Source organism: Netta rufina, assembly GCF_964035555.1.
Source record: "Netta rufina genome assembly, chromosome: 20".
NCBI lineage: Eukaryota > Metazoa > Chordata > Aves > Anseriformes > Anatidae > Netta > Netta rufina.
Genome location: NC_140144.1, coordinates 1,224,451 through 1,791,747, shown reverse-complemented (window position 1 = coordinate 1,791,747; position 567,297 = coordinate 1,224,451). Strand labels below are relative to the sequence as shown.

The 567,297-nt window shown below is 49.6% G+C and overlaps 18 protein-coding genes across 27 annotated transcripts; 11 read left to right on the top strand and 7 right to left on the bottom strand.

Annotated features, from left to right (window-relative positions):
- Positions 1–9,489: 9,489 nt before the first annotated feature.
- On the top strand, positions 9,490–42,670 carry GRIN1 (glutamate ionotropic receptor NMDA type subunit 1; the record flags this gene model as incomplete). Of its 4 annotated transcripts, XM_084299253.1 has the most annotated exons (21): positions 9,490–9,747; positions 12,681–12,815; positions 18,637–18,813; positions 23,137–23,199; positions 23,988–24,088; positions 24,623–24,744; positions 25,197–25,371; positions 26,864–27,008; positions 27,102–27,185; positions 27,773–27,908; positions 28,662–28,789; positions 28,922–29,086; positions 29,187–29,305; positions 29,639–29,751; positions 30,188–30,336; positions 31,125–31,282; positions 31,709–31,870; positions 32,857–32,966; positions 34,016–34,161; positions 36,843–36,953; positions 42,602–42,670. In XM_084299253.1, 21 exons carry the CDS (start codon positions 9,490–9,492, stop codon positions 42,668–42,670), a joined length of 2,826 nt encoding a protein of 941 aa, XP_084155379.1. The 4 variants fall into 4 exon arrangements, with proteins under 4 accessions (XP_084155379.1, XP_084155380.1, XP_084155378.1 ...); XM_084299254.1 differs by lacking the exon at positions 36,843–36,953; XM_084299252.1 differs by lacking the exons at positions 23,137–23,199; positions 42,602–42,670 and adding an exon at positions 39,484–39,687.
- On the bottom strand, positions 38,852–57,583 carry LOC311217298 (uncharacterized protein). Its single transcript, XM_084299256.1, has 3 exons — positions 57,531–57,583; positions 55,694–57,104; positions 38,852–38,923 (listed from the first exon to the last, which is right to left on the bottom strand). Exon 2 carries the CDS (start codon positions 57,063–57,065, stop codon positions 56,679–56,681), a length of 387 nt encoding a protein of 128 aa, XP_084155382.1. The 5' UTR covers positions 57,066–57,104; positions 57,531–57,583; the 3' UTR covers positions 38,852–38,923; positions 55,694–56,678.
- Positions 45,257–47,021, bottom strand: LRRC26 (leucine rich repeat containing 26; the record flags this gene model as incomplete). Its single annotated transcript, XM_084299257.1, has 2 exons — positions 46,357–47,021; positions 45,257–45,516 (listed from the first exon to the last, which is right to left on the bottom strand). Exons 1-2 carry the CDS (start codon positions 46,898–46,900, stop codon positions 45,257–45,259), a joined length of 804 nt encoding a protein of 267 aa, XP_084155383.1. The 5' UTR covers positions 46,901–47,021.
- RNF224 (ring finger protein 224) lies at positions 50,385–50,891 on the bottom strand (the record flags this gene model as incomplete). Its single annotated transcript, XM_084298953.1, has 1 exon — positions 50,385–50,891. The coding sequence occupies one exon, from the start codon at positions 50,889–50,891 to the stop codon at positions 50,385–50,387; it is 507 nt and encodes a 168-aa protein (XP_084155079.1).
- An 18,749-nt stretch (positions 57,584–76,332) lies between the features above and the next one.
- Positions 76,333–77,440, top strand: RNF208 (ring finger protein 208). The gene has a single exon (XM_084298876.1). The coding sequence runs from the start codon at positions 76,524–76,526 to the stop codon at positions 77,343–77,345; it is 822 nt and encodes a 273-aa protein (XP_084155002.1). The 5' UTR covers positions 76,333–76,523; the 3' UTR covers positions 77,346–77,440.
- Positions 77,441–83,787: 6,347 nt separating this feature from the next.
- On the bottom strand, positions 83,788–84,759 carry LOC311217060 (ring finger protein-like; the record flags this gene model as incomplete). The annotated part of the gene is made up of 1 exon (XM_084298797.1): positions 83,788–84,759. The coding sequence occupies one exon, from the start codon at positions 84,757–84,759 to the stop codon at positions 83,788–83,790; it is 972 nt and encodes a 323-aa protein (XP_084154923.1).
- Positions 84,760–87,061: 2,302 nt separating this feature from the next.
- On the bottom strand, positions 87,062–102,005 carry NDOR1 (NADPH dependent diflavin oxidoreductase 1). Of its 4 annotated transcripts, none has more exons than XM_084299222.1 (16): positions 101,906–102,005; positions 101,291–101,425; positions 100,753–100,830; positions 100,140–100,237; positions 99,344–99,442; positions 98,773–98,874; positions 98,043–98,249; positions 97,821–97,955; positions 97,557–97,678; positions 95,414–95,634; positions 94,931–95,038; positions 94,185–94,299; positions 93,124–93,270; positions 92,447–92,565; positions 89,730–89,824; positions 87,062–87,249 (listed from the first exon to the last, which is right to left on the bottom strand). In XM_084299222.1, the coding sequence occupies exons 2-16, from the start codon at positions 101,423–101,425 to the stop codon at positions 87,105–87,107; spliced, it is 1,926 nt and encodes a 641-aa protein (XP_084155348.1). In that variant the 5' UTR covers positions 101,906–102,005; the 3' UTR covers positions 87,062–87,104. The 4 variants fall into 4 exon arrangements, with proteins under 4 accessions (XP_084155348.1, XP_084155349.1, XP_084155351.1 ...); XM_084299223.1 differs by having other exon boundaries at positions 101,923–101,961; XM_084299225.1 differs by lacking the exon at positions 101,906–102,005 and adding an exon at positions 101,631–101,875.
- A 139-nt stretch (positions 102,006–102,144) lies between these two features.
- Positions 102,145–104,008, top strand: TMEM203 (transmembrane protein 203). Its single transcript, XM_084299301.1, has one exon. It carries the CDS (start codon positions 102,238–102,240, stop codon positions 102,646–102,648), a length of 411 nt encoding a protein of 136 aa, XP_084155427.1. The 5' UTR covers positions 102,145–102,237; the 3' UTR covers positions 102,649–104,008.
- A 13,034-nt stretch (positions 104,009–117,042) lies between these two features.
- On the top strand, positions 117,043–124,668 carry LOC311217059 (ectonucleoside triphosphate diphosphohydrolase 8-like; the record flags this gene model as incomplete). The annotated part of the gene is made up of 9 exons (XM_084298796.1): positions 117,043–117,165; positions 118,098–118,215; positions 118,713–118,863; positions 120,712–120,871; positions 121,614–121,847; positions 122,826–123,098; positions 123,542–123,652; positions 124,272–124,409; positions 124,486–124,668. The coding sequence occupies 9 exons, from the start codon at positions 117,043–117,045 to the stop codon at positions 124,666–124,668; spliced, it is 1,491 nt and encodes a 496-aa protein (XP_084154922.1).
- A 2,726-nt stretch (positions 124,669–127,394) lies between these two features.
- Positions 127,395–132,636, bottom strand: LOC311217058 (ectonucleoside triphosphate diphosphohydrolase 8-like; the record flags this gene model as incomplete). Its single annotated transcript, XM_084298795.1, has 9 exons — positions 127,395–127,644; positions 127,836–127,973; positions 128,231–128,341; positions 128,705–128,968; positions 129,979–130,209; positions 130,527–130,686; positions 130,939–131,089; positions 131,749–131,866; positions 132,502–132,636. 9 exons carry the CDS (start codon positions 132,634–132,636, stop codon positions 127,435–127,437), a joined length of 1,518 nt encoding a protein of 505 aa, XP_084154921.1. The 3' UTR covers positions 127,395–127,434.
- Positions 132,637–136,911: 4,275 nt separating this feature from the next.
- On the top strand, positions 136,912–143,523 carry ENTPD8 (ectonucleoside triphosphate diphosphohydrolase 8; the record flags this gene model as incomplete). The annotated part of the gene is made up of 9 exons (XM_084298766.1): positions 136,912–137,031; positions 137,465–137,582; positions 138,464–138,614; positions 139,516–139,675; positions 140,128–140,358; positions 141,479–141,742; positions 142,315–142,425; positions 142,568–142,699; positions 143,332–143,523. The coding sequence occupies 9 exons, from the start codon at positions 136,912–136,914 to the stop codon at positions 143,521–143,523; spliced, it is 1,479 nt and encodes a 492-aa protein (XP_084154892.1).
- Positions 143,524–145,156: 1,633 nt separating this feature from the next.
- NOXA1 (NADPH oxidase activator 1) lies at positions 145,157–158,274 on the bottom strand (the record flags this gene model as incomplete). The annotated part of the gene is made up of 15 exons (XM_084299300.1): positions 145,157–145,254; positions 145,498–145,621; positions 145,704–145,809; positions 146,622–146,791; positions 147,651–147,709; positions 147,869–147,941; positions 148,890–148,943; positions 150,302–150,443; positions 150,950–150,987; positions 151,216–151,275; positions 151,996–152,103; positions 153,192–153,326; positions 155,519–155,627; positions 156,661–156,743; positions 158,101–158,274. The coding sequence occupies 15 exons, from the start codon at positions 158,272–158,274 to the stop codon at positions 145,157–145,159; spliced, it is 1,533 nt and encodes a 510-aa protein (XP_084155426.1).
- Positions 158,275–158,887: 613 nt separating this feature from the next.
- EXD3 (exonuclease 3'-5' domain containing 3) lies at positions 158,888–454,806 on the top strand. Of its 3 annotated transcripts, none has more exons than XM_084299220.1 (22): positions 158,888–158,939; positions 167,150–167,216; positions 223,975–224,089; positions 251,305–251,369; positions 255,516–255,683; positions 257,002–257,169; positions 268,564–268,617; positions 269,201–269,340; positions 270,159–270,259; positions 277,567–277,640; positions 280,370–280,408; positions 298,185–298,351; positions 303,988–304,126; positions 304,495–304,708; positions 305,217–305,326; positions 306,406–306,601; positions 307,880–308,046; positions 310,419–310,589; positions 317,033–317,086; positions 318,803–318,934; positions 445,846–445,939; positions 454,347–454,806. In XM_084299220.1, exons 3-22 carry the CDS (start codon positions 224,053–224,055, stop codon positions 454,658–454,660), a joined length of 2,604 nt encoding a protein of 867 aa, XP_084155346.1. In that variant the 5' UTR covers positions 158,888–158,939; positions 167,150–167,216; positions 223,975–224,052; the 3' UTR covers positions 454,661–454,806. The 3 variants fall into 3 exon arrangements, with proteins under 3 accessions (XP_084155346.1, XP_084155345.1, XP_084155347.1); XM_084299219.1 differs by having other exon boundaries at positions 255,513–255,683; XM_084299221.1 differs by lacking the exons at positions 445,846–445,939; positions 454,347–454,806 and adding an exon at positions 387,993–388,116 and having other exon boundaries at positions 255,513–255,683.
- Positions 454,807–465,875: 11,069 nt separating this feature from the next.
- NRARP (NOTCH regulated ankyrin repeat protein) lies at positions 465,876–466,333 on the top strand (the record flags this gene model as incomplete). The annotated part of the gene is made up of 1 exon (XM_084298980.1): positions 465,876–466,333. The coding sequence occupies exon 1, from the start codon at positions 465,989–465,991 to the stop codon at positions 466,331–466,333; it is 345 nt and encodes a 114-aa protein (XP_084155106.1). The 5' UTR covers positions 465,876–465,988.
- A 17,426-nt stretch (positions 466,334–483,759) lies between these two features.
- AMBP (alpha-1-microglobulin/bikunin precursor) lies at positions 483,760–488,709 on the top strand (the record flags this gene model as incomplete). The annotated part of the gene is made up of 10 exons (XM_084299329.1): positions 483,760–483,867; positions 484,766–484,908; positions 485,049–485,125; positions 485,648–485,761; positions 486,214–486,315; positions 486,523–486,560; positions 487,213–487,291; positions 487,372–487,539; positions 487,695–487,871; positions 488,678–488,709. The coding sequence occupies 10 exons, from the start codon at positions 483,760–483,762 to the stop codon at positions 488,707–488,709; spliced, it is 1,038 nt and encodes a 345-aa protein (XP_084155455.1).
- Positions 488,710–489,705: 996 nt separating this feature from the next.
- RABL6 (RAB, member RAS oncogene family like 6) lies at positions 489,706–546,811 on the top strand. The gene is made up of 15 exons (XM_084299101.1): positions 489,706–490,250; positions 497,027–497,161; positions 503,433–503,480; positions 510,171–510,223; positions 511,776–511,867; positions 512,734–512,874; positions 514,001–514,106; positions 519,262–519,365; positions 528,742–529,100; positions 531,293–531,455; positions 538,167–538,379; positions 539,142–539,487; positions 541,295–541,466; positions 543,497–543,546; positions 544,492–546,811. The coding sequence occupies exons 1-15, from the start codon at positions 490,121–490,123 to the stop codon at positions 544,684–544,686; spliced, it is 2,307 nt and encodes a 768-aa protein (XP_084155227.1). The 5' UTR covers positions 489,706–490,120; the 3' UTR covers positions 544,687–546,811.
- A 14,058-nt stretch (positions 546,812–560,869) lies between these two features.
- AJM1 (apical junction component 1 homolog) lies at positions 560,870–564,115 on the top strand (the record flags this gene model as incomplete). Its single annotated transcript, XM_084299327.1, has 1 exon — positions 560,870–564,115. The coding sequence occupies one exon, from the start codon at positions 560,870–560,872 to the stop codon at positions 564,113–564,115; it is 3,246 nt and encodes a 1,081-aa protein (XP_084155453.1).
- A 640-nt stretch (positions 564,116–564,755) lies between these two features.
- Positions 564,756–566,458, top strand: PHPT1 (phosphohistidine phosphatase 1). 2 transcript variants are annotated; one of them, XM_084299306.1, is made up of 3 exons: positions 564,756–564,866; positions 565,154–565,278; positions 566,008–566,458. In XM_084299306.1, exons 1-3 carry the CDS (start codon positions 564,793–564,795, stop codon positions 566,103–566,105), a joined length of 297 nt encoding a protein of 98 aa, XP_084155432.1. In that variant the 5' UTR covers positions 564,756–564,792; the 3' UTR covers positions 566,106–566,458. The 2 variants fall into 2 exon arrangements, with proteins under 2 accessions (XP_084155432.1, XP_084155431.1); XM_084299305.1 differs by having other exon boundaries at positions 564,758–564,958.
- The last annotated feature ends 839 nt before the right edge of the window (positions 566,459–567,297 follow it).

The window sequence follows — 567,297 nt, the reverse complement described above, 5'->3', positions numbered from 1 at the left end:
ATGTACAAAACCCTGATTCTGCATGCATGCTCCTGAGTTTGTTGAGTTACCTATCCAAGACTGAAATCTGTCAATCCCTACGTTTGATACATAAATGAGCAGTGGTTATGGTACAGAGGATTCCTTTGTTTCCAGAGACAGAAAACATTAAGTTTAGCTCTATCAATCAATCAATAAATAAATAGTAAAGGAAGAATGTGGTGTTTGGCTGACATTAGAAATCTTTGTATTGGCTTGGACTTTCTAGCAGGTTTCTGCATTAGAGCAGAGCTGGGTCTTGATGTGGTGATCAAAATCAGAAAAAAAAAGGCAATTCATGGGATTGCAGGAGGGGAATGAAGCCTTGGAGAAGGGGGTTGTTGGTCACAAAGTATCTCAGTGACATTTTTCATCAGATAAGGGTTCTACCTGTGTGTTCATCTTTCCAGGAAGGCTACCTCAAGACTGTGCTTCTTGCTTTCCAGATGCACTATGCAGTGCGTGTATTATGTGAGTGCACCTTAAGGGAAGGAGATAAGGAAAGAAATGTTTTCTTCAAATCCAACATGGCTTATCCTAGTCTCATCATGTTTTTCTTTATTTTTAGGCTTGTTTCATAATCAAACAAAACTTGTGCAATCAGTCCTCAATGTGTCCTTAGGAACAAGGTTTTGATCTCCTTGCAAATATCAATCACTCATGACAGGAGGGCACAGCCCTCCAGAGGGGCATGTCAGTTGTCACATTCCTGTGCTCTGGATTTTGTGTTTGAGCCCTAACCCACCAATTATCTGTTCTGGCACGCGGAGGAGCACACCCGGGATCCAGCTCCAGCCTGCCAGCTGGCTCTGGGGTGAGGCACATCAAGTGCAGTAAAAAGCCTGGTGCCACACGGCTTCTGCCCCTGCTTGCCATACTGACACAACTGGGCCAGCTCTGGCGTCGTCAGGCTTGCTCAGCATCCTCCAGAGCTATTCCTGAGGCTGTATGCCTCACACTCATTATGCCTGGTGTCTTTAAAAAAGCCACATAGGGCAGGTTGGAAAGCAGTCCCCTATTTTTTCTGTTCTCCCTGGGTAAGGAGCATTCACATGGGAGTTGCACGGGGTGGGAAGCCCCTGGAGCGAGTTAAACATTCACAGTGATGTGAACATTTCCCAGCAATAGCATGAAGCCAAGAGAACTGAGGCGTCCTAGGCAGACCCATGCCATAGAATCACAGAATCAGAGAATGGTTTGGGTTGGAAGGGAGCTTTTTGAAGGTGATCTGGTCCCTTCCAGGGACACCTCCCACTAGATCGGGTGCTCAAAGCCCTGTCCATCCTGACTTTGAACTCTTCCAGTGATGAGGCATCCACAGCTTCTCCAGGCTTGTTCCAGTGTCTCACTGCCCTCATCATAAAAAAATGTCTTCCTTATGTCTAACTTAAATCTACCCTCTTTCACACTTAAAACCATTACCCCTTGTCCTGTCACTACAGCCCTTGGTAAAAAGTCTTTCTCCACCTTTCTTATTAAGCCCCCAACTCTTCCAGCCTTTCTTCACAGGCAGGGTGTGGGGGCATCACAGAGCAGGGCTGCACGAGGTGAGGAGAGCTCTCAGTACTGTGACGAGCTCCTGGGAGGGAACTGGAAGGCTCAGGGATGCACATGAAGGGGCTCTGCCGAGGAGATGTGTGCTGCTTTACCCCAAAAGCAGGCTTCAGGGGTGCAGAGGTGGGAACCATTGCACATTTCTGCACCCATCACTGTGAAGATAATGTCCTGCTTTGAGGACAGTTGGCTCTGGAGGGGTTACAATTTCTGGAGTGCCACTTTGTCCATTGGCACACTTTTCCTTCCCTGTTCTCAGCTTCATCCCACCCTGAAGAGGCTGGGCATGCCCCGAGGTCTCACTCTCCATTTGACAACCTCTGCCTACAAGGAGCCTGTCACTACCTGCAGTCACACCTGCCTGGAGAACCTTGTACAGTCCTTGTAGGGAATTTTGGCCCTCCAACATGCCTCCAGCTCCTTCAGAAGGTCAGGCCATCTCATGCGGGTAAGGTGCTGCACAGACACACTGCTGAGTCTCGCGATGAGCAGGAATGGTGCAACAGCAGCCTCTGGTGTCTTGGTGTCTCCATAGGGTCCCTGCAGACAAAAAAAACAAATGTGACAGCCCCAGGTGACAGCACTACCTCGTCAAGCAGGGCAGCCACATCCTGATGCAGCTTTATCACAGGCACCTAGGCTGTTGGACTGAGCTTCTCAGCAGCCATGCTGATGGCCCTGAAATGGGCTTCTGTGCGTCCCATCCAGCTCGCTGGCAGCAAGGGCAGGTGCTTGGGAAGGGCAGCGTGGCTGAGTCATGAGTTTAGAGAGGAGAGCAAGGGGCTGTCTGAGTTGAACCCCCTTATAGAGAGGCAGTGGAGGTGCTCACAGAGCACATAGAGGGTGGGTATGTGTTATGGCTGGGGCTCCCCCATGTGCTCTGTGCCCAGACACTTGCCACTGTGTTAACTGTGGTGACTGTCACAGCATTACCTGAGCCCAGGCCCCAGCATCCTTCATGGTGAAAATGTGCAGGAAGCACCCAGCAGTGACAGCTCTGCCCAGCAGCCCCAGGGAGCTGGGTGTCCCTGGGGAAGGCTGTCCTACTCCCCATACACGGCGTACAGGCAGCTGCAGCCCAGCCACTTCATGGCTTTTTTTTTCCATCAGAAAATGGGGATTTTGTCAAAATGAAATTTTCCCTACAGAGTATTTCAGATTTGTGAATGCTGCTTTTCCCTTAGAAAATTATTACAATGAAAATTTCTACCTGCTCCTACAGTCCATTTGACTGTGCATATCCACGCATTCAGTCCCTTCTCAATTCCTCAACACTGTTCTTGTATTTCTGTTGTGGTTCCGCTTGAGTGGGTAGCCGAGCTCCACCATAGCCGCTCTCTCACTCCCCCTCCTCAAAGAGGAATGGGGAGAAAATATGTGAAAAGGGCTCAAGGGTTGAGACAAGGATGAGAAAATCACTCAGTAATTATTGTAACGGGCAAAACAGACTCGGCATAAGGAGATAGTAAGATTTATTGCCTATTACTAACAAGCGAGAGAAGTGAGAAAACAAAGGAAAAAGCAAACCAAAAGCACCTTCCCCCCCCCCATCCACCCTCTTCCACCTCCTCCCCCCCGAGCGGCGCAGGGGAATGGGGGAATGGGGGTTATGGTCAGTCTACAGCACTTCTTCTCTGCCGCTCCTTCTCGGTCACTCTTGTCCCCTGTGCTGTGGGGTCCCACCCACGGGATGCAGTCCTTGATGAACTGATCCGGCGTGGGCTTCCCACAGGCAGCAGCTCTTCCAGAACTGCTCCAGATATGGGTCCGTACCATGGGGTCCATCCCTCGGGAGAAAACTGCTCCAACCTGGCTCCCCCATGGGCAGCAGCTCCTGCCAGGTCACCTGCTCCTGCGTGGGCTCCTCTCCACAAGCTACAGGTCCGGCCCGGAATCTGCTCCGGCAGGGGTCTTCCACAGGTGGCAGCCTCCGTTGGTGCAGGGCCACCTGCTCCACCGTGGTCTCCTCCACGGGCTGCAGCGGGGGACCCTGCTCCACCGTGGTACTCCGTGGGCTGCAGGGGGACATCCTGCTTCACCATGGTCCTCACCACAGGCCGCAGGGGACTTCTGCTCCGGCGCCTGGAGCACCTCTCCCCCTCCCTCTACACTGACCTTGGCACCTGCAAGGCTGTTCTCTCACTCCCGGCTGCTGTCTGGCGCAGCGTTTTTTTCCCTGTCTTAAATATGCTCTCACAGAGGCACAAAACAACATCGCTTATTGGCTCAGATCTGGAAAACAATGGGGCCCTTCCCAAACATGGGGCAGCTTCTAGATCTTTCTCACAGAAACCACCCCTATGGCTCCCTGCTACCAAAACCTTGCCACGTAAACCCACTACAGTTTCTCACCATCTTTTCCTCTGGCAAATGGTGTTTCATGTCCCATCCTCCCCCCAGTCTCTCCTTGCCTGTTCAGAAAACTGCAGCTTCTTCACATGATGACAGGACTGTAGAGGTGATACATGCTGTGCTCAGGAGGGTGGCAAAGGTTTCCACAGCCCTAGGTCTTGTGTCCTGCAGGGAGAGCTGAGCGAAGCCAACAAGGATGAGCACTACAAACAGGGCAGCTGCTGCTTGGCAGCTCCACCAAATTGCAGAAAAGGCTGAGCTGGGGCCCTCTTGTCTGAGAAAGCATGTAGGGAGAGCACAAGACCTGCTCAGTGACTGCAGTCCATCCAGGACACCAACTGGAAGAGAGGTGGAGACAGAGGCAGAATGTACAACACCAACAGCTCAACCCAAAGGGCTGCTCTGGCACTTTCACCTCAGTCTCCATCCCGGTGCTCCCTGCAGCCCCCACCACAGAAACAACTCCTGTGGGCATGCTACTGCCTGCCAGCCTGGCTGGATGGCCAGTGACGAGAAAGTCCTCCCGTTGCATCCCTGCTGCTCGCCCAAATCCCATTCCCAAGCAGGCTGCCTGGATAGGATACTGCGCCAGCCTCAGGCAGGTATCGAGGTGCTAAAAGTGGCCCCTGCAGCCCTTCCTTGCCCATCGCCCCTGCCCACTGCCTGCCTGTACGGGGAGGGTCACTGCTGTTCTCCTGCCCCAGCCCCAGCCATCCATGCCTGCAAGGTTCCCAGGGCATGGGATTCCCCAGTGAGCAGTAGGAACAGGCTCCAACCATGGAATGGAGGCTGTGCAAGGAGGCTGGGTTGGGCACCAGAAAAGCCATGTTGCACATTCACCATCCTGCCTGCCCCATGTGTGTTCCAGAGCCTGGAGACAGCTCCTCCAGCATGGAGAGCCCTGGGGAAAGCACCAGGTAGCGGTCTGTCATTGCTCAGGTAGGCAGTGTCTGACACCGCAGGCAACATGCTTTGTCTTCAGCCACTGCACCTCTTCTATAGCATGAGGAGTTCATCCTCCAAATAGCCTCTGGGAACCTTTTTTCCAGTTTTTCAGCCTCTGTAAATAATGTAGTCTCCACATCCGTGGGCAGTATTCCCATTGGGGTCCTCCCGTGCTTTATGCAGAGATTCAAGCCATCACCTGCTGCTGCTCTGACCACTCAGGAGCTCATCCAAGGACAACACTAACTCTTCTGGGCTTTGAAACTCATGTGCAGTGATCCCCGGTCAGTACTGGAGGCCGTCTTTCCAGCCAGTGTTAGTCCTGTCCCAAGGGCAGGACCAATAATACCTGCTTCTATTTTCTCAGCTTTGTGCTGTCTTAAAATGTTTCAGTGTGCTCAGTTTATGAAACAATCCAACTGTATGCTATTTCACAAATTTATCAGCAGTGATTACTTCCAGAGCAGTGGCAAAAACAATGAAGTGCCAGCCACCTCTCAGATCCAGTCATGCCTGTAGGAACGCCTGCCGCCACTTACAGTTCTTTGCTAATCTTCGTCCATCAGCTTAACCACTCCTGTGTTGTGCAGCTGTACACAGAAGGCGTTACCACAGCCTGTGTTACAGCCTTGCAGTTACCAATTACATTTTAACTTTCTCAAAAGAGGAATTTAGTTTGTTTGGCAGCTCCATGATGACTGGCAAGACTTGCATATTCCTAATGCTTCATTTCCTCATTTATGAAATTTCATATTATCTTTTCCCTCATTGGGACTGATGCCTGTCATGGTTCCGCTCGAGTGGGCAGCCGAGCTCTACCACAGCCGCTCTCTCACTCCCCCTCCTTAAAGAGGAATGGGGAGAAAATATGATGAAAAGGGATCAAAGGTTGAGATAAGGACGAGAAGATCACACAGTAATTATTGTAACGGGCAAAACAGACTCGGCATAGGGAGATAGTAAGATTTATTGCCTATTACTAACAAGCGAGAGAAGTGAGAAAACAAAGGAAAGAAACCAAAAGCACCTTCCCCCCCCATTCACTCTCTTCCACCTCCTCCCCCCGTGCGGCGCAGGGGAATGGGGGAATGGGGGTTATGGTCAGTCTACAGCACTTCTTCTCTGCCGCTCCTTCTCGGTCACTCTTGTCCCCTGTGCTGTGGGGTCCCACCCACGGGATGCAGTCCTTGACGAACTGATCCGGCGTGGGCTTCCCACAGGCAGCAGCTCTTCCAGAACTGCTCCAGATATGGGTCCGTACCACGGGGTCCATCCCTCGGGAGAAAACTGCTCCAACCTGGCTCCCCCATGGGCAGCAGCTCCTGCCAGGTCACCTGCTCCTGTGTAGTCTCCTCTCCACAAGCTACAGGTCCGGCCCGGAATCTGCTCCGGCAGGGGTCTTCCACAGGTGGCAGCCTCCGTTGGTGCAGGGCCACCTGCTCCACCGTGGTCTCCTCCACGGGCTGCAGCGTGGAACCCTGCTCCACCGTGGTACTCCGTGGGCTGCAGGGGGACATCCTGCTTCACCATGGTCCTCACCACAGGCCGCAGGGGACTTCTGCTCTGGCGCCTGGAGCACCTCTCCCCCTCCTTCTTCACTGACCTTGGTGCCTGCAAGGCTGTTCCTCACTCCTCTCACTCTCCCAGCTGCTGTGTGGTGCAGCGTTTTCTTCCCTGTCTTAAATATGCTGTCACAGAGGTGCAAAACAACATCGCTTATTGGCTCAGCTCGGGTCAGCAGTGGGGCCCTTCCCAAACATGGGGCAGCTTCTAGATCCTTCTCACAGAAACCACCCCTATGGCCCCCTGCTACCAAAACCTTGCCACATAAACCCACTACAATGCCTTACTCCAAGGCAGATGAAATTCCAGCTGGGTTCAGTGCTGCTCCTGTGCAGACTTTCAGTTGACGGGGACTCACCCTGGCCTGGGAGGATTTGCACCATTCACAAGCACAGACACCACACAGAGGTTGGTCTCATGCTCTTGCCCAAATACCCTGCATCCAGAAGGTGCCAGGCATAAAGAGAAGGATCATGCTATGCATATGCTAATTGCTAACAGGCAACTGTTAATTTCTTGCACCAAACCATGGCTAAGAAGGTTGCCATGACGTGCCAGGAGGAAGCCACAGGAAGAGCAAAGACCACTGCTTGCTACAGAGTCCACATGTGGATCAGCCGGTGGGTGTAGTTGTACCTGCCATTTACACAGCTTCCACCCTGTGAAAACCCTGTGTGCACCCATTGCCTTCCGATGATCAAAGAGCCTGAGGACACAGCAAGAGTGGAAGTCGTGCAGTGACAACGTCTGCGCTGGCTGCAGCTTGCTGCTGGAGCTTGTGATCTGGGCTGTTCCTGGTGCCAGGACAACACGGCCCGGTGGGAGGCATGGCCTGAGAGAGACGCAGGCGTTTCCCCGTGCTCTGTGGTGGTGCCAGGAACAGCAGTCTCTGGAAGAAATGGCGACATGGTGGTTAGAACCTGGCTCCTGAGTACGACCACCCTAGGCTCATGGGCTCAGGAGGGGCTCAGCAGCTGTGCTAGTTTTTCTTCCTACAGGAAAGTCCAGACGATAAGGAGGGAAGACCTTTTGCACTGCAATGTGAGCAATCCAAAAAGTTTCATACGCCGTTTTTTTTTCTGTTGTCTTTTCTGCCAAGTCCCCTGCTGTGGCCAAGGGGGCTGTGTTACTCTGCTGCCATCATACCAACCAGGGCAAGGTAGAGCCTGTGCCTGCTTCCCAAACAACCTTCAGTAAACGTGCCTGGTAAGCAGAGAAGGGAAAAAAGCCAAATGTGTGCAATCCATCGGTGTGGATGCACCTCCACTTACCTGCTTGTGTGGGCCCCTAGGAGTGGGCAGAGCCACGCGAGCACTGTGAGGAGCAGAACAGCACGGTGGCACTGAACTGGGCAAAGCCTGCAAGTCTCGCTGAGTGCACAGCAGGATCAGTGTGGAGTGCCACATGAAGCACTGCAAGAGTTAAGATGAGGTGGGGTCATTTTCCTTCTCACCCTGAGCACATCACGACTGCCATGGGTTTCACTGCTTTCCCAGGCAATCGGGGCTTTTCTGAGAGGGTCCCTGGGAGGGACGGCGCCGTGCGGCTCTGTGGCCCCTCACACACGGCAGCCCCACGGCGTTACACAACGGCCATTTTGCTTCTGCCGCTTCTTGCGAGAGCATGTGGGCAACGTGGGACACAGGCAAAATGGTTTCCATGGCAACTTGCACTTCAGAGATGCCAGTGAGAAAATTTGCGTTGGGGGAGAAAATTCTGCTTCAACTCACGTTGCAAGGAAGCACAGAGGTGGGCTGCGGCAATATCCTAGAAATGGCTGATGTAAAAATATCTCCGGTGATTTTTCTTCTGCAGGCTGCTCTCTCGGCTGGCACACAGTGGGCTGGCTGATGGCATTTGTCCCACGCAGTTACAAAGCAACACCATGTTGCTCTCTGCAGCCCCTTTGTGTTTTTTTCCAAAAGGACTAGGTTGGCAGCTCTGGAGTGCAACGTTCTGTTCTTGGAAATGGAGAGAGGTGGTCCAGGAGTGGAACACAGTCCCTTTCAGCCATGGAGATGGATTGTCCTCCAGATGTTGCCCACTAGCTGCTGTGGCTCCCTTTCCTTTGGGAGAGGCTAATGGTAGCCATAGGGCAGAGGGATGAAGAGAAACCCCAGAAGTCTCATCATCAGACAAATCTTTAAATAATAGCTCAGACGTAATGGGGTGAATTTAATGGAAAAAGTTGCCCTGTGAGGTAATGCCTGGAAGAGTGATGGCTCTGTCTGGAGGGACAGAGTAAAGCCAGGAACCAGGTGAGTGTCTGCTAAACCTCTCTGCCCCAGAGGTGTGTTGGCCAAGGGAGGGTTCTCCAACTCTAGAGTGAATACAGACCTTGATGACATTCGTGTCCTGGGCTAGGAAAGTATGCCAGAGGTACTGTGTAACTAGGAGAACAAACTCAGAAGACCTCGTTTTACCCAAAATGTAGTGTGCTTATGCCTCTCAAATTAATGGGGATACCCACACCCTGAACGGACAGCCCAGCAACAAAGATGAAAAAGAAGGAGCCAGACCCCAGAAGGAGCTCTCCAGCAGCAGCCCGGAGCTCAGCCCCACCGGGCTCTGGCCCCAGCACCGCACCCCACCTCCCTCCCCCAACGCAGGAGCCCTCCCGCGGGGTGCAGGAGCAGGACCCTGGCCCAGGAGTCCCCAGGGCTCCTGCAGACCCCCGGGGCCGGCTCCCCCCGTCTCCCCCGGGCACGCGGGTGGGACCCGGGGTCGGGGAGGGGAGCTCCCGGCACCCCGCACGGAGCGGCGCTGCCGCAGCGACCGGGCCCTGTCGGGGTCCCTCCCGCCGCCCGCGGGGGCCGGGGGCGGGCCGGGGGTGGGCGCTGCGGCAGCGCGGGGCCGCGGAGCGGGAGGAGCCGGCGGCGGGGAGCGGGGCGGCGCGGAGCGGAGCGGGCGCTTCAGCACCAGGGAGAGCGCCCCGTGCCGAGCCGAGCCGAGCCGAGCCGGGCCGGGCCGGGCCGGGCCGCATGGGGCCGAGCTGAGCGGGAGGGCGCGGGCGGCGGGGAGCGGGCGGGGGCCCGGCGGGCTCCGGGCCGGCCGTGGATGAGCACCATGCGGCTGCTGCTGCTCGCCCTACTCTTCTCCTCCTCCTTCGCCCGCGCCGGCTGCGACCCCAAGATCGTCAACATCGGCGCGGTGCTGAGCACCAAGAAGCACGAGCAGATCTTCCGCGAGGCGGTGAACCAGGCCAACAAGCGGCATGGCACCTGGAAGCTGCAGCTCAACGCCACCTCGGTCACGCACAAGCCCAACGCCATCCAGATGGCCCTCTCCGTCTGCGAGGACCTCATCTCCAGCCAGGTACCCCGGGCCGGCGTCCACCCCCCGCCCCCGCCGCCGCCGCCGGAGCCCCCCCAACCCCGTCCCCAGAGGGCGCCGAGCCCCGCTGCCCCCCGCTTCCCCCCGCTGCCCCCCTCTGGCCCCCAGCCCCCTGCCCCCGCACACGCCGCAGCTCCGCGGCGTCCCCCGGCCGCCGCCGGGGGCTCGGGGCGCACAGAGCCGCGGAGCGGGGTCGTGCCCCCCCGGCCCGGGGCGCCGCTGCCCGCATTGCAGCCTTTATGTAAGCGCGGGCGGGCTGCGCGCTCCACCGCGCGGGCACACGCACGCCCCCCGGGGCACACGCGGGCTCACGCGCCCGGAGAGCGGGTGTGCAGGCACGCAGCCACCGACACGCGTGCACGCACTGCCCGCACGCACGCCCCAACACGCGTGCACACGGGCACCCGAGGCAGCACGCAGAGCCGCGGGCACGCGCTGGGTGCACGCATGGCATACACGCAGCAGGTGTGGGCATGGGGAGCACCACGCGTGCACACGCATCGTGTGCGCTCACATATGGAGTGCCCATGGGCTGTGCTGCGTGCACACACACATGCCCTGTGCACACATGCATCATTATGCAAACGTGGGCACACACACAGAACATGGCATGTCTACACTCATGTCAGTGTGCCAATTCAGACGCTGTGCCACACGCACATCCATGAGCACGCACTGCACCGGGTGCACATACACGCTTACTGTCACGCAAACACATCCCACTCCATGCATTGCAAGCACACGCGCACAAAGTACTGCCTGTACACACCCACCTGCACACACCCACAGGCCATACACTTGAAGGTCTGCGCACCGCAGCTGCACCCCCATCACACGCAGCACCACTCTTCCCCCCAACACCGCACCACACATGAAGCAGACACAAGCACACCCGTTACTACACACACATGCATGAGAAACATGAGCACACTGGGGATCATAGATACACAAAGAACACACATGCAACTTGCAGCCACACTGGAGGTGCACACACACACATACATGCACACACACACTCCCCTTAAGTGTGCTCTGGGGGCTGAGCCCACCGTTCACCCCACTTGGGGTGGTGGATGGGCAGACAGGCACCTAAAAACTACCCCCATCTCAAATGCACTCATGAGCATGCAGAGCTGTGCTTAGGTGCACAGGCATGCACACAAAGTGTGTGAACACCTGCACCACAAAGACCCATGCACACGGACATGCATAAACACGGGCACGCCCCAGCACACAGAAGGGAAGTGCTGGCGGAGCAGTGCTGGCAGGGTCACAGCGCAGCTCCCCAGGGATGCAGGATGTCTGCAGACGTCCCCAGGGGTGCCAGCAGCACTGGGCAGGGAGCACAGCACAGGCTGTCCCTCACCAGCAACAGGGAAAGGGCTCAGTCAGGTCCCTCCCTGGCAGGAGACTCCATTTCAGTGACCCAGCTGAGGGATGCCCATGTCCAGGCCACCTCTAAGCCTCGTCCCCAAGGCAAACCCTGCAGGCAGGGGCAGCTGCGACGCTGCAATGCAGAGGGGGCTGTGGGTGCTCACATCAGGATGCTGGGGTGGCCACACCATCCCAATGGTCCAACTGCTCCTGGCCCCTCAGCCCCAGCACGGCACACAGCCGCTCCTGTCCTGGCTGGCTGGCGCTGCGTCCGAGCAGGGAGCTGCAAGGCAGGGGAGGGGCTGGGGACCCGCCCCACAAAATGGGTCCTCTTAGCCAGCTGCCGTGTGGCATGGAGCAGCCCTTGCCTCCCTGCCTCTCCTCCCCATGCCTGGTGCTGCCCAAAGACCCATCCCCAAGCCCGTGTCCCACACCTGCCAGCACAACCCCCTCACCCACCCCTGGTGTTGGCTGGGCAGCAGACACCCCCTCTCCTGCCTCCCCATACCCTGTGTGTTCTTCCCAGCCCCTTTCCCATAAATCCCTCCTATTGTAGGGTCTCCAAACCCTGACCCAACTCTCTCTGCACCCTCAGCCTACTCCCCTCCAGCACCAAGCAGGATCTACCCTCATCCCACCCAGTCCCCAGGCCCTTCCCTGGACATGCTTCATCCTCCTCTCCCATCCTACCTAACCAGCCTGGGTGCACAGAACATCCGGGGGCTTGGGCAGATGTTTGGAGGAGGGAAGAGGGGCTATCTGTTCCTGGACATCAGTCCTTGCATCGATTCACCCTAGCAGGAGACCTGTCACCAGCTGGGGATATTCCTGGTGCAGTGAAAGTGCATTATTATAACAAAGGGTCCCCTAGGGATTACACAGCTCCTTTCCCCTTGGTTTGACACCGAGCACGATCTTGCTGGAGACTGAAATCCCAGCCCACTAGAACAGCAGGATGTTGCTGACATCCTCCCTCCCCATTTCGGCACAACCCCATCCCTGCACCCCATTGCCCATGCTCTGGGCAGATCCCTTGTCAGCACCCGAGAGCCAATGCCCCCATGCCGGCTCTCTGGTTTCTCGGGGCCAGATGGCTGATCTGTGCCGTGGCTCTGCGCTCTTCCTCCGGCTCTGAGTCCCAGCTGACCACTTTGTTCATAATAGTCCTCGGAGGGGAATTACAACCGAGTATTAAATGTGTGGTTAAAGAAATCGCATTACACAGTGTGACTGTAAGGGAGATGCTTCCCTTTAATCTGTAATCCATGAAAGTTATTAGTTTAGCCGAGCAGCTCGTCACGGCGTTTCCATCAAGACACAGCCCTGAGCAGACCCGTCCCCTCTGAGCCGCGGCAGGCTCACTGCACCCCTGCACCGCGCCCTCGCTCCCAGGCGCAGTCATGGCTTTGCTGATGGTGATTACTTGAATGCCGCTGTTGTGCTAACGTGGGGCTGTTTAACGTTGCAGAAAAGGAAAATCACACTCGATGGCAGATGTGCTCCTGTGAAATAATGTTTGTGTCATGTATCCTGTCCTGCAGGTCTATGCAATATTAGTTAGTCACCCTCCTGCTCCCAACGATCACCTAACACCAACACCCGTATCATACACAGCTGGCTTCTACAGGATCCCTGTCATTGGTCTGACAACACGCATGTCTATATATTCTGATAAGGTAACTGATGCATGTTTCTAGTCTAGTACCTCATACGTATGGTGTAAATCGAGAGTGCCTCAGGAGGGTTAATGATGTTAAATACTTCCTATGTGTCTGTCTGTCCATCCATCCTCTCTGGTTAAACCCGCAGGTCCCTCCCTCTCTTGCATCCCCAGTACATCATTTTTTTGCAGCTGCCAGTGTTGACCTACATAGTGTGGGATGATTTCTGCAGCGTTTCTCTGCCAGGCTGCTGGCCTCGCTGCTCTTCAGCCAAGCCAAATGCTTGCACTTGCTCTTGCCCTGCTCGCTAGAGGCAGCCAGGGGGTCCTGGGTGCTCCCCAGGTGCGGGGGGACCTGCGGATAGGCAAGAGGTTTTATGTGATATTGGCAAAGGAGATAATAGAATTGCCTAATAAGTTATCCTGAGGCTAATTCCCCTTCCCTGGCTGTGGCGAAGGCCAGGATGGATGGGGCTGTGGGCAGCCTGGGGTGGTGGGAGGGGTACCTGCTCCATTCCCTATTGGAACCAGATGGGCTTTAGGGCCCCTTCCAACACAAACCATCCCATGGCTCAGGCTGAGCAGCACTCAAGAAAGATTCAGATTCCAGTCAAACCACCCTCTGCTTTCCCCGTGGAAACACATCGATCTTGACACTGGATGTGCTCCTGCTGTGCAGGATCTGGGGCCATGCCCTGGCGTGTGCTCTGAGATGCTCTGGTGCTGCATACTCTCAGCTCACAGCCCTTCTGCAAAACCACGGCGTGGCCAGCAAGAGCAGAAGCAGCAGCTGAGCAGGGCCAGGCTGTCCAGGTGCCATCACAGCCCTGGACCAAGGCAGCCTTGTGGAGGGCTTTGTTCAGCTGCATGAGCTTAGTGCGTGACAGCAGGCCTGCTCCAAAGCACGAATCATAGGCCTTTGCTTGGAAATTTTGAATATTCACAAATGCAAATGTTCAGTGCAAAAATAGTCACTCTGCCCACATGCTAAATGAAGCCAAATTTCAGGAGAGGAGGAGCAGAAGCTCCCAGAAACCCAGCTGGCAGCGATGCTCAGCAGAAGCAGCAGCAGGGCTTGGTAAAACCACAGCAGGGTAGTCAGCAAACCAGGGCCATGGCAGTGGCAGGGCTGGGGACCTGCTGGGGTCCTTCCAGGCACTGCGGGAAGGGGAGGGGGCAGGGCAAAGGGTGATACCAGAGCTGGCTGACCAGAGGAGCAGGCAGCTGGGACGTGTAGGGGGATTTGCTTCGTGCTGATATGGGGTGGGGGAGGGCTGGACCTGTAATGCCAGCAGATCAGCTGCCACTTCCAGAGGGTGACCTTGTGCTGAATTCTCCAGCTCACCCTGAGAGGGTGGGAGCTTCCCATGCAGACATCCCCAACCATCTTTCCCTATTTAAAAAATATTATCCGCAAAAAAATTGCTGATAAACACCACGCGGTTCCCCTCAGAGCCAGAGGGGGGACCCATGGCGGTGGCAGGGGCGATGCACTGGGGTCACTGGGCAGGTGCAGGGCCACAGGTGCCCTCACAAGCAGGGACTGGTGCCCTTCCCTGGCACCTCTCGAGCATTCCTGCAGGGCTGGTCCCCGCTCAGCTGCCTTTCTGCAGAGAGGGGTGATGCCTGCAGGAGCTTGGGCATGGGCAAAGAATGGATGGAGAGAAGAGCAAGGAGGCTGCGCATTTGGCTGGCAGGCGCTCAGGGGCACAGAAGAGTGAAGGAAAAAGGAAAAAGGTGAAGGCATGGGAGAGGGTTGTGCAAAGCTCTGCCCACCCTGTTCAGGGCAGGCTGGTGCAGCACTGGGACATTCAGCTGCTTCCCTTTTTGGTTTCCAGTGATCAGCTTGCTATTTTGTTTTAATTCAGGAAATTATATCTTTTGGTTTAGTTTCTATGGAAACAAGCTTGCAAGATCACTTCATGTGCATGCTCCTGATTGGTTTTGAAGGCATCAGCCAATTTTAGCTAAATTTCACAGGGGGTTGAAGTCTCAGAGTTAATTATGGTCCTCCCAAGGTTAAACTGCCTGAGAGAGGAGGCGTGGGCCTCAGCAAGACAGATTTGCCCAGTTCTTTTTGATGCTTTCGGAGCATCTCCAGTGAAGTGCAGCGCTCCACAAGCTGCAGCCAGTCCTTGGTATTGATACCTGAGGGAAGCAAGCTTTTACTGCTCCCAGTATTCAAATAACTGTTTGCTGCAGAAATGGGATTGCAGCCGGCAGTCCTACTGACTGGGACATTCACATCTCCTTTATGCCTCACCCAGAAAAATGAAATGCTGTTGACACCTGGACCCTGACATTTTTCTGGAGAGGCAGTGGGGCAGGGGATCAGAGGCAGCTCTGGACTGAGACCTGCTCTGCTGCTGGAAGAGATGAAAATTGGAGCTTATGCAGGCTGCACTGGGAGAGGCACGTTAATGTCCAGCACCCAGTCCTGGTGATTGAGATGAGGTCTGCCTGTCTCTCCAGCCCGGGTCTGGGGACAGCTTTTCCCTCTGGTTTCTCATCTCACTCCATGCTCTCTCAGGGGGTTATTGCTCACTGAGAGAGGGGATTTGGTTGTTTGTTTGTTTTCTTTTTAAATTATTATTATTGTTTTTATTACTTGCCTCACTGTTAAGTGATACTCAGCAGCAACAGTGTGAATCAAGGCAAGAAACTGCACTGCAAATGGGGACAAAACCAATTCCCCCCAACCTCGGCTGAGGTGTCAGGGTCAGGACTTGAACAAGAAGTGATGTGAGAGGCAGGAGGGGGGCTCCCAGCCTCCTCCCAGCAGCGCAGCCATCAGCAGGAGCAGCTGCAGCCGGTGACGGGCTCTGGGAGCAGCAGCCAGTGCTGCTGGCAGTGGTGGAGCCCACCCACCCCAGCCCAGCAGAGCTTTCCACAGCCTCTGACGGAAGCTGCAGGGGACCAGAGCAACCCCATTGCTCCCAAAGGACACCCCATCCGTGCATCAGAGGAGGTGAGGATGGTGCATTTGCACCCGAGCTCCCCACACATCTGCCCCCACCGAAACCCCTCCCAGCACACATCTGAGCTCTTGCAGAGTCATTTCAGCTTCCTCCCACGCCTGCAGCTTCCAGGAGGGGTCTCAGCGGGGTGGGCAGGCTGAGCGGAGCAGGCAGTGCAGTAGCCCAAGACACTTCCACAAAGGCACTGGACAAGGCTTTTTAGTACCCAGCTGATTGATTTGGCATAATTGGTACCTTTCTATATTGGGATTTCTGTCAGTCTCCTTGAAATTGCCCAATGGCTCCGTTTTGGGGTGTGTTGCTGGGAACGGGACTGACCACATGATGCCCACAGGTTTTCAAAGCAGAGCATGTTGTTTCCTGCAGCCTGTAGGTAAAACGACTGTCCCAGCAATGGACAGGGAGCTGCAATGAGTCCTTAGGCTGATAGAGATAAAGAAGACAGCAACCCTTTCACTCACGGACCTGTACGTGTTCCTTATGTGAACACACGTGTAGTACCCAGTGGCCCCACGTGCAGCCACGTACACCTGCATCTCCTGAACCTCAGCTCTCTTCACACGTGCCCGTGTCAACAAAGTCAGCAGCACTAAAACCCTACCGTTCCTAGGGCTCTGGCCCCAGCCTCGTAACCACAATCACTTCCAGTATGTTTGGGTTTCCACCAGGGTGATCCTGCTTTGAAGCCTGGATTCAATCGCAGATGTTTTTCCCCAGAAGCAGAGCTCAGCGAGGGGGTGCAGGACTCAGCTCCCACATTTCGGCAGGGGACGGGAGGGTGCTGCAGGGAGCTGCTCCTGGGCTTGCTGCAGGCAATTCCCACGCGCCCATCCCAGCCACCCTGTGCCCGGCAGGCATAGAGGGGAGTACATGTTGTGAATCCTGCAAAATGACTTGCAAGGAGAGTTGCTGGTTGGTAATGAGTAGCGTTTTCGCTGTGTGCCCAATCTGAGGGGAAAAGCAGTGGGTAGTCAGGGTGTATGCTGTGGTAGAGGTTATCAAAGCACCAAAACATGATCCCCAATGGCCTCTGCACATCATGAGCTGGACTTGTTAACCTTCGGGAGAATTTACTCTCATTTTTCCACTGACCTTTGGGCCCTGCAGAGAAGCTTAGGAGTCCCAGGTTCTTCAAAAGCAGGGTACAAAGATGGGATTGTTCATCTTGAAATCCAGACTCAGCACTTGCAATTAGCTTTTCTTCAATATCCTGCTTAAAAATGACAGTTTGGAATCCAAGAGCTGAGATACCCTCATAGCAAGACCATGACCTTTTTGACACTGCCTCAGAAAGTAAATATGCCCGAACCTACAGCAAGTAATGGGTGCCTCTGGCCTGAGGTATGGAACTGGACCTGGAAATGCCTGGAAGTGTCCACCAAAGAGAGCTCAGATGCCATGCTTGCATGGAGACCACATTTCTTGTCGGACTTTGTCCCTCTTGGGCTTCTTCCTGATCCCATTTTTCAGTGCTGGGCTTACAGGGTGAGCTGTATTTCTCATGCTCTGCACGTGGTTGGGAATGTTTATGCTAGTCATACAAAGCTGCACCTCTGTAGCACTTATTATGGCTCTCCTCGTTCCTTTTCTCTTTTAGTTAAAAAGCCACAGCTCTTCCCTGTCCTTCCATAATTAGGAAGCGCTTCCAGGCTTTGTTATCTTGCTGCTGCCTCCATCATTTCCATGCTTTGGGCCAGGGCAGCCAAGCAGCCCCATTGTCCCAGAGATGTCCCAGTGCATGGAGATGTGGCCGGGACAGGAGCTATGCACTGCTTTTTGTGCTTGCATGCTTTGGTTGGACTTCATCACTGTGCCGTGCATGAGGAAAAGGCACTGGCTGGTCTGCCTGCTCCTCCTGCCTGGGTCCGTGATATACACAATGCCTTTTCCCTCCCAGCCTGAGCTGCCATGGCAGAGTTAGGACATTTGTGACCCATCTGGGTCAGCTCCCTAGATGAGCAGCTCTGGACAAGCCCTGGTGGGTCCAGGGGGCCATCTCAGCCTAAAAAAGGAAATACTGTGATGCTCTCTTTTCTGTCCCCTCCTGCTTTAGACCTCTGCTTCCCTCCTGTGCAGAGCTGGTTTGCTGAGTTGCATCCATGCTGAGTGTAAGCACTTCCATTTTCTAATATCTGACTCTAGGGCCTTTTGGAGAAGCTGCATTTTTTGAAACCTCTCTGTCAGCTGCAGCTTTTGGTGCAATTGCTCCCCAAAGAGTGCTGTAGTTAATTAGGCTGGAATTGCTATTGCTCAATCATCCAACCATAATGATGTCTTCAACCAAATCAGATAGGTTAGCTGGGGCAGGAGTCCAGCACTGACTCCTCCTGCATGTTGCTGCAGAACAAGCTGACCTAGAAACAATCCAACAGCGTATTATAAAACTGCTTTTCTGAGCTTTTCTCCTGACCAGTGCCTGCTACATACCTGCATATATAGCAGGCATCTGCAGCTGCTCCTTACCATGCTCTGAAGGCAATTTGTTTTCTTTGTGATGCCCATAGCTCTGTAATATTTTTGGACAGAGCAAAGAGCAAAGGCTATATTTGCACTGAATATTTTTGACAGTTCATTCCTGGACAGGTTTTTTTTCACCAAGCATTTATGGGCCACAAAGCAAAAACCCTCTCTCCCATGCACTGGATAGACCACAGCAAAGCATGAAATTGTAGCCAGGGTTTTCTTCTCAGCCAAAAGAAAGGAGCGCAGGAACCAGCTGAAGGTGTGCAACCCCCAGGACAACCCAAAATTGCTGCTTTGCCTCTTTGGCCTTGTGTTCTCAGCCCTGCCCGGTCCCCCAGACGCACCCTGGCAGATGACCCACACCAGTCTATGTTTAGCTCTTGTTCTTCCTTGCAGAGCATCCACCTGTCCTTTTTGCGCACGGTCCCACCATACTCTCACCAGGCCAACGTCTGGTTTGAGATGATGAGAGTCTTCAACTGGAATCACGTCATTCTGATAGTCAGTGACGACCACGAAGGTCGTGCTGCACAGAAGAAGCTGGAGACCCTCTTGGAGGAGAGAGAGTCCAAGGTCAGTTCCTGAACATTGTCTTGTAGCTTTGTTTAAGCAACAACAACAAAACTAGAAGTCTCGGGCTGTTGTATGTATGTAGATTTCTGTATGTAAAACACCTTTTCTTTCCATTGTAACATGGCTAACATGCTTAAAGCATCAACAGTGTCTGACTAGTACCTGACAGAACTTTGTACTTTATTCATTTCACTTGCTTTGCCATGGTCAAAATCTCCTACATGTAAATCAACTACAAAATGAAGGGAAGGATAACCTGGAGCTCTGCAAATGCCTCGCCCAAGAGTCCTACCTAAGGAGAGGACCAGTCACTCAGCTTAGGGAAGCACCTGCCCCACTTACAGCCACCCAGGGGCCCACCCAGACCCAGCAGTGCCAAATCAACCCAGAAAGCAGCTTCTGAATTGGCTAACTGGAGCTCATCTTAGTGGCTTAGGAGGGGCGAGGGCGGCCGGCGCATTGCTGCACAGAGGTGTAACACAACCTCTCTGTGCAGCTGTCAGCTCCAAGGTGTTAGGCTGATGCCCCTGTTCCCATCTCCATTGAAGCACATGCTAAATGCCGCTTTCCTGGCGCCTCATGCTGTCACCAGTGCGGCTGAGGCTGGCAGGAGCAGCTTTACCAAGGAGGTGTGCGGCATCTGCATGCAGGGAAGCAGGGAGGGAGGCAGGGGAGGTCCCCTGAGCCTGCTAGAAATTTGGCAGGACAGCCACAGACCTACTGCCATCGAGTAACGGGACTGAGCAAGCATTCAGGCCAAGCAGAGGAGGACAACACAGGGAGTTGGTTGTCTACAGCGGCTCAAAGGCAGACACCTACCTGGAGAGCAAGGAGCCTCCTGCCCCATGGAGCAAAGTCCCAGCACGCCCTCTCACTCTGGGCAGCACTAGGTCTTCCGGGGGAACAGAGCCTGAGCCCACCACTGGGTCTGCAGCAGTGCATCCCTTCCTGCTCCCTCCTGGCTCATGGCCACAATCTGATCTTCACTTGCCCCAGCCGTGGCCTCTTGACATTTGGCAGTCGACTGCTGAGAAGTGCTGATAGGCATCTCTCGTGCTTGGAGCTGGCATCTGAGCTGTGACCAGCCAGAGAAGCCTGCGGCTGCTCTTCCTCATCTCTTGTCAAACCACCAAAGGAAACGCTGGTGCAGAGACATGGGCTGGCACAAACTGAGCTGACCGGCAGGCTTTTGGTTTTGGCACCGGGCTCCAAGACGTTCCTCCCTTGCTGCAGCCTGGGCCATTGTGAGGCTCCAGTGTGCCACTGACCACGCTGGGATCCTCCTGCCTCCAAAGGCATCCCTGTTGGATCACGGCAGGACCGTGTTCATCCCCACAGCCTCTTTCCAGCACAGTGTCTCTCACCCAGGGAGCACTGTGGTTGTTCCCGCTGTCAGTCCATCATCCCTTATCTTTCATCTTTTGGTTTCCACCTTCTGTTTTCCTGCAGCTCCTGTGCATCCTCTCTTGCTGCTCCCTCTCACGCCTCCGCTCTACCTGCTCTGTGAAATGCTCCTGGGCACAGGGTGTATTTCTTCTTTGCTTGTCCATTGAACAGAAAAGCCACTGAGACCTTGGGTTTGAAAGGCAGGGGAGAGCAGATCTGTCCTCAGATCTGTCCTGCATTTGAGCTGAATCTATGACATCTCTTGGTATCTCCTGGCAGCTGCAGGGCTACTCTGGATGCCCTGGCCATCCCCAGAATGGAGCTTGTGCTCTGTGGTGGTACGTCATGGTGTCTTTCCTTTGGGGTCTGCCACAAGCTCTTGATTCTCTTTCCCTTGAGCTTGCTTTGGTCAAACTGGCTGGATTGTCTGGTCTGGAAGGTGGTAGCTGCTCCTCTCAGGGCTTTCCTCTCTTCCTCATTTCTTCTGCTAATTGCCCTTCTAATCACTACTGTGCCAACTCTTCACAATGTGAAGGGGTGCCCCAGCCCCCTCCCAACTTTCTCCAGGGTATCCTGAGGAGGCAACAGACAGGAGAGCTGATCTTGAACTCCTCACTGCTTGGATCACAGACCCTGAGGACCTGGGAGACCTGTAGTGAGTGAGAGGCTCACCTGGCCCTAGCATGGCTTGTCTCTGGGGTCTGCACTAGCCCTGGCTGTTCCTCAGGCATGGACATGTACTTCAAGCAGGTGCTTGGAGCCCAGCACTTGACCAACCCAGCCCTGCTCAGAACTGGCACACCCATATGCAAGTCTTGACTGAGGTGTCTGCAGTCTTCACCAGGGGCTGCTGCTTGGTCCCTGGCTGAGCAGCACAGCTCTGCTGTGCCCACTAACCACCAGCACTGATTGGGCTCAGGGAGGTACCAGATGCTGTGAAGTTCAGAGCTTGTCCAAGTCAGGGGTGGAAGGTCCCTGGGGTGCCAGCTCCCTTCTTCTGGGACGGTGGTGTTCATGCAAGTGGTAATTTTTAAGCAAATGCTGGAGAACCTGGTGGAAAGTGAATTTTGAATTTGTGGGTCCCTGAGTGAAACATGGGATGAAGAGCAGGGAAGTGCTTTGGGACCACACAGAAAAAGTGAAAAGAGAGGCAACATTTCTGGTGATTGCAATAGGGATGGAGGCAGGGAGAGGCAGAGGTGATCAGATACCATCAGGTCCAGCTGTGGTGGACCCAAGACTCCGCTTCGCTTTGCTGACCAGCTTTAGTCTAGGTGCCAGCACATCCCAGGCACATGAGGGCAACCGTGTCTGAAGGCTGCAGAATGGATGACCAAGTTTCCAGCTAAATTGATGGTGCCTGAGGGAAAGTGGGCAGTCTCTCTTCATTGGAGAGCATTTGTGCCGTCCTACTGCTGCAGCTCTGCTCTCCTCCAAGGCTGTGGAGGAGACTGGCAATTGGAGCAGACTCAAAGAAGCAGTTGCAGAAAATCCCACTGTGAATGCCATCAGAAGTGAAGGCAGAGCCTGGCTTGGAGTGGATTTTCCTCCTCAGATTCTTTTCCTTGCAAGAACCCAGCTTCTTAGAGCAGTGAAAAGTCTGCCAGACTGTGCCCATGGAGAAGAGAGGGCAGATCACACAGCTGCACAGATGGGACACCTGGCAGAGCACCTTGTCAAAGCCCGGCCCAAGAGCTCAGGAAGAAGCATACAGTTTAGTTTGGAAAGAGAGACACAGAGGTTAAACCTGGCTGCCTGAGGAACAACCTGGGAAATGGAACCCTTATGTTACGGGAGTGCAAAGGGTCAGGTTCCCAGCAGGAATCAGTTGCCATAAGATACTGAAAAATGGAGGTGGAATAGAGCCGTGTCCTGCATCCCACACAGACAGGTCAGGGATGCCCAGCTGGGTTGGGAAGGGGCCAAGAAGAAGGGGTCAGACTGTCCCACCAAGGCTGCCTGGCACTGCCCTGCAGACCCCATCAGACTGGCACTGGGAGGACCACAGGGCCTGGGGTGTCGTGTGGGGGTCTGTGTGTGCTGCTGGGGTCACAGCCCCAGGAGCTGGCACCAACAGCCTGCAGCACGCTGCTGGAGGAGAAGAACCTCCAGAAGCAGGTTTCATGCCCCTGGTCCCTGGGGGCCACGCAGTGGGAGCTGCTCAGGCAGGAGGCAGGGGAGAGGCAGGCTCCCTGCTCCGCTCCCCACAGGACCAAGCACCCCAGCAGTCCCACGGGCACCCTGCCTCCAGCAGAGCCACCAAGTGCCCCCCAGCACCAGGTAAAAGCTGCAGTGTCATCCCATGATCACCATTGCTTCATACTGCCATGCTTTGAGCTAACACAGGACATAGCAAGCTTTTTTCTTTCTCTTTTGGATGACAACAGAGCTCCAAAAAGCTGCTCCCTCCTTGCAGGAGGTGAGAAGTTCCGCTGAGGCTCCTCACATGCTGCAAACTCTCTTAGGGAGAACAGGAGTGTAATGGTAATAGTAACGGTAGTGATGCTAACACTTTGATAGTAACAGTTTGTGTTTATCCAGCACTTTCCGTACACAACATTTTGTCCTTTACTTCCACAGTAATTCCATGGAATTCCTACCACTTAGGCCCTTAGAGATGCGTAGATTGTTTCTGAGCTTAAGATAAAAATTTCTTGCTGAAGAATTCCCCAGTCCCACAAGGGAAATGCAACTGCACCGCGACAGCTGTGGCACTCAGGCTTGCTCTAACCAGTACGGCTTTGCACCCTGACGCTCCCGCGAGAGCTGAGGCACTCTCTCCTGATAGTGGTTTTTGCGAGCTCCAGCGTTATAGAGACCCTTTAGCAAACAGTGGAGGAGGAGGTGGATGTTGGATTGCTTTACTACACGTCATTTTCAACTGTTTATAATATTCTTCTGTGTCTACATATTTTCTCTGTGCACATTATTCATCAGAGTAAAAAAAGGAACTATGAAAACCTCGACCAACTTTCCTATGACAACAAGCGAGGACCCAAGGTATATATGCATGGAAATGCACGCCGCCCACCAACCTAACTAGCAAATGAAAAATAGCCACAGCCACCAGAAAAGATAAAAATAAAAAAATAAAATAAAAAAGAAAAAGAGAAAGAGAAAAAAGAAAAGAGAAAGAAAGAAAAAAAAATAAAAAAGTTCCATGACTATGTTTCTTGGTAGCACGTTTTTATGTTGAGATAGTTTGGTTTGGACTTGAGAATGGAAACCTAGCCAGCTGACCCTGGAAGGATTTCTTTTTGAGACATGCATGTGAACCAGTAATTAACTTGCAAGTTTTTTTTTTTTTTGGAAAGTTGAACCAACCCCTTTTCCTCCCCAAAGGAAACAGTTCCTTGGTGTAAGTTGCTCACTTTTATTCCCAAAGGTTAACCCTGTGCAATATGTTTTTTTTCATTTCCCATGTTTTTGAAAAACAACACTTGTTTGAGTTTTCAATTGCATTTCAAAGCCTTTTTCTCTTTCCTGTACAATGCACGCCTCTTTTTGGGTCTTGATTGACTTCAGTTTGCATGCACAGTGCAAAAAAAAAAAAAAAAAAAAAAAAATCAAACCAAAAAAACAAAACTTTAAAAGAGAAAGGAAGGAAGGAAAGAAAGAAAAGAAAGAAAAGAAAATAAAAGAAAAAGAAAAAAATATCTGTAACCAATCTTATTTAGCAGACTTTTGTGCAGTTTAATGAATTTTCTTGACCCTTTTCTAGATAGCATGGCTCTCACAAACAGTCCTCAGTCTCCTGCACTAACCAGCTTTGCTCACACTAACCACAGGCTGAGAAAGTGCTTCAGTTTGACCCCGGGACCAAAAATGTGACGTCGCTGCTGCTGGAGGCTAAGGAGCTGGAGGCTCGTGTCATCATCCTCTCTGCCAGGTGAGACCCGCACAGCCCTCCCTCCTCTCCCCTGCTCCAAATCCCCTGCTCCCCCTTGCAACACTGCCCAGCCCTGGAGTCCATGCAGATTTGGGGCACGCCGCTCTTTTTGAGGAGAATGGGAGAAAATCCATTTGAAACCCCACATCCCAGTTATTGCACGGGGTGCACTGCCATTCAGAGACCTTGCAGTCATGGCCACAGTGGAGGTGCCTGGATGTCCTGCAAGGCACTGGCATCTGTGGGTGCAGTGGTAGTACCAGTGATGTATCCTGAGCCCCCTGTAAAAGTGTGAGCCCTGTTGGTTTTTAAATGGTGAGTGATAAGGAGCAGGCCAGATTTTTTGGGTATTGTGGGATTAGGTGATGCTGGGAAAGAGGTTCCCATTGCATCAAGCAATTACTCATTGCCCAGAAGAACCAGTGGCCAGAGGGGATCAGAGGAGGCTGCCTGGGGCTCCCAGGGGTGCAAAGCAGGGTGAAGGGGGCCATCAGCACCTGGAGCCACAGTGCTGTTCCCTTCTTCTCATTGCAGCGAGGATGATGCGGCAACGGTGTACAGATCAGCAGCCATGCTCAATATGACGGGCTCCGGCTACGTGTGGCTGGTGGGAGAACGGGAGATCTCAGGCAATGCCCTGCGCTATGCCCCTGATGGTAGGCACCCACCGGAGGCACCTACCCCCTGTTGGCCAGGCCTGCTGGAGGAGCCTGCTTGGGGCTGGGATGAGTGATCCGGAGAAACACAATGTCGTGGTGGTCCTGAGTGAGTGGTGGGTCCCACACAATGCTCTCCCTTGCCCGCATGTGGAGGCAGAAGCCTGAGGGCTTTGGCCACGCTGCCCTGCCCCACATCCAGCTGGCTGGGGCCCTGCAAGATGAACGCCACGTGGGAGAAAGGCTCTGTGTCCTTGTTGTCCCCTGTTCTGCCGTGGCATGCAGGTTGGTGCCAGCCCAGCACCACTGCAGCCACCTGCCCCTGCCCAGAGCTCAGACAGGCATCCAAGGGGACCTCAGCCCCATAACTGTGTGCTTGCTGTCTGCAAACCCTGCCTGTAGGAGCGACAGTGGTGCCCAGTGGGGCTGACCTGCTCCTCTACTCATGGCAGGAGTCATCGGTTTGCAGCTCATCAACGGGAAGAATGAATCAGCCCACATCAGTGACGCTGTTGCAGTGGTGGCCCAGGCTGTGCACGACCTGTTTGAAAAGGAGAACATCACCGACCCACCGCGGGGCTGCGTGGGCAACACCAACATTTGGAAAACAGGGCCCCTTTTCAAGAGGTATCTTGGGAAGGATACATTCTGCATCCCCAGGGGAAGGGTCCTTCTAGGGGAAGGAGCTGGAAAAGGTGGGAGCATGTGGAAAAGGTGCAGGAGGGAAGCATGGTCGCTTTGTGCAGAGCATCTGTCAGTACAGCACATGGCACAGGACTGTTTGCACTCTCCTGCATAATGCAATATGAGAGCTACATCTGTCCTAGAAGAGTAGCCAAGACACGGGCTCAGGCTCTGGCCCCAGTTTGTCCAGGCTGTTCGGGCACCATCCTGGTGCCTGGCACTGGTTCAGTCCCTGCCACCCCATGCTGCCCTGAGCAATGCTAGGACAGCTGGGATCAGCTGGGGACAGCTCCCCAGAGGACAGCTCTGGGGACATGAAAGGATGGAAATTAATGTGGGTGGGAGAGGGGAAAATGGGGTTTTCTGCAAAATCAGGGTGGGGGGAGGTGTCTGCCAGTGCTGCAGGCGCATTTCTTGCTGGATATTTCTGGACTGCTGGCAGGGCTTGGGGACAGGAGATCTCCATGCATGGGGCAGACTGTTCTCTGCTGTAGCAAACCCTGGTGCCATGTTTTCAGGTAGTGTGGTCTCAGCAAACCAAGGCATGTGGTGCAGGATCAGAGCATGTGTGTGTTGATCTCACTGCTGTGGGTGGTGTGATGGGCAGATGCTGCATATGGTCCCTGGGACTTGATCTTCTTTCTTCATGGTGTTTTGTGCTGCATCTCTGCAGATGCTGGAGCCACAAGAGCCTCTTCTGCAGGCGGGATCTAGCTAAGGCAGCAGTTCCCTCCCTGTGCAGGAGGGCAGCCTGGCCCCTTGTTTCAGCAGTGGGGTCCTGTGCTGGGGGTTGCTCCCTGCAGACATAATCATGATGTCCTGCAGGATGCTCCTTCTGTATATCTGGGTCCTGTTGAGCGTGGGACCTGCAGAGTGTGAAGCTTTCTTTAGAAAAGCAGTGACACGATCTTTGGCACGAGCCATGTGATGTTCTCTGTGGTGCACCACAAGGGGCCCAGTCAATTCTGTGTTTTCTCTGTCATCTTTCAAGGGCTCAGAGAGGTTGGTTCTCCCCTTGGTGGCGCATGTGCCTGCTGGGGTGTTACTGAGGTTGTGATGGGCTGCTGCTGCTGGCAGAAGCAGCAGGAACTGTGGCATGCATGCAGCTCCCAAGAGACCCCTAGAAGAAGGTCTCCTTGGGTGCTGTGGGCCAAGTCATTCCATAGGGGACTGGGACTGATCCGATGGAAAAGAGGGGACAATGACAGCAGGTAGGGTAGTGCAGCATTTGGGAAATATGGCTCCTCAGACTGCATCCACCAGGAGCAGATGCCCACCAAGCTATGAACCAGTCATAGGTGGCCTTGACTGGACTTCTGTAGGGTAATGGCCATACCAGGCAACTGAGAAAGCATTTGCCTTCTGAACCCTTCTTAGATCTCCCAGTGGCCACCACAGGTTTTCTGTGTTGGCCCCACTGTGTTTCTCTTCACAGGGTGTTGATGTCCTCCAAGTACTCAGAGGGCGTCACTGGCCGGGTAGAATTCAATGAGGATGGGGACAGGAAGTTTGCCAACTACAGCATCATGAACCTGCAGAACCGCAAACTGGTCCAGGTTGGGATTTACAACGGCAGCCACGTACGTACAGCCCTGGGCAGCCTGGGCGGGAGGGGAGTGCTAGTGTGTCTGCCCACAGGCTCACGTCTGTCTCCTTCCTCGGGCTGATCACAGGTCTTGACCAATGACCGGAAGATTATCTGGCCAGGGGGAGAAACTGAGAAACCTCAAGGCTATCAGATGTCGACCAAATTGAAGGTAACAGCACATGGCAGCAGGGGTTGTGACTTCATCCACCCCCCACTTCTGCTGCTGCCCCTGCAGCTTCCAGCACCTGCTGTCTCAGAGTGGTTACAGCAGAGCAACTCCGACAAGGTGCTGGAAGGTGCTCGGAGCTGCAGCACAACTTCCAGCTGGGGACAAACCACCAGGGTAGAACCCTTTGGTTTGGGAGGAGACAGATGGAAAGGGGATATGAGAGAGCAACAGAGAAGGGGCGGAGGGGAAGGTGGTCATTGTTCCTCATGGCTTGGGAGCCAGAAGGCACACAGCAACGGTTTGCAACAAATAGAAAAATGGGATCCTTTGACCAACATGTGGTTCAGTTCTGGAGCCCTTTGCTGCTGAACGATGCAGAGGGCAGAAGGAAATGTGTTCAAAAGGAGGTTAAACAAGCTAATGCAGCGTAGGTGGGCTGAGAGCTGCAGTGCTGGGCTCAGGAAATCCCTGAACAGCTGATGGCCAGAAGCAGGAGGTAACACTGGGAGAAGGTCCCTCTCCCCACCTGGGAGGAGATAGCTCTGGAGTGGGATGGAGACAAGTGTACACTTGTGCTTCCCCTGCAGATTGTGACGATCCACCAAGAGCCCTTTGTGTATGTGAAGCCCACGCAAGCAGATGGGACGTGCAGGGAGGAGTTCACCATCAACGGTGACCCTGTCAAAAAGGTCTTCTGCACGGGGCCCAACGAGACCATCCCAGGTAACACCATCAGGCAGGGAGCGCAGCAGCCTCTGTAGCCCACACGGCCCATGCTGTGACCCCAGCAGATGGCTTTTCCTCTGTCTCACTTCCGTGTGGGCTCCAAGGCTGTTTTGAGGGACTGCACCCCATGATTGTGTCTCCTGACAAACCCCCACTCCCTTTGCCTTGATCTGAAGCAGAAGCACCCCCGAGGCACCCACTGCACTGGCGTTAACACCAGTCTCAAACCATTGTGCTGGGGAAAGCCTGCTTCAGGATTAGGAGTGAGCACCTGGTTGGGGGTGCGAGCCATGCAGCAGAGCCGGGCCTGCCCCAATCCCCCTGAGTGGATGCACCCCCAGTCCCTTGGCCCATCACAACATCCTCTGCACAGCTCCCCTCAGCCCTGAGCCGCGTGCAGGACATGTCCAACCCAACGGGGATGTGTTGGCTTCCTCCCAGACATCCAGTCCCCTCCGTCCCCCGCTGAGGGTCAGCAGCAGCTCAGCCCACCTTCCTGCAGCATGTCCCCTTGGAGCCCCACTGTCCCCACCTTACCTCCTCCCACACTGCTCCTTCCCTCACACCCCAGGCGATGGAGGTGGTGGGAAAGGTGCCCCAGGCAGGCAGCACTATGTAACACGGTTGCACCGCACATGACGCCAAAGCCGTGCAAGTGGCCACTCTCCCCTGAGGACAAACATGGGTGCTGCAGAGGGTCCCTGGCAGAGGGCTGCCTCCACTCATCCCCCCTTTTCATCTCACGCACAGGCCGCCCCACCGTGGCACTGTGTTGTTACGGCTTCTGCATTGACCTGCTCATTCGCCTGGCGGGGGTGATGAACTTCACCTATGAGGTTCACCTGGTGGCTGATGGTAAATTTGGTACCCAAGAGCGGGTGAGTCTGGGCAGCCTGGGGTACCTCTTTGCCCGTATCTTGTGTCAGAACATGGCCAAGCCATTCGGGCAGAGCTGGCCAGTGGGGTGGGTGCTGGGGTGAGGGGCTGACCCCTCGCTGGCTCTGCGGTAGGTGAACAACAGCAACAAGAAGGAGTGGAACGGGATGATGGGTGAGCTGTTGAGCGGGCAGGCGGACATGATTGTGGCTCCCCTCACCATCAACAACGAGCGGGCACAGTACATCGAGTTCTCCAAGCCCTTCAAGTACCAGGGTCTGACCATCCTCGTGAAGAAGGTATGGGCTGGGCTGGGTGGGCTGGCTGGAGGAGATTCTGGGTGGGCAGGGTGCTGGCTCAGTGGGTGCCAACATTGTTCTTCTTTCTCCCTTGTGCTAGGAAATCCCCCGCAGCACACTGGACTCATTCATGCAGCCCTTCCAGAGCACACTTTGGCTGCTGGTGGGGCTGTCTGTGCACGTGGTTGCGGTGATGTTGTACCTCTTAGACCGATTCAGGTGAGTGTGCTGTGGGCCACCCAAGGGTGGGTCACCGAGGGAGGCAGGGGATGGGCAGGGGTCTCCCAGGGCTCTCTGTGGAGTGGTACCAGCATGAGGCAGGCAGGGCTACAGGTTGGCAGTGTCAGGGACACGAGGGCTGTGCAGCCAGGCAGGGAGGCAGGGTGAAGGGCCGCCTGGGGCAGAGCGTAGTCTGTAAGGATCAGTGCTGGAGGATCAGTGCTGGAGGGCTCCCAGTGTAAGGATCAGTGCTGGAGGGCTCCCAGGGCATGGGGAAGAGTCTAGAGAACCAGGCTAAGGGACATCAGATGAGCTCTTTGTCTTGTTTACCAGCCCATTTGGCCGCTTCAAAGTGAACAGCGAGGAGGAGGAGGAAGATGCCCTAACACTCTCCTCGGCCATGTGGTTCTCCTGGGGAGTCCTACTGAACTCTGGCATCGGAGAAGGTGCGCCAAGGCAGGCAGCTGTGCTGCCCTCTGCTGCAGCCCTGGCTGGGAGAGAGCCCGTGCCCCCTCCCACATCCTTCTGTCTGTGCTCTGTCTGTGCCCATGCCCTCATCCCCCCCCCCCAAGCCTTCCCTGCAGGGGGATTTGGTGATGCTGGAGTGGCATGCTCATGGCACTGCTCATGCAGACAGTCCTGCCACCCCTCACCCTCAGTGATGGGAAGCCCTGCCTGGGCTGCTTCTATTTCCTGGGGTTATCCCTCCATCAGGGTGCAGTGAATCCTGCACAGGAGCTGACTTTTTCTTGGTTTGGGCAATCACAGCTGTCGAACAGTGCAAAACTGCAGCTGTCATCCACCTTGTATGGGGTGTGCACAGCTTTGGTGACTAAGTCAAGCCCTTGTTGTGCCAGTCTGAGCTCTCCTCTCTCCCTCCAGGTGCTCCCCGGAGTTTCTCTGCCCGTATTCTTGGCATGGTGTGGGCTGGCTTTGCTATGATTATTGTGGCTTCCTACACTGCCAACCTGGCTGCTTTCCTGGTGTTGGACCGACCTGAGGAGAGAATTACAGGCATCAACGACCCCCGGGTAATGACCCCTTGCTTCATTTCCCCTTCTCTGCCCACCTCTGGGAAGAGACACAGATGCCTGCAGTGGGCACCTCCTGGTCCCTGTAATGTGGCTGGCAGCACCCGGGGCCTGCTTAACGTGGCTATGGGGCCGTGCCCGGGGGCTGTGCCTGGGGCTGAGCCCCTGTGGTGTGTGGGGATGGGCAGACACAGGCAGGGATCAGCAGGGAAAAACATTGTCCAGAAACAGCACAAGCCCAGCCAAACTGCCTGGCAGTTCCTGGAGAGCCTACACTAAACAACGAGGAAACGATTCATTATGGATGAGTTATAGCTAATGAAAATGTCCCTGCGGTGCAGTCAATACTCTCAGCAGATACCAGCATGCTTCATACCCATTTCCTACTCTGGCAAGGACACAGCCACAGCCTATCAATCTGGGAAGCAGGAAGGCACCCCACAGAAGTGCCAGCCCACAGCATCCCATGCCCCACTGCATCCTCTGCCCACAGCACTGTCAGCCCCATGGCATCCATGAGTCTCCTGCATCTTCAGCACTGTGATGTCCCTGTCCCATAGCATCCCCTGCCCACCACTGTGGTCTCAGAGCATCCCTAGCTCCACAGCATCCTGAGCCCTACAGCATCCACTGCCCCATGGCACCTTCAGCTCCACTGAGGAGATCAAGGTGTTATCTGAGAAACAGGTCCCTAAAGGGGATGGAAAATCAGGAAACACAGCTCTGGGGGTGAGCTGGTTTTGTTGATGTAGGACAGAAGAAATAGAAGCCCTGCCCTTGCCTTTCAGCTGCGCAACCCCTCCGATAAGTTCATTTATGCCACGGTGAAGCAGAGCTCGGTGGACATCTACTTCCGACGGCAGGTGGAGCTGAGCACCATGTACCGGCACATGGAGAAGCACAATTATGAGAGCGCTGCTGAAGCCATCCAGGCTGTGCGGGACAAGTGAGTGGGACCAGCTCCCTGCCTGGCCATGCTGGGGTGGGCCTGGGGGGGCAGGGGCCTGGGGAAGTGAGCACAAGCCCCAGGGGAGCTGCTGCTGAAGCGCGACTGGGTGGGAGCTGCACAGACCCAGCACGTGCCAGGTCTCTGGGTGGAGGGCACAAGGGCTATGTGGGACAGGTGTGTTCAATGCCCTGTCCCTGTCTTCCCTTTCTGGCCTCTGTGCCAGACTGGGTGGCTTCAAACTTCATTTCAACCCCTCATGCTCCTCAGAAATATTTCCGATCCTTTGCCAGGAGTGGGATGCTGATCCCCATGCACAGGGCTTGAGTTAGGGCCCCCTTGGGAGCCCACTTGCTGCTCCCACAGTAGCTGCAGACAAGGTGGGCTGCCCACCCTTACCTGTGTCACACCTCTCTTGGTTTCCAGCAAGCTCCATGCCTTCATCTGGGACTCAGCGGTGCTGGAGTTCGAAGCCTCCCAGAAGTGCGACCTGGTGACGACGGGGGAGCTTTTCTTCCGCTCCGGCTTTGGGATTGGGATGCGCAAGGACAGCCCGTGGAAGCAGAATGTCTCCCTGGCCATCCTCAAGTCCGTACATGGCTCTCAGCCCCCAAACCCTGCATGTGCTAGCACGCAAGTAGCCCCACACCAGGCAGTGCCACCCCCCTCTGTGAGGACACCTCCCTGTGAGCTCAGCCAGGCCAACAGCACCGTGCTGCCTGGCTCCATCTCCCCAGGGTTATTCTCTCCACTATATTTCTGTTAGGCAGAGATGCTTCGGGTCCCCTCCCAACTCCAAACAAGGCTCTTATATCAGCGTTAGCCTGCAGTATGGAGTGCCACAAAGTATCTGGTATCACAGATAAAAAGGGATTTCTCTGTGTTGGTTTGGAAATGCCATGTTCATTGTGGAGAGTGGAATGTGGTGATGGAGGAAAGGCAGCTGGGAACCAGCTGTGGAGGGAGGGGAAGAAGCAAGATTAATTGTAGAGGGTCAGGAGCTAGCAGGGTACTGGCCAAAAACCACCCACAGGAACCCAGGGTAACCTAGGGAGGCCCTGGACCCCAGCTTTGGGGCAGCTGTGCCAAAGAGCTGGGTGGCAGCAGGATGGGTGGGATTTGGGGCTGCAGAGCCTGGAGAGGCACTAGGAGCCCTTGGGGCCCTTCTGGGAGAAAACGGAGAGGCCCAGGTCTGCAGGTGGCCCAGGACGGCAGTGAGGTGTGGGGATGTGCCAGGAACAGGAGGCAGGGATGTGCAGGAGCCCCGTGGTGGATGTGTGCCCTGTGCCCATCCCCATCCCTGCGCTGTAACACTGGGTGGGTCCAGCCCTCACAGCAGTGATCTGCCCCCTGGCACCAAAGCTGTACATGTACACACGTGTGCACACAAACACACCCTGCCAGGCATACACATACAGTGCACACACACACACAGCACCCATAGACATGCCCATAGGCTGCGGCCAAGGGCAGAGCCCAAGGACAGTGGGCTGCAGAGAACATGAAACCAGCCCCTGTGTCCCAGATGCCTGCGCCTGGTCTCCTGTGACCGTCCTGTCTCCTTGTGCTTTCAGGTCCCATGAGAACGGCTTCATGGAGGATTTGGACAAGACTTGGGTGAGGTATCAGGAGTGTGATTCCCGTAGCAATGCCCCAGCAACACTCACCTTTGAAAATATGGCAGGTTTGTTCTGCAAACCTCTTTCTTCCTCTTCGCTGGGTAGCCTGCTTTCGCTCAAGACATTCTCCTCTCCTGAGCTCTCCTCCCGGGCCAAAGCTCTGCTTCTTCTGGGTTTGTGCTTTCCTAGCGGTGGGAGGCTGCTGTGGTGGGTTCCCACCCCACCTTGTCTGAAACAGCTCCACGAAGCTTCCTCCACCTTCCCTGGGGTGGCTTCCTCATCGGCGGGGGCAGCTGCCATGCCCATCACTCCTGTCCCTCCACTCTGGCCCAGCCACGGCTGTCGGGGTGCAATTGGTGCAGAGGGAGGGAGGGAGGCATCATCCTGGGAAGGGGCAAGTGGTGCAGGGGTGAGCAGGGACTCTGCTGCAGGAGGGAGCTGGCAAAGGGCAGCCCCGAGGAGTGTGTGCTGGACCTGAGCAGGGGAAGAGGGCAGGGGGATGATGACTGATGCAGAGTTTTTTTCTCCTTGGCCTCTCTTTGCAAAGATTAATTTCTCCCAGGTGGGTTCTCTTCCCCCAGTCAGTGTGGCAACACAGGGTTAGTGGTGTCTGAGGGGACCCCACACATGCTGGCATCAGCGAGAATGAGGTGGAGCCTTTTGCTCCATTCCCTGGGATGCAGGGCACTGTGCCACCTCCCCATCCCCAAGTACCAGCCCCAAGAGTCACAGCCAGCTGAGGACAGCATAGAGAGCTCAGCACATGGTGTGCTTCCCTATGCACCAAACAGCAGCACCAGAGCTGGGTCTTTCTGCTGCAAACAGCCCTGGGAACAGGGTCTGCCCTGGTGCGTGGTGCAGCACCCAGCACCCCATGCCTGCCCTGAGCATCCTTGCAGTAGCACCGGTGCCCAGCCAAAAGGAGCTCACACAGATGCTCCGAACCTACCACCTCCCTGCCTGTCACCATGGGTGCCCCTCTGGGACTGTGGGGGGTGGCAGGGGCCGGGGGGCCGGGGTTGGCCAATGCTGCTGGTGCTGAGCGTGATGCAGAGGAAATGAAGTGTCGTGGTGCGATTCCCACTGCCCCATGTAACTTTCCTGCTTATTTCAGGTGTGTTTATGCTGGTGGCTGGAGGTATTGTTGCCGGGATATTTTTAATATTCATAGAAATAGCTTACAAAAGGCATAAGGACGCGCGGAGGAAGCAGATGCAGCTGGCGTTTGCGGCCGTTAATGTGTGGAGGAAAAACCTGCAGGTAGGACAAACCGTTTTTAGAGCAAATCTCCAACAGGTGCGTTTTCCATTCCTTCACCAAATCAGTGAATGCAGAGCTGTGGGCTAGCATGGGCCCCCCTGTCCCCCGCCCCGCACCCAGTGACTCTACCAGGCGTTACAGCACTGCTAGTGAGCTGTAGGGCCCTGCTTATCCCCAGGGCTACCCCTGGCCATTGCCACCTCCCATGGGAGGTGTCATTCCCAGCTCTGTCCTGGAGAGAGACCTGGCTTAAATGCCTTGGTTTGTCCTTGGTGGTGCTGGGGACAGGGACCTTGCTCTGCTGGGGACCATGTGCCAGAGCCACATCTTGTCACAGCTGAATCAGCAGTGCCAGCAGCAACTTTTGTAGGCTCTCTGACCTGCTCCAGCCACGCTCACCAGCAGAGGAGGGGAGGGTTCACGTGCAGCCACCAAGCATCCCTGCCCTGTGGTCCTGACCATCCCTGCCCCGTGGTCCTGACCATCCTTGCCCCATGGTCCTGAGCAGCCCTGCCCCAATCGTTCTGAGCATCCCTTCCCCGAAGCCCCCCAGCATCCCTGCCTTGGGCCCCCAAGCACCCCTGCCCTGCAGTCCTGTGAAGAATTGCTCCGGGTTTCTCGATGGTTTCCAGTGCCTGCCCCTCCTGCCCCCCTCCCGGGACTGTGGTTCTCCTGCCGCACCCCAGCCAGTTCCATAAGTGCTCTTGTCACTTGGGGATAAGGACATCTCCCCCCAGCATCTCCCATCCCTGAAGCACCCGGGTGAGGGGAGCCCGGGGGAGTGGTGGTACCTGATGGTGACACAGCCCCAGGCACATCCCCAAGCCTCCCCCCACCCTCGCCGCGCTGCGCCCCCCCAGCTCAGGGACCGCTTGGGTGCTCTCTGCAAACCATCCGGGCTGCGTCCCACCCTTGGGGAAGCAAACCGGCACTCAGAGAGCCAGGCATCTGTCAGGGGACTCAGGGATGCCGCCGCTTGCAGGGCCACTGCCCAAGGGATAGAGCCCCCCGACGGCTGGCCGAGCGCAGTGCGGGGTCCCCGCGGAGCGGTGGGGGCGTGGGGGGTGCTTGGGGGACACCACCTTCCCGAGAGCAGCGAGGGGAACATGAGGCCGGGCTGCTACATCCTGAGAGCTCGCTGGGTTCAGTTCACTGATACGAGTTTCGGAAAAGCCATTTCTTCTTTTTTATTATTATTTATTATTATTATTTTTTTTCCTTTGCTTCCAAAAAGCAGCAGCACCGACGGGGTTAAGGCTGCTGGGACAGAGCACACTAGTCGCACTGCCATTTTTCACTTGCCAACCTTCTAGAAAATACTGCACTGGGTCCTTGGGCAGAGTCTGTGGGACTGTGAGCAAAGCATGCTGCCCTGTGGGGATAAACAGCCTCATGGTAAAGAGCCGTTTGACATTGTAAGACTTTTCCACAGGAGGAAACGTCAGAGCACTAGTATCTGGTACATTGCTAGAAGGTAGGCAAGTGGAAAGATTTATTTGTTAAAACAAACAAACAAAAATAATGTTTTTTGGGATCACAGTTTTGCCATGGCTATTTCCTGAGATGCCATGGAAGAAAAAGACATTTCATTCCATTCATCTTGCTTTCCTTTCCGTTTGTGCATGTCCGCAAAAGAGAGAACTGAGAAGGAGGAGCAAATGTATCCCCGAGCATGCTCTACGCACCAGCGGGATACATTTTGGTTACCCCCGTGCGGTAGCAGAGCCAGACCTGGTCACTCCGTCCCCCGTCGGCAAGGTCACACTCATTGGCACGAAAGCAATTGGGGAGGAATCGTTGTCAGCGCCCGCCGCCGAGCGCGGCCGGTCCCCACGGCTCGCTGCCCCCGCACCGTGGCGGCTGGTGCTCCCAGCCTGCGCCAACCAGGTCCGACTCGCTAACACCAATGGCTACATTTTTCAGTTCTGTTTCTCTTTGAGTTCATCCTGACCCTGATGACATCATAGCGCTAACGCTTTGCTTCCTCCCTTTCTTTTCCTTTTCTTTTTGTTTTGTTTTCTTTTATTTACTTTTATTTTTTCTTCCAGTTTCCTTTTTTCTTTAAAAAAAAAAAAAAAAAAAAAACGGTTTTACTTTGGAAAAAAAAAAAACAACAACAACAACAAACAACACAACACCACAAACACCAACAACCACGTTCGGCTTTGCACAAACGCATCATTTAAATTTTGGAATACCTTTTTTATGGAATATTCATACAATGACTTCTCTTTCAATGCAGTCCTCTCTCTCTCTTGTGGCACTAGGATTCAGCCTCAGAAAAGGCCCTGAGCAATTTTTTTTTAGTGGTAGGTGCAGCATCTCACCTCTCGGTCTAGGCAGGCTGGCGGTGGAAGCAAGGGACAGGGACAGGCAGAGCACCCCCAGGTGCTCCTGAGGAAGCAAGGTCAGCGCTGCAGGCTGCCGGCAGACACCCAGGAGACGCAGGGCTGCTCCCCAGAGGGGTTCCAGCGCTCCCGACGCGAGGCCGGCCCCGTAGCCATAGCAGTGTGGAGGCCGCGCTGTGCCTGTGGGTCACAGAGGCCCTTGGAGGACTGGGAATGACATCTCCAGTAGCTTTCTCACCCAAATGAAGGACATGACACGGGGCAGTATTCAAGTAGATTTAGCGTTTCCAACAGCACACTAGAGATCTAATCGCTTATACATATTCATTTTAGGATAGAAAAAGTGGTAGAGCAGAACCTGACCCTAAAAAGAAAGCCACTTTTAGGTCCATCACCTCCACCCTGGCCTCCAGCTTCAAGAGACGTAGGTCCTCCAAGGATACGGTAAGAGGAAGAAGAACAATTCTGCCCTCTCTCTTTCTCTCTCTTTCTCTCTTCTGCCATCCCATCGACTGCCACACACCCATCCCGAAGCTGCCAGTGTACATGCATAGCTCATGTTCGTCACCAGTCAGTCAGTCAGTCAGTCAGTCATCCCGTGTTCCTGAAAGGATGCTGGGATCCTGGAGGGCAGGCAGGAGGTGCTTTGGAGTCCTGTGATGAGTTGGGAGATGCAACCGAGTTTTTGTTTTGTTTCCGTTTTCTTTTTGCCTGGATGATTTCTGATGTTCCTCTCTGTGCTTTGCTCACCGTACCGGTGCTGACCTCTTGAAACTGATGACATTTTTATTTTCTTTTTCTGTTCCTGAGTGTTCCTGTACCTGTTTGTCATTGTATGCCTAAAAACAATCACCCCAATTTAATTTGGGCACTGTCTCACCTCACCAAGAGCCATATGTGTCACATTCTCTACATGTGATTTTTGTTTGTGACTTAGCATTCGGGACATAGCCCTCGGCACAGGAGGGACAGCTCTCTCTGGTTATCGTCAGCAGCGAAGCCTCTAGAAGAGGCACCATGGCTTGAAAGAGGAGGTTGTTAAAGACCCAGCCTGCTTCAAACCTGGGTTTTCCACCTCGCAGTATCGCTGCTCACATGTAACCAGAGAACGTTTCCAAATAGCTGCCTCTAAAGCCAGCTGTTTCCCCATGTGCAAACGTGTCTGCTCGTGCTGGAGCTTCAGACACGCCAGCGTCAGGGTGGGCTGTTGGTCTGTCGGACTGAGCTGGTGTCCCTCTGCATGTTGCCGTCTGTCGTACGACACTCTGCACTGTGGCTACTCTGTTGTCTCATGTGGATGCGGGCGCTGCGCTGCCCGAACCTCTTGCAGCGGGCTCCCCGCCACAGGCGCGATGCACGGCGGGGACGGGGAGACGCGGTGGGGCGGCCAGTCCCTGGCTGCAGGAACGCGGGGGGGAGCGGCGTGCGATGTCGCAGGGGGTCTCCAGCCACAGCTCTGCGTGGAGGCGGCTGCGTTTGGCACCAGGGCAGGCTCCAACCCCAGCACCCCTGGGACGTGGCCCCGGGGACAGCTGAGCCCTCCACCGGGCCCGGCTGCCACCATCTCGCACAAAGTGCTCCCCCGGCTGTCAAGGGTTTTCCCACATTCTCCTCGCTTGTCCCTGTGCCCAATGGGGAGGACAAGCATCCCTGTCACCTCCTGCACTGCCCCCTGAACCACCTTGTCCTGGTTGTGCCCCAACATCAGGGATGCCCCCGCCCCGCTGCCCCAGGGACCAGACCCCTGAGCTTGAGGGAGGCTCGGAGGAGGGTCTGTGTGGCCAGACCCCAACCAGGGGAGAGGAGGAGAGGTGGAGTGGATGGGGTGGCGAGGAGAAAGTGGGGAGTGAGAAGAACCATGACAAGGAGGAACTGGTGGGGAGAAAAATCTGCAGGGAGAGCTGTCAAGGGAACCCTCAGCCTGGCCAGAGTAGACCCCATGTTTTTGTCTCCAAAATTTAGCAAACCAAGGGGAGCTGGCCTAGGAGAGTAGGAGCATCACAGCAAAGTGGGCACCAGAGAAGACACATGCCTACCACAGACACGTGAGCAGTGCCAGGAGAGGGGACCCCATGGCTATGGCCATGCCCTCTCCTGGGTACCTGCTCGCTCCCCCAGGAGCAATGGGGCACCCCAGTACCACCTCCAACACCCTGCTCCCTCCCCAGGGATGCATCCTGGGTCTGATCCTGCTTCTTGGTGCAGCACCCATGACCTCATGCCACCCCACCACCCAGGGCTAGGAGCTGGCCAGGTCCAGGGACCATCTACACCAGAGGCTCCAGAAGATGGCATCCCACTCTGGTGGCAGCTGCAGCTGTGGGGCAGCTATGGGCAATGATGCCCCACTGTCTAGGAGTCTGTTGCAGTCTTCTGCGTGCCATGAGGTGGCATGGCTGGCCCCAGCATGTGTTCTGAAGGGGGGACAGGCTAGTTGGGCCAAGAACAGGCCAGCAGGACCAAGATCCAAGCCAACGGGGCCAAGACTGAGGCTAGCAGGTCCAAGACCTGCCTATTGCAGAAGGCCCACAGTGGAGCAAGCTTTGTGGTGATGTTGGGCAGGCCCGCTGGTTGCTCCATGGGGTGAGTGACCAACGGGAGGGTGCTGTTACCAGTTCACATCACAGCCTGCCTTTTGGTGCCCCCAGCTTCAATGCAGCAGCCCTGGCTCAGAGACCCCAATGCCCTCCTGCTGTGGAAGGCCCCATGAGTACATAGCATGCGGGGACACATTGCCTGGGGTCCTTGTAAAGGCGAGAAAGCAGTGAGGTGCTCTGTTTTGTGATGCTTGGCAGAGCCGCAGGCCCACACCAGGTCTCAGTTGGGCAAGGCTTGAGAGCCCATGGGGCTGGAAGGCCAGGCTGACCCCGGCCCCATGGGCTCTCCTGGCTAGCAAGCAAAAGATACAAACCTGGTGGCCTTGCTTCTTCCCTTTTCGTTGTCGGGAGTTTTAAAAATGGATTCTGCTCTGCAGCCCTGCAGAATGGTCCCTCAGGAGTGCCAGAGAGACAGGCTGGCACCATGGAGCCAAGACAGCCCTGGGAAGCTGCCACCCCACTCTGAACGTCCTAGCGCCCACCATCACCCGAGCTGCACAGCCTCTCCGCGGCACATCATCCCCACCGCCCCAGGAGGAGATGCATGTGTTCCCCATAGGCAGCTCCTGCAACTCGAATAGCACTCGCAGAGCTGACGTACTGCCATCCATCGCAGCCACCCACGCTACTGCAACCCCACAGAAGCCATGTGAGACGCATAAACCACACAGACACCTTCCGAGCCGGCACATTTCGTACAGACACGTAACGAGACGCACAGATCCCTTAGCCCCCACTGCAGATGTCATCAGCCCCCGCAGCCCCACTGCCAGCCCGCGGGCCCCCAGACACAGCACGACACACGTCCCATGTCACCGCCAAGCGAGGGCCCCGCCAGCATGGGGACGATGCCAGAGCTGGTCGAGAATCGAGGGGGTTCATGGAAAAGGTCACCTTTTCAGTGAAAGATCAGCCATTCCAAAACCAAGTGCTTTTTGGCTGAAAAAGAACCTAGTTTTTGGCCCCAAACGAACAAATGTAGGCCAAAGACAACAATATTTTTTTTTAAAGGAAAGTTGACATTTTCTACAGCAAGATTGCATTTAGCTGGAATCCTAATACTTAATTGAACAAAAAAAAAAAAAAAAAAAAAAAAAAGAAACCCAAAATTCTTCCAGAAAATCTTCCACCAGCCAGGGACTACAATATGAGCCCAGAAGCCCAGATTAGGTTGAAGTCATTTTTAAAGACATATTAAGTTCTTGTCTATATTTTCTTCCTGGTGTCATTTAAAGTTTTTGGTGCCTTCACTTCACTTCCATACCTTAACATGTTTGAGTCTCTTCTACGGTTAATATTGATTAATTTCTTGGCTTTATAATGTTTGGTTTGGGGATAATTGCACCATCCCTGTAACATCATTTACCCTAAATTACTGATATGTGCTTCTAGCATTAGTTCTACTTTAACATAATTTTGATATGACAGTTTTCTTGTTTTTTTTTTTCTTCCTTTTTTTTTCCTTTTTTTAATATTAAAAACTGCATGCATGAACTCTACACAAAAAAAAAAAAAAAAAGTAAATGCGAATGTTACCCTGTGATAACTGTGATTGGAGGAGATATGCTTTCAAACCCAAAGCCATGCTCTTGTATTGCAATTTTCCTGGCCAGCCCCCCCCAGATCACTTGGTGGTGTCAGTGTCTCCCAAAGCTGTGCAGAGAGGCCAGAGCACCCCCGCCCCCCTGTCAGACCTCCCCCTGCCACCCCACAGCCACGTGTACTGAGACACATGCACCCACACGCACACACGGCTTTTTTCCTGGTTGCGTCAGGCCGGTAGCACAGGGTATTTAACAAAGGACCTTTTCTTCTGCCCGTATGTGGGTTTTTTTTGTTACTTTTTTTTTCTTTTCATTTTTTCTCTGGAGCTCGTCCTTCAGCAGAGGCTGGCACCATCTCCTCTGGGTACCCGCCCAGCCTCTTCCCTCTCCAAGTCGTCTCCTCCCCATGGGGCTCCAGCCCCATCCCATGAGCTTCACTGTGGCAGCCAAGATTTTGGCAAAGAGGGGTGGCTGCACCCCTGTAGGAAGAGGCATGCTTTTAGTGGACCAGCAAAATGCAAGAAAAAGCTCCCCAGTGTGACAGAGCAATTTGTCTGAGCAAAATCACCAGGAGATGGCCAAGGTGTTGCCACTCAGCGAAGCAATGAGGAATTTCATATCGGCTCCATTTTGATAGTAGTTGGTCCCCTACATGAATGAGCAATCCCAAGAGTTGTTCCTTCAGTAGCAGTGTGTCTTCACCACGTGCACTGCAGGGATGGGACTGTGCTGGCTCCAGCCCCTGCCCCAGCAGCTCCCTGTTAAGGTGCTGGGGTCATTGTGAAGCAAAAAACCATGCAGATGAGCCCCGAGGAGCCCACGCCATGCTTCGGGGGCCACTAGACCTCCCTGCACAGGCTGTAAGGCCACACAGGGTAGCCACAGTGCTAGAGCCACCAGCAGCAGTGCAAGGGCCACAGTTGCTACCAGGAAGCAGAGGATGGGTTAAATCCTGTGAAATCCTAAAAACCAAGGAGTCTCTGGAAACCCAGCAAACCAGCAGCCCTCCTAGGTGCACGGCCAAGCCAATATAGAGGAGAGGATCCATGTAGCAGCAGGAGACCCACCGAGTCCTCCTGCCCAAGTTAGGTTCCCAAAGTGGTGGCAGATGCATTTGTGTCACCCATTTAGGGCTTGGAGCTAGGAGAGGGAGAGGAAGGACATATGGAAGAAGATAGGGAGGAAATAACTGCCCAGCTATAAGCCCCTGCCTGAGGAGGAAGGGCTTTTTTTTCCTTTTTTTTTTTTTTTCTTTTTTCTCTTTTTTTTTTCCTTTTTTTTCCTTTTTTTTTTTTTTTTTTCTGGATGGTTGAGGGGTTTTTCTGCTCTCCCTGCTTGCTTGCTGGTGGGACCGCTGCTGGGGAGGTCTTTCCCGGGGGTGTTGGCCGGGCCCCACTGCGAGGAGCGCAGAACCCCAGATCCAGGCCACGTCTCCAGCACAGGCTGCATTCTCACATTAGCTAGTGATGCTACAGCTAGTCACAAATCACCCGCACGGCACAGCTCCTCACCTGCATAGAAGGATAGTGAGAGCAGGGGCACTCGAGCAAGGAGGTGCAACACCCTGGCCTCAAAGCACAGCTTGAGCTGGCACCAGCCAGACCCTCCAGCCATGGGCGTGGCTGTGGGCTAGGCTGGGGGTTCACTGCTTTTCTCCTGTAGCCGTCCCCATGTAGGGACAGGATGGCTCCGCAGGCGACACGGCCGCCGTGCACTGTGCCCTGCTCCTGGGTGTCCTTCCCATAGGCCGCAGGGTGCTTGGAGAGCGTCTGCAAGGACCTCTGCACGAGCCCACACTGGGCAGGGGGCCTCAGCCAGCACCAGGTCTGGAGCCATTGCATCCACCCCAGAGACATCCCGTAGGGACACAGGGGGTGCAAGGAGGCGTGGGGGCGAGTGCCATGACTGCCTAACACTTCTCTCTCCTTGTCTGTGTATTTGTGTGTTACAGCAATACCATCCCACCGACATCACCGGCCAGCTCAACCTCTCCGACCCCTCCGTCAGCACTGTGGTGTGACCTGCTCCCCGGGGGCCATCAGCCCTTGCCCAACACAGTGGAAAGGCACAGCCAGGACTGCCTGTCAAGGGACACTGATGGGTTCTTCTGGGTGAGACGGGAGGAAAGCATCCTTCATCCATACACAGTGACTTCATTGTATATCTCCCTCCCTCCCTAGGCCTGCTGCCATATTCATGCCCCAAAATGCACGGCAGAACCAGGACAGGGTTTGGACTTCTCTGTACAGAGATAATCACTTCCAACCAGTGCTGTTGTTGATCAGTATTGCCACTGGCCAGCTACGTGCAAGGGGAAAGGACTTCAAAGGGACATGGTGCCTGCTCTCCCACAGTAGCAGGGAAAAGCTGGTGCCAGACTGCAAACCCGTGCTTCACCTCACTGGCTGCGTGTTCTCCGCAGGTGCATAGCTCCCGGAGCACCCAGAGCTGTGCTGGTGGAGCAGCCCATGTAGTTCGGCAGCCCAGGGACGTGCTTCTGCCGTGCCATGCTCCACCACCACCACAGCAGGGCTGGGAGATATGCGCTCTGCTCCTGGCCAAGGGATGAGCCCCCCGGTCCTCCTCTCCATCAGCCCCTGCTCAAAGCCTATGGTACAACTGAACGTGGTGCTCTGGAGCTCACAGCACGCTGTCATACAAGATCCTGGCTCCCCACATCTCTGCACACCAGCCATCCCCACGGCCTGGCCACAGCCAGCACGTAGCTCCCACACTACAGCCATCCTGGCCAGGAGACATGGCAAAACAGGTCCTGGCTCAAGAGGAGGTGACCAAACAAGACTGCCTGGAGCCCTCCTCCTGTGGGCACTGTGCCCACATGCCAGCCCCCCAGTCTCCCTCCAGGCAGGCACCACAAGTGGCTGTGGACACCCCAGGGCTGGGGAGCAGAAATCCCACCTGCAATTTGGTACCAAGCCCCAGCGTCGAGAACCACCTTCTCCTTGCTGCAGCCAAGCAGATGGGGCAGATGGGGCCAGCAGGATTTTTGGAGGGCAGCTGGGGTCTGTGAGCATCGTCCCACTGGCTGCAGTGGTTCCATCAAGTTCATCTTGCTCCAGCTGAGAAATCGAGTCCATTCGACTTTATACGTCAGTGTAACATTAATACCAAGTTTTTGCAAGAGCTCAGTAAAGTCTAGACTGGATCACGGGCTGGTTTTATTGCCTCTGTCTGTCTCTGCCTGCCGGCGGAGCTGGCTGGGAGCCCTGCGCTGAATCAGGGCCTCACCCAGCATTGCTGCAGGGCGCGCGAGCAGAAAAGGTGGAGGGATGGGGAGGGACGGAGCAGGGGAGACAGGAGCTGCAGGGAGGACTGGAACAGGATGTTGCTATTCGGGGCTGGCCAGCATGGGGCCAGACCTGGGCTGAAACCACCTAAATGCCAGCCCCTTGCAGCCTGGTTCTCACCCTCTGTCCAGAGGAAAACTGGGGTGAGGCCGCTGAGGACATGTTTCCCTGGCCACCCCTGGGTGGTGGCAGCAGCCATCTCCTCGCTGTGCCACCGGCTCCTGCAGGACCCCCCCTGCACCCACGTGCTCCGTGTGTGGACGAGCAGAGTGATGGGCACAGCAGCATCCCCAGTGCCCATCCCCATCCCCTCCAAGGCTTTTTCTTTGTGATGCCCAGTCTGTGGCCACGATGGCTTCTTCAGCTTTGAGCCCTCGGGCAGGACAACTGTCCCCCTGGGAGGAGCAGGCAGGGGCAGCAGGGCTCAGGGGATGACGGAGGATGACAGGCAAGGCCCTGGCTCCACATGGGAAGCCCAGGCCTTCTTGAGCAGGCCCACATGCACACTGGGCTGTTCTCTGTCTTGGAAATAAAGATGAGAGCAAGTCACAACATTTGATTTATTCTCTTATTTAACCTCCACTGAGAGCTTGCCAACAGACACATTGACCACATCTCTGGCCTGTACCACAGCTCTTGCACAGGCATGAGATCATTTCTATGCCGCAGGAGCTAACGGGGAGGTTGACACTCATGGCTGTCTCATTATGGCTCTTACTGCCTCGTGGTGGGTAGGAACTTGTGCCAGAAGGGACTGTTGGGGGTTGACCTCTTCAACCCAGCTTGTACTTTCCTTTGCTGCATGGAAGCTCTGGAGTTCCCTCAAAGCACCCAGAGATCCTCAATTGCACAAACAGGCCTATGGAGAGCTTTGTGACACAACAAAAGTCCTTCTGGAGACACAGAAAAGGCACTGAGAGGCTTTGGGGCACCAGAAGGCACCCAGAGACTCATGGAGTTCACCAAAAGGCACAGGGAGGTAAACGGTGCACCCTGAAATGCACTCAAGAGCCTTGGGGAGCAAAGGGGCAGGAGAGGGTGAGCCAGAGGAAAAGGATCAGCAGCCCCCCTTGGGAAGGGGCTGTGCAGGTCTGGGGGTGACCTGAGGGAGCCTCCTGAGGCGGGGAGCAGTGCTGCAGCGGGGCCGAACTGGAGGTGGTGGGGCAGAGCTCAGGGATTCCTCAGGGCCCCAGGGAGGAGCAGGAGCACTCTGCAGGAGCAGGGAATCCGTTCACTGCTCCACAGGGAAACCTTCACAATAGCTGGGTGCAGGCCCTGCCCAGGGCTGGTGGTCCTGCTCAGTGCCCCCTGCAGAGAAGGGGTCTTCTACAGAAGCGGGGTTCCTTGCGCAAGTGCTGGTAAATGACCACGATGCAGCCCATCAGGGTGCAGAAGATGATGCTGGCCAGGAAGGAGGACAGCCCGAGGAGCAGGAAGGTGGCATAGTGCTGGGCAGACAGTGGGGTCTCCTGGCACTGCCAGAAGGACTCATTCCTGAAGGCCATGATCGGGTATGTGCTCAGCTGCTCCGGGAACATGCACTGGAGCGAACTCTCCTCTGGAAGAGAAAAGCAGTGGTGGTGGGCACAGGGGGCAGCTGGGTGCCAGGGACAGGAGGACATGGGGCAGGTCTGTATGGGACAGAGCGGGCCAGGGCAGGAGGACAGGGACTGTGGTGCCACATTGGCCGAGATAGCCCAGGGCAGGGCACAAAGGGCACAGTGAGGGTCCAGGACTCGCATATGTCCTGCGCCTCGGGGAGTGGGATGGGACAGGGAGCTGGGCGCAGTGCTGGGCAGGACATGACAGGGCAGGAGAGGAAGGGGCAGGCAAGGCAGTGGGGTTGGCTCCCTGGGGACAGGCATGGGCAGCAGTGAGCAGCCAGCCTGGAGATGCCACAGAAAGCCGCCCCAGTGCAGGCAAGAGGCACGGGAGTGGGTGGCAGCAGAGGGAGAGACCCCCGCTGGCAGAACTGCTTCTCGCCAAGGCTCACAGAGGAAGAAATGCAGGATCAGACCCATTCTCCTGATGGCACTGGGGAAGGGGCTGGAGGAACTGAGTCCTGGCCAAGTCAGGGGTGATGCCCACCCCTCAGGTGCCCATTGCCCGTCACCCCTTGCCCTCCCTGCGGCAGGACTGGTGCCTCTGCTGGGGACAGCGCTGTGTGCCGTTACCCAGTCTGCCTCTGCAGGAAATCCCTGCTGGTGACCAGAAACCAGCCACCAGCCACTGGAGGGTGGCACCAGGAACCAGACCCAGGGAAAAATCCACCCAAGTGGGGCTGGCTTCTGGGAAACCTTGCTGCACCCACAGGGACCCCATCCCCACAGACCCATGGCCTGGCAGCAGTTGGGGATGACGAGCAAGGATGGAGCAGGTGGGGGCTCGGAGCACTCACCTGGCACTTTGTCCCTGTTGTGACCAAGCCAGCGCCAGAGGGGCAGGATGCTGCAGGAGCACACCCAAGGGTTCCCATGCAGGAAGAGCTCTTGGAGCTGGGGCAAGGCACTCAGCACCCCAGCCCCCAGCTCCTCCAGCCTGTTGTGGCCCAGGTTGAGCGTGGCCAGGCTGCCGAGAGGCAGGAAGCTCTCGGGGCTCAGCGTGGCCAGGTAGTTGTTGCTTAGATCCAGCTCCTGCAGCGCCCCGAGCCCCACCAGCGCCTGCCTGTGGATCATCCCCAGTTGGTTATGGGGCAGGCTGAGCCGCAGCAGCACCGGCAGGGAGGGGAAGGAGCGTGCCCTGAGCACAGCGATGAAGTTGTAGCCAAGCAATAGGGTGCTGGTGTTGGTGGGCAGGCGCGGCGGCACCTCGTGCAGGGCGTGCTGGCGGCAGTCCACGTCCCCTGCCAAGCAGCGGCAGGCGGGGGGGCACGCAGGTGCGGGCAGCGGGCACAGGAGGAGCAGGAGGGCCAGCACGGTGCTGGGGCCCCTCCACACGCCCATGGCTTCCCACCCACGCAGAGAGGGCTCCCCGTCCTCCAGTATCAGGGTTCCCCCGGGGACAGGGTGCCCAGCACCCCTCGCCTTGCCCAGCTGCTCGATCCTGCCCGGCACCCTTGGGTGCGGTGAGCGGGTGGACACACACAGCTCCCGGTAGCTCTGTGCATTCCCCACCGTGTGCTGTGCGGGGTGGAGCTGCGCTTCTCTTAGGAAATATTTTTGCAGTGATGCCTGCCCTGGCAAGGTGTGGCTGTGCCCTCGTCCCTCCCCCCTCCAGGCATCGCTCCAGCCAGGTAAGCAGCCAGCTCCGTCCAGCCCGCAGTTAGCTGCTTGTGGGCACCGCAGCCTGGGGAGGTGGAAAAAAACAAACACCTCCTGGCCTTCATCCTCCCCACGGGGCAACCTGCCATGCACAGAGGACCCAGGGCCGCGTAGCTGGCTGGGATGGGACAAAGCTTCAATCATACTGTTGGCAAGTCTAATGCTGTCCCTGCCATGCCCAGAGGTTCTTGGTGGGGAGCCCTTGGCCAGGTTCTCTTTGCCCCTAGCAGGAGACCACAAGTGAGAAGGGTTGGGATGTGACCCCCACCCAAGAAGGCATGACGAAGGTAACTGTGCCGGGCTGCTGCCACCTGAAACTTGCTCGGCCTGGCCTTGGCGTGGCAGTGCCGGCACTGGAGGGCTCAAAGTCTGCCTCCACCCTGTTTACACCTGCTCCTGTTTGAAAGCCCCGCAGCAGGAGCTGCAGAGGGGAGGTGCCAGCCCTCCCTGTCAGGGCTCCAGGGACCCCAGGGGACCAGAGGACCTCATCCCACCCTGCCCAGTGATGGAACAGGGGTGCTCTTGTGGCTCCTTTGCCTCTTGGGACTTGGGGCACCCCTGCCCCATGGCAAAGAGGCTGAGAGGCAGCAAAGCAGCGTGTGCCTGTGCCCCCAGCCAGATCCCGGATGTTCCCAGACCCAGGAGCAGGCAGACCGGTTTATTAATAGCCTCCAGAGGAGCTTTGGTTTGTTTATCTACCCTGCGGCAAACTCAGTTTGCTGCATTAATCCCCATCTGGAAATAATTCAGAGGAATCCTCCAGTCCAGCCCAGCCCCACAGGGCTGTGCAGCTCCAGCTCACCCGCAGCACCCCAGGCTGTATGGGGACACAAATTCTCAGGGTCCCAGTGCACTCAGAGGTACTTTGTCCACTGTCGTTTTCGTCATTTTTGAAGTGCAAAAATTGCCAAGGAAAAAAAAAAATGCTGTGAAAAACAAGGTCATTTACAGATTTTGTGCTCAGAGAACCCAGGAGGCTGTGAAGCAACCCAGCACCCTTCTCTCACTGCCACTCTGCTGCACACCCCGTTGGCACATGGCAGAAGAGGGTGGCGGGGTCCTGCAACCCAGCAGACCCAGTGTCCCCACCACTGTCCCTTCTCTTGCCCCACGAAGTTCTCTGCAGGGTACCAGGCTCCTGGCACCCCCAGCAGCTCAGCCCTTTGAGGCCCTGTCAGTGCCCTCTTCTCTGGGCAAGGGACACAGCACCTGCAGGTCTCCGTCCCCATGCACTTCTCCCCGTGGCGATGCCTCCCCGGAGGAGGTTTGGGGCTCCACAGCCCAGCACAGCCCCAGGGCCAGCACCGGCCCTCAGCATCCCCTGACCTAGCGGGGGCTGCCAGAGCAGTCCCCATGGCACGGGCAGGGGGAGGGAGTCAGGGTGCCCAGCCATCGTGCTGTGACCATTCCCAAATGCAGAGGCAGAAAAACTCCGGAGCTCGGCCACTGACTGCTCATAGCACAGCTCTCCAGCTTGCTCCTGGCGCTGAAGGGTTCCAGGGTGGTGGCAGAGACCAGGAGCTGTGGCTGGGGAGCCGTGGGTCCTTGCTGCCTTCCACCACCAAAGGGCTGGAGCCAGGTGCTGGGGTGAGCACAGAGCCTCGCCAGCAGGATCCTGGCAGGATGGGACCCATCTCCTCCTGGGGGCACCAGCACCGGCGTGGTGAGACTGCAGCTCTTTCAGAAGCAGCACACTCGGTGCCTCCAGGGCTTTGCAATCTCTGCTGGGGACACCTTGCTGGGGGGTGGGCTCAGCTCCCACACAGCCCCTAGCATCATCCTCACCACCACAGTTCCCTCAGGGTCCCTGTTCCCAGGGATTGTCCCTCACAGGAGCACAGCACAGCCTCTGCTCAGGCAGGTCTCCATGCCCAAACCTGCGACAGGGACGGTGAGCCCCTGGGCAGCATGAAGATGGAGGGGAAGGCACCTTAGGACTCCAGGACAGCTTTTTTCACATCCTTGAATATTTTAAGTTATTGCATTTTTCCACATAATTAGAGATCTGAGGCTGGCAGGTGCCAGCACCATGGCAGGAAGGAGTCCCCACAGCACACCATGCTCATGCCAGCCCCCTGGGCACCCCTGCCTCTGCCCTGGGGCATCCCTGGAGCCTGCTCTGCTTGGGCACAGCTCAGGGCTCTGACTTTTTTACGGCATGTGACACCAAGTGGCAGAACTGTGAACGGGCGCTGTGCACAGCGTGGGCACTGTGCACGGCAAGGGGACAGCTGAGCACCAGCACACAGGGTCGTGAAATCACCGCGGTGCCTGACACGGGGATGTTGTAAGAGCTCATGAATTGCACGGAAAATGGATGCAGAAGCTGGACTCTGAGGAAGGATGGACTCTGCAACCCCTCTCCTCCCAACCCAAGAACTGTATTAACATTACCCTCGTGCACCCCTGCCTCCCCCCCCCCCCTCCATTTTGCCTCTGCTAACCCCATATGGTGCTGGAGTAAAACAGCTGGAGGCCAGATCAATTCAAAGAGCTGGAGCCATGAGCTGTGGTCCCCAGTGACCCTGTCATCCTCAGTTTTAACTATTCCCCTGCCCCACAAAGCCCAAGTTTCTCATGCAAATGGCCAGTAGAGCAAACACTTAAAGAAAAACAATTGGACAAAGCAGGTCACTTCTCCCTGCTCTGGGGGCAGGGCTTTCCCTGGGCTAGCATGAGGCTGACTTAACAAATACAACCAACAGGTGCAGCACAGCAGGTGTTTAATAGATGTGTTGGATACTCCCCAGAGCATCTCTGCATTGCTGCGCTGTGCCAGGCTCCTGCACCCCCTGCCTTGGTGAAGGTGTCCCCATCACATATCTGCATGCACAGGAAAAGCTGGGCACCAGCAAGCCCTGGGTCAGGCACCAGAGGACACCCGTGATGGTTGTACCAGGTTTTGGAGTTGTCAGGATGAAGGGTGGAAATATCCTCATCCCCTCCTATTGCACCCTAAATCCCAGCAGGATAGAGAGCAAACCCCGAAAAAGCTGAATCCCTTCCTAGGCTACGGGGACAGCCCCACCACAACCGTCCACACATGGGCCTGGGGCATGGCATGGCATGGGGTCCCCAAATCGTGAGACCCTGGCAGCTCAGTATGTGATGATCCACTGAGCCATGCCAAGCCTGCCCACATGCTGCTGTCCCCATGTCCCACAACTCAGCTCTCAAAATCTGCCGTCACCCCGCAGCAGATGCATGGCCGGCAGCAGCCGCAGCGTGGGAAGGGGGCCTGGGGCACCGCATCTTGGCACAGCCCCGACGGCTGCTGCGTGATTGCTGGCTCCTTGCACGAGCCCTTGGTGGCCGTGTCTGGCAGGGACCGTCCAGCCACCCGGGGCTGCTCCTTGTCAGCCTTGACGGCGAGGAAGGTGGCCAGGTCGAGGTCAAGCATGGTGACGCCGCCGCGTGGTGTGGGCGTATTTTGGCGGCACTGCGGGCAGGGGATCCAGCGCTGCTCGTTGGCGACAGCATCCAGGCGCTTGAGGCAGGTCTGGCAGAACGTGTGGCCGCAGTACAGCCGGCGTGGCAGCCGGCTGCACAGGTCGTAGGAGGAGTAGCAGATGATGCACTCGACCCTCTGGCTGCCCTGGCTCGGCGTGCACGAGTTCGCCTCAGTGCGTGGCCCCATGTCCTCGGCCCTGGGGCTGCCACCAGCCTGGGACATGCTGGGAGGGGAGGGGAGGGCAGGAGGAGATGTCAGCCCCATGGCTGGGGCAGGGAGCAGGGTGTGGGGTGCTACCTCCACGTGCAAATTTCAAGGGAGATGGGGACCAGTCACACGCCGTGGGGGCAGTAGTGGGTTGCTGGAGGTATCAGGGTTCCTGCCCAACAGCCCTGCGTGCCCTGCAGCCAGCCCTGCCCCTCTGGGGTGAACCCCATCCAGGGGGATTCCTTATCCCAGCGCCACCCTACATGGCTCTGCTGAATGCCCCTTCCCTCCCACAGGGGCTGGGGGCGGCCAGGCCTCACCTGCCTGCCCAGGGCTGTGGGGGCTCTGGGCCAGTGGGCATCATGGGGTGGGAAGAAGGTAGGAGCAGCAACCTGAGGGCCAGGCCATGCAACCTTCGTGCCAGCCTTGGGCACCAGCCCGTGGATGTCAGCAGCAGGGGGCAAGCATGCAGGCTGGTGGGAAGGAGTCCAGTGACATCTCAGGGTACCCTCCAGCATGTCTGCAACCCTCTCCAAGGGGCCACCAGGACCCCACACCTTCCCCACTGGTGACCTTGAGCAATTTGGTTGGTGTGGGCACCCACTTCTCCCCCCAACCCTGTTCCCAATCCCTACCTGGGTTGCTGTCCTCCCCAGGACCTCAGGGGAGATGGCAGAGGGGCTGCAGCATCCCAAGGGGCCGTGGCAATCCTGGGAGCAGCATCAGGCTCCCAAGCAGCTCCCTGCCAGGTCCCAGCAGCCGCGGGTGGCTGCACGGTGGGAAGGGGCTCACCTTTCAGGGGCAGGCACGCTATCGGATCTGCTGCTGGGAAGCCAAGCCTGGGAGATTGAGTTACAAGTGCCTGGATAACAAAGACCTCCGAAATTGAAGCCCTGCCTCCCTCCCTGGGAGTGTTCATTAGCCACCCGCTCTGCCTCATTAGCAGAAGGCTCTGTCCCTGCAAGGTCGGGCGTCACCGTGTGTGGACATCAGCTGTGCCCGGGCAGCAGCGGCGGAGACCTCCCTGTTTTGGCCACCACGTTTGGGCAGATGTCGGCCAGCAGAAGCCTGACCACTCTGCAGACTCCCTGGGACATGCACAGCCAGCACATCCCCAGGTGGCCCGGGCTGCGGGGACGGCTGTGACCCATGGGTGAGGACACAGCAAGGGTCCAGGCTCGGGGGAGCTGGAGCTGGCAGGGGGGCACCAAGGCTGCAGCCTGTCGCGTGGCTCCAAGGGGGCAGCACCCACGTGTGGGGCGGTGCAGGGGGACGGGGACCCTGTTCTGTGCCTGGGGGTGACAGCTGCGAGGGAAACCAGCTGGGGTGTGAGGGGGGCTGGAGCTGGGAGAGGTGGGGGAAGGAGTAGGGCACCCAAGCTGTCCTCGACCTCCAGTGCCTTGCTGACCGTGGAGACGGGGGTAAAGACCACAGCACAGCACAGCGCAGCACAGCTCTTTGCTGGTGGCAGCAGCTCAGAGGGGCTTGGTGCCTGCAGGCTGACCGGGATCAGGGTGACACTGCGGCTCAGCTTCTCCAAGAAAGCCACCAAATCCATGTCCATGCCCTGTTCCTGCTCTTCCTCCTGGGGCTGCAGAATCTGGCATTGAGGTCCTCGGCTCTGCTGGGGACGATGCTCATCAGCAGGTAATGCTGGGGAGATCCCGGCACCCCCCGGTGACACCCACAAGGTCTGTGCTGATGCATGACCCAGGGGTGGCGGCAGGCAGTCCCCGCAGCACCAGCCCCTGCACGACCCTGGGGCCAGCAGCGATGTCACAGCCCCAGCAGGGAGGGTGCTCAGAGCAGGGAAAGAGGCTTTGGGGGACGAAGCCAGGATCCTGGAGGACAAATGCCTGGGCCGGAGCGCGCAGCACTTCTGCCTGCGAGCAGGAGAGGGCAGCAGGCAGCAGAGCAGGCAGGAGCGGGGTGCCACGCTGTCCCCACGCTGTCCCCACGCTGTCCCCACGCTGCTGGAGCTCCTTGGCAGAAAGAGGCAGTGGTTTGTGGCCGGACACCGAGTGCCTCACCGGGACTCTGCGGAAAAGCTCAACCCTGACCCTGTGCAGGGCAGCAGAGCTGGCAGCACAGCAGCTTCGGGCTCGCTATCTCGACATGCTCCATCACAAGTGTCCCAGGCAGCACCCGGCAGGTGGGACCCCACTGCCAGGGACCAGGGGCAGGACATGGGGTGGCACAAGGTACCCAGGGGACCCTGCAGGCTGGCAGCATCTGTCCCCATGTGTGCTGGGGCAGGGCTGGGCACACAGATGGCACTGTGACTTCCATCCAAGTCCGATGTGTCCAGGGATGTCCACGCATCCGGATGCCTCTGGATGTCCCACATGTCCCAGAGCTGGCAATAAGTCATTCTCCTGTCCAAAGCACCATCATGGCCCAGCTCACTGGCCATGCAGTAATGTGTGCAACCCAACAGGCATCATTTGGGGCATATGAAGTTAAACCCAAAACCACTACACACGTGGGGGTGGGCTTGTTTGTGTGCACACCCAGGGTACCCATGGCACTGCCTGGTGAGGAGGGGTAAGAAGGGGCAGAGTCATGGACCTGGCACAGGAACCTCCTGAGGTTCCCCAGGGAGAGAGGTGCAGAGTCCTTCCCCCCGGGAAGGAAAAAACACGGCCCCAGGACGTGCTGGGGGCACCCAGCTGAAAGCAGCCTGGCCAGAAGGGCCCTGCTGGGCACCAAGCTGACCCTGAGGCAGCAACCGGCCCTCCCTCGGGACAAAGAAGGCAGGGAATGGTGCCCTGGGCTGCATTAGGGAAAATAATACCCACAGGTGGGGGGAGGTGATCCTTCCCCTCTTTCAGCACTGCTGAGTCCACCCCCTGAGGGCTGGGTCCCACTCAGGACTCCCCAGAACAAGAGACCTGGAGCAAGTCCCCCAAAGGGCTATGGAAATAAGCAAAGACCTGGAACCCCTCTGCTGTGAGGAGAGGCCGAGAGAGCTGGGACTGCTCAGCCTGGGGAAGGGGAGGCTCAGGGGGGAACTCATCAGTGCCTAGAAATGTTTGGAGGGAGCCCGCTCTCATCAGTGGTGCCCAATGCCAGGACAAGAGGCAGTGGGCACAAACTGGAGCACAGGAGGCTCCCTCTGAACACCAGGCAGCCCTTCTATGCTGTGCAGGTGACAGGGCACTGTCACCAGCTGCCCAGAGAGGTTGTGGAGTCCCCTCCTTGGAGATCTTCAGGGCCCTGCTGTTGGGCACCCTGCTCCGGGAGGCCCTGCTGGGGCAGGGCTTGGACCAGAGGGACCCAGAGGTGCCTCCAGCCTCAGCCGTGCTGTGATTTTATGAAACCAGGACACATGGGACCAGCAGGCAGGGCTAGATTCGGGTAGGGGAAGCCCTTGCGTGGCATGGGCACACCAAGTAGCATTGCTGCCTGAAACCTGCTTGGCTCCACCTGCCCTGCAGAAACAGGTGAATCTGGACATAGGGGAAGGCGTAGCTGCAATCAGCAACAACAAGAGGGTGGGAAAAGTGTTTTTCTGTTCCCAGGGCTTGGCTACAACCCTGGGACCTGCAGGAACCTTTGGTACAGCAGGGCAGGGAGAGGCACCATAAGGAGAGTGCAAAGGTCCGGTCCCGATGAGCCAGCGCTGTGCATCACCACCGACACCCCACCCGCAGGAGACAGCAGCCACCCCGCACCGCCCTGCACACATGGGCAGTGCCCGTGGGACCCTGCACGAGCATCACCCAGAGCCCAGCGTGTCCCTTCTGGGGTCTGCCCCCCCTGTGCCCTCCCTGTCCCCCTGCTCCCAGCCTTGCCGCTGCCTCCGGTTTAATCATTGCCCGGGGGCTGGCAAGGAGCGCTGTTTGCTGCCTTCCCAAGGTTATGCAGAGCGAAGGGCGGTGGTGACACCGGGTGCTGCCAGCGGGTGCTGTGCCCTGCCCAGCACATCTCCACGTCACACCCACGGGCACCAGTTTCAGCCAGGGCCATGTGCCACCGCCTTGCTACCACGTCCCTGCCCAGCCCGCGCTGAGGGTGGGCTCTGAAATGAGGAAGGGCTGGCATCTGGGACAAGGAGCCCACAAAAGCAAACACGGGGTGAATCAGCTTGTCTCTGTGTCAGCACTGACAGCGCTCCAGGCAGGGCAGACAAGAGAGCTCCTTGTGCAGCACAGGCTGCATTGGGGCTGCGTCCCTGCCAGCGTCCCCCTGCCAGAGGCAACCCCCCCTCCCTGCCAGCCGCCAGCACGGGACCTGGGCCAGGTGGAGGAGCCGAACTCCTGCACCTCTGCCAAGCCTCTGCCTCCCTGGCCCAGAAAATCTCAGGGGCTGTGGGAACCCCAAGGGGTGGTGGAAACCCCAAGGGATGGGTGGGCTCCTGGTGCTGGTGGGTTCCCAGTGCTGGTGGGATCCCCAGGGGTCACAGGCAGCCCAGGCAGTGCCACAAAGCCCCCCCAGCACCCAACTGCCCCATCCAGGAGCCCACCCCTTCCCCAGCATCCCGCAAAGCCAGGCACTCTCCTTCCAAAGGACGGGAGGGACAGCATCCAGCTTGGCAGGGTCAGGCCAAGCCCCAGCCCCCGTCCCCAGGCTGGCAGCACCGTGCCATACTGGCAATGCCTGGGTGAGGGGATGCTGGAGGGGGCTGGCAGCAGCAAGATGGGGAGCTCGAGGCCCCTGCTGCTGCTGCAGTCAGCAGTGGAGGAGTTAAGCCCGGTATTGGGGAAGAGAACGCCTCGTGCACCCCCCCACAGCACAATACAATGCACAGCCCTGCTGAAGAGGCAAGAAGTAACTCAGGAATCCCGGAAAACCCGGGCCAGAGGGAAGAGGCATACCTTGGCAGGGCAGGAGAGGGCAGTAACTTTATTTGTGGCACGCTGAAGTCATCGGATCACACCCGCGCTCTTTCCAAGCCCCTGCAGATGAGGCCGTTCCTGCAGCCGCCGCGGTTGCTTACGCAGCTGTCACTTGGCAGCACGACGGCCGGGGAACGCCAGCACAACGGCCGGCTTGTTCCAGCCCCGCCGCGCCAGTCCCAGCCCAAAACCGAGTCCAGAGCCACCCCAGATTGCTGCAAAGAGGCCAGCGGGCTCCACGCTCGCTTTTCTCACTGCCAGGGGGTTGCAGAAGGCCGAGGATGGGGATCCGCAGTGGGCGCTTCAATGGCACGGGTGGGCCTGCACACCCTGACCGCGAGGAAGGCACGGGACTGGAGGGGGTCCTGGCATCCTGACAGCAGGCCCCTGAACGCCACACCATCAGGTGCTGCCCTGGAGTTCTGCCTGGCACCCTGCCACACTTTGTCCTTCCTGTCTCCTTCCCTCCGTCTGGCGGGCAACGTGGTGAAGAGGAGCAGCCACGCACCCAGAGCTTGGCGCAGGGCGTGCAGCAGCCCCATGACACTGCATGGGGGCACTGCTCGAGGAGGGGAGGGGTCCCCGTCCCAGCCGGGGACATGTCCCTGACCCTTCTCCATGGGTTTTCCAGCAAGGGTGGACTAGCCAGCTCAGTGTGGAGGCTCGCAGACTGCTCCAGTCCCAATGTAGGCACTCCTCGGTGGCATCTGTGTTGGCACACATCATCCCCAGGATCCCTGGGCCTCCATGGAGTGGGGGGGACCCATCCTTCTCCCCCACACCCCACTCTGGGCTCCAAGGAGCCAGCAGGTGCCCATCACCAGTGTAGCTGGCGGCAGAGCTCATGGGTGAAAACCAGAGGTGAGTCCAACCGGTGCCACCTCCCAGCTGCCAGAGCAGGTGATGGGGCAGCTCCCTGGGGTGCCTGGGCTGGGTGCCCCCCCAGCACGTCCCACACGTCCCCTTAGGAGATGATACAGCAACACTTTCTGCAGCAGGGGCAGAACTTGCGGCAGCAGTTCCCCCCACCAGACTCGTGGCCTTTGGGTGGTTTGTCCAGGGTGACAGTGTAGAAGGAGTCAGGTGAATCCCCATTGGGCATCTTCATGCTAGCATAGGGGTTGTAGGGCCGGGACCACGACTTCCCCGTGGAAATGGTCTGGTTGTCACAGCTGCTGGCATGGTCTGCCTGCTCCTCTGCGCTGTACACAGGCACGACGGCGGGGTTGGCGATCACAGTGGGCGAAGCAGGCTCTTCCTTCAGGTAATGAGTGATGAAACTCTGCTGGAACTGGGACCGCGGGATGTTCACGCTGGCATAGGGGTTCTCCAGGGTGACACCGCGATCCATGTCCCCGTCCCTGCTGGCTGGCAGTGCTCTCCCCACCTCCTGTGAGAGACAGAGATGAAGCTAAGGCATGGGGGGACCATGGGGTGGCCCCACTAGTTTGGGAGCAGGGTGCTGAGCTGTGCTCACCCCTCCCTGGCAGCCCCAACAAGCGACCCGTATGTGTGGCCCTGCAAGCAGGGGCAGCAGAGACAGGCAGGGGCCAGGGGCAGGCAGGGTGCTGGGGCTGTGGGTAGTGCAGGAGCTTCTGGGGGGAGCAAGCCTGGGACGAAGGGGGGCACTGGAGGGAGGGGAGCGGGGGAAGGACAAGAGGCAGGGGGGAGAGCGAGGGAAACGGACGGGGGGGGGGAAGCGAGAACCGGGGCGGGGAGACTGGGACAGGGGACGGGGGGTGGCACCGCGGGGCGCGAGGACGGGGAGGGGGCGGCGGGGCAGGGGCAGGGGCTGCGGGGGGCTCCCGGCACTCACCGAGCCGCGCGGCTCCGGCCGGCTGCGGGGCGGCTCTGCCCCGGCTGCGCTTCCTTCTGCGGCGGCGGGGCTCGGCTCGGCTCGGCTCGGCACGGCCCGCCCCGGCCCGCCCCGCCCGGCCCCGGGCAGGGACAGGGACAGGGGCAGGGGCAGTGCCGGGGGGGCACCGCACTCCCTGTGCCCTGCGGGGGGCACCGGGCGCCGGGCACCGGGCACTGCTTGGGCAGCGGGAAGGGGACACGGCGCACCTGCACCCCCCGGCACCCCCGGCCCACCCCCCGCCAGGCTCCCGCTGCCCCCAAGCCCTCCCCCAGACACCCAAGTCCCTGCAGCCCAGGGGTCCCGCAGCCCCTGCCTGGCTGCGTCCCGCCTGCCCAGCGCAGACCCAGCCCCTGACACCCCGATGCCAGATCCCCAGCGGGATCCCCCCCCTGCCTGGACCCCCGGCATCGATAGCAGCACAAACCAGGGGGGCTGGACCAGAGCCCCCAGCCTGGGCCTGTGTGTCAGCTGGGGACACCGCAGCTCTGCAGTGTGATGTTGGCTGTTGTGGGAGTCCGGACCAAGAGTGAAGATGCGGATTTGGGGCATCCTCCACCTGAGAGCAGGCAGGGGAGCCCCCGTGCGAGCCCCAGCCCCAGCCCTGCTCTAGGGTGAGAGTTTTCAGAAGACGCCATCTGAAAACCCAGCCCAGAAGCCAAGCGCCGTTGCCTTAGGGCTCTGCTCCTGCCGTATTCTCACTGCCACAAAGCCCGTGTCCCTGTCCCCCCGGACACCCGCTGTGCCCTCTGAGGGACTGCAGGCAGGGCAGCGCTGCCCCCAGACCCCGGGGCTCCTTGTGTCCCAGCAGCAGCACCAGCGTGGGACATGTCACGGGGATGTGGCACCACCACAGCTCCCCTGCTGTGCCTGGCACACCGTGTCCCTGCTGCCAGGTGCTTGTGGCAGGGGGGGTCCGCGGGGTACCCTGCCTGTCCCCAGGCGAGGGGCGCAGGTCCCGGCCCGCAGCCGGGTGGTGGCCGAGCACCCGTGGGGTGGGACGGGGACACCGGGGGTCCCCAGCTCCGTGTCCCTGCTGCGTGATGTTGCTGTGGCCACCGTGGGGACCCGCGCCCTTCCTGCCACCCAAACGGCCCGTGCCGAGCCCCGGCCTCCTCCCACGGTGCTGGATGGGGCCGTGCCCGTGGGGCTGGGGGACGAGCCCCCCCTCCCCCCCTACTGCTGCTGAACCCTCGGGGACACGAACTACGTTTCCCACAGCACTTTGCAAGGGGAGCCGCCCCCTCCCGCGGCTCCGCGGGACCAGACTGCGCTTCCCAGCCGGCTCCGCCGGGGAGAGCCGCCCAGGAGAGCCCCGCAGCGAGGGGCTGGGGTCGCCCGGCCCGGCCCGAGCCGCTGGTCCCGGGTGAGTGGGGGCGCGGGGCCGGCGGGGGGAGACGGGGCCGACAGTGGCAGCGCGGTCCCCAGGGGTGCGGGGTCTGGGATCGGCTTCGGCAGAGCCTCCCCCGGCCGGCTCCGTGCCTCAGTTTCCCCAAGCCCGAGCACCGGGAGGAGCGCGCCCCGCGCACCCGGCCCTCGGGCCCCGGGGGGGGGGAATCGCACTCCCGTGGCAGGAGGGCAAGAGCTGCCGGACCCCCCCACGGCCCCTCCGACCCCGGCTGCCAGTCCCGGCTTGAGCTGTGTCCCCAGAGAAAAACGACTGGATTTTGATTTTTATTTTTTTTCACATAGAAGGAGGCTTTAAAAATAAAATATAATAAGAAGAAAAAGGCAGCGCCCCCGGAAGAAAAGCCCGGCCCGACCCGCGTGTCGCTGCCCGCCCGGGCGGTGTCGCTGCGGCTCCTCCGCAGTGGCGGGGCCCGGCCCACGCGCGGCCGCGCTCACGGGTGGGCTCCGCTGCCGGCACCCGCTGCCCGGGCCCCTCCGTCCTTCCTCGCCCAGAGGGTCTCAAAAGCGCAGCTCCTGCTGCAGGCGCCTCGGAGGTTAGGGGGCAGGGTTCCGGGGAGGTTTTGTGGTGGGTTTGGACGCCGCCACCCCGCTGTGCCGCCGTGGCCCCCACGGCACCCGGGGGGACCCGGCCCCACACATCTCGCTGTGTGCAGCCTCCGGCACCTGCTGTGGCCTCGTCTCTGGAAGCCCCTTCCTGCCCTGGCTGCTGCTCTCCTCCTCCAGAACTTTGCCTTTCCAGCCTCCATTTACTGACAGCCAGTTTGATCTTGTGCCAATGGTGTCTTCATTAACTGCAGGCCAAGCTGGAAGGGTCCCCAGCAAGACGAGGGCTTCAGGCTTCTGCAGAAAGTGGGGGGCGAGGCTGGGGCATGCTGGCCCCAGGAGGGACTAATATCCCCCAGTTCATCCCCACTGCTGTTGGCCCCGGGAAGCTGAGCCCCCTTGGCTGCATAGAGATGGGCAGGGGCTGCGTCCTCAGCCCCGGGAGCTTTCCCAGAACATCCCCATGCTTTGCCCTGGTCACACCACCTCCAAAATCCTTGCGCGCTCTTGTGCACAGACATGTCCACAATGGTAGTATAGCTCCAGGATGGGTTGGTTGGGATTTGGGTTAATCTGAGTCCTGTTGCAGGGAAAAGGAACAGGAGCAGCTACAACATCTGTGGACCCAACAGGATCCATACTAGACCAAGGTGGCCACCAAGGCAACTCTCTTCTGCTTGTGAGTACTTGGTCTGCTGCCTAAAGCCAAAGCATCCCAGAGCTTGATGGATTCAGGGTCACAGCAGCATCCCCCCTTGCTCCCCAAAGCTTTCCAGCCCCATGCCATCTTCAGGAGCTTCAGCCCCCTTCTGCCACATCTCAAGCACTGCGGCTGGGGAGCCCTGGCACAGCCTCAGCACAGGGCTGGAGGCACCAAGGAGGGCTGGGCTGGGCAGGGTGTGTGCAGACCCAGTGCTCCAGGTTGATGCGTTTTATGAGAGATACTTGGGTGTGAAAAACTCCCTCAAAGGGACGTGGGGATGAACAGAAAGGCTCCCCACGGTGCCCCTTCTGTGGTGGAAGACCATGGGCCACTGTAGGGCGCAGACGTGCTCAGTGGTGAAGCATCTGCTGTGCCAGTTTCTCCTTGTTTTCAGCACAGGGAAGATTACAAAGGCGTGGGGTTTGTCCCTGCCGTGATAACACAGCCTGGTGCTGCACTGGTGTTTGCCTGTGGGATGTTTGTGCTTCACTGCGAGGTCAGATAGGGACTGGAGGGGATGGTTCTTCCTCCCCTGTGCTCTTCTGACTCGTGCCATTTCAGGCTGCTGTCCCCAGCTCTTAAATATTAAACCTGTCCTCGTGGCGTTGGGACCGAGGTGTACCTTGTGATAAGACATGGAGCACTCTGTGCTGCCTTTGCCCCTCTCTGGGGCTCTGTTCAGGGTGCAGGGTGAAGGCAGGGGCTTAGACCATTTCCAAGCGACCTGAGGATTTTACTCCTCAACACCTCCCTTATTTACCCCATTTCTGTATCCATGTCATGGGGCTGTGCTCCCCCATGAGGTTGCTGCTACCTGGAAGCAGCAGGGCTGAAGTCCTGAGCCATCCCAGGGCTTGCTCATCCTCTCAGAGGCTTTTTGTCCCATCTCTGCCCCAGGGACTTCACCCTGTCCCGGTGGGTCTGGGGGGTCCATAGGAGGAGTTACAGCTGCTCTTGCTTTCTTCTGGCAGATGCTGGGGACCTGGCAGAGGAGGAGGTAGAGGCTGCGGTGCACCGGGGGACCACATGGACATACGGCTGGGGACAGAGCAAGGTGACAGTGACAACCCCTTGCCACCGTGGGACCTCAGGGGCCGTGAAGAGAGCTCTTATCCCTGAAGCATTCCCATGGCAGAGAGCCCTATAAATGCCAAGGCACAGGAGGGGCTTTGTGCCCCACACCAGCTCAGACACTGCGGACCCCCACGGGTCAGTGCCCCAGCTGGACCCTCCTCTGGCACCGGAGAAATCGGGCACCTCGGGAACGGGGGTTTATGTGCAACGGGGTGGGGACAGGGGATACACGTGGGAGAGGGAGGTTGGCATCACAGGCAGTCATCAGCACTTGCTAAGGTTAAACTGACGGGACCACTTGCCCTGGGTGCTCGTGCTGTGCCCTGGGACCTCCTCCCGTCCCCATCCATCACTGGGAGCATCATGGCATTGCTCACACCTGTGCTCAGGGCCGGCGGGGTGGACAGGACAGACAGCCCTGCACCAGGCAGGCACGCTGCCCCCACTGCATCCTGATGGCAGGAGGGGGCTCGGGGCTCACCTGTCCCCTGGCAGGGGACGACGGGCACCGGCCCCAGGAGAACTGCACTGACCCTGGTGGAAGCAAACCAGTCCTTCAGCCACAGTGTATTCCCTGGGAGGGCACTACAGGGGGGTGAAGGCCTGAATCTGTTCTGTGTAGCTTTCAACTGCAACATTCCCTTCTCCTGTTCCCAAAATTGGTCCATCCTGCAGCAGCCACAGGCCGTGGCAGAGTCCTTCAGCATTTGTCCGGCCAGCGCCGGGCATAGGGCAGACACAAAGCCGGGTGAGCCGCCACTGGCCCTGGAGCTGCAGCCATGTCTGGAGTCTGGTGTTCAAATATTTAATTTGTTCACAGGATACAACTCTGAACTGAGCTAGGAGAGCCATGTCTGGGTTCCTTGGTGGCAGATAAGCCAGACTGAGGTTGTGGCTGGGCTGGCAGCTGGTGGTTGCTTAGGAACTGCACTTGCAGCAAGCAAATGAGTGAGGCAAAATAACACCTAGCTGTTTGTCACTTCAAAGCAGCGTTGTTTCCCACAGTTGTCTGTGGGGAAAAGAATTTCAGCAGAAAAATGCAACTGGAAGTTAGGAACTACCCAAGACGTGGCCTGTTCGGGGTGAGGTGATGGGGAGAGAAGTCCCCTAACGGTGTCACAGCACTCACAAAGATGCACCAGCTCCATGCATGCTTTCTCCAGTATGCAAGGATACAGCAAGCAGTTTGAGGGGAGAAAAAGCCACAGCTAGCAGAGCCAAAGTACAAAAACTTGGGGCTGCACAAAATGAGGAAGCTCAAGTGCAACCCAAACAAGAAGGCAGAGCCGTGGAAGGGGGCCATGCACCGTGTTCCCAGCAGGGTCTTGATGTCCCCATCATGGGCAGCCAACAACTGGTCTGGAGCCTGCAGGTGCTGCAAGGACAGAAGTGTTCCCGGCCATGGGACATGCAGGGCATGGCTCCACCGACAGCCACCCACCGCCTGCAAGCCCCGGTGGGTGCAGCATGGGGTCTGGCTCCGCACGCCACCTTTTATGCCACCGTTCTGCCCATGTCACAAAGTGCTGGTCTCAGCATCTCCCGCAGTTCCAGCCCCAAAAAGGTTTCAGTGGCCATGGCAGAGCACCCGCAGTGCCCAGTCCTGTGTTACCAACCGTGAGCCTGACAGGATTTTTTGACTGATAGCAGCGATCTCAGAGGATGCCTCAACTTGAGCCTCAAGGACCTTCACACAAGATTTATTTTGTTAGCCCCGGAAGGTCCCACCGCAGGGACAGACATTTCTGACCCAAGGCTCTCCAAGACCCAATGCAACACCAACAGCCATACCTGTCAAGTGTTTCCCTCCTGCTCCCGGGGCCATGCAGTGCCACGGCATGGACACAGCAGGGTGACTGAGCTCCTCTCAGCCCACCCATAGCAAAGGATGATAATAAGGGGGGAAAAACACTTTGAAATCAGCAATGTGCTGGGAGACAAGAAGCACACCAAGGAGTTCCCTTGCAAATGGTGACTTCTTGCCACTGATTGGTGGACTGGAGACTTTTTGGAAGCTAAAGAAAGATTGAGGGTGGCCCAGGGGGTGGGAGTGGGGTGCACTGGGGGGGTGGCAACTGCAAAGGGGTTGGTGCTGGTGGGGGTCAGTGGGGTGTCCAGTGAGCCGGGAGGTGCTGGGGAGAGGACTGGTGGTGCAGCAGGGAGACACAGAGAGCACAAACCAGTACACAGGGACAGAGCTGCCAGGGAAATGGGATGTGGGGGCTCATGGTGGCTGCAGGGGCTCTTGGTATGTCTAAAGAAGAGCCCTCAGATGCACTTGTGTCTCCTCAAGGATGGGGCAAGCATCACCCACAAGCATCAGCCACACCACCAGGCTGCAAAGCCCCAGCACAACTGTGGCCCCTCGCACCTATCAGCAACACCAGCGTCCTGGTGGAAAAGAGCAGCAAGGTGCAAAATCCAGATCCCCTGACACAAGGCCCAGTGTCCCTACAGCCATGCCACATAGCTCAGGTGCCGTTTGCGTGTGTGCAGCTGCAGCCCCGAGTTGCTTTGCTCCATGTGTGATTCCCATGGCAATCCGTGAGTTTTCTCACAAACCGGGCTTGCCCTGCAGCAGCAGCACATCCCCAGAAAGGGCTGACAGCTCCCCAGAGCACACAAGATCCCTCAGCAGCTCTATCCTGCTGATGTGACATCTGAGCCACCCCACCAACCTGGGAGTGGGGGACAGGGACACTGGGGCATGCAAAATGTTCCGTGCAGATGTACGTCCAGGGTACTGTGCTCTGTGCCTGTACAGCAGGGGCCGGTGCTGGGCACTCCCGCAGCTCCCCAGCTGTAGCCGTGTGCCTGCAAGAGGCAGCCACGGCCTTGCAGCAGTGTCCCTGGGACTGCAAGTGTGCAAATTCACAGCTCCTGGTGCACTCGGTGTCCTGCAGGCTGTGTGTTGTGTGCACAGGGATGCTCATGCCATGGCTGCACAGCCCAAAGCTTGTGTAGATCAAGCCCTGCTCTGCCCAGCCAGGGGATGCTTGTGCTCCTCGAGGATGATGATTCAGACAATCCTCTGGCACAGCTGCAGTCGGCGTCACAGGGGTCAGCTGTGCCTGGGTGGCTGCCGGGGTGTCCCCGAGCTCATGCCGGCCGCAGGGACCAGGCAAGGAGCCGGCTCCCTTATCGCCCTCCTGCACTCGCCCGCCGCCGCTCTCCCCCATGGCTCCTGGCCCAGCTCATGCAGGGGCTTGGCAGCAATGGGAGGGAAGCTCACATTGTGGCTGCCCACTGCGGCCGGGCTGCAGGAGAAAGCAAGGATTTCCTGGCCTGGAGCAAGTCCTTCCCGTCCCCTCCCTGCTGCAGGGGCTGGGGACGGGCTGCTCCTGCTGGGCTCTGCGCAGGGAACCAGTGGCTGCCCCTGCACGGAGGCAGCAGGGATGGAGCTGGGATTTTGCTGACACTACCCTCCAGTGCCAAAATCGTGTCCCACCAGCTCTGTTCTACCACATGCACAAAATCTCTGCTCCAAGAGGAGATCCTGGGGTTGGGGTTGGTGTGGGGTGGCCTCACAGCATTGCACAGGGTAAAAAGCTTAGGAAACAAAAAGCTTGGACAAAAGTTAGGAAGGGTGATTCTGGTGGCAACCTCAGCACGGTGCAGGCTGGATTTGGGTCCCCTGGTCTGTGGCTACTGCTCCCTGCTCAGAGCCAGGAGCAGCCCAGTATGTCTTCCAAGGCTGAACATTCACTCACGCACAGAGACACAGAAAATGGCCCTACAAGCCCCAGCTGGGGACACCTGGCTCAGCAGCTCACATGCACAGCCACCAGCTTCCCTCCTCAAATTTCATTTCTCCTCCCAGGTGAGAAAGCGCTTCCTGTGGACAGGGGGCCAGGCTGGGATGCTGCAAGCTGCTAGCACCCACACTGCTGCAGGTCCCCTGCACAACCCACTTTCGGTTTCGCTGCAAGTAGCCATGCGTGGTGATGCTGTGGCAGCCTGCTTCTGCCATGCCACAGCCACAGGGAGATGTCAGAGGTTTGCTGCACCTGGAGATGTTTTTTAGGTTGTTTTCCTGTTATTTTTCCATGATTGGGAATCACAAGGCCTTGGCAGGAGGGGAAGGGGTGTCACCTGTTGTCCTGACCTAGGGCACCCCCAGCATTTTGCCATTGTCCCACTAGTCCCCAGCCTACGGACAGCTCGAGGACATCACCATCCTGTCCCCAGCAAAGGTTCAGGCTGAAGCAGAGACACGGTCCCCATGGGAAGCAGCGGACCCTGCGCAGCACCCAGCTCCCAGCCAAACCCTTGGCTCCGGCTCCCTCCCCGCGGAGGTCTGTTTTCTGTCCTGCCGTCTGCTTGTCCTCCCCCAGCTCAAACAGTCCCCGTTTGTTTGGCTTTTGCTGCCGGCTGGAGCCAGGGCCGCGTGCCGGGGCTGCCCGTGCACAAGGGCCCCTTGTTCACCGCCGCTCGCTGGCCTTCCTCCCTCCTCACTCGCCTCTCGCCTGCTTTAGCAATTATCCCAATTAGCGGTGCCCCCTCCCTGCTGCCTGGCTCCAGCATGGCCCTCGTCCCTCCTGCTCTGTGTTGGTGGCAGCCGCCCTGCCGTGCACACAGGGCCACTGGCCATGGGGATGTGGGCACCTGGGAGATGGCTGCCTGCCCCCAGGCTGGTAAGCAGGGGGATTTTGCAAAATTCAGGCACCTAGAGGCCCGTGGAGGACACCAGGACTTCCTGCAGGCTCTGGATGGAGCACGAGCATGGTTGTGCTCAGCCCTGCAGCCGCCAGCCCTGCAGCATCGGCACCTCCACGTCACCTTCGTGGTGGTTTCCCATCCTGCCCCAACCTCAGGGTGACACCACGGGGCCGCGGAGCGTGGGTTCAGCCCGGTGGCTTCCTGCACACTGTGACCCGCACGGCACTGCTGACACCTTCCTCCCACAGACAGTGGCTTCACAAGAGCCTAGGGCAGGTGCTGGAAGTTTCCACTCGCCAACACAGGCTGGGGCCGTGGCTTCCTGCAGCAGTTCCCAGCAGGGCCCTGTGCTGGGGCCACCTTCCCCTACAGAGCCCCAGGGAGCCATGCAGAAGCACCCCCAGCAATGCACATCCCCTGTGCATCAGGGCAGGCAAAAAACCCACACCCCGTCCCTGTGACACAGTCCCGAGCCACAAGGGGAACAGACCAGCACCAGCTGTGGCCACGACAGTGCAGTGGCAGTGTGGGCAAGCTCCTGCCAAAAGGACTGTGCCGTGGTCATGCCAGGACATGGCTTCTTGGTGGGGGCAGCAGGCGGGGCAAGCGATGCAGTGCCTGCCAGGATGGCTGCGAGCACCCCATCTCGTGCTGACAGCAGCCCCGGGCACCCAGGGTTTGAGCTCTGCAGCTCGAGCCAGCCTGTCCGCTCCCATTTACATCTGCTGTGTTTGCAAGCTCCGGGTTCACGCAGCCTGGCAGCACCGCGCTGCTGCAGAGCCTCCTCCGCAGCTCTGCCAGCCCCAGTGCTACGTGTGTGCGTCAGGGTCCTCCCATGACCCCGTCACACGTCTGCAGAGCCTGTTCTGCCCTAGGAGGATGGCAATCATCCTTGAGCATGCACCCAGAGCAGCACCTTCTTCCCCAGCCGTAGGACCATGGCTGCTCCAGAGCACCCTGCAGGCTGTGTGGGTGCCTGGTGCTCAGCAGCACTTACAGCCCTACCACCCACAGCTGCCCCCAAAATCCACGCATGCATCTGGCAGACAGGGATGTGGCTCATGGTGGTGTGGGTCTGTGGATATCCCTGTTCTGCTCCCAGGGCGAGCGCTTTGGTGGCTCCCCCGGCACTCTGGGCATCCCTGTCCACTTCCAGGTCGGATCACCAGCTTTCTGGTCTTCACATCCCCATGACACTAGGCATGGGGCTGGCTCTGGTGGGATGGCTTGCTCCCCGCAGCCTGCATGGAGCACTGGCCTGTGGCTCCTCAAGGTCCCCAGGGCCCCTATCCACCAGGGCAGGGGAAGAGAGTGGCTGCAGGGGGTTGGGCAGGGAGATGCTTGTGCCTCTTAACCCCTGCCTCCGAGCCTTGTGAGCACTCTTGAAGCCCAGGACAAGCAGGCTCTTCTGGCTGGGCCCTGCCCATTCTTCCTGGTCCCATGCAGGAGCTGCCCATCCTCCTGCAGCATCCCAGTACAACTCCTGACACCATATATTTTGGCCAGATCCTTGGAGAATGGAATAAACTGGGGAGAGGAAAGAGGTGGTAGAAACTCTAAGGCCGTATGGTGCCCATCAGCCCTGGAGCCCCCTCCTGTGAAGTCAGGCTCTCATCCAAAGCGATGCTGGGGAATTCCTGGAGGCTCCAGCCCTACACCTCCGACTCCCCCAGGCACCAACCCCTCCCCAGCTCTGTGAGCCGCCACGCTTCCTCCAGCCAGCCCTGTGCTGCAGCTCTCGCCAATGCACGCTCACTCGGCTCGGCTCAGCTCAGCCCCGCTCAAACCACAGTAAAGGTACAGGCACCCCGGGGGGCCCGCACACCCCTTCCCACAGTGCTGGGTGTGTGGGAAGGAGCAGCTGCAGGAGCAGCTCCCGGCTGCACACCCACACCGCTCCCACGGGGGGGAAAGCAAGATCCTCCGGTTCAAACTCACCCAAACTTAGCTAGAAATGCAACCATGGTACTCTGTGTCAGCACATCGGTTGCTCAAGCTAAGCAGATGCGATAGCAGGAGACCTGGGGATTCCTGCAGGAGATGCAGGAGATGCAGGTGCAGGTGAAGGAAGGGGAGCAGGCTGTGCCCCCAGGCCCTGCGGGGGATGCCAGGAAAGTCACACTGGGGCAGCAGGATCACACTGCCCACAAGTGTGGCTGCAGCCACTGTGTGCAGGGCTGCATTCAGAGCAGAGGGCTGCAGCAGCACTGCCCAGATACAGGGACCTGCCCAGGTCCCATCTAGCGCATCTGGGGATGTTTTCCTGAAAAAAAAGCCCAAATTCCACTGCAAAAACAAATTGCTACTTCAGTGCTCAGCTGCTTGCTCTTTGGAGCTGTTCCCCAGCCAATGCAGAGCACAGTCCTGCAGTCTGGGGCAGGATGAGCTTGGGGACAGACTCCTGCACGGGCGCCAGGACCTCGTGTGAGGCTCAGGCGCACCAGAAGCGACGTGAGGTCCCTGCTGAGCTGCTGGCAACATCTTGGGTGCGCAAGCGGCCGCCGCACCGCCTCCTTCCCCATGACCCAGTTTGCGTCCTCGCCGCTGCATCCCGCCGCGCCACACTGTCAGGTTACCAGTGCTGGGCTCTCCCAGGGAGCCAGCCGAGCAAGCGCTGAATGTCACTGCAATTACACGGCATCTGCCTCAAGCCCAGCATCCCTGGCACCAGCGCTGCTCCACCAGCTCCCAGCAAAAGAGCCGGAAAGAGCTGCTGTGTCCCTGCTCTGATACACGCTCCTAAGCCCCAAACCCCTCAGGCATTATTAAACCCAGCTTTAGCTGGGCTGAAAGGGCAGCGGGAAGATTTCTGCAGAGCTGCCATTTCTATTTCTGATCAGTCTGTTCCGTTTCTCTTAGGCATAAGGTGTTTTCTAAAGGACATGGGTCTGTCTTGCACCAATTGCCCTAAATCCCTGCTCTGTGTCCTTGAGGCTGCGCTCCCTCACCAGGAGCCCCAGGAGGCTCTGGGTTTCCCTGTCAGCCCCTAAATCACAGCAGAAGGGAAGGGGAGGGGGAGTTCATAAAGTGACAGTATTCCTGCTGGGTCAGTCTGGACAGTCCCATTCCAAATCAGAATCCAAAAATAGCCAATGTGCTGCTCAGTGGGGTTTTGGCTGTCTCCAAGGCCAGAGGTCCCAACACATCTCTGCCCTTGCTCACAGTTTGACCTTCATGGTGAAGATGCTTTTTGCTGTGTAGATACAGTGAAATAAAGTTGGAGTCTTCTGTGTTGCCAGCTAAGGGCTGTTGCCTCTTGTCCTTTCACTGTGCACCTCTGGGAAGAGCCTGGCTCTGCCCTCTCCCTCCTCCCATGAGACAGCTGTGGAAAGCAATGCATTTTCCATGAGACTTCTCTGACGGCTGAACATCCATGGGGCTGCAGGCAGGGAGCTGGCAGGGAGGGGATTGAAGGTCACCACACCCAGGGGAGAGGAGACAGCCTGTCTGGCCCTGCTGCCTTGATTTCCTCTCTTCCCCTCTCCACCTGTTCTGTCCTGCCATCCGAGGACACCTCGGGGTGCTCCCTGCTGCAGGGAGGGCCACCTGCAAGGTGGGCGCCTGGTGCTCAGCAGGGGCTCTAGGAGTGGCCACAGTATTAAACACTAAAATGATTTAATAGTAAAAATAATGGGCTTTAGGAACATCCATAACCTTCAGGTTATGGCCATAAAACCACACGTACATGTCTCTTCTGCCACGGAGTTTATTGTTCCCACGATCTCCAAGTCTGCCTATGGTGGCATGGGGATGAGGCGTGGGCTTTAGAACACTTTGCAAATATATCCTGAGCACCATGTTTCTTACACTGGAGTTTGTGTAAAGGCTGGATGCCTAGAAATGACCATTTCCAACCCCCCGCAGATGCAATCAAACAGTACTGCAAGTGCATAAGTGGTCAGGTCCTGACTGCCACCAACCCACAGGATTTTGCTGCTGCAAACAGCAACCAGAGCAGAAATAGCTGGCTCGCAGTAAGAATTTCTCCTGCTTTCTTGGCAGATGTTTTAACAGCATTCCTCCATCAAAACTGTGTTTGCTCAGCTTGGGCAGGCGCCCATCCGTGGGAGCTGAGCGGCTGCCCCGCTCTGCACAGCAGCACACTGCTGGCTGCCACCCCCGTGCCACTGTGTGCTGATACCACCTCGTCCAGTTCTGGAGGGATGCAGCCCTGGGGGGTGGTGATCGTGGCTCCTGGGATCATGTCTTAATCCTTCCTTGCATGTTGGTGCTCTACACTGCACATCAGCGTGCAGGGAAGGAGAGAGTCCTGAGGGGATAGAGCACGGAGAGCACAGAGCGTGAGCAGCAGACTCACCCCTTGGCCAGCTGCAAGGCAGAGCACCCAGCTGGTGCCACGGCCCACTAGGGACCTGCTGATCACAGCTGCCCTCTGGAAAGCTGAAGGTGAGCTCATTTTTGTGGATGAATTATCTGTGTAATGAGTGATTCGCCAGTGCAAAACAAGCCCATTGTGAGAAGCAGGTTGGATTTTGGAAAGAGTTGTTGATGTGTACCTGACCTGGTCAAACAAAGTGCGTAAGGAGAGCACCAAGCAGTGGATAGAAGAGGCATGAGTCAGTGTAAAAGCAGCCCAGGTGCTGAAGGCAGATGCAAGGACAGCAAAGAGCAATGCCCAGATGTGCACACGGGGCAGAGGGGCCCTGCACATCAGGCTGGTGAGCATGGCGCTGGCTTCCCCTGGCTCCAGTGAAAAGCTAAGCCACGGGCAGTCACAGTGCGGGGCTGGCGCCAGGAGAGGAGGAAGCCATCCTGCTAGAGCAGGTCACTCCCAGCACACATCATTAAGCCGAAGTGCAACAAAATCCCAAGTGTGCAGTTGGACAAAGCTGATTTTGGCTGATGGAAATGAAGAGGAGGAAATTTAAGGTCAAGTTATCTTCTGGCACAACCATTCATCTCAGTGTGGTTGCGCCAGCAGTGCCACGCCACTTGATACATCTGTAAAGCAAAGTTTGGAAACAATTGATTTGTGACACTGGAAACCAAGGAGTTCACAGAGAAGCTGTGGTGGCAGGCAGGGCAGTCCCAGCAGTCACACCATTCGAATACAAAAAGCAGAACTTTGTTCAGCTGGGTGGCAGGAAATGAACCCACTGGCAAAGCCGCTCTTGTGTCTGCCCAAGGAGAACCCAGCCCTGCACGCCAAGAACTGCAGAGCAGACCCAGGGCATGCTTGGTCTGCTGGAAAGGACACAGAAAATGGGAAAATAATTTACCAATGTTTGTAATACCCAGAAACATCAGCACAGAGCTCAAAAACACACAGAATGTCCCCATGAAACATAAAGACATACATTTACAATAACACACAATAAGAAATATGTTTATGAAAGATAGTAAGTACAGCAGCTGGAGTTGTATATGTGACCGATTTGGACAGTATAACCAGGGGCCATGCAGCAGGAATAAGGGTTTGGCCAGGCCCAAAGGTTCGAGCCTCTCACAGGGCTGGGATTTGCTCTGGATCTCACTTGAGTGTGGCTGGCAGGGAGATGTCCGTGCTTTGGAAGACGAGCTTCTTTTCAGCTTGGGATGGAAACCAGAGGTCTTGGTGGGACCAACTCAGTGCAGGAAAAGGGCAAACTCTGCACCTCCAACTGCTATTTCAGGCAGTGTTTATTTATGTGACTCTCATGGGGGCTGTTCTAATGCTGGAGAAATGAGAAGAATCCTGCACCTGCCCTGCAGCCAGGTCCAGGTACCCCTCCATGAGCTGAGGCAAAATCCAGCCAAGAGAAGCCTGGGACAGCCCAGCCAGCCTTGTTGAGCCCTCCGATGTTGAGATGAAAACAGAAAGCATCCATTGTTGGAAACAGGAAAAAAACCTCCCTTGCACTAGACCTAACAAGTGGCCAAGGACCCTGTCAAGCCCTACACAAGTTCTAGGAGAAAAAGCAGTGCCAGCCTTGGCTTGGGCTGCAGATGTCTCCAGGAGTGTGTGCACAGGTGTAGGAGAGAAGCTGCTGCACTGGGATGGGGATGACCCAGTACACGTCCAACAAGTGCAGGAAGCCATCAGGGCAACACGAGGATCCCCAGCACCTTGGCACAAATACACTCTTATTCAGCAGGAAGGATCCCTGATATCATTTATGATTATTTTTAAATAGAGCTGTTGCTTAACTCACTGAATAGCAGAATAATAACACTGTGTGGCTGGGTCAGCATGGGGATGCCACATGAATTAATAACAGAAAATGGCTCACCATCACTCACTTCCTGCAATTTCCTTTGCTCTGTGACTTCAAGCATAATACATCAGTTCTTCGTATCTGTATCCAAAAGTACTAGCAGGAAAGTAAGAAAAAAAAAAAAGGAAAAAAAAAAAAAAAAAGATGACATGAAGAGGACAGGGAAGATTAAGGGAATCCCTGTTTAGCACTGTTAGGGTGCTAGACAGCAACAGCCTCACTCTGCTTTCGGCAGGTGATCAGATCAAAGCACTACGCTTAGCGGACTAGAGGCAGAGCCGCTGTAAAAACCTTCGTGCAGCACAGAACGGGCAGGTTACAGGCACAGCTGCCAGCACTGCCGAGAGGGGCATACGGGGTGCTGGTGGCAGGGGCAGGTGGAGCTGCAATGCCCAGCGGGATGCCGCGCTCTCAGGTGGGCCTGGCTGAGGGACGCAGCAGGGTCCAGGCACCATGGGGTTTTGTTGTCTTCTCTGGGCCAGGCACCTGGGTGGGAGTTCATTGCCTGGAGCTCACCTGGCTTGAGCTGCGAGCAGCTGCTGGGATGTGTAAGGCCTGGTGGAGCTGAGCTTTCCCCAAGGCTGACAGTGGGGACACAAACTGCTCAGTGAGTACATGAGCTCTTGTATCCGTCCTGGGGATAGACGGGAAAGTGATGGTGTGAAGGCATGATGTAGGTTTGCTGTCCCAGTGCAGCTCCAGACGCCACAGCTCAAGGGCTTCACTGCAGCAAGGGCTGGGGTCGGCCAGCTGGGTCGTGGTGTGGAAACCTTTGCTGGCTGGAAACGTGTGCTGCAGCAAGGCAGGGGGAAGGATATCAAAATCCAGGCAAAATCCTGAGGCCGATGGACCAGAGGGAAGGAATACAAAAAGCAAGACAGTTGCAGAGGGTGGCACGAGCAGCAAAACCCCCACAGCACCCAAAGGATCCCAGGGAGCCTGATCCCAAGGGTTGGTGTCTGCCTGTGCCAGTGAAGGGGGGCAAAGCAGCAAGACCAGCCCCACATGCTGCTTCCCAGTGCTCTGCAGGGCCCTGGGGGCGTTATGGGTACCCAGTGGTGCGTGACCCCTGCTCACTCACTGTGCTGAGCCCGCCAAATCCCTCATGGACCAGGGAGACCCCGTGCCCTGCTGCCCCCTCCCTTGAGCTCCTGGGGGTTCAGGATGCTTGGCTGGGTTTTGCCCTCAGCCCTCAAGGCTGGCTGTGGGTCTGGAAGTGGGGATGGGGCCATGCAGTGCAGGTGGGGAGGCCGGGGCCAGCCCAGCATCAGGGCCAGGTGGGAAGCGTGTTCCCACCGCTAAGGCCATTCCCCAGCCCCAAATCCCACGCGGGCTTCCCGCGGGGAGCCCTTTGCCCCCTATACCACCACCCCCCCCCACCCCTGGTGGGGCCCCAGCCCTCGTCCCCCGCACCCCATCAGAGGAGCCCCCCGCGCGGCAGCGCTCGCAGCAGCGCCGGCTGCTGAGTCACTGCAGCCCCCCCCGGAGCTCCGCGCTGGGTCCCGGCCGGGGGTGGGCAGCGGCGGCGGGGGGCGGCGGGGCCGGGGCAGGAAGGAAGGAGCGGGGCGGCCCCGCGGCGGGCGGAGGGGGCGGGTGGGGGGCGGAGGGCGCTGCGGCCGCGGGCCCCGTGCTGCTGCTGCTGCTGCGAGGGAGAGAGAGAGAGAGAGAGAGAGAGCGAGAGAAATGTGAGCCGGCTGCACCACTGCAGCGGCACTGCGGGCGCCGGGAGCGCGCAGGGAGCGCCTCCGCGCAGCGCCCGCGCCGCCGGCAGCGCCGAGCCCCGGGGGACGGCGGGGAGGGAAGCGCCGGGAGCCCAGCGCCGGGGCTCGGCCGGGAGCCCTGCACCTGCCGAGCGGAGCGGAGCGGCGAGCGGGGGGCCGGGGCCGGCCGGCGGCCCCCCAGCCCTGCACCGGCTCGGTTGCATCAGCCCTCTCCGGGGCGCTGCGCGGCCGGGGCTGCGGGGGCTGCCTCCTCCCCCGGCGGAGCTACCGGAGGCAGCGGGGCCGCCGGCAGCCCCGGCCTTTGCGGGAGGCCGCCCGGGGATCGCCCCCCCACACCCCCCCCAGCCCCGCCGAGGCCGGGCGGGCTGCCCGAGGCGGCGGCGGGGCCGTGGGAAGCCGGGCGCGGCGGGCGCGCAGCCGGCAGCATCCCCGCGGAGCCCGCGTCCCCCCGCCTGCCTTTCAGATAACCTTTAGCCGCCCGGGCCTCCCCGCCTCGGCCGCGGGGCCGCAGCGGGGCTCTGGAGGCTGAAAGCAGGACGCGGCCGCAGCGGGACCCCGCATCCGAAGCGTCGCCCCCGGGGCTGCAGCCACGCAGGTAACGAGCCGCAGGCACCGGGGCTCTCGGCCGGCCTGGCCGGGAGCATCGCCCCGCGGGCGCGCAGGCGCGGGTGTGAGTGTGCGCGGGTGTGCACATGTGTGTGTGTGTTCGTGTGTGTGTGCACATGTGTGTGTGTGTTCGTGTGTGTGTGCACATGTGTGTGTGTGTTCGTGTGTGTGTGTGTGCACCGCCGGGCTGTGCGCAGCGCGAGGCAGGGGTTTCATGCCCGCAGCTTGCTGCGGGGGACAGATGTTGGGGGCCGCGGGGCCCCGGGGGCTGGTGTTGGTGCGAGGCACCGCGGGGTGCTGCGAGGGCTCTGCCTGAAGGGGTGTGACGGCGCGAGTGCGGCGGCCGCTGTCCGAATCGGCGTGCCCATCGTGCTGCGGGTGAGTCTGCGTGAGCCCTGCGGGCAGCTGGCCCCGGGGCTGCTGCTGGGCGCGGGGGGAGCCTGGGCTGCCTGCAGGTCGTGGGGTGCGGGACGTGGGGTGCGGGATGCGGACCGTGATGCGGGATGCGAGGCCGCTTTCCCCGGGGCAGGTGTTGCAGGATGCTCCCGGGATCCGGTGCAGCCAGGGCATGCCCCCCTCCCCCCCCGGACATCCCTCCTGGGGTCAGGCAGGGATCCAGCCCCCGCAACTCTTTGGCATCTAGGGCTGAAGCCCCCTGACCCATCAGTGCCCCCTCCTCAGCCAGATGGCCCCCCGGGTCCCCTCTGTCGTGCCTGGCGGGGCTCGGTGGGAGCAGGCATCCTGCTAGCAGGATTTGCAGTGTGATGGAGGAGAAGTGCCTTCGCCCTTCCAGGAGAGGCAGGCTGTCGCTGGGTCTGCCCAAGGGAGAAAATGGCCTCGGGCTGGCTGCCTGTACCCCATTGCCTGTCCCCAAACATGGCCCGACATCCCCAGCAGCTCTGGGACAAGGGCAGGGAGCCGTGGAGGGGGAGAGATGATAGCAGGGACAGATCAGGAGCGCGCGATAGAGGTAAAAATAGATCCACAGAGCAGAGGAGGGGCTAAACGTGAGCGAAAGCCCTGAGCACAGGCAGGCCGGGGGGGAGCCCCCCCCAGAGGGCTCTGCACACCCAGTGGGGCATGCAGGGACCCCCACACTGCCCGGGCATGGTCCCCAGGGCAGGGGGGCCCCAGGGCCTTTCCCAGCCATGGAGGAGATGCCCGGGGGGAAATACCTTCCAGCTCCCACATCCACCAGCCCAAAGCATGGAGGGCAGATGGACAGGACCGGTAGGGCCGGTGCTGCGGGCAGCAGAGAGCCAAATTGACAGGATGGAGGCAGGCATGCATCTGCAGGGAGCACTGTCCGGCAGAGCTCCAGCGAGCCCAGGAGCCAACCTCCTCTTGCTTTTCCTTTCCAGTGAGCACGAAGCTGAGCTGGGGACAGAGGTGCTGGCCACAGTGGGGAGAAAGCATGTAGCAGCCCCGGCGCCGGGCAAGGTGAGCGCCCGCCCGGGCGGGATGCGCCCCGTGCCCTGCGGGAGCTGCCGGTGACAGCAAGTGGGAGAGCCGGGAAGTCAGAGCAAAGGAATTTGCAAACATTCTTCAGAGCCACGAGGAACCCAAGGCGGTAAACAGGAATAAAGGCTGGGTGGAGGCGGGGGCTGCCCCCCGCGGCACTGCCCACGTTTCTGCCACAGCACCCCCCCCAAGCTGCCTGTTCAAGCATCGCCCGGCACCGCAGGCATCCATTTGCCATTTCTGACTGCAGCCTGTCCGGTGTGGAAGTGCCAGTGAGGGCAAAGGGGGGAGCTGCCGAGTGGCAGGCGATGTCACATTAACGTCCCGTGAGGCACCACGGGGAGCAGACGCTTTGATCGCCTGCCCGAGAGCGTCCTCAAAGGCGGGCGCGGGCAGGATGCGGCCGTGAGCGCCGCTTTCCCCTGCACGCCTCCGGCACCCCGGGGTGGCCGGAGAAGAGGGTCGCAGGGCCCGCACGTCCCCCATGTCCCCAGGATGTCCTGTGCCGGCAGCTGCCCCCCTTGCTCCTGCTTCATGGCCAGAACGAGATTGAAAGCGCTGCATGCTGCCGGCATGTTTTAGCCTCATGCAGGCGTCCCTTGGAGAACCCAGAGCAGTGGACAGTAATGTGAAAACCATACTCATGTCGTGTCTGAAAGGGCAACAGGTCATCATTAAAATGGAGGCGATGAAAATCATCCACCCGGAGAAGTTTTCAGAGCTGCAAGCATCGCAGCCACGCTACGCACCGGCCCCACGCCGTGAGCCGCCCCTCGTGGCCAAGCGTGCGTGGCCCTCCGAGTCCGAGATCATCGTCAACCAGGCGTGCGGGGACATCCCGGCACTGGATGCCACCCCCGGTCCCCTGCCGCTGCCCCGGACTCCCCCCCTGCCGCGGCGCGAGCGCGGGTACCAGGGGCAGCGGAAAGGCAGCTCAGAGGTGTGCTACCACCGGCAGCCACCGTCGGACGAGGTGATCGTCAACCAGTACGTGCTGCACCCCTCAACACCCTGCGAGCCCCTCGAGTGCCCCACCTGCGGCCACATGTACAACTTCACCAACAAGCGGCCCCGCATCCTCTCCTGCCTGCACTCGGTGTGCGAGGAGTGCCTGCAGATCCTCTACGAGTCCTGCCCCAAGTACAAGTTCATCTCCTGCCCCACCTGCAAGCGGGAGACCGTGCTCTTCACCGACTATGGGCTGGCGGCACTGGCTGTCAACACCAGTATCCTCAACAGACTGCCGGCCGAGGCCCTGGCCGCCAACCCTGTGCAGTGGAGCAGCGACACCGACCGCAGCTGCTACCAGACCTTTCGCCAGTACTGTGGGGCCGCCTGCACCTGCCACATCCGAAATCCGCTGTCTTCCTGCACCATCATGTGAGGCCCACGCCCGCGCCCTGCCCCGGCCCAGCCCCATCGGGGAGAGGACAGAGGATGGTGCTGCACCCCGCCAGCCCCCAGCTCCAGGCGATCCAGCTGTGCATGGAGGGGGCAGTGCTGATCCTTCGTACAGCCACGGACATGGGCTCACTCCCACTCTGGGCTCACCAGCGCTGGTGGTGGGGATGCTGCGCTCTGGGACATGGCGGGGATCTGGTGGCAGCCCCCCACGTGCCAGTGGTGCTCAGGGAGAGGGACATCAGGATCAGGGTCTTGGCACACCCCTGGGCATCTGTGGCAGCCCCACTGCGACCAGCATCGAGCATCCCAGGGGCTTCTCCCTCCTCTCCCAAGAACGGACGCTCAGTCCCACCGGTGACACCCTACCCATCGCCCCGCAGCTGGTGGTAACGGCACGAGGGGCCCCAGAGCGGCATGGTGCCCAGCATGGGACAGGAGCAGGTGTGAGAACAGGCCCCCATCACCCCCCCCCCCTTCTCTGTAAGTTATTTGCCAAAGCTTTCATCTCAGCGGCCAAGCTGCCGTGCGTCTGAGTTGCCGAAGCCACGCCAAGCCACCACACCGGTGCGAGCAGACACGCGGCCTGTTTCCTCCGCAGGCCCCTGAGGAAAGCTCCTGTTTGTCCTCGTTTTGGAGGATTCTTGTTTTTCCCTGTCTGTCCCAGGCCGCTGTGTGTTCACCAAGGCATTGCTCTGTGCCTGTTCTCTGTGGCTCCATCCACCCAAGGCTGCGAGGGACCCTGTGCCCTACACTGATGCCCTGTGGGGCAGCAGCCTCCTGCGCACTGTCTTGCTTTCTCCAGGGCATCTGGAGGGAGAAGTTTGCTGCCAAAAAAAAAAAAAAAGCAAAAAACAAACAAACAAACAAAGTAAAAAAGAAAAAGCCATAATTTGCAGGTGCTCCGATGGGGCTGAGCACTGCAGCACCAGGGCAGGAGGCAGAGCCCCAGCACAGCCCCCAGGACATCGAGGCTGGGGAAGATGGGGGGGGCCCATGGAACTGCCCCCTCCCACTCTGCTCCCAGGCACTTCAGGAGCAAGGAGCAGCCCCGGCACCAGCTGGAGCCCAGCAACCACCCAGGCAGAAGGACCAGGCCTCCATCACCCGCCCTGAGGAGCAGTTGCCGCCGCCAGCGAAGCCCTGGCACCACCCTGCTGCCCAGGGTTGGGGGGGCGCGGAGAACGGGGGCCGATACCAATTCTGTTCTGCTCTGCCAATGCCTCCCGCTGCTGGTTGTGACAATGATCATGTTTTATACCCGGCCTTGTTCAACCCCAATCAGTCTCCCCAATAAAGATTATATTGGAACGAAGAGCAAGTGAGGATGTTGGGGGTGTGATGCTGCGGGGGGAGCGGAGCTGTGCACCAGTGGGGTGTGCCCAGGACACCACTCTGTCCTCACGTGGTTCATGGGGTTTGTGGTGGTGGTAGGATACCCCAAGGATGGGCTTTCCTGGGGAGCAGGGGCTGCCACATCCCCCTCTGGTTGTGTGTTTTTGTCTCCTCCCTGCGTAGACCCCAGCCCCACAGCTGGGCACTGTGGGGTGCCCCGTGGCAGGACGCTGCCCCATCCACACCCTGCGATCTTGAATAGCCAGGAGATCTGATCCTCCCCAAGAGATGAAGTACATGGGGGGAGGAAAATTTGCCAGCCTGGTGGCACCCACAGGCAAAGGGACATGGGCAGGGATGGGGCAGGGGCGGGCTCCCTCTGCAACCCCCCTGGCTGCAGGGCCGGTGTGGGTCCTCCTGCAACACAGCCCACACAGGGCATCCCGGTGGTACAGTGAGGCACGGGGCAGCCCCACAGGCATGGGGCAGGCACTGCTGCAGGACCAGGGGCAGGCTGTGGTTTGGACAAGGGAGGATGTTCTACAGGGCCCAGATCTGCACAAACCTGGGCAGTGAGATCCAGCTGCACCCTGTGCATGACAGCGCAGGCAAAGAGCATCTGCAGCGAGCACCCAGTGCTTTCTCCAAGGGACAACTGGGGTTGCTGCAATGGGAAATCTCTGGCTAGGACAAGCAGCAATTTCCAGGGTCGAGCTCCCCGGGGTGTCAGCAGCTCCTTTCTGTTGGAGCCACAAGCGAGGACAGAACAACGCAGTGCTGAGCACACCTGAGGATACCTCCGTGTGTGTACGTGCATGCAGGGGCTTTTTGTGCACACACAGCCCCAGTCGCCTGGTGCTGGGCCCCAAATTTCCTGTCTCTGAGTTGCTGCTGCCTCTGCACTCTGCACCCTGTGGTGGGCCAGGCATTCCCCGCCAGGCACGCAGCGAATGCAGCACCCTCCCAGTGTCCGTGGCTGTGCAGGAGCACACACTGTGCAGTGCTCGGGGGAATTTCTGCCCATGAAAACGAAACCATTTCACAGCCCATTGGTGCTGAATTACAGCATCAATAATGCAGCCGGTGCCATCCCTGGCCCTGCACACGCTGCGGCCGTGACCCATCTCCGCAGCCCTGCACCTGCATCCTCCAGCGGATGTGGGGCACGCATGCAGCGCCGGGCGCTTTGTGGGTTGGGTGACGTCTCCTGACCTCTTGCCCCAAAGGCCACAACACCGCTTGGAGCAGGTAGCCTGGCCCCAGGGCGGGAGCCAAGGCTCCCGGTAACCACTGCCTCCTCCCGTGATCCTGGCGGTGCTCAGGGAGGCTGGGGCGGCCCCAAGCCCTTTCCAGCAGGAGCAGCTCCATCACCCCAACCAGTTCTGAGATCCTTGGCCCCAGGGAAACTCCTCCAGCAGTTCCTCAGAGTCCGAAGCACAGATCTGGAGACGGTTTTGCTCTCAAAGCAGGGATTTGCTCTTTTTATTACATAAGGACGAAGGGTACAGCATGTCCTCCAAACTCCACGGTACCTCTTGGGCACAGAGTAAATTTAAAGCTGCTAATTTGATTTTGAGTCACAACTAAGGAAGAAACAGGGCCTTTCAGGAACAAGTGTTGGGTGACAGCCCACTTCTCCAGCCCTATTTATCTCAAACAAGCGCACGCTGGAAGAAGGGCCCAGGCACAATGCTGGGAGGACAGGACCAGGGTGCCAGTGTTCAAGCCCCAGCTGCAGGTGAGCTAAAACATCTCCTGAAGTCACTGCAGCACCCCAAGCCCAGAAACACTCCAGCAGACTCGATGGCCAGGCTGAGCTTTGTGCCTCCGAGGTGAATTTTCAAAGAGCACCGAGTTCCACCAGCTGCTCAAACACAACAGACATCGCTGGGGAGAGGTCCCTGAGCACTGCCCCATCCTGTGTGGGTTGCACAATGCTGGTGGTGACCAGTTCCCCTCTGCACAGAGCTGGGGAGGATCTGGCCATGGTGTGGCCAAGGGGTGAGGGCTGCACGAGTCTACGGGAGGGCATGACGTGCTCGGTTCCTGCAGGTTGGCGGGGAAAAAGCTGAGCACCACAACTGGGCCCACCTCAGGGAAGAACATCATGCGTGGCAAACTTCAATGTGGGGCAGCCACACACCCGAAACGGCTGTTAGAGGAGAGAGGAAGCTGCTTGCAACAGCTTCTTTCAGTGCCAGGCTTGCACAATGACACACAACCCTGAGACACAAAGCTAACGGGTTGCGGCAAGGAGCCCGCGTGGCTGGGACAGGTCCCAGGGCAGCGCCGGCCCCACGGGCAGGAAGCAGCTGGGACCTGGTGTTTCCCTGTGGACGAGGCCGGGGAGAGCTGCGGGCAGCCCTGGGTGCCAGCGCCACCATCAAGGTGCAGGAGATGCTCCCGGTGCTTTCGTGCCATCCCCACGGGTGGCAGCACTCTGGCCCCTCTCGCTCAGGTTGGGGATGGAGGCATGGGGCAGGGCTGAGAGGGGAAGGGGCCATGCTGCTGCCAGTTGTGGTGCCAAAGCAATCAGATGCCTCTGGAGCTGGATGGAGACCCCAAAACCCTAGCCCTGCCTGAGAACTGTCAGGCTCCGTGTGTGCCCCCAGCTGTGTGACACTCGAGGACACCCCAGTGCGACCCTTCCCCACAGGCACCTGTGCACTGCTGGGGACCTGGGCGGGGGGACACGCTGGGCTTTAGAGAGATGTCTGCAGGGCTGGGGACAGCCACCTCGCTGGTCTGAGGACATGGGGTGCCCCCCCAGTGCCACCAGCAGGGAGAGGCAGTGAAGCATTCGGGGTGCAATGGGATGTCAGGGCTGGTGAGAGGACATGCTGAGGGGGATGGGGGGTGATGGGGTGGGTTAGGGGCACCGTGATGAAGTGGGGGGGGGGGGGCGGGAGAGGGGCTGGGGGCTGCAAGGGAGCAAGTAAGAAGGTGGAGGATGGCTGCAGGGGTGTGTGCATGGGGAGACGGGGGCATTGGTGCATACCAGAGCACAAGGGCCACTGTGCATATGAGAGCAGCTTGGGGGAGGGGGGGCTGTGCACGGGGACAGTGCCCCCCACCCCACCACAGCCTCCCCGAGCTTTCAGCACACCACCCCAGCCCCTGCTCGGCGTGCCTGCGGCGCTGCCTGCCGCTATCTCAGCACGCTAAATATAACCGAGTCCTTGTGAGCGGACATTGCAGCCGAATTCCTGCGGGCCAGCCCTTCCTGCACGCCGGGGCTGGCCGCCCGCGCTCGCGATGCCACCGCCCTGAGGCTGGTCCCACACCGCGGCCCCCCAGGACCCTATCCCTTGGGGGATTTTGAGGCTGTTCTCTGGTTTCAAGCCCCCAGACAGCTCAGAGAGAGCAGCATGGATGTGCTGGAGGATGGCATTGAGCATCATGCTCCAGTGCCGGTCCCCATGGGGACAGCTGTGGCCTGGTTTGCCCAAAAAGTCCCCCCTCCCCCAACAATGTAATGAGCAGGGACATGTGCCAGGTGTCCCACACGGTGACTTCGCCCCCCCTTCCCCCCCCCCCCCGCATGAGCCCTCCCCTCCCCGCAGGCCCAGCATAGCCAAAAAACACCCCCAGCCAGGCCAAGCTTCCAGTTCTCCTGATGGAGCTGCTCCACTTTGTATAAATAATTACTCCTCGGTGTAATGGGGCAGGTGGGGTGGAGGGGGCCCTGCCAGTCTCTGCCTGACCCATTTTGGGGTGCTCCTCTCCTTTTTCTGCCTCCTACACCATCCTGCAGCCTGAGGCAGTGGCAGCAGCATGACAGTGCCCTCAGCACCTTTGCCAGAGCTGAGGCAATCCAAACAGGTTGGGGGGATGCAGCCCCCTGGGTGGGATCTGGGGGAGTAAAAGAGTAAAACTTTGAGTTGTTTCTGTTGATGTTGCTCATGGTCAAAAGAAGAGTGCTTCGGGTGCAAAGAAGCATTCAGGGTCAGTGCAGGGGGCTTTTTCCCAGAGCAAAGCCAATTGCCCCCGTGGAGGTGGCCTCAGCTGCTGCCCCAGGGGTGCAGGTATCCCCAAGAAGCTGCCAGCCCAATGTCATGCAGCACGGCTGGGAGCACTGTCGTGGGCTGGGCATCCCTGCAGGGGGACCTGGGGAGCACTGCATTGTGCCCCCAGCAAGGCTGGCTGCCAAGCAAGGAGGAACATTGCTGCTGAGGTGTTCCCAGTGCAGGCAGGCAGCCGGTGGTCCCAAGAACAGGCTGGCACAGCCCTGGTGCCACAGGCTCCCCTGCCTGCCCTTGTGGGCCCGGCGCTGTGAGCTGGGGCCCTGTGGGTCCTGCTCGGCACTGCCTGTGCAGAGCCTTCAGCAGCAGAGCAGTGTTTGCTCTCTTATCTCCACACACGGGGAGGTGAGCAGCTGTGAGAAAGGCACAAGCACGGGCTGGCACCGCGTGGCTGGGGCTGGGAGGCTGTGGGAGCCTGGGCACTGGGGGCGGGGGGGGCAGGCGACCTCTTCCAGGGGGCTGGGGACCACTGGCAGTCCCCGTCCCCTCCTCAAGCCACTGCTTGGCCCTGAGGTGCGATGTATGCAGTGCCTGCCTTGGTGTTCCTTCTTGGGGTGATGCATGGCAGGGCTGGCCCCAGGGACATGCTCAGCACCCCCCGCTGTCCTCGTCTCCATCCAGTGCAGCATCACGCTGCCCCGCCAGACACCAAACTCAGACAGACACTGCCGTGGTACAAATGCAATTTGTATTTTCAGTCCGTGCTGGGAAAACCCCCATCCATCAGTATTGGGAGTGGGCAGCAGATCCCACAGCTCAGTCCTGCTCCACCAGCAGAGCCCCTCCAGCTCCCAGCCCCAGGGACATGCCCCCAGCGTGGGCAGGCAGAACCCTGCTCCTGCCCTATCCGTCCCTTTGGGGCCATGGCATAGTGACACGCGGTGCCCCATGGGACACAGGCGATGCCCAGCTCCAGGCTTGCCTCCCTTGGGCACTGCCCCAGCTCCTGCGCTGCCTCACCTGCTCAGGGCTCACCAGCAGCGCCAGGGCTGCCCGGCTTCCCAGGCTCGCTCCCAAGCTGGCATCTCTACCCTGCACTGCAGAGCACCTGGGGGCACAAACCCAGAACTATTTATCGAGGATGAGGAAGAGCAGCACCATCAGGACGATGGGGAGGAAGATGAGGAGCAGGCTGAACAGCTCGGCTACCAGCAGCAGGGCCAGCAGCAGGAGGTAGCAGCAGCGGCAGCGGCGCTCCAGCCGCCCCAGCCCGCGGATGAGGCAGGGCGGGTAGCGCACACAGGGCAGGCACCCGAACATGCGGCTGGTATGGAAGCGCACCTGGAAGTGATGCTCGAGGGCACCGGTGAGGCCCGGGCGCCGGGGTGGCAGCACAGGGGGCCGGGGAACTGCCAGGGCGGAGGTGGGGCTGGGCTGGGCGTGCAGCAACAGCAGCTCCTCCTGCAGCTTGCAGATCTCCCACTCCAGCATGGGGGTCTTCTGGCGGCAGATGGGGCAGCGCACGCGGCCGAACTCAGCGCCGGCTGCTGTGTCCATGATGGCACGCAGACAGGCACGGCACAGCCCGTGGTTGCAGTTGAGCAGGGCTGGTTTGTGCCGCTGGTCGTCATAGGGCTCCGTGCAGATGGGGCACTCATCCTCACCGCCCACCGGTGTGTGGCACGGCTCTGGCACTGTCGTCTCGCTGTTCGATGTCTCCCCATCCTCGGCAGAGAGGCTCAGGATGGAGCTGGAGGCACTTCCCAGGCTGGGAGACCCCTCTGGGGGCACCGGGGTCTCCTCGTGGGGCAGGATGGGGATGGTGGCAGTGGGGGAGTCCTGCCTCTCTGTCAGGACAGCACCATGGGTGGGCAGCTTGTGGCACCCGTTCAGGAGCGGCTCGATCGTGTCCTCTGCCACTGCTGGGCTCCAGCCAGCCCAGGCCACAGCGGGTGCCTCTCCGCAGAGCGGGGACAGCTCCATGGGGTCCCCCGGCCCTTCAGGCTCGCTCTCGCCCCGCTGCCCAGCCTGGCCCTCCCCGCCGGTTGCCTGCGTGGGCCGGGAGCCAGGCCCCAGCTCCTCACCCACCACCAGCTCCATGGGGGCAGCTGTGGGGCAGCCGCCCCCCTCACCCACCACCCACCGAGTCCCCTCCGGGCCGGGTGTGGGACACAGGTGCTGCTCCAGGGCTGGGGGTGTCCTTCAGCTCCACTGCCAGGAGGGTTTAAGGGCGGCAGCAGTGTGGGGTCCCGTCATCCCTCGGTCACGGCCTGGGGCCACCTGCCAGGCCGAGGGGTCAGGAGCCCCCAAAGCGCGGTGCGTTCCCATTGCCCCCAGTTCCAGACCACCCCAAAAGGGGCATCGCCAGGAGCATCCAGCAACCGCTTCCTCCTCCTCCCCAGTGCCAAGGCAGTACTGACCCACCGCAGTCCAGACGAAGACAATGAGCCGGGCAATGCGAGGTGCTCTGGCAAGGGCCGCTGCCGTGCGGGGCTGGGGCTGGCCCAGCTCTCACCAGGCTGGTTTGTCGGCTTCTGGAAGCGGCTCAAATGCAGGCAGCCCGGGGCAGGCAGCCATGGCCGCGCCAATCAGCTCCCGTGGGAGCCGGGGAGGAGCTGGGCCCGCGGCCGCCTCTTCCCCTCGCCCCGGACGCTCCACACCCCGGGAGCCAACATGGAGCGGAGCCCTGCGGCCATCATGCCCCACAACTGCAGGGACATGGGCACGGCACTGCCCCGGGGCAGCCCGCAGCTCAGCCCTAGCACTGCTCCCAGCTGAGGTCCCAGTACAGCCCACCAGTATAGGCCCAGCATTGCCTCAGTACAGCCCCCAGCTCAGCCCCCACTATGGCAAACCAGTATAGACCCAGTACGGCTCCCAGCACAGCCCCACTAGCACTGCCCACCAGTATGGGCCCAGCACTGTCCCCACTGAGGTCCCAGCAGTCTCCAGCACAGCCCCAGTATGGGACACCAGTATGGGCCCAGCGCTGCCCCAGCACACAACACTGGTGCACACCCCACACCGCTCTCCCTCTGTGTGACCGCCCTGGTCTGTGTCCCCTGTGCTGTGTCCCCGCCACCCCTCGCTGCCTGCAGATGGTCTGGGTGGGTTTTGCCACCAGAAGAGCCCAGCTCATCCCTGTCCCCCTGGCTGGTCCCTGCACTGGGACACTTCTCCATGCCGTGTCTCCTACAGCCTGACGGCGATAGTGGCTTGCAGCCATTGGAGGGGTGGAGGGGTGAGCGCAGCCCAGACAGTGTCCCACACAGGGGGGGGATGCTGACATGCAGCAGCTCCCTGCTGGCTCTCTGGGGACGCCCAGCTCTGCCCTGGCAGCTGCTCTCAGCAAGGCAGCACAGGACAGCAGGGTGGGGAGACCCCAGAAATGTCCCATTTCCTCTTGCTGCTGCAGGGCAGAGCGGATCTGCAGCTCCAGCAATGCCCTGGAGCACCGCTCACCTACACAAGACCCTGGTGATCTGGAGTGTGGGATGGGGGCTGGGTCACTGGCGCAGTGTGGCAGCCCTGTCCCTTCCTGTCCCAGCCTACTCCCAGGGACTGTCCCTGACTCACAGCCTGGACCCTAATTGCTATTTACACTGTGGCATGGAGTTCGCTGAACTGGGCTAGAAAGGTGGTGGCACTGGTCCCAGCGGGGCAGGAGCAGGGCTGGCAGCACCAGGGATGCCAGGGAAAAGGCTGGAGACTGGCAGCTCACTCGGCTCTGGCTGGAGTCAGCTCCCAGCCTGGGGCAGGGGATGGGTCCAGCAGAGCAGCAGCTCAAGGAATGGGAAAACTCAATGGAAACCACCACTGGTGCTCCAAGAGCTCAGGCCTCAGTGTTGAGCAGGCTCAGGAAGATGAACCAGTAGCAGAGACAGAGGGATGGAAGCTTCCTCCCGTGCCTGTCCCCACTGGCCTTGGCCACCAGAGACAGGGGGAACAGGTCTGTCAAGGCAGCCTCCTACAGCAAGGCTGTTGCTGCTGACTAATGCCGGGTGGGGAGACTCCCATGCAACAGCTCACTTCCTTTAGGTCCTACCACAAACAACGGCCACCCCAAAGCCATAGCTCTAGCAATGCCCACGGGTGCTGCTCATCCAGTACGGGGGCCCTGGGAGCTGGAAGTCCCAGGACAGCAGCTCGGACCCCCACAGGAGCCAGCCAGCAGCATCCCAGCACAGAGAGCTCTCACCTCTGCCCCAGCAGGGAGCAGACACGGGGAGCCAGGCTTCACCCACACCCCCAGGAGAGGGATCCCCCTGCCCGCTGTGGCCCTGCTGCCATTAGGGAAGGGCAGGCTGGGTAAATCCAACCCCTCCACCAGACCCCTGCCCTGGGTGGGAGAATCTCAGCCCAAGGATGATGCCAGAGGCAGTTTGTTTTGCTGGTTCCTTTATTCAGGCACAGCTCACAGGGAAGGGGGAGGCAGGGAGCCACGCTTACGACCAGGTTTCAGACTGGAAGCGCTGGGTCTGTTCCAGGGCTGTTAAATACTTCTCTGCTTCGGAGGGCGACAGGCCACCTTCCAGCTGCAACACTGACTGCAAGGCTTCAGCCACCGCTGCTGGCATCTGCTTGGCATTCCTGGAAGAGAGAGCAGGTGACGTGATGGGCAAGCAGGAAAACCAGGGGCACATCCACATTCCCTGTGCTCCAATGAGGCAGCAAGTCCCTGCAGCTGGCCCATCACAAGCCTGGCCATACAGGCTGACACCGAGCTGGGCTGGTGGGAACCTGCCTCACCCTGCAACACGGGCTCCCTGGCACAGAATAAATGACAGGCTTCAGGTGGCAGCTGGTACTGCTCCCTAGAAAGCAGCGCTGTTATCCATGCAGGGCTTTTAAGCACTGTCACTTGCAAGCAAGGATGTGGCCTCAGTACCTAGTCCCTCGCTGAGGAGCATCACAGCTGAGTGCCCTCAGCTCTGGACCCTGTACCATTTCATTTCCCATCAGCATCATTAGAGGGGCATAGGGAACAGGCATGAGTTATAATTTATTAGCACAAGGTCAGGAAATGATTCTTTCATCTCAGGGGAGACACTCAATGCAAAACGTGTCTGATCGTGAGCTGGGCAGAGGAGACTGAACACAGCCACTTCAGTCCACCCACTGTCTCCTTGCAATAAATCTAAAATGATTGTTTTGATGGTGACAATTGTAATGAAAGTCAGAACCTCAAAGTAAGAGAAATGATGAAGTAAACATGAGCTTCTGTGTAAAAAATACCCAAATAGGATTCAACGTTTCCAAGTGCAGTTATTTCTTATGGGAAATAAGAAATTCAGACTTTTTCCTGGAGAGTTTCATTTGATGAACTGTGCTACTAAAAACATCTAATAAAAAAAAAAATTCCCAGACAGCTCCAATTGGCATGAGCATCTGGCAATGTCCTCGCTGTTTCTAAAGAATGAGGCAGAATTTTGATTTGCATTTGAAGCTGATTAATGTCCCAAAATACACAGAAAGGAGGTCTTCTGTTTTTGGAAGACTTGTATTATTTCTGAGTCAGGCATTGATATGCAAGTGCAAGATAATGTAGCCGTGTCTGTGATGGAAAACATGTCAAATATCTATCTCCTGCAGAAGCAAGAGGCTCTCACCATGTTGGCCCCTGGGCTAGATAAGCAAGGCACAGTTAGTGAGAAGATACAGCCTTGGCTCCCAGCTGCCTGCTCGGGGCTGAGAGCCACCCCTGTGCCAGGGACGGACCATGGGACAATGACTGGCCATGGAGGCAGGTCTCAGAAAAACCCTGACGTCCCAAACACCAGCACCCATCTTCATGGCCCCTCCAAAATCCTGCAGTGGTGAGAGCCATGCAAGCTCTGCTCTTTCCAAGGCGTACAGCTTGAGGGAGCCAAACCAAACCCGAGCCCCATGTCTGTGAGTAGGAATCACCACTTTGGGGTGAGGGTCCCAGGAAGCCCTGCAATGCGGGGAGGCACGATGGAAGAGGCGGCAGTGCCAGCACAGGAGTGATGGGGTGGCCAGCAGCCTGGCCCACGCTTCCTGGGTAGTCAGCAAAATTCTCCTTCTCCCGGGAATGCAGCGAGGCTGGTCTCACTCTGCAAGGCACCGGGAAGTTCCTGCTCTCGTGAGGACAGGCAGGAAAGAGCCTCCTGTAATTGCTGCTTGTGTCGACAGCAAGGCACAGGAGCAGGGCTTGTGCTGTGCTTTCTAGGTCACAGGGTTTGCAGGACAAACACCACCACTTCCCTCTCATCAGCTCAAAGAGCCCATTGCATTTCATAACACTTGCCCAGGCAGCAGGCGAGCAGCCTCCTCCCTGCCATACAGGCAGCACCAAGGGCAGGTGGGTGAAGTGGTTTGCCCAGGAAAAGAGTCACAGAGCTAGGAACAGAGCTGCACATGCTCTGCCTCCAAATGCTCCCAACCCCCAATTTTTGGACACCACTTGGAGATTTCCAACCAGCCCAGGCTCAGCAGCTGGCAAATGGCTGAGCTGTCACAGGAGGCAAGCCACAGTGCAACGCGGCCCATCCCTGCCCCTGGGAGGCAGACTCGGGTGCAAAGAGCCAGCCAGGATGTGCCAAAGGTCCCAAAAGCCACTGCTTCAGAAGACTCCTGCCCACCCGAGCAGCTGCAGGACCTGCTCAAGTATTTTGGCACAGTTTGAACAAGCCCCGCTGGAGGAGAGATTTGTGAAGAGAGGCTCTCCCACACATGGACTTGCCATGGGTCAGAGGCCAGGCAGCCCCTGCTGGGAGGTGACACCAGCCACAGGCACTGGCAGGTGGAGGGACGGACGGGCACACAGGGTCAGCTGAAGCAGCTTTACCATGGTGTCAGCTCTGCCCCTCCTAACCAGAGTGCAGGGTAGGTGAGAAATGGCCCTCTCAGCCCAGGGCTCACCAAGCAGGACGCAAAGGGAGGAGGAACCATACAGGCAGTCCTTCTGCAGCAGCCACTCTAGGCCCCTAAGACATGCTGGGGTGCAAGCACTACTCTGGAGGCTGGGCAGTGGAAAAGCCTCCAGGGAGCTGGAGAAGCAACCATATGTGACCCTATTCCCCTGGCCCCTGTAGGGAGACCTCACTCACCCAGCCAGGTAGACATGAGCACTCCTGCTGGTCAGCAGCTCCCACACCAGCCTTCGGTTCTCCTGGATGCGGTGCTGAACATACACCTTCTCCTCCTGCAGGGAAACACAGCGCTGAGCCTGCCAGTAGCCCCAGCACTCATGGCCCTTGGGATTTCTCCCAGGGGCTGTTCACAAGAGCCCAAAGCAGCACAGCCCCTTTGGAAAGTGGGGGGCACCGGTAGCTTGGCAAAGCAGTGGGACCAACTCTTGCACAGGGAAGGGGAATCCCACACCCAGACCGCTGCAATCAGGCAGGGTCAGTGGGAGGTGGGTGCAGGAGCTGGGTGGGGAAAGCCCCCCAAATAGCCCCCAGACTCCTTGGCTGCTCCCCGCCTGCTGTCAGCTCCAGAGAACAGCCAAGGGTGCAGAGCTGTGAACCAGGGTACCCCCCGAGGGCTCCCTCCTCTCCCTGCATGGGCAGAGGAGGCTCCACAGCCCCTTGTGCCAGGGTTGCTGCTGCGCAGAGACCCTTTCTCGTACCGTTGGTTGCTGGTGCCTGTCCTGTCACCAGCTGAAGGACTGGGACAGAACAAAAGGGCAGGAAGCCAGCAGGGCTGGCATCAGTCCCACTCCCTGCCCCTCCACTGCACTGAGAGACCGGGTACGTCTGGCTCTTGGCACAGCACAGACCGGCTGAGCAGAGCTTCCAAAGGGTTAAGCCACAAGACTTCAAGCATCCTGCCTACGGCCCTGGCACCCGCCCAAGAGGAACTCCATGGCCAACGTGCTTGAATTCACTGCCGGCCCAGACAGCTCCTCCGTGACAAAGGTGACACTGTGATGCAGGCCAGGCCCTCTGCTGCATGTCCCACCACGCCAGGCTCTGCAAAGGGGTGAGGTGAGCTGCAGACGCAGCCTCCTCCCTGCGTCGCCCCACCTCCCATCCAGCCCCACGGGCATCAAGGCTCTTGCTGCATCCCAGGCTCGCGCTGCCCGCAGTCTGGAGGTGTGCGTGGGAACACCCCACACAGCACTGGCTGTCCCCAGGGCTGTCACCGTACAGCCAGCTGGTCCCACGGGGCCCCTGCAGTTCCAGTGCACAGAGGCAGGTCGTCCCTGGGCCCAGCTCCACAGCCCCAGCCCAGCCGTGTGAGTTGCAGGAGGTAAGCAAGCCTGTTGCAAACACCAACCCAGCCAGCCAGTAGCTCAGCTTCAGCATAATTAACGTTAATCAGCTAAGTGCTGACAGAGGCTCGACCAGCAAGGCCAGGGCTCTGAGCAGGTCACTTAAGGACCTGAAGCTACCTAGAAACCAGAGCACCCAAGTGACAAACTCAGGTCATGACGTCTCGGCTCAACCCCAGGGCATCCTGCTGAGAATTAGCGACAGGGGCATTAGGCAGGGATCAGTCTGCTCTGCAGGGCAGACACGGTGTGACAGAAGGTCACTGCAAAGGGCACCTCAGAGAGAAGAGGGAAATCCTTCTCAGCTGTGGAGCATCCCAGCTCAAAGAGACTGCCAGGCTCTTTGAAAATAGATTTCTGACAAGTTAACATCTGCTAGAACTCCAGGTACAATGTCCTGATGCAGCACATCCCACCTGGCTCTGCTGCCACTTGCTTACCTGTGAAAAAAACTGCAAGGATGAGGCAGAAGACCCTTATGACAACCTGCTTTGTTCCGTGAAGTCAGCAAAGATGAGAGGCTGGGAGGCACATGCTGAAGCCAGACCTGTCCCTACAGAGTCTGGAGGGCAGGAGGAGGCTCTGGGGCTGCTCCCCAGATTTGGGGAGCTGCATATTTCCCCTCCACTGTGTGAGCCATCAGTGAAAAGTCAGAGTAGCCATCCAAAAAAAAACTCTGCAGAGCCGCTCCCGTTAATCAAAGGCTTGGAAAACCTTCACAGAGCATTCAACTCGTGCTTTACAAGTGACCAGATGAAAGATGCTGGCTTAGTGTCAGTGCATACACACAGCCAGAAGAAAAGGACTGGTGCAGTTGAGCTACCCAGGAATACCAGTCCTCACTGACCCTTTTTATCAGATCTCTATTTCAAAGCCAGGCTGAGCTTTTGATGCCGTCAAGGGACTGGGCAACGCAGTCAGAGTCCCAGCTCGCCCAGCCACTCCTGCAATTTTAAAAAAACAAACCCTGCAGCCCAGAGGGGGGCTGAGGAAGAGCTGCCCACCAAGGACACTGCCTGGGAAACTTGGGAGCAAAATGAAGGGCTGAGGAGTGGGGTGCTCTTCCCTCTGGGAAGCCTCCGCCTCTGCAGCTGAGGCTCTGGGGAGGTGGCATGGAGGTACCATGAAACAGGGCAGGAGGCCAAAGCTCCTCAGCTTCAGCCAGTGATCAAGCGACACAGTGGGGAGGGTGGCATTCAACCAAGAAAAGTTATTGCCTGGTGACCCCTCTGAGGGGCCTGGGAGCCTTTTATCACTCACGTGGTCCAGCCAAACAAAGCTGGCTAACACCTTATCTGCTCTGGCACTCGCCAGTCCCGTCCTAGTGACCTTTCCAGCTCAGCTCAGCCAGTTGTGTCCCAGCCAGGCAGCAGCACTGTGCTGCCAGTGGCAATCCTGGCCAGCACTCAGGTGATGCAGGGGAGCGAGGTGACCACTGTGCCACCCCACCAGGCCCTTCACAGACCATGCCAACAGGCATAGGGGCCAGAAACACTAGCAGGCCCCCATCAGTGCTGCCTGAGATGCTCCTCTCCTCCTCCAAGAACTAACCTGGTCCCTGGAGAAGGCCGTGAAGAGTGTCAGGAAGCCCTTTGTCACCAGCTCTTCCCACTCTGCCTGGCAGTAGAAGTCCTTGGATTTCTGGCGGCAGCCAAAGAACAAGCAGTTCCCTGCAGAGAGCAGACCATGAGGGCTGGGTGGAACAAACACCCTGCAATGGCTGGGGACAACTGGCACCCACAAATCTCAGGAGTTGTGTGAGCCTGACCGCAGGTGACCTGTGGCAACCAGAGGTCCTTGTGTGCTGGGAACGCAGGAGGTTGGCAGGTAGGGCAGGGAGAGCCCCAGGTGCTGTTTCCCTCCACCAGCCCATTTGCAGCTTCCCGCTGAAAGTGAGGGCAATGCGGATGGAACAAGGACAGAGGCACAACTCCTTGCACAGCAGAAGACGAACTCAGCAACCCAACTCCACTTACAGGGAGATGACAGTGAGCCGCTGCAGAGCCCTGCCCTGCCCCACGGGGCAACCTGGCAGCACAGCCTGTGAATAATCACACAGGCTGCACACACCAACTCTGGTGCTGACTCCTCCAGAGCCCAGCTTGCTTCCACCCAACCACAGCGACGCTGAGGCCTGTCCAAACCCTCCAGAGCTCCCAGTCCTTCCTTCCCCTGTGCTGAACACAGACCTGCCTGCACCCCGAGTTCCCCTGACGACTGCCCCTCACCTTTCCATCCTTGTGCTACCCGCTCCTGTATTGCTGCTCTGAAAGGTGCCACCCCTGTGCCAGGGCCAATCATGATCACAGGGGTGTCAGGGCCAGCTGGGAACTTCATTCCTCCTTTCTTCACCCAAAGAGGGACTCGCACATCACCTGCCAAACAAACAGACTAACCAGCATCACTCCACACCACTGCACCCACAATACTGGACCCAGCATCCAGCCCTTCCACAGTGCTCCAGAGATGCATACTGTGCCTGGCTGACCGCCACCCAGCATCGTGGTACCAAAAGAACAGAGTGTGTGTGTGTGTAAAAAGCCCTTCAGCTGTCTCAGGACTGTATCTGCAAGGACTTGAGTCAACCCCAGAACAAAGCAAGAGCCCCCCAGCACAAGGGCACTGGGACAGCCTCCTCCTCACACAGCTGGTGCCTGGATAAAGACAGCAGTGGAAATCTCTACCTGGCTACCCTGTAAAGGAGAGCAAAGCCTGCCTCCTCTGGGAGCCAAAGGAGCAGTGTGAAGATCCCCATCCTGTCCTGGAGCAATCCCCCACCATCCTTCTGCAAGGAGAACTTGTACGTTTGTCACATTTGCATGGGGACCCAGCTGGAGAGGTTTTGTGGTTAAAGCAGAAGAGCAGCACACACAAGTCTCGCAGGACAGGATGCCTATGCTCATAGGAAGGACAATCCTTCCAAGAGCTGATGTAACGAGGCTAGAGGTGTCCAGCAGTCAGAGCAATATGAGCTCCAGGATGCCAGGAGCAGCCCCCTGTGGGGAGTGGGGCACAATGGCACTAGGAGCAGGAGGGTTGAATGACAGAGAAAATGAGGAGCTCACAGTGCTGAGGGTAAGCTAAGGGAGCACACCATGCTCTGAAGAGGACGGGAGCAGCAAAGAAGGGCAGCTACCATGCATTCAGCCTGTTCTCCTGACAGTGGTGTTCCACCAAAGGTCGAGACAATTCCAGCACGTGGCTTGCACACACCACCACAGTCCCATGGGATGACCACTGTGCTTTGTGGCAAGCACCCAAGGTCCTCACACTGTGCATGTAAAGTTACCTTGCTCTGGGTTGAGGGAAGCCAACCAGGTAGAGCACAGACCACGGCGGGGTTTGCTGAGCCGCGTCTTGTACCGCACCACTGCCACGAGGATCTGGATCCGGTCGGGGTGAGCCTGTGTGCAGACAGAAGCCATGAGAAACGAGATGCCTGGCTCAGCTCTGCAGGAAGCACCCAATGCCTCCTCCAGGGACAGAGTCCATGCCCAGCTCCTGCCAGGGGATCTGCAATGCACATCCCAGCCTGGAACAGCCATTTGGGCACAGAACAGAGCAATCCTTGCCCCAAACTTTCTCAGCTATGGAAGGTTTTCCCAGAGCAGCACTGCCATGAGAATGCTCTGTGTAGCTGAAAACAGTGACAGATTCAGTCCAACCCTGGTCCATGCCACCAGTGCTTGGGCTGATGCCTGCCAGGCCGCCCAGGCCGGGTCCCACCGCCACCTCCCGGCAGCAGCAGGAGCAGCACTACCCCTTTGCCGCGGCCAGGGGCCTCCCAGCCTCTGTGGCACCACATTCCACAGCTCCCTGTGACAAGAGCAGCACAGCTCTGCACTGCGTCAACCCTAGCACTTGCAGGGCTGCAGGAGAACAAATGCCCTTATCTGCAGAAGGGTCTCGGGTAGGCTATGGGTGCTCACAGGATCAGGGACTACAGGTTGAAGGTCTGTGGTGTGCACAGCACCAGCAGTGCCCTGGCGCTCAGCTCAGAGCCCATCATAAGGCCAAGAAGGACTGAGCTCTTACCAGCAGAGAGGAGGCGATGGAGAAGGCACGGGGTCTGATGCGAGGGATGAGGTCCAGCAGGTATTCAGGGGGAATGGCAGATGTCGTGTGAGGGAAATCCCAAAGGGCCTGTAAAGCCACAGAGAGGTGAGACCTGGTGCACCCCATATCTGCTTTTTGGGGGCAGCAGAAGCTCACCCATAATGCTGTCCCACACTGCCCTTGGCTGAAGGTACCACAGCACGTATCTCTGAGCATCAATCTCCCTGTCCCACTGCCCTGCCCTCATCCCCAGTCTGTGGCACAGAAACCATGAGAGCCTTGAGAATTTAGAGCAGGTCCTGGCCTGCTTAATCCAAGGACACTTCAGAAAATGGGTGAAGTAAATTAAATTCCTCAAGAAAGTCAAGAAAATACTCTTCCATCAACTGCCTCCTCTGCTTTGGGTGCTTTATGCAATGGCACAGCCCTCACGGATGGTCCCACTGTACTCCCCAGGCGTACCTCAAGAGTGGTCCTGCGGGGCCGGTTGCAGTAGCTGTACAGCTCCTCCTGGCCCTGCGCAGAGCTGAACTCCTGCAGCTTCTCCCGCTCCAGCTCATTCGTTGAGAAGTAGGACAAGAGCTCGAAGAAGGAGCGCCGTGGCACGCAGGAGATGTCCAGGTAGTGGGTGACCAGGTGCCGGATGGTGCAGGGCTGTGGCAAGAGGGCAGGGAGGGCTGTGCCTGCAAGTGTGGCACAAGGGCGAGCTTAGGGCTAGCTCTGGCACTCCCCAGACATCCAAACAAGGGTAACCATGCTGCCTGGGGGCATCCACACACTACACGAAGGCGCTAGTGGAACTGGCTTTAGCCACCACCTTTGCTGCTCCCCCTGATATGCTCCCACTCCCTCCTGCTCTCCCTAACTTGCTTTGCAAGCACACAGGCTTGCAACAGAGAAAGTCAGTGGTGCTGAGCATTCCCTTAATTGTTTTTAGGTGTTTTTGGACACGGCCATACATGTATGCATCCCACCTTGCCCACACACCATAGTGGAAACAAACAGCAGTATTCTATGTGCTGGGCCTGTCCTTGTCTCCTCCTTCCCTCCCAAGGGTGTGAGAAGCATCCTGAGTCTTGGGTTTGCCTGCCAGGCAAAAATCACAGCACTGAGGGACAGTCAAAGAGGAGGAGAGGGGAAGACAGGAAATATAGTCTCAATGGAGCAGTTACTGGCTAAAGAGCAGGTGCCTGCTGTAACCTCTGTGGATGCTGAGAACATTTCCTTGTGCAGCAGCAGGTGGGGTGAAAGAAAGGATGAAAATAGTCCTGACCACTGCTACCTAAAAAAAGGACCACAGAATTTCTCTGCAAAATCTGACATCTGATCAATCAAGCCAAACTGACAGCAATGTGTTTTACAGCCTGACAGACTCCTGAAAGGATGGGGATGCTCACATGCTGATCTGCAGGTGCATGGGTCAGGGTCTTCATGAGAGAGATTCTTCATGAGAGGCAGATCCCTGCAGGTGGACTGAAATGCCAGGGATTGATGCTGGGACAGATCGGGAACAAGAGTACTCAGAGACGGTGGGGATGGAGCTGTGGCATCTTGGAGACAGAACAGCTCTTCCCTATCACAGTGGCTTGGACGCTTCCTGGGCCGCAGAAGCCCATCGGAGGGTCCTCACAGCACTGTCTAGCTTCAGCTGGCAGCAAGCAGAGGGGCTGGCAACTGCTCTGCATCCTTTGAAAGGTCCAGAACTTCTCCTTTCCTAGTGCAGACCACACCAGGAAGGTTGTAGAGGAGGCTATCAAGGGATTCATGTGCTCTCCCTGTATGGGCAAAAAGAGTGTGATGCTGAAGATGTCTGTGTTCCTTCACTCCCAGACACAATCAGGAAAGAAGGGAACAAATGAAAACACAGGTCAGAGCCTCATAAATTGAGGCACAGGAAGGTCTTGGGGTGAGTTTTCCAGTAGTTCTCAAATCTCAAAGTTACTTCCTATCTTCAATTCCTTGTGATCTCTGTGGGATCCTGTTTCACTGTCAGTGTGGAGTGTGCTCTGCTCAGGGAGGAGCTGGGCACACCAGAGAGAGAACAGAAAAAGAGAGAATAGAAAACTCTCCCAGTGCCATGAAGACTGCAGAGCTACGTCAGTGCCTAGCTGTGGATACCTGTGGGGTATCCACAGTGCCTAGGCTGTGGATACCTGTGGGGGTTCTTTCTAGTTGTTGGTGCCAATGTATTGCTGCTGAAGCACCTGCATTAGGATGCTGGGGTGCAGGCAAAGCAGGGGGACCTGTGTACCCCAGCAAGGAATCAGAGATGGATGGGGGTAGAACTGCGAGCAATCTGATTTGGGTCTTGGGCTGGGGAGTGTGTAGGATCCTTCACACTCAGGGCTGGCAAAGACAAAAAGGCACAGGTGCAGCCCGGGTACCACTGGGCCCCTCTCTACATTAGCCCTACTATCGGACCCACATGCACAGAGCTGGGAGGGAAGGAGAGCCCCAGCACTGCAAGGCAGGCAGATGTTATGTATGCATCAGCCACTCTCAATGCCTTATTTACTGGGTCTAAAGCAAAGGAAAAGCAGAGCTCCAGGCTCAGTGGGCTTCCCTGTCCCAGCAGAGAGGGAAAGGAGAAGCCAGCAGGACCTACCAGGCTCCGTGGGCTTCAGCAAGAAGCTTCTGTCTGGATCCAGGCGCAGCAGCTGGCAGAACTGCTGCACGTCTTCAGGGCAGTTCTGAGGCTGGATCATCACCACGTCTCCTGCACTGAACCTGCAGATGCAGCAGGACCTGCTGAGCACAGCTAAGGGGCAGGCCTGCAGGCACTGCACCACAACCCCAACCAGCACCCAGAGCAGGGGAGAGGCCACAACGCAGCCAAATTCTCAGTGTCACTAACATTGCGCTCCCTAACCTTACAAGGCAAAGAGCTGCTCCACGAGCAGAACCCACACTGCCACACATCCCTCCACGCCCTGGCTTTCTCATGGAATGGTACAATACAGCCAGGACCACATTTGTAGGAAACAAGTTGCAATCTCCAGTGTTACTGAAGAAGGGAAGAGGAAGAAAAAGAAAGGTTATGGGACACCTGATCCTGCACAGAAAAGGTAGGGAGAGTCGAAAAAATGCTCACGTGATCCCTGATCCCACAATATCGAACTCAATGAGCCGGACATCCTGGAAATGGGATTCTGCTGTGACACGCTGGTTGGACACCATCCGGGCAGCAAAGGGATGTAGCTCAGAGGGAACAGCCCTGGCTGCTGTAGGCTGGAGCAGGTCACCATCAGGGTGCATGGAGTCCTCAGACAGGTAGTGCAGGGTGTATTTTGGGGGCAGACTGTGGGAACGAGAGCAATGCAGTCAGTGCAGTTACCTCCATGTCACAGCTTTTCTGGTACCTTAGCTCTAGAAGCTGGAGATAGGGAGAGGCCCTGAAGTCTCCCAAAATATTCAACTCCCTTTGTTCCTGTACCTTGGAGCTGGTTTGTGGAAAGGGATCACAACACAGCCAGTCTGCTAGAAGGAGATCCCAAAGGTGGCAGGGCAGGCAAAGTGAGGCTGGCTAGGCACATGGCTCAGCAGGGCAGCCAAGGGCAGAGAGGCACTGGGACAGGGAAATGGGCAGAACCCTGCCAGGGCAGCTGATAATCCAACATGCACAGCCAGGGGACAAGAGGACATCCCATCTAGTGGGAGAAGTTAGGCCACCCACGGCCAAAGTACAAGGAATGCTTGGGATTCTGGGAGCTGTGCAGGGAGGCTTCCTGGTCAAAGCAGGGCATGTGGGCATGTGTCCACCCCAGAGAACAGCCATGGAAGCCATTTCATGCCAGCCGGTCCCAGCAGCCCTCTGCGCTTACCGTACATCAGGACTGATGATCTCAAGGCCAGGAGGAAGAGGATACAAGGCAAGGATCTTGTCCCATAACGCCAGGAGCCAAGGATCAATCACTGCATCTGGCCTGCAAGGAGGAGATTCAGACAGCTGTGACTCTGTCACCATCATTTCAGGCCCCAGAGATGCCACACCAGCAGAATACACTGCTGCCACAGAAGAGGAATGCTGCAGTGCCACGAACAACTGTTTTTTGCTCTCTTGGTGGGCCTGATGCTGCACCTGGACAATGCTGCACCAGCCCTGGGACACCACCTCTGTTGCCCTTTCGCAGCACAGGCAGTCACTCCTTGCAGTTCTGCAAGACCTTGGCACATGCTGGGGGTCACAGGACATCCCAGGAAAGGAAATCAACCCAGCCCTGGCACAGGAGAGGTCTGAGCAGACACCACCATGCTCACACAGAGCAGGAAGAGGCCACTGACCACATCTGGAGTGCAGGAGTAGAGCATACACAGCCCTGCCATCAGCCCAAGGACAAAATCATAGTGCAATTCAGGGCCTCCCCTCCTGCCACCCCTCCACCGGGCACTTACCCCAAGTCATGCTGGTCGTCTCCCAGTGCCACTGGCAGCAGGGGATTGCCCCCAAGCTGTAGTACCCGTTTGTGCAGCTTCTTGGCAACAAAATTAAACCTAGGCAGAGAATAATCACAGCCGTGGAGGGCAGGGCTCCTCCAACACGACACACAAGCCAGCACACGCTGCCGGAGCTACCAGAGCAGCACAAGGGCAGGTCCAGCCCGACCCAACACACACACACACGCCCAGCCCATGGCTCTGCTGTGGGACAGCTCGGAGACTCAAAGGGGTCCAGATTTCCTTCAGGACAGCCTGTGACCCAGAGAGAGAAATGCTTCCTTCCCTCTGGTCCCTCAGCGCCCTACAGCGCCCCGTCACACTCCCCTCCTGCCCCACTACAGCTCTGTTGGGGACATGGGAACAACCTTCTGGAAGAGAACTGAGACCAATAGGGCTGGCTGCCACCTAAAATTATGTTCGATGCCTCCTGTTAGCCTTGCCCACTGACATTTCTGTGGTGCAGGCTTTCCTGTAATTCAGAAAAGAGCACGTCTGTAAAAATTGACTGGGAGACAGCGTCTGAGACACTGCAAAGCATCTATTTGAGAAGGCCAGGAGGAAAGAAATGGGCAGAAGCCCAATTCTTGGGTTTTGGAGGCACATTGGGCTGGTAGAGAAAGGATTTTGAAGGCTGGTAGGAATTATGTTTTGTCCGAGCTGCTGCTCTAGAGCCAAGTTTTGCCTCTGTTTGCCCCCTCTATTGCCCAACCACTGTCTCATCTGAGCCACAAGGAGCACCAGAGCTACTTACTTGGGATAGGAGGAATCACCAAGACCCAGCACAGCATAGTCCATCTGGCAGAGGGAAGAAGGTGGCAGGTTCTTCCGGAACAGAAACCTCCAGAACATCTACGAAGGACAGGGCCAGGAGTCACGTTGCTGTGCACAGACATCTACCCTGGCTGCTGGCTCCCCCCTCGCACACCCTCAGGACCCCTTCTGCCTGAGTCCTGACAGAGTGGGGAGCACGGCTTTCTACAAAGGTGGCACCTGAAAGCAGCTACCACTGACAATGGGAGGAAAACAAAGCTCTGTGAGCCCTCCACAAACCCAAGGACCTTGCTACTGCGGGGTCCATCTCAGCTGTTAAAGCTGCTGAAATCTCACCAGCTCATGTCCCATCAGTGACAGAAGTTTCTCAGCCCCAAACAAGATTGGCAGTAGCAGACTACCACTGAAGGCAAGCCCCAAAAGGCTGCTCTGAGTGAGCAAACATCCATTTCACACCATCGTGCAGGATGACATGTGCTACCCCAAAACACCCCCTTCCAAAAAAAAAAACAAACATCACTCAAGTTGCTCTAGGGAATAAATCAGGTCACAGGCCAGGTACATAAAAGCCATGTACACAGAACATGTCCTACCTTCATGTTGTCAGGTGGGTCACCCTGGCCAGTGGTTGCGCACACAAATACCACCAACAGCTCGTTGATGAGGTTTGCCTGCAGGCACAAACAAGCATGAGAAAGCACCTTCAGGCCAGCAGCCTACAAAGATATGCCCCAGCTGTCTGGACCCAGCCACTCTAATTGCATTGAGCTTGAGGACAGACCCCATTTAGCTTAAAACTCACAGCCCCGTCTGACACAGCCTCCTCTACAGGCACTGCAGCATCTGCTGCCCCCCGCATCAGCTCCTTGGTGCTCCCCGCCTTGCAGAAACGCAAGACATGGCTGATCATGTGCCAGCTAACACTGCCTCTATCCCAAGAGTCATTGCTCAGTTTTCACATTTTCAGCTGAATTAAGCATAAGCTGCTCTCGGGAAGGGGAAAGAGCTGGGATGTGGTGAAACACAGGAGGTCACAGCATGGGTGGAGGATGCCTGAGTCCCAGAAATGGGTTTGCTGGAGGTGAAACAAGACCATAACTGTCTGGAGCAGCCCTCTACACAGCCACTCACCACGTCATAGCTGTCCAGTGCTTCTACTCTGCACTGGAAGTGCCGGCGCTTGGCTTCTCTGCCTATTCTCTCAGCTGTATCTTCAGCTGTCCCAGTTTGGCTGCCATAAAGAATGAGGAGTCTCCGCTCTGCCATCTGCAAGAGACAAAACCAGAGAAATCACCAGGAGCCAAGACAGAGTCGGACCTGCTCGGGGCTGGGCATCACACCAACACCCTACTCTGGCTTCAAAGGAGCGCTGGCAGCTCTGGGTTCAGGTGAAATTTGAGGGCTTGACACTGCAAGCAGCAAGCACGAGGATAGCTGAACAGTTTGGTGACAGTGGCACAATTCAGGGCACCTGGGCTCTCTTTTCCAACCTGATCGAGCGGGTGGCATCCCAGCTCATGGCAGGGGGTTGGAACCAGACGGCCTTCAAGGTCCCTTCCAACCCGAGCCGTTCCATGACCCCGATTCCAGCCCGGGCGGCGCTGAGCGAGTGACACCCGCCTGGTCCCAGCACCCTGTCCCGCAGGGGCCCCACGGGCTCTGCTGCAGCCCCGTCCCCGCTTCCAAGGCACAGAGGAGGGTCCAGGGGCACCGCACCGCGCCCAGGCTCCTTTCACCCGCCCTCACCGCCGCTCTCCGCACACCCCCAGCACCAGCCGCGCCCTGCTGCCGATTTCAGCGCCGTCCCCCCGGGCGCCCCCGGCCCCGCGCAGGGAGCCGCGTCCCGGCCCCACCGCCCCGGCCCTGCCCGCCCAGCCCCGGGGGGAGCCGCGGCCGCCGGGCCCCGCCGCCAGCCCGGGCCCGGCCCCGGACCCACCGCGCGCCGCTTCCGCCGCCGTCATCGCGCGGCGCCGCCGCAGCTCCGAGCCCCGCGGGGCGGCCGGGGCGGGGCCCTCCCGGTGCGCCCGGAGCGGCGGCCCCCGAGCGCCCGGGCCGGGGCTGGGGCCGGGTCCGGGACGATGCTGTTCTCGCTGCGGGAGCTGGTGCAGTGGCTGGGCTTCGCCACCTTCGAGATCTTCCTGCACGGCCTGGCCCTGCTGGTGTTCTCCGTGCTCCTGGTGCTCAAGGTGGACAGCGAGGCCTCGGCGCTGTCCTGGTGGGTCGTCTTCGTCCCCTTCTTCGCCGCCGACGGCCTCAGCACCTACTTCACCGCCATCGTCTCGGTGCGGCTGTTCCAGGACGGCGAGAAGCGGCTGGCCGTGCTGCGGCTCTTCTGGATCCTCACCATCCTCAGCCTCAAGTTCGTCTTCGAGATGCTGCTGTGCCAGAAGCTGGTGGAGCACACGCGGGAGCTGTGGTACGGGCTCATCATGTCGCCCGTCTTCATCCTCCTCCAGCTGCTCATGATCCGGGCCTGCCGCGTGAACTGAGCCCGCAGCCCCGCGCCAGCCCTGGCTGGCACACCCGGCTCTGCGGGGACCCCAGCGCCGCCCGGGGGCTTTCTGCTATCCTGGGTTCTGGACGGAGGTTTTGGGTGCAGGTGCAGTGCTGTGAGAGGCAGGGCTTGCGACAGCATGCCGTCACCTTGTACATAGCTGTGTACATATCTCTCTTCAGAAGATCCTTTTGCAGCGTCATTATTTCAGGTTCATGTAGTCCTTGGTGTTAGTCTTAAAATATCGCAATGTGCAGGCACTGTCTGGTATGCCGGTTATTTTATTTTAAAATAAAAGTGTATGGAAGGATTGATTTTATTTATTATTTTTTACTAGAAAGCATTTGTACCTAAAACTGCTGCTGGGACAACAGGAGTCCCGTGGAGGCTGGTTGTTTGCTGTAGGCACCTCGCACACCTCAGGCTGCCGCTGGCCAGAAGCACCGTAGCTGCTGCATCGCCTGCGCCACCCTGTCCGAGACCACAATCATATCGATCTGTTGTCACCAACAGCAACGCTAACTTATTTCCAACTTTCCCCTGAGTGGTACTTGGTGCCTTCAGTGTATTGATGAGATTTTATGGGGCTGTGCTCTGAGACAGAGAGAACTGATGTGTGTGTTTTTGAACAGAAATGTAATTTTTTTTCTTTGTATTGCAGATCCATTTCCTACATAAAGCTGTGGGGGTACTGGGAGGGCAAGGCAAGGGGTAGCTCAGCCAGATGTACAGATCGAAGTGTTAAATGTCCATGTTGTGGGGAGCTCCCAGCACCAAAGACATACCTCTGTGTCACCTGTCACAGTGTCACAGCCACCACAAGGGTGCTGAGAACCTGGGTCTGCCCCTGACCCTGAGATGTTGCATGTTACTTTGGTGCCCAGCCCCAGACGACGGTTCTCCTTTGGAAAATTAATTGTCAAGCCCTCTCTGCAATGATGGTGGCAACAAAACACCTCCTGGGCTTCCTGTTGAGCCTCAACTGCTCCCTCACCCATCTGTGTCTGCCTCATCCACCCCACTGGTACCACCCTGTGCTCTCTGCGCTCTCAGGATCTGTTTCATGGAGATAAGGTCTTGAAATGGAAAACTGCTGCATAAAGGGCTCTCAAATTCAGGAGAAGAGGTGGGATGTAGCTGGCAGAGCATGCAATAAAAAAGAGCTGAGAATTGCTGCAGAGTGGGACTTCGTTGTAATCTTAGAAATTAGGATGCATCTCAGGTTGCATAAAAGAGACTTTTTCAGATTCATACCTGGGTTCTAGAAAATCTGTAATTACCTAGCCTGTTGTGTAACTTCTGTTTGCTTTTAGACTTCAGAGGCATGCAGGAAATAAACAACCAATTTCTATTTTTTTATTTTATTTTATTTTTTTGGTGTGCTAATTGTATAAACTTGTGGTGCAAATTCAGAGCAGATCTCACAGGATATTCCCTTTCAAAAAAGCTTTCTTTAGCAAGGTGCCTGATGCTTCATCCTGGAAAAAGTTCATTACAAATTCTGAGGCCTGCACAAGGAGTGCACAAATATTACTGTGATGATTAAGGGCAGGAGCTGAAGGCTTCAAGGAGAGAATTTGCATAGAATAGGACTTGAAAGAGAGGTCAAGGGCTGCTCTTGCCCAGGAGTAGGAGTAGGGGGACCTGTGCAGTCCCTGTGAGCAGGTGTAGACACACAGGCTGGGAAGTGTGGCCCAGGATAGCAAGTATAAGCAAAGAGCGTAAATTCCAATAATTAATTGCAATAATCCAGTAATTCAGTAAAGCACTAGGAGCTCCCAATGATTCTCTTGCTTTTCAGCCATGGTCACTGGAGATAATAGATAATAGATAACCGTTGTTAGGTAATAGATAATAGATACTGAATCTAGACAAATACTAGTAAATGTGCTGGAGATGTGAGGCCACTTGTCCTCACAACAATTACTCATTTATGATGAGATTTATGATGACTCCACCCCCAGTGACCTGGTGCTCTAGAGCTGCCCAGGGAGGAGGGAGCCTCCTCTCTCTTCCCTATGGCTGGCAGGCTGTCTTGTTCTCAGGACACAAGCAGATGCTTCCTTGACCTTAGCAGATGAACTCCCCAGGAAAGGTTCGTAAAGAAGAGATCACTTTTCATCATTCAGCTTTATCTTAAATGCACTTCTGACTGAAAAGTGAATCAGTTCATTTCCCATTGTTAACTCTGAGTAGATGGCAAGGAAACTAAGAAGTTAAGGGGAAAAAAAAATCACCAGGCTGGCTCCAAACAATCCATCTGAGGGCAGCAGAGCTCAAGTGGCTGGGTTCCCCTGAGCTAAAGCACCGCTGAGGTAGACGTGAAAAGCCACCTCGTGGAGTCATTGCTGCTGATGTCCCCAGGATGCAAGTCCTGAGCCACCACAGCAGCGCAGCCCTGCATGGTCCACCTGGAGCTGCTGAGGACGTGCGGACAAGGCAGCCTACGCGTGCAGAGGTGTGGACAGACGGCACCAGCCAGACGCATGGCACGGCTGAGACCGGAGGCTGCGTCTGCATGGCGTGATGAGCAGCTACAGAGCACACAGGAGTTGTGCCTGTCTATGCCCACGGGTTCCCAGGATGAGAGAAGGAGGTTGCTTCTGTACAGAAGGGAGTGGTTAGCATGGGCTTTGGCTGCTCTTCACACGTTACTCATGCAGCCAGGCCTGCTGGTGCTGAGTGGGCCCTGGCTGAGCAGGGCATGGGGCTCCGTACCATGAGGTCCATCTGTCAGGAGAAAACTGTTCCACCACAAGTCCCCTTTCGGGGGCTCTCCCAAGATCTACCTTCTCCACCAGGGCCTCTCCACAGGCCGCAGGGGAACTTCTGCTTCAGTGCCTGCAGCACCTCCTGCCCTCCTGCTGCACTGACCCGAGGGGCTGCAGGGCTGGTTCCTATTCCTCTCTCCCACCTGCTGTAGCACAATGTTGTGTTTTTGTTTGTTTGTTTGTTTGTTTGTTTTCCCTTCCTAAAATCTGTTCTCCTAGAGGCCCAACCAGCTTCACTCATGGCTCAGTTCTGTCCAGCAGTGGGTCCCTTTTGGAGCCATCTGGATCTGGCTCTGATCTGACCTGTGGCAGCTGCTGGGCTCTGCTCACAGAGGCCACCCCTGCAGCCCCCCCCCCCACTACCAAACCCTTGCTACATAAATCCAACACAGTGATGAAGGCTGTTCTTTCATGCTGCCTCATCCAAGTCGTCATGGAAAAGTAGGGGGAGAGCCAGTGTCTGGCCCAGCAGGATCCCTCGGCTGACACCAGCTTACCCAGCTGGGCCATGCTGGCGCTTAGCCCCTGGTGTGTGGTGTGCCCTGCTCCCCACCAGCCTCCGGTCAGGTGGCACCTGGATTGATGTCCCCAGTGACTCTCAATGGCCCATGCTAAGCTGGCATTAGGATCCAGCACTGAAAGCACAGGAGAGGAGCACCCATTTTGCTCACTCCTTTCAAACCCTTAGGTGGCGCCAGGACTCGAGCACAGGGACCAGTTTCCTCCACTCCTGTGTCACCTTGTGATGTGGTTTTCCAGGGCTCTGTGCCAGCCAGGTGCAGCCACAATGTCCCCAAGCACGCCTCTGGTCCTTTTGCTCGGAGCCGGCCATGGCTCACTCGTGTCAAGCTATGGCACACCAAGGTCACGTCACCTGGGAGGAAGCAGGCGGCTGCTTCTGGTCCTCTTCCAACTCATGCTGCTGGGTTCACCCCCATGCTCTGTGTCCCCAAATTGTGGCTGTGTCCACAATGTGACAAGTCATTCTGAGTGCACGGGCCACAGGCACTGTGTCACCTGCAGCCACAGGGTCACTCGCATGGGTCTAGGGCGGATGAGGGCCAGGGGTGATGGTGTAAGGATGGGGGAGTGAGGCTGGGGCAGGCGGTGGCATTGCTGGTGTCTGCTGAAGGATGCCAAGGGCTAGTGCTGAACAGGATGGAGGCCATGGTGGGACATGGAGGGGCAGGGAGCAGGAGGAGGCTTTGAGTCAGGAGAGGGCACTCACTGCATCCCCCTGGGGATGGGAGGCTGCCTTTGGGCTCCTAGGGCTCTCCCAGCTAATTAACCTGAGGAAGGGGCACACCAATAAAGATCAGACAAGTGACTGCATCCCGCAGCCTCGCTGTAACGCTGTGCAGAGGAGCAGGGCAGCTTCCTGCTGCTGCCCAGTGGTGGGGCTCGCCCAGGCCCGTCAGACCCAAGCTAGCCATGTCACCAGGGCGTGGTGTGTGACATGGGGGACAATGCCACGTCCACCTGCATGCCTCTGAGCTCACCTGCAAGCAGCTTGTCCTGCATTTTGCACATCCCCCAGCCCTGCTCTCCGAGGCCAGGCGAGCTCCCAGGTACATTTGGGGACACAGGGGTGGCACAGGGCTGAGCCATGGCGTGTGGGTGCTGCCCTCAGTGGGGGTGTGAGTGCTCCCTGTGAAGTGGGGGGTAGTGGACTTCACCTGGCAGCCTGGACCAGACAGTTTGTTTCCCAGGACTTGATCCTTGCCCTGAGATGTCACACTCTGCCCAGGGGCACCAAGTCCTGCAGCAAAACTTCTCAGGGTTTCATGTCCCTGTGGCCAGGGTGATGTGGACCAGCAGTGAAAGCTTCTGGGAGCATCCCCCATGAAGTCCTGGTGCATCCAGAATGGGCTGGAGGGGCAGCTCCTGGCACCTCTCCCAGCTTGGGGCAGGAGTCCTGGCTCAGGGAGGAGGGCTGACAGGCTCTTTCAGCATGCTGGGATATGCTCTGGCAAAGATAATAATCTAACCCCTGGGTTTATTTTTGTTGCTGCAGCTGCAGGTTGTTGCCAGCTGGGCCATTCCCAAAGCAAATGAAGCTCCTGGGTGGAAAGCCCATGCTGGGGGGTGCCCCCGGTTTGGTCCTGCAGATGCAGCACCATGCACCTGAGGGTGTGGGGAAGGAGCCCCCAGCAGCCCAGGCACCTCCTGGCCCTGTGGGGGAGCTGTGGGAGGGACAGCACCAGCCCTGGCTGCCCCCCTCCATGTGGGGATGACCACATGGGAGGGAGACGTGGCTGGGGCTGTCATGCCCATATGGCATCTCCAGAGCAGAGCCCAGCCTGGGACACCTCAGTTGGGCTTCACACACAGCGGGGGTGAATGTCCAACATGACCTGAGGTACTGCAGGGACAAGAGGGGTCCCAAATGAGACAGCTGGGAATAGGTGGTGCCAGAGACCTCCATCTCCACCTGCATTTTGATGCAGGAAGCACCTGGAAACTTTTCGGTATGGTTGTGGCTTTAACATCACAATGCGTTGGGTGGCTCCCAGTCAGAAGCTGTGAGCTGCATCCCTGGCAGGATGCCTGTGTTGTGGCTTGGGCAGCGTCCTGCCTTGCCCAGGGCTGGTGGGAGCAGAAGCCACTGCCCGAGGGCAAGGCTGTGAGATGAGCAGCCACACATTCTGGGGTGTATGAGTAGGATGGTGTGGGAGAATGAGCAAAGGACATGGCTGAGGACTGCTGTTGGCTTGGCACAGACAAACTGGGAGATGTGGAGTACCCTCAGTGCTGTGGCCACAGCTTGAGGACTGAGCCCTGTGTCCATGAGGCGGGCTGTGTCCTCCAGAGTGGTTCTGCCATGCGCAGGTGGCTGGAGCTGCCCTAGAAATAAGCCCAAGTCTTGACACAAACTGGGAGCAGTTGCTAACCGCCCCAAGGGCAGTGTGGAAAGGTCAAGGGAACAGGGAATGAAGATGCCATTAGTCAGCCTGTTCCCACCTCCAGTTCTCACAGGGACAAAACCCCAATAACCTAGGTAAGATGCACCAGGGCCATGAGGGAGAACTATCCAGCACTGCCCAGCCACCCAGCAACCCCCACCACCACCCTCACCTCTACCAGGTTCCAGCAGTCCTGCAGCTCTGCTGCTGTCTGTCCGTCCAGCCCTCGCATCAGGAACAACGACATCTGCCAAGAAGGCTTGGGCTGGACCCTTGCTGTGTTTCCTGAGGGCAAGGGGAACAAAAGGCCTAACTTCATTTGGGCTTTGAGGCTGAGCATGACTATCTCAAATATCTCCATTCATCTCCTGTAAGCATGCCCTTGTGAGGTCCTGCGGCTCCTGGCCAGGCTGCAGCAGTGGTGCCAAGTCGTGTACCTGGGGCTCCCAGCAGCTCCTGCCTGGGGCTGCCTCACCTCTTTCACCCCAGAGATTGGGGTTTGTGGGTGGAACAAAGCCTTTGTAAAGCATCTCCATCAGATGCTCTCTGTGCTTGAAACTATCCAGCCTTTTGCAATGCTCTTTGCAGAGGATTAGCAATCCTGGCGGCAAGCCTGGATGATTTATTTCTTTCAACCATTCATTTTCACATGTGCCAGCAAAAGACAGCTTAAGCAAAACCATCAGTTGCTCAGAAAGAAGCCCTTAACTGGAGTGCTTCCCTTTCCAGCTGACCCTGGCCAGTCTCACCGACTCTTGTCCCACACTGCCCATACCAGATGTTGTCTGTAGGTTGTCATCTTGGATGATGAATCCTTGGTTGTCAATCCTTGGATGACTGGATGATTGTCTGACATTGTCGTTTAATCCTTGGATACTTATGACCAGAACAGAGGGCAAGTTCACCCCTTGGTGCTCAGGGGTTGGTTAGATGCCTCCCTTCCCACTGTCAAAGGATGTACACCCCACTCACCAGTCTGTGCCTGCATCTTTGCTGTGAATGATGGGGGACTGTGGCCAAGACATGCATGGAAGGAAACCAGGGGTGGTGGAGCAGCTTTCAGATGTTTGTAGAGTCAGGAGTGAGGCACCAAGATCAGGAAGGATCATCCTGCTTTACCACGTGTGTGGGAGGTATAGACAATACATGGTTGCCAGGAGTGGGAATTACATGTTTTCCTGGCTAGTGGCTGACTTTGGCAAGCCCAGAACATATCATTAACCTGGCGGCCTTCCCTGGGATGAGCTGAGCTGCAGGGACCCAGCAGCTGCTGGTTGCGGGCAGGGGCTGGGGCTGCCCAGGCTGGGTGCACCCCAAGCACCCATGCATGGCTGCTGGCCATGGGCTGGGCAGGTGCCACTCAGCGAAGAAAGGTTCTGATGTACATCTCCAGCAGTGCGTTCATTCAGGTTTTTCTCGTGGCTTTGGTAACTTTCACATGCTGAAAGGATTCGCAGCCAAAACATTAACTCCATATCCAGCTCTCATCCATGCATATCTTTAAGGAAATGTCGATTCATGCAAGTGCAGCTTAGATTTTTATTGCTATATTATCTGAAACATGTTTCAAATCACCATGGCCTGGGAGCCTTCTCTGTGCTGTCTCTGATGCTTGGATCACTCCAGAGGTTTGCACAGTGCCTTGTTGTGCAGGAGTTTCTTCCAAGGGCAAGTCACAGCTGGGGCAGGATCAGCCCCTCTGCAACCCCACCGCTACTGCTGCTGGTGCTGGGGGCTTCTGTGGGCTGCTTGGCACAGCTGGAGGCTGCAGCCTGAGCAGCCATTTCAGTGGGGAGAGACACTGAAAGCAGAGCAGAGCTGGAAGCCCCCCTGCTGCAGGCTGCTCAGCAGTGTCCTGGCCCTCTAACCAGGGCTCTGTGAGCAGCATCTGTGCTTTGCAGGAGAAATCTCCACGGGTTCTCCTCTGCCCCTGGAGCTGCCTGGAACACGCTGACCACCTCCACTGCTGGTGTGGTTCCCACGCCATCCTGTGCTCTCAGTCTGTTTTCTACTTTCCTCCCTTTTTATTTAAGGCCTTCAAACATTAAAGGGAAGTCTGGTGCCACCCGGCATATCACAGCTGGAGCATCCCTGCATCCTGGGAGAGCCAGGATGGCAGTTTAGGGTGGCAAAGACAGTGTTTGCAGCAGGACAGGTCCTCTGGTCTCTTCCTCCACCAGCAGGACCTGGTCCATGTGGTGAGAGCCCAGCACCAAATCATGGTCTGGGATGTGGTACCAGTGTGGTCAGCTATCTCGCATATTCCCTGTACCACGATAAGAGGCTTGGCACCAGCTCTGTCCTACCAGGAAAACAAGAGAAACAGCACAGCCCTGCCAGAAGCAACCACAGAGCTCTGCCTGCAGGCTCCCTCATGGCTCCCACCTGCTGCCATCCAGCTTCCTACCTCTTTCTGAATCCCCATAAATTAGCTTTGTTTTGTTTTCAATAAGCTCCTGTGTTTGGGATATGTTTTACCTCCACATAGGAAATGGCAGATTGCAGCCCTGGTGGCTCAGCTTTGAACTGCTGGGAGTACTGGGACAGGCAGTCAAAAAGTTATTGGAGTGTCCCGAGAAAACAAAGAGAGAAGTAGTGTTTCATCTCGGTTTGTCAAGAAACCATGCAAATCCAATGTGGCATCCTTCTCTTATGAGTGACACCCCCTCAGGAAATAAAAGAGTCCTGTAGCTTCATTTTTATTAGATTTTTTGCTCTTTTGGGTTGTAACTGTAAGAAAAATAGTCACAAGGAGCCTGCACAGCTGTTTTCAGTGGTTTGTACAAGTGAGTGGGGCTGCCTGGAGCTCAAACAAGGCAGCCTTGCAGCAGTGTTTATAACTGTGATCTGGCCAAAGGGATGAAGAGGATGCACAGGGATGTGCTGGTGGCTCCCTGCTGGGAGAGGATGATCGTGTCCTTGGGGCCATCTTTCAGATTTCAGAAGGTCCTAACAAACAGGAGAAGGTATCCAGGAAAGGAAAAAAACAATGGATTATTCACCCTTTGGGATCATGGGATGCAGAGGTGGATTGGGGTGTCCTTGTCCAATATGGGCAAAAGCAAAATGTCACCCTGTGAGCACACAGCACCAAGGTCTTTGTCCTGACATGGGTGCTCTGAGCTGCTGCAATCCCCAGGTTCATGACTGACAATCCTAGGTCTCCACCTATGATTTTATAGAATAATTTAAAGCAGGCAAAGTTCTGGTTGAAAGCATAGGTCCATTTTGCATTACCAGTCTTGGAATGATGTGATGAGAAGTGTGCAGCGAGGGCTGACAGTGCAGAGGGGAGCAGCTGGGATGGGGTGGCACAGGGAGGAGGAGAGGTTTGTACGGGAGGTTGCAGAAATGGTGCCCTCCCTGCAGCAGCTCAGAAGCTTTGCTGAGACTCTGCAGAGAGCAAGGTGCTGCAGCAGCACCGCCTGGTGATGTGGGACCACCAAGCAGGGGAGGAGGGATGTGGACCATGACAGGGGAGCGGCTCCATCATAGCTCAGCTGCCCTTGTCCAAACCAGTTTGGCAGCTGGAGGGAGACCTCCCAGGGCCCAAGAGATTCCTGGTCTCCCACAGATAGCCTACGGCCATGCTGAGGGAAACCTCCACTACATCATCGTTCCACCTTCTGGCTTGTTTCCTTATGGCCCTGTTGAATGTTGAATGAAGGAAATCAAACCCTGCCAGATCAGCTCACCTCAGCCTCCTTCCATGCTGTCTCCAAGCACTTGTGACACAGGTGAAAGGGAAAATCCTGCCCTAAGGGTGCTTCAGCCTCATTTCTCTGTTCTCAGGAAAGAAAAAGCTTCAGGACACCCAGGGCCAGAGGAGAGCCTGTGGCTGGGGCTCTGGTGAGCCAGATCCTAGACACCCAACCTCATCCTGCTCTCACCTCCTGGCAAGGCAGCCGTGAGCAGGGAGCAGTCCCAACCTCTGGGAGCATCCTTCAACACGGTTCACAGCCCATTCCTCTGCTCCACAGCACAGCTCCCAGCCCATCACCACAGCACTGGTGCTAAAGCAGCTGCCCCCTCGGTATCAAAGTCCTGGTATTTTCACGGATAGCATCAGTCTCAGGATGCAGGTGTTGTTGCACTGAGCCCCATCCCAGTGCCACAGGATGCTCAGCACCAGGGCCAGCCCACACACAGGGCAGGTGCCCCAGCTCAGCGCCCGGCAGAAATTCAAGTGTTTAGCTGGAAGATGGGACTTTTGGGAAGCAGCATGCAGCAGGGGGGTGGGAAGGTTTCCCGTGCAGCTAACCACACTGGGGTCTAGGGAGGTTCCGTGATTATTACAACCAATAACTGCTGACAGATTAAACAGATACCCCTCCCCTCCTCTCCCTAATTTTAGCAGCAGTTTATTCATAAGGAAATACCCTGGATGGTACCTAGCCTGGATGCCTCCTTCCTGCCTGATCTCTGATCTCACCCATCACCAGGAGCAGCAGCTCACAGTGCTGTGATCAGGGGTAATGCTGCAGCCCCGGGCACGTCCCCCAGCAGCAGCTCTGAGACAGGAGCAACAGCTCTGCTTGTGTGTGGCTGCTGCAGGCACCCATGAACACTGCAAGGGCACCTCAATGTTAGGATGCTCTTGTGTGGCTTTTGTTAATTCAGGGGCTTGTGCAGAGATGGAAAAAAGCAGTGGCTGGTGGGAGGGACACCTGGAGGGCAGGACTTTGTTGGTGAGCTGCTCTGCTGGCTCTACAGGGGTCCGTGCAGCTCAATGAGGTCTGCGAGCATGCAGGGAGAGTGGCACCAGGGGAACCAACCGTGCCAGGCCCCCCAGACTCATGTGAGCCGGAGCAGATCCGTGCCTCCGGATGGATTTTCCCCCACCAAGGACACAGCAGCAGGGAGGGGGAACAGCCTGGGGTGCCCACAGTGCCCGGGGTGGCACAGTGCCCGGCTCCAGGTGCCCATCCCCAGCCCAGAGCTTCTGAACCCACAGCTGAGAGGTGGCTCCAAGACAGGCACAGTTGTGGCAATCAGGGCATGTTTATTAATTATACACTCAGGGAAAGATGGCAGGTAGGAAGGAAAGGTCTGATCAGCTGTCTGCCAGAAACAGCAGGGATGAGGGGTGTGTGTCCCATAGGCAGCTGCAAATGTCCCTGGATCCACCAGTCCAGATGGAGTCATATGGGGAGGGATGGCTGGAGCTGTTCCCCCTTAGGATGGGTCATGGTGAGGCCTGGGAGCCTCTGGGAGGGGAAAGAGGAGCTAAAGTGAGCGGAGCAGCTCAGCCAGGCACAAGGCACCAGCACTTGCTGTGGCCAGAGCTGGGGTGGCCACTGGTGCAGGAATTGCCTGGCGGGGAAATGAGAGGATCTCCTTCCTCCAGGATCCTGTCATTTAGGAAGGCCCAGGGGAGATGTTAGTACCCGAGGGGATCTCACTTCACAAAGAGCAGCTGTGCCAGCTGCTGGCAGTCATGGATGGGCTTTGAACCATGCTGAGCCTCCAGCAGTTCAGCAACTTCCTTCTGGGTCTCAAAGAGTCACCTGGAGGGCTGGGGAAAACGACAAAGACATGCATGTCAATAGGTGTGTGCGTGTTCTCTTTCAATACCTCCCAACAACAGATCTGTCAGCCTGCAGCAAGAAGAATGTGACCTTTAGGTCACGTCTCCAGTTATGAGCAAACAGCACATTCAGCTCTCCTCACAGCACATCCCTGAAGGCAAACAAGGCTGGGGCTCAGCAGCACCAGGAAAGAGCACTCGAGGGTGTGCAGGCAGCCCTAGCCCGTGCTTTCCCAGGCAGACACCCTTTCAAGTGGCATCACCCAGTGACTCTCTGGTGTGAAGATAGGGCTGTTGTCACCTTGGCAGAGCCTGGCCAGGACAGCGACACCCATGAGAAGAAGCAATGTGCTGCACGTGGGGCAAGCACAGATGGGAGGGGAACCAGCCTTGTGCCTCCTGGGGAGTAAGGGGGAAGAAAATGGGCCAGTGCCCAGCCCAAAGGAGGTAAAAGCTGAGGTAATTACCCGATTTGTTCATGCAGGCTGAAAGTGAACCCACCAAGGGAGCAGGCACGAGTGCATCATGTGTGATGCATGCTGGGGACACGATGCAGGTTTGGGAAGGGGTCTGCAGCAAGCCTTCACTTGGCCCCAGTTGGGTTCTGCACCTTCCTCTGTTCCCTGAGGTTTCTGCAGGGAGAGTTTTGTCAATAAATTTCCTCGTGACTTGGCTCAGGATTATTTAATGTAAGCAATTGGATCTTTTAACTGAGCTATTTAAAGACAGCATTGCCTCTCCCAGCAAAGCTCCTGTCCTGCCCTGTGCCCACCTGCCCAGAGCCTGTGCTGACAGCTGCCCACTCCCCAGCTGCAGCCTGACCGAGCCCTGCCGGCCCCAGCACTCACACGGGCTCTTTGCTCAGGGAAAGTGCCAGGGAACGGGTTCTCCTGCCTTCGCTCGTGCTCATTTCCTCCCAGGACTCATCCACTTCTCCTTCCAAGAGGAAGGTGAATGACTGGGTGAAGTAGGTGAAGGGGAATGTGTCCTGGCCGCACTCATGGGTGCAAGGTGCTGGGTTCCTCTGGGGAGGTTGCTCCAAGGCCCCGTTGGAGTGACCATGGCTCCTGGAGGGACCGGGACCAGATTCCTGTGCTGAAGACAATGGGTGGGACCACGGGACCACACGCCCCTCCAGTGGCACACATCCCACTTACTTGAATGTGTAGTCCTGCTCACCACATTCACAAGGTGTCCTCTGCTCTCACAAGCTGTGCTGGTGGACATGACAACACCGCAATGCTCTGCGCCTGGAGTGTGGCCCCAGCTGCGTCCCAGCTCCCTGCTGGGACGTGCACCAGGCTGGGTGCAGATGTGGGGCACTCCCATCCATCCCTGCTCCCCACAGCCCAGGGTGCCCTGCCGTGCACCACAGTCATGCACCGCTGCCTCAGTGTGGGCCCACGAGGTGTGTCCTTCACTGCCCTTGTGCCCACATGGGTATTGTTATGTGACCTCTGGAACTTTGTATTTCCTACTGATCGACTAGGAAAAGCAGGCTGAGGAGTCACTCAGCCCTGCTCAGGGGCAGGAGATGGAGGGTCTGGTGTGTGTGGGTGCAGAGCACTGCATGGAGGAGCTGGGGTCAGTGCCTCTCTGTCCTGCCTGGGGATGAGTCCCCTCTGCTCAGGAAAGCCCTGTCTGGAGGCTGTGCAGACAGCAGGGGATTTCAGACCCAGGAAGGAAGCAGACACTCAATCACCCTCTTCCAGAGAAGCTGCCTGAGTCCAAAGGGTGTGTGGTAGGTGGAGATAGGAGCAGAGGAGTAGTGGCACCATTTGGGCTCAACGCAGCCCACGAGCAGCATGTACCAGTGCAAAGGAGGCTGCCAAAGAGTGACTGACCTGAAGGTCAGAATTGCAGAAGCAGAGAAGCCAGGGGATGGCCAAGCTTCCCGTTTTGTAGGGTGCTGCTTCGGCTTCAGTGCACACAGCAGGCCCTCCAAAACCACCATCCCTCCAGCCACAGGGAAGGGTGCTCTGGGAAAGTTGTATCATGCACCGACAGCTCCCCCGTCCTGGCAACTCTCTGCTTGACTCAGCTGAGATAAGGCAGCTGGGAACTGAGTCCTGCTGCAATCAGTCTTGTGATAGCCGAGTCACACATGAGGAAGGGGTGACCACAGCCCCAGACAGGCTAAGCAGACTTCCTCCTTCCTGGGCTCTTGTGTCTCCTTTGGCAAAGCTCACCGAATGCTGCTGAGATCCCTGGCAGGGCCCCCCTCCTCTTCCAGTGTGATAATCCTTCTCATCTTAATAAAACTTCTAATCAAGTCACCTTCCACTTTGTGTGTGGTTGCAGAGCATTGGATACTGGAAACATCACTCTCACCTCTTAAAGACCTTGTAGAGACTTGTAATGGAAGGATTAAGAATGGTCAGAGCAAGGAGAGAACAGAAATGTGTGTGTAAAAGCACCAGAGGAGCAGGGGAATAAGGGTTAAACGGGTTAAAAGACAGGCATGAGCCAACAGCCGCAGGACTCCTATGTGTGATTTCATTCAAATGAGGAGGAGGAACTACCTGGGCAAGGATAAGTTGTCAGGAAGATGCAGAAGGAGGCTGAGCCATAAATACACGCATAAATCAAACATGAGTTTTGCTTAAGGCTGATGAGGTTTGAGGCAAAATGAGGTTGAGAAGACCTTCAACCTGTGTCCACTTCCAAAGGATATAAAAGGTGAGCTCAAGCTGGGTTTGGTGCCAGCAGTGGAGGAGCCCACAGCCACAGTGAGGACTCACAAGCCAGCTCCTGAACTAACAGGTGAGCTGAAATTTATTGTAAAATAAAATCACTTTTCCCTTCTACAACATCTTACAGTGGGGTCTGTTGGAATTTCCCATGTCCTTCTCTGTTTGGTGCAGTGTTTCTTTTCTTCTTCCTGGACCTGATCCTTCCCACATCAGTGAGCTGGGCTGGAGGGGCTGTGGGACCTGGAGGACCATTGTGAACCCCCATGGTTGTGCCAGGCTTCTGGGGACAGGCTCCTTTATCCTCAGCTCCACCGTTGTTTTCCTAATATTGCTGCTCTCAAGGAAAGACCTGACTATGCACCAGGACTTTTGAGTTTGAGATAGTGTCATCCCCAGGAGAACTTTTGTGGGTGCTCTCCTCAGTTCTTGCTGACCAGGTGGACGTGTCCAACCACCTTTCTCCTCTGTGTTTGTGCTTGCAGGCGCCTTCCCACAATGTTTGCTAACAAAAAGCTCTTCACCACATCCCTCCTCGGGGTCCTGGTCACACTCTCCGTCATCGCCCTTGTTCTCAGCCTGGTGAAGATTGAAGATGTTGCCCTGCCACCCACGGTCAAGGTGAGGCCATAAGAGGGTCCCTCAGCAGCCACCCTGGGGAGGTGAGCAGAGACAACGGCTAGTCTTCGGGGTTAGGAGTGAAGATGGTGGTGGCACCTGTTGTGTATCAGCTGGGTGGGCATTTTACTTTCATTCTCAGCTGCAGTCAGAAGAAATACAGCCTGGGCATATGGGAGTCAGGTCACTGCATGCTGGGCTGCCTCTGGCTGGCTCCTGCCCTTCATCTGAGGCTGCGTCTCCATGCCCTGCCTGCGGGGCAGCAAGCACAGCCATATCATGGCTCCTGCATGGCGTTAAGAGCTTGCGAGCAGTGAGAAACAACTGACAGCAGGCTGGGGCCGGACTCCTTGCCAGGCAGCAGAGGGATGCCTTCTCTGGAACCTGCTGCATGCTTGATGTGTTATGAAGAAGCGGGTGGGTAGGGCAGGGTCCCTCCATGTGGCCTTTGTCCCCTGGCAGCCTGGCATCTTGTTGAGGCTGCTGGAAGAGGGGTGCAGGGTCCCAGTGGAGCCAGAGTGCTTTTTGGGGAGGGTGATGTGGCTGGGTGTTCAGGGACAGGTGTGGCTCTGTGGGGCTGGGTGCAGCAGGGGGGAACAGGGGGATGGGGAGCTGCTGGCCCCGAGGTGGGGCAGGGCAGATACAAAAGGCATTTAACAGAAAAAGAAAATAAGAAAGCATGAGGAAATCACCAAGAGAATGCTTGTGTGAGCTGGCATTGTTGAACAGAGCTCAGCAGAGGCAATTAAAAGCCCCTCAGGGAGAGATGCCATGCCATGCGCTGGCAGATGTGTCCTCCACTGCTGCGCTCTGTCTGGGGTACATTCACCGCCTTGCAGTGGTGCTTTCGGGGCATCCTCAGGGCTGAGCACCCTGGCAGGGCCAGGGGCAGGCTGCTCCTCCCTCCAGCATGACATCTTGGTTGTTCCTTCCAGTACGGGATGGTGTTCGATGCAGGCTCATCCCACACCTCTCTGTTTGTCTACGAGTGGGACTCAGACAAGGAGAATGACACCGGTGTGGTCAGCCAGACCTTGTCCTGCGACGTCCAGGGTCAGTATCCCCTGGGCATGGGCTCACAGGGCAGGCGGGGTGACCTGCTCTCCTGCTCTTTGCCCAAGCCGGGCACCCCCTCTGCAGGCTGTCACTGCCGGCACGGTGTCACCTGGCTGCAGGCAGGGGGTCCATAACTCCACTGTGGCTTCACTCATGGCTGGGGGGCCCTCAGCACAAGGTAGTGCCCAAACACTTGGTGGGACTGAAGTGTCTTGAAGCTCCTCTGGAGTTTCATCCTCCGCCTGGGACCCAGTAACAAAACATTGTCAAGTGTTAAATGCCCACTCGGGGCTTGGCTGGGAGCACAGGTGCAGTGGGCCAGCACTCAGAGGTGGAGGAGCATAAGAGGAGACCTGGGTGAGCCAGGTCCTGCAGGACCAGGGGACCCTGACAAAACACCTGTTGTTCCAAGAGGTGACAGATGACACTGCCCTATATCCTCCTGTTCCTTCAACTCTTTCCTATCAGCTTGTCCCAGCCTGACTCTCTTCCAGGGCCAGGCATATCAAGCTATGCCAACAATCCCCCAAAAGCCGGTGATTCCCTAAGGGAGTGCCTGGATAAAGCCCTGAAGGTCGTTCCTGCTGAGAAGCAGAGAGATGTCCCAGCTTACCTTGGAGCAACGGCAGGCATGAGGCTACTGAGGTACTGCTGTGGGGTACGGGGCTGACGGGGCAGAGGCACAGCATCGCCTCCTGCTCTCAGCTCTCCTGCTGCCTTGAGCCAGGCCATGAGGAGTGGGAGGTGCCAGACCAGTGGGGACACACAGGTGGCTGAGCTGTCCTGGGTGTTTGGTCTGGAGAGGCTGCTCAGAGATGCCCGTTGGCAGCCTGGGACCCCACAGCCCAGGAGGGTTCTGCATCTGCCCAGATGAGCCTAGATGGATCGGTGCTGGTGAGAAACAGGGCAGAGGCAGGAGGCAAAGGGGTTTGTGGGTCCTGACCTTTCCCCATCCAGTATTAGCTCTCTTCAAACATCAACCTTCATTTCACAGTTTTTGCTTTTACAGTTGCACATTTCTAAAATTATTTCTGTGCCCTGGTAATCTGATCCCGTTCCAGGGAAGGAGCTGGGTCATAGCCTGAAGCTTACTCGCTTCAGAGAGCGAGCACAAACCCACAGTCCCAGGACACCTGCCCCACTCAGAGGTCTGAATCCAGCCTGGAACCTTCCCGACAGACCCCTGAGCTCAGCAGCCAGCTCTGGCTTTGGCAGGGGGTCAGTGGGTGGTCATATGTGACCCTCAGCAAGTAGCAAGTGACAGTGATCTGAGTGGTGCAGTGGACACACTGGAGGGAAAGGATGTCACCCAGAGGGAGCTGGACAAGCTCAAGAGGTGGTCCCATGTGTACAACATGCAGTTCAACAAGGCCAAATGCAAGGTTGTGCACCTGGGTTGGGGCAGTCCCAAGCACAAATACAGGCTGGGTGATGAGTGGATTGAGAGCAGCCCTTTGGAGGAGCGGGGGTACAGGTGGATGAAAAGCTAAACATGAGCCAGTAGTGTGAGCTTGTAGCCCAGAAAGCCAACTGTGTCCTGGGCTGCTACAACAGCAGCGTGGCCAGCAGGGCAAGGGAGGTGATTGCCCCCCTGCTCTGCTCTTGTGAGACCCCACCTGGAGCCCTGCGTTCAGCTCTGGGGCCCCCAGCACTAGAAGGACATGGACCTGCTGGAGTCCAGAGGAAGACATTAAGATGGTCAAGGGTCTGGAGCACCTCTCCTACAGAGACAGGCTGAGAGAGTTGGGGTTGTTCAGCCTGGAGAAGAGAAGGCTCCAGGGTGACTTTATAGAGGCCTTCCAGTGCCTAAAGGGGGCTGCAGAAAAGCTGGGGAGGGACTCTTTGTCAAGGAGTGGAGGGCAAGAGGGAATGGCTTTAAACTAAAAAGGGTAGGTCTACATTAGATATAAGGAAGAAATTCTGTGCAATGAGGGTGATGAGGCTCTGGCCCAGGCTGCCCAGAAGAGCTGTGGGTGCCCCATCCCTGGCTGTGCCTTGGGCCAGGCTGGATGGGGCTGAAGCCTGGTGGGAGGGGTCCCTGCCCATGGCAGGTGTTGGAACTGGATGGTCCTTTAAGGTCCTTTCCAACCTAAACCCTTCTATAGTACTATAATTGCATGATTTTCTGATGTCCTATGTTATGTATCACATTAGATGAGCTTGTTCTGAAGGTCCCCTCTGGCCTTCAACACCATGAAGATACTCGAGTAGCAAAGGGTGGCAAACCACTATGTGACTGGGATCAAGCTGCACTGGAAGGAAGAGGTCAATACGACTCTTAGATTTGTGATTCTGAGCCTAGATGGTGGGACAGCTAGGATTTAGGCAGCAGAAGCTGTGTGAACTGCTCCCACAAGTTATGTAGCAGGAAACAGCATTTCACACAATCTGCCTGTTGCAAAAAGCTCAAGTGAAAAGGCAAACTGTTTCTTGTGTTTCCTCTGCAGTACTGATGTAGTTGGGTATGGGTCCTGACCTTTGAATCCTTCTTAGGCTACGGAACAGCTCAGCTGCAGACCAGATCCTGGCCGAAATCACTAAAACCATGCAAGAGTACCCTGTGGCTTTCCGTGGGGCTCGGATCATTACAGGAGAAGAGGAGGGAGCTTATGGCTGGATCACCATCAATTACCTGCTGGAGTCCTTCACCAAGGTGGGAGACAGGCAAAACACCCACTCTTTTGATAGCACAGAAGGAAGGGTCTGAGTTAATGGCTTTCAGCAGTGGTCTGGAGGCAGCAGCCAGTTATCCTCTGACTTGCCCCCAGTGAAAGAGGCAAGAAATCAGGAATGGGGGTGTTCCTGGTAAAAACTGTGGGCACCATGTAGACATGGGGTCTCTTAGGGGTCATACAGCCCAACAGAGACAGTTTGCTCCTGACGAGATTTTCCCTCGATGTCCCAGGAAGGTGGCACTGGGAGGTCTGTGCTTGGGTTCCACATGTCACTCTGAAGGAGGCTGGAGCCAAACTTGCTTCCTGCCGTCCTCGCTCCCCGCACTGCCACAACTGCACACAGTGCCGGCTAACGGAGCCTTTCTGTCCTTCCCCTGGCTCTGATAGCCCACAGCCATCTCTCCAGAAGAGCAGAGGTCCACCCCCTCCAAGTCAGGTCCCCTGCAGCCCCCCGTGGGGCACAAGCGACCTTGAGCCCACTGAGTCCATGTCTTGACCATCAGACAGTTCAACCTCTGTTTTCTCCTGGCTCTGAAAAATGTCCAGGCTGGTTGAGCTGGGAAGGCAGTGGGACTTCATGCACAGAAAGAGACAGCTAAGACACCACTCCCATCACATTTAGTAACAAAACCCCACTGACTTAAATGGATGACAATTTTGCTCAGGGCAAGTAATTACAGCCATATCCCACTCCTCTTCCTTTCCTGTTTGTCTTGGCAGTACTCCCCCAAAGCACACACATGGGTCCGTCCAGAAGCAGCCAACATTTTGGGGGCACTGGATCTTGGAGGAGCATCAACTCAGATCAGCTTTATCCCCAAAGGTTCAGTTATAAACTGGAATGAAACCTCCAGGTTTATGCTGTACGGGTATAACTACAACATCTACACACACAGCTACCTCTGCTACGGGCAGAACGAGATGGTGAAGCGCCTGGCAAAGGAGTTAATTCTGGTGAGAGGGGAACAGGGGGGTAATCAAACTACTCTTGGGATACCAAGCACAGGCTTGTTAACATATAAAAAAAGAAAAGATGATGCTTTTTCAGAGAGGCATCAGCAGGGACTGAGAGCAGGTACAGAAATGGGTAGGCAGGCGTGGGGAGGAGCATGTGAAGCACCAGAAGGGGAGGCTCAGGAAAAATCATCTGCCTGTATGCATCTGCCTTGCAGGAGGGTGCAGCAAAGGCAGGATCAGACTCTTCTCAGAGGTGCAAAGTGACATTGCCGCAAGCTGGAACGTGGGAGCTTCTGACCAGATGCAGAACTTTTTCACCCAAAAGGGTAGCCAAATATTGGAATAGGACCCAGAAATGCTGTGGAGTCACCACCCTTGGAGACATTCAAAACTTGTTGGGGCAAGGCTGTGACCAACCTGGTCTGGTTGGTGATGCTTTAAGGAGGGGGCTGGCACAGAGTCCGATAGCTGCCCCCTAGCCCCAACTACTCTGTGAATGTGTGGGCCTGAGAAAAGACAACCAGAGACATTGCTCAGGACACTTTTGGAAGGTCAGAGGGGGAGAGGGTCTTCATGGAGTTGCACCTTGCCTGAGGTTTGTTCATGCTGCATAGCCAGGAAGGTCCTATGTGGTGTCCCTTGATGGGACTGGAGCTGGAGTAAGAGCTGGGGTAGAGAGGGTCTGTGTGTCCCAGACCATAGGGCAGCTCGCTGGGTCTGTGACATCTGTCTGCCTCCGTGGGAGGAGGGTATCATGCAGATTGGAGCTTCATAAAGCAGGGGGAAGAACTAGTGCTAAGCTCAGGCTGGGACTGCAGGCAGACAAGACCAGGATTAAACAGCGTGAGGGTCATTCCCTGCTGTGGAGGTGGGATATGCCTGCACCATGGTCCTGGAGGGAAGCCACCCGGCATGCCCACCAAGAGGTTTGGAGGAGGCTGAAGCCTTCAAATCACAGAATTTTGCTGTTCCCAGGAGTCATCCTCCAGCACAAGAGTCGAACATCCTTGCTACCCCAAAGACTACAGTGAAACCATCTCGCTGTCTTCCTTCCACACCAGCCCCTGCACCAATGCGAGTGACCCACGCCTGTCCCCCAGTGACAGAAATGTGACCCTGGAGGGCAGGGGCAATGCCAGCGGGTGCCTGGTTGCCATCAGGAAGCTCTTCAACTTCTCCGCGTGTGGCCAGAGCCAGGACTGCACCTTTGATGGCGTCTACCAGCCCCCCATCAGCGGGCAGTTCTTTGTAAGGCAAACCCTGTCCCCCCACCTGCCCAGCTACACGTGTTCCCCGGGCACTACAGTATCAGGCTGTGCCTCGTGCCACTGTCACCTTCCCACAGCAACCACAGCAAGAAGCACCCACATTGCTGGTGCCTCAGGGCACACCAGGGCTTGCTGCTGGTGGGTTTTCCAGCCAGAGCTCCACGTGGGACCATTTTAATAAGACGGGAGCTTAGTCAAAAATAAGTTTTCAGTAAAAAAAAAAAAAAAAAAAGAGCAGGCACACAGAGCCCCAGCCATCATCTCTGCTGGGACAGGGACAGCGATGCTTAGGGCTGTGCAAGGGTGGGACAGACCTGGTGAAGCCACCCCTACAGGCAGTTGTGCTCTGAGGGAGACAGGGCAGCTCCCCCTGGGGGGTTCTCTCATGGTAACACATCAGCAATTGTACCTCTTGCCTTTCAGGCCTTTTCTGCTTTTTACTATAACTTCAAGTTTCTCAACCTGACCGAGGGGCAGTCGCTGGCTACTGTCAGGGAGACCATCGAGCGTTTCTGCACAAGGAGCTGGGAGGACGTATGTTCCTCATGATCGGAGCTGCTCTGGGGCAGCTGCACAAGAAAATGAGTGGGGGGACTGCCCCAGGAAGAGGCTTCCTGATTGCTGAGCTGTGCCCTACACAGTGGAGCCATCCCTGGGCTCTGGGTGGGAGCCAGGACCATCCTGAAGCTACCTTCAGGGGCCCTTTTTGCCCATATAACATGGGGAAAGGGGCAGGTCAAAGCAGCATCATGTCCCCATCATCATGGGAGCTGGGATGGAGGTGGGGATGGAGACTTGGAGGAGGGTGAGAGGATTCAGCTGCTGGGGAGGCGTCAAATGGGGATGAGTAAGGTCAAAAGGTGCGGTGGGACCACCACAGGGCAGAGAGCAGGAGCCCCTTGCACAAGGAGGCTGAAATGGGAGAATTTGGACTGAGAGAAACTCCATTCAGTATGTCTCTGTACTTTCATGTGAGGATTAAAACCTCCTCAAAGGAGTTGCCCTCTGTGGACAAAACCAAAACACCTGTATAGCCCTGAAGTCTCTCTGCATGCTGGTGGTTGTGGAGCTATTGCCCCTTGATCAGGGCATTGTCCCTGAATGGAAATGACTTGCAAATAACTTCCCTTACTCTCTAAACATCCCCTCCCAGCTTTCTTCTAGCTACCCTGAAGAGAACCCTGAGAGGCTGCCCAAATACTGCGCCAATGCCAACTACATCCTCACACTCCTCCTTGATGCCTACAAGTTCAACGAGAGCAGCTGGAACAACATCGTCTTCCAGATGAAGGTGAATGGCGAACCTGGCCAGTGGGTGGGGACAGGGGCAGCGCAATGCTAACTCAGCGTCCCCTCTCCTCGTGCAGGCAGGGAGCGCCGATGTGGGCTGGACGCTGGGCTACATGCTGAACCTCACCAACATGATCCCAGCAGAGGCTCCGGGGCTGCTAAAGGGGCAGGCTCCCTCCCTGTGGGCTGCAGCCGTCGCCTTTATCACCCTCACACTGGCCTTGGGGCTCGTTGCCCTGCTCCTGCTCTTGCGCGTGTAGGAACAGTAACCTCCAGGGCACAGAAGAACCAGTGGCTGCCCCATGGGACTGGCCCCAAACATGAGGAGAGGCACTGCAGGAGGTTTTCAGATCAGCCTACACGCCGCAGCCAAGCCAATCTGCCTCCTCGCACCACCACGCCTGTTACAGGTCCGACCTGCACCCACCAGCCGGAGCGTGGGGCCGGGCAGAGCGAGCCGGGCCATGGAGGACCTGGGTGCCAGACCGTCATCCTGAGGCCACAGGCATGTGGCCGGGTGCTTCCTCCAGTGCTGGGTCTGACCATGGTCACCAATAGCCAGGACGGTCCCTGCCAGGTCTGCCAGCCCGGGGGCATGCAAGGCTCTGTGGTGTCCCACCTGGCTCTCCTAAATACCTATTGTCTGGGCTCAGCTGATGGCCTTGGAGATGAAAGGCAAATTGAGCAATCCAGAGCCAAAAGGGTGGTCCATGCCTCTCCACGGGGTCCATCTCCTTTCCTCTCCCCTCCTCATCCCTCTCTTCCCTTCCATAATGGGATAAAGGGATCACCGTTCCCAAGTGCCTTCCCAGACACCAGGCTGTCCCACCAGCACAAGTCCTGTGCACTCTGGGTGTCAGGCTGTGACTCCAGCAGGCTGCAAATTCTGCCTTGACCTGCACAGGGCACTGAACTGGGTCCTGCCCACAGCTGTGTCCTTGCCTTTGCCTTTGGTCCTGCTCACTCCTTATCTGCCCTGTGCATGATTCATTGTGTTATTTGCCGGCAGCACATTTGCTTCCCAGCAGCACAGAGCTGACATTTGCTGTTTCTGCAGAGAGGCAAGCACCCAACCACTCCTGTTATCCAGAAATAAACATTGGAAAAGGCAGCAAAGACGGAAATGCTTGTTGTATTGCTCCTGAGCCGATAAGATTTTATGGCTTCCATGTCCCAGGTAAGGGCTGGTTATGATGACAACAGGAACTCAGGGGAAAGGGGACAGAATGATTGCCCCAGCCACAGGAAGCAAAATCCATCCCCACAGCACTGCCCAGTGCTGCAGGGAGCAGGGTGCTCGCCCCACGCAGTGCCCACCAGACCTTGGGGGGGCACCAGGACAAGGACATCCTCCAAGAGCTGGGGTTCCCAAATCGCCTGGGTGCTGGAAAGGGCAAGATAGCTGCCTGGCACAGACACAGGGCACAAATGACAAAAGATGGACCTTGTGTGGGAAAACAGGGGGGGCTGCTCCCATCTATTGTCACTCCAGACTTCAGTAAGGCCTTTGGCACTGTCCCCCATAAGATCCTCATAGAAGCTGTTGAAGTATGGGCTGGATGGGCAGACTGAGGTGGATTGAACAACCACACCCCTGGAGGGTCATTAGCAGTGTGCCCCAGGGGTCAGCTCTGGATCCAAACGTGTTTAACAACTTCATTAATGATCTAGATGAAGGGGCAGAGCATACCTTCAGCGGGTGTACAGCCGGCACAAAATGGGGTGGCATTGCTGATGCACCAGAGGGCCCTGCTGCCAACCAGCGGGACCTCAACAGGCTGGAGAAATGGGCTGGTGGGATCCACCTGAGGCTCCCCAGGGAGAGAGGTGCAGAGTCCTTCCCCCCGGGAAGGAAAAAACACGGCCCCAGGACGTGCTGGGGGCACCCAGCTGGAAGCAGCCTGGCCAGAAGGGCCCTGCTGGGCACCAAGCTGACCCTGAGGCAGCAACCGGCCCTCCCTCGGGACAAAGAAGGCAGGGAATGGTGCCCTGGGCTGCATTAGGGAAAATAATACCCACAGGTGGGGGAAGGTGATCCTTCCCCTCTTTCAGCACTACTGAGTCCACCCCCTGAGGGCTGGGTCCCACTCAGGACTCCCCAGAACAAGAAACCTGGAGCAAGTCCCCCAAAGAGCTATGGAAATAAGCAAAGACCTGGAGCCCCTCTGCTGTGAGGAGAGGCCGAGAGAGCTGGGACTGCTCAGCCTGGGGAAGGGGAGGCTCAGGGGGATCTCATCAGTGCCTAGAAATGCTTGGAGGGAGGCTGCAAAGTACAGAGGCAGGCTCTCGCCAGTGGTGCTCAGTGCCAGGACAAGAGGCAATGAGCACAAACTGGAGCACAAGAGGCTCCCTCTGAGCACCAGGCAGCCCTTCTGTGCCGTGCGGATGGTGGGACACTGTCACAGGCTGCCCAGAGAGGTTGTGGAGTCTCCAAAACTGCATGGACATGGTGCTGGGAAAGGAGGAGGCCTGCTGGAGCAGGGGTTGGATCAGAGGGACCCAGAGGTGCCTCCAGCCTCAGCCGTGCTGTGATTCTATTACTCCCCACCTCACACAGCTTCCCAGACCTGGGCAGAGCCCAGGCCAACTTTCCCCCATGGCCCCAACATCCCTCTAGGTGGCACCTCTGTCCCACCTGGGGTATCTGCTGTAGGTGGCAACCAGCCCTGCGATGATCCTGTTGCTGCCAGACACCCCTTCTCTCTTCCTGGCCGCTCTGGTCATAGCTGCCCCTCATCACTACTGTTGCCAAGCCCCCAGTGCTGAGCCCTGCCCCACACAGCCATGCCCTTTCTCCTAGAGGTTTCTTCAACCAGCAGCAAGGGGAAAGAGAAACCACACAGCACACAGTTACAGGGTGTTGGTTTTTTTTAAGACCTGTTCTGCTTTCAGTTCACCAGGCCATGACACAGGTGCCCCACAAGTTCGCAGCCCTGGGACATGGGGCCCATTCCCCCACTGGCAGCTCCTTGCACAAGCTTGGCAGCAGGACCAGGTGGCTGCAACAGCCTCTGCAGCCAGCACTGCTAGAGGCTCTCATAACCGGAGTAGTTCTTCTGGTAGCACATAGCCACAAGCAGGCAGAAGGTGAGAACCAGCATGATGGCCAGCAAGATTGTGGCTACTATCCAGTTGCTTCTTGGGAGCCCTATGACATTCTGGGGGATCTCCGGGGGAATCATGTTGGTGAGATTGAGCATATAGCCCAGAGTCCAGCCCACATCTACATTTGAGACCTGTGCAGACAGAGAAGGAAGAGGGATGTGAAGGGCTGCAAAGTATCAGGCAAGCCTGGATGTGGGTGGTGGACTATGCCAACCAATCATCCCCAGTTCCCGCATTCAAGTGTGGCAGAGCAGGGTGGGCACAAGCGTGCAAGCTTAGTGAAGCAGCTGCGAGGTAAGGTGGCAGCCAGGCCCTTTCCCACCTGCTGGCAGAAGTGGATGTTGTGCCACGTCTTCTGGTTGAATTTGTAGCCTTGCAGCAGGAGGGTGAGGGTGTAGGAGCTGGCGGCGCAGGAGTCACGAAGGTGGGTCCTGTTTGCAGTGGGGAACTCCTTCTGCAGCTGTAGATGTGGAAGAGCAAAGGGAGGCAGCCAGTGGGGAAGGGCCCTGCAGTGCAATCAGGAGCAGCAGCTGTGAGGCTGCAGGCTGCACTCCCACGTCTCTCCCTGCCCAGAGATCTCTGTGCTCTTTCCAGCTCCCTCCAACTGCCCTTTTGTGCAGCAGGGGACAGACAGGCTGTGGCAGGCCCTCAAGCTGCCCAGTGTCCAGGCTGGGTGAAATACAGGCAGGGGCCAGCAGCAGCTAGGCAGGACCTTACCTTCTTCCAATTGCTGGTGCAGAATTTCCAGAGAGTGTCATTGGCTGAGCTCAGGGACTGCTCTCCAGTCAGGTTCAGAAAGTGAAGGCTGTAATAAAACCCTGAAAACGCCTGTGGGTGTTTATGACCAAAAGGAGCAGGTTAGTGAAGGGCCCAGGTTTTCCTGCCACCCTCCACTCTCACTCTGGGTGCTCTGTCGGTGTCCGTGGGGCAGACCACATAGGGTGCTGCCTGCTGACCAGCTTGAAGAGAGCCCGGAAGACTCTGGAAATACAGAATATGGTAGTCTGTTTGGCACACCAGTGAGCACCCTGCATGTCTCCATGCATCAGGAACACCCCAGCTTTCAAGGCATCCATTGTCACTGGCACTATTCACTTTCCTCCCACAACAGGCTTCCCAGAGCCTTGGCCAGCCTCTGGTGCCCCAAAGTCCCACACCCACACCACCACCGTGGGGCCAGAGGCTCCTTACAAAGAACTGTCCCCGCACAGGCGGCTGATAAACCCCGTTGAACCCGCACGTCCTGTTGGTCCCACAGCTGAAGTTGAAGAGTTTCTGCATGGCAGCACTGCACGCCGCCGGGTCCCCTGTCCCCGTTACCATGAGGACCTGTGTGGGGCTGGGTGTGCTCGGTGTGGGGACACAGGGACTGTTGTAGAGCTCTGCCATGGTGATGTTCTCCTGGTATCCCCTGGGGTAGCAGGGGTGCGATATGTGCTGGGAAGATAGGTTGACCTGGAGAGAGAGAGAGGCATTAGCATCACTCTGGCACTGAGGATGAGGATGGAGAGAAGCAGGCCACAGACAGTGCCTGTTTCCACACCCAGACGCAGGCACCCTGCCATCATGCAGGCCCCACTGCTCATGAGGTCTCATCTAACACCATGCTATGAGGTGCAGGCACAGTGCTGTAGGCACAGCCAGAGTGTGCCATGTCCCAGTCAGGGATCAGCTACAGCAACAGCTGCATGCCCAGGGCCTTGGGGTTTTGTGCCCTGTGCTGAGTGTGCACCCATTTTGTCCCCATTCTTCCTTTGTAGTGTCACCAGACTCAGAGGCAGAGCCAAAGCTGAGAAACCACTTAATCAGAAATGCAATGCATGTTGATTTCTGTGTGCTAACATGCTCTGAATGTTGCCTTTTGCCCATTCTTGTTCCAAGCATCATGAACTGGCATTGAGACCTTGTCCCTCAGCCATGCTACAGACACGAGGGTTACCCTGAGCAGCAATGACACCTCCCTCCACTCTCCCAGCACCTGCCTCTGAAGACCAGCCTATTCAGACTCCTTCTCATAAACCCAAGTTATTCCCTACCAGACATATGCTAAAAAATCCCACTGTGTCTTCCCCAGCCTCGTGGCACCTAGTGGGTTCCCTCCTCCAGGACTCAAGTCCTTCTAGCAGCTGTGACTGAGGCTGAGCTGGCACAGCCCCACCATCAGGACAGGGAAGGAGAGCGGGTGGGCAAAATGGCCCTGGGACAGGACCCCGGGCACCAGCTGCCTTGGCAGTGCCTGTGGTCAGGCACCAGGTGTCTGACTCCATCTGTTTCATTCCTGCCCTGATGTTGGGACACGCCTGAGGTGGCTCCTGCGAAGGTGGCCCCATTGCATCCGCTATCCTGACTGCTGCTTGCACAAAGGCACTGAGCCCCCTGGTCATAACACCCAGCACATGTTGCCTGCCCAGCTCAGTGAGATCAGGGCTTTGGCTGCAGAAGAACACAAGGCAGGAGGCAATTACCTGGTGTAAAGATGCCATCAGCCTCTTCAGGGCTTGCATTTGTCCATAGCAGAGGTAGCTGTGGGTGTAAATGGAGTAGTTGGTCCCGTACAGTCGGAGGAGAGCTCTTGTGTTGCTGTCATCTGTGGTGGTCCCAGGAAGAAATGTGATCTGGGTGGAAGCCCCACCAAGGTCCAGAGCTCCAACGGTATCCTCCACTGGTGGGTGGATCCACTTGCCTGTGAAGGAATGCTGCCCCAAACCAAGACTCACTTACAGGGTGCACAGATCCAGTGCAGGGTGAGCGCAGGAGTATTGGCTTCCCAGCCCAAACTACAGCATGGCAGGGAGAGGGAACCCACAGTTCACTGGCCTCACAGCCTTTAGGGCTCTTCCAGACACTGTAGGGGCTGATGCAGCTCCAGATTTCCCCGTTTCACCTTCAAACAAGGACCGACCCCAGGGGACCCTGACCCTGGTGCCCAGAAATACTGAGGATGCTCCATCAAAGCAGGATCTCCCAGCACAGTGAGACCTTCCCTCCCCTCTGCCCTCTCACCATCCCACACCTTGATGAGTGTCTCCAGCAGGTAGTTAACGGTGATCCATCCAAAGGTGCCCTCGTCATTCCCTGTGAGGATCTGAGCTCCACGGAAGTCCACAGGGTACTCTCGAATGGCCTTGGTGACCTCAGCGAAGACCTGCTCAGCTTTTGTGCTGTTTTGCTCCCTGCCAAGGGAAGGAGGGAGAGCACGGTATGGGCAGAAAATGTGTAACAACAGGGTCACTGTTTCCCCACCACAAATGGGTCCACCAGAGATGCCAGCCAGGAGGGCAAAGTGTCCCTTCAACCCTGCAACATAACCCCTGAGCCCTTCCCATCACTATTAGCCCTGTCCCATTGCTGCTTTCACTGGAGAGCAGGCTTTGAGGGTTTGGGGCAGGGCTGTGGAGGTGCGTAGCCCCAGGCAGCGCCAGTACCTCAGCAGCCGCATGCCCGCTGTGGCCCCCAGGTAGACAGGGGTGTCCCGCTGCTGCTCTGCAGGGATGATCGTCATGGCCTTGTCCAGGCAGGGCTTCAGGCTGGCTCCAGCCCCAGCGGGGTCATCTGCGTAGCTGGAGATGCCAGATCCTGCAAGAGAGCACCCCCTGACGGAGCCAGCCCAGGAGGGATGAGATAGCAGGGGACACGTCCACCCATCCTACTAGCCTAGGGAGCTCTCAGCCTCCCTGGCAATACTCAGAAGTCTCAGTCACTGCCCAAAACTCTGTGTTTTGGGCATACCTAAAAGACAGGTACTGACCCAAAGAGCAGCTGGGAAACACAAGCAGAAACTCAGCAGAGATACAGTAACATTTATCTGAAGAGCTCTTAGGAGGCCTTGTGGAAACATGTAGACACACTTTAAGTCATGAAAGAAACTGTAAAGAGATGTTATGGGAAGAGCTAAAGAATTGGTTGCACTGAAGAAGATTCCAGCTCTACACATCCAACACCCAAGGCCACAAGATGAAGCATAACACCTGGCTGCAAGACAAGACTGGTTCCACGAGCTGTGCTAACTGGGGGCCCAATTTCTTCCCCACCTCTGGGCAGCCTCTGAGCACCTCACGCTGATACTCTAGGGCTCCCTAAACCACAGCCTCTCCCCCACAACAGTTTAGTTTGGTTCTTCTGGGCCATCTCCTCCTGGCACAGGACAGGCTGTAAGACTCAGGTCGCCCACCATGCTGCAGGAGTTATGGACAGCAACCTGGGGCAGAGGGGCAGACCTGTTCTGGCACACTCACCATTCACGGTGCAGGTTTCCACCTGGCTGACAATGCCTGTGCCATTCTCCTTGTTCGCAGGCCACTGGTAGATGTAGAGAGCCGTGTGCGTGGAGCCAGCATCAAACACCATTCCGTACTGGGGAGGCAGAGGGGACACGAGGTGGCAACGTTTTTGGGGCTGCACCAACTGTCATGGGAAGTCTCGCTTCCTACGTGAACCCACCAGCGGCACCAGGCTGCACCCTCAGCCTCCCCTCCCCGATCCTGCTTCCCTTCTAAGCCCCAGACGTGGCCAGCCAAGGCAGACGCCACAGAGCGAAGACAGGCAGGACAGCTGCAGGATGCGCGGAGCAGGGAGGCATCCCAACATGTGCTACAGAGCTCAGCCAGAGCTGCTGTCAGACCTGCAGTTGTGTCAGACCTCACAAAAATTCGTGATTTTTAACCGTCTGCAAAAGCCCATACGAGACGACAGCAGAAAGCAGCAGGAGAGAGAGAAGGAAAGCCCCGCGCGGTCCAGAGGTCCGACAGCAGGGCACAGCCAGTGCCTGGGTGAGGACGGCGCAGTGCTGAGGAAGGCCGCCCTTCGCCTTCCCCTCCTCACCACGGAGATGGGACCACGGCGCGGGGCCCGGCCTGCCCGGCCCTGCCTCTGCGAAGCCCGGAAAAGCCGGGCCGGTCCCGGGCAGCCTCGCAAGCGGCAGTGCCGGGGCAGGAGCCGGGCCGAGCCGCGGAAGGGGCTGGCGGCCGCTCCTGGCCCCGGGCACCTACTTGAGTCCTCGCGGGAAGGGCAGCGTCCCCGCCCGGGCCCAGCACCAGGAGGAAGACGGCCGCCACCAGCACCGCCAGCACGACCAGCGCCGCTGCCGAGCCCCAGCGCCCCGGCACGGCCCGGCACGGCCTCATGGCGCCCCCGACGGGCTCGGCGAGGCCGCCCCGGCCCACCCCGGGGCTCGGGAGCCGCGCGGCGCCTCGGGCGGGGCCCGCGGACAAAGCGAAAGCGGCGGGGCCGCGGGCGGCCTGCGGGGGGGCTGAGGGGCCGGGGCCGTGGGGACGGGCAGGACCCTCAGCAAGGGGACGGAGGGGACCGCGTGTGATCCGTGGGGACGGGCACTGGCCGCGGGGACGGCCGTGCTCCTGGCTGCGGGGCTGGGTCCCTCGGCACGGGGCTGGGGCTGCCCGGCTGTGGGGGAATTGGGGCCCCGACTGGGAGAATGGGATGCTGGCCCTGGAGCCCAGCTGTGGGGACGGAGAGGACCCTGTGCACGGGGACTGGTCCCTGGCTGTGGAGACAGCTGGGTGCCTGGCTGTGGTGGCAGGTCCCTGGCAGTGGGGACAGGTTCCACTGTGTGTCCCTGGCCACGAGGATGGGTCCCCACCTGCTGGGTCCCTCACGTTTCTGCCCTGGGCAGCTCTGCAGCTGGGGTGCAGGGTGACAGGCTTGGCCCATGCCTTACCCTGCAGCGTGTTTATGCAGCAGGGGTGGGACAGGCATATCGGTGGGGCAGAAGCCCCTCTCCCAGATCTCAGCTGCTGTCTTTGTCCTGATGGCTTCCTCGAGGTGCAGAGGAGAGGGCTGGAGCTCTTGTGGGAGTCATGGAGAGCTGAGCCCTGCCGAGCCCCGCCAGCACTGCCAGGCGTGCGTGGACCCAAACCACCCACAAAGGCGGAGATCTCCAAGGCAGAGCCTCTCCTCCAGCAGCAAAGTGGTTAATGCCAGGTGCTGTCCTCACCTGGGCTCTCCAGCCTCAGCCCTGCTCTCTCCTGGACGAGCGCTCTCCTGGGCAGGTTGCTGGTCTGGGGCCAAGGGGAGGGCCATACGGGGGACTCCGGGGCAGCCTTTGTCCCAGGCACTGAGCGCCACACTCCAGGTACGCGCTGACACCGAGGTGAGCGGCAGCCTGGCCCTGTGCCGGGAGCAGTGCAGGTGAGCTGCGGGCAGGGGAGGGGGCCGGGGCACCCCTCCATGAGGCTTTGCTCCAGGGGGCTGAGAGCTGCTGGGGTGCTCTGGCCAGCAGCAGAGCCAGACGCTGGGGATAAACAGATAAACACGTGCTGTGGGCTGGGAAGGTGAGCGGGAGGGCACTTGGTAGCTGCTCGAGGTGCCCACGGTACAGGGTGCAGAGGGGACGTGGAGGGCTCTGCTGAGCCCCCACACTGGTGGGAGGGATGGGAAGCAGGGACCATTCTGCCTGGCAGGGATGCTCCCAGCATGCGCATTCACCCCCTTTCATATAACTTTAAGAACTTTTTGACATCCGAATCCCACATGTGGACGGTGGGGAAGTTTGATTTCCATTCTCCTGAGCAATACACAGTTTAGATCCAACAGTGCTTACAAGACTATTCTCCCTAATTCTGAGGCTCCCTTTCTTCCCTCCCTCCCTCCCTCCCTCCCTTCCCTTGAGGGACACTGCAAGATGCTGTCCTGCAGCTGTTGGCAGATCAGCTCTTTGTGTCTGGTCATACACAAACCGGTGCAAGAGCAGCCCAAGCAGTGTGCACAGCTGCAGACTTTCTGCATTCTGAAACATCTGGGCATTGGTGCTTGAGCTGTGCAGCAGCATGCCTCTTCCGTTGCTCTGGGGGCATCACCGCTTTTCTGTCCCTTCTGCTCGTGCCCCAAACCTGCTCCCTGAGAGCGCCGTGCCAGGTACAGCAGCAGATATGGGCACCTGGCCAGCCCTGAGGTGCCACTGAAAAACAGGGCAGATCCATCAGCTTCTCACATCCCTCCCTCCTTGTTTTCCACTTGCAGGGCTCCTTCCCCGTGCCTTGCTCTCATCCCCTGGCCTTGCAGGCTCAGCCTTTGGGTGTTGCCTGCTACTGAGAAAAAATGGAATTTAGTCCCTTCCAAGAACAGGTGGAGGTAGTTTCGCACCTGCTCCTGCACACAAGACCGTGCAATTTATTACCATCACACAGTGGCTGGGACAGGATTTTCCATGATGACTGCTGGGATAGGGACTTTTCTATTTGCTCTATAACCAGGAGAAGGGAAGGTACAGCCCAATAACACAGTTACACCTGTGTGGACTCCAGCAGGATTAATAGGACTGGAGATGTGACAATACAGGAATTCATCACCATCTGTTGTTACCATACAGGGCAGGGCTTTGGGGTATTGGATACGGTCTGATAAATGTTTCCTGTTTCATGATAAAGATTTCTGTGTCCCATGTGCCGTGACACAGAACAGAAGAGAACAGCTGTCACCCATCATTATACATCTGATGTCACACAGGGCACTGGTCACCCTTGTTTGTCACTGGAGGTGCTGACTGAAACAGGAATCAGCATCTCCTGTGACTTTGCCAAAGATCTTCTTCTCTCCTATTGAAACTGCTGATCTGGCCAGTCTGAAGGGTGAGGGAATTTTTTATGTGTTCTTGGGAGAACCGCATAGCCAAGTGCACACCCTGAGGTGCCCCCCAAAGCACCATTTGGGTTAGACCACTTCTCTATGTCCAGGGCTCTTGGGGAATCTATCGCGTGGCTGCGATCTGGCTCGCAGCCCGATGCCACAGCTGGAGGTCAGCCTCGCTCCCTGCCGGCACGCTGCGTGTGCTGGTGCTGCGGAGCAAGCTGATGCAGGAGGAGGCGGGAGAGCTGTGTGTGTAGAAAAGCATACCTGGGGTGGCCTCAGGGTGGTGAGCATGTGAACGTGTCACCTGCTGTGTGCTGACGCTGCTGTGGAGAACCAGGCCCTTGGGCTTTGCTTCTCTGCCGCAATTTCTTACTGGTGCCTCAGGGCTGATTCTGCCAGGAGCTGAGCTCTGTCCAGGCGAGGGGAGACATAAAGCCCAATCCATTTCCCAAGGGCTCCACAGTGCCTCGCTGGCCTTGCCTTCTTGTGACCATCAGCATGCCAGCTTGGCCAGCTAGGCTGCGTGTGCCCAGATCAGAGGGAGCTTTCTGCCTCTGGCACCCTTCAAGGGCTGCAGGAAAAGTTTGGGCATCGATCGCCTGCAAGCCCAGACACCACCCCTGTGTGTCTGCTTTCCTGCTGCAGAATCGCCAAGAGCCAAAAGGAACTGGAGCAGGCAGAAGACATGTTGATGGAGATGCTGTTCCCCTGCATGGAGAGGGATCCTAGGGAAGTCTGAGACTGTTGAGCAGAATCCCCATCACTGGAGGTTTTCAAGATGCGCTTTGACAGGGTGCTAGATAATCTCATTTAGGCTCCCTTTCCCACAAAATTTGGGGAAATTTGGCCCTGATGATCTTTTCAGGTCCCTTCCATCTGGACTGTTCTATTTTATGTGACCTGATGGTCCCAAGTCTGTGGGATGGATTGTGTGAGGATGCAGGCTATGATGGCAGCACGTGGGTGCCAGAGGGATGCAGCTCGGCACCCCAGAAAGGACAGCCCCACTGGGAACCTAACAGGGCATGGTCCTGCTGCCAGCCTGGGTCTCGTGTTAGCCACTTCCCTACTGCTGCTGCTGGAAAGGGAGATCCTCACCTTCCACCCAGTCTGAGTAGTGCCTAACTTGAAAAAGTCTATCTGAAAATCCCCCAGGGAGGCAGGGCTCAGAAGGACAGGGTGTCTTGGTGAGACTGCCAGGGGCCTCCCATAAGAGCAGCTGAACACTGCAGAATGGGGCCATGAAGATGGAGCCCCTCTGCTGTGAGGAGAGGCTGAGAGAGCTGGGACTGCTCAGCCTGGAGAAGGGGAGGCTCAGGCTAGATCACATCAGTGCCTAGAAATGCTTGGAGGGAGACCACAGAGGACAGAGGTAGGCTCTCATCAGTGGTGGTCAGTGCCAGGACAAGAGGCAATGGGCACAACCTGGAGCACAGGAGTGTTCCAGCCTCCCCTGAACACCAGGCAGCACTGCTGTGTTGTGCAGGTAACAGGGCACTGACACAGGTGAGGCCCAGAGAGGTTGTGGAGTTCCCTTCTTGGAGATCTTCAGGAGCCTCCCAGACGTGGTGCTGGGCATCCTGCTCTGGGTGGCCCTGCTGGGATAGGGCTTGGATCAGAGGGACCCAGAGGTGCCTCCAGCCTCAGCTGTGCTGTGACTCTGTGATTCTGAGAATGGCTTCCAGCCCTTGTTCAGTACATGGGAGAAGCTCTATCTTGACAGGTCCCATCTCCATCTGCATTTCAAAACTGGCCATGCAAATGCAAATGTGCTAATTTGGGGGTTGGGGCTGTTCTTGCAGGTTGGAGGAGGAATGGAGTACAAAGCCAAGGTCATTGCAGGTCTCATAGCAGCCACCTGTGTCTTCAGTATCATTGCCCTCATACTGAGTGCCGTAAATGTGAAGGATGTTTTTCTGCCTCCCAGCAATAAGGTAAGGTCCTTGTCAGGAGCTCAGCTACCTGCTCTCACTTGTGTGTTGGCTAACCCTTGGTAAGAGATTTTCCACATGCTTCAGGCAGGCTGTGCTGTTTATCACCAAGATGGAGACAAATGGCCATGCAGGCTGGCATGCCATGTAGGTGTGCCACGGTTTTCTTGCTGACAGCACATGCAGTCCTTTCCTTGCAGAGCACCAAGATACCTTCCTTGCTGGCTCCCAGGGCTTGTGATGGAGCCTTGTCTCCGATACAGCTGGTGACTGCAATGTCACCTTTTGCCTGCTCTGTTGGTGCTTTTTGCTTTGCCACTTGAGTTCCCCATGCCCACAGGGAGCTCTGCCAGCTCTCCTGCAGCAATCAGAGCTCTGCAGCCAGCTGAAGGTGCTCTGCACCCCCTGTCACCTTGTGTCCCCTCTGCCTCCCCAGTACGGAATGGTGTTTGATGCTGGCTCCACGCACACGGCTCTCTACATCTACCAGTGGCCTGCGAACAAGGAGAATGGCACAGGCATTGTCAGCCAGGTGGAAACCTGCACTGTGAATGGTGAGTGTGCCAGAACAGGTCTGCCCTCTGCCCAGCCTCTGCTCTGCCTGGGGACGCTGCAGCTGATGGGTCCTGGTGCCCGACAGTGGTGGCTGTTGTGGGTAGGGCCAGGTAGATGGTACAATGAGCTGGGCTGGGACTGGCAAAAGCCAGTCCCAGCTAGGGGACTGGCTAGGGGACAGTGCCTGGGCAAGGGGGCGAGAGGTTGCAGAGCCTGCCCTGATGTCAAATCAAGGCTCTGTGGCTGCAGTGTGGCAGTTACTGGTTAACTGCTCCAAAGCAAAGGTCTGGTGGAGGGCAAAGAGTAAGGGAGAGGGCAATTGGGCTAGTGACAATACTGTAATGCAGAACTCAGGGGAAGGTAAATAGTGATATTAACCATCCCCACCCACCACAGGACCATGCTGGGTGCTCAGTTCTGGCATCAGCCTCTAAAAATAGAAAGATTTTGTTTGCACTGAGCTGCGCACAGAGCACCTCCATGTGTGCGTATCAGCTCCGCACGTCCTCCCAGCAGGACAAATGAGAGCTTCCCCCTCCCCTGGGGAGATAAGGAACCACGATGTTTGTTAACCAAGTGGGACTGCGGGACTAGATGGCTATGTTCCTCCTGTTTGGCCTCACTGGGACTAAGCATGCACTCAGCATCACAAGAGCTCACCACCTGTCTCTGCAGATGCCGTGGCCGTGGCACATGTGCCACCTCCAGGCAAAGCAGCTCTGAGCAGTGCCCTTCTGGGGACACCCTAGGCAAGGGCATGCCTGATCTGGGTACACAGAGAAAAAACCTGGGGGCTTCAAGGCTGTCTGGGTGGATATGTCGCCCATTGTCCTGTCACATCCCTCCTGGGCTGGCTCCATCAGGGGGTGCTCTCTTACAGGATCTGGCATCTCCAGCTACGCAGATGACCCCGCTGGGGCTGGAGCCAGCCTGAAGCCCTGCCTGGACAAGGCCATGACGATCATCCCTGCAGAGCAGCAGCGGGACACCCCCGCCTACCTGGGGGCCACAGCGGGCATGCGGCTGCTGAGGTACTGGCGCTGCCCCACCACACGTTACTGAATCTTAGCTGGTGCAAGAGGCTGGGATGCAGAGGCAGGGGGTTGGGGGCTGCTGCCCAGACAGACCATGGCAATGAGCAGAGCATCCATTTCTGCAGCCTGCTAGGGGTGTCCAACAGACATGACTCACTGTGCCCATGGGGAAAACCCCACAGCCCACACCAGCAGCAGTATGACAGTGCCCTGAAGGAGGAGGAACATCCTTTACCAGACTTAGAATCACAGAATCACAAAATGGTTTCAGTTGGAAGGGACCTTTAACAAACACCAACCCTGTGCCATAGGGGGGACACCTCCCACCAGACCAGGTTACTCAAAGCCCTGCCCAACCTGGCCTTGAGCACTTTCAGCAAGGGGGCATCCACAACTTCTCTGGGAAACCAGTTCCAGTGTCTTTTCCTTACATCAAATCTGTATCTACCCTCTTTCAGTTTAAAACCATTGCCCCTTGTCCTGTCACTGCAGTCCCTGGTATAAAGTCTTCCTCCAAATTTCTGATAAGCCCTTTTCATATAATGAAAGGCCGCTTTAGTCTCTCCAGAGCTTTCTCTTCTCCAGGCTGAATGACCCCAACTGTTTCAGCCTTTCTTCATGTGAGAGGTGTTCCAGCCTTGTATTTACCATATCATCTGCTCAGGCAGAGCCTGCGGGCAGCATTTTTAGGCGGACTCCCAATGCATCAGTTTAGTGATTTGGTGGCTTGAAGAAGAGACAGCCCACAGGTAGAGCAGTGGATGGATGGGGCATGTACCCTCTCTCCAAGTAGTTCCATTACTTTGCAGAAGACAGCAGCTTTTTAACTGTTAGCTCTGCCCTGAAAACTCCCCAGCAGTCGCCTCCTTCAATGTGTGGGGTTTATCTCCTTCTGCAGGGAGCAAAACAGCACAAAAGCTGAGCAGGTCTTCACTGAAGTCACCAAGGCCATTCGAGAGTACCCTGTGGACTTCCGTGGAGCTCAGATCCTCACAGGAAATGAGGAAGGCTCCTTTGGCTGGATCACCGTCAACTACCTGCTGGATACGCTAATCAAGGTGCAGGCCAGAGGAGGGGGCATGGGGGTTATGCAGCCTGTATATCCCTGTCTGAATTATGGCCAGGTTTCTTTATTCTCAGAGAAGAGAAAAATGTTTTTAGCGCAATAGTTACCCAAACAAATGTAGCCTGTTGTTGTGAACTGCACCTTTGACTCTACTGACATGATTAACTCAGAGGCAGGAGGATCTTCTGTCCAGCTCAGCCCAGCTATGCTTTCCCTCCTCAAAGTCCCTGGATCCAAGCTGATGTGCAGTAGCCAAGGGGCTGGACCTCAACGCTACATGGAGATCTAAGTGGGTTGAGGAGGACATGGGCAGTGAGGGGTTAAACAGGGACACAGAGTGTGGCACCTCTCTCTGGGGTTTTTAAACCACAAAACCTTGAGGGAAGAGACTGGGACTATGATTTCCTTCAATTCACACTAACACCTGCCATTTTATGGGGCTAGTTTTCCTTTGCAGAAAAATGGGAACATCCGCAGGGCACAGAGGTTCTGGGAGCTCTGGACCTTGGAGGTGCCTCAACACAAATAACCTTCCAGCCCGGAGTCACCATTGAGGACAAAAACACATCTGTGCTCTTCAGGCTGTATGGCACCAACTACTCCCTCTACACCCACAGCTACCTGTGCTATGGGCAGACACAGGCCTTGAAGATGCTAATGGCAGCTCTCCACCAGGTATCGCAGCCACTGGTAAACAGGATCTGAACCTTTTCCCATTGCCTTGAAAAATATCTTCCAAGAGTTTTGGATGTGTGTCAGGGAACAGAGGTTTCACAAATTCAAGAACCTGGGAAAGGCTTAGACTTTATGTACTGAATGAAAAAAAATCTCAGATTTAGGTGGAAGGTGGTGTTGGTTCCCTGCAAGGGCTCCCTTCTGCCCCTTTATCATCCTGTAAGGGCATTTTTTGTCATTTCCCTAGCCCAGCTGTATCTTTAGGTTCTTCCCTGTTCCCACTGATAGGGGCATGAGATATTTCCTTGCCTGGGTGGTTTCCAGGTGTCAGCTTCATTTTATCTCTGGTGATTCAAAATGCCACCAGGTTCTAAAGGCCACTAAACAATACATGCAACATCCAGGTAGCAGAGGACAGGGAGTCCAGTCACCCACAGACATGATCTGGCACCTCCTGGCTCGGATTTTCAAGCCTCCAGTCTTTGTGCTCTTAAATAAGAGAGCAGCTGGGGTGGGGAGCTGAGTCTCCTCATGACTCAGTGCAGACATGGTCACTGTTAATGGGGATTAAATTCATTTGCCTCCTTGACTTCTGCCCCAAAGAGGATTCCCAACACCCTCTCCTGCGCACTGCTCCACCACTAACCAGCATCCTCCCCCCTCACTTCCCGTGGAGGTCACAGCCCAATCCCATTAGAGATGGAGATGCTTGAGAAGTGTGCAGATAGAACACACCTTCAGTCCTTCCTGGGTTAGGGCCTGCGAGTTGCTGTGGGGACAAACCAGATGCCAAGAACAACCTTTCTGCACAGGCAGAGTGCACACACTGCACTCAGGAGCAGGTTTCAGCCTCACAGGGAGGCAGTAGCTGGCAGTGGCACTGCCACTCCAGCCCAGCTCAACAGCAGGGTCAACAGCAGGACCAGGAAAAGTCATGGGCAGGTTAAAGTTACCCAAAGGATGGATTCTGCTTCTCCTCAAATCCTAGGAGGGGAGAAATCAGACCCTAGGAGGGTCTAGATCCTGCTTTCTGGGAAGATGTAAGTGCAGGCTGAGCTGTGGGGTGGGGTATCACTGGCATCCTCCACCGAGCACTGGTAATGCCTCTCTCTCTCTCCAGGGCAACCTATCTTCCCAGCACATATCGCACCCCTGCTACCCCAGGGGATACCAGGAGAACATCACCATGGCAGGGCTCTACAACAGTCCCTGTGTCCCCACACCGAGCACACCCAGCCCCGCACAGGTCCTCATGGTAACGGGGACAGGGGACCCGGCGGCGTGCAGTGCTGCCATGAAGACACTCTTCAACTTCAGCTGTGGGACCAACAGGACGTGCGGGTTCAACGGGGTTTATCAGCCGCCTGTGCGGGGACAGTTCTTTGTAAGGAGCCTCCGGCCCCACGGTGGTGGTGTGGGGAGGATGGAGGGTGGGAGTCTCCTCTACTGCTGGTTGTGGGAGGGGGTAAGGAGAGAGGGGTCCCCGAAGCCAGTCCCATCTGCAAACCTCTCCCCCTAACGTGAGAAGTGGCTTCTGTTTTTTGCAAAGTCCCAGCCATGTCTGAGAGAAGTGGGAAGATCTTGTTCTCAGGGAACCAGTCTGAGTTGGCCAGGCTTCCACGTGCAAGCAGCAGTCCCAGGGCTCATCCACCAGCTCCTAGTCTTTGTGGTAGACCATCAAGTGGGTGCTGGATGCAGATCCCCAGGGATTACATGGAAATCTGTCTGTCCTCAGGCAGAAGGTCCCCTGGGCCAGGCCTTACGCTAGGATTTGGCCCAAGCAGTCACAGTGAGATGTTCTGCCACAGGCTCAGCCAGCCCTCCTGATCTCCTGTCATCCCACTCCTGTGGGACAGGGATGGCAGTGCTGACCCCAGCACAGAGGGGCTGTGAGAAGAAGCCTTCCTTTGGGTGAGGAGGGAGATGTAATTTTCACCATCATCCCTTCTTCCTCAGGCATTTGCTGGGTTCTACTATGCCTTCCACTTCCTGAACCTGACCAGCCAACAGTCTTTAACCCATGTCAACACCACGGTTCAGGCCTTCTGCAACAAGACCTGGCAAGAGGTGAGAGCCCTGTACAGGGCAGCAAGGAGCCCTGCGTCTGCCCTGTCCCAAAGCTCTGCCCAGAAAGCACATGCCCTGGGCCAGGGGTTTCTGAACATCTCTTTCATTCCTCATTGCACCATGTCCCCTGATGACCCCGCAGCTGGTAGAGACCTTCCCTCAGGATGAACACCTACAGACATATTGCTCTGCGGCGACCTATATCTTGACACTGCTGGTTGATGGCTACAAGTTCGATGAACATACATGGAGCAGCATCCACTTCACACAGAAGGTAAAAGCCCTGTGGGGCATCAGGAATGGACAGGAGGCTGTGGCCACATCTTTACCCTGGCCTGAGGACACATTTAACAGCAGCAGCCCTGGAGTCCCCTGACCCAGAAACATGTCTCAAAAACTGCCTTATGCCTGTCACCCAGGCACCCAGCACAGCTTCAGTCACTTCTTCCTGCCCCCAAATCTCTGCCCCCAGCTCTTAGGTACTCTGGTGTGGATGTAAGCTAATTTTAAGGGGGGCAGAGGGATGCAGAGTAGGATTTGGCCGCTTTGATCTCTGATTTTGGCTAGAACTCACACAAGCATCAGAGAGGCGATGGTGGTCCCATGACCTATGTAAAACTGAACATGTCCAAATTCAAAGGATTGTAGAGGAAGGAAGACAGAGGTACATCTGGACTAGAGCAATCATCCATCCAGCTGCCCTTTAGCCCTTGAGAAAGGGGCAAAGCAAAGCTCTCAGTGTAAATGGTGCTGCCAAGGCTTGCCCCTGCCAGGTCTGTGTACGAAATCACAGCTGGGGCAGCTCCTGGGAGAGGCAACCACCAGTCCCTTACACCAAAGCAAGGAGAGTCCTTTACTACCTGGGAGAGGCACATTTTGATGATCTCCTCTGCTCTGTCTCCTCAGGCAGGAAACACAGACATTGGCTGGACACTGGGCTTCATGCTGAACCTCACCAACATGATACCCACGGAGCCTCTGGAACACCTCAAGGGGCACCAGCCCAGTCTGTGGGCAGGTGCCATCTCCTTCATTGTGCTGGCCATAGTTGCAGGCCTGTTGGCAATTCTCCTTCAGTGTTTCTGGAAATCCAAGTAGCTCCCAGTATCTAAGCTAGGGGCACCCTACCCACTAAACCAGACAGGGAAAGTTGTGCATGAGAAGGTGGAAGGGGAAGACAGTGAAGGGCATTAGACTCACCTCCACTGCTCTGGAGGCTCACTTGAACAACCTCTGTAAAGACATCAAGGATGGCAAAGGCATCTTGAGCTCCCTACGCACCTCTAAGAGGAAGAAATGCCTGAATCCAGGAATGTCTTCAATCAGGCTGACAAAGGCCAACCGAGACAAGGTGGCTAGAAGATGAAGCCATATAAATTCAAACTAGAAATAAACCTCTTTTTGTTTTTCAAACACAAGGGTTGCTAACCAGCCTAGCAGAGTTTCCATCCATTCCAGTCCTCGTGGGTTGGCTCTCCCGGCAGCCAGCCAGCTGCAGCCATGGGAGGCAATGGGTGCTGGAGAGCAGTGGTGACCGCTTAAACCCTAAGGAGGACTGACATTTTCTGTATCTTGCCCTGTGCAAGATGTGCAAGATTTTTGTAGCGTGTGACAGAAAATCTTTCCAAGGACAGACTGACTGACAGCTGTCCTTAAGATATTTACTGGCATATCTCAGCAGAAAAATACAATCAGAACTTGATTTAAGAACTGCCAACTCTGGCTTAGAGTTTATTCTATATTCAAGTTATATAGCTCAGCTTTGTCAGACACTTAATCCACAGCAGGTTTCAGCTCCAGGCACTTGAATATTTTATTTACATCAGCAGAGCCCAGACCATCTCAGCTGCAGGAATCAGACAGTCATTTCAGCCTTTCAAGCTACAGATACCAGCCCAGTGCTGCGCTACCCAGTCAGACCCCTCCGCAATCCCTCCAAGCCTCTGACAAAGCCCAGGGCTGCTGTGAGCAGGGATGTTTCCACAGCTACCTCTCCTCTGCCCTGCAAGACCCTTATCCACACAGCAGTAAAATCCAGGTAGGACTTTTTAAGGGCTTGAGAAAAAAAAAAAATAAAATCAAAGGCATCTGGCCTAATAAATGATCAGAGCCCTTTGGCTCCAGCAGATCCATGATGGTCCTAACCCAGGGTGTTATCCCATATACCCCACTGCAAAATAGTTACAAAAGCCTTCCAAAAGAACAGCAGCTTTCTCTGGTGGAGATAAGAGTATGTGGACAAGGGGCCAGGAAGTGCTCTGCCTCCTCCTCACAGTCAGCTTCCCTTTGCTTCATTAGAGTGAGGCTCAGCCTTCCCAGCCTGAACTTCAGCAGCAAGGGAGATGGGGTGAATTCCTCCAGGCAAAGGAGCATCTTCCCACCCTGTAGTTTGAGCTCCCAAGCTCTGGCAGATTCCTCTGGTTGCTGCATGGACATTTCCCATAGCCAAACATCAGATTCTTCCTTCCTCTCTCTGCCCCATACAAGCAAATTTTTGGCAGTGGAAGCACAGAGGTAAATATGTCATATTTCAGAACAGGCCATAGTAAATGCTGTCAAATTGCTGGAACAGACCCCATGGGATCTGTTTGTGGGGGTCATTTCCTGTTTAGAGCTCCTGGCTAGGCTGGCTGTGGCCAAATGAACTGCTACTGGTGTCTCCTACCCCTGGGAGACAGGACTGATGGCAGTGGGCTCCATGTGCAGTTAGGCTGGAGAAGGCTCCTATTTCCTATGGGAAGGTAGCACCACAACTGGTCTGGGTTGCAAAGCACTTGGGGAAGATGCCAGTCTTGCCATTGCAGTGTCCTTCAAGCCACTCCTCATTCACTGGGGAAACATAAAGAAGCAAGATTAGCTTTGACCCCTATGAGCAGGATTAGGAGAGTTTTCATGGCTGGAATTTAACTCTGGGCAAAACCCAGCACTAGTCTGCACATCCTGAGGGCACAAGCTTGAAACAGCATTGGAGAAGCCATGCACTCCCCAGTCCTTCCCTGCAGCAGACTCTGAAAGCCTGGCCTGGGACAGCCTTTGACTTGACAGACTTGACAGACAGGACTTGAGAGCTACCTTCAGAGAGAATATCCAGCATGTCCCCCTTGCTGAACTCCAGGTCCCCTGGTCCCTGTGCAGGGTAAGCATGCTGAGCCAGCATCCGGTAGAGGATAGGTCTGCCTGAGTGGGAGTCCGAGTCCTAGAGCAGAAAGTCAGAATGGAGGTTGCAAGGCAGTGATTAGAGTCCAGCACAGCAGAGAAGCTTGTCACGGCCCACATACCTGGCAGCAGAGTGTAAGCCTGCCATCTGTCAGCTGCTGCCACATCTTCCCTAGATCTTCCTCTCCTGAAACTGCACCCAGTTCTTTGCCATCCAAATGCCTGTAGCTGCAAGAGTTCATTAACATGGCTCAAATCATCTGATTTGAAGACAAGCTTTGAGATAATTCTAGCCATCTACCATCTTCAGTCTCCAAAGCTCACTTTGTAAGCCAGCTCCAGCTTATCACCTTGCACGATGACATGGGGCCATCCTGCATACTCAGTGGGCAGAAACGGCACTGTCAGGAAGAGACTCACCTCCTTAGACACTTAACAGAGGGGTAGATCCTAACCTCTCATCACTGCACTGCACCGCCCCTAGGGGTGCCGCTGTCAGTGGGATTTCAGCCCAGGACCGATTAACACTTTGGCCAGGCTCCCAGATTGCTCTGCATTGATCCTAGAGTGTCTTAAAGGCTGAGTTGGGCAGGAAAAATCCAATATGCAGCAGCTGTATCTGTACAGAGTTCTTCCTTCTGTTCCCCCATTGGCTCTCTGCAAAGAGCCTCCAGTTAAATGACCCCAATTAGGACCCAAGGGAATGGTGTCAAGCTGTGAGAGAGGAGGTTCAGGCTGGATATCAGGAAGAGGTTCTTCACTGAGGGTTGTTGTGCACTGGAACAGTCCCAGGACCAAGTTTTTCGGAGTTTAAGAACCATTTGGACTGTGCTCTTAGTTATATGGTCTGAATTTTGGGGTAGACCTGTGTGGAGCCAGGAGTTGGACTTGATCCTTCTAGGTCCCTATCAACTCGGGATATTCTATGATTCTACGATAATTAAATGTTCCCAGAGGCCAGACAGAGTCACCTGCCTGTGTCCTCAGAGAAATCACTGCTGTCACACACTGCAGGGAAGGCATGCACACTGAGAGCCTACCTCAGCCTCCCACGCTCTGCCTGCAGGCTGAAGCGCTCCCGTAGAAGGGTCCGCAGCTCTGGCAGAGACGGCACCTCACCTGCCCTCACCACCACCATGCACTCGCAATGCACTCGCAGCACAGCTGGTCTGTCCAGGATGGACGAAGCATCTCCTTGGGTGTTTGGGATCTGCAGAGAGATGTGGCAGCATGGACATCTTGGTTATTAAGGAAGCTCACAGCATCAAAATGAAGACCTTAATGTTGGAGGGTGGAGCTATATGTTCAAAGCCTGGGATCAAATGTTCTTGCCATGATCCATAAAGCTTGTTTCTGGGTCTGATCACACAGATACTCCCAACCCCAAACCTATACGAGCAGAACCCTAAGACCTCCAGACAGCTGAAGAGGTACAGCCAAGGCCCTGTGTCCTGCTGCCTTCTGTCAGAAGTACAGCTGACAAAAAATGACTTCAAAATCCCTACAAACGTAGGCAGCAAAGACAAGGCAGCAGAGTTGATCTGCAGCTGACACTGCCAGAGAGGTGCTGTCCCCAGGTGGACAGAGGAGCAATTCCAGCTCCATCACACACAGTGGTTGGTAATAACAAAGAAGTGCACTGAAGGACATCGTCCCAGAAGAAAGCTAGTGTAAGTGAATTATTGTGGTACCTGGACTGACAGGGACACAAAATATCACACTGGTAAGGGACTGCAGGTAGTTCAAAGATTGCTCTCTCTTGCAAAACAGGCTGCAAAGTGTGTGTCTGAGAGCACTGCCATGCCTGGGGCTTTTGGCTCATTGGAAGATGGCAAAAGGGCATTGCCCAGGTAAACTTCAACTTTGGTTGCCTCACAAAGCTGTATGGTCACAGATATGGGAGTGGTGGAGGAAAGGCCACTCTGGAATGGCAAAATGGACAGAGTTTGTTTGTTTGTTTGTTTTTTCCCAGTGGTTTTGGGGCAGCTCATGAATTTTGGAGGATCTAATCTTTGCAGTTTTTACAGCCTCCTGAGGCTGTGGCAGCTTCAGTTTGTGAAACACTTTACCTCAAAGCCCATCTGGGAACCAGCATCATTTGCAGAAGCATTCACTCCACCAGGAGATTCTGCAGAACAAGAGCATAGAGACAGACCCTGTAGTCAGCAGAGGCCCCACACAGATCTTCTGCAACCCAGACAGCCCCTCCATACACCCATAAAGCTGGGGGCTTGGGGCACACCACCTTCACAAAACACCCATTCAGGTCCTTGGCCCAAGAGACTACCTGGTGTCTGCTTCACATGGAGTCGGTTGGGAGGCACCTGGGCAGGAGGGAGAGGAATCCCAATGCTGATCTTCTGTAACAGAACAGCATCAGAAAGGAGTGAGGAGAAGATACCAGAGAGTGAACAAGGCCAGTGTTCAGGACAGCCTCCAACAGGTTATAAATTTCAGGGTGCAACTCCAGAGAGAACCCCAGGGAGACCAGTTCATGCAGCAAATGCCCAATTGCATGCTATGGCCTGGGATTCATTTGGAGGAAAAAATCATAGGAATATTAAAACAACTATAAGCTTGAAAAATCTCTCAGAGGCAGCTAGGGTCTGAGTCACAACTTGCTGCATTGGGTTTGGATGGAGAAGAATTGAGATCACATATGGAGATGCCTATGGGGGACATGGGAGATGAAGGAAGTTTTCCTGAGTCAAAGGTGAGGGTTGAGGGCTTAGGCACATGAACTCTAGGCAAAAATATGTGCCTGTTTAAGATATTACTATCCCACTGCAGATTTCCCTGCTTTTGCTTTGCTGGCAAACTAGTACATGCAGACACTCCTCACCCGCTTCTATGCTATGTCTGGTGGCTGTAGACATCCAGGGAAGAGGCTGGGGGCTGAACGATCACGTCTCATGCCCTCAGACTCATGGTGACAACAACGTGACAGTTGGTCAAGAGAGCTGTGGCAGCTGCTCCTGTTTGTGTGATCCATCAGCCCACTGCAGGTAAGAGACAACAATACCTATATCGGCCTACAATACAAGCCACTGCGATCTGGATATGTCTAAGCCCCTATATTTTGTTGTAAAGAGATAAGATGTATAGAAAAAAAATAAGCATTTTTCCTGCTTTTAACCCTTCTGTTGTTCCAGTTCAAGAGCACTTAGTCCTCATTTAAGGTGTCTGAGCTCAAACACTGTGTTTACCTTACACCACTCTTCTATTCTGTGATAGTCTTACAAACAAATGTCCTGAACGTATTTCTCAGTCCCTTTCTCTCTCCCCGGGTTGCAAGTTTGTCAGCTTACCCCTTTATCCATCTTCGAGGCAGGCTCCAGAAGAGAGGTCGGTATGCGCAGCTTCTATGGGACACAAAGCACAGAACTGAGACAGCAGCAGCCTACTCAAGTCCATCTTCTGCTAAGACCAGTTTGCACTGCTTCGGCCATTGCAAAGCACTGTTGCCTCTTCACCTTGTTGCAAATGTGCCCATGGCATGCCCAGGGATGAGCCCAGCATCCCATATGGTTTGTGCTCAGAAACCAGTGAACAAAATTCAAGGGTCCTTTTACATCTTTTTCTGCTGAAATCAATGTGGCTAATGGAGTGGCTGTGATGTGACAGACCAAACACCTACCCATGTCCAACACCCTGCTCCTAAAACAGATGTTCAGGGAGAGAAGCAGCAAGGATGTCAAGGGGTACCAGCCCATTTCCTGTGACTTCTACCAATCACTGCTATAGAGCTCTTAATTTCAACTGATCACTGGGAGTAATGATGTTTACTTTCTTCCAGTATGTGTAATGTTTTGCTCTTCTTGACTTTGAATTTTGTCTGACACTTTACTTACCAGTCAACCAGCATATTCAAATCCTTCTGTAGCTCTTCACTGTTAGCTCCAGGTCTATGATATGTTGAATGATTTGACTGTCTGTCATGGAACATTATCACCTTAAGAAGCACTATATCACTACCACTATTACAATATCACTTAAAAATATGCTAAATGCTGAGGTAACAGCAGATTCTCTGTTGGGACATCCTTTCTTAAAAACAGACAAACAAAAACACCTGTACATTTATGCCCACCTTTTTCTTCTTTTAAGCTGTAATCACTCCTCAAAGCACTGCCCCTTGTGCTTAACCAGCTCCCTTTTTTGTGGTTTTATGAACAATCTTTTTATTTATTTATTTGAAATACAGGCTAATGATACATTTACTGACTCAACCTACTCCAGGTGTGTGCTGACTTTTTCAAAGAACTTACGTAGATGTGAAAATGGCTTGTGTCAACAAAATAATTTTCCATGTTGTCGAGTTTATCTGTTTCTATTCAACCTATTTATAAATTATATCTAATTAGGGACCAGGCCATCTCCTTGGCTCTGTTAGAACTCCCTGGTGACAAATACTGCTCTAAAATTTGGTTCTTCATGACTGTCATCCTACCAGATTCCACCACAGGATCACATACAGTAGAGAGCACAAATGCCCACAAAGGTGCCCTTGTGGGCACAGAGGTGAATGGGAGAAGCTGATGGGAGCCAAACGTCAGAGACCTACGGTTAGTAACTGGTCTGCGGAAATGAGCTCCTGAACTCATCCTTAGCTCTGCAGTGCTATAAATGGGTCGCCAAGGATGTGCTCAGTGGACTGCAGTGAGCTTCTGTTCACAGCAGGTCTGTGGTCTCTGCTGGAAAGCCCATCCATTTCCATTACCTGTCCGTCATGTATGGCTGTAGCCCAGCCATCCGCTCCTCTTGCTAGCACAAAGACCAAACTGTTGGCTTTCACTGCCAGCTTCTCTGAGTCCTCAAGGTAATAATGGGACAAAACTCGATAGTAGCCCGATTCACGGTCTCTGGAAAGAAAGAATGAAAATAATGATAAACATCTTCCAGATCAAAACAATGACTAAATTCAGCCTTGAAGTTCTGTTGGTACAAGATCACCAAACCAAGCGAATTTCATGATTTTTGAACCATGTAGTGAACACACTTTGTCCTGGAAACTAGGACTAGACAGCTGAGTAGCCTCTGCCACTGACCTGAGCAGGTTCTACAGCCAATCTGCTCCCATTTCCCAGCCACAACATGATCCTTGCCTGTATCCCAAAATCATCAAATCAGTTTGTTCAGACTGCCCTGATATCTTTATATAAGTGCTGCTACTGAACTGTCACTCTTTTCAATTGCAGTACCTCTTGCAGCCACAAACCTGTGTACATTTTGTATTCACCCCACCCTTTGGGGGAGGTGGCTGTGGATCATAAAGAGTCCTCAAACAAAGACATCAGAGGACAAAACGCAACTTTCTGAGCAGAAATAGTAAGAGCAGAGTTAGACCAGGCTGGAACTGAACACTTACCGTACAGCATCAGCACTGGGTTCATAAAAGCCCTGTTTCTGTGGGGGAAGCAACAGAATCTATTTATAACAGCATGCAATATAGCAAAGGCACTGTCTTATTTACTGTCCCTCTGAATGGGGTAGACCTTCACATGTGGTATTTTCTGTCTTCGCCTTTTAACCACATTCATCATACACTCTTACCATCACAGAGTTAGGATCTGAAGCCCTACGTGGAGCTCCATTACTGCTCCATTCCACCTTTCACAGCTACGCCCTACTCACCTGTGGCCTGAGAGGTTCAAAGCCAATGTACTCATCATTGGGAATGATGGACGAGATCACCTGTGGGAGAAAAAAAATATGAATCCAAGGTGGACGAAGAGATTTCCTGCAAGATTATCCAATCAGACCCACTTCATAAAGTACGGACATGCACATAGGGGAAAATGAGAGCTACACTCCCAAAACAGCTTCAGCTGTTTTTGTCTGTTTTTTTTTTTTTTTCATTTTTCCAAAGTTCTTCAAAAGTATGCAAGTGAATTATTTTCCTGTTCCTTTTTTCATGTAAGAGGTCTATGGCCTATGGCACTTCTGATGAATGCACTGGGCACAGAAGGGATCAGAGAAATTCCCTACTAACTTGCATTAAAGTATTTGGCAAAGCATTTGTCTCACAAACACACATTTGTCCCAGTGGGAATGCAGCAGTGAGTAGGAGCAAGCTGGAGGAAAGTACTCCTTTGAAAATGTCTTTGTCAGCAAAATGACAACCACATGGATCCCTAAGCACACTCAGCTTTTTCAGAGTTTAAGTGACTAAGATTCAAAGCTTTTTTTAGCAGCAATGTGCAATTTTGACAGAAGAGGTGTCAATTCTAACAGATTTTGATTTGTATGTTTAAGATGCCTTGACTCGCTGCAAGTCCTGATGGTTCTGCCATTGGTTCTCCACTAGTGCACTGACTGATTGCTGGAGTGTCCAGCAATAATGCTCTCTGGAGGTGTCAGGAGGTGGAATTTTTATCTTCTTGTTCTTAATCTGAATCTAAACATGTCTTTTACCTTGGGTTTACCTAGGAAATCTTTTGAATCTAGCTGTTCAATTTCCTTCTTCCGTGGTCTGAAAAGTTCTCCAAGGGGAACCTGCATAGGCTCTAAAAACAGATGATTCTAGGGCAGGGAAAGAAGATAAAGGAAAACCGTCAGTTAATATTAAATGAAATATGACAGCAGTGAAAAGCAAGTATAGCTTCCGTGTGTGTGTGAAACCAGCTCCAGGAAGACAATGGAGCAAAAAATATAGCTGTGAGCTTGAAAAAGGTCACTCAGGTTTAACAAGCATGTGAAAATTAAGAGTGCAGTAGCCACTGCCTAGTGTTTAATCAAAGGCTGACTCTGTCAGCAAGGGATGGGTGGGAAGGGAGGGCAGTAGAGTAAGGCTTATTAAAAAAATCTGAGCAGTTTCTCTAGTTGATTTCTGATGGTTTTGTTTTGTCAGTCTATGCAACCAATGAGTATCATGCAAATAGCAAATGTAAATCATATGCTAATGTAAAACGCGGTCATGATGCTAAAAGAGATGGTCAGATTTAAAAAGTGATAAATCTTTAGAAAGGATACAAGTAAGATAAGGACCTATGGAGGTAGCAAAATAGTGAATCCTCCAGGGAAAGTAAATCTGAGACCTGTAAGTTGTTCCTTAAAACCTCTAAAGGTTTAAAAAAAACCTCTAAAGGTTTTTTTAGACCTTAAAAGTCTAACCGTAAAGTACTATTTAGAACCAGCTCCATAAACATGATTACACTCTATTCAAGCTCTGAAATGTGATCGCCATTTATGTCTGAACTGCCAATAATTATCACCGAGGCCAAAAGAATTCAAAAAAGTCAGACAGTTTCATGAAAAGTGAGACAGTCAAAATCTGCACTTGATGGGGTACTGCAGTTAAACACTCCATAAGACAACTTATTTTATAGTACACGTATGAATGTAACTAAGCTCCTGAACAGCAGGGCTAGAGAGCACCCTCCCCAGCCTGTAAGGTTATCCCATGATTCCCAACTCTGGTGTTTCTGTGGAATTACTAGATTAGCTGAAGTTTGGTAGAGCATAACGCAGAAATGGCTTAGACTGTCCCCAGGAGACCAAGCAGGTGGATTGACAGGAAAACCCAAACAAATAAAATAGCAGGTTTTTACCTTGGATTTACCATCTTGAGCCAAGGGCACACCCCCAGGAACCCACAGATGTGGTCTTACCTGCACCTGCTCAAGGGCCAAGGCCAACATTGCTGTTCTTCCTTCAGGTCTCCACACAACAGCTTTGTCTAGGGTGACTCTGGCTTCCTGCCACTGTTGCAGCCGGCACTGCGCTGCTGCAGTGCTGTACAGCACCTGAGGCCAGCGAGGAGGGAGCAGAGATGTCTGCCTGCTGCTCAGAGGGCTGCAACTGAGCAACCACCCAGTGCAACCTACAAAGCTCAGCCAAGCAAGAGGGACCTGGCACAGAAACACTATGGATATGGCAGCAGCACAAACCTGCTCCCCTGATTACAGGAGAGGCACTGTGAGGAGCACAGCTGAAAAAAAGAATCATAATCAGAGTCAAAACTGATAAAAGCTGTACTCCCAGCTGGGAACAGGCAGTCCAGTTCTGTTCAAGGCAAGGAATGGCATAGGGAAGAGTAGATGAATACTCTGCTACCACACAGGTTTTGATCTTATTCCTCCAGTGTCTAAGAAGCCAGTGAGGACTTCCTTGGCAAGCTGCATGGGTTATTTTATGCATGTAACTAGGTAATATTTTTTGCCGTGTAGAATTACTCTGATTCTCTTTTGCTTTGGAATAATTTAACTAAAATTGTTGCCCATTGCAGTGGGCTTTGAATGTGTAAGTTGTTAGCTGTAGCTTGTTACCCAGCACGTAAGTACATTGTTTGCTGAAGTAGCAAAGTGTGGAAGTATCATGAACTGGGTGTCAGGAAGCCTCAATTTATATGCTTAAGTAAGAAGATGATAACTCTTTCCTTCTTGTCACTAGCCAACAGTTAGTATACAGAAATGCTTCTGGCCTACAAGACAGAAGTGTGGCCCAATAGCCCCCCTCCAGTTTCTTACTATTTTATGTGATGGTTATCATTTTGTAAACTGCTTTGTGATATCCGGATGTAAGCTGTGCTTGGGACAGATATGCAGGTAGTAGGATGCTTTTCCTTCACTCCTTTATCACAACAGAAAATTGTTCTTTGGGGGTAGAATGGTCATGTTGAACACCTATTGGAACTGCAGAGATACTCCCTCTTGGAAAGACAAGGCAGCAGCTGTCACTCAGCTCAGTAGAAGTACTACAGCCCTGAAGGAGGCAAAAAAATCTCAGGATTTCTAAACCATCCACCAAAATTTCCTTTACTTTGAGAGGATCAGATACAGCCTTTGAGAGGCCATACCTGGGGAAAGCTGATGGCACAGTTCTGCAGAAGTCTTTTGTCTGCATAATTTGTAAAATGAGCTGCAGGTAGATGTCAGAGTGAGATAGAAATGAATCAGGATGTAGATCCTGAGTCGAGAGTGTCACCACAGTGAGTGCACACATCCTGGTAATATGTAGAGTATGTGGAGCAAGGGACTGGATATTCATATCAAAGAGCACCAACTTCCTCCTAACGAGATTAGGCACTCCTGTAGCCCTGTGATTTTTAAAGGGAACCTATTATTTCTAGGTGTGTCTGAGCTCAAAGAAAGCAGTACTGTGGCACTGAAACTGTTAAAAACAGTAAGGTTTGGATAGCGTTACAGATGCCAAAGATAGCTTCTTCCTGCCAGGTATAATGAGCACAGAAATTAAACAAGGCTGAATGACTGGTTCATGGGCATGCTTGATTTAAATTGCACAATGACTCCTCTTGCAGGAGTAAGGGATTAAACACTTATTTCCTGTATCTACTCTTCTGTCTGTGTGCAGGAACTCAGGACACAACACAAAATGAACCCTCGCAATAATGCATGCACAGTTTCTAGAAGTCATTTACAATCTCAATATTACAAACATTTACAATCAGTTCAGGGAGACTTTTATGAACAGGGTGTGGCAGGTCAATTCTGTGGAAAAACATAAGAGCTGCAACGTGAAGCGTTACAGAAGCAATATGCGGCTCAACGTCTAGTATATAGGTTAGACAGAGATAATGTTGAGACAAGTTGCTACATTTGGAAAGATAGCTTTTGTGCACATGAGCTTTTTAAAAATCTTCATTCTGGACAAATTTTGTTCCTATCTGTCTATACTTCAACCTAACTTTCATACATATTTATACAAGTAAGCTTAAAAAAATAAAGGCAAATTCCTGTGGATCTGCTCCAAACAATTTCACTTTTCAAACAGTAATTTGTTACAACTCTTCAGAGATGACATTGTTTTATGACTTTTTTTTTTTAAAGGGAACTTAATTATAAAAGCACAAACAGAAATTTATTACTGTCCTAATGTACTGTCTTGAAAAGCTCTTGGGTTACTAGGGCCTACTGCTGAAAACATGATGAATACCCCCAACAGAGGGGAAGGATGACTGAGACAGATTGGCCCTTACCTCCCATGCATAAAGAATGTGCCTCAGCCCCAGCTGCTTGTAATCAATGAAAGGATTTTGTCTTAGATGACTGAAGGCCATCTGATAGTCAGAGAGAGCTTCTTCATACCTACAATGCAGAGATGACAGGTGGAATTGAGACTTAAAAAAGCTGAAGACTCTAATATGAAGTTCAAGAATCAAACTAGCAATCTATTCTTCCTGACAGGCTAGATGAGGAGGGATGCACCAGAGACATGTCTTGTGACCACAAAAGTTCCTGTCCTATTGGGTAGTTCCTACCTACTGGGTAGCTCATACCAAAATGAACATGGTGCATCTCTTCTCCAGGATTATCTGCATTATTTCACTATTTGCGATAAACAATAGGCTTTGATACCTGAAGCACAGTTGCATTGCCAAGGATGAGAAAATGTAAAGAACAAAGGTTAACAAATAGCATAAGCTCCCTCCCCAGCTTGCTCCTAGCAGTTTTGTCCCAGCAGACATCCTGGGGTAGAAGCGAGGGCTGGGAAACACCTGCTGATGGTGAGCATACAGGAATGGCCAGAGCACTGCTAGTAGAAATTTGGATGAACTCTAAAGATAAGGAGGGGATTAGTCTGAATTTATACCAGCTATACAACTGAAATCAAAACAGGTTCCCACTGAGGTTTCAGGCTATGAAATGTGGGAAAGGCTGTGCAGTGGTTACCTGATCAAGAGCTGGAGGGGAAGCAGCTCTAGGCCAGGGCACTACCATCCACGAGCCTGCCAGGAGACTGTGTTTTTGGGAAGGCCAAACTTGCACATAACATGCGAAGCCACACCAACTACTGCAATTATATTTTCATTCCCAGTGAAAAACTGGATGGATCTCCCATCAGTCCTGCATATAGGAGTGGCTTCTTTCTCTGTGTGTACATGACAATAATGTCACATTAGCCAACTCCGGGGTCCTGGAGTTGTTGTGCAGCTCACATTTTCTCAGTTCTCCTATGTATATGGGAAATAAGACTTGCTGATTTGTGACATGATTTACAAGGCCAAATCAGACCTTATGAACTGCTTAAAATTACTGGAGGAGTGAATTTTAGGAATAACTTTTTAGTAAAGGGAGAAAACCAGAGAAAGAACAGGCAAGAGTTATTTAAGTTACTTACATTTCTAACTGCAGATAAACAAACCCCCTCTGAAAGTAGCCAACAGCGAGCGAGTTGTCCTTGGTAACTGTTTTACTGAATGCCTAAAGAGAAAAACACAGATATCCTGGTGATCAGTTAGGATCTCTTATGTCATTGTCTGGGCATATGTACCCAGCTGGGTGCAGAAGCCATCCCTGGGCTTGTGACCAGCTTGTCTTGTCTAAGAAATGTGGGGCTGTGATCCAGGCCAAAGGGCAGAAGATGGCTTCATGTCACCTTTCAGGTCTTGGCTCTGTATGAGATAAACTTCAGGATTTTATCCTTTCTTGGGAAAACAGACTGACAGTAACAAATGAACCATGCTTGCCACATGATGTTTTGTGATCTGCAGAGCCTGTTGCCTTGAGCAGACCTTACCCTGATAACTGGCTATTTGAAATGCCTGTGGTGATGAGTGCGTAAAGGGAGAAAGCTGAAGGGGCTCACAAACTGCATCTACAGATTGGTGTTTCTGATCCCAGTTTCCCAGCTGAGTAGAGGTAAGTACCAGGAAAGCTGGTAACAGCATGTGACCAGTGGTTCAAAGTGATTTCCCGCTCTGCTTTGTCTCAGTATCTTTCTGAGAAAGCTAGGAGGTGTGCTCCTACACTTACCATTGCAATGAGATGGTATGTAGATAATGAATCAAACCTGCAACCCCAGACTTTCCTTGCATTGTGTAAACAGGGACAGCATTGCAATGGGGAAAATATGTTGCAGGACATTAAGGAGTGACTGTGCTCCTCGGCACTGGTGGCTGGCTTCTCCCATGACTCAGCCAGCGCACTTTACTTTGTCTGCTCTACGGTGCTATAAAAGACAACCAACCAACTGCTGATCTAAGTAGAAGCATAACTGAGTTGCTTCCCTGTAGGTGCCTGTTTATTGGGGCTGAAAACAGGCTCTTGGGCACCATCGTGCTGCTGTCTCACAGCAATGGCCCCGCTTGGTGCTGCCACAGCTCTGCCCCAGCCCCTTCCAGCACAGCCTGTGCTCCTCTTTGTGCTGTGTAAGACAAAGTATTTATATACATCTCTTTGTTGGGCAGCTGATAGAGAGACATGCGGACAGGCTGGCTGCTAGACGCTGAAATAGTTTATCTCAGCACACTTGTCAGGTAGCTAGCTCACTTTCCAAAAGACAGCGGTAGTCCAGGATAGCAAGTTCTTCTGGAGAAATCTTAGCTCGTGAGGGATTACTTCGGGATGCACAGAGCGGCAGCACTCCCTGTTTTATACCCACACCATCAAGACCCACACCCCAGCGATCAGCCCGACACGTCGAGTAAGGATTATAAGTAGTTTGAGAAAGGTGTCTCAGAAGAGCACATTCAAGCACGGAATCCCCCAGAAATCAAGGCGAGGAAAGCACCATCCGCCCGAGTCAGGGCCCGGCCACAGCCCGCCGCCATCCCCTCACCCGCAGGGCCTCCTCCAGCCTCCCGGCCCGCAGGTGCACGCAGCCGATGTTGAAGCAGATCCTGGACGGCGGCTCCTCGATGCCGCAGAAGGCCTCCAGGGCCGCGTCCCAGTCGCCGCCATCCGCCGCCAGCACCGCCTGGTGCCAGCGCCTCAGCAGCTCCCGGTAGGCCATGGCCCTCAGCTCCCAGCCGGCGCCCCGCCGAGCTGCGGGCGCTGCCCCGGGCGGGAGGCGCTGAGGAGGGAGGCGGCCGCCGCGCCCAGCGCCCTCCTACCGGGGCCGGCCCCGCTGCCGCCCCGTGGGTCCCGCGGGCCCGGCCGTGCTTCGGGGGAGAAGGGCGAGGTGAGAGGGTGAGGGGCTCACGGCGCCGGCTCTGCATGGCCGTGGCAGCGAAAGGCGGCTCCGAAAGCCCCCCGAGTAGAAGCTCTGGCAGTGCCCCTTGCGGGGCAGGGGCTTGGGCAGGGGCAGGGCCGGCACAGCCCGCGAGGCGTTCGTTTTATTCGTAGAAACACAGAGACATGGTCACGGCCGCGTCTGGGTGCACCTTCAGCACGGCACGCGCAGCGGGTAAATACGGTAAACCCGCGGGTCGTTACGGTAAATTCCACTCACAGACGCAGACACACACTCACACTCGCACACACACACACTCGCACACTCGCACCCCGGGCTCGCAGGGTTGCTGCGGCCATCGGCGCCCCCTGCAGGCGCCGCGCCGCGCTCGGTGCTGCCGCCAAGGGGGCCCGGCGGGGCGGCGGCACCGGGCGCCGGGGGTTCCGCGCCGAGCCGGGGGTCCCGCGGGGGGGGGCGGCTCCGAGCGGCGGCGGCGGCGGCGGCAGGTGAGTGGCAGCGGCCGGTGAGGGGGGACGGGGACGGTCCGCAGCCGGGGCAGAGCCGCGCGGCCTCGGTCGGGCCCCCGGTGCTGCCTCGGGGCTGAGGCGGGCCCGGGGGCTGGAGGCTGGGGCGGAGGAGGCCGGCTCGGTGCCGGCGGCTCGCGCCGTGCGTGGCTCGCGGGCGGCCCCGGCGGTTGCCGAGGGCGAGTTGGGAGCCAAAGGGCTGCAGGCAGCAGCGGCAGCGCCGTGCTCTCAAACGGAGAGGCTTAGCTGTAAGCCGGTTGGCAGAGTTCCCTGTTAATGATTTTTAAATCCTTTTGGAGGACCGGGGGAACAGTTCAGCGGGATTGGAAGTGCCACGAGTGTTGTCCATACACGTGGAAAGATGAAATGTGTTGTAGGGTAGGGGAGCTGTAGGTTTGGTAACCTGATATCAATTGTGGGAGTAAGATAAAAAAGGAGGTGGTCATCCCCCTGTACTTGGCTCTGCTGAGGCTGCACCTCGAGTGCTGTGTTCAGCTTTGGGCCCCTCGCTACAAGAAGGACATCGAGGCCCTGGAGCGTGTCCAGAGCAGGGCTACGAGGCTGGTGAAGGGCCTGGAGCACAAGTCCTGTGAGGAGTGGATGGGGGAACTTGGGGGGGTTGGTCTGGAGAAGAGGAGGCTCAGGGGAGACCTTATTGCTCTCTGCAACTATGTGAAAGGAAGGTGTGGGGATCTGGGGGTCAGCCTTTTCTTGCAGATAACTAGTGATAGGACTGGAGGGAATGGCCTCATGTTGTGCCAGGGGAGGTTCAGGTTGGAGATTAGGAGACATTTCTTCTCAGAAAGAGCAGTCAGGCATTGGAACGGGCTGCCCTGGGAAGTGGTGCTGTCACCATCCCTGGGGGTGTTCAAGGAAAGGTTGGACGTGGTGCTGAGGGACATGGCTTAGCGGGTGACATTGGTGGTAGGGGGGTGGTTGGACCACATGAACTTGGAGGGCTTTTCCAACCCTAATGATTCTATGATTCTGTGATTCTATGATGAATGTAGATACTAAAGACCAAGAGACGTGCTTAAAAAAATGACTTTTTTTTTTCTTTCTTTTCTAATAAACCTCATGTCCCCTCTTGGGAAGAGATTTCAAGATCCAATGAAGTCAATTATTATTATCTTGACTGTCACTGACTTGAAATTCTCTGAGGAACTTGATTCTGTCGTGATGTGGAAATTTGATTAAACAAAGATACTGTTGTATGGCAGTGAGGCAAAAGTGCAGAAGGAGCTTAGGAGCAAACAACACAGCTTGATTGTTACTTGGAAGACATAAATATGCAGCCTATTTCCAGTCAGCTCCTATTCTTACAAATTCTTTGTTCGATTACTAATATGTCTACTGACTTAAATTATCCAAAAGAAGATTTATAATCTTTGCAGTGACAAGATGTTAGTGCTGTAGCCTGTTCTGATCTTTCTGGCTAGATAAGTCCAAATTGGGGAAGCATCTTAATATAGTGAAAAAGAACATATGAAGGCTAAAAACCAAGGTTACCTCCTCTGTTTATGTGGTAGGAAGCTGTTAGATAATGACTTGCAGGATTTAGTTGTGATTTTGTGTGCACATGGTATTGTTAGAATGGCTGTTAGAGCATAAGGTCCAGTTAAGCTCTTCAGATAAAGTATGAAGATCCTGGAAGGTTCAGAGGAGGCCACACAAATGCTCTGGTTGTGGCCTGTAACAGATCTAGTGAACTCAGTTTATTCAGACACATCCAAGAGAAGAAGGTCAAGAAGTCTCAGCTACTTTGTGGAAATCCTTGCCTATTGAAAAGTTACTTGATAGTTGAATATTTTTAGTCTCTTTGAGATCCAGTAACTGAAAATGAAAGGTACTCGGATTCTTTTACATATGACACAATTTCCTAGCAGTGATAGAGATTACATACAGGAATAGTTTGCAGGAGAGGTTAAAGGCTTGCTGTTATCTAGCTCCAGGTGAAGAGCTCCAGATAACGATGTTGAAGAAAGGCTTAAACCTGGAATCTCAGGGAACTTACTGGTGTAAGAATGTCCATGTGGTTGGGGGGAAATCAGGGATGTTGTCAGGGAGTCACCTTCTGGGACTCTATTTATTCTGCTTGTTCTTCCTCTTTGCTTGGCTGCAGGTATAGCAGGATTGTTTATTTGTTTATTTGTGTTGCTGATAACACTGTAGTTCTGAATTAAGGGGGAAGCACGCTTTTCTTACAGAGGAAAATTGATTAAGGTAGTGTATTTCTTCCTCCACTGTTCTCTAGATTGTTAGAGTTGGCCACAGAGAACAGACACTGAGGAGGGTAAATTGGTGTGCTGGTGTCTAGAGAATCCCTTTCCTCATATAATAACTCTTCCCCAAATGCTTGCAATCTGCTCCATGTTTGAGGTCAGGAAGGGGTTTCCAGACAAGTCTGATTAATGCATGAGAAGAGTTTTTTTCACCTCCAGCAAGAATATAGTTTTCATGCTGGGACTTTCTGCTGACACTGTTTCTGTTTCACCAGGTTCTTGCAAAGGGTGGATCTATTTGTTGTTTTGAGAGGATGAGAGTGCTTTCAGGGTAGTAGGTTTTATAAAAAGTATATGAGATGATGGACTCAATTAGAAGATCTGTTGACTCATTCAGAAATCATGACTTTTGATTAAAAAAAAAAAATAGACTCCTGTACTTACTTCCATGAATACTGAAACCACCTCACATAGTATTCTGTTTTTTGGTGTTCTTTCTGGTTTTCTTTGGAAGCCTGCACTCATGGCTGCATGACAGCTTTTTGGCACAAGTGTCACTAATAGCCATGACTTCTGTTCCCATGGTTTTTCTCACTGTTTATGTGCAAACAATAGAGCAGGAATAATCAGCAATTTTAGCATGTGGAGTAGAACCAGCAAAACATGTAATCTAGAATGTAAAATGATCTGTCAGAGAATGCTGTCTGCTACAAGTAATCATAACACACAGAAAATTGTTGGTGTTTACAGTTTATCAGTTAGAACAAACTTCTCAGCTTTGTCAAGGGAGCTGAATATGCTGCTCATATGAAACTGCATCAGAGCAGAAAACAAAAGTAACTTATGTTGTGAGGAAAAGGAGAAGTGGGTATTCTCTGTCTGCTGAGTATATACCCAGCAGCGCTCAGAGCTTAATGCAGAGATAGGTAGGTCAGCTCACAGTTATTAAGAGGAGCTGGTCCGTTCATCTAGGCTCTTTGGCAACCAAAGCAGTTGTTCCTGTGTAAAGTAATTTTGCCCAAACTTGCCCTGAATACTTGAAATATGTGAAGTGATGGAGCCTGAGAAGAGCAGGGATGAGGGGACACAGGCTGCCCCTGGGCTAACTAAGAAACAGCAAGCGTTCTTCCCCTGAACCAAGTTTTAATATTTCAATTCAAAGGCAATTACTGAGCTTGAGCAGTATGCCAGTGGCTTAAAAAAATAATTCTTACTTTTTTTGTAGCTGCCTCCAGGTGCTTGATGCTATGCAGTCAAATAAAGACAGCCTACAGAGGGAGCTCCCTGTTGTAATTTGTGTGCATTGGAGAAAGGGGTGACCATAATTAACTGAAAAGCATACCAGAGGAATAGAATTGCATTAACAGAAATGAGATATGCTAACTGCTGAGCATCTTTCTGCTTCCCATTTTCAACTTTTAATTGAATTAATTTTTAGTAAATTAATACAGTGTGGGAAGAACTGTGGTAGAAATCAGTGATTTAAAAAGCCTGAAAAATTCGTCCAAGAGGTAATGAAAGAGGGGAGCATGTATGCATGGGATAAGGGAAGGTTGAAGAGAAACTCCAGTTATACGTATATCAGAAGAGAAGTCTGGAAAGCTCTCTTCCAAGAGGATGAAAGTCTTGTTTCTTTTCATAGAATCATAGAATATCCCAAGTTGGAAGGGACCCATAAGGATCATCAAGTCCAACTCCTGGCACCTCACAGGTCTACCCAAAAGTTTAGACCATGTGACTAAGTGCACAGTCCAAACACTTCTTAAATTCCAACAGGCTTGGTGCAGTGACTACTTCCCTGGGGAGCCTGTTCCAGTGTGCGACCACCCTGTCTGTGAAGAACCTCTTCCTGATGTCAAGCCTAAACTTCCCCTGCCTCAGCTTGACACCATTGCTGTGGGTCCTATCACTGGTGATTAAGGAGAATAGGTTGGCGCCTGCCCCTCCACTCCCCCTCACGAGGAAGTTGTAGACTGCGATGAGGTCTCCCCTCAGCCTTCTCTTCTCCAGGCTGAACAGGCCCAGTGCCCTCAGCCGCTCCTCATACGTCTTCCCCTCTAGGCCCTTCACATCTTCGTCACCCTCCTCTGGACACTCTCCAACAGTTTTACATCCTTTTTGTACTGTGGTGCCCAGAACTGCACACAGTACTTGAGGGACCCCACTAGTGACCATCCACCAGCCTGATGTGGTCCCATTTACCACAACCCTTTGAACCCTACCTGTCAGCTAATTGCTCACCCATCGTATGATGTCTTTGTTAAGTTGTATGCTGAAAATTTTGTCCAGTAGGATCCTATGGGAAACTGTGTCAAAAGCCTTGCTGAAGTCCAAAAAGGTCACATCAGCTGGTTTCCCTTGATCAACTAGATGGGTGATCTTATCATAAAAGGAAATCAAATTTGTTAGGCAGGACCTACCCCTCGTGAACCCATGTTGGCTGGGACCAGTGACTGCATTGTCCCCCAGGTGCGCCTCAGTAACTTCAAGAGTCATCTTCTCTATGATTTTACCAGGCACTGACATGAGACTGACAGGCCTGTAATTGCTAGGGTCTTCTTTCTTGCCTTCCTTGAAAATTGGTACAACATTTGCCAGCTTCCAGTCTACTGAGACCTCTCCAGATTCCCAAGATCGTTGAAAAATAATTGAGAGAGGTCCTGCAATGACATCAGCCAGCTCTTTAAGCACCCTGGGATGAATCCCATCCAGACCCATGGACTTGTATGGATCCAGGCAGAGCAGCAAATCCTGCACACGTTCAGTTTGGTGTTTGTCATTCCCACCGTCGTGGTCCTCCAGCTCAGGGCACCCTGGGTCCCAAAGCCCATCATCAGTGTTCAAGATGGAGGCAAAGAAGGCATTAAATGTCTCTGCTTTCCTATGTCCTTGTCTGTGAGGTGATCTTCCCCATCAAGTAGTGGACCTATGTTTTCTTTGGTCCTCCTTTTTCTATTTACATATTTAAAAAAAAACTTTTTATTGTCTCCCACAGACTTGGCCAGCTTCAATTGTAGTTGGGCTTTGGCCACACAAATTTTCTTTCTACAAACGCGAACAGTGTCCCTGTTTTTCTTCTACATTGCCTGACCCTCCTTCCAGCAGTCGTACACTTTCTTTTTTTGCCTAAGCTCCAGTAGAAGATCCCTGGTCAGCCAGGCTGGCCTTCTGCCCCGCCTGTCTGACCTCTGATATTTTGGAATTGCCTGATCTTGTGCTTTTAGGAGGCAGTGCTTAAAGATTGACCAGCACTGATGGATGCCAACGCCTCGTCAGCCTCCCTCGTGAGGGCTGCTGGGTCCTGGTGGCTCCCTTGGCTGCTTCAAGTGGTCTCGATGCCAAAAAAAAGCCCTACCCACCTTGATCCCCTGCTCCGCTGCAGAATGCATCTGCCCTGGAGCCGATCACCTCGGCGATACATTAAATCACAGTGTTTTTTTCCTTATATAGAAATTTGTTTGAGAATAGCAACTGCCTCAACCCTCAAACAGGTCAATGGTGAATCCACATGCAGGTTTAGTGATGCAACATCACCAAATGGCATTAACTTGGGCCTGAAAGGTGGGAGTGTTGTCCATATGCTTGGGATCAGGAGTAGTGTGCTCTTTCCGAGCTGTGTGAATTCCCTGATAGATGAATTAAGGCAAAGAATGCCTTACAGTCTGCAGATAAAAAAACAAAAATAACCCCTACTCATGTAACTAATAGCTTATTTTGTCTCAACTTTGCCACTCACTTGGGATGACACTTTGGACATAGTCCTTGGTATTTGCTCAAAGTAGCAGAAGACCTGTTTGAGGGTTGAGGCTGTTGCTATTCTCAAACAAATTTCTATATAAGAAAAAAAAAAAAAAAAAAACAAAAAAAAAAACACCACCGTGATTTGATGTATTTATTTATTACAATAATCCTTTTTGCATTGTGTTCTACAATAAAAATGTGTAGACCAATTTGTTTTGGAATCTGATCATACCAGAAGCAACTAAAAATCCTTCAACTTCTGCCCTTTTACTACCCGTAAAACATGAGAATCCTGTTCCTTGTCTGTCTGGCACTAAACTTGCGTGTTACCTATACTTCAGGTTGCAACACTGGATCTGGAAGAAGAAAGTTGCTAATGAAGAAAATATAAATAATGAAAGAAACAAGCAAAAGAAAGTTCTAATTTACAATTGTATAAACATTTAAACAGCAACAGCACTAGAAACTGTTTCGAAGCTAAGGTATAAGGCATGGTTAAAGTTGGTGTCTCAAGACAGTTGCTAGTGTTGATAACTACCAAAAAAAAAATAGTGTCAATGTCTCATTTTTATGTGGTAGTGTAGAAACCAGGTTCCCTATTCAGTGCTCCAGTCCTAAACCATTTCTGAGTGTGTTCATGACAGCAGCTTATTTCAGCTCATGGAAGCAGATTTATACCAGTGTAGGTGAGATCTGGCTGTTGTGCATTTAGCAAGGGCCTGCTGCTAAGCTGAGCAAGGTGGTTCTTGTTACCTTAACAAGCTAGAGCAGCAGAGGCTATGTGCAGCTCTACAGGTATTGCATGCATTGTAACGTGTTCATTCTCTCTTAGCTACCTCTCCAACTGTGCCAAGGGTATGGTTAAGTGTAAATGTGTGGCTGCTGTCATTTTAGACTTCTTTCCTAATTAAAATAATGTTCCTGTTTTATGTTTAGCTGCATCCATACAATCCATGGATATACTCTTGGCTGTTGTTGCTCTTTACCTCCAGAAGGCAAAAGGCTTTACAAGAAGTTGCCCCTGTAGCTCTGCACGCAGCTGTGCAGCTTGGGAACTCATTATGTCTTTCAATAAACTTTACTATTTTAAACTTTTGCTGGGTGTGAATTGCCTAGTCTCAGTTTTAGCTAATAATTGTATTCATTATCATGCTTTCAAAAACAAACACAGACACACACATACACAAAAGCATGATGTGATATCTCTCTTAGCAGTGATTATAGCTCAGATTGCAAAATGTTTTAATTTTCAGTTTCAGTTTTTTCTTGTGCTTATGTTTTTCATTCTGCACTGAAACTTTCTGCTATGTGGTTCTAAAGGCACTCTGTGATCATGTCTGATTTTCATGGAAATTCATTGAGCCTTGTTTGGGTTACATGTTCATGAAAAAAAAAAAATAAATCCCTTTTTCTAAACATCCAGGACACTATCCACCACTGATCTTTTTAATGTCAAACTCTGCCTGAACCTCCTCAAGGAATAAACTGTTAAGTCAGGAAAAAAGTTGGCTGGAACATAACAGTGCTGTGAGGAATGTCTGAAAATGTGGGAGAGAGCACAGGAGGAACTGTGCCCTGCTTGGGGAGTGCTTGCATATCACACTGGGCCACATGGGCTTCCTTAGGTTACACAAATCTCTGTAAATTTTGGGGAAGTATTGTCCAGGGACTGAAGTATCCCACTGTTACAAACTAAAGGGAAATCAGTTTGGCTTTTTGAGATGAGGAGTGCAGTCTTGCTTTACAGAGCAAATGGCTGCTGTTTCAGACTGTGCTAAGCTCTTTTTAGCAGCCACATTTTAAAGCTTTGTTGTGTGATTTTATTTTTGTTGTTGTTGTTTTGCAAGCTATTGTTGCCAGTAGGTGATCCAGATGAATGGGAGGGGAGATCTAATTGTGTTAAAGTGGACACTGAGCCTGGATTGGGACAGTGGGTCTCAAGGTAACATTTTATAACATCTGTGTGGTCTTTCTAGTCCCTTGTGGTTCTTAGCCACATGATCTTAATGTTACAGTAAAGATGTTTAGCAAGAAGTAAAAACATTGGCAAGTATCTAAGGCCCTGTTTCAAGAAAACACTTACTGTTTGCTTGAATCCCGGTCTTCGCAAGGTAGCACTTAACTGGGTGTGTAAGTGCTCGCTTAGATACGATTGTTTCAGTGGAGCACAGGTGTTGTGTGTACAAAAAGCTCAGTGTGCTAACAGCAGGCCTGTTTGCTTCCTTGCAGGGCTGCGCAGCACTGGCATCCCAGACGTCACCCAGCAGATAGCAGGGTCAGGTCACTGGCTGTCGGGGTGAGTTTGCCAAGTCTCCAGACCTGAATCTGTTCAAAGGCTTTCGATGATACGGGGGCAAACCACATATTTGGCAATACAACGTAAGGAGCTCATGCCCCTTGCTAGCCCCTGTCTTATCCGGGCTTAGAAAATGATCAGTTTTAATGTTTACTACTTTGTCCATCTCCTCCTCCTTATGCATGGGTGTTTGGGGGACGGCTGAGTGTGGTGTGCCTTGCTGTGGAATGAGCTGGGAGGGAGCGGGAGGTGATTGCTTAGGCTGCTGTGACTGTACTGCCCCCACACCGAGAAGCTGTGCCCTCTGCGGATAGTTAGGGGCAGACCTGTGAGTGGTACAGTCCCTACAGTCCCGTTCTAACAAGTTGACAGTGAAATTATTAAGGTTAATTTCTGTTCAGTGGATGGTGTCAGCTTTTCTGCGTGAAGTTTGCTTCTGCAAGTATTACAAGCAGCTTTTGTTCACAGGATATTTTGCTAATGCATGTGTTTGTGTAGGTAGGTGACAGTGAACTTGACAGTAAACAAAACAACAGTTGTACAAACTTGTAGCAGGTTTTGTTTCATCATTGTAGTTTGTTTGACCACCATTAAATGAAGACCTCCTTTCAAATAAGCAATATTTTTATAGTACTGCAAGGTAATAGGGAATAGTTTTATGAGGATTCAATTTTGATTTGTGAACTTCATTCATGATATTCAGCTATTTTTGTAAAGATTGAGCAGTTCCTTAGAGATAAAGCAGATTGTGTGGAACTCAGTTTATATTTAAGTTGTAGTCTTACAACTGGGGTATCATCTAATTCAGTATCCTTTCTTCAGTCAGAAAGAGAGAACTCTGAATTTTTCGATCTTTCTCTTTAGTTCTGCTGTCCACTGATGTATTTACCTCAATGAGGGCTTACACAATATAAAATGTCTGTACAGCAGCAGTCCACCAGTCACTGTGTATCACCTGTTTTCCCCTTTTGTTCGATTGAAAGCAAAGCTTGGAGTTTAATGAGAAATTTCTGGAAAGTCTCATTTTGGGTTTTTCTAGTTTCCTGTGTATGTGTTCTGAAATACAGCTGCAGCTTCGTTAGAGGGCACTCTTGAATAACGCATGGCAAGACTCATGCTGTCGGACAGCATTCACCACATCCTCTTTGGAGGAAAAGAAGTACTGGTGGAAATGTTACTTGCAGCTCCAGAGGAGAGAGTTTGAAGCCTGAGATGGATTACTCTATATGCTACACTATCTTGTGATGCAATGCAAAAATGACTATACTGTAGGCTGATTTAATGCTAGCACTGTATATGGAAGATAGCAGCAATCTGTTAGATAATTCGCTGTAGTCTTCCAACAGTGGATTAATTCATTTAGCTTGTTTTTCTCATGACCTTTGCCCCATAAACTATCTTGATCCTAAATGTATGTTCTTTTGAGAACTATTTTGTATTGCTGCCATCTTAAAAAAACTCCTTTAGAAACAATAAGTTGCTTCAGAAACTTGGATTTTGATTCCAGCCCTTACATGAGTTCCTTCTGTAACTCTGACAAATTGCTTACTGTGTCTTACTTCACTTTCCTTCCATAATAAAAAGCATAATGATTTTTACCTTAAGACAATTTGCCAATGTGTATAAATGTTCTTAGAAATCTGAATCTTTTTTTTTTTTTTTTTTAATATATTAACATATTGAACAAAGCAGGAGTCAAGGAAGTTGAATTTAAGACAATGATTATTGCTCAAGTGTTTTGGTGCTTTTTGTATTCTGGCAAGATTATACAGCCTGATCATTTGCATTAGTTTTGACTTTTCTTGATGCTTTTAGTTTTTGTCCAGGGAGCAACATTCTTTATGTGCAGGAGTCAGATTGTCTGTAAACAGAATCTTAGCTTTGCCCAAAACATACCTTGTTTTGCTTTTAAAAAAGCATACCAAACCGGTGTAACTTGAAACATTTTTCTGAGCAATTAGCACTGAATCATACCCACACTGGATAGGCTTGGCTAAACTAAAGTGCATGTCTTATGCTGGAACCGTGCCTACTGCGCACAAACCTCAGCTTTAATATATTGCTTTACTTTGCCTTTCCATTCCCTATTCTGTCTTAGCATTTCTGCTGCTGGCTGGGTTCTCTGTAGGCACTCAGCAGTGCCTCAGAAGAGGCAGTGCGTGGGGTTGTGATTTGCTTGCGGTCACAGAATAGGGTAGTGACAGCTATGGCCAGAAACCAGTCCTCTTGCTGGCTGACCATCTCCGTACTGGGATGGGTTCCTCCCAGCTGGGACTGGCAGGTCTGTCTGCCAGGAGCTTGGCTTCACCTCGCAGAGGTGGCAGCTGTGCCTTAGAGATGGTAGACACTGACAGCCAGAGAGTTTATCAAGGTGGTATCTGTACTATAGGTAGAAGATTGTACTTTGGTATCCTGAATGGCTGTGTAGTGCTTCCATGAACTGTAATATCTGTGAGGGTCTGCTTCCCAAAATTAAGGTAGAATAAGAAAAATGTAACACTTGCCATGCCGTCTTTTACTTTCCCTAATTTTTATCTTCTCTTGCATTTGCTCTTTCTGTCCCACTAGCGTGTCTCCTTGTAAGCCTTGTTGGCAAAGAATGGTTGCTTGGATTAAGGGTGGAAAGCTGAGAAGCTCCATCCCAGGAGTCCTCAGTGTCCATCCTGTGTAAATGGTAGAGGAGGAGGCAGCAGGAGCAGAGCTCCAATATGGCCCCTGTGCGTGGTTGCAGATGCATGGGAAGGAACACTCGTGCAGACCATAGCACAGTTGATTTGCATGAGATGAGCAGCAGGAGCTTGCTCTTGCAGTAAAGTCGTAGCTGGGTAGCTTCAGAAACTCAGTTTTTCCTTTGAGACTGTAGACTGCAAGAAGTTTGTAATTGCTAATATTCTTTAAGACCCGATCTTCTGTAGGTACAGTTAGTTACCAAGCTCTGGTCTATCAGTAACTGCTTTGTGTGGAGGACAAAATGCTAGATGAGAGCAGGCACCCTGGGTGCCGTGTCCCTGGTGTTGCCTTTAGGGCGCAAGAGCTCGCGCCTCCAGCGGTCAGCCTGTGTGCTGGCACAGAACTTGTGCACTTGTGATCCCCGTGCTCCTGATTGTGCTCCACCTCCGGTGGGCCGGTGGCAGTAGCAGATTCTCTGGGCAAAGGCAGCAGGTCCGGGAGGCTGGGCAGCCCAGACCTGGCCACGGGGCTGCCACTCCGCCCCGGGGTTGTTTTGGTGAGCTGGGAACAGGGCAGGCAGGTGGGCTGGCTTGTCCAGCAGCTGGGCATGGTGCCCGAGTAACTGCGTCAGCTGTAGTTTGGAGGAATCTTTTGTTTGCTTGACTGGCAAATGGAATTTAAGGTGAAAGAGAATAAATAAGGACTTCTCTGGCAGAAGATAACAGTTAGGGAGCCTAAAGTATTTTCATCTGTGGGGCTGCGGAATGTATTTTTAATGGTTTTGAAGAAGCTCATCTCCTGTGATTTCTGTAAATGATATTAGGAACAACATTTTGAAAGACAGAAGCATCAGTCGAAGTCTTCATCCCCTCAGTGTTATTACTCCATACCATGTGTAGATGCCCTCCCATGTTTTACCACGCATAAAGTTTGGGTATTCTAAAAAATAACATTAATCTTGCAGCCAATGACATCTAAAAATATGCTGAAGAGAAGCTCCAGCACACTGGAATGAAATACGTTTCTCCAGTGTTGAGTAGCATCTCCTACAAATGTTTTCTCACAGAACATTTCCGTAGAACTGACAGTTTATTTTTACGATGATTTATGTTTTTATCTTTGTCATTCTTTGAACACTAGCTAGAGTTGTGTGGTGACATGTTTGCATAGGGTAGTCAATGCCATCTTCATGTATGTATCAAGTGTAATTAGTAGATGCTAGTGTCATCTCTGCTTTAGCTCTCAAATCAGTTCCAGGTACCATCTGATTTTAATTAAAAGAGATGATTGCAGTTCTTAGTCCCATCTATAGTTACAATCAGTGTCGTACTTAAAATGTTCTGCCAAGTCCTCCTTGTTTTTCAGTGTGCCTCAGCAACGGCTTTGGGATCTGGAGACCAAATGCATTATTTCTGGGCAGTATTTTGAGAATGGTGATTGTAGTTTCTTGAGCACCTCCCTGTGCGTAGTGTCTATCTAAGGACTCTCATCCTGACATGGCAGGATATTCTGTTGGTCTCAGCAGACGTGGGAGAAACTGCTTCCTGACATGGGTAGGTAGCAACAACTGAAGAGTGTTTCCTTCTTAAGTGAGAATTAAAAAGCTTCTTCTAACAGAGTTTGAAAAGCAAAATAGAACCCGTGCTTGTGAAAACACAGGACAGGAACATAATGGGGGAAAGCGTAAGTTTAGGCCAGTCCTTTGCCTAATGTAATAAGGTAAATGGAGTGAGCACTTCTTTACTTTTTCAGTAGCTAAGAGCCCAGTGGTGCTACCTGTCCAATTTGTCATAAGTTTATGTCCCAAAATGTAAATATTTTTAAGCAAAGCAAATGCAAAACTTTGGCAATAAAAAAGGGGGTGTGGGGGAGGGCAAGAACGAAACTGAAGAAGCCCTTTTGTGTGCTGTGTCCAGAGCAATTTAAAAATGCTCTTGTTCCATGCCTAAATAAATGGTTGTTTCAGCCAAAGAAATCTTTCCTATTGATTTATTGCACCAATTTAGATATAAGCCCTCTGTGTAGGATTGTCAGCTTAATAGAAGAGCTTTCTTTCTCCTTTCAGATTTAATCCACATGTTTTTTTTTATCAACAGAGCCTTTGTCTCTGCTCAGTTATAAGTTACTCTTTTTTATAAAAAAAAAAAAAAAAAAAAAGTGAAAACACATGGTTTTTAATAGCCCTATTACAAAAGAGCATAAGATGACATATGGGAGAGGTGACCAGCAAATAGTGACTCTGATGTGTAGGTAACTTCAAAGTGTCGCTTCAAATGAAAGAGTGAAAAACAGACCTTTCACCTCTCCCTGTCGTAATGAATGTGGAAAGCCTAACAGTGACAGGAGGAGGCAGCATTATCTTTAACCAGGATTACCTAGTTTTTTCCCGGCTTGTTCAGTGATGCTAAACATACTCTTTTTTAGTTAAATTTTATTTCCTTCCTTCCTTTTTTTTTTTTTTTTTTTTTTTTAAAGGGGAATTATCCAGAGGTGTATGTAATTCATGTTTCCTTCCTTCCTGCCTCCCTCCCCGCAGAGAAGGATTTCTTTCTTGGACCCCTTCTGTTTTCCAAGCAGGGGAGAATTACTCTCAGGAAACTCATGCGTTTGGTATTATTTCTATACTTGGTTTTGCGAGAAAACATTTATTTGAGTATCAAGGCTCATTTGATATCTGCATGGGAGCAAATGTTAGAGCTGTTTGATACAGTAGTTCATCATTTGGTTACAGTCTTTACTTTGACCTTATCATGTGACTAAATATCATGCAGCATCATGAATTAGTTCTGAAGATTTACTTCAGTGCATCCTGAGCTGGTAGCTCGGTGGGCTAAATGCAGCCGAAGGCAGAACAGTTGCAGTATCTGTCTTTGTGGTGCTGGCCTGGTTCCTTCCTGCTTGTGTTACATTCCTGGCAGTCATTTCCATCTCCCTTAATTCTCTTTTAGATGTCAGCACAGCAGATCCCACCTCAACAGTCAATATAAGTACTTGCAGTGATAGGATGTGAAAAGAAGTTAATAGTAACATATTCGATGGAAAGGAATTTGTCTGGCACCTAAAAAATGTGGCGCAGCCCTATTCTTACATCTAAATGTTATAAAAGAGAGTAAGAAAAGGTCTACCTTGGAGGCTTAGGACTCAGTGACAGGAAAAAAAGGTTGCATCCTTGTTGCCTGAACCAGATAGTAGGCCAGGCAGTGATAATGGGAAGGAATAGCCTCACTATATCAGGCAGATTCCTTGGTCTGCCAAGCTCTTACAAGAGAACACAAAATCCATGGAGAGTGTGTGCCGGTCCAAGGAACTGGCAGCATCCCTTCACAGAATTTAAATCAGTCAGGCTTTGCCAGAGGAGAGGTAAGCCTGGCAGTGGTAAGGAGAACCTACTAACTGTGTTAGTAGAAGCAGACTGTTCATCTCTAAGGCAACTTACATACTGTCAGATTCTCTGCATGTTAACTATGTTAACTCTGCTTCTTGCACAAGAAGAAAGAAAAAAAAATCAATCTCTTTCAACATGGCTGTGGAATGCAGACTTACTTGGGGCCGTTTATTTTCCTGCAGGCTGGCCTTTTGTCACTGCCTGCATTTTTTTTATGAGGTCTGAGCATACCTTTCCAACGTAATTTAAAACATGGGTTTTGAGAGGAGTATACTTTCCAAGCTCTCTCAGACAGTCTCGCATCCTTAAGTATGCATTCTACCAAGCTAAGTACTCCAAATGTTGGTAGTAATGGATATGAACATTAGATTGGTTTCCTTTTCAGTTGATCACTGTTCTTAATGGCAGGTAACCGTTATTACTTCTCTCACACCAGCTTAGAACTTGAATCTTTCAAGAGCAGTAGTAAATGGAAGGGGTATTCAGCTAGCAGGAGCAATTTCTTTATATGTGGATTTTGCAGGTCATTGTACTATGTTGTGCTTTTATCTAAAATATCCTTGGGCAACCTCATCTGTCTTTGAAGTTGGCCTTCCTTTGAGCAAGGGATCGGACTGGAAACCTCTAGAGGTCCCTCCTAGATGAGCTTACTTTGTGATTCTGTATTCTGGTAGAGTTCTGGCAAAGATACTTTTGGCTTCATTTTTATCTCCCTTCATGCTCAGTAGCTTTCATCATGTTCCCATGATAAGCAATTCTTTAAACTGAGGTGATGTGTAAACATCAGGGACAGTTTCTAAACTGCAACACAGAAGTCTTCTTCCTTCATAGTTTAAGATGGTTTTTGTTCTGATACATTTAGATGATCCCCCTCCCCCCTCCCCCTTTCCCCCTTTTTCTTTTTTCTTCAGGCCCAAATGTGTTACCACAGGGCGGTACAAAGGATGATTTTCATAAAGCTAATGGATATTGTTTTAAGGTCTGCTTTGTGCCTTTGCACTTATTCTTTGTTAGGAAACTGCAGAAGGAAAGATGAAGAAAAGAGCCTTGCTACTTGGTATTTATGAGACTATATCATTACTGCATTTTGAGTGAGATTGTGCATTTCTGAGTTAAAAGGTGTTATTAAGAAAAATATTTTTTAATGGATATTCATATCTATTATCTAACACTTTAGCTCATACTTAACTTTATGCTGTACAGTATTGCGGTATTTTGCTTGAAATTTAAGCAGTCACTTAAGCACTTTGAATAGCAGTGAACTTAATAATGTGTCTTACTAATTCAGAAACTGTGTGCTTGACAAGGGAATGCTGACAGTTTGTTGGCTTGTTTGGATTTACAACTGTTCTGAGGGCAGGACGGGATGGTGGGGCAATTAGATGGAGTTACATACACCAAATGTGTAATTTATCACATATGTATTCAAAACTGAAGTTGACTAATCTTGTAGCTCATGCTTGCTGTATGTTCAGTCTTTAACCTCTCTGTTTAGATTGCCAACGTGGTGCCAATTAGTGGGACTGTGATGTGGACACTAAGGAATATAACTCACTTCACATGGGTTGCCAAACAGCTAGCAGATGTTAAGCTAATGGTTCTTGGCTACTACCAGCCTGACTTGGATTTCAACCCAGAGGTGAAAGAATTTATTTCTTTCCCATTACCATTTCCCTTGGGCTATATTGTCCCAAGCATCGAAAATTCCTTCAACTTACTCTGGAAGATGATGTAGACATTCCCCCTCCCTCTTAAACCTGTTCTCACGGTGCAGTGAGTGTTTCTTTATTTTTTGTTAATTTGTCTTCTTTGGTACTTGATATTATACCAGTATTTTATTTTATTTTTTTTGGTAAGTGAAAATTGTAAACAAAACACACAACTGAAATTTTTAACAAGAGAAGTCTGTGCAGAGTGTATGGTTTGGTTCTGTGGTTGTTCATGTCCTGTACATGAGCAGCCAAAAGGTCTGTCCTAGGACTAGTGTCATACAACAAAGGCCGTAGAGAGTGGTGGGCCTGGTTTGCCTGGGATTTTGCATGTTTTTTGTGTGGCCCATAGTTTTTCTCCTAGGGATGAATTAATGCAGAAAAAATAACGGATTCTGCAGCTTCTTCAGTGTAATTTAGACCAAGAGGCAATACTTCTTACTTAAGCAGATTTAAAATATGGTGTGAAGTACAGTTTGATAACTGGAAATCTTTCGTCGCTTTCATTTTCTCTTCTGTGGTCTTTCAAGTGGTATCATAAGGAGGTACTTGTCCATATAGCCTTAGTAACTTCAAGGAACAGAGGTAGGATAACGGAGGGGTCAGCTGAATGAAAAGCAGCTCTTAAATACTTACTGACGCTTCGATCCCCTTATAACTCACTGCACGGTCTTTTTTTTTTTTCTGTTTTACCAGTGTGTGTACTATTAGCAGTGATGCTTTTTGGTCGCTCTCTGGTAACTTTATTTTCTTTCCTTCTGTGAGGATTTAGCCCTTGACCTAAAAATTTTGTCTGTAACATTTTACAGCATCCAATTTTTTGGCCATAGCTCTAAGTTGCTCATTTTATACTTCATTAGAAAGCAGTAGCATAGCAGCTGTCTGGAAATCTTTCACCAAGTATGAATTTGTTTTTCAGTTACAGCTTCTTTTCCTGCTGATGTGCTATTTTGGGGGTCCCAAAGATGAGCAGTATCAACATGAAGGGCAACAGGAAGAGTTGGTTAAGGTTAAGTAACTGTTGTAGTTATCTTTCAGTGAACACTGAAAGTAAACCACTTGCAAGGTCCTGTCAGTTTTTGCTTTTCTTCAAGGCTCTAGGTCAAATGATTTGTTTGGTGATGCATTTGATTTTTGAACTTCCAAAGAGAGCAAGTATTTTTAATCTCTTTGATATGAGCAGAACTCCTTGTGTCCTGTGGATTAATCTTTCTTATATATGTAGTAAGGATGATGTAACTGAAGAAATGGAAACATTTCTGAACTTAGATGATAATAGCTAAATACTAATTATCTTTCTCGAGTAATTAATAGTTTTCACATTTTCTGTAGAATGAACAGGTAAAATTCAACATTACTAAAGACTAAGCTGAAATATAATTTTTTCAAGAGTGGCAGGCCATCAGGTTTTGGGTGTAGGAAGCAAAATCTGACAGCAGTGTGTAACTATGTATGTTCTTCTCTTTCAGTATCTAAGTTATTGAGACCATGAGATGGACGCTTTCTCTAGATATTTCATTGTCTTTCTTTGTCTCCAGACTTCCATGTAGTTCTTTATAATAAATTACTTTTTTTTTAATTTTCTTTTTTCTTTCAAGAGATTTAAGAATCACTGATGGTCATGTCTGTTTTCGTGTATTTCAGCATATAGCTTCAGGGACACACTAAAATTAAAACAAATATAGAAGGTTTTTAAAGTACATCGTCGTGTTCATGTATATATTTCAGCAACAATTAAAAGTTAACCTGAGAAACAAGACACAAGATATCCCTCCCCCCCCCCCCGGGATTGCTGGCTGAATTATTATAGGGTTTGTCTACTGCCAATAATGACTAGTAGAAAATAAGCTTTCTGGTTCATTTTTCTTATCATATAAAAACTTATGCCTGCCATGTTTGCTTTGCTGCTGAAAATTTTCACCATATGACCAACATTTTTTTCTCCACTTAGGTTAGCATTGACGTAACATGAAAAAACAGAAAATTGGACCGGATAAATATGCGTTTCTAGGCAGACTCTGAAATCTTAAGAAATGAGGTAGATGACCTAAGAAGTTTGGTGTTTTTTTTAATGTGAAATTGCTAAATAGGGCAGTAAGAAGGTTGATGGAAGAAAAATGTAATTTGGAACACCTGATATCAAGTTATAGGTTACATAAAAATGACAAAGGGTTTCAAACCCATGCAGAAAAGCTGTGGTGTCTTAAAGCTGAAGGTCAAATCAGGAAAATAACTGTGTTATAATAAAATCCTGAAGATTAGGAATTTTGCAAACTTTCAGATCAGAAAATTATAGACTAATATAAAGTATGTAGCTTTAAAGTAGGAAACACAATAGGAGAAAACTGGTGCCTCAGTCCTCTTACACATCATGAACGACACCTTTGGGAAACATCTGGTCAGGGAATCTAGAAAGAGGAAGATACTTTTGACTTTCTGTTGAGGATTGTGCAGAACCTGGCGCAAAATTTTACTACCAGTGGCCCCCTGTAAGGGTGAACACAAGAATACTTACACATCCTTGCAGAATTAATCCAAACCAAGAATGAGGAACCTTGTTAAAAAGAAACTGAAAGAAGCAGTGAAAAAGGGAAGATGTTTGTAGTAGTGTGAAGATTATTTAAAAACACTATACTGAAGAGGAAATGCCCCAGCCCTATCAAAAGCCAGTTGAGAGAGAGAAAAGCTATGATGTGAAACAGCAGGGAAGAAAAGCTGTAGAGTTAGAGGCATCCTTCCAAAAGCTGAAGTCATGACCAAGTGAGGATGATAGAAAAGAACAAACACTTCGGAAGGCCAAATAACAGTTCTTTTCCAAATATTTTGGGAATAGAAAAGTTTGTCTGAAGATTTGCAAAAACCCTTAAAAACTACATTGTGAACGAATCACTTGGATAAGGAGGAACAGAAAGAAATAAATTAGTTTTGTGGCACCTGTGTTCATCATGGTTTCTGCACCAGAACTCAAAATACTCAAAATTAATCCAGCCAGATCTCAAAATGAACTCTAGCAGATTTAAGAAAGCTGTGAGAAATAATGAACTGCGGGAGCCAGATGATATTACAGCCCAGGAGGGATTCAAGAGAGGAACTGCTGAGTTATTAACACTTGTGTGCAACCTTTCACTTAAACCATCCTCAACCCTAATAGAGAATAGGTAGGGCTGGTATGATGACAACTTGGAAGAGACTTCCAGGGAGCTTGGGGAACTGCAGACTGAGAAATCTGGCTTTCTCCTGTGCAGAAACATTGAACTAATAATATAAATTAGAATTACTGATTGGGCATATGATAAACTTTATATGAATGTGGAGGAGTCAACATGTCTTTTTAAAAGGAGGTTGCACTTGACAAATCAAAGGACTTGAAAGGCTCATCAAACATCTGAATTAGGATGTTCCAGCATCTGTGATATCCTCGGATTTTCAAACAATTTCAGACGGGGTACTTTGCCACAGCTTCTTAAGGCAAGCTTAATGTCTTGCAGTGTGAAAGAATACTCTTTATTTAAATGTTGACTGGTGAGAAAACATGTGTCAGCAATAGTTGTTATAGTGGACGGAGGTTGCCATTAGAGTCGCATGGGAGTCTTATAAGACCTGTTCTGTTTAACACTCTTATTCTGTAACAAAAAGTAGGTACAGCAAATGGAAGTAGGAAGTTCAAAAGAAGCAAAAAAAAAAAAATAGTTTGCACAATAAATAAAATGCATCAGCTTTTGAAACAATACTCTAGTGCTAATAGTTTGCACAAAAATGTTGGACATGTTCTTGGAAGAATGATCCACAAAGTCTGTTTCATACCAAAGCAGAAGACCTGGCATGTGGAGATCTTAAGGCACACATTGTTGTGGGCTCAGGAACTGTGTTGGGCAATTAGTTGTCCAGTTCTCTTCCTTAGCCATCGACCACTAACTGCTGTGCAAGATGCGATACATGCTAGATGAAGATATGATCCGAGTCGGTATGTCTTGTCTTTGTACTTTATTCTCTTATCTGAAATAGACAGGTACCGAATAATCCCTCCTCTCTCATATACTCCTCATACAAAATAAACGAAGCTTCTTTTTTAAGAAAACAAAGTTTTGTTTTGTTTTGGTTGGTTTTGTGTAGTACATTGAGTTGCCATGTGTGTAGCATAGTTTATTGTGTTTGTCTAGAAACTTCTTGGACAGAAAATGGAGCTGCTTCTTAAGCATTTCCATATGTGTTCAGCTGTAGTGTTCAGCTATATTCTTCACCTTATGTAACTGGTGACAATAAACATCTTTAAAATGTTATTTTCACATGTTTGTAAAGAATTAATAGAAAATGTTCTGGATCTGTGTTTGTCCCTACTGTGGCTCATAAGAAGGCTGTGTCAAGTTCTACTAGGTTTTAAGCAACCTACAGCTTCATCTCTATGAATTTGATGGCGATTTAGTTGATCCCTTTAGGAGACTCAGTTGAATACAATCCTCCTGACATTTGAGCACAGCAAAATACTTGAACGTTAGCAAGTTTTCCATTTATAAGTGAGTTGTTTGTAAAAAGTGGAGACAACAATCCAGACTCTGCCAAGTACATGCTAGGCATACACAGCCCTGCTGGCCTCAGACATAATGTGTTGTCAATTTTGTTTTTATTTATGGCAGATTTGCAAAGCTGGTGTGCTGATAGAGAGACATAAGGGAGTGTGCAATATGTCCCATCTGTGTAAACTTAGTTTCCTATATGCTGTGTTACCCAGATGGTATGCTTTAGTAGGGCTTTTTACTTCACTCTTTAGGCTGAACAAGACAAGTTTAAGGAGGTGTTCTATATTAATTTAACTGCTCGAAAATTTAAGATAGCTTTGTTGATGAAGGGGTAGGTAGCAGGAAAGAGTGGTCCCCTCTGTCTTCTGAATCAGCCCCTGTATCTCCCCAGCACTTGCCATTGTGTCAGATTCTGCACCTGGGAAGGAGCAACTCTGGCTATACATACAGGCTGGGGGACAAAATGCTGGAGAGCAGCCCCGTGGAAAGGGTTCCGGGGATTTTCGTTGACAGCCAGCTGAACATGAGCCAGCAGTGTGCCTTGGTGGCCAGGAGAGTCACCCATATCCTGGGGTGCATCTGGCATGGCATTGCTAGCTGGTCAAGGGAAGGGATTACACAGAATCACTGAATGTTAAGGATTGGAAGGGATCTTGAAAGATCATCTAGTCCAATCCCCCTGCCATAAGGAGAGTACCTAGATCAGGTCACACAGGAACACGTCCAGGCAGGTTTTGAATGTCTCCAGAGAAGGAGATTCCACAACCCTGCTGGGCAACCAGTTCCAGTGCTCTGTCACCCTCAGGTATTGAAGAGTTGATGTCCAGGTGCTGTTTGGAGAAAGGAGGAGAAAGATGGATAACGTGTGCTGGTTCCCTTAGCTGATGGTGACTTACAGCTGGAAACTGAGAGCCTGTTACTCAGTAGTCAAAGGGAGCAGGGTGGCAGAAAGAATGAACATTTAGGTTTATAGCCCTGGCCAGTGTTCAGTATTTGTAAAAAATGGTACGAGTGCAAAAGCTGTATTCTGTGATAGCCCCAAACTTTATTCCATGGTGGGTGTATAATCATCTAATCAGGAATTTAAGCATTTTGGCATATGCTGTAGGACTTGGATGAAGGAAATCTCTTTTGCAGTAGTTATACTCTTATGACAGCCATACCTGAGGCTGTAAAGGAGAATACAGGGTTTTTCTCATGTTTACCAACTGAACACTTTTTCTCAAACTTCTCCTTGCTCAATGGTATAATTTTTTAGAAATACCATCACAGAAACCCTTTTATCTTGTCTGCAGTGTTTAATGTGTAAGTATATAGCCACATCTCTTAGATATGCTTCCAAGAAAACAGCAGAAATTGAAAACTAATCTTGAAAAGCACCTCAGAAGAACTTACTGCTTCTCATGAGCTTGAAAAATACTGGCCATTAAGAGAGAGAGGTATTTTATGATTGTAAAGGATCATTAGAACAATAGTTTACTCTCTTTTATAACATGGTCCACCTGTTTGCATTTCAACTTCTTAAAAAGATATTTAGAATTTGCATACAGACTTTCTTTACTCTTTTGAAAGGCAGAATTCTTGCAGAATCACAGTATCCCTCCGAAAATGTCCCCCACTACCTCTTTGTCCATTGATGCGTCTAATAGGGAATTCTGGTACTAATTTAAAATCTGTATTATCTTTTTAAAATTTTTATTTCCTCCAGACTTCTCCGATTTGTCAAGATTAGTTTGCTTTTTATTCCTGTATGTCCCTCCTCATGCTAGTAGCAACTCCTAGTTTGGTGTATTTTGCAGATCTAATAATCATATCTTGGTTTTCAAATCTTTTTTTGACTCAAGTAATAGCTGTGAGCGATAGGCAATTTCAGCAGTCCCTAGTAGCTCAGTTTTGTCTCCAGCTTGTTGCATTATTACCACCTGTTTCTTTCTCTTCCATGTTCTAGTGTTTGATCATTGCCTCAATTGCAATGTGTCAGAATTGTAATCGGAAGGGAATTTGCTGACAGCGCTCTCCAGGCTTGAAGCCTCTTAAAGAAATTCAAGTTTCACCTTCTAGCCATTCTTTACTAAGTATTTGCAAATGAGGGTTTTTCTGTGGCTCTCAACTTGGCCTAATTAGGGAGATGTTAATGAGAACAGCAAAAACACATCCGGGTATGGAAAATACACGTGTTCCAGAAATGGAGGAAATACTTTTGAAGGAATTCTCTAAAGTAATTAAGTCTGCAATTTCCATCAAGGAAATATGCTCCTAAATAAAGTTTCATAAAATTACAGGCTATTTCAAATCTGAAGCACTTTAGTCATATTGTTGGGGTTCTGTAAGTTTGGTACATAATCCTGTATGTCAGTTCTAGAAGTGCAAATACCAATATCAACTAGTTGTGTGCCTAGATGCAATTTTTTCTCATTAGTCTTCTGCTGTTTTTTATTTGCTTGTTTTCAAGCAGGACCCAAAAGAGACTTTCAAATGTTACTCCTCTCCTGTTTGGTGCTTCAGCCTAGGCGAGCTGCAGTGCCTGTGGGCTGCTCCACAGAGTTCAGTGGTGCTCTGTAACCTGCCTGTCTCTATTGTCCCCAGCGAGACCAGCCTCTGTATTTCTGGCTGAAGTGAGGTGAGAAGACTCCTACCTGTCTCTGAAAAGAGACTGATTGTAGACATCTGCTGTGACCTGCAGAGCTGGTAACCCCAATATTCAGAGAGTCAGTGGAGAGAAGTTTCTAAGGCATGATTCAGATTATCCTAAAGTGCATAGCTGAATGAAAGTGCATCTGTATTTTTACAACAGGAGTAGCTATAGGAGACATGGTAGACTTAGATGTCCTAAGACTGGTCAGACAACCTGCAGCCTGCATCTCACAGAAATGCTAGAGGAGAAAACAAGGTAACACACCCTGCCAAAATGGGAGCCTGACTAAAACCAGAGACATTCCAGTTCAAACACTGCTATTGAGCAATGAATGTGAAATTGTTTTCAGAAGCAAAGTGCTTGAGCCTGCTTTACCCCTTTTTTTTTTTTTTTTTTTTTTTTTTTTAGTTTTTAGTTTTTGTCTTGGTGTCCATTTCCTGTATCATTGTTACAGTACTTCACAATGAATTGAGGTTTAACTATGGACAAGCCAAACTTTGTCTGCTGTATGTATAAAGACATTTGCCAGAGCCTCCCCAAGCAACATGGTGTGCAAAGCAAAATATGCTCATTTTTCTCTTGCTGTCTCCCATCTGTGCAACCACCAAAACCTACAGGGATACAGTTGTACAATCCTGTACAGCAGAAGCTAGACCAGTTCCCTGGTGACTTTGTTGCCCTGAGGTGGAAGACTGGAGTACAACAGGAGACTGAAAATATGATAATTGCGATCTGTTTCAGCTGACTGAATACTCATTATCTTTTAGTCAAAATTTTGCTGAAACTACTCAGTAAATGCACATACTGGATCTGCTTATGTGAGCCCAGTGTATTTTTTCAACTAAAGGAGTCATCCTTCCCCAGTCGCCAGTGAATGTGTCAGTATGTCTCGTATGAACTGAACATAACCATTGTGTGAAAATGATGGCTGCAGTTCTCTGTGTTAGTAAAGCTGAGATGTCAAAGGTGTTTAGTTAAGGGCTTTGGACATACCATTGCTGATGGTAATGGAATACAGAGGTGTACAGTGCTGTTCATAAAACTTGATTTATACTCTTATTGACAAAAAGAGGCTGGTTGGTATCCAAGTGCCTTTGAACCATCTGTAGAGGGAAAACATGTTTCATTCTTGTGGAGGATAGATTTGTTCTAGTCCATATAAGCCTGTCCCGGTTCTTCATGTAATTGTTTGTGTGAAACGTCGTGTCATGCACAAGCATTAATAAAATGCAGTCTTATGGAAAATTCATAAATATTTAAACATTCAAAGGAATTTGAAGAGCAAAACCAATGAGAGTAATAGAGTTCCTCCTTCCTTGGTCTCTGAAAGATAAGAAGATTGTTGTATGTCTTCCTAAGTCTTTCCCACTGCACTCTATTTTCTGGAGATGCATCCATATATACGAGTGCAGAAACAATAAATCTCCTAAATCCTTCTGTTACTTAATTTAACATTTGTGGTATGGAGTAAATCCAGGCTAGAAATAAGGTACCTTTTTCCAATATCCACTTTTATTGAATGGAGAAAAAAGAAATAAAAATGTATTTTCGTGACCTCTTCCTTTTTAATGCAGAATATTACATAGATATAACCCTAATCTAATAATGCCCCTAGGCTTATGATTAATTTCAAGATTTTTTTATTCAAACCTTAGAAGTAAATTTTGCAGATAGATACAAGGTGCTTTGCTGGGACCTTAAGGAAGGTATTAAAAACAGCAGGGCAAGGAAATTATGTGAAGTGTCTGTTTGAGTTTCTTTTTTTTGCTCAGTGACAGTTGCACAGGCAATACTTGAAAGTCTGTTTCATATAGTCCAGTTTTCCCAGTCTGCTAAAGTGAAGACCAGCATTTTCCTTTTTCAGTTTGGTATTGCTGAAGATCAACCAAGTATGTTCCTGGAATAAGGGCTGTCTGTAATTTCTCATTCACACAGGCTTGGAAGTGTTTATGTCCTGCTACTCAGTATTGCTGGGTGCTGTGTGCAGTTGGTAACACAGCATCGTCCTCTCTAAAGCTGCAGGGCATGTTGGAAGCTAATCTGCTTATCGCATTGTCTGCCCCCTTGCACAGCTCCCTGGAGGGCCCTTGACCAAATAGCTGTGGGAGGTTAAAAGTATATCACTCCCCAAAGTCCTTTCCAGGCATATGCTCTCATTGTTCTTATAATTGGAAAGGATTTAAATGACAATCCATGCTGGTGGCATAGTCACAGCTCTCCTATTCATTTGATATTTATTACCTCCTTTAGGAACAACAGCATTAAACTTAGAGGGTTGTGCACTGTTATGTTCCTCTGTAGAGAGGCTTTGGAATCTTTTTCCATTGTTTTGGGCAATAGGTTAAAAAATATGGTAAAAAGGTATACAAGGGCACAACAGATTTATTTAGTTGAAGCCTTAGTCTATATTCTGCAGTTGCTTCAGCAGATGACCTGGAGGTGTTTACTGACAGGTGGTAGAATAAACAGCTGGTGACTGCGTTACCTTATTGATAGCAGAATTTATCACATTGTCTCACTAACTAATGCTGAAATGAATGTATGGGAGGGGGGTCTGTTAGCTCGTAGAACCTCCACCAGAACTCTTGACCAGTTCTTTGGAACTGGTCATGTCTGAGTTGTTTGGAGGTATATGTAAAGGTAGTGAGCTAAGTGTTCAGGATACTGCAAATGGAAGTCTTGCCAATGCTTTCAAGAATGATCCATATTCAAATTCTGCTTGATCACAGAAGTGGATTAATTTGCCAAATCCTAACTGTGCATGTTTAATTTATTAAATTGTATGTTTGTGTCCAATTATATTTCTAGAACTATAAGAGCAAAACTAAACTACTGTAGCTTTTCTGCTGAAGTAATGGCCAAAATAAAATATATGAAGCTTCTCCAAGGTCTCATATTCTTGAAATCTAATCTTTCTGCATTCCTAGAAGATCTACGGAGCAAAATTTTGTTCCTTTGAAAAAGGATCAAATTTAGAAGTCTGTATTTTCTCAGTATTTAACTCTGTATTATTCCCTTTGTTCTTGACTGCTTTCCAGTGATTGTGACAATTCAGTGAGACAGTTGGATTTTGATACTGAGTGTCCCAGCTGGTGCACACCTTAAGTAGATTATGATTAGTGAAATAAAGAACAGGAATAGGCAGAGATTGTGAGCAATCTCTTCCAATACAAGACTTAGCGAATTTCAAATTAATAGTAGAAAGGTTTAGGTAAGCAGATACTTTTTTGTACATTGTAGGTAACTTAGGAAAACATGCATGGCAGAGTGTGCTAAAGCTCTTGTGAATTCAAGAAACAACTGAACAAACTAGCAAAAGAAAATTACATCAAGAACTACTACAAACACAACCTCTATTCAAATTCCCTATGGTGGTAGACTATGTGAAGGAACTATTGCTTCACACCCTCCCCATTTTATAATGCTCTCTTGGCATCTGCTGTTGTCCACCTGTGTTAACAGGTCTCTGGCTGGATGACTCCTTGGTCTGTTTGTTCTCCTGTCTTCAGAGGGCAGTGAGAATGCTTCAGTCCGATGAACGTCTTCAATGTCCAGCTGTGCAGTAACCCAGGCAGGGGCTAGCTCAAGGGATAGGTGACTTTTGGGAGCATTCCAGTAAAGAGATAACAAAACACAGGTCAAATAGATGCTCGAGAATTATCTCTTGTCAAGGAACTCGTGATAACTGAGATGTTGTATATTCAGTAAATTACTGTTAAGCTTGCAGGAACCGTCAGGCTGAAGGAGAGGGCCTTATTACAAGTGGTGCTAGTGTAAAGCTGTCCTAGAATGCTAACAGCAGCTTGCAGCCTTGAGATGAGAGCTGAATCTCTGAGTCCTGTTTTATCACGTCATCTGTGCATGTCTCCTGGCTTGACTGCCAAGTTAATCAGCTCTCTCATTTTCCTGTGATGCTGCAAGGAGGGGCTGGTAAATTCAGCACACGAAGGTGTCCCATGAGGGGACAAGTCATTGTTACGAGAGGGGAAGGATGTTTTAATTGGGCAGTGTATGTATTTACAGTGGGCTAGTCCCCTCAATAGACCGTTTCTCTTTATTTTATTTATTAATAGATTATTAATCTTTATTTTGATTTTGTGGCCAGCTCCTACTAGTCAACTAGTCAACGATGAAAGGGAAGCTTTTTTTTTTTTCTTTTTTTTTTCCTTCCCACAACAGCATCTGAAATAGCTGTTCTGATTTGGAGGTGCCAATGGTAGATACACAGAGTGCCTGTGACCTGATCAGATGCAGATAGGTGCTCAAATTTTCTCTGTGCTTGTTACAGTTGTGGGAACACTCTGCAGGGAAAAGCTGCTGACACTTCTGCTGTGCTTCAATGAACTAGAGTGAACTGGAAAGCATGAGGCAAATACAGAAAAGCAGTTTGGCCAACCAGCCATTTTCAGTGTTTCCATTGCTGCCATCTGTCTTTGGAAGAGAGTCACTCTCCCCCATATGTTTCTTCAAATGTTCTGTTCCTCTGAGTTTTTTTTTTTTTTTTTTTTCTTTTAATCAAGTTCAGACCTCTTGTTTTCATCAAAAGCTTTATTCTGTGTCTCAGTTTTCTGCTCCTCAGTATCCCTAGTGAATTCTGTCTTACAAAATCTGTGGCCATAAATTGACCCATCGTTAATACAAAAATAAAATAACAATGAAGCGGCACTCCCAGATCCCTTTTGGTCTTTGGTGTGGTCTGTCTCAAGACCGTACCCCTTCCAGTGAGGGGCTTGGGGCCTGTATGGGACAGTGCTTAATGGTAACACCACAGATTCAGTGGTGAGGTCATGGTCTTCTCTTCACAGAAATCGGATCTGGAAACTGTCTTAGTAACACGTTTAATCCATTTCCTTGCCATTGTCTGATTCTTTCCTGCAGTACATTTGTTGGTGGTATGCCCAGTCTCTCATAAAATACCCACGCAAAAGCGCTTCCACTGTTTCCCTTAGGAATAATTCCCTATATTGATTCTCACTCTTCAAGATTTTTTTCCCAGATACTCAGCCTACCTTTTGCTCTTGCTTAATATCATTGCTGCCTTGCCTGTATGTTGGTGTAGTTTTTGGTATTACTTGCCAGTTCCTTCCACTCTTGAGGCTTGCACTTCTCAGATCAACTCTCCGTGTGCTGTTGCTGTTCTAAGGCTGCTTCAACCTTGGCTCCTAATACCATGTTCAAGGGTTTCCTGATCCCTGTTAGTGTTGGTTCAAGTACGTTGTGCAGCAGTATTTCCCTGATAAGGAGATGCCAAGATTTCAGAAGATGTGTTATCATATACGACAGTTAACTCCAGCAGGCAGTGAAGACCTGCTTCTCAAATGCTTCCATGTGTGCAGACCAGAGCCGACGTTTCTGTGAAGCCCACGTGCACATTGTCATGTTCTGGGAAAACCCTTGGATGCCTTTATGAACTGAGGTGTTCTTGCTTATTCTCATCTGTTTATTTACGGGTATTTTTCTGAAGTACATTTAATTTACTTTTTGTTCAAACTTCCTTTATTTTTTTTTTTAATAAGCTTGAGGTTACACAGGGTTTTTCTGGTTTTATCGACTTCTCCCTAAACATTTGAATAAGGATAAACCACACAATTTCTTTAGCACATTTACCAGTTGTTCGGAATTATGTAAGAAAAATGGAACCAAACAGCAGTATCTTTCCAAAGAAATCTAAATAAATGTTGGCTGTAAGCTTTTGTATAAAGTTCTTGTACATTTACTTACATTTTGCATTTTTTGAAAAATCAAAGTTAATCCTTCTGGTTAGTCTGCTAAGGTTTATTTATCGTGAACCTGTCTGTGGTTTTCTCATCACTTTAGAAAATGAGTCTTAAATTTATTGAAGCCAGTGGCAAACCTGAGAGTTAAGCTATTGATATTCTGTTTTTCTTAGCATCCGTTTTCTAATGCCAATCTCTCGTTAATACCAAGAATATTTTCCTTTGTGAAAATAAGTGTCATGTCACAAATTTGATGTTAAAAGTGACTTGAAGTAGTAACAAAGACCTGTGTTGCACTGACATCTAACAGTAGATTTCTGTTGAAAAATTAAGGTGAATGTGCAGCTCCTTTATTCGTATGTCCTCATTAGGCTGTTTTGTGTCCACAGGTGTGGCAAGAAACAACCAGTGAATGCTAAGACAAAGCATCCTCCCTTTGTTCTTAGCATATGAGTTAAAACAATATAGCTTTCACAAAGAGGAATGCCTCTGTCTGAGCTTTGAGACATGGTGCCATGTTTAGCCTTCTCTGTAATATTTCTTCCACTGTGCCAACAAGGTTAAATAGCTAAATAAATTTTGCTTTCAGTTTAGTTTATTTTTACTGGTGTATTTTATTTCTGCTTTGTAAGGTAACTTTTCTTAATGAGTGATAATAGTTGAAATTACCTATGTAAGCTGTGTGGCAGATATGAACTGACATTAAATTTGATAATTTATGGAGCTAAAATTTTGATCCTGTAAAATGTCTTGAAAGAACCATAGAAATCCAAGAAAGTTTAGTCTGTGTCTTCACTGCAAAAGTGTGTGGTGGGGGTGCTTGTCACCTGGGAACTCTTGCTCAGCAGTTGCTTTCTGTACTGGAGGAAAGGCACAGGTCCATATGATCACAAGTGAGCGAGGTTAGCGCTCTTTTCCGGGGGTCACCTTGCCTGGGTTGATGTGTAGGAAAGCTGCCAATGGTTTGTACTCACTGGGTTTGTACTCACAGGAGGAGAGCTAATGCAGGCTTGCTCAGTGAAAATACACGTTTTTTGGAAGGAAATGCAAAGCCTGTGTCATGTAAGTGACTTTGAAGTTCCAATTTGAAAATAGTGATGCAACGTTCCTGCATGTTTCAGTGCCAGATTTTCAAAAGCTCTCAGCAGCCAGCAAGGGCCATTGTTCTCAGTGGGAGGTGCTGGCAGGGCGTGCTTCAGAAGATGAGATGCTAGCAGTATTCCTCAGTGCCCTGCACCCCCAGAATGCCAGGCAAAGGAAGGTACACGATGCTGTGCCCAGTTTGCAGATGAGAAATGGGCCTTGAGGGTCTTTCCCCAAGTTAATGAACTGAACCAGATACAAAAATAACTGCTGATTATCTACAGCACAGTTGTTAAAATATTACTTTAAAAGGATGAACTAATGAACTGTGATGACTATGATCCTGATTACAGTCAGATTAATGACACTACTGGTCGCCATAGGAACTAACTTGCAAAATTTGCTCTAAGTGGCAGACAAGTCTGTAAATACAGGAGTTTTGAGTAAACTAAACTATTAATTTATTTTAGTGGTGTTTTCTCTGCAGGATTCTTAGCTGTGCAAGGACAACATAACCTGTCCCTTGCTTACAAGTACTTGTGTTGTCTGTGGGAGTCTCAAATACTGATGACATGTAGCCTTTAGGAAAGCGAACGTTTCTCATTCAAAGCCGTGTGACTCCCACTAGTCTACATGTAGTCGGAATTAAATTTTGTGTTGTGAAGGGGAAATCATGCTGATTCCTGACTCTGTTTCTGCTTGGCCATAAAAGTAGGGAGGGAATTAATATGAATTTTAATCTAATCTAATCTTAATCTCCATTTAAGATGGTCCTAAAAAGGACTTTTTTTTTTCTGTCTGTGATTTGGCTCGTGTAACTGTCACTTCACTACCAATGCAGAAACCATACAAAACAGAAGGTTATCCTTTTTTTTTTTGCCTTTCACATACCTGCTCTTTCTTAAAACAGTAGTAACAGCTACTGTTCGTTCACAGTGGAAGAAGTTGTGTTGAAGCTTTGCAAATACTGTCAATACATTTTTTAAACCCTGTACTTGATTGCAAGATAATACTATTTACTGCACGACTGGGACAATTTGCAGTCGTACACATGTAGGATGCATCTAATTTGTTCTATAGTTATTCTGGCAAACAAGTGAAAGTTGACATGTGCATGGCAGTAAAATTCTGAGCTGGAGCTTGAGTAAATATTCCAAAATTGACATGAAAATTCTGTAGGTTGGTGAGAATAAATGGTATGATTTGGGATGGGAGTAACAGGGTAACTTTTAGATGAAGTTGTGATCAGATTTCAATAACATTGTAAAGTTTCTGTAATACTCCTAAGCATGTTTTTGTAACTATTTTACTAGGATAATCTTTTTTTTTTTTACTCACTGGGCACAGTGATAATCTAATATTGGTATTTTTGGAAAGGCATTATATGGCAATTATTCCCAAGTGTGGAAATAGTTTTTAATAATGATCCTGGAGTGAGGTTCTTAAAGAAAAAAAAAGTCAGTTGCATGCAATATTCCTAGAGGCTGGAAAAATGAGTCGGTATAGTTTTTAGTATAAGCCCATGAGTAAGATCCAGAAAAGTCCATTCCTGGCTGAAACATTCATGTTAACCAAAGGATTTCCAAAGAATGCTCTTGGAAGTCATTTCAGGATATGTTAAGCATCGTAGCCTGGAGGGGGTCTACATGCATGTGGTTTTTAGCAGGGGCAAAAATTCTGGATTCTCTGAGCTCATGCAGAATAGAACATAATGTTCTCTTTAGAGAAAGGCCACTTAGAGAACAGCTGCTTCACAGCATTGCAATGTTTAGTGAGCATGCTGTGCATCTGGAAATAGATTTATTTTTTTCTTTAATATTAAGCTGCAGTCTAAATGCATTCGCCTCAGTGTTGTACAGTCTTGTACTCTTGTACAGTTGGGGTAAAGAGGCAGCACAAAAACTACACTGTAGGAGACAAGCAGCTTACCACCTTTTCACAACTTCCTTTCATTTAGAATGAGTGTTTGCTTTGAATCCTCATCCTTCTTTGGAATGGGATGTGGGTTATTGGTGAGTGGGCACTGTCACTTTTGAGGCCTGGTGTGAGATCCCGTCCTGCCGCAAGTCTTTTGACAAGCCCGTTCCTCTGCACTTTCTGCATGTGTGTGGCAATATCTGCTGGTACTAATGAGCTTTGTGATCTTTTGGAGGTTTTATTTGTCCATTCAGCTCAAGTTGTATGTGAATTTAGGAAGAAACTGTGTAAGCATGTGCTCACCAGTGTTATAGGTCCTTCTGGAGGAGGGAGGCAATCCAGAAGCTCAAACTGTATCAAAGAAGATTCCTGGGACATTTTTCTGTGACGTGTTTAAAAAAAAAAAACAAAAAAAAACAAAAAACCTTTTAAACTTTCAGCTACAAAATTTGCCTTAATTTATGAAACTAAGGTTGGCTGTCTAGTTTAACTCACGGATATTTTAGGGTGACAGTAAAATTTCCCAGTTGATAATTGACTATTTCCTCTTCTTAATTAGCATAACAATTATTTCTGTAGTCAAATCACATCGATACCTTTGTGTACTGCCCAAATTTCTTGGTTTAATCTGTTCATCTCTTAATCCATGGATCTCTAAGGACCCTACATGATTTGCTGAGGAGAAGGAGTGCAAGAAAACATCCCATTGACCAACGGTAATGGTTTGTTAACCTTGCTTTTTCTTGAAATGGAGATCAAATGCTGTGCAGAGAAGCATTTATTTATCCTTGGATGTTCGTATAAGTGTTAGTGGGACTGAATTAATGGCGATGAATAAACAGGTCTGTAATAAGCCAAGTGAATGAAAGATTCACGAACATTTTGCTGATGCTACATGCCTATTTTCCAAGGACTTTATTTGTTTATTAGAAACACACAAGTAATCTGTTACTCTAGGCCAATACAACAACTGTTGTATTAGTTTGACTTCTGTATGCATTTATAAATGTGAAAAATTATAATAGATTTCCATATTGGTTTTGAGGCTGATCAAGGCAATAACATAACACCATCTCATTGCTGCAGAAACAAGTCTTAAAGAATATTTGAATTTGCCATTGGAAATTTGTCTACTGAATATTTCTACAAACTTTCAGGATTTTTTTTACTTGAAATAATGTCTGAGTAGGTATAATGCTGGCCTGATGCAATAGAAAACTGTGACAATTCATGCTGTCTTGGTAGATAATATGAAAATCAGCCTTCTAAGATTGTTTACACACTTCGTCAGATGCACAGTTTTTTGTTATATGCAACAAAAAACAAACAAGCACAGACTATCTAATTGTTAAGAGAAGTTAAATTTCAAGTTTTACATTTATTGTATGTGGTCCTTCTTAAAAAAGGATTAGTCACCACATAATTTCACTCTTTGCCTGTTGCTAAAGCTTTTTTTTTCTTATTTTTCAGTAACCTGGCTGGTGTCATTTTCCCCTTCGCTATCACAGGTGTGGACACCAGTAGAAGCCTCTGCCTCTGATAGCACTATTAATACAAATGCAGAGTGTATCTGTATCCACAGGTGGGCTTCCTGAGACATGATTTCATGGTTTGTTTGGACCTGAGCTAGTACAGAACACAGTTTCCCAAAACTGGTTTTACAACTGTGTTGCTTTAAATGTAATCCAGGTTGCTTAGGCACTTTGTATTTCTTTAAAATGTCCCTACTGGTTAGACTTTTTCTTTTGTTCTGGAGATTGCTGATGCAATCCTTACAGGCATAATTAATGATTATTTGCTGTTGTTAATTCTGGTCAGCAAGCAAGGAGAGAGTAACAGTGATCCTTTTGCCCATGGTGATTCTTTGGGAGCATGTTTGATGCTGGCTTTCAGTTTCTGTTTTTCCTGACTTTTCTTCGATTTTTCAGATCCTATTCTGTTTCCATTTATTGACATGACATCAAGTGGGTTCTTAGTCATGATTTAGCATACTACTCTGCCAGTATTTTGTTGGAGAGAATGGCTTTTTAGTTCAAACTTGATCCTGAAAAATCTTATAGTTATTTTACGTATTGTTTTTGTTTTGGTGAAATTTGCCCATATACCTGTGTGATGCCAGCTGTGTGGAGCTGTTTTGCATCTTCACTGACATAATTGAATTTAATCATGTGCAGCTCACTAAATGCTGTCATGTGATAAAATACCATGGCAAAACTTGGCATGAACCATGAGAAGCTTTTAGCAGGCAGAATAATTGCACTAACATTTGCTCTGAAGTACACTAGAAATTAATTTAACACACCATTGCTAGCAAAGTGCATAGGATGACAAAAATACTCTGAATTGCCAAGTAAATCTGATTTGCTCTTGAAAATTCTTAACTCTTGTACTTTCTTCCTTAGCACTCTAAAAATAGATCTGTTCAAACAGATAATCAAAGTTAAGATAAACTGCTAGAAAGTGTACATCGCTTCAGGTAGAATGTAATAATTGACCGTGTACTTCACTATTCAAACAGTATATAGAGTTATTATATTTTGTCACCTTGTATTTATTAAATGTGTATGTAATTGTTTCTGGGTTAAAACATAAAAATCATGAAATTTCAGTGAGGTACAGATATGCTAGAACTAGAAATCTACTGTAGAGAGAAAAGTGATAAACTAAGTTTGGGAGGAATTATTGAAAGTGTGGCAGTGCGCTAAGTAAATAATCTTTGGAAGATTGGAGAAGTGGCCTAAAAGTTAGATTGGGAGACAAGTGACAAGGCAGCAGTTGTGTAAACTCCATTGCCTTATTTGTTTTGTTTTGTTTTGTTTTGAATTAAAATAAAGTAGGTATTGATTGCGTGCTCCTTGGAACAATCTTTGTATTCAACTTCTTTAGTACAAGCATTTTCCTAAGTGGTATACTAATAGATGCAATGTTAAACAAAATTTCTTCATATTTTTATAGGCTGAGTTGAACAACAGCATTCAAGAAACACCTGGACGTGGTGCTACAAGATATGATTTAATAGCTTAGTGGATTGTATTGGTAATAGGAAGACAGTTGGACTAGATGATCTTACAGGTCCTTTCCAACCTTGTGTTTCTGTGATTCTGTGATTGTGTCTACACAGTGATCTACTGCTCTCAATGTCCTGCATGGAGGGAACAGACCCGTGCAGGTGTCTTTAAAACGTGAAATAATCTTGCTCTGCTAGTGAGTCATGGTAAGATGTCTGCTCGGAATATTGTATCCAGGTTGGGATGTTGCATTTGAGGAAAGCTGTGTTCTACTAAAGGGAAAGAGCAGTAAGCTGCTAAAAGAGCAATAAGCTGTTTTTCCTGTACAGTTTGAACAGAAATAATGAAACACTGAGATTTAGTGCCTTGGTGAGTTGTCAAGTGTCCAAATTTGAAAGGCTTTAAGATTGGATTAGACAAGTATCTGAAAATGGATGAACTACAGTTGATTCTGCCTTAAGGCATAAGGGCTAGACTAGATGAACTCTTAAGGGTTCTTTCAGCTCTGTTCTCTAATTCCCTAGTATAGCTAAATGTTTTCATAGCATTCATTATTGTCATCACAAGCACAACTAACTGACAATGTAACACTGCAGCAATGTTGTCAGGCAAATTAAGTGACATTTTATATATAAGGTACAAACTCATTGCCAATAATTTTCCAACCCTTTCCAGCATGAAAATTTAAAGAAGCTAGAGCAAACAATTATATCTGTATTCTATTTAAAATTTGGTTAAACGTGGATTATCAGAATTTGGAGATTATCGAGGATGTTAGGGGAGTGTGCTATCTACCCAACTCTCTGGAGAAGAATATTATAAGTTCTGTGGAGAAATTTCATTGTGCAATAGCCGAAGCTCATGTCTTACCTTCAAGAGCTCTAGACAGAAAACATGTGGAGGGTGAAAGGCAAAATGTAAACATTGAGCATGAAAGATATAATAAAGCTGGCCAGGGTGCAGCATGATGTTCGGACGACGAGATCCAGAAAGTGACGATTGCATTATTCATACAGGAAATTGGAAGAATGTTTCTTCAATGCCTGTCCTTCCAAATCCTGGGAGCTGAGAATAGTTGTCAGCTAATTGTTATGCTGTGCTGGAGCTGGGTAGATAATGGGGAGAAGTTTGTCCTCCAGCCACAGCATTGCCATTCCCTGGATGGTTAGCGAGAACTGCATGCTTTGCTCTCACAACAATCCTACTTCTTGAACAACCAGCACGAACTCCTGCCTGCTCTGTTTTGTCTGATAGGACCGCATCTTAATCATCATTTGGTCTCTTTTGAAGCTTGAAAGAGGCAATCAGAAGTTCAGCCCTAAGGAAAGGAATCTTTTATCTACCAGCTGGGCTGACGAATCTCCTCATCAAAGCCAGATGTGTCATTAGGAAGCCAGCAAAGCAATAATAGATGCACTAGTTAAGTTGTACCCGTCACGTGAGCTGTGCAAGAGAAATGGGAGCTTCGGACTGTTTTTGTTTTTCCTTTCCAAAGGTTCCTTAATATAGTAGCTTTCTCTTTAATAGAAACTCAGAAAGGCAAAAACAGAATTGTTACTCTTGGGGTGCTTTCCACCCAAAGCAGCATTTGACAGCAGCATTCATCATCTGATAAGAAGCCTGCTCTGTCCAAATTCTGTGGGTTTCTGTGTAATGGTGAATAGGGCCCCAACAGCTCAGTAGTGCAGTGGTTCTAAAATATTGTTTTATCAACATCACTGCACATTGATTTATGCTGAATACACCACAGAAGTGTCCTGTGTGCCACCTACTGCTGCTCTGTGTCATCCTTCCCCCTTCCCAGCCCCCTTTCCTGAAGCTGGGCCAGCAGGCGTGTTCAAACAGAGAGCTGAAAGCCCTTGGTTTCCTCTTGCAGACAGAGCAAGATGAGAGTTGGTGTGTGAGAGATCTGACCTCCACCAGCCCTTGCCGAGGCCATGAGCAAAGGAGGAGCCTGCACTGTGTCGGAGGATCCTCCATCCCGGGAGGAGTGGGCAGTCAGGAGGTGGGAGCGCTGTCCTGCCATGACCCTCTGCTGTGGGGTGGAGCCCCCAGAGTGGGATTAGCTTCTTCCACCCAGTGAGATCTGCTGTGGAATGAGGTGTTATTGCTTAGTGCTTGGTTTATTGTCTATTTGCAAAATAGATGTCTATTTGCAAAAAAAGCTTGATTAGTTGTAACTTACATTGCTTTTGAAGATCATGTAAATATGAAATAAAAATGCTCTTTTTTCCTGTTGACTTACCCTTGTTTGACTAACATACGTTCTGTCTTAAAATTGATCTCTCTCTTCTTGGGAATAACTCCATCGTTGAAGTACTGATATTCAATACCGCAGTGATTACTATTGTCATTATTTTATACCGCAGGGTCCTTAGAGAATCCTTTAATGCCACACTGGTGATGGCTATGTTTATCAGTTTGTCCAAACCTTTAGAATGATGCCAATGTAGCCTTAGTATCTTCAGGTTTCAGTGGGACCTAACATTTGGATAATTAAGAGAAAACTCCTTGGCAGAGATTTCAGAGTTGACCACTTGATGTGGCTGCAGGAAAGAGCATCTGGAGACACAGGGAGATGATTTCCTGGGAACACCTGAAGCAGGCATTCTGGTGAAGAATACAGCTCCTGGTGCTTCTCCTTTGAGGGGCATTCTGAACACCATGCATGAGCCTAAAACCTACAGGGCTTACAAACAGTAGTACTTGAAGTGTTACTAGAGTCACAGTTGTAAAATAAGATTATAGCATTAAATAATCATGTTTTGTTCTTGTGGCTCAGGAAGCAAATAAATCAAAGCCGCAAACTTTGTAGCTCCCTGTTACCAGAATTAATTCTGCCCACTCCCGAGTGTTGGCGAACACTGCATCACACCTTAGAAGTCACAGACTGTGGGATTATTTCAAGCAAGGACTGTGTGTGTGCATACATGCACAAGCACAACGTGTGCACACGCACGATATTCATGATGCTTTATTAGAATAAGAATCTGGTTTGTGTTGGATGTAGCAATGCACTGAGGGAGAGAGGAGTCGGCAGGTTGTCAGAAAAGCAAGCCTAACTGTAAGCTGAACTCTGATTTTAAAATTTAGTCTATTGCCACTGTAACTCTCCAAGTGCTTGTGCTAAAATCTTGCAGTGATGTGTCCCATTCAATAAATGAGGTAGTGCCATCTGTGTTATCTTTGGACATCCTGTATATAACCTGTATTTTGTCAGTGGCAGGGCAGATCTGTACAAAAAAAAAAAAAGAAAAAGAAATTGCATACTCTGAACCTAGGTACAGATGGTTGCATGCTGGTATCTCAGCAAGAGGTGTATTTTTAGTTGCCACCTTTATTTTTTCAAATGTGCTGAATGTACTTCTGCCAGTAAAAAAAAAAAAAAAAAAAAAGAAATGTTTTTACATAGCCAGTTTGCCCAGAGTAGCTTTAACACACTTGAAAAGAGGCCATGCAAAGAAGAGAGATTGTCTGGCAACTAATTGCCCAATGCTATGCAAAGAAGGATTTCTATGGGCCTGCTGGTACAGGATCGCTCTGAGCCAGGGTGAGTGACTAACCTACATCTGGGAGGTTTATAAGCACTTTTTGAGTTGACCAGTGGAAACTCAGTCTGCCATGAGGGGTGTTGGGGCAAAGTTCACTGACATCTCTTCTATATCTTTAGACCTGCAATTATCCTCTTTACCTCGCGTAGCTGGTGTTTTGCTACCTTCCCTTAACAGCTAATGGTTTCTTTATCCGAGCTGGACAAATGGAGATGAGCTACCAGGTGTTGTCTGTGTGCTGATAATACTGCATCCTGCCTGTCCAGCACCCGCATATGTTAAATAGGAGGAGTCATTTAGATAGGAAGGGACCCCTGGAGATTACCCATGCCTCATCTTCTAAGGGCAGGACCTACTTCAATTATGTCAGGTTTCCTTGGGCCTTGTCCTCCCTGTATCTGTAAGGATGGAGATACTACAACCTTTTTGGGTGCCTGTTCCAGTGCTTTATTACTCCTGTGAATCCCAAACCCCCATTATTAAGCTAGAATTTACCTTGTTGAACTTGAGTTCATTGTTCTTCATCTTTCAGCTTTGTACAAGCCTTACCTTGAGAGCGCTCTGGGAAGAGGAGCAGTTGAGATTTTCATGCAGAAGTGCAGTCCTGTCCATTCCCTTTCACACTTGGGTCCTCTAATTGGTGGTACCAGGGTACATAGTAAACCCAGAAAAGTTTTATTTGCATCCACCACCAGTGGGAGAACACTTCTGAGCAAAACCAATCTAATCTCTTTATTATGTTCTGGTCTGTGCTTTGCCAACACAGTTTATGGAAAAGACAGGGAACTGGAGGCTAGTTACAGGGTGAGTGCTGATAGGCTAACTGGACCCCTGAAAAATGTATTGTTCTCCACTGACTGGGTTCCTCTATTGTGTGTAGTGAACCTCAGTGCTGGTGTTGCACACAGCACAAGGGAAGATGGAGTCTTTTCTTTAGATAAGCTGTATTTTAAATGAGAGCAATGAAGTAAAAAACAGTCTGTATCATGTGTTAGCATTTTTTACCAAGTCAAAATTGCTTCTGGGAATAACTGCCCTACTTGGTGTGTCTTCTCAACATTTCATCTAACATATTAGATGTTCTGAGGGCAGGTATTGACAGTTAAAATTTTTTCACACTTCCATTTAAAGTTTTAACCCACTAGCATTTCTCATACAGGAATTCCTCCATTACAGCTGCATGAAAATTTCTTCTAAGTCTTATTCTTAAACCTGAAACCACTTGTCAAATCTCTTAGAAACAGGCAATTATATTAGTCCTTTTGGTAGAGGAGTTGTCTGTGGTTTAAAGTGGTGACTCTGATAGAAGAAGAAAGAAACAGAAAATTACTCTGTATATTAGGATATAAGTTTTTCATGGAATTATGTGTTTAGCATTGCCAAGCATTCTTATTTTGTCAGGTAGTTACTGTTGTTTCTGGCGAAATGCAGCTGATGAAATGCACAGTTTGGCTTCTTGTGCAAAGGGAGCCCTTCTTAGGAAGCAGGGACTCCTGCAGCATGAGTAACTGATTAGTACCGGATTGCAAGAACTCGTAAAATGATTTGGAGTTGGTTGAAGAAGTAAGAAATAAAATAAGAAATGAAAATGAATTGCAGATGTGCATTGTAGATTTTAAACTGGGAATCCTAAAACCACTTGCCTAAGTTGAACCACATTAAGGGCTTGAGAAACACCAGGTCCATGGGAATCCTGTGCTTGTTGGCATTGTGTCCAGAAGCCTCTGTTTTTCAGGCTAGACACCACATTTTCAGCTAGAGACTATTTGGGTTCCAAGCAGATTTTTTTCATTTCATTTTAAGCTAAATTAAAAAAAAAATAAAAAATCAGCCAGCAGCCAGGAGAATATTTGGCTTTTGTTTCTTTACCAGCTGTTTTCATTCTCGGAAACTCATTTTAGCTCCTGGTGTGTTTCTTCAATTTGTAGCTTATGAATTGCAGGAGCAGATGATATGCTGCTGAGTGCACCCTCTGTACGGGGCTGCCTGTGAGAATCGAGCGGTTTTGTGCAGAAAGGGCAGGCAAATAATTTGACGTTAATTCCTAGAAAGAGGGAGCTTTGGGGTGAAGGTCGCTAGACAGGATCTTGTGACCGAGAAGTTGGCTGCTTTTAAAAATCTTGATTAGTGAGAAGGCTTTAACAAGCACCTTCCGCGTCTCGTGTTTTGCCTGTCCTGGAGCTGTGGGTAGTGCCTGCTGCTCTGGAGCTTGCTCCCATGCAGCATGTGGCAGAGACTGGCAAAGGTCTAAGTGAGAGCTCTTGTTCGCACCTTCCCCTTCATCCTGCATCAGGAGGCTGTTCGCTCTGTGGCCCCGTGCAGCCTGTTGGTCCCTGGCTGCCCTGCCAGCTCCTCACCCTGCCCAAGCTCCTCCAGGCCTGCTGCGCTTCCTTTGGCCTCCGTCTGCTCGGCCTTGGCCAAGCAACTGCGTCACTCGGGTGGGGGCCCAAGTCTTGTCTCCTTGCAGCTCTAAACCTTGAGGTCTGGTCGCACTTTGGTGGGGATGCTTCTTATCTCGGCCATTGTTCCACCTTTCCTGCTTGTTCCCTTAACAACCGCTTTTGATCTGGCTCCATAGCGATTAACCCATCCTACACCCACACGGAGGCATGCGTCGTCGGCAGGGAGAACAATGGCGTTATCTCTTGCCGTTGCTTGTGGCGTCAATATTATTCTTAATTTGTCTAGTGTAAGAATAAAAAAGAAGAAGATTGTGTTCAAGCCCAGTGGTGTGAATGTGTGGCCTTGTCAGCCGGAGTCCGTTCTGAATCCATTGACTTTCCCATTTCTTCTCTTTGATCTCAGCCCCCTGTATTTCCTCTGTAGCACTGATTTGTCAAAGCATACGGTGCTTTATCATGTGCTTAATTTTAAGCACAGTGAGAGTGCTTATGTGCTCAATCTTTTTCAGATGCGTTCCTGTCTCGGGCCTGGGGTGTGTCTGAGAAGCCAGGATTGTGGCTTAATTCTTGCAGGGGATCTAGCTGGGTTTTCCTTCTGAGGAATTATTTTCCAAATATATTACTTTTTCTGCACAATCAATTTATGATGTGGTACGATAAAAACATCACTTAGATTTCAAATGCAAGTAGCCTAAAATGAGGAAATGCCAGAACTAAGTATGCCTGCACAACTCCAACCTACCACAATGTGGGTGTGAATTATGACAGTCTTTAATTACATGACCACATACCAACGTGGTGTTTTTTTCCAAAGAACTGTTGCCTTTCACAGTGTTGAAGATGGATGTGCTCTGGAGTGTGTAGCTAAGAATGCGCTTGTCTGTCAAGCGCTGCCTCACACGTTACCCTAGCAGAGGGTGCAGAGGGAGCCATGCTGTGTATTGCAGGAAAAATTGCATTCCTACAAAGCCTGAAGTTCTATTTTTATGTCTTCTATAGAGGTCTTGTACAGAAGTAGCTGTCCTGCAGCTAAGCATGATTGAGAACAATTGTTCAGAGTACCAATTAAATTATCTCTGATAGAAGTAAGAGATGGGACTTGTGGAATGGCAAGGGGTAAGGATTTTGTGGGGTAGTAGACAGACAAGTGACAAGGAAAGAGCCAGGTGTGTAATTTATAACCTGTGGAACGTGGCCACTGGAGAGAGGAGGTTATTTAAACAGCACAAAATCCCTTCTGCTGTATTACCTAAGATGCTTTTCTCTGCCTTTAATCTTATATACATATATATATATATTAGTTTAATAAGGGTGATTTAATAAAAGGATTCTTGATGACAAACCTAGGGTAACATAACTGTAACAGTACCACTTGGGTCCCTTCCCTTCCCTTCCCTTCCCTTCCCTTCCCTTCCCTTCCCTTCCCTTCCCTTCCCTTCCCTTCCCTTCCCTTCCCTTCCCTTCCCTTCCCTTCCCTTCCCTTCCCTTCCCTTCCCTTCCCTTCCCTTCCCTTCCCTTCCCTTCCCTTCCCTTCCCTTCCCTTCCCTTCCCTTCCCTTCCCTTCCCTTCCCTTCCCTCTCTCCTTCCCTCTCTCCTTCCCTCTCTCCTTCCCTTCCCTCTCTCCTTCCCTTCCCTCTCTCCTTCCCTTCCCTCTCTCCTTCCCTTCCCTCTCTCCTTCCCTTCCCTCTCTCCTTCCCTTCCCTCTCTCCTTCCCTTCCCTCTCTCCTTCCCTTCCCTCTCTCCTTCCCTTCCCTCTCTCCTTCCCTCCCACTGGTTTGGTTCATCACCCTCTGTTTAGAAGGTGGTGACGCAGGGGAAGGAAGCATTTTGCAGAGCAGTACTTGTTCTTGATCTAATTTCATCCCTCATAGAAAACTCCAAATTAACATACTATCTGTATTGTCTAGATACATTATCCCAACATTTTTTTTTTAATGCTAATGGTGGTCCTGACACTACTCCCATTCCTGCATCTTCAGGGAAGAAGCACTGAACGTTTCATGTGCTAAGGGCAGGGCTGGTGATGCACGGCCAGTGGGATGAGCTGCAGGGCTGGCTGCGCAGGAGAGCTGGAGATGTGTCAGCCTGCAAGTTCCAACGGGAGGTAGGAGAGGCCTGGAGCAGCTCTCTGAGTTGTCTCTGACTGTCTAGAGATCAGTGGAACCAAACGGAAGGCTTTAAATCAGGATGTTTCCTCCTGAGTTCCTGTGGGAGTTTAGCTCTTTCAGGAGAATCCAGTGCTGGTTCCTGAGGCAGGAAGATGCTGAGCATTGATGCTGGTGTTTCACTCGTGGGTTGAAATTGTTTTGAATGCTTCCATCTCACTTGTGATATTGCCACTAGAATTACAGTTGACATAGCCCTGTAATTACTGTGCCACAGATAACATAAGTATTTATTAGACTGTTTTATGTTGTGTTTCTTTTGTTTCAAATTAAGCATTTGTATAAGAACAAAAGAAGAATGAACAGATGCAAGCTTTGAAGAGAACTGTATGTTTTCAGAATATATGGCAATGGGTATAGTTTGGTAGGTCACAATTACTTTTGTCCCGTTGTGTGAGCATATTGCAGGTGTGTTGAATTCACAGCATGCTGTAGCTGCTATACATAATTTTAAAAACTTTGTAAATGTAACAGCTAGGAATTTATTTATTTATTCAGACATAATGTACTTTAAAAAAATGCAGTCGGGTGGTTAATTTAAGGCTCTTAAAGCCATTGCAAAACCAGATTTCCTTATTGTATTGGTATTTTTTTTTTTTTTTTTTTAATTTCTGCTGGATTTGGGGATGGATAATCACCTAGCAGCATAAGAATGTATGATTCACAAATACCTCTTCAGCATGTCTGTTACATTCTGTTTGCCTTTGTTCCACAAAATCCCTTTGCTCTGTAGTGAATCCCATAGTACTCAAATTAGAGAGAGCTTCTTGGATGAATAGCATCTTGTTGTAATCTTTTAATTTCAAATTCTTTTCTTTCCAAAACATGTTCTTACTGAGGCTTGGTCAGCTTGAAAAAAAAACGACCACCACCACTAACAACAACAAAAAAACACAACTGATGAGCTATTTACTTTTAATTTTTGTCTTACTAAGCTTGATTATTGTTTTAATTATCCATTGTTATTGTTTGTGACCTTCCACTAGAATTGTTCAGCATGAGTTTAGAAAGATTCCTGCTTTTATGTGAGGAGGGCGTGACTGTGAGGAAATGTTTGTTCAGTTGGGTGGAACAACTTATCTTTCTTGTGATTTTTGTGGGACATTCATCTTCTGCATGCTGCAGGATCACTTACAGAATTGTTTATTGCCTTTAAAGAAAGAGGTATTTTAGATTCAGTGGATTGAATCCTATGTTTCCCTAAAGCCACCTGGTGATTTTGATGACTGGAGTGAAATGCTTGAAGGAAAAATATGCTCTTAGCATCTTATCTTTTAGTATATAGGCAAAGAAGGAAGAAGTTGGGCAAACCTGAACACCAGAGAAGATGCCTTTTGCAATCAAAATCTTTTAAATTTGGATTGTGCAATGTAGCCATAAGGCAGTAACTGAATGTGCTTTAATGAATAAGCTATTAAAATTGTTCCTCTGTAACTTGTAGTTGCTGTATTTCTGTTTTGTGTCTTGAGGAGTTAAATTCCAGCATGGTAGAGTCAGGGTTTTGATGTAATGTTGGAAAGCAAATGCTGCCAATTTGGAGTCCATGACTTTTGTAATTGGCGGCCTTACTAAGTTATCCATAACAAATGGGCAGTTCAAATGTTTTATGTTTATAGAACTAATTTCCTATTTTAAATGCCTATTTAAAAGATCTGGTTTAGTGTTTCGTTTTTCAGTGACCCTATTGTATTGAGGGACTGAGTTTCAGATCAGAGTCTTTCTAGATGTTATACAGTAGATCTTAGGAGTACTGTACTGTCTGAAATAAACTGAATGTAAAAAAGACAGTGTAAAGCACTCTTGGATGCATACAAATTATATGGGATACACTAGAGACTAGAACATGTTAAGTCTATGACTGAATAGCAACTACTGTAGAAAGTTTATAGATGTGAAATGCAACCGTCGTATTGCAGGCCTGTGTATTAATACAGTTGTTTTTGAGTTTTTGAGTCCGTCTAACACTGATATTTAGGGGGTGCACTTTTAAATGGATAATAATTTTGTGCCTAATACACTAGGTTGGACTTACAGCTTTTTTCTATGAGAGCTGTATAGATAGACTAACGTTCTGTGCATCTGACTACATTTAGTTTCTCAATGTTAAGTACCTATCAATCTTTAAAAGTTATAGTCTTATGTTTTACATCCATGCAGGGTTTTTGAGTGACTTCTTTGGGGCATTGAAGAAGCAGAATAACCAAAGGTTTGTCCTTTTTGCATTTTATCAAGATCTCAGTGCAATAACTTGATACACAGGTTAGATGTTTATTTTTCATGTAGCAGTGGCAAGTGTATGTGTGTGTGTATATATATATATATATGTATTTGAACAAAATCACTTAGCTAAGGGCAGTGAAGGCTTCTGAAATTGTAAACTACAGAAACAAGTGTATTGTTTTAGAACATGCTCATTTGGGAACAGGTTTACGTACAAGATTCTTAAAACCATCACCTCTTGTTTTAATCAGCAGCATGCTTGTTGAAAATATGCTTAACCTCCTGGGGGGAAACAAATGAATAATGTCCTACTTTTCATTAGAATCTCATTAGTTTTGCAGTTATGAGGTATAAATCAAAAAACATAAGCAAAAACAGCAGTTCCCAAAGCAGAGTGCTGTTTAGGTTCGTGCTAATGGATGTCTGGCTCCTTATACTGTATGTCGGTCTGAGATTGGAATTCAGTGGGGTACCACGAGGTTTTTAGGCTTGGTCTGGTTAGTATAGATAGCGCTAGAAAAATCCATCTGTTAGCATATGTGTGTGAAAGTATGTTTGGATTCACATGAATTTGCATAGGTGGGAAGTCTGCTCACTGGGGTTTGCACACACAGCGTATTGGAACACACTTGGCCTGAAGAAGATATATTTTTCAAGAATTTGTCATGATTGTGAAAAACATTTTAAAAAGAAGACTTAATTGAAACTTTCTGTCTCGGATGTGTTTTGCAATGCAGCAATTTTAATTTTAGTGAAATATGGACATTGTGAAACTGCAGAGATCTGAAAGTGGGCATGAAAAGAAAGGAAACTTAATATGTTCCCTTCACATGAAGTTTTTGCAAACTTATGGTAAACCAGATAGTAGCAAAAGCACAGTGGATTGTTCATGTGCAAATAAAACTTGCAGAGGTGAAGATGGGGAGTGCACTTCTTTCTTACATAGAGTATTCTGGGGTGAAATCTCCAGTGTAATAGGTGGATTTTCTTTCCAAAGCTAACTGTGGTGCTGTGCACTCTGAGCTCAGTCCTCACAAACACGAGCTCTTCTCCGTCCTGTCTCTCTATTGCAGCACTTCATTCTTGCTGGGATCAGCAGACTTTTCTGTTGCAGAGGTGGAAATCCCACAGAGGAGCGGGCTGCAGCCTGGAGTCTATCAGCAGTCCCGCTTCCTGGGAGCACAGTGGTAAGAGTTGGGAGAAGCAGTTCGGTGGTGCAGCCGAATCCCTGCTGGTGGCATGTTCTGGTGGCACCGTTAACCTGTGCAGCCCTGCTTGCTGTCTCCCAGGCCAGCTCACAGGCAGGAGCAGCACAGCCACGTGCATGTTGCAGAGAGCTGGGACCGCAGCCCGTCTGCTCTCACACCGCCTCAAGCTGTCGGGGTCAGGAGGGAAGCAGGTGAGAGTGTTCCCATACGACTGATGGTGTGACTGTGTCCTGCTCGCCGGCTGTGGGTGGACTGAAAAACACCTTTTGTTGGTTGCTGTTTGTTTGTGTACACACAGGACCCACACAGGCCTCTGTGAACCAGGGAGGTTTTTCATACTGAGGCCTTCAGGACAAAGCTAGACTTATTTTCTTTTTGTGGTTACCACATGGCTTTTATGATAAATATAGGAGATAAAATATAGCAGTTCAAGGAGAGAAAAATGTCTCTAGTTGAACCAAATTCTATGGAAAACCAATTCTCCCTTTCAGTGTTACAACAAAAAGACTACCTATTTGCATTTACGTAATACCGAGCATGTGTAATTTTAAAAAGTGGGACCTTCCTTCTTACAAAAATGAACTCACTGGGCCCAAGCAGATTTAATAGCTGAGATTGGAGGGTGCATACAAGTCTGTTCAAAATCTGTTGTAATTTCACATGGACTTTGATTTCCTGCCAACCTGAAATGTAGGTCAGGAAAAACAGGTACTTGTTTCTACAACAACTGTTTGATTGCTGTGCTGTAACGTGCAGAAGCACTCTCTTTTTTTAAAAAAGATTTGCATGGATTTATAAATCTTTAAATTTAGAAAGGAAAATTGGTCTTTCAGTTTTTCCAGAAGCACTTCATTCTTTCCACAATATGCATTTGGAAATCTGAATACTCTTCTGCTTGGAGAGCAGGGGAGAACGACAGTGGAATGCTAGCCAGTTTAAAATGCTTGACATTTTTTAGAGCAGCACAGGCCACGCTAAGAAGCATTTTGAACCTTTCCCTCCAGAGAGCCCTGGGATGCCATGTGGCCTCATTAACTTGGCTACTCCAGGAACAGATTGAAAGCTGCTATTTTCATGTATATTGTTTAAAACTTGGCTGCAGTGATGAGGTGGGGAGGGAACATGGGGGAAGGAAAACAAAAAACAGAAATGAGAGAGAGACGGAGAAAGAGTCATAAGGCCAATATTGTCGGTTGTTTTGTTACAGATATGTACATTCTTGAAATTTTGCTAGGATAACATCATTTTGGCTTTTCTTTTATGTATTTCATTTGGGATGTCTTCTTTACACTTGATGAGTTTAACTTGGAATGGGATGAGGAACTCATACAGATTTGAGCATGGCTCTATAATGTCTCTCTTGGTGGTAGATTAAAAATAAAAATAGAGCAGTTTTTCTTTTTTTTTCTTTTCTTTTTTTTTTTTTTTCCTGCTGCGGTCTAGATGAGCGCAAGGAGAAACAGGCTTTCCATTGTGCTGCTCTCCTGGGTTTTGCTCTGTGCTGAGCGAAGGACGGGGCTCCACTCTGCCTCCCTAGAGGAGGCTGGCTCCTCCGGGAGCTGCCGAGAGCTGTGGGTCAGGCCAGGCGCAGACGGGCAGGCACCCGAACCCCTCCGTGAGCTGCGCGGTGTGGCGTGCGCCCTGCCCTGCCTGAGCATCCCTGCGGCCGAGCAAGACAGCTTCTGCCTCCTGTCTTGGCTGGGAGCAGGGCGCTGCCTGAGGTGGGCTGCTGAGGTGGATGCTTGGGTGGAGGGGATTTCTCCTCAAAGCCAGTGGTCCTGGAGCTGGGCTGGTGGGCCAGGAAAGAACATCATCCTTCTTGTGTCCCCTCTTTGTCCTCCACCTGTCTGTGGTTCGGCAAAGATTTTGGTAATCGGGTATTTCTGATGTTCAAAACAACGATGGGCCTGCGGAGAACCATGAACTTTCTTTTGATGGACATTGAAAGGTTTTCGTTTTTGGATATAATTCGTCCTTCCCGTACTTCTGCCTCCTGGAAGCATCACGTTTCCTCAGCCTGACAGCAGGTGCGGGACCCAACTCCTGCTGCCAGGCTCTGTGTCGAGCACCAACTGCATGGGGCTGTATCCTGACTGTGTCCCCAGGGCTGTGCACAACGGCCCTCCTCCCCGCATGGTCTTGGCTTCCCCCTGCGAAGGACAGACGGTTCAGCAAAATCTGCCTGTGTTCAAAACAATTCGTTTTGGTTTCAGGCTACTGCATTTGACTTCAAGATGTCATGTCTGGCTAGTCTAAACTTCCTATTGACAGTGTCTAGGCTGCTCTAAGTAGGAAACCAGAAGCTTTCAGGAAGGCTGTCTGTGACAGGTAGCAGTTGTGCTCAATTCTGTAGGCATGGCAAAGATGCCAGGTGCTTATTCAGAAGTGAGCTGGAGGGGGGATGCTGCCCTGCTGTCAGCTGGTGCCGTGTATGCCTGGCTTTGGAGATCATCTTCAGAAGGACTTGAGCCTGTAATGGGTGGCTGGTGGCTTTTGCTGCTGTTGTTGTGCACATATAAGAACAAGCGTAATGCCACCTGATAAAAGTTTTGTCATTTGCAAGCTCCTTCTTCCTTCATACTGAAGTCAAAAGAGAGCACTAGAAATGCTTTCATTTTAGCATCTTTTGCAGTTTGTATATCAATATAGTTTTAATTGTCAATTCTATCAAGGAATGGCTTCTTTTTCCCTGCTAATTGTTCGTTTGGCCCTTCAGAGGCCCGGGGACCGGTTAATGGCACGGTATCAGATTGATTGTTGCTGCATCTGAGGCGTTATTGTCTGAAGCTTGGCTTCTGATGCTGCGTGCGGCAGCAGCGCGCTGCAAGCAGAGGAGAATGACAGATGAGCAGAGGCTTCCTAGAGAGCAGGCAGCGCATCCCCCAGCTGTTTGGAAGAATTGAGGGAGAAAAAAAAGGAGAAAGGCAGATTATTCCATTATGTTTACAGGGCATTGGTCACACAAACAATGACTGTCCTCTTTGACAAGAGGATTGTTTAATTAGTTAAGGGTTTGATAAAGAGATGACTAAACATACAGTGCTCTGAAGGCATCTGCCTTTTAGTACAGCAGGCACGTCCTTCGTGCTAGTGCAGTACTCTTCTCTCTCCTCAGGAGCTCTGGAGACCTCCAGAGCTCTGTTCCAATTCTCACAACTGGTTGCTGTGAGCATATTAAATTGAATATCTGTTATCTGAGAAACAAATTTAAATTATTTAGTTGCCTGTGAACTAGCTTTAATCATTCTGACTGAGAAGATGTAAATTATACTTGGAAAGGTGTATTTTTAATATATATGTTCTGGTGTCCTCAGTCATCTTATCTTCATAGCTTTTCCTTTGCTACTTTTTTCTGATTTTTAATTTGTGACAATCTTCACCAATTTAGATTCCCTCCCAGAAAATTTAAACTGGACCACAATGAGAATCTGTGTAAATGGATTGTTAATTTCTTCGCAGGTAAGCAGGTGTGAACCAGTGGAATTAAGAATACGTGTTGCAGTGGTCTTAACGTTCAGGATTGCACTGTCTTTGCCATGCTTCTGAACTTAAACATAAAATCCATTTTGAAATTTTAAATTGGATTTTAAAATCCATTTTGAAATAACAGAGTGAGTTCATTTAGAATATCAAAGTGTTGATGTTAGCACTGATTCCAGTCTACACATCTCAAGATCAAGGAGTGTACAGAAATAAAATCAATATTCAGTATTTGTAAAGTGTTCTAGTTGAACCATGAAATTTGCATTCATGTTATATTTAACATCATGCTGCATTTAGAGTAGTTTTCTTGTTTTTTAAATTGGCATCTCCCTTTATAAATACTGACAAATAATTGCACATGATTGATTCTATGAAATAAAAAAGTGTTGTACAAATATGATTTTTTTTTAAATGAAAGCTTTCTAATATTGTTCTGTTGCTGTTTTGCACTCATAAGCCATAACTTAGAAGCCACTTATTTCTTAGTGCATGGCATATTTTTTGAGTTTTGAGCCTCCTTGTATTTTTTTTCTTGGACGTTTTTTATTTTCTGTAGTGATTTGTGACCACAAAACAAATTCTTTTAATCTACCGGAGTGTGAGTCGTTAGATGTGTAATCATGGCCAGAGACAATATGTATCTAGAGTTTTAAATTCACAAGGGGATCATGCATCAGGATTAACTGCCCGGCGTCAGGGACAAACTGCCGTTGTGTCTTCCAGTTATTGATCTCACGCTTGCAAGCTTCCTCTTTGTTTGAGGGTGACAAGTGGGTAGGCTGTGCCATGCGTCAGCGTCCTTCCTCAGGCTGGGGAAGACAATGCATTGAATGTCGCAGATGGGCGAAAATGACAATAAAGCTGCAAATGCCAGTTTAAGTGTAGGTCAGGCATGCCTCATACCTGTGTTTTTCTCAGTGCTCCCATCTCAAAACGTCTGGGCTGCAAGTTTGCCCCAGTCCTCAAGAATATGAGCTATTAATTAATATGTGAAAACAGAGATGCAGCCCTGTACTAAAACAATGTTATCTGGATGCAGACACTGCCCTGCACCTCTTGGGACCTCTCCTGTGTGCACCAGTGTGGGGCTTGGTGCTGAGCGGCACTGGGCAGTGGCGGGGCTCAGTGAAGCATAAGCAGCTGACGCCTGCTGTCTGCAGGGATTGCAAAAGTTTGTGCAGCCCCGAGTTGGTGCCTCACTCGCTAAATTTCTGTTAGAGCTCTGTAGGGAGATGCACAGTGCTCTAAAAGAAGTTTTTCCTCCCCGTAAATAGCAAGCGGCAGTTAATTACTATTGATGAGCAACTTCCCTCCTCACTGAGCCTCTGGCTCAGGCCATTGTTTTCCCCAGGCTCTTTAGACTGATGGAGGTGGTAGAAGGTGGTTTTCTGTGAAGAAAACCCAGACCAAGCATCTCATCAGCACAGGTTGGTGCTTCATGCTTTCGTGCCAGTGACGATGGTATTTCTCTTCAGTATGAGCTGTGCCAACTTCACAGACCACAGCTTTGAGAAAGGATATTCCTTCAGCATTTGAAGGGATTAATAATTTCTAGGAGTTGGCAATTTTCTGTTGCCAGCGTGTTATCCCTGATTTCCTTATTGTATTCCAGAAAGCTTTGGAGCAGGTGAGAGGCACGATGAGGAGCAATTATGCTGTCAGGCTTGCCTGCATGGGGAGGGAATGCTGCGATTCTTCTAAAAATGTGCTGTGTCCATCCAGCACATTTGAGAATGAAGTTAGTGGTTTCCTGAGTTGTGGTATGCTGTCTTTGTTGGGGTAGGAAAATCCCACTTCTCAGGGAGGTCTTTTTTTCTGTGAGATTCACATGGATGTGCTTTGAAATGTTACAACTTGAGCAGTCCCTCTGCTTCTGCCTTTTGCAGCACTGCTCTTCTCCGTTGGGGAGTTTCTTGTGCTTTTTTTTTTTTTTTTTTTTTTAACTAAATATTGCTGTCTGTAAACACCATTAGGCTGCAAGAACTTTCTTCCCTGATAAAGAATATAAGTAGCAACTTTCCTGCACCTTATTTCTATCACTGGGCGGATAAATTCCCTGAAGAGGGACAGGAACAGCCCACAGTCACATGCAGCTTTTACGAAGCTGGTCTGCATTTGTGCAGGGGATGTGCAGTCCATTGCTGAATGCAAAGGTACCTCAAACAAGACGGGAATACATGGGACAGGTACAAATCTTTTCAACTAGTGCCTTTATTGTAAAGCAGAACCCTTGTCTGTTTTCTGTGGTCTCACCTCACTGAAACACCCTGCAGGGAGGGCTGTGCTTAAGGCTTTTCTGCCTTGCTCTGCACTGCACCTATTGCTTGAAGCTTGGCAAGAGACGTTCCTCTGGGCATGTTCAAGAGACTGGACATGGATGGTTGGTATCTGTGTGCACATCTGGCTTCCTCTAGCTCTGTAGCAGAAGCACTCAAAGCTGGAGCGAGCTGCTTTGGTACCTGGATTGTTGCCTCATTTTAGGTTTGTGACCTGTGACAGCATCAGGGTTATACAGATTTGCCCTCATTTGTATAAAACCTGATATTTGAAAAAATAGCAGTTAATAACTGCAGGGGAGCTAGGGAGGGGAACAAGAGGACTTGTCCTCTGAGGTAATGCATGCTCACCACTGAACACCTTTCTTAAGACAGCATGCATAGCTATAGCTCCCCTTCCACTTTTGAAGCAGTCAGGAAAAGTAGTTAAATAGCATCACGGGCCAGCTTTCCAGTGTGGAAGGCCGTGAAGGGCAGATAGGTGGTGAAAGCGATGTTTGGGACCATCCTTCAAAACTTCTAAGAAAGTTTTAAAAGCATGTAAGAAAATGATGCAATGCAAACAATGTAGGGGCAAGCAGATGTAGCAGAGCACCGTTCTGTTGTGAATGTTGGCTAAAGCACCCAACACTTCTGTTATCGTGCATCCTGAGGATGATGCACGGTGCCACTTTTGTTCAGTGTGCAGCCTCTTTGGGGCTTAAGAAGGAACTAGAGGTGATGGTCTCTCTTCAGGTGAGACACACGCATTAGTCCTGGGCATTCTGAGCGTGTAGCATCCTGTTCCTTTTACTGACCACATAAGCGGACATCCCAAAATGTCGCCTCCACAGTGCCTGCCAGCAGCATGGAAATGGAGTTGGCTGGATTAGTTGCATTGAAGGAGAAGTTAGGATTCCCTTTTCATCTCTTTTCAGACCCTGCAGTTTCTGGTAGGCATCTGCATGAACAAACTCTCAGAATGGAGAGCTTTGCAGGAGAGCTCCATAGGGTGGGATCTTTCTCCAGCGGTTACTTTGATCAGGTGTGGACTTGTGCGTACATAAAGCTTAATAAGAGAGGCACTTTATGGCATTGTGGCAAAGTAGTGTAGATGCACACTAGCTTGAAGTAGCTAACTTGCTGCTCTGTGAACAAATGAATTAGATTAAATCACCCCTGAACAGACATGGCATTTCATGTTGAAATGAAAAAGGAAAGAATCCTGATCTTTGCAAGTGGTTGCCCACAGCTTCGCAATTTAACTTTGAATTTGTTGCCAGTTGCTCAGAAGCCAAATCATTTGGCAGACATAAATCAGATATTCCTACCCATGCCTAAAGGAGAATAATATGTTGGTTCTAACATTTGTATTATTTTATGGGTCGATTCATCATTACTTAAAGGTCTTTCAAAAGGTGGTTAAAACTATGCATAAACTGTAGTACTTCGTGAAAAATTAGACCATGATTATTGCAACTATAACTGCAGCTAATAAATCATAGTGAGAAAAACACATGCCTTTCAGGGTAATAATACTGTTTATGGATGCGTAGCAGTGCAAAACTTGGCTAATGCAGCATTTTTCTCAACTTTTTCTGAAGATAATGGTAGAGACTTTTGTAGCATACTGGGATCTCTAGGTCTGTGCAGCCAGTCTCATGCACAGTGCTGCACATGCCACTTCTGGAACATAAATCTGAGCCATTGAACTCAGGTACACTGCTCCCCCTGAAACTGTATGACTCATTTGCTGGGTGGTGATGCAGAAAGAGGATGGAAAGGCAGAAGAAGCAGCAAAGGGCAGTGAGAAGGTCGCTGGAGACCCATTTTCCAGACATACTCAAAAACAAATGGGAGGCCTGGCTCCTGGTACAGGTGTTTGAGGAATTGTTTGTTGACTACACATTGCCAACCTACAAGATATGTTGTGAGAAGAACTGAACCTCAACTTCCAAATTTTCCTTTGTCCCATGTGAAAATTGTTTCTGCCACCAAAAATGACCTTGTTATTCCAACTCGTGGGGTATATAAACACTGCATTGAAAGCCTGCTGACTGAAGAAGACCTTCTCAAGCTTATTCAGGAGTTAAAAGGTGAGGAAGAACTCTCCCCCAAAGGAGTTCTGAAAGCAACTTATTATCGCACATGATGTAGATAACACTGAAATGGCTTGGGAAGAGATCCAAAACTTGGCGCACAGTTTATGGTGAATAGTGTGGTCAGAATTTGTTCTGACTTTCTGGGATTTGACATTAGATTATCTCCAGAAAGATACTGTTTCTCTGGCTCTGGGTGCAAGCAGAGGAGGCATACAAGGCAAGTGTGGTGGAGTTGTTGACTTCATCCTCTGAATGCTTGACAGAGACTTGACTGACCCTGGGAAGCAGCTTTACTTGGTCTTGTCATTGTTTGGTGATGACAGGGGAAAAAATAATTGCTCAGAAAGAATCACTGAGGACCCTCACACTGAAGGATTAGTACAAGGTTTTTTAGTCCCTTAGATGTAGTAGTGGAAATTGTTCAAGACAGTGGTCTTCTCAGTGCTCGGACAAGGCCACTAGTGCATTGTAAGATTTGATCTTGTATTATAAAGGAATCTAATGGTCAAAATCTCAGGCCAGTAATCAGCCATCCCTTCTTTTATATTTTAAATAGCAGTGAGGATCTTCAGCTACTGTGAAGCCAGTGTCTCCTTCAGCTTTAGGTCACTATAGTTGCTGATCTCTGGTGGCTGCATCTCCTACATCTCCATTCTCTGTGTCATCTAACGTTCCTCCTTCCTTGCTGCCTTCTGCCTCAGCATGTCAGGCCACTCTGAAACTCATGTTTCACCATGTGAGCTTTTACATGAAATGTCAATTAGTTTGATAAGAAGTTCATGAAGTCAAAATGTTATTTGCATTTCAGACATTTAACAAAGAAGATATTCCCTCTTTGAAGGAGACAGGAGGACCCATGCATAGAGATGCCCACATCAAAGTCAAACATAAATAAGAGGTAAAACTTACTAAACAGACAGGCTTCATGTTGTTAACAAGGTGTATCAGCTCTCAGGTGAGAAAAACCTGAAGAAAATCTAGGTCAAGTCTGATAAGATAACCTAGAAATTAAAATGCCAATAGTTTGCGGGATTCCTGAATTTTGGAAATATTTGCAAGGCATACCAGCAGTTCCTTTGGGAGAAAGAAAAGGCACTTATCACCAACTTGAGTGTTGCCTGGATCCTGTGTAAGCTGCAGACCTGCTGCCTTAACTCCGGCCCAGGACGGAAGATGTGGAGCTGCAGACAGGATCCAAGGGATTTGCTAACAACAGGGATAACAGAGGAAATGTTAATTTGAACGGAAATCCTTGGATTATTGTGCTTTGATTCTAGTAGTGTTTAGGCCTGGTCTGGAATGAAAGTAATCATGAAGAAATCAGCATGGTATAGTTTAAGGTCCTCTGAGTGAATAGAAAGGGAGACTAACAAGGGAAGCAGATCAAGGTAGAGATTTACTGGATTGCTGAGATTATCCATTCATCCAGTAAAGGGTTATGTTTTAGTGCTGTGTCTACAGCTACAGCTACTCAAGCAAAGCCTCCATAAGAAGGAAAGCTTCAACTATTTTGTCACAGACAAACCTCCCTCCCTCCCTCCTTCCCTAAATGACATGATTCCTAAAATTGTATCCATCTTGTCTGGGAGTTTGCTCAAGCATCTGTCAATTGGGAAGTGATTATTTTTACTGCATTTTTACCAACATCCTTGTGCTTCCAAAACTCTCTAGTGCAGATATGGCTGAAGAATCTTGGTGATCCCTGAGGATCAACCCCCAAAGTGAAGCATTTGGCAGGAGGTGAGAGTTCAGATCATGTTCCTACATGCATTGATGATCGGTGTGTGTTACTGCTCTGACTCATGTCTGCTGGCCAAACAGCTGCAATAATTTAACACATGACTGTCCCCCACTGTTTATTAGTGCTGCAGAAGGAATGTGTCCTTATATCTCAGTATCTCTAGTTCAGAGCGCAGCAGTTCGGCGCAAATACTTTCACCCCCTGTTCACATTTATATGCCAAAACGAGAGTTGAGATAGCCGAGGCATCTGACGTGCAGACTTCAGCCAGCTGTGCTCACAGGCAGCATCTCCTGGCAGGGAGAGGTGGGGTGAGCAGCTGGTGAGAGCAGTGGCTTCAGCTGTCACAGGCACGCTTGCCAGAACCCCGCAGTCAAAGCCCTTTAGAAGCTTCAGATTCTGGAGGATGGTTAATGCATTAAAAGAAAAAAATGAATAGGTTTAAGCAAGATAGTGAAGCTTCCTCAGCAATCCAGGAGAAAACATTCACGTGCTGTCCCCCCAGAGCACTGGACAGATGTTAACAATGCTGGCTTCATTGCTTAATTGTGGTGTCTGAACTTGAAATCAGAATGCTGGGAAGCAGGCAAAGGTCTTGAAGTCAAAATGGAACCACTCCAGCTCTGGTTTGGGAGATAGCAAAGTCACGTATTGAGTCTAGAGTTGTTCTGCTTTTGGAGTTAATATTAGGTTATTCTAGGACTGGAAATAAGAGAGTAAAGAAAGATTATTTGGGGCAGTAGTTGGGAAGCACTCAAGTACTGAATTGTCAGCATTTACAACAACTGCACCGTATCTCCTAGTTAGGACGTACATATTACTGTTACAGTCTTGATTATTGCATCCCATGGCTTTTTAAAGTTTCTTTTTCAAATCTTGTGCATTGTAGCAGTTCTCAGTCATGGCCAACAACTTAGAATTAAATTTGTAAATTGTGTGCCACCCTGACCTGTTTTCCTATATTTTTAAACTTTATTTTAAAAATTCTGGTTGAAATTCTGCACTGCGTATTTCCAAAGTTCTCTCATTTTTTAAAGGTGTTAGTTTGGAAGTAAAGTGCTACATTGGGGTTCTGTGTACTGAAGTGGAGAACCTTTGTAGATTAGGTACAACCTTCAAGAGCTTGAAATAGCATTTCGAAATTTAGCGTAAGTGTCTATATAGCCTGCAAAAGTGTACTTTGGTCTACCCAGTGTAAGCCAACTGGCAAGCAGGGCTTATTCTTCTGGCCTTTTCTTCATCTGAATACAAAAAAGCAAGCAGCAGAAAAATGCAGGTAAGAGTGAGGCTGAAAATCAACCTCCAAAGTCAACACCTCTCTGAAGATTAGGTTCCTATTTCTCTGCTACATTTACACAGAATATTCTCTGCTCTTAGTGTTTGTTGTTCACCTTGAAGCTTAAAGTGCAGCACAGCAGGTCAGTATGCATCACATCAGTGATTTAGCTAAGCAAAGCCCTTCTCTTCCAATATATGCTGACTGCAGAGAGTCTGGGTGCAAATATCTCAGTGTACCTGCATCTCTTTGCTTGGGATCCACATGCTGGACACATTATGGGGTCATGCTGGGTACATGACAGAGGTCTGTGTGACCACATCCTCCCTTGCCTACCTTTCTGCCAGGCTGCTGTGGCACAGAGCCCCCCTGCCAGGCACAGCTCTCACTTCCAGGTTCTGCAGCCGCTTCTGCCCCGCTGCTCCCTGCTCCTCCTGCCCAGCCGAGGGACCTCAGGGAGTCACTGTGCTACGGGAGCCACGGGAGAGGTGTGGGGTGCGGCCCGCGGGGGGAATCGTGCACCAAGAGCGTGGGACTGGGGGTCTGCACAGTTAGGTGATGTCAGAGCTTGACTGTTGTGCTTTGGTTTATTGTGTTTTTTGTTCTCCAAATTGTTGTTGGAGTTTAGGTCACCTCCCTGGGACATGCTTTTAGAAAGAAGGGAGAGGATAGGTGCTGCATGCAAGGTGGTGGAGGTCATTGGTAGGTGTGGAGGATGGGAAATATAAAGGGTTTTAAGGTAACACAGCTATGAAGAGTAGGGTGGCTTCCTTTATGCAGCGGGCTCAGTTACCAGAGCAAACCAAGAGGAGAGAGGTGCATCTGTGAGTAGTATTATGTTATGGAAACATCTGGACAAACAAATAGGAGAGAAGAAATTTGAATTCATAACATGTTCATGTAGAAAAGGAGGTGTGATTATGTTGGCAGTATATGACTTTTCCAGCTTGAAACTTCTGTGATTGCACTGGGCACTGGATGGGTCTGCACGGATGAGCAGCTCGGTAGTGGTTTGTCAGTAGAGGGTGCTAGAGACCAGAAAACAAAGTCACGCTCCTTCAGCCTCCAAAGGGAAAAGCAGGTGTGAACCACAAAACCTTGTGGTCTAGAGCCAGTATCCTCCCCTGGGACCAGGCTGTGACTAGAGAGCCACCTTGGACACTGGGGAACATGCTCACAGCCTTGCGCTGGGCTTCAGCAGTGCCTCGTGCTGTTCTGGCTGTTTGCAGGATGAGTTTTCCAAGAGACTGAATGTGATTAATGTGTAAGAACAGCACGATGATCAAGGAGAGCTTGCTCTGCAGAGTGGGACCTGATCATGTCACTGGTGAAGCAGGAGGACTTCATAAGTACTTTGGGAAGGTGGAGGCAAATAAGAAAAGGCAGAGAACAGCAGCTGTAGTCCTACACTTGAATCTGTAGACAGTATTTGCACATGGTGTTAGGCTGCGGGAGCCTCTTGGTGGGAGTGGAGGTTTGCAGGTGATGAGGCACACTGGTCTGGGAGCCCTTCAGAAGCTCAGAGCCAGCAGTAAGGTGACGGGAGACCGTAGGCAAGCTTTTTTCTCTTGATGCAATGAGCGTCTGTGGCAATTAGCTTCCAAGAAGCAAGATAGCAAACTGTCTCCGAAGTAATTCTGGAGGTGGCAGGAATACTTAAAAGAATAGTGTATTTAGTTTGTCCTCCGTAGTCGTGACTCTTTGGATTTACAAGAAAAAAAGGCAAACATTATTCTTACCAAATGCCATGATAGGCAAATGTCTGGGTGCAGATCTGCATGGGACAGGCAGGAGCCCTGCCTGGGCGTGCGAGTGCCTGGGCTCTTTCCTCTAACTCACGTGTGCTTTACGAGTCACCGTGTACCCCAAATGGGAGAGCTTTAAGGCAGAAAGCACTGAAGCATCACATTTAAAGGTCTTTCTGTTTTCAGAAGCTCAAGTCCAAGCTATGAATTTTTCTTTGATTGCCTTCCTTTGGAAAGGAGGATTCACCTCATCGCAGGAGGGTCCGTTAGATTGCTTCTGCCCACCCTGTGGTATAAACCCTCCTTGCAGCACCACTGCAAATCTATTGAAGTGCTTTATCTCTTCATTACCTTCAGCCAGACGCTGCTGGTAAACTCTGCCCTAGCTGGAAGGGACAGGGTGACCCAGCTGTTTGCAGCTGCTGCCTTTCTAATAGAGGCTCGTCCCTACCATCAGGAGTAAAGCATCCTGAAGTGAGCTGCTGGCCTGCGACACGCACTGTCAGCTATAGGCTGAAAAGGCTGGGGGGAACTTCTTGGTTTCTGATGGTGCTTCACATAGCAAGTACCAGCATGCGCCAGTTGTTTTCTTCTTGGTATGCTGTTGGTGTTGATGATATGCTGGACATGTGTGCAGGAAGACATGCTCTCTGGTGTGCAGGGCATTCTCCATGGGTTCAGTTTTTATTTATGCCTGTGGTGTCACAACAATTTGCTTATTATTGATATTACTTACTTGAACGGGAACGTCCACTAAAAATACATTTGTGCCAAACTGGTGGATTTCACCATGTTGAGGGTGACAGCTTTGATAATACAACAGACTTTGATAGACATCTGTTGATATGTTGTCAGCTGCTTTCTAGTTTTAATGTCAGAAGTAATTAGGCAAAAGGAGGTACTCTAGAATAGCATTACTCTACCAACTTCTGTTGTATTTGTTCTGTTTCGAGCCTTCAGCTGTTCCAGTGAATCTTATGGTAATAATGTCATTAAATGACTTCCTTAAATGTGCAAAAATCAATGATCATTTTGTAAAAACTCCATAAAACTGAAGCAGAGGAAGAGCAATCTCCTTGTTGGGATGAATTAGGTAACCTGGATAAACTCGGTAAGCGTAGGAGGCGGCTGTTAGCTGCGCGGTCTTGTCCTGGGGGGTTCCCATGGCCACAGATGCCCTCGTGGTGCTGTGCAAGCCACCTCTGGATGGCTCGGGAGGGAGCTCCTCAGCCCACCGTGGTGGTGGAGGGCTGAAGTTGCCCGTTGCTCTGTGTACTGGAGCAGTGTTGCTTGTAGGCACTGGCCTTCTGCTACTTTTTTTTTTTTTTTTAATTCCTTTTTCTTTTTTCTTTGCTGGTTCAGTGCCTTTTTTTTCCATATCCTTATCGTAAAGAAATGAAGCGTCCGTTTCTGGGTAGTGAGAAGATCTACGTGATAAACAAATGACTGTAAAACAGGTGGAACTGCTATTTGCATTTCAGCCTGAGCTACAAGGAGACCTACTATACGTGACTTTTTTCTGCTTTGAAATAATGTAGGCTACTGAGATTGCTTGTAAACAGTGTCAGTACATAGCAATGATAATACGTGACAAACGGGTCTGAGGTGACGGAATTCTGGAGTGGAGCAGAGAGGCTTTGGCTGCTGTACCTTAGCAGTCCGTAGTTTAGTGCTGGGCAGAATGAAATATTGGGTTTGTGGCTGGCCCCAAGACTGCTGAACTGGATTTAGTAGAGGAATAAAAGTCTGAAAAAGTCAATGAAAAGACACCCATGCACTTTGGATGAGGCTTGTGGAAGGGCTTCTGGGACTAGCCTTACCAATACTGCTAATTAGTTGTTTTCTAGAAAGGGATCTGTGATGCTGGATATCTCTGGCTGTGTGTTTTGTAACAATAAAGCAATAAAAGCCAGGTTGCAAAAATGTGAGGTAGACTTAGAAATCACAGTATGGAGGAGAATACAAATAAACATCACTTCCTTGTAGTTGTCTTCTTGTTTCTAAAGCTCTAAGTTACTCTCACTTCACATTTTCAAATCTTTCTTCCATAATCAAGCAGAATAGAAACCTACTTCTTGTTTTGGTGACACTGTTTTGTGAGGAGAGAGAAGATTTTTCTGCAGGCCCTCCACCCAGCTGCTGTGCTTTGAGGGAGGCACCAGCTGTGTCAGGGCTCGAGAAAGCCTCTCTGGTGCAGCCCCCACAGGGCATAACGCACGCACTGGGAGAGATTTGCTGCTCACTGCTGCCTGCTGGGCTCAGGGTTCAGGACTCTCCTTTACGCAGTGCTGGGGTGGCCCTGCTTGAACTGAAATCACGTAAAAGGAAGCCAGTGGCCTCCAGTTCCTCGTCTGGTGTTATCAGTGGCCTCAGCTGTTACTGAGGAAGCAGGACCATGAACTCTGCTGGTCAGGCTGCAATGCACCCCGACCCAGCATCACCTTAGGGGCAGTTACAAAGTGAGGGCAGTGCAACTCTCAGACACTTATGAGGCCTTTTGCCTCAGAGCATATATGTTATTCAGGATGACTTCTACAATCATTGGCTCATTTTCCTTAAATATGAAGCAGAAGTCTTCTGCCTGGCACTCATCCCCAAATCAAGAGCACAACAGCACCCACACCTGCTCTGGAGAAAAATCAGATGTCTCCAGTGAAGCAGTTTGGCAGCAATTTGCTGAAGCTTTTTACTTCACCTGTTCTCTGCTTATTGCCATACGGGAATACTTTGAACCAAGCAGAAGACATCCATAACAGTGACTGCCTTCTAATACGCTGTTTGTTATTCCCCATTGTAAACTGATGGCAACATCCTGCAAGGTGCAAGATGTGAAGTTGCGCTTTCCCTCAGGACACAATTGACTTAGGCCTAACTTGGGCTGACCAAAGCCACCCCCCTTCCAACCCTCTTTAAACACCAAAAAAAAAAAAAAAAAACCCACCCCACAAGCTTGATCCTGACTGCAAAAATAACAGACAAGGAATGAGAGGATAGCCTTTTTAATGAAGAACAAATGAACTACATTTATTACTAATTCCTAACATATTCTCATATGATGGAGAAATAAAAACAAACAAACAAAAAAAGCCTGGAGTGTTTTTAAATAATTCAAGGTTGAAAGAAGCCTCGGAAAGCAATTGTGACTTTTTCTTACTGTTCAAGAGAACAGAAGTAGTGCTTCAAAGTGTCTTCTGGCAAGAAACCATCACTTTAATAAATTATTGGATGTGTCTGTTTAGTGCTAGTGACTTGGAAAAGTGTGAAGCAATGTAGAATAAAATGGAGACAGGTATCCTGCAGCAAACAGTGTTTTCTGTTGGGGTGAGTAATGGAGAACAGTCTGGGATAGATGATGTTTCATTGGAAATCTCAGCCTTACCTTTGAGCAATGAGATTTGTCTGTGTTCAGCTGTGCACATCCCAAATGCAAGGAGTCTTTTCTTAATGTACAGCCTTCAGCAGAATTGCAGAGCAGTGGGGTTGGAAGGGACCTCACAAGGTTGTCCGCTCCAGCCCGTTGCTCAGAGCAGGTTGCTCATGGCTGTGTCCAGCTGGGATGCAACCTCTGCAGCGTCTCTGGGCAGCCTGTTCCAGTCCATGGTCACCCTTACAGGAAAGAAAGTTTTTGACTTGTTTTTGTTTTCTGAGGTTTAAACAGAATTTGCTTTATTTTATTTCATGCCTGTTGCCTCTTGTTCTGTTACTGGGCACCACCGAGAAGAGACTGGCTCTGTCAGACTTGTTTCCATGTAGGTATATGAAGATAAAACCACAGGTAATTGAAGTAACCCAGAAAGAAAGAGTAGGCAATGGATTCAAAACAGCAGATTTCAAAGCAGTGTCATTCATCTTTGTTTAATACTGCTGCTTTCCCTGACAGTTTTGAATGTGTTTCTCCATGTGCTATGGGACAGCAGAGCTAATACATTCAGTTCTGGGAAATCAATGATAGAGCAAGGGATTGAAGTAGATGAACATAGACGCCTTCACCTGAGGTGGTCACCGAGTCTCTAGGCAGTCAGCAGAGAGAAGTGGGTGCTCCACAGACATCTGCTTACAGTGGTGCCCATTGCGGTGCATCCCCTGAGGTGCCCCATCCAAAGTGCCTGTGGAGGGGGGCTGTGTCTCCAGAGCCTCACTGATACACCCTGCGGTGGGTTTGAGAGGTGTGATGTGAGTCTTGGAGTTTAATGAGCAAATATAGGAGCTAGTCGTGGGGAACAGAAGCTTGGAGATGTACGTGTGGGTACGTGGTAGGATGGCTGCCCTCTGGCAAGGCTCCTCTAGGGAGAAGACTCTTCCTTCAGTGGGGCTGGTAGCTCCATCAGAGCCTTTAGGGTGCAGCCTGTTTCTTGGGGCTGTCCTGCACCCCATGCACCAGAGGCTGAGCATGTCTTACATGGGTCTGCTCTTGTGGCAGCTCTTTGGAGTTAGCTGGGCATATCTGATGTGTTGTTTAACAGCTGTTCTAGATTGACAAATGAGAGCCCAGGACATTGTGACTGAAGGCTTGGGTTTGGTTCCCTGCCCCTCAGAAGTCCATCCTTCTGGAGTTTCTATACAATGACATTTAAAAGGGGATATAAAAGAAATTTTGTCAGAGGTCTGGGAATCTGCCCAGGCGCATTTGTGTCAGTTACTCTGGTGGGCTCCCTTGGGACACAACCTGAAAAGCCATTGCTTGCAAGTGGGGAAATTCTTCTCTTGTGCCCAACTGCTGAACAGAGCCAAATTCTTCAGAGTCCTGGACCATGAACTTGCCATTTCAGTGGCTTTGTGTTCTCTGGCAGATCACAGATGAATTACAACCCTTTTGTTTTCTAGGAGGCTAATGGGGAAAACTGTGTTTAGGTTAAAAGTATATGCTCCACTGATATCTCCTCCCTGCCCCCCCCCAGTTTTATTTTGGCTGAAGACTTTAAAGAAAGAAAAGGCCCTTTGCTGTTGCAAGATGTTGAGATAATTCTGACCCCCCAAGGCCACATTTTACAGCTGCTTGCACTTAGCAGCTTAGTGTGTGATGCTACAAAAGGTGACCTTCGCAGTGCCTAGTAAGAATATAAACCTTTGAATCTCCCCTCTCAGAGTGACGTATACCTAATGCTCAGTGTGGGCTAGATGTTTCTGAAGTTACGTATCATCTTCAGAAGACAAGGAGGCTATTACTCTGAGGACATCCGGATGTGCTGCTTGCTCTGTGTAATGTCCTGCTTGATGGTGCCTTCCTTATACTGCTGCTAACAACAAAAAACAATATGCTGATGTACCTTTAGTCTCTTGTACAGTGACTTAAATCACTTGTTGTTATTCCTAGTACATTTGTATTTTTCTTAGCATTTGTGTTCCTCCAGCACACTCAGAGTGAGTACTCTCAAGGGGGAATTTCCTTCCTGATAAACAATTCTGCAATGTGATTCAGCAGGAAGGATGTTGTGGTTAAGGCACTGGATTGGGATTTGGGAGACATGGGTTCTGTTCCCAACTCTACCACAGTCAAGATGTGATGAGTGGAAGGGCAAGCAAACAAAGAGGAGGAGCTCTTTAGCTGTGGCAAGAACATGCTTTCACATTGACTAGTCTAGTTTGGAGGTTAGATAGGTCTGTTTTTTGGTTTAGCTAATCAAGTAAACAGTGATAAAGACTCCTGTATGTGCAACTGAAATCTGAAAGCTAACCTTGCACTACTCCAGGAATCCAGATTTAGTTTTAATTCATGTTATGACTTTCATGAGGTTTCAGATACCACTGTTTACTGTTTCTTAGTTTACTGTAATTTACCAATTCCCTGTTAAGTTCTCTGATCTCTAGGCAAAGTCCTGTGGTTTCCATGAGAAGTCATATACTCATACAGTTTCTACGCTATCTTGTATTCTTACATGCAAAAGCTACAGACCATACATACGATATTTCCTTTGTCATACGGGGTGAGGTTCCTATAGTTTGATCATAACACTGTATCTTTCTTTCCAGAAGCAAGAGCTTGGACTACCAACTCTGAGCTGTAGACTATTAAGCTCAGCGTCCTAATTCGGTGCCACCTTTGGGAGGATGAATCAGGAGAGCGACTCAAATGATGAGCCTGCTGGTGAGTTTTCTGCTTGTCAAGTCATTTGCTTGTCTCTGGGTCATTTGGCATCATTCCATTTGCTTTCCATTTATTTTCCTTAGTGCTATTGGAGGAGAATGCTGAGTCACAGATCAGAAGCTCTGAATTCAATTCCACATTGCATATCATGAAAGTGACCAAATCTTTGAGGTTTCCTGGATACACAGCTAGATATCAGCATTCTTATATTTCAGGTTGAAAATTGTTGTAACAATTGTTTCTCTAACTTTCCACAAATTCAGAAGTGTCCCATCTTATTAGTATATTACACAACTCATTCAGATTTCATCCATACTTCAGTTTTCTCATGAATTGCTTCTGTAACTGCTATAAAAAGTAAGACTTGGGGAAGATTCACACACATTCTGTTGTCATGTTATGTCCCACAAAGTTTCAGTGTCAGGGTCATTGCTGCAGAGATTGAATGGACACGAATTTGTTACTTACTCTGGCTCAGTTCTGCCAGGAATTTCCTCTCTTCTTCCATCCCCTTCTTTGGTTACTGGAAATCAGTATCATCTACTACTTCTGGATGTTTCTGCAAAGGAGGAGGGCCTGGGAGACACACAAGCCAGAAGCAGTGCCTGACAGACTCCCAGGCTCTTGCTCAGCTGTGTTTTTTGGATGTGTAAAGGAGCATTCTTAGTTCTGACGCAAGGGCTATTTTTTGACAGTTTTCATTGTTCCCCACTCTTTGTTAATCGATGAGGTCTTTTTGCCTGATGCCTTTTTCAGAAACAGGGGTGATGTAGGAGCTGCTGATTTATTTTTTCTTCTTTTTTTCTTTGTAATGCGTCCTTCCTTTTTTAGACTTGCTCAAGCAAACCTGTCCAGACTGTATTTGCCTGACAGGATTATTAGGATATCCTCTTACTGGGGTGGCAAAGAAAGCAGTCCTCATAGCCACCATTCTTCTGCCATTCTGTTTTACTGTCACAGCCCACATGGGTGTATGCAGTGTAGGTTGGTGAGTATGGGATTCAGAACACCTGCCTACACTGAGAATCTTGCTGTTGTCTGTGGATTTGAATCTGAGATTTCAAGAATGGAAATTTTAAGAAAATTCTTCTGTTAGCTTGGAAGAAAAAGAGATCATTTATTGTTCCTTACAGTCCTGCCTAGCTGGCTATGGGGCTGAGGAGGAAGAATCTGTACTCTGTATTACTCTGCACGCATATTTTTTTTTTTACTGTGAACAGATGAAGATTGCATATCAGGATGCCATGCAAATTCACAAGTCATCTACAAAAGGACTTGGAGGCAGGATCTTTGGAAAAAGGCATTCAAGGAGGCCTTCCATAACACAAATCATCCTGGGTGCTCATGAGAGAGGTGTGGATCACATGGTCAAAATACTCACAGGTTGCTCATTGCAACATTATTTTTCTTGGGCTAATAGAAATTATGCTTTGAGTTTTGGTCCACTGTCTAAGAAACAGACACTAGAATGAAGCTGTCAAGAAGGACACATTTCCAGCATACTACTACTGTGTATTTTACAGCTTCTGCTGGAGTGCTTAGGACTGGCTATTCTTGGAGTCAAGGTTCTGGGTTACACAGGTCTGATCCACTGATGATTTATATCTTGGCTGAACACAGGGATCTTCAAATTTGGATCTGTTTGTGCAACTTCTAGCACCAGCACTCTGTAGCCACCCAGTAAGTGTTCCATTGTCAATTCATTTCATTATCTAAGCCTTGCTGCACTGTAGCTATAGTTAGAGAGGAAGGATATTATAATCTTGTGAAAGATTAAAATATTTTTACTGTAATCCAGCTGGAAGGGTAGCACTTTTCTCAGAGTAGGAGACAGCCAAGGTTTTTCCCATTCTGTCCTCCCCTTGTATACAGGAAGGAAGTACTGGCAAGGGCCCCCTCAGCTTCCTGTCGACTTTGGAGCACATTTCCAGACACTACCTTCTCCACCATCCATCACCCAGCCTAGCCAAACAATCACAGCAGTGCAACAGGAAAAACACACATCTCACATAAACACTTTGGAGGCAGCATGAGTGCAAACCTCTGGAATTCATGCACAAGCCAGTCTGATCTGTAAAACTTTGACAGCAGGTTGCTGAGGATTCCCTTCCCTTCCCTTCCCTTCCCTTCCCTTCCCTTCCCTTCCCTTCCCTTCCCTTCCCTTCCCTTCCCTTCCCTTCCCTTCCCTTCCCTTCCCTTCCCTTCCCTTCCCTTCCCTTCCCTTCCCTTCCCTTCCCTTATCAAAATTCTCCTTTAGAATAAGCTTAAAAAAGAAAAAAAGGGAAAATGGTAACATGTAAAGGATCTGATGCTTGGTAACGAAGCCACCAGGATTGTGAAGCCTTAAGCCAAGGAAGTGACTAGGCATGCTCTCTGGTTCACAGCACCCCAGGGTGATCTGTCTGGCAACAGGGGAAGGAAGTAAGTGGCATAACAGAGGCAGAGGTTTCTGTCAGGTCTTCAGGGTAGGGCAGTGACAAGGCAAAAGCGAGTCTGATGCCTTGAAAGAGGTAATAAATAAGGTGGAGGCCTCACCATTACATGAATCACCTTTACAGAATATGACTTCATGCCTCTCTCCAGGAAAGGGCTCTGGACTGAATCTTGATCTTTTTCTCATATTAAAAAAAAAGTTTAAAAGCTGCATTACAACATTTGGGTAGTATTTTCAGGCTTACCTGCTCTGTAACCTTTTTGAACCATTCCTTAAGCCATCAATTTGGTTTTCTTTTCTTCAGTATGGCTTCAGTATTCTTATCAAATTTGAGCTAGGAATTTTATTTTGATTATTAAAGCAGCAGTCTTGCCTGAAATAATTAGCTGTTAAGAGGTCTCAAGAACTCACCGGAAACAGTGAGTTCTTGAGACAGCTGTGTAATCCTGTTGAACAATTAGATGATTCAGTTATTCAATCTGTTATGAATCCTGATAACAGATTATCAGGAGTCTTAACTTGGTGGAGAAGCAACTTTTTTGTTTTAAATTTAGTTTTCCTTGTACATCAAGCTTGAATGATTTATGGTTAAGGTTGAACACCTAGCTTAGACTCTGTGGGCATCCACACAGTCAGAACCCTGTCTATGTAACCATGTTCCTACTCTGCAGTTTCTCGTAGTCCTTGTGGAAGCCATCCTATTATCCTTTGGTGTGAGATGCTTCAAAACTACCTCCCAGGAGGCTGCGTCCAACAGCAAGGGGACCAGACTGTAGTTGCGAATGGAAGGCGGGGCGGGGAGGCTATCAGCCATCAAAGCAATTGCACCTGCCCTCCTCGTTCTACATGGATGTTGCACCTATGGAATTGCACCCCACATTTGAGCCCCCACCTCTGCATCAGCCAAGTACATTGGCTTGTCAATTAGCATGGAGTTAGAACACCTCTAAGATTTCTCTGTGTCATTGGAGAGCTGGGGTAAAATTCATTTAAGAGTCCAGCTTAATAGTAAATTTAAAACTCACCCTAAAATTTCCTCTGTGCGTACTGACTTACGTGGCAGTTGTATTTGTAAAATCCTTCAGTGCAGTTCATACTTTCTATCATGTGAAAACCAGTCACTAACTCTTAACTGTGCTGAGACACAGAAACAGCCCCAGCTCCATTCTAGCTACCTGCAGGAGCGCCTGGGCTGCGCAGCCGGGTTCGCCTTCCTGCGACTGGTGCTTTCCCCCTTCTCTGGCTCACGCTCGTGTTGTCCTGTGTCTGGGCTTGTAACGGGTGGGGTGGGGAGTAAGCTCCTTACATGCCTTTAAATACTCTGTGGGACAGAAATTATTTCTCATTTAAGTTTTTTTTTACAGAATGTGATACTGTGAAGTCCTTGTTTAAAATCTGAAGGCATTTCTGAAATGCTAACATTTATTCTGAAGTCTACCAAAATGTGGGCATGAGTAACACCGATTGAAAAGGAGGTAAAATGGACTGGGGCTGGGGAGGATGGTAAATAGCAGTAATAGCTGTGTTTTTCTAAAATCAATAACAAGCAAACAAAACCTGTCCCCATCATGGCAAAGGCTTAGAATGAGTTAATATCAGATTTCCCCCCACTTAGGGCTGGGAGTAAATGCTGTCAGACTGAAGTTGTATCAACTTTTAAAGGCAAAAAACAAAGCTTAACAACCTAGTTTCAGGTCCTGCCTTAGACCTGAAGTCCCCAGACAGGGAAATGAGACTGTTGAATGCCACAAACTGTTTATAAAAGTATTAATCTTCCCCTTTGTGAAGGTGTTTGACTATACATGGAAAAGCATTCACATTCACAGCATGCAAAATTTCTTAATTGACCGGCAGAATGTAATTTATTGTGGGATTGCTTCTCCTGGATATCCTCTTTGCAGGGAGAAGACATCACTAATGGCCAGTGGGTGCAGTCTACTCAGTTTCTACATCACCGTTCACTTGTTTTACTCATCTAATTATTCCCTGTAACAGCAATGGGTTAAATGAAAGTGAGGTAGGGCTGATTTGTTGGCAGTGTCCCTTTAAAGTACAGGAGTGCCAATGTGAAATCAATCTGCCACATGCTAGCCGAGCAATGCAAGGAACGTGGGGTGGCAGAAACGTGACCAGATTTGCTCGAACCACCAAGCAAAAGTGCTGCTGTGTTCGGAGGAGCTGTGAGGAATGGAGGCGCTCATTTCCAGCATCTGTGGCTGTGAGGACTGATGCTTCTCAGATGCGAGAGTGGGTGGGGATTGGCGAGCCCCTTTTGATATGCTGGTGGTTGTCAGGGCCTAAGGGAAGCAAGTCTTCAGGACCACGCAAATCTCTGAGAAGTAAAAGAAATGGGCTTGTGATGGTAAATGCTGTTTGCCCAAAGGTACAAAAAACACTGTGATGATAAAATTTAGTTCAGATTGGATATAAACTGATCAATAACAAAGAAGTTTTCTGTGAATTGCCTTCTGGTGTCTATATTCCCCTTTGCAAAAAGAATCTGGTTCTTTCTCATGTATTTAGTGAAGGCAAAGGTTCAAGTTAAATCCAACAGCCCTACATAATCTTCACAAACTCCCAGGTCCATGTTACAAACTGGTGGAAAATGTACTGCAAAATCAAAAAAGCACTTGCTAGGGCTAGTGAATCAGAGGCAATTAGTTACAGGAGGTGAAATCATGATGTGTGCCATAGCCCAGGACTGTATTATTGCAGCATCATGCTTGTGCAGCATCTTGAGAGCTTATAGGGCTTTCTGCATCCTGCTTTCTCTAGCTCCATAGCCATTGATTACTGGATAAAAGTCCTTTTCTCCAGCTTGAAAGGAACCTGCAGGAGCAGAGGGGCTTGCCTGCAGTACTCAGCTGCAGATCTACTCACCCGAGGTGTCTGCCCCTAAACAAAAAGGTTTGGGAGTAGAAATCCAGCTTCTATTTGTGGGGAAGGAGGAACGGCTCTGCCACGGCAGGGATTCATTTGTGTTTTAGTGGGAACTGTGAGGCAATAGAAATGTTCTGCTCCGAGTCTAAAGCAGTGTTTGCTGTGTGTGTGATTGTGCGTTCTTTTAAATTAAACTATTTTGCAAGCACTTCCTTCCTGCATTTCTCAGAAGGAGGGAGGGGGGTGTGCAAAGAATGTTTAACTGCCTTTGACGGAGGAGGAAAACTGAAGAAAACAAGAGATGCAATCCTAACTACTGACCTTTTACTTGAGCTTGGTGATGTTTTTCAGCAGCAGAGCCTCCAGGGAGTAACAGCATCCTCCTTGCTATTGTGCTGCCTGCCCAAAAAGGGGGCTAAAGTTCAGCTTTTATGATGTTCTCACTCTGGGCTTGTGGGAAAAAGGCCACATTCCCTTTCTTAGGTCATACGAGTGCAAGAGATGACAGAGTCTACAGTCTAACCCCAGGACATGAGGCCGGCGCAGAATGAGACTGGGATAGGCAGCTTGGTAAAAATGCAGTCAGCTTTTTCTCCTTACGAGACTCACAGCAGGTGGGAGGGTAATTTACATTGTTAAATTAAAAAGCACTGATTTATTTTATGTTGGTGTGTTACTGTTTCATAAAAACACATGAGTTGCTATTACTCATGGTGGACTCTTGCACTTTATTGTTAAATACTCCTTTTCCAATTTGGTCAACAGTTACTGGAAATGAATGGTTGCCTCTTGTTTTTGCCTTAGTGGGTAACTAAGCATAAAACAAACCCCCAGTCTCGTTCCTGACACGCTGCTGTTTTTTAGGGAACCCTCCACAATTTTGAGGACTGAGATTACTGCAGTTGGTGCTCTCAGATAGCCTGTTTGTCCATCAGACTGTTTATTCCCTTTGCACTGTAGAAGGGGTTAGGGGCCACAGAGCCATCAGGCACTTCACTTCCTAGTTCAGGTCTGGCTCCTCATCCCCTCTTCTTTTGGTCAGCGTCATGGTAGGCTGGCTATTGCCTATTTTGTTACAGCTTCTAGCATTTCTGTCGAAGTTTCCTTCAGCCTCATTGCAGTTTTGTTCAGTGCATATTGACCTGGAGTTTCTAAATGGCGTGATCCTGCCTTTGCCTCCCAAAGAGTGGAGCAGAATCTGGGGGCAGAGGAGGCGGTTCTCCCTCTCTCCTTATCTACCTTAAGGACAGAGGTACTGTTTACGATTGTTTTAAAGTTGCTTTAAAACATAATGTTTACAAAATAAACCTGGATGATCCTGACCTCCATGTGTTTGCTTCTTTCAACAGTGCTTGCAACTCCTGCTGTAGATGAGGGCACTGCAGCATCTTAGCCTGGTTGTGTTGTGCTGCAGCAGATTGAAAGATCTGTGGCTGATGTGGATGAGTTAACTGGACTTTGAGCCATGTCTTTTGCATGGTGGAGAATGTAAACCTCAACATAGTATCTACCCACCCTGCAATTCATAGAAGAATATGTATCACTATCTATTGCGTCTACCTATTATCTAAGTAATAAGGCATCTCTGTGTATGTCATAGGGAAAGGTGCATGTTGTGACTGAACAGAGCAAATGGAAATGTTGAGTGATGCAGCAGCATAAGTCCAACTAAAAGCTGAAGGTTTTGCTCCCTGCCCCTCTCCCTCATGCCCTTGTCCCCAGCCCTGGGTCCATGAGTCATCCTCTTTGCTCCAACAGTGTTGCCTTGAACCCTTTGCTGAGTTGCCTCACTTCACTGGCCCCACAAAAAGTGCCCTGCGTTTTGACCGAGTTAGCTTTCTGCCAGCAGTGTGGGTGGGGCTGGCTCCTGAAAGGTCTGCTGAGGGCTGGGCCATGCGAAGTGGCACGGCGAGGGGCTCTCTGCTAAAAGCAGAGAAAAAGAGGGGAGGGCCCAGGTTGGTTTGTGTACCCACACTCGCAGCATGAATAGATATATAATGAGGAGTCACTTTTGCTTTTGAATGACTTCTGCTGGCACAAGTAAAATGTCTTGGCACCAGTGAAGTGGTGAAGTATAGATAGATACTCATTCAAAATACTTGCAATATGTACATATGCCAAAGTACACTGTCAGTGGCTTTTAGATGTCCCCCCAGTCATGCTTTCACCTTCCTAGTGTCACACATGTGACATGGCAGAGCAGCTCGACAGACCTTGTGATTATCTTTTCACATTCAGCCTTGTCTTCTACAGCATTCTTCCAGTGGCTCTCTCCTTTCTTGAACCTTGAATTTGGTAAATACAAGTGTCTTGTTGCTTGAGGTATGCAGGCAGTGTTTGTGTTTTTGGAGGTAAGAAAAGAGTATGCTTATAAAAGAAATTGGAAGTTGCTTAATATTAACCTGTTTTGGGGGCTTGCAAGTATTAATTTTCACATATGAAACAAAGCACCTGTAGCAGGATGACATTCAGTTCGGTCTTGGCATGGTGCTGGGTGTCTGTACTCGCCCAACTGCCCGCTTCCCAGCAGCAGCCACCCAGTGAGCAGCTTCAGCAGCTGGGAAGAGCTGCCATCTCTACTGAGTTCAGGGAGCAATGCCATTTTTTTCAGAATCAGAGCTCTTGGCTCTATGGATCATTCATTTAACCTTATTATTTAACCTTACTTTAATTTGGCATAATTTAAGGAAGTTTCTCTTTTCATTTTCTTCTGTGTGCTCTTTGTATTTAGCTACCCAGGCATTGGGAGGGAGAAGATTTTTTCTGGGGTTGTTTTTTTTTTTTTATTGGGAATAAGAAATAAAGATTTATCATCAGTTTTCACTCTTCAGGATTCTACCTCAGAAAAATCTTCTGTAAAGAAATTTTCAGCTTCTATTGCAAGAAGTATGTAGCAAGCTATCAGTAATTCAACATAACAAAAGTTCATGCAGTTCAGAGCTTTCATGTTTGCAGTGGAGCTTTTCTTGGGATTTTTAAAATGTCCTAGACATTTTAAACAATTAAAAGAATTTCTCAGCAAGGAGAGTGCAAGCTGGTGACTCTCCAGCAGATGTAATCACTCAAGGAAAACTTCGTTTGGCTTGGCTGGGTCCTGCCTTCGTTCCATGCTTTTATCCAGCCGCCTGTCTTTGTCTCTCAGTCTTTTACAGTGTCTCTCTGTACGTCTTTGTCCGTCTTTCCTTCTTTCTGTCTGCCCCACATTCTCTTGCAGGCTGAATGGGACAATGTTAACCTGGCTCCTTCCAAGACAAACAGCAAATCAGATTGAAAGAGGGGGGCCTTTGGCTGTCAGGATCCTTTGCGGTCACTCACTTCCTAGAATTAAAGGCTGGGAGTTGATCTGTAAGCCAGCCAAGCCAGAGACAATGCTTGGGTTTCCATTTTGTTCCTTTGATACTGACTTAAATATGTGCACCAAATCCAAAAACAAAATTTACATAAAAGTAAGTAGAAATCCACTTTCTTACACAGAGATGTTCTGCCCTGCATTATCTGAGATGGATTTGCATCTCACAGGTAGTAAAACTCGTTTTTTCTTGAAGGACTTTGGAAGTCATGTCTGCTCTTAGGGAACTGATTTGTCATTGGATTCCTGACTGTGGTGTTTTTTTTTTTTAATTATTATTATTTTTTTTATTTTATTCATTTATTTATTTATTTATTGGTAGCTGTGAGAAGATGGGTCTGGTGCAGCCGAATCCTGGTGGGCAAGAGGAGACAGCATGGGTGCTTAGCAGCTCCAGGCACCGCTGGGGGACGTTGAGTCCCTGTGGCCCCTGCCTCCAGGGTCCTTGCCTTCAGAGGGGGACTTTTCCAGAGCTGCCAATACCAGGCTAGAATAAGTATGTAAGAAATGATTGTATAAACAGGTAGATCCATACTGATGCAAAAATGAGGGAGATCAGACTTGGCACCTGCTGTGGTTTCTTTGGAGGTTCTTTTGGGAGACTTTGGGCAAACTGCTTCACTTCTCAGTGCCTCTCTGTCCCTGTGTGCAGAGGAAATGTGACACCTACCTGCCATACATGTATAAACTGTAGTGCATTGCCTTAAGCATAGCTTTTTAACAAATGCCTGCTCAATGTCGAAAAGGAAAAATACAGAGGATTGTTGTCTCCCAAGCAATACACGTTACTGGCAGGTCATTACAATAGTGCTTCACTGAACACTGCTGCTTTGCAGTGTGTCTTGGTAGCATTACAAGACAGTGTTCAAGTGTTCAAATTAAACACTGTAAAAGGATTGCATTTGGGAGATGAGCACTTGACTTTGTGCAAGCCTGATAGGGAGGTTTCAAACACCTTTATTTAAAATGTTTTATTAAAAAAAAAAAAAAAAAAGTGGTGGAAGAGTGCTACTTACAAAATATTTTAGGTAACTGCAGCTCACAAACTCATGCAGAGTGTGCTAGGTTGTTCAGGTAGCTTTGTATAGAGCTTGGGGATGTTTCTGCATTGCCAAGGAAGCCAGTACAGACTTCCCAATGCATCTGCTTTAGTGATCTCAGGAGTCCAAAACCAGTGTGTTTGCTCCAGGATCAGCTGCAAGCCGTTATGGCTCATAAATTGTTGCATCTCCTGGATGGAATATGCTCTACAGAGCACAAAGAATTATTGAAGGTAAGTATTGCAATCAGTCACATCTCTCGCACTGTGAGATCCCTTTTCGGGATCGAGTTGTTGTGACTGTGCATGGGTACTTTGATGTTTTAATCCCTAGCAACCGCATTGTGCTCTCCTTGGAGAGCTGTCCCAGTGCACCTCCTCACTGCTCACTATTACCGAGTCCATGCATTTATTATCCTTCGCTTCAGTATGTGATTGTAGTCATTTTTCAGTTTAAGATTTTTTACACTCTACTACATCATCGTTATTCTAACCATATGCTCAAATAGTTCTGTGGTGGTCTAGCTATTATAAGGCAAGTTACTGTTAATACCAGGTCTTCAGTGTCTTCAGATATTTTATTTTAAATTGAATATACATTTGAAATAGGCAAAGCTATGAAGAAATAAATATGTGAAAGATTGTTGAACTGTTTCAAAGTTAACAGCTGATTCTTGGATACCCCAGACCAAAACATTTGGCATTATAAATTTTGCTCTGAGGCTGAAGACTGAGGAGACTTTAACTCCAGTCCACAGTAGGAATGAACCCTTAGGAAGTCATGAACTCTTTGCCTGCCCATGGGGAGTTTTTCTCTTTTCCCAGTTGAACAGGAGTGATGTATTAAAGCAAATGTGAGCTGACTCTGTGTCACCCTGTCGTATTGCTCAAACTTGTTTCATTTTTATTAACATGCTCTGGAGCTGGAGGTTTTTAGCCAAGTGTGTTGCTCATGCATGCAGGTGACAAGAACGTGAGTGTAAAGACCAGCTCCTTTCCCCTGCTCCAAAACCTTCAGTGGGACAATGTTGTGCTTTTTGGACACAAGCTGGTTTAATGCTTTAAACTGCATCATTTTTTGGCTGAACCAGCTTGTCGTAAGTACTGGGCAGCAGTCGTTGCAGCACTATACTCTGCTGTGTGACTCTGACATGTTTCAAGTTTCCTAATTGATTAGTAATCATTTTAGTAAGGAGTGATAAGGCTCCCTCTCGGGCACTGATGGACTTTTAAAATGTTTAAAGTAGCTACGATGATTACTTAGATGGATTGAAAACCTGCGGGCCTGAGAAATGCCTGTGAAATGGTGACCAGTGCCACAAACTGCTTTATAATCCTTTCTGGCTTCCTTGTGTAGCAGTAGTGCCATTGCAGCACCCCAATTCACTGTACCTCTAGCCATCAGCAGTGCTTGAAATGAATACAGATTTTTGGAGGCTGCAGGACATTGCAGACTAAGCTGTTCTTCAGTTTTGATTCAGCAGTGTAACTCAGTATCTCACACTAAAAAGACTTTCCATTGGTATGCATGGCTCATATAACAGCTCCTCCACTGTTTCCTGCGGGTTAGGAGGGAAAGGATCTTTCCATGCATAATTTAATCACATTCAGCAGTTCAGCGTTTGGATTTTTTTCCATAGAAAATCTATAACATCTTGTTAGTTAAGTCTTATACTTTTAGAAATGTTAGTGTGTGTGCTTATCTTGTTCATTCAGATAAACACCTCTCAGCATCCTGTTTTTCTTATGTCATACGAACAGGAAGAGAACGATTGTTTGAGATGTGCGTCAGTCATAATTGTAACCAGGCAGTCACGTTACCCTCCCCATTTACCATAGAAACCAGCAAATCTCTTCAAACATGCTGGTGGTAGCTGTTAGGTATCCTTTCTCTTCTACTTAACCTCCCAAGAGCTGTAACTTTGCAAGTCCTGTATAGTGGGACCTCTCAATGGTTTAGTTTTATTTTTTATCTAAGAGAGTACACCTATAAATTTTGCAAATCAATACCCATCACTACTTTTATCTTAAGTAACTGTGATGTCTGTTGTTCTGTCTTGTGCCTATTGTTAAACACACTGCAAACTCCAGGCAGTGGTACTGCCTGAAGTACTAGGCAAGTCTGAAGTACTGGCCAAGCTTTTGCCTGAGTGTATGTAACTTGTAGAAAAGCATTTGAGTCAGCCAGATTTTTGAAAGGCGTTTGGCTATTTTGCAGTCACTTAAAGGTGGCCTGGAGAGCTTTGCGCGTGTAGGGAACACATCCTGCATCTGGAGAACCTTTCAGAGGAGCTAGTAGTGTTGCTGGCACCTCGGGGTGGGATTTTTGAAAGCAGCAAAGGGAACAAAGATGCATTTGAGAAACATGTTTTTTGTGAAGGGGCTTGCTTTCTCTGGCAGTAGTGCCAGTACTGGAGATGTAGTTTTAACCTAACACCGTGAGATGTAATTAGTTAGAAGAAGTACTTTCACCATTATTTTCTTCAAAATAAGCAACACAGTTATTGCACTCTGCACATGTAGTGCATGTTTCAGCCTAGGCAGATGGGTTTTCTCCAATTTAAATTTAATTACATTACATATAATATTTCTTTACAAGAAATATTTTTAGAATCGTAGAATCACAGAAGAGTTTGGGTTGGAACAGACCCTAAAGCCCATCCAGGTCCAACAGCTGCCATGGGCAGGGACTCCTGCCCCCAGCCCCATGCAGCCTGGCCTTGGGCACTGCCAAGGATGGGGCACCCACAGCTCCTCTGGGCAGCCTGGGACAGGGCTACACCACCCTCACTGTGAAGAATTTCTTCCTCATATTGCATCTAAACCTGCTCTCTTTTAGTTTAAAGCCATTGCTCCTTGTCCTATCACTACACTACCTAATAATGAGTCTCTCCCTATTCTAGTCTGATCTGTCACAATTAGAAGAAAGCTACTTTCTCAAATTATTGTGTAAAGTGAACCACTTTGGTTCGATGCACTGTCCCACAAGAGCACGGATCACAGTTGCCCACATCTGTCCTAGGCGGTTGCTACCCACTGCCTGTCCCCGCATACGGACAGAGATCCACAGTGTGTGGAGCTGGTGGCACCGCCTGAGCATTCACCTGGGGGACCACAGCCCAAGGCAGAGAGGAGGGCACTGCTGGCCTGGAGGTGCTGGCATCAGAGGGATGGCAGCTGTCAGGTCCAAGGGGAAAGCAGGTTTGGGGTGGCAGCAGCGCCGTCTGGGTGCAGCGTGGTGCAGGCCGCGAGTGGCAGCGCCTGACGCGAGGCGTAGAAGGGGCTGGCAGGGTGGGCATCCTCCAGCTGCGCTCCCAGCGTGTGGGCTAGAGATGTGGAAGTCGGTGAGGGAAGGGGCGCAGCATGCAAGTCTCACACATCTGCATTTTCAGAAATAGATAAAATCTGGAGAGCCATTTGTTTCAGTTTTCTGTACCTTTTTTCTCCCAGCAGAGGAAGGCTAGAAATATCATAATCTCCTACACTATTATCTGCTGCACGTTTAAGTTTTCTTTTGTTTTTTAACTAATGCGAAAGGTTCCTACAGATTGTACGATGTGTGTTGGTTAGAGCAGATGAAGAGGAACTGTCATGCAGATAGTGGAAAGTTGTGAAACTCAAAGTAGAAAGTAATAAATGGCAAAATGTAACATGTTCTTAAATTTCATAGCCTTGTTTCGATTGTCAGACCTCCTTTGATTCTGCCTTTGTCGACCATTAGACAATAAAAGTTGCATTTTTTTCCTTTGTTCCTAAAGTAGGTTTCAGTTTTAATTCCAAGGTGCTAGTCTTGTCTGCAATACCCACCATTAATTGGTGTTTTAGCTAAGCTGACAGCTTTAGTTCTGCTAAACTGTGCATGCTGAGGAGATAACCTGCCTCCAGAAAGAGAAGGTGGTGGTGCTGTCATCTTGGCCTTTTCCCTCTTGCCTACCTGTAGATAACTTGTCAGTGTATTAGGATCTACAGAAGCAGTGTTATAAAAAGTAATGTTCCCAACTAAGTGGTCAAGAGTGGTGTTCCCCAGGGGTTGGTGTTGGGGTCCATCCTATTTAATATCTTTATTGATGATTTGGACAAGTGAATTGAGTGCACCCTCAGTAAGTTTGCAGATGACACCAGGTTGGGGAAGTACCGATCTGCCGGAGGGTAGAGACTCCCTGCAGAGGGACCTGGACAGGATGAGTCAATGGGCAGAGGCCAATGGGATGAGGTTGAACATGGCTATGTGCCGGGTCCTGCACTTTGGCCACAACAACGCCATGCAGTGCTACAGGCTTGGGAAGAGTAGCTGGAAACCTGTGCAGAGGAAAAGGATTGGGGGTATTTGTTGGTCAACACTCACCTGCCTAAACATGAGCCAGCAGAGTGCCCAGGTGGCCAAGAAGGCCACAACAGCATCCTGGCTTGTATCAGGAATAGTGTAGCCAGCAGGGTCAGGGAGGTGGTCGTCCCCTTGTATTCTGCTCTGGTGAGGCTGCACCTCGAGTGCTGTGTTCAGTTTGGGCCCCTCACTACAAGAAGGACATCGAGGCCCTGGAGCGTGTCCAGAGAAGGGCTACGAAGCTGGTGAGCACAAGTCCTGTGAGGAGTGGATGAGGGAACTGGGGGTGTTCAGTCTGGAGAAGAGGAGGCTCAGGGAAGACCTTATTGCTCTCTGCAACTACCTGAAAGGAAGGGGGTTGGCCTCTTCTCACAGGTAACTAGTGATAGGACTAGAGGGAATGGCCTCAAGTTGTGCCAGGGGAGGTTCAGGTTGGAGATTAGGAGACATTTCTTCTCAGAAAGAGCAGTCAGGCATTGGAACGGGTTGCCCTGGGAAGTGGTGCTGTCACCATCCCTGGGGGTGTTTAAGGAAAGGTTGGACCTGGTGCTGAGGGACATGGCTTAGTGGGTGACATTGGTAGTAGGGATTGGACCAGATGATCTTGGAGGGCTTTTCCAACCTTTATGATTCTACAAACCTGCATATTAAGAATGTGAGAAAGAAATCTCTATTCATGATGTGCCATCCTGCTTTTCCTACATGTAGCTTGGCAGTATCTGCCTCTCATAAGCAGAACTTGTCAGTGTTTTTCAGCAGCATTCTGTAGGAGTTTCCAGCATGTTTCCCCATCCCAGGTGAGCTGCAACCTTATGCTCATGTGAGAAGTCTCGGTTGCACCTTTTTCTTGCTTCACTTAATAAGCTGAACTCCTCACAACTGTACAAAATAGAACAAAAAGAGTTTCCATCCCCACACCTATGTGAAACAAGATCTGAAGTGTCTTCTTGATATTTTGTTAAAGCATTTAATAGTACAACTTTATAGAAAGCTAAATAACCTGAATTTAGGCAAAATTCTTTACTTAAGAAGAAATCAAGCATGAAGTAAAACATGGATTAAAAAATTAGTATGTGGTCCCAGCTCAGTGAAATGCTTCCTTAATTGACGTGTATGGAGATGTTTATGTCAGCTCTGTTGCTTGAGAATTTCATCCCCAGAGCTTTTCCTTCATAGATGTTTAGGTTTAAAGCTTTGGCTGAAATACATTGATACCACTTGCTTGGGATGTGTTAAAATACATCGACTTTTTCAGCTGAAGGACTGAAGCTTTGCGTTGGGGTACTGGAAGTGGACCAGGTGTTTCTAGCTATGCATTTTAACAGAGTCTTAAATGCACAGTCTAAATACTTCCCTAACATTAGCTCTCAGCAAGCAAAAGTGTCTATTTTACCTTCTATTTTTAAAAACAATTTAATTCTTGTTGGAATACTTTTAGAGCAAAGCTTCCTTGAAACTGATTTCTTATCTTCAGTTATCTAAATGGTCTCAGCTATTAACAAAACAACAACAATAAAGTGAGTTTCTGTTTTACTGGAAGGGTTATTTTGACATGCTTCTGAAATGCTGGTGTAAGAGCTGAAGTATTCTTCAAGCTCACGTTGGCTTTTTCAGCTATAACATACAGGTTTCTGTTTTTTTTTCCAGCCAAAGTTGCAAACAAATTCTTTGATGGATATTAAACACCTGAATCATCTTTACCAGTTTATCAGTGAGTCTTTGAGTTGTGCTGGTTTTCCCAGGAAAAGCCTGGATACAAAAGATTGGAAGCAGGCAGTCTGTGGTACATTGATTCATCATCCCGTGTCCATGGGAAGTGTCTCTGCCAGACTCATTTGTCTTTACCTAAACTTCTTGCGACCATAGACTTTCATTATGGCAGCATCTTCTTGTGTAATCTCAAAGATGGCCTGATATATTTGAGGTGAGTGTTTTATTATTTTTGAAAGCACGGCTTTTTAGGTGGCTCACTTGTGTTACGTGGCCCCATGAGTCAGTGTGTAATTCACCATTCAGTTCTCTAAGGGCAAAAGGAGAAGGTGAACTGCAGGCTTCAGGTGTTTATTCACTCTCCTGTACCAGAAAAAGAGTGTCTGTCAATAATAATTAAAAACAATTAGGAGTGTCCTCATTAGTGTTAACCTTAGCAACTAGTAATTGCTGCCCATTCCTCTTTCTTGGAAGAAAGGATGTTAGTATTTTAAAAAGGAAGCTGGATGGCTTCGAAACATGTATTAGGACTTTTTAGCATTAACTGTTGGGTTTGGTGCTTTGTGTGTGTGTGTGTGTGTGTGTGTGGAAACCTCTTTAGGAGAGACAGTTAAAGGCTTTTATTTTTTTTTCAGTTTAGAACTTGGGGATTTCCAGAGATGTCTGAAGAACAAAAAAATGCTATCTTTTTAGCTTTACTTTTCATCTGATGCTCCTTCTCCAAATTGCAGTTCGATCTTCTAGACCTGCTGAGGCTGCTGTTCTGACAGTCACTGAGTAGCCAAAAAATGAGGACGTGTAATAACACCCCCCCACACACATGTTTATCCTGGATAGTATTAGTTTTCTTCATCTTTGCAGGATTTGTAAGCTTAAAAGAAGAAATTGCTGGCTTTCCAGAACGTTGTTTTAAATGTTGTTTTTAAACTCCCAAGTTTCCATTTCCATTAAAGTGTTATTAACTGGGTGTAGGGGTGTTGACTGATATCCTGGTTATAGCAGATCTCTTCTGAGGCTTGATGATCTGTGATAAGAGAGCAGCCAGCACTCAGTGCTGAGATGTGGTCAGTGGCTGATTCCACAGCAGTGAGTTATCAGCACTTCTGGGAGCATGATGACTCGCTCCTTACCGCTCCCTCCACAGTAGTGACACATTTTATGGGAACAAAACCCTTTTCTCTTTATCACTGAAAAAAATGTATGGTGCTGTTGGCTAAAATGAAGAAAAATAGCTTGGGCTGAAGTTTTGGGAGAAAAAATATTTTATGATGAAAATGTATATTTTCTTTAATAGATTTGAACAGAAGAACACAAGCTATGGACAAGGGTGCGTCAAGCTCAGCAGCTTCAGTAGCCTCTGACCATAACTGGTAGTGAATATGTATAGGGAGAAGGTGGAAAAAATCAGAAGGGGATGAGGGAGTGAGTGCCCTGCTGTCCTCCTCTTTGCTTGTGCCTGACTTCCATCGGTCAGCAGCTTGGAGTCGTTCTATGCCAAGGACTGTTTTGTCATCTTTGTGCTTAACGTTGAGCTCATACCCCATGCAACAGATGAGGAAACCATTAAAAGTGCTGCCAATTACTTGCAAAAGGTTAACAATTGCTATATTTTTAGGCTTTTATTAATTTGAATTTCATTAACTGACTAAAAAGCAAACTGTTAGTGTTATTTTTAGAATTGCAAATTCTGTAAAAATAGGTCCACTTTTCCTTGTAAAACAAAGGCGTATTGAAAGTATCTGATAATGATTTCTGTATGTCTGAAGTGATGACCCATGTGCATGAGCAGGCTGATGATGTCAGATGCTCTCCTTGGCCACTGTACCAGAGGAAGGAGTGTTTGTGCTCCCTGCATGGGTCATCTTGGCCGCAAGATGGGCTAAGGATGTGCCCAAAGCTTGGCAACTTCTTGGTTAGATTTCATTTTGATTTGTTTCATTTGGCCCCAGATCTGAAGAGCATCTTTTGCTGACATGCCACGGACAATGCCTAGATTTTGATGTTGATCAGGTGTCTGTGTGCTAAGTGGGAGAGAGAATGCAAGTGCCCCTTTGGGCTGCTGTGGGTGGGTTGGTGAGCAGCAGGTCTGGACTGGGGTGGCTGGTAAGCAACTTCCCCTACTCCTTGCTGACAGAAAGTGCTTGTAAAATAAGAGGAAAGTGTTATTGGCTGTTCTGCTCGTACAAGCAAGCCTTTTATTTTAACGAGAGTGCATTTTGTTTGATCTGCGTTTCTTGGGGGGGATGATGAATTTTAGCCATTATGAAAACAAAACCCATGGTTATTTGTAAGGACTGCTTTATAAGAAGCATATGTGTGCTTTATTATTCTTTTGCTTGGAGTGTGGGGATTGTTTTCAGTTGGGAGGTTGCATTAGAAGAATGTGAACTTCTGACTCACTGAAAAATAGAGCATGTATTAGCAAAATTGTGAGGTTTCCTATTATGTTTTCATAACTCAAATTTCTCAGAATGGAAGTGATCTCTTTTTGCCTTTAGTGAAAGAATCACTTTTACTGCCATTGAGAAAGAATGGATTTTTCTTCTAGAAAAAGTTGTATTGCATTTAATATACTTTTACTCTACCCACTATTCTTCATTTCCACTTTTCTTCTCTCCAGAGTAGCAGCTTCTCTTTCTGAGGGTGATCTGCCTGTGGAACTCATTCTTCAGCCGTGTTTCTGTTTGATGTCTAAATTTTGACTTTTCCGTGATGACATAGTCAACAGTAAGGACCGAGGTGTGGCTAAACACTGTGATCCCAAGAAGGGGTGGACTCAGCTAATGGCATCTGAGGAATCCCAGCTTTCCTCTGGAAGAATCGAATGAGAAACATGAAATTGGCTTTGAATGCTTAGTTGATTTGCGATAAGGGTTTGCAAAGATACTAGAGAAAATACAAGTAGAGCTAACCCTGTGATACAGTATTGCATGTTATCACGTTAACAGAAGAGACCAAAACCAGAGCCTACAATTTCTGGAATTGCTGGCCTAAGCTGCTGCTTCTACATGCAAAGTCTGTCTGAAAGTTGGAGAAGAACCTCCAGAAGATAAGCTCCCAGATGCTGAACCCCCCACAAAGTGATATGTTTTCTGTTTAGTGAAACAAATGTCTTATTTTAATTAAATAGAAACTTTAATTAAATAGAAACTTTCCCCTGTGCTTTTCATATGAAGAAAAAACTTCTGGGGGAACCTAACTTTTCAGTCTGGCCTATGAACCAAAGCATAAACTGATTTTGCAGTTCTAGTTGTTGCATGGAGCACAACGTTGTGGTGGTGTGTTTGGTGAAGGCAACGTGAAATGAATTTCACGTTTGGTGAAGGTAATGATTCCAGCCAGGGGCACTTTATCTGCTGTAGCGACACGGCAGGAACTGTCCAGCCAGGGCCCATGCGCGGTGCCTACAGACCTGCTCTTCTCTGGTAAGCAGGAGACAAAGACCATCGTATAAGAGGCTGCCAGGGCTGGAAGAAGAGCGTCAGAAACAGTCACAGCTGGTCAACAAGCTCAGGAGTAAGGAACCGTTCTTGTTAAATGCAAATTCTGGCTACTGAAAATGAGCTGATGTTCATAATCAGGAGACTACAAGTGATGAGCTTGCTTGGTTTTGTTCTTTTTTTTTTAATCTCCTTTTTTTTTCTTCCTGTCTGATGCAGATACTTCCATGGGCTGCAGAAGGTGAATCCAAATGTGTGAATGAAGAACTGGAGGGACATGCAATGAATTCTTTTCCTTTGGTGAACCTAGACTCACAGACCTCCCAAAGGGCTAAATCTTTAATGCTAAAATTATAGGGGAGGTGCGTGCTGTATGGAGCTTTTAAGACTGCAGTAGCTGCGTGTGGTTGCTTCCCTTTTGAGATCTGAAGCCTTCTGTGCGGTGAAGTTCAAAGCTCTGTCGATTAGAAAGCTGTAGCTAAAATTGGAAACTGAGCCAAAGGCTGGAGTGAGCCAGACATACCTTATTCAGACGGACCCTCTCCATGTTGTTGCTTCGTTGCCTTATTGTTTGAATTCAGCTAAACCAACATAGTTGTACCTTTAAAAAGCATATTTGTCTTTTGTGGGAGACGCATTTAAGGAATGGTGGCTGGGCATGCTGAGTGTGTTTTGGAACTCTGGAAATTGTGCTAAAGCGAAGCAATTTATTGCTTCTGAAATGAAATAGTTTTGTGACATTTGATCCTCTTGTAAATTTTGCACTGGAGATTTCAGTGGTGGGATATAATTAACATTTAAATTGGTTGGGCTCTTATGGCAGCATTCCTCTGCCTGTCTGCAGACACTGGTACAGTCGACCTTTCCCTGTAAGCAAATAGCTCTGGGGAGCTTTTATTCTTAGTGGGAATCTACTGACTGCAGCTGGTAGGGATTCAGATGAATCACTGAGTGGTTACCCCTTAGTCATAGTGTGCTTGGAAGTGAACTGCTATCATTCCTGGAAATATCCATTTCTGCTAAGATAGAGACTCTGCCATGAGAAAGTGTTAAAGAGCCTACAACCCCTTTGGTGCAGGTGCATCTGAAATAGGAGTGGGCACTCTTGTGATTGTAAAACCTCCCTGTCCTCAGGATAATTCTAATTTACATTTCAAAGTAATGTGCAGGGGAGGAGAAGGATGCATTGGAAGTCCATCCTCAATAAGGGGAATTTGCAGATCTGAACAGGAGATGGTGTGGACATTTACCAGGCAGCTGATGGCGCATTTTCCCTGCTGCCTCCATGACAGAGGCTCATATGTCAGCTAGGAACAGTGAGGTACAGCCAGGACAGCGAGAGGAAGAGAAGAGCTTTAGGAAGTGCTGTTAAAGGAAGACCTTTAGGAAGTGCTGGTATTTGCTGCTGTGAACCTGAGCCCAAATGCTTAGAGCAGCAGGCTTCCTTCCAGGCTCTGCAGAAAGAGAATTTCCCAAACTGGCTCCCAGGAGAGGCTTTTAGCTGTGCGTGGGGTGCCCAGAGTGTGTTGCCTTCAACAGATCCATGCTCTCATTCCAATCCCTTGCAGTGTGTTGGTTGAGCTCTAACTCTGGGGGAAGTACCGTGGGCACTGGTTCCCAAGTGCTTCAGCAGCATCCACAGATACTCACGTGCCCAAGATAAGTGCGAGCCCCACAGCCATAGCATACGGTGGTCCCTGACCTCACAGGAGCATCATCAGTGTTGGGGCATGGAGGTGCAGCAGGAAGAGAGAGCAAACATGGCAGCTGCATGGTAGGCACTGCCCTTGTTTTGGCACCAGTCTTGCTAGCATGGTTTCTCAGCTGTTTGGAACTCTGCCTTTCTGGCTGCTAGCTGAGTTGTCTGATTTTTCATTCTTTATGGGGAGAGTTCATACTGGGGAAAAATGTGGTTTTATTACTTCTCCTCACCCACACCTATAACTTAACTTGGTACAGCGTTGTGTCTGTTGAGCAAAATCCTTTGTGATATTATATTCTGAAAAAGAACTGAATGAGAATGGTGAAAAAAAGACTTTGGATTTGCAGAAGATGGTGGCTGTCCCAGCTGTGCTCTTGTACCCACATGAATGCAAAGTAAGCAGAGGTTGCATTTCATTGTGGATGAACAAGGAACTACAGTCCTTGTCACTCTTTGGAAAAATAAGGGCAAATTGTGGCTCTGCCATTAAAAGTCATTTAGAACACATGTTCTCAGTAAGAAATACAGAATGGATCAGTGCGAAGGGCATAGATTGCTGCCACCCTGCTGCTCAGGATGTTGCATCCACCAAGGTCTGGTCAGCTCTGCGTCAGAATACTAAGTCCTGCTCATGGCTTCTGCAGCTTCTGATGTGTTGACTCCCCTTTGCTGGTCCTGCCTCTGAAACTGAGGAAGGTCGATTGCTGCATTAGCCTGGCTGTCAGGTCATCTTTGAGCTGGATGCACCCAGGCTGAAACATGGCAATTACTGCAAAAGGAGCAGGGAAAAGCAGGAAGCTGCTGAAGCTGAGCAGGGAACGTGCCCTTGGGAGCATGCTTCCTAGGGGCACTGTGGGCACGGGACCTCTTGTTGTGTGAATGTCTCAATGGTTTGGGGAAGATTTCCCCGTTTCATTCATAGGTGTGTTGGAGGCCTCATCTCCTGCTAGTGTTGCTGACACACCATGGAGCCTCTCTTGAAAGGTGGGTCTGGGACATCGTGGCTGAACCAGAGTGTTGCAGTAACATGATCCCAGTTCTTCTGCTTTTTTTTTTTTTTAAGAAAGTTAAAATATCTATTTTGACAGGTGACCGTAAATTCTAGTTTTATGATATCTTTACCTACTCCACTGGTTGTGTACCGTGTTAAGTATCTCTCCCCACACTCTATGATAAATTCAGGTAAGAACAAATTTATGAAAAAAACCTCCTACAAAGCAAAAGAAGAATGTCGCTCCCATTTCCCACTGGCTAATACGCAGTGCATATAACATGCTTTTTAAAAATAATACAGCATTTTACCTTCTGTATCTTTATTCTTTATTGTATCTACTTTCTCATAGGTTATCTTTTTTTTTTCTTTTTTTTTTTTTTAATACAACACAGAACACAGAATTTCACAATGTGTATTATATAGTACCTGTATATTCTAAAAATTGTTTTGGTATATTTCAAATATTATTTTAGATAGGCAGGAGAAATTCCATATGGAATCATTTTCTGAAGTTCAAAAATATTTAAACAAGTTTGGAATGTTTATGTTGTGTGCACTCATTAAAAGTGGGTACAATAAAAACACTTAGAATGTGTGAAAATCTAAAATTTCCTATTGAGGAATTTTGTTTTTCAGTTAAGTCAGCTTGTTCTTAGAGATTGAACGTGTGTCTGAAGAGAATGTTTCTGTTTGTTTTTTGCATCATCGAAGTGGCGTTTCTGTTCCCTATTAGCCTTCTCTTCTACAAATCCAGCACGCATTTGATATGAGCCACAGACGCTTTTCTGGAAAAAAAATGAGGCAAAGTAGATTTTGATAACAGATTTTGTTTAATTCTTAATCCATGTAGTATACTATTCATTGGATTTCTGTTTCAGTCATGACATTTAAATAACCTGTGACACTGCTGAAACAGGGGGTTGCTGAATATCGCTCTGCTCACTCCTCTCCCTCTGCCAGTTTGTAGATTGCCTGTACATCTATAGATCTTTATTCTTAAGTGCAAACCGACTAGGTGCATTTCTGTTGACATGGAAATGTCTGGAACCGTTGTTTTCTTTTCAGAAAAATATCTCAAATGTTTTTGCAGATTGATGAGACTTTTCACAGAAGATGGTTTTCAGGGATCTATTGCAGGGGCTCACAAAACAATGGATAGTACTAAAAATTAACTGATTGTTTAGAGGGGTATTGTACATTTTGCATATTTTGTTGTATATTTCATTAAACATTTATTAAAATCCTGTTAATTTTCAAGGCAAAGGTGTAAGCTGTCTGCCTAGAGAAGGTTTAAGCATTTGCATATTAGTCTTGACCTTCCTTGTACTTCCTATCCAGGAATTTCAGCTGCAATTGACTACCTAGTATGTTCCTGCATTTCAATCACATAATCCCCTTTTCCTTTATTTATTTGTTTGTTTGTTTTTCCTTTTTTGCTTTTACTTTTTACATTCTGTATCTCTTAATTCATTGACTGTAATTCTTCCAGGTCTCATGCCATGGGGTGTTCAATGGCTTTTGACACAAAGCAAAAGTGTTGAGAGATTTTTCACTGGTAAATTCTTCCTCTGGGGTTTGATGTCTCACTTTCCCTATGTGAGACACACAAGTAGCCTCAGTAAGAAAGTGGATTTGTCTTGCCAGGGCATTTCAGCAGAACTGGTGAATAATACAGCAGAATTTTGCAAGGATGCAATAGCAAAACCACTGCTTTACCTCACCAGCCTGCAGGCACATTTTTTGTTGTGATCACAGCAGGTTTTGAGTGATCTATGTACAAAGGAAAAAGAGAGAATGAACAGAAAGCAGTTTATGGCTTTCCTCAAAGACACTTTTCTAACTCAAAAATATAAGCCTTGTGGTTTATATGGTTTTGAAATGTAACCACAGATATTGAGAACTGGAAAAGATCTGATTTACCATCTCCTTCAATTTTGGTACCAGATTCAGGGCAGAGAAAATGTATTTTTGTAATGAAAAATATTAAAAGGAAATATGTTAATATCTTTAAAATAAATAAAATTCATGAACATATTTAGAGAAACTATCATATGAAAAAAAATCTACATCATTTGTGCCTTGATGGAGTATGTGTAGATGTGTCTCTGCAACCTCCACCAAAGTGTTGTAATCTTGTTTTGGTGAAGCTCTACTAGATGTTTAATGGTTCCAACTCCCTTTCTTTGGAGCAGCAAAAGATCAATGTCAGACTAAGGGCTTCGTCTTCAAGCTTGATCTCGGAACTGAATGGGGTTAACTTTTCTTCAAAAAGAAAGATTCTTGATGTTTTTGATATGTAGAAGGTATTTTTCTGGCCTCCAGGACCTATCCTTGCTTTTGCAAACACTGTTCTGTTATCATGTTAATATGCCTATCAATCTTTATCTTAGTAATTGCTGTTTCTTGCTCCTACAGCTGTGGCTGGAGGTTGATCCAATCATTTTCTTGTTCTTGTCCCCTGATTTGAGCCCAGATGCATTTGTGGTTCAGTTATGACCATTTGGTTTTCAGATACTTTACTTTGTTCTTTCTTCCCTTCTATTTCTTTCTCGCTCCCTTTTGCATTGAGCAAGCTCTCCCCATTTGCTCTGGAAAGCTTATGAAACTCTTCATAAGGCCCTTGTCCCTCATCCTTGGATATCCTGGCATTAGTTTCCTGCTGTTTCTTCAGTCCTTTCTCAGATGTGGGTGAGCAGGATCTTGTCTGGTATTCCGATGGGAGCTTAACAGTACTGTTACTGCCAAAGACAGTTCTCACTCTTTCTGGGTGCCTGGAGAGCTGGGTGCCTGGAGAGCTAAGGGGGGAGTCCAGTCCCCAGAGAGATCCTGCTGGAGCATGAAAAGAGCATTTTTTTCAGCAGACAAAATGATGCAGACCTTCCCATCTACATCTTCTTTCCTAGCTTGAGGTTGCAAGGTAGAACAGCTCAATGTCCAGTGTGAACTATAGCGGCTTTCCCCTCTGGTGGGGCTGGCAAAAGAAGAGTGGTGCTTTGTGCTCTCATTTGTTTGGCTCTAGCAGTGTCTGCTTGCCAGTTGTTTGTTACATAGAGCCTCTGACCATGTTTCATCCCCAGGTACTTCCAAGGTTTTGCCTGGTAAGGGAAGAGACCAAACCATTTGGACATCAGCATGCTGCAGTACTGTTTCGGTACTTTCTTTCCTTGTGTAATCCCCGCTCTGGAGAATCACCTGGGAGATGCCTCCCCATTATCCACAAGGAAGCGCAGGAGCGAGCACTTCACGTGTGGCCGAGCAGCCAGAGGAGCAGCTGCAGGCGAGAGGGGCTCTGCTCCCCAGCCCTGGCTGCCCCAGCACCGTAGGGAAGTCACCCTGCTGGGGGTACTTCTACTCCCAGGGCACAGGAGGGATGGGCAACGCCGTTTCCCATTCACCTGTGCCTGCACAGTAGCATGCTGGCAAGATACTGAAGTGTTTAAAAGTGACTGGAGGGATGGTTTTCATGCGAGTGTGTATTGAAATAAGGGCGAGGTTGGATTTCAGCAACAGGGAGGTAAGGTAGGAAAAAATCACGTAAGAGCAGGGCTTGTTTTGTTGATTGAGGTTTAGAAAGCATTTTAACCAGTTGAATTATTGGCTGTATCTGAAGTGAAACACTGCTTTCCTAACTGCTCTCATTTCCTGTATCATTCCAGCTTGTTCGCTGCATTAATTGGAGTTCAGATTTACAGTGTATTTGGTTACACACTGGGCTGCATTCTTTTTTTTTCCCTGTGTGTATAAATTTCTTTGGGAGTTGGGCCAAGTGGAGAGCGTATATATGCACACACACACACACGGGCTGAATTTCACTGTTAGTTGCTAATTTTGTGGGGAAAAGGGATCTGGATTTTTTTCTGTTTTCTTGTAAAAAGAGACTTTCCTTTTTCCAAAGAAGAGGCAGTAGCTGACAACAGCCAGTGTTCAGAGAGTTCAAGATTTCAGAGCAGCAAGAGATGAGAGAAAATAGTATCTTATGAATTGTAAATGTGGCATTTTCAATTTGGCTGGTGTTTCCCAGAGGTTAGTGGATAATAAAAATGTTATCATTTTCCTGGCTCAACCAATAATCAGTTTGCTACTTAAAATATTTTTTAAATACTGTGCTTCAGAGTTGAGTTGGATGAGGGAGAGCTTTTCACAGTTGAAGTAGCTTTTTGTGACCTGAAATATGAAGTGAGACAGGATACTAAATGAGAAACCTAGCATTTTGAAACAAGTTATTTAGGAACTGTAGAAGGCAGAAGGTGATTTAAAGGATGTTTCCTTTTCAGTTGAACATTTTTCTTTTGGCTTTGTGAAAACATAAGTAGAGGTGCACTATATGTGTGAGGAGTGTTTTTTGAGAACTTGTAGATTTTCAGATTCACTCTTCATGTTTAAACTGTTGATACCAGTAGAAGATTTCCATTCAGAATATTGTGAGTCAAAGTTTTTAAGTAAATGACCATGAATTAAATAGAACCAGGTATTAAAATGTTACTGCTTTTAAAATTAAATATTCCTAAGCATTTAATTCAGAAATAATGATATGATGAATAATATTGTTATGATGAATAATAGTAGGTAGGAAATAACAACCAATGCCAGTTTTCGTATACCTAGGTAAAAAGAAAAAGAGAGTAATTCCAAACAACCTTCTTCTGAAACATTTGACCACCCTTTATTTTTTATGCTTGACACTAATCCCAGCAATGTTTCACCTTTCCTCCTTCCTCAAGCACCACCTCAGCTGCATGCTGTCAAAGCACAGCCTGCTCCCAGGCTGACATGGGCGAGTTTGACTCCTGCTCGCCAGGGCTGGACAAGCAGAGCTTAGCTCCCCCAAAAAGTCACCCACTGCCTCTGCCATCCACAGGGTGCAATGAGATTTGCATGTTAGAGCCATTTCGTTAAAAGTTTGTGCGTATTGATAATTCCTTTACAGGCTGCGAAAGGCTTACTCTTCTGGGACTGTTTTGTTTTAATATTAAGAAGAGAGAGCTGACGAGGACACCACTGTGGCTGTATTTGATGCATAGCAGCAGCATGATTTAGTTGTAAATGCACTGATATAGCTTTTCAGTATTTGAGCCAGTGTGGGTGTTTAGTTAAAGCCGTGCATGGATGGTGTCTGTTATTTTGTTAGGATCTCAGAGTGAGGGGTTTTAGCACTTTAATCCTGACTGACAGTTGGAAGGTTGGTAGTTTCAAACACAGTGGCACAGAGTAGCTGATTTCTCTTCAGTCAAACAATGCACCAGTGTGTCTAGGCTGCCTGTACAGAGCCAATAAATCTGTTTTGTTTTGTTTTTCTCCCCCTTTTCTCTCTCTCCTTCTCTCTCTTTCTTCCCCCTCCTCCAGGCCAGGACCCACTCCTACTGCTGAAAACAATCCAGCTTCTCTGGACAAAGAAAGAGATGAAGAAGGTAAGGCTGTGTAGCCTCCCCTCCTCGCTGTGGTTAATAACTGCATGCAGAGCATGTCCAGACACAGAATGCTTAGGTCAGACCAGCAATTCTTCATGATTGCTTTCAGTTCCAGCACACAGGGAAAGAGCCTGTGCATTTGCAGCAAGAAGTGAAAAGGTAGCTCTGTGTGATGTGAAGCAGTGAAGGGATTCCTATAAAAGAGATGAAGTTTACACGGCTGAGTTACAGGCGAAAAAAAAATCAAAGTTGCTTTTGTTTACTTTAGAACATGTTTTTATCCATTAAAGTGAGTGTCTTGAGGAAGAAGGAAGAATATTTCTAGTAGCTGAAAAAATAAGGGTTGAAATCAATAGAAAAAGTGCATTAAAGTGCATTTTGCCAAGTGGAATGATATCAAAACCTTTGTGCTCAGGATTTTTTTTTACCCTTTTTTTGGTTTGGTTTGGTTTTGCCTTTTAGAGTGGTGAATGCAACTTATATTGCCTCTCTAAAATTAGTGATATATTTTTATACAGCACCCTATGGGCTCTACGTGGAGATTTCTCAGAGGGAGTAAAATAGACTTCATCTAAATTTGGGTGCTTGCAAACTAACAAAAACACTAGATGTATCCGCTTGGTGGTGAGTTTCCCATGTTTAACTCTGTGCTGTTCAGGCATGTTCATAGAAGAAATGTTCATTTCTAAAAGACCCCAGAGCCAGCAGCTCACCATGTAGCTGTGGAATGTTCCCTATGTGAAACGGCTGCCATGGCTATGTTGATGTACGTGCTCCATCCTAGGTATCTGAAGTGTTTGGTCATTGTCCTTGTCTGGTGCACTGAGACTTTCCATTACTGATTACAGTCTGTGGTTCCCAGCCTGAATAATTAAACAACTGGAAACCCAGTGTGAGAGGTGCCTTTCCAAAGCCCGTCACTGACATAAACTTGAGCTCAGCAACTTGGAAGCTTTGAGCTTTCTATCAAGTTTTGTTAGAGTTAGAGGAAAAAAATAGTATTAGTTAGGTCTTGAGGGAAGTTAATCCCGCAGAACAACAGTAGGAAATAATCATCAAAATCTCTATGCTGTATACCCTGGGATGTGTGTGGATTGTGAAGAAAAATATTCTGAAAAAGACAAAGCATCCCATCGATGTGTCCTTGGGCAGAGAGCACCGCAGCTTTTCTGCTGAGGGTGGAAAAGCTTGAGGATCCCCATGAGTCATGCTGGCAGCTCCGCTCATTGAGTTTGCTTGCTTCTGGACTGATCACCCCAGTAAAGGTTTTGCAGAGCATGCGTGCTGAGGCTTCACAGCAGGGCAGGCCCTGTCCTCTTAGTGCCTGTCCTTCAGCCTGTGCTGCCTGCCTGCAGGTGTGGGCAGCACCACGGCTCGGAGCCCAGGGGATGTGTTTCTGAAGCAGGAGGAAAGTAATTTTGGAGAGATAAGGAAGCGGCACAGTGAGATCAGGCGGTGGCACAGCAGCAGCTGGTTCTAAGGTGGGGAGCCCAGGACGAATGTCCCCAGTAGTTTCTGACATGTACCTGTCACACTAGCACTAAGATGCCCTGATCTTCAGGTGTGCACCCACAGCAATGCACTTTTTTCAGGAGTACCTGCTGCGCTACCCTCTGCGTGTAACTCAGTGCCTTGTGCTGCTCTTGTCCTAAGCACATCAGTATCTGACATTCCAGTTAAAATAAATGAGGGAAGTTGACTTAAATAGAGCACCGCCTGCTTCATTGACATTTAAATGGCAGAGAGCTGCTTTGCCTTTTGCTGTGTGGGAGTGTAAGTCAATACTGTCTATTAACTCGTGTGAATCAGTCATCTCCATTAGATGATGCCTGTCAGTCTCAAATCAGTGCACATCATCAGAAAGAGGGTACCTGTCCCTGATGTGACCTCAGTCCTGGAACATGGTTATAGGAAGTAATCATTTTCTACATAAGAATGATAGTTTTGCAATAATAGATGCATCAGCACACTGCCCTGAGCTGTGAAATAAGGGATCAAAACAGAATGAAGGAGTGTGTAGTTTGAACATCAGCAAAATTTTCCTATTCCCATGATCTGTCAGGCTGTAGAAATCCCCCAAGGAATATTCCCTGCCATGGGAATCAATTGAAATGGAAATGGCAATTACATGTTTAAGAGGAATCCTTTTCTGGCAGAGACAGGAGCCAGGCAGCACAGCACTCTTTCCTATCTGATTTAGGTGTCTCATGTGTTTTTATTTTTATTTTTTTCATTGGTTGGTTATTTCCCCTCAAACAACACATATCATAATTGAAGTCTTCAGATTGTTAGGAAGTTTTGGAGAAGGCTTTGCCCCTGTTTAAAAGTGGAGCAGATAGGAATTCAGGACTAAGCCTAGATGTGTTGTCAATACTCTTGCCAGTTGTGTAAGTGTTTGGAGATGCTCTGCATGTGAAAGCAGACTTGGGCTTTTGCAGGACGTGGTGTCTGCTGGCAACCATCCTGCCAAAGCCCAGGCTCTGGTTCCAGCTGAAGGAGGAGCTGAGTGGTGTGGTGAAAGCTCTTGTTCAGTCTAAATGTGCTGAAGTGGGGCTTTGGGGAAAAAAAAGAAAAAAAGAGAGGCCATTTATAAACAGTGCAATTCAGTTGGCCAGTTGCTTTGTTTTCCTTTGGCTGCTGTGTTGGATATTTGTGGTTGGATAAGATCTTGCCTTCTCCTTCTGCAGAATCTTGCAGTAAAGTTGGAGCCCTATGTTTAACATTGCAAATTCTTACCACAGTGAAACGTACTTACAGGGAGAAAACTGTTATCTAAAGTCACATCTTTGTTAGTCATCAGCTTTTTCTTACTGCATTTGATAATCTAGTGAGAAGGAAACCATTTCTGTCATAACTGATAGGTTTTGTGGTTTTTCCCAACATGAAAGACATTATGGAAAATAACTGTCTTCCAGTAAATATTGTTGATGAATAAAAAAAGAACAAATTCATTGGCAAATTTTCTGTAGATTTTCTTTTGTTTTTTTTCATGCCATTCTTCAAACTTTATGTTGTTTCCATTGGAAGCCATGACTGAAGCCATCATATACAGTAAATTACAAGTGCTGGCTGCAGGCAGGAATGAGCATCTTTTGGATTTTGCTTTTTAGCCAGAAAAGAAAGAGAGCAGCTGCTCTTAGTGATTTCTTGTTTTCTGTCTCTGCTTTTGCCTTGCTCCATGCCAGTACATGTACCATGCAGTGAAAGGTCCTGTGTGGGTACTGAAGGATGCCACTTCTTCACCCTGCCAACCCTCCGAGCACCTTGGAAACTACTTCTAATGTAAACATTATAAAGATATTGCTCAGTACTGCTAATTTATCACTTCTACCAGATGGGTAGTAAGTAGCCTATTAACATTCACAAAGTGAGTGTACAATTCCTGCACATTTCTAAACACATCACCCTGGGATTCCTTAGATTTATGGCGTGGTTCTTTCCCAAGTTCCAAGCCCCTTCCTATAGCCTTTAGTTCTGCTGAGGTGTGCAGTGCCTGCCGTGTGGAGGCAGCAGGCAGCCTACAGCAAATACCTTGCTCAGATTGGTTTCGAGCAAAGAATGGATTTACATTTATAGTATTGCAATATGACAGATTGTGAACTTGGATCTTCCTTTCTTTTTATTCCTGTATGTAAAACCCGAACTATTTCAGTACTCCCAAATATTGAGGAGCCATTGTGGCTGAAGTGGATATAAGGTCAAATATGAAAATTTGTGGTACAGGAGGAGGGGCTTATCTGAGTTATTACTTGCATGTCTCTTAGAAGATGAGTAGGTTTTTGAGCCCAGTTATCTACCTTCAGTATCACTATTTTCTTAATAACACCCTTTTTCCAGCTCACTTCTTTTCTGCCCCTCCCCCAAATCCCAAGCCCCTTTGTCTGTTTCACGGAACAACTTCTCTGTCTTTATGGGATAATTAGTGTGGACAATTGCTGCTTTTCCCATTGGGTTTGAGGTGCAGTGAGCCATGAAGGAATCTGTAATGACATGAAAAGTCACTGGAGGCGTGGATGGTGGCTGAATAGCAACAGTTACCTCTCTGAATAGATTAAATTAAAAAAAATAAAGCTTTGTGTACAGCCGGGGGAAGGGAGGATTCACTAATCTTTTTGTACATGACAATGTGGTTTTGTATCTCAGCAGCTCAAGGAAGAAATCAGGCGGGGCTTTGCAGGACTGGAAGACCCATTGGCAGGACTCCTGGACATACTGGAGAGCAGCACCGATTGGAAGGGGAAAGGGCATTCCCTTGGGTATTACATCACCAGTGAGTTGCAGCTTTGGATGAAAGAGCATCCTGCTGTTCAACAGGTTAGAAAATGAGAGCAAGAGAGCCTGGGGAAAGGAGAGGGCAATTGATTTTGATATCCCTCAAGTGTTCCCAATTTCACTTCATTCTGTAGTCTAGTGTCTTCTCTGCAGCCTCACAGAAAGGCAGCGTGACAAGGTGTGAAATTCTTACTGAGATGTTGCGATCTAGTGATGCTGGCCTGAAAATGAAATAACATTAGAAACTATGATGTGAGACCTCTGTTTCCCCTTCCAAGCTGGGATTTCCATCTTTCCAGATCAAACCACTTTGATCAAGCATCAGTCTTACAGCCTTTGCTTTACTGGAGGCTTTCCCACTGGAACTCACATCGCTGCTGTCAGGATAAACCCAACTGCAGTAATCTGCTCTGCATATTCTTCCAGTTCTGCAAATAGAAGCCAGTTACCGTATGATTGCTTAACTCTTACCATCTGGTGGGGAGCTTTTATCATTGGGAATGCAGAAAATGGTAACAGTACGACTTTTCAGCGGCTGAATGATTCGCTTTGTAATTTTGGGTCATCAGATTTTACATCCTAATGTTTGCCATTCCTTATGCCTTCGTGTATTCTGACCTACCAGGATTTTCCTTTTTTATATGGTTTTACCTCTGAACTGCTTACACTTTTACTTTAACAATTTTACTTTACACACTTTTATATGTGTTGTTTCATTTCCCATTCTTCCAAGTGGTTCTTTTAAGACTTTGAGCTGTATTTAGATTCTCAAAGAGCATTACCATTACAGTATCTGCAAAGTGCAGTGAAATGCTACTGACACTGAAATTCCTGTGTCATAAGAAAATGGTCATATAAGAACACAAGGATTAATACTTGTGTCTGTGCATCTTGCTACAATGCTTTTGCTTTTCCTGTTGTTCCTGCACCCAGGAGCAAGCCTGGGAATGAAAGCTGAATTCTTAGCCTTGATAGGTGAGATGTCCCTTGAGGGGAGTTGCTGGATTCAAAGAATTTCTTCTGGGAACTAGAGGGGAGAATTTCTAAATAGCTGTGTTAGTAAAAGAGGGCATTTTTCCAGTTTCGTATTTTACTTTTGCACAAGGCCATATGCCTTTTCCAGAATTATCCTGCAAACATTTAATGTTTTTAAATTGGATGCTGTGAAAAAAATGTGTATCATATTGTTCTGATTTCTGCTTGCAGACTCCATGGGGAAATTGGAGAATCCCTTCCCAAGAAATTGGCTTCTTCCACTGTTTAAACAAGCTGCATTTTCAACTGCCATTGAATTGTAGCCATCTTTACTAAATCTGTGTTTGATTTCTTTTTTTCTTTTTTTCTTTTTTTTTTAAAATAGTCTGGCATGAAGCTGAAGAAGCTGCAGACCCGCGTACTCAGAATACTAGCCCAGTGCCCAGCTAATCTTCTTGACCCTCTGATTAGCATTTACCAGCTCCATACAGCAGACCGGAACTATTTGCTTGGACATGTCAGTCATCTTTATCACAGGGGCGATTACAAAGAGGTGGGTCATGTCTTTCAAATAAATTTACCTTCCCGGCTCTCTAGTTCTCTGTTAAGGTCTGTGTCCTTTTTTGGATGCATTTCAATGTGAATTCCATTTCATCACAGCAGCTGCACACTGTGAATGGTACTGCTTAGCATGGTCTTCTTATGTACAAGAGTAGACTGTGTTCAACCTAATTTTTTCAAATCACTGAATACAGAATACTAGTGAGTCCTTCCTCTAACCCTTTTTTGACCTTTGAAAGTAATAGGTTAATAGGGTTTAATTTGGAGAATCTAAGAGGATAGATGTATTCGGTTTTTTCTTCCTTGTCATTGGCAAGAAAAGAAGGGATTTTAGTAGTTGGTCATAGACCTGCTGTGCTATCTCCAGTCTGCCTGCAGCGAGAAGGGGTTAGAAAATTTCTACTCCCACATATAAGCAAAAGGTTCTCAGCTTGAGGAATCTTATGTGTATGTGTTATTACTCATGTATTTGAGTTTGAGTGACTGACACTGGCAGAAGTTCGCTAAAACCAGGATTTGGTATATTCACCCTGTAGTTTAGGTTTCTTATAGCATCTCTGGTATCACCATTTGCTGATATCCTTGAGAGTGTTTTCAGGAACAAAATACAATACTGTTAATTAAAAAAAAAAAAAAAAAAGAAAAACATCAAATAGCATTTTTATAAGTCCTATTCTTCACTAAAGCTCAATTACAAAGTAAGGTCGTAGAATTCCATTATTTCTGATTTTTTGAAAATAGAAAATAAGCTATTTAATGTGTGATTAGAAGTTTATAGTTAGCTACTTGAAGTATACTTTCTTGCTCAGTAAGTCGTGAGTGTTTGAAAATCCTAACAAAAGTATATTATTTGACTATATTTAAGTGTGATTTTTAAATCCATGTCTTCAAAGATATTTATTATTGTCTTTTAGAAATGCAGTTCTTTCTAGATCTGGTTTTGGAAAGCTCCAAATTTTTGGTGGAATTTGTTTTTCAGTTCTTTCGTCCACAGAAAAGCTGATTTGCTAGTCATTCCAAGTGTGAAGAACAGGAAAGCTCAATTTGTGATTACCCTCAGCCATGACTTTCTTCTAGCGTTGTTTTGTTGCCAGAAGGATGAACAGGATTATCTTCAAGAATAACAAGAAATCTTTTATTCCCCTTGGGGACTGATCATACCTAAATTCACAGCAACTAACCCCCCCCCCAAAAAAAAAAAAAAAGGAGCAAAAATGGAGCTAGGGCTCTGAACATTTACAATGGACTCTGGCCTGTCTTTTCTTCCTGTTCTTCCCCACCTTTCAGCTGGGACAGTAAGGCATGTTCAAGTGCAAGTTTTTTCGCTCGTGCTCATCTAAGAGGACAGAAGTCCTTATAATTCCTTGCTCTTATTATTTGTTTTTTGACCCACATGCCACATTTATTATAAGGCACCAAACTTATTCTAGATTATTCATTATTCCATTTAACTATTTTGATGCATTTTATTCTATTGTGTTTGAATCCTAGAAGTCCACAGCTTTGATCCATGTGTTGACATTCCTTTCCCTCACAAAAGTTTTGGAGAAAGATCACTTCAGAAAACAAGATCCCAGAGTTCCCTGTGAACAGGCATGGCAGTTATGTATTTCTGAAGCTCATCTGGGCCTGCCTGTACTAACTCCATGTTAATAGCAGAACTGGGCAGAAGCTGAACCAGATTGTTAATCATACCAGCCTAAAGTTCTGCAGTTGAGATAAGCTGCTGCTTCTTGCTCATGAGCCGGAGTGCAGCCTCCCATAGTGGTAGACCTTCCATGTGTCAGTGTGCAAGTGTTGTGGGGCTGTCAGTTCATAATGAGAAGAAAGATTATAATATGTGTGGAGACAGTGGTACATTTGTTGGAAGATGGTGCAGGTGGAGGTAATCTTTTAGTCAAATATAGTAGCATAAAAGAGTAGCTGTTTTTAGGAGGCACCTTATTGAGATGTGGGATTGAGTTAGCTGGCCAGAGGATGGCAGTATTTCTCCCATGACATAGAACAAACTGATGAAGTGGCAATTAGAATAAAAACCAGGGACATAAAAGTGGGGTTTCTTTGGAGGTGTCTGGCAACTTTGGTGTTTTCATCCATTCTTTTGTGAATGGGGTTTGCAGCTGCTGGAGTAATATGGTGTGGGGCCTTACATGACACTCCAGAGCAGTGAAGAGCGCTTCTGAGTCCTCTCCTCATGGCTCACAGAACATGAAAACTCCTATTTTAGAGGGGCAGACAGAGGGGTTGTAATGTCCATGTCTGGGCAGCTCCATTGGAAATACGGGCAGTTCCATCTGAAATACCTGTGTCTTCATCTCCTCTTAGGGTGGGTTGGGAACCCCTGAGGCTGCAGGCTGAGGCCAGCCATGAGGCACCGTGCATTGGGCAGGACCGGGGCGGCCGGCAGCACCACAGCCTTTCATCGGTGGCTCCTCAGGCATGCAGCCCCAAGTGACGGTGGATGGCTTTGTGGGAAGGGCGATGGCTGCTGGTGGGGCCTGGACAATGTGGGGATTCAGCAGACCGGGGGTAATGCAGTGCGAGCGAGTCTGTAAGAGGCCCTGAATAGGCCAGGCTGTGCTTGAGAAGAATGAGGGGTAGGCAGAAGGCAAGCTAGTGTTTCATGGTCATCTTATGTTACACTTCAGCCTTTCAAAGAGTGTCTGGGGCTGGTTGAATGAACCTCTCTTGCACTGCGAATGCGGGAGGCTAAAGACAAAGGAGACTCTTGTCACTCGCAGGCCTCTTTCGGGAATAAAAGCCATTGTCACATGAACAGGGGCAGTCTGGCAGGCTGTGCATGCTTCAGTGCCCCATGATATCGCTAAGTCTCGGCAGAAATCACATTCAGGGCCCTGTCAGCTTTGATTAGCGGGGTCTCATGACTTAATGTGCTGCGATATTTCATGTCTAAGGGTGGCGGCTGTCTTTCTGTGGAATGAATGCCCTCTATTGTCCACTGAGTTATTTTATTTACATTTTTTTAAACAGCTTATAAAGGTAAAAAGATAGCTGTGCTTAAAAAAAATCAAATTCCTTTGCTTCTGGATCAGTAGTAAGTGCTGCTCAGGTCAGATACAGTGAAACTTGTTTTCACAGTCAGCATCAAAGTTCTTGTCTTGTTTAACAGCTTTATAGTAAATTCTGAACAGGTGGCAGTGGAGCTGGGTTTAGGAAGGAAACAATAAATAATCTTTTTAGCCTCTGACAACCAGAAATATTCCTGAGAGCGCTCCCACTCCAACTTCTCTCTGCCAGTGACTACCAGTGTGTCTTTCCCCCTTCATCTGTTTGTTTCATAAACAAGAACACAGGTCTAGCTTATTAGTGCAACAGGGAGTATTTACTTTTTAACAAGTTGTTGTTGCTCATTCTGACTTCTCTGTTTTCAAAAGCTGAGTGTATTTTTCTACCAATGTTTCATTTGTTAATTTATAAAAATAGGGAAGGAATTCTTCATATTAAGTTCAGTAAATATTTGCTGTTTCAATTTGAATAGTGTGGGTTATCTTATTTAAAAAATCAGTTGTTAAAATTTGTCATAAAATAAGTTGGAGTAGCCACAGAAAAAACTCCATAGACACAGAATACAAAGTTTTTGTCGGCATTGCATACTAATACAGAAATAGTTTGATAATTCGGTGATAAGAGCAGCTGATCAAAGAACTAATCTTAAAGGAATACAAATACGTTAAGGTCAGGAAATGCGTAGCTCAATCAGCAACATGACCTTAATCTTTTTCTGTAGCGATGTTTTGAACACTGTTTCAGGGGTGCTATTGCTTATAGTTCTACTTCATAGTGGTGCTTGAGTGCACATCATATATTTTTGCAAATGTGTCAATACATATCAGTGTGAAAATTGACTGATCACCATACTGGATGTTCAGATTTTAGATTTCTTCACTGTGAACTTTTTGAGCTATTCTCAGGACAGTGACAAGTCTCTGATTTTGCTTCATTCTCCAATTCCACACTTAAATTGCAAAGGTTTGTTCATTTCATATGGTATTTGCATATGGAAACCAAGAAAAATGTTACAAGGGATGTTTCTCATGCAAAGATGATGGTGTCAGTCTCAGCCTCTTTTCTTATCAACTTGATCTACTGCTTTAGTTGCACATTGTCTGCAAGATGCATTGCCACTTGAACAGAGGTAGCCAACCTGCAGGCCATAGACAACTCCATAACCTGTTCCCAAGCACCACATCTTCTGGAGCCACTTTCTGCTGCTGGCATCTGTCTGCTGAAGTAGTTGGGAAAGAGCTTGAATGTTGCTGGGAAATAATAATTCAGATGGTAGTACTCTGCAATTAATACTGGGCTCTTGTCAAGCAAGGAGAGAGCTCTCTGAGAAGAGGTGTCAATGTGCATCAGACCTACTCATACAGAGAGTCTGGATCTGGAGAATCGGGTGAAGCTGGGTGGCCTGAGCACACAGGAAACTTGGGCAGTGCTGTAGAGGATCTTTAAGTTGTGAGGGTGCACTGACAAGTTAAACCAGGTTTAAAACTGCTTTGAGTGACCTGAGGAAGACAAATCACTGCAGTGTTTGTTTTAGTTCCCTTTTCCCTTCACCTGTATGCACACGTATTCCAGTCTTGACTTCTACTTCTCTCTTTCTTCCTAAAATTCTTTACATATGACTAATGCATCACCACCTACTTTTGACTGTCTCACCCCTTATAAAATAAGATCAGGCTCTCTTGAAAGCAGACCTGGTAAATCTCATGTTTTCTTGTTTCTGAAGATCTTCCCAAAGACAGCTGTGTATATTGTGTGCTCTTTAAGCAGGAAGTAATTAAACATATAACCTGATGTCATACACTATGCAGTGATGCATTGGGAGAGTTTGAGCAAAGTTGATTAGCGACAAGTTTGAAAGGAGTGATTCCAAAAACACAAAACAGATGTTCCCAATGATTAATAAGTGATGTGCCTTTTACTCAATTATTTCTACCATTATTATGTATCTACACTTTGATCACCATGATTTGTCTTAGACATGACATTGGATCCTCCTCTGCAAATCTCACTCTGTTGTTTGGTCTGTTCTATGGGTTTTCAGAAATTCCTTCACCATTGGTTTAGAAATACTACCGTAAGTGAGGCATATTTACCTTTGTGTTGTCTCAACTTGCTTACAGCAGGGCTAAGTAATGCAGGAGTCATCAGAAACCATTTGTGTCTGTCCCTCATCATCACTCCAAGCAGCGTTACTAGCAAAAGGTTATTCCTCTGATGCTAACCCCACCGTGGGAAAATTGCCTAAATTGTCAGTGTAGACACCACCCAAGTGCACATGCCCTTGCAGATAAGATCTTGTGTGGCTTCCTGCGCTTCATACTGTATATGGAAAGAATAGTCATTTTTAGATGAGACAGAGCCAAATGCATTCAAAACAAGTAGAGAGAATCAGGTATTGGTGCATTGTTCACTTAGAAGCAGTCACCATTTTCTCATATTCTTGGTTTTGCAGTTGCATGACTAGAAAAGTGGTCTCTCAGTGTAGTGGCAGCTGTGGTGTTCATGGCTTGCTTGGCCTGAATACATCAAGTTTGTGTAACTTCCCCCATGCTGTGGTCAGTGCACCTCCACACTTTTTAGACATAAATTAAAGTATTTTTGTCCACCTTTGAATTCTTTCCCATCTGCATCCAACCCTCCTTCATTGCATTTTTTGAGACTTTATCCTCAGTAAGCAAAACAGCAACAAAATGTCCAAACGTGATTTTTCCTTTCCCCATAATTAAAGAATGATCTAAAGCTCCCTGAAAGCAATCAGAAGACTCATAAACACTGAGGAGATTTGAATAAGATGATGGGTCATCACCTTTTTTCCCGTACTGCTAAGCAGTGACTTCATCGTATACCTGTTCCCTGTATGTTTGGGGAATGAAAGGCAAGAGAGATCCAGCTTTGGGGCCAGGGCTGGGGCAGGATTAATATATGTTAAACACTTGTATGTGTTATTTCTTTGCTTTTATCAGATTGCATTCTAGGAACTCCCTCTGTTTGAAATAGTTTTGTGAACAGACTATTTGTATCACATAATCACCTGTCAGGACTGTAACGCATTCTCTTTCATAGATTGAGGGAGGGCAGGTAGACTGTCCTAATAAATTGACGATACATTGGAGTTCACTAGAGATTTTCAGTGTTCTTGTGCTGTAGCTGTTTTTTTGCTTATGTTTGTCAGCTGGTGAAGTGAGGGAGGAATCTGCTGTTCAGGATTTTGGATGCCTTGCCATTCCAACCTAAGTTTGAAGATCTGTAGCTAGACTAACATGACTGCTAGCTTCCAGCTACCGTGGCTAGTCTTCTAGCACAGCTTGGACAGTGCAATTGCATATGGGGAAACGTTTGTTGGGTGGGAAGGGGGATTCTCAGCATTTCAATTAGAGTGTGCTGTCTGCCTAATTGAAGTGTTTGTTTTCTAACTACAAAATGAGTCTATGAATGAGGTGTTGCTTTTCTGGAGATTTTATCATCTATAAACAGACTGTTAAAAATAGGGTCGTTTTACACAAAACTTGTTTGTGGAGTGAAACAATTCAAAACATGATAATAACAAAACAGAATCTTAAAATAGCCTAAAGTTGAGACCACAGACACAGCTGCCAAGCACTTTCATCTTTATTACAGTTACTCATATCTCTTCGCTTATTATTCCTATTGTAAACATGCTGATTTTATCTAAGTTGTCCTCGCTATTCAGCCAGCCAGCTCATGTAGCTGCACCCTGCAATCCGGACTGGTTGTTTGTTCCTAAGGTCCAGGTCAGGCATCACCTTCCACGCTTCGCTTTGTGCATGGGAAAGGCTGCTGCCCCGCTACTGATGGCACTTCCGCTGCAGGAGGCTATTGCCACCGTCCACCAGCAGCAGTTTGTCTGACTGTTCCACCACCTGCTGTAAGTGGATGATGTTAAAATGGTGTTAAAAACCCGCTCATATGAATTGCTTGAAGTGGGTGAGTGTTGGTGGCAGGACAGTGTTCCTCTGGCCCGTAGCAGCAGTGGTGGTGTGAGGTCGGTCTGCCACAGTGGGGTTTGGAAGGTGCCGTTTCTCCACACGCTGGCTACATGGATAGACATTGCCCTCCACCCTGTGCAGTGCAGTATACACATCCAGCAAAAGAGGTAAACCTAGCCTAACACAGTGTGTGTTCATCTGATTAGGTCACCCATACTGTTAATAGAGATAGAGACAAAACTATGCCATTTAGATAACAGTTCTGCAATTAGGTTAATCTGAACATGCCTGTGAACATTAAAAAGCTATTAGGGAAACAACTGTGGGCTTACATGCTAAAACTAACAGATTACTTGTTTAATAAAATACACAAATGAGATCAAATGGTGAAACAAGGTTTTGAGAGGTTTTTTTTTTTTTTTTTTTTTTTTTGGCCAACTGAGATAGCTGGGAAGAGGGGAAAAAAAATCAGCCGTTGAAGTTTTGGAGACACAAAACCCTTATTCAAGTCCAAAACAGAAGTAGCAACATTCAGCTTGTGTACCACTTGAAAATAATTTCTCTGCTTGCACTTTATGATGTTAATCTGATAATTTGAGAGAAAAGGTACTGGATGTTTGTGGAGCAAAATAGCACATTTGGCCTTAAACTGGTGGACTTAGTTATCAGGTCTGGAGTGAGAGATTAAATTTGTTGCAGAATTAGCTGGGCTGACACTTTATTATGTGACTTTCTATTCAAATCTGATTTGTATCACACAGTCTTTATATTAATGTTAGTTCCTGGTTTTGTCACTTAAAGTTCTTCTCATAATTTCTCTTCTTGATCGAGCATGGACAGTCAGTGTTTGTTTTGTAAATAAATAAAAAAAAAAAAGTATTCCCTCTGATAACTGGGCATCGTTATTCTGCTGGACAGTCAGAATGAACTTAGGTGATGTCTGTTGGTTATTTGATTTTGTATGCAGTCCTTGATGCAGTGGATGTAAAACACGCGTACATTTTTAAAAAGATAATGCTATCCACAGTTTCTGCTGCCTCCTACCCACTCTTAGATTATTTTTCTTGTTAAATTTTTCTGTAAAGGTTTCGTGCAGTGAGGGTTAACAGTGAGGTTTGTATCTGGGGGGTGGGGGGGAAGCAGGGTGGTAGGGAGGCATTTTTTACTTTATTATCTTTGTTTACATATTCTAACATGTAACCGTTCAAACAAAAACAATTAAAAAACCACAACCGTCATACTCACGATGTCTTTCTCTCAAAGCAAAATGAATAACAATATCAGACAAACCTGTTGAATAGAATAATTTTCCTGTAAGGCCTAACCTATTGTTTTTATCCTCATCTGAATAAATAGGCATTTGTGATCTATGTTGATGAAATATTCTGTTTCTTTGGCTGTTGTTTAGCGTTACAAGCATGCTGCAGTAGGGTCAGAGGTGCAGCACTATAAAACTTAAGTTTCAACCATCTTGGAAAACACAGCCTAACTTTTTGCTAGGTCACGTAAGGACACTTGTTTAAAGCCTCCTTGTTACATAGTTAACAGTTATGTTAGTACTAATATGTAAATGTGTTAGAAGGCTCCTTGCTCTTACTACATCATTTACTGGAACAATGCACTATACTGAAGAAAGTCATTGCATGCTTATTTTTTATTTGAGATCCAAGTGTTCTCACACATACAGAAATTAAACACTGCTAACAGCTTAAAATCCTAATTAGTTTATGTGCTTCCCAGGCAATGTACAGTTAGATATTAATATATTTCACAGAATCACAGAATGGCTGAGGTTGGAAGGGACCTCTCAAGATCATCTAGTCCAATCCCCCTGCCAAGCAGGATCACCTACAGCACCTTGCACAGGATGGCATCCAGGTGGGGTTTGAATATCTCCAGAGAAGGAGACTCCCCAACCTCTCTGGGCAACCTGTCCCAGTGCTCTGTCACCCTCCCAGTAAAGAAGTGCCCCCTCATATTGAGCCGCAACCTCTTGTGCTTCAGTTTTTGCCTGTTGCCTCTCATCCTGTTGCTGGGCACAACTGATGAGAAACTGGCTCCATCCTCTCAACACCCTCCCCTCAGAAATTTATATACACTATTGAGGTTTCCCCTCAGTCTCCTCTTCTCCAGGCTAAACAGGCCCAGCTCTCAGCCTGTCCTTATGCAACAGGTGCTCCAGTCCTCTAATTGTCTCTATAGCCCTCCTCTGCACTCGCTCCAATAGGTCCATGTCCCTCTGGTACTGGGGAGCCCAGAACAGGGCACAGTACTCCAGGTGTGGCCTCACCAGGGCTGAGTAGAGGGGCAGGATCACCTACTTGACCTGCTGGCACTATTTCCGAATGCACCCTGGGATACCATTGGCCTTCTTGGACACAAGGGCACATTGCTGGCTCACGGCTAACCTGCTGCCCAGCAGAACTCCCAGGTCCTACCCCTCAGAGGGCTTTCCAGCACGTCAGCCCCCAACCTGTACTGGTACTGGAGGTTATTCCTCCCTAGGTGCAGGACCCTGCATTTGCCTTTGTTGAACTTCATAAGGTTCCTCTTGTCCCAACCCTCCAGCCTGTCGAGGTCCCTCTGAAAGGCAGCATAGCCCTCTGAGGTATCAGCCGCTCCTCTGAGCTTTGAGTTGTCAGCAAACTTGCTGAGGGTGCACTCTGTTCCTTCATCTATGTCATTGATGAATAAACTGAACAAGACTGGACCCAGTACTGACGATAGGCCTCCAACTAGATTCTGCACCACTAAGCACAACTCTCTCTTGTCCAGCCAATTGCCAATCCACCTCACTGTCCACTCATCTAGGCCACACTTCCTGAGCTTGTTTATGAGGATGTTATGGGAAACAGTGTCAAAAACCTTGCTGAAGTCAAGGTAGACCACATCCACCACTCTCCCCTCATCTACCCAGCCAGTTATCTGATCACAGAAGAATAGCAGATTAATCAAACATGACTTCCCTTTGGTGAATCCATGCTGACTATTCCTGATTACCTTCTTATACTTCACATGCTTGGGAGATGACCTCCAGGATGAACTGTTCCATCACCTTTCCAGGGATGGAGATGAGGCTGATTGGCCTGTAGTTGCCTGAGACCTCCTTCTTGCCCTTTTTGAAGACAGGCATGATATTGACTCTTTTCCAGTTCTGAGGCAAATAATTGTCTGTAATTTCATATTTCTGTAGTCACCAAGCTGAGACAGGATAGACAGTGGCTGAGCCAGTTCTTCTCACAGCCTGACTTACTGCAGTTCACTACAGCTGTGTTTCCTCATCTGCAAAAGATACTGTTTGGGGGTTAAGTTGTGAATGTGGCAGGTCTTTGTTATCAACGATTTGTAGATACCACAAACGGACTAAATATAGTTCTTACTGTCTTTCTGTTTGTGATCATAGAATCACAGAATGGTTTGGGTTGGAAAGGACTTTGAAGCCCGTCCAGTTCCAACCCTTGCCATGGGCAGGGTCCCCTGTCCCCAGCCCAGGCTGCCCCCAGCCCCATCCAGCTTGGCCTTGGGCACTGCCGGGGATGGGGCACCCACAGCTTCTCTGGGCAGCCTAGGCCAGGGCCTCACCGCCCTCACGGTAAAGAATTTCTTCCTCATATCTAATCTAAACCTACCCTCTTTTAATTTAAAGCCATTCCCCCTAGTCACTGCACTCCCTGACAAAGAGTCCCTCCCAAGCTTTCCTGTAGCCCCCTTTAGGCACTGGCAGGCACCTGTAAGGTCAGCCTGGAGCCTTCTCTTCTCCAGGCTGAACAACCCCAACTCCCTCAGCCTGTCTCCATAGGAGAGGTGCTCCAGCTCCTTGATCATCCTCGTGGTCTCTTCCAGACTAGTTCAAATACTTCCATGTCCTTCTTGTGCTGGGGGCCCCAGAGCTGAACTCAGTGCTCCAAGTGATGAACATTCAGGGATCTGGAGCTAGGCAGAAATTATACAAGCTAAGACCTCTTGATTTGAGATTCTTTCAAATATGAGTAGTTTTCACAAAATAAAACTATTTTACAAAACTTAAAAGGCACTGCAAGATGTATAATCAATTAATTCAGAAAGGTATAATGGGTCAGGATTTTTTACAATTATATCACTAGAAGATATCCTTTATAGCTAAGTTTGTCCAAGCACTTTACTTTCTCTCTCTCTTTCTGCCAGACAACCTGATCTTTAGTTTTTATACCAAGGTATGCTACTGCTGCTCACAATATGCAACGCTGCCAGGACTGTTCTTGTACATTTCTAAGTGGACTGTGTGTGGTCAATGTTTATACTTGAAAAAATAACAGAAATATTTATCACATTAAAACTTTCTATAGTAGCATATCTACTTAACTTTGGAATAACACCTGTTTATCCACTGTGTTTTCTTTTCCTAAATACACTTTTTTTTTCTTTCTCTCTAGGCAGCCATACTGAGTATTAAGCTAAAATTACAGCCAGATCAAGATGTGGAGAAGGTGAGTCATTTCCTCTGCAGGCCTCTCTGTCTTCAGATCCACCTTTTGTTATGCAGCACATCCATGAAGGACCTCCAAATGATATGTTTCACTTGAGGCTTTATCTTGTTTGCAAGAAGTCACTGCTGCATTGCTAAAGTGACTTTACATCTGGAGAAGTGACAGACTATATTTTGTCAGACCACATTAAAGCTTATTAGACTATTTTTCTAGCTACAACTACTGTAATCAAAAAATCTACCCGTGTTCTTGACGAATGGTTATCATTATGGTAAATTTTGTTGGTTTTGCTACTTTCAGGCTTTGCCACTTCAGCTAATGTTTTATGTTGGAAATGCCATATCCATCTTTTAGACAACACTAGTTTATTAAGCAAGGGTTTTGTGACTTGCTCACCATGTCTGAGCAGTAGGGGATGAGACAGCCCTCTGCCAGGTTTCAGTCCCATTTCCTGCACATGAGCTGCAGTGCTGTGGAACCCTTCCATGTCTCCTGCTTGCTGCAGCAGTCAGACTGCTGAACATGGTGATCAAAGGCATGGCATAACCGTGTCATTTGCACTAAATGTTATTTCTTTTCCTAGATGTGTATGCCACTACTGTTTCAAGATAAAATTAACTTGATGGAAGATTATGTGGGAGAGTATCCTGAGCTCCAGTGCAAGCTCTTACAGATCCTGGACACCTGGTGTGAACCTGGTTTTAATATCAGAGACATTGCAAGGTAGAATTGTCTGTTAAATTTCTAAACAGCTGGGGCCAACTGGCTTCCAGAGGACACTATGTTCTTTGGTTGTCTATCTAAGATCATTTTCTAAGCATAATAGAGTGCAATATATTTATTTTTCAGCTGACAATGGGGAAATTTCTGGCATCTGTGCCAGAGTCTTTTCAAATACATTAGCCAGTAAGACAGAGGTATCATTCCTATTGACAGATGCTTAGCTCCTGACAGGAGAGAGGAGTACAAAATGAAAACTATGTAGTAGATCTTAGCAATATAACAATATCAAAGCTCCCTCCAGGAGGTTATACTAATCAGACTCTCGTGCTTTGCTACAGACAAGGCTGAGTTTCAGTATCGGTTGTACAGGTTTGGCAGGAAGATAATACTGTGATGAAGTGGCAGAAAAACAAGAGAAGCAAGTGGTTAACCTTCTTGTTCTCGTGAAATAGTTGTGTGTGTTTTAATTTATAAATCACCTCTCAGTAGAATAGCTCCTGTCAGTCACAAAGTCAACAGTACAGTAAAAGTCACAATATAGATGCAATGGTTGCAGTCTTAGTTCTGAAAGAAGATGAAGGAATTCCTGGCTTTCTCTTTCTTCAAAATAAGTCTCTGGTCTTGCTACAGTCTTTGACTGGGAAATGTGTGTGGTTGTATTGTTGGCTTTTTTTTTTTTTTTTTAATCTCAGGAAAGATGGGAGACTTTTCTTAACAATACCTACCAAACCCTGATATATCTGCTGTTAAATATCTACTATTTGCAAAACCTTAGGTGTTGTGTTTGTGCTTTTTTTTCTTACTTTGTTTGCTTACAGACAATATCAAGGTCTGTCCAGGTACAAACCAGACAAATTGAACCGCAAAATGCTAAGCAAGCTGGTCTTCAGGCTCCTAGACCGATTTAATGTAGATCCAGGTATGTGATATTGCAACATCTTCTGGAGTTATCTCACCAATAAAAAACAGACAAAGTCAATTTATCTTCTTCCATGTTCAGTAAGGAATCTCTGCTGTAATTTATCATGGGGAGTTTCAGAGTTTAATTAATGGTATTCAAAAACAAAGTTGGTAAGTTATGGGAATTACCACTTTGTGCTGTCATAGAATGAAGTGCTTGTGACTAATAGACTGCTTCTTCCATGATGTGAAATAAATCTTGACCTCAGAATGGCTCTACGTAAACACATGATGGTCAGCTTTGAGTTATGACTCCATTCCGCTCACATAAGAAGCAAGTCATTACTCATCTGCAGATCTGTTTTCTTGAGTTGCGAGTCTGTCAGTACTGAAGTGATAACTCTTGGGAAGCAGGAGCCTTACAGCCCTTTGTATTCTTTCTGTAAAATAGGGTTGGCAGCAGGGATTTTTAAGACTCTTCCAGTCTTCTGAGAGAAGTAACACATTTCACATCATTGCTTCACTATCAGTTGTCTAACAAAATCTTTGTTTTTCTTTTGTTGTTAGTGGAGACTTGATCTTTTCAGTTCTCTTTGGGACCTTATTTTGGAAACCTTTAAATGCGCCATAAGGTTTCACCCTACAAAGCTTTCCATCATCAGCAGGAGATACATAATTCTCTTTTCTTTGACTGAAAAGTGTTTTCTAACCACAAATTATGGGCTTATTATGCCTGGTAGCAACACTATATTGCATATTAATCTTCACATCTTCAACCTGCTGTTCAAAAGTTAATAAGAAAATCCTTGCAGACCTCCATTGGAGGATAAGTAAATAAAATTAAACTTAGCATATTGGTGTGAAATCTGAGGCACAAGGGGATAATTTATTTAACATATAAATCTTTCCCTGGAGTTTACTAGTCTTCAGTAATTTTTTCTCCTTTGTAAGACTGGTCATTCAGTAGGCTGTATTGTCCTTTATGATCTGTAAAAACATCGAGTTTTTCCCCTTTCTTTTTGAAAGATTCACCAAGGGTATGGTGTTACCTGTAAACATGAAATGCATGTGAAATTTTGTTCACATGCAAAATCCTGAGAAAGTTTTACAAAAAATCTAGCCGAATGAGAAAGAAGAGTATGTACCTGCTGATCTCAAGTGCTCTCTGTGGGCTGACAGCGTGTCTTAGCTTGGTGATGGTGTCTCAGATATAGTTGCTGCCAGTAATAATGCCAAACTGTCACTTGACCTCCACAGTAGGTTCATGGGTGAGGAGCTCCCTTGAGATACACAGAACAAGAGTCTCTCCTATTCCTCGCAACGCTTCCAGAGGGTGTTTTATCCTATGCCAAATTCAATGCCTACAATGTAAGATAAGTCAGGTGCTAGAGAAGACTGACCCGTCTATTCATGGGAAATGGGATGTGTGCTACCGATTTAGAAAACAGGCCAGAGTTGGGCCAGCTAAAGCCAAGGTTGGCTGATTCTCACTCATAGACATATATGAAAGTAGATGTTCATTTTTTTTACCTAATATCACATGTAATTCAAAGCAGCACTTTACTAAAAGGTTGGCCTCAGTCTCCTCTGAAATGCTTTGAAAGCTTTGAATCCCTGCAGAGGAATTTCTGCCTTAGTGCTGGTTTGTCTTGAACTGAATTGGAAAATGGTGGCAGTTTTCCCCTTCTCCCCTCCTTTTTCCTCTCTTTTCTTTAGTGGAAGTAAATCTGTGATGAAAGAGAGTTCAAAAAGGAAGCAGACTAGGTAAAATGTACAGATTTTAAAAACCAATTGTTCTTGTTCTGAGCAGTTCCACCAAATTCTAGCAGCAGGGTGAAACTCACACTTCTTGTTACCTAACCTGGTTGCAGGCTTGCTTGATGCCGCAGTCTTCTGTTGCTTTCTGTCTCCTCTTCTCTCATGACTCCTACTCACTGTAAGAGGCTGAGAGCAGCAGCAGCAGAGGGAAGTGGCTTTTGGTGAGAAAGGCTGGAGGAGGAGAGGGTTTCTTGGTATGAGAAGGCAAGCTTATACGTGACTTAGTTATTGTAGTTCCAAATCTACTTTCATATTTTGCTACCCAAGAGCTCACTGTTGTCCACTTAGAAAGTTTCACTGACTCCTAAGCAGAACTTAGGTGTGTGTTGATCAACATCTAAGTTTGAAACACTTGGAACAGCCAGTCTTAAATTTCAGAGCCAGATAAGAAGTGGCCCAATAAAAACAAAAGGTCTGGAGCCTCAGAAAAAATAAGCCATCATCTTAGATTAGTCCGCTGTTTCTTTTTCTGACAAGAGAATGTTAGCATTCCTGCTAACACACACAGCAGTGGAAGATTTTCTTTTGAGTCCCAGAGGTGTCCCAATAAACTGTGCATGGATTTCATATAATTAGCTTTACTGGGGAAGTAAGAGGTTGGGCAGAAATGGCAATGATTGAGGAAGTAGTTTTATAGAGACACATGGGTCAGTTTATGCACTGGTTTAACAAGCCTTGTACCTATTGCAGTCTAATTACGTAATACTCTTCGGAGACCTTGTGAGATCAACATAAATTTACAAATAAAACTTTTAGTCAAAACAATTCTCAGAGGTGAGGGAATAGACCCTCAAGTCTCAAGACCATGAAGTACAACTGTCTTTATTTCCTGGGCCTTAGTACTCATGGCAAAATAAAGCAGATATTAGTGGTGTTGATGGAAAAGAGATGGTAATTGAATGTACAGTTAAAAGTTGTTTTATAGCAGCATAATAAGTTGCTTAAGCACCTTAATTCCTGAATGCTATGAATGTGTTCTTACTATAGTCTTTAGAAAATGTTTTTAGTATAAACCCAAAGAAATGTTGTTCTTCATTTGGTCACCAGGTTGTTCCTCTTGGTTTAACATTTATTTTAGATTCAGTGTGAATTTTCTAAATGAAGCCCCAAAGCTGTCTTGTGTTATAGTGTTATCACTCTGATAGTGTTGGGGCAGCAGAGGGCAGACGAGGGCTGCTCAGCAGTCATTGCATTTGCTCAGGTAAGGCACAACTGTCCCCAGGTTTCTCCAGGTCTGCCAGAGCTGAAAGCAGGGTGTCAGCAGTCACCAGGGAGAGCCCCTCAGGGACCCATGGGTTCACTGCACTAAGCACTTTTAAAAGATGCTGTGCCAGATAGAGGAATGACTGTTAAAACTCTACAAGAAAGCCTTTGGAAGGAGGATAGTTCAAATGTTTTTACCTTGTCCTTGTTAAGAGCAGAAGATTATTCCTTTCCCTTCCATATGCTTTACAAGGGTTGTCGCCCCCCTCTTCCCTCCCCTCCCCATTCCATGGTGAAGTCCCTTCAAAGTTTTTTATTTAGCTCTTGAGTTACACGCCAGCACATTTCTGTATGACAGTGTGACTAAGGAACACCTCTAGGCTTAGACATTAGAAGGTAGGAACCTTCTGCTCCTGAGGTTGAAGTGGCTGTGGAGTCAAGCTGTTAAAGGAGAAGAGAAGTGAACATCCAAGGGTCCATTCTTGGCCCTTACCTTCTCAAAAGCATCATTCCCTGCTGAAATACAAGTAGTAGAAGATGATCTGCTTGTGACAAGACAAGATGTCCTGCAGCTCCAAGCTTTCTATTGGAAAAGTCATACCACCCTTGTAGTTCTAAGCCTGAATTTGTCATATGCAGATGTGTGTAAAGACTACACTAGAGCATTTTTTCCTTTAGGCATAGATTGAAACCTATTTGCTATGCTCACTGTTCTTCCTTCAGAGTCAGCCAATGCTCCAAACAGCAAAGCTAGCAGGTACCTCAACAGTTTGGGGCCAGTCTGGGGCTTCTGCTGTTTCACTTTCTCTTCTAAGGACCACTTACCTTGATCTTAGTGGCAGGGAGCATATTATGAGAGACAATTTATCTTTGAGGCTACAACAAAAAGAGGTTTTGAGGCCTGCCCTACCCTCCAGTAATTTGCATTTAGGGAATAACCTCATCATAGTATACTGAGATTAATGCACTGTTCACTCCTCATCAGATTCCCCAGCAGTCCTTAGCAATATCAGGGCAAAAGCCTCTAACATTTCAGGTACTCTGATTTTATTAAACCAAGGCTGCTTTACTTTGTCCCAAAACAAAGTGTGCTTTGTGTGGGACCTTCTGTTCTGCCAGGGCAGGGTAAAGGAATCTCACTGTGAATGGAAGTCAGGATTTCAGTATAACAAGAGGATCAGGTCTCCATCCCAGTTCAGGAGGAGTCATTTGTGACCTGGGAGCAACAGCCACACACCACACCTAAAAATGTATTGCACCATGTCCCCAGAAGACACATTACTGCTGTTACATGAGTGGAATAGGTGTGTATTAATGGTTTAGTTCTCTGTGTGACAAATGGATTTCATTTTTACTTCCTCTCTGTTGTTAATAGTCACTAATTCTCTGCTAATGGCTGGCAGCAGAATGGAATTTTTGCTTCTGAGTTAGTTCCAGATGTGAACTGTAGTTCAGGTGCAGCACTATTGTGGTGGAGCTGCCAGGTTAAGAATTAACACATGGCCAAGAGTTGCTTTCCCTGTATTATACTGTTTGTATTCCATTGGTGCTCCACAACCCAGTCATGATTCCCAAGCTCTCCACAATACAGACACTGAATAGAATGATGGTTTCTGTTCTGAAAAACTTAGGTTGTTATATTTTGGTTCTGCAAACAAAACACTGGTTTTCACTCAGGAGACTTGAGTTCAGATTCCTGCCCAATCTTAATGAGTTGTGTGATCTTGGGTAAGTTGCTCTTCTCTGAGGTGCTTTGATTTCTGCAAGTGTAAAGCACAGGTAGTCATGAAACTGCAGTGAAAAGATTTGGCAAAGATTCTGCAGGCCACCTGTTTCACCCTTCCTGCCCCAAAGCCAAAGGAGCTTTCCTTCTGTTATTTCTATATAAGATGTGTAACGTATTGTTAAAGACCTCCAAGATAGAAAGTTTACAACCTCCCACGCAACCTCTGATAGTTCTTCTTTAGCCTTACTGTTAGATTTTTTTTTCCTCCAAAATGTTAACTGGAGTTTCTGTTGCTATAAATTAAGTTCCAGCTTTATCTACTGTGAATGTGGAGGTCTTGAAAGCCCTCAGAATGTTGCATTTGACTGTATTGAAAACATTACTGTAATAAAGATGAGCAACAACTGCTGCTTCATCTTTATCTAGGACACAGCTTATTGAGTCACAGAAGAGTATCAGAAGGACTGACATGACATTGTTTGTGGGTTTGGGTTTTTTTGGACAGTGCAAAATCTGTAACAAATCGCATTTTCTAGGTGCTCACAGATAATATGTTTGTTACAGCATATGTCTAGAAAATATTTTTACTTTTCCAAATACAGTTGTACTATATTTGGAAATTATAGTACTCTAGTGGTTTGTACTTTTTTGTAGTAGTTATTTGTACTTACAGTTGTATAGTACTTTTATAGTACTGTGGTTGTTTGTACTTTTTTCAACTTTCTCCCCTGTGCTTCACATCTTCTCAAAGGTGACTCTTACACAATCATGGATGGGTTACATGAGACCTATGATTTGGAAGCATATACTGCACCTGAGCTGAGCGCACATGCTAACCTGATTCTTCCTTCTCTAACCTCAGATATAATCCATTTGTTGCTCTTTTTCAGTTAGCACCTCTAGTTGGACCTTCTCTAATGAAAAGTGAAGAAAAGCAAGTATTGTAATCATTTCCATTCTTCGTGCCCTAATTCATCAGTTTTCCTTTTCTATCAAGTGACTAAGTAGCACTTTCCCCGGTTTTCCTCTTTCTACAAAAATATTTTCAGAATGATTTTTTTCCTGCCTTTGTGGCTTTTAGTAGATGTATCTCATAGTTAACTTTGGGTTTTCTGACTTTTTGTGTTTGTGTTCTTCTTTTATATGTGTCTAATTCAGTTCCACTTTCTGTGTATTTTCTTATTGTATCTGCGGTCAATAAAAGCTTCATATTTACCAAAGTTAGTTTCTTAGTTCACTTCCAGTTTTATCATTGCCAGCTCTTCTTACCTTCTTTTCCCCTTATAAACTATTTCCACATTATAAATTATTTCCAGTTCTCTGAGTTTATTGAAGTCCATTTTGTTTTTATTTTGCTGTTCTTCCTTTGAACTCTTCAATTCATTGTCTGTCTTACCAAGTTAGCGTTCATCCTCATGTTTTCAAGTTGCTCTCTGTTGTTTATAATAAAATACAGAAAATGGATTCAAATTCAGTTTCATTCTCCATCAGAATAGAAAATGTCACTAGTTTCTTTTAAAATATTCCAGAGTATCTGTGTTTCTCTGTCTTGGCACTTTAATTCTGATTCCAGAGTCTGATATTCAAGGATCTTTCTTCATTTGATCTTTCTTCATTCTCTCCATTTGCAGTGCTCTGGGCATGCCACGTGAGACAAGGAGAGTCCTGTGCTCTGAGGCCCTCTGAATCAGTAGCACTGGTTTCTCCTGGTGTCTGCTGAATGCAAGTGAGGCTGCAGGGAATTTTCACTTTACTGTTTTCTGTTACTATTTCTGAATGTTGATCCTGCTTTTTCTGGCCACCAGGAAGATGGTTTTAGCCACTGAAACTCCAATGAAGGCTTTGGTTACATCTTTCCATGTACATGCATACCAGCATTTAGCAAGAACTGACAGATACATATGCTAATCCTATTTAATCTATTTTATCTTCTACATTTATCTCTTGTTGCATTGGATTTCAAAACAAGGTGCTATGTGAAGATCTTGTTTTCTGCAGTTGTAATAAGGCATATCTAATGAAGATGGCAGGAATAAAAATAAAAACTGTTGCATGCTAGCTCAGCAAAACAATTGTCACCTCCCTTTTTGTATGGATATGGAGTCTCTTTCATGGATATATATTTTATTGGATAAACCATAGGCACAAGTGTAAATCCTGAGTAACATGTTCAAAACTGCTTCAAAGGACTAACAGCACAACTTCCATTTAAATCAAAATTATTGCAGCCTTTAGAGACCGAGGGTGTATGAGGATGCAATGTAATTAAAGGTGTGAAGTCATTGACTGAAGGATATTGAACCAGCAAGTGGATTTTATAATTCAGGGGTGGTAGAACCAGAGATATCAGTAGCCAAGGATTAGCATTGGTAATTATGGTTGAAAGTGTAAATAACAGTTTATAGTTTAGATAAGCTGACAATGTGTGTGTCTGTCCCTCATTGTTCTAAGTTTGATGGCATCCTGCCTTCCATTTACTGAGTTCAAACTTGGGGAAGGAAAAATGTAATGTCTAGACAGTAAAATTTAACGGAAGTTCAGCTATGTTGTATACTTAAATGTCATTTTCCTTCTTTTAGCTCTCTGCCCTAATGTCATAAATCAGCGGCACTTAAGAACTCTGAATTATCTCTTTTACAAGAGGTTTGTTGAGGTACGTTTCTTTATTATATGGCATGGGTGTGAATGAGTTTTCTTATTTATTTTTGCATTTCAAATAACTGATATAATAGAGATATATTGATTTACATAAACAAGCTCTCTATATATTGGGTACACCACTGGATCTGTATTTTCTGTGACTGAATAATTTGTGTGTCCATTCATATTCTAATGACTGGGTGTTACACTTGCACAGAGCTGGATACTTTTCCACTTCAGCATCTTTAGCAGCTATCTGGGACATGTACACTGGGATATACATAGGTCAGGGTGGAATCTCCATGTGTCCAGTTTGAGTCATCTCAACTAAATAGGGAGCATATCAGATAGAGATTTTTTTTATTACTATTATCACTAATATTATTTTTAAGAACTGCGTTATTTAAGCACTCTGCATTGCTGGGCTGTTTGTAGCCACTACTTTGATTTGGTATTGGTGGCCTGGCTGTGATAGTTATGCCACAACCTGCCACAGACGCTTCGTGTGCTAACAGCCCTGTTACTGATGAGCAAAATGGGAGTACTTTCAGCTCCTAAGCAAATCTCTGAACTAACTTTATTTTTGTCCAATTTCTTAGTCTTCTTTCCAAATACAGTAGTGCTTGTCCTGACACTGAGGGCTTGTGGAAATAGGAAGATGCCGTTATTTTTTTCTGTGGAGCAGGTTTCTAGGAGGCAGCTTGGAGTTTGACTTGGCAGTTCATTGCTGAATTACTTGACAATGCTTTTTCCTCCCCTCTCATGAATGTACTGAGCCAAGTCAATGCCCTTTGGATGCTCTTGAGCACACTGCAGTGGGAAGCACATTTCTCTTTTTGTTAACAAGGCAGTTGGTGCTTTTCTTGATTGTCTGTCATTCAGCATCATCCTGTGCCTGAAGACAGATAGTTCCAGCTGAGAATAAGTTTTTGTTCTTCCTCTTCTGAAAAAAACAGCTTGCTTGCAGGTGTTGTATCCAGGTATATTAATTGGGCTGTGAAAGAGAGGGACCACAGGGTACTGAACAGCACAGAGAAATGTTTTCATTTCATGAATTTTGAATTACCAAGATGTATTTGCCAAACATTTTAATGGAGCAGTATTTCATCTGCAGTTCATAGAGAGCTTACTCACTATAGATACAAGAAGCTTTTAAACAAAGATTTCAGAAGCCCAGCAGGTTGTTCAGATGTCCCTATATATGGTACTATTAATCCAGTCTTCAGAGATTCAGTTTTCAGGAAATAAGATACCTCCTCCAACAGTTCCTGTTCTTTTGTTCAAAAGAGGATTTGTTTGATGTTTACTTTGGATGCAAAGATGGGGTTGAGTGGTAGTGATCTGATGACACCATTCTGGCACTGGCAGTTCTGCTTTCAGGACCTCCTGATCCACCAGTGAGGGCTCTGATCTGCCTTTCCTGCCTTCCAGATCCATTGACACAAGACCTGGGGAGGCTTGAGTGTTTCAGTGTCCTTCAGCTCAAGGCTTTAATGTTGGATGGCATCATTTTAGGGTGCTCTCACAGTGAGAGAGAAGAAAGCATTGCTCCAGGTGTATTTATTTAGTGGATTGAAATGAATTCTTTATCTCATGTTCTGCTCTCCCTGGCCTTCCATTTCCATTGTTTTGGAGTTTATGCATGGTTTAAAGTATCCAAGCTGGCCAGTTAATTCCATTAAGGTACATTTGGCAGCTGTTACTGGACACCATCCCTTCTTCTGAGAGCTCTTTGGTGTTCTGTGTTTACCATTCTCAGGTGTGTATGAGGCCTGGTCAAATGGCTACTTTATCTCAGTAGTATTTAGATTACATGCTTGTATATCTCTGAGATGTTTTCTCTGAGGCTCTTTTACTCCCTGTTTGCTTCTGTACCTTTCCATAAAAGTGGCACTGGTAGTCACTGTTACCTCTTCCAGAAGTGGGGGGTGAGACTCTGGCCTGGAAGGCTGATCGGTCTCTTGCAGCTTGCATTCTTGGCAGAATGGAGAGTAAGTCCCATCCCAAGTTTCTCCCAAGGTTGGCTCTGAAATGCATTTGAATCAGAATATTAACTTATCAGTTTCCTTTCCCAGGCCTCATGATTCCAGAGGATTTTTCATGACTTGGCTGTGGAGAAGAGTTTGTCTTTATATATTCTAGAGCCTTGCGGATAATCCCTGAGATCATTTCCTTACTGGAGTCTATGGGGATAGCTCTCTGTTGGGCTAGCTGCTGTGGTGAACAGTCTGCAGACACATTGCAAGTCTCCTGAGGTGGAGGCAACAGCAGCGATCCACATGTTCCACCAGAGCATGGCCTATTTCAGCTTTGCTTAGCAATGTCTCTTTCATTGCAAAAGCACTACTCAAGCTTTGAGGCCTTCAGAAATTCTGCTGCACATTGCAGAATCTTGTTAATGTGATTTTTTTTTTTTTTTTTTGCGAATGAGTCCCAGCTCCAGGTAACAAGGAGTGTTTGGGGGATCTAGGTGAGGATCTGTGTTGCCTGTGTACTTTGATTACATGTGAATTTTTGTCTTATGTGCTGTAGCCTAAACAGTTGTCCAAATTACTTGATCTAAGCTGTGTTTCTCTGCCATGCCCTCCCTGGTTGGTGACATAGGAGAATCACAGGTTTCCAGAGCATTCCAATATGCATTCCTCAATCACAGTTGATGCAAGTGTCTAAGAACTTTTTCAGCTTGTTATATGTAACATTCTTCCTTATCTAAGGTGGCTGACAAGTAATTTGTCTTTTCAGAAAACCATGACTCAGGAGAATTGGACAGATCATGTTCAGGTGAGTATGGATTTTCTTCTCCCATTTTCTCAGGCTTTATTTGCTTTGGAAATTATTTTTAGAATGTTCAAAATATACAACTGGATATCGGAGTCCAACAATTACAATTTTGCACTTCCTCATAATTTTGTACTCATATAGCAAAATAGTCTGTACAGGGAAGAGCAAGAAAGAAAAAATGGTTTTGAATTCCTGTTATGTCTTTAAAAATGCTCTAGTTTAGCTCTAGCATTTAGATGAGGTTATCAAGTACATTCTTGTACTTCCATGCACTGATTTGTAAGTAAACACTACAAGTATTGAGATTGCTTAATTACAAGGAGGAAAAAAGGAAATTTTCTTCAGGCAGCTAACAAGTTGTATGAATAAAACTGGACAAATGTTAGATTTCCCCTACATGCTCCACTGATAATTTTCAACAGGTTTATTATGTGACTGTTAGATACCATGACTTCTACAACTTGTACTGTAGGACATGAATAGTTTTAATGACACAGGAAGAAAGGAGCAGTATTTTTTTTCTTGGTGTATAAACAGGAGAGTTCAGGCAACTGTGTTTCAGCCTGATACTACAATAAATACATATGTGACAGTGAATTGTTAAGAAATTCCATGGTGACGTGCCATTAGTGACAATTTATATGCCCATAACATCCCCGTGGAATTGCAACTTTATGGTGAGTGTTGGCTCCTTTTCTATAACTCCCTTAGTTTGAATTCTGCAGCCATTAAGGATTTCTGACTGTCAGCAAATTCTGCCCATGAAAACCCATTTGATCAGTGCGGGCCTCTGAGTGGTAACAATATAGTCCAATCACTAATGATGAGATCTTGAGATCTTATGCAGTATCCGTGCACACTAGATATGGCTGCATTTTAAGCATGATATGTTTCTTCTCTCTTCCATGAGGTGTAGAAGGAAAAAGGACAGTGCAAAAGCATGAAGACATTTTTTTAAGACAGAGGTGGTTGATAAGATGTCCACCATCCCTTCATGGTAACTGTTAAATCTACTGAGCATATTCAGTGTTGAATATGCAGCTTCTATGTGTAGTTTATTGTACCCATGCAGAAGGCCAGACTTTGTGAAAAAAGAAGGGGCCTTGCCTCTCGATCTCAGTGATCTTATTCACTGTAGGAACTTTCAAGCTTTTTTGTGGGTTCCCTTTGATTATCACAGGCTTCGAGGCCAGCACAAGTGCAGGTATCTTGCAGGATCAAGACCTGAGATGGAATTGGCCACAATGGTGTAACAGACATCTCTGTCACAAGTGGCTGTACTTTGGTGTATGCAGTGAAGGGGTTTCTGCCAGCGCTGGGGTAGACAGTGGGAAAAAAACTCCTAATTAACACACACAATTGCAGATTGTCAGTCACTGTGGAGACATGAGGCTTGGGAATAGATACTCTCAGAAAAGTTTGGTGCCTAGTAAGAAAGCTCCCTTGTGAACTACACGGAGCTCAACTGGATGATGGACTATGGCAGGAGTTTATCTTTGCTTTTTCAAACTATTGCAAACTTCATATTTTCCTGATTGCTTCCAGCTTATTCAGTTTTGATAGCTATGTAATTATCACACAGGTAGTGCTTAAACTTGCCTGTTATCAACCCTGACTCTTATTGCTATCAGAGATTACTGTCTTTGGCACCACATTAAAGCAATCAGAATCTGTACCCATGCATCTGGAGGAAAACAAACTAATCATATGTTCAGATAGGCTTCTGCTTCACACTGCTAGCAGCATGGCTGCACTGAACAAAAGAAAAGTTACAAAGGAGGAATCTCTGGGCATGTGTTGCTTTTCAGTGCAAAAAACAAAGCTGACTTTATCTTTTTTTGGTAAAAAGATAAAGACTGGGCTTTACATGAGGGAAAGATTCAGCTTCTCATTCCAATTTTCACCTATGACCTGTCACGTTTGACCAAAAAAAAATATGTATCTATTAGGTGGCACCTTGCAGAACTGGAGAGAGTGTTTGTGTTGTATGTCCCATTCATATTCTGGTTCAGCCTCACAGAGTTTCTATCTCCTGAACTCTGCCTGGCGACACAGCATTAAAGATGCATTGCACTGAGTAGGAAGCAAAGGGTGGGATGCAGTGTGACCTGGGGGAATGGGAACCAAAACTCCTGAAAGACTGAACAAGCTCTCAATCAGTACTTTTCAATAAATATTTCAATTTTAAGTCAAAAGAAGGTGAAAGCTTACATGGGTTTAAAACTCATTTTTGTTTAATTCTGTGCTGCATCCATAACAAACAAACAAACAAACAAAACCTTAAATTATGTAGATATTAAGAGCCTGGTCAAAGTCCAGTCCATCCTTGTTCAATGGTTCTGGTCACATCACATTCAGTGTAGTGGACGATAGATATTTCTGGGTTAGTATTTCTTTTTGGTTTCCCAGAGGAGCACAAGTACAGAAATTTCCTGTTCCTGCCCAGTAGGACAAGCGAAACTGTGATTCTGATTGCTACAAAAGGCAGAAGCTCTGTAGTTAATTGTGGGGCCAACAGAACCTGTTTTCAGCCCTGTAGCAAACTGTTTTTGCCCCCTCCTCCTTGCCAGCTCCCGTGCTGCAGATCTGCTGGCCAGGCTGTGGCTGAGCAGGCAGCGATGGCAGCTGCGGGCAGGCAGAGGAGGCTGGAGGGAAAGCAAAGGGATCAAAACGCCCTCATACCCTAGGGAAAGTGCCCTCATCAACTGCCTGTTGGCAAGCCTGTCTAGCCCAGAAGGAGAGCTACATTTGTGCCTCTCCTCCAAGCATAGGTGCCTCGGGGGCAGGAGGGGAAGAGCACTCTTCCTGCACAGTGCCAGCTGTGTTGCTATTCATTAGCTTGCCTAACTGATTCTGTGAGCTGCATGGAAACACGCAGGGGAGAGAGTGCCTGTCTTCACAAGCAGAGGAGAAGGTGTGTAGGATATTGATGGTAGATATGCAGGGGAAAAACAGGCAGGGCATGAGCCAGCTGTCTGCTTTGCTATGTACTCACTGCTTCCATTTTTGCATACTTAATGTTTTTCATAGTCTTAATTAGCATAAAGATAGTAGAATTGGGTACAGCAACCACAGAACAGTCAATATGATGCTGATCACACACATACAGGAAACATCTTCCTGCCAGTGGCTGCAGAGAGCACTTGGCCAGCAGCACAAGGGGCTTTTTGAATGTTGATGCTTACCTGGAAATTCTGCAGGAAATTATCATTTTGAGACTAAAAAGCATGGAAGGCATTTTTCAATCATCTGCCAAGCTTTTAAAAAGCAAGCACACACAGATCAGTAACATGTATAGGAAGCATAGTAGAGAAGCAATCCTGATAGCAAATGTCGCATCTGACTGCTTTAGATGTCAGACAGCACCTGAGATACTCACGTGAGGTTGGCAGTGCAACATGGGACCTGCTGGGGAGCACTCCCTTCTGAGTTGCGCCAGCCACCTATGTTCTGGTTACCTGAAGTTTCCTGATTTAAAAAGGAAAGGGAGGGTCAGGTGCTTTGCTGCACCTCTTTTAGCACGCTGTGTTCTCATGGCTGTTTCTGGAGTGATCTTGCAATTGTGCCCTTCCAGTCTCAGCTTGGCTGATTAGTGCAAAAGTGCCCATGTGGAGTCACCCACACCCCTTCAGATCTGGTCTGTTCCACATTGCAGCTGTGCCTGTCTACGTGAGCAGCAGGCTGCTTGGGAAGCTCTGAGGCCCTGATGCCACCCACAGGTGACAGTCATATCTTGGCAAAGAAAGGCTGGGATAGCTGAGGTGTGTACGGAGGAATGATGGAATATTATGGGTGTTTTCTGAACAGTTAGAGCTCAGAAAGCACATGCATGCTTGGTGATTCTAACATCTGGAGTATTTTTGCAAGAAATATTTCAACTGCAACAGAGCTAACCCGTTGGTACATTGTTTAAAAAGTTATTTCAAGGTATTTTGATCCAGGAACTATACTTGTGTTTGCGTGGACTTTGATATGAAATTCCTTCTCCCATGGAGCAGAGCAGGGCGATGTAGAACAGCAAAATGACTCTTCTTCTTGGGGCAATAACCGGAATACAGTGTTGAGTAAGGTTAAAGTCAATTAGTGTTTTTAGGACTGTCAGCAGATAATTCCCTATTTTGCAAGATGTTTGGAACAGTGAAGTGGTGATACAGTGCTGCCACTTTACTGACCTTGAGCCAAATGGCCTTTTGTTGCTAGATCTGAAAGCTTCCTGTGCTAGTTTCTGTGCTTGTGTTTGCACAGGGTGAACTATCCCTGAGTTCCTCAGATGTTAAATCCTAAACCATTCCAAAATTAATGCTCAGAAAAAGCGCTGGAGTTTGAAACAACATTACTTGTTTTTTGGGCATTCATTGTGAGTGGTGGCTCTCCATCCATCCATCCCTTTTGCCAGCTAATGGTTGGCAGCAATCTGCCCTTCACTTGGCATGTGTGACTTGAGAGGAGGGCAGGGGGATACGGCACCTAGAAAAGTGGCTCCTGTTTTGAAGCTATCCTGCCTACTCTGGTCTTGCATGAGAATGAAGCAGATGAGCTTTGCAGCCAGCTCTTTCCCATGTTCAGCACTGGGAGGGGCTATAGCTAATCTCCTCTCCTTCACCAGCTGTGAAAATGAGATTACTTATTTATTTTAAAATTTCTTACCATGAAAATCAAACACTGTGAGCTCATAAGTCTCATTCTATCGGTGACCAGGGGTGAGATGCTTGCTCATAATTCATAGCAAATATATAACCCAAGTTACACTAAAATTCTAGGGATGTTGTGCTACTTCAGAGAATATTCAGAGATCTACCAAACAGTAGACATAAAAGTGAGCTGCCCTCCCTTACATATAGTACATTTGAAAATGTTGGCAATTTGTCATCCATAGGTGTAAATTATCTTACACTACAGCAAGGAGTTGATGGAATCTTATTTATGTAACCAGTTAAATAAATGGCAAACATCTAAATGGCAAACATCCTCAATGACTGACGCCAGGATTCTAATGCACTGTGTCTGTATGGGACCATTTTGACCCCAATTAAAATGTAACTACCTCTGGGATAAAATATAATAGCTGTTGCGCTCAAGGAAGTGATTTTGAGTGGTATTTAAAGGGCAGAATTCAATTTTATTTTATTTTATTTTATTGAAGCTTTTGTGGACAGAACACCTGGCCAATAATCCTGCTCTGGGGTACCTTTAATAAGAACAACAGGTCAAAAAGGTCATTGTGCAAATATCACTATCTAGTGTCCTTCCCTAGAAGTCCTGTGTTGAGGCAAACTTTTAAATTGGCTCAAGATTGTTTTGAGTACGGCAATGTCCCTACAGTGTAAGTAACTTAATATGTATAGGGAATTAGGCAATCTGTGCAATGCAAATGGGATTGATATTCAGGAGGTGATTACTAAACGACATGTCTTTCAGTGTAAGTCTGCCTGTCAAATTATCTTTCATTCTGAGTGGACTGTTTATTCAAAGATATAATGGATTTCATCACTCAAACGTTAAATCTAGACCGGCTGTTTTCCTGGAAGGTAGAAACCAAAACTAGTTTAACCAGCCATTGTGTGGTGTCCCTTGTTAGTATTTATGGCCTCTTTTTTTAGCAGGAAGTTAAAGCCAGTGGTGATTGGTTTTGTACCTTCTGGTCTCAGGAGTTGCAGGGAGGCATCATCAGCTGGAACAAATGTTCATGGCTCTGCCAGCGCTGCTGCACAGCGTGCCTGAGCTGAGGAGCTGTCCCACAAGGGCTGGGCAGCGCTGCTGTGCGGGTGTCTGTAATATGCTGGAGCTGCTGCTCACCTCTGATTATTTGGCCTGCAGTTAGTCTATTAAGCTAACTGCGGAAGAATTGTATTTATCTTTTCCACAGCTTTAAGCAGCTTCCCAACAGATGCCACTTAAAACAGAGATTTTTTTTTTCCTTTCTCTTTCCCTTTTGCAAAATGGATGGCATTTAGATCTGGACAAATGACAGATTTAGGATCTGGTATCTCTCTTGTGAAGGCAGAGTTAGGGAATTACTTTATATCAGTTGCGATTTGGCAGTGTCTCTTCCCCCATGCTGCTCCAATTTCTCTTTTCATTCCTCTTCCTGCGTTTTGTTTCCTGGAAAGGGACTGACCAGAAACTCAGTGGTGGTGGGAGTGTTTCCAGTCTCAGTCACGGCAACCTCTCTGCTTTTGCCCCATGCCTTTTTGTTTAGATTTACTATTATTGTCAGAGGTCTTTGGAGAGAACATACAGCCACAATGTGATGTAAAAGTATATTGCATCTAAGGGTATATTAAAGCATGAAGAAACTGGAAAATGAAAGTAGCAGGCAAAGTATAGATTTCCTTCTATTTTTCAGTTCAGTTTGTAAGTGGTGTCATATACTTAGATAGCTGAAACGACCTCAGAGTTGCAGAGCACCTAAGTTGCACGGTTACTGATAGGGTTGATGCAGAAAACAGGCACATCTGTGAATGTCTCCAGAAAAGCATAATGTAATTCTTCAGTCACATTCTGCTTTCTGGATAGAGAGCAGTATAGTATGCATCTGTACTAAAGAAGTTAGCACCATTATTCTAAAAGAAATAGGAACTTCTCATTTAACAAACACAGCTGCCATGGGAGAAATACATGGGAAAAGCCAAACATGCTGTGTGTTCCATACCTTCCTATCTAAAGAAAAGTCTAGCAAAGGATAATATATACACTTAAATGTAAATACCTCAATGTACCTCCTGCACGGCTTAGATAGGATTGTTTTCTGTGAGAGTTGGTGTGCCTAATAATAATTATGGTAGCTTTATTTATAATCCAGCCATTTCTGAATAAATAAATAGTAGCAAAGCACAAACATACTAATGAATTCTGGTGGAATTTGATGTTATGTACAAATAAGCTAAGAAGAACTGCCACTTTTTCCATACCATCTATCAAAATGTCAAAACCTAGAAAAAATCAGTCACAAATTTCTCAATGGAAAATGTGTTTGCTCAATAACATTGGAAGATTAACTCACATTTACTTAAGTAAGGATCTATAGAGCAAAGCTCTGGGAACTCAGCAGAAGCTTATGGGAGCTGGTTGTCCATCTTCTGCTTCACTGAGGTGCTAGAAAGTAATTCTTCTGAAAGCTCAGGACCTCAGTCTTTAAAAGTTATGTCCAAATAGCTTTTATCTGCACACATATTAAGTACTAAAGATTGAAAAAAGGAAATAGAACAGACTGGGGGGGAGAAAAATCCTTAAAATGTTTCAGTGTGTCAGAGATGCTTTCTGACCTCAAAACCCCTGCAACCAGACATGGCTAGCTTGATTCTAAGCAGTATAATAACATTTCTGTCACTAGCATGCTTTCATTCAAAAGAACAGCTTCATCAGAAAGAGATATGGTATGCTATAAAAAAGAGGGTAATTGGCTTATGGCTGTGGGTTGGAAGGTCACTATTAGATTAAAGAGTAAGACCACCAGCAAGCTGTTAGACTTAACTGATGTACCCTGTTGGTATGTTTAATTCAAACAAATGGGAGAAGTATTGCTTTTATGAATAATATAGGAAGTAGTGTCATTCAGAAATTTATGGGAACATGTGAGGCAACCAGGGTCCTTAAAAAGCTACATCAGGAGTCTTATATAGTAGTTTCCAGGATACCTATTCCTGACTCCAAACTGCATCAACTTAGTATGCTACAACAAAAAATGAGACCAGTCTTACTCTTCTAGAACTTAAACAAATCCTCTTGTTCTTTTTGGTCTAAGACAAAGGAATGATATCGAGTGTGCTAACATTGGCCTCTCCAGCAGAAATAGGCAAAGAAGAGGATGGGGGCATTGAGCTTTCTGCTTCCTGTGTTAGCACAGGAAGAGAGGATGTATTCAGTGCCTTTTTGAAAGTGGGAGGCAAGTATGTCATCACCAAGGCTCTGCACATATTTTATTTGCGAGTGGGACATGACTCTTACTTGCAGTTCTTTGTCAGGGGACCTAGAAGTCTTGTCCTGTGGTAGTTTCTGCATGACTGGGGATGTGCAGATGAAAGGGGCTACATTTGCCCAGTTTTACTGAAGTTTTATACGTTGTACATTTTCACACGCATGCACAGATCCACTCTTATATTCTTATCCAGCCAAGCAGTATAACTATCCAGTCATGCAATAATCATCCCAGATTATTTTAAAAACCCTGTAATCGATCAGTACCTGTCTGAGTGCTTCCATGGATAGATACTGCATTCTAAAGGCCTGTGCAAATCAGCTGTCTCTCACAAAGATGCTTGGGCTATTTGCAATTGATAGTTTGGCTGTATTATACTTCTAGGTGAGATTAGTTCACCAGCTCCCTGCCAAGAAGGGAACCACATAAACAGAGGATTGTTTAAAAAGAAAAAAAGTTCCTCTCAACAGAGAAGTCATGTAAATGGGAAGAAACAGGAAACTAATCTTCTCTTGTTCGCTTTGAAAGAATGCATATCTCTGAGGAATGTTGTAATTATGGATTTAGGAAATCAGTCCAATTTGCCAGGGTGTGAATTTCAGAGTTCATTCAGGCAACCCTCTCAAGCATTTCTCTTTCAGAACAAAAAACACCAGGAGTTTAAATGTACCAAAAGAGATTAAAGGAGAGAAAAATCTACTGCTAAGCTTTTATTTTGGTAAAGATCCTGCAAAGGTACTTACTATTGCTTTGGCTGTGAGCCAGTTGAGGTTCGTGAATGGTAAAATAGAAATAAGTAGTAACCCATGTTTTTCCTGTGGGCATCTATTTTTCATAGACTAATGATGGGAAGAGTGAGTGCTCCTGAGCAAGTATTTCCATCATCAAGATTTTTGCTTGTTCACTTTGAAGACTTTCCTAAATAGAAACTGTCCCCTGCTGGGAATGTTGCATTAGCATGTTCTTAGAGAGAAAAGATTCAAAAACCAAGTTCCTAACTATTCTAAAGCAAGCCTGGGCTGGACCAGATTAGCTGAGCGAAATGAGGAAGAGGGCTAGGTGTGAATACAAGGCACAGTGAGGCTCAGGAGAATTAATGAAATAACCTAGTGTGCATCATTGAGGTTTACAGCATGACCTGGAGAAAGGCTCTCTAAGGCTGGTCATAAGCCCTGATAAACCTGCTTAGAAACAGCAGAGCAGAGACTAAGAAATTTGATGTGAGGGAAGCTCAGGGCTGGGTTAAAAAAAAAGCAAAGAAATTAGCTTCTTTCTTCTGTTCTTTGGCAACAAACCCTGGAGATTTTAAGTTAATTCCACTTCAGAGCTTACAGGCCTTTTAATTAAGGTAGTGATGGAGCCGACAACCTGAGCTCTTTGATGACCAGTGTCTCATGTAGCTGTTTCCACAAGAAAAGTTGAGATCTGAGGGGAATTGCCAGGCATTAGCACCGTGTCCAGGCAGCATAACGATGCATCCTGGTATGGAAGGACCTCTACGGAAAGCTGTTAAAAAACATCCTGAGAGCCAGGACAAAATAATGGGAGATTCCAGCTTTGTTGTTTGGTTTCATGTCTTGGAATTTGACCCAAGCAGGGAGATTGGAGTAGGAAGAGAAGGAGAAAAGTTTCTGAGGCTCTTTCCCCACCTGCAAATCCTTCCTTCTGATAAGTCTGCATCGACCATATGGAGCTGACACAGGCTGGCCCCAAGCAGTAAATCTTCCTGCCCCACTGGGGACCAAAAGTACTGGAATTCCAAATTGTTTAGGAAGGAAGATGGAGTTTATGAATAGTCATTATGTATTGTGACTGGGTATGGGAACATATAATTGAGTGATCGGTTAGGTTAATTGGTATACTGGTTTAGCTTGTTAGGGTTAATATTAGGGCTTTTGAAAACAAATGGGAAGGCGTCATGGTGATTTCAGTTCCTGTGCATCCTGACAGACTGATTAAGTGTAATACTTAATCAGTTCGTGTAACAGCAGCGGAGGAGACACAGCGACAGTGGTTTTGTTCCTGCAGGCTCTTCCTCTTTACACATCTGCAGCTCTTGCAGTCCTGTAGTGAAGCAGTGCTTTAGTTCTCTGTTCTTGTCCCCACAACACTGTAGTTCCCTGGCAGCATTCAGCTGTCACTGAAGACCCTTGCTGTGCTTTTCTAGCTGGAGTGACGGATCTTGTAGTGCACGTGGATGTCATACACTGCTGCTAAGTTGGATTTTGGAATAGTTACATTTTGATAGTAATCCTTCAGGCAATCTCAGACTTCTGCTAAGTCGAAGTTTAACAGAGTGTTTTATTTTCCTAATGCAGGATTTCAAGCTTCAAGACACAAAATGAAGTAAAGTTGTGTTATGGTGACATTAGTAGAAAGTTTATGAAAGTGCTTGGCAAGTGTATATAAATCTTCTTAGGCTTGAGGGAGCAGAGAAATTTTGGGTCCTAAGATCAGGCTCAGTGAACTTAGTAGCAGTGTAGGTCACCTGATGTGCAGTATGTGGTGGCAGCCCTCGCTTTCTTTAACTGGAGAGCACAATTGGCCATTTGCCACAGTGACACCTTGTTTGTGTATGTGTGACAAAATGACAAAAGGCAGATAGATAAATGCTACTTCAAAATACACCGGGAAGATAAGGGTTGCCAGTTTGTCTTCAGTGCACTGTTATTAGTCTTAGACAAAGCATCTACTATGATAAGTAACATATTACTTTGTGCTCTGAAAGAGTTTGGCCAATTTCCCCATACTCATTCATTTTCAGTCTTGCCAAGTGCTGGAATCTTCCCAGAAAATATCTGCCATAATGGGATCTAGAGGTGTGAGAAAACTGGAAGCATATCAAAACTGTGTGGCTTATTTATTCAGAGCAAGTTCTTGGTCCTTTGCTAATCCTTGTGATGAATAATATTCAGCAGTTCTCGAGCCAGAGTTAGGTTAGAATTCAGAAGATGCCTCTGCAACAATAATGAAAATGGTTTTCTGGGAGAAGCACAGACCCTCAGGACAGCCTTCACGTTGAAGTAGATCACCAAGCTGAAGACAGAAGAAATTATATTTTTAAAAGCAAGTAAAATTACCTTAGTCTATTTGTTAAGGATTTATATTCATTTTGTTTTTTATGGATGCCTTGCAATTATTTTTCCCTCCAAATAAAGCTGACTTGAATAGGGTTAATTTGGCTCTATAGCTCATTAAAGGCATACATCTATGACATTCCCTGTACAAGTGGAAGGGAGAAAAAGTACTGCAGGAGAATGCACCTTAATTCGTGTATCCACATACCTGGATCTGTTGTGGGATGTGGTTGAGGAAAATGAGTTAATTTAAGCTAAAAAAAGATAAAAGTTCTGCTGTTCCCACAGTGAAAGTCACTAAAAGTGTCAGGCTACACCTACACTGCTAAACAAAAGAGGACCATGAACTGATCCTGGCCCCAAGACAAGTGTCACTGGTTGACTCATACCCACACAGCCTCCGGCTGCCTTCCCTCCTGGGAGATTTGTCTGAAATAGATGGTGACATGCATGGAAGGATGGATTCCTTTGCTAATGTCACTCTGCAAGCACAGCAGTAGTAGCTAATCAGACAGTAAAAGCAGATTTTTCAGGACAGCTTGTAAGAGGCTGCATTGATAAGCTGGTGTGGTTCACCAGCCTCACCAAGGATTCAGCCTCAGTGACACTCTTAAACATGTGTCATGTTGCTCTACCCTAAATCTCCCAGCATCCCAAAGCAGCTGGGGCATTGTGTGGCAGACCATTCACTTGGGCATGATGGGAGCACTGTTGTCCTAGAGTATTACCGCTTCAACATTAAACCTGGATTTCTGTCTGGGCTTAGGCTTTCTGCAGCCAAGAGTGATACCTGTGTTCTGGTTTGCTGCTGAAGCTAAAGCTGACAACATCTGTGTAATATTCAGAGCAATAAACTGTTGTATGGAGTGTTTTTTCATCTCTGAAGTAGACAGAATCGTGTGCCCTGTGAAATGGAGCTTATGCCAGCAGACTGTTATGCAGTTCTGAGTTGAGTGAAGTTTGCTGTGAAGTAGTGTTCAGTTGTCCAATGTTGCAGGGGGGTTTTGTTGTTGTTTTTGTTTTTTAAAGTCTAAACTTCGTGCTTAATATTTGTTGAAAATACTCTCTCTTCATCTCTGATTTTGAAAGCAGAGTCTGTTCTTCTGCTTCTGTAATATACCTTGTCTCATCTGTGGCAGCATGAGCAGTTTTTGGAGACATGATGATTTCATCTGGTGAAGATGAATGACTTCCCCCAGGGGCTGCCTGACAGAGGTTTGGAAAGAATCCCAATGCTGGATATGTATTTTGGATCTCTCTATAATACTGTTGAGCATGATCAGGACCATCCTGTATTCCGGGTAGACGAGATCTTGGGTGTTCTTAGCCCGGGAGGTGCTTGGAACTTGAAAGCAGCAGTTGCTGCAAGAAGCCACCTGTCTGTGTGAAGAGAAGCCTTGGTGCTTTGGAAGGCCCAGCAACACTAATCACAGAATCAGAGGCTAGGTAGAGTTTGAAGGAGCCTGTTGAGGTCTCTTGTCTGTCCTCCTGCTCAAAGCAGGGCAAACTTCAACGTTGGACAAGGTCTTGCAGGGCCCTGGTCCCACAGCCCCTCTAGACCCATTTCAGTGCCTTGGCACCCTCACTGTCACCTTTTTTTCCTTTATACATAGTTGCACTTTCTAAAAGGATTTGACTCTGCACTGGTGCGGCCTCACCTCGAGTACTGTGTGCAGTTCTGGGCACCACAGTATAAAAAGGACATGAAACTGTTGGAAAGTGTCCAGAGGAGGGCTACGAAGATGGTGAAAGGCCTGGAGGGGAAGACGTACGAAGAACGGCTGAGGTCACTGGGCCTGTTCAGCCTGGAGAAGAGGAGGCTGAGGGGAGACCTCATCACAGTCTACAACTTCCTCGTAAGGGGGTGTCGAGAGGCAGGAGACCTTTTCTCCATTAACACAAGTGACAGGACCCGCGGGAACGGGGTTAAGCTGAGGCAGGGGAAATTTAGGCTGGACGTCAGGAGGGGGTTCTTCACAGAGAGGGTGGTTGCACACTGGAACAGGCTCCCCAGGGAAGTGGTCACTGCACCGAGCCTGTCTGAATTTAAGAAGAGATTGGACTGTGCACTTAGTCACATGGTCTGAACTTTTGGGTAGACCTGTGCGGTGTCAAGAGTTGGACTTGATGATCCTTAAGGGTCCCTTCCAACTCAGGATATTCTATGATTCTATGATTCTATGATTCTATGACTCTGTCTTCTCTATGATGGCCCATGATACGAGAGAAAGGAATTTCCCCATACACCCCATACACCCCAGCTTAGCCTTCCCTAGGCTGAACAAGCCGTGATCCCCCAATTCCTTCTTACACATCCCATGCTTCAGCCCACCAGCCATCTTACCAGCTCTTTGCTGAAGTCTCTCCTTTTTGTCCACACCTTGCTTACAATGGGGTGCCAAAACCAGGCCCCATGTCCAGAAGTGGTCTCCCAGGTGCTGGGCAGGGAATGATCGCTTTCCTCAGCCTGCAGCTGGGCATGCAGTTAGCCCAGGGAATTTGAGCAGACAAGCTGGACATGTGATATTGGCACCTGGACTTCTGAACAAGAAATTGTTTTGGTGAGGTTGTGAGAGCTGCAAAAAGAAGAACAGAGGTGGACACATCTCCTCGCATGGTGTTGTCCTAGCTGGCTGTCACAAGCTAACAGCTCTGTTTGGATGTCCCAGGAGCAATAAGCTCCTTGTGAGGAGCCCTGGTGCAGCCACAAGTTGGTTTTAAAGGTTGCTTTTGCCTTGATCCCTTCAAGTGATATCATAAGTTAGGCTCCTCTGCGTTGCCTTTCAGAAGAGCCGAGCTGTCTCTCCCAGTTGATTGCATGGGGAGACTGGGAAGCGGAGTCTCCTGATTCACAAAGCTGAAGTTAGGTAGTGTGAACATGCCCCAGGGAGCCACATTGCCAGAGCTTTGTTGAAAGAGAGAAGAAAGACCACTTCCCCGCCATTGATGTGGTAATGGCCTCCAGAACACTGAAGTGTGGCTCTGTCAATGACGCACTGATTGCTATCTGAAAGTCAGTCTTCTGGGATATGAATGGAGGCTATTTAGTTCATCTTCAGTTCATAAATTAGTGCATCTGAGTAGCCTGCACTGTGAGAGAGAGAACAGCTCAAGTGGTGAGAAAATCTGTCTTTCTCATGCTTCTGTCTTTTGTGCATTGGCCATGGGTGAGTGGCCTGCTGCTTTTACAAGAAACCCTGTTCAGAAGTGAGTGTGAGTAAAGCTGGCATCTTTTATCCGAGTGCCATCTATTTCAGATATCTGGAGGTCAGGATCCCCCTTCTCTTGTGGAACGGGCTGTGACCCAGCTCTGAGCTTGTGCTCCGGGTCCCTGCTCCGCGCCAACGTGTAAATCCTTTCCTTTAATGAGCTACTGATGTGGCATCTCTCCGTGTAGTAGAAACAATGCTAACTTCAAACTGGAAATCTCAATCACAAATAAAGTAACAAGGAAAAAAACACAATAGGATGTTCCAGGGTATCCTTAAAACAAAGGTGTCTGCACAGTACCTGCAACAATGCATGATTTTAGAAATGCTGGTGGTGTCCTCCATGGCTTACAGTGGTCTTGACCTCTTTATTTTTTTGCTGCTTTTAAAGTTGCTGGATCTAAAATATTCTACTTGACATTTTCTCTGCACTAACAGGACTTTTTTTGTTATTTCTGGAAGCACTTGAGAACAGGGGAAATTAACCAAGACATTCAAATAGTCAGTGTTACTTGTGTGAATAGCTTCACTGCTCAGTAAAAGGTATTGGGAGAAAGTAGAGAATTATATCAGACAGATATGCAGCTTAACTCACACAGATAAAACTAATCTAGGGCTGGTAAGTGTGACTTCCAGAAAAGATGTTGGATATTTGAATCCAAAATTATTGATAACAATGGAAGAATTGCTGATGCTACATGTTAAAATCAGGACATTGCTAAGTTTACTCTGTACTGACTGTTATGAGCTCTGTAAAGCATTCAGCTGGGTAAGAACAGGATTTACGGGTAGGTAATCTGCAGGAGTCATTTTGGAAAGCTTTAATCATGGGTTATTGTTGGTGTCAGGAATTTTTGTGTGTGCCTATGGATTAAAGAACGTATGATATGTCTAGAATTCAGAGAAGGATGTAAACAAGACTCATGGTATAATCTTTTCTTGCTTGGAGGTGTCACTGATGTTGATCAGAACAACCATGCCAGTTTCCTCTTCCAAGTGTCCATATACAAAAAACAAAAGGCATAAAATGTCACCCCTAGTGAAACATTAGTCTCTGAATCTGTATCCACATCTTCTGGGGCCAAAGTTTCCACGTTCTTGCAGAACTGTTGTGGTGGAAGCCTTTCCCCTTTACAACAATGTTATTTTTTCAGAAAAAAATAAAAATAAAAAATAAACACAGTCATTTTCGATTTCAAAATGCAAGATGTAATATCTCTGGAGAGATTAACCCTCTTTACAGAGTTGTTTTTGTGGTTGAAAGAATAAATCTGTTACAATAAAAAAAAAAATGAAGAAAGAAAAAAAAATTTGTACCTCATTATTTCCAGAAATAAAGCTGACATAATGAGATTTATTAAGAATTGACTCTGGGTGAACTGAAGAGAGATCCAAACCCAAAGACTTTGTGTTGTAGAAAAAAAGGCAGAAAGACAATAGGATGGACACAGGGCAACCTAGAAGAGGGAATTGCTCTGTGATGTTAATAAGAAAATATGTTCTTTTAGGGAAGGACTCTGAGAAGTGGCTTGGCAAACTAGGCAGGAGGAGTTATTCAAACCCCTTTATGTCCTAGGTACTTGGCTGAGCTCAGTTGCATAAACAGAGATGTGAGAGATGCACAAAGTAGCTGGACTGGCATGGCCAGGAGAGGAGATGTGGGGGGAGGAAATGTAGAGGGCAAGAAGCTGCAGTGTGATAGCTGATCCTTTCCTTCTCTGCTCTGTCCCTGCGTTCCCTCTCCTGCTTCTCTTCTGTAGCTGAGCCCCTGGGTAGCTCCCACCCAGCCCCTGGGTCCCCATCCTGCTGACAGTGGCTCCTGGATGCATCACTAACCCCTTGGGAACAGCAGCGAAAATATCCCTCCACATATCCGTGAGAAGAAATGTGTTTTGGCAGTTGGCGAAGTCACAGGGGTGCAGACTTAGTGCTGAGGCAGCAGTTTTTATGGGCAGGCTGGCTTCTTGTGTGCGCTACCTGGGATGCCAAATTTCTCTGTGGTTTTTCTTCCAAGTCTGTATTCCCTCCTGCACCTCTGTGGGTTTTTTGTTTGTTTGCTTTTATTTGTTTGTTTGTTTTGTTTTGTTTCCTTTTTACCTCCAGGCCATCAACAGGTTTGTTTCCTGATTTCTGTGAAGGGTGTCTGCTTTGAAGAAAACTTCTCACCTTTTAGTTACTGAAAGAATGTGAGGAATGAGGCCCAGTGGCCCCAGCATACCACCCAGCCTGCCAGCATTTGCACATGCGGTGGAGGAAGAGCAAGGTGCCTGCAGGCCCTGGGAACAGACTCTGACCCTGCAAGTGCTGCTTGGTGGGGCAGCAAAGGAAGGATGGCAGTGGCGTGTGCACCTGAGAATTTAATTCCTGTGGCTTTTCACTATGCTAAAAAATACTTGTTGGTAGTGCTAGGAGCAATAGAGCCATATATCTGCAGATCCAGATCTACCATGCAGAGTTTCAACTTGTTTTAGCAATTAAGTTTTCTTGACAGTAATAACTTCTAAGGCAGATCCACGAGTAAATCAGTCAACAGGACTGGCTAGAGAAATAAACTGCTGATCTGACTGCAATGGCTCTGGGACATTTGCAAGCACAGCTGGGTTGGCTGGGCAGGAGTGGGTTATTGCCACCTTTCTGTAGCTGACTGTTGGTGTCACTGTATTCATATTTCCTCTTAGAGCTGCTGTGCCACAGCACCCTAGATAGTAAGAGGGTGAACAAGAAAAAAGCTTAGGTGGTTCTGACTGTTGCAGTGGAGAATATTATGGGCCTATTTGCCTGCCTATGCACGTAGTTGCTCCCTGGTGCCAGTGTGGGCAACATGCTTGATTCCACACTGGTTTAAACCACAGCCAGCAGTGAGTTCGTGCTTGTGCCCCCAGGCTCTGAAATGTGCTGAGGCACATGCACACCATTCACTCCCACCAGACAATATTTGGGAACAGGGAACATCTCCAACTGTCTTCCCATTTTGCAGGTGCATGTAACTCAAGCTCCTGCACTGACACAAGATCATGTATATCTTTATTGCAGAAGCATGAACATCAAGTTACAGCATCACTTCAGAGTCATGTGTGGGCACAGAAAGGGACTAAAACAGTACAAACCCTAGCCCCTTCCATAATTACCTGCCTAATCAGCTCAAAGACCTATACTCTGGTCAGTCACTAGTTCTGATTTTTCTTAATATAAACAATATCTCAGACCAACCAAATAACATGCTAGTCATCAGTCTGGCTAAATGACATTGTTTTACTCTTGTTTATCTATGCTGCACCTGTGGCCTTCAGTCTCATTCCCTGAACAAATGCAGTTTGGAGCAGCCTTGCTGCCAAGAAATCCAAAGACATCAGTGAGATCTCAGGGGTCAGATGTTCTTTTCATATCAGAAGGCAGAAGGAAGTGCAGCGCTTGCAGGGCTTGAGCAATGTCACTCCTATAGTGTAGGAATTCCTGCCCCTTTCTGCCCTGGTCCAGGACCACAGGGAGGATGCTGTATCTTTAAAGTGGGTGAGATATACCTGTGATGGAAATTGCACTGACGGTCTTCCTTCACCCCTAATTCCTTGCAGAGCACAGTTGGAGAGAATCAATGGCTTCAAGGGCACCTGATACAGTTGCTAATCAGTTACTGTGATTTGAACACAGCAGCAAGATGGGCACAACGCTGCAATATGCCCAAGGAGATGCTACCTAATGGAGTGGCTGATGAGCTTCAAAAGCTTAAGATCCAAGAGAGGTAAATACTGTTTCATTTCCGTTCATCGTAGACTACTTATCATACAAAGACTGTGTATTTGCTTAAAATAATCTACCATAATTCTTCCTTCTGTGGTGGTTTTACTCAGGTGAGCGGCCAAGCTCCACCATAACCACTTTCACTCCCCCTCCTCAAAGGGAAAGGGGGAGAAAAATACAATGCAAAGGGCTCAAGGGTTGAGATAAGGATGGGGAGATCACTCAACAAGTATCGTGATGGGCAAAACAGACTCAGAGTAGGGGGATAGTAAGATTTATTGCCTATTACTAACAAGCTAGAGAAGTGAGAAAGAAAGGAAAGACACTAAAAATGTGTTCCCCCCATCCACCCTCTTTCACCTCCTCCTGAGCAGCTCAGGGGAATGGGGGAATGGGGGTTGTGGTCAGTCTATGGATCTTCGTCTCCGCCACTCATTTTCAGTCACTCTTGCCCCTCTGCTGTGAGGTCCCTCCCATGGGATGCAGTCCTTGCTGAACTGATCTGGTGTGGGCTTCCCACGGGTAGCAGCTCCTCAAGAACAGGTTCGTACCGCGGGGTCCATCCCTCAGGAGCAAACTGGTCCAATCTGGGTCCCCTACAGGCAGCAGCTCCTGCCAGGTCACCTGCTCCTGCGTGGGCTCCTCTCCACGGACTACAGGTCCGGCCCGGAATCTGCTCCTTCAGGGGTCCTCCACAGCCCACAGCCTCCATCAGTGCAGGTCCACCTGCTCCACCGTGGTCTTCTCCACGGGCTGCAGCGTGGAACCCTGCTCCACCGTGGTACTCCATGGGCTGCAGGGGGACATCCTGCTTCACCATGGGCCTCACCACAGGCCGCAGGGGACTTCTGCTCCGGCGCCTGGAGCACCTCTCCCCCTCCATCTTCACTGACCTTGGTGCCTGTAAGGCTGTTTCTCACTCCTCTCGCTCTCCCAGCTGCTGTGTGGCAGCATTGTTTTGTTTTGTTTTGTTTTGTTTACTTTCTTATATACATGTATGCTCTCACAGAGGTGCAAACAACATCGCTTACTGGCTTGGCTCTGGTCAGCAGTGGGGCCCTTCCCTAACATGGGGCAGCTTCTAGATTCTTCTCACAGAAGCTACCCTATGGCCCCCCGCTACCAAAACCTTGCCACATAAACCCATTATACCTTCGTGAGATAATTTTGCAAAAACTTTCTCCATTTACTGAGATCACGTCTTGGTGATGAAAATGCCGCATTTGCTTTTCATAAGCCTGGAAATGTCTGGAAAGATGCATTTTAAACTCACTCATGAGTATTTAAAAGCTGAGATGCTGTGGACAGGTCTTCAGACTCCCTCTGCCAGATCACTAGTGAAAATGAAGTGATGCAGGTAGGATCTGAACATGCATTTATTTTATTGAGTTCATTACATGTCTGTGTAAGTTGTCCATATACTCTACATCCCCCATGTACTTTAATGTGGTTTAATGCCTTTTGGGAGACTTGTGGGCAACAAAATAAAGTTCCTCAAAAATTCTTAATCATGTCTGTTTTCTTCCTCCTTTGACAGCTCTTAAGGCAGTCTGTATTTTTTGCTTCATCCAAAGCTCTCAGAAGTAATGGGGATTTTTGACACTTGGGATCAGATCCTAGAAGAGTTGTGTTAACTGAATTTGGGATAAAACTAGACTCCCAGGCACAAATTTACCAAGTGAGGTTATAAGCCTTTAGCCCCCTAATTATTTGCCATCCCTTTTCCTTCCTCTAGTGCAATCCCAGTAATGCAGTACCATGTTTCCTCTTCTGCTTTGGGACCCCTGTGTTGTATGCAGCACATTAGCCTGCAGCAGCCGCATTTCCTCTCCTAACTTCACTCCGTTGCGTGACCTGATAGGGGAGTGCAAAGGCAGAGCTACAAAAAAGAACCCTTATATTAAGATGGGTTCTTACAACTCCTTGATTTCAAGTGCAGAGAACTGGGCAAACAGCCCCAGCCAAGGCTCTCTGTGAACCTGCTGGTGCAGGAGGAGCAAAGGGGTAGGATGAAGGGTCTGCAGAGGGAAAAGGTCAGCCAGGTTCAACGCTGAGTGCAGCCAAAGCTGTAGGAAGTTGAGAAGAGGCTCAAAATTTAAGAAGGCCAAATATAGCCAATTTAAGGATTAGAAACTGTCTGATCCCCACAGTGCGCTAAATGTGGAGGAGTACCAGAGCTTTGTAGTTCTGATTCTGGGTATTCTGTGCTGTGTCTGGGAGATAGCAACCCCAAATCATCCTCTTCGTGCAGCAGTGTCCCAGACAGTTGCTTAGCTATACTGTGTAGAGGAAGAATGGCTGCATTTGGATAAATGATGCATTACAAATAATTTGCTGAGTCCTCAGTTGCTCACCTTTTGTTCACAAGTGACGGTGTTTCTGCCATGCTTTAGTGAGTCTGTCCACAAGCTTTTGTTAAAGCAAATTATTAAGAGATTGCCTTATTTGGGACCCTTTTTAGAACTTTTTTTTTTTTTTTTTTTTTTTCCCCTGCAAAAAGTCCTGCACATGTGCAGGCTACTGCCAAGTCTTGTGGAACTGCGGAGATTGCAGATGATGCTGCATTATGGTCCTCTCAGGGTCTCACCCAGGACTGCACAGGATATCTGGAACCTCAGTCTGGTCCCATAAACACAGAGTCTGGTAGCCTCTGTGCCCATGTGTTTTCATGAACCGAACTCCTGCAAAACTGCAGGCTACCACAGTCCTTGGGTTCACAGGCATTTTGGAGACCTGTTGCAAACAAGCAGCATTTTCTCCAGTCATTTAAGAACAGGAATTCATCTAATTGCAGAAAATTCATCTGCAGGATTCTCTGCATAGAAGAGGACCAATCCCTGAATACTTGATGCAAATACAAGAGATCTGTGGGCTGTCTGGTTTCAGTGCAGCATAGCTCAAAGCTTTGCTGACATTTGAAATGACATGAAAAGTTTGGAACCAGTAATACAAAGCAATAAGTTCATATATGGGTCTGAACTTTTCGGTGCGTATAATGGGAATCTGAATCTGACTTGATACGAATTGTGGTCCAGTTGTTGGTGATATCACTCATTGCCTGTTTGGGGAGGATTAAAGCCAGCAGAAAGCTGATGACCCCTGCTCCTCTGGTAGCAAGTTGGAAGCTTGCAACTTGCAAAAAGCAACTCTGCAAAAAGCAGAGGCAGAGTCTGCATGCCCTTGCTCTTTTACTACCCCACATAGTCTGGGGCTTTCAGATGTTTCTGCAGAACATGCAGCTGCATTCTGATGACATGAGTGCTTCCTTTTACTGTGTGTTCTTAGTGGAAAACTTTCCTTCTGGTATCATGTGTCAGAATTATGAACTCCATTCAACAGTCACTGGATGTTTGGTTAATGCTGACCTTTCACTAAGGAGACCATTTTGAGCAAGCCTGAGACTGGGCAAGGTTACCTGCTCTAACAAGTTTATCATCAGGTCTATTGTAAACAGCACCACAGTAAATTTCCATCTCCTAGAGGAGGCAATTCTGGAAAAAAAGGAAAAAAAAAAGAAAAAAAAAGGATCTTTTCTTAACTAAAAATCATATATTTGGAGTATAGATTGGATTTAATTGAATTATGAGTAATTCAGTGAGTACCTACTTCTTAATACTAATATTTGGGGAGGATATCACAGATAGCCTTAAACAGTTCATGACTGGGGATCTGATCTTTCTCCCACTGCAGATCTGCACTGGTTCATGTTCAAGTTGCATGTAACCTCGGGAAATATGACACATGTATTTACCCTCTAACACTGACTGCAAAGGCTCACTTCTCCGGACAATACATGGCTTTCTTGGAGCACAGGAAACTCTTGTCTGTCTAGGACCTGCTTCTGCGTAGCTCTGATGCATCAGTGGATCTGCTTCCTCCTCCCTCCTCAATCTGTACCAGCTACCTGTTAGGAGCCAGGAGGTTTTTGCATGAGGTGTAATCCCTCAAAACACAAAGAGGTGGTTAACAAGAGTGTGATCTAACCACAGACTGCATCTAGGGAGATAAAAACCAAAGAAGTTAGGAATCTCACTACATGTCTCTGCTCCAGGAAGCCTGTATCATGCCCAGGTGGAGTGAAGGCACACAGATTAGGATGTGCTGTGCCATTCATGATGAGTTCTGGCAGACAAGCAAAGCCTTTTGTTGTCCCAGTTTACTCATCCGGTCATGATACCTACTGCAGTAGCTGCTATAAAATCAATGGAGCCACAGAATCTAATAAAACAATCTTTCTGCTATATTATTTGTTGAGCTAACAAAGCAGCAGGTTTCTGGAGAGGGTGTTCATAGTGTAGAGAACAAGGTGGTACCAGCATATAAATGACATCATCTCTGTCACTGCTCACACCACACGCTGCTCCTGAACTCCACAGACAAGAATATTCCCGGAGACCTGAGACTGCACACCTTCATTAAATATTTTACACAAATATTGACTTCCGCATGCACACAAACCCATGGAAAAGAGTGTTTGTACAGTGAAAGCTGCTCTGCTACAAAATTAGTCACACAGTCCCCTAAACATAAGTTTAGTAAATATTTTCTCAAATAATAAACCATTTCAGGTCTCTATGGGAAAGAGGGTGTCCAAAACTTTGTGATATGTCTAAAGTAGCTGGATATTTTTATTATTTTCTTTCCTCTGATTGCATCATCTGGATGAGACACCACAGCAATATGCTGACCTTCCAGTTACAAGGCCATTTCAAGAGACTCTGCTGCATTTTGTAAAGAAAATGTGCTGTGTAAGATCCTGTTGTAGGAAATCAGTTAGCTCATTCTGCTGGCATCTTCCCAACAATTCCAGTGTGTTAAATACAGAGATACTAATTTCTTTGCATGGTACCATCTGAAACCCAAGTGGAGGGAGTAGCATAGGCCAGGCACATGGTCTGTGGGGTCAGCTGGCAATGTAGTGCTGGCTGTGCAGTATAGGGCAAACGTTCTTGTACGGAGTATGCAAACATTTTACAAGGAAGGTGGTAGAGAAGAAGAAGGTGCAACAGGCAGTACATGAAGTCTTCCCAAGCCATTGCATTATCAATGATGAGAGAGACTCTCCTGGCTGGAAGTAATCTTAGTGTGAAGCAGTCCAAGGTTCTCTTTCTGAGCCAGTTTATGTTGGGAGGAAGTGTGAAGCTCCTGTTTGGACACAATGCTGGTCAGAGATGACTTCTCTGTTATGTATTACACCGTGGGAACTAGCAGACTTCCATGTTAACCTCCAGGGCAAAAAGCAGTAAATCTAAAATGTGTTATCTCTGAATGTGGAAACAGCTGCCCAACTTTGTCATCCAAATTTCATCAATTCTGGGAAAGAGGGATGAGCATTGAGGACAGGGACCGGGACTCCGACACAAGTGTTTTGGTTTGACTTTTCTTTGCTGTGGATACAATGCATTAGTGTGGTGAGGTCTCAGACACAGTGCCATTTCTGTGACCATTTATAGGAATAAAAAGAGAAGATGAGTCAGGATGCTTTGCAGTGATTACAGGTAAAATGAGCAAAGAGAAAGAGGTAGCATGGGGTCCAGGTTGAAATCAGGGGCTTAAGACTTCATGACCCAAAGTTCCTCCAAACCAGGATTTCCCCTCGTTGCATTGTTTAAAGTTATTGCATCTACTTCTGTGCAGTGTAGAAGAGGCCACAAAAGCAGAGAATTATGAAGAGATCAACAAGAAGGATTATTACCAGCTTCCTATTCCACGTGCAAATATTCATTTCCTGCAAAAGTGGGAAGAGATGCTGCAGTGCTGGGAAAAGGTGCTGCAGGTGAGTGTAACTCTGGTATCTGCAAGATCAAGGAACAGAAACTCCATAACAGGCTGGTACATGGGATTGTATGTGGGTCACTGCCATCAAATATCTCCCTCCAGAAGTCAAGGACTGCAGTGAGGCCTTAAGGCTTGTCTGACTGGGGAATGTGTTGGGAATTGCTGTAGCAGGGAAGCCCCAAGGGGATAACTCAAGTGTGCTGTGAAAGTCACTTGAGACTGTTGTAGTGTGCACACCAGCAAAGGGATGCAGTTGTTGAAAAGGAAACACTTGTATTCTGGATACTGACTGTTGCTCAAGCTGGTCCCAGCTATGTTTAAGTAAGGACAGTCTGCAAATGCAGGAAGTTTTTGTCTCTGTTGCAGCCTGGACAGATTGTTGCTATTGACATGGAGTGGAGGCCTTCGTTCGGCATGGTTGGGAAGCCCCGTGTCTCCCTCCTTCAAATCGCTGTGAAGGATGAGGTGTTCCTGCTTGATTTGCCACAGCTCCTTGAACAAGCTGAGATGGAGGGTGAGAAGGAGAAGCTTCCCCATTTTATCCAGATGCTCTACTCAGATGCAGCCATCACTAAACTAGGTAACATGCTTCTCTTCTCCCCTGCCTTGGGTCTTTAATCAGTCCTTCTACAATCAGTCCTTCTGGACACCAGTGTTCTCCAACTTACCATACAATAGTTCACCTGGTCTTACATGGTTTTCAATTCTGTGAAGAGCCTTTTTGGCAGGAGTTCAAGGACAAATTCATAGTTCTCTCTTTCAAGTTCTTAGAAGCTAAAAGCTTCTTGTTCTGTTCACCTTTCACTGATCTAGCAGTTTTTAACAAAATTGAGTTTAAACTCATCATTTTTCATCTACCTTTTCTTCTCTCCAAGTCTTGATCTGCAAGGGTATCTCTTCAGAACAGGAGAGATGGGAGTCTGCATTGTTCCCTATCAGAACAGTCTTTCCACCAAAGTTTACACATACATTACAAGCATTTTAACTCCAAACTAGGGAAAAAAAAAAAAAAAAAAAAAAAAAAAAGCTGCAGTGCATTAGCCATGATTTGAGTTTTTCTAACTGTGTGGTATTTTTTTTCTCTCCAGGTTATGGGATGTCTGGAGACCTTAGCAGTCTTGCAGCCACGTGCTTTGCTTTGAAAGGCATGGATAAGCAATCACAAGGTGTAGTGGACCTACTCACAGTAGACAAACAAGTAAGGGTGAACACGTGAAGATATGGAACAATATGCCTCCTGCTTGTGTGCCGGTAGATAACTGTCATGATTTCACAGCATTGTACTTTCGTATCCTGTATTGGCAAGGAGATGGCTAAGAGAGTGAATAGGCCCTTTCCTCTTCTGGCTTTGAGGGTAATCTGATTTTGTAACAAAAGACAGAAGCATTTACTTTTCATCAACTGAGTGCTTGATATACTAATAATCTTTTCATAGCCTTCATACAAGTTATGAAAATGTAATCAAAATGGAGATACAGCTCTGTTCAGTTATGAAGAAGTTCCTGAGCACAAGGCATACTTGAACTTGATGTGAATAAATTCTTGTACAAACACTGATATTCCAACAATATGTTGAAGCAGATATGAAGCTCATGATTTGTAGAAAACTCATCACATTTCAGAAGGGCTGCAGGTTAAGCACAGGAATTTCTGTTCATCTGAGATACAGATGTCTATGGCCTAACACACACTATTTTTTTAGCATTCTGCAGAAATGTTAAGGACAACCATTTTAATGGCTGTGGACTGGGGAGGATCCAGATCTTTGGGATTGATAGCTTAATCAGGGAAGTGCAGTGGTGTCTGAAGTACCTGCCAACAACTGTTACCTCAGTTTTATCTGAGAAATGGCAACTTCAGAAAGGCTGTTGCCCACTGTGTTGCAGGAATACCTTTTCTCTGGATCCAGGAGGAGAAAGGTGTTGAACTTATATTAAGTTGATGTTCAACAGCCTTCAGTGTGGTTGAGCACCCTGAAAATCTTGAAGTCACAATCACAGCCCCACTGCTATGATGCAATGTTGTCAGTCTGTACTATTTCTTTTTCCTTTGTGGCTATGAAGCAGATTTCTTTCCAGCAAGTGTGTTTGTTAAGCAAATAGTCGGACACCTTATACATATAATGTCATCCCAGCCCTTGTCTGAGACAATGGAATTCGATATGCCAGGCAAGATATAAAAATGATAGAGTTGCTGTGTGGCCCCACCCACCAAAACAGGAGGTGTTGTAGAATTTGTTTTATAACCATGTGTTTTATATCCTTCTTTTTCCATCAGCTTCAGAAGGCCTCCATTGACTGGAAGAAGGGCAGCCGGAAGGTTGAGCAGAGCTATGAGGATAAAGGGATCAGGCAGCCAGAGAAAGGGCTCAGCCTCTTGGTACAACATGTACTGGGAAAACCTCTAGATAAAACAGAGCAGCTGTCTAACTGGGAGAAACGGCCGCTGCGGGAGGAACAGATCATATATGCAGGTCTGGTCACTGACTCTGTCACAAGGTGCTACATTTGTCCATTAGACGACATGTTTGTCTGTTGTCTGTCACCAGAAAAATTGTTTTAAGTAGCAAATGAAGAAAAATGGCTCAGCGGATTAATTCCTGTTCAGAGAAGCCAGCACATGGTATATTTGTCCTTTTGCAGACATAGCTTTAATGGTTGAAGTTTAATCTGTCCAGTGATTCATTATTTCATGAAAGAATTCCTGTGCTTTGCAGATTTTGTCTGACGAAACATCTCAGTGGATACTCCTCTCAGTAAACGAAAGGAAGAAAGTCCATTTCCTTCTGCCTCATTTCACAGCATTTCTGGGCAACAAGTGCTGTGTTTATTTGTCATAGTGAAGTGCTCGTTAGAGCAATGTTAAAAATGGGTAGACATGGTGTCAAAGAGTGTAGCACCGAATCGGTATGGTAGAGGCAACAGTGGTTTTTACTGCTGATTACCCCAGAGTCAGAAGTCTGAGTCTAAATCTTTTCCTGAGGCATCAAAGGACAGCCTACTGAAGCAAACCAGCCCTTTGTTAAATTCAGCTATCCTTGAAGTTGACACAGTTCCCACAAAAGTTAATCACCAAGGCTTGTAACTTAACTGGCTTAACTGGCTTGGAGACTTAGTTCCCGTTGCAATGAACAGAGGCTGGATGGTAGTGCGTGTGGGCAGGTGATTGCAAACAACTCAGTTATTACTTTTTAAGATATTGCATCTAATGGGAATTTACCTTCCCATACCTAAGATGCAGTAATAAACCATGGGCAAGCCGCTGCTCAGTAACAATGGAGAGTGAAATGGGTTGGCTGAAGTTATCTTACCTGATGGTTTAAATAGACACACTAAAATTTGCATAACGTTACAGTAAGAGACAACAGAGGGCCTATCAGTTTTGGGCTCCTTTGCCTTGACTCTTTTTGATTGTGTGTTAGGTTATGATGGTCACTGAATCAATAAAAGAGTACAGGGTGCAACAAAGCCAGGTTGGATGAGGCTTCGAGTAACCTGATCTAGGGGGAGGTGTCCCTACCCATGGCAGGGTGGTTGGAATTAGATGAGTTTTAAGGTCCTTTCCAACCCAAATTCTATGATTCTATTACACTAATGAGATGGAGCTTCACAGGCTGTGTGCATTCGGTGGCATTTACAAAGATGCTGGCTTTTCTTTGCATCAGGAAAGCTTCTTTTTGGCTTTTGAATGAATCCAGCTGATGCTTATATTCTGTTTTTTTGGTGGGTTTTTTTTTTTTTTTTTTTTTCAGCTTCAGATGCATACTGCTTGCTGGAGATCTACGAGAAACTGTGTAAGGATCCAGCAAGCTTTGGTCTGAATTCAGACCTAACTAAGAGTCTGGTGGGAAAACCAACCATAAAAGCCAGGGCAAAAAAGCAGCTGAATAAACAAGAGGTACCGTCACCTTGTGGACAGGTTTGTAAACATCTTCAAAGAGCTGCATGTTGCTCAAGACCCCTGCAAATCATACGTTACCTTGTCTCTCAGTCATACTATTAGCTATGCCTGGCATGCCTGTGTGTAGTCTGTTCTCAGGACTATTGCAGCAAACATCTTTCCTGCTCCTCCCCTTCACTGCTAAAATGTATTTCCTCCTTTGTGTGCCTTAGTTCGTGTTTCCCTTCAATTTTAGGTTTAGGTCTTTGCAAAATGTTGGTATAGATCTGTGTGGCAGAATCTAGCTAACATTGCTAGTAGAAATGCTCCTGCATTTCCTCATTAGTGTGGGTTTGAATTCTGTGGCCTAAGTGGTGCATTAATCAGGTTTAAGCTCCGACTTCCTTACTTTTGTTTTTAACTGACCTTCTACATTATGATTTCACAATGCATATGCCTCCTTTATTGTGCCTGCAGTAAAAGTCTGCAAAGTCAAAAACAATCAATCAAAAAAGTCTTCCTTCTGATGGTTTGTATCTGGCACCCAGTCCACCACCACATAAACTGTGACTAGCATACCCTTGCAATATATGTTGTGGTGGAGCCTTAAAACTCAGCTGGCAACTTGGAGCTATGTGACCTCTTCAATATTTTGGAATGTGACTGGACCTTCTCTCTTAGTAATAAAGACTTTTAAAATGCAGCTATCTAGTTGTTTATGCACCTATTAAAACATCAACAGAAGACAAGTTTTGTTTATTAACTGATGAGACTCCCTATGGCTGCATATCCTTCCAAGCAGTCCCAAATGTGACTTTATCTCTTGAAGTCAGTACTACCTTCCATGCTTGGACTGAGATACTCTCACATACAGCTACCAGGATCCTCCTTATCAAGCATGTGTGAATGTACTCTGTCACATTAGTCTTAGGCAGTAAAACACAAAGCTGCTTAGTAGTTTCCTAAGCACTCTTGTGTTCATGGGAAAATTGTATGTTACAACAGATCTGACTGGCTGCTGCAGAGATGGGGAAAGTTAGCACTTCAGGCTTGAATTACCTTGTGAACTCATGGGCCATTGTTGTGTTTTGTACAGTCAGATTCATTAGCCAAGAGGTGGTTGATAAAACTTGGCCTGGGACTCAAAAAAGCAGACTTCTCCTGACTGTGTCCTGCCTGAATCCAAGCTCTTTTTGCTGGTGTTTCCTTGTCCACTCTGAAGTGGGGCTAATGACACTGTTCTCCTTTAGAAGCCTTTTGCATTCTGCTGGCATGAAACGTGAGAAAAAAGCTACGTATAACATTGCTGGCCATTTAATAAACACGAGCTAAGAGCCAGCTGCTGCTCCTTTACATCTGTTTGAACAGAGGCAGCAACACAGGGTTAGTGTCTTCCAACTACCTCAACAAGGAAGGGTCAACTTGATCTGTTATCACAGCATTCTGATGCCTCAGGGCATCTGCCAGTATCCTTTCAGGAGGCAGTGACAGTCCAGCCAGTCCACCCAGTGCTGCAGAGCTTTGAGCGCATGGAGCAGCTGCCGAGAGGCGTCATCATGCAAATTGAGCTCTAGGATCTAGTTCACACAGTCAGCCCAGGTATATCTGCATGGTGCTCTACAGCATTTCCAGGCCTGAGTCAGCTCCTGCAGAGCTAATCTGAAATGCTGCAAAGAGCATAAAATCACAGAATCATAGCCCCACGTAGATGGTGGCTGTCTCTTTCAGCCATCCCAGCTGACTCCAGTTCCTGAAGGCAAAGCTGAACCCTGGAGGCTCCTCAATAACTTCCCTTCTCCATGAACTTAACTATTGTACTTCTGGGAGCCTCCAAAGACAAAGTCTCCAACTACAGGAACTCACCCGGGAGCAGACATTTGAAATGAAATAAACAGAATTCAGGCACTGTCTATTTTTAAACTTCCGAAGATAACAAGGCTGATCTGATGCTTTGTCTACCTGTTTCTCCCTCTGTCTGTCAGATCCCCCTCCCACAGAATAACCTCAGCACATCTATATTATTTGCAGCCTAATTTGATAGGGGAATAGCAGTATTGAAGATGTATTTCTGTGACTTCATGGAAATCAGTGTCTGTAGATCAAAGAAAATCAAGTTGGAATTTCTCCAGGGAAAGTGCGGATCTCTCCTTTGGGTGGCTGGTTGGCCAGTGAGTAAATGTGTAATTTAGAATTAGCCCCATCATGTCTTGCCTCCTGCCCAAGTGGTAGGTAGTCAATGAAGAAAGGACTTGAAAGGAGAGCTAGAGGTTTTGCAGAGCATGAGGGAAATTGTAATATATGTGGCAGAGGACAGTAGAGTTTGGTTGAATGAATGCAGGGAGGCAAAAGCACAAGTGTAATGGCAATCAGTCTTCCATTCTACTGCTTACAGATGTCTTGCTTTTCTGTAGCAATGCAAAGGATCTGAAAAAGAGACCTCATGTCCCCCTGCTCCCATCTCTGCCAAAGAGTTCAGTGTGGTCTGTGATAACATGCTGCAAGGCCTTGGACGCTATCTTCACTGCCTTGGTGTAGATGTCCGGATGCTGGAGAATGAGGATGACCATAGGAAAGCTGCTGAGGTTAGTTGCGCGTACATGTTTATAGTTCCCATCTACACTCCTTGGAGAAGGTCTGATGCTTGCTGAATTACTGGTTAGTGACTTGCAGCAACTGCCAAGCCCATGCTTCCTGCTGTGCCTGTGTGAGACACCATTCTCTGGTTCAGCCATAACCATTTGCCTGCCTTGTGCTTGGGTCAGTCAAGAAGCATAATTAAAAGTTAGCTGTTCAGTATGAATGGGAAAATTTCCATAATAAAATTGCCCTGTAACTTCCTAGCTGGCTACCAGCTAGTGAGATGACTCAAAGTTGATCAGCCACAAATTGCAGTGGAATATTTGGGAAAGGATGAGTGTTAAGGACAACAAACATTGATCTGGACTCACATAACCACTTTGACCCTCTGCCTTTCGGAGGAGAGACACATGCTTCTTCATTTCAGACATATTTCTACCATGGCCGAAATGGAGATATCCAGCCCACACAGTGTGTTGCTATCAAATTTGCACTGATCACCCAGCCTGGTGCACAGCATGTTTCCTCTTCAGATGTCTTTTTGGCCTGAATCCTGGGCAAACTCTAACTTCTGCAGAAATAATTAATATCTCATCTCTGCCAAGCTTACACAAGTCATTTAAACAAACTAATTCTCACTGCCTTGCCCCAGAGCCCTGTCTCCGCTTCTCATCCTGATACCTTATCATGCTACAGACAGGATGTTTTACATCGCTTTCTCTATGGTGACCAGACAAACATCCTTTCACTATCAAAAGCCCTTGGAGTGTTACTGTATTGCAGAGCCTTTGATCTGTGCTTGGATAATCAAAGATAAAAATAGACTCCTCCCACTGTGCTTTATATCTGTCAGTCTCAATTGAATAAAAGTTGAATGTTGAACGCTGTACACCCAAAAAACAGCAAATGTTTTTGCAAAGTCCAGGATAAAGGTTTGGATCCTGGTCAGCAAACACAAGATTGACAGTTTGGGTGTTGTTACAACACAGTCTCAAACCAGCGTCACCAGGAACATCTAAGTGTATACAGATACGGTGTTTGTTCTGCATTAAGGTCATTTCCCTAAAATGACTTATCAGCCATGTTGCATGTCTCCTTGTGCCAAGCACTCCTGAGTAGCCTGACATTTGGTCCTTATTGTTCACTGCCACTTGTCGAAGTGACTTCAAGTATTGGTAGGCAAAGAGGTCTTTTCCTTTACCTTCTGTTCTATGAGATCAGACTTAAAAGCCTGAGAGCCTTGTAAGTTGTGCTTGGGCAGATTTTTATTTTTTTTTTAGACCAATGCATGAGATAGTAATAAGACTAATGCTCATGCATTGGTTTGAGAAACCCCATTCCCGGGATAAACTTGAAGTCTGTGTCCTGTGTATTGCTTCATATTGTGCTGCTGCTATTCGCTAAACGCTTTATTTTGAACAACAGTTGTCATGGCAAGTTTCTCATGTCAGACCTGTAATCTCAGATCTGCTGGCCTGTGAGAGCAGGACCACTGATGCAGGAGCCAGTGTGTTCCACTGTTTGCCCACAGTTAATTTCTGTGAGAAGACATCAGTTTGCATTCTTCTGCATTTATTTCATAGTGCCATTTAATTAGAACTAAACTGGGGAAGTGATTGATTAAAAAGTGCTATCATAATCATGGACACGGAAAGTCTTTAATAATGGTGAAATAATATAAATTCTTACTGAAATTTTATTTCTATGTTTAAATCTTTCCACATGTTGAGGGCAAAGAGCTCGCAGTCCACCCTTAGAAAAACATTTAGCCTTCTATTCACAGGTACCAGCCTCTCTGGGAAGAGCAGCTTTGTGTCTGAGTATGGGCACCCTGTAATTTTTCCAAGTCTCATTTGTTGGGGGTGGCAGTGACATTTTTACCATGTTGCATTTATATTCTAGCTGCTGTATTGCTGTGCACACAATTGTTTGGCAAAGCAGATATGCAGCTGGGGGATAAATATCTGCACGAGCTGTGCTGGACCTGACTTAAAGCAGCCTGTGAACTAGACACAGGTTGCCATGTGCTTTCCCTGAAACGTGGTCTTGCCTGACAGCAGTACTGTGGTCTGGCACCTTGGGTAAAAAATGCATCAGTGGCTTTGTGTAATGGTCTAGACTAGCCAAAGCCTGGCGCCCTACTCTGTGGCAAAATAGGGAGGTCCTTCTTGGAGAAGGGCTGCGTGCATCCAGCTGTTCCTCACCAGGGGCTTCTGACTCCATCCCAAGCCTTGATATTTCTGCATGCACCCAATCCCCTAGGGATTTAGTTTTGTTACTGGTAAAGAAAGAAGATATTCAGTATCTCTTATGCAGCATCATTCTGCGTGTACAGCTGCCATTATTTGGGTAAGCCACCCTTTGCATTCCTTTTTGTTATCCCTATAAAGAACACGTTATTTCTATTTAAATACATTTTTCTTTACTTTATCAAATCCTATCCCAGTTCTGTTTCTGGCCAGGTCTTCCAGTTTCTTTTGTACAAACTTCTTTGTAAGGAATTTTAAGTCCCTCTTTTGGGTTGTCTAGGTGGGCAATTGGAAGGAGGTGGGAAAGTTTCAGTGGATGTGCTTCTCTGCAGTTTTGCAGAACTTGGTGGAACAGTGGGGTGCTCCTTATACTAACCTTAAAGGATCGCCCACCAGCCTGAGGTAAATGCAGTAGATCTTAACAATGCTGCACTTCAGAAGTGCACAAAAGTTCATAAGAAAATCACATTAGTTTCTTAGGTCACTGATGTCTAAGAAAAGGCTTGGTGGAATCTCAAATGGATTCAGAAGTACTCAAAGTTGAGTTGTGGATTTTTTTTATTTTTTTTTTTAATGGACTGTGCTCTTGGTCTTCGAAATCATCTTCACCTCCACGAATAATCTGCACACTGAGGCAAACTTGGTATCTTTTGAAGTAGGATAATATCCAGAAGGCTGGTAGAACTGGCTTCCTGCAGCTCCCATGGTGTAAAAGGTTCCCTCACAAGGCTATATGCACTTCCCCAAAACTCCAGGTGAACTGGCAAGTTGGAGAAGAGGCCTGGGCTTGGCTGAGTCTCAGGAGCCAGAGGGAGCAATGTGTACCTGAATCTGAATTGCCGTGGGTTTGTCCCCCTGGTTTGGATCCAGGGGACACAAAGGGGACATCTGATACTGCAGTTAGCAGAGCTTCATGTGATGGGAAAATCTAATCTCTGATCTCATCTCATTTTTGAATGTCTTTCTCCATAGTCTTGATGTCAACCACATTCTTTGTGTTTGCTAGTCTTTCTACCTTCCCACCACTATGCACAATCAATTCACAGAGGACAGATGAGAACTGCCTTTGAGATTAGGACATAGGTTTTGATGTTTGGTCAGTAGAAGGAAAATTTCTCTGGAGACCTTGTTACAAATGTGCCTGCATTAAGAAGCAAGGCTAGGTTTATGGTTTAATCTAGCACTTGAGGCCATGTTATGAAATCATGCTGTAACTCTTTGCAATTTATGATTTTCAGGAATGCTGAAGAGAAGTCTAGGGTTGAAATACCAGCAGTACAGCAAGTGCACAGCAGGACTGGATGGAGTACATTTATAGTTATTAAGCTCATCAGTTAACTGTCTGGGACATTGTATTTTAAGAGAGTTTCAGATGATGAGTAGGAAGACTTCAGGGTTGGATTGAGTTTTGTGATCCACTTCTCCAGTAGATTGCTGGCTGGGTGCCGTTCTGGTATACATCCTGAAGCAGATGCTTGCTGTGTACTCCACTTCTGTCTGAACTTGGCCCTTGCTGGCCTAGGCTCAGGGTCACTGCTGGGCCTCTGCCACGGCAAGATGGTCACAGCTTTTCCTGGACAGCTACCTTGCAAACAGAGCACTGCAATTTGCCTCTTCAAGGGCGTGTAGTGCTGCCCAACACATGTTGTGCAAGGCCTTGGCTATAATGTCAAGCACAGTTTCTCTTTCCTTTAAATTACAAATCTGTGGCACTGTTTTTGAAACCTTCTTTGTCTTTAGTTCAGAATCCTTTAGGTTGTTAAGAATCTCCATTACCAGCGCTAGCTTCAAAACATAGGGTCTCTCTCTGCCCTCTCTCGTCTGTCATTGCCGTTACAGGTCTGTCTTGTAGTAATTCATTTGTGCTCATTCACCTCTGCAAGATGAAAGTTAGCTGAACAGACAGCCATGTAAAGGGCTAAGTAATAATCCCAAGTTATTAGGGAGTGCTTTTTATCCAGAAGGTCTCAGCCTATTTCCAAAGGAAGTTGATACTATCTTCTTAATAGATTGTGAAACTGAGGACAATGCCCTCTCTGCAGCACTTGGGGTGGAGCAAAAACCCTGACACCCACTCCAACACTCTGCTTGGATTCTTTCTGTTTGTGTCTGTAAGCACACATCTCCCACATGGTCCTGGCACTGCACTTGGTTATTTCTTTCAGGAGAAGAGAAGGAATTAAGCCCCTTTCTGCAGCGTGTCTCCTCTGTGGGTTTTGGTCAGATGTGTGCTATCACATGGGTTTTCTGGCTCTGCACATTTCTCCCACTGATTGTTCCAGAGGCAGAAAAAAACATGCTGGAAGAGTTACTGCTTTTCTCTTTTTTATTTGATGTCTTTTGCCTGCTTCTGCAGAGCCATTTAGATAAGGGGATTTATCAAGCTTGAACTAATTAACCCTGGATGCAGGAAGTCAGAATGGAGTGTTACAGCTGTGAAATTCTCCGACATATCCTGAAGCACACATGGGTCTAAAGGAATTTCTTATCTCTTTTCCCGTGTTGGTAAATCACTGTGGTAAAGATTCGCTCTTGCCTTTCTGGACTTCTATTGCTAATGTGCCATGAGGATGTTTTGTAGGCAGAGCTGTTTAGTAATCCAGGCTGTATGTAGTACATTTCATGCAGAAAGGGTTGTCTCTGCTGCCACATCAAGGTTTCTGTTCCTAGAGGTTTTTTCCCTTTATTTGTGAGACACGGTTCATTTTGAAAGAAATACAGTAATTTTGCCTGTAGGAAGGTACTTCAGAAGTTCTTGCCAATCACCTTCTCAGTGCAGAATTGGCAGCCAAAGCAGTGACTTCGTATAAGAAAAGAGGAAATAGGCTACCTGAAAGGTCAGGATAGGAAAAAATTGGTTACTCAGTTTACTCCAAGGTGCCTTCAGAGTGTTCTCCCCCTTGTTTCATGTTGCCATAGGTCAAGTGGGTCTTAAGAGAATAGCTATCCAATACAAAGTTTAAAAAAACTCATTGTTTTGTTTGGCTGGTTGGTTGGTGTTCCCTGGCTATATTTGGTGTTGTCTAACTGCCTGGAAAGTGCAACAAGACTCAGATCCCAAATCCCTCTTGCAAGGGTTAAAGAGTGATCAAGAGAGAGCTTCTGAGACTCTGATCCAGAAGAGAGAGCTCCGTGACACGCATCTGGAAATAGTGAAAAATGCAAGGGCTTCCAGCAGAGTCGAAGCCAGAGAAGAGAAAACCTCGTGCCTACCTCAAAGTGCCAATCTCTTGTCAGCACTAGCAGAGCAGAAGTGCTGGTTCACATGGGAATCCTTCTATCGCTAAATCCATGAAACTATTTCCCTCCAAGAGGAGAGTGCAAAGAGGTAGAAGAGAGCGATGTCACTTAATCGTACAAAGATCAGCCACGCTTTTGTCTTTCTGAAGAACTGCAGTTCCAAGCTTAGTGCTTGCTATTTTCTTTTGGCACCAAACCATCTCAAAGATTCTCTTACTCTATTGTGAAGGTTGGAATGAGACCCTTGTTAACTCAGTGCAGACCTTTCCCATTAAGGACAAGACCTCTGATAAAAGCATAGGACTGCAAGCCAGGAGACAAGCTCTGATGGAGATGTTCTTTATAGCTTGGGAAGGGTGCATAATTGCCATATGTGTGCTCTTGGGCTGCTGGGAGAGTGACACTGTCTTACCTTTAAGATGTGAATGTCTATGAAGCTCACAGGCTCATTTAATGGTACTTTTTTTTTTTTTACTTTTTTTTTTTTTACTTTTTTTTTTTTTTTCCTGGAATTACCCGCTTAGGGTATTTTTCGTTTCTCCCTTGTGTACTGCTGTGAAAGCAGAACTGCTTGGTTCTTAGTGAACCAGACCATGGAAACAGAAAGAGTCTGGGTTAAAGAAAAAAACAAAACTTTTTGATAGGATTATTTCAAGGTATATCAGTTCCCTGGACCATCTGCAGTGCAGATGCACAAGTAGCTGTTCCAGCACATGTGAGGCAAGGCGGGTATTGGCAGGGAGGGGACATGTATGGAGAGAGTGATACCTTAAGCTGCTATTGCTGTCAAAAGCATCTTGTTGAACCAGACCCAAATACTCTTGGCCTAGTGTTTGTTGACATACAGAGAATGACTCCGTATCATCAGTTCATGTTCTTTCTGTTTTGACTGAGAGGAAAGCTTGAATCCAGTGGTAGCTTCAGCCCATGTTCCTTACAATTTTTACTGTTTTTTCTAGATTGCTCGACAGGAAGGAAGGGTCATTTTAACCTCTGGACTACCATATCAGACTGTAAGTGTTCAGAGCTTCTGGTATTTTTCTGGCATTGTATCCTTGTGCAGTGCAGGATGTTCTGAGTAGAAAAGAGGACAAGACAGATGTGAAAGCAACAGCTGGCTAGGCTTTTTCATGTTTCCTGCACTAAGAACTATGTAAAGGGTCTTGTGAGGCTCTCTGTTGTTTACGAATGGTCAAAGGTTGGAGTGAAATGTCTTTTATACGTAGTACTTCATCAGTGGGAGTGTGATTGCCCTCCATTAAAGAAAATAAAAAATCAAGCCAAACAATCCCAGAACAAAGCATTTTTGTTTGGCAGGTGAAAGACAGCTCAATCCCCATGCATTTTATCAGAAAGATTCTTGTTTGCTGACTCACTGCACATTGACATAGTTTCAACACTTAAAGACTTCTCTTCTGGCTTGGAAGGAAGAGAATGGAAGTCACCAAGCATGGATCACTGTGGAAGCTGTGGAGGTTTTTGTTTCTATAAATATACACACACATTAAAAAAAGAAAAAAAGAAAAGCAAAACCCAACCCTCAGCACCAGATGTTGAGAGCCCTTCATGAGACATACTTCAAAACAGAGTGTTGATGGAAATATATTGAACCTATCATTGTTTGCAACGTCATAATGCCTGCTGCAAGTCCTTTGCACTTTGTTATTGCCCAAAAAACAATTTAGAAACTATTCTGGATTACACATGAGCCAGAGTGAGGGGCCTCTTTGTTACAAACTACCAATATGAAAGCTCCCAACTATTCAAATAGTTACTTAGAGTATTTGCAGAACTTAGGTTTTTAATTTGCCAGATAGTAGCTGAGTACTGAAGAAAACTTCCCCCATGATAAGATACTGTGAGGCAAGTGCAGCCATACCATGTTACAGGTTCCTTATCCAGACTGTGGTTCCTGTATGGTACAGTTGATGCAGTAGGTAATGCAGTGTCCAGAATGATCTTACCTGGCAAAACTTTAATTTCAAAGTACTGTGTCAACATCACAAAAGGAGATTAACTGCTTCACAGCATACAATACCATCCTGGGAAATGTCTGGTTCCCTTTGTTCCCTTGCCTTTGTGTGCCCTCCACTTGGACAGAAAGGCTCTGCTAGGTTCTTTTATGCTGGTAAAAGATGTAGCAGATCCACCTCGCTGTCAGTATTCATCATGTTCATAAAGATGTGTCTGGACACTTCCCAATTCTTGTTCCCATTGAGACTTTTCTGCCAAATATAGAACAAACATGAAAGGGATGTCCACATCAACCGCTTCAAGCTCTTTGGCCATCAGTGAACTTAAAGGGGTGAAGCGATAAAACTGGCATGAGACACCATCTCTTTGACTGTACATTTGCATACCGTGTGTGATCTCTAAGGTTTCACATTAGAACTGTGATTAAATTCAGTTTCTTCTTGCTATCCCAGTCAGCCCCACAGCACTAAATAATAAGTTAAAGGGAACTTGGGCAAACGTGCTTGATATAATGAACACTGTACTGCTTCAATTGTCTCAGAAGTATTTGCAGCAGTGGCTAAGTGTTAAATTTTACCTGTTGTGCCCATTAAATGAAAATTTAGATAGTAAATGCACATTAATTGCAAATGTTATTTGTAATTAAAAGCAAACTAAGTGTATTAGGAAAAAAAAAAAAAAAAACAGATCAGGATCAGGATGCATGGAATTTGTCTCATTTATTGTCTTTTTGGTTTATGACTTGTCTTTTCAAGCTGCAGTCCCAGGTAGGAGAAGGGAGGTGCTTCTCCGTGAACTGCTCAGAAAAGGCAAAGGAACAGGCCCTGCAGGTTTTGAAGCACTTCAACGTTCACGTAACCCTGGAGGACATCTTCAGCCGCTGCCAGGTAGGACAAGTCTTGTCTAAGCTTAAGGCCATGCTCGCTCACCATCCATTCACAGCTGGCACTGCCTCAACCCCAACTCCTTGTTGGGGTTTTGCACTCAGTGCCATGTGCTTGGTTCCCAAGATTTCTGCTTGAACTTTGGCAACAATTGTGCAAAGCTGTGAGGAGTTCTGAGCCTGCCTACATCCATCAGAGGTGTTGATGACCAAGTCAGAGGCACTGCATCTGGAACTTGCTAGAAGTTCCTGATGTGTTCTGAGTATTGATACTTGGTGTGTGTTTTGGCATTGGCTGTCACAGTTATATTCTCTTTGTTCTTGTGTTCTCTGTCTAGGACACATGCTGTTTTAATTATAAACTGTGTTTAATTATGGCTCTGTGATTCTGATAACACTTAATTACTTTAATAGGAGGATTTTTTCTAGGATCATATTTTTTTCAGAAGCTATTAGGTTAATTCATGTCCATGCTGGTTGATGACTCCAGATTGTGTTTGGCACTGGATATCTGTGGATTGTTTTTAAGAAGAAATTTTAATTGTGTTAGCTCAAATCTCCCTCTCTTCCAATTTCACTCTTGTATTTGTTACAGTAACACGCTGAAACCTATCCCTTCAAAAACTGTAATATAAACCAAATTGAGACTTCAACATCTCTCATCTTATCAGTGTTCAGAGAGAGAAAAAGAAGAAACTGCAAAGGTGGCTAGAAAAGCAGCTCTCTACAAGGAGTAAACGAGCCAACTGAGTACTTCAGTAAAGTCTGATTCTGTGCCTTTTAGTTGAACTACCAGGGTCTCCTGGCCTGGTGAAACTGGACAAATTTTGTTGGAATAGCAATGGCTCCTGGGCAAACATGGCAGAGTACAATTTTTTAGAATTCTGCTTAGATCTGATGCTGGTTGTTGAAACCATATCAGTACCCTATGGAGAAAATGAGAGTTGTCCAGCTGTGCAGGTTGCATATAAGATGAGAATGATTTAACAACATACAGATTGGATCAACATAGTATGGGCTGATGAGTCGATCATACTGCAGGATAAATGTGTATGCTTAGATATAAGATTGCATTCATTCTGGTGGTTTTATTGTTCCGAGAACAGATTTCAGTTGTTACATAGTGACACGCTGGCTTTTTTTGCAATTAAAAAAAATAAATGGTAGATTCTCCGATTCCCTGAGATCCCATAAAATGTCAGTGCTTTTCCTGGCGGTTGTTGAAATACCACAAGAATAAGCACATTAAAAAAAAAAAAAAAAAAAAAAAGTGCTGTTGCAGAAAACTGTGATATCTGTAATAAATGCAGAAGGCTGTGCAGCATACAATCTAAAACTGACCCCTTGCCCATAATTTGGAGTCTGGAACTGTTTAACTATATGGCTTTTTAGTATGTGCTGTCTTAGTTTACAATATAAATAGGGGTAATCAATCTGGCTAGGAATATATACGAACTGTTCTCTTACTTCCAGGAGAAATGTCTTCCCTGTAAATTGTGGTGGTAGAACAGCTGCATGTTTTATACTGCTAGGCATGGGAAGATGCTATTATTTGTTGAAGTGCTCTGTGTTCTGAATCATATATTTACCTACATTTAAGGCTTTGGCATTTTGGAGCTGATTTTGTTCAGCTGTCATCTACAGCCTGTGCAATTGATGCTGTTGTTCTCAGGGAGAATCCCAAGCGGTCACAGCTGTCTTCCTAGCAGACACCCAGCCCATTACAGGAGCACTCAGCACTGCAGCGTGCAGCCGTTCTGCATGCAAGGGAGGGCAGTGGTCAGTACATTGAGAAGGATGATACTGTGTAACTACTGAGCATATTGACTGCCTGCATCAAAAATGGCAAATTTCTGCATTTAAAAGGGTGCTCTGGGGCCACTGTGTCCAGGAGACCTCAGTACATCATTTGCAGGTTCTTTCTAAAACATCCTCTCTGCAAACCTAGTAAAGCTTAATTGCACTTAAGTAGGATGGGGACTCCATCCTTAAACTGCTGAGCTGTTCCCTCCATGCCCCCTTTTGTGGTCTCTAACCACTTTACAGACCTCAGGGCTCGCAAACTACTCAGAGTTCTGCCACCTCGTTGCAGAAATGTGCGTTGCTAATGGATGACTGAGGGTTTCGGCTGTCCCTGGAGCAAGGGAGGGCTGACAGCATGCAAGCCGGGTTCATGAAGAGCTTCTGCAGGCACTTTCAGCAGAACAACAGACCTAAGCAATACCAGCTTGTGAGCAGGGCCCTCTCCATCCTCACCTTTCTGGGGCTCAGCTGGACAGCAAAGGGCCAGCTCAGCTCTGCTCACAGCATGCTTGGAGATTCATTATCAGCTGCAATCATCCCTTGCAGATAAGCATTTTCTGTGTATCACAGGAAGCAATGTGGCATCCTGCCTGCCTCTCTCTGTCTCATGGAGCAAGGGCATGTTTTGTCTCTTGGGCTTTTTCTGTAAATGGTTGGAGTGAATATGTCAGCAAATATCATTGCAGTAACAATTAATGGTGTAGTGCACATGGTAAAAATAGGTCCCAATTCAATGGTGTACCTGGGTTTGCTGTAAAATACATTTCCTCTGTCAGGTCTCTCAGCAGGGATGGGCAGTCTCCCTTTTGTGGATATAAAGAATGGACTGGCTTTGTAACTCTGCCAAAACACTGACTTTTTCTGTTAAAGCAATGGCAAATACCAGTTACCTCTGTTTGACTTCTCTAGCAAGTGCAAGGAGAATTTCACCCATGTGCTTCTCATCATTTCTGCCTTCAGTTGTACTGGGCTTTGACTCATTGCTCTGGATCTAAGCTCCAGAAATGGAGGCTGCTACCAGTAGAGCCAGTTACAGCATGCCAAATGTGCCCATCAGATGGGTCTCTCATGTGCTGCATCGTAGGGTTCTGTGATTGTCATGGAGAAGCCACCTGTGCACAGCAGCTTTAGCTAGGCTGGGTGTTGTCTTCAGTGAGGAACATTTTAGGGGGCTTGAGTGAAAGTAAGATAAACTCTGTCTTTTAGTGGCACACAAAAACGCCCCAAGAAGTCATGTTTCCTAGCTTTTAAATCTCTGACATAAACTAATTTCCTCCATCTATTAATTTTCTCCATCTATCTGAGACGCAAATACACACATTTGAATATCTCATACAGCTTTTCTTCTTTTCAAATAACCAGAAGTCACTTCTTCAGTCAAAGGTGATATGAAATGCATGTTGGAAGTTGTTTGTATATGCTAAGTTCAGCACATAGGTGCCTTAGACTAGTCCGAAGGTCTTCGTGGAGTTGCCAGAAGCTACTATAAGTAGTATTAGGGCCAACTACCAAATTAGCTTGAGTGGAAGATCAGCTTTTAGTAATATGGGGGAAGTTATCACACACCTTACATTTAAGAAAAGATCAAAACCTGTGTCTAACTGGATGGCTGCAGTTTGGGGTTCAAACATCAGACAGCTAGGTTGCTTTATATAGGGTTTGACATTTTGCACTCCCACAGTTCTGTCAGTGCATAAAAGAGGTCACTTCCCAAAGAGGTCACTTACCAGCCCTGCCTGCTGTAGCCACCCACTGTGCTCCATGCTGGTGTCTGAGCATGGGGCATGGCTAGCAGCTCAGCACTGGCAGAAGAACGCAAGCTCCATTCCACTCTTAAAATTTAAAACACTTTTAAATTAAATTTTAAATTAAAATTTAACACACTTTTAAATTCTTTAAAATGAACATTTTTGACATATTACCTGGATGACTGACTTGGATTTTTCCATCTTGCTTCTCTGGACCATCTCATTGAAAATCCATCAGGGCCGGGAGAAACATGGGTAGAATGCATCTGCTAACCCTGGAGTGTGGTTAACGCATGTCTACTGCTTTTTTGCTCTGTGAGCCTCAGGTAACAAGGACTTTGGCTGAGGTTTGGTGTCGGGTCTGGCTGACTCTTGCCAGTGAAACAGCACTTATGTCAAGCAGATAGGTTCAGGAGGGACTGGAAGTCCTTGGATGTAAGTAATGCTGCTCTGTGCAGCACAGAGTGAAGTTATGGTTTGAATGGTGATAAACTGAGGAGATAAACAGTGCAAGCTGTTAGCTTTAAATCTTTATATCACAAGTGTTTGTCTCAACAGTTTGAGGGAAAAACAGTGTGTCCAGTATTGTATGGGATAGCTGATAAATTATTCCTGTTATATAAGAACCTTGTTGTTAAAGGTTTATAACTCTGCTGCAAAATCCTTGCTGTTTGAAGCTGTGAAGAGAGATTTTGAGGCAGAAGGGCCTGTCCATCTTCAGCAAAGCTGATCTGTGTTTTACTCAAATGTGTAACTGCTGCTTAGCTGAACTTTGAGGTTTGGTTGTTTTTTTGTTTTATTTTGATTCGTTTGAGTTTCGCCCTTGCACTGGGCATGGGAAGAGCGGGCTCCTCTGGTGCCCAGGCCGGGCATGCTCAGCTGAGCTCAGGAGACATGGGTCCTGCTAGGGGCTGTGCCACATCCTGGCTTTTGACCTGACTGTTTAGCTTCTGCCTTGTCCAGGGAGGGAACCCTGCTTGAACAGTACCAAATGCAATGTGGGCCTGGTCCTAGGTGAGATTTCTAGGCTTTCCTGCAAGCAAAAATGATTGTAATTATATCCCCTGCAAAAATAAATGTGCCAGGAAAAAAAATCTAAGGCTCCAGCTGCAGTTTCTGCAACTGAACAGCCCTGCATTTATTATTGGATTATCTGCAAATTCAAATAGGTTGTCTCTTTCACTTCACTGAACGCTGTGATCCTAAATAAGCAAATTACATCACCTATTCTGATGTCCTGTTTAACTTGTGACCTCAGCCTGAGCTCTGCAGGATGTGAGAGATAGCTGCTTTATTTCATTGTCTGGAGATCTGATATCTTTTTTCTCTCCCCCCTTCCCTGTTCTTTCAGTTTCAAAGCTGCTCACCCCAGCCTTTTAGAAAGGTGTTAGCATGGGATTAGGAGTAGGCGGAGAGGAGGGGGGAGGAAAGGAAACCACCATTTTTTGAAATTAGGTGCAAAAGTGTTATAACAGTTACAGCAAAATTTTTTTTTATTTTTTTTTTTTTTGGTGTGTGTGGTTAAGGTAACGAATTTCATCGCTGCAAAGCTCATCATGTGCAAACTGATTTACACAGTGAGCCTGGTATGGAGCAATCCATTTAGCAGGGACAAAGAAAAAGGCATTATGATTACATGAAAAACCCTGTGCTTGGGGCACTTTGCGAGAACCTTTGAAGCCAGCCTGGGAACTCTGGCAATATTAGTCGATAATTAGTAATATAGATCCCTCAAGCTGTCGTTTAGGTTGAAAATGTGCACGTCTCTCATGAGCCTCTGTCACACCAATCTGATCAGCAGGCTTTTTTGTTCCTTTTATGTGGGTTGCTCTGTCGGTCCAGATGATGATGAGAACTCCCAGACATCATCTTTCTCACTAACTTGTGAGCCAAACAGCTATCTCCCGGCACTGTCATGTCATGGAAGTGGGACCAGGGCAATTTTGTTTTGTGGTCACCTTTCTTGGCTTGGACAACAGTCATTTTATTCTTTTAAATGTAGCAGTTGCCCTTTCCTGCATGGACTTAAAAAAAAATGGGGGAAAAAAAAGGAAGAAAAAGAATTTAAAGGCTATGTATTTCATAAAAATGTTTCTGCCTTAAAAGACAGCGAGGGATTTGCCTCGGGAGTTGCTTAGTACAAAAAAGCATCTGCAGCTGAAATGGGACTGAAGAAATCATCATAGAATTTTGAAAATGCCAGTTTTTAGATCCCACATTTCAGCTCTGAGATGCCTTCCAATGATGCAATATTGTGTCCCTATTTGCTTCCTTTCAGCCCCAAAGTCTCTTTGGAAAGGGATGTGTCACCATCTCAATGACGAATTAAGAAGGGTCATGTGCACTGGATTTTGTACACTTGGGAATGCTGAGAACGAGAATATCGTTTGGAAACCCTCTGTGGTTTAATAAAAGGTTCATCCATAGGATGCAATTTGTCAGCGCCTACAGGTCAGGAGAACCTGTGATTAACAGCATCTGTGGTTTCCCCAGATGTGTGAGTGAGCTGCCTACTCCTCACCAGCCCGTAACCTAAAACGAAAAGTCAGCCCTGTGCCTACTCGAGACGTAGGCTGTGATTTCTTGGTTCAGAGTGTGATTGTTCAACACAAAGGGTAAGGCCCTCTTAATCTTTTTGTTTATCCTGGGCCTGGCAATTTAGATGTAATCTGCAACTTGTGCTGCTTAGATTCTGGCCAGGAAGCACAGCTGGTATTATTCTGTCTCTACAGACATTGTTGACGGAGTGAATTGACCTCAAAAGGTACTTGTCCCTGGGCCTGTTTGAATGTGAGCATTCAGTTGTGAATGTACCTAGCCCTGAAACAGCAGCATTTCATTCAAAAAGATGTGGCTCTTTTTATGCGGAGTGACTCTACACATAGTTGTTAAATACCATCAGAGTTTGTGATAAATTGTCGTAGCAAATCATGCTTCTTTTAAGTCTTGAGTTGAGATTTTTATTTGCTAATCTCTAAGGTATTGTAGCTGGTATTGAGAGCTCTGGTGAGTGGGTGGTTACCATTACAGTCAGGGAAGCACGGACACACGAAACAAGGTGGGTCAGGTTCCCAGCAGGAACACAGCCCATGACTCCTCACCCCACCTGCACCTGATCTTGGAGATACAAAGGAGTCCTTCCAGGCTTCACTGTATTTATGTACCTTAAAGGGGAAAAAGAATGTACTTAGCTGCTGCTATTGATAGAAAGGGGTCATGTGGAGCATACCACAGGAGACAACCCTGCCATCTGGAGTGACTAACGACCCCTGTGTACAAAGCAGGGTGGTTGGCAGGATGTTGTCCATACCAGCACCACCACAAGATACACAAGATGGGCACCAGCACGATACATAAGTTCACAGAACACAAGTCCTACAAAATTCCCAGCCTGTAACTTGCCTACCACTGTTATCATACATGTACAGCTCAGAGCCCTCCCAAAAAAGGGCTCGACTGGGCCTAATTCTCACCAGTGAGCCTGGACAGTAGTGCCTGGTTCCCACAGACTGTACACTTCCCTGCCAAGATTTCAGTATCTTCAGAAATTCAGTGGAGCATGAAGGTCACAGCAAGGGAAGAATGACAGCCTGAGACTTCTTTCCCCCCTTTCACCAGCTAGGAGCAGACTGTTGTCTCTCTAGCATGTTGACTGTTTTCATAGGGTTAGCGTGAAAGTTTATGTTTTACACAGACCAGTGGAAGTCAGATATGGGAATGCAGCAGATCAGCTGTGTTTCTTCAAGGAAGACGGTCTCGTGTTGCAGACTTGCTTTCTCAGTGTCTGCAAAGGCTTGATTTCCAGTGAAATTTCTTTTACAGATCTTTGTCTTTAGGCTCTAGGCTCTTTTTGTGGATGTATGTGAGAGACTGTACCCAATGTTATTGGGCTGTGTGTCCTTTCTCTGTTGTTTTTTGTTGTTTTTTTTGTTTGTTTGTTTGTTTTGTTTTTGTGTGTGTGTGTGTGTTTGTGTGTGTTTTTTTGTTTGGGAGTGGGTGATTTTTTTTTTTTTTTTGCTTGCTTGCTTGCCAAGCTGCAGGCGAATATTAAACTTCAGAGAACTGTTAATTTTTCATGGTGTTATGTACCACACTGCTCAAAATGATGATGCCAAATTAGCCATTAGAGGTCAAACCTTGGCTGACAGCAAATGTTTTCTTTTGAGGAAATCATCCTTATTCCTGGGAACCAGCTTTGTTCTTCTGTGCTAAACGCAAGAAAGGTATGAATGTGTGTTTTTTCCTGGAGGGTAACGCTAGCTGGAAAAATGCTGGTTTTAGCCAGTAGAAACAGAACAAGCAAACAACATTTGGCAGTGAAAACAGCACTTGTATTTAGACTAGCATAGAAAAGAAGACACAATGTAGTACAGAGTAAACGTCCTTTTATACAGTTCTGTACAAGGCTTTTTCTTCCTCTCATGGGTTTGGACAGATTGGGAAGTGCATTGGTCAGCAGTGATGCTGGTGCACTGGGAGAAAGTAATGAAAGGTCAGTGGGTGACAGTGATGGAGTGACTGTAAGGAAAATGAAGAACTCTCTGGAGAAGGCAGTGACACAGCTATAACTCCCATGTGTCTGAAAGAAACTGTCCCCATGTTTTCTCTCAAATGTCATGAGAAAACAAGAGATTTGTAGCCAATTTAAGTTCTGTTGGTTTCCAGTCCCCTGTGCCTCCTGAGGTCAGAGTTCAGTGTATTGACTGTGTCAAGAAGTCAAAATTCCCATGTTTTATACACTGTAGAGTTTCTCCTCCTTTTTGACATGGGTGCCCTTATCATGTTCATTGTTTGTATGTCGTAGTAAGGATTGGATGTCCAGTTCTTGGTGTGTGAATGGCTGTATATTTTTATTGGTGGGTTCTCAGGATAATAATCCTATACATAGACTCGCAATACATTTAATGGATCTCATTATTTGAGATATCTCATACCTTAAAAGTAAGATAATGTCCAAGTTCTTCTTTTCACAGTGGGGTAGCTGCCTTCATCAGTAGTTCAGGTGAAGTGAGTTGACTTGAACTCATCCAGAAGGTCTCCAGGGCTTCACAGAATAAGGTGATTGAATAGTAGTGGATAGGAACCCTTCTTCTAAATAGTTTGATGTGGACCATTTTAATATCACACCTATGTTTTCCCTATTCCTGTTTTGATAATCTTGCACAAAACTCTTATCCTGTTGTTGCAAACACAATTAAAAACCTACTGTGCCCATAATGGGGAATGAACAATTTTGCAGTCATCCAAGATTTGCAGCATTTGTCTGGGCAGCTGCTAACACCAGCAGCAGACCTTTTCTCTTTCAAAAGAATGCGTGATCTCTAGGCATTTTTTGAAGCTTTCATTTGAGTTAGCATTATATACTGAGGTACACATACTTGACTTCATTGTAGAATTTGCCAAATCTGTAATTACTTTATCTGAAAGACCTTTAGGCGATAAACTGTGTAACTTCCTATTGGCATGAATTAAACCATATCTGTTATTTGTAGCATTAATTATATGACGAGACACCTCACAGCAAAGAGAACTATACGTCTGTGGACCCCTGTGGGATACAGTTCATGATTTCCTGTTTTATCTACTGCTGTGTAAGCTTTTTCAGCTAGAAGCTGTTAATTCTGTAGATGGAAAGGAGCATATGTAGGGTTTGGACTTTTAAAGACCTTGTCTGCAAAAGCTACACAGGGCCTAAATGACTTACTTGACATAATAAAAGACCGCTTTGTATTTGGATAAACACAAAGAATTATATGCTGTTTCAGAAACAGGTACGGCAGTATCCTGGTGAAACCTGAAAAGAGAAACAGAAAGCTTTTAAATGAGTTTCTCGATTCTTACATTGCACCAGTCTTGAAGAAGGTTGTATTGATGAAATACAACTATATTGTATGCCATGAGCCAAAACAGGATTTTGCTGAAATGGCATGGATGCTGTCTTTAACTGAAATCATTTATAAGAGGGTCAGGATAAATTTCTCTCTCTCTTCCCGTAGGAAAGCAATAGAAAACCATTGGTAGCACCATGGGTTTTATAGTGAACTTATCTGAAAGCATGCTGGTCTAGAAAAAAGTTTGACCAGCACAAACTTGTTTTTTCCAGAGGGCACCTCAGTTCTCTCTGATTTCTCAGCTACGTGAGTGGTAGCTCAGAGGGAGAATGACAACTTAGGAGTTTTGGCAAAGGTGGAGAACATAATGTTTAGGGCACACTCCTTGTAAGTGATTATCTTTTCTCTGGATAACTGAATTTAGATGGTTTACCTGTCTTAGTTCAAGATATGCAATCTGAGTCGACCATACTTTTGAGCTGAGGGAAGACACAGGTGAAAACCTGCTTTACATTCATCCTCAGGATCATCTCTGTTCCAACCTCCTTCTCCTTGGCTTTTCTCTTTGTGGGTCCAGGGGGACCTTCTCCTACTAAGGCCTTTTAGTGACATAGGAGAATGTCATATGTCTACCGTGAGCACAATCAGGATTATTTTCCTAATGCCCACTGTAATGACTGTGGTGACAATCAAGTGAGTCTAGCCTGAGGCTGTTTCACCGCCCAGAGGGTGGCCCAGCAAGCACCTCTTGGCCTCTGCGCACTTGTCCTTCATGTTTGCAACTTGGGAAGGGAGCATGTGGGCAGCCAAGTGCCGAGAATGGTCCAGCTGAAATGGATCAGAGAACATATTTGCAGCTGGATCAGGCACAAAGGACCACAGGAACAAGTTAGGCTCTGGTGTACTGCTCACATGAATTCCTCCATCTCTGGCAGACAATTCCTAGTGCCATGCCCTGCTAATAGCCTGGAGCATGGCAGTGAAGAGGCACAGGCAGACCACTAATCTCTGCAGCTATTAGATTTTTAATTTAACTGTCTAAATTCATAGACTTTAAAGAAGGGGGGGATAATGGAGCTGGGTCATGCAGGAGGAAATGAGACGGTGGTTGGAAAGGAGGAAGTTGGTGACACGGGAGTCAGATGAGGAACACAGTTCCCTACAAACAGGGTCATGTGAATGCCTGCTTGGTGACAGTATGGAGTGATCGATGTGCAAGGATAATAGGCCACTGGGGAGTCAGCCTGAAAGCTAAAGCCTCTCAAAATGTGTGGGACAATGTGGAAAAGAAAGTTAAAAAGACAACAAGTAAAGTCAAACTGCTTCTTGCACTGACTCACAGCTTTGGTTAGCTTGCTTCCCTTGGCTTACTTTGCACAGTCCAACTTCTGAATACATAAATGAGTTGGGCACTAAAAAGTTGTTCATGCTTCCCTCTGAACAGACTCTGGCCAGTGCTGTGGGATTGAGCCTTCTCTCCCTGGAGTGAAGCCATCCCTCGAGGGGACCAGCCCTTCCTTGCCTCGACAAGTCTTAGCTCTGGCTGCCTTCTGCAGTGGGGCCATTTCTCCCTGGAGCTGGGCCTTCCCTGGATCAGCGGCATTTAGTGGCATTTACTGGAGGGCTCAGATTACCCCAGTGAAAATAATCGGTTATGCAAAGTTACGCTGTTTAGATTGGGTTTCTTCTGTGTGGTCAGTGAGGTGTGAAAGTCAATCTGCTCTGCAAACCCTGAGGGCACTTTCTCTGTGCTGACTGGATATGATCCCTTTGGGGTTTAGCTGTCGGGGGGGAAAAGCTGGCCCCAAGTTCAGTTCAAAGGATGCAGAGCACAGGTGGTTGCAGTGGGACTGAGCTCAAGAGCCACACAGCCTGCTAAACCCAGATGGGGCCAAGCTAGCCTGGCTTGACAAAGTGAGATGGTCAGCCAAGAGCAGGGTGTGAGGTCTGGGCCCTGCTGGGCTTGTGCGCCTTCAGTTGCCTCAGCTGGGTGCAGGCCAGTGGGGCAGAGCCTAGCTGCAGACCAGGCATGGCTGTTTGTGGTTGCATGGATGCAATTTTCTTCACAGGCCATCGCAGCCCATGCAGTAAGCAACGGTGTCATTAGCAAGAAGGTCTTCCTGCACCATGAATGTTTCATGGCATTCATCTTATACATCATTCATGATTATCTTCCTTTTCTCCCTGGTACAAACACAGACTTGGAGTTTCAGTGCAAGATCAAGAGCAGAAAAGTTCCTGTGGACAAACACTCCCTCCTGCTGCTTCCCACTTGCCGGCCTTGGTCTCAGTGTCATTGCTGCCCAGGGGGACATGGGTTTGCCTTGCGATTGAGCTGGTGGGTGATGGGAGGCAGCAGGTGACCAGGCGATCAGGCAGAAGCCCTGAGCTACTGTACTGGTATGGCACTGGAGCCTCTGCCTGTAAGGTCTCAGTAGTGGCATGTGGTAGCCATCCTAAGAGGCTTGCCAGCCCCTTGGTAATGTCTGGAAGCACATAAAGAGTCCAGTAATAAGTGTGAGGGATGGTCCAGGGACTACTGTCTTTGCCAGGTAATGCAAACATTATATAATGGAAGCAATACTGAATGGTAGCACATGCATACATGTATTTAAATCAGCATCAATTTACGCTGCTGATCATCTGCGACTTACCACAGTATCATTCATATTCAGCTTTAGTGCCAAAAACAATACTCAGCTGCTTTCTTGTTTCTTAATGAAAAATACCTCTTTAGGGTTTCTTTGAAGTCTCCACCCCTGAAAATCCCCGCTATATTGTCATCATTGTTACTGTTAACAGCCCCTGCCAGTATCAGGAGCCTTTCCTGACAGATATCTCTGCAGGGGCTTTGTCAAGCGCTGCAATTCAGCCCTATACTATAGACAGTTTTAAATGGCTAATGACAGGCCTCCCAGGGGATTTCTGCCAAACTCTCAAAGACCTCCCAGGTTTAAAAGTGGCAGGGTGTCCTTTTCCTGGGGCCAGTTGCAGGAGGAATGCACACAGTCAGATTCTCCTACCTAAGCTGCATCAGCCTAGTTATTTTTGCAGTTGCAAAGACTCATCCATGCGTATATAGCCGGTTGCTTAGCAGAGGAGAGATAGCTGTGTCGGTAGAAGATGTAGAATAAAAAAGCGAAACTTCCAGAAGAAAAAGATTAGGTGGAAAATATCCCACTGGTTTGAAATATTACTGCATTTAAACTTTGAAAATATTTTTGTTTGACAGTAGCAGAAAAATATGAAAGGCTTCAAAAAATTAAGCCAGGTTCTGTATCAGAGGGAGCACAAGGCTCATTTTTCCCCAGTGTGTAAGGGTGTTACAGATATTTATGGGATAAAAATAGGAATGTGAATGATGTTGAAATAAGCTGGGCTTCTTCTATATGCTATTTTCAGAAGAGAGGCAGAAAAACACTTGGTCATTGAGAGTCTGTTGGAAATGGGTCCCAGGCTCTTCTGCCCATGATTTCAGGAGAGTTTCGGATCAGTATAGGCTGGCACAGCAGCCAGACAAGCCATGTGTCTCCTGCCACCTCTCTCCTGCCCCGGTGCCTCTCTGAGTACCCCTTGTCCCATCACAAGTGCTTGTTTAACTACAGGGTCTCTGGATCAGAAAGCTGATCCCAGCTGATCAGGCCTGTCACAACCAGCTGGTTGATTTTAACCCAGCTTTGTTCCCCAGTCTGGTTGGCGGCACAGCTGCCCATATGTGCATGTGGGGCCGGCAGGAGGACTCTGCCTCCGCTGTGTCAGCACAGGCTTATGCTGGCCAAAGCTCTTGTGAGCCTACAGCTGAAGGAACTAGAGCCAGCATTTCGACAGCTCTTGTCTGTACAGTCCCAGCATTAAGAGAATTTAGATTATGCTGTGGAGCAGATAGAAGGCTCACCAGGGAGCACGGTCGCCTATGTGGATATTGAGGCTTGGCCAAGGAGATGAAGCCTTCAGCCTGTCTCAGCCCTACCTTGTTAATAACCACTAATTTAAGACCCTACTGGCAGTTCAAAATCTGTTTAGGTTCAAATTTGATGTTGATCTTCAGATTTATGAAAGAAGTAATCAGGTGGATGCTCATTCCCATGTAGACAGAAACTATTCTATTTTGAACAGCTTGTAGGTGATGTTCACCTCACCACATTTTTGCATTGTGGCTAAATACAGTTCACAGTTTCTGAGTGTATTTCTCAATTTATTCATAGCGAAAAGAGCTCTTCTCAGAGATTAGCAAACGAATTCTCCAGAGAATTTTTAAGAATTGGTTCTTCACTTGCACTTGTGCTACCAAATGCAACTAAATCTTTTCACTTTCTAAAGGAGTCAAAATAAATGCTTTTTCTTCTGTATTAAAATAATTTCAGCTTTTTTACCGGAGGGAAAACTACCATCTCTTAAAGTGATTCTGTGCCTTTAACTGGTCTACTGTTACACAGAATGGTTGAAGCTTCATTTAGCCTGAATGAAAAACTTGATGCATGTTGCTGAAGAGAGGAAACTGGTAGTGGATGATTTACTTGGAATGCCCTACAGCAAGGAGGTTATAAATGAAGTGGGGGAACACCGAGAGCACTAAGATCTGAACCAGAGGAAATGCATGAAGCCTTGAAGTGACCTTATGTAAATTCCTAATGATGAGACTTAATTGAACTCATTTTTTCAGGAGTTGTAAAGATCAAAATAACAACAGCCTTGAAATGCAAAGGCCTCTAGAAAACACATATGATCGTATGGTTACACAGAGCTGAAAACTGCTTAGGTTTGTGTGACCAGCTAGCCCAGCATCTAGGTGTTGCACCCACTGTTGCTCTGGGAGCTGTGGTGCCTGGGGGCCTGGTGCCAGCCTTGGCCCCAACCAGCACAGTGAGGTTGCTCAAGGTGCACGAGCAATGCCCAGAGGCTATGTCCTGTCTCCCATCCCTGTGCCAAAGTTGCCTCTACTTAAATGCCTATTTTAAACTGAAAACTAATGTGTTTCTGCACTGACTCCCAGGAAGCCTGACATGCCCTTGGATGCCGGCAGCGTGCAGAGCCGTGTGCAGCTGGAGACCCCTCTGTGAAATGGGCTGGTGGCCTCAGCCCAGCTCCTCGAGGCGAGTGTCCCACTGCACACATATGGAAATCCCAGTGAGGAGAAACAGAGCAGCTCTGGAGAGGTCATCAGGCTATGCCCTTCTTGATGAGGTTGGTTCCTGACATGAAATAATGTGGGCATGTGTTCAGTGTGACAACGTCGGAAACTAATACAGAGACTGTCAAGACCAAATTCCTGTGCTGTTTCTAGAGCTAGGGATTTTTCCCTCTCAACTTGCATTAGCTCTAGGATTCATTCATATTAATGGATTTATGATAACAAGATGAAGTATTGATCAAGGAAAAAGGAACAAGTGATCAATTCTGTGAAAAAATACTCATCTCTGATTCCAGTTCCTGAACTCTTCACTTCTCTGAGCTGGCATTTTCTGAAGGCTTGTGCAGTTAGGTACCCAAATCCACTGAATGTCTGCGAAACACCAGCTGCCAAAGTCTCCTGAGTTTCATTCAAAATACCAGATTAATTGATTTATTTAGATTCATAAACAGCAGTGGAGAGAGGGAAGCTCTGACCCAGTGAGAAACTGCGGATATGGCTGTGAACAGCAGGCTAATGAAGATGAAAAACCTCCCCTGTCCAGAGTAATCCAAACACAGCCTTACATATTAGTCTGTTGGCCCAAGTGCAGCTGTTTGTCTTTTCAGTAATCTGAAGCCGGAGCAGTACCCTGAGAAGCAAAGGGGACAGTGACTGTTTGTACATAGTGGAGGTCAGCAGTGCTGCTGCCTGAAATGCACGGCTTCATGCTGTGGAGGTGACTTGGGTGGCACCGTGGTGCCACCACGGCTCCAGGGCCAGGCTCCCATGAGCAAAGACCGGCTTCCCAGCTCTGCCAAACTCAAGGAGAGTGAGAAACCCCGCGTCTTCCCTTCAGAGGGAAGCTGGAAAATCTTCCCTGTATTTAAAGTTCCCATGGCTGCAGTTTGAATTTGGCACACAGTTGGCCATGGGGTTATCTGAGGTCATGTACTCAAATAGTTGTAGATAAAACAAGGGCCTGTTTGGATTGGAAATCTCCAGAGGGCTTTTCCTTTGCGCGAGGGTAATGATATTGCAAGAGGACATGAGCCAAAATAAAGATTCGGCTCTGTATGCAGTAGCTCAGTAAAATAAAATGAGCAATGGAAAAAAAAAAAGTAGGGGAAAAAAAAAAAAAAAAAAGACGACTATTTTCATTATGTTATTTTCTGAACTTGCTGTGAGATGGAGGAATTACAGCCAAGGAAAGGGAGTCCTGCAGTGCAGTGCCTTCCAGGACTCAGCTCACAGTGCTGCTCTTCCAGGAAACTCACCATAGTTGCAGAAAGCCCTCACTTTTGGGCTGTGCTCACCTGCTGGCAGGCTCGCCCCCTGTGCACCCCGCGCTGGGGCAGGCTCCCATGCCACAGGGGTTGCTGCATGGCCACCGCCTCTGCTCCTGGGGCAGTGCCAGTGGCAGCCAGCCCTGTAGCGCCTCTGCTGCAAAGGTTTGTTTCCAAAAATCCCTACCAGTTGGGACAGTTATAAAGAGGGAGAAGTTAATGTTTTTTGGAAGTTAAAGAAGGAATCAGATCCTGTCAGACTCTTTCGCAGGCCCTTGGGCTTTTATGGGAAACTATTTACTCACCACTTAATGGAAGACTGCAGAGCAGAGCACATTTGGACAAGAAATGTGATTCGCTACTTTTTCAAGTTGCCGTTAGAGAAAAGCCTATGCTTGTAACAACAGCTCTCTTATTGCTTGCTTGCTGCCTGGTACAATGATCTTTATGACTTCGCAGCCTGTTGTTATGAAAATAGTTGAAATTCAAAAGCAAAATGACAAAGTTGAGAAGAAAATTGGGCCTTCAGGGGCTTTCTGTCTTCCTGTGGTGCATTCAGATGCAATGCTGATAGATGCTGCTATAAAAGCATCTCTCGACAGGTAATGAAAAAGTAAGGATGAGACAAGAAAGAGGAGCAAAAGCAAAAGGAAAAGATGTTCTCTGCCCTTCACCACATGCTGGGGCTCCAGGCACCTGGTGTAACCAAAATGGTAACTGACTTTCCTCTTGGTGCTGTGATGTCCTTCCCGTGGGCCTGACTGAAGCACGTTCAGGCAGCATCAGCTTTGCTGGCCTCGAGGTGCCCGCTCTGTTGGCAGCCAGGACAGCTGTGTGTCAGGGAGGAGCGCTACTGCCTCCCTGCCTTCATTGCCGGCGCTGCCAGGTGGCCCCACTGCCTGTGCTTGAAATCATCAATCTATTTGGTGTGGTTAGGCAAGTTGTGCCGAGCTTCTGGGTTTTGGATATGCATTTCGGATGGCATTGTGATGGGTGGCACGTAGGCAGTGCCACCTCCAGGCTCTCCAGGTGGGGAGATGCTGTCTGAAAAGAGACAATATCCCACACCACACAGGGTCATCCAGGCATTGTGCAGACCTGCTGCACATCCCTCAGGGCTTTCACTGAGAACTGGGAATGAAACTTTGTTTGAATGCAAACTTAACTTCAGCATAAAAATTATCTGAAGATGGCTTGCAGCTTTCTTACACTTGTTTTTTCTGTTGTTTTTAAGATTGCTTGCTGAGGAGCTCGAAGTATGGATGCTTTGTTGGTGGCTGTGAACATGAGGAACCCAACTCCCACCTAGTTTAATGTGATTGGTATATCTATTTCCTCTGGGCTGCCAACAAGAATTCAGCCTCAGCTGACAAATCTTTACCTACGTGTTCATCAGAGTTCACTCAAAATGTTCATTGGAGACTTTGGGAGTTTGAAAGGTTGAATTCATCATTTGATTTATTTCTCCAGTTTGGATGGGAACAACTGATAAATTTACATTTCTGGTGTGGATTCTGAAGTTTACATCTTCACAATTCAGTTTCTACTAGTATATGCTTAAAATGTATATTCACATTCTTTCGTTTGTTAGTAGGGAAGGAGTCATAAAAAGGTCGCATATTCATCAGGATTCATTTTTAGAAAGAGAACAAGCCTGTATGCTTGTCTCCTTGGAGTATTGGCCCTGCTTTTCTCCTTATAGGGAGTACCTTAATAATGGTAACACTGTAGTTTTTCAGCTTATGGAGACAAGCAGCAATGTTCCCAAAAAGACGTAGCTGCAGTCAGTGCCACCAAGTGTGTTTCTCTTTATGTATCCTGTGTTTTTACATGGTGCACATTACTACAGGCTTTCCGTATCCTGTAGACATGGTATTTCTTAATACGCTTATGGCATGCTTTTAGTACTTAACTCCCATGACAAACTACTAAACAAATACTTTAGGTATATAGTATTCCATAAAAAAGCACTTCTGACCTGTTAGGTTTCTTTCAGAGCACATGTGGATGTACTGGGAAAAACCAGCAAGTCCTCACTGACCAAAGAATGGGAGGACTGGGTGCCTGAATGGATTACTGTGATGGCATACAGAACTATATAAAAATTACATTTTCCTTATAGAAGGGCCAAGTGCGAACCTCATTTGGGTGATTGTTAAAGTCAAGTGATTCGTTACCAACAGTCCCGCTGATGCCCAGTGCGTTGTGCAGTTGGTCTGAGTCACAGCTGGCAGGATCGCTTATCCCTGAGCCAGGCAACAGGGGACAGAGGTTGGCTGATGTGGCATTAGAGGCAGGCAGTACCCTTCCATCAGAAAGCCAGCCAGGACAAGTTTGATTTTTTTCTTTCTTCTTTGTAGGAATATGAACTGGCTCCCTAATTTTGTGTTGCTTGTACTGTGTCACATGCCTGCACTGCCTTTGATCCCATACCAGAAGCTTTAATGCTGGATTTACTGTATTGTCACACTGCAGCCTGTGTATCTCTCTAACCTCTCTTGGGTAATAGTCCATTTTAAAAAACCACACCTGAGTTTAGCAGGATTATTATTCTGGTTCAAAAGAAACTGAGGACTTGACAGATGTAAATGCCAAAGTTTGAAATGCATTTAGCAAAGCTGGGAGGATGAGGGAGAAATTTGTCACCTGAAGGTTCTGTGTGATTTACCATCTGGCAATTTTATAACGGCGACATTTTGCATTTTTTCCCCAGTGGTACAGCAAAAATTAATGAGAAATGCTTGGAAAGCGCAACTGTTTTATGGTTATCGTAGCATGAGTGCAAGAGGAGGCTTGTCATCATGGCAGCCTTGGAACAAATTTGCTGAGACATTCAACTGCCTTTAAATCTCCTCTAGAGAACTTCTGCATTTCTCGTTGTGGGTCACTTGTGCTAATTTGGCATCTCTTTTAGAGCAATTTACATTTTTCTTTCAACAGAAACACTTACCCTCTCTAATAATGAGAACGCTCCTGTGCTTGGTCTTGGGGGTGGTGGTGAAAGTAGTTCAAATCTGAAAAGAGGCAGCTGTTCTCCTTGGCTCACCAGCGTGTTTCAGGCATTTGTTGAGCCTACAGAGGAAACACATTCTTAAAGTCTGTGTCGGGAAACCAGCTTTTAAGGCAGAAAAGTCGTGTGAATTTTCAATGTTCCTGTACGACCTATAATTTGTTACAGCACTGTGGGTGCTACAGTCCGTTTGTGGTGTATGTTAGTGAGAACCTCATGGGATTTGCGCTGCAACACATTTAGCAGATTTCATTCGAATGTTACCAAGCTGAATCAGAAGTTTCTGCATGAGAAGTTGGGACATGTGGATGTTAGTATGTAGAGATGTACTCCTGACGTGAGCACAGGCCCGTGGCTTTGAGCAGGCACCAGCCAAGAAACTGGAGCTTTTTCCAATGCAAGTGAGAATGTGCCTAAAATATTTGAACACAAAATGCAGAAAGCAAGGCTCATATCCTGCCCCATCCTGTGCACTCGATGTTGGAAGAACGGTGAGACACTTGTCCCTGAACTGCCCAATGTTGATGGGCTTAAAGGCTCCAGAGAGGTAATTTATTGGTGAGATCAGAAGGATGTTTTATTTGTTTCAGAATATGAAGGTGCCAACATCTTTTAGAAGAGGACAGTGGTACATGAGTGAGATGGTGATGTCCATGAGAGCTCTTGCACAAGCAAAATTCAAAGCAGGGCCCAGAGCAGAAGTCCCTGAAGAACAAAGCATTGGTGACTCAGTCTCCCACTGAAGAGTCGCAGAGAGGACATGGCCCTCAGGGTAGATGAACAGGAAGAGAAACAAGCGGTTCCTATTAGAAAAGGAAATAGTGGGACTGAACCTGGACCCAACTTCTTGAATAGGCTTTGCAGATTCCCTCTTCTGTGCCGGCGAGCCTTGATTTCTGGTTTAAAGTAAAAAGCACAATTCACATAAGACCCTCAAGCCTAGCTAACAAATGTCCAAAACATGAAAGTGAAAAACAGCCACTTCCCAGGAGCAGAAGACCTCTGAAAGGGGGATTATTTGTTGCTTGTACAAGTGACAACGATTAAAGGTTTCTCAGCAGGTTTGCTCCCTCGTTAAGAGATTTGATCCTCTGCTTTGAAGTTCTATCTCCAGCTGGAAACTCACACAAACCTTTGGTCCAAAAGCCCTTTTTTTCCCTGAAATATTTTATATCAATCCTTTGGTGCAAATCTACAATCCTTCCCCTTTCTTCTCTGCAAATACAGAAACTTTTAACTCTCCTTCATACCAAGTATGTATCATCTGGAAACATAGAGCATAATAATGGTGTCAGAAATCCTTTGTCTTTTTGCAACCAGGGAATATTTTAAATAAAACATTGAACCACAGCCCTCACATTTAGTCCTTCAGAGGCTTGGAAGCTCTAGATCAGGGTGCCAATACAGATGTGAAGGTAAAGCTCTGCTGTGTGCACGTGTTGAGGTCAAAGCATTGTGGGACTGCTCTGCACACACTCACTTTGGTTCTCTTTTCTCTGCGGCAATACTGGATAAGTGTGTAAAGAGGAAAGATGATGTACTCAGAGCAGCCATGCGTGTGCATCTGTTCCTTCTTCTCTTGAAAATGCATTCCCAAGGAACCCAGGAGAAATGGGTAGCTTCAAGGTCTGCACTGCTCCCATGCTGCAGTCAGTGCAGGAGTGACCTTCTGGTGGTGGCCATTGGCCATGCAGTCCAGTGTGAACCTGGAGTCTGGATTTCCCTCCTCAGAGTTGGAAGATGTTAATGGTGTTCATGTGTGGCCCTTGGAACAAAATGTGCTCTCACTGCTGCCGCTGCAGTACCCCAGCCAGGCCCAGCAGGCTGGGATGGATGCTGAATGGATGCATCGTACTTGCAGGCACGCTTGGTAGAGGCTTCAGGAAGCATTTCCATGGAAGAAAGTCCTGTCCCGTCATCTCTCCCCCCACCCCCAATCACAAGCATCTTTGTATAGCCCTTCCCTGTCGCTGTTTTCCCATGGCAAGAAGTGCCTAGTTCAGAAAGCATCAGACCCAAGTCCTTTGATCTTTTCTTTCTCAAGAGAAAAAAGATGAAAAAGAGACAAGAAGTTAAGGATTTGTGAGGGGGAACGGAACATGAATAGCAAATTCTGCTGCGGAGGTCACCTCCCCCCGGCTTTCTTCCTGTGTGATCAGAAGGACGGCGCGGGGTGGGAAGGGTGCTGAGTGGGTCTATTGGGGAATCCAGGGAGGAGGGGAGTGAATTGGGGGCAGAGGAATGGGGGTGGAGTGGTGAGCCCTTCAAAAGGAACAATGCCTGCAAGCTTCTGCATTGTTAGGCGGCCTTTTACAGAGAGTGCCATGAATACAGGTTATAAATTCTTTGGCCATTGAGAGAGCTCTCCAAACCTGACTCCATCCTGCACTAAACCAGGCCTGAGCCCTATCAGTTGCATAGCAATGAATTCATTTACATCTGGATAGTTAATCTCTAATTCACTTGACAGTTTATCTCACCCTTGGAAGAGCAAGCAGTGCCTGTTCTATTGTGTTGAAGCAAGTCTATGATCATCAGCTAGGCTAGCACCTCTTCTTTGTGCACAGCAAAGATAAGAAGGGTGGGTGTTGATGTCTAGATTATGAAGCACACGGTTATTACCCCAAGCCGCATTATTCTGCTTTGCTTTCACTTGACATCTTCCCCATTTTCACCCTTTGCCTCTTCAGTGTGGAAATGCCATCTGATCATATCCTTCCCAGAGTTACTGATGCAGGATGCTACAAGTGAAGTGCTACTTTTCTAATACGGATGGCATAGATGGATGATTTGCACAAACCAGAACTAGTTTGTTCTCACTTACTGAAGTCTCCTCGTTTTGCCTTGTTGTTTGTTTGTTTGTTGTTGTTGTTTTGTGTTTGTTTTTTTTTAACCTCTGGATATTTTGCTCAGCTCCCTCAGGGAGGAAGCACTGCTCTTGCTCCAGCTTGGCTCAGAAGAGCGTCTTTGGGGATGCCCGTGGCAGTGTACTGCAGCCGCTTCGCAAGAGGCTGCTGAGAAGCCTCAGATATCCAGGGGGATGGGAAAGGCATCATTCACCCAAAACCCTAGTAAGATGAGGCAAACCTACTTGTGGGCCAAACCCTTTTTAATAACACTGATTTGGTCCATTGTGGCTGGGGAAATAATTACAAGAGTACACATCCAAATGGGCAGCAATGGAAGAGAGAAGTCACTGCTTTAAACAGTGTGGACATGCAGAGATGAGAACAGAGCCTATTTTGACAGATAGACCAAATTTCTGTTTGTGTTAGGAAAGTGGATCAGGAAAGGAGACCTTCAGGGTCAGAGGACAAAGTTAAGCATGAGAATTCCTTGATTTATTCCTATTTTTAAGTCTCAACTTTAATTTCCTGCACTCCGTATTTGTTCATATTTGATGTGGCTTGGACATGATCTGTGTAAAGACCACTCTAATTAAAATATCTCTCTTTTATCTACAATGGCTGCAAATCTTTAGCCAGTCCTTTTGTTGCCTTTAACACACGGTATACTTAGTTCTGCTCTGCTCACAAGAATTATGTCTGAAAAGCTGTCTGACATGTTTAGTGTAGTTAATGGTAAACAGTGAAAAAAGTGAAGTACAGTAAAAATGATGTGATTTATAACTAATAATAATTTGAGGAGGGAAATCAACTTCAGCTTTTCCTTTCTGTAAGTACTAAAAGAATCTTTGGTTTGCAACCAGGAAGGCTAGAAACATTTCGTCTTCTAGTGAAATCTCAATCTGTCACTGATCGCAACATCTGGCAAATCTCCAAAGATGGGTAACAGCTCCTCGTCTTTCTGTCTCCCCTCACCTCACCTGGGGAGGGCTGGGCATGAGGGTAACAGGAGATGCCATTCAGTGAAGAGCAGCTTTGGAGTGTCCAAGATGTCTCAGATGGGACTGTGCCTGTGTTACTTGTGATCTCTAACCATATTGTTTAACCAGTGGGTGCTGCCGTGCGGACAGCTGTAGGCCAGGTGCTGGCTGTAGCTGAAAGCATCAAGGCAGTAGGATCTTGGCATAAGAGGACACAAAGTGGAATTTGTCTTCTTACAGTGAGTTTATATTTACCTTTGAAAAGGACCATTTTACCCCAGATTGGCCATTTCCCATCCTTCGGTTTACCTGACCTGGGTAAAGTCAGTCTACCGTACTGTGCCATGGTTTTCCTTCTACTGGAAACCCTGTTTCTGTTTCTTCTTGTGAGCCACCAGTCTTTGCAAGTTTCAAGCATTCATTGTTTACAGTTATTGGCATTTCTCTCTTTTTTTTTCTGCTTCATGAGAGAAGAGACATTTTGTTTCAAGATAGTCCTATGTTTGTGATAGGAATGACACACTTCTGCTGAGGAATGGTACATGGAGAAATAATGATTGAGCTCTGGAACAGCTCCGGGTACCAGCATGGTGCATCCTCCCACCTTTGCAGTCTGGAGACCAGAACTGTGAATGCCTTTCCAGTGTGCAATAGCAGAAGGAGGACTTACCTAAGCAGAATTACATTACTGACCTTAAAATCTATGGAGAAATTCAGAGTTCGGTGGATAAATTAATGGATGTGAAAAGGCAGCATTCTGTTTCAAAGCACTAGGCTATTTTTTCTACAGAAAGTGGACAGGGTTGTGTTTTTTTACATTTCATTTTTTTTGTGCTCATTTGGAAGATAGATGAGGAATCATTCCTTCTCTTATCATTAATCCTGTGCTGCCATCACAACTCCTCTAAGTGTTTAAATGCATTTTTTATTGTTCCTTGGTGTAGGAGCAAATTGCTGTTTCTTGTGTTAGTGTCTACTGACCCACAGCCATCTCTCCACATGAAAGATGTTTTCTATCTATCTTATCTGGTCTGTGGTTTTAGTTTTTAAAACAGCCTAAAACAGCTTTATTTTAATTAATTTTATGTATGCATTTAAATAAAAATAAATCATAATAAATAATATTTATGGTTGAGATTTAAACTAAATGAAATTAGAGTGTTCAAAGCCATGTTTTCCATAGCAGCTAATGAAACCCTTTCTGCTTCATTTCTTGGTGGTCTCTGAAGTGGGCTTGTGGCACGTTGCCCCCATAGGGTGTGGACAGGATGGAGGGCGACTGCACTTGGCATATTTGGCATTTGCTCATTTGAAATTTCAGTCATGAAGTCTCACTAACTCGGTTACATGGGTTTGAGTTTTGAGTTACTTTTTTTTTTTTTTAATTAGAAAAACAGAACAGTTCTTTCATTTCTTCTTTCACTGTAGCAGAGCTTAAGTGTGGGCTTGGGTAAGCACAGGTGAGTTGGCACACAGACCAGGTCTCGATGTGATGAGCAGAATGTTGTCATGGTTTGCAAATCGTTTTTCCTTGTGCAAGTGCAGGGATCAGTGTCTCGCTTAGGACTCTCCACACCATGTTTGAAGGTTTAGGTCACTGTTTTTTATAAGCAGGTTTTAGAATTTACAGATGCACACAGGACTCATCTGGAAAGTGTCTTAATTAACTGATGATAAACATCACATTTTCATGCTCAGCTATCTGAAAACCAGCCGTACGGGATAGCATGAAATGCTTTCGCTTAGAGGGCATTTGTTGGTATTTAAGTACAAGAATTACTGCCGAATTCACTCCTGAGAAACCAAGCCTCTGCCTCTGAGGCGGTGTGAGTCGTGCTGGAGGTGCCCTTCTTGCGCTGCGAGGCAGAAGTCCTCTATTCTGCCATCTCCCTTGCAAAGACTGCACCTTCATGTGAATATTTGTTATCTTGCATGACAAAAGCCAGATGAATAATTGCTGCTGCTTATACTATTGAACTTTCCTAAAAAATTCTCCAGTGGGTTAAAAAAAATCATAACAAATCTCAATCCAAAGGATTTGGGGAAGGCTGGGGTGTTAACTTATAAGCCACGAAAAACAAAAGCTCTTCACAGAGAATGGCTTTGCACTGTAACACTTCACACTCGCTGGCCAATGCTTCAGCCTGTGTGTTTGATGCCACCAAGAGAAAACGGGGAGCATGTCCATACTTCAGTGAGCTTGGTCATTGCCCCACAGGGGCCAGATGCAGCCCAATGCCCCCTTGGCAGATGGCAGGCCTGGCAGGCCAACACTTGTCAAGTTTTGCTCTGGGCAGAGTGGTCCAGGTGATCTGCAGATGGGAAATGAGTGTTTGGGGATTTGGGGGAGTGCTGGGGGCCAGGACAGGCAAAGGGCAGCATTGCGCATGGGGCTGTAGGCTCTGGGGCTGGGCAAAGCTCTCAGCTGCTTTTTGGTGGTCGCCTGAGTTCTGGGGGCTCCTGCCTGTGTTTGGAGAGCTGCAGGCTTCAGAGAGCAGACAGGTGTGGGGAATGCTGGCGATGCCCAAGGGAGCCATTCATGGAGTGTCCTCCTCCTCCCAAGTGCTGCCCTGGGGGACTGCAGGCAGTGCAGGCAGGGTGGAGGCAGGTCTGCCATGGGGCAGCTGTGGAAGGAGATGAAGACCTGAGCTTTTGTCCCTCCTGTTCACCAACGCGCGCCCCCGCTCCTTGGCACTGCCCTGACAGCTGCAGTGTCTGGAGCCCTGCTCTGATACCATGGTCTCAAAACCAGTGCAGGGCTGTGCTCACACGTCCTGTCTGGTGGTGGTGGCAGTGAGGACATGGTCTAGCTTCCCCCCAGAGCCACTAACCACAGCATAAGGCCATCATTTCTGCACGCTTCTCTGAAGAGGTCAAAGGGCTGAAATTCCTTGGGGGGCATGGAAGGGCACATTGGGCAGGGGGCAGTGAGCCCACCCTGTGCTGCCAGCCCTGGACCCCCTGTAGTCTGGGAAGGGTTAGGAGAGGGTGTGGGGTCAGGGGTTACTCTTCTAGTTCAGGTGGCTCTGGGAGTGCTACCTGTGAACGTGTTCCCTGTGTGCCAAAAGTGGGGGCCAGAGGCATTATTTAAACCTTAGAGGAATATATTAAAAAAAAATAAAAATGTTTTCTTCTTGAACTAATGCAAAAAACAAAGAGCTTGCTTCAGTGTTTGCCTCCTCATTCGAACTGGATGTGATCCTGGATTTTTTAAAAGAAAACAAAGCATATTTCAAATACAGGCATTCTTTTATTCTTTTATTTCCCCCTCCAGTTGCCTTCTGCTTGCTGACAGAGATTTTGGAGCCCTGGGGAAGGTACATCTGCCAATGATAATCTCAGCACTTTGGGAAGCCAGGAGCAGCAGAGGCCCGGGTGGTGTGGGGGGGCTCTGCCCCCTTCCTGCTGCTGCAGCAGCCTGGCTGGGAGCAGTCTGAGCCATCGTGGCAGGGGCCCTGCCTTGGTCCCCCACATGAGATTGTAATCTGGGCCAGAATAGGAAAAAACAGCTCTCGGCCGTATGCAGAAGCTGTCCCCAAGGCCTGTTTTGTACAGCAGCTTCAGGTGCTCTAGACACACCTAATGCTACATTCGTTAAAGACTCACACAATTCTCAGTAGTTGCAGGCACCCTCCTTTGCATTCTGATGAACAGTGTCTGAAAACCCCCACTTTTAGTGAGATCCCGAGGCAGTGAAATGATCCGTCCCACGGCCGCTGGGAGCATTGTGTCAGAGCCACGGTTTCTGGAGTTAGGCAGGGACAGAGCGGGAGCAGAAGGGATGTGTTAGAGCTGTGCTGTGGTGTTAGCCTGATGTCAACCGCTAGACAAGAAACTTGACAACTGGCAGAAGCCAGAACCTTAGCAGTGCCCTCCTGTGCCTTATCAGAGGGAAATAAATCTTGACTGATTAGGTTTTTTTAAATGAGAATTCTCAGCAAATAAACGAGCTGCCTGCACAGTGATAATAGCCTGCTTGGAAAGCAAGTCTGTGGAGTGTATACATTGCTGGAAGTCATCAAAATCATCTTACCCCATGGAGTCTCCTGTGCTGAGCTTGTGTTTACAATATCAGACAGAAAAAGGAATTTTTCAATGGATATTTTCTGATAATTTTTTTAGCCAAGCAGTAGTACAATTAGGGCCTGTCTGTGTGGGGCTGGGGTGTCTTTGCTGGCTGTGGAGGATTGGCAGCCTTCTCTCTATCTGCTTCTTACTATTTTGATACATCTTGCTCTAGTTTAAATGACTGTGCTGAGGTTTCAAGGACCCTGAACACCCCATTAATGGTTTGCCAGTGGCCCTAAGTGATTGTTAGGGAGGACAAGCTGATGCCCAGGAGGTGAGCATCTCTTCACAGAGCTGGCAAGGATGCAAATTTCTTCCACTAAGTGAAGCTTCCAACAGTATTTCTTGCTGTGATTTAGCATTGTTTTTAGGCACTAACTATTTTTTGCTTAACAAGTTTTTCTAAATAATTCTGACTAGTCACTCATTCTAAGCTGGAGTAAGAACAATCTTTCCAAGGATGTTCATAAATATTTGATTGCAGTTCATGATGCTGTTCATTTCCCCCAGTCTTCACCTCTCTCCTTCCTTTCCTGCTATCTTCTTACCCATAAAGATCCCTTTATTAGTTCCTGCTAAAAGTCAGTGCTGGATAATTGACCAATTTCCTGCATGCTGACTGTTTTGTGGATTCATTGTGCTCATGTTACTGTGTGTCAAGATCATCCCTACTGGGGAAGAGCAGTAGCTGGACCCAGCCGTGTCTGCAGGTCAGATCTTGAAAAGTGCTGTGCAAAAGCCAGAGCTGCAAATGCAGTGTGCTGGCAGAGCATGCTGTTGTAATAGCCTCCTTCAGTAGGAGAGGAAATGTGTGCTCTGCTGACTGATGCTGAGACCATACTTCAGGGCGAGTGTTAGAAAAAAAATCTAGAGATTCAGATCAGATGGCTGGGTCCAGCATTAGGTAACCATGGAAAAAATGCAAATTGAACTTGAAGCCCAATCTCCCAATTGTTTGTGTGTGTGAAAATCTCTTGGCATCTCACATCTCCTTTCAGAAAAGATGGTATTTTTAGATTTACGACAGATTATTTTTGATGCTGGAGGCCTTAAAACTGTTCTGACATGAACCCAAGCTATGTTGCTATCTTAAAAAATGAAGTCTTAAATGAGAACTGAAACTTATTGAACTATACTTCAATTACAGTATAGCAGAGCATTTTAACATAACATGTGCATGGAAACAAACCTGGGAGGAAGGGAGGAAAAAAAAAAAAAAAAGGCTCAGAAACTGGAGCTGTTCAGAGGCACTGCATTGGTTACCCCTCTCTGGAGCTGTACCCTGGAGAAATCAGCTTTGCATGCGAGGCGATCACAGTCCAGCTGTGAAACCCAGCTGAAATGTAAACTTCTCTTAAGTGTTCACGGGAGGTTTCCATCTGTATCTGTGCCTGATTAGCTAGAATTGTGCAACTGCAGTCATTTTTGTTGCCAGTTCTTTCCTCCTTACCTTGACCCATGGCTTCACTCGTTCATGTGTTGTTTTGTCTTTGGCTTGAGACCATCGTCCCTCGTGTGCATTCAGCAGCAGGCGCAGCGAGACCCTCACTGTGTTCTCCAGCAGCAGTATGATTCAAAGCCAAGTGATGTTTCTGATTCCAGCAGGCATTTGTGTGCAGGGACAGTTCACCTGGAGAGGGGAAGGACAGACCCAGGACTGGAGGTGGTCATGAGCACAGACTTTCTGTAATAGGATTTTCACGATGATTTGCTTCCCCTGTCATGTTGTTTCAAATTCCTCACAAGCCATACTTTTCACAGTCTGGATTTTCTCTCATGAATTTCTCAAGGGGCTATCTGGAGGGGAAACTATTTCTCACCATAACAAACAACCAAAGCCTTCATCGTTAAAAAATAAAGCACTAACATGGCCCTACAATGGACCCCTTTGTCAAGTCACATCTGTTTAGATCACCAGAAATGATAAGCCTTTACTTTTGAAAGTAATTTTCTTTTATCAAAATAGGAAAGAGGACTGCAAAACATTCAGAAAAAAATCTGCATGAAAGCTAAGGCATGTGACAGTAGTACTCTGTTTTACATAGAAAAATGAGATTAAATTGCATACATGTACAAATACTGGACTTGTGCTCTTCTAGCACAAGTTAGGGATGGCTCTATAGTACAGCTTGCTGCCGTGCTAATATAAAACCAGTGTGAACAAAAAATCTGACCTGCTAGATAGCAAAGCTCTAATTTCAATGCTAATCCAAATTACATTGTTTTTTAACCCCCAAGCTTAAAATTTGTTTCCCAGAAGTTGTCTGCCAATGACTGCCAAATTGCAAAGCAAGCCGAATCACACAGGGAATGGGATCAAATACTAAGTGAGATGCATTTGATCATTTGAATTAAATAATCCCCAGACATTTACCCCCAAGTAATAAAAGTGAATGCACACCCAGAGGAAGTTACAAGTGCTACTATCCCCGTGTGAGACCTGTATGCAATTACGCAGAGGTCTCAGATAGGGTGTGCTGATGCTGTGGCAGGAGTAGCTGCCCAGAAACCCAGTGCCTAAGGCCTCATGCTCACTGTTTGCCAGCGATGCTTCTCTTTCTCTTTACAGTGTGAGCTGCCTCTCTGCATGTGAGGAGCTGGTAACCACCATCACGACAACAACACATCTCAGTGTCATCCTTGGCACTTGCCCAAATCAATCGTCTCCTTAGGAGGAGAAATTTCCCCTGAAACAAGGGTGAGATGTGGCAAGGCAGTGATTTTCAGGACAGCAGATGCAGATTGTCCATCACGAGATCGTTAAGCTTTCCTGGGTGCTTTTGGAAATCTGACTTGTATGGATGTTTGCATTTAGAGCAAATACTTGGGCTGAATTCATCATATTTGAATTCCACTAGGTCTCTGAACCCGATGTTCCTACTGGCAGGGCACTGTGGAAAGCCCACAGGGAAAAGGGCTTGAGGCAATTGAGATGAGCGTGGTGGGAGCCATGGTGCTCAGGAACCAGGGTGAGTTGGGTCTGGGTTGTTAAGATGGAAATATTCTGTGGAAAGTCCTGCTCTCTCTCTGAGGTCACATCAGTCTTGCTACTGGCCATAGTGGAAAAAGGAACAAATCCCTTGTTTCCATTGAGCCAGCTGAAACACAGACTGCGCTCATCCTGTTTCACCTACAGCTCTTAAACCATCGTTACTGCATCGCTATGGGAAGTTTCACTAGTGGTTAACTGAAATGTCACAAGCCTCGAATCTGATGTGAAGCTGGAAATAAACTCTAAGTTCGCCCACGCTCAGAACTGAAGACCATGTGTTCATGTTAGGCATCTTCTGTAGATAAAAAGAGGGAGAAAAAGAGGCAAAACTGTCTTGATGGAACATTTTTCCCATTAGAAAGTTCTTCAAAGCCTTTTCAGAGGCACCGTCAATCAGGATGAATTGCAGATCATTCCTGCGCATCCAATAACGGGAACGGTTGTAGAAATTCCTCTAATTACGTATAATTGGTTTTGAAATTAGATGATCTGGAATATCATTGAGTGACTGTGAGAAGGATTATCTGCTAAGAAAAAGGAGCAGCCTGCTGGAAGGAGATAGATACATGGAAATAATGATAGCAATGGTTAGTTTCAAGAATTATGATACCAGAATAAATCAGACTAGTTTAGGTCAATGCATCTGGACTGTTTCCCAGTTGACTCCTGCACAGCAGTTCTGTGTTCTGGCAGGTCTAGAGTGACACACATACCTCCAGCTTCTTTAGGGGAAGAGGCTGAATAACATATGCTGAGGCAAGGTTGTCAGATGTCAGTCCTTCATATTTTCAGTGTTAAGTGGTACAAAGCAGAGCTGCTTTTTCACCATCCTTATCCCAAGCATCTGATTCTGTCAAGTGACTTTATTCATTCATAAGTATTCTCTGGACTGTACAGTCATGCCAAATATGCAACTGTCTGTGTAAAAGTGTGCAAACAAGGTGTGCCTAATTCCTGCATATAGTTACCATAACAAGTGCAAACATGCAGCAGGAATTTGAATACATGAACGAACAGACACCTAGATTAGCAAAGAATTTCTGAATGCAGAGAGCCGATTTGAGCAACAAGTCATGGCATCTGTATGCGTAAATTATGTGTGCCATTGCACATGAATTTTGAAACTCTGTTTCTAAGGAATATAGGTATTTCTGTGACCACAAAGCTTATCTGGGTTCCCCTTTTAAAACAGTGATGAGATCACTGGAAAAAGAGTTAGCCACTGCTCATCACCCTTCCTCATTTAGAAAGCGTGTGTGTTAAAAATCACGCAGTGCTTAGTTCAGAGCTTGGATATTTAGGGAGAACAAGATCCAGAGATGGAGAAGAAAGAATAAGAGCACTCACGGCCAGTGGAGCCGTGGTGGCAACAGAAGGGTTCCTTCTGTGCCAACCACAAATAGATGGAAAAAATACAGAATCCAGCTCCCGAGCTCCAGGATCCTACAGCCATAAAGGATGGAGGTGATCAGTCTGGGAAGGACTCTTCTGTCCCCTCCAAGTCACCCACGTCACCCACACCCCTGCCACCATCATCTGCAACAGCAGGATGGGAGCCTAAGGCAGCACAGCACTGGGGAGATCTCTGTTTCCTCAGTCCCTGGGAGTCTAGCCAGGGATTCCTCTTTTGAGGTAGTTGCATTTTTGACCATTTCTGCACAGTACATGCATCCTTCCCCATACTCTTCCCTTAAAAAAAGACAGAAGGCAAGAATGGACACCATGACACCTGAGCTGCTGCTTGCCTGCAGATTCATGGGGAGCACTTCCCACTTTCAGATTCTTTCACTTCTGAATGCTGTTTAAAAATACATGCTAAGTCTGACTGGACTCAGTCACAAGGGTGGGCAGCTTGAGGCCAGATGCTGGATGAAGCCTGCTCCTTGCTGAGCATTTCCTTCTCAGCTGTTGTTTGGGCTCCTGTCTGAGTGCGTGTAGCATCAGTGCTGGTTGTGCTCCTCAGCTCCACGCTAGCAGCAGTCACTGTTTCTGTTATTACTGTGCTGATCTGAAGAGGAAATAGTGATGCCTTTTTTAGAGCTTTTAAAGGCTCTTATTTTTCAAAGTGTCTTTTAGAAACCTAGTTTGGAAAATGGTGTTTAATTAACAGATGCTTGCTGCCACTAGAAAACTAAAGGAATGAAACAAAGGCAAGCTATGTTTAGCTACATGAAGCAATGAAGCATGCAAAAAAAAAAGAGAGAAAAAAAAAAGATGTGGAGTACAAATCATTTTTCTTTTTGCAGGGTTACATGCAACACAAATGAGTTCACTGGCTTGGCTTACCACATCAGTCAACAAATTGTTGTGTCAGCATACACATGGGAACAATGTGTGCAGGGCTGGGTGGACAAAGACCCCGAGCTGACAAGAAAAGGGTACAAGGGCTGACATGGATGTGCACCTCCAAAGAGCAGAGTACCCTTGGGTGCAGAGCTAATACTTCTCCAATACTCCCTTTTCCCTTGTCACTTAGCTCTTCTAGAAAAAAAGTTGGGGACATTGTGACCTGACCACTGAGTAAGCTGCATTGCAGGTACGTGGAAATGATGAATGCATCTGTGCAGTTGTACTTTATTTCTCACTTTTATATTTTGACTTGATTCTTTGTACACATTTGTGGATACTCTTCTTGTTTTTTTAAGTTCCTGTCCACTCTCAGTCCCCGGTGAGTGTAGGTGTCGGTGCAAAGTGGGACACTGTGACAAAGCAGAGTTGTTGAAGTCCTCCCTGCTTGCTTCAGGGACACACGGTGTGCAGCACTGGTACCCAGACATCATTCGTACGGCATCCGTGGCACATCCACAGGTGGGAGCGGGCTTGTCACACTCCTTGTTCTGGGTATTGTCATTCTTCTTGTGCTCCCCAAGTGCCGTGCAACTCTCAAAACCGTAACAGCAGGGCAGGGTAAAATCTCTGTAGTACTGGTTTAGCACATACAGTGTTAAAACGACGTCACGGTCTTGTCACTGCGCTGCAGACCGCTGCCAGAGACCTGCACCTTCCCCAGGCCACGAGTCCCTGTGCAGGCTGGGCAGCCCTTGCAGGCAGCACTGTCGGGCACGCGCCCTGCAACAGCAGCCCTGCCAGTTCTGAAAAATGTCTGTTTTGTTCCTATTATCCACATCAGAACTCATAAAATCACCCGTCTTCAGAACCAGTAGCCAAATTTCTTGCCTGTTTACATCTCATGTTAGAGCCTGGGTAATTTGGGGAGATTAGGGCAGTAAACAGTTGTAAACAGAATAAACCTGGATAACATTGCAAAGGGCAGCCCTCTTAAATGTTGTTTTTAGTGTCAGTGTAATTTGTGTGTGGTTTTGTTTCGTTTATAAAGGCAGCACAGTGATTAGATATGCTGGATGAGATAATTGGAAAATGCCTTACTCACCGGGATGTCTTAAAGGTTTAACCATTGGCTTAAACTTGCTTGTAACTCCAGCCACTGCTTAGGCCTGGGCGTGAAGCCTGCATGTAGCCAGGGCCCCTGCTCCAGCAGAGGAGCAGAATTAACTTTTTCCTGGCCAGGTGCAGGGAGGGCCGGGACTCATGCAGAAAGCCTGGGGATGGGCAGAGCTGCTGGCAGCTGGGAAGTCACTGTGTGCTTCTCAGGCTATTTTTGAAGCTAGAAATGCAAGTGTAGCCAACTCTTCAGCATTTTCCCACACCTTTCATGTGACACAGGACTGTGCCCAGTCATAGGACTCTGTCCTTAGGACTTAATGAATTATCACAGTTTCACTTCCCCGGTGTTTTTTTGTTCCTTTTTGGAGGCAACAGAATTGGTTCCTTTTGCTGCCCTGATAGCTGCCTGGGGAACTGCATGGTAGGGCTCCTGTCCAAAAAATGACTGTTATTGAAGGATTTTCTCTAGTCTGGGGCAGTTTCTGCAGGCAGGTAGTGCCCATCTCATTCTCTCCAGATGCGTTTCGCACTAGCTGTTCAGTGTCTTCAAATACAGAACCAACTCTTGGGGCAAAAGAAGAGGAGCTTTGCAGGTGGTTTTATACATAATTCTCACTATGGTTAAGCACTAACTTTAATGCAGTTTAGATCAACATTTAAAAACAATGAAATATACATCAATTCACATCGTTATATTGAAATGGTTAGAGAAAACCCTAACTACTGCATGCACCCTTTTCCTACCCACAGCTTTTGGATTTCTTGCTAGCCAGTCCCCTTCAGGTCTTTGCCCGTTGTGCTGTGTGGAGGACACAACCATGAGGAGCTGCAAAGCAAACATATGCAGAAAGACTGACTACACAGAAAATGCGTTGATTATACATATAAAACCCAACCCGTGGATTGAGGTGCAGGTTTTCTGATCTGCTTCTGCTGCAGTCATTCTAGGGATGCCTGTGACAATAATCAAATACTCAAACAGCTATATGATTTTTAAGTCAATGGTATTCCTTTAAGTCTAACATAGTATTAGAGTGTTAATTAAAGAAGCATACCAAAATGAAATGCTCCTTGGAGAACCAAGAACCTGTCATTTGTGTGAAAACCCTGGATTATAAACTGCTTCTTCTACTTTTGCTGCCAAATATGCAAAGTAAATTGCACAATTTCAGGGATGTAGTTGAGCTGCTTTTTATTTTTCTTTCTCCAACTTAGAAAAAAAAAATCTTCAATCTGACAGGGAGTTATTTATTTTTCTTGTGGTGTAACACATATGAGCCCTCATCAACAATAATGCAATATATTTTCCACCATTTCTTATCTCAGTTTATCATGTGGTTGTGATTTTTCTAAGAGAAAAATTGTTTGTTTGCTTTGTTTGTTTGCTGTAATTTCTGAGCTATTTTTCATAGCAGAATTTATCAAGAAAAGCAGCAATCACAGTTGTGTGTTGTATGGGGCCACTAGATCTTTTTCCCATCCATGCTTAGTTGTGAGAATGCTCTCAGCATGTGAGACTGTTCTCATCCAGATTGTTCTCTTCCTTAGTTGTCAAATACCCAAATCCTTTTACTTGAGCTTCATCAATAGATTGCATAATCAATGGTTGCTTTATGGCAGATGCTGGGATGCTTTCTTACCAGTTTGTTAGCACTCTTTTTTTAGTTGCAATTTTATAAAACACTGGTTCAAGTTTCATCAGTGTTGTAATATGCTCTGGGAGAAAGGGATGGGGAATTTACCTCAGTAAATTCTCAAATTCATGTGCCTGCAACTCAGTCATTGAGAATGGGTTTATGAGTGCAATCTCCTCAATGGGTGAGGGAAATTGGACAGAAAAGTATGGGCTGGTCTCAGCCACAGGGATTGGAGACATTAGGTTGGCAAAGGACATGGGTATTTCAAGGGGAATGTTTATTGTAGAAAGCTTCCAAAACATGTTTAGAGCATTTAAAATCTGATAGCATATATTAATTGCATAAATCAGAATAGTTAGGGTGCTCAGTCGTGGTCCCTTTATGTGTAAATTTTGCTGATAGCTCAGTGATCACCAAAAGTGTCCAAGTCTTGTTCCACAGGTGGGACAGCCACTTTCCCGTACATATAAGCTCTCCAGACTTTGGTAACCTGTCCGTTATTTATCACTTTACTCTCTTTATCTAAATTGTCACTTTGGATTTTTGTTGTTTTGTGTTCCCAACATCGCACCGGATATTTCAGGGCCATGCAGTAGCTGCAAGTCCAAGCACCTGCTTTGGCCATTGCAGGTGCTGCTCTGTCTGTGGCGCGCTGCTCGGAGGGGCTGAACACGGCACCCTGCTGCTTCCCACCCGCCCCGGCAGCATCTCAGCCCCAGAAGGATGGAAAATTTGCCTGCTCTGCTGCTGCTGCTGAGCTCACTGTATTTGTCCTCAAAAGCATATAAGAAGAAAAGGAGGAAAACTGTGTAGATTCCTACAGCTGAGGTTGGAAGGGGCCTCTGGGAGCCCCTGGGTCTATACAAGTTTGATAGGTAGTTTGGTCTGAGTACACAAAGGAACTGTGAGTGCTGACATGAAATGTTTCTCTCCTGAGGCCCATCTGAGGTCCTTTCAAAGTCAGCACAGGGACTGCCTTTGACATTGAGTAGCATATCTGGGGTCCTTGTGGTGACGTTCATGTCTCCAGCCTTGAACTTCTAACAACTGGGCAGGTGGTGTAAACTCCTGGTAGAGACACGGACATCTCCAGGACTTCCTCCACCAGTCCTGAGGCACTTCGGGATATGAGTGACCTCCTACAGATCCTGTCTGAATCCACCAGCTTCTGGCAGAGCATCTGTGACCCACTCAGCACTTTGTGGGACTTTCAGCTTGGCAAGGAGGTTAAGCTGCCTGGCTGTGCTGAAACCAGTTCATAATTTCTTCCTTATTTCAGAAAACCTGTTTGTTAAGAGAGATTTTAATCTGTGATAAAACAAATGACTTGTGAGTTCATCACAGCTCTTCAGGATTTGCAGAGGCTGAGAGCTCAAGTGTCATTTCACAGCAAGAGTTTTCCTGCTGTTAGACTTGTGCTGTATGGCTGGAGTGTGAGTGGAGAAGGGTTCAGCCAGCAGGATATAAGCCCAGAAGCTGAAGGCATTAGGCTGTGGACTTGCTCTCAAAATGTGCTTATAGACAAGAAGTTGGGAGTTCCCAGAAAATCCAAAAAACAAAACAAAAACAAAAACAAACAAACAAACAAACAAAAAAAACCTCTGGGGCAGCATCTGTCACACACCATGATGTGAGACTGCAGCAGTGGAAAGCAGCTGGATTGAACTTTCTAAGGCTTCTTCCTTCTGCAAAGAAAATCAGAGGTTAAAAAAGCTGCGGTATGTTTGCAGGCAGTATTCAGCCCCCACCACAAATGCTGGAAATTGAAAAGAAAATCCAGTGCAGAATGGTAAAAGCCATCTGTTGCACTTATATGCTGTAGAGTTGTATGACCAAACATTTTTGCAGGGAGAAGCTCTTGCTTTCAGGGGAAAAAAAAAATCAAGATATGTGCACAAAATCTGAACAGGCAAAAAGCAAGACCTCTTGGTTGATCAGCATTCCCTCTCCATGCTTGCTGCCACATGTCCCAGTGGCAGTCCTCCATTGCCCTTCACCCGTAAGGTAACTAAAGAGAGGCCAGAGCCAGAGCTGGCTGCACTGCACAGAACCGGGGTCAGTCACAGTGGTGCATATGGAGCGGCCCACGGACTGGGCAGGCTGAGCTGCTGCAGTGGGTGGAGGCATGGGCATCTTGCCTGCAGTGCTCGGGGCAGCCCTGGCTGGCTGCCCTGCCATCACTCTGTGTCCTGGGCTGCTCCGTGGCCTGAGCTGAGCCCCACGATGCTGCCATGACCCTGCCACTGCAAGCTGTCTGGTGCAATGCTAGAGACTCAGGAGCCCACACTGTTACAGCACAGGGTGCCCTGGCAGCATTTCTGGATCCAAAAGCGTTGTCTTCCTACAGCCTGGTAGGCTATGCATGGTAAAAACTGAGGGATGAGCTATCCATCTGTACATGAAGGCTTTATTCATAGCACTTCCTGATTCAAAAATACTGGAACCATGTAGAATCTTAGCACGTTTGCATGTCTAGACCACCAGGCTAGGGATGTGTTAGAGCCAGGCTTATTTCCATTCAAGCTGATGCCGACACCTTGACTAATGCAGGACTGGAATTACCCCTTGCCCCTCAAACACAACTGGGTCTAGCAGCAACATGCAGCTGGGCACCTCGTGGGCAGAGCAGGGTGTTGAATCCCACTACATCACGAGGCTGCCCTTGAAAACCTGCCCTTGCTAACAGCTAAATTTGGCATTTTTGCATCTCAGCCAAGAGTCATTTTTTTGAAGATGTTCAATGGAGAGAGGAGATGAAATAATGTGAAATAATGTATTGCAAGACAGTGGCAGCTGCTCTGAGATGATGTGGGGCTGCAGTGCTTGTAGTAGTACTTCTGGTATCCAGAGCATTGCTGCAGCCCTCTCTCACATAATCGTCTTGTAAAGCTGATGTCGAGTTCCTGACAGGCTCCTAATCCATCCTGACATGCACACAGATGCTCAGCTGAGTGTCATTTCCTGCTCTGAGGACCCAAGATTGCTCCTGACTGGCCCTTGGCTTTGAGCAATCAGTTTAAATTTTTTCTCTCATTTATTTCTTTGCCTAAGGGAGCTGTGCTTCAACCCCCTTCTGTAAATTTCCTTATCATTTAACATGCAAAATACACTCAGCAAGGGCAAGGGCTTTATTTATGAGCTGAACTCCTGTGAGATTTCGTGATGCTGCAGTGCATGTTTGCTCTGGGTGCCTTGCAGCTCTGCACTCTGGTTCCACGTACCCAGATCAATCTATGCTGGTACTGTGCGAGGGCAGGGAGAGGGACTCTGCTGTCCTCAGGAGGCATAAAAGGCTCCAAACCGCTGTTGTCAAACCAAAGCAAAGTTTAGGCTGAGCAAACGGCAAGGTGCAGCTCCTTTCCAGGTTGCTTGCTCCTGCTTTCACGCCCAGGACAGTTCAGGGCACACTGAGAGCAAGGTTTCAGCAGGATCGCAGTGGTTGGGGCTGGCGCAGCGGGGCTGCAGCAGCAGATGTCTCAGGACTGCTCTGTCTGCTCATCATTCAGAAGGGAATGCTCCACTTGGAGTCCTTTCCAAAGGACTCCAATTTGAGGTTAATTAGCAACTTTTGGCTTCACTAACTAGCTGGTCTGTTTATTTTTTGTCTGAGTGAGTTCTTTTCTCTTCCTGTTGTTGTTCCTTCTTCCTGAGCAAAGGGGGGCCACGCAGACAGCCGACCCCTTTGCATTCGGGGGACTTGCAGGCCAGCACAGGCTCTGCCGCCTCCTCTCTGCTCCCAGATGTGCTGGCTGGTCCTTGCCTTGTCAATTGTCTCTCCTTAACCTTTAATTTTAGTTTTGCCTAAATGAGAGCCATTTGAGTGCAAGGTGACAGAGGTGAGAAACATGGTGCTGGGCTCAGTAGTTAGAAGAGAGCGTTTTGTTCCTCTGTGAGCCACCCTTTCTGGTCTCAGCTCCCACTGGAACTGCAGACCTGGTGGCCATGCTGGCTGGGACTGCTCCTTCCTGATCCCCAGCACTGGGGCACTGGGATCCTTCAGCACACTGCTGCAGCCCGTGGGTGGCTGTTGGAGCAGAGAGGTGAGATCTGAGCTGCCCTTGGAGCCCAGCTGCTAATGTTGGTGGAAGGGATCCAAATACTAGCACATGGGCTGGATGCAGCTCAGCCGTGGGGTAACCCCTGCTGTACAGCAGGTATGCGCTGGCCATAAATGTAGTCCCCTCTGTTACTCATGCCCCCACCCTAAATGTTTTATGTAACCTCGTGAACTCCATGTAGCTGTAATCTTAAAAAGCTTGTGGCCTTTGCTAGACTTGCATTTTAGGCAAGAGGCCTGGAAGAACCAGGCCATCTGTGGTGGTAATGAGTTTCTCATCCTTTCAGAAAGTGAATAGTCCCTTGGTTGCCTTCCCCATGCTGACGACTGCATGGGATTTTCCTAACTTGCATGAAAGTGGAGGATGGAGCAGTGCAGTTAGGGAGACCATGGTATGAAACTACTATATGACCCTTAAATTCATCTGTCAAACTGCTGCCATTGTAGGACAGGTGAAACAACAGATACTGAGCATGGAAAGATCATCTGTATGTGGAGCTATAGCGCAGTCTGTAAACGATGCCCAGATCTATGCAAAACCAGAGGTGCTTCTGAACCAGGTGTTTGCTGTTGAGTTAAGCTTTTCCCTTCCCTCTGGGACCATCAACTGACAGAAGCTCCCAGCAGACCAGGTGGCAGAAGTTAACCACCAAATACCTGCTGGGGGCTGCTTTTGCAGGGACAATTTCTTATCTGTTTACACTTCTGCCTCCATTTCTCTGTCTTGATCTCATCTGACCCCTCTGCATGGAGTACTCCACTCCTCCTTCCCTCCTTCTTGTTCTCTGTCATGGGGTACCCCAGCCCTGCAGCAATGGTTATGCCACAAAGGTCTTCACCAGGCTCAGCTCCTCTGGGGAGACCCCGACTCCCTCTTGGCCCGCTCATCCTAGAAATCCTTCCTGCTCTCCTCCCACTGTCCAGTGCAGCACACGGGCAGATGGTTTCTGTTGCAGCTGTCAGAGTGCTGTCAGAGTGCAGCTGCATAGCTGCACGCTGGGACAGCCGAACGGTAGCTCCCCTCATCCTTCACACTGCACCCAGCCTTCTTCCGTCCTCTCCCCAGTGTGACTGTGCACAGGTGATGGGCTCCAACCAGCTCAGAGTGAGCAGGGACAGCCTGGGTCGTGCTTCTCTCCCTTGCACAGAAATTTTAACAAGAGCTCTGCATGCACAGGTGAGTTAGAAAGTCGAGCAACGGGCATGCTCCAGAACAATCTCTTAATCTCTCAGTGCATGAAGTCTTCACCCCAGCCCTCAGGTTTAACCTTTGAGTGGTTCTGCTGCATTTCAGGTCTCTTGTGAGTCTCTCAGCAGTGACTGCCACAGCATCTGTATGTGGCCCCTATGGGAAAACTCTCTGTTGCTGCTGGATGTTGAGGCATGTGCCCAGGGATTGCCTTCCCACAGGTATAGAGTGTGTTTGAGGTAGCAGCAGCATGATAAGCAGATGATAAGGGAAGAGCAGTATTGTGAAAAGGACCATCTCTTCATGCAGGGACTGGAATCTTGGAAATACCCGATGAGAGATGTGCGTGGACGTGCATCTCCCAGTATCAGATGGTTTGTTCCTGTAGCCAGTCATCTGGTCACACAGAAGAGAAGGCGTCTGTCTGGAAATTGCATTTTCACACTCCCACTGTCTGGGTTTTCAATTCAAGTACTGCCCCAAACATGCATCTGCTTTCCCTTCCTTTTTCTTTTTCTTTTTTTTTTTTTTTTTGGCTTTTACTTCTTGCTTCCCCCCCCCACTCCGTTTGAAGTATTTTTCTGGACCAAAGTGATCAGGAAAGAATAGCAAGGGTCCCTCAATTCGTGTCTGCGTGCTCTGTTCTGCCAGACTCCCCCCAAGGTCCCACAGCTGGCCCATGTGCTGCTTATATGGATCCCAAACCATATCCACCTCTCTGCCAGGATGGACCCAGGATCTGAGTTTCAGCTTGGTGATCCTTACCAAACCACTTTTTTTCAGAAATCCAGGGCATGAGAAACAGTGTAAACACTTTCTAGTTCTCACAGCTCCGATTCTCCGCCCCCCACCCCCACCCGCCCCATTAATCTCAGGTTTCAGCAGCAGCAGTGCCCCTCTGCCAGCCCTGTGTGCCCTGGGTCCCCCCAGGGACTGGGATCTCCCTGGAAGAGTCACCACACAGCCTTGCTGGTTTGTTTGGTACGGGGGGGAGACACCAACACTTGTTCTCGTGCTGCCAGTTCGGCTCTAGGAAGTCTGTGCTCTTCCCACTGTGTCAAATGTGCTCCAATTTCAGTGGGATTTCATTTCCACCAGTAGTGGTTCATGTGGTGCAGCCCAGCTTCTGGGCTCAGCCTCGCTCCCTGCCAGAGAGGTTGTGTCCTGGAGAAACCAGCCAACTGCAAACAGTATGTGGGGCTGATATCATTGCAACTGATCTTGGCCCCATGCATGGGAGAAACGAGTCTTGGCAGAGAGCTGTGCTCTGCTCTGCTCTTTCCCTCCCGCCTGCAACGTGCTCCCACAGGACTGCACCAGGGACCCACTCCCACTCCAGGTGGCTCCAGGGCTGACCAAGCCCCACCTGGTGTCTGCCCCTGTCATAGCTGCAGCCCATTAACTCTGATAACTTTGGGCAGGGCTCCCCCGTGCCCCCAGACCTCACCAGAAATGCCCATGCACAATCCAGGGGAGCAGCTTGTGGCCTTTCTGGGGAAGGGGACGGAGGCTGGTGTGGAAGAATGACACCACCCGCATTTGGTCTCTGCCTATGCAGCCCTGCACTGCAGATCACAGCCTGGCTCTGCTGCCTCTTGTTGCTCTTTCTCTGCACCAGGTCATTAGTGGGAGAGGCTGAGAGCCTTGCCATAGCCCCAGCCCATCTGCCAAGCATGGAAACCACTCCAACACCTTGTCTACTCCACTAATAAACCATTAATGGTGATAAAAAAGTTTGTAGGAGACCAGGTCTGAGAACTGTGGTGATGCACAGGGCAGGCCAGAGCTTTGTCCATCCTGCTGCCACCGGGTCTGCAGGAAAGTGGGAACATGCACTGGAGACAGATAAGGAGAGGAGGACGTGCAGGGTCAGGATCTGAATTTGGAGGTGACACATCTGCAGCTGCTTCTGATTGTGACGGTGTAACTCATGGCTGGGAAAATCCCAGTTAATTGGTGGAAATTTGGATCAAGCGGATTAAGAAAAGGAATGGTAACTTGCCAAGATACGTCATTCGTACTTTAAAGTATGCATCGGGCTAATAAGCACACAGTAGGAAAAGAAGTTGACGGGTGGGGACCCATAAATCTTTCCAACTTCACGTGCAAGACGGAACTTACCTTGCCTTACTTGCCTGCTTCCACCTTCTGCTGCATGTGGTGCCTCCAGAATGAGCCTCCCCTCAGGTACAGGAGGCTGCAGAGGCAATGGCCAGAGCCTGGATGCTTGACTCAGGGCTGCTGTGGGTGAAGCTCACCCATCTTTGGTGCATCATTTCCTTGGTGCATCATTGCTTCTCAGTGCATTTACCACTGTGGGATCTCATGAATGTGTAAGCAACTTGCTGCTATGAGACACTGTCTCTGACCACAAATTGTGAGTATTTAGGCAGTCAAATGTGTTTCCGTTCCCATGCTGCTGTTCTGGTTATCTTGGTGCAGGTCAGAAGGCATGGTGCTGTGATTTGCAAAAAGCCCAATGACTTGATGTTTTGTTCTTGTTGGGAGGGCTGCTAGCCCAGGCAGAGGTGTAGGGAAAATGAACAGAGCAAGTCTGAGAGCAGAAAATGCAGGCTGGCCTCTGGCATAACAAGCCCTCACCCTGCAGCTTCATCTAGCAACTGTTACCTATGATTAAGAGTCCGTATCAATCTTGAGGTCATGAAAGTCATACAGACCATGAAATCCCCATGTTCAGTGTGGAAATACAGCATTTGATGCATTTTTGTTTGAAATGCGTTAAATCTGAGTTAGAGAGGCTGCAGGGACTGCTCTGGGCCCTGTCAGCCAGGAGTAACTGAGTCGCTTCACCCCCTGGCCAAGCAGAGCACACAGATTCACCACCATGCATAACATTTTCTCCCCGGCTCATCCATGACAAACTGTAAAAATCGCAGGGATGTTTGCCACGGACAGCCTGTGAAATCAGCCTCCTCTCTAGGAATGAGAAGCTTGCATAGCTGTGAGCCTGGGCTTTTCTGCCTTTTGCGTGTTCTCTGCCAGAGATCAGCACCGGAGCAGCAGCTCAGAGGCAGGATGATGGGACAGGGTGGTGGGGCAGGGTATCAGAGCTTGCCTGAGCAGTCTGTGATGTGCAAGAGGAATGGGGAAGCAGAGTGAAAATAAGAGGCTGCAGTAGTAGTGACTTCTCTGTCAGCCTGGCACTTGCATATTTGCTGGGCAGGGGTTTAATCTGTCAGGGACTTTCTTTCATGCACTGTGTTCAGCACAGCCTATAAAGCCACTCTCTGGGTGAGAGTCTCTGTTGGCAAGTAAGATGTGTTTTAGCAGCCAGATAGCGCTGGGGATGTCCCCGATCGTTCCAGCCATCCCATGGGATTCCTGCTTGCACCTGTAGCCAAAGGGGAAGCGGTGAAGTCTGCTTTGCTGCACCAAAGGAGCTGCTCGTCACTGCAGCAGGGCTCAGGGTCTGCCTCGGGTTTCATACAGCTCCGCTGTTTGCAGCTACGGTTTCACTAATGTGCTGATTGATAACTCTCTGGAGTGCATTTTCACTTCCTGTCCACATTTGTCCCAAACTCAGCTCTCTCTTTGACATTTCCCACTTGTGGAGCAAAGATTGGGGTTTGTCCGAAAAAGGGGCATGTCAGAGAGGCCAGAAGCAGCTCCCTCACTGAGCACGGTGGCCTGGCAGCGTTTGTTTGTGCGAGGTAGAGTTCTCACGCTCTAAATATACAATCTGTGATAAGGGAAGGGAAAAAGCCCAGCATGGAAATATTCCCTCTGTAAGAGAAATAATTTGCTGCTGCTAAAAATATATGTTCATATTATTCCTGCCTTGGTCTCTAGTTTGATGGGAGAGAGTGCACGCAGGCTGCCCTCAGGGGACTCGGCTCCGCTGCAAATACCCAGAGCTCAGCAAGGCTGTGTGTCCGCTGGGGCTGGAGGATCACAGGGGGGCTCGGCATCTTCGCACTGTTTTATCATCCCCATCTCTTTCTCAGGGCAGTAAAGCTGTGGTACAGGGTTACCCCAAAGGTCATAGTCAGTAACCTCTAAGCAGGTGCTGACAGTGGGAAAGGAAAGTGATCCGCAGCATTCCCAGAGCAGCTGGGAGCCCCTTCCCAGCCCTGTCCATGCAGCGGCAGGAACGGCTTTGTTTGAGGGAGACGCGTGCTCAGGGTGGTGGGATATGTGTAATCCCTTCCTGTCTCATCTGTGAGCGTCCCGGGCCCGGTGCTTCCTTCCCTGATTGCTGCTCCCGGGACCCCCGTTCCCATTCGCAGTGCTTCCGCGCCCTGTGGGCCAGTACAGCAGCCGCCCCGCGGGGCAGCGCCGGATTTCCCAGGGACTGCCCCAGCCAGAGACAAAGCCAGCCCGGCAGAGTCCTGCCCGCTTGCTTTTCCGCTGCTATCCGGTACTGAGTGAGAAACGAGCGGCGTTTTCTGTTAATTCAGGGGCCCACGTCCTCAGCTGTGGCTGTCTGGAAGTGGCTGTGTTGCCCAGAGAGCTGTGCCCTACGCTCAGCTGGGACCCCAGCCCACCCAGCCCTTTCTCTGCCCCCAGTGCCACTGCTCACAGTCACAGAATCACAGAATTTCTAGGTTGGAAGAGACCTCCAAGATCACCCAGTCCAACTTCTGACCTAACACTAACAGTCCCCACTAAACCATATCCCTAAGCTCTACATCTAAACGTCTTTTAAATACCTCCAGGGATGGTGACTCCACCACTTCCCTGGGCAGCCCATTCCAATGCCTCACAACCCTCTCAGTAAAGAAGTTCTTCCTAATATCCAACCTAAAACTCCCCTGGCGCAACTTTAGCCCATTCCCCCCCATCCTGTCACCAGGCACGTGGGAGAACAGGCCAACCCCCACCTCGCTACAGCCTCCCTTGAGGTACCTATAAAGAGCGATAAGGTTGCCCCTGAGCCTCCTCTTCTCCAGGCTGAACAAGCCCAGCTCCCTCAGCTGCTCCTCATAAGACTTGTTCTCCAGATCCCTCACCAGCTTCATTGCCCTTCTCTGGACTCGCTAGTCCCTGTGGTTCTTATTATCAGGTGAAATCCTTCATCTTCACAGTCTGGGTAATGAGACCTGTTCTGTCACTTTTGCATCACAAGGTTACCACAGCCACATGTATCTCCTGACTGTTATTTGTGAAGTTGCATTAGTTTACAGCTAGGTCATTATTACGGAAAATAGAATAGATTCAGTTCAGGATCCAGCAGCTGGACCATTTGGCAGGGAAAACATCCGTGTGAAAGCTGAAAGATGCCTTTTTTGTTTACATTCTAGTTCAGACACCCTTACCATGCTTATTTCAGGAACGTAATGAGAATAACTGTTGCCACTCAGACAGGTGCTCCAGAATGACCTTTGCACCATGTGCACTGGTCGCTGACATGGTTTTGAAGTATTGTTTGCTTTGCCAGGTTTGCTCACGAAGGGCAGTGTCCACAACTTGTGTTGGTGGGGGCTAGAAACCCAGGCCAGGCTGTACTGCATCATGCCAAGGTGGGTTTTTGAAAGGCTTCTGCAAAGCCTGGAGGAGGATTGAAAGTATTTCTCCTCTGTATGTGCTAAGCAATGTGGGTGGAAGTGCTGACAGAGAGCCTGAGGCCCAGGAAGCCACACTGGTGGTGCAGAACACACCACACCCCGATGTGCTGCCATAGCCTGCGCCTTGATGCAGCTGGGGGGCGATGAGGAGGGACAGCCGTCATGCCTGGCGTGATGGGGCAGCGAGCAGGATGTGTGTATTTGAAGAGGAAGTGTCCATGAGGCAAGGGTTGGATGCACTAATCGCTACGTTTGGAGCCGTTTAGCTCAGGTGTTTTAGCTCAGGTTAAGTGCTGACAGAAAAGCAGAATATTGACCTCGTGTCAAGCTGGTCCCAATGCATTTCCATGTGGCCTTTGGGGAAGGGTTTTGTTTTGCTTCACTGCCCTGTTTGTACCACTGGGTGAGTCACAGCCCCGTATTGGCCCGGCAGAGCCCGCAGGTTTCCTCCTGACCTCGGCAGGGCCAGCCAGGACCCAGCCTCCCCCCGGCCACAGCCTTCATTCAGCTCCAAGCTGTGCTCGTGCTGTCCCACGTCCATCCTGGCACCATGTCAGGAATGTGCACGCCGGGCAGGCATGGCAGGGCGGGGAGCTGCTGCAGAAAGAAAGGGAAAAGCTGCCTCCTTGCTCTTCCTGCTTCAGACCCTCTCCCATTTCAATCGCTGGGAAAGGCAGGGCTCAGCCAGCTCAAGGTTGTGTCCTTCTGCTGCCTGGCCCCAGGCCAACGTGCGTGAGAGCAGCTAGACACAATAACCACGTGTCACACGCAGCATTGCTCCCCTGCGACTCAAGTAGGCATGCAGGCAGTGCTGGGAAGGGATTAGCAGGAACGAGGCTGGTGGTGGGGCTAAATTGTATCAAAGCTATTAAATAGGTATCTGCCAGGTATGCTTCCAAAAAGGCAGCCTCATATACCCTGGTACACTGGGTTCTGGAGTGCAGAAGTTCTGCCTCATCAGGAATTCAGCTGCTCAGTGGGATGTGAAGAATATGGGGAGAAGCAGCCTGCACACACAGCCTGGATGCAGACTGGTTTAAGCCAAGGTGACAAAAGAGGAGGCTTGAGCCTCTGCTCAGCTCATGCCTTAAGCAACCAAACGCTGGTGAGGACCTGCACTGCTCCTGACCTCAAGCCCAGGCAGTATTTGCCTGTTGGATGCTTTGGCTTAATGCAATGTTTGGTCCAAAAAATTGGAGCAAAATCAGATCAGCTTCTGTGCCAGCAAGTCAGGATAGCAATAGTAAGATGTATTATTTAGGGTCACTTGGTAACTGTTTTAATACAGCCTTTATCTTGCTTTGAACACATGGAGTATGGAGCAGATCTTAACGAGTGCAGACACAGCCAGAATTATTTATTGGTTGCTGCTTGTCAGACTTGCCCTGCTCATCCGGCCACATGCTGCACCCAGGAGAAAGCCTCTGCTGAGGGCTCAGACACTGTAGGATTTCTTTTCCTTTATTCTATGATGGTAAGCGGTCAGAGTCTGTCCTTATGGATGGAGATGGGTTTGGGAACAGAGCTAAGGAAGAGCACAAGTCCTCTCCCTCCCTCTGCCCTCTGGTCATTGCTGCACTGGAACAAGTCCATATGTTCCTGGGTGACTCACACCAGCCCTTTCCAAAAAGAGGAAAAGGAGACGGTGGTGGTTTATAGGAGAAGGAGATGGCTGTTAACAAAAGTGTTTGGGATAATTATGGAAAGACAGTGGGTTGGGTGGTAAGAAGAGATTGGCTGCAGTTTTCCTTCAAGGCTCTATTGGGCCATCACTTTGGTGTTGGCCTTCCCCAGGCAGTTAACTTCTCACCTGGCTCCTGGATCTCCTACCTCCTGCAGCTGGAGCAGGGGAGTAACAGTGGATTGTGTGCTTTCAGCTGGGGTCTTCATGTCCACACAAGTGGTGGGACAGGGAGATGGCCAGTGGCCCTGCACTGGCCCCTAACAAGCCCTATGGCTCAGCCTCACTGGACGTACACACTGCTGGTTGTTTTTTGAAGATGTGCTAAAGGATGTTGGAGGAGCGTGAGGTGCTTGCTTATAAATCCCAGTCCTGAGCCTGTCTGCCATTCCTCTGCATTGTGCTCAGTGTGGAGAACATACGCAGAGAAGCACCCCTGCTTTTCTGATGGTCTTGTCTTTAATTGTTGCTTGCTTTCCTGACTCTCCTCCCCTGCTAAGTGAGACTGGGAACCCACGCTGCAGCCATGCTCTGGGTATGTGCCGGTGACAGACGGTGCCATGGCAAATGCCTGGAGCACAGGAACTTCACAGCCTGGAAGTGGCCAGAGATGTTACGTGACACAACCAGGACGACAAGGGAAGGTGGAATAGACCCTGGCCTGGTCTCATGAGCCCTGACTTAGCACCTGAGCCTCACAGTTCTGCTGAGGGTTATACTTTTTGGGGGAAAGTCCTTGCAGGTCTTCAGTGGGCACCATGGGCCATGCCCAGTGCAGCACTGCTGCCAGCACAGCCCGGAGAGGCTACGTGTCCTGGCTTTCAGCAGTGGAGTGGCTGAGCCAGGGCACGTCAGTTCACTGTCTTCAGAACTGCTGTGACCCACAGTGAGTTCCTGTATCTCATTTGCCTCCTCAAAAGCACCTTCAGACCCATGAGTCAGTAAAAACCCCAGTGAAGTCACTCTGGCTCCACCACAGGGCAAACCCTCAGGAGCCACAGCTCCCAGCAGCACAGTGGTCTTCTACAGCTCCCATCACCATGCTGCTCCAGAGAGCACATATTGTTAGAACCCAGAACCAGTGGGCAAGGGCACTCATCACATCCTTTCTCTATGCCTGCAAGCTCCTCGGCACCACTCAGACCTGCTCCAAGACACGGCAGCCCCATGGTTAAACAGAGCAGCCTGCAGTACGAAACCTCAGGCCCTGAGAGCAGAAACTTGCAGAGCAGAGCTCTGCTGGGCTGGGACGCTGGGGCTCACTTGTCCGCTAGTAACCCTGGCCTCGGGTGCCTTGCTGCGACCCAGGTAGAGCAGGGTTAACGCCAGCAGTGTCCCACTGCAATGGCCTTTTTATCTGATGAGATCCAGCGCATTTCCTGGTGGAGCAGTTTGCGTCCGGTCGTTAAGGCTGCTTGGCAGCTGAGCAGAGAGGAAGGCTGGAAGTAAACAGAGGCGCTCTTGGATCGGTAGCTGGGAAAAGCAGTGAGAAAAGGCATGGGATTGCCGTCTCCAAAGCCTTCTTGCTTCCTCGCTTCACAGACAAACGGCTTCCTGCCAGGGACAGTGCACACAGTGCAGCTCCACAGCCACCAGCCCTCTGCCTGGCCAGCTCAGTGCTGCGCATGCTCTGCCTCCAGCAGGGGCTTCCACTGAGAGAAACTCATCGGGGACTTGAAGAGCTAGTTGGGTTTGCATGCCTGATTCCACGAGACCCCACAGAAAATCCCAGGCTGTGTTAATCTGCTGCGTTGACCTCTTGCCCTTGAGTCCTCTCTTCACATTCAGACTATCTCACCTTGGGTGTACTGCTCCTGGACAGGATGATGGGGCCATTTTGGCTGCTAAATTCTGAATTTCTGGACTTTCCCCTTTCTCCTTTGAACCACTTTGAGCATGTCCTGGACGTTCCTAGAGCGAATGAAAAATGTGTTTCTAGATCTTTGGGATCAGATAGGAAGGCATCATCTTTCTCAGCAGCTGAGGGCTGAGTCATAAGTGAGGACTGGACTCTCCCATGGCTAATTAAGCAGTGAGAGAAAGACCCTATCCCTCTAGCTGTTGGTCTTGAACAACAGCAACTCAGCGGCCCAGGTACAGATTTCAGCATCTGATTTGGACAGACAATGGTCATGGTGCTGTGGACTTCCCTGCAGTCACCTCATCTCTTCAAAGTTTTCCTCTTTTCTTATTCCTAATGCAAAACAGTTTTTCTCATAACTTCTCCCTGGATTTGGGGAAATATTAGTATACAAACTCTAAGGCAGTCAGGAGGTCAGTCTTTCTTCTAGAAAGGAGACATATACAAAAATGGCCAGCTAGACTAAAGAATGAGAGTTTGTTTGAGTCCATAGTGCTGAGCATGTCTGCCAGAAGGACTTCCCAAATAATGAAAACATTTGCCTGTTTCTGATGTTCTTTATCCTGTACATTAAAAACAAAAACAAAACAAAACAAAACAAAACAAAAAAGAATAAAGGAAGTTTTCAGGCTTTTCTTTATAACTCTGTATTAAATCATGTCGCTGGTGATCAGCTACAGAAATAAATAATCCATCACATGGAGCTATAGCTGAGGCTCAGGATCTGAACTCCGCTCCAGTCTATGCAGAGAAGGAAAGCACTCACCCAGTCTAATTCAACAGAAATATCCTTAGTTTCTCATGGAGGCATGAAATAAAAAGGGGGCTGTTTCCTCAGCCTGAGCTTTCCACTGCAAGGTCAATAATCACAAAATGCACCAGACTGGAGGGTACTGGGATCCCAGTCACAGCGTTTTCCACGTCACAGACTTGTTCTGAAGCCTCTCTATAGCTGTGAATGGAAACCGATAATGACTTCACTGTTTTGCAATGTAGTTGCTGCCGGCCATGCAAACAGCAGCCTTTATCCTGGCGGTGAATTTGCCTTAGATTCCCACTGGGGCCTCATTTGAATTTCATGTCTCAGTGCAGAAGGGCAGTTGGCTGATTTCACGTTCCCACTGTCTCAGCTCTTCTCTGCTTTTTATATCCATGGACTTTCCTGGATTTTCCCTGGAAGACGAGTCCAACCTTCCATTTTCCCTTTTCTTTCATGTCATTGCTGTTTCTGCCAGCCATAAGGTTTTTGAACAACCAGGCCATCACACCAGCCATTAGTGTCACATAGATACCCTGGCTCATAAGCCACCCACTCCACTTGAAAACCCTCGTCCCACACAGTGATGTGCTAGCTGCTGAGCTGAGTACCATTCAGAGAAGGGACGAGCTCATTGTTGCTGTCCTGCAGAAGTCCAGACAGGCCAACTCAAGCTGAGCTCTTCGCTCTCATGAACAGACTTGAAGATTTGGGCTTTGCTATTGGCATGTGTTTTTGGCTGCCATACAAATTCCTCTTTTCCCTTGAAAAATAACCATACAGTTGAGAGTTCTACCTCAAGACTGATGTTGTGTGAGGGAGCAGTAGTGTACACACTACCAGCACAGAACAGCATGTTCATTACCTTCTGCGGTGATGTGGGACATCATCCAGATCCAATCCTGGAAAATGAAACAATTCTGTGGTTCTTCTCACCCTGCTCTGTTATGTCCAGGCAGCTTGTGTTGTTGATCTGCAGTTCTTTAACCAGCCCTTGGGATTGTTTAAGGACCCTTTGCTCAGCCACATAAACCAAGAGCCACTTAATGGTAAGAGATATTTGATATCAAGATTTCTGTATTTACTTAAGAGTGAAAGGCTCTACTTCTTCAACAGATCCTCAGTGCTGTGTATCTGAGGGTTTCCCTTCAGTTTTGCATCATGGCTGAAGTGTTTGAAGGAACCAGTCTGTCCCCAACACAACTCAAGATGAACAAGAGGCAGCCAGAGTTAGACGGGGCTGAGGCAGCAGCGTCCCTTTCATGTGTCTGCCTGGCTCAGCAGCCTTGTGTTTCAGAGGCAAATACAAGCCCTTCTTCACAATGCTTTTGCTCCCATTTGGCTGTCTGGGATTATGTCTCCATTGTGCTTTGCATATTGGTGAGTGGTTATTCCTTTAGGATTTCCTCCTGAGATGGCACAGCTTTTGAGGAAGAGCCATACCCTCTGGTTTTCCTGCAGCCTGCTCTGCCCCAAGCCTGGGCCTCACTTGAGCCTGTCTCTAGCTTCCTACCACTCCTCCTTCTTCCTCCTTGGCCCATGTAGTCCAAACCAAGTGCATGTTCACAGGAGATCTTGCCAGGCTCATGGATCAAAACAAAATATTTCGAGACTTTTTCATGAGCTTGTTCCCTGAATCTGTTCCTAAGAAGAGCCAAGTTCCTGTGCCGAACAGTTTCCTCCTTGTTACAACAAGCACACGCTTGCCTTAGGATTTGCATGTCTGAATCCTTGCTCACACCGCGGTGAGGTGCGGCTCCATGGGTCCCGCTGGGAGCTGGAGGGGGATGCGGGAGCGTGCTGTAGGGGAGCAATGCAAGACCAGGAGAGCATATGCCTGGATCGCTGGGCGGAGGGAGGACATTGCGCTGTCTTTCGTGGGGAAATGAGTGTCAACACCTGTTTCAGTCTATGTGCTTGGACTCCTGACCCACAGTAAATTCTGTCCCTGGACATCAGTCCTGTACTAGCCTCTAGTCTGGAAAATGTTTCTTGACAGGAGCAGTAAGTAGAGCTAGACCGTCCTGTGGCAGTGTTGGGGGAACCTGCAGTACTTTAAGCTTCTTGCTCCTTTCACGCCATTTGTGCCCCTGTTGATGGGCACTGGGGCAGGGGGAGCCCTGACAAAGCACAGCTGCTGAGGAGCATCACTAGCAAGAGCCCAGCCACGTGTTCTGCTGGGTGTTTGCAGCAGAAACTGAGGTTCCCTTCTTGGCTGAGTGCTGCGCCCCAGCTTGGGCTATAATAATCTCTGGTGTTGCTCTGGCACCAGGCCATGGAGGCTCCCAAGCCAGTTTCTCACCACCAGTTAATGAACTTGCCGTGTCTCCTTGGAAGGCAACCAGTTTCCTATAGGTGCTGGTAGAGCTAAGGAACCAAATCACGTGGAGGTAAAGTGGTCTGCAAGGTGCCAGGGATACAATTTCTGTATCTTGGCTGCTCTTAACCACTAGAACCAAGTCAGTGTGTGACCTTTACTGTTTTGTATAAACATCAATGTGATTATAAGGTATCACCAGGCTCTGCTTATTCCCAGAACATGTGTCCAACTTCTCCTTCAGTGCTGCAGACCAGCTGAGGAATCTGATTCTGCTTTTCTACCCAACACTGAGATAGCTCAAAGGCCATAGGACTTTCTGAACTGAGGAGTTAGCTGCCCACAAGATAGAGTGTGAGGTTCCAGCTTAATCCGTGAAGTTGAACCATGAGGAAATGTCAGTAGAGACATTTAGCCTCCATCCAAACCCAATAAGTCTCTCAGCTGCTTTGAGGTTTTGCCTGGGTCTTTCCATACAAGATCCCTTCCTGGCATCCCTCTGTGTGCTGCAAAGGAGGAGGAGGATATTGCTCTGACTGCAGGTCTCATGAAGCACAGACAGGGCATGGCCACCCACATCCTCCTGGTGCTTAACATTTCTGTGTCTGGGTGCAGAGCAGTTTTGTGTTACACTTGCTCCGTTTGCCAACTGCAGTGCTGCAAGAGCTGGAGTCTGTCTGAGAAGTGTTTTGGGTTTCTTCCTGATTTAAGATAGTGAAGGGAGACGGGCCTGTCCCCACCTATTGGGAGGAAAAGATCTGCCCTGAGCATGCACAGAGGGAGGGCAGACAGCTAATAAATAAAGGTATTAAGCCCTCTCTCTGGAGAATGTCCCTGTGATGCATTTTGCCTGGTGCAAGATCACAGCTTCGGTGCAGATGTGCAGAACAGACATGCAGCAGGGCCCCAGGCGCTATGGGTGAATCATAGAATCATAGAATATCCCAAGTTGGAAGGGACCCATAAGGATCATCAAGCCCAGCTCCTGGCACCGCACAGGTCTACCCAAAAGTTTAGACCATGTGACTAAGTGCACAGTCCAAATGCTTCTTAAATTCAGACAGGCTTGGTGCAGTGACTACTTCCCTGGGGAGCCTGTTCCAGTGTGCGACCACCCTGTCTGTGAAGAACCTCTTCCTGATGTCAAGCCTAAACTTCCTCTGCCTCAGCTTGGCACCATTCCTGTGGGTCCTATCACTGGTGTTTACAGAGAATAGATCACCTGCCTCTCCACTCCCCCTCACGAGGAAGTTGTAGACTGCGATGAGGTCCCCCCTCAGCCTCCTCTTTTCCAGGCTGAACAGGCCCAGTGCCCTCAGCCGCTCCTCATACGTCTTCCCCTCTAGGCCCTTCACATCTTCGTCACCCTCCTCTGGACACTCTCCAACAGTTTTACATCCTTTTTGTACTGTAGTGCCCAGAACTGCACACAGTACTCGAGGTGAGGCCACACCAGTGCAGAGTAAAGCGGGACAATCACCTCCCTCAACTGACTAGCAATGCCGTGCTTGGTGCACCCCAGGATACGGTTGGCCCTCCTGGCTGCCAGGGCACACTGCTGGCTCATATTCAACTTGCTGTCAGCCACAACCCCCAGACCCCTCTCTGCAGGGCTGCTCTCCAGTGTCTTGTCGCCCAGTCTGTATGTATAGCCGGTGTTGCCCCGTCCCAGGTGCAGGACCCGGCACTTGCTCTTGTTAAACTTTATGCAGTTGGTGATCGCCCAGCTCTCCAATCTGTCCAGGTCTCTCTGCAAGGCCTTTCCACCCTCAGCCGAGTCCACAACTCCTCCAAGTTTGGTGTTGTCGGCAAATTTGCTGAGAACACCTTCTAGTCCTACATCCAAATCATTTATAAAAACATTGAAGAGGACTGACCCTAAAATGGAGCCTTGAGGGACCCCACTAGTGACCATCCACCAGCCTGATGTGGTCCCATTTACCACAACCCTTTGAACCCTACCTGTCAGCTAATTGCTCACCCATCGTATGATGTCTTTGTTAAGTTGTATGCTGAAAATTTTGTCCAGTAGGATCCTATGGGAAACTGTGTCAAAAGCCTTGCTGAAGTCCAAAAAGGTCACATCAGCTGGTTTCCCTTGATCAACTAGATGGGTGATCTTATCATAAAAGGAAATCAAATTTGTTAGGCAGGACCTACCCCTCGTGAACCCATGTTGGCTGGGACCAGTGACTGCATTGTCCCCCAGGTGCGCCTCAGTAACTTCAAGAGTCATCTTCTCTATGATTTTACCAGGCACTGACATGAGACTGACAGGCCTGTAATTGCTAGGGTCTTCTTTCTTGCCTTTCTTGAAAATTGGCACAATATTTGCCAGCTTCCAGTCTACTGAGACCTCTCCAGATTCCCAAGATCATTGAAAAATAATTGAGAGAGGTCCTGCAATGACATCAGCCAGCTCTTTAAGCACCCTGGGATGAATCCCATCCAGACCCATGGACTTGTAGGGATCCAGGCAGAGCAGCAAATCCTGCACACGTTCAGTTGGGAGTTTGTCATTCCCACCGTCATGGTCCTCCAGCTCAGGGCACCCTGGGTCCCAAAGCCCATCATCAGTGTTCAAGACAGAGATGAAGAAGACATTAAATGTCTCTGCCTTGCTTACGTCATTGTCTGTGAGGAGACCTTCCCCATCAAGTAGCAGACCTATGTTTTCTTTGGTCCTCCTTTTTCTGTTTACATATCTAAAAAAACCTTTTTTATTGTCTCCCACAGACACGGCCAGCTTCAGTTGTAGTTGGGCTTTGGCCGCACGAATTTTCTCCCTACAAACACAAACAGCATCCCTGTATTCCTTCCTCGTCACCTGACCGTCCTTCCAGCAGCCGTTTTTTTCGCCTAAGCTCCAGTAGAAGATCCCTGGTCAGCCAGGCTGGCCTTCTGCCCCATCTGTCTGACTTCTGATATTTTGGAATTGCCTGATCTTGTGCTTTTAGGAGTCAGTGCTTAAAGATTGACCAGCACTGATGGACGCCAATGCCTTCAAAAGCAGTTTCCCAGGGGACCTTGCTGACTAGTTCCCTGAGCAGCATGAAGTCTGCTTTCCTCATATCCAGGGCTGAAGTTTTGGTGGCAGTTTTCCTTCTGTCACCATAAATTCTAAATGCAACCACTTCATGGTCACTATGACCGAGACGGCCGCCAATTGCCACGTCTCCCACAAAACCCACTCTGTTCTCCAGCAACAGATCTAGGAGGGCACCTTTCCTAGTAGGCTCCCTTAGCACCTGCAACCAAGAAGTTATCATCTAGGTGCTTTACGAACCTCCTGGACGTGCTCATGTCAGCCATGTGGTGATCCCAGTTGATGTCTGGCAAGTTGAAATTCCCCATAAGGACAAGGGGAGTTGATCTTGAGGCATCTGCAAAGAACAATTCATCAGCATTGTTGTCCTGGCGGGGTGGTCTGTAACAGACTCCCACTATGACATCCCCTTTATTTGTTCATCCCTTAATCCTTACCAAAGGCTCTCAACTTTGCCATCGCCAACTTGAAGTTCCACACAGTCCAGCCCATGCTTCAGGTACATCGCCACCCCGCCACCTCACCTACCCTGCCTGTCCCTCCTGAAGAGCCTGTAACCATCTATTGCAGCACACCAGCCACAGGACTCATCTGTGGGACTGGGACAAGACTTCTAGCTCATCCATTTTATTCCTCATACTGCATGCATTTGTTTAGAAGCACTTCAAATACACCTCCCTCCACACAGCATCTTGTGGAGCCAACCAAAGGACCTCACTGGCACACACCTGATTCTAGGGCATCATCCCTTAGCTCATCACCGGCATGCCTGGTTTTATCCCCTTCCCCCTTCGACTCTAGTATAAAGCCCTGTCTATCAGCCCTGCCAACTCCTGAGCCAAAATCCTTACCCTTGTCTGAGAGAGGTGCATCCCATCTGGTACCAGCAGGCCTGGTGTCACGTAGACCTTCCCATGATTGAAGAACCCAAAGTTCTGCTGGTTGCACCAGTCCCAAAACCACCTGTTAATGTGATGAGTCTGCTTGTCAGCATTGATCCCCCCCTATCAGAAGGACAGAGGCAAACACAACCTGTGCCCCTGATCCTTTAAGTAGTCGTCCCAAAGCCCTAAAGTCCCTTTTGATTGCTCTCGGACTTCTCATTGCCACCTCGTCATTACCAGACTGAAAGACCAGTAGCGGGTAGTAGTTGGTGGGCCATACCAGGCACTTGACTTTCTTAGCGAAGTCTCTCACCCAAGCCCTGGGGAGGCAACAGACTTCACTGTCATTTGGGTCTGGTCGGCATATCAGGCCCTCTGTCCCTCTCAGAAGGGAGTCCTCCTTCTTTCTTTCTTGACAGATGATGTAGCAATACTGGGGGTAGGTTGCCTTGCCTTAGGCACCCTCTCCAACTGGGACGGGCTTTTGTCTATATTGTTGTTTTGACTGTCATGATCTAGAGCTTTATACCTGTTATATAAGAGTAGATGGGAAGGTGAGGTGGGCAGGGACAGGGCTCGCCTACGACCCCGAACAGGAACTTGCCTCCATTCCCCCCCGTGGCCTAGGTCCCTTCTTATTGCCTGGTGGGATGAGTGAACTTTTGTCTTCCGCATGGCAGGAGACACTTGTGCTGTGGCAGGCTCATGAGTCTGTCTCAGAGAGGGTAGAGCACACCTCCACCAGTCCATTTCCCTCTCTGACTCCCTGATGCTCCTGAACCTGCTCACCTCCTCCTGAAGCTCCGCTACCTGGCTGAGCAGCTCTTCTACCTGGGCACACCTCCCACAGGCATACCCCTCGCTGCTGCTGTCAGATACCTACAGGAGGCTCGGGCACACCCTGCAGCCCAAGACCTGAACGGTGGTGTGTTTCCCTGAGCCCTCCGTCTGAGTAGCCACATTGGTGACTGCAGCTGGAGAGGCCACAAGAGATGTGGAGGCCATGGTTTTCTGCCTGGTAGATACCATGGCCAGGCTCTTTGCAATCAGGTTACAAGTACGGATGGGAAAGACCTCTGCGGAGGAGTGGCAAGGGGCCCTACCTGCTCGCCCTGCCTGTGTGAACTGAGATGGTCAGTGATGAAGGGACACTGCACTGGCTGCTCTGGATGAGCCCTTCCAGCCCAATCCCCACTGGTCTGGCCAACAAGCTGTGCCCAGAAAGTCCGTGGCAGCCAGTTTCTGTAGCCCAGCAAGAGGCTGGTGTGAGGCTGGGAGGCAAGAGGGGAGCAAACAGGAGTTACGTGTAGGGGAAACTGCTGTTGGAGCTGTTCCTTTGTGAGCAGGAGATGGACAGAGTGCTCCTTCCTGGTGTGGTGAGGGCTGGCATTGCCCCAGTGTCTAGGAAGCCCTTGGGACACGTGCCTGCTGATGGGGACGAGCCCTTAGGAAGTGAAGTCCTTCCAGCACTGTCTCTCACTGCCCTGCTCTTGGCTGCAGTGGGGGTTTGGAAACTCTCCCGCAGCTTGACACCCCCTTCCCCAGTGGCTGTCAATCACAAGGGGCCATCAGGAGCCTCTTTGTCTCAGAGCACCTCACATCGGGGTGTACCCCAGTCCTGCCATGAGCAGGGAGGCTGTCATATGTGGGGTGGGGGTGGAGAACCAGCTTTCTGGCTTCACTAACTTTGTAAATAGAAGGAAGTAGGAGAGACGCGAAATCTCTGATTATCTTCCAAGGGGACTCCCATCCCCTCCAAGGCATGTCTCAACTTCCCAGCCAAGGCTGGAGCCATTCCAAGAGCAGCAATGTTTCTCGACCTATTTTAAAGCACTTTGCTCCTCTCAGTACAAACCTTCTAAGGTAGCGATGCCCTGAGCCCTGGTGCAGAAGCAGACTGTAGCCAGAGCACTCAGCTGACTCACAGGATCCCATCTCTCTTCCTGCTACAGGGGAGACCTGTTCCAGGCAGAGCACTTGCAAAGGTGCTCCAGAGGAGCGACGTGATGCAGAACTACAGGTTTGGAGTTCTGCTTCTGGTTGTCTCTGGCATCTGTGAGCCAGGCATGTGGGCAGGACCCTCTGGCAGTGTTGCTGCTGCACAGCAGGTCTTCGTGGTGACCAGGGCACTCTTCCTCCAGCAAGGCATACTAATGCAGAGATGTTTCCCAGGTCACGTTCCTAGGGTTTTCCTCCTCCCACCTACATCTTTCCTCCAATTTTGTGGATATTTGTGGGTTTGCACCAAAGGCACTCTGTGCTGCACAGCTCAGCAGAGCCCTTCATGGCTTTGGGGAGTATCTGAAAGGAGAGACCTAAAAACTGTCATTATCAACTTTTGCTTGACTGCAAGAATCTCACCTGGTCCCTGGGGGCACACTAGGCCATCTGGAGTGGGTGCAGGCATCTGCCCAAATTACTCGTATAATTTCTGGTATGGACCCTGCAGTGCAGTGGGCAAAAGGCATGCAGGACTATGGCAGCACCCCCTTGGTGCTGCCAACCAGCACATTCTGAGCATTGTTCTCTGCAGCAGGACACCACCACCCACCCACTAGGTCCACAGTGGGGTTAACCTCTCCTGCTCCCCTGGCCAAACACAAACAGGATGGCCCATGGCCTTGCAACCAGGAAGGCTGTGAGTCAACAGCAGATCCCCCCTGCTGACAGAAAGCCCTGTTGGTTTCCCGTGGTGGTAAGGTAGGGACTTGAGAATCTGTGGGAGCAGGAATCGGGTTACGGAGTTGGTGGGTAGGAGGAAAGGATTCTGTTGAAGTAGATCAGGGAGTCCACAGGCAGTGGAGGAAAGACCAGTACTAGGAAGAGATTTTAACTTGGATAGAAAAGCAAACAAGTCTGAAAGTAAGGCTGAAGGCAACCTTGTCAAGGTTATTAAAGGAAATGGCAAAAGACGGGTTGCGCAACTATTGGAAACTTTCCAGCCATATAAATGGAAAGGGAAGCAGGAAAGAAAAAGTGAGGCTGGTATGCACTGAGGATGGGACAGAGATGAAAGATAATCTAAGTATAGTCTGGAAATAAAATGAACACTTTGCCCTGTTTTTTAGGTAGCAATGGAGATGCTGGCTGAGGGGGCAGATGCAGGATGACTCATGCAGTGTATGGGGATGGGAAATGCCACAACTGAAAGGGAAGCAGCAGTCAAGGATTCTTGAGCATGCAAGCTGGTAGGACCAGTTAGCTTCTCCACTAGAAATCAGAAAGGACTGGCACAAAGCTGAAGTCATGGAAGAAGTTTTTGTAATAAATCTGTCAAACCACAGGTGTTGGATGGTTTGGCTGGAGAACAGCAAATAGAGGTCTATTTATTGGGGTAGGGAGAATGTGTTCTTGGCACGTAGGCGGCTATTAGTCTGAATCTATTAGTATGCAAACCCTTAGAATAAACATTAAAATAGACAATAATTAAGAACATGGATAAGATGAGATATGGATTTTCTGAAAGTAAATGATGCCAGGGTAGATAAAAAACCTGATCTTCTTGACAAAGAAGACAGGATATATCCGAGTTGTCTAGTCTTCAGTAAAGGAGCAGGAAGGTGCTGGGCTGCAAGGACTGTGCTAGATGGATTTCTCAAAAGTCAGCCTTGGAAACGATGTAGTTTCATATTTTTCTTAATGGCCTTGGCACAAAACATAGAAATTGCTAATGAAATTTAGTAATTACCCGTAATTGGGAATCATTATCAAAACAAAGGAGCTGGGGAAAATTGTGCACAGTGAACTGGATGCCCTTCAGGATAAGAAAAAAATAGTGGAGTGATGTTCAGAGGGATGCATAGCTTGGGTTTCTGCTCCACATGAGGAGCTGACATTCACCTAGAATCTCACAAACCTAACGTTGTGAAAGGCCTCAGTGTGTTAGCAAGCCACTGAGTCACTGAAAAGGGGGCAGAGGAAGGCTGAAAGGGGACAGAGCGCTTAGCAAAGCTGCTGGAAGGGCAACGCTGTCACAGGGAGCCCTTTGAGTCCTCTGATCTCACAGGAGTGACACAGAAGAAGGTGTGCATGGAGGAGCGGGAGGTGCTCTGGAGAAGATCAGACAGTAACGGTAGAAGCACTGCATGATTTTGTGTGATGCACAGTTAGATTTGGAGTCTGTCACAGACTGTAGAAACCAAATACAGAGATCGAAGAGGATCTCTGAACACAGAGAATAGAGAGATCCTGCTTTTGATGTGGGATGTTGTGACTTGTGCCGTCTGCATCCCCCAGTGTCCTGAACTTGTTTGGTCTTGAAGCCTGGGGAGGACTCACTCTTTCATGCCTGTTCTTATTGCTCTCTCACAGGATGTGATTTCATGGGATGACCTGACTAATTTTAACACGTCACTGCTGCCAAAAGGTGGTCCTGCTCCACCCAGCTCTCCATGGGGAGCTCTGCTGAGCTCGAGCAGCTGCTGAGGCTGCCAAATAGGCAGAAGAAGCCACTTCATTGCACTGCTGTGGCAGAAAGCAAACGTTGACACAAAAAAAATGGGGGGGGGGGGCAGATGTGGGGGGGTATTTCCACATTTGGAAGCCAAATGGCTCCCATGAGATCTGAGGCTGGGCCAGGACTAGCCCAAGGGTGTGAGCAGGCACTGAGAAGGGGGTGCAGGGCCAGGACCTCTGAGGGGTCCCCTCTCAGCTGCAGGCAGCTTAGACGCTCACAGCCCTGCCATGAACCTGGGCCCTGAGCTGCAGCGGCTGGTGGGCATGCAGAGCAGGCCACTGGCCCAGCAGGCCTGAGCTCTGCTTTGCGCAGCTCGGTGAGGTGGTTGTTCCTTGCAGTAATAGTTCCTCCCGGTTCATGGCCCCGCAGATGAAGTCAGATGAGAGCCGTGGGGAAATCTGAAGGCAGGTCAGGGACATGATGATGCTGCCACACAAGAGAAGACCTAAAAGAGCCTGGCATGGTAAGCTTAGGTGTGGGGCTGGCTGAGAGAAGCTTCCACAACTCTTGCTGGGTGCAGTGTGCACATAGGAGGGAGGAGAGACCTAGAGCCAAGACACAAGGGTGGCACAGGAGCAAAGGTGTGACATGCCAGGAGTGAAACCATGCTAGAAATGAGAAGGAGGCTCTGAATCCCCAAAAAAACAGGTCACATGCTTGTAAACCTGTGGTTGCACCCTTGCATGTGTTCCTTACATGCATGTAAACACCAGGGTTTTGTTGTCTGTGTCCTGCTCTACAATTATATTTCCCAGTTATCACAGAATCACAGAATTTCTAGGTTGGAAGAGACCTCAAGATCACCCAGTCCAACCTCTGACTTAACACTAACAGTCCCCACTAAACCATATCCCTAAGCTCTACATCTAAACGTCTTTTAAAGACTTCCAGGGATGGTGACTCCACCACTTCCCTGGGCAGCCTGTTCCAATGCCTCACAACCCTTTCGGTAAAGAAGTTCTTCCTAACATCCAACCTAAAACTCTACTGGTGCAACTTTAGCCCGTTCCCCCTCGTCCTGTCACCAGGCATGTGGGAGAACAAACCAACCCCCACCTCGCTACAGCCCCCTTTAAGGTACCTGTAGAGGGCAATAAGGTCGCCTCTGAGCCCCCTTTTCTCTTCTGAACAACCCCAGGTGCAGCCTATCCAGATCCTCCTGCAGAGCCTTCCTACCCTTGGGCAGATCGACACATGCACCTAACTTGGTGTCATCTGCAAACTTACTGAGGGTGCACTCGATCCCCTCATCCAGATCATCGATGAAGATATTAAAGAGGACCGGCCCCAGCACCGAGCCCTGGGGAACGCCACTAGTGATCGGCCTCCAACTGGATTTGACTCCATTTACCATGCAGTTATGCTGCACTGCAGATAGTAATACTCCAACCCTAAAAAAATCCATCCTGGATTTTTGCTGTTTCCACCATTTGCCATAGATCTGTTGCTATTTGCACCATTTGCTGTAGAGTCCCTTCCAGATATTGGCACTGGCAGAGTGTGACAGAAAATGATGATTTGAGCACGGTCCTTTCTTTTTTCTAATAATCCCATGATACGGTATTTTGTGTTGCAACACAAAGGATCACCTGAGGCAGTAGCGTGGTGAGAAATAAGCCTATTAAAATGTTCAAGCTTACTTAACTCTCAGACAACATCAGAGGATAACTGGTAAGTTTTTAGCCAAGTCTGTGAGTCATGTTGTCCTGCACAATTGTCACAGCTCAGCTCATCTGTTCATCTGGAGCAGCTTTGATGCAATTACGGGGAGAGCCACTTTTAGCAAACTATGAGGCATCTTGCTCAGAGCAGTGAAAAACCTGCACACAGGTTATTGGTCAGCATTATCAAGTCACTGAATCCCAGCACCTGAAATTTAAAAATAAAAAATAAAATAAAAAAACTTTGAATAATTGAGATGGGATCATCTCAGTAAGGAAATGAAGCTTGTCTTGCTGATGATACTTTCATCTATGCAAAGCTTTAAAAAAAAAAAAAAAAAAGATGATTATTTTATGTAAACAAAATGTGATATCAGCACCATTTGGGTCATCTCCTATCTCAGGTACTGGCAGAAAGCCTTCAGCCTTCCCTTGTCAAACACTGGGAAAATGGTCCATTCATCGCCAGCCACTGTCAAGTGTTTTTGCAATCTGTTCCTGTTTAAGCAGCATGGTATCAAGGGGATAATTGCTCTTTGGAATTGATCCCAGAAGAAAAATCATTCAGTTCATTCTTATCAGGTCCTTTCTTGCAGGACGAGATACCCACAAGACTTATCTCCCTCTTCAGTGCTGGCCTCTAATTACTATTTAAACAGCTCATTAGAAAACCTTCATTTAAGTGTTATAGTTGAATCTGGAAATAAATTACAGATCATGCTGTGGTAAAGCACTGCCCTCCTACAAGCAGGTGGGGGCAACACTTGCAGCCCCAGGGCTGCCCGAGCAGGGCACAACACTCAGCTCCTCGCAGTGCCACCAGCAGCAAGGGCTGGTGGAGGAGCTCACTGCAGCACATACTGGGCCTGGGGGACGTGGCTCGTCCTGGCACCCACCTGCCTGCCAACTGTCCTGGGCACATCATGGCATTGCTCCAGCTCTGCTGGAAGCCTACCAGGAACAGAGCTGCATGCTCAGCCCACCGCAATGCCCAGCACAGGATCTCCACAGCTGTGGAGCATTGCAAAGTTATGATTACAGCCTAGAGAAAATGAGAGACCATAGCAATCCCATTTTAAAGAAAAAAAATGCATACGTGGGAAATATTTTTACATGAATTGACTTGCTGGTGAAACATTCATGTGTGTGGGCCTAAGGTCTACTCTGTCTCTGCAGAGCATGGAAAGCGAGGTCAGTGTCAACACAGATTCCCCCCACAGACATGCTGCAGGTCTGGCCAGGCTGGCTCTTGCTTAGCTGGCACTAAAATAAGTTGGGGAAGGAATGGACATGAAGGCGCTTTACTTCCCTGTGTCCTGGCTCCCTGACAATTTCAGCCCCAGAGGAGTCACTTTTTGGCATTAATCTTTTGCTGGGTTTTTCAGCGGGAAAACCACAAATGTTTAATAAAAATCATTGTGAAAAGCATGCCAGACAGCACCCAGTGAAGTGTGCATGTGTGCCCTTTGGGCTGGTGTGCATGCTTTGCAGAAGTGGGGCCTGTAAATATTTTCTTGACATTTAGGAAGTTTAGAGAAGTGCTTGTTACTTTGCTGCCAACTTGATGACCATAGCATGAAAAGCACAGATGTGCGTGGCTCCCTCCCGAGAGCAGCACTGTGGGGTGTTCTTCACCATGCAGCATGGCTTTGGGGTTTGGGGGAGTTGTACTGATCTAGAAAAGGGAGAAGCTGCATCTGGGGTGGGGTCTGGATACTTCTCCCTTCCTGCTGCTGTTGCCCTCTCTGCGATTTGGGGTGATGCAGGAATGTGACATCCAATTTGTTCTTCCCCAGCATTGGCTGTGGAGCTGCTCGCAGAGCTTTGGACATGGGCACCCTGTCTCTGGGTAGCAAGTATGGTTCGGGACACTTTCAGGTGCCCCTGGATGGCTTGGCTGTCTTTCAGTGAACCAGCAGAAAATGGAAAAAGCCCGTTTCCCATCTGTGAGTCAATCCAGCACCACATTGCCCAAAGAAAAGCTAGAGATGTCAGGGGTTACAGGCAACACAAGCCTTAAGATAGGCATTGACTCTTACAAGTCCCAGCATCTGAAAAGAATCCCTTTGCACTCAAGAACATTTTTTTTCTCTTCCACTTTGTGAATCTAAAACTGCACTTTTGTGTAGTTACTGAAAACTCTGAAATGCATAACACCTTTCTGTACCCCAAACCCAGTAATGTGGTTGTAACCTGCTGTGCCTTCAGGGAGACCGTGGTGGAAACTGCTTAAGCTGCTGTAGCTGGCTCCATGCTAATCACTGTGTGGTTATGTCGCTATACTGCTGAGCTTCCTAAATCAGGGGGTAAAGCAGCAACCAGATGTAAACTCGTATGTACAAACATCTCCAAAGTCTCATTTCAGTAGTGCAGGATCATTTGTCTGGGTGTCACTCTGCTCTATATTCACTGCACTTTTGTGCCTGAGCAGTAAGCAGAAACAGAGCTGCAGGAGTTGTAGGGAAGAAGAGCACACAGCCTGGAGAGGAGCAAATTGGAGACATTTTCAAGATAAGACAGTGCTTGTGGGACTGCAGGATTTTTTTTTCGTTGTGGATTATAACTGCTTCAAAGTATTAATTTTGTCTTCTGACATCACATAGCGACTATCACACCTTTGAGTACCACCACCATGTATCTTGCTGCAGAGTCGAGGGAAGGTAGGCAGGTCTGAAAGTATCACGTTAAATCCTCTTATCAGCTTGGTGAAGGATTTATGTGTTTAGCAATTTCTGGTACAGCTTTAATGGAGCGGTTCTATGTTGTGGGGTCCTTTGAGGCTGCGAGTGAAAAACTGGATGTGAAGCAATACTGAAGCATTGTCAGAACTGATTGTCGCTCATCTGGCTTTGCTGGGCAAGAGGGTAGCAGGTTCCTAAAAGGGCACTTGGGAGTTGCTGTCTCAGGTTTGGTACATGTGGTTCAGCTGGACTTTGTTAGCCCTGCCTCTGGCAAAGCTGCATTGTCTACAGCAGCTGCGCCAAGCAACGTGTGCAGGGCCTGGCCCTACCTCCCGTTATTGGGGCCTGGGACAATTAAATGACGGCTTAGGTGCATCCCCTCTTTGTCATCTGACTGTGGTGTAGGCATGCCCTCTACTTTTCCAGGTGTTTCCCTTTCAGGCATATCCCAACAAGTATATTAATGATGGAAGCTCTTGTGGACCCAGCAGTTTTGTGAAACTCTCAGGTCTCTATACTTTGATTCTCAGTATTAATGTTTTCTTTCTCTTTTAACCAGAAGAATGGGGACAGCGGAGTCCTCCCCATCACACGGAGCTGTAAAGCATCGCATGTAGGCAGCTGTTGGCTTTTTCTCTTTTCCCACTTCTGCCTGCTTGTTCCTTGTACACATACCTTACAGTTTCTTTTTCTCTCACTCTGTTTCAATGCCTCATAAATTTGGCCATTGTCACTGCTGCAGCTTTCTGTACTTGGTTGGCACTTTTGGTATCTGATTAGGGCAATAACCATGACATAGCACTGGTTGTGTGTTGAACAGAGCAGTAGGCAGTTGCGGAAGCTAACAATGACAAATGATTAATGCATGAGTTGAGTGAAGGGCCTGCATTTGATGGAGACCCCAGCTGGGGGGGATGGGGAGGGAACCTGGCTGGCATGGGGAGGTGGGATGCAGTTCTCATCTGGTGGGTGACCAAAGAGCCAAGTGCGACTGACCCAAATTGCCAGTGGTTTGAACTCCTGTAGCTCTCTGAATTCAGGAAAAGTTCCCCATGCATGGCATGTGTCTGTCCAAGTAGCTTTTGAGGGAAGGACCTTTTGGTCCCACACCAGTCCCCGTGGCCTGGTGCTATGGTTTGCAGTCCTGTGGCACTGAGGAAGCAGTGTGGGAAGGGCAGGGCAGGAGGGCAGCATGTTCCTAAAAGGGCACAGGCTGCACTGCTCAGTGTAGCTGGAAATCACCTCCGGTCTTTTCAGGGGTGCAGACTAGGCACGCTCGTTCATGACTAAAGCTGTTCACTACACTGCAGAAAAAATAGCTGGGGTTTTCATGAGGTGCTGCCTTTCTCAAGAGGTTGTCAAGGAGCTCCTCTGATGCAGCTGGCCATGCACCCCGTCAGGTCTTCAGAAGGATCCAGGAGACACGACTCTGGAGTGACGGGTCAGAGCCTGTCAGAAGCCAGCACACTTAAAGTTGAGGTGCCAGAAGCGGTGGCTCTGCATGGCAGGAGGTAGCTGGGTGAGAGCAGAAACCATGCTGCAGTGCCCACAGCGCAAGCCCCACACTGGAACCCTGTGCATCAGCACTCTCAGGGCGACAGTCCCTGTGGCGGGGACTGTCCCTGAAAGCCTGCACCAAGGGCCAGGTCACTGTGAGGCCATCCAAACCCTGCCTCTGAAACACGCTTAGTGTCTGAAACTGGCTTCCGACACCACCTCTGGTTCTTGCTTCATAAAAACGTATTTTGTCCAGAACTGTAGTCCCCAGCTTCATTCACCAAGCCAAGAAACAAAATTCTTTCAAATGTTGTATTTCATCAAAATGCTTTAATGAAAACTAGTTTTTAAAATCAAAACATTTTGAACAGAAATTATAATTTCTCCATTGTCAAAGTATCAAACCATAATTTCTCCAATATCCAAGTATCAAGCAGTGTAGTGCTACAGGATCAAGATGAAGCTGCAGCAAGCACCATGATTTCCTCAGTTGTGCTTGCTTTGCTGTTGCTTTCCGGGTACATCTCTTCCCAGGCCTTTTCCTGCATTCGTATATATTCTATTCTATGTATATATTCTGTTTGCTCTGTTAACAAATCATGAGGAAGCAGTAGGAGCTCAGACCCACAGCTCTTTCTCTTCCATTGAACTTTTCTCTGTTATTCTTGGGGAAGCTGAGCAGGGGTCAAGCCCAGCTAGGGAAATGAGGTCTGGGGCTATGGAAAACTCGGACCCCAGCGCCACCTCCTATTATATAGATATAAATGGAATGGAAAATTATTTCGAATAAAAGTGCACTGCCCTCTGAGAAATGTTCTCACAGAACCGCCTCTGAGAGTGTCTTAACTCTTTATCAGAGCACGGGGCTGTGCCGGGGGGAGGACTTCCCTGACGCAGTGCAGCCAGCACAGGCTGAGTGCAAGGGACGTGCCTGCAGCCAGCAACCAGCGGAGCGGCCGAGTGGCCATGCTGCTTTCCAGGCACAGCAGGAGGGTGATTCTCTTCTCCTTCCTCTTCCCTCTTGCAGGTGGTGAAGCTGTATCAGCATCACCTGCTGACCCAACCAGCACTGCACCAGGTTTGGGCTTCTCCTCCTCCAAGGGCTGCGGAAGCAGTGCATACACAACCTGAGCGCACCCAGCACCACCCAAATTTTTGAGACCACCACAGTCAGCAGCATGGTGCTAGACTCACACAGCAAGGCAGCAGCAGGGACATGCACCAGCCGTTCTCTCTCTGTCCCCACTTCAACACCAGTCCATTTGCATCTCTCTGCATGGGAGAGCAAAGCGCTCATCCTCTTGGGCAGAAATAGAAGCAGAGGAGATCCCGTCCTGCAGTGCCTGGCCCAGCCGCATGCTGCAGATAGGAGGCAAACAGGCAAGGGGAGTGGCATGAGTGGTGGCTGAGTGACAGAGTGCAAAGAACAGGGGGAAGCAGGGGAAGGAGCAAAGCCATTGTGACACTGCAGCTCCTGGTCACGAGCCTGGCCTCCTTTGTCACTTGTCACTGGCAGCCCCACCACCTCCCTCTCCACTAGCAGCAAGGCAGCTAAGTGCCAGTAAGCAGGAGGAAAGGCTGCGCTGGGCGCTCACATGCTGCTGGGAGAGCTCCTGGAAGAGAGGAGATGGCAGAGCTGGTCGGCATCTGCAGCCAGCCCTGGTGGCTTTCTTCAGCCCAGCAGCAGAGCTGGAAGTGGCAGCGAGCCTCCCACCTGCGGGGCTGGAAAGCAGGGCACAGGTTCGCAGCGGGTCGCTCCAAACAATTCACTACTCCACTCAGTTTTCCTCCCCATCTACACAGCCAGGCTCCAATTCTCCTGCTGCATCCCAGCACCTCCTAAAAGTCAGAGCTTTCTTTTCCCCCTTCTCATTTCAGTGTTGAAACACAGCTGCATTGTTTTCTGGTCATAACTGCACCACCTGCACAGGCAGAGAGTCCTGTAATTACAGGCTGGGTTGCAGGATGTGAGTTGGAACAAAAGTCAACAAGCTTGTACGAACACGTGCACAATAAGGCAACTGGGCAGAAATTTTATTTGCTTTTTAAGGAAAAATTTTGAAACAGCCATTTAAGGACTTCCTCAAAGGCAGAAAGCAAAAATCTAATAGGCCATTTTTGCAAGGCCTTGTGGCAAAATACCAAATCCTAATTCAGTAGTCGAAAAGAAACTGGCTTGGTTCATTAAAAATAATTAAAAAAAAAATAGTAAGTACCCAAATATAACACTGTGACAAAAACCAGACACTGGAGACTGGTCAAGAGTGAGTCCCATGTCCATTTTCCTGTGCATCTAAGTGACCTGCTGGATAAGGGAAGGAAACACATGACACATTCCTGAGCTTACAAACACACTTATGCAGATTCCTGCGCTGTAGTTGAAATGTGCTGTGCCAGGTTTTTGGATGAACGGACAGCAAAGCTTCCCATGGAGGCATTTAAGGACAATACTCTTCAGCCTCTCTTCATCAGGTGACATGTCTTAGGTGTGCCCTGTGCTTTGGAGACCTGCAGGTTGTCTTCCACTTCTTGTGTCTCCTGTGCCCTCTGATGACAGAGTTAGGAATGCACCTGCTAAGGGTTACGTATCATTCACATTTTGAGAAGAGAAGTCATGGAAGAAACAGCCAAAATGCGCTAAAAGCTTTCCAGTCTCTAATTCCTCTAAAAGACAGAAATGACAGGGCTCCGGGTTTTGGCTACAGCTGCTTTATTTGTGTATGTCTTATTTCAGTTCTGAAGAGGACAGATGTCAGGCATGAGCTGGTCTGCAGGTTCGGGGTGCTGTTCAGCTTAAAGTAATGAAGAGAGACTTCCTGAGCTCCCTACAGTAGAAAGACAGAGAGAGTGTTATGTCCTGCATCTGTATGTTTCTGTGTTTACATACTGCTGTAATTGTTATTAAATTTCACCAAGTACTTATGAGTTTTAATGAACTGATGTACTGAAAATGCTAATACTAATGTTAAAAAAATAAAAATTATCTAGTCAATAGAGTGCCTGTAACAGTTCCCTACACAGCCTCTTTCTCCTCCATGCAGTATGGAACTTTTCAGACAATAAAATGCAGAGGGTAAAATGGCAAGTTTCAGATGAGTTATTTAAGTCAAGGAAGGATCTTTAGAAAACAGAGCTGCAGCCTTAGTAAAGCCAGCAAGATGTATGCAAGTGGGGCAAGCAAAATATAAGGTAGGATTTTATAAGCCACAAAGAGCTCATGGTCAGTGCTGCTGACACTTGAGCAGAGAGACTGAAAAACCATCACCAAGCAGAATGTAGGGGAAGAATAGGAAGATAAGGATGTTTTAATAAAACAAAATGGTTTCTCAGCACTCTCCTAACCCACGAAGGACATGGCAAAGATACAATTCATTCAGACAAGAATTACATAGGAGTCACTTCTGGGTTTATACATTTTACCTACTAAAGTCATGATTTGAGTGTAGAGCATTTGCAGTAGCTTCATGGGGGATACTGCCCGCTAATTCGACCTCACAATTTTAGCTGTCCTTGGGAGTGTACAAGAGAGGGCTGGGATCTGCCTCCTTGTGCAGTCCTGCTGACCAGCTCCCAGCACGGGCGGGCAGGAGGCTCGCACCATCACTCCAGTGAGATGTGGTGAGGAGCAGATGACGTGTCCCTGCCGTGACCAGAGCCGATGAATGAGGCCGGCCCCGGGCCATGGGTGACTTCTGTCACTGGTGCCTGTGGGGCTGCTCTTCCTCTCCCGCACCCAGCAGTGCCCAGTGTGCTGTCGGAGGTGGAAGGGAAGTGGTGGACGCCTGGGAATGGTTTTGCTGATAGGGGATTAGTCATTGTGGATTTTGGAGCAGGGCAAGTTGAGAATAGACAGGAGACTTTTCATTTGTGCACGGAGGAGGTTGCATGGCCTGCGATAACAGCTGCCCAGCTGCTGCTCTGCTCTTGGGGCAGGTTTCACTGTTGGCTACGGTCATCTTAGGGGCAAGATACTGTATTTTCCAGCCTTGTGCTGCCCACCAAGGCCCTGCTGTGGTTCTGATTGGATTTTGCTCCTTGCCAGTCCACCAGCAGTGGGGTGCAGTGAGTGTCCCAGGCTGCAGTTTTCTCCAGGGAAAGCTCAGCAGCATGTAACCTGCTCTTTGCTGGCCCTGACACAGACAGGCGGAGATCAGAAAGCTTTGTCTTACATGGGAATACCAGACACAAGCCCTGCCTGGCACACTTCCTGCAGGCTCCTAGCCCACGTCACTCAAGGAAAGTAACACCACAGTGAAAATAAATGATGTTAGCAGTGTGGTTATGATGAGGTTTTAACTGTCTGCTGTTGTGGGTGGCCTTGTATGCTCTGACATAGCACCCACCCTAGAGCCTGTGTGGCTGCTCCAGGGATGCTCCATCACAGAAGCCAAGGACCATCAGGACAGTGGTGTGGTGTCACCTCCCCTCAATTGCTGCCTAAGGGACCACTCAGGGCCACCTGCCTGCCATGCTTTCAAAGGCTGACCTTGGGCATTACACTAAAAAGCTTAAGTCAGGTGGAAGCAGGGCAGCCTCATGGTGAGGCTGGGCAGCAGGAGGCCAGGTTGCAGGTGGCCATCCCAGATTGGCATTTGGGTGATCCAAACAAGCAAATTCTCCAGACCCTCATTTCCCCACCGCATGCTTTTCCTTCTGCACAGATCACAGGTCACAGAATGTTAGGGATTGAAAGGGACTTTGAAAGATCATCTTAGTCCAATCCCCCAGATGCCTTCAGAGAGCCTCCAAAGGGGTGACTGGCACCCATGACCCCACAGTGGGACCCTCATCGAGGTTCATTTGTGGCCATCAGCACATGTCTCGGCTCAATGAGCCAGGTCCCCAGCACACAGGCTGTGTGCCACCACCAGCAGAACAGCACCCTGCTCTTCTCCCACGTGTCCTTGATGTGTGGCAGTTGGATGGACAGGCTCACAAGCACTGCTGGGAGAGCTTTTTTTCCCAGGCAGATTACGTAGCCTTTTTAGTTTCATCCCCCCCCCCCCCCCCCAACACACCCCCCTTCCTCTGTTATTTTGGTGCCTTTCCCCAAGGGAAACAAAGTTTGCTCAAATGCTGTTCCCACCAGAAAGGCAAAAGCTCCCCCCCCTTTTTCCTTCCTCTTTTGGGTTCATGGTAATGTGTCCCATGACAAAACAAGCACAAATCTGTGCACAAAGTGCTTTGCCTTTCTCCTTAAAGGGAGAGTCTTTCTCCAGGGCTGGCGCCTGGGGCCAAACTGCCATCATCCAGAGGTGCCTCTCTGATGGAAGGAAGGTCAACGCTGGCTCTGTGTATGCAGTGAAAGCAGCCTGTGCTAAGACATGGGGAGCCGTGCTGGTGGGTTGAAGTAGGTCTTGTAGATGGGTAATATGGAGTGGAGGTCATTGGTGTAGCCAAAAGAGCTGGGCTGGAGGTCTCATGGCTTTGCTTCAGCCAGCCATGGTGGAGAAGTCTCCATGAGAATGGGTCATTTATGCTCCTCTGCAGCCTACAGGGAGAAAAGGCCCCTCCTGGGACCCTAAAGCAAACATCCAAAGTGGAGCAGCGTTGGCTCTCAGAATGCTCCTTTCTCTCTAGTGCATGTGGGGTGATGAGTGAGGAGAGGTGCTCATCCCCCCACTGGAAAGGAAGATGTTATGGGTCCATATGTAGGCAAAGACCACCTCAGTCCAAACAGCCAGACAGGTTTGGTCACAAGAAGCATCTGTGGAGGTGGCAGTGGGAACAGCCTGCAGCAGGAGCCTGGCCTGGCAGGGGAACCCCTCACACACCAACCACACACAAGCACATCCCTAGTGCCCTAGACCTGGGCTGCAGCAGCCAGAGCTCCTGGTGTCCAAGGTGGAGCTCAAACAGCAATTTTACCTGAAGCCAAGATCCTTGCAACGTGTCAGGGATCTTTCCAGCACAGACTTTCACCCAGTACAGCCTTCAACATCCATCGTTCTTAGCAGTGGTTTGTTTGGCTCTGTTATAAATGCTTTACTGGGAGAGGCTGATGCTGGTCCCCTGATGTGTCTCGGCACTGGCTGAGGCTGCCTCTCTGTCTCTATTCCCACAGTCAGTGAGAGCTCTGGTGTGTCCCCACTGCAGCAGCGTTGGTAGCAGTACTTGTGTGTGAATATGGGTCTTGTCCCACTAATCTGCCAAGGCAGTTTTGTTGTTGGGTACATAAGACCTTCTTCCCAGAAATCACTAGTCACCACTCACCTGCCTGCCATGTCAGAGAACATTTAAGTTACCTTTGATGTATGTGGCCACTATATCCACCCGTCCTACTGGGAGCAAAGTGTCTCTGCTCCTTGCAAAGTGCCCACCATCTGGGACCCTGCACGCCAAGCACCGTCACCAACACGTGCTCTGGGAGGACAACGACCTGCAGTTTTGCACAGACTGCTGCCCAGTGCTGATTTGCCAAATGCTACTCATGTATTAGAAAACTAAGTGCAGATCTAGCAGAGATCAAGCCAGAAATGGGGGCCAAGCTGAGATGTGTGTAAGGCCAAGTGCAAAAAACCTGCTGGCATCATGCTTGTTCAGCATTTAGCACCGAAACACGGGCACAACTGAGGGTCTCCACAGAAGTAAACAAAACAGTGTGACTAACGTTTTTCCTTGTAAATGTTTTTTTCAAGATTCCCTCTGCCCTTAGTTTTCTTTTAACAGCATTTAACAAATGTGATTTTAATACATCCCCTAAACAGAGAGGCTATAAATGTTTGTTTCCCGTACCAGCAATAAATGAATGGTGGGAGCCTGAGGAAAGAGAGGTGTTTCCTATTTTTGCAACTCAGTAATTTTTCATAATGAAACCTTGGCAGCTCACACTTGGAACCTGCTCCTGGGATAAGGTATTTGAAAAGGAAGAAAAAAAAAAGAAAAATAAGAGAAAGAAAGCGTAAAGGCTAGCTTGTGATGAGAAAGACAAAGTGAAAATTTAATCTATATTTGCAGTTTGTTGGTTTTTTGTTTGTTTGTTTTTAAAAAAAGTTTCAAAGATGTTAAGATCAGACTGTTTGTTTGTTTCAAATTTTTGCAAGAAATACAAAACTTGGAAAAAGTAGGAAAGCTTATTCGGAGCATTCACACATGGAGGCTAGGTGGGCTCTCGATGGCCTGGGCGCAGGGTAGGGACTGTCCTCTGCAGCACCTCTGCAAGTGGCGGTGCCTGGGGAAGGGTCATAGCCTCTGGCAGCCTTCCCCTTTGGGTGTGAGGACCCGTGCTGTTTCCCTCCACACAGCGTGAACGTAGTCATGCTGCCAAGCCCAGGTGAAGACATCCCCTCACTCAGTGAGAGCCAGCCTGTGCTCAGAGCCAGCCATCCGCTTTCTATCAATACCAGTGGACCTTTTGGCTGGAGAGCCTCCCAGACAAAAATGTTCACCTACTACCAGTCTGTGGAGGAGCCAAGTAGAGATGTGGTCCCGGTCTCGTGCTTACTGTTAGATACTCGGCTTCTGTTCCATAATGCTTTGAAGATGATGTCTCTGCCTTGAGAGGTACCTTCCTGGCTGATGCACAAAGATTAATGACTTCCAGGTCCCAAAGGTGTGGATGTGGGAGTGAGAATGATGGAGTGGAGAGAATACGGCTCTCCTGGCATAGGATCTGCAACAGTGGCTCATCCATCAGGAATGCTGTGATGGAGGGGACGTTCCAAGTGTAGTCAGCATGGGAAAATATTTTATCAAAGAAACTTGGAATAAAATAAAATTAAAATCTAAACATGAACACTTGACACAGTGCCACATGAGGGCTATTTTTAATTTCCTTCCTGATCGTTCCACTTGTTTTCATCATCGTCAACTCTTTCAATGGTGGAATTAGTCACCATGTATGAGATGAAGTAAACAGAGAGCCCGTAGTTTCCAAGTAAGCATCATCTTATCTCTCCTTGGGGAAATGAGAGCCGTGCCCATCAACTTGCCACCAGCCAGGGGTGTCCTGGTGACACCTGGGACTGTGTGCTCAGCTGGGGACAGCACCATAGGGTTTATTTGGGACAGTGGCACCCAGGGGAAAGCTGGGGATGCTGGTGGGGCTGGCTGTGTCAAACCATGCTCCTATCTTTCTTGGAGGAAGGTGCCTTCTGTGTAGTCACCAGCTTAAATATAATCGGGAGGGGGGGTTAGAAAGAGGGAAAGAAGGCTTATGCTCTGTGCTCACTGCTCAATATTTTTATTCTGATTAGGTTTAGCTACACACTTAATAAGCTGGAGAAGCTCTTGCTGAGAGCTTTGCCCAACACAAGTACAGGCTTGATGTCCTCCTGGGGGCAGGTGTGGAGAGGAAGAAAAGCTGAGCACCAAGTTTCAGCACAGGCAAACGCAAAACCAGATTTTCCCTGAGCACCAGGTCCCAAATTCACAAGCTGTCCTGCTGGGGAGCTGGAGGAGGACCCAGTGCCATCACACAGCCAGGAGCCACAGAGGTCAGTGCCTGTGGCACAGCAGTGTCCTAGAACCATCTGCACCATATCCTTTGAAAATGCTAGTTGCACCGTGTGTTTTCTTTCTGACTCTTCAGTTTCTCAATATACTTAACAAAAAGCAATACTAATTTCTTGAATTTCTAGTTGCGTAGCTATGTCTATGCTCACTGAATTCCTGGGGTGGGGGAAGAGGGAGATGTTATTTGGGTGATGCCATAGCTGGAAAATACTTGGCAATCTAAGTGGAGAAGTCACCCTGTTCACTGGTACACAGAGGAAGATCCTTGTGATTATCTCTGTAACGATGCTGATCAATTACAGAGGACTTTCCATTTTGCAGAATGCAGCCCAGACTTCAGTTAATCTTGCTATTAATCCTTTGGACTGATCTCCTGGAGTTAATGGGAGTTATTTGAAAGCCTAAGGAGGAGTATGCACACTAACGGCTTTGGAGCTGGATTGGAGTAATACCTGTTCATTAGAGTGGCACTCTATTTCTTGGGAATCTGTTTCTAGGCAAAGTCTGATGTGTTTAAAATTTCACTTCTTAACCACTATATCTGTTCTGTATTTTTCTGGCACTTTATCAACTGATAATGATCCATTTAATTGCAATACTAAATTAAACACCAAAATATCCAGTTGGGACATTTATTCCAGTGCTGGTGTTGCTTGTGATTTCAATTTCACACTAAATTAGTGTCCAAGAAGAGTTAACATCGCCTGATAAAATGGCACGGATCCCCTCAAGTGTCTTTATGTTTGGATTTATGTTTTTAATGAGAGATTTGCTCTGGGTTTTGGCTGACTTGATGGACTATAAAGACGAGCTGGAGGCGATGGTGGATTTGGGTTGTGCTGGGAAATGTGATGCCCATTTCTGGACAGAGACAGTGGCTGCCCCAGTAGTGCAAGCTGCTGGTCCCACCAGGTCTAGCAAGACCCATGTGTTACAGAGTTCCATGAAGAACAGCTTGGTTGGCACTGGATTATTTAAAAATAAAAACTAATGCAGAAAACCAAGATTAATTGTTTTTACAGAAGCCTGGAGTTTCCCGTGGTGGGATGTTACATTTGGGGACTGTTTGAACTGACATCCATTTTTTCCCTAAGGTGAGGATCATTCCTCACCAGCACTGTTGGGGTGACAACATCAGACATTTCCTAAAGAGTCCTTGATTGTGTGTTGGTCTCTCTGACATGGCCATGTGGTGACTTTCTGGGTGCTGCTGTTGGCAGCTGGCAGAGGGATGGCCCTGGTGTAGTCCACGGGTGCAGCAGAGCACATCCGTATATCCCCACCTCCCAGCCCGTTCAGGGCCAGCCTGCAGTGCAGCAGGCTCCTTCTTGGGATGGCATATCTCTGGCCAAATCCTTCCCCTCCTGCAGCAGTGCCCCATGGCTGTGTCCCCAGAGGGATGCAGGGACACAGAGTTCACAGGGAGCCTTTAATTCTAGCAGTGCAGAGGTACGCCATCCTTAATCCCACAACTCCCCCATGGGCAGTTGTGCAGTGAGGGAATGCACAGAAAGGAGACCAGCTCCTCCCAATGGAGATGGCATTTGGTAGGATCATGCAGATCCTCAAGGGCAACACCCTTGGAAGGGCACAGGCACAACCTGTCTCCTCGGCCAGGTAAGAGGAGGAGAAGAAGGAGATGGAGGGCTTGGGAGGCTGCTCATTGAGATTTCCAGTGGATGAGAGTTAAATCCCTACAACAGGATTGTGATGCATCACACCTGCAGTGAGGAATGCTATCAGCCATCTCACCAAATCCACCAGCCCAGCCAATAACAGAGCTCCCACTGGTTGGCAGACTCGTTGATCTCTGATTTACCCGATTTTCTCATTTAAAACACAGAGGGCTCTGCTTTTGGTGAGCACACTCCTGTGTGCTTTGATACAGACACAGGGCTGGGGATGCTTCTCAGCTCTCCTGCTCACATCTCCTTCCAAAGCACACAGTGTCATTGCCAACACCAAACGCAAAGTCACAGCGGGAGTGATTTTCTCCAAGTCTTTTCTCCCCGCAAGACTTTTTCTTGCCTTTGTGAGAGCACGGGACCAGCAGCAGCATGCGGGGTACCCCAGCGGACCCCATTCCCACACTCATAATCCCTGGGTCACTGGAGGCACAAAGGAGCTGTCGTGCTGCTGGGAGCCGAGGAGGGGGCAGAGCCGGCTCCACTGCCGCTGCCTCGTTTCTTTCTCACCAAGGATGACCTTCATTTTTTTTCCCCTGCTAATCCCTCCCTTTAATCCCCTTCTCCTCTCCTTACCAGGGTCAGGGCTTTTCAGGGTGTTTTCTAGTGTCTGCCCCCACTATCCCTCCCCCAGCAGCTCCATCCTGGTGTCTATTTAGTGAAGGACAGACCCAAGCAGAGATGTCTCCACCATCTGTACAGCGCAGCATCTCAATGCTTTCTGGCGCCTCAGAGCCACCACTTTGTGCTACAGTCAGTAACCAGAGCCTGTGAGTCCTCTGTGCTGAGCATCCAAAAGAGATGTAGGGCCATAGGAATAAAAGCCCACATTTCTGTGGTCCCAGGGCAAAGCTTCAGTCTCAGGTTTACTCCTTGGGGCTAGTGGTCCTGGCTGATCCCTCATCCCTGCCTGAGCTGGGGCCACAGCAGGGCACAGTGCTGGAGCGTCCTCGGTGTTGGGAGCCAGAGGTAGGCACCTGCCCCCAGTACAGGCACTGCCACTGCTGGGCTCCAGCATCACTGGGACGTAACGCCCAGGGCTCAGCTTCGGGGGCTTCGGGCAAAGTTTCCACATGAGGCTGTCCAACAAGAAGGGTCCACACTGCCATTTTTAAAGCAGCTTTGGTCCCATGTAACTCTTGCCAAGCGGATGACTCTCTCTGCTGGGCAGCAGCCTCCTGGCTGTGGAGTTGGCAACAAATGTCACCAAGCAGACAGTCCAGCATGTGCTCATGCCCTGGGGCAGCTCATCTAGCCTTCTGGGCAGGTTTTGCAGCTCCATGGTGCTGCAGCTGGCTTGGGAGCAGCAAGCAAGCTCAGGTGCCTACAGCCAACATGGAAACGTCTGCGTGAGACATTCCCTGAGGCTGGCAAGTGGCTGAGCCCTTCCTCTTGTCTGTTGCTCATACAAAGCCTAGAGCAGCAGTATCACTGCCTGGGCTCCAAGACACATCCACAAGGCTGGTAACGAACATGATGGATAACAGTGGACTGGGTTAATTTCAGTTGGGGAGCCATGGAGAGACAGAGCTGCAGCTCGCGTTCCATACGGAGTCAGAGCAGAGCCTCACTGACTGACTTTTGGTCCCAGTTTGGGAGAATCTTGGCTCTAATGCCATAACACCAGTATGTTCTTTATTAAACTGTCTAATGCAATTGATTTCCAGTCCACACTGTAGCTACTAGACAAAGTGCTCAGTAGGCATGAAAGTGAATGAAGTCCAGTCATATTTTTACTGAAAATCTGACAGTAGCTGCCACATTTCCAAGGGTGCATCAGAACCTCAAGGACTGGAGGGATAAGCAACATGTTGTATACCACGTCTGCAGTGCTGCCTGCAGACTTCAGACCTGTCACTTTTTAGGGTTGTAGCTGTGTTTTTTTGGAAATGCTGCCTACTACTAAAACCAGTAGATCACGAGAAGTTAATTCTTTTTGCCTGGGATTCAGGTACTGATACTTCTGCACATGGCATGGCCCTTGCCTACTGGTGAGTGGGCTTCTCCAAAATCTCTTGTGTTGGGAGAGCTGTCACCTGCACTCGTCCCTGGTACCCACAAGACTTGGGGTTGCCCTGTCCAGGGAGTTCCTGCCACGTTTTTGGTGATCTGCCCATAAGTTTATCATGGTAATAAAGTCCAGGCAAAATCGGGTGCTCAGTGATGCCTCCAGAAGTGCTGCTCAGAGGCTCGGGCAGCACAAAGCCCTCTCGGTGGCCCCGTATCATGTAGCATCAGAGAAGCCAGTGAAAAGAAAGCAAAGAAAGAAAAGAAAGCAGGAGAAGTGGCTTGGGATGGAAGATAAGGTCTTCCTGTTTCCCACAACACCCTGGGCTTCTTATCTGCAGTACTGCAAATAAAAAAAAAGGAGCCAGCCAGGCTGATTCCCACAGTACATGGAAGACTCGTCAGCATCTGTTTTCCCGGCAGCGTCTGTGTCTGTAGGAGGATGCCCAGGACCCAGGATGGGATTCCCTGTTGAGGAAGCCGTGCCAAGGGGTTTGGCCTTCCCTGTGTGTCAGGCAGGACTCAGCAGTATCCCCTCTGCATCCCATGGGAAGGGTCCCTGCCAGCAGCACACGCATCAGGGACCGGTCCTGGGGCATCTTGCGGAGGTAGAAGCTGCTGGTTGGCACTGCCAGAGCATCACATCCTCTGGGGACAGCAGTGCTTCATCCATCTGTGCATTCAGGGAATGGGAGGATCAGAGCTCCAAAGCTTGCCAGAAGGATGTGTGACCCACAGGGGTCAGGGTCTGCTTCTCTGCAAGCATTTGTGTTCAGGAGCCTGCTCCCTCAAAGAGCAACACTCGCAGGTCACTTGGGCAAATGTTGAAAGTTCACAGTATCTGCTCATTATTTTATGAAGTTTGAGTTGTGTTTTTTTTTTTTTTTTGAAAAAGTGGGAGCCCTCGTTTATCACCTGTGCTAAAAATAGGCCACTTATTTGGGTGCTTCTCCTTGCAACTTCTCTGTTTGCATTACCCATTTCTAGAGACCTGCTTGCTCTGTGATTGCACCATCTCTCTGTGAAAGTTAACGGGAGAAATGTAGGTGCTTCTGGTCTGGAAATATATTCTCAAGTCTGGTTTTGTTTAGTAAGCCCTAGGACAGCTCATCTGTTACAGCTACACCTCTGATTTCAAGAGGAGTCAGGGACGATGATAAGAAGTCCAGGCTTGCCTAGTAAGACATTAATAATGACCAGGCATCACAGCGCAGATGTAGCCTGGGCAGCACAGAAGTAGGGCTGGTGCCCATGGAATCAGCAGCTGCTCCTTCGCTCTGTGAGTGTTTAAGCCAGAGGGAATTGCATGGCAAGAGGAAACAGCGCAGTGCTTTCCCGGGCCTAACAATGAGGGTCGGTTTTCTCTGCTTCTTAATGAACTGCAGAATGGCACTGTAAGCTTTTAAGTGCAACAACATTGAAGTGTTTATACAAGCTTTAAAGGTGCCAAACATTTGACTTGTGTGAAAAAAAAGCAGCAAGGGAGATTTCTTTTTCCACTGGAATAAGTCTGGATTGGCAGTCCATGCCCAATTAGCAGCACAAGCCAGTAATGACCCAGCATGTGCAGCTCCAGCCTCCGATGCTTCTCGCAGACGCTGTAATCTCCAGTAACATATTTTCATCCACCATTCGCTGGCATGAGGATGCACTCTCTCACCCTCCCAGTGGAAACCAACTCCGCCAGAGCCTGAACTGGTCCAAGGCAGGGTCGTCCCTGGGTGCCAGGGGCAGCAGCACCCCTGGCTTGGACCAGGAAGGTCCCTGTCTGAATGAACAGTCTCTTCGGTAGCTGGAGCACGGTGTTGCCCCGAGGTGCCAGGCTGGCCTTCTCGTGCTTTCCCCAGGGCTGGATTTGGGTTTTCACATAGTTATATTCCTTTTATTCCCTTTCTGAGATTATCAGTTGACAGCTTCCCTCCCATTAATGGCTCTGTGCAGCCAATTCTCCCCAGGGCCATCCATGGGGCTGCCCAAAATCCTCACCCAGGTGCAATGGAAGCTCTCCACAGAGATGGAGCTGGCCCAGGATGCAGAGGGAGATGCAGGAGATGCCAGCTGGCATAGCTGGCACCTGCAGGGCCAGGCAGGGATGCTGGCATAGGGCTGGGGGGAGGAGGGGAGAGAAGCTTCTGGGAAGGGAGCCATGGGGAGAGGGTGTGCCCCCAGGAGCTGGTGGTGCTGCTGCAGACCCACGCTCTGGGGATGCTGTGCATGCTGCTCTGCCCTGCAAAGTGCTGCCCTCCTGCAGCCTGCCTGTGCTCTCAGCTTCACTTGAGCTGCTTTTCTTCCTATCATCTTTAAAAATGAGCACAACTGCATGGCGGGAGCTGGTGCCCATTCCCTCACAGGGAGCTGCTGTCTCCATAAATCTGGGCACCTCCAGGATTTTGGGCTACACTGTAGTTGTATGCACATTTCTCAGAGCCCTGCCATTCACCAACTGCTTTCCACATCTTGTTCCTAATGTTCTGCTCCTTTTCTGAAAGATTTGACCCTAAAAATAAGGGCAGCCCACATATCCCTGCCATAGCTGTGACCCCGGCCAAATTTATGTGTGCCCCTCTGTATCCCTGCTCCCATGTGCACATCCCTTACAACATCCCCATCCATCCCATGGCATCGTCAGATTTCCCAGAGCATTCCAAAGACAGACTGGAGCTTTGTCTCCCTGTAGCCACAATAATCTTCAGCAGGACCACAATAATTCAGGCAGGTTTCCTGCTGTCACCAGGCTTTCAGGGGCAGGTGCCCAGCACTGCAGTACCAAGGAAATCCAGACCACCCCAATTGGAAATCTCCATGTTGCATTTCCTCCAGCTGAGGTGCCTGATGTTACACCACTATCAGGTGCCAAACAATCAGACACCTGGTGCTGCCTCCCTGCCCTGCTGATGGCTCTTTAAAATTAGAATGTTTTACTTTAGATCCTAACTGCCCAACAGTGCAGAAATGTACTTTATTAAAAATCCTAGAAAACTATTTCACTAAAGCTGTAAACAAGCAAGGCAACAAAAAGCAGATACGTCTGCTAATTATTTCCTCATAAAAAAAAAAAAAACAAAAAACAAACAAACAAAAAAAACTCCAATAAATCCTTTTAAGGGCATCCTATAAATCTCTCCAACATCATTAAGGCCAATTGTCTTCAATTCTTATCTCCCCCTAGGGAAGCCTTTTATAGTTGTACACACAAAATGCTTTTAGGATTTGTATCACAAACATAACCAAAGATCATCCAGAAAAAGTGACCCTCTGTTCCCCGTGGCAGCAGTTGGAGAACAGCAGAGCCTCCCCACGGAGGCAGATAACGACTGGGCTCCAAGACCATCAGTGCTCATCTCATATCTTCACAAGCAGGTTGCTGTGGTGTCGCCATGCCAGACATACTGTAGGTTGTGTGGACACTGGGGCTTGGCCTGAGATACTCAGGCAGCTTTTACTGGTGTGCACCAGATGAGCCTCACTGCAGGCAGCGAGGCTGCTGCACGGGGTGCATGCAGGGACCCTCCTGGCTTGGCACAGCACCCACACACCAGGGCACAGCCCGGAGGGAACCTGGACACAGCCCAGAGGGAAGGGCGGCTCTGGCCAGCCCCTGGCTTCTGCTCTGAGAGCCCAGGGTCAGGATGGACGTGGCCAGGGGCTCTGCACAGCACAGGTCGCTGTTAGCCAGGGACCCTCACATGTGTGGCTTCCCCCACATGCAACAGACCTGAAACCAGCCCAGATGTGCACCCACGGCTTATTAAAATCCTGCAGGGAAAGCATCCCCCAGCCACCCTTCACGGGCAGTCCTCAGTGGCAAAAAACTCCTGAAAACTTGAAATGGCTGCAAAAGACTTTTCAGCTTGTGAGATGCTGTCGCTGGGTTGTTTCCTGAGATGTCTTGGCTGTTTTTTTCTGCTCCGCTTGCCCAAACAGTGCTTCCACCATTGCGGTTTCTTTCATTCATCTTCATTTGCTTGTAGCAGTAAATGCAGGATGTTATCCTCACTGGGGACCTGTTCTGGTGACAGAGACCAGGACTGACTGAGGTCTGGAGACCCTGCTGTCTTCACCAAGCCACCTCCACACTTTTTGGCTGGGGGCTCCACCAGCCTCCCAGTCTCCTTGCATATAGCCACCCTGTGCTGGGAGCCCAACAGGCTCCAGTGACAACATGGCAGCTCCTGTGGCCTCACTTTGCTTATTACTCTGAGTGACTAATTAATGGCTGCTTTGGCTCAGGGGTGCTGGGCAGGAGTGGGCGCAGCCCCAAACTCTTTGTCAGCTGAGAGACTGTGCCACACGTGGGTCCTTGGCAAGGACCCCCAGAGCCATCGGCTGGGTTCTGCAGGGACAAGTATCCTCCAAGTGCAGCACCACACCGTGTGCCAGCACCACCTGTCATCACACCCTGGGCATGTGGAAGAGATGAGGTGTTGCAGCTGGTCCAGAAAAATGGTGTCTACTCCTCTCCATCCAGGCAGCAATATCCTTGGGCTGTTAATAACCCATTCCTCTCCCTCCTCCAAGGCACCTTGCTGCCAGCCACAGATTTACAAGGGGCCTCTGGTGTCTCAGATCTATAGCATTGCTGCCTTTCAGTTACCTGCTTACACCTACTGACCTGGAGAAAAAATATAAGACATTGAGTGAAAAGACCCTGAGCTTTGGCATCTGGGTGCTGTATATATGAGATGCTCCAAGAGTTTTAACTCCCAATGGTCCTGGGGCTTGGAGCTGGGAAACCTGGTTAATTTTCCCCTCTCCTTGCTGAAGTGGCAGTGATTTTATTGTCTGATTTTATTTTTTGCCCAAACCTGGTGGCTCCCCAGCAAGCTCCTAGGTGTGTTTTATTCCTAAGTGGAGGTTTGTGCCAGTGGCTCCTGCTGCAAGCCAGGCACTCAGCATGGTGCAGGCTGGGCATGGCGCTGGCAGCTGTGCAGGCACCGCCCCCCCCAGTTACCCTGCACCCTCTCACTGCAGCTGCTGGGACTGGGAGCATTTCCCCCAGCAAATGTCACCAGCAGCAGTGAAAAGACTCACATGTGAGCCTGATGCTCCCACTGCAGCCTTGCAGTTCATCTTCATCCCCTGCTTCTGTTCAGGCTGTGGCCGCAGGCTGTGTTTTATTTCCAAGTTTTATGACTCTATGATTACAGTGCAAGGAAGCCTTTTCTAACCATCCTTCTCTTGCAGAGATGATGTGTTGCTTGATTTTATATTTTTTCCTGATGGGTTGTGCTTTCTGCTTGTGAAAAGCCTCGCATCTATTTTACGGAGTCAGGCCAACCCGGCCAATGCCACTAAAATCTTCTGCAGGCACCTGGGATCCTTATCCCAGACACACAAGAGTATGATCACTCTTTCCAAAAAACAAATAGTGAAGGATGTGCTTATTTTTTGCATCTCAGCACATGTAAAGGCTCCAGTCTGTTAGGGAGCCCTGGCTCTCCTGCAGGATGTGGCTCCGTTGGAGACCACCTTTTTCTGAGGTCCATCAGTGCAGGGCAGTGCAGATGCTGGCCAAGCACACCGGGTGCTGGTGCATGGTGTTGTGGGGGTGCTCGGGAAGCAGCAGAGCTGTGACCACGAATGCACGCTGGGTGCAAAGATGATTGGGTGCAGAGTGGGCTCCACAGCTGGTCCTGCATCCATCTGCTCTGTCCTATCCCCAGGTATGGTGACAACTTCAGCATAGCCCAGGTCACTGTGGCAGCCTGAGCCACAGCTTCTCCTCATGGGTGCCTCCTGGGCAGGGCGCGGGGCTGCGCTTTCCCCTCAGTGCTGGAGCCCAGCCCCAAAGCCGCCTTCCCACGGTGAAACGCAGCGGGTCCCAGCCCCCCCCCCCCCCCCCCGGCTTCTCTCTGATGTGGCTGCCGAAGGATGTGGTGACAATAAAAGTGTCAGTACGGAGAGGTGCTAAGGCAGGGGAGGCGGCTGGTTTCCTGTTAGCACCGGTGCGACAAGGCGCAGCTCTTCCCTGCTGCCGGAGCGCGTCGGTTCCCATCCCGCTCCTCGCACCGCAAGCTCCATTTGCAGTTATTTACTAAAACAACACACACTGTGTGAACTCCCTCTAGGCCAAAAATAACTGCCGCCCCATTAACTCAAACTGTTTGTTTGTTTTTGACTCTTTGGTGCCCCAGTCTCAGGCAGGGAGCCTGCCTGCTCTGGGGGCTGGGGAGCAGGGTTACCACCCTTCCACCACCCAAAACTGCTTGGCTGGTGACGCCTCTGGGCTTTGAGCTGGTTTGTGCTGCAGGAAGGTTTTCTCACACCAGATAAAAACAGTGGCAAACAGCATGTCTATGGACTCTTTGGGTTTTTGCTTTGTTTTTTTTTTTTCAGTGGCTCTCCCATGCGGGGGCCAACGCAGCAGGGGCTGAGCCTTGAGGGTGGAAATCAGGGGGGACCTTTGCTGGTGTCAGGAACCATGAGGACTGCTGGTGCCAAGCAGGGTCCCCGAGCCCCCTGCCCATCTCCAAAACAGTGAGTGGGATGGCTTTTGCTCATTTTTTCCCCTGAATACACTGCAGAGGGAAACACCCCACAGATAGGCTCTAACTTCAATTCTTAGTCCTTCAGCCAGTTTTCAGGGTTGTAAATGATAGTTTTAACCCTTCACAAGTTTCCTGGGAACCCATCTTGGTTTTCAACCAGCTTTAAAGAGAAAATCTCAACATCAGAAGTCTCCGTGAAAAGATGTCCTAGATGTATGGAATGAGATGAATGAATTTAAAACAAAAAATATCACTTTTTTTATTATCATTTATTCCACTAAAGATAGTCTCCTGTGACAGTGTTCACATAGGGCTGTCAGCAGAGCCCATCGCTGCTGATGTTTCTGGTGTCAGCTCTTCCATCTCATGCTCTTCAGTAGCAGCAAGTATGTGGGAAGATTTGGCAGCTTCCATCCCAGCAAGAATGAATTCTGAGGCAGGGAGAGGACTGGGGAGGGCTGCAGACCTACCTGATCCCATCCTTGCTTGTTTCTGCCCACATGAAAAGACATTATGTGGGCACCTCAGCCCCTCCTGCGCTGCTCCTCATGCTCTTTTCTTGCTTTTCTATGGATGCAATCTGAGTACAGCTGCCCTTCAACTCCTCTGTGTTCTGTCCATGAATTTGTGTTCCATGTCTTATATGCCTAGGATATAGTTTCTTCGTTTTATTTTTTACCCTTCTACCTCTGAATATTGTATTTATTTAGCAGGTTCTGCTTGCACTTAGGAACATATGGGGATTGCAGCCTGCTCTGTCCTCTGTGCATCTCTTATCCCTGCCATGATGCAGGGAGATCTTGAAAACCCTCAGAATTTGTCTTTGGTCTCGTCAAGACAGTGAGGGCAGAATTGTGGCAGTGCTGTGCAAGCCTCGTGCACTGCTGGTGTCCCCAGCTCTCCCTGGGAGCAGACCGTGGTGTCCCAAGCACAGCACCTTGCCAGCACACTGCTTGCCAGGATGCACTGCCTTGCACAGCCTGGCTCTGTTGGCCAGGATGAAGCAGGAGTATTGCAGGATGCTTAAACTCGGGGCTTTGTCATTACCCAGCCACAGCCAGAAAGTCCCTTACTGTTCTGTTCCACAGCCAGAAATAAGAAGTTGGGCCTGTCACGAAGGAGAAGGGAATGTTTTGCATGCTCAGAGCACTCCCAGCCACCTCCAGGTCTGTCCCACACAGCCTCCCCCGAGCACATGCCTCCATAGCGTGGTAGGCAGCCGGCTGCTCTGCAGAGCTTGTGGAAGCTCTCTGCATGGCGAAGTTGTCTCTGTAAGGACCCAGGCTGGGGAAGTCATTTAAAACAGCTGTACAGCATGTCCCCCCGGGTTTCATCTCAAAGCACAGCTGACTTTGTGGGGAGGAGCCTGGTTCTCCATAGGCTGTAGCTCCACCACCCTGACGAAGGCTTCTTCGTGGTGGGCTGTGGGAGATACATAAATACACCAAAATGCTCTTTTTGCTTCTGTGAGGAAGATCTGACTGTACATAGAAAGATTACAGACTTCCTGGAGTGTTGGCAGTCTTTCTCAAGCTTCCTCAATATGAAACATCACATGCAATTGCTGGTGCATTGATAGCTATGTCCTTGTGGTGCCCTCACTAAGTGGAAAAGTCAATGAGGAACTGATGGATCTGAAATAAATATTATCTAGGAAGTTACTGGACTACTATAAGTAGCAAAGCCCTTTCTTTGGCAATAGTGGTAGCTGGTCAAGATGATTCATTCAGGCAGGGAATGCCCCAGGGTGGGAATTGTCATCCAGGACCATTTCATCTCCATTGGCATATCCATGGAGAAGGTTAATGGAGAGGTCAGAGATGGGAACTCAGCTCCAGGCGGTAGAGAGCACAGGACCAGTAACCAGGCAATTTTGCAGTTTGGGGTTTTGTTTGTGCAGATAGAGCAGACAGCCTGGCTGTTTTATTTGTTGACCCAACTAAAGTGTTTATAGTTGCCATCAAAGTGATTTCTAATTTCAGGAGGTTCTTTCCAATATTTCTTTCCTCTTCTGACAGCTGAACATTTTTCCCAACCCGGCAGCTTCCTCTTACAAGATAGATGAACTCACAGCACACGAAAACTCACCTTATTTTCCAGACGGTCTCCTCTGCTTTGAATTCAGCAGGTATACCTCCAGTTTTAAGTTTGCTTACATTGAGATTGTGGCCCTGGGAGAAGCATTTTCCAGCCCTCTTTAAACCTCTTCTGATGTTCTGTGGCGGCTTGTGGGGTAACTGCAGAGCCAAAGCTGCCCAGTGTGCTCTGTGGGAAGGTGTTGACCACACCACTGCTCCCAGCACCTCCCTGCACAGCACCCGGAGCCCAAGGAAAATCCTTCCCATCTGCCTGCTGGTTCTTGGGCTTCACACCTCCCTGGTGGAAAGCAAGGTTTCTCCCTTCAGCTGTTTCCATGCAGTCTTGTGGCTCAGTACACAAACTACACAAGCTCGCGGTTAGTGTTTGTTTTTGGAGAAAGCACGGGGAACTTCTCACATGAGTCTTTTGAATTGCCTTTTATTCCTCAATAAACAAAACAACTTTCTTCTCTGTGCTCAGAAAAAGCAGGAAGAGAAGCACCCTTCTTGCCCGTAACATTATTTTCCTCTTGGGAGTATCTCCCAGAACAGAAAACTAAAGTGGGGGCTCAGGTGACACCTGCCTGGGGGAGCAGGGCATCAGCTGCGTGCTGCTCTCTTGCAGCCTCTACAACATAGCTGGGGGTCCTGAGCTTACCCTCGGCCCAGATGAGCCCTGCAGTTCCTAGGTTCATGGTTCCCAGGGCCAGTGCAGAGGCCTGGGCTGAAGCAGCCATGAGGAATTATCACCTGGCCACCACAAGGTATTTTGGGGATGAGAACAGGTGAAGAGGCTAGAGCTGCCACCAGCTGTGCTGGGGGAAGGGGTCTTTGCTTTTCTAGAAGCACTTTGATGCCAAGGCAGGTAGGTACCCAACCTCCTGCTGGTTTAATTCAATCTACAGGTGGACCATCAGGGCCATTTTTGTGATTTAACATCAGAAATTGTTCAAGGTAAATAGGCACCTTGATTGCCCTGTAAGCTGGACAGCTAGATCTGTGGCTGAGGAGAGAGGGAAATGCAGCTTACAGGGTGGGTTTCTCATTTGGGCCAGGATTCAGGCTCTATCAAGGACCGAGTACTCACCCTCATTCCCTCATTCATGAAATGAGCTACGTCCCAGGTGGCCTGTGCTACCAGGTGAACCTGTAGGGACAGCAGCCCCATTGCAGACCCACGGTGGCCATGCTATGTGTGGGGCAGGGCAGCTAGTCCTGTGCTGAGGCCTCGCTAGGGATCACAGACGTGCCAGGACCACCACAGTTTGCCCCAGTGTGCCCTGCTGACCCCCAGGATGGAACAGGGGTTGTAGCCAGAGCGCTGCAACCTCATGAGCAGTCTCAGAGCAGGGGAGACCTTCAGAGATGTGTTTGGGGCTTTGCGGCTATTCATCAAGACCACTATGTATGGCTACAGCAAGACAGGGCTGGAGTCCTGCTGCGCTCTGGGTGGCCTGGCAGCTCCAGTACCACTAAGCAGGGCAGAGCAACCCTGGGGACACCCAAACCCTGGTGACCTTTGGGCCTCTTGCAGCAGGTTGGGTGTGCCTTGGTGGAGCACCGCAGGTCAGCAGAACTGGTCCAGGCTTTGCAGGTGTGGAAGTCTCCAGGTATCACCTGCACAGCACACTGATGCTCTGCCATGAATTAGGTCTAAAATCACTGAACCAGAAGATGTTCACTCAGTGCCTTACCTGGACTCATGTTCTCAGGAGCCACCAGCCCTGGCTTTTCAGAGCTCTGCAATATTGCTAAGTGCACACTTCCCGGGACAGCAAGTTTGGTCCCAACTGGCATGTGACATTCCCCAGTGGTTGGGGTGATTGTATTTTCCTTCCTGGCATTGCAAAGAGGTGGGAGACATTTATGGTGCTGTTTGGCATGGGAGGTGTGGCATTTCTGCTTTCTCCTCTGGGAAAATGTTCATAGAACAAAAAATAATAAATTTTAAAAGACAAGGTATTTTCTTTCTCTGGGTCAGGGAAGAAGTCAGTGCTGTTTGTTAAAGATAACAGAGGGGATGGACGTTTACCACGTGGAAGAAGTCACACCTGGTTTTGGCTTGTTCACAAGTCCATCATCTCCATGGCCTCTGACAGCTCACATGGAGTGAAAGACTATTTGAAAACCCTGATGCTGTCTTTAAAGCAGCACAAATCCTGCGTCCATGGTGCTTCTGATTGTTGGTTTGGCTCTCACTCTGTAGTGGGCGTAACTCCAGTCCCTCTTCCAGAACATTTTCTAAATGCCTTTTGACAGGAGGGAGCTTTGAAGCCTGCTCTGCATCTGATGGTGCGGAAATCTCCCCTTTTCCATCAGAGTGTTTGTTCCAGCTTCAGAGTGTCTGCAGAATGCCTATGGCTGGAAAAACATGCTTAGGCATAGGTTGATGGGAATAGAGGGTGAATAAAGACAGTGAAGAGCAGGAAATGCATGTGCTGGGGTTGTGCATTGGGTAAGGGGTGGAAAACATACCTAGGGTGTCAGGGGTGAGAGAGAGCTGTGTGCACGAGGGCTGCTGGTACACTGATGGGTCCGGCTGCCCATCAGGACCTACAACAGGGGCTGACAGATGCCAGCACCCTTGTTGGCTCTTCTTGGCATTGCGGTCCCACTACAGGCCCTGCTTTTGAGGAACCATTTCCGCAGTAGGTCTGCAATCTGGGGGAAGGGTTCATCTCACCATCTGGTACACTTGGAAAAGTCAGATGCCCCCATCTGAGCTATTCCCCCTCAGCTAAAAATAAACAGTCTTGGTCCCTGGAGTACCTAAATGCTGATGGTTCAGTCCTCAGCTGGCGGCTGCCCATGGGTGAAGAAAGGGTCCCACGGGGGACACGCAGCTGAGCACCTTGCCCGGGTCAGTTCGAGCACTGGGGTCTCCACGGCTGCAGAACAGAGCATGAATGCAGAACGTGTTGTGCCACTTGCCTTTTGCTCCAGGCGGGTGTCACAGCGCAGCAGCCACAGCGTGACTCTGCCTTGTTCCTCGCCACTGCTCACTGCCTCTGTGTGCGCATCCCCAAGGGGTGGGTAGCACTGCAGCTTGCTGGGGACACCAGTGTCTGGGTGTTAGCCCTAGGTATGGGGATTGGAATAGCTGGGGCACCAAGTCTGAGCAAAAATCCTTGCCTGAGTGCCACAGGTACCCGAACTCCTTCCCCTCGCTCGTTTTGTCCCTTTGCTTGCATCAGTGCCATCTTGCTTGTCAGCGTGTCCCTCTGCAGCACTGAGCCCAGCAGTGGGCTGCTGCGGGATGACAAATACACACACGCACCAACTGCTATTTATTTATTGTCACAGCCCCACAGGCCCCCAGCCGAGCTTCTTGGCACTCCAGCCGCTTCGCCTTTTTGTTTCCTTGTTCGCACATTTTTCTGGACACTACGTTTTCACATCTCCTGTTTGTTTTGAATGCTGGGGGGGAGGAGAGATGACGACAAATTCCCAGCCTGGACCATGCTGTGCTGGCCGCCTTCCTGACACAAGGCAGGGGGGCATGAAGGCACCCGCTGAGAAAGCGCTTGCATTGCAGTGACGAAGTCAGACGGCTGCGGCCTCCGAGCAATTCATGTGGCTGTGGTGGCTGCAGCCCCTGGGTACAGGGATGAAGGAGAGCAGCTCCCAGTGCCACACTGTGGCCCTCAGCTCGTGCTAGCCACCCCACAGCACTTTGGGGAGGATGTGGCTGTAGCCAAAGGGAGGAATTAGGTGTTTGGTGTGTTCTGTTCTGCAGCATGTAAGGAAGAGGAGGGTTTCTGTTTGCAGGTGAGAGCAGCTGAGAGAATGCCCATGGCCGTGGGGATTCCTGTGCTCACTGGGATGGGGCATAAACCTTCCTCACAACTTTGTCCCAGTCAGCTCCACCAGACCCTTCTGGGTGAGGTCAGGGCCATGCAAAAGCCTTCCCTTTGCAAATGCTGGCTTTTCCCACTGGGTTTTGCTCTGCTGCTGGGTCTGGATGATGCTCAGCCAGACTGGTAGCACTCAGGGGACCATGTCCCAGCCCCTTCCTTAGAAAAACAGACCAGCACCCTCTCCTTTTTTTCGCCTTTCTTTCAAAACAAGACAAAAGGAGTTTCACACCAACCTCAGTAACTCTGGCATGTGGTTGCCCTGTGGTTCGGCACCAGGAGAGTCTAGGTTTTTAAAACACAGCTTGTGTGGGTGCCTGGGGGCATCTGGCTTTGCATCTGCCTCCACCTCCTCGAAGGGGCCATGGAGGCTGTCCCGCCTCCCCCCGCTGGCCTTCCTGTGACCAGGCTCAGGACCTCCTCCCTTTCCTTCCCCACATCCTCCTGCTCGCTTGGGAGCGGATCCTGTTTGTGGTAGACCCCAGAGGGTTTCGCCCACTGGGCATTTCCCTGTTTCTGGCTGCCTGTTTGTTGGATCCGGCTGGGGGGGGGGGGGGGGGGGGGGGAGGTGACTGATTTTTCATACTTTTGTGTTTTCATTCCTGCTGTGTGTGGCCTGGGCTGGTTTGCCAGGGGTGCCCCGCAGACAGCCCAGCAGTGCTCAGGGGAAGACAGTCTGAGATAGGTAGTGGGAAAGCAAGCGCCAACACCTCCTTGTAGCATGCAGTGCCCAAATCAGAGCCCTACGGGTGCCCTGGAATGGCAGAGATGGGCCCATGCTCCCACCAGCTCTGCCTGGACACAGGCTGGGGTCACACCACACTCCATCTCCTCAGAGCCTCCAGTTCCCAGCTTGAGAGAAAGCTTGAGAAAGGTCTTGTACCTGCAGATACACAGCAAGCCAGCTGGAGTCACTTGACTGGCATTGGTCTCTAAGTAGATGATGGCAGCTGCTTAGGGAGCCAGGTCACCTCTGCCTGTGACAGTGGCACAGGCTGGGTCCCACTGTGCCTTCCCTGTGTGCCAGAACAGAGGCAGCCTCATTCACAGCATCATGGGCATGACAGAAGCTCCCAGGCTGGCATTAACACCCAAGCAAGCATCAGCACCCGCAGTGGTGTGAGCACCCATGCTGGTAATCTCACCCTGCCTCCAGTTTTGCGTTGCGTCTCAGAGTGAGAAGCCCCAGCGTGGGCTGCAGTCAGCCTGTCACCAGAGAGCGGTGGCCTTGCCCCAGTGCTGGCAGTGGCTAGGCGAAGGCTAGTGCCAGTTCTGTGCCTCCAGCTCCCTCCCTGCTTGTCCTCTGCCAGGGAGGTGATAGACAGACAGAAAGACAGCAAGGTGTGAAGCTGCTATTCTACCCCTGCTCTTTTTGGTGCATGCCTGGCATCACTGTGCTCAGCCCCGTTGTGTTGTAGTCCACAGGGGGTCTGAACATCCCCAAAACTGCCAGCAGCAGCAGTGCACAGTGTTCTCAGTGCTCCCAGGAGTTCTTAGTGATGGAAGTACGCAGGGATGAGTGGCATGGTGCATTGTAAGCATGTGGTGCCAGCTCCATGTTCCTCTACTGTTGAGGACATTTAGGACCTTGGCTCGTGATGCAGCTCTGGTGGGTCACGCGTCCTCCTGCCTGTGGCTGAGGATGATGCTGGTAGGGATGTAGTTTGGATTAATCCCAAAACCAGTCTGTCCCCAGTGCATGGCAGTGTTTGCACAGCTTCTCCCCAGACCCAAGCAAAAGTGCCTGTCCCCCACCAGCTGTTCCCACACTGCAGCCGCCTTGGCACTGCCCTGGGGGCTGCCCCACCAGGTGCCTGAGATCACATCCCTGAGGGGCTCGTGGGCACTGCTCCCCTTCACAGCTGCATGCACAGAACTTCCTGGCATACCGCAGCCATACAGCACTCGCATGAAGTCAGGCTTGGAGCAGGGCCCAGCGGACGTTGCATGTCCTGCTGGTGGCCTTGCGGAGGCTGCGGTCCCCAGCATCCTCCCCAGATGGGACAAGTGCCAGTAGAGCCCTAGGGTGGCTTTGGGAGTTTTCCTTGGGGCTGTCCATGGGCTGCAGCAGCAGGGAGCAGCAGGGCAGGGAGCAGCCTGCACTTTGCTGCCTGCTGCACGTGCCCTCTTTGTGGGGCTGTGCCTTGTGCCAGCCCTTGCTGATGCCAGAGCCTGGAGCGAGTCTTGGGGAGCGTAGTCCTGAGAAGGGAAAATCCCCGAGCTCTCCACTCCCACCTCACCAGCCCAGCTCAGAGCATTTATCATTGCTTCAATTTCTACTCACTCTTGGGACACAAAGACCAAAGCTGCAAGTTTGCCCGGAATGACCCCTGGTGCCCTACAAATCTAACCCCTTCCTCGAAAAGACAAAAATCCCATTGCCTTGTACCTCCATCTGTTTAGAGAACAGTTTAACCTAACAAGATTAGCATTTGAGATCGTCTCTTCTTCTTTTACTTTTTTTCTTTGCCGATTGCAAAGAAAACAGCATTGGATTTAGGACAAAGGCTTGAAAACCCTCATTTGTAAGTAGCACAGCCTTTGGAAACTGTTTTGTTCCAGAGTTGCCTTGGAAAGGGGCTTGCAAATCCTCCATTAAAGCAAACAGGAGCCAGACACGGGGGCCAGCCCATGTGAGGATGGAGCCAGCACCCGGCATGGGGCTCCCACCACCCCTGCACCCTGTTTTGGCTGCCGTGGGCATGGAGTCATGTTGGCTCTCTGTGCTGAAGCGTGCCCAGGAGGGTTTGTTAGGAAGGGAGGCTGGAGCAGGAGGGGATGCACACCAGATATTTGGTTCCCCCATGCACACCCATTTCACTGCACAGCTCCATCCCTGTTCGGGTGTCCCACGGCGATGGATGAGGCTGCTGCAGGAGTACGGTGGTGGAGTAGAGAGCCCTGGATCCCAATCAGCCTACGAGGGGACACCAGCAATCGCTCTGTGTGCACACTTACTCTCACCATCATGCCCCGCGGGAGCCCTGCCTGCTGGGGCTGCCTCCCTGCCACTTGCAGCCAGGAGCTGAGGAGTCCCCAGGGAATCTGCAGAGGAAAGGTAGAGGGCTTGATTTTCATTCTTTGGGACTGTTTCCCCTCCCTCTTTCCCTCCCCCCTCCCTTTTTGCCACATTGTGCTGAGCTTGAATCAGACTTTCACAAAGGGGATTAGAGGCTCGGTGCTGATAAATAGCAAAGCAGGTTGGAAGCGTGGGAACCAGCCATGGCGCAGCGCAGAGGGACATTCCTGCTCCGGAGGGCCGGGTGGGAGCAAAAGTCCGGGCTAACCCTGGGTCACCCGGGGGACCCAGTGCCTGAGAAGATTTGTTCGGACACTGGCTTTTGTTGTGCACAGTTCCGTGTCAGCCCAGCGTGCATCTCACTGCCATTGATGGGGAAGGAAAGCGCTATTGTCAGGCGCACAAGGGCCCCCCTTTCACTCTGCTGCTCTCGGGGTTACGTGGGAACCATTGTGCCACTGGTGCTGGCCCAGTGTGGGCACACAAGGATGGGTGTTCAGGGACACGCTGGAGTGCCCTGCACTCATGGCATTGGGGCTGCTGGCAGATCTGGCATCTTGGGTTTGGGGAGAGAACTTGGAGGGCATTTTTCTTTATCTCAGCCCCAGCATTATCAGTAAATTTCCCAAACAGAGGGGCTGAAGCAGGGCCGTTCCAAAATTCATGTCAGGAAACTGCTGCTGGAAGCAAGCACACTCCCCACCTCCAGCCACATATCCCACATGAACCCAGGGATGTCTGTGTGTACATGCTCTTACCATATCTGGGCACCTGCAGACAGTTTGAGCGTTTCCCTCAACCTCCAGCACCTGTTTGCCAACACAGTTTTAGTATCCATCTGGACACCCTGTGAGAGGAGGGAGAAGGGTCTGGGGTGGTACAGAGCTGGGTCTGTCACACACCTCAGATCCGTTCCTGCTCCAGCCTCTTTTTGGGAAAAGGACAGGCAGGGAATTTCCCTGATGAAATACTACGTGGTGTTCAGCAAAGCTGCTCTGACAGGCTAAATGAAGCTCAGCTGCTTTGCATCTGGCACCCAGGCTTGCTACAGCATCACGGAGCATCTGGAGCCATGCAGCATGTCAGGGATGGAGCCTGATGGGAAAATCCCTCCATCCCTCCTCCAGCTTTCCCCTGTGAGCTGGCAGTGAGGACTTTAAACCCTGCAAGCTGGCTTTTTCTGTCCAAGGCTTTGCACGTCTCTTGACTCCAAAAATGAACAGAGCACCAAGAGTGCCCCCCCAGGTGCCTGGGACTTGTGCTGAGCCGCAGCAAGAGGCTATGGCTTTCATCCCCTCACTCTGCAGGGTCTCCACAGGGACTGTCAGGGACGTGTGACTCCAGAGCCAGCCCAAATCTCCAACATGCTGCAGATGAATGGTCTGAATGGCTGCATCCCAGTGTGACCCAAAGCCTTTGTGTTGAGGCTTCCAGCAGGGAGGCAGAAGGGTGAGAGCGGTGACCATGCTTGCTGCTGACTGTGCTCTGTCTGCACTCCACCACGTCAAGAACTCAGGAATGAAAACCAAAAGCTTTGTCTGCACTCTAGGATTACCCTGGAGAAAAGAAGCAGCACAAGTGGGACGGTGGGGACTGGGACTCTTACTGAAAGCCCAAGCTGCTCCGTGCCTCACTGAGGCTGCATGTTGTTCTTCCTGGGAAATCTGTGTGGGCAGCAGCATAAATAGTCCTGGAGGCCACTTGGGAGTCTAGGAGTTGGAAGGGCAGCTTAGCTCAGTTAGGGCTGGGTAAAGGCCAATTTTTTTCAAAGAGATGTGAAAAAAAGGGAAATGGCTTCTGAGAAGCAGGATTTCAGCATGTGCCACCTTGCTTCTCCCAGGGGGGTGGAAGGAGCCCATCACCACCTGTCTGCATCTGTGGGCCCTTTCCCAAAATGCCACCGCAGCCCCGTGCATGCCCAGGGCAAGGTCCCATGGCACCTCATGCCACCAGCATGGCTGGATCAACACTTAGCAAGACTGGGGTGTTCCTGTTGAGCCTGGGAGCATGTGGCCATGGGGCGAGGATGGGGATGGGGAGAGGGACAGGGACAGAGGCACTTTCCTGGTCCTGTTGCTTGGAGCAGATGGGATGATTTCAGACACGTCACCCCTCAGTCAGCTCATTCCTTCCCCAAGCCAAACCAACCATGTTCCCCAGGCTACTTCTAACAACCTGATCCCCCAACTCCTCCTCTTCTCCTGTAGGTGCCCAAAGGGACAGAGGGAGCTGGGGGGGGGACCGGCCCCGATAGTCATGTCCTGCATGCCACTGTGTTGCCTTGCACCGCTGGTGCACACACACTGCAGCACAGAGGGGCAGCTCCCAGCACCCCATGAATTCTCTGGGTGAGAGTGCTCCTTCCAATCACTGCCCCTTGGGTGGCCAAACCTGCTGCAAAGGCATCTTCTGCACCCTCCCTTAGCCCAGCATGCGCCATCCTGCCTGTAGAACCCTACAGGGCACTCCCCAGAGCCAGGCTTAGCCCCCTCTGGGGAGCTGAATGAGCCACCCAGCAAGTGTCATCACTGCCTGTCCCACCCCTACAGGCCTGCTGAAAGGATCCTGCCAGCCACCTTCTGTTTTGTGATGGGGTATTTATTTTCTGTTTGATTTTTCTATAGAAAATATATAGTTCTGCAACAGATTTTTTTTTTATTATTATTCCCAGGCTATCAGAGCCATCAAATTAGCCCTTTCTAATCAAATACAGCTGTTTCCTGTGCACTCAACAACAGGCCTGATGCTGCACTGTCCTTCCAGCAGGGTTATTAAGTAGGTAGGATCCAGATTTCCAGAGTGAAACAAACAGGGGTGGCACAGCCCTGCAGCCCCTGTGCCTGGCGCTGCCCCTGACACCCTTGCACCCATTCCCTGCAGCATCCCCTCCATCACTGGAACGGGACAGGGCAGGATGCACACACTTGCTACATTCCCCCTGTGTGATTAAAGCCCCCAAGGCACATGTGCACCAAGGGAAAACATCCCTGTGTTCCAGAAGATTATATTTCGTTGCCTGAGTTGTTAAGACTGAAAGAATCATAGGACCATGGGATGGTTTGGGTTGAAAGTGACCTTAAAGCCCATGTAATTCCAACCCCTGCCATGGGCAGGCACTCCTCCCACCAGCCCAAGCTGCCCAAAGCCCCATCCAGCCCGGCCTTGGGCACTTGTAGGGAAGAGGGGCTGCCTTGCACCACTGTGACTCCTGGGGCCAAACCTTATGGGTGGCTGCAGTGGGGTGCAGAGCGTGGGGCCAGTGTGCCCCTGACCCGGCTTTAGCAGCCCTGGTGCCATGCATCCCAGCATGAGGGAAAATAAATTACTCAAGTAAATTACCCAATTAGAAGGATAAATAGTAAATGAAAGAAAAGGAGAACAGCCAGAGTGGCCGGGTTAGGAGGGGGAAGGCAGGCTGGGAATGTTGTTATGCATTGAAGCAGACTATTAGGTTTTGCTGGGCTGAGTTTCGTGACCGTTTTACAGGGCAAGATTAAATTTAGATGGATATTAACCTTCTGGTTTCTGTAAGACTATAAAACAGTTCAATAAACAACAGGTGCTAATCGCTTCCTTTTAACTGATACTCAACATTTGATCAGCCAGAAAACAGACTTGAAAAGAGGGTCTATGATACCCCATTAGGATTTGTGAAGGCACATGGTGAAAGCTTACCCAAATCCTCTTGCTGTCCGTAGATATGAGGGATGTCAGATGGGAAGGACAAGGTGGGTGCTTTCTGCTCGGACATGGCCATGTTACTTGCAAAGTTTGCATTGCAGGGGCACATGGCTTCCCGGGCATTGTCCCTGCACGCGCGTGGGCACTCCCCAGCCATCTCACCAACCCCGCTGCTGGCTGCTCCCCATCACCAAACGTGCTGGACTGCTTTTTCCCTGCCGTCCCACTGGCGGTTTCTCAGTCTCCTGACCATTGCTTTCTGTGACCCAGGACACAGCTGGGGGCTGCCGCTGCTCTGCAGCCCCCTCCTCTTGGTGTGGCTTTTGCTTCAGAGCATCTTCCCTGCCCCACAAGTGGCACCATTCATGTGACTTGTCCCTTTGGCTTTTAGCAGAAGAAGCATTTGGTGGTGTGTGAACTCTGGTGTTAGTCACTGGCTTTCTGGGTGCAGTTATATGATGTGGCAAAGGTGAAGCGTGGCTTTCCAGCACTGTGCACCCACGCTGTGCCTGGCCTAGCCTTGCATTCATCCCACTGTGTGCAACACCACTGACCGCAGTGCAGGGAGCTAAGCCAGCAGCAGACTCTTCATCTGTTTTACTGGGTTTGTTTTCTGCTCCCTCAGCTCGGCAGGGTGGGAGCCACCAGAGCCCGTGTGTGTCCAGGCCAGGACCCTGAAGAGGCCAGCAGAGACAGGGTACCTTCAGGGATGAGTGGCAATGCTCTGCTGCTCCTGCTTTGCCCCATTCCTCATGCAGGTGTGAGTCAGACACAGTTGGGGGAAGTAAAGTAAAAGCTTTTATTGTGCTCCCTGACAGCGCAGGCACTGCTCCTTATCAGTGCTGGTGCACAGCCCGCCCAGAGTGGATCCCAGCCCCAGGCTGCTAGAAGGACCATGGGCGGCTTGGAGGTGCAGCCAACATCGCACAAGAGTCCTGGGCCTGGATACTTGGGATGAACCTGCTGCTTCCTCCTTCTCCTTCTCCTTCTCCTTCTCCTTCTCCTTCTCCTTCTCCTTCTCCTTCTCCTTCTCCTTCTCCTTCTCCTTCTCCTTCTCCTTCTCCTTCTCCTTCTCCTTCTCCTTCTCCTTCTCCCTTTTTCTCTTTTTCTCTTTTTCTTTCTCTTCCTTGGTGTCATTCTCTCCTAGCTTATCACACTACCCTGTGGCACTCTTTGCAGTCTGTACCAATCTTGTTTAATGCTACATGTAAAGATTCACAGTCCTTTAGCCATCTCCCTATCCCAGATGATCCGATTTATGTTGTGATCATGATTTATAGGATTTTTCATGTTGGAGTTGCTGGTGGTGTCACCAGCAAGCCTCCTCCAGCAAAGCCTCCCACTGCACTCAGCATCCATTTGCTGTTCTCTCTGCTGCTCTTACTTTTTTTTTCCCTTTAGTGCAGAGAAATGTGAGAGAATTTGGGATTGATTTTTTTAGGGATATGGCAGGTTTTCAGAGTTAGTGACTTCTCTGCAGCCCATGGTATGAAGAACTGTCACCTTTAAACCAGCATGTAAAGGAAAAGCTGAAGCAGAATTGTGCAACAGGGCAATTCTGTGGCGGGTCACGAGTTGAGTCCTGGATGTGCGTCAGGGCCCCAGCACCGCCCTGGGGGGTCAGGGAACCCCTGCAGCTCAGTGCCCACCATATCCCGCCTGGACTCTGACCTTGGCCGCTATCTCCCTGCATAGAGGAACAAAGATGAGCCGAGTTATGCCAAGTTCAAACAAACATGAACAAGACCGTGCTCAGGCCTGGCCTCACCACATTGGCGTGTGGCAATGGCAGGCTGAGCACAGAGCCAGCTGGGCCCTGCAGCCCAGCCCAGGCCCCGCAGCACTGGTGCCACAGTGCCGAGCTGCGACCATTTGGGTGCTGCCTGCGGCACGGCTGCTGGTGGGGACCCTGTGCTGTTCACACCTCTATGGGCTGGGCAAGATGAAAGAGCAACGCACTCGGAGATGAAAGAGTCGGCAGGGAGAGGCCAGGAGGGGTGGGAGGCCCAGCAGTTGGTTTCCCTCTCATCTCCGCCGCCGAGCTTTCCCAGGCGGAGCTGCCCCAAGCAGGCGGCCAGCGCCGAGCCCCCTCCCTGCCACCGGCCCCAGCGGGAGATGCCAAGCAGGCGGCCACCCAGCTGTGCAGAGACAGGCACTGCAGTGCTGCTATGGTGTCATGGCCTCAGCTGGCCCCTGGATGAAGTTTTGGCCGTGGTGAGGCCCATGTGGTAGGACAAGGCTGGGTGGCTCAGCTGGGAGGAGAGAGGCACCAACAAGGCAAACCGTGGCACCACCAGTCTCTGCGGCTCCTGTCCCTGAGCAGGAGCATCCCCATGTCACAGCATCCCGGTATGGTGTGCAGGGAAAGCCCCATGCTGCTCAGCCCTGTGCTCCTGAGCCCTGGCCACCTTGGGTTTGCCACCACAGGTCTGGACCTCAGAGCTGAGCTGTGGGCACAGTCCTGCCTCTGTCCCTGTCACACCAGTGACTGCCCCAGCTTCTGCCCTGAAGCCACTACAGTTGGACCCAGCTGCAATGTGATGGGGACAGCTCTGTCCCTGACAGCACTGGCTATTGCAGGGCTGCTGTACTGTGGGGAGCCCAAACAGCAATACCCAGCTATTTTTATCTTAACAGAAAAAATGTAATTCTCTGCTTAGACCCCCGCCATCCCCCCCCTTTGCGCCAGCTTCTGCTGTGATCCTGTCTGAGCCTGGGGCAGGGGGAGCTCTGGCTTTGTTGGGCATGCTCATGAGCAGGAAGGTGGAGAGAAGCCTGAGTCAGCGCCTGCAGCCATGGCGTGCTGTTCAGTTCCATGCCATGCCATGCTCCCATTAGCTCAGCCCAGAGTTTTCAGGTGCAGAAGTGGTTCCTGCAGCTTAAGGGCTGCCTGGCAGCCTCCAAACACAGGCTTGAGCTTCTCACTGGAGTTTTTTTCCATAATTCCTTTGTGGCAAAACCCAGGAAATGTGGAGTGTGTGACTCCTGAGTATCTACAGCACTTCTAGTGACTCTGGGAAGGCATTTGCCAAGGGTGGCAAGTATGCTGAAAGAGGGAAGGGGAAGGCACCCACTCATTCTTGTGTCTTTTTACTTCTACGAGCCCATGGGAGGGGAGTGGCAGCCCTCCAGGCTTCGTGCAGCTTCAGGCAGAGTGGTATGCCTCCCCACGTAACCAGCCCAGCCTCAAGGGGTGTGGAGTTTTCTGGGCAATTTGGACTGATTTATAGTTCCGTGCTGATGGTGAGAAAACCTTGCTGCTTTTCCCAGAGAACGGGTAATGCTTGGCTGAATGCTGCTTTGGTTAGGATGCCAGCAGGAAACATGAGATTTGAGCCTGGGAGAGTCCAGGGTCCCTGAACCCTTCCCCACTGAGACACCCCCTGCAGAATTTCATACATGTCTCTGCACCCTTCAGAGCTGGCCAGAAATGCGTAGCCAGCATTCTGGGGTGGGGCTGCCTATCTGCAGCAGCATGTTGTGAGTTTGGGAGCACTGGGGTCAGTTGGTGAAGGCCTGGGAGCATATCCCAGGAGGAGAGCAGGAGAAGCTCAGTCTTGATGGGACAGTTTGATGCTGCAGAGGACAGGACAGCCTCATCCGTCCCTGATGACTTGACAGTGCCTGCACTGCCCAGGGCCACACTGGCACACCCCATGTGCCATGCACACTCCCATGGGACTGGGCTTGTCCTGTTGTCCCCAGGCCAGAGCAGGAGTGGGGCAGCTCAATGGGGCACATCAGGTCAGGGCTGTGCTGTCCCCATACTGGCCAAAAAGGCTGCTGCTTGTGCTAGGATCCACTCTTTCATAAGGATTTTCCCAAGGAAATGACCCCATTTATATTTTATTCTTTATTTTTCCCCCCACTTCTAGAAGAGGCCAAATTTACTGCTGCTCTTAAACCACTCCTCAAAGGAGGATGTTGCAAAATCTGCCTTTTAAGAATGTAGGGCCAGAGTTTATTATATTGCAGCACTCTCAGTGTTGCTGGTGATATAAGAGGAATGGTAGATTCCATCTTGCAGCAAAGAGCTGAGCTGGCAGCTGTGGGACAGCAATAGGCTGCGTCTGGCTAGGAGAGAGCATGGAGCCATCCTCCAGCTACCTGAGCAAGCTGTGCTGCTTGCATCAGCCTGGCTTTTCAGGCTAGATGTTTCAGTGTCTCCTCTGCCATTTCCACTCATAGTGTGTGATTTAGCAGGGCACAGACAGCACCAACATGGGTCCCCTTTTATTATGTGGAATCATTTGGCCTGAACGAAAGCTGGAGGAGCAGCAATTCTGAAGGGAGTTAGGTTCAGCACACACTGAGTGGGTGTCTTCCAGGCTGTCAAGGATGCTCTGCTTCAAAGGTCACAGTAACCTCCTGCATTTGTGTGGTTTTCCCTAACATCTCATACAGAGCACTGGGACCGGAGGCCAGTGCACTGGCACATGTGCACACGCTCTGTCCCCAAAAAGACTGGGACCTTCAGAGTTGGACTTAGACTTGCCTTGGACTTTGGGGTGCAGCCTTGAAGTCCAAACCACAAACTGCTTCCCCCTAAAATCTAGGGAGTTACGTAGGTATCCAATTACAGCCCATTTTTCATTTCTGTGCATCACTTTTGTATGCAAAAGCTTTGTGCTACGAACTGGGCTGTCGCTCTGAGAAGCCTCAGCCTTTCAGGTGCCCATGAAATGGGGCAGAGCAGGAGAGGCTCCCACCCCCTTCATCGCGCTGCATCCCCACACAGGGCTCCCAGAGTGAGGATCCAGGCTGCTGGCCCCAGGCTGCTCAGGCAGAGGTATTATCCACCAACCCCGGCCCTGTGCATCCGAGGGCTCAGCAGATCTGCAGGGGCTTCTGACAGGCTGATACTAGCCAGAGGTCCTGACCAGCAATGGCCATGAGCAGAGGACAGTTTTCTGGGCACTGAATCCTCTGACATCTCAAGTGGGGATCATCAAGGCTCTGGGGACCAGCAAAGAGTATTCAGCAGGGATGCTAATGGAGCCAAAAAGGCTTGGAGTCTCTGGCTTGGAGTCTGCAAGACCAGGACTATGATGTGCTCATTGCATGAACTGAACTGAAAAAGTGAGGGGTGCAGGAAGCATTCACTTTTTTCAGCTTACAGTGTTGCATATGGAATTAATTTTCATTGCCTTAGATTTGCTTGGTTGGTTCTTGACCTGTTTGAAGTGATCACATTCAGGCAGACTTCAAGCTGGGGAAGCAGAAGATCTGTGACAAACCTCTAAAATGAATTCTCCATTTGTGTCTCCTGGCTGGAGTCCAGGTCTCCCAGCAGGTTTGGGGCCTCTGCCTTGCCTGGGAGCAAGTGTGCTTGCTCGGATGCCACTGTGCATTTTCCACGCTGGACTCAAGCAGGCTCCAAGTACAGTGGTGGGGACAAGTGGTGGGGAGCCCAGCTGGGGCTAAGGTGTTGGACAAGCCCATCCTCATTCACAGCAGCAGTGAGATCACCTCTACTCTGCCTCCCTGGGGAGCATCAGCATTTCTGGGAACTTTGCAATTTGGCTGGCAGCAGGACACCCAGGTTCAATGGCTGGGAGGATGGGGCTTCTGGCTGTGCCCCTGGCTCAGCTCTGCACCTCTTCTCCGCACCAGCACCTTCTCATCCTGCCTTGTCCGTGTCAGCCTCTGGGTAAGGATCACATCTCACCTTGCACAAAGTTTTACTCCTATGGCCCTGCTTTGAGTTGTGTCTCAAAGGTGCTTCTGAACTATGAAGCATGGATGATAACTGGCCTGCATGCTGCCCTCTGCCCCATGGACATGTTCGTGCAGCAATGCTGCTGTGCTCTGTGCAAGCACAGTGGGCAGGAACTGTCCTTGCTGCTGCAAACACCCAGGCACCTGTGCGAGCTGACCTCCTGCCACATGGCCCAGCCTAGGAGACACGTTTTGCACTGGAGTGAATGAAAAGCTCCTTGAAACCAGCCCAGAAATGTACCAGGAGACAGCCTGCATTTATCGTGCTTTTGTTTGAATTCCTGTCCTTCAGATCAAACCTGATGACCCAAATCTGACTGCAGCAACTGAGAACAGAAGAAACTTTCTAAAAGTGTGGCTCTGCAGGCACAGGAGAGCAGCCGTGGGTGCCTTGGTCCAGCCCTGGGCTGAACATTGCAGGGAGCACAGCCAGGCAGCACCAAGATACTTCACTGGGTTTAATTCCTTTTCCAAGCAGGATGCAGCACTGGCAGCTCTTCACAGCATCACATGGCAGCAGCAAAACCTCTGGAAGCTGTCATTGACTTGCTGGCAGCCTGTGTGAAACGGATGGTGGTCTTGGCCTGGATCTGATAAATGCATGCAATGCAAAACCCACCTGCCTCTCTGCAATGGAGCTGTGGTGCCCATCTGGTTGCAGGCAATGCTGTAGTCTGGAGGAGTAGGGGGGTTACCCCAACCCCACCTGACACTGGGGCTCTGGGAAGGGGCCAGCAGATAGTTGAGGGACCTGGAAAATCTCTCAGCCCTAGGGGACAGGCAGGCAGGCAGGGCAGGGAGGGAGCTGCCTTCGCAGCCAGCTCCAAAACAGGTGCAGCTGGATGCAGGCAGGGAAAGAAACAATAGGGGGGAAAAAAAAAAGAAAGAAAGAAAAAAAAAAAAAGCAGAAAAATGTTCATGCATCCCTCCTTTCTCCTGCTGTCCTCATCAGACACATTTTGTTGGTTGAGTCTGCAAAGCTACAAATTAATCAGGAACTTGTTGGGTCTCCCAGTGAAGCAGGAAAGCAGATTTGTGTCTCCAGCGTGAAACACCATGGGTTGTGCTGCTGAAGCCTGCTCAGGCCTTCAGCACTTGCTGTGGGCACCTCCCAGGACCATTTCCCTGAGCTGACAAAGGTCCCCATCAAAATAGTGGGGTAGGTGATCAGGTGCTTTCACAGTGAAGAAACCAGGAAAACTCCTTTCAACATCTCTCCTCTAGGGTCTCATTTAGCTCAGCATCAAGAATCAGCAATGGGCAGAAGCTCAGATTTCTGCCCTAGGCAGGTCTCATTTAATTAGCAGCCTGAGAAAGGAGAATGTTGCCCCAACTGTCCAAATCAGGCAATGCCTGCCAGCGCCCGAGGAAGGCAGATGAAGGGGGCCGCCATCCACGCTCAGTGCTCCTGACAGCCCAGCTGCTCTCAGTGCTGAGCTGGGGCCTCCAGCACTGCCAGCCGGTGTCCCTGGGGGTTGCACAAGCTGGTGATGCTCCCACAGCCCTGCTGAGAACGGCTGCAGAGCGGCTGGGGTGGGAAGGGCAGCAGCTCGCATGGTCCAACATGGTCACAGCCCAGCCCACCCACCTCAGAGGAAGCCCGAAGGAGGGGGGGGATTTCAGAGTGTGCAGGTCCCAACGTGGTCAGTGGGGCGGGAAGAAATGAGCACGAGCCATGCAGACTGCACAGGGGGAGCCTGGGGGAGCTGTGGTCACACTGGTGGCCTGAGGGGCTCTGCCACCTGGGGTCCCCTCCCTCAGGGACAGAGCAGGGCTCTTTGCAATGCAAACCCCCCTGCACCCATACCCACAACCCCATGAATTCTGTGCTGGGGGACAGGCGGGGTGACACCATGAACACTAGCTACCCTTGCTCGTGAAGCCCTGTCCCCCCGTGTATGCTCACCACAGTCCCCACAGCTCCACAGGGGTGTCTGGCCCCCAACCCCTGCTTAGTGCTTGTTGGGTTGTGTTTTTTTTTCTACTCCTGGGAACGAAACATTGGCTTTTGTTGGTGAACAGACTGTAGCTTTCATGTGAAAAGGTTAGTACAGTATGCTAGTTCCTAATGAGGGGATAATAGAGACTGATTCTCACACCCTGGGGACTGTGAGGTGACAGCAGCATGGGAGAAGGGCATTTAACACCTTCACCCTGGGAACCTTTTCCCTCCACAGCTGGTGTCCCTTTCCTTGCCCAAAGCAGAGGAGGACAAGGGACAAGCACATTGCAGCTCCTTTGTCCCAGCTTCCCACTCACTCTCCACTCCATCCCAGCAGCACATGCTTCTTTCCAGTGGGAGCATCCTGGAAAAGAACTGGCCAAGAAGTCTGGATCAAGCCCCATATCACCCGCTCATAGTGTCAAAATTTCTGAAAAACTCCCCAAACACAGTTGCTGTGGGGAGCACAGGAAGGCTGTGGATCACAGTGCCTGGGGTCAGCATGGTCCCCATGGCCACTGCCTCCCTTGCTGCCTTCCAGCTGGGGTACACTGGCCAAGACCAGGACTGTTGGAGCAGCCCAGTGTATCCTTAGTGGACCAGGGCCTGGGGATGGACGTGTCCTGCAAAGCCTGACAGCAGCACAACCCTGGCTAAGAACATTTAAGGTCACCGCTGCCTGGCCTTGGTTTCCCTAGGAAAACCAAGATTTCTTCCTAAAATCCAGTTGTCCTGCTGCAGCAGCATGGACAGGAGGGGGATGAGTCCCACAGGTGCGTGCCAGCCTGAGGACACCTCCAGCTGTGTCCTGCTGCCAGCCCTTGTCAGCTATGTGCCATCCCAGTGGGCTGTAGACACAGCTCAGTTTTCCTGCTCACCCGAGGTAACAGCTCCCTGCAAGGGCAGCCCAGGTGCCTGGGTGAGGCTTCACAGGTGATTGCCTGCCTGGGAGCAGCAGGGAGGGATGGAAGTGCATTTGGAGCCTGCTGCAGAGCAGCGCATTGGTGTTTTCCAACCAAAGTGGCCTGAGATGGATAACCCCCCAGATGCTGTATTTTTTGAGGGAGTTTAATTCAGACTGCCCACAAAGGGTGCTGGAATGTCCTCAGAGCAGGAGAGACCAGTTCTGTCAAATTCCATCCCCATGGGATGCCAAATTACAAGTGTCCTCACCCAGGCTGTCACTGCAATCAGAGCCTTTCAGGACACACTTTCCCACTACCTAGCAATTTCAGAAATCACAGACTTTCATTGTCACCCTTTCCTGAGTGTCAAGAGCATCAGCCAGTGGCATGGCTTTATGATGGGGCCATCTGTGAGCAGTGGTGGACCTACAGCCCATGCCAGTGTGCACAGCACTGTCTTGTGATGCTGATCTGGACTGGAGGTCTGGCAAGCAAAAGCCAGTGCTGTATCATGCAGCAAGTCATGACACTTTTCTTGGCTTGTCTATCTCCACAGGGTTTGTTTCTTATGCTGAGGCTGCACATGAGGCCCCATCCCTGGAGGTGTTCAAGGCCAGGTTGGATGGGGCCCTGGCAAACCTGAACTAGTGGGTGGCATCCCTGCCTATGGCAGGGGGGTTGGAACTACATGATCTTTAAGGTCCCTTCCAACCCAAGACATTCTATGGTTCAGTGTGGGAAACCACCAGCTCCCAAAATGTCAGTGACCCCAAGCATGGTTTGCTGCTCCAGCCCTGTGCTCAGGTGCAGCGAAATACACTGCAAAACAACATCAACTGCAGCATGTACCTGGTGTCAGCAGCTCAGCTCCCTGGGTCTAGATCAGACTCTGGAACACTACATGGCAATCCTGCTCTCTCAGGCCCCTGGTGTGGGTCCCCAGCTGGGACTTGCCCTATGTAGCCTTGAGGCAGCTTTAGGCGCAGCCCCAGAGCTTGAGGGAGGGCAGCCCCTGCAGAGGTACTGCTGCTCTCCCTCCTCTATGTCCAGATCCCAAAGCACATCAGTTTTGGTCAAGGCTTATTTTGGGGGGACAGCAGAGCTCCCGTCACTACCCTGATAGCCCCACAGGCAGCCAAGCCCTGAAGGGACACTCTACAAGCCCCATTGTGGGGTAGCAGTGGTGGCTTCAGGAGTGGCACAGCACAGCAGGAGCAAGTGTTCAGCTCCCATAACAGCACATCCGAGATGTGGGATTTAAAGTGGGCTCAGCTTTTAGCTCCTGAAGAGACTTCAGGAAGCCACTGCCAGGCTCTGAAGGATGTCAGAGTCCCACACTGACACAGTACCTACCTCCCACTGTGGGTCCCCATCCCATGCCTTGAAGAGACCTCCTGGGGTTTTCCTTGCAGGGACGACACAGCCCTGCAGTGGCTCATCCCCTGGGGTTGCTCTTCTTTCTCTAGAGGAAGGCTCCTGCAGTGCTTGACTGGCATCACACTTTGTTGGCTCACCGTCACCACCCCAGTTCTAGGCACCAAGGTGATCTGCAGAGGGGCAGGTGTTTACACCTATGCCCCTCTGCTTAGCGGCTGTGGTTGAGGAGTTCCAGCAGTCCCTCCTCGCTTCCTGCAACACTTGGATTTGTTTCTTTGATCTCCTGTGCTATTTTGTTTGTTCTTCATTATTTGAAATCACAAGATGCCAGCTCTGGTCTTGCCTGGTTTTATGGTAGCGCTGTTTGAAGGGTTCCCATGTCTCAGTTCATCAGTGACATGAAGCTGGTGGCATTCCCTTCCTTTCCTCCCTGTGATGCACAGCTATTATCTGAAATGTACTATAAATACAGCTATGTACTGAAATAGGAGTTGTGAGGTCAAAAAGCTGCTCTTTTTGAAGATGGAGCTCTTGAGCTTATGGTTCCTGTAGGTCATGACATCAAGTATGGGGTTATAGGGCACTGACCTTGCATAAGGCACCAGGCAGATAGGGATGGGGTAGATTCACAGTCCCTTTTAATCAATGGGCGATTTGAGGGTCCTAGAGGCTGGTTTCAGGGCTGGCCCTGAGCCTGGCTCTCCATTGCACCTGGGACAGCCATATGCTTGGAAAATGGGTGGTGTGGGCTGCGCTGCTCTCCATCCCCCGAGAAGAGAGAAGCACGTGGCCCCAGCCTGCACCAGTTTGCTGGGAACAGGTTGCCCACCCAGCCCTATGTGTTCGCATTGCCCCTGGGCTGAGGAGCATCTTTCTGGGTCATGCTGCATGAGCCTGTTTGCACCAAAGGAGATGTTTTCCAGCTGAGATAGCCTGGGCCTGAGAAGCAGACATTCCCTTGCTCGAGTGTGCTGAAATGTTTAATTAGAGTTTAACAGCAGCCTGGGAAAAAGGTGTCTTGTCATATTTCTGGGCTGCGTTTTGTTTTTTAACTGCTCGCCCTGTACATGCACAGCCGAGGGAGACCTGCGGCACAATGAGTCCTTTATGTGCCTCTCCCTGCGGCTCGCCCTGACCCTGAACTTTCCCATCAGCTGCTGGCGCCGTGCCCTCCTGCATGTGCCTGGGAGGGAGCCGGCACGGGGATGGGAGCACAGAGTGTCCAGAGCTCATTAATCCCTGCAGGGATCATGCAGGGGATGGTGATGGGGCAGCATATAAGTCACCCCGCTCTGCTCCCTGTTTTCTGGACTGCTGTTTCAGAGTAGTGTCTGGCGGAGAGGACGTGTCACCAGCTGTGCTTGGATGTCTAGACAAGCCTGAAGTTTCCTGCTCTGAAGCAGGGTCCGGTGTGCGGCCTAGCAGGTCGCCATGGGGACACAAGGTGATGGCCATGCATGTGGCAGGATCCTAGGGTGCAACCCACAGCAGGATGGCACACAGGGACACAGCATTGCTCAGTGACCTTCATCTGATTGTTTCTGAAGATGCTGGGAGCTGCCCGAACAGATGTGAGGTTTCATGTCTTAGAGCAGACCTCAGCAGGGAGCCAGACATCAGTCCCTTTCACACCAAGAATCAAAGACCCCAACCCTGCCCAGAGCCAGCAGGGCCACAGGACTGCACTGCCAGCCCCTCCTGCCCCTGTCCCTCACCCCTGACCCCAGCAGCCATCCTGGCCAGGGTGAACCCACCACCGTGCCGTAGGGGCAGGGAGGAATGTGCGGAATGGAGCAGAGCGTACACCTTCCTTCCCTGACCTGGCCTCCACAAAGAACCCAACAGCACTTTCCACTCACAGGTATGTTTTTGTGAGGTGAAATTAAAGTTTTGCAGGCTCTTGCTTGCTGATGCAATGTTTTTCAGTGAAAGAGTGAGAACAGGCAAGTGTGGAGGGGCTGCTCCGTTCCTCTCTGTATTGGTCCCCCTCTCCTGGCTTTCTCTCCTCCAGTTTTTCACCGAAACCATAGACAGCAAATCCCTTGGAAACAAAGAAAGCTTAAAAAATGCCAGGAGTTAATCCGTGTCTTATTTTTTTAACCTTTTTTTGGTGTGACACAAGTGTGCTGTGCTAGCTCCCTGGGTGCCAGCTGCTGTGGTGAGAAGATATGGAGGTGTGGGGGACACCCCATGATCATCCCCCCAGCCTGTCTGTGCACTGGGCTGTCCTCACACACCACTAATGTGCGTTTGCTGGAATCATGTTGCCACATCTGAAGGTGTTGGGCTGGAAATGCCAGGAACCAGTGTAATATATCCTTGAAGAGACCTCCTGGGGTTCTTGCACAGACAGAGCCCTGCAGTGGCTCATCCCCTGGGCTGCTCCCATACGCTTTCCCCTTGAAGGTCCCACTTACCAGCTTGCATGGGCTTCTTTCTGTAACTGTTTTGGGCAATCCTTTAGAAGTCCCACAGGAGCTGGTGGTGTCCCTCTAGATAAGCTGCATGTGTTTGTTCCCAAAGAAGTGGTGCTGCCCATGAGCTCCTCTGTGCTGAAAATGTTTACAGAGTCCAGGCTCGCAACCATCACAGTGCATCATTAAAGCTTTCCAGCAGTGCTTGGCAACAGCCTGCTTCTCACTGAAACCCCCACTTTTTCCACCTTCGTTCCACCAAAGGCCTCTCAATAGGTTCAGGGCCCCTTTGCAGCACCTGGTCTGTACACTGTTATTCACTGTGTCCTACAGCTGTACCCATACACCTTTGGACCTGGGGGCTCATCCGCACTCAGCAGTATGTGTTGCAAAGTTGTGTTGCAAAGATTCCTTGACTTCTCGTGCAGGGGAAGGCCTTTTTCCAATTGAAGCAGTGTGGCCAGCAGGGCAAGGGAGGTGATTGTCTCCCTTTCCTCTGCTCTTGTGAGACCTCATTTGGAGCCCTGAGTTCAGCTCTGGTGTCCCCAGCACAAGAAGGACATAGAAGTATTAGAATGAGTCCAGAGGAGGCCACAGAGATGATCAAGGGGTTGGAGTACCTTTCCTACAGAGACAGGCTGAGTGAGTTGGGGATGTTCAGCATGGAGAAGGGAAGGCTCTGGGGTGACCTTACAGCGGCCTGCCTAAAGGGGGCTACAGAAAGCTGAGGAGGGACTCTGTCAGGGAGTACAGTGGCAGGACATGGGGTAATGGCTTTAAATTAAAAGAGGGTAGGTTTAGATTAGATATAAGGAAGAAAATCCTTACTCAGCGGGCATTGAGGCCTTGGCCCAGGCTGCCCAGAGGAGCTGTGGGTGCCCCTGGCAGTGCCCAAGGCCAGGCTGGATGGGGCTGGGGGCAGCCTGGGCTGGTTTTAGGGGCCCTGCCCATGGCAGGAGTTGGAACTGGGTGGGATTTAAGATCCCTTCCAACCCAAGCCATTATGTGATTCTATGAAATACCTACCTGCCAGGAGATCCCAGGGGATTCTTTAGCTGTCCTGTCAATTGTACCTGCTTTGGAAAACAAAATCAAAATATCTTCATACAGCTGATGACTTTCCTAACTGGATGGAGCTGCAAGAAACCAAAAGGGACCATGGGACCATGTCAGAGACTGTTGGGTGGCGCAGGTTTTTTCCCCAGTCCCTCAGAGCTGTCTAGAGAGAAGGGTGCTGCCAGAATGGATCAGGAATGTGGTCTTGGGTGTTACCATTGCTCCTCAGAGCAACTGGGATCCCAGAGTGCTTACAGCCTTGCCTGCCCTGGCAGGGGCTTTTGGAGCCTCTGGGCAACCCTCGCTTCCCACCCCATCCCCTGCACCCAGATGCCTGCACCTTGGCAAGGCATTTGTCAGGAATCCTTCCTGGCCCTGCTGGCCCTGTGAGAGAAGCGGGATTTGTATTGAGAATGACTTCTCCCCTACAAATGTGGCTATTGTTTGAGCTCACAGAGCAAATGCAGGGATGTATGGGATTTTTGTGCTCTCCATGAGGGCAAGAACACGTCCTGACTCACAGCTGGGAAGATTCATTAAATCTTGAGCTGTGAGGAGAGCAGTGACTGGGGATGTTGGGCATCTCCATCAGCAGAGGCTGTTAGGATGGCATGAGGGTAGGTCTGGTCTTCTCCTGGGAGCTCTGGTGACATGGTGGCCCTCTACATCTGGAACATCCAGGAAGCTGCTGTGTTGCTAAGCTGTATCTGTACTGAGCCCAAGGAAAGAAGCCCTGATCAGAGAGCAGCCCTGATGCCACAGGGAGGGACGGGCTGAGATGATTCCAGGCAGGATGGGGTGGGCACTGGCGGGTCACAGCTGCAGGGCAGACCTGATGCTGCTGAGGAGGGTGCAACCACAGAGAAAGCAGGACAAGGAGCCCCAAGTATCTGGCCCTGCTTGGCTGCAGCCCTTCTTGCTGGCAAGTGTTGCTGATCAGGGTTTGGTGGCACCAAATCCTATTTGGGACCTGTTTCCTGCTTCTGGAGTGTGTTATGCTGCCTGCAACCTCAGGGAACTGAGACTTTAAATGCTTGCCTGGCTGCGTGCACCATAGGTCCATAGGTCTGGGCTGATGCTGCAGTGTCACCAGAGCTGGCATGGGACATGCAGCCAAGCCAGCCTGAAGCACTGGAGCAGTGCCATCAGGGAGGGGAAAACATTCCTGCTTGGATAAAGCAGGATGTAAAAGCTGTCTTGAGAAACCCACTTTTTTGCCCAATGCTCCCAGCTTCTGGCTCCCCCACATCTTCCCCCCAGGATCCTGGAGTTGAACAACAGTTCAGAAGGGCTGCTGCCTGAAATTTCTCTTGGTTAAGCTCCAGGAGCCCCTGGGCTCCCAGCCAGGACACGGGAAGGGGTTGGGGTGCCCAGCTCTGGAAGCAGCTCCCCAGGGTATAAGCAGAGAGCTGATGCAGGTCCCTTTTGGTCAGTGAGAGGGGGAAAAAAAAGGTCACCAAGAGAGACCCAGAGGACAGTGCAGTGACAAATAGTGACCTCAGGAGAAGGGAATCTGCCTGGGCAGCGTGGTGGCCAGCCCATGTCCCTGCTCCAGGCTCTGAGAGATTACGTGAGAGATAGCTCATGTTCCTGCTTCATAATAATAGTAATGGCAACAATTGCATTTGCAAAGGCAAATATTTGCTCCTTCTTCCCACCTGCCAGTCTGGGAAAGCTGCCCGTTGTGGTAGGCTCTAAGATGGGAGTTAAGGTTTAATTATCTGGAGGTGCCAAGCAGTTCCAGCTGCCCAGGGTGCCACCGTGTTCACCCACCTGGTGACAGCTGTGTGCCCAGGAAGGCACAGACTGGGGGTGTCCCTGGGTGGCTCCCCTGTGTGAGGACTGCAAATTCCCTGCCAGCCCATCAGCATGTCCTGAATTGCAGCTTGTTCCTAGAGCTTTCCTTGGCCACACGAGGGTATTGCAGCCCTTTTCTACTGTGTCCAGATGTGCAGGATCTGGCCTTTGTGCCCAGGTGGCGATGGTTTCTGGAGCACACTAGAGCATACCAGGCCAGCCCGAGGGGAGGAATCACACTGCTGGGACAGGCAGGCTCTTCCCAAGGCCTGCCAGCTGCTGCTGGAGGTTGCCCAACGAGGACAGGGCAATCCCTGTCCTTGGCCTAGTGGAGGAGCTAGGCTGGAGGAGCACTTGTGCTCATGCAGAGCACAGCAGTGCTGCGAGGCTGGCCAGGGCAAGCAGCTGCTGCAGGAGTGGTGCCATCGCATCGTCATGGAGCAGCATTGCTGCCTCGTTGGGAGCAGGGGGTGCTTGGCTGCAACAAACACACTCAGGCTGAGCTGCGAAACATCACACAGAGCTGAAAGACAAAATAGAAACCTCCTCCACCAGTGGGAGGCCGGCGTTAGGTTATTTCCCCTCCATCCCCAGCATTGCTCCTTCCCCTTCTGTTCTGCAAAATGTCAAATCTGCTTTCATGAGTTTGTTTCTCCTCTAACCATTTTCCACCTGTGTGCGGGTGTGCTTTCTTCTGCAGTGCTGCAACCTCTCATCATCTGCTGGGCTGCAGTTTGGGCTGGATGTTGAGTTTCTGGCCATCTCATGCAAGTGAGCAGAGCCCTGGCTGGAGCTCTGAGCTGGAGCTCTGAGCTGGACCACGGTCTGCACTGAGGTCTCTGCAGCGACCAGCTGAGAAGCTGCCCAAGCTCAGCTCATTGTATTATCACCTTCACTGAGTGTGCCAGAAATGGGCTTCCTTAAGAGCTTTTTTGATATAGGGCTGATCATGGGGCACAGGTTTGCGTTTGCTTTTATAGGGCTGTTGGTAGGCTGCTGCCTGCTGGAATGTTCCTCAGAAGTTAAAAAATGAAGCAAATCATTTGGTTGGGAAAAAAAGGGGAAGTGGAAAAGGAGGTGCTGGTCTCTGCTCCTTGGTAACTGTTAACAGGAGGTGCAGGAACAGCACAAAGCCAGGGGAGGTTCAGACTGGACATAAGCAAAAATTTCTTTACTGTGAAGGTGATCAGTCACTGGAACAGGCTTGCTGGCACAGTGGTTGATACCCTATGCCTGTCAGTATTCAAGGCATTTGGATAGTGCCCTTAATAACATCCTTTAACTTTTGGTTAGCTCTGAACTGGTCAGGCAGTTGGGCTAGATGATCCTTGGAGGTTCTTTCCAACCAAACTATTCAACTGTATCCTATCTTATCCTATCCTATCCTATCCTATCCTATCCTATCCTATCCTATCCTATCCTATCCTTAATAAGAGAAAGAATCAAAAGGGCTGGGTGGACTTTGCTCTGAGAGGAGATAGCTGTCAGGAATGCTAGCAGGACTCGCAGGGCTTTGCCCCTGTAGCAGGTTTCTTGCAGCTGGGGCTGTTCCAGGCTGCACACAAGGGAGCAGCCCTGAGCTGGGTGCAAGGTGCTGGGTGCCAGGCACTGCCATGACCTCTCCCTGGCTGGCTGCACAAGAGAGGTGCTGGGGGACCAGACCGGGGGAACCAGGTTGGAAGTGATGGAAGCAGAAGGGTCCACTGGGGGTTGGTCCTTCTACCCATGGTCCTGCCTTGCTGTAAGGGGCTGTGCTCAGGGAGAGGAGTCCCAGCTTCACCACCACATGGGTCACACACCCATGAGTGGCTCCGGGCCATGCATGAACCAAGCCTGGCAGGGTTTATTCCTTGCCTGGACCTTGTGGACAGGAACATGCAAAACGAGATGCAAAGTGCGTGACTCCACCAGGCTGCTGGCAAGCTGCCCAAAGGGCCCCATGGTGTTGCAAATGTGGTATCTCTGCCTTAGGATCTTTATTTCATTGTTAAACTAAAGGCTGGCTTTGCTTGTCGGGTGTCCAGCTCTCATCACAACACATGTCCTGTGCACTTGCACCGCAGCTGATTTTTACGGGCTCCCAACCTGCAGAGCTGATCCTGAACCAGCTGTGAGGTCTGGTTCAGCGCAGGGACCCGGGACAGCCCCAGGCCATGCAGACAGCCCTGCCTGCACCTTGAGCTGAGAACCGCTGCCTGCACTGTGCAGTTGTCCTGTGCTGCTCCCTGCCAGATATTCGGGGAATCCAGGGCCCCATGTGCTGCTTGCTGAGGGGAGCAGGCTGGAAAGGCAAGACAGCGTGCTGGGAACCCAGCTGCAGCCTGAGAAGGCTTGCAAGTGTGTCAAAACAGAAAAATGTGCTGGGAACAGCTTTGCCCTTGCTCTCTTTGGCTCCTCCTGTGTGCACCAAACAAGGCCAAGTCCCAGGGCAGGCTGAGAGCACCGCTGCCTCGTGAGGCTACTGGAGCCCAGTGGGATGGGGACTGCTCCATCAGTGCATGGAGCACAGGCTGGGAACAAGCCCTGCATCCCCATCAGGGCTCCGAGGTGCAGGACCAGGAGGATGGACCCAGCGCAGCTGGCTGGGAGAACGGCCTGTGGTCCTGTGGAGCAGCAGGGCTGTGGAGAACAGAAATCCTCGGGTGCAAGGAAGTGCCTGCAGTTCAGTGCAGGTCCTGATGGTGGGTTTGTTATTACAGCAATTAAGCTTCTGCTTCAAAATCGGAACTGTCCAGCCCATCCGTGGTCTTGGTAAGGGACTCCCAACCAGGCTGCAAGGGGCCACATCCATCCCCCCTGCTGTGTCAGGGCAGGAGACAGGCCTGGCCCGTGCTGGAGCTGCTCTGCCTGCCCTGCTGCGTGCCAGGCTGCCGAGCTGGGCTGGGTAGCAAGGGTGGGCATGAGCCAGGCTAGCTGGGAGGGACAGATGGACAGGTTGCCCTAGCAGTGAGGTGCCTGCATCCTTCGTCTGGGTCCCTGTACGTTTTCATCAGCAGCCACTAAACCTGCCAGCCCTGTGCCATGGGACATGGGGAGGAGGGAAGGAAGCTGTATCCATGCTCTTTCCCCAAAGGGCCGTGTTTGTGGTGTGGTGCCCAGATAGGTCTGTGCTGCCCCATGGGCAGGTGTAAGGAACAGCTTCCCACCCCCCGGGGACACCAGAACCCCTGTGGCACAGCAGCACCCGCTGCCCTCCAGGCACCTGTCCAGGACCTGCTGCTTACTGGGCTGAGCCCAGGTTTGGGGTGAGCCTGTCTTGGGGCTAATCCCATCCTCAGGGCTAATCTCAGACTGGGTGCAAATCCCAGCTGGGTTAAACCGAGAGTCTGGGCTGAGCCCTGCCAAACCTGAGCTGGAGGAGTGATGCCATGAGTTGCTCTGTCCCACCCCATGGGTACAAGATGGCCCAGTGAAGGACTGGGGTTTTCCCACCAACTCCGCTATTCCAGGCTGCAGACCTGGCTGGGAGCAGTCCCTCTCTCCCTCACCCGGAGCCACACAGTGCAGGATACAGCCCCGCAGGGTCCCAGACACTGGGGCTGCGTCTCCCCGTGCTGCCTGGGTGCTGCAGGAAGGGCAGCACAGCCCTGGCAGCCCACAGGCTCTGAAGGCTGGGTTGTTTTGCAAGCCGGGAGCGCACGGGGTTAGCCTTCCCGTCCCCTCCTCCAGCCGTTCCCAGCCTATTCTACCTTATGTGTAGGAACTGGTTTTTCTTCCTGGGCTATTGTTTCCGCTGGATTGGTTAGATCGCTCCAGGCCTTGCTCAGATTTCCTTTCTCACGCTTTTTTTTTTTTTTTTTTTTTAATTCCCGTTTTCTGCTGCAGCTTCTATTCTCACCCCAATTAAAGCAGCAGGTACTGCTGCTGGCTGGGGGAGGAAGGTGTCCCAGTCCGCTGGTGCCCATCATGGACACTGTGGGCTATGCTCTGATGCTGTCAGTGTTGTAACGCCATTCCAAAATGGTGTTCCTGTGTCAGGGAGACTGCTCTTAGGTTGAGGCACTCAGGTCCTGGCTTGGGTCCCTGTCTGGCACAGCCTGCAAGCTGAGCAAGCTCCTCGGGCTCAAGATGCTGAATGTTCCATTTTTCTGCAGCCATGTTGACTAAATCTGTTTTGTTGCTCTTTAAACAAAAACCTACAGATCTGTCACAGGTCCCAGCTCCGTGCTGGTGTTCTGCGCTGTGCAGTGGGATGGCAGAGCCACATGCATGTGCTAAGCCAGTGACCAGATGGGCTGTTTGGGGTGGCTGCTGCCACACTGCTCCTGGCTCCTTGCCATGATGCTGCCACTGGTCACTGCGCTATTACCTTTCCAGACCAAGATCATCCCTCTGCCTTTCAACCACAGCTTCTGGGCAGGGGGTGAATCGTGGCCCTCTTGGGCCAGTGCTGTCCTGTGGAGGTGCACAGCATGGCATTGTGGCCAAGCTTGAACAGGGACACTGCTAGCACTGCTGGTGGTGGGGTGAGTGTGGGCACGAGCTGCCCTGGTGCCCCCAGGCATTTGGGTATGATGAGGTGCCCCTGGTGTCGAGTGCCAGCCCCTTCCCCCACCATAGAAGGAGATACCTGGGTGCCTCGGAAGATGCTGCCCTCTCCCAGGAGGTTTGGCACACTGACAGGGAAGGCAGGTAGCGAGCTGATGGTATCTGGCCAGGTGGGGAGGCAGTGTGTCCCTTGGGGGCCTCCAGATTGCACCATGGGCAGGCTTTGGTTCCCAGATAAAAATAGAAGTTGAAACATGAGCCCAGCTTTCCCGGCCACCACCATCACCACCCAGCTCTGCCTTGGCTGCTGCACCCATCACAGGGGCCCATGGGAGGCAGCAGGGAGTGGGTGAGGTGGGGAGGTTGTGAGCCACCTGGCCACAGAGGAGAGGAGCAATAGAGCACCTGGCCCAGGGTGGCCTCAGCCCTTTGCACAGGGTTGAAAACTGCTCTGGAGAAAAGCAGAGACCTTTCTGGGGCACGGATTTTAGACAGACATGACTTGGAAGGCTCATTGTGGAGTATGGAGAGAAACCCTCTGGCAATGTTATTCAGATGACCCCATGAGCCCAGCTGTGCAGAGGAGGGACAGCTGCCAGGGAAAGCCAGGGCAAGCAGGAAGAAGGGTAGCTGTTGTCTTAATACATAATAAATATAATTTCCTAAAGCTTGCCTAGCACCTGGAGAACAGGACAGAGCCTTGAGGATGACTGCACATCCAACTCTGTGAACCCCTACCCTGGGAGGAAGGTGCAGGTACATAGCCTCTGCTTTCAGTGTTACGTTTTTGTGGCACCTGAATCAGGCAGAAAACAGATTCCAGTAGGGCCAGTGTGCAGTCAGGTAACTAAGAACAGTGCCGTGAGTGACTGTTAGTGGTCTGAGTGGTGGTCTTGTGTGTAGAAAGAAGAGCTTTTGCCCTTTACAGTTTCAAGGCTCTGACTTTCATTGTCGGAAAATGCATCTCCGGGACTTGCTCCTGGTGCCAAAATCAAATGCTCCTGAAGGTTTAGAGGATACTTTTTAGACAGATTTCCACCTGTTAGATTTCAGTTGAGATCCTTTCTAATACGGACAAGACCCTTTCTCTGTGTCCAGAGCTCAGGCAATCTGAGAGCTTGAGTTGGGTTGCTTTTTTCCAGCACTCGCATCCACCAGCCTTGAACATCCTCAGGCCAAGAGCTGAGATCTCATATGCAACTAGATAAAACTCTGTAGTTTGATGAGAGGACCAGCAATTAGGTGCACTGTGGAGAGCTGGGCAAGTTAACCCTTCTCCTGCTATGGCACAGGCTCTGTTGGGATGGCTCAGAACCGGACCTACAGGAGGTATGCTCCTTGGATCTGATGGCTGCGGGATGCACATTTGCACACTCAGGAGGGGCTCACCATCGCCCAGAGGTGGCTATAAAACAGGGAAGTTCATTTATGCAGGCAGAAGGCAGCATTCTGGCATAGGGCTGGAGGAACTGAGACACCAGCGGTCGGGCAGGGCGAGGGTGGGAAGGAATGGCTTGCCCGCCGGCCCCAGGAGCTCCTGGTGTGGAGCTCACCGTGAAATAAAGGCATTGGGGATGCCGAGCAGCCTCATTATAAGGCGGTTATTACTGGTTTGGCTTTGTTATTAAACTTGTTGTAACCCCTAGGAGCCTGTCCCAGAGCAGCACCCCATTGTGCTGGATGCTGTATAAACAGGGCTTACGGCTACGGTTAAGGTTGGGTCAAGGGTGCGGGTGCTGCTGCAGCTCAAGCTTTTCAGAGGGGCTCAGCCCCCATCTCCAAAGCTTGCAGCCCAGCTAGTCAGGAGGAAAAATGAACAAAGGAGACTGGAGACAGCTGAGATGCAGCTGCAAGAGATGGAGGGACCGGGGCAGGGGGGGGATGCATATGACTGTACACAGCATTAGCGAGGGGTTGAGCATCTTACTTTTTTTTTTTTTTTTTTTTTTTTTCCCCTGGGAAATTCAGCTTTGCATGTGGGTTTAGGTGCAATGTCGGGTAAGATTCTCATCATTGCAAAGGCCTTGAGGTAATGAAAAGGGCTTTCGGTGTCGCTGACGATTAATCGCCCACAGTGCAGTGCTGACTACCCCAGGCAGTGCGACGGTGAAGCAGCAGCGGGATGGGGTTTGTGGTTAGGGACCTGCAGCTGTGAGCACGTGTGCGCAGAGAGGAGTGAGCGTGTCTGATGGGTAGGCGCTGCAGCTGGCACAGCATGGCATGGCACAGCATGGCATGGCATGGCATGGAACAACACAGCATTGCACCCAGAGCTGCTGTCACTGCAGGGACAGCCCCTCTGATGCTCAGCCAGTGCAGAGGGCACCTCAGGTCCAAAAGAAGCACATGCTTGTGTGAAGGAAGGTGTGAGTGTGTACAGGGAGATGTGTAGGTGGTAGGGGGATAGTTGGACCAGATGATCTTGAAGGTCTTTTCCAACCTTAATGATACTATGATTCTGATATGGCTCCTATGCCAAGGTGCCTGGGAGCTCAGGGCAGAACTGGAGGGATCAGGGTGCTGCAGGCAAAACCCTGGCCCCATCCCTGCTGGATGCTGAGCCCACTCTCTCATCTTCCCTGTATCACCCGGGGACTTGTTTGTGCTTCTCCACTGCAGGGGAGCTTCCCTCTCCTTGTCTGGAGGAGCTGACGGACCCCTGCCATCCAAAGCCATGTCCTGCTCTCACTGGGATGAGAGAGGGGGCTGCCCCAAAAAGGGAGCCTCAACAGGGGCACCCCACTGGAGTGGTGCCTGCCAGGGCTGTGTCAGCCCTGGCCGCTTTTCCTCTCCCCGGGGCTGACCTCTGTTGGTGCTATCTCCCCAATCTTGTCAGCTCCACTAATCTGCCCGTTTCAGTGCCCGTGGTTCTTGTTTTGTGCTCCCAGACAAATGAGGCCCTTCTAGCTGTCAGGTGAGCCTTTCCCAGAGCTTATGCAAATGATACTAATTAAAGGCATTCTTATCTGTTCGATTTCCCACACCTTTTGCCTCCGAGGGGGATAGAAAACTTTGTGTTTTAACTCTGTATTTCATGGCACTCAGAAGGACTGCCTAGGGAAAGCATTGGGAAATGCAACGGGTCACTCCTGATGAGAAGAGCTGGCTTATGCAAGTGTTGAAACACTTTATTATGCATGAGAAACCTTCCAGAAACAGATGACTAATAGCAAAGCGGGAGCAGAGAAAGCAGTGGGAACGCCATACCAGGCTGGCATGGGATCCCATGTCATCTTACCAGCTTAGCAGGGTTGGGCTAGGTCAGCACTTGCCTAAGAGACCTCTCAGAGTACCTGGCTGGCGATGAGGGAAGTGATGTTAATGATTCAATAAACAGAGCCCTTCCCTCTATGTGAACCAAAATGCCCCTGTGTAATCCCAGGGACCCACCGGCAGCCCTGTGGTTCCACTGGCAGCCCGTCACTTAGTTCACAGGGCCATACCAGTACTGTTGAATGATGCTGAGGCTGCAGTCCCATGTGGTCATCACGGTTCATCTCCTGGCATGGCTCTTGCTGCTTTGCTGGCAGATGGGTTTCAGTGGAGGCTGAAGAAGACTGGTGCACTGAAAGCAACCACTCCCCCAAGGCACTGGGCTCACACACCCGCGCTAGCTCTGCTGCTTCAGTGGGTTTGTTGGCACTCAAGGCAAGATGTTAGACCATCTGTACCAGAGCAGGAGCAGCAACATGCACCACTAAGATTCCTGGGGTGCTGGTGATGAGGTCAATAAGAAAAGCTCTTGGCACAAAAGGGAGGGGAAGTAGCCCAGCCCACTGCTTTCTGAAGCTCCTCTGGGAGGTGCAGCTGTCCCAAGGGCCTGGATCATGCTGTGCCAGGAGGTAGCCTTTGCACCTGCAGGAGTGTGGAGAGTACCTCCAGGTCAGATTGCTGAGGTTTGCACACTTTATGCATGGGCCTTGGAGTTGCTGCAGGTCAGAGGGGAATCCAGCCCCTCTGTTTGGGAGAGGAGGAAGGGAGAGTCTGAAGGTCAAAGCTGTGGCTGCAGCAAGAAGAAGCTGGGGACATGAGCAGGAGATAATGAAACCTGACTCGGAATTCCTGCTTGGAATTTGCCAGTGCTTGTTACTGATTTTCTTTTACTGTCCTTCCCACCATCTCCCTCCTTTCTGGGCCCTCCCTGCTTTGGGTCATGTGCAGGGGGTCCCAAAGAATCAGACATGTCTGTGTAGCAGGGCTTGGAGGCCACACGTGAGCAACCTGTGCTGCTGAGAGCTGGCTGGGCCTGAGCAACCTGCATGCCCATTATGGCAAGTTTTCTTTTCTCAATACATCCCTGAAAGAAACTTTACTTAAGGACTCTGGTTTCACAACCAGAATGAGAGTTGCAACCTCCATCCGGAGGAGTGGCCCTTTCACCACATGATATCCATCTCAGAGAGAGGGAAAGAAAGGAAGGGAAGAGGGTAGGCGGTGAGTAGGAAAAGAGATATTACTGCAGGTGGCTGTTGAGTAGTCCTGTGATATGGCGAGCAGAAGACGCCCAGGGAATTGTCTTGACATGAGCTGCCCTCAGTTGCCCCGGATAGTTCACTCTGGGCACTACCAGTATTGTCCTTTACAGCTGATGTTGATATATTGAGGATTTCCTAAGCCAGAAGCTCTCCAGGCAAAGAGTTGCATCTCACCAGCAAAAACAATATTGAAAAGAGCCTTCAGCACTGATGAGTGATACTGGCCTGGTGCTGTGTGTCAGCAGGGTGAATGGGAGAAGACCTGCAGGCCTGGAGACTATTTTGGGGACAATTCTTCTGTGCAAAGATCAGCACTACCAGGATAACTCTCAGAGCACTTGAATGATGCAGAGTTCAAGGATATCAAAGGAACAAGCAAGCCTGGCTCCTCTCCATCCTGCACCACACCTTCCAGTTGCTGGGCACCAGCCTCTGAACTTCCAGCTGGGCTCACACCTGCCTCTTCAGCCAAGCTCACACTGGCTCTCCAGGGCCATTCTGGAGTGCCAGAAAGTTTGGTTCCTGTTGTCTGTTGAACCTATGTTATCTCTGAGCTTAAGGAAAAGGTGGAGGCCCAGAGTGGGGACAGGATGCTGAGATGGCCCAGGAGCTCCAGGTTGGAGCATCCAGTCCCTTGAGTTTGTGCGTCACTGCCAGTGAAATCCCCCCCAGGGGGTGGGAGAGGCAGGGATCTTGCCCTAAACAAAAACGCCACCAGACAACCCAGCATTGCAAAAGGCACCTTGCTGCCTTGTCCTCCTTGTCCTGGGAAGACAGGGAGAGCCAGGGGGAGCCAGGGCAGTTCACACTGCTGGGGCTGCAGCTGACCCAGCACAGGGATCCATCGGCACTGACTCGCTGTGATGTCTTCTTGGTCTGGGGCCACTGGCATCACCCCTTCTCCCCATGTCATAGTTCTTGGTGGTGGCTCTTGGTGTCATAGTTCTTGGGGTGGGGGTTGGCACAGCTGCTGCTGTGGGCGCAGCAGATGCGGGAACAGTGGGACAGGAGCTGTGGAGGTGATGGTGCCTGCACCAGGATACAGCTCCAGTGGGCAGATGGGAGCAGGGAGAGGGGACAACAGTGAGGGACCATAGTGAGGAAAACAGGTTGAGCTGAGATGGAGCAGATTCACTCCTCACCTTTGACATGGACACAGCAAGCAAAGCCCAGGGAAGCAGAGGCAGATCGCAGCCATCCCAGCCGCCCAAAAAAGCCTGCATTTGGCATGGAGCTGAATGGGCGGCCAAGCCATGGCGCAGCAACGGGAGCTGGGAAGTGCGTGCCCGTCTCTGCCCAGCTGGCACCAGCAGCACCAGTGCCCATGCACCTGCACGTGCACCACACTGGGCATCCAGCACTGGCCCCGCTCGCACTGCCTGCGACAGGGCTGATTCACACGGGGCGCTAGAAGCCGGTCTGCCGTGGGAAAGTGCACCCGCCATGGCTCCCGAGCGCCGGGATTGCTTCAGCAGGGGTGCAGCCAAGATCTGTTTCACAGCGGGCAGAGCAGATCTCAGCTGGGATTTACCAGTGACTAAGCGTGTGCTGGCAAGGGCTGCCCTAGCGTGAGAAAGCACTAGCTGCTCCTCCTTGGAGGTGTGCTCGCAGGCTGTGCCGGGACACATGGCTCCCGGGCACCCACGGAGACAGGCACCCTCAGTGTGACAGAGCATGGGGGCTTTCAGACCCTGTGGGGACGGTGGGGGCTGCAGCCATCCAGCCCCCTTCTCCTGGGCAGAACTCACCCCTTTGCTTCAGGTGCCCCAAGCTGTGGGGTGGAGATGCAGTGTCCCTTCCTGTTGCAGTGTCGCCCCAGCTCACACCCCAACAGCATCCTCAGGTGCTGCCGGGGCCCTGCTGTCTCACCTCTGTGAAGAGTTTTGTTTGTATGTGTGCACTGCTGTCTGGGGCAACGGCTAATCACAATGGGTCTGGGGAGACCAAGCCAAGGAGGAAAAACCCATCCCTTCCCCATCACAGAGGCTGTCCCCAGCTGTCCTGTGCACCAGCCACTCACAGGAACTGCTCCAAACCCCTGTGTGGTGAAGCTGGGATGCAGGAACCGCACCAAGCCTAAGGCCACCACCAGCCCCTGCATGGCACCCAGTCAGCCTGGCATTATCTAGGTGGCAGACTACCCTGCTCCCTTCATTTCTATAGTCTCATTTTGGCAAGGAATTAAAAAAAAAAATTAACTGCAATTTTTATTACAGCTAATTGGCACTGCTGCTAAGTGGCTTATCAAGCTCTGGAGCCTGCCCTGTGCTTTGGCAAGCTGAGGGTGGTGAAGGCCCGGAGGCTTTGGAGATGGCAAAAGGCACATAGCAGAGCATCTAGGAGCCCCAAGCAAGTGTGAAATGCACGGCCACCCTAGGCAGCCAAGGTGTACATGGCTCTGAGGGGTGGATTGCACCTGGGTTGCAAGGATGCTGGATTTCAGGAAAGCAGAGAAATTTGCCTGAGGTCACCCTGTGCACCTGAGGGAATGAGGGCCCCATGCCCCATGCCCAGCACGCCCACATTGCAATGATAGGCTGCATGAAACAGAACCCGGCCATCCTCACGTGTCCTGGCCCCTTGCAGCCACGCAAAGACTTTGGGTGGCTCTGGAGGGGCAGAACTAGTTGTTCCCTTTTTCAGTGTCACCTAGGAATCCCATCACAGGGAAGGAAGCACCCTGGAGAGCAGCAGTGTATGAAAGCAGCTTCTCATGCACTGCACATGGTGTGACAAGGCAACAGCAGACCTCAGGGAGCAGGGACAAGGCAATGCAGAGCAGAAGCACAGAGCAAGTGGGAGCTGCAGCCAAAACTCCTGAAGCTAGAGGCTGCAGCAGGACAGCTCTGGTGTTGAGGCAGCCCTGCAGGTCTGGCCTGCGCAGGCTGTGAACTCCTAGAGCCCCAGAGGGATGGTCCTGTCCTGCAGCATCAGCATCAGGTCAGCTCCACTGTGCAGAAGCTCTGAGGTTGTGCAGTCCTAGGGCAGCAGGTGACACTTGTTCAAGTAAAAGGACATGGTCTGTCTCTCCCTTCTCTGCCCCGGATCCATCCATGCCCCTGTTCCCTTTTTATCTTTCATCTTTCAAGGGATGGCTCACAGGCACAGCTGAGCCAGGGCAGAGTTGGAGAAGGAAGAGGGAAGGCAGGAGGCAGAGGAATGAATGAGAACCATGAGATCTCCAGCTCTGCCTAGTCCAGGCAGTCAAAGCCTAAGATCAGATCAGATGGTATCGGGCAGCCTCCACCTGTTATCATGTCACCTTCCCGCATGTGATGTTGGCAGTGAAATTTGAAGTGACATCTGCTTTATGATCTGATAACTCAAAATGTTGATCTGGCCCCTCAGCTGAGCTTCTCTCAACTGAAGTTCTCTCAGCTGAGATCTTCTTTCTGCTTTGCTGGGGTTTCACAGTTTCACTTCCTCTGGGTACATGACTTATAACATGAGAGCCCAGAGGGCGCCTGGTTTTGGCATGGAGCCGGGCAGGCTGGGGCCACATGCTGCTCCAGGACAGGGGTCCTTGGGATGCATCAGCATCTGCTGCTCTCCCAGAGTGAGTGAGAAAAAGCAGGACTGGGGAGCAGGAGAAGGGTGCAAGCATCTGAACCACATTAGAAAAAGCAGGAGATGCCTGATGCACACAGTCATGCAAATGAGGGGAGTTTTGCAAAATTAGCTTTTGTGGGTGATGCAGAGGCTCCCAAGTCACTTGGGTGCTTTCAAAACAGCACCACATCCATCTCCATTTGTTTTGATCATGCTGCTGCTCTGCCAGGCTGGAGCAGGGGTTCAGGCTTTGAGCACCAAGCAGCATAACATGCAGGCAGGCTGACTGCTGCCTTCAGCCTATCCAGGCACCCCCTCTCCTCCTCCTCTCCATCCCCAGCAGTGTCCAGGGGGCTGCAAATGCTTTCTTCTGCCAGGCAAGGAGAATGCTGTGGCCATGCTGCTGCTGTGGAGGCTGCAGGGAAGGGGCAGAAGCTCTGCTGAGCTGAGGCCACACAGGGCTAGGAGGACGCAGCTGGGATATGTGGCCCCCACTGCACAGCTACAGTGGGGCTGTGCCCACCTCAGGCTCTGCCTTCAAGGACCAGAGCCTGGCATCTTCTCGTAGCCCAGGCTGGAGACTGAGTGTTGGTTTAGCAGGTGCTGCAGAGGATGCAGGTAGAAATCCCTCCTCCTGCTGCGGGGCAGATCTGCCGGGACATCGTGGCAAGCTCATTTTCAAACAAATCACCCTTACTGAGACAGTGTGTGGGAAGCAGGGGCATCTTTGCACCTCCCCGTGACCCTAGCGCTGTTCCAGCCAACACACCACAAACACGCAGAGCTGCTGAGGGCCCGTGCCAGTGCCCACTCAGGCGGTGGAAAGTTTTTCTGGTTTCAACAGGCTTTGGAGCAAACCCCCAGGCAGGGAACTTGTTCTGGTTGGTGAAGTTATGCACCTGTCTCACTGCTTTCCTTGCGTGCAACATGCCCAAAACACTCTGCAAGAAAAAAAAAAAAAAAAAAAAAAACAGACCCTTAAAACAATCATCCTGCTGGTTTCCACTGCCTTAAAATGCTCTCAGGGAGGGTAAGGGGAGGCCGAGCACATCTGGCTGCCAGCTGTACCCTGAGCTCTGCCCGAGAAGCCTGGCAGGGACAACCCTGGCCGGACGGTTGGAGACTCCCATGGTAAACCAGGAGTCAGGTGGTGCATGGGCCAGGCTGTGGCTGCAGCCCAGGTGGCCGAACAGGGCAAGCCGAGACCTCAACACATCTCAGGGTCCACAGCCATCCTCCAAAGCTTTAGTGAGATGCAAGAGAACAAGTCATGAACCCGCAGCCCAGCCTTTGGGTGTCTGCTTGATGTTTCAAGGCAAACCTCAGTTTCTGGTGTTTTCAGGCATCATGTAGGACAGGTATGGCTTTACCCAACTTAAAGATATGGCACCTCTGGGATGGAGGATCTTGTGGCTTGTACATCCCAGAGTTTTTGTCCACTTCCATTGTGCGATCCCCACTCAATGGGACAGGCTGTGCCTCAGTTTCCCCATGCACGTGAGTGGGAGTGCCCAGTGATGGGGCTGTGTGCTGAAGGTATTTTCTTGGGCTGTAGGTGTCCCAGCCACCATCTCACCACCTTCCCTCCCTCTTTTCCCAGGTGTGCAACTGCAACAAGTACCTGAAGGTCCCAAAGGAGAGGATGAGACAGCTGGTGGAGGGCAGCAAGCACTCAGCGGGGGACGGCAGCACAAGTACGAGTGCGGGCAGCGGGGGCTGGGTGGGGCGGTCAGAGACCAGGGTCCTGCAGCTGACCCAGGGCTGCGCACACCCGCGTGGGCTGGGTCCCTCCGATACGGAATGGGGACCCTGGCACCAGGCTGTGGCCGGGTACAGATGTGGACCTGCTGAGCTCTCCCAGGCTCCTCCTTGGCCATGCTCATGCACGTCTGAGCACAGACATTGCCCCCCAGCAGCCCCTGCAGAAGAGCTGCATTGCCCAGCAGGAGCATGGCTGGGTTTTGCATGGGAAGGTGTGGGGTGGGTGAGATGCCAGTGGTGGCTCAAGTGTCAGCCTGAGGCCATTGCTGCCTGACTTGGGAAACATGGCTGGGGCTGCAAAATGCCTCCACGCTGCCAGTGGTTGCTAATGTGCAACACAGTGCCTTTCTCACCTTCACAGAAGCTGTTAAACTAGGTCAGGCTGCAGGCAGAATGAGTTAAGTGCTGCTACTGGCACGGGGAGCGTAGTTTGGTGTCATGATGAATGCTTGGGAAATGTGTGCTCACCCCACTGCACCCCTCGAGCCTGGGTCTGCTGCCAACCCTTGTACTGCCCGTCAGCATGCCTCAGTTTTCCCATTTTCTCAAGCTGGGCAAGGCACAGGCCACTGTGTGCTGCTGGGTGGCTGCAGCTTTGCCAGGGGTAACACACGTGGCCCAGAGGATGAGGGACGTGGTGAGTTTTCACATGGCGCCAGCAGCCTGGGAGCACTGCACTACCCCAAAGGCCAGGGCATCCTCTCCATGGTTTCTCTGGTGAGGGCACTCACTGTTTGTGTGTACCCAGGGACCAGCCAGGCCTGTTGAGCCAGTTCTGGAGTATGGGAAATAGCAATGCTGTGGTTTGCATTCAGGCGTGTGATCATTTTCCCCATCCCCCTTCAGAGGGGTTGATGGCACTTGGGGGGCTCACACAGCATCTCTGCTCCTCCACAACACCTCTGTGCCCCCCCCCTCACTGCTCCAGCCTTTACACCATGTCTGCAAGACCCCCACACCTCCCTGTGCCTTGCAGCCTCTCATGGTTCCCCTGCTGCAGAGGGATGGGGTCAGCAGGGACCCCATGCTGCTGCACCAGGCAGGAGCACCATGTCAGGCATAACCACGCCAAGGAGAATCCTTCACCACAGAGCAGTCAGTGGCAAAGAAAACACCACAGCATCCTTGGGGGGGTGCTCTTTTGCTGCAATGGAGTTGCAAAACAAAAGCTGATTCACCTGGGCTGTGTCTGTGCCCAGGAGCAGCCAGGTGGGCACGAAGTGTGGATCTCACCAAGCCTAGAGCAGGGATCCCATGGAACTGCCAGGAGGTTCCCTGTGTCTTGCCACACTGGGATTTCTGTTTCTGTTCAGACTCTGCTTGGGTGCTGCTGGGATTGAGAGCATCAGCATGAACTGAAGTAGGCTGTCCCTGGAATGGCCCACTTTGTATCAAGTTTTGGGGAAGAGAAGAAGAGAAAGGATGTGATGATGATGTGCCACTGTCAGGCAGGTGGTGGGAAAAGTGGCAGCAGTGGGACAGGCCAGACAGCAAGAGTTCATGAGAAAAATAACAATTGTTTTCCAATCTCTGTTGCATTTTCCATCTGGTGGGAGTGGGTGGAGGGGAACTGCTTGGCTGGCCCATTGCAGTCCCAAGCTCAGCTCTGGCCTGGGCCTCATCAGTTCAGATTTATCCCCTTGGCCCATGGGCAGATGCTTGTCCAGCATCCTAAGCCTTGGCAAGAAACCTTGCACCTAGGTTGCAGGGAACCTTCCCCCTGACACAGCCATACTTTCCCTGCATAAGAGCTTGGATGGAACTGCTGGAAACTGTTTCAAGCCCAAACAGCTTTGCCCTGTGATGCCTTTTTTCCCAATGGGGTGCCCAGAACAGCTTTTTTTTTTTTTTTTTTTTTTTTAGGGGTGGTGAGGAGGGCAGGCTCTGTGCCTGGAGCAGGCTGAGGATGGGGGAGCAAGAGGTGACAGTGCTACAGGTCCCCACATGGCACAGGCAAGATGTGATGTGGCTGGAGGCTGTTGGCAGCATACGGGCTCCTGAATGACCCAGGTGGATGGGATGTGTCACAGGCTCTCGTCCAGCCAAGGGAAGCTTCTTGCTTAGTCACTGTGGTATAACTGGCTGGCACGGTGCCCTGGCACTTGGGGATACTCTGCCAGATGTAATCTGGTCCCTGGGAAAGGCAAGGAAAGGATGTAGCCCTCTAGAGCAGGTTAGGATTTGACAAACAGAATAGGCTTCTTTCATCATAAAATTGCCTCATTCCATCTGAAATATTTCGTAAAACACAAAAACAACCATTACTGCTTTGCTTGGAGCTGTGCTGCTAACTAAGTATGCCAGTCTCCTCGGGTGTTTGTGTGCTGCCACGTGTCACTGCTGCATGAGGGAAGAACTGATAGCAACTGGATGCTCTACCAGGAAAAATCACATAATGAGCCAACCCCGCAGCATTGTCTTTGTACAGCCTCTGGCCAATTTCTGCTTAAAAACCCTCTCCAGCTCCCCCACATGCAGACTGGAGCAGTCTGACCCCATCAGCCCTTGCTGCCTTGGGAAGCCCTTGTTCCTGCTACATGTGATGCTGGTTGCTGGACATGTCCTCACTGCCACTCCAGGATGGAGAGAGGCAGAGGAGCAGAGCAGGGGGGTTGGGTATCCTGAAGCAGCATCCTGGAGAGCCAAAAACATGGCAGGGCTGGTACTCAACACCTGTACCGCCCCTCCTCCATGCAACCTGCAGGTGCAGGAGGATATGTGCAGCCCTATGTGCTGCTGGAGGAGCAGCCATGAAGTGCCCCCGCAGTGAGGCAGGATGGCATGGGGTTGGTGGGGCTCCAAGCAGATGGGCTAGGGCATCTGCTTTGTCCCCCCAACCCTGAAGCCATAACTCAGGGTTTTCTCCCCTGCCCTCAGCTCCAGCAGGGGCTGTGTGGGGTGTGCAGGCAGGCAGAGGAAGAGCTGCAAGACTGCAGTGAGCAGGGAAGGAGCACAGCAGCTCCCAGCCAGGGCTGAGCCAGCACAGTGCCGCACCTGGATGTAGGTGGGCATGGGCTGGCCAGATAGCTTTCCTCAGCCTGGTGCTCCGATGCACCACAGCACATCTTGTGTCTAAAGCCTTGAGGATGGATGTGCTTTTTTTATGCTCTGCTTCCCTGATCTGCAACATTTGGCTTTGCATCAGGCCAGTCTGACTGGCACGTGGGAAGGCATGCAGTCCCCGTGCTTTGCTGTCCCACAACGGCTCTCACACTTGTGGAGAATCCCATGCATCCCTGCTGCCTCATCCATAGCACCAAAACTGGCATGTGGGGGTGGCCAACACACCTTGCATGTGTCCAGCTGCTCTACAGTTTTGGGCAGGGAAGGACACCAGTCTTTAAGGGCCTGCACCCATGGGCTGCGGGGCTTCCCAGCTCAGACCAAGCAACCAGGAGCTCATCCCCCAGCGTGCAGTGTTGTGTAGGAGTCTTTCTCACTTGTACCTACAGATGGGGCAGGGATGGGACTGCAGAGCTGCCACACAGAGTTGGGAGCAGAGGCTGCGGTGGGGACATGTGCTGGGGCCACACAAAGCTTTGCTCCTGCCTGGCCACCAGCTTTGGAGTGCAGAACTGGTGGGGTTTGTTCCCATGGTGGCATGCAGAGATTATAGCAACTGAAGGTGCCCCTTGCCTTGAGCTCATCCTCCCGCCACCGCCCTGGGAACGTCTCAAGAACATGACCAGGCCAGGTTGCACAATTCCAAGTCCTTTGTCCTTTGCTTATCTGACTTTGTGAGGAGGAAAAGATAACCAGGCATCTTCAGCGCCCTGCAATCGAGTGTGTTTCTCAGGCTCGTAACTCCTCTTATCAGGTTCAATCTCTTACCACGGCGAGGTTTCCCATGCACCTTTGTACTCCAAGAATGCTCCCAGGTCTGCTTTCAGACTTGTGCAAAGTCTTTACAGCATGCGCTTTCTCCAAAACACCTAATCCTTAATTGCCTAATTATGGACGAGTCTCCCGTGTGTGTGCACGATGACAGCTGGGTGTGGCTGTGGGGCTGTGGGAAGGGTTCAGCTTGCACAAGCACTGCTGGAGCCCCAAGTCTCTTGGGCTGGGGCAGGAGGCTGTGGTGAAGGATCTGCCTAGGTGACACAGAAGGACCCAGGCTGGAAACAGGTCCTGGGGGCAGGATACAGTGTAGGAACAGGCAACTGGGGGTGGGGGGGTAGGGAGGGGGCATTACCCATTGGTGCTCTGACACTGAAGCCCTGAGGGTTCCCAGGGCACCCACACATGGGGACAGGTTGTTTGCAGCCAAACCAGGGCTGCATGGTCTGAGAAAGGGGAACGGACACAGCTTCACACTGGGTTTCATCCTGCTCCATCCCAGCTTCCCAGGCTCTCCTGTGCCCCCATCTCGCAGTGGGGGGAAGAGGGAGTGTCTCAGTGCAGACATAGGGACTGCAGGGTGCTAGTGCCACTGTCATGGTGGGCTTGGAATACAACCCCACAGCCCTGGTGGCCTCTCTGTGTGGGGGGTGCACATGCCCCACCCCGTGCCCCCATCCCTCCCAGCGGGTTCATAGTCCCTGGGCTGTGGGCAGGATCTCTCAGCAGAGCACGCAGCCCTTTTCTTGGGTCTCTGGAACAAGACCACCCTCCTCCATTGCAGCACCTGAGTCTGAGGCCACAGGATCCCTTCATGCTGTGTCCTACCTGGGGCACCCCACTGGCTCCACATCCCCCTGGGTGAAGCTGCCACTGGTTTTAGGGCACCAGCACCCATCCTGTGCCCCAAGGCACAAGACATGGCCTTGCAGTGGGTCTGACAGAAGGGGGTCTCTCACATGCCAGTGGGCTCATGCCACCACCTCCATCCTGGGGCCCTGGAGTCCATGGCAGTGGCTGGGGCAGGAGGAAGGGTTCCTGCGGGGACAATGAGCATGTCTCTGGGCTGCAGAGAGCTGGCTCCCACTGCTGGGGGTGGCCTTGCTCAGCCAGGTGGAACTGATGCAGAAATAAGCAAAACTGGAGTCCTGCAGCATCCTTGCTCCCCTGGGCACAGCCATGTTCTCTGCGAGGATTTATCAGGTGAGGTGTTGTTGTGGGGAAGCTACAGCTGTGCTTTGTGTTTATTTTGGGGTCATAAAGTCACAGAACCATAGAAAATCCTGACCCACAAGGATCATCAGGTCCAACACCTGGCTTCGCACAGGACCACCCAAAAAATCAGACAATGTGTCTGAACATTGTCCAAATGCTTCTTGAACTTTGTGAGGCTCAGTGTCATGCCCACGTCCCTGGGCAGCCTGTTCAGTGCCCGACCACCTCTGGGTGCAAAACTTTTCCCTAACCCCCAGCCTGACCCTCCCCTGTCCCAGCTCCATGCCGTTCCCTCGGGTCCTGCAGAGCTCAGCGCCTGCCCCTCCGCTCCCCTCGTGAGGGAGCTGCAGGCCGCCATGAGGCCTCCCCTCAGCCTGCTCTGCTTGGGGCTGAACAAACCGAGGGCCCTCAGCTCCTCACACGCCTTCCCCTCCAGACCCTTCACCATCCCTGTAGTCTTCCCTTGGAGGCTGTCTAAGAGGCTGGTGTCCTTCTCTTGTGGCACCCCAAGCTGCACACAGTGCCTGAGGTGAAGCCTGGCTCTGTCATCCCTGGGTGAGCAGGGCATGAGGGGGAGAGGTGAGCAAGAGGCAAAAGAGCTTTTTATTTTCAAGATGTTTTATAATGGGATTATTAGTTCCCAAGAGGTGTTTCTAATTGATTTGGTAAGGAATTGCTTTCATTTCTCCTCCGCAGAGTTGCAGTGGGAATCTAGCCTCTGGTGCAAACTGTCACAGATTTCATGAAACCACAGATCTGACACCCGCCCCCCCCACCCCAGCATGTTGGAAGGACACATCCGTCCCCCTGGCCCCACGCTCCCCCCATGTGCCATTTGCTCCACCTCTGACGGACTCAGCCCCCGCTTGGGGCTCAGGGTACAGTGTCGGGGTGAGCTGCAGTGTGGCCCCACTGGAGCAACATTGCATGGGGAGAAAGAACTCCCTCCTTCCAAAAATGTCCCTTTTTCCCAGGAAAAAACTTTTTTTTTTTTTTTTTTTTTTTTTTTTTCCCCAAGGATCTGCCCTTTTCACACCATGGTTTTCCTGGTGGACACTGCCTGGCCAGCACCCTGCGCCTGGTGCCCAGCAGCCCTTTCACTGTGGTGAGGGGAGCACAGGCATCTTCAAAAGCCCTGCAAAGAATTCGGTGGGAGGGGGAGAGGGGGTTTTACAAGCTCCTATTCAAAAATGGTTACTTTGAAGTGATGTAGCTTTTTCAACCCTTTGAAGCACTACAATTAGGAGGGGGCTGGTGCAGGCATAAGGCACAGCACTGGATGACTATCACGGCCTTTCTCTTTCCTGGGCTCTTAAGGGACAAACTTTTCCTCCCTGCCTGCCTCTTTCTCACAAGCCACCTACCAGGGGGGTGAGACTGGATGTCTGGGGAACTGGAGGTCTAGCAGGGAAGGAGAGGTCTCTGATTTGCTTCGCCAACTGGCAAGAGCCAGGGGGATGCTGCTGCAGGCAGCACCAGGGTGGATGGATGGAGCATGCCCAAAGGGAGTGCAGATTGCCAAGGGCATCGAGGCTGACTGTGCCCTCATGCTGCTGGGGCTGAGATGCTGCAAGGTTGGGAAGGGGCATCCGTGGCATGGGAAGGTTTTCATGCAGCATCAGTGCTGGCTGCTGTCACTGTCACTGCGATTATGGTTGGATCCATCCCATTGGGGTCCTGGAGTCCAATACAGTTTTGGTGCTTAAGAACAGAACAGGCACCATGAATAGAATAGAGGAAAAGAGTATATTTTTGTCTGCATGTTATGAACTGAGACTGAAGGAAAGCAAGTGACTGGCCCAGGGTTATCCAGGGTGACTGGTCCACGTGCTTGGGGCACATCCCATGGCTTGGCCTTCCCAGAGAGCTGGTCCCTGTGTGGCCTGGCTGAGGGCTCCCGTGCCATCAGGACACATGGGCTAGGGGGAGGCAGGGATGGGATGAGAGCTGCACTCCCTCCCCAGCCTCCCACTGGTGGACTCTGTCTTCCAGAAGCCCCCAGGAATGAGGATCCCCACACACACACACACTATCCTCACTCCAAGCAACTCGAGGATCTTAGAACAGCCAGATGTTTCACCGGATGTGAAAATTTGTAGAAAATGAGAAACTTTTTTTTTTTTGATTGTTTGGCTTTTTGCATCTTCAGGGAGACTGTATAGGGTGGCTCTGATGGGACAAGGTGGCCATTATGGGGTAGCCATTTAGCCTTGCTTTCTCCCACCAAAATTCCTGGTGTGTTGGTATGCAGGGACAAGCCAGCCAGGACCCCTGGTGCCCCCTTCAGTGTGGCTGGCCCCCAACGAAGTCATTTCTGATCCTCAAAAGGGGCAGGTTGGAAGCCCCAGAGATGTGGCTGGAGAGCTGCAAGATGCCTTTTCCTTTTATTGTCTTAATTGATGCTGGGCAGGGCGAATCCCCCCTGCCAAAATGAGTCATCCCAGAGCAGTGAGTGCAGCCTGCCCCATGTCCCCGGCTGCCAGGCATCCTGATGGATGGGAGTCAGCTCAGCCCTCGCTTCCGCCGCCCGGATCCAGTGACCCGCCATGCCCCAGCTGCGGGGACGCGAGCGGTGAGAGCCTTCACCGAGCTGCCAAAAACGCTGTGGGTTTTGTGGCACTTTGGTTGTGATGGCAGCAATCCACCGGCTCGGCAGGAACACAGTCAGGGCATGCAGGGACAGCACATGGGACACGTCCCCACGCAGTGCCCTGAAGTGACCCTGCCCAGGGGGGCCAGGGTGGTGCAGTGGAAGGGGATGTCACACATACCCCAGTGCCCAATACACCCAGGCAGAGCAGGAGAGCTTACGGGGGTCATGAGCAGCGCTGACAGCTGTTAATGGTGTATTTTTAACCATAACAGCAGTAAGGGCCTCTTTGCCATTTGCATGCCCAGCAATGCAGCTGCCTCGTGGGGGAACAGCCCATCTCAGAGAGCAGCATTGCCTGACATGCATCAGGGAGGCAAAACCACTGCACCCCATACAGCTACACAGTCACTGGTGCAGTCCCCCAGCCTGGAATACCACCAAGGCTGGTCTCCAGCAGCAGCAGGACATGGTGGAGGAGCTGCTGGGAACAGGAGGCTGCACTGGTGCCATGCTCAGGGCAGGCAATCTGGTGCTGGTGCTGGTGATCACCTCCCGAATTCATGGGGTGCTCTTCCCCAGGTTGCAGCCCTGAGGGGATAGCAACTCCTCAGTGAGGGTTGTTCCTGTGGCTGAGCACAGATCTCGCTCGTCACACTGGCGGATGATTGTTTATCTGCTGTCTCCTGTCCCTGCAGGCTGCTCCACACCGTGCGAGGAGGAGTCCAGCCGGACCTGTGATGCTGCCCAGCGCACTGAGACCACACAGAGCGAGTGGCTAGAGCGAACAGATCCATGTGGGGCAGCTGTGGGACTGGAGGAGGGCACGACCCTGCAGGTTGCTGCCATCCCCCCTGGGGTGCTGGACAAAGCTGAGCTCACTGACTTCTACTGCTGCACCCGCTGTGGGAAAGTGTTCTGGGAAGGGTCCCATTTTGGACGTGTTGTCTCTCAGTTTAAGGATGTTCTTGTTATCACGGGGGATGAACAGAGCATCTACAAGCTGAGCTGAGAGGGGGACATGGGGCACAGGACAGCTTGGCAGTGGAACAGGGACCATGGGGATGCACTCCCCAGATATCCTGAGCAGGTTTGTATGGAGTGGGCTTTGGTTTGGGGGGGGCGAGGCTAGAAGGTGTGCTCACATTTTGGGCTCCACGGTGGAGGGGGCTGTCCTATTTGCAGTGGCAGAGTGATGGTTTTGGTGGTTTGCAACATGACAGCATTAAATCAGAAGCATCTGGAGAAGGGATGTTCAGCTTTATTTCTGCCTCCCTCCAGGCTGGGCATGGCAAGAGGGTGGCTGAGCTCTCCAAAATGCCATGTGGGTGCTGCTGACTCTGTGGCACCCACTGGTCTGCAGCACCCTCACACCAGTGAGGTGTGTCCCCATCCAACTGAGCCACACGCTGCTCTCCATGAGGAGGTCAATGGGGGGGGGGGGCGATCCAGCACCCTGCTCTGTGCCTTTCTGCCGGATGCTGGGAGCCAGGAGCAGCATCCCTAACAGCAGTGCGTTGAGAAAGCTTCTCTGGTACCCAGCATGCTCCCCAGGCTGTGGGACTCATTCCACATGGCTCTGCATGATGCCACCATCTGTCCCCAGTCTCCCTCTTGCCCTAGCCCCATCACCTGAGGCTCTCCAAGCTGTTCCACAGACACACTGGGTGGGCACAGGCTGAGGTGCTGAGCAATGCTTGGCAGCCACCAAAAACCCCTGTGGGTACACCAAGATGCCCTCTGGCACCTGCATCACCCTGCACCCCAGCAGAGCAGGATGGCTCCAGAGGGAGCTCCTGTGGGTGCAAGACACCTGGCCAGCTCTGTCAGCCCTGGGCAGGTCCATCAAGTAGCCCCCATGCCCAGGGCTCTGCGTGACATACACAGGAGTGGCAGTACAGCCTGTGGTCCCTCCATCACCAGGAGCCAGGGCTGCCAGTGGGACCACCCGGTGTCCAAAGGAGGCTGCAGGGGTCACTGGAGGAGGCAGGCTCCCAGGTCGCAGCAGCAGTGAGGTGAGGAGCCCTCACAGCTTGGTCCTGTAACTCTGGGTACTGTTGGCTGGCGTCTCCCGTCCCATGGACAGGCTAAGTGCACTCCACCCAGTAACAGAGGAGCATTTGCAACATTCCTCCCCTAATCCTAGTTAACTACCAGGCACTGATGTTATTGCTAACAGGGCCCGAGGGGCTCTTGGTTTAAGTGTGACATTTACAGACCGGTGAAATGCCTGCCCAGGCAGCTTACTCTGAAATGTTGACTTGCTTTCCCTCTCTGAGTGCTCTTGGCCATGCGGTGGGGAGGGCTCCTTCTCCGCAGGGACATTTCACCCAACGCTTCTTGATCCCCACCTGAGCCCTGTGGCAAAGGGGCCCAAGGCAACTCCCTCTTGCCTCACAAAAACACTTCTTCTACCCCCCTTTCCATGAGCTCCTGCTGTGACATTAGCACAGGCACCTATCATCTCTTCTTGGCAGTCCCTGCTGCACAGCTGGAGCCGGACATGCCACCCCAGTGAGCTCCTGCCACCACAGCTCAGCGTCAGTATCAGGGGCTTCCCCCGGCTGCTGACATTTCCATTCCCATCCCCTTTGCATTGCCATGATGCAGCCGTTTTGCTCCAGTCCCAATTAGAAGACAGCAGAGGGGAGTGGGGCTGCCATGGTGCTGCCCACCAGGGTTCCCTGACCAAAACCATCCTGTTTTAGCAAAAGCTCCACTCCCAGCCACCCCATTGCCTCCTTTCTGAAACGTGCCGCTCTGCAGCTGCTGGTGGCTCCTCCTGTAACCGCACCAGGCAGGTCGGCTGCTGGATGCTGGCACAAGCAACCCTCCCCACACGTGCATCAACACCTCAAGCCATGCGGTGCATAGGGGATTATTTCTCCTATGGGATTAAGCTGCCTTGTTCTCAGTCATCATCATTTATCCATTGATTCTTTCAGTTTCCCCACTCAGTTGCCTACGTATTTTGCATAACCTAAAGGAATTGTGTTTCATTTCCTAGTTTTCCAGCCCTGAGCTCTCTCTAGGTGGTAGTGCATTTTTCTTAATTCCCTCTTTATCTGGAATTGGAATTTCATCTTCCCTTTTACCCTGAGGTCATTTTTGCCTGTTTCTGATACAAGTTTGGGACCGGGCAGTGGCAGCCAAGAAGAAGCTGTTTTGTTAAACTGACATCTTTAATGGGCACTCCTGGCCTGGTGCACTGGCAATTGTTTACAGGGCTTCTAGTGCTGGAAAATCAGTTAGTGGAGGGACCAAACATGCATTCATGGGTGATGATACAGTGATCTGGAGACAAATAACCTGTTTTTCCATGGCCTGGGCCAGTCACCATCATTGGGACACAATGAACTCGTCCTGGGCCTTCCGGATGAGCTCCAGTATTGAATACCCTGTCAGCACAGGGCTTTGTGCACTAGGAAATGATCATCTACCCCTTGGGGAAAGTCTGAGTGGTTTTGTTACTGTGCCAATGACACCACAACCTCAGGCATCACCACCCTCCCTGCAGATGACATTACCTATGATAAGAGGTGTTCCTCCTAGATGTTGCTGGCAGATGGTTAAAAAATGCCTGTCCTCTATTCCCAAAGACAGCATTCAAAGCAATTGTGTTCACTCTGAGCAGTTGAGATTCCTCCAACTTGAGTTGTCCCTGGTGCTGTGGCAGGACTGTGGCCTTGCCTGGACAGGGACACGCACAGACAGAGGTGCTCTCAGTGTGCCAGCTGCACTCCCAGCAGCATGGACCATCATCCATGTTCTCTCATCCACCTTTGCCTCCAGCTCTGAAGCACTGGCTCTTGATCAGACCTTTCCCTCTCCATCTCTTTCCCATAGGTAGGAAGGAGATCTGGGAAAGTTGCAAACAGGGTCACTGCTGAGGCACCCCCAGAACCCACCTGGGTCATCCCTGATCCACATCCACCCCCTTGAGGATGTCCTGCTGCTCTCAGCCTTGGGCTGCTGTGCTGGCAGCTTCAGCCTGATGGATCTGAACAGTTGAGCTGTTTTGGGGTTTCTCCATTTGTCCCTGTGGGTCCAAGAGTTCTATTTGATGCCCAGAAGTGGCGTAGCACTGGTCATATCCTTATGCTCACCCACTTCTGATGCCAGTACTCTGCAGAACAGTCATCAGCTCAGCAACACGAGCCACCTCCTCCATGAATGCTCCTAGCTCATGCCTTGCCATGTCCTTCTGGGCAACCAGACCCCGCAGCTCCTCTGGAGGTGTAGGGACTCTGTGGAGAATCCTTAGAGCAGAGGGAGGACAAAGCTTGTGCTTCACCCACAAGGCAACAGCATCTCTGTGCAGACTTGTATATGTCAGCATCCTGCCACAGTTCAAGGAGGCTCTTGGGGTTTGCTCCGTGAGGGCAGAAAATGGGAACAGAATACAGCAAGACTGTCCCCAGCCTCAATGGTGAGCAACACATCTACCCCCTCGTGGGTAATTGTGTAATGACGTGAACCCCACTGGACCCAGGTAGGGGGAAATTTCTGAGTCATACAAACACCTGAGTCATCCCATCCCCAGACGGCAGTGAGGAGGCTGGAGCTGCAGCTATGAGCGCTGAGCCTAACGAGTTATGTTTTCAGACAGATTGTGGGCATTTTGGTGCTTTGTTTACTGGATTTTTCTGAGCCATGGCTTCATGCCTGTCTACCTGACTTTTGCACTGAAGACAGCTGGCTGGAGGGACAGCAGAGCAGCTGACCCTGTCCCTAGCCCTGGAGATGGCTCCTGGCCACACAGCTCTCTGGAAGGGGCCCCTCTGGTCCTTGGGGACCTCACAGGAGGTGCCCCTCTGGTCACTGGGGACAGCAGGGTTGCCTCCTGGGCACCTCTAGAAGTTCATCAGCCTTATGCCTCCCTGAATTTGGGGGCTGTGGCAGATCAGCCTCAGCTGCTGGCAGTCAGGTGCTCTGGGTCAGTTTCACCACAGCAGGATCTGGTTTTGGCCAGGAGCAGCCCAGGGCAGTCTTTGCATGTGGGCATGGCACAAAATGACTCCCGTGGGTCTGCTCCAGCTCAGCACTCCAGGGGATGCGAGGCAGTGGCTGAGACCCGGGTATACCCATGTGTGCTCAGCTACAGCACCTCTCCCTTCTGCTGCTTGAAGAGGAGGATGTGGAGATGCCATCTGTGCAGCAAGGTTATCTCCAGGCATAGACACAGTCAACATAAAACTCCAAGTCAGACCAGCCTTGAGCAGCATCCAGGAAGTAATAAATTGTCCGGTTTTCAATGGTGGATACACATCAAAGAGAATTAAACCAGCTTTTTAATCAGCCTGCAATATTGTTTCCCTATCTGGTTTCTTTAAAAAAATAAAAAAATAAATCCCATTGTCTGTGCCATACTAATGTTTAACATTTATTAGGGCAGTATTGTGTCCTTCATGTTTTTATGGGTCTGTTTGATCATGTGTTTGAAGGGCAGCTTGGGCAGCTCCTGCAGGGATACAGGCTCTGGGTGGCCTGGACGTGCCAAGAGCCGCCCGATCCCCGGGACACTGCACGTACACCCCAGATCTGCCTCTGCATTGCATGTCATGATCATGGAGAACGCTGTCATAAAGTGGTGCTAAGGAAGCATGTTTTTTTTTGTGCTGTCAAAGAAGGGCCTAGGCTGGATGAGAACACTGGAAAAAATGTGGTTTCCTTGGTGGCCTTTAGCAGCATCTCAGGATGTGTTCACCTGTTTTAGCATCTCCTGCTGAAACACCCGAGTCCTTCTGCACCTGCTGGGAGTGGGAATGCCGGCACTCCCTCCTCCCCCGGGGCCGGGAGCATTTTGGGGTGCAGGAGCAGCCACCGGATGGCCCATGAGTGCTGCCAGCCCTGACCCTGGGCTTTTCTGTTCAGTTCTGGGGTGGCTCCAACTGCCATGACCCCACGGAGCCCCAGGAACTCACACGCTGCATCGGATATCAGCCCAGTTCCTCTCCTCGCCTTGTGTATTTCTCACATATCCTTCGGAGTTTGATGGAGACAAGGTGTTTGGCACTTGGGCCAGTTTTAGTTTACAAATGAATATATCAACATTGTTCCTCATCAGGCAGGAATGTGCTTCCCTCCCTTCTCCCCCACCTTATCCCCATCCCCTTCCGAGCAAACTTCCTTCCTTGTGTAATCTGGATCGGAAACCTTGCCGCATGTTTGACCAGCTCAGAGGAATCAGCTCCGCTATCCCTGGTGTGATTTCATGGCTTCAGCCAGGGCCAGTCCATCCCAGCACACGGCAGGATGAGGGCTGGGGCTGAGCCACTCATCCTCCGGGCCGAGGCTCCCTCCAAGCGGGTGCTGCAGAGCCAGATGCTCTGACCGAGCTCCCAGTTGCTCGGCTGCCGTTTTCAAACAAACCAGCACATTTCTGGGCACAGACCCAGCCTTGGCGAGCCTGAGGTTGGCTGCAGGCTCAGGGCATTTTGCTGCCCTGTGCTGCTGAAATGCTGCTCCCACGGGCTGGGGTCAGCTCTGGCTGGGGGGCAGCAGAGGGGAGAAGTGTCAGTGCCATGTGAGAGGGATATTTGCATCAGGAAGATGTCTGCTCCCTGGGAAAGAGCCTGGGACCAGTCCTTTCTCATCAGCCTGCCAATATGTGGGCATGACTTTCAGGCAAATGAACTTCCATCCTCTAGCGTGTCTCACTCTATGTCCTGTAGAGAGTTATGGCTGTGTCACCCCTGAGCCTGCCCTGACCCTAGAAATATCCCCACAGAGCAGTCACTGGGTCCCCTTGCCAGGGTCAACAGGCTGTACCACATCTCCTGGTGGAATGGAGTGGTGGGAGCTGTGTGCTGATGGCCCCTGATCCTTGCATCCACTGCAAAGGAGCAGGCACGCAGAGTGACGGCTGTCTCTGGAGACACGGTCTCAAGCACAGTTTGGTCCGAGCGTGCGCAGCTGCAGCAGGGACATCAGCCAAGGCAATGCCACGGGGTGGCCCGCAGGGCCAGCAGCTGGAGAGCCCTGTGTGCAGCCAAGGGCAGGAGCAGCAGCAGCTCTCCACCTCCGAGTGTGTCAAATTTGGTGGCTGTTTGCCTGAACAGCATTTTCCTGCTGTCAGATATGTGGAGGCTGTAGGCTTTAGGCGGGGTTTGGACATCGTAAGTGCTGCAGCATTCCCAGCAGGATAAGACCCAGCACTGAGGAAGGCTGATAAGACAGGGATTGAAACCACTGCGTGGGCTGAAGGCCAAGCCAGAGTGGAACAGACGAGCCTGCACAGCCCTGTACAAGTCACTGCAGACCCTGAGGGGCATCGAGGTCCTGCTGCATAGGGCCACTTTGCAGGGCTGCTCCCTGGACAACGATGGACAATCCCCCCAAAGACAATGAGCACACATGGGACTGTGACCATGCTCGAGATGTGCTCAGGTTTTAGACCCTGTTTATCATGGGCTGGGTGGGAGGAACCATGTGGAGCATCCCAGCTGCCACCCATGGGAAGTGGCAGGTCCCCAGCACACATCCCTGCGATGCCCCCCATGGTGTGGGTGTCCCAGGGGGACCCAGGATGCCTGGATCCTTCTCTTGTCCCCAGGCTTCCCAGTCACTGAACTGCAACAGCTGCAGGGGACCTGCACACTTGTCCTTGCCACACAAGCCAAAGTTTCCTTTGCAAACCTCAGCTTCTTCAAGATCTCCCTGCCTGCAGTACTGGCAGAGGGATCGGCCCAGCCTGGGGCACTTTTCGGGTGTTGTTGAAGGCTCACAGTGTGTGATGTGCCCATGTTACCCAGCTGGTAAGGGTGCGAGGCTGCTCCCAAAGCCATCGCCCCACATGCTCCTGCTGTGAGCAGAGGAGGATTCGCAGCACTTCCCTGAGCACTCTCTTCCCTGCAGCTCCCTCCCAGGTTTGGGAAGCAGCCTCCCCGGGAAGGGCTCTCCTCCACCCACCCGGGCTTCCAAAGATGCAGCTATGGGAGGGAGAATGTTCCCAAAACCACGCTGCAAACAAGCAGCCTCAGCACCCAGCACAGGGCTCCCTTCCCTCCCCATGTCCTCTCAGCCAGGCAGGGAGCGCTGGCAGAGCCCTGCATGGCACCTCTGTGGCTCTGGTGACCCACGATGCGGACACAACACCAGCCTGGCCAGCCCTGGGCTGCAGCAGTTCCTGCACTGCCTTTGAGCTTCCTCCCAGCTCGCAGCAAGCCGAGAGTGTGCGCAGGCTGATTTCTCTCTTGCGCGCGCCTTTTGCTGGGTCTCTGTGCTGGGAAGAAAAGCTCTGGTCTTTCCCACGCTCTCCGACACATTTTAATGAATTAAGTGGGGGCACGCCCCCTCGCCGCCTGCCCCGGATCCGTCCCCCTGGCTCTCCGACTCCCTTCAAGGAGGCCTCCGGGGGTGGCTGGACTCTCGCTGCCTGTCCGCCTCGCCCGAAGGATGGGCACTGCCTGCTCGGCATTTTTGGAGAGGGCTCCAATGTACCCAGCCCATAGTGCTGAGCCTGGCGCGGCGGTTCTGAGCCTGCAGTGCCACCAGGAAAGCAAATGGAGGGGAGGCAGCAGTCCCTGCCCATCTCGCCCCAGACTCTCCTAAGCAGGGGGAAATTCAGTTGTCACGTCTCACGCCTCTGCGTTTCTCTGCGTGACCGTTCGCTAAATGCGTTACAGCACTGGGCTGCTTCTCCCCTCCTCCCCCAACCAGCGGCAGCGCCGGCGCTCTCTGCGGCTTCCCCTGTTCTCAGAAAGGAGCAGATAAATCACAGGGTGGGACTACTGGTTTTGCAAGGCACTGCTGAGTGCTGGGCGAAGAGGAATGCCTCTCGGGGCCTTCCAGCACACTCGCCGTGGCCCGTCTGGCCACCTGAAACCCTGAAACGGTGTCAGAAGGCTGGCCTGGCTCGCTGAGGGCCGCAGCAATGCACCCGGCTCGTCTCCGGTTACAAAACCAAAACACAAATTGGAGCTGAAATGCACGCTTTCAAAATTGCCTTTTTCTTTTTTTATTTTTCCTCTTTCCCTGGCCCCGTTCCCAGGCAGAGTCCTGCCCCCACCTGCCAAAGAGGGATATTTGCATGACTGGGTTCCTGCCCGGGTTGTTATTTTTCTCACCAGTGTCACTGGCAAATGCAGAGCTGCTTGTAAGGACGTAGCTCTGGCCGAGTCCCAGACCAGGAGGTGTGAGCAATTCTCAGTATCCCACGGCTCACTAAAGTGCTAGAGCACTGACAACTTGCAGGATTTGGCCCATAGCAGATGCTAAGCCAGTTTGCACCAAATCAGCTGCCCTGGGATATTTAGGAGTGGAAAGGACAGGGTGAGCTGGTGCCAGCAGAGACCCCACACCAGACTTCCTCTGCTCAGAGTGGAGAGGAGGGAGCCCCATGGTGCTGGAGCTGGGGGACCACAGCCCTCGCGGTGGGGACAGACAGAGACCAGCTGCAGGCACCCCGGGGGATGGTGACCCTTGTTTAGTGACCCTGGTCCGCAACTGCAAGCCAAGTGTCCTGGGTGTCACAATCCTGCCATTGCAGCCGCGGCACCGTTCAACTCAGGCAGAAGCAGCCTCATGAGCAGATGCTTTCCCTTTGCTGGGCTCTTGAGTGGGGCAGCTTCCATGGCCATGCAGCTCCAGCCTTCCCCGGGGGTCGCGCTGCCGGGGCCACTCACTTTGCCAGGCTGTGACAGGACCTCAGTGCAGCTCGGGGTGCGGGGCAGCCACAATCCCCTGTGAACCGTAGTGGCTCCAGGCACGTCCCTCCATTCACCCCAGATAGAGGAGGCCAAGGATTGCCACTCATGTCCCCCGCTGCCACCACAGCCGGGGCAATGTGGGGCAGGGCCACTGCCTCCGTCCTTGGAGGGGGGAGGGAGGGGGAAGTCTCCTCACTGATGTCATGGGACAGATCTGACTCAAAAACCCTGGGGCCACCACTGTGTCCTGTGCCGGGGGATGGCGGTGCCCACCAGGGCCATGCATGCAGCAGTGAGGTGTGCCTGCCACTGCTGTGGGGGCTCCACATCCCAGTGGTACGGGAGATGTCCTGAGAAAAGCTGCAGGGACACAGGACACCAAAATGGGGGGGGGGGAGGGGGCGCTGCAACCCTACTGCAGCAGCAGCTACCAGTGCAGTCCCAGCACCACCACCCCTAGTGATCACATCAAAACCCTCAGTTTTGTGTTGCACTTCCATATGGCACCTTTATATAGAGCGATGCACCTCAATGCGCTCGCATTCAAAAGATGTGACTGGGAGAGCTCTGGCTAGAGGAAATTAAATGGTGTGGAGTGGAGATAGGACTGAGGATGGGATGGTGATAGATATGAGACAGGGATTAGGATGGGCATGGAAATGGGGATTAAGATGGGAATGGGATGGGATGGGATGGAAATGGGAGTGGGAGAGGGATTGAGTTGGGCATGATGTGGGGGTGATACAGGGGGATGGTATGGGAATGGGATGAAGATGGGAATGAGGATGCGATTGAGATGGAGATGGGATAGGGATGGGGATGGGATGGTGACAGAGATGGGGGTGGGCACAGGCATGGAATGAGGTTTGAAATGGGGATAGGGTTGGGAAGAACTGGCTGCAAAGAATAGACCTAGAGGAGTGGTCCCTTATGGAAGCTGTCGGTCCCTTACATCGGAGTCAGGCAGGGCCGTGCTCACTTCAGTGCTGGCCTTGACTTCTGCTGCCAAGCCAAGAGCTGCTTTCACTGTCTGGGTGAGCCAGTGGCATCGCTGCTGCCTCGCAGCCCCCATCAGGCTGGGTCACCTGCCTCCAACAGACAAGCCAGACCCAGTGAGGAAACGAGCAGAGCACCAGCCCCAGTCTGCCCAGCCCCAGGGAAAAGCCACAGGAAAACACCATTGGGCAGCTCGTGGCCTGAGCTCACAGTGCAATCCATCCAAGAGCTCTCACTTGATCTGGGCAGAATTTGGCAGCTGGCTGATTTGTCCCTTTCCACCCCCAAAGCAACATGCCAGCAAGGCCAGGTGAGAGCCGGCGTGCTGGCATCTGCTGGCCGGCTGCGGGGGCCCTTGGCGCAGCACGGGGCTGCCATCGCCGTGTTTTATGGCACGCTCCTTCCTCTCCTCACGCACTTCCCGCCCTGCTCCAGCTGACCAAATGCCCCACGGAGGCGGATGTGCTGTCCCGGGGGGCGCGGAGTCCTGGGGAAGGGTCTCTGCTTTGCACCAGCCTTTGCCATTTGTTCTTCCCTGGGCCAAATGGGCGCCGGGGGGGCTCCATCCTTCCCAGCGCCGTGGTGCACCATCCTCGGTCCCCAGCAGTGCACGAGGCTGGGGGCAGCAGGCGGGAGACCTCGAGTGCCCCAGCACCGGCCTCGCCAGCACGTTTTTGCTCGATGAGCTGATTTTGTATCCACGCTCCTGCCTACCTGCAGTGGCCGCACCGCACAGCGCTCCCGCACCAGGAGACCCCATGCGCGCCGTGCAGTGGGTCCTAGCCCGGGCACGGCCCCCAGGGACCGAGTGAGCGGCACCGAGCCTCCCGGGGCCGGCTGCACCCCGCGGAGCCCGGGGCAGGGGCGCCCCGCATCTGCCCGCACACCGCTCCCGCTCCCGGCCCCGCGAATCCTCGCGCAGCTCCCGCGGCCTCGGCACGGAGCCCGCACCTCGGCCGCTGGTGCCCCCTGCCTGCGGCCAGCACGGCCGAGCCGAGCCGAGCCGGGGCAAAGCGAGGCGGGCCGGGCCATGCTGAGCCCGGCCAAGCTGAGCCGAGCCGCGCCGTGCGGGACCGCGCCGTGCTAGGGTATGCGGAGCCGGGCCGAGCCGAGCCGAGCAGAGCCGGGCTGTGCTGTGCTGTGCCGGGCCGGGCCGAGCCCAACAAAGCGGAATAAGCGAGGGCAGGCTCAGTGCCGCCGGGCCGCGTTACTCCGGGCCGGGCCGGGCCGAGCCGAGCCGGCTGCAGCCCGGAGGCACGGGGCCGGGCCGCGCCCGCCGGGGGGGTCGAGTCGGGTCCGGGCCGTTCCGGGCCGGGGGAGCCCCGGGCCAGCCCCTCCCCCCCGCAGCTCGGGAGTGGGGGAAGGGCGCGCCCCGCCCCCCGAGCGGCCGCTCCAATGGGCGAGCGGGCGGCGCGCCCCGCCCCCCGCCCGTCAGGCCGTGCTATTGTTATGCAAATAAAAGGGGGGGTAAAAGGCGCGGCGCGGGGCCGGCTCCGCTCCAGAGAGGCCTGGGCGCGGCGGCGGTGGCGGCGGCTGCGGGGCGCGGAGCGGCGCGGAGCAGCGCGGAGCGGCGGCCAGGACCCGCCGCAGCCCGGCCCCGCATGCCCGGCCGCGCAGGGTAGCGGCGGCCCGGCCCAGGCGGCGGCGGCGGCGCCGTCCATGCGGGGCGTGAGGCGAGCGGGGCCGGCGGCAGCATGAGCCAGAGCGAGGTGTCGCCGTGCGCGGCGCCGCCGAGCCAGCGCGTCTTCCAGGAGGCGGTGCGGCGCGGCAACACCAAGGAGCTGCAGTCGCTGCTGCAGAACATGACGAACTGCGAGTTCAACGTGAACTCCTTCGGGCCCGAGGGGCAGACGGCGCTGCACCAGTCCGTCATCGACGGCAACCTGGAGCTCGTCAAGCTGCTCGTCAAGTTCGGCGCCGACATCCGCCTGGCCAACCGCGACGGCTGGAGCGCGCTGCACATCGCCGCCTTCGGGGGCCACCAGGACATCGTCCTCTACCTGATCACCAAGGCCAAATACTCCGCCGGCGCCCGGTGATGCCGCGGGGCCGCCCCGCCGCCTTCCTGACATGTCAAAGCTGCTCGGACTCCGTGGTTTTTGTGGTTTGGTTGTTTTTTGATTGTTTTTGTGTTTTTTGTTTGTTTGTTTTTTGGCAAAGAAATCTGGGGCCCCGCAAAGATTTACTGAAAGCAAACAAACAAACACACCGCCATTTACCTGCTTCTAATTTTGTTTTTCTTCCAAGGGTTGTTTTCCTACTGTAATTTTTTTTCCATCTACCTCGGCTGCACTCACAGTATTCACGGTTTCAGTTTGACATCTGGTCAGATGCTTTAAAACGGTTGTCCCCCCCCTCCCCCCGCCCCTCCCTCCCCCGTAATATTTAATCCTTTCTCCCCTCTCCTCTAACACCCGTGGTGGCCTGTCCCTCGATTTTAAAGTATTCTGGCTCAGAAACGAATTCATTTCAACACCTCCCCAGATGCACCCACGTCGCCGGGCGGTGCTTTCCCCCGAGCCAGCTCCGACCACGCCGGGACTCGGCGCCAGCGCCCGGGCAGGTGGCTCCCGGCAGCCGCCGGCCCCGTCCCTGCCCCGGAGGGGGACGCGCGTCTCCTCCGGCAGGCTTCGCCCAGTGTCTTCCTACTGCTCGGTTTCATTTTTTGTTCTGTTTTGTTTTTTTGAGGCAACTCCATTGGAATATGACAGACTTGGTTTTCTCGCCCTGCCTGATTGCTTTTTGTGTGTGTGCTGGGTTTTCTGGTTTTTTTTTCTTTTTTTTGTGGGTGTCCGAAGAAAGTCTGCATCCTCAGCCGATTCTTGAATCCATTCAGCACACGTGAGATCACAGGAAAAGACGCTGAATCCTTCCTTCTGGTTTTGTGTGTGAAGGGAGGATTAATAAACCCTGAACTTTTTTTCATATAAAAAAAAAAAGTGAAATAAACTCTAGAGGCAGAGGATTTGCTTTTGCACAGAAAAGGGGCGCGAGCGCTCTCTGCTGCCTAGAGAGATGCCTGAAAACTACTGAGAAATAGTTTGGGAACTTTTTTCTTTTGGTGAAACTTGGATAACACTTCTCAATGCAGAATGATTCACTTGATGTATGTAGAGTCACCTGCCTTTTATACTATATATATATATATATCTAAGTATATATATATTTATAAAAGAAAGGGAGGAAGAAGAGAAAGCCACCCTAAGTCGCATTTTGAAGTGACTGCACGTATAATCGCAATGCTGCTTTTTATTGCTATGGCACAAGAACATCCATTTGGAAAATGCGGAAAATTTCAGAAGTCTCCTCTCTCCCCCTGGTCTTTCATCCCTCTTCTGTTTGTCTGCACTAAAACCAACCATATCACTGCCATCTCCCTGCTCTTTCCTCTCTTACTCCCTTTATCCAAACCATTACAATTAAAAATAGTTACCTGCTGTTTTTTTGGGTTGTGTCTTAACTATTTATCATGTATGTATATATTTGTGGGTGAAGTTTGTGAGCCTGGTTTTTGTTTGAAGCTGGTGGTGAGTGTTTCAAAATATGGTTTGGGAAATATGCTTTTTTTCCTAGTCTCAAAACTAAAGCCTTGAGTCTGCCATTATTATTTCCCATTGCACTGAATATTCTGCTTTGTCTCTGATGGTTTCACCTGCAGTTTTTGTTTCTTCCACTTCAACAATTTGGGATAAGTAAAAAGCTCCAGATTCAAAGAAGAAAAAGGAAAAAAGCCCTGTCGCAAGTGTCTACTGTCAATGCTGTAACTTGCAAGGAACTGCTTAGCTGAAGTCTTTTCTGTGAGCCTTGAAGGTGGTGTCCAGCACTTCCACTGGTGCTTCTGTGTAATAGTTACAGGGTGGGAACAATATCTTTTCTAGTGAGGTTTTATCGTTGTTACCAGATGGTTGCACATTTTTTGACTAAATGGATTTGCCACATTGAAATGTCATAACATTTATGACATAATATTAAAAAAGTGTATTTTAAAGCCAAGTTCTAGATGGATTTTTAAAAAGAAATCTTGGTTATAAACCCAGTCTAAAGGGAGCTCTGTCCAGTGTTGTAAAGACAACATGATGTAACCCATATTTATATTTTTATAAAATACCTATTAAGACTGTGAATCTCCTGTGTGAATTGCTGAGTGAGTTTAAGAAAAGTATTGTTCCTTTCCAGCTTCCTGGAGCTTTAGACACGCTGAGATTTTGGAAATTGTATGTCGGGGAAGGGGGTTTGCTCTGAAATTGTGAGTTGATGTATTTTTACATCCCTTTGTATTTTACTGAAAAGCTGCTGCCCTTCTTAGTCCCTAGAGTTTCAATTTTCTATGCAACCCCCACACCCCGTCTCTCTTTATCTTGAGAAGTAAAAGGGATGCAGATTGATTCAAATTGAAATGAGGGTCCCCCCGCCCCCCTTGTTGGCTCATAGTGCTGCTGACCCTTCACGCCAAAACGGGGAGTACAAGAAAAGAGGCAGGTGGGGGAGGCTCTTTCGTGCATGACTGGTCACCTTATGGCAGTCATCTTTTTAATTATTATTATTATTTTTGTAAGAAGAATATATTGATAATGTCAGTGAAATAAGCAGACATTGAAGCTGATGCACAGATTGCTCCAGAAAGGAGTTTTTCTGTAGATTTTTCTTTAGATGCGAATACCTTTTTTAATTATGTTAATTAATGTTAAGAATTTTTAGGCTTATATTGAAGCTGTATGTGGGTCACTATATGATCATTTCTAACTGGATAAAGTCTGTACAGTACAGCATATTCCTGAGTGTATGATATAGACATGTAGCCCCAGAGTGCGAAATTTATAAATAAATTTTTCATTGATCTTTTTATAAAAAAAAAATGTCTTTTTTGTTTCTTTCCCATGCATGGGGTTGTGGCAGCTGTGATGGGGGTGATGGGTTCCTGGTTCTCCCTTTTAAGCTGCTGTGTTCTCCTTGGGGCCCACAAGGTGACTGTGACCTGCGCTGGCAGCGCTGCACCTGGGGTTTGATGATCCCTGAAGAACACTTGCGGGGCTGGTGGGTTGGGGACTGTGTGTCCGGGGCTCTGATGGTTTCTCCATCCTAGCCTCAGTAGTAGCTGAGGGTGCTGGCTCAGGGTACAGCCAGGCCAAGTGCTTGGGTTTGGGCCTCAAAAGTAGCCCCTGCCCTGGGGAGTGAGGCATGAGCTCTCTGTGCCTCAGCTTGCATTGGCTCCCCTGGATCAGTGGCTTTGGGGTCTGTAGCCTCAGCCTGGCAGGTTAAGTATCTGGAAACCCTCCTAGGCTTCTTTACTGCCCTCGGTGAGGCGGGTGAGGTGGCCTGGTTCCCTTCCAGCCTGTGCTGGGCCTCTGGGCTGTGACAATGGGGCCATCGGCATCCAGACACTGCCATCAGACCAGCGTTGACTCCAGCAGCCCCCCATGGGATGAGAGGCAGCACCACCAAAGGTGTCCCCAGTCTTCTCCCATAGACCAGGGCAGACTGAGCCCTGCACCTTTGGAGGCACCTGGGGCAGGATTCAGCTGCACAGGGAAGTGGGAAAAACAGCAGCAGCCCCATGCCTGTATCACTGGGGGCAGGGCACAGCAAGCCTCCAACACCAGGGTAATTTAGGGACCATGCTCTTTCCATATAGATAATTGTACCAGCTCTGGCAATGATCAGATCGTCTAGAAACGTGTGCCATGCCCAGCCTGATGTTGGGTGCAGGCTCTTGGGGACTCCAAAAGCAATGTCCTGCAAACATCAGCCTTCCTGAACCAGTTTGGTGCCACTTGGGTGCTGTGTGACATGGGCAATGGACAGGGACCCACCCAGGTAAGGCACCACCAAAACACTGAAGCCCTCCTGGTGCTGGAGTGCTGCTGGCAGGATTCAAAATGCACTGAGCCACCCTAACAGGCAAACCCTAATATCTTTCTGCTCCCAGGTAGTTTCTGGAGGCACAGAGCCCACTGGACAGGGTGAGCTTTAAGGTACTATGTAGCAGCTTAGATGTGAGTGTTCTTTGCTCGTACCGGATTGACAGAGCAAAACCTGAAGTGGGGTCATAGCTATGACTGTGGACACTGCCTTGCTCTGCACAAGCCAGGTGCTGGGGCAGCCCCTGCAGTGAGACACGCATATACCCATTCCCCTGCCTGCTTTGCCATCCCCAGCAGTGCCTCTGTTTGAGACAGTACTGCTGATAAAAAAAAAAAAAAAAAAAAAAAAAAAAAAAAAAAAAACACTCATCCAGGTGCTATTTTATTGCTGTGGAGAGAAACACAGGGCTTTTTATCATGCAACTTTTCCTGTGTCTTTTGGCCAGCCAGGCTGTGCAAACCATAAGCAAAAAGACTGTTTCCCAAGGAAATGCAGCATTTCTGTGTAAATCTCTTCCCATGGAGTGGGCTGGGGCCTCCAGGAGCCCCTTTGCAGGAGATTTTGGCTGGTCAGTGAATACAAATTGCATGACCCTGGCTGCCAGCCCAGCACCCACGAAGCCACACTGTGCCCTGGGCTTGCATGTGCACAGCCGCCCAGGTGGCCCCGAGCAGAGGGGAAGCGCTGAGGCCAAGAGTGCAGTGGAGCTATGCATGGGGACAGGGACAGAGTGGGGCTGGCGGTGCCCAACTCTGGGCTGAGCCCTCAGCCCCACTGCTGGCCCTGCTGCAGCACCCAGAGCTGCCCCGCTTTGCAGCACTCTCTAAAGAAACCCAGTCCAAGAAATCTAGGAACTCCAAAGGCTTTTTTTTTTTTCTTTTTTTTTTCCTTTTCTATTTTTGTTCCAATAAAACAAAAATATTGGAACATTTCGTGTCGTAAGCACATTCTTCTGGCATTTTTGTGTGTCCCTGGCTGCATGTTATTGTCCGCTGGCCACATTACGTAGGTTCTGTTGTTCCAAGAGAAACCAAAGAAAGAATTTGAACTTTCAAGTGCTTCCTGCCATTGTCTTTTGCTTTTGTTTGTGCTACTGACTCCAAAACAGATGGATCGGTCTCCCCTCCGTCCACAGGGGTGATGGGAAGTCAACACAGCCCAGAGAAGTTTGACAGCTTTGTCTTCTGTTATATTCCCCTTCATTCGTCAAGCCCAGACATCAGAGCTGAATCGAACAACGCATATGGATGGGGGGAAGGAGGTGGGATTTTATTTGAATTTCAGGGAGCTTAACACAGTAAGTAATGAATGAGAAAGAAAGACGGCGAGTGAGTGAGCGAGAGGGGACGGGCTGTAATCAAAATTCAGTACATTTTAAATAGATGCTTTGTTGGCATTTGTATGACTATGATAATGCCACAGCCTGGAGATCCGAATAGGAGTTACCTTTTTAAAAATCACAATTGACTACTGTTCAGTGCCGGGGAGGAGACGGCAGCTCAGTCTGGCTGGACAGGCTCTTCTCCCTTCCAGCTGAAACATTTTGCTACTTCTTGATGCCTTCTTCACTGGATCCCCACGAGTGGGGTGAAACCCCTTGGCATGAGCATAAAGTGGGTGGTAGGGTGGTCACAGCAAACTGCTGTCAGCAGTATCAGAGGTCCAAAGCACATCAGACGGGACCCTATGTTCCACAGGACGCTTTTGTTTCAATCCATTTTACTGTGACCCAAAGCCTCTGTGGTGTTGGGTACTGGGACTGAGCCATGTTTGGCTGCGAAGGTCCAGGTCCCTCCTGGGCTGTGGCTAAAGCTGGCCATGCCATTCCTGCAGTGAGATCCCTGCAAGCCTCTGTGCCCTAAAATCACTGGCACTCTCAAGACCTCCATGCTTGTGGGCTGTGTTGTCCCAGGAGTGCTCCCAGGCCTGTGACAAGGTCTGGCAGGGCAGCGCATGGGTGGCCCCCACTTCTCCTTTATGGCAGCCGGCATCCCAGGGGATGACACTGCATCACCATGTCATGTGGGCAGGAGGAACATCTCTTCTCAGCAACTCTCCAGCTGCTCACTAGGGAGAGGTGACCTCTGAGTCTCACAAAGAAACAAATTTGGGTGTAATGTAGTTTTACATTGCATTTACAGGTTGCTTTGTGTTTTCAGGTTTCTCTTGCTGACTAATGAAATGCCCAAGCAGGGAAGCATCCTGGTTTGGTGTGCTCTGGGGAGGACAGTGGTTGGGGATTGGGTCTGTAGGTGTGGAACACTGCCCAGATGGAGGGATTACAGGAGGGATGGCCGGAGACAGTTGGAGGGACAAAGGATGGAGGGTTAACTGTATGCAGTTATACATATAGGGATAAAAAAATTGATGGGAATTAATGAAGAGATAGAGGATGAGGGATGGAGACGGGGACAGGAGAATGGCTGAGGATGGAGATAGGGATGGGTGGAGGAATGGACAGAGGGAAAGCTGGGCAGTTGGGTGAGTGGCAGGGTGGTGGACAATTTGCTTGGACTGTTGCTGGGACAACTGCTTGTGCTGGAAACTCTTCATTTGACCTGAATCCAACACACGATGCCATTCTCTGGCTGCAGCTTTTTAGGAAGAGGTTCCTCAGAAGGGGCCTCCCCTTTCTGCACCATCGGCACTCCCCGCCTGACCTGGACAGCAGCTCTGGCAGCCCATGGATGCACAGAGTGGCACAGACACCTGGACATCAGCTGTTCACTGCAGCTCCTCCAGCACGGCTGTGCTGGCCCACGGCACCACAGCCAACACTGACACCTGCTCTCTAAGTCCATCTTTGTCCCTGGTCCAGCCCAACACCAACCAGCCCCATGCTGCACCCAGGCAGGCTGGATATGCACCCCATTGGCACCAGCCCTGCCCAGGTGTGGAGGATGCTGGGGACCCGGCAGCCTTGGATGTTGATGTGAGGGAGCTGTCAGGCTCCCGCACTGCATGGAGCAGAGCTGGGTTAACAAGCCAGGCAGGTATGTACAGCCCTGCTTGGGGATGTTGGCAAATGGCTGTCAGCTCTGCAAAGCATCAGTGGGGCACTGGACAGTGCAAAGCTGAGCCTTTGCATGGGGCCTGAATGAATTCTACAATTCTTGCTTTAAATGAATGCTACAACTGAGAAGAGCCACTGCCTGGAAATGGCACCTTTCACCCCAGGAGTGCACTGCAGCCTCATTTTTTTTTTTTTTTTTTTTTTTTCCAGATGGAAAAACACTTCTCACTGATTCACAGTCAAAAGCAATGTTATATATGATGCAGTTGCACAGATGGGTTCTGAATATGCCTAGACCTTTCCCAGCTTTTCTTCACAGGACCAGATTCCTGCCTGCACAGCCCTGTTTGCTGGGGAGCTCTTGATGGGACATCTTATTATACCAGGCTCTCCCTAGAGCAAGGCAATATGCATGCAAGAGTGGTGTAGTGCTCCTGCACATCTGATTTCTTTCACTGATGCCTAAAGTACTTGGTCTGAGTGGCCAGAAGGCTCTGTCAGGGACAGGTTTGCAGCATACTGTGGAGGCTTCCCCTGCTGCTCCATCCCATGCCCCATGGAGAGCAGCAGGGTCTTGCAGCAGACCCAGACCCAGCACAGCACCCGCACACACGGCTGTCCCTAGCAGGTCCTCGCATTTCACCCTGCTCACATTTTCAGCTGAGCCTCCCCCCATCCCCTTTTCCACTCACGGCTCCAACCCTCCTCCCCCCCCCCCCCCCCCCCCCCCCCCCAGTTCAAAGCCCCTGTCCTTTTAAGCTATTTTTTTCCCTCCTATTCATTTCCCGGACGCCTCTATCCTTTTCTCTTGACTAGCCCCTCTCAGAGAGCAGCTGCTATGCTAATAAGCATGAGGCAGAAAAGGGAGAGAGCCTTTGCAGTGGCTGGGGAGGAGAGAAAGACCCCGAGCCCTCCAAATGCTAAATAAATCCCGGGCTGGAGCAGCATCCCCGAACAAAGAGGCCTGGCCTCCCCCCCCCTTCCCCTCTTCCCAATTCCACCACCTTTTCACATTCAAATCCATTAAACAGCGAGCAGAAAGACCCCGAGTATTCATAGCATTGCATTAAAGAGAAAGCCCCGTGGTCCCTCTCCACGCAGGCCGGCGCAGGGAAGGCCTCGCACCCACCATGCTGCGCAGGCCCCGCGGCTGCAGCCAGCTGGGGAGCTGCCACTCGAGGCATTGGAGAGACAAAAGGGCCCCGGGCACTGGGCAGGGGGTAGCTGTCCTTCCACCAGTGTCACAGCTTGGCATCCCCAGCTGGGCTCCTCCGTCAGGTGAAGCGGGGGGGTTGGGGCCATTAGGAGGTGGGGACCCCCCTGTGTCTCCGGACTGTCAGCAGGGATAGCACTGGGCAGTGTGAAGGCAGTGACAGGGCTGGGAACACCCAGGTGATGTCCCACAGCCGATCCCAAAAGGCAGGAGGTCTTGGAGGATGGTTGAGAAAGGAGAGGCCAGGCAGAGCCGATGACCACCATGAGGTGCCCACCAGCCCCCACCACCTCTGCCTGACCACAGCTGGTTCTCACCCAGCCAGCCAGGAGCCTCATGCTGATAACAGAGAGCCCTCATGCCAAAATTGGTGGGTCTGTACCTGTTTTGCCCATTTTGCCCTGGAGTCAGAGCAGTTTTATCATGCCAAGACCTCAGCCCTCATACCCCTAGTAAGAGAAACACGTGGGCCCCCACCACGGCCCCTCTCAAGTACATCCAGCCTTTGCCTGAAGGACCACAAGTGTCCCCAGGTCCCTGTGGACCTCTGATGTCTGCTGCTGGCTGCTGCCTGCCCATTTTGGTGAGGAGGATCCTCTGCATGGCACAGCTGTGGTGCGTGTGCCATGCAGAGGATCTCCTCTCACCACTGTGCAATAGCATGAGGTGAGCCAAGTCCACCTCTGGAGCTGAGCCAAATCCAGGCTGTGGGGTCACACTGGGGTTCTCCCACCACAGCCCAGGACGGGGACCCCACTGCTCCCTACAAGGCACAGCCTGTTTATGGGAGCCAGCAGGGATCAAATGGGGCAACCGCACACCACACACAGCCTCATACAGCAGGGGTGAATGACCGTTTTCTGTGGGGAGATTTGCAGGTCCCACTGTGCTCCTACGCAGATGACCATGTAGGTGGATTCCATAGCTGTCGAGTCTGGTGGCACCTGAAGGGATGTGGCTCTTCCCTGGAGGAGGAATAGATGAGCACAAACATTTTTCTCATCTCTTCTCTAGGACAGAAATGGAGATGCAGCTCTAGAAGGATTTCATGTTCTTTAGTCACAAGTTTCTGATACAGTCATAGGACACCAGCACCTGGGGCTTTTAGTGCCAAATATTGAAAAGTGTGTTTAAATCATGGGGAGGCAGCAATAACTGGGACCCAGCATGTGCAGCTTGGTCAGTGGAGTGGTATTCAGCTCCAGCCCTGGACTGTCCATCTGAGGTTGTGCTTGGGCTCCTCAGGGTGCTCCCTGGGGTGTTCCTAGCATCATGGGATCCCTGGGATGCCTTCAGAGCTGATGCTTTGAGGCTGTCAGGCTTTGCTGACCCACCTTGTTCCTGTTCCACACTGCAGATCTCCAGCTTCTTGGCCTGGAGGCATCTTGCTGGGCTCCACCTGGAATGTACTTCACCAGAAAACAGAGCGCTCTGGTATGCATGTCAGCTGGGACTCAGAGAAGTTTCCAAGAACAGCCTTCCCATCCTGTGAAGGAAACCAGCTCCATCCAGAAAGTTTCAGCCTCAAACTCGCAGTTAATGAACGACAGAGGTGTTTCCATACTACCATTGGCAACCCCTGTATGCAAGCATGAAGTCCCAATCCAGCACACTGACAAAGCAGAGCATGATGTGTTGCTCCAGCTTTGCCATCACTGAACCAGCCTTGATTTGGACAGAGACAGGCACCAATCCTGTACTTTCCAAACCAGGTGGTTCACTTCCACCTGCACAGAGCTCCTTGCCTGACACAAGACACCTGGAGGGTCAAGTAGGTGTTGAGGGTGCAAGAGGCATGGAAAGCCTCAGATATGACAGCACATTCCTGGGTGACTTCCCATGGGTTTGGTCAGTAACAGGTACCTTTGCTGCCACTGTGACCCTGAGTCCACGTCCCACCATCTCACTCAGCTCCAGCCCCTCCTAAGGACCAGCCCCAGCAGCAAAATCCACCCTGCTTTAAAGCAGTCCTTGGGGTAGTCTGAAGACCAGAGCAGGAAAGTCCATCATGCACGTGCTGATGGCTAGATGTGGGAGCGACGAATGCAAACCACCTCACACTGCATGGCCATGGGAAGTACTGAGAAGGACAAACAATACATGTTGGTTTTTTTGGGGGGTCTTCTACAGCTGAGAGGATGTGGTTGATGGGCAGTGGGGCACCACCACCTCTGATGCTGAAGCTGTGGCTGCAAACACCCAAGCCCTTCTCCAGGAGGGCAACTGCCCACCTCACGCACCAGCTCAAGCTCCAGCCTTTCTCTGAACACTGAAATGGTGGAGCTTGCTTCAGACTCCAACCTTGCAAGATGGGGCCCTTTGTTCTGCTGGGGCACGAGCCACCTCTGTGAACCTGCTGGAGACCTAAATCACCCCGCCTTGCCTCCAGGCTTGCCAAAGAGCTGCTGCAGGCTTCCAGCTGCCTCCTCATCCCTGCAGGGCTGCCTCAGGACACAGCGGCCCAGGCTGGGCTGTCCGACCCCAGAGACTCGCGGGTGCCCCGGTGGGGCAGGACCTCCACGCAGGTCTACCTGTGGCGGCAGGTGGGGCAGGGGGCTGGGGCGGGCTCCGCGGGCTGGCTGGGGAGAAAGGGCCCTGCTTAGCAATGCAGGAATGCAGTGGGCTGAATGCGGCGGGGCGGGTCTGATCTGGTGCCCCACTAAGCCCCCATTCTTTCCCAGCCGGTGCATCTCGTATTCAGGCTGCCTGCTCCTAAGCAGAGTGTCTTTAATCCTTCCCTTGTCTCCTCCATTCCCTTTCAGGCCTTCGTCCAATGGGAAGGGGATGAGCAGCTCTCTCCAGGAAGGAAATTAAAAGCGGGGAGGAGGTGGGGAGGAGGAGAGCGCGGGGAGGGGGACTTGGACGGGGAGACAATCCTGGAGTGGAGATGCCAGTCATCAGGGTCTCAATAGCCCCATTCACCCTGCCCAGCCACACAGAAAATCAGGGTCACCAGGATCCATGCCCTGCCTGGAGACAACTGTTGCTTTATTCTTTTTAATTGCTGGAAAACGCAGAAAAGTTCACTTGTGTGTGTGGCTGGCTCTGGTGGGGGCTGCGAGGGGGGCGCGGGCGGTGGTGGGGAGGGGACGGATGGGGTGAGGCCAGCGCACAGCCAGGAGGGACACAAAAAGCTCCGCACGTGAGGGTGGAGGCTGCGACCCGGTGCGGTGGAGAAGCCATCTGCACAGCTGGGGCCACGCCGTGGTGGGGACAGGGGTGCTTCACCCCAGGGCATGCCTGGTGAGGACCCCCAGGGCTGGAGGTGGAGGGGACAGCCCCACGGCCACCAGCAGGGGAAGGGCCTGTGCAGACATGCATGCAGGCAGATGGACAGATGTCCCCAGATCTCTGGGCATGGAGATGTCTGGGATGATTCTTCCGGCCAGGGACACAGCGAGTGGGCACACACAGCAGCATGTTGCCACCCTGGACCAAGCATGCTGCAACACCTTCCAGACAAAGGCAAAGCCTTGTCACCACCACCCTGAGATCCTGCTCCCATTACCACCGCCCCAGTCAGATGGATGACAGCCCCCCAGGGTGCGCAGGCAGGATGCCCCATAGAACAGTGCACGCCCCACTGCCCCAGCAGCCAGCCCCAATGATGTCTTGGAGGGCATGTGTGCAGCCTCAGGGCTAGGGGCTTGAGGAAACCTGTTACCCCAGCAGCCCTCTTGCTCTTCCACTTGCTGTCCCATGCACCTAGATGTGGGTGAGCACCAGCATGGAGACACGGGCCGCCGTGGGCCATGGGGCACATGCCACCAATTGGCAACTGAGCAGCTCTGCACTGGCAGGTCCATGGCTGCCATCCATCTGATGGGTGGTGGATACCGGGGGCATTCCGAAAGCAAGACACAAGTGCCCAGCACAGAGCTGGGGCCAGTCCCAGTCTGTCCTCATCAGGAGCAATCTGGGAGGTATCTGGTTCAGTCTTTGCGCTCCTTTTGCTGAAGACTCAAACTCTCCTATCTGAAGAGTGTCAGAGATATACTGGCCATGCTGGTGGTCCCATCTACTCTCAACCTGCAGCTCATCCTCAGCCCATAATGTGCTTCCAAGCATTCTGTGACCAATAGCACACAAGGCAGCATCCCCAGGTTTATGTGATACCATGGCTCATGACCCATCACCTCACCCACCCTACACATACCCTCTTGGCTGGCATGCCACTGGCAAGCCCAGTGCAAGGTGCTGCAGGCAGCACCTGGCAGGGTCGGTCAGCCTCCAAAGCAGGAGAGATGCCTGCTTTGGGACCTAAAAATCTTGGGGTAGGAGCAGAGCCCCTGAGCTAAGGAGCAGCCAGTGGGCACGGAGGAAGAGGAAAAGGAGAAGAAGGATGAGGATGAGGCCAAAGAGGATGAGCAAGAGGACAAGGAAAAGGTTGTGGAGCACAGTGGAGAGCATTTGCAGCCCACGCTGCTCAGGGCAGAGGGGTGCAGGACACACCACCCTCCAAAACCCAGCCCAGGTTCAGCATGTGCCTGCAGCCCCACTCCCTTCCTGGCAGATGTTATTTTAAAGCCGTAACTGCAGCTGTTTTAAAACCGTAACTTGACCAGTCCTGATCAAATGCAAGCAGAGATCTTCCTCAGGCCACAGCCTGGGTAGAGGTAGACAGGAACACAACCATGTCTGGGAGACAAAAAGGCACCTGGGAGACAAACCAGGCCCAGGGTGTTGAGAGCATATGGACAAGGGCACGAAGCAGAAATGCAGGCTGATGACCCCTGACACTGCCAGAGACTGACCTGGGAGTCAGGGCAGAACTGCAAATGCTTTCATAGTGGTGCTGGAAGCATAAGAGGAAACAAAGAACTTGACATCACTCAGCAGCATCCTGCACTGGGCCAAGAGAGACCTGGTAGATGGAGGCTAACCAACAAGTGGTGTCCTGACTACCAGCTTCATAGGAGTGACAGAGGAGGGGTACAGATGGGAGGTGGTTTATGTAGTGTGAAGCTATTCAAAATATAGCAGGGAAAGAGTGCATAAAGGAATCCTTATAGGTGAAAATCCCAGACTAAAAAAAAATAATGTAAAATTCAGATTGCACATGAGAACAGTACGATATCTAGAAATATGAAGTGATTCCAGAGAACATGCAAGGTAGGATGTTTACGGTGGGACATCACTCCCCCCATGTATAGAATGGCTTCATCAAGACAAGATGTAGAGATGCAGTTTGTGGATGCAGCAAATGAAGCCCCTTGAACCTATAACCCACAAGAAAAGATGCTGTTCTGGGCTGGATCTTGAGTGCTTGGGACCTGGCTGAAGAGATGCTGGGGGAACTGCACCATACTGAAAAACACAGCGCTACCAGGTTTAACAGTGCAGTGAGATAGAGGTATACTCCATAAGAAGTTCACGAAAAGGAACTATGTAGAATTCAGGAATACTACCCAATATCCCATCCCCAAATCTCAAGATCCTAGAGATAGATGGAGGGTATTACACATGCCTGAGAAGCTTGGGTAAAATACGCCACAATTCAGAAGGAAAATGAAGGACTAATCCCCTTCCTGGTTCTGTGAGAGTTAAATGGTGGTGCTACAGAAAATGCCAATGTTTCAGAAATAGAAATCTTGCCTAGGAGAGTGAAAGACCACAAAACGTGGCACATCAGCTGAAATCAAAAGACTAAAAATCTAAAAATGAATGTGCAAGAAAAGATGTTATGGTTGAAGAATATCCCTTAATCCATTAAGAGCAGAAAAACAGCTAGGGGCTGGGGAGATGCCCAGGATGTAAGGAGACCTTTGGAGTGGTAAGGCCACAAGGAGAAGCAGCCCAGTGTTTTTCTTTCTTGGACAAAGGTGGTGAGGAAATTCCCAGGCCTGGCACACTTACTGCAGCCGTTGCTCAGAGGACAATTGCCAGAACAATTTGAAGTAAACACAGAGGAAGGCCCAGACTGGTGGGATGAACTGTCATCCCAGACAGATGGCTCATACCCAGGAGGAACACAAATGTTAAACCATGGAGGTGCTGGCTACAGCATGATACCTTGTCTTACAGCCAGGCAGCAGGCTGGTGGATGGTGAAACATTTACCTCTGTAAAGAGGATGCTAAGAGCTAAAAACTGTAGACTCTTTTTGCTCTACTACTAGTTAGAAAGCAGAATCTATGCAGAAGGTAGGTCTATGCTGAGCATGTGGCCCCTTTCTGCAAGGGGAACATGTGTTCCTCCTTGTCACAGAGAGGATCCAGAAGACATCACCAGACTGGATTTTCAGAAAATTTCTGATGGTGCACCACACCAGAGATTATTAAAGAAACAAACTTGCTGTGGGAGCAGAATGGCTGTTCTGTGAACTCAAAGGTGGTTGAAGAATCAGAAGCAACACGTAGGGCTGAACAGCCACTCTTCAGGATGGAGGACACTGAGTTCCCCAGGGGCCAGCCCTAGGGCTGGTTTTATATCTAACATCTTCCTCCATCCCCTGGAGAAGGGAGTGAACAGGATAACCTTCAAGTTCACAGATGATACTGGGGACTTCTGGATAGCAAAATACCATTCGTGGCAAGGAGTTTCAAAAAGACCTCGCAAAAACAAGGACGAAGAGGTAGGAGGTAAGTTTTGGTATAGAGAAATGAAGGTGATGCTTCAAGGGAGAAGTGATCAGAGCAAGGCATTGGCATGGAGCTCAGGACAGGTGGCTAGACTCAGAAGCAGAGCTGGGAGCCATCACTGACCTGGTTTCAGAGAACTGTTGGCAGAGCAGCCCAAACAAAAACAAAACAAAACAAAAACCACCAAACTGCTGTGTAATCAGCAAAGTCTTGGGAACAAGATGGCAAGTGTTTTGACACTGTAGAAAATCTTGGAAAGACTTACTTTGGGTGCTGTGTGCTTGAGCTCCTGTTTCCACAGATGAACAAGGAAATGGGTAGTCAGCTTTCTCTGGACCTGCTTTGTAACAACTGATGAGATGAAATGCCTGTTGTATGATAGGGGACTGGAAAAGCTGAGACCTCCTGCCTTGAGAGAGGAGAGCCAAGAGCAGATATGACTGAGGCCTGCAAAATCATGAGGGTGGTGGACAAGCCGAGCATGAAACTGTAACACTCCAGCAGTCCTTGGAGTAAGGAGTGCTGGCGGGAGATAGGTTGAAAATAAAAAAGATAAAACTTCATTACATAGCAGGTTTTGAACTTCCAGGGCTTGTTGCCACAGGGAGTAGGGGAGCCAGATAACACTGGCAGGTTCAGAAAGGGACTGGATGAGCTCAGTGAACAACTGGTTTGCAAAGGGACAGTGGAAGGATGAGGCAGGGATGCCCCCTCTAATGGTTTGAGGGGGTATCTCCATCATGGTAGATGCTGGAGAGCAGGAGAGGAGTGGAGTCAGGCTCTTAGTGTCTCATTTTTCCAGTGATGAACACTGAATCTTGGTGGCCTTTACCCTGCAGAGTCTGTCTGATGTTCCACAAACCCCCAGACAGCCACAGGAGAGTTGGAACACCTGCAGTGCCTGCAGGAGAGGGGTCTGAAACTGAGTGGGTGTTAAAGGGAGGTATGAGTCAGAGCGGTGAGGTTGGGGGGTTGTTCCGCAGGAATTTCATGGCAGTTTCTCCCTGCATTTGGTTTCTGTCCAAACTGGTCTGAAACCAACATGCTGGCCGCCCTTCCTTGCCAGCTGGCAGCAGCCCATACCCCATGGATCCCGCAGGGTCCCTGCGGCCCCGAGCCCTGCTGGAGGGCCCCATGGGCACCTCCTGCCCCCAGCGCTGGAGCCGTGGCTGCCCCAGGGCAGCCTGCTGGTGCCAGCATGGGGCCCCTGACGCCGGGTCCGTGCACCCCTGGGCCTGGAGAACTGTGCCCTGCCGAGGCTGCCACCGCAGCCCTGCACTCGGCAGCATGTGGGGCTTCTCCAACCCCTCCATTCAGTAGTCCTGGTGCAAACATGGCCACAGCCCTGGGGAAAGGGACAGGGACAGGGACAGGGACAGGGACAGGGACAGGGACAGGGACAGGGACAGGGACAGGGACAGGGACAGGGAGCATATTTTTGGAGGAGAGCACGGGGCTGGCGAGCTGCACTGCATCCCCAGCCTTTCTGGGCACAGGGCTGGTGATGTGCAGGAGCTGGGTTTCGCAGCCGGTTGCGCTGCTCCCCACCTTTCCCAGCCGCACGGTACCCGCGGGGCCTGGCTGCGCCCCAGGCCCGCAGCGTGACGGGACGCGGGCGGTGCCGGCCGTGCCCGCGGCGGGGCAGAGCGGCGAGCACGGAGCCTGCCCGCGGCCACGCGCTGCGGCCCTGCCTCGCCCGCGCCCCCCAGCCCCGCTTCTGGCTTCGCGAGGCCGCACCGGGGCCCGGCGGCGCCGCGGCTTTTCCTGGCCGCCGGCTGCCACCTAGCGGCGGCAGGGCCGGGGGCAGCGGGGCACGGACGGGCTCCCCTAGAGGGACGCGCGACGAGGCGGGCTCGGTCCAGCCACCGCACGGCCCGGGCTCGGCCTGCTCCCGAGGACGGCCCGGAGGGGGCCGGGGGTTTCGGCCGGGCGGAGCTGCCCGCCCGGTGCCGCCGCCTGCTGGGCCCGACGAGCGCGGCGCCTCGCTGCCCTGGGGACAGGCAGGAGGAGGGGGTGAAAGTCCGGCCGGCTGCTGCAAGCGTGCCTGCAGCTCTCGCCCTTCTCTGCAAATATTGAGATACCGGCCGGCTGCAAGAGGGGCTCCTGCCCTTTGCTCTGTTTGCCATTTCCTCCGGCTGTTTGGTTTCAGTTAATCATCCTGAGAAGGCAAACAGTCGTGGGGACAGACGCTGGGCCCGTGCCACCCGTGCGTGCCGAGTCCCGGGCCCCTCGGCGCAGGGTGGGTGCCACCCCGCCCGCCCCAGGCCTTGGCCACCCGCTTGGGACCCCCAGGGAGAGTCTCACCCCCGCTGCCAGGAGGGGATCTGGCTGCTGGGCTCCGCTCCCTGTGGGCACTGCTGAGGAGCGAGGAGCTCGTCATGCGTGCTGGGGACCTCTTGGTCCTCTCTCTGCAGGGTCAGGTTAGTCCATCACTGCGGGCACCATCCGGGCTCCTTATAGGATCCCAGGGCAGGAATACAAATCATAACATAGAATGAGACAGGTCCTGGTCTGTGCGTGGGCCAAGAGGTGGTGTAGGAACAGGTGAGGTGAGGAGCTCTCATGGATGTTTGGCTCTGTGCTGCTTGGGCCATGGTGAGCTCAGGCCACATGGCCAGGTCTGCAGGGCCAGGAGCTGCCCCCACGTCTACCTGCCCGGCCCCCGCCAGGCTGGCCGCCCCGCTGGCCCTGTTCTCTGAGGTCTGAAGGTCACGCGGCTGCGCAGTGAGGACAGTGCAGAAACACGGATCCCTCCAGTGCGGTGGCACTTAGCGGCACTCTGAAGCCACCAGACACAATGTTTTGGGGTCTCCTTTCTCTCCTCCTCTTCGCCATGGCCAGCGGAACCCCCATTGGGGACCAGGATGAAGACATCCAAGTGCAGGAGAATTTTGAAGCTGAGCGGGTAACAGCGGCTTGCGGTCCCTGGATATTGGGGGTAGTAGGGATGGGAGAAAGCTATTTTATTTTTCTCTAGCAAGAGGGATGACATTTCCCATAATGGGTTGTGCAGGGCTGGTGCTGGCAGCGCAGATCTCCCTGGGTGCTGGTCTGGGGGGGATTCAGCCCTTGGGATGGCCTCACCCCAGCAAACACACAGGCAGGGCAGATAAATCCCAGTCTGTTCATCTGTTCAGACTAAGGTGCCCTGCTGTGGCAGGGCACACCAGAAGCCCCAGAATGTGTGTGGGATGCAGCCTACCCCCTCCAGCCCCACTCCCCCCAGGTCTCCTGCAGGCACCTCTGTCCCCTGCCCAGCTCTGCATACCCAACATGCACATGGGTCTAGGCTCCGCTGGGTACCAGCCCCCCTTCCTGGTGAACAGGAGACACACAGACACTGCCCAGGGCTTGGGGACCCCACTCTGTTCCCAGGGACTGCCTGTCCCCCATGTAAAAGTGACAGAAATGGAGGGGAGAAGAGGCCAGTATCCTGCTCAGTGGTAAGCACACATGGGCAACAGGAGTCCAGCTCTGACCCTCACTTCCCCAGCAGTTCAGCATGAAGCTGCTGTAAAGCTGGGACATCTGGGCTGCCACCTCTTCTGACAGACAGCTCTCAAATGCTGTCAGGGATCCAAGCACAGAAGCCTGGGAAGCTGTGGAAGATGGGTGACCACTGAGTTGGAAATCCTGCTGAGTGCTGATCACTTTCCTATGGTAGCTCTGGCCCCAGCACCTTTCACCATAGCTCACCAGTTGGCTTCTTGGTCATGAATATTTCAGCTTTGCAGAAAGCCATGGGATATCCTACCTTGGTGGAGGAGGTGTGTGGCAGATATGTCCTTTTCTTTTCCCCACAGATGTATGGGAAGTGGTACGATGTAGCCATTGGCACCACCTGCAAGTGGATGAAGAACTACAAGGAGAAGTTCAACATGGGCACGCTGGTGCTGGGCCCTGGCCCCAGCGCCGACCAGATCAGCACAATCAGCACCAGGTTGCGGTACGAGCAGTGCTGTGGGTGCTCAGGGATGTCAGGGATCCTGTGCCATGGGCAATCTGGTTGCTCCAGGCACAGTTTTCACAAGATAAATAGGAAAAGAGATGACCTGAAGCTGTTTATTCTTTTACTCCTTCATCCAGGCAAGGTGACTGCACTCACATCTCAGGAGAGTACCAGAAGACCAGCACCCCTGGCAAATACACCTACTATAATCCTAGTAAGTTGGGCTCACTGCTGGCCTGCTGGGCCCTAAGAGCTGCTGTGTGCTCACAGGATGTGAATCAGTGCCAGGCCTCAAAGGATACAGCTGGTGGCTGGGGAAGTGGTTCAAGGGAGCAGGGCTCAGGGAGAGGAAGCTGCTCCGTAGTGTGGGTTGTTTCCAGACAAGGAAGCAGGGTCTTAGGGAAACTGTTTCAGAGCTGCCTGCATAGGTACAGGACTATGAGATATTCCAGCAGATCTGTCTCATCCCCAGGGTCCCAATCTGGGACAGGCTCCCACCAGCCACATTTAAGGAGCATTGATGGTATCTCAGTTGTCTGCAAACTTTGGATTCCAGTCCCTTCAACTAATAAGAGGCTGGTGAGGTGAAAGCGTGTCAGGGTTGTGCCTGCCTCCTAATAATTTCATAATTTCCTGAATTAGCTGCTTGATTTCACCCCCCAGCTCTGTCACTCGTCTATACCTGTTCCTTCCTGAGGGGCAGGAATGATGTCCCCTGTATTGCTGTCTCACCTAGAATGGGACGTGTCTATCAAGTCCTATGTGCTTCGCACCAACTATGAAGAATACGCAGTCATTCTGATGAAGAAGACAAGTAGTTATGGTCCAACCACTACACTGAAGCTATACGGTATGTCTGGCTATGGCACTGTGGGCAAGTAGGCCTTTAGGTGGGCTCAGTAACACCACTCTTTGCTTGTCTTTGAGGGACTTGAGTGTGGCTTTGGAGGTGGTGCCTTGAGTCAGCTCATCTTTGACACCAAAGAGGTTGAGTTTTATGGCTCACTTTTAGAGCCACATCACACAATTCAAACCAGAGTGTTATTTGGGATGAACAAGATTTGCTTGGGAAACCCAGATCCTGAAGTGGCAGGAGATGCTGTCTTTCATGACTGGGAGACATGTAAACAATGTTAACCAAGCCCTCAACCAACTCTGGTCAAGAATAATGGAGGAGAGGTTGGTAGGACTTGTACTGGGCCTGCAGCTGCCTGGGTTCTGCAGGTCTGTGGCTGCTGGGGGCTCCATACAGACTCTTGCCACTGCTGACCCTGCTGACAGCCTGTTCCTTGCCCTTGCCAGGGAGAAGCCCAGAGCTGCGGGAGGACCTCACCAACGCCTTCCGGCAGCTGGCTCTGGAGATGGGCATCCCTGCAGACTCCATCTTCATCCTGGTCAACAAAGGTAATGCATGCAAGGCATGTGCCTCTTCTGCTGCCTGTGCCCCTGACGTGATGGTTTGCTGAGGCTGCTCCTTCTTGGTCTGCAAGGTTGGGGAGAAGAAGGGAGGGCCAGGATGGAGGGAGGAGAGATGACAGCTTTGTTGGGATGAGGTAGAAAGGGGACCACCCCTCTCAAGCTGCTGATCTTCTCTTCTGTCATCTGGGCCAGGTGAATGTGTCCCCCAGGAGACTGCCACTGCCCCCGAGGTGAGTGTTACAGCCAGGACCTCCTGGAATGAATTAAGGATGGGAATGGGCTTTGCCTGCAAGGACAGGGCACAGGCTGCAAAGATAGGGGTCACAGGTGCATCAGGTGTTGCTAGGGCTCACTTCCAAGTAGAAAGCAATGTCCCTTTCCTACTCAGATTCTTTTGTAGGGTAGAAGTTGCAGCACATGAAGCCTGGTGTCTCTGTGCCCTTTGCCTGCTCCTGAGTGCTCCAGCTGGGCTGAAGACTCCCTTTCCCAGTGGGGGAGGCAGCTCATTGCCCTACTAATGCTCCAGTTGCAGTCATCCAGCACATCCCAGTCTTGTAGTGTTGAGTTTAAAATGTTTTTCAAGAGGGGATGGGACTTCATAGGAGAAACAGTCCAGCTGAGGGTCTGGAGACTGCAACACCCTGTGTCAGTGGGAGCAGAGACATGTCCTCAGCCCCACACAGGGCATGGCCAGGGCACTTTGGGCGTCTTTACCCAAAATGCATGATTCTGTCCCATGTCTGGGATGAGCACAGGGCTCAGAAGGCCACGGTTGACCCTAGGTCAATGAATGATGTATGGGGGCACTGGGGGAGCTTGTCACCAGAGGCAGAAGGGCAGGCAGGGCTGACAGCAGCTTTGTGCTTCTTTATCCCGGAGCAGAGGGCGCGGAGAGCAGTGCTGCCACCTGAGGAGGGCTCAGCCGCGGGACCCTTGCCCCCATACGTTGGCAACAAGGAAGGTGGGTCCTGGCAGAGGGGCTGTGGCAGGCATCCCTGCGCCCCCTTGTCCTGCCACAATGCATGTTGTGCTCACCTGCAGATGCGTGCCGGCTGAGCCGGGACCCTGGGCCCTGCAGCGGGATGCTCTCCCGCTTCTTCTACAATGTTTCTTCCATGGCCTGCGAGACCTTCCTCTATGGTGGCTGCCTGGGAAATGGCAACAACTTCTACTCAGAGAAGGGCTGCTTGCAGGCGTGCCGGACTGAGGGTGAGCAGGCATGGGGCCGGGCAGGGGGTGAAGGGATGTGGAGGGTGGGTGAGGCCTTCACCCCAGCCCCAGAGGGGACTGCGTGCAACCCCGAGCCCTGTGTGTCCACGGGGGTCCCGGTCCTGCTGGCCTGCCGCAGCCCCCTCTCTCTGCAGCTGCCTGCAGGCTGCCCATCGTCCAGGGGCCCTGCCAGAAGCCAGTGCTGCGCTGGGCCTTTGATGCGGCTCAGGGCAAGTGCATCAAGTTCAGCTACGGAGGCTGCAAGGGCAATGGGAACCAGTTCTACTCGGAGAAGGAGTGCAAGGAGTACTGCGGGGCTCCTCCACTGGCAGGTACGGCACTGCAGCGTGTCAGGGGCTGGGGCAGCAAGCGGGTGGGCACTGCCTGCACATCTTGTCTGCTCCAGACTGCATCCAGGAGCACTGGGTCTGCTGGCAGCTGGAGTGGGTCTGTCCTGGGTCCAGTCCTCTGATGGACCAAGGAAAAGATCATCAATCTACAGACAGCATCACAGGAGGTGGCAGAAATGTCAGTGGGAGTAGCAGCTGAAAAATTTGAAGGGGTAAAGGGACCCTGACACCAAATAGGGACCCTGGGTGTACCCAGAGTGTACCCTCCATGCGATGCCCTCCAGAGCCTCCAGATCTAGTCAGCACAAGGGTTTCCATATTGAAACCCTTTTGGAAAATCTAAAGGCCTGCTCTGCCCCCAGGACAGATGGACAAGCATTCTCGCTTTCATCAGTGTAGCAGGGAAGATCTTACTGCAGAAGAGAGTGAGCTCAGGGACGTTCAGCCACAGCCCTGGATGAGCCTGATACTGATAACTGCAAGTGGCAGGAGCTGGGGTGGGAGCCCAGCAGATGGGGAATGGGGACAAAGTAATGGGTCTCAGGGCAGAACCCATCTTTTATTATCTTGTCACCAGTATAAAGTGTATTAATGCCACTGAGGTGGGACATCCCTGGACAGCAAAGGGATGTACAGAGAGTCCAGACTGCTTCCCTTATCACTGACAGAAGGGACAAAGTGACAAAGCAAGAAGCATCAACCATTGCCACCTGTCTGTGGGGCATGGCGGGGTGTGAGGATGGGGTCTGTGGGTCTGCCTGTCATACTGCACACTGCTCTGCTTGCAGAGGATGAGGAGTTTCTGCATCTGTCAAACTGATGTGGGTGGAAGACGAGCACCGAGCACTGGAACAAGGGCCTCGCATGAGCTCCTGGTGGTGCAGGAGATGTCTTCAACAGTAAATGTCTCTAAAGTAACCAACAAGCCTAGTGTCCATCCCAGAGCCGGCGACGAGCGGCAGAGGATGCTGTTGAGTCCTCACTGGCCTCCCCTATGGTGTCCCTCCTGGCAGGGCTGATGGGTGCTGTCCGCTAAGCCCCTGTCCCTGCCTCAGTCCTGCTGACCACCACCTGCATGGTGCAGGGGTGCCAACAGGGGCAGCCAGGGGCTCTGACGTCCTGCTGGGTGGGGGCAGACGGGAAGGAAGCAGCACGGGGGGACAGGTACCCGTTCCTCCCTGAGGGTGAATAATGAGTGCTGCATCTCATGGATGGGGCACGGTGGGACCATGGGTTTCGGTGAGGCTCTCTCGCTGTGCGGTCTGAGCCTCATCCTTGGTGTGAGCAGACCCTGTGGGTTGTGCCCCCCCAGGACACCGGGGGCCCGGGCACACGTGAGGGGGAGCCCAGCACTGGGGGTGCTCAGAGCCCAGAGCCTTGCTGGCACCCCTGGGCCTCAGCTGGGAACTGGAGACGGGGGGCACGGGGCGGGGGGCTGCGGGCTCACGGGAGGCTGGGAGGGACGGGAACGGTCACGGGGAGGGATGGGGGTTCGGGAGGGGCTGTGGGAGAGGACTGGGGGGGGCAGAGCAGACGGGGGGGTCCCAGGAGGGGACTTCGGGGGTACGGGGGGGTCCCAGGGAGGCGGGGGGGGTCACGGGGCAGGACCAGGGGCCCTGCAGCGGTCCCGGGGGGCTCGGAGGGAGACGGAGCAGTGCGAGGGGCCGCGGGGGCGGGGGGCGGGGGCGGGGGGTCCCGGTGTGCGCGGGGCCGGCCCCTGCCCCGCCCCGCCCCCCCGTCCCCGCCAGCCCCCGCCGGCCTCCGTAGCCGGCGCCGCGCGCGCTCCGTCCCTCGCGGCGAGGCGGAAGAGGCAAGATGGCGGCGGCAGGCCCGCGCCCGGCCCCGAGCCGCGGCGCCCGGCGGGGCTGAGCCGCGGCCCGGCCCCTCCCCGAGCCCCTCGCAGGAGCCCGCCCGCCCCTTCCCGTGCCCTGCCCGCCGCCCCGGGCCATGCCCGGTTAGCGCCCCCTGCCCGGCTGACGGCGGGGCCCGGCCGAGCCCCTTCCCCGCCGCGTCGCCCCCCACGGGCCGGGCCGGGCCGCGCACCCCCGCCCCGCCGCGCCCGGGACGCCCCTCATGGCCCGAGCGGCCCCGGCCGAGCTCTGAGGGCCCCGCGAGCCGTGCCCTGCCCTTGCCCTCCCCTCCCTATGCCCCCCCCGGGGCCGCCCTGCCCCTGAGCCCCGGAGCGGCGGCCTTCTTCCTGGCGGCGGTGGCGGAGGCGCGGGAGCAGAACGATGTTCTCGGCCCTGAAGAAGCTGGTGGGCTCGGACCAGGCTGCGGTCAGAGACAAGAACATCCCCGCGGGGCTGCAGTCCATGAACCAGGCTCTGCAGAGGAGGTTTGCCAAGGGAGTCCAGTATAACAGTGAGTCGCAGCCCGGCCCCGGGGTCTGTCGGGGGGCAGCCCCGTGGGGCCGCCCCATCCGCGGCCAGGGCCCCCGGTGGCGCTGTTCGCGCGGTGGCTCTTTTGCCGGTAGTCAGCCGAAAGCCAAGCTTGCAGTTAAACCTTAGAGCGTGCAGAACTCGGGGAAGAGGAAGGATGGCAACCTTTTAGGTGTCGGCGTGGCACTTGGGAACCTGCGGTGTCCTCGGGCAGCGGGAGGTGTACCGAACGGCTGCATGCCTAACGCTGACTGTGACACAGGAGAGAGCTCTTTGTAAATCGGTTACCGCCAGTTAAAGTATCAAGACCATGTGGGTGACCTTCCCTGCAGCCCAGGGTAATGGTATTTATAATTAAGCTCTAGTGGCTGTATGATAAGGGTCTGCTGAAAAGCTCTGCGCTGCCAGACTTTAATAAAACTTGAGTGGTATATGTGTCCTTGGTAAATAATTTAATTCTGATTATGTTTCTGCAACAGATATACTTGCTCTTTTCTCAGGAAACATTTTCAGAGTTCTTCCCTTTCAGTATTGAAGCTCAGAGTTTTGTTTTTTCTGCTGAAGCTCAGTAAAGGTTACTCTTAATACAGTATTTCAGGAAGGCACTGTAAGTATGTGAAACACATCCCAAAGTAACAATAGTGGGATGGGGACAGTAGTTGTCATTTGCACTGAAAATAGATCTGCATCCACAGAGTGCTGCGAGTATCAGCTCATCTGCGGGAATGGGCACGCTCTGGAGTCAGGCTGCAAGAAGCTGAGAGAGTGGCAGTTTGGAATGAGACTGATTTGTAAATGTGGCACTGAATAATTTCTGAGCAGGCACACGTGATGGAGGAATAGAATTTGTGCTGTATCTTAATTTGAAATTGTAATGAAGGGAGAGATCAAGGGTTTGGTGTTTTTTTGTTTTTTTTTTTTTTTTTTTAGTGTTGTCACTATTGACTGTGCTTTTAATGTGATAAGTTTTGGAAGCTCTCAGCTATGCTGGGGAGAGTGTTTGCTGAATTTACCCAGAACACATGTGGTAGATATTCCAGAAGTCCTTAATTTAGAAAAGGAGTGTCTTAGCAAGCAATTGTGAATATGACAAGAAAAACACATTGTTAAGGGACATAATTTCTAGTGAGAGATGAGGGGTGAAGATGAAACTATTGCACCTTGGCATACAGCACTGCACCGTTCAAAGCATACCTGGAGATCTGGTTGAAGACTATTGATCTCTGCAGAGGCTTAGCAGAGCCCACAGACCGGAACATATCCTTGTGCTTCAGTGGGAAATGTTTGAGACCAGGTTGCTTACATCAACTTGTGAATTATGTAAGAGAAAGGAGTTGATGTTTCAACAGCAAACGTTTGTGCTGCATGCGGTACAGATCAACTGCATCCTGCTGGCACAAAAGTAAAAAGGGACAGCTCTTCATTAGGTGCTGACAAACTGCATTGCCACCTAACCTTTGTGGATGTGTACCTGCTTGTCATTAATACAGCAGGGCCAAAAATGCAAACAGCTAAGCCACCAACTGTAGCTTTGTTTCTTTTTGTCTCATTACCAAAAGCCTCTGGAAAGCTTTTTCTTTTGAGCATGGTCTCATCAAGATTTGTGTTCTAATCACTGGTTTTATATCAAGAATAAAACCACATCTTTCTGTCCCTGCCTTAAGGGAAGCTTTCCAATCTCCATAGTAACTCTTCCCTGTATCACAGTTATATAATGTTCGTAGGAGATACGGGCAGGGTTATGAAAGAATTTCGAAGCACCCTCATAGCCATGGCACTGGATAAGTAGGGTGAGTTCCAGCATGGTGAGGGTATGGGTGTTGCAAGGGCCATTGCTAAGCAAAGGGGAGAGCTGCATATCCTTTGTCCTATCAATGCTCCTTTCTTAGGAAATGTGAAATTGAATAGAGGGGGGTACAAAATTCATTTTGTAGCCATCTTTAACACAGGTCTTTAAAACTCTTCCCTGGAATTGCATAACCCTAAACCAAAGGGTGCAGTCATGACTGGTTCCACAGAAATACTTCCTTGTTTCCATAGTCCGTTATTGATTATGAAGCGTAGCCCATTTACTTACCAGAAATATAAGTGTGCTGAAAACGCTTGCTGATAAAGTGGCAGCAAATGGCTGGGACCTGGGCCTTATCACATGGGTTTTGATGCCTCTTTCCTGTGGGATTTGGGGCAGGCTGGGCTGTGCCAGCTTTCATGGCTGTCAAGTAGGTTTCATAACCAAACAGCCTCAGTCAACAGATTTGCGTTGATGGTCTCCCTCCCACTCAGGTAAGTTTTCAAAAGGAAGAAAGTTGCAGAGTGGGTAGGTTTAAATTTCTGGTGAGAGCAAAGGCCACTAACAGCCCTCGTCAGCAATCGCTTTTTCTGCATGGGGCATCCTAATTTGAAACAAAAGTGTTTTCATACGTCATTCCCGGCATACACTCCTTATTGGCTCCCTTTATCGTCTGGATGGAGCTTTTCTGTTTTTACATACTATAGCCCAAATAACTCCAGAGTTCCGTAAGGTACAGAGAAATTATGAAAATGAAGTGGGTCTGTACCAATTTTGGTTTTAATGGCTTGGTTGTTTATGTGAGATTGTGGTTCCCAGCATGGGGAACCAATTTTTGTAAAAACTTGTTCTTTTTTTCTGGTTGGGCTAGCTTTGCACTTGGACCAGGGCTGCTGCTGTTCAGCGAGCTGTGCTGGCCCCAGGAGAGTAACAAAGGCCTGAGTGAACAGGCTCGGTGTAGAGAGGCAGAGGTGGATCTTGTTCCTTTGGAAGTGGTGCTGGTTTAAACAAATTACAAGACAAATTACAGAAGGAATTACCAGTTCCAGGTTACTCAAATGTGGAAGTTTACATAAGGCAGTGCTGACCAAAGAAGGGTGAAATGAGTGGCTCTGGCTGGGCTACATGGATGAGAAGGCTTCTTGGGAATTGCAGACTGATGACTGGTGACAGGAGATGTGGAAGTGCTGTATTTTCAACCCAGTGGTCCCATTTCCCAGAAGTGCACCTTCTGCTCTGGGCTTTATTCTGAAAGATGTGTCTAGCGTGCATGCCACCCAATAAAACCCGCTGCTGTCCTCCCTGTGGGCATCACCCTGGCGTAAACGTGCAGCGCTGCTGAACTACCATAGTCAGTAGCTCCAAGAATTGCCCTGGTCCCTCTTCTTATTACTTGTCTGTCTAAAACATGCTTTAAAAGACAAAACGTAATGAGTATGGTGCATCCTTATTGTGAGCATTGTAGTCCTTACTTTCTTTGTGTTGTTTTAGCATAGTACTTCCCAACTTTTGATTGTAGTTTTGTTAAATATTTTCACTCATTACTGCTTCCAGAAGAAAGACCTTGTCTCTTCCAGCTGCTTCCCACCTTCTCTTTTTTTTTTTTTTTTTCCTATTGCTGTCGCAGGTGTTTGTGTAACGTGTGGGAAACTTGCTTTGACTGCTGTCTGGCCTTTTCTCCCCAGGAGTTATGCTTGGGGGTGTCTGTAGATCATGTCTGCTTCTTTTTGTGGCAGAACTAGCTTTTAGTGTTCCAATTACAGCCTTGTAGTCACAGCCTCAAACGTCTTCATGAGAATAAGGTTATGACCCTTCATACGGGGATTGTTAGCAGAGATATTCAGGGATTTTTGCTCTGGGATCCGAAGTCCTTAGCTCTTGCAGCATACTGAAGGAATATGGGCAGTGCTGAGAATTTCCAGTCCTGAGTCAGCCTGTGGGCCTGTGTCCTTGCTGCTCTGCTTCCATTTCCCCATTTGCAGAATTAAAATCCCTGTATTTTTTCTGACACAGTGACAGAATGAATGAGAAGTGATCTGTTCATTTTTTTCCTCACGTTTTTATCTATTCCCAATCCCTACCCTTTTTCCCACAGATAATTCTGCTGTCTTTGCTACAACGCTGTGGCTGTTTGCAGTAAGTACTGGTTTAACTAGAAATCAAAATAAGGTAGCAACTGTGTACATCCCACAGGTAACAGTACTAACCTCACCCCTAATTGCTGGTCTTGTCACATTCAGACACAGCCTGGGCCTGTGGTTTACCTGGCTGGCTGTGCCCTGAAGCTCATTCAGCTCTTCCTGTCTTGCAGATGTCTGTCATTGAGTAGACCTGCCCCATCTGAAGTCTCAGATACTGATTTTGTTTTGCTGAAAATGATCTATACGACCTGCCTTCTTCCTGTTTTATTTTTAAACACTTTTCCAATCATCAGAAGCAAACAAATGAACAAAAACTGGTGAAAACTAACACACTATGTAGGAGGAGAGAGTTCCTAACACAGAAAATACTGAACCTGAAAAGGGCCATTGGACATGTTCAAATGGAGCACATGCTGCTACAGGCACCATAAGCTGATCTCAGTGTAGCTGCTGGGGGGTGAGGGTGATCTTCTTGCCCCCCCAGCCATGCTGGCACTGCTCCTACTGCTCATGCAGCTGTGCACTTGAGCTAGAGGAGGAAACTGAGCGTGCTGAAAATGAATAATATGAGGGTTAGTTTTCAGCCAGTTCAGTTTCTTGATCCAACTCAACAATGGCTGCATAAGTTGATAAGTTGCATAAGCGTTAGCAGTAGGAAAACTGGGGAGTTGGGGATGACCCCTTCTGGGGAAGAGCTCACAGCTGAGACATCTGTGGGTGTCCTGAAAGTGCACCTTGAAAGCAGCCTGACTGAGGAAGGGTCTGCTTGTCCCTTAAAACTCACTGTGTCAATGTCTTGTGCTGTACTTTTTAGAGGAAGCTGATTTTTTAAATATCTCTCTAATGTAGGCAGTGAGAGCATTTTGAAAGGTTCAGGTTCTAAAGGGGACAAACGATCTTATTCTTTGTGTGGCATGGACTTGCTGCATTTCATTCATTAAGAAATATCAAAGGAATCCTCCTTTGGTTGTTTCCCCATCTGTAAGCATGAAAAAAAAAACCCACACAGGGCAATGGGAAATGCAGGAAATGGTTTGTTGTCTCTACAGAGATGCTTTGGTACCTGTAAATGAAGTCATTCTATAAATATTTTGTTCTTTGTGTCTTAATTACCCTTTTGCTATTTTAATAAGTAACTTTGTAAAAGAATAAACAGCAATACCTCTTAGTGGGTGGGAGCAGAACAGCAACTGTAGCATAGCAGAACTGCAGCACAGAATTTTGCCGGACAAACCTCTTCCACAGACTCCAGGCACTGTTACTCTTAAATTTTTCTCTGAAATGCCTGCAGTAACTCCTGAGTTACAACAGAAGGCAGCCTTCAGTCTGAGATTCCCTTGCCCAAATGATGATGCATAACCTACTGCTAGTCACCTGAATCTGCCGTTAGATGTCTCTGAGTGGCCCATTTTTTAGTGGATAATAGCTCCTGTGTATCAGATGCAAGCATAAAAATTCTGGTCCTGTTCAAGTCAGCTTATGTTTCTCAATAGGCTTGTACCACTTAAAACAAAGATGGTATTTAAAAACAAAAGTCCCATAATGTAACAGAAGATTTAGAAAACAACATATTCCATTTTCAGATAGAACAAGATAATGTTAGGGTAGCCTGTGGAAGTCGATGGTGTTAGTTGCTAAAGAAGTTGCTTTGCTGGGTTGTGTACAGGTTATGGTAGCAGTACAGGTGATGCTCTCTGCAGATGCGTTGTTTTCCCTGCAGTAAGACAAGATATTTTGGACACTTCTTTACTCAGGGTGGGCTTGAATGCATTTTGCATGGACTGATGGTTCTTGCAGTAGGCAGGGATGTGCGGCATGCTAGGTCAGCCTGGTGGCCTAGGCAGCTGGGCCTGAGGCAGGCCAGTGGAAGTGGAGCTGTTCTCATGTACCTAAGACCATGATTTTTAAGAATGCCTTTTCTGAGTGCCATCAGCATGTTTGTGCCTTAAAAATGGTTAAGACCTAGCTCCTGCCACAGAGGCCCTTTCTTTGCCACAGAGGGGACCAACAGAGATTCAGTTTTTTCTTGGTTTTATTTCTGTTATTGAAGCTGATTTATGTCCCCAGAGCGGTGTGCTTGTTCTGGTTCAGCCTAGCTTGTTTCTAGTGCATGTAAAGTAGATTTATTGTGATCTAATTTGATTCGAACTGTGGCAATCAACAGAGGCAGCTTGATGAATTTATCAGCGGTGATTTCAGGTAAGACCCTCGTGTCGTTAACTGCCTCATCCCTTTGACAGAGGTGGTCAAGGCTTCAGCAGAAGCTGCCTCTCCGCTCTCCTACAGCATCCTCAAGAACTTTTGCACCAGTGCCCGGGTGCAGACTGACACCTCTGGACTAGGGACACTGCCTAATTCAGCTCAGCTAAGAACTGGTCCTTGGGCTTTTGCTGACTTGGGGCAACTGGCTCTAGGAAGTGATTATTTCTGCAAGGAATGAGAAGTGTTTAAGGAGAAATGTGAATGGTAGAGGAGGTAATTGAAGAAGCAACCTGACATAAAAGGCTTGCAAAGAGAGAGGGTATGAGACAGGGCTGGTTACAGGTGAAAAAATGCAGGAGGGTAAAAAGAGCAGCAACTTAGCTAGCTTGTGCAGATTCTGAAGTTTCAATCTTGATGTTGGTTCTTCTTGCTGAGCTAGTGTGAGTAGCTGAATAAACACTAATTTTAATGACAGTCTCATGCTTTTTAACAAAACCCATCGTGCCTGTGTAATATGGGAGAACTAATTACATCTGAATAATGCTCACAAAAAGTTAACATGCTCGTCACAGCATTCTTTGATTTGCTTTTAATCAACTTTATTTATCTGCTTGCTCTTTTCCCCAGTGAAAATTGTTATCCGAGGGGACAGGAACACTGGGAAAACCACACTCTGGCACCGACTGCAGGGAAAGAAGTTTATTGAGGAATATATTCCAACTCAGGAGATCCAAGTCACCAGCATCCACTGGAATTACAAAAGTAAGATGAAAGGGGGTGGAAGGAGCCACTGTCATGGGACAGCGGGTCTATGTCTTGGGGGCAGAAATTCCACTGCAGCCTTATTTGCTTCTTCTGTGTCTGCTTGGGAGATAAAGTGAGCTCTCATCGATCTTATTTTAATTTATTATTCACAGTTTCTCAGTCATATTTTCAATAATTTTAATCAAACTATATAAGAGAGAAAAAATAAACCTTTGAAAGTTGCAGTTCTAGGAAGGTTTTTAGTAGGTGATCCAAAAGATTTGAAGTATTTGTGATACGCTTGACTTGCTAATGGAAACAGGTTTATTATGAAAATCTGTCTCTGAGGCTAAACCTGCTTGGTGTTATATTGTTGTGTACAAGTGAAGAGTTTGATGTAAACTAGTCTTTCACTGATTAAAATGTAGAGAACATCCCTTAACTGGTGATGACGATGTTTTAAAAATGGTTGTAGTACTAATAGCTCTAGGCTGACTTACTGAAACATGGAAGTATCTTACCAGTAGCTTTTTTGAGAGATGAGGTGTGATTTTTTTTTTTTTCTTTCCCATCTGCTCTGGCAGTGTAAAGTGGCTCTAAAAGCCCTGCATCTAGCCTGGAGAAGACACTGCAGGCACTGAAATTGCATCAGACTATGGTTCCAGAGGGTGTTAAAGTCAAGCTTTTAGATTCCTGATCAAAAATGCCACAGCCTTGGGGCATGCGCTACTGACTAAGCATGAATTTGCTCTGTAAGACTGATGTTGCTTTGAAAAAAAAGTCAGCAGTTTGTTACTATCAGATAGAGCAACTGCTTCAGAAAAAGAGGCAAAGTGGTGCGGATAAACTCTGTCTCCTTATAAAGCCTGAGGCTCCGGACTATACCAGGAAAATCCTGAGGGAAAAGCTTGGATATGAGGGGAAAAAAGGGTATATTGAGAGATCGTGGTTGGATTTGTGCACAGCCAGTGCTCCTCTCCTTAGGGTTTTTTGGTCCTGTGTGTGTGTGTACATACAGACCTACAGGTGCAGGTCACAGGTAGGTCCATGGGCCTGTCCGTAGGAGAAATGATTGCCACATTACACCTGTATTGCTCAGTGTGTAAGGTATCAATGGTGCTGGCCTGCTGTGGGGGAAGAAAAGGGATGGAGTAAGTGCTTTTGTAGGGCTGGTACTCTGGGAAGGACCCCTCAGTCCTTTGCCCTCCGCTTGTTCAGGGCAGCAGCTTTTTAGGAGCTGTTTCAGGTAGGATATGTCTGTCCTTCACAATACAGTGCTCACTTTGATGTAGGGGCTACAAAAGGTAGTGTAAACTAGTTGGTTTTGGGGGATGAAACCTTATTGCTCTCTACAACTACCTGAAAGGAAGTTGTGGGGAGCTGATGGTTGGCCTCTTCTCACAGATAACTAACAATAGGACTAGAGGGAACGGCCTCAAGTTGTGCCAGGGGAGGTTGGAAAATAGGAGACATTTCTTCTCAGAAAGAGCAGTCAGGCATTGGAACGGGCTGCCCTGGGAAGTGGTGCTGTCACCATCCCTGGGGGTGTTCAAGGAAAGGTTGGACGTGGTGCTGAGGGACATGGCTTAGTGGGTGACATTGGTGGTAGGGGGGTGGTTGGACCAGATGAACTTGGAGGGCTTTTCCAACCCTAATGATTCTATGATTCTAAGAGGGCAATTGAGAAGGAGCGGCAAAGACTAAGTGCTATAGACTGACCGCAACCCCCATTCTCCTGCACTGCTCAGGGGGAGGAGGTGTTTTTGGTTTCTTTCCTTTGTTTCTCACTTTTCTAGCTTGTTAGTAACGGGCAATAAATTTTACTATCTCCCTACTCTTAGTCTGTTTTGCCCATCATGATAATAATTTAGCGATCTCCCTGTCCTTATCTCAACCCTTGAGCTGTTTGCATCGTATTTTTCTCCCCCTTTCCCTTTGAGGAGGGGGAGTGAGAGAGCGGCTGTGGTGGAGCTCAGCTGTCCACCCGAGTAAAACCACCACAGATGGATAGCTGCACTCTGCCATGGATAGGGGAGAAAAACAGGTCCTTGCTCAGTCCAACAGTGGTTTTCTCTCACATTCACAATCTGATGTTGAGCTAAGCCTGATGTCACAGGTGTTTAGATTCTTTGGTAGGGACCTGCTGTATGGCCATGCTGCAAATGTGTGCTCGTTAGCTTCTGCATTTCTTCATAAAAGTACCTTTATTTTGGGTACAATGTTATGGATGTTCTGCCTATCTGCTCTTGCAAGGTGTTGACAGATCTGCAGTGTTCATGCAGTGGTATCCTCCATCTCCATCGAAATGTCTGGCATATTGCATTTCAGCTGTGCCATCCTTCCCCCACACTCATACTCTTCTCTTCCAGCATATCAATACATTGGTTATTGATGTGTGAATGTAGAGCTTATGAATTGTTTGGATGATGGAAGCTATCTCTAAAATCAAAATTACTTTAGCCTAAATAGACTTAGACCAGACTGAGACACAGAATACTTTATTTTTAGATGTCTAAGTCTAAAGATTGCACTGAATGTTAATTGTGGTTTTCTGCATTACCACAGGTAAAACCCTCTGAATTTTAGTTTCCTCTCTAATCAATGTCAGTAATATAAGTACTGTTTGTAAATACAGCTTTTGATTTCTAAGAGGCTTATTCATGCCTAATTCTTTTTGTGTTTGTGAACAGTTACATGCAAAAAGATGTTTGAAGGCTGTTTCTTGTATAGAAAGATCCATTCACCTTATGTGTTTCTGCATATTTTAGGGTCTATATTGCCTTTTAGTGAGCTGAGACTTACGCACTGGCTTGTTCAACATGGATGTGATCCCAGGGTAGAAAAAAGCTACGCGTGAGGATGGCTTTTATTGTCAGTTGGTAACCGCAGGTCACTTCTAATTCTTAATTCTAGTATTTATGGGATGCATCTTTATAGAGCTTCCTGGTTAGATTTGACAGCAATGTGTACGTATGGCAATGGACTTTTCTCAAGGCCAAGTGTTGTCAAGCTGCTGCAATTTGCTGGAAGACTGTACGTGAAATTGTGCCTTTCATTTGTGTTTATTTCACTCGATAAAACACCATATTATTTTTTACTAATAATTTCCAGTAGGAAATTCTATACTGACCTTAATACTTGTAAAAATAACCTCCTTTTTTAAAAAAAATACACAAGATACGTTCCCTGCTCAGAGAATGTTCCATAGGTGATGTGCATGCTCTGAGAGACTGGCTCAGATCTAATTACTGACCTGTTAGCTAAGTTCATCTGTAGAGGAAAAATACACTTTGTTTTTCCTGTGATCATGCTCTTAAGCTATCTTGAATAAACGTTATGAGGTAGTTGGCAGCAAATATTTACAGATGTTAATCATATCACTGTCAAATATTCAAGGATTCTTACAATGCTTGTTCCTACTTGGAGTGAACAAAATCACTTTTCTGTGCCAGTTGTATAACAGTTGTATCTGTTATGGAATTTTTTGTATCCAAGTAAGGAATTACCATTCCCGACTCTAATGTATGCTTTTTTTAGGGTATGGGAGTCATTAATTTTATTCTCATTTTGTCAGCCTCAAAAAGGGAGTCCGAAATAAAAATTAACAAATACTTTTGTTCCAATGCTTTGAGTGCCTTATAGATGGGTGTGTGGAATTGCAGAGTTGCTCTGCTCTGTATGATTTGTGATCCAAAGAATATGAAATGAGTCATGTAATTGCGTGAGAGTAAATATGAACCCACCCGTAAAACAATGATTCTTATTTTTAAATAAACACTTGCAATTGAGTCTTCTCACCTCTTCACCATGTTCTGTGAGAACAGTGCCTTAATGTGCCACTGGCTACAAAGTACTTAGTGAAATAGCAACAGAGTAGAAAAATTTTTTGAGTGTTTTGATCTATGGCTTGTGCTAATCCAAATTATAGAATTAAAATGATGTATTGGCACTCTTTTTCCTGCAACATGCCTTCAGAATCCATTAGGGTGAAATGCTGCTCCTACTGCTGTGTGAGTCATAAAAAAAAGTCAGCACAGCAACACTAAAGTAATTATCCTCTTGTGTGTTCAGGATAATCAGGAATGAAGCTGGTGATGAAAAGGAAGAATTTACTGGCTACTGGCCAGCAGAAGCACTGGTGCTAACAGGGAAAAAAAAAAAAAACAACAAAACACCACCAACATGGAAAACAATTTTCTTACATCTTGCGTAGGTAGTTTCTTAGCTAAGTTCTGCACTTCCCCTCAGATAAAAGGATATAGAGAGATCTTTCCTAGTCAAACAGTTCAACTCCTCAGCTATCTAGGAGTGCTGCTGCTTAGCAGGATTTCAGTACTGGGGAAATTACCCACCAGGAGAACATTACTGAAGGTGCATTGACATTAGCTTAAGGAGGTGGCATTCTCTGGAGCTTGGGAGCAAAGTCCCAGTACTAGGTACCAGGCCTAGGAGAGCACTGTGTGGCACCCCAATGGACTATTTCGGAATGGTTTTCCAACTTCTTGGGAGAAACCTCTTCTTAGTGCTTATGTGCTGCTGCATGTGGAGCTGCTGGAAAGACCAAACTGCCTTCTGGATGCCTGCTGCGCCCCTGAAAGATTTGCTGCCTGAGAAGGGAAAGCGTGTTCAGTCCCTTTGCAGAGTGTCTTGACTGTTGAAAGGCACCAAGATTGACTTGGCACGTCTGTCTGTCCCTTGTTCTTTTGGGGCAGCAGAAGCACTGCCAGTTCCAGCTGTCAGGTATGAACTTAAGGGCAGAACTCAAATAGGTGATCTGTGCCTGAGCACCCGCTGCCTGACTGCACACCTTGCATGCACCATGGCCTCAGGCATCCCATGCCCCAGTAAGAGCGCCCTGATGCACAGTCTGGGGTGTAAAGAGCTGCTCATACAGCTGGGCGAGTAATCACAAGTATTTGGACTTGAGCCCTACCCGATTTGTTGGTTTGTAGAAATATATGGGGCCAGACTGAATTTGGGGAGTGTTATGGTTTGGGCAGAGGGTGTAAGGCTGCAGGCTACTGTATGCCTCTTGTGTTTTCGGCACTGTTTGGGCCTGTGGTGTACTGGCTGAGCTGACCCCGGGCATGCCTCCTCATCTTGTACCATGCCCCCTTGCTAGCAAATGGGAAGGTAAGTGAGAGTTGCTATGAGGAAAAAGAGAGGCTGATTGACCTTTATACATAAAAATAAGAAGGGATATTGCTCCAGAAGCAGAGGATCAAGCTTTACAATCATTCAAAATCTGTATTTACAATATTTTGAAACATTTAAGTTAAGCCAACAGTGTATTCTGTAGGGGAAATGTTTCCCAGCTGGACAATGGCACTTAGCTAAATTCTCTTGCCATGCTATGAGATTATTTTCTGCTCTCAGACATTATCATCTTCATGTTCCGCTGCTTTAAGTTCAGAGCTGCTCCAAGTCCAACCTTTACTTTGTAGCATTTCCAAAAGTAACTGTGTTTTGGAACTTTGTGAAGATCAGACTGCTTATTCAGATTCAATATATATTTCTAACCAAAGCTACCCATCACTCATGCCAACTGAAAGTTTAACTGCTAGCTGTCAGTATTTGCCACAGTGTCTTTCAAGTGAGAGTTTTGTTTGTTTTGCTTCAGATTTTAGCAACTCAAATCTAACTTGCTGCCCATTATTTACTGATTTTAGCAGTTTTACGTCTTAACAAGCTGCAGTAATACCTTATTTTTCATAGAGTGCAACTTGAAATTTGCAGAGAGAATGGATTTCTGTGGCTGCTGGGCTGCCTGCACTCTTTGTAATATTTACGTGAAAATGGCCTTAGTAAGATGGATTTTCTTTAAATGTGTGTATTCCTTCGTTTTTCAGCCGTATGCCTTTCTTTCAGACCAGACATTATTCAAATTAAATTTATATCTTTTCTGAAAAAACATGAGAACCTTTGTATGTTATAAAAAATGCATGTGAAATATTTATAACACATTTTAAATCTCTGATAAAATGTGAAGGAAATCTGTCATACGAGTAAGAATCTTTAAGAAATATTTTTAGATATCACAGTATTGGATTACAGCCTGTTCCTTCCAAAGTAGGTCTTGTGTTAGTTGTGTTTAGTTTTGTTTGTTTGTTGGTTTGTTTTTGTTTTGTTTTGTTTTTTGTTTTTTTAACTCAAGAATTACTTTTCTTTTGACTTTGATCTACTTTAACAGTACTAGTTTTGGCTTAGACTCTGTGTGGTAAGGGTTGAGTGTTGTTCATTTTGCTGAACCGATTTTTTTGACGCTGTCTTTTTTTTTTTGTGCTTTTAGCCACTGATGATATTGTTAAAGTTGAAGTATGGGATGTAGTTGACAAAGGTAAGATTCATAAGTTCTTTTCTACTGGAGATTCTGTTTTCTCTCAGTTTTAATGAAGAATTTATATGGAATCAAAAGTACCATTTACTTCTAATTTATTTAGAAAAAGGTGTGTATTTATTTTTTTTGAAGTACATTGATCTTCCTGGAAAAATACGGAAGGGAAAGAAGAGTCTCCTATGCTAGAGCCCATTATTTGCAATATGAACTTTAGATAAAATCCAGTATTTAGAAGCAGTTGTTTCATGTGCTGTGTGACAGATGAAATAGTCTGCTGCTTAGTGTAATCAGACTCTGAATTTTACTATAAACTTCATATTCTCTCCTTTATAGTTTTATGTATATTTATACACAGGTACTGAGTTCTTTGTTCTGTTTATAAAATTCTTGCCAAGCTGCTTTTATAAAGGAATGGTATTGTTGAATTGGTAAAATGTTACCTGCAGTGAATAATGTATGCAGGAGGAAAGGATGAAAGAGAAACTGATTACTTAAATCTGTCCTAAATGCTTAGCCAATGAAAGTGTTATGATGTATAAAATGTATTTTTCATTAGTTTTCAATTTTTACCAGTGTATGAAGTTCTATTTTCTTAAATAAATGGTAGACATATGTGAAGGCACAACCTGAATGCAATGGAATCTGTTACTACAGTGGGTTGGGAGCTCAGATGTAAATCCTAAAGCCCATTCTGTAGCCCCAAATTCATGTTTTGTTTGGCTTTTGAGAGGTCTCCTGTACCAGGCAGGCTCGTTGTTTAAAGTGTGAGTAGGATCATGAAAGCAGCTTTACAAGTGAGAGTCTTATGCTCTGCAAGTCTGTTCTTTGTGTGCTTCTCTCCCTCAAATTTATTGACAACAGTGATTGAAATTTCAAACTCTTCTGGTTTGACTCCTGACACATTCCCTCAGTAGACCTACATCCAAGGTGTTCTGCCTCTGATGTACCACATGTGCAACTTACACATGCATTAACACCAAAAAATAATAGGATAGATACAGTAGGGAGTGGGAAAGGGAGAAAGTAAGTTTTTCATGTTATCTAAATGATATTGAAAAGAGCAAAAACAAAAAGGTAATTAAGATAGCATCTGTAGTTCAGATGCTTAACAGAGCAGAGCCTGTAGCTTAAACTTGAGCCAGTAACTTTAAATGAAAGCCCTGGTAGCTTTATTATTTTATTCTTTTAAACCCTGGTCTTTCACAGCATAGGCAAAAACCTTACTTAAGTCAGAGGTATTGCTGAAGTCAAACTGATGACAAGTTGGCTTTCGGATCCTGGGATAATATGCACAGGGCTGGAATCTTAAGCAAAACATCTGTTTTCTCTCAGCCTTGCAGCTTCAGTATGAATAGATTGACAGTTAATTTGGGAATCATGTGGCTCCAGCATTTATTTCTGTGAATAGCTTCTCTGAGCAGAGTCATCTTCTAAACTAGAGACTTGTCATTTTTTTGGCAAGATGGATTGGATTTGATATGAGCAGATGTTGATAACAGCTCTTCTGATACTGCTTTCGTTTCTGGCTGTGGAACATGTATTAGAAATCTGAAGAGACTCTATTTACATTTTATTTTCAAGATGAAACTCATTCTGTTCAGATCTCTACTTATGGACCACAGATGTGCATTTTTATATCGTTAAATGTACTCAGTCAGTGCAGTGTAAAACTTCAGAGTATCGTGATACAATAAAATCAAATCCTTTCCCATTGCTGTAGCATTGCAGTTTCTTGATAAATGCAACTTCAGCAAAGTGTGCAAGTTAAGCATTAAAAACTGGCTCATATGTAAGCATCATCAAAATGTTATTACATGACATTTTTATTCTTTCTTTTGTATGCTTAGGACAAAAAATCCTCCTGCGTGATGCTTTTGGTGAGAGCAATGCCAATCTAGACAGTAGACTTCTATCCAGTGCTGCTGCAGAATAGTGCTGATGAGAACCAATCCTCCTTTTTTCCTTTGCCTACAAGACCCTGGCTAACATGCATACTTAGAGATGTGCAGAACGCTGCGTTTATCAGGCTGGATTTTAAACTGCCAGAAGTGCATTTTCTGAGCATGCATTTTGACATGCATACTTTTCCAGGCTATTTTTTTTTCCACTTTTCCCGTCTTGGAACAACTGTTCCTTAATACAGAAAATTAAGAGACCTCTATTTAAATTTAGATGTTAAAAAACCTGTATTGAAGGCCTGATGTGGGGATGTTGCTAGACTGTCTGTCTAAAGGATGTGTCCATAAACTTCAGTGTTCAGCTTTAGTCTTATAAAGCAGCTTCAGCTTCTTCTCAGTTATGCAGTACTGCCATTCTTTATGTCTCAGTGTGAGTATGTACAGGGGAGTATGGGGAAACTCAGTAAGCTGCACCCTGAAAAGCTTCGTGTACATTTTTGCACTGAGTTAAATGTTGTGGTTTTACTATTTTGCATTTTTCCCAGCGCTTACCAACATTGTGCCTCCCTGTCCTTGCTAGTTCAGCAATGTGTTTGTTTGTTTGTTTTTTCCCTCCAGTCTGTGTTAGGAATGCAGGAAGTAGCATTGTTGGTCCTGCCTGGCTGATGAATGGTGGTGAATCGGTGCCATTTGTTTAGCATAAAGATGTCAATTTGCAAGTAAGGTGAAAAGGTTTGTTGTGAAAGCTTAGAGTCTGTGAGGACAGTTAATGCATTGAAGCAAGAGAGTATGGCAGTTGTTACACTGTACTGCTTCTCTTACATTTTTCTTGACCCTCGGATTTTTTTTTTTTAAATGTGCAGACTCACAGGAGTAGTTATCTGCAGCCTGCTGGGTTCTCCATAGGCCTGCTCAGAGAGCTCATTTGTGTAATGATGCCATTTGTTAAACTCTTTAACAAGAAGAGTTTGCCCCCAGCTCTGGATTGTATTGAATTTTATCCAATATGTGTAGTAAGTACAGTCTCCTTTGCTGCCCTTGGAAGTAAAAGAACATAGGAAAGGTATCTATCAGTAAAAGTCAGTCCTGACTCATCTTCCTGGCTTTGCAGCAAGTTGTTTAACTGCTGCAGGTTGTAAAGCTGTAACAAATCCTGCATGCAAAGTTGCTTGAAATTCTGATGATTCAAGACCAATTCTGATCTTCTCTCATGTAACTTCTGCTAGTCTGGTTTCTGCATCTTTTTCCATACCTGAACTGAGGGAATCAAGTCATATTTTTTTCCTGTGCCAGCAGAATAGCATTAACCCTTTCACCCAATATTGGAGATTGATTTCCTTTCCCTTCCCCTTCACTCTCCTGCCAGGTGTGCTGCAAGAATGGGGAAAGGTCAGAATTAATATTTCTGTTATTTTCTGGTGTCATTAGATGATGCTGGAGATGCAAACATTTTAGAAATGTGTATTTTGGAATAATGTACAGAAACATCTCTCCCTGACTGTGGACGACATTAGTTGGCAAGTTTTACTGAATCCTTGCTATCCTGCAACAAATCTGATGGTACACAGAGGTACAGAGGCTGTTATGTTCTGGCCATGAATCCAGTCTTCTGGTATCCAGAGGAACTGTTCTGTAGACTTAAAGGCACTGCTGGAAGCTTATTTGTTTTTAGTGTTGCTGATAGGCCTGCAAAGAAGGAGCAGTCATTGTGCCAGTTAGAGAAGCTGAGCATTCACCATATGAACACCCTTGTTTTCTAACTGAGGCTCCTAGATCACACATCAATGCAACCTTAAGCACAGGACTTTGTTCTTATAACCACATGGTCATCTTTGTACGCTTGGCTTTACAGCCTCAAATGTACATACATCAAATACACCATGCCCTTCTCTGGCTCATCTTGCAATTTTGGTTCCAAAAATAGGCACTCTGCATGAATATGTACATACCTGTGCTTTTCAGCTCTGTTACTCCTTTATAGATGACCTCCTTTACAGCAGTGAGGAACATCACGTGTGTTACTCATTCCTCTTGGCACATCTTAAAGCCCTAAGCAGGGAGAGGTGTACAAGTCATATTCATTCTTAAGCATCAGTCTTAAATATGTTCAGGATAGAAAGACAACTTGGATGTTAAGGATGAGAGAGATTTGTGAACTGTGAAGAGGTCTAGATGGGTATTTGTGGTTACTTGGACTTCTGTTTTAACATCAGAAATTCAGTTCATTCCCAGCACAATTTAGCAGTAACTAGAGAAGTGGTGATGCTTTGACATTCAGAGAACCTACATGAGTTCCACTGACTTGAAATTAATTAATTCAAGGGGGAAAAGGTATACATGCCCTAGACATCCCACAGCTTCAGTTGGAAAAATCAGAACCCATACTTGTATCCCGAGGGAGATGAACTTCAGGAATGGGGAAAGATTGGAATTAATATTTCTACTACTTTCAGATGGCAAATTAAGACGCTACTAGGGCTGCAAATATTTTTAAAATGTCTGCATTTTGTACTGATGTGCAGCAGCATCTCCCAGATGCACTGTCATGGTGTTGTGACTGCAATCTCCTGTATCTTTTAGCACATGCAGAGCTGATGTGCAAGGCCTGTTGAACATTGTCCCACAGAGTTTTCCATTCAGAAAAATGTCCCAAACTCTTGTTTTCTTAGCTGACACTAGTTGCTTAACAGCTAACGGGTAATACAGGTGACCAATATTTACCAAATGTAGTTTGCAAAGTTGTTTAAGAGAAGTGTATCAACTTTATAATTAGCGCTACCAACCAACATTGATTTCAGTAGCCTAACGCTGAGTTCAGAGGGGGTGTATCCTGACATCTGTGTGCACAGTTCTATAATAGTACCTGGTGAGAGTGTTGGATGGGGTGATTTTTTTTCTATTCCAAATTTTCTTCATTTGGGTTTAAGTAGGGAAGCACTACAAAATTAGAACTTTGTATTTCATAACATTTCATTTCCTTGATATGCATGGCAGAAGAAAGAAACACTTTCCCTGTTGTCATGTGCAGTATTTGGCAGAACCACGAATTTTACAATTAGTCAGTTGATAGTTCATTTCATCAGTTGAGTTGAATAGCTAATGGAAGCTGGTTTTGCCCCACATTGCAAAATCTTAAGAGATGATGGGAGTGTTTTGTGGGTGCATCCAAGCTGCCAAACATTGCTGTTGTCAATGACAGAGTGAATTTCTAGAAATTCTAGGCTCTGCCATACCATTATGTTTTAGTTAACTCATCACTGTTTAGACTGGGACAAAGTTGATTCAGAAGTATAGTTCTTAATTACTGTCTTTAACATCTGGAAGATATTTGATATCTGAAAAACATAACTCTCTAGACTTTGCAGGGTTATTTACTGTGCAGTGCTGTTCATTTGATAAAACTCTGGTAGCTGCTGTATGTAACTAATTTGAATAACACCTGGGGGCCAAGGACAGTTTTTTCATGGTTTGTGTCTTCTCTAAATTTCTTCAGCGCTAGGTGAAAGAACATGTGCTTGCTCTTGCATATTGAGATTCACAGCAACAGGTAGTGACAACTGTCTACACCAGAAGATCATGTTAGACAGTGGCCACTCTGCTAGTTACTGATACATCATCTTCTTTGCCCACTGTGGTCCCGGGCTTTAAGATTTGTAAATGTGACTACAGTATAACTGATGTTACTGCAAAATGTCAGGAAGCCTAAGATTTAAAACACTGACACATTTTCTGGTGATGCTGAGTCAAATGCCAGTGGCACTTTAAAAGTCAGCCTGTAAGTGTATTCAGTGCTTACTGAAGTTGTCAGAAAAGAAAGAAGTCTTAAGGGATCTGGCCTTTAAGTATAAGGGCCGCAATTTAGTATCTGCCTTATTGGAAGCAGGTGAGTTGGAGAGAAATGTATAGATCCCTCAAGATGGGATTATGGCAATGAGATGATGGAATTCTTTACAGTAGTTTTCTAGCATCTTCTCCACATGTGTAGTCTGCCTCTTTTACTTTCCTATGAGGTTAATCAGAACTTTGTCTGTTCTGTAGCTTATTCTTGTGTGCGTGTCTCTAGAGTACATGGCTTTGAGTGCATGCCTCTTGAGGATTTCCTTTCTTCACTTCTGTGGTGATGTCCAGATCTGACCCATCCAACTGTAACATTTTGTGCATATATAGGCTGTTTTTATTCTGCTTCTTCAGCCCCCTCACCGCAGTTACTCGATTTTACTTGGATTTTCCCTTGTCTAAGTTCTGTGTTTGGCTGTTAAAATCTCAGTTGCCAGCCACTCTTTTGGGTCACAAGGCAGCCCCAAGCACCTAATGGGATATGGGATCACATTTATTTCCAATATTGCTTCCTTCAGGTAATAGTAAGTGTAATAGTACAACGACATCATAGCGTCTCAGAAAGCTGAGTATGTGGTTGTGCAGTTCAGTTGTAGCAGCCCTGTGATCTTCTGCTCCTTCAACGCTAAAGCGAGAGCAGCTCACTTTGAGGTCAGGGAGTATGCAGAAACATGTAATATTCAGTCATTGTAACTTTATGCTGTGAAGAGTGTGGTTTAAGCTGCAACAGACTTTTTTCCTGTTCATCTTTGAATTAGACCAGCTGGTATTCTTTAGCAAGGCATGCCTGTCCCACCCCTCCTTGTTCTCCAGGCATATGGTAGAATTTTAATCTGCTTTAAGGTTGTGTTCCAAATGCTGTGATTTCATAGGGATTCACAGACCTGTCCTGGAGTTCTCTGCCCAGTGTAATACATTTTTTGTTTTGTTTGTTTGTTTTACAATTCTTTTTAAGGAAAATGCAAAAAACGAGGAGATGGTTTGAAACTGGAAAATGACCCCCAGGAGGTGAGTCACCTTGAATGCTGACATCTGCCTCTTAGCAGGAGGCATCTTGTTCACCTTTGTTTGGTCTATGGAGAATTAAGTTCTGTATTTGTTTCTGCTTTAATGCTGCATTAGAGGGTGAATAAGGGACACTGTGATCTCCGATGCTCTTTTGCCTGTGCTTTTTATCCCTGTTGTGCCCTTCTCACAATTTTCCTGCTGTTTTCAGTTCTGTCTTTTGGGAATGAACCCATCCCAGCTGTCTATTTCTTTGCTTTGTACCTGTTTTCATGCAGTCAGTGTCAGGAAGTCTTTTGGTAATTGACTTCTCATGAAACATTGAATAAATCACTTAACAGCCAGGGTCTCTGGTTGCTCCTTAAAACTGGTCCAACAATTACCTTTTAGCACTCTTTGAAATGTAGAGGAGGCAGGGGCAATAGAAGTGCCACCTGGTGTGCAAAAGTAAACAGAGTTGCTTCCTTGAGGCTCTTGCACAAATGTGCATCCTTTATCTGCTGCAGTAAAACAGAGTGCCATATGGGAATCCATAATCCCGTGTTTCCCAAACCACGTTTGGGCTACTGATGCACTTCTGTAGTATCTCTTTGAAAAGCTATGCGATGTTATTCTTGAGAAAAGTCAATTTAAAGGCAAAAATTGCATGATCACTGCTGCGGCTCTTAAAGAGCTTTATTACTCCTGTTTGTGTGTCATTGCCATTTGGGACTCAGCACATGGGCAGGTTTTGGTACTTCCTCAATAACCGCTTGAAAACTGCTTGAAATTGATGCAAAATCTGGTGTTAGTGATATGCACTTGGTTATGGGGATGAGTCAGGGCAGTGAAGAGTCAGCTGTTTCACCAGGGTGCCAATCTTGCTCAATCTGTGTGATCAAATTGGAAAGATTTCCTTTAAAAATGTTCTCTTATGTGAAAAGACCTCTGAGAACAGATGTCACAGCTGCTTCTTTGCAAATGTGTGTGCATTTTTCACTCCTGGAAATAGGAGTGAGAATTGTTCTATTGGTACCAAATTGCAGCAGGAGCCTTACAGGTTCAGTTCTGACTAGCACGCTGTGTTTTGCAGAGTGCAGTCTAAATTTGGTGAAAACCAAATTGGCTACTAATATGTTGTTTTAGCTCTGCATGGAAGAAAGTCAGTAGAAACTACATCCTGGTTTTACCAGTATTTGTGTTGACGAAGAGATGTAATACAGGAGCCAAGTTCTCTGTACTCTGTCCTGTAGCTTATATGGACTTACCTTGCCAGTGCACAATTTGGGGGCACAGTGGAAAGAGGAGTAAGTGAGTTTTGTATAGCATTTGCTGTCAGTCTTCTTTTTTTTTTTTTCCTGAGACTGCTGGGTGCTTCATACCCTGGTCCTGTGGGCAGTGGAAGCTGTGACCCACCAAGTACATTTTTTAATGATGATGACATGAAATCCATGGATATTTTTTTATAGTGGCTGTTAATGTTAGTTTGCCTGTTCAGCACTGTGTCAGTTGTGTTCTCTATGATCCTGAAGTTGAGTCAAGTTATTTACTGCTTCTTTTGCCTTTATTTTCCCAGGCAGAGTCAGAAATGGCTCTGGATGCAGAGTTTCTGGATGTTTATAAAAACTGCAATGGTGTAGTGATGATGTTTGACATTACCAAACAGTGGTAAGACCTTCAGCAGCATGTGCTATGTGATTCTCACTTTTTTAATGGAAGCAAATGACTTCTAGACCTCTTGATTCCCAGATGGTCTCTAGAGCTGATATGCAGCCTAATGAGTCAAAGCAAGCTTGTATCCCTTAAAATAATAGCTTTATCTTCTGGCATGTCTTTTAATATACTCCACTCCTGGGTTTGTTTCAAACAGTCTCCCTGTGGGCTTCTGGACTGCAGTTTCTGATATGCTGGTATCTGAGGCTTGATAATTAACGCTATCACGGGTGCAAAATATGCTGGACATGTTATAAACATACCTCTCTACAGAGCACAAGGGAAAACGGAAAGATAGCAAGAAATTCCCAGGAAGACGGGTATTAGTAAGGATTATTTAGATGCTCTGAGCTGCATTAATGTATAGAAATAATGAGCTGTCCATTTTGCTCACCTGAGGAGAAGGGGGAGAGTCACGTGGAAGACAGATTTAAAAGGGGAGGTAGTAAGAGTTTTTGCTTTACACATAAGCTTGCATTTTAAAGGTTTTGTATGGTTCAGTGAGACCATTGCCAGCATACGTTAGGGAATGTTTTTCATCTGCTGACCTCACACAGTTTTATAGGACTAAGAGAAACATTACTTGAAGAGATGTGTGGTCTCTGGTGGAAGTGGATTATTGAACTTGTCAAGTCATTTTTGAGTAAAAAATGATACAAACATATTTACAGTTAATATATTAGAGGGAGGGTTAAGCCACAGTATTGGAGGGATTTGGGGAAAAAAAAACTTTGTATTTTTTTCTGTGGTTTATGCATGAAACTGCTCACAGAATGGTGTTTCACCCTCACTTGCCTGTGTCTGTCTTTCCTTTGGTGAAGGACATTTAACTATATTCTGAGGGAGCTTCCTAAAGTGCCAACTCACGTTCCAGTTTGCGTGCTTGGGAATTACAGAGACATGGGGGAGCACCGCGTCATTCTACCTGGTGATGTGCGGGACTTCATTGACAATCTGAACAGGTAACTGGGGATGGCACCACGGTCACCAGACAAGGGAAGCAGACTTCAGCTGCTGTGTCATCACCCATAGATAACTTGCTTCTGTGTTTCAGATCTGTGTCACGTTCATCCTCCAACCCTCTGCTTAGCTTCTAGGCTTCGATGACTCTTAAAAGTCTCACAAAGAAGTTTCAGTTTTCACGATGGACTCTTTCTCCTTTGATCTAGCAGCCCATACTGAGCAGATTGTCAGCAGATTCTTGGAAACAGTGACTGCATGCCTGCATGTACCTTTCAGGAGTACTTTTACCAAGAGGTCGTTTCCTTTCTGGTTACTCCTTACCTTGTGAAAGAATTCTCTCCCTGCAACACAACTGTTTTCTACTCCACATAATTCTGCTACAAGAAAGCCAGCTAGTGTAGCTGTGTTTCTCCCTCTTCCTCTCATAGCATCTCCGCACAGCGTTTTCTGGGTACAGCTAGATCGTACTCCACCCTTTCCAGACAGGCAAGGTTTTCCCATATAACAGAGAACCTCAGAGCCCTGTATATAAAATTTTACATGTTGGTCAGGTGTTAATAGATTGTACCTTCAATGCAGTTTTATGTTCTTAAAGCAATTTTTAATTTTCTTGGTCTCTTGCTTGTCTGTTACTATGTCAGGTGTACAGAAATGTGCCAGTTTTATTTCTGGATTCCGTAATATAATCATTTCTTTTCAAATTTATCTCTATATATGTCTTAGAGTTTAATGCCCAGTTCTGATGCTTGAGTTGGTGACTTAATATAGGTCTATTTGTGGTTTTAAAATAAAACCTTCAGTGAGAAATTAACAGCTTGTACATCTACAAACCCCCAGCTTAGTGAACTAATAGCTCAATGTCCTGATGCAGTATCTCCTAGTCTAGCAGCACTGTGACAATGCAACATAACTGCTGCATCCAGCTTTTTTGCCACCTTCAGGAGGAACAAAGTCTGAATTTTCCTGTAAACAAAATAACAAGTCACTAGCAGAATGACATGCCAGCCTCCATTTGAGGGCTGAGGGGCTGGTTCACAGAATGGAATTTAGCAAGTACCTCATCTGTGTGTACGTATGTGTTTTATACAAAGTTTTATTTCCTCTTTGCATATCTGGTTGAGACAGACCTCCTGGCTCCTCATATTTTCGCTATGCTGAGTCTTCCATGAAGAACAGCTTTGGACTCAAGTACCTGCACAAGTTCTTCAACATTCCCTTCTTGCAGCTGCAGGTAAGAGAGACGGTATTTCCCTGATGTTCGGGGTGGGTGGGACAGAGTTGATTTTTCTCTAAGGTGGGAATATGATTTTATATGCAGGATATTTTGTTGTTAAAGGATCCTGAATAGACTTCTGTTTTCGTAACAGTGTAGTTAACAGAATTTTATTAGTCTATTGTTGCCTGTCACTTAAATGTCTCTGTTTGCAAAAATGCTCATATTTGCTCTTTCATTCAAAAACACTTACCTGTGTAGAAAGGCTCCAAGGTGAATATCACTGCAAAGAAAACTGCATCAAGTGTTGTAATTACTAAAAATGTTACATATGCATAGTTGTTACACTTTGTATTTAAATTCTGTGTTGTCAGTCAGTAAGTTAAAACTTGAATGAGAAAAGTCTTGTCTCTGAACTATTCAGTTCATACCACATGTTTGCTGAAAATCTTTGTCCTGAGATGAACAGTAACTGATCTGCTTGGATCCAGTGCAAGCAGGTAGAAGGCTCAAATCTCTGTCATAGTTGAGCCTCCTTTTCCTTCTAGGGGGAAAGGTAAAGGCTGAATGGGAAGGGTGAAGTTCACATCCATGGTCCTTTAGAAGAGGACCCTTTGATGTCATCATACAGAGGTCCTTTGGGGTCAGTGACTTACTGCTTCTGGGGGGTGCATATGAAGTTGTATCACAGTTTTCTTCTGCTTGGAGAAATTCAGACAATTGATCTTGATGATCTTTTACCAGCAGGTGAAATGTCTGTGTATATTTTTACACAAATAATCCAAGCTGAACTGCTAGTTCAGAATAAGCTTATATATGTTAGTGGGTGTTACCACATCCCAAGTCTGCAGAGCAGATGCATTAGAAAGAACCAGGATAAGAAAACTAAATGTACAGAAACCCAGTAAAACAACTAAAATACAACTTTTCCTCAAAAATGTATTAAAAATCTGAGATTAAAACCCGATTTGCTGCTCACTAGAGAAGACAAATCTTCAAGCATGGTGTGTTGGTTACATGTTTGTTTTTATAACCTTGGTTTCTACAGTAAAGTGATGTCTTGTGGAAATCATGCAGAATAATTAGTTTCCAGGTTACTTTTATGAATCTCCCTTCTTCTCAAATAATGTTGTTAAGAGACAAAGACATTAGCATGGGCTTCCTGCTAGATTTGTGTCTGAAAATTGCTCATACGATACTGTTAATGGCCACTATATGCAATGATTTTCCTAAATACGATTGTAAGCAGGAAATATCAAAGTGTTTGTAGCACTAGGGTTTACATGGAAGCAGCTTTAGGATGAGAGTCTTAGGGAACCTTTCATTGAAATGTACTCTGTATAAGTAAATATGATCTATTAATCTGAAAGTAATTAGGACACTTATATAAGGTAATTAGCCTCAAAGCCAGAGAACTTCTTGTACGGATCTTGGTCCTCAGGGAAATAGAAATAAATCTGATATGGCCTTTAGCTATTTGAAGATGTCATTGACAGTTGTTAGGAGAGGTGAGGGAAGTGGGGTGACCAGCCCCCATTTATTTCCAGTTCGGAAATAAATGTGAGCATGGGATGGCACTGGGGGGTAGTGCAGAATCCAAGGTACAGGTGCTGCATGTGGGTTAACCTTGGTTATTAGACTCTCTAATCCTGTGGTGGTGTTGTTTTTGTTCTTTTTTATTGTTTGTTTTGTTAAATGTAATTAAGCAATTCAACACTTCAGAAACAAACATGATGAAAAGACTTCTCCATCAACAGCTTAGTTTCTAAAATGTGAAAGGGAAGATTCAGATCATGAAAAGAAAGATCAGTGCATGTAAACAAAATGTTTGCACTGTTCTTTGCATCTTGACATAGGAGGTGGTAGTTGAGAAAGCTGGCTGTGCCTGTTGGAACGTTTTCTCTATGCAGCCAGAGTGGTGCTTCCTGGCTTTTCCTTTAAAAAAGCAGTGCAAAAACATGTTCCTGTAGTTACGTGCTCATATGTGGATTGCAGGCAGCTGTGTTTCCATGCATTCTGATAAAAATCACAGTGTAGGATCCCATATGAAGATGGTCTGTTTCCTTCCTCCCTGGTGTGAGGGAGATTCTTGGCCTGGCCATTCTGTGAGGAGGCAGGTGACACCGCAGATTCAGAGGCCTTTTGTTGCTGCCACCCAAGCTTTGGGACTTTACTTGATGTCAACCTTCAGCCAAGACATGCCACACTTTTTCCTGTGCCATTTGTATTTCTGCTGCAGGTTTATTAGAAGAGCTTTGTGCTGTTCCACAGTAGCTGCTGCTTTGCTGGCTGTGGGCATTTGCTGCTCCTGGTTGGCATCTGATACTCTTGCCTTTGAGTGTGCTGGGAGCCAGGGCTTGCTCCCCCAGGCCTTATTACCAAGCAGTGCAACATGATGTTTAAATTTGCAGGAAAGTCACAACTAGACTTAATTCCTAAAGGTACTGTTTGTACCTTCAGAGAGACTTGACAGAGGCTCTAGAAAGGAGTAAATTCCCTGGTACTTCGGAGCAAAGTAGGTAAAAGGGGAGGAATTCTGCCAAAAATTAAACGTAAATACCAGTTAATTGGTCTCAGTCGACTTCCAAGGTTTCTCCGTTCCTCAACCTGATCTCCCACAGCTCTCCAGGGGAAGAGGAGCTGTTCGGCCATGTATGGCATTCCTCTGTGTCCTTTAGTGGTGTTGGCATCTAGTGTGTTGGTTTTAAGTTGCACGTTTCTGTGTTCAGTTTACCTTTATGTATCTTTCATAAAGAAAGTGGTGGGTGAAATTCAACCCCCCAGTAAGGAGCAAGTTCCATCTAGCAGCCTGGGCTCTTTGATTATTTATCTGGTCCTTTCCAGGGGAAGGATTCTCAAATTGGAGAATGCAGTGTAGCTGTAGGAACTGCTGGTGGCCCACATAATTTGCTAATAGGATCTGGTCACCCAGGCCTTCAGAGTGCTGCACTGGAAAGTGACAGAATATTGCAGACAGCTGAAATTGCCATTTCCCAGGAAGCACTTGAAAGTGGCATTCAGCCAAAGCATTGGTCTGCAGCACATGATTTATTCCCTCCTTTTGGGTCGTTGCTAAAAATAATCTGCTTCTTTAATATTTTAATACCAGCATGGTAAAATAGAATTTTTGCATTTAGAAGTCCATTATTAGTAATTATCTTTTTGCAAAGTTAGATGCAAATTTCTCTTGATTAAATCTAAGTTCTGAATTTACTGTGATCTGTGAAAATTGAGATAAATAAAACTCAGGTGTATGCCTTCCTTCTAAAGTATGAGGAAAGTCAAATCACTTGTTTAATAAAAGCCCTTACCTAAGTGCATAAGATAAGCACTGGAGAGCAGTGTTCCCTCTGTATCTGTTTATTCAGTTAATTAGATCATCATGTATTTCACTTCTGTTAGGAAAGAGGACAAGTAATCAGAATAGTTTCCTCTTTTTTTGGCCTGATTTTTGCTTGTAGTCTACGAATAATACAAAAGGATGAAATTTGTTACTTCTAAAATCTTCTAAAAGGATGCAGGAACCGTACAAGCATTTAAAGTCACTTAGTACAGATTAGTACATCTTCTGTTTAGTGTACCGAGTTTAAATGTATAGCATGTTTTACTGAAACTTTGTCTATACCACAATGAATGAATTTCAAGTTAACTGATGACTTTATAGTTCTTTGTATACGTTTTAATTGAACTCAAATTTCCATCTGCATAGAGTTATATGATGAATAAAGATTACCTGGTGTGGTAGTTTTACCCTGCCGGGCAGCTGAACTCCACCTTGACTGCTCTCGCTCCCCCTCCTCAAAGGGAAAGGGGTGGGGAAAGTACATTGGAAAGGACTCAAGGGTTGAGATACGAGTAGGGAGATCACTTGAGTTATTGTTGTGGATAAAACAAACTCAGCATAGGGAGATTAATGTAATTTATTACCTATCCCTAGCAGACTAGAACAGTGAGAAGCTAAAAACACCTTTTCCCCCACCCCCCACCCCTTCAACATCCTCCCCCCAAGTGGCTCAGGGGAATGGGGGCTGCAGTCAGTCCCTGACACTTCATCTCTGCTTCTCCTTCATGGTCACTCTGCAACACAGGATCCCTCTCGCAGGATACCATCCTTCCCGAACTGATTCTGTGTGGGCTTCGCACAGACAGCAGCTCTTCAAGAACTGCTCCAATATGGGTCTGTACCACGGGGTCCCTCTGTCAAGAGCAAACTGCTCCAGCACACCTCCTCCAGGCCACATCTGCCTGCTCCACCGGGGGCTTCTCCACAGGCTGCAGTGTGGAGATCTGCTCCATGTGGGACCCATGGGCTGCAGGGGCACAGCCTGCTCTACCAGGGGCCTCTCCACAGGCCGCAGGGGAACTGCTGCTGCGTGTCTGGAGCACCTCCTGCCCTCCTGCTGCACTGACCTTGGGGGCTGCAGGGCTGCTTCTCACTCCTCTCTCCCAGCTGCTGTTGTGCAGTGTTCTTGGGTTTTTTTTTTTTGCTTGTTTGTTTTGTTTTTCTTTCTTAAATTTCTCTCACAGAGGCATAACTAGCATCACTCGTGGTTTGGCTCTGTTCAGCAGTGAAAATCTGTTTCAGCAGAAATCTGTTGGAAATGTAGAAAGGGAAGGACCGAATTAAAAAAACTTACATATTTTACATAAGCGAAGCCTACTTGCTTTATTTCACATTTGAAATGAACTCAGGTGTGTTTGTCCCCCATCTGCAGGACAGCAACTGAAGACAGCTTCTAAAATTTCACTGAGCTGACAGGCTGTGGTTGCTCATCTGCCCCAACATTTTAAAAAAAAATATGTTGTGAGGTTTTGCACTGAGTCCTGCTCCCAGAAGGGCTTATTTATGAACTGGTTGTACAACTGTTTTGCACAGAATTTGATACTGTTCTTCAAATGCAACTAGTGATCCTGTATCTGATACAGTTTAGCTCTCAGAACAGATTGCTTTCTTACAGTCAGACTTTCTGGATTAACATACTTTTGCTACCACTTCTGTTTCCCATTATGCTTCTGTATTTAAACTGAACACCATGAAATGGTCCAAAGCTCCTGTTTAATTCATTGCTGTGGGTAGAGTGGTGACACCAGATCTCACTGCACCCTGTGAGCACACAGAGATCTGTTACGATGACCCTTCCTGCTCAGACCCAGCTTGTTTTCCTTTCTTCAGCGGGAGACATTGCTACGGCAGCTGGAGACGAATCAGCTGGATATTGATGCAACTTTGGAGGAGCTGTCAGTGCAGCAAGAGACAGAAGATCAAAACTACGAACTGTATGTCATTGAGCAATCTTTTCTAACTGTTTCGTTGCAGTCTAGGTGTCATACGAATGTTGGGCAGCCCCAGCTATGGCATGTGGTCAGACTGAAGTGTTGTGAGTGACATTTGGCGTTTCTTTGGATCTTGCAAAATGTTACTTAAGTGGCATCTCCTGAAATAAAGCATGCACTTTGGGATCCCTGTCAAAGGGTCTGGTTCCTACAAGCATGTGATCTGTGGGAGGGCAGTGGAGGTGGAGTTGAGCGGTACAACTTGAGGCAGCACGTGGTAAAGAGATTATAGATAAATATGTTGCAGCCTCTAATGGAGAAAGGGGTTATTTTCCACTTCTCTAATGCTCAGCGCACAAGTTAATTCCTTTTCTTCTGGCTGTTGCATTCCTGTGTACTGCATATCTTGGGATAGGCAGAAATTAGTAGCTACAACACTGTTGTTCACTTTGAATACTTCTAGTCTCCTCAGCACATTTCTGGTTTGAAACAGTGACTAGTTCCTGCCTTGTGTTTATTCACTGCCTCATCTGTTCTCTTGGTGCTTGAAATGAGCATTTTCCAGAGTTAGCCCTGCAAAGCCAATGTATCTGTAGCACAGTGAGATGGAATCTCTTCAGATTTTTATATTGCTGGCACGTTTTCCATGAATTTCTATTGCAAGATCTTCATTACTGTAACACGCAAGTCAAGTCAACCCCAGAATGAATTGGAAAGAGATTCTTTACAGGCATCTTTAGCTGTAAGTTAGAATCAATGATTATGAAATATTCATGCACAGCCATTTTGATAAGCATTTTTAGACCAAGTTTCAAGTTCCATAAACTTGGTCAGCGTGTTTCTCTTTGTGAGAGCATTGGAATAGTCAGTATACACACAAAGCAGTACTGTTTCGAGTATTCATCTCATTTGTTTCCTTAGGGAATGGATAGTTTTTTCATGCCTTCAGCAATTCTCTTGATATCCCTACTCAAAGGACTGGGCTACGTGGGCTGTTCCGTCAGAGTATTTTCCAGTGTTTTTTATACCGTATCAGTAATGGGAAAATACTTAAAAGAATCAGGACTTGGCAGAGCTGTGCCAAGCTGACACGAGAAGATGTTGCTACCTATTCACTTGTCACCCTTGTACCAGCTTTAGTATTTACTGGACCCTCATAAGAACCAATTCAAATCACAAATCAGATCACAAATGCAGCAGAAAACTGACATCTACCAATACCTACTTCTGGATTAGCTTTTGCCACATGAGTGGCGTGAGGGCTTGCTCTGAGAAACACCTGCTCAACACCAGAGCTTAATGGAAGCAACAAGAGATGGGTCTGGAAGATGCGGGGTGGGAGGACCTAGTTCCAGCAATAGATGTTGCGTTAGATCGTCCCATCCAGTGTAACCACACCAGCATACAACTTTTTATAATATTGGGGTGCTTCCACTGCAAGAGAGTACCCTTTCTGTAGTACTTACTCATGCAGACACACAGTGATTACTAAAAAAGGCATCATTTGCAATGTGGCAGAATCCAGAATCCTAAGGCCTAACTGGTCCAGGCAGTACACACTAACAAGTCAAAAGGCATTATTGCTTTTTACAACCTCAAAAGAGCTTTCAGTGCAGTCTGTAGTGGCAAGCTTCATCTCTGTAGAAGCTCTTGGGCCACCTGAAGGTAATCCAAAGCCAGATAACCATTTGGCCCATATGTCAGTTCCCTGTTGTTTTACCAAACTAGCTTATGAGCACAGGAAGAACAGGAGTTGGGGTCTGTGCACCTGAAGTACTTCAAAGATGCCCACAGCCCAGACAGGCGGAGTAGCTGCCCCTCTCCTGTGCTTCAGAACAGAGTGCTGTAGCAAGGGACTGCTGTTCAGCTGCTGGGGAGGGCTTGAACTGCAAACGACTAATTGCATTATTATGTTGAATAACTGGCTTAACAGGGTGAAAGAAATACCTTAGCTCTGATAACTCTGAGAAGAGGAGTTGCTTGGAAATTAAAAGCAAGACTTTTTCCTAGAATTCTGGTTTAGCAAACAAGCTGATTTTTCATGCAGCTGGCCAAATTCAATTCAGCTACTGCAAGCTTGTCAGTATACTCGCACCAATGTTCTTTGCTTTCAGAAACTAATGCTTCTTTACAGAAAGGTCCTCAAAATATCTGTGGATGCTTCCTGGATTGAGCCACTGATTTCCCCCCTTCCCCCCCCCCCCCCGCCCCAAAAAAAAAAAAAAAGCACAAGGCCATGTCATGCCCATCTACTTTGACCACAGTGACTAAAATAGAGTGCTATTTGAGGATTTTTGAGGTTTTTCTCTGTGCCTCAGCTGGATATGAAAGGTCTGTTTCAGAGGCACCTCTGAAGCACATGAGCTGCAAGGGGTTACTTCTATCACAGAGTTGGAAGGATACTCTCCCTACAAATATACATGTATATTTTATATCCCTTCAGGAGCTCTTCAGTTCCTGACCTTGAGTCCTTCAGCCTAGGTCCTGATTTAAAGAAATAAGCACACTCATATGGGAAGGAACACAGGTTTGGGTAAAGTTCTGATTCTTGGTAAGCTGCTTAGGCTGGTGAGTGGAGTATTTGTAGACACATTGGCAGTAGCTGGTGGGAATTAGGGTTTGCTAATTAGGCAGGTCTTTAGGTTTGCTAGTTAGGCAGGTCTTCAGTGCTCTTGAATAGGGCTTGGGAAGGTCTCGCATCCCTGCTTGACAGATGCCCATCCTCTGGTTTTGAGATTACTATGTTTATCATGCTACTGTGGTTGTTGTCAAAATGAGCACCTGACGTGTTTTACTTTGACACCCTCTTGTTGCAGCACATGTATTCATGCAGTTTAACTTGTTGACCCTTAGCAGATGTGCCACCCTTGTGTTGGCTTCTTGGATTTAGATGGTACTTGGAGTGTTGCTGTCAGTCACCACAAGTTGCTTAGCAAGGGGAAGGTGTCCACAGGCACTGGGGGCTGCAGGCCTTGGGTGCAGTGGGGCTGCTGCATCACCTCATTTGAGGTAGTTCCTGCTTTCCTTACGTTCACCATCTTTTGCTGACATAAAATCAGGCAGTGGAGCCTACAATGTGGCAGTGCTTGTCTCAATTATTTCATTCACCCCTGTGCATGTCTGGTAGCTGCTCTGTCACAATGACAGATGCTAAATTTGGATCAGTGAGAACAGAAGGAGCACAAGAACTCTTCATCGTGCTGTGTCTGGGTACCTGAGGACAAAACGTCATTGCTCTAAAATGTGTATCCCAAAGAAAACACGAGGTGGCACACAACACTGCCTCATCCAGCTTATGTAAGCAATCCCTTGGCAGCTGCTGGCCGAGCTTTGCCTGTGTAATGCATGTTTAGAGGCTTCCAGCTCTTTCCCTCTGCTTAGTCTCTGCCTGCCACACCATTTGCTCTGTTGCTTTCCCTGTGGTGTCTCAAAATTTACATTGTCAATACAGCTAAAAATACATTTCAGCATTTTTTCAGTTTCTGAATTCTTACTAAACAGCAATCACTTTCCTGACATCTGAATTTGTAATATGCTCAGTTTTTCCATGTTGTGTCCATCTTATCTCCTCTCACAAAGGGAACTTTTTATACATTGTTTGTTCAGTTACAGCATGTCTGTTCCCTCACTGAATGGAGATGCACATGGAGAAGTATTTTTAGGAAATTATGGAAGCTCTTCCTGCATATTTTTTTAGGAACTAGTTGAAATGCTTTTAGAAGTTAAGTAAATCTAATCTGTGCTTTTGATGAACTTTTATGTTTTGCTGGATTTTTTTTCTAATATTTTCTTTTTAATATTAAAGAACATAATTTTATTTCAAGGGTTAAGGATTCAATTATCTTTGAATTACCTTTTTTTTTTTTTTTCCCAGAGATTAATATAAATTATTTAAAAGGAATACTGAAGTTTTTCTTTGTGAGAAGTCCCATCTTCTCTCACAATCAGTTTTGAGAAACTTCAGGAAACTATCTATAAACCACTATGTGATTGTTTGATTTATAAGCATCTGAAATCCAATTTATGAACAATTGAGGTGAAAAAGAAATAAAATGTCAGATCACTTTACTGTTGGTGTTTAAGAGCTCTCAAGCAAACTTTTAGTCAGGCTTTGCAAAAATATATTCAAAGAGACTGAACTGCAGATTATTTGAGATATTGTATGATCTGGGGTACAACTTTAGTAGTGGTAGAGTCTGTCTGCCAAGTGATGGAACTCCTTCTAGATGCTTCCTCAGTGCTGCCGTACAACTGGCATCTGCACTGTCAGGTAATCCTGGAGAGCCAGGTGCTACTGTCCTGTCAGAAGATGATGAAACAGTGACTGTAGAAAGGCGTTTGCTCTCTCCTAATGAGGACTCTTATTTTGGGAAACATGCTTCCTGTATTAGACAGCTTTATTTACTACAAAGTCATTTGTTGGGGTTTTGGGTTTTGTTTGCTGGTTTGTTTTTCATGCATCGAGCACAGGCCTTAAGTTTGCAACAACCATGGTACGGAGTAGTGCCAAATGTCTGTCAGGAGAACTTGCTGCTACAGATGCTCTCCAGTATCTTCAGCTGTATCGAAATACAGGTCTGGAATCTCACTGGCCAAAAGCTGAAGTGCGCAGTACCAGTTAAGAAAACAAAAGCGGGTTTACTTTCCTTTCTCCTTCCCCTACCTTTATCGTCTCAGCTTGCTGTGAGTCACTGTTCCTATCAGATCAGGAGCCAGTGTGTACTAAATGGGACTCTAGGTCACTTTTTTTGTGTGGCTGCATTAAGAATTAATCGCACCTCGTCCTATCATCATGGATCTTGCCAGAGAACTGGAGAAAGTGGAGTGTATCCAGAATGTTGTAGAGGGGCATTGTCCTGCTCCGTTAGTTTTGTGTCAAATGGAAAACCTGAGGAACATCAGGGGAGGGATGGAACATCAGGCCTGGACAGCCAGCATCAGTCCAGCTTCTGCTGACAACTAATTTCACATTCAGGAACCTGAACAAGTGGAAATCTAACCTTCTATGCAATAAAGCCAATGAAATTAATGTCACAGGGTTTATTAATCTTCATTTTCACAATTAATAAAATGACCTGAAGTATTTCTTAGCATATGAAATCCATTTGAAAAGTTGATCACAAAACAGAACAAGGACCCAAAAAGCTTCAGGCTGCTCCTGTGTTCAATGGTAAATGAATACAAACACTGACAATTTTAGGACTGAGTCCTTTTGTACCCTTTTTTGTTTTGTTCTGTGCACAGAGCAATACTAACCTCAGGCCCTGATGAGTTTTTGTTCCTGCAGATCATGTTCATCTTTAAAACTGCATAGAAGTCTCCTCTTGTGAACAGTCCCAACACCAAGTGAATTATTCAGGGATTTTGAGGATGTGGACTTGTTATTCAGCCTGAAATGGAAGGATTGAAATGCAAACAAGGAACCCACGTGGGTGTGGACAGATAACCCATCTGAACTTACATGGCACATTTGCTGTCTCTAAAATGAGAACAAGTATATGCAGGTCACAGCATGAGTGTATCAATTGTGCATCAATGGTCTACAAAATCTAGTATGAATATGAAACTGCTTGTTTAGCAGTAAGATCTCAAGTGAGGCCATTTACAAAGGACTGCCAAAAAGGATACAACAAGGAACACAATAGCCAGATTGTATAGAATATGAGAAAAAAGAGAAGTGACAAGTTTGGCCTGCTGTGTTCCTAAAACAGCCATGATCGTGCCTCTGAAGAGGGTGTGTAAAGTCAGAGAAAGTATTCATGCATTATGTAGTATTTTTGAAGTGTGGAGGATGCTTAGACACCTCCACCCTGGAAATTACTGAGAACTTGCTGGCAGCATTTTCATGTATGCTGTTTTTCCACCCACCTCTTCCACAGAAGAAGATATGAATATGAAAGCTCAGCATAGGTGCATTATGCAGCACATGTAAAACCGGTATCAGACCATGCTTATTTCTCTGTTGTCATGGCACATAAGAGAGTTTGGCCCATGTGTCTAGTTTAGGATAAGGAAGGTCACATGAAGAGCATGTGCCAGAACTGTCCGTGGTGCTGTGCTGGATGGAGTAAGAGCCTGTGTCGTGCTGTCCCCAAATAACCAGTTGTACCTTTCTACTAAAAATAATCTTGCTGTGTCTTGTTCTTATGCCCTTCAGATGAGCAAGACATAGGAGCAGGTGCAGAAGGGAGCCTGCATGTGTGCTACTCCCCAGACTAGCTGAGCTAGAGGGAAGAATGACAGTCTTTACACTTCAATCGTGTAGCATTTTTTCCCTCCAGCTCTTAAAATGCGTGTGTTTCTGTAGAAGAAACAGGTGGTATTCACAGCCCTCCCTCCTTCTGGAGATGGCCACTTGCCCAGAACAAAGCAGGTTGTTTCCAAACTGGGTAGCTTTGACAGAACAAAGTACGGTAAATCTTCAATAGCCTGATATTGTAAAGAGTGTCCTGCACTTCATTGGGACCAGCTTTAAATACTCTTCAAGCTCAATATTCTTTATCCTCTTATGACTACATATGCTCTTTGTATGTACTTGATACAGGATCCTGTTCCACAGTCTTCAGTACACAGTAGTCTTAATAGACCCTACCTGAGTCACCCAGCTGCCTTGATTGTGGGACAGTGTTGTGATCAATAATGCAGTAGTTGTTCAGTTCTGTTTGCATGTAGCCTTGGTGAGTTAGGTGCTCACACAGGCTGGCAGAGCTGCTCATAGCCAGAAAGCTCAGCTCAGCCAAGAGAGCAAGCAGAACTGGCATCAGTACCTCGGATGCTGGCTGTAGCAGTTACCAAGCTTGCAGGTCTTCCAGCTGGGAGCACTGTTGCTATAAACAGGAATAGGGGTGCATGTAGATCAGTTGGCATTCATTTCTCTCCACATTTGGGAGGTATGTCTTTAACCCTGAGCAGGATTTGGGAGAAGGCATCAGTACCATGAAGCAGAACTATTCAGCCATCCTGCCTTCAGCTCATCAGGAGCCCTGAATCCAAGCTTGGAGGGGTGAGCTGATGGAATTTATCACTCAATGCTTCTGGTGTAGATTTGCAGAGCTGCACATCCTATGCAGGGAAGCATCTTGGATAGTTTTTCACGCCGCAGCAATTTTGTGGGTTCAGAGCATTCACTTATTTGGATAAGGGCTGAATTACAGGTACCCTTCCGTGGTTTATCTTTCCTTCACCACAAATGCAGTGCATAATCTGCCGTGGGGGATACCTTGTCAAGAAAGGAGTGATGTGTAATTCCTTGGTCCTACAGCACAGTGAAAGACATGCATTGAAAATACACTGTTAGAGTCTTGCGGTCTGTGCACGATGCATTGCGCACCTTCCAAACAAACCTGGGTACTGTCTCCACAGAGACATCTGTACTTGTATGTGCAAGAGTTAAAATCCTTTGTGTTTTCTGTTTGTCATGTGACAAATCCATGCATCATTTTCAGCGGGTTGTGTTGTTGCACAGCTCACCCCAGCTACGAGTCCCTTGGGAGGGAGGATGTTGGAATGGATGCTTTGTCACATGCTCTGATTGCAGTTCTGATCGGAGCTTGTTTTGTTGTACTCAGCATAGGTAGAATAAACATGTAAGCCTTGCTCAAGATCCTGGTGGAAGCATCAGATAGGTTAGCACAGCACTAATTTAGCTGCCTTGACAGCAGTCTCAGGGGAGAGGCAGAGAACGGGCCATGTGACGGCCTGGCTACTATCCTGCTCCTCACAGGCATCACTGCATTTGAAGTCTTCTGGCCTGGGCTTCTGGAACGAGCAAGGCAAGTCTTTCCTAGCCATGCAGACGTGGTGAACTTGGAGCAAGAACACCTGTTGCCTAGTCTTTGAGCAGATGACTATTTCCTTTGCATTGTTGAATTTCTTCACATTTCTGCTTTTCACAGTCATCCAGTTCTTTCTCTTTCTTGTCCCTGTCTTCTATATCGATGAACTACTTGCAACTTCATGAACATATCTATGGTCTTTGTACCACTTACTGAAATACTAAAATGCATCTCAAGGCTATCTCTTGAGGAACTCTACCAAGGACTTCTTTCCTATCAAATACCACTTTTTAGTGCTGCCCTTTATCCTTTCTTTAGCTGTTTTTTCCATTTTAACTACCAGCTTCCTGGGGTTTTTCACTGGGGCTCCAGACATCTTGTGGACATAAAGTATATTAATTTGTTTCATAAACATGTATTGGGTTCCTCCTTAAAATAGAAAATATCTCAAGGAAGTTGTAGAATCTTTTAGCCCATAATGTTTGCTTGTGCTTAGAAACCATTCCAGTGAAGGTGCCTGTCTGTCTGAACTCCCTGCAGGACAAGGTCATGCTCTGCATTGTAGAGCAGTCTCCATTTCAACATATTCATTGCCTGGAGCACAACCAAATCTGTCTTGCAGAAGCAGTTGGACCTAGAGCCTCTGGGCACATGAGTTTATTAGGCTCAATGAAAGGAAGCAAGACAATGACACTTGATAGATTTTATACATGATACACTTCAGGTATCCTATCTGTATATCTTTGACGTGCTACATGTAACAGATCTTACTTTGAGACCATTCTATAGAAAAAGCCTTTTCATTTCATCAAGCTTGTGAAAAGACCATTAACCAAATGGGCTGCAGAAGGAGGCTGCAGCAGGATCAGACTTGGTTTCATTTTTCAAAAGGATGTAGCGTTTTACCCTTTCTGATGGTTCAGGCTTTAATGTTCTTTGAGTCAGGAATCCAACCAGGACCGCAGTTTGCTTCAGAGCATCTGCTGCTTGGTTCAAGTGGCTCCCACACATGGCGTGTGTGTACAAGGGAAGAGACTGCACATATATCTGCATGTTGTGAGAATAATTGCAGTCAGTCCTCTGAGCCTCTGGATAGCTGTTTTTTTTTTGGTTTTTTTTTTGTTTGTTTGTTTTGTTTTTAAATTCAAGGATTCTCCTCACAAATCCATTCTTGGCTGAAAGAAGATGTTTTCATAGTATTTAAGATTTCCTGAACACTTTTATCTCTTCTGCAGAATGTAGAAATGTGCCATTCCTGTAGCACTTACTCCCTTAGAGACATATGTCCAAGTCCTGACTTAAGGTTGAGTTTCAAGCCCTGGCACATTGCTATAGTCTATCTGTCCAGGGCGTTCCCGGCAGCATTACAAATGTAGGTTTCATCCTGCAGTGCAGAACAGGTTGGGATTCTCCACACTATCATACAAATCATGTGACTTTAGTGCACGTGGGTGAACCAGATTTATCGTGACCCAGGGAGTTGTGGCAGCTCTGAAATCAGGCCTGTACCCTCCCAGCTCACCATGTAGTCAAAGCAGCACAGCATTGTACTCTGTTGAGCATGTTTTCTCCATTACTTATATTTGTAATTTATCTTCCTGCAGCTTCCTTGAAATGATGGAAGCCCGAAGTCGAGGACACACGTCACCACCGACAACTAATGGGCAAAGCCCTTCCTCTGGTTCCCAGTCACCCATAGTACCTCCAAGTTCCACGTCGACAGGCAGTTCCAGCCCTGGCACCCCACAGCCACCACAGCCTCTTTCCACAAGCTCTGCCATCTCTCCTGAACCCCCCTCATCTTTTTCACCAGTGCCTGCACCTGAGGCTCAGCAGCCGCATACGCCTCTACCAGCTACCACCACCCCAGCACCTCCAGCTGCAGCCCCACCTCCGAAGCGCAGCATCATTTCACGTCTTTTTGGGACATCTCCTGCGCCAGACCCCTCTCCTCCCCAGCCAGGTATGTGTAGACAGGGTGTCACCCTGGGTGTTTCTCTGTTTTCTTTTCTGCTTTTCCACAGTGAGAGGCCAAGCAAACAGTTGTCTGAGAAACCTAGCCCCTGTTTTTGTGCAGCGTGTCCAAGGAGAGCTACATGGTCACTTGCTTCTTTTCTCCTGATCAGCGTTTTTGTTTGTCTCTGTGTTGGACTTGGACAGGGGCTGTCCAGCCAGCTGGACAGCGGCTGTAGTGTGCTTCATGAGGAAGGTACTAAGCACCCAGGGGACACTAATAAAATAGTTGTCAGCTTCCTAGCAGGAGCACATACACCTCTTGAATAGCAAGAAAAATCATCAGAGAAGCTATTTGAAGCACTGTCTTCACAGAAGTCTGGCAGCTGAAAGGGGCTCCTATGTGTTAACAGCAAGCAGCAGAGTGCTGGTTTTAAAGGTTATTCAGCCAGAAATGATCACGTAAGTCCAGGCTCTGCAATGGATTCCCCTCCAGGGAAATAAGCTCCTTTGAAGATGGGCTGCTCTCCTCCTCAGACAGTCTTGATTTCTTCCTTAGCACTAGTAAACAATGGAGCAGAGTGGCACAGCATTCAGTCCAAACCCTGGCTAGATGAAGTTGCAGGGCAGAAGCATTGAGAGGTTTGCTGCATTCTTTTTTACTGATCTGGACCTTAATTTGCCTGTCACATTCACTTTGTTTGTGAAGCTGACTGGAGTTGCAGAGCTGGCACTGCCTAAAAATTATTAGCGTGACATGGTTTGAATCACCCTTTGGAAATACCTTCCCTCTCAAACTGTCAATCCCTAGAGCTCACAGTACTCTCAAAACACCCACAGAAAGAAAGGAGGAGGTGCTGGGAACATGATTTGCAGTTTCAGATGTTGAAATCTTTCAGTTTTAGATTTGTACACAGTGTTCTGCATCCTGAATCTGTTACCAGGTATGACACAGTACACCCATTCCAGTTTGTTTATGACTCTTCCTATCCAGAAACAAACAATCAAAGAGGATTAAATGTTAGAAATGCCTTATTGGCAAAAAAAAAAGGTCATATTGATATGTAGAAAAAAGGCTAGTGGTCTACCACCAAATCCAGCTCAAGACCTCTTTAGGCTTGTGGCCTGCAGTCCTAGGATCTCTGGAGTGCTTTTTAGGAGGGTTGCAAAAAGCAGCAAGGAGAAAAGTGATCTGTTGTTGTTATGTTTATGTAGTGTGCCAAGGGTCTGCAACTCTATAGGACCATGCCTAGGGACTAGCTAATTGGAAAGCAGTTGAAAATCACTATCACAAAGTAATACTTGGTGTTTTCTGTGGGAGCTGTTATTTAACCTTTCCATTGAAGTCTTGCAGCAGTAATTCTTTTGGCTGAGTTTTTTCTTAGACCAAAGACAATCAGTGATATTAGTAAGACTGCTTTTCGTATGCAGAAGTAAACTGAAAGCTGTGCTATAAGGGCAAAATCTATATTCATATAGAAAGCTAGCTCACCCAAAAGAGCCTAGGTGTGAAGTGCAGTCCAGGCAGAAGAAAAAGGTTTAATACTGCAAATCTGAAAATATTAATCTCTCTAGACTTCAAGTGTCTTTCGTCCCAATACCTTGATGATAGGTAAAGGTGTGTCTACACATAATTTGTGTTAAAGCAAATCTTTATTTGCAGTAGCTTTATTTTTATTTGCAAAAGCTCAGGAGCTTTTGGTAACATAGGGCATTTAAAAGCACAGTATGAACAATCCTGCCTTTGACAGATACAGTTTAAAAAGCAAGAGGAACTGAATGAGTGAACTGAACAGTCTGGAAAAGGTGAAAGAATAATGAAGGGACATAACACAGGAGTGATGCATACAGTGTAAGTACAAAATTCTGGTTGTGGTATAGTCAGTTGTGGTATTCACTGTACAGAAGAATCAGCTACCATTCTAAAGAGATTTTCAGACTCGTCTAGGAGGCTGGATCAACCTTGTGCTTTGTAAACCACAGTGGCTGCACGAGGTCTGTGAATGACTTCATGTGAGATTCTGGACTGGTTTCTGTATCCTGTTCATAGCTTTCCTCTTCCGTTGCTGCATAGCTGAGGTCCTGCTTTGTGGCTGTTATCTGTGTGCTGAAGGGGCCCTGGACAGGATAGATATGTAAAAATCAAATTTCTGTCTTGCTTGTGGTGAACTCAGTGTTTTACAACTACCGTTGCTAATACAGATGCTGCTGCTACTCCTCCTCCCCGTCCTGAAGCCCCTACAAAAGTACAGAGTGTGGAGGACTTTGTTCCTGATGACAGCCTGGATCACAGCTTTCTAGAAGACCCAGTTCCACAGAAGGACAAAGGGAAACTACAGACTAAACACTGTATTGATAGTGAAAGGTAAGGGAAAGATGGTGGAGCAAGAGCGAGATGGATGTACCAGGATGTGCAATCTGAATAATTGCTCAGGCCTAGCTAACCCATTACAACTGTTCAGAAAGGGACTGCAGAGCAATTAGCTGCCCCTATTCCTTTCTGTCTGCTACTGTCTCCCTTTTAATGATACACACTACTTCCTGGGAATCAGGGGAATGGCAGCGAAAGCTAGTTATCACCTTCCTGGTTTTGCTGTCTTCATTTCATGACCAGTGATAAACCCATGGGTTGCCTTTTATCAGGAAGGGTTTCCCTTCTAACCAATGTGATGAAACGTTTGAGGTATTTTCCTTATGGAACTTGATGCACTTTGCAGGATTTTTCTGTTTTGCCTATTGAATAACTTGCCGCTGCAGAGGCCCGAAGAATGGACAGGTTCCTTCATAGCCTGATACTGCCATTTTGGAGGCATTATGAGGAGGACTGTGGTTTTTGGAGGACCCTTGGGGGCACTCCATGGCTCAGCAGGATTCTGGAAGGAAGGATGGAGATGGCTGTGCTCCTTTGGAAATGTCTCTCCATGCTTGCCTGCAGATTCCAGAAAAGCCTTAGGGAAGGCCTTCTTGTTCCTCTGTCCATTTCTACTGTCCCTTCCCAGTATCCTTCAAACGCGAGAGAGCTGAGCTTATGGAGGCTGGATTTTCTTTTTTTAATTATTATTTTTTATTATTTTTTTCTCCTAGATTTTTTTTTTTATCTAGGAAAGGGATTGTGGTATACCAAGCTGCTCTGACAAGAGGATGTTCAGAAAAACTGTCTGAAAGCAGGCTGTCATTTGAGAGGTGACCCAAGAGTACTCTCAGGCTCTGTATCCATCTGCTTAGAATAGTCTATGCCTGCTGCCTCTTGTCATCACCACTGGATTAACTAAGAGAGTAATTAAACACTTACGCAGCTTGTCTGTGAATCTGGATTCTGCATCTTTTGACATATTTGTTATGATTCAGTGTTCTTTGGTTCAACCACAACAACTTGAAATCAGTGCTGTGTGTGAAGCTCAGTGCCTGCCTAATGCAGGTCAGCCTGAATCACCATCCCTTATGACAGTAGAACACATATATGTAGATGTTTTTTATTTAAAATTTAAAAAAAGGAAAATAAGAAAAAAAAAACAGTAGTTGCTAGAAACATGCTGGCCTCCAAAGTATTTTGCTTGTAGCTGTGGCCAAGCTGGGTTATTTTTATCATAGAATCACAGAATATCCCAAGTTGGAAAGGACCCATAAGGATCATCAAATCCAACTCCTGGCACCATGCTGGTGCCAGGAGTTGGACAGTTTAGACCATGTGACTAAGTGCACAGTCCAAATGCTTCTTAAATTCAGACAGGCTTGGTGCAGTGACTACTTCCCTGGGGAGCCTGTTCCAGTGTGCAACCACCCTGTCTTGTGAAGAACCTCTTCCTGATGTCAAGCGTAGACTTCCCTGCCTCAGCTTAACACCAGGGTCCTATCACTGGTGTTTACAGAGAATAGGTCACCTGCCTCTCTACTTCCCCTCACAAGGAAGTTGTAGACCTCGATGAGGTCCCCCCTCAGCCTCCTCTTCTCCAGGCTGAACAGGCCCAGTGACCTCAGCCGCTCCTCATACGTCTTCCCCTCTAGGCCCTTCACATCTTCGTCACCCTCCTCTGGACACTCTCCAACAGTTTTACATCCTTTTTGTACTGTGGTGCCCAGAACTGCACACAGTACTCGAGGTGAGGCCACACCAGTGCAGAGTAAAGCGGGACAATCACCTCCCTCAACTGACTAGCAATGCCGTGCTTGGTGCACCCCAGGATACGGTTGGCCCTCCTGGCTGCTAGGGCACACTGCTGGCTCATATTCAACTTGCTGTCAGCCACAACCCCCAGATCCCTCTCTGCAGGGCTGCTCTCCAGTGTCTCGTCACCCAGTCTGTATGTATAGCCGGTGTTGCCCCGTCCCAGGTGCAGGACCCAGCACTTGCTCTTGTTAATCTTCATGCGGTTGGTGATCGCCCAGCTCTCCAATCTGTCCAGGTCTCTCTGCAAGGCCTTTCCACCCTCAGCCGAGTCCACAACTCCTCCAAGTTTGGTGTTGTCGGCAAATTTGCTGAGAACACCTTCTAGTCCTACATCCAAATCATTTATAAAGACATTGAAGAGGACTGGCCCTAAAACGGAGCCTTGAGGGACCCCACTAGTGACCATAAGAAGTTCAACAAAGAGATGTCAGGAGAGCCAAGCGTGACCTTCTTGGGGTTTGCTGAAGGACTGGGTCCTGGAGTGCCCTTAGAGCTTTTTAGCTGCAGTTCTTTCTGCGGGAAGGACGCTGGATCTTTAGCACAGGCTTCTCTTCTAATAAGCATCAGTTATTGGAAGCAAATAGGTGTATAAAACCCAAACATCTCAAGCAGTTGTGTAATGAGCTCTGCTCGTTGCCTGTAGAGTTGTCGCACTGAACTGTTATGAAGCCCTTCTGTGTTCTGTCCCCAGTCTTGGTAGCCTTCCAGGCACACAAGCTAGTTGGGGCAAAAAGAGAGATACCTTTGGGCTTCCCCTGGGCACAGAGAGAACACTCATTCACAGCTTCATCTTTTGATGAACAGTGGTAATCATCTACTATTAGAATAGCTCTGTTTCCCTGGGAGAAGACCTTGCAGCACACCCTGAGATTTCAGGTGCTTGACAATTCTCTGCAGCATGGCGTCCATGTCTTGTTCTGATTTCTTACGTAGTTTGCACAGTTTTCTTGGTTGCCTGCCAATTTTACATTCTGTTACTTGCCAAAAAGGGCCTACCACAATAAACCAGGCATGCTGAAATTCAGAGCTGCACTAAGTGATTCTGTCCATCACCTGCAAAAACAGATTTGATTGAGGATCCCACTTAAAACCCCACAGTGCCCAGGAGCAGCATAAGAGTTCTGTAAGCACCATCCCTAACAATTATCCTCTACTGCAATAAGTAGATTATTGTAGTTGCAACAAAATCTGCTGCTGCAGATATTTATCTCGGACCTAAAGAACACAACAGTTCTGTGAAACCGCTGAAACCTAATAGAGATGTCACTGATTTTAAAAAACAGACATACTAGAAGTTGCATCCCCCTTGAATCTGAGTGAGGAACAAAGCCTAAGAACGTTCTAGAGAGATGCATTCATGTTTCCTGAACATTTTAAAGCAGAGATCTGAGTGTTATGCTTACACAGCTTGCCAGCATTTCTTCTGGGTGTGTTAGGACCGAGTGTAATCTCCTAAACTGAAGAACCGTGTAAGACAGAGCAGGAAAATGGGCTTTGTGTTAAATATTCCTCGACTTAATTCTCTTACCTGAATAAGATATATTTTCTTATTGTCTGTAAGCAGGAGTCTTTCAGTTAGCTCATATAAGAAGCCCTTAGTGCACAGTGCATTTCATACATGAAGCAGAGGTAGTTACTTCTTGTTATTAGAAGCAGGATGGTGTGTAACTGAACCGTGTCCTGAACTCAGTGTTGTGCTTGCTTCCATGTATAAGAACTTGCTTGCTTTTCCTTTCTAAGCTTCAAAAAGAGGTTGTAAATTTTGGTATTTCTCATACATTTTAGTTACATTGGGAATTCAGGGTTATTGTTTTCAGTGATGTTATGTGAACTTCTCTCATTTTGTATTCCATAACAGCTCGCTAAACAATGGAGCAAGAGATGACACAGAGCAGCGATGTTAGAAAAAATGTTTTTTTTTCTGAAGCATGCTAGCAGCAAGGAAAGAGCTCATGCCTCTGAAACAAAGAACTTCTTGCCCAATGATCAGACAACTGCTCAGACTTTCAACATGTACTGATGTCTCTTGGTATTCTTATAGCTAAATCCCAGTGTAGATCTTAAGAGATTAATGGAGTCCTGCACTTTGTTTAATGGCATTTATGGTTCTCCAGCCTGCAGTAAAAAGAACTCACCAAATCAGTTTCCTTAGCAGTTGATTAGGAAGGCAGTGCAATTATTCCAGTTTGTTGCTTCAGAACTTACTTTGCTGCTCTTTAGCTTGATACTCAGAGCCGGTGTGTATGTGACTGCATCAGAGGAGCTAGTCTGATTCTGGACTGCCCCTTCCCTCTTGCTGGCTCAGGCTGTCCTGGGTCCGTGGATAAGCTGCAGGTGTCTATTTGAAAGCAAGTTTATGCTGATGCTAACAGAATTGCTGTTGAGTTTTCTCCATGTCACTAGACATTTATCATAAGCATTGATTAGATGTCTTGTATCTGAAGGACTTCTAATTGGTTCTTTGCTTGTATCACCTCTGTTTTATACATAGTGGTATTCAGTTGTGCTAGACAAAGCAAGGAGACCTGAGGGCACTGTTTGGTGCACACTAGAAGACCCCCATCTCCTGGAATGTAGCCATGCAGGCTCACCCTGTTTTCCTCTTTCACTAGCCACAAAAAATAATGTGGCAAAAGGCTTCTGATGGCTCCTGGTGGGGCTGGATCCACTAGCTGTACAGCAGGGCTGGTGGGATACTTGTCAAGTGAGGTTTGAGAGCATATGCTCAGACTGCAGCAGGATTTGTTTCATCACCAGAGGCTGTTCCATGCACATGGTGAAGGGCTTGCTCTGAGGAAACCCTGATGCACTCTTTGGTCAGAAACTCATACAGACCTCCATGAGCATAGTCATTTTTGGTGGGTACCTGTGCCTGCAAACATGTTGGCTCAACACTAATGCAGGCTTGGCAGTGTATCAAGTGTTGGCAAGAGTGGTGCAATATGCTTGTTTTTGCATGCTCTGACTTCCTTCCAGCTGGAATCTCAGGACCACAAGCTGGTACTAATTTTGCATTGTCAGGCCTTGTTTATACTGCAGCAGTGATTTTCCTGACATATATTCACTTCTTTGCTTTGCTCTTAAGCTGTCGCTTAATGATTTGTGTGGAAGTTATACAGGGAGGCAGTGTATTCACTGCAAAGGGAGATGACCCACTTTGCATGTGTGTGTGTACATGTGTAGACGTTCTCTTCAAACTGGGAATGCTTTAGAAGCTGCAAGTCGAGTATGGTGTGCAGTGGAAGGACAGTGGCAATAGGAACAGTCTTATGCTTAATAGAGTGGTAACATGTTACAGAAATACAGTGTCACTTGTTCAAGATAATATGCTGCTGTTTTTTAAGGTGTGATTCCATTTTCTTTTCAGCACATTTCTAGAGAAAACACTGCCAGTATTTTAAATACCTCAGAAATCTCTCACTTGTAATTCCTCCAGCCACTGTGGTACTTGGAGGCTGCTTTGAACAGCAATTTTCTTTTCCTTTATGTGGGACAGGCTGTGTCCCTCCTTTCTGGCTCAGTATGAGAGCAGCAGTGTTAATAATGAAGGGGTTCTTAAGCAGCCTGCCTCTGCTTAGCTGGGAGCTGAGCTCTGAGTCCTGAAAGCAGAGGTGCATTTCAGGACTCAACATGGAAAGCAGGAGGGAACAGCTGTTAGTCCTGCTCTTAATGCTGTTACCCAGACAAGCAGTAGTTGTAGTCACTGTGCTAGTTGTGATAAGCATAGTGCCCCTTATGTCACAAACGCTACACTGTCTGTTGTCACAAATGCTACGCTATTCTTTAAAACTAACACGTAAAAAGTAAGTGGCCATAAGAAGAGCCCAAGTGAGTACTAGTCAGATGGACTGTGTTAGGCCTTGGCATTTCTTATCCCATCAGCGCAGCATCCTCCACTGTGTCTTTGTGCTGGCTGTCTGCTGGCACCATCTACCAGATTAAGGATTGTAGTTTTTGGTTGTTCCTTTCAAGACTCTAAAATCTCTGCGTAAAAATGAATGCTGTGTTTGTACAGTCCTTATCAAGTCAAAAGGACGGTGGAGTGGGTATCATATACAGTAGATTGTCAGGAAGAAACTGAGTATCTGTTGCAGATAAAGCAAATAGAATGGGGGAAGGTAACACAAAGGTTCATCAGCTGAGACTGAAAAATATCTGTATTCCTGACCTGAGTAAATCCATGAGAAAGTATTAAAATTGTTGAGTCCTGGGGAAATCCAGACAAGAACCCTTCAGCTGGTAATTTCAGCTGTGAAGCTCTATCAAAATGACTCTGAATACATAGCTGTATTGTATTCATGGAGCCTGGCAGACTCTTAGCTCTAAAAGTGTGTCCTTAGGTTAATTTATTTTGGGAAATGTTAAAGCATGGTTATGGTGTCTGAATAGCTGCCTGCTTCAGGGAGCACCAGAGAAACAGAAATCATTCAAAGAAGCTAATAGCTGCAAGTGAATTTCCATAGTAGTGGCAGTATATGATCAGGCTTCATTACAGGATGTGGGCATCGAGACAGGTGGTTCCCACTTTTCAATTGGCTGATCCTTGTATGTTAGACCAGGGATGTTCTGTTAGATGTCCTGTTGAAGAAACAGGCTGCTCTACAGCGCTAATGCTTACTCATCTTAGCCTTGATTAGTAAAAGCCACTGTGTGACATCCTTCTGTGATGTGTTTTGGTACTGGGCTTGTGTCACCCTTGTAGCCTACAGGGAGCAGGTCCAGCATGAATGGGGCAATAGGCTGGGGGCACACAATAGGAAGACAGCAGCAGAACTGCCCTGGACAGGGGAAAGGTAGGCCTGAAATTGGCTATAAAAGCATGGCAAGTGGCACTGTGCTTTCAAAGGGAGGCATGTCTTTCCTACCATGTCTTCAGGGTGCTATGTCTAATCATTGTCTACTTTGCAGTGATGGAGAGGCACCTGGGGGGAACCCTATGGTGGCAGGTTTCCAAGACGATCTAGACCTGGATGACAAAATCCCCAGCAGACCCGTGCTGGCAACAGAGCGAGTGCCCAGCAAGAATATCACCCTGTCCAGTGAGGAGGAGGAAGAGGTTAAGGACTCTAAGGTCATACTCGTACCTGATGAAAGCATTGACACAGAACATGAAAAAAAAAGGTATGAAACATATCCTGAAGTGTGGGATTGTGTTGGCAAACTCGGGCTTCTTCTCAGTCCTGCCGTTGACTTTTGTGCAGCTCTGTGGAATCATGGTATCTCTGGAGCCCATTCCTTCATCTTTAAGTTGAATCTGGATTTACTTGAGCTAGAACTGCTTTATGCAGCATCTTCTGAGGGGGGTTGTGGTACTAGTAGCTGTTGTTACTTAGGTGTGATGCAGCTGTATTGTAGTGTGCTTTTGAGCAGTGTGTTCCTTTGGTCACTGGTACATTTCTGTTTGGGGATGCTGCAGCCTTTTTCTCAAGTTTGAACAAGAGACTGTAACCGAGCTCCTGAAAGTCTGTTAATAGCAGTGTGAGGAGGACAGAGGTATCAAGTCTTGCAGTGGGAGTGGAAGTTATTCGCCACATGGACGATGAAGAACGATGAACTGAATCATATTCTCCACATACCCTACACTGTGGGTAGGATGATTGGATTTGGCCTACCAATGCAGGCACCTGTACATCAGCATTCTCAGAGACACGAGAACATTCAGCATTTGACTCACTGCCAGAAATACTTACACCATCTGAGTGTTGTGTGTTCAAACGCACATACAGACACACACAGGATGAGCTACATCTCTTACATCTCCAGTTGAGATGCACATTGAAGCCCTTGAGGCATGTTCAGCTATTAATTGGTCGTTGTGCTTTGCTTCACAGAATCAGAATGCTTGTGTGGACAGGCTCTGTCAACTTGTTTTTTTCTTCTCAGGTCTTCCAGAAATTCTGTGAAACCACAGAGTGAAGCAGTACTGACCAAAGCAACTGACCTGAAGCCTCCTGACAGTTTACCTCCACATTCTGTGTCTGAAAGAAACAGCAGCAGCAAGCTCAACACTAGTACGCCAGCTGCTGCCACCACCCCAGCAGCAGTCCAGGCCCCAAAGACCACTTCCCAAAGCAAAGGACATGCTCTCAAACAAAAAGTGGTCAAAGAGGAAAAGCCTGAGGAGTCTGACAGTGATCAAGAGGGACCAATAGCTACTCAAATGCTCTCATTTGTTATGGATGACCCAGACTTTGAAAGTGAGGAATCTGACAGCCAGAGGAAGAAAATGGTAAATAACATGCAAGAATCACCGTGCACTGCTGCAGAGCTGAGCTTGAAGTGTTGAGGCATCTCACTGAGCAGAGCTTTCATCTGCTCTGCCAGTCTCTCAGCAGCAGTCACAGCAAGTCAGGTGCTAAGCAACCTGAAGAAATTGATTTAAGCACAAACCCACTAACGCTGTGATTGGTGAAACCATGCAGCAACAAGGTTTGTGCTCACAGATTTTAATGTGCTGTTTATTCTGAGTAAATCCAGAGTGTGGTCGGTCAAGTAGTGTGGAAAGTATGAAATACTAAGCTGGTGGATTTTCACATGAAGTTTAATATGTAGAAGCATGTGCATGCTAGAGAGAGAGAAAAAGTGAGCTCCTTAGAGTCAATGTAGCAATCAAAAGGCCATACCAAATTTGCTTGGCAAAGCTCCTTACAGAAGTAGGAAAATCTACCCAAGAAGAGGGGCAACGTTTCCATTATAGCCAGGTTAGCTGTAAAATGTCTATGATATATGTGAGCAGGAGTCCCTTTGGCTCCTGTCCCTAGACTTGTGTGTTATAGACCGAGATAATGCAAGCGTCTTCTCTGTGCTCATAAGAATTTGCTGCTGTGAGTCTAGGTACTGCTGATTTCAGTGATCTGCACTCACAGCCAGCAGAGCAATCTCTGTAGGAACTGAAAGTCATGATTTGGGATGGATAGTTGCTGTTCTGAGGTACCCCAGGTACCCCAAGTGTCTAGGCCAGCTGTTTTTTGGGAGTGCTTTATATGTTTGCATCATTCCACAAACCTGCAGTAAAGACAGCTGTCCCAGTTTCTTTCACTGTTTGGTATGGGTCATGCTGGTTTTTATAAAGTAATTTTCCATTCGTTTAGTACCTGCTTTTCCTGGCATCTTAATATAAAAGCAAAACTATTTGGAGTAAGTTTACTTTTTGTAACTGTGACGTTACATGTAACAAATGATGATGAGAAATGGGATTTGTGAGAGAACTTTGCTGTTGCAACAGTGTTAGGGAGATGCTTCAGAACTTATGAATGCTTATGAATGCTTTTCAAGTACAAGGTGTACTGGTAAGGTGAAGCAGTAAAAACACCGCCATTAAGCAAGGAGGAGGGGAACATTGCCTAAATCATCAGCAGAGTGAGGTGTTTATGGTCAGTTTGGAGGATATAAAGAAAAGGTTAACAAATTCTGAAGAGGATTAGTTGCACGTACAGAAGAATACTGAACTTCATTTCCACTCCCATTGTGCAGAGAAGCAAAGGATTTGGGGGGCAATACCCAGTCTCTGCAGCATTCTGCCCACATTGAAGAAGAAAATTTTCACTGAGAGCACATTCCCTTTTGACTTGATGAACAGATTTATTCTGCAAACACAGACTGCTTTCTTGGCCCTGCTGCATGTTGCCTCCGGTGTGCTAGACCCCCCAGAGCTACACAGGAAGGTTTTGTCTGTCAAATCTGGAGTTGTTTTCAGCTATTTAGATTTGATTTTCCCCAAAACTGAGGTGCCTCACCAGGGCAAGTAAAGGCTGGTGCTGTTGAGCTAACACAGTTGAGTCTTTGATTTTGGTGTCACGAATGATAAGTTGTCAGAGTTTGCTTTCCAGGATCAATGCTATCTAGCCATTTTACCGTAGCAAGAAATAGATAGAGCTTACAGTATCATAGTCATTGATTTTCAGGCAATAACAGCTCAGTTCAGCTACCATTTCCTTCCCTCCTCCGCACATGCTGACATCTCTGTATACAAAATATTTAGAGATTTTTGTTTGAAAGACCTGTCTGCGTTGTTGGTCTTTTCTTGTTGTCTCTAGGATGAATTCCCTGTCCGGGAAGATCTCTCTGAAATATCTGATGATGATGCCTCATTGGCAAAGCCACCCCAGCCTGTGAAATCAACAGTCCACTCCTTTAAACTGAAAAATGACTCAGATCTCTTTGGTTTGGGTTTGGAAGAAACTGGTCCCAAGGAGAGCAGTGAAGAAGGTAACGGTCACACCACATTTCCACTCTTGCTGATTTTGTTTTTCAGGTGTCTAGTTTTTCCCAAAGTAGTTCCAGGGTGTAAGCAAACCAATTTGCGCTAAATAAAATACCATGCAACTTCATGCAGTGCCCTATGTGAGTCTTTAATGTGGTTTAACACAACATAAATAACTTTTTGTTTTTCCCCATGGGGGTTGGGAGAACTTGACTCATGCATGGCATAAGCCATGTATTATTTCTGTCCCAGCTGGAAGCAGGAGCACATCTTTCACGAGCTGTTTCTGTAAGGCTTCCTGTTTAACTTTGCATGCCTGGGAACTGATGCTCAGCATTGCACTGTCCACCTCCTCGAGAATTTGGATCAATGTGAGCAAAATGTTTGGACTTACCCTGCCAGTTTCCTCTTCTACTTTGGGGAAAGTTGGGGTGAGTTTCTGGTTATAACCTAAGCACTCCTTGGGCTTTTTATTTTCCCTCAGTCTTCTGAGGGAACAAATTTTAGTTGTGCAAATGATTTCTGCTCTCTTGGCATTACTGCAAAGCATCTGTCCCTGATGTCACCCAGAAAGATGAAAAGTTAAAAATTTAAGGGGAGACAGAAGTGACCTAAGTGAGGTTTATCATTGAAAAGGTATTACAGAAGTATAAGTAAGGTATTACAGGCAGTGATGGTTTCATTGGCTTGTGACTTTTTGTTGCTGAGCAGCACAACTAGGAATAGGTAGAAGTGTATCTGCAGAGGCCCAGGTCAATAATTAAACTTCCATTTAGCACTTTTAATAATCCAGTGTGGGTTCCTCCTATCTCCTCTGTCTGGGATAAGTATAAAAACATACCTTGGTAATCCAGTCAGTTGGAGCTTGACCAGCAATTAGGGTTCTCAATGGCTGACTTGAATTTACATATCAACTGAGGGAAAGACTACATAGGTATCAAATACCACCTTGTGAAAAGTGGTGCAGCTACAGAGCCTCCTATGTAAAGCCAAATAAATACTCTGCTGTTCAAGGAGTCTGTGCAAAGTCAGTGGAAGTTCAGCAGTCAAATCAGTGGCTGAGCTATCAGCCACGATAGCCTGGGACAAATGTTTTGACAATGATAGGTTCTGGGGCTCATTTGACACAGTGAAAATAGCCACTGATGTAGAGCAGAACTGCAACAGTGGCACTTTGGCCTCAGGGTGACATAATTTCCATACGCAGCTTGAACAACCAGTACTAGCCTGCTAGTCTGCTCCAATGGGATTTCCATATGCCTTCAAGTATTAAGTGGCCAGAGGCAAATTGTTCCCAGCAGCTCTTCTTCAGTTTGGGAATTAATAGCCTGGTGCCCAGTTTGGCCTTTAGACCAGTTTGCAGGTCTGGTCCCTGTATTTGTTTCTTCAGTGGCTGTGATACAGTGAAGACCCAGATGTTCATAACACAAAATAAGATAGACAATATAATGGTCATAATTAAACTAGCTACATCTAGTCAAAAAAAGGGGTGACCTTATCGCTCTTTTTAGGTACCTCAAGGGAGGCTGTAGCGAGGTGGGGGTTGGCCTGTTCTCCCACGTGCCTGGTGACAGGACGAGGGGGAATGGGCTTAAGTTGAGCCAGGGGAGTTTTAGGTTAGATGTTAGGAAGAACTTCTTCACTGAAAGGGTTGTTAGACATTGGAACAGGCTGCCCAGGGAAGTGGTGGAGTCACCATCCCTGGAAGTCTTCAAAAGACGTTTAGATGTAGAGCTTAGGGATATGGTTTAGTGGAGGGCTGTTAGCGTTAGGTTGGAGGTTGGACTCGATGACCTTGAGGTCTCTTCCAACCTAGAAATTCTGTGATTCTGTGATTCTGTGAAATTAGGACCTGTTGCTGGAACCTGTGTTAGTTTCTAAGGAGTTACAGTTTGTCCGGAGAAATAAGGATTGCCTTTGCATGTGGCTTCAGGACAGCATTTTGTTCTGAGGAATAGGTCAGGGCAGAATCACATGGCTTATGGTTTGTGATGATTTAAAACAATATTTTTTGTTTGTTTGTTTATTCGAACAGATAAACACGCTTCTAAGGAGAAGAAGAAGAAGAAAAAGAAAAGCAAAGAGGTACTATTTAATTCGTCAGAGTTGATCTGCCATATATCATAGGCACATTAAAGGAGGCTGTAGCGAGGTGGGGGTTGGTCTGTTCTCCCATGTGCCTGGCAACAGGATGAGGGGGAATGGGCTAGAGTTGCGCCAGGGGAGGTTTAGGTTGGCTATTAGGAAAAGCTTCTTTACTGAAAGGGTTGTGAGGCATTGGAATGGGCTGCCCAGGGAAGTGGCTGAGTCACCATCCCTGGAGGTCTTTAAAGGACATTTAGATGTAGAGCTAAGGGATATGGTTTAGTGGAGGACTGGTTGGTGTTAGGTCAGAGGTTGGACTAGGTGATCTTGGAGGTCTCTTCCAACGTAGACGATTCTGTGATTCAGTGATACTGTTTAGCAGCCAAGGAAAGGGGTAGCTACCTACAGTGTGCTCTGTGCACTGGGCGGACTGCCTTCCATTCTGGCATCCTGCAGCCAGAGCTGTGCTCCATGGGCTCTGCAGACCATTAACCACTTTGCAGCTTAAAAGCAAACTTTTGGAACAGTTGGCTTTTAAAAAGGCAGTGTGTGAGTTTGTAAAATGAAAAATTAACTAGAGCAAGGCATCTCTGCTGATTGGAGTATGTTATAGCACCATGGCTTTTTCCAAACAGAGGGTGATCCCAGTCAGAGCTGATCTCAGAGACAGTGAGGGAAGTCTGCAGGAGGCTTTATCTGTGACATTTCTGCTTGTCCAGTAATGTGGTATTGTCAGACACAAACTGCCTGACAGACCATTGCTACATAAAAAACAGATGGTCTTTCTTCTCTTCTGTCCAAACTCACAGAAGGGTCCCAGCCAGCCTTGGTGGTAGATGCTTCTCCCTAAGTAAGGTTCCCATCAGAGCCAAGTTTCAGGGTGATATATGCTGGGTTACTGGCATGCTCAGAGGATTTACTAATTACAATTTTCTCATTTTGCAGGAAGAGGAAAAGTCTGTGAAAAAGAAAAGCAAACACAAGAAGAGCAAAGAGAAGGAGGAGAGCAAAGAGGAGAAAAAGAAAAAGAAGAAGAGAAGCAAGGAGAAAAACAATGAGATAGATGAACTGGAGGCTTTTCTTGGAGGAGGAGCCAGCATGAGCAAGCCACGAGGAGGTGGGGACTATGAGGAGCTGTAGGCTGGCTACCTGTACATGCAGCGGACTCTTCTGTCGTGGTTGTCTCCATCTTTTCTTACAGGTCACACCAGGACAGATGCAGATATGTAAAGCTTTTTGCCATGTATTCACTCAAAACAGATCTGGCAGAACAAAAGCTTTACATCTGTGTGTGCTGTTCTGGTGTGTTTGTTACACAAAGAAAATGCAGCTGAGATGTACTTGAGTAAGGGGAAGGTTTAGGGCGTGGTTCCCAGGCCCGCTTCCAGGCTGTCATTTTGTCTCCTTCCAGAGATGCCCTGTTTGGTAGCTGGCAGGGTGTGGGGGTGAAAGGGACCTGCTTCCAGCTCCACCCCTGTTATATGCCACTCCTGCACACCTGAAGTTTCTGTCTTATTAAGAGGAGTGCAACAAAACATGCTGCATGAATGCAATTGTGCTCGCCTGTCTCAAGTCTTTAACTTTTTATTCTTCCTATTTTTTAATGAGAAAGGTGGTATTGGCCATTGCTCCACCCAGCAGTTGATGCTTTAAATCAAGCAGATCATGCTATGATACAGCTCTATAAAACAGCAGCCACAGGACCAGAGAGAGAGCGTGTGTGATTTTGGAGTCCTTTGAAAGGGACCTTTCTGCACAGCAGCTTAATTAGCACTCACTGGTGTTGCTGTTGGAATTCATGAAGCCCCATTGATTTCCGTGGCCCCAGTGTCTCAGACACTACATGTAAACTGCTATGCAGTTTGGGAAAACAATGCAAAGTGCAAAGCTAACTTGAAGAAGAGAGGGAAAAAACAGTGCTTTTCTGCATTTCCCACCCTTGAATTTGCATACACTAGAATCCCCTCCTTTTGGTACCTCTCAGGGACATGACTCTCATGGAAATGAAGATATCCAGAGCTTCAGAACTGTCTACAGAGCAGCGTTAGCATGGCAAGGCATTTGCTTCTCAGGCATTTTACAGTCAGGCTGTACAGCACCAACCGCCTCTCTACACTGAGAGGAACAACCACTGTAGCTCAGATGACCTTTCCTGGTCCAATTTGTCAATATCGCAGCTGTGTTTACTGGGCCAAGCCTCCCAACAGCCAGCGTGCTGCCATTCCCTGCCCCAACTGGAGAGCCTCCTCCTATCCCATGAGTTTGGGAAGTCTTTTAATTTTTGCTTTGAACTTGTGGATTGGTGCCTCTTCAGCAGTGCAGGCTGCAGTTGGATAGGCACTACAAGCCAGCTGTTCACACTTGCCTGTGTCTCAGTGAGTCACCACCATGTTTGGTGGAGTTTGTTAGCTCTCCATACCCACCTCTGTTTTGGTTCTGGGTCCCTTTTGCAGCTTGGACAGTGAAGCTCCCTCCAGGTTCTGTGCATTCCATTAGCCTGTTGCATCCAGGTTGATCTGAGGTTTGGTTTTGTTCTCCCTCCCCTTTCTGTTGTGAATTGTTAGCCGTGGTATCCAAGCTGGGATTTGCTACTACATCCCCACAAAGCAAGGTGTTCTTTTGATCCATTGTCCACTTCGGAGTTGTCTTGAACAGCAGGTAGTTATCTGTTCTATTTTTCTTTTTCTTCTCCCCAGCCCCCAAAATGCACATATAACTGTTTCCCTATAAAATGAACTAAGTTTGCTGCATGAGCAGTATATTGTTCAGGTCTGTTTTCCATTGGCATTCACTATTTCTCTGAACATTACTACATTTTTTGTGACACTGTGGGGAATTTGCATGAGACAATTCAAACTCTGCACGTCTGGAGAGGAAAAAGTTGACGCAACCAAAGTTTGTGGCCTCTCTTGTGAGAAGACAGGCAGGCGTTCAAGCTTCAGCTGGCTGTGTTCCTGAAAGCGCTTCTGTTCTGTAAAGATTTTGGGTCATGTTCCATTTTGCATCAAAAAAAATCCATTCTGACTATAAAGCTCTGTTGTACAACTGCCTCTGTACATCTTCTTCTCCACTGCAGGTGTGTCTGCCCAGGCCCATGAGCTGCTTGTCCCTCCAGGATTCTTTCACAAAAGGACAGCCGTCTGTCACATCCTCATGTTTTTGCATTCTCACACTTTGTGGAAAGGGGTGCTAAATTAAAAATCATTCAGAAAAAGTTGAACTTAAAAAACATGATTTTTTTTTTCCCAAAGCTGAGGTCTGTCCTGAGAGAGCTGTTGTTTCATACAGCACGTAAAGGAGAAGGCATTTTTGTTCAGCTCAGCCTCCTTGAGAATGCAGCTCATGGGTTAGCAGAAGGTTGAACAAGCGCTGAGCCCCCTAGAAATGTTTATGTTGGCATTGGTTTGTTTTTCACCTGGGCCAGATTTGACTACCAGTAGGAGCCTTTACACTCTCTGCAGCTCAGGTTCATTGTCAACACAAGGAACTGAGACAAAAACAAGCAAAGATTAATCATTTTGATCCAAAATTCTCCTTTAAAAGAAGCAGATATGGGAGCTCTCTTTACTTACACTAGAGACCCAGGAGGGCATGTGGCATATTTTGGCTTTGACAGCAAGGCCAGAGAAATCCTATGTAGTGGGTAAAGTGGGAGTGTGGAGAAGAATAGCAGAAAAAAGGCATTTTTTAGACTTAAGACTCCCTTTTCCAGAAAATGCTGAACTAGTTAAAGCTACAGAGTAAGGTGTAATCCAGCGCTGGCAAGCGTGAGTGAGGAGAGAAAGAAATAGACCTTGTCTGAATTGGGCTCACCCATGCCCAGTCTTTCAAAAAAGCTAAATATAAGAAGTATATGTACGTGCCTGTCACTGTAGGGAAGCTTCTGCAGGATCACATTGATATAAATAGATCCTGTGAGTATCTCCAGAGTTACCAGTGTATGTTTTTATCTGTTTGGGTTTATCAGTCATCCAAAAAAAAAATCAAGACCTTAAGACTGAGGAGCTGCGATTTCTTACGATTAACTCTGGCCAGAGCTGCATGTTGTATAAAGTCTCATTTGGTAAAGAGCAGCAGGAGGGAGAAGTGCAAATTTGTGTAATCTGACGGTTTAAAGGGCCTGGTTCTCAAGTACAGAAAGGGCAGCCCTGGCCTCGAGGGCTACTACTGTAGGCACACGTCTGAAAGCTGCACTGCCTGCTCCCCTGCCTCCATACTGCTGTGGGACTGAGATCCCATGGGGTGCTCTGACATGGTACAGTTAAATCTCAGCTTCCACTGTGCCCATCTGAAGCCAAACCATCCATGATAAGTCATGAGAGGTAACTACCAAGGTCCTGTTCCCACCCACTGTATCTTCCCAGCCAGGATCACTCAGCTGCTAAGTCACAGCTGCAACCTCCATTTGCTTGAAGCATTGAGCATTGGGCTGCCTCACAGGCCCGGGAGGAGAGGGGACTTGGCATCTGGGGGAGTCTGGATATCTGCTTTGTGAACAGGGTTATAGTTACCTGGGATAGCTGGTGCTGTGCTGCTAATCTGAGATGTGAATGGGAGTTATATGCCCAGCATTTATTTTGGGGAGGGTTCCTTCGTATCCCCATCCCTGGAATGGTAAAATTATGCTACGGTTAGCAGTTCCTGTCACTGTTGGCTGTCTCTGACTTGATGCAGCTGTTGTGGCAAGACACAAATGAAGTTGTACTCTGAGAGCAGGCTGATGTTCTGATCTCTGCACACAAGGCACACTGCAAAGCCTGCAGACTTCGCTGTGGCTCTCCAGCTGCGAGCCAGTTTCGGCAGGACCTTCTAGCTCACCTGCATCTGAATGGCCTGAAGCTGTCTGACTCCTCTGTGGCTGTACATCATCTCCTTGTGTATTCATCTAGTGCGAAGGCAGCATGTTCACAGCATCCTTCTGATGGCCCAAGTCTCCTTAGAACAGGTGGCCATCCCTGCTCTTGCTCGTGTTAGTCTGTCACAAAATTCATCCCTGCAAGTGAATCAAGCTGCTTATCACTGCTGTCAAGCTATGTACCTGGCCCTGTGTGGCACAGTCTGTGCTGAAAGGACCAGGTTTCTCCATACCCAACCTGTGCCTTCCTCCATCCCTTTGTCAAAATACCAGGTAGAAAATTACCACAAGGACAGATGGACTGGTCATGGCAGTTCCAACCATCTCCAAAACAGCTGTTTCCAGCACCCATGTAGGAAGTTGTACGTCAGTCTTCTGCCTTGAGGTTTAGGAGCTGTCTGATAATTGCTATCCAATTTTATTCCTGGCCAATTTCTGCTTATTTGTTCCTTTGCCAGCACTGTTGTTTAAATACTGCTCCACCTCAGTCCTGTGCAGACAGGGCTCATATCCCGGCTCTGCCTCTCATCCCAGCTCTGCCTCTCTTCTGCTGCACAAGCTGTCCCCCGGCCATTCTAGCGGCTGTCCTTGGCACCAGCTCCACTCTGAGTTCATCTTTCTGAGGCTGTGCCAGTCCAGATGAGGTCGTGCCAGGGCTTGTACTTAATGTTTCCCATATAATGCATCTCCTGCTGCATCCTGGGATGGTGCTGGCTTTATTCACAGCTGTTTCTTGTGGCAGACTCACAGCTAGCAGTTGGCTGACTGGTGTACTGGGTCTTCATCATTCCCTTTGATTTATGATGAGCCAAGTGCAAGGAGTGCAATGATTCTGCACTTTGGGGGATTCAGTTTCACCCTATTTCTGCTGCTCCCATAAGGTCATAGCATGTTTTCCCTTGGCTTGCCAAGGCCTTGGGTGGGAACATGAAAAGGTTATCGAAGATCAGGTATTATCAGGATGCAAAATGAACGTGGGAACTTGCAGGTGCCTTTTGAGGAAGCCTGCTCTGCAGAGGGCCATACAGGCTCCTGGAGGTGCTGCGGGACCGGAAAAACAGCTGGAGTGTGACAGGACCTGGTGCAGGACAAGGCAGGCAGGTGGCTGGGTTGGGGACAAGATGTGCGATGGATGTGCTGTCTGCAGCTTCCCTGCAGTTGAGGGCCCTGCTCCTTGTGAGATCCTAGTGCTTGCTTGTCCTTCTGGAATGCCCCTGAGCTCACAAATGAGTGATTCTGAGGAAATCCTGCAGTAGGATGGGCTTAGGGACCAGTTTCTGTAACCTAGCAACAGCCTTCATCACGGCATAATGTAATTAATCCAGAGTTGGCTCAGTCTGGTGCTTAAAGATACCAGGACAAGTGGTGGAGCCTTTTTAACTTGTGGTTTTGCCTCCAAAACAAGCCTTCAACATCTCAGGCTTCCAACATGTGCTTGGCCCTAGGATGGCTCACAGTGAGTATCCAGACCTGTCCTTCAACCACTTTCCAGAGAGGTTGCTGAGCAAAGAGAAACAATCCCCTGGTGCCTGGAGAGAGCTGTCGCACTGGAGCCCCATGGGCCCTACGGGCTTGGGCAGACCTTGGCCAAGTGAGGAGATGTGAAGTATCTGGAAAAGGTTCAGGTGTGGAGCAGCCTGCAGGAAGCCAGGACGTTGAATCAGGAGGTTTTATTTGTCTACACATATACTGTGCTCAGAACCGTATGAAGGATGCTGTGTTGGGCCGCAACCCAGCCTGCAAACCCATGAACTTGTAGTTATCTCCAAGTATTGGTTGGCTCTGACTGACACTGGGAACAAGGAGGGGAGGCTGGCAGCATGGCCTCCTCTGGCAGCACAGGTGAGATGGGAGGAGGAGGCTGTTGTGTTCCCAGGTGGCAGGGATGACCTGGGAGGTGCCGCTCTCCTCAGTTCCACCTTCCTGGTGTGCAGCCACCCCGTGCCCTTGTCCTGCTCCAGGCAGGCATGTGCGGGTGGGCAGCATGTCAGCACGGGAGCTCCGCCTGTACATGAGGTTTGGCCTGGGAGGCAGATGCAGACAGAGACTGTGCTGGCATGTGCAGGCTGGCAGCAGGAAGGAGCCAGCCAGCTGGGAGAAGAGCCGGCTGGGAGCTGCTAGGAGAAACACCCCTTGTACTGTCAGCAGAAAACAGTTCCAGCGAGAGGAGTTGGACAGGGGGCTTCCCCCTGGCCTTGCTGCCTTGAGCACTGCCCGGTTTAGGGGACACCAGCCCAGCACAAGGGGTTGGTTCATCCATCACAGCAGAGGCTGGTGGGCAGCTGATGTCTCAGGAGGGTAATGAGCAGCGGATGCTGGCATGTGGCACTTGGGAGGGCTGGAGCAAGGCCCTCGGTGCGCTGCTGCTGCTGCTGCACACACAGCCAGGACCCAGCTCCCACCGCCTGCTGGGGCCACACTGAACTCCTTGCCTGCAGGGCTGAGGGCTCCCAGATGGGCTGCAAGGCAGGCTCCGGCTCCGTTCCTAGACCCTGAGGCAGGCAGCAGGACTGGTTTCTCCCTTGTGTCAGCTAGGGAAGGGAGACAATGGGAAGAAGAGAGAGGCTGGAGGAGGGGAGAGCCCCACCACAGCCAGCCCAGGCCCAGCAGCTCCCAGCTCCTTGCTTCTCCAGCAGGGCTTGGCTGTTCCTTACTCAAGCGTCACCCCCAGACTGGAGGCTCAGGGCCCAGTGAGCATCAGCAAGGGGCCAGGCAGGCAGGGCAGTGGGCAGGGGTCCCATCCTGGCCAGGGCATCCCCACATTGCCATGGAAAATGGAATTTCCCAGCAGCTTGTGGTGGTGATGCCTGCAGAGAGGTGGTGGAGAGAGAGCCTTCCCTGTGCCCCTTGCCAGGGGGTTTGAGCAAACGTGGAACCCTATTTTCCCAAGCCTGCCTGTGCCCCTCTCCCCCTTACCCCCACCTGTGGATGGGGCAGGGGACATGAAGGCTGCTGGCCCCACCAAGGCTGCTGCAGTCCCCAGCAGGCTTCAGCGCACTGCCCTGCTTGGCTGCCCATGCAGCGAGGATGGTGACGGGGAAAAATGAGCTTGGAGTGAAGGGAGGGTATCAAATATTAATCCCTGCTGTAAATTCAGCAGTGTGGGAGGGAGAAGAGCAGTGCATAGCACGCCTGGTACCTTCCCGGTACCGTGCACGAATCACACACAGGCCCCCGGACCCACTGTCCCCTGGGCCCACAGGGGCACAGCACTGGATGCCCATGGCTCCATTTCCCATGGGGTGGCTATGGCAGGGGGTGCTGCAGCCCCTATCCCCATGCTGTTGCCCTGGCGCTGGAGCCCTCACTCTGCTGGATGCCGCTGCAGTGTCGGCAGCACTCATGGACAGCGAGCAGCCCAGGGTCACACACAGCCAGGGACTGGCAGCTGCCACCGGTCTCACCAGCTCTAGGGCACCTGAGCACTGCAGGCAGCTCTTGTGGTCACATTCTCCAGGTCCTGAGGTCATGTTCAGTGACTTGGAGAAACACAAGCCCTGAAAGTTGCAGAGAACCAGCAAGAGCTGAACAGAGCCCTGGAGTAAAAACTTTCTCTTTGACCAATCTCTGAAAAGCACCCAACAGCGGTGTCTAAGCTGCCAGCCTTACCCAGCCCCAGCTGTGCTGATACCACAGCCATGAGCTTCAGGGGGATCAGGGAATGGATTTGCTAAAATAAACAAAGCAGTGTTGGTGGTGTTGGCAAGTGCAAGGCAAGTCCCAGGCTGGTCCAGGGCCATACTAGGTGTCCTGGCTACAGCACAGACCCTGCATCACCTCTGAATGCTCAGTACAGAAACATGACCCGCTCCCGCAGGCTGTGCGCTGGGGTTGTGCGGATGCTTCTGCCATGTTTGGGAGGGCAAGTACCCTTCTGCCATGACCCAGAAACCATCTCCACGCCTACCTTGCTGGAGCCACTCGTGCTTGATTGGAGTCATGCCCTGGCCCCGTTTCTCACCGATCACCCTGTGAGTGCAATCACCCTGACGCCAGGCTCTATCTCACCGGTGTCCCCGGGGCCAGGCTTGCGGCTGCCTACACAGCGCTGTCATTTCCAATTGCAGTCCCTGTGCTGAGCTGCTTGGCCCACACAGGGGCTGCTCGCATCCTCTTATTGTGCAGCCATGCATTTGGGGCTGTGCGGCCCTTCCTGGCACAACTCATGGGAATATCTGAGCTGCCAGTCCAGGTGATGTGGGGATCTGCCACATTGCTCACATGCTGTCCGGGGCAGCCCCAAACATCCAGAGGGTTGGATTCACCTGCCTTGTTCCCTGGGCTTGCAAGGGCAGCCTGTGGGAGGGAGGCTTGGCCCTAATCTCCCCAGGCTGGGCGTTTTGGGGATCTGCCTACCACGTAGCTTATGCCAGCCTGTCACATCCCGCTGAACAGATCCTGGGGTGTGACCTGTACTGGCCTGGCTGCCCGGTCCGTCACAGCTGGTGGGTCTGCAGCTTCAGCACAAGGTACATCCATGCTGGTGGGCATGCACTGTCTTGCCAGTGCTCAAGACAGAGATGGAAGCCACTTCTATGTTTAATTTCTTTCAAATTATTTTTTTCTCCCATTTCCTTCTGAGCCTCGCTGCAGCGCCAGTTCCCTTTGCTCCCTCAGACATGGCCATGCTGGGTTCCCCTGGCTCCAACACACCCAGTGCCCCAGTCCCATTGCCAGCCTGACACCAGAGGGCTCCCAAAAAAGCCACCTTGCTGCAGAATGCTCCCTCACTGACTGTGCTTGCTTCCTCGGTTAGTCTTGGGCCATCCTGGTAGAATGCAGCAGCATTTCACAAATGCCCAGGAAGGTCTTTCTAGCTGTGACATTGCCCAGCACTGGCATGGCCAGAGCTGTCCTCTCCCCATGTCCACACTCCATGTCCCCCCTTCCATCATGTCAGTCAGTGCCGGAGGCTGGGACCCAGAGAGCTCCCATCCCAGCAGAAGATCTGAGGGCTGTCCTGCACCGCTCACCTGATTCCCCCCTGGGTCAGCATCTCAGGGCACCCACTTGGTGCTCCAGCTCCTGCCCCAAGCTGTGGTGCTCAGCACCAAGGGGCCTCAGGGGCTGTTGCCGTGGCAGGTGCTGCCCTGAGCAAACTGGATATTGCATCTCTAGCACAAGTTGGGAGGGAGCTGGGCTTGAAGCCAGGCAGCAGCTTGTGAATCCAGCCAAGCCCAAAACCTTTGAGATTTTTCCATTTCCTGCCATCCAGAGATGGGGCTGCCTCTGCTAGGTCGCCCTGTTTTTGCAGTCACTCCCTTGCCACCTACGGGGCTGTGCCGGTCAGAGGAAGGCACTGATGAAAGTGAGCAGGAGAGATGGGGGTGTGGTGGGACTCGGTGGCCCCAGCACCAGGGCCAGCAGGATGGCAGCAAGGAGGTGCCCGGCTCTGTGGCAGCCCCAGTGGGATGGGTGGCCCTCAGGGCTGGCAGGTGACCCATGGGTGCTGCCTGTCTGTCCCCATGCCTGCCCCTTCCCACGTTCCCAGCTCCCCATGCTGTCCCATGGCTCCAGCACAGCAGGCTGGGTCAGCTGTCCCCATGCGTGGTGAGATGACCTGGTGGCACTCAGCACGGGGACATCTTGATGAACCCGCAGGTGCAGGTGGAGGCTGGAGGGGTCCGGCACACTGCGGGGCAGTGGGGATTGACCCCTGCAAGCAGCAGCTCCCTCAGCAGAGTCAGGGTAAATGGGGCAGTTCAGGGAGGCTGGAAATAGAAAAAATGTCTCCAGATACCTATGTCCCACAGCACTGTGGGAGAGGGAGCACAGCAGGGACCAGCACTATGGACTTTGCATCATGTTGGCCCCAGTGGACTGGTCCTTGGGGAGGCCTGGTGTGATGCCCCCTTCCCCACAGGCTGCACAGGTTGGGGGTGAGCCCCCTACCCCCAAAGCCGAGGTTGGTCCTGCCTGAGGTGGCCAAGGGAACAGCTGGTCACAGCCCCCTGCATTTCCCAACCTGAAACAGCAGCCACATGGGGGGAGGAGACGGTCCCACTGCCCCTCACCACAGGGCACATGGGGACACAGTCCAGCCTGCTCACCGCCACTGAGCCCCATTGCCCTTGGGCAGCTAAGGCTCTGTAACAGCCCTAAAGTGTGGGGCTCTGAACGGGTGACAGCCACTGTGAACTCCCACCCGCCCTGGCCCTTGCAGGTGTCACCCAAATCCACAGCTGCAGGGGCAGAGGTGGCACTGCAGGGGATGCAGACCCTGTGCCCTTGGTGCAGGCATCTCGGCACCTGCCTGGCAGCAGCATCCCCTGCATCAGGACTCTGTGTGTTCCCCACAGCATTTGGTCTCCTGCATCTTTTGTGTGATTTACATGGATTTTACCCCTTTGCTTTCTGGCTGGCTCCCAGCCAGCACTGCCTTGCTTGTCCTGCCCTCCCTTTGCAGCTGCAGATTTACACCCATCTCCGTGGCTGTGTGGGGTGCTGAGCCCCCCCGAGCTGCAAGCTGGCCTGGCCCAAGCACCCACGTGCAGCAGTGGCAGTGTAGCGAGCCTCATCAGGGCTCAGCTCAGGCATAGGGCTGGCTGGCGCAGGGCTGGTGGCAGGTGGGGAGCAGATGGAGCAGCGCAGCAGGGGCTGCAGGGGCTGCAGGGCTGGGAGCTGGGCAGCAGGAGCAGCCAAAATGAGCGCTGTGTCCCGCAGGGAAGAAAATGGAAACGCTGAGGGGGAGTGACAGGGCCCCGGGCACCAATGCCCTGCATTGAGAATGGGCTTTGCTCACCTGTGCTGCGCACAAGAGCTGCCCCTCTCAGCATCTGCAGCCATTGTGCCCTGCTCATCTGTGCAATGAATTCCTGGGGGTCAGCTCTCTCAGCTGTCCCCACAGCACCCCTGGGAGCACAGGGGCAAAGTGCCCATGGCACATTTCTGCAGGGAGTCACAATGCCACCACCAGCACAGACAGGTGCTGGGTACAGCCAGGAGGTGTATCCCTGGGCCCCCCGCCCCCTGGGTGCTCAGCAGCAGTGGGGGAAGGTGAAGGGTCCATCCATCCATCTGTCCGTCCCTGTGCACCACCACCACAGTCCCGGAGATCACGTGAAAGGACATCTGCACTGGGTCACCATGAGTCAGTTTCCAGACCTCAGCACAACTGCAAGCACTCAGTCACTGGCGCTGCCCGTGCCCGTCGCTGCTCCCTGCAGCAGGCACCATGCCACGGCAGCCGACAGTGCTCCCGCTCCGAGTGCACCCCATGTGCGCGTGTGCCTGGGCATGTGTGTGCGTGCACATGGATGTGCGGGCATGCTGCTGGCACGGCACTGACTCTAGTGTTCCTCCGCTCGCTGCAGACACACGAGAGTACAGAGGGATGCTTGCGGTGCCGCAGCAGAGGGAGGACGGATCTTTGCTGTGGAGGACTTTGAAATGCAGCAAATCCCATGAAAGCAGCTGCTGTGCAGAGACGCGTGCAGGCAACAGGCCCGCAGCGCCGGGCTCGGAGCTGCCTGCGACCCCCAGGCCACCCCGGCGGGTCCCCAGCGCCAGGGCCGCTGGCCAGGGCCTCCCGCCTGGGAGAGAAGGGGGTCACTGAGCCAGAGCCCGCCCGCTGCGGCCGTCGTGCGCTGGCAGCCCTCGGGCACGGTGCCCGCCCGTCTCGGCGCCTGCCGCGGTGTCACCTGAGTGCCCCCCCCCCCGGGGCTCCGGCCGCCGCGGGCAGAGGCAGCCCCGTCGCGCCGGGGAAAGGATGGGGATAGCGATGGGGATGGGGATGGGGACGGGGACGGGGACGGGGACGGGGACGGGGACGGGGACGGGGACGGGGACGGGGACGGGGACGGGGATGGGGATGGGGCCGGGCTGAGCCGAACCGAACCGGGGCCGGGCGGGGGGCGGGGGGGGGCGGTGCCGGGGGGTGGCCCCTGTCCGGCCCGGCCCGGCCCCGGCCGGTAACTCCGCCTGCCGTATTTATGCGAAAACAAGCAGCGGAGCCGGGCGGCCGCGGCGGAGCGCCGTGCCGTGCCGTGCCGTGCCGTGCCGTGCCGTGCCGTGCCGTGCCGTGCCGTGCCGTGCCGTGCCGTGCCGTGCCGTGCCGTGCCGTGCCGTGCCGTGCCGTGCCGTGCCGGACCATGGCCACTAGGGCGGTGGCGGGCCGACTGTAGCGCAGCGGTGGGGATGGAGCAGGGGGGCCGCCGAGGCCGCTGGTGCGGAACAGGTAAAGAGGGGACAGAGCGGGGGGGGGGGGGGGTTCGGGGCCTTCAGCACCCCAGGGACCGTCTCCTTGCGCCCCCCTTGGTCCATCCCATCCCATCCGATCGCATCCCACCACGCTTCTCCCGTGCCCCACATCCCCATTCCATCCCCCGTCCCCTCCGGGCCACCGCAGCCCGGCCCCCCCGCCCTTCTCATCCCATCGCATCTCCAGCCCCCTTCCAGGACAGCCCCGTCCCCACCCGCATCCCGTCCCCCTGGGGCTTCCCACCCCATCGCATCCCGTCCCCGTGCCCCCATCCCACCCCACGGCAGCGCCCATCTCGCCCGGGGCCGGGCTCAGCGCCCCGCGCGGCCCAGCGGGCCCGGAGCCGCCCGGATGCCGGAGCGCAGCGCGGGGGTGCCCGGGGCCACCGCCCTGGGGCCGCCGGGGAGCGGCGGCGGCAGCGCCTGGGGCAGCCCCGGAGCCTCCCGGCCGCGTCCCCCAGCCCCGCCGGGGCGCCCGCCCCACGCAGCCACCCCGGACCCTGGCCCGGGCCCTGAAAGCCACGCGGGTGACAGCGGCTGCGGGAGGGACACCGGACCCGGCGATGCTTCCCGGCCCCAGTGCCCGACGCCCCCGGCTCCCTCGGCCATGCCTATCTGCGGATGCTCCCCCAGGGTGGGAGCCCCCAGCACCCTCCCCTGCAGGAGGGAACGGGGCTAGGTCTGGGGGCTGGGCAGGCGGGGGACACCGGGGTGGCCAGAGGGGTCCTTGCACCTGCCCGGCAGGTGTCACTTGCGCCATATCCAGATGCCAGAGCTGAGGCTTGGGGCACTGCCCTGCACTGGGGCCGGGTCCCCATGCTCCAGCAGGGTGACACCCCTCCCCCCTCCAGGCCATGCAGGTGGGGCAGGGAGTGCAGGGGCACCCATGGGTGCTGGGGCAGGGAGCTACAGGTTCCAGACAGGGGCTGTGGGGGGTGCCCTGGGCACAGGAGCTGGGGGCAGGGGCACAGGGAAATGGAGGGGCCAGAGAGCACTGTGTAATTGACATGTGCATGGGGGCCGGGGGCAGTGGGTTCCCTCACTGGGGAACCTGTGCGCTGGCAATGCCCAGGGCAGAGTGTGCAGGCAGCACTGGCTGTCAGCACCCTCCTGGTGCGTGCATGCAGCACGCAGGCCTGGGCTGTGCTCAGTGTGCACAGGAGGCAGCACACTGGTGGTGTGTCCAGCATGGTTTGCACAAGCCCTGTACTTGCAGTGCAGAGGGTTCCTGGGTCACATTCTGATGCATGCACACACACAGTGCACCTGAGGCCGTGGATGCTGCCAGCGTGCTGGCAGCAGCCACAGGGCCATGCACAGGCAGTGAGCTCAGTGCAGCGCAGCGTGCGCCAGCAGCGTGCTCACGCTGTGTGCGGTGGTGCAGCCAGAGTGTGCTCGGTGCAGTGCACATGTAGGCAGCTTGCACGTAGCACAGGCAGGGGGCGTGCTGGCTGTGTACCCCGAACAGGGCACCCATGCAGCACACTTCAGCACGCTCAGCAGGCCGGGTGTGGAGCAATGCCCAGATAGCACGCACAGAGCATGCACTGGCAATGTGTGTGGTGCAGTGTGTGGCGGTGCTCAGTGCTGTGCCCACCACCAGCACGCTCTCTGTGGGCATGGGGAAGGACGCAAGCAGGGAGCAGCAACACTTGTGGTGCCCGGGCAGTGCAGTGGGCACAGACACTGGCACTGCACAGCCCCTGTACCACCCATTCATGCCACATGTGGGGAGCAATCCTGTTTTGGGAGCTTCCCAAGGGCAGTGGTGCTGGGGATATGCAAGATGTGGGAGGATGGAAGTGACCCTGCTCACCCCTAGGCACTTGGTACCTGAACAGTCCTGCCAACTCGGCTGTCCCCATGGCTCAGGCCCTCCTCAGGGGCCCTGCTGAGCACCACCTGAGCAGGGTGGCCTGTGTGACACTGGTGTCTGTCCCTGCCACAGATGGCCTCAGCATCACCATCCCGTCTCTGACCCCAGCGCGCAAAGCTGCAGGTACTCCCCGTGCGATGCTGCAAAGCCCTGGCTCCCCCTGGCCCCCCACTGCGCAGCCGCCCCACCAGCCTCCCCATGCACCCACGCTATCCTTGCAGAGGAGGAATAATTGGGGGAAACCATAGCAACCCTGGGCGGCACTGAACCGCTGCTGTCCCCGAGTTCCCCCACCAGCACAGCCTTACAAGGCTTTGCAGGCAGGGGATGCTGCTGGGGCAGACAGGGAGGGGACATGCCCCTGCGGTATAATCAGAGCAGGTGTAACGTGTCCCCCCTACATGTGCCCCATTGTATAATGCAGTGCCCGTGGCCCCAGTGCATGGGGGAGCAGGCAGTGGCTCACCAGGGCTGGGCCTGGCTGTGGCTGAAGGATCCACCTCACTGCCCCCTCTGCCCCACAGCCCCAGCAACTGCCTGCCCTCATGGCCGGAGTTCCCGGGACCCTCACGTGCCTCTTTTATTTTGCAGTGCTGGGATGGAGCCACCACAGGGCCCTCGGCCAGCTCAGCCCACCCACCCAGTCCCTGCTGCGGCCGGACCAGGTAGGACCCTGGCCCGCAGGCCACAATCCCCTGACCGTGAGCTGCCCTGACACCATGGGGATGGGCTCCCCAGTGCCACTGCTGGCATCACCACAGCAGGGGGGTGCTGCTTCCCTGTGCCCTGGGGCCCTCACAAAGGCACCTCCTGACCTTTTCCAGACTGGCCTCAATCTCTCCCTGGCCACTGGGCTCCTCATTCCCTCCAGGGACATGTCCCCTGCTGCCTTCCCCCCAGCCCCCCCAGATTCACCCCTTGCCCAGCATCCATGTCCCCCGACTTCAGGACAAGACAGGGGTTTATCCAAGTGGGAAATGAAGGCTACAAGGAAGCCAAGGCCTCTGCCACATCTCTGCTTAGTTGATACTACTGCTTGACAAATAAAGTCTGTTACTTTTCTCCCTGAAATACATTCCCTGTGGTCCTCTGCTTCTGTTCAAAGCAAAACACATTTTGATGGCCTTTGCCATGCAGCTTTGTTGTTTCCTGGAGCTGCTCGAACACACTTATGCTTCCATGCCTCCTGGCCAGGTGGCCAAAAAAATTTTGTGAGTGTTAAAGATGGTTGGTGTCCCCACTGTGGGCAAAGCTGTCTGTAAGCACACTCGGTACCAGTTACAGTCTGCAGACATTTTTCAACGGTCTTGCAATGAACATCCCTGCAAAACCCACCAGATCCTCTGGGACCTTGTCTTCTTCCCTGGTCACTTTGGGGGTGTCAGGATCATGCTGACGTGCCTCCTCGTCACATGTGTGGTGGGGGACTCTGCCCCCCCCAGCTGGGAAGATCATCCCACAGCAGACAGCAGCTCGCAGCACCACAGGCACTGTGCTGGTGCCTGGTGTGCACTGGATCCTGTGTCCTGTGTAGACACAGGAGCTACAGCCCACCAGCAGAGACATGACCTGGTGCAGGACAGCCTGGGACATGGGAGAGGACAAAGCTGGAGGGCACTGACCGAGCACAGCCCCTCCAGAGCTGGGTTATTGGCAGGAGTCTCAGGTGCACAGGTAGCCCAGGGGTGCTCTGAGCCATGGCTGGTGGGGAAGTGGCAGAGAGTGTGGTGAGTGCTCACAGTGCCTGCCCCTGAGTGATGCTGCTGGCTGTGCTGTGCTGCCCACAGTGCTGGGATTGGGTGCATCGTGTGTTGGGACAAGGGTGTGCAGTCCAGGCAGACCCCCCTGGCTGCTTGGATGGTCATGGTGGAATGCCAGGTACACGTTTCCCATCTGCTACAGACCCGCCCCTTACTGAGTCCCCCAACCACTGTTCTGAGCTTTATTGTGATGCTGCAGGATGGTCCCCATGTCCTGTGCCCTGGCCACAAAAGCTGGGGCACAGAGGTCAGCAGACTCCTCTCCCTACGGTGAGCTGGTACAGCAGTGCCACGCAGCTCTTTCTTCCCAGGTGCACCTGCAGGTGCTATGGCATTTGGTCCTTTATTTGTACTCTGGATTGCAAACTTCTCCGACTGGTGTTTTTCTGCTTCTCCCCGCAGAGGGGAGCAGCCTTCTAAAAGCAGCAGCGGAGGCTGAGACACCCCGATCTCCCAGCTCTGAAGAGGTGGCTGAAATTCCCTGAGCCAAGGGCTGTGGGGCTTTATCCTGAGCTGTCGTGGCCCCTGAGATCCTCGACAGGATTTAGGGACCTTGTCTGTTCTCTTGCAGGGCCAGCTGCCTTCCTCTGAGGTCATCTGAAGGGGACTGGTGATAGAAGTGTCACTTTTAAGATGACACGAACAGACCCACCTGATATCCTGGTGTCTACGGTGTACCAAGACATAAAGGTGGCCTCCACAGCCCCTGGGGATTCGATCGTCTGCCAGCCCCTGCCACGATGTGATGCCTCCATGTCCTCCTCCCTGCCCCGCGAGCCGCAGCCCTTCAACAAACGTCACTGCAGGAGCTTTGACTTCCTTGAGTCACTGGACGAGCAGCTGGGCACGCCCCCGGCCATGGAGCGCCCCTGCCCACATCCCGGCACTCCTGAGCCTGCGCCGGGGCTGCCAGGCAGGCGCGTGCCTCTGAAGCCAGACCCATATGGTGGCAGGGCCCCCCCGCCAGCCAGGGAAGCTTCCCGGGGTGAGCCAAAGAGGCGAGCCCGGTCCAAGAGTGCGCCACGGGTGAAGTCCACCTTCACGCCAGTGCCCATCACTGTCACAGCATCACCACCACCAGCCCGGCGTGGGCGGGAGGCCCTGCGGGTGGTGCGGGAGACGTCCCGCACCGAGCCTTCACCGCGCCGTGAGAGCCACGTACCCCTGCGGGCGCTGGCCAACGAGGTGCACCCCATCAAGCTGCAGCCACAGCGCAGCAGCGTCAGCCGCATCTCCCCGCTCTGTGTGGGCAGCAACTGCTTTGAGGAGGGGCTGAGCACCAAGGTGGGCGCCAGCCCCCACGTCAAGTGCCGGGTGGATATCAAGCCAGACGAGGCGGTGCTGGTGCACACCGCTCGCAGCCTGCGGGCCACACACAGCAGGCCAGAGCCACCGCGCTGGCCCCGCACGCCTGGGGCTGCCCGCAGCCTGGCAGTGCCAGGGAGCAGGCAGGTGTCCGTGTCCCGCACACCCACACCAAGTGACTCCTACAGTGGGGAGCCCCCGATCCTGCCCTACCCTGGTGAGTTCTATGAGGCTGACCCCCGGGCGCTGGCATACCAGACAGTGCCAGTGCCGTCCTCACGGGACTTCAGGGAGTACCCTGAGAGGGGCTGCATGACCTTCTCAGCCCCCAGCGTCCCCACCAAGTTCTTCTACGCGGAGGAACCAGTGCGGTGCCCCAGCCCCGCTGTGCCCCTGCGGAGCTCAGGCTATGCCAGTTACCCCTACCCCGGGCGCCATGGCCCCCCGCAGCACTTTTATGCAGAGGACCCAGCCAAAGCCGCTGTCCACACGGTGCCACCCCGGACGTTGTATGTGGAGGAGGCACGGGGCTTCCCCGTGCAGGAGGCACCCACCCATGCCTTCTATGGAGAGGAGCCCCGCTTCTATGCGCCCCGTGGCACCCCCATCAAAACCATCTATGCTGAAGATGCCCGGACATACCCAGCCCTCGGCTCCTCAGCCAGGGTCTTCTACGCTGAGGACTATGGGAAGTACCGTGAACGGGAGATGCTTTCACGGACATGCCCCCCTCCCCGCAGCACCCAGCCCTTGCACTTTGGCGACTGGTACTGCCCCGAGCGGAACACGCTGCCTTACCAGAGCTTGCAGGTGTCGCGCTTTGCCCCACAGCCAGCCGGGCGTGAGGCCATGCTGTCCTCCTGGCACGCCAGCTACAGCACTAACCCCCCACGGCTGGCCCGGGACAGCCAGCACTACTCCAAATCCTGGGACAACATCCTGGCACCTGCAGCACGCAGGGAGGACGCCCTGCAGCGTGGGCGCAGCTACGAGAACCTACTTGCCCAGGAGCAGCACCGTGCCTTATCTCCTGATGAGCGCCGGCAGCCAGTGGTGATCAACCTGTCAAGCTCACCCAAGCGCTACGCTGCCCTGTCCCTCTCAGAAAGCTCCATCCTCGAGCGCATGCATGCTGATGGCAGCCGTGGCCCCCTGGGCCGCTCCTGGTACGTCACGCCAGAGATCACCATCACTGACAATGACATCCGTGCCAACGGGCTGGGCAGGAGCGAGAGGCGCTCGGCCAGCTGGGATGTGCTGGATGCAGGGCGGGAGCAGACACCCTATGCTGTGCCCTGCGCCCCACAGCCTGTCTCCAAGGAGAGTGGCTCAGCACGCCAGCGTAGTCTGGAGCAGCTGGACGAGCTCATCACCGACCTCGTTATCGACTACAAGCCAGCACCGGGCCACCATGCTGGGGACAGGGACAGCATCGCTGAGCAGCTCAAGAAGCTCCTGAGCAGCAGTACCCCGGGGCCACCCCGGCGGAGCGAGGGGAGGAAGGTCCCTCCTGGAGCACCTGAGGGGCTCCGGCCTACAAAGGAGCAACCGGGTCCCAGCACCCCGCGCCCCCAGCCCTCCCCGCCAGCCAGCGGCACCTTTGAGAAGCCGCTGGAGAACTGCTCGCCTGACCTGAGCGCAGAGGAGGACGACATGATGATGTGCTCGAATGCCAAGTGCCGGCGGACGGAGACCATGTTCAACGCCTGCCTCTACTTCAAGTCGTGCCACAGCTGCTACACATACTACTGCTCCCGGCACTGCCGCCGCGAGGACTGGGACACACACAAGGAAAGCTGCGTCTATGGGCGTGTGGGCAGCGTCTGCCGCCACGTGCTGCAGTTCTGCCGGGAGAACACAGAGGTGCACAAGGCCTTCTCGCGCATCGCCAAGGTGGGCTACCTGTCCCGAGGCCGTGGCGTGCTCTTCCTGGGCTTCCCCAACTCGGGCTCGGCTGAGAACTTCCTCCAGTTTGGCCTGGAGAGCCTGCTCATGTCCCCTACCTACCTGTCCCTGCGGGAGCTGGACAGCTACTCGGACAACCTGGGGGACTATGCCCGGGAGCTGCGGGAGACTGGCAACCAGTATGACCCTGATGAATGTTTCCTCTTGAATGTAACCGTGGCCGTGGCACAGAAAGTGCCAGAGAGGCCGTCTCCAAAGATGCAGGTGCCAACGGTCAGGAAATATGCCAAGGTGGCCTTAGCCTCCTCCAGCCCTGAGAAGAAGATCCCGAAGAAGGAGCGGGACATGGAGACCTTGATCCTGACGCCACCGCCCGGCACAGCAGACATCGACAAGGAGGGCGAGGAGGGCCGCAAGGCGCGGGAGGTCTGCTTCATCAACATCCAGCGAGAGCTGCGCATCCGCGGCGTATTCCTGCGGCACGAGTTCCCCGCTGTCTACGAGCAGCTCTGCGACTTCGTGGAGAGCAACAAGCGCTTCACCCCCACCACCATCTACCCCATCGACAAGAGGACAGGCAAACAGTTCATGTGCATGATCATGGCAGCCTCCGAGCCCCGCACCTTGGACTGGGTGGCCAGCCCCAACCTCCTGGATGACATCATGTGAATGTGGCGCGAGGACCCCCCCCAGCCCCCGTTTATCCCCTTCTGTAGATAGGCGTTTTCCCGTCGGTGCGGTGGGACGGGCACCCTCTGGCTGCCCGCGGGCGCGCTGCCGGGGGCTGCTCGCAGAGCTGCTGGGCCGGGGCAGCTGCGGGAGGGGGGAGGGAGGAGCCGGGGCTTACCACGGGGCACCGGGCACCGCTGCTGCTGCTCGGTGCCCCGCAGGACCCTGCAGATCTCCAGCTGCGGCGGCCGGGGCCTCTCCGCGCCTGCCCACGCGCCCTGCCCGTGCCCAGGGCCCCAGCCCCAGCCCGGCGCTCCGGGACACGTCCGTCCCCGGGGGGGGGGGCGGGTCCCAGGGCCCCGCTGCGGCACCGGGAGGAGCCCCCCGAGCCCGAGGGCACCCCAGGGCGCTGCCGGCGGCCCGCGGGGCTCCACAGGGCTGCCGGGGACGGCGGCCGGAGCCGGAACGGGGCCCGGGAGGCGCGGCCCGGGGTCGGACCGGCCGGAGGGGGCGGGGCAGGGCCGGGGCTGGGCCGCCCCACCCGAGGAGCCCCGCCCCGCCCCGCCCCGCCCCGCCCGGCGGCTCCCGCGGAGCCCCGCCCGCAACGGGCGGAACGGGCGGGGCCGCGGGGCGGGGGCCGCCGCGAGAGGGGCGGGGCTGGCGGCGGCCCGGGAGCGATGGCGGCGGAGGCGGCGGCGGCGGCGCTGGGGCGCGTGGCGGACGTGGAGATCGACGGCGGCGGCGTCTTCAAGTACGTGCTGCTCAGAGTGCGGCCCCGCCACGCCGGCACCGCCGCGGCCGGGAAGGAGGTGGTGCGGGGCCACGGCTGGGCCGAGTACCACGGTGAGGGGCGGCGGCGGGCGGGCGGGGCAGGGGTCGGGCGGGGGTCGGGCCGGGCCGGGGTCCCCGCAGGCGGGCCCCAGCAGCTCCATCCCGCCCCGCCCGGAGCCCCGCGGTGCCGGTAGCGGTAACGGGCGCTGCCCCGGCCCCCGCGCCGGTTCCCCGGCCGCCTGACCCCGCGGCCCGCTCTCCCCGCAGCCGATATATACGACAAGGCGGCGGCGGAGCTGGAGCGGCAGGGCTTCGACTGCGAGTGCCTGGGGGGCGGCCGCATCTCCCACCAGCAGGAGGAGAAGAAGATCCACGTCTACGGATACTCGGTGGTGAGTGGCCCCGCCCGGCGGCGTCAGGCTCCGGAGGTGCCCGGCTTTGAGGCCAGCCCGGCTCTGAGCCCAGCTGGGGCATCCCCGACACGGGTACGCCGGCGTCGAGGAGCTCTCCGTGAATGTGGCTCCTCCTTTCTAATGGCTGCCGCTGAGACAGCACAAATGGCCGCACTAGTCCTGCCGCGTGAAATGAGGCAGCAGCTGAAAGGGGGAGCACTGAGCCAAGGTGCGGAGACCACGGATGAGTGCGTGCTGAGCTGGGGGTGCCTGCAGGAGCCACATTTTCTACCCTGTGGCTCCACGCCAGGTCCACCTTGGGCAGACAGTGCTCAGCTGCCTCCACAGATCTGTTTCCACTTCCTGAGTGGGTCCTGAGGGGCTCAGGGTGGAGGCCATGCACCTGTGTACCCTGAGAATGGTGTCAGTGATGGCAGCTCTGGTTCTGCCGGCACCTATCACCCAGGATGGCTCTGGAGCGGTGAGGTGGCACAATGCCTGGGCGGGCGCCGTGCTGCCAGCACCAGGCTGAGCTGCACGCAGTTTCAGCCGGTGTCACATACTGATCGGAGCCAACAAGCCTTTCACAGACAGGGGATCAGTGGCATCTTACATGGCTGTAGGTTTCTCTCAGAGCATCCAGTTGCTTTGAGGTGTCTCAGCTGCTTGATAAGCTCTTATAGCGATAAGCATGCCTGCTTTACTTTTGGATTCTCCTTCCTCTTCCAGGGCTTTGGGCGAGCAAAGCACTCGGTGACTACAGAGAAGCTGAAAGCAAAGTATCCAGACTACGAGATCACTTGGGCAGACGAAGGCTATTGACGTGATCTGGTGGGGCAGCAGCACTGGCACCAGCCTGGAGCTGGTGGGGCCACCTCCAGCACTTGGGAAATGGCAGCAGGGGCCCTGTGCTCAGCAGCACTCTGGGCTCCACTGTGTTTTCCTTGGCATTGAATTCACTGCACTGATGAGCTTCCATCCTCCAGGGGAACTTGCCCATCTCCACCGTCACTGGACTTCCCATGTACCATGGACTCTTCCCATCTCCCTGCCACAGAGCTGCAAAGCCCTAGAGTTTAAGTCCTTACCTGGTTGAAGCCGGTGGGCACTCAGCCCTGGCCTCCCCCCAGCACGGATTTGTCCCATGTGTATATGAGGATTAAACATGTTGGGGAGCACCACTGGCCCTGCTCATCTGTGTGTTCATGGCTCAGCTTGTTCCTGCATGTCTGGGGAGTAACTGGACCTGCTATTCTTCACAATGGGAATGAGCCCCTGCGTTTCCATCTCTACAGAGATCTGGAAGCAGCACCTAGGAGGCAGCAGGGTGCATGTCAGGATGAGCCTTGGGAGCAGCTGAGACATATGGGGTGGGCTGTGAAAATAGTGCCTGTCCTCCAGCCCTGAGGATACTGAGCAAAACAAGCCAGAAAGAGAGCTGTGAGGGAACCTCTTGGAGAAGGCAACAGGTTTCCATGACTGAGTAAGGGAAGGGCAGAGCAGGCACGCAGACTCGCTAGGCAGAAGGAGCACTGCAATAGCAGTGGCCCATGGAGCACATCTATCTTCATATTCTGTTCCTAGCTTCTGAGACACTGAGGGCATAGCTGCCAGGGAGTGTGGTTTGGAAGAACATGTCCTGTTCCTACCCAGGCAGGACACCTGGAGATGGAGCATCCTCCTTGAGTTCAAGGGCAGCCGGCGCTGGCTCCTGCTCCTTAACATTTCCCAGCTTGCTCTTCCAGGGGCACTCTGATTGTAGTTCCACAGTGAGGAGGATGGGGGTGGTGAAAGGCTGGGAAAAGCTGCTGGACACTTTGGTGGTAGGAGAGCTCAAGGGGCAGGATGCCCTCTGGCTGTCTCGTACAAAGGCAGGGCTGGAGAAACCTTACCTTCCCAGGCAAGCCTTTGGCCTGACCCCAGCCACTGTTTAACTCAGCTGTGCTGCTGTGTGCGTGTAGTCCCTCTACTGGACTGAGGTTGGTGGTGAAGGCCAGGCTGTGACAGCTTTTAGTACTG

Coding starts and splice junctions, on each gene's coding strand:
- PHPT1 (XM_084299305.1), top strand. CDS start 564,793: ATGGCGGCGGAGGCGGCGGCGGCGGCGCTGGGGCGCGTGGCGGACGTG. Junction 564,959..565,153: donor CGGCTGGGCCGAGTACCACG/GTGAGGGGCGGC, acceptor CTCTCCCCGCAG/CCGATATATACGACAAGGCG. Junction 565,279..566,007: donor ACGTCTACGGATACTCGGTG/GTGAGTGGCCCC, acceptor TTCCTCTTCCAG/GGCTTTGGGCGAGCAAAGCA.
- EXD3 (XM_084299219.1), top strand. CDS start 224,053: ATGAATCAGGAGAGCGACTCAAATGATGAGCCTGCTG. Junction 304,127..304,494: donor GCTGGGAAAAGGTGCTGCAG/GTGAGTGTAACT, acceptor TCTCTGTTGCAG/CCTGGACAGATTGTTGCTAT. Junction 306,602..307,879: donor GGAACAGATCATATATGCAG/GTCTGGTCACTG, acceptor TTTTTTTTTCAG/CTTCAGATGCATACTGCTTG.
- RABL6 (XM_084299101.1), top strand. CDS start 490,121: ATGTTCTCGGCCCTGAAGAAGCTGGTGGGCTCGGACCAGGCTGCGGTC. Junction 490,251..497,026: donor CAAGGGAGTCCAGTATAACA/GTGAGTCGCAGC, acceptor TCTTTTCCCCAG/TGAAAATTGTTATCCGAGGG. Junction 510,224..511,775: donor TGGAAAATGACCCCCAGGAG/GTGAGTCACCTT, acceptor TTATTTTCCCAG/GCAGAGTCAGAAATGGCTCT.
- RNF208 (XM_084298876.1), top strand. CDS start 76,524: ATGCTGCCGGCATGTTTTAGCCTCATGCAGGCGTCCCTTGGAGAACCC.
- LOC311217298 (XM_084299256.1), bottom strand. CDS start 57,065: ATGGATCGCGGTGTCACCCTGGAGAACCCCTATGCCAGCGTGAACATC.
- TMEM203 (XM_084299301.1), top strand. CDS start 102,238: ATGCTGTTCTCGCTGCGGGAGCTGGTGCAGTGGCTGGGCTTCGCCACC.
- NDOR1 (XM_084299225.1), bottom strand. CDS start 101,735: ATGGAACGGCTCGGGTTGGAAGGGACCTTGAAGGCCGTCTGGTTCCAA. Junction 100,831..101,290: donor CACTGGACAGCTATGACGTG/GTGAGTGGCTGT, acceptor TTGTGCCTGCAG/GCAAACCTCATCAACGAGCT. Junction 97,956..98,042: donor ATTGTGGGATCAGGGATCAC/GTGAGCATTTTT, acceptor TCCCTTCTTCAG/TAACACTGGAGATTGCAACT.